The sequence below is a fragment of the Daldinia vernicosa genome (genome assembly GCF_022497035.1).
Source record: "Daldinia vernicosa strain CBS 139.73 unplaced genomic scaffold F5Y00scaffold_14, whole genome shotgun sequence".
NCBI lineage: Eukaryota > Fungi > Ascomycota > Sordariomycetes > Xylariales > Hypoxylaceae > Daldinia > Daldinia vernicosa.
In genome coordinates, this window is record NW_025953930.1 from 201,017 (window position 1) to 727,770 (window position 526,754).

Sequence of the window (526,754 nt, forward strand, 5' to 3'; positions counted from 1 at the left end):
CCGGACCTCAGAACAAACCAGGTTACATAATCACATCTCGCGGCTCGTTGCGGCTAGCGTCTGTGTTCTATCTCCTGAGCCGCGCTTATCCATCAAACCATTTCATCTACAAACCACGAGATGTCGTTAGGTACGCAACCCAAGGTCCCAAATATCTCAAGGACGTTAACGAAGCTCGCATCTCACCCCACGTAGCAGATCTGCGATTTGTTGTACGAGCTCCGTTGACTCAATTGATAATTAATATATCCTCCCAACCATAGGAGATGCTCTTTTTACACTATGTCTGTATGTATAGTGTCTCGTATTCCCCGCGCTCTTAGAAGCATATTTCGCTGGCAGATACCTGTCAACACTTATCAATCTCTAATTGTGACGGACAAGTTACACCATGCGAGTTAGACAGCAGCTATGTAAGGTAAATCGATAAGACCCTTGGGGTTACGTGTTCATGCAGGGGATCACTTTTAACTTCTACTCGGGTCTCATCACGTAACGTAGTAGCATGGGTTTTTGGTGTATCCGAGGGGTAAAGCCATGTTCATGTTCTTATTCATTAGTCAGGTGTCTACACATATATATGTAGATAAATAGTCACGGTAGCTCAACAGTCATTTGAGTTGACATTGATACTTTCAGTATAACTATTGTATTAATTGTTCTAGTTGTCGGTATTCTGATATGTACTTGATTTCCTGTAAATAGTTTTGGGAGAAGACCTCGTAATCATCAAATCTAAAATGATTTGAGAGATCAATTTGACATCGTTGAATTGGGCAGGAGCTGGTCTCAGAGCTTAAACCCCAACTTATGCACATATATAGGTACGTGGTCCCCTGACGCGCTAATATGATTCATATGATGTAGTCACTGCCTTGTTGCCAGGTATTTTAACTAGATCTAAACTCTATCTTGTTTCAAAAAGATAACAGGTACCTACCTGGTAACTACATAGCTATAACTTAGTCCAACTCTAGATTCTTCCAAACTCTACTTACATAGATATTCCATTTCTTCCATTCTATTCTCTGTAAACACAAAACCACGGCGCTCTACATACATACACATCGCTTAGAATGTAGACAAAGCGATCATGCTCGAAGATTCTAGAACCATATCCCCAATATTGCAATCGGATCACAACCGGATCCCGACCGGCTAACTTCACGAACAGTAACACCCGGTGATATCCCGCAGTAAAGGATGGCCAATACTTATCCTCACATTCAACTGCAGGTACTGGGAATAATGTATGGACGAAATCTAGTTATGCGTGTCTCACCGTATCAAGGGCCCGCCGTCTTGGAGGATTTGTGATCCTTCCCCGTAATACCTAATACCCCGGATTTTCAACCACAAGCTGAGGAGCCCGATATTTGGCACTACATGCGCCCTTATCTGAAACCCCCTTTACCTCCGGCCTGTTCTATGTTATGCTCAGGTTCAGCTGCGGCGGGTTTAAGCACCTTGCTATCGGTCATGCCTTGGCTGAGTCACTGTAAGTATTTTACCCCTGAGCTCAGCCTCCTTTTCCCCTACTGTATTCGGTCACATGTGCCGAAACGCGCATGCACCGAGAAATCTTCACACCAAGTCCAATATCCTTACAAATCACATATTTCCAAGATCATTATCCGGCGCCGGGACAGCAGTATGTGGCGGTGTTTCGGAAGTTTCCACACGCTTATATTGCGGCCAAGAACGCTTCCGGGTTTGAATATCGGTGGCTTTACGGTCTTAAACATATCTACGGAATCACTTATCGCACAGGCGCGGACGCGGAATAAGTCTCTACGCGATACGGATATCGACGGAAAAGAAAAGAGAGAAGCGGGTTGGCATTTGATGGAACGGCCCGTCTGGACCTTAGTCTAACGCTGACAAGTTTACTATGACGATGCGTTAGCACGATGCCCACATGGTATACTAGCTATACAGCACCGAAGCTGTAGAACAATTGGCACCAGTGTTTGTCTACCTTGGAAGCCACGGAGCTAATGAACACTTAATAGTATATGTGCCATGGTTAGCGTAACGATACCAGTCGGCACATAGGGAAAAATCCACTTCCACGCTGTCGGATGCCTCGGCTCAGGTGGGTTTACCACGTTTTGGCGAGGACGGGATGCGGATACCTCGACCTTAGTGATCGCCAAGTGGATTTCGCTCGGGACTCCTAACCGGCACAAGGTAAGATGTCAGGATGCAAAGGCCGCTAATAGGGGTCGCAACCCGAGCACGCGTAATCCCAATACTCTGGTTTTGGGAGCTGCGCCGTCAGCTGCATACGGGTGCGTTTCATTACTGTTAAGTGCGGGCTGGAAGGCCAGTAATATTGCGCAGCCGACGTCATATCATCGCCGCGGGCTTGAGGCTAGAATCGCTACTCGGCCCTACCCTACGTAGAGGCATAGCAGAGCAGTTGCACAGGTCGGCGAGGACAACGGAGATAGGGACAAAAAAGGAAAACCCAGAAAAAAAGCATCCGTCTATATGTAATATGCCCACGAAAACTAGGAGAGGCCTCACTGCTTAAGAAGGAAAGATATGTGACTTAGGGCACAGCTCTTCTGATCGGCAGCCCGTGCAGATAGGGCGCATTTGCATACACAAATACATACCTATTCTGCACCGGTATCAAGGATCGTTCGCCTATGATTCGCGGGTACCTGGACTACTTGGATTCAATGCCGGTGTTCTATATGCACGGGACAGTGTCGGGTCTCTTGCCGCTTCTACGGTTGGTCTATTAATTTAGCGATCAGTTCCTTTCTGCGAAAACTGATCGTCGGCTGCTACCGATGCGGTCCCGGTGGTTCGGATCCCGTTGATGAGCAGGTCTCAGTCCGAGCCTCCCCCCCTAACGCGCGTGGCGGCCCTGTCGATTATCGTTACCCCTGTACGAGGTGACAGAAATCTCTCCCCTTCGCTGGTCGATGGCGCTCTGGGAAGCTGACATACATATGTATGAGGTATGTCCGCAGCATGTAGTCGACGACTATGTATGGCGAATAGGCCACGAATTTCCTGCGAGTAGAAACTGCTCCTTCAGCGAATATTTGATTGGCCTATGAGATACCCGTTCTGGGTGATTTAAAGGGGGATGTATGTTGGATGCGCACCTATCATGTCCCATTCCGAGACCTCACGGATAGTATTGTATTACGTTGTCTTGGCGTGGGTAGTTGGTCAGAATTGCTGCTCAGCTGAAATAACGTTATCAAAAATAACCCCTGTAGCATAAATCTATGATCCTTTAGCTGGAATTAGCTGAACATAGACGAGCGCTGCATTAGTAAAAGATATAATATATGGGGAGTTATATAACAGGAGCTGACAGGTTTCTACAGTAGGTATAGACGGCCCCTTTTGAAGCACCATAGGAATCCACAGTGAGACCGAAACCCGACGGAAGAAGCCAGTAGCAAGGGAAACAATTTGATTCCTTCACTAAGCTCAGGCAGCGTGGGCGATCCCGGTTCCCCGGCCGCTACTGCAGGAACTATCACCACGGAAACGCAGGATCGGATGTGGGAGGTTTGCTATAGTATGTAAATGGCGACTATATATGCATAGCTAAGTTAAGGGAGAGGGAGAAATATGAGGCATTACATAGGTCTGTTGGAAGCAATATTATCTTATTTACGTCTTTTATCGATGGGGCTTGGGAAATAGACGATAGTGCCATGTACGTAGGAGGTAGCATGCCTGGTTGTTAGTGTATCTAATATCTGCTTGGCCGGACCACATCCCCTAGCTTCGATAGTACGTAGGCTGGTAGGGCAGGGCAGGGCAGGGCAGGGCAGGGCAGGGCAGGGTTAAGTGCCGAGGTGCCATTGCCATGTGGTTTGGTGGTCCAGATGCAACACTGGTACCTATCCCCATATGTACGCTTGGACACTTAACAGACATGCCTCACTACTTACCTGATGTATGTATGTATCGTGCGTGAATTAATAGGGATTAGGTATGTATAAGATATGTCGCGGAAATGCCATGCTAATCGTGGGGACGATGGATAATACATACATACCTACATACGGATTACAAAGGGGAGCACAGGACGTCGTATTCTCAAATTGGAACTGTACCGACGAGAATGCAAGGTCAGCTGAGCTGAGCGAATCCGTACGTATGCACCATGCAACCGTCCACTTCCTGTGCCGCGGCACCACAGACAATGTCCATCGTAGGTCGGGTTAGGAAACGTGTTCGACGGGTCTCACGGTGTATACATACACTACCTACAATGCCGGTCGGTGTAGTGCAAACCTCAACTCTCACGAATCCGGTCGGCGGCTACGAGATGTACATTACCTACACTACACTAGATAGTATGTATGTATGCATGGAGAAGTCTAATTCATCTCCCCTTGTCTTTAGTGTATCTTTCAAGTGCCACCTTCGAACAAGGTATGCGAGGCTCTTAGGCGCTGGCTTAGGTATTGATCACGAGCCCAATATATTCGTTCTGAGATTCGGCTCGCTGCATACTGTATTTGGTGAGAATCTTGCCGAACCCTGCCTTGCTATGTAAGCTAGGTAGGTAGCTAGGTAGCTAGCAATCAAGCACGGCTTATTGAAGTTCCCACAGGGCCAGGGTGACGCCTAATTTTGGATAATGATCAGCGTTGGGTATGTAGGTACCTATGGATGGATGTACCTAGTGTATTTCCGCCGTTCGTCACATTTCTGACCTTGAATTGAGTGTATATGTACCTATGTATGTATATACATACGGAATAGAATCCATAGTGAGGTAGTTAGTGTATGCAGTTATTAAGCCGCGATATCTAGCTTGCTGCAGAATGTGGCGGTATTGGCACAGAAAAATGATAGATATTCTTTAGTAACGCAGCTGCAGAAACGCCACAAAGAGACCGTGTTAGGTAGGTAGGTACTTACTAATGTAGTTACTCGAATGTCGAACAGCCTGATACAGTTGCTGCAGGTTCCCGGAGCGCAGATACGCATGTTGCGCATATCGCGGGTTGAAAAGATCAATAGTCCCTCGAGAAGACTCGCTTCGCATTGCCGGTTGGTGGTTGGTGGTCCATGGCCGCGTATCTAGATACCTACCTATGTACACTAGATGATGGCCGATACGATACAACCTTCACCTATGTATGTAGTGTATATTCAAGCTATGTACGAGATGTATTGGATCAATATCAATGATCGGTGTTGCTCCGAATTCTCCATTTGTCGGCATTTATCAAAGCCTATGTACATATGTAGTATGTAGTACTTAGGGGACGCTCTACATACACTACATACCGGGCTCTCCTCATCATCGTAGTCCTAAGGGAAAATACTACGTCGAGGATCTCTCTCCACTTGGAGACTACATACAGTAGTCCCTTGGTATTCGTATGCGGTGACGATGGGGTTCGTATGTACAGTAGCAAGCAGCCTGCAGGCCCCAAACAAATACACTAACTAGGCGGCTCACGAGCGAGATCACATCCTGGCACGTCGTTGATTCGCCGTGGGCTGCCAGGGGGCGGTGGTGAGTGGGTTTGCTGCTCCATGGGCGCGTTTCTTCTCACAGGTTCAAAACAACATTGGAAACGACCGAAGCACGCAACGTGACAAAGCTTTGCTGCGGAATATTCAAATAAAAAAAAGGGTTTGAATAATCATTGGCCGTGGTATACATAATAGTTTACATACATACCAACCTACATAAGCACTTACATAGTGTAGTGTACAATACGTAGGCGCCGCCCAATGCTTTGCAGAAGGGGGGACGTTTTTCTGAAAGCGAGGCGGGAGTTTTTCGTCTTTCTCTCCGAATATCTACCTATGCATATTCTATGTACCGTATTCCCCAACTGGGGCTTTCTAAACCGGGTCTGTCAGACGAATGTAAGATATTAGCGCTCTTATATAGTGTAGTGGCAGTGTTCCCGCGAAAGAGGCGTTTTCCCCATCGCCTGCATACCTAACGTACCTTAGGTACCTATGAAATATATACCTATAGCGTAATCTGTCGTGCTCCGCGCCTATCTGTCATTACATATTCGTGTGTAGTGTAAATCAGGACGATCGCATGGCTGAACTCGACAAGATCGAGAGGGGGGGCGGCAACGGGATCAAATTCCATGGCTGTCAAATATCGAAAACACAGGTTACATACACCACCTACCTTGCTTTAACATGATGGGGAAAAGAATGTCTGTACCTAGTGGGATGGGAAAAAGCCCATCACCTTGTAATCCGTAATAGTACACTACCCTTGCAACTCTAGCCGGAAGCCCGCCTTACGAGCTTCAACTACGGGTCTAGTACAACTAGCGCTTGACAATCCCACGAGTAAAATAGAAACGAATACAGGTATTTGCCAGGTACCGTGGGTAAGTATGTATGTAGGTTAGGTTAGGTACCTACATATAGCGTCCGCAAGTCCCGCACGGTCATGGGCCGGAGCGCTAGAAGAAGATCCCTAATACCGGGATGACACCCAAACCTGTTCCCCTTGCCGTCAACACATACAATACACTATGTATCATACGTATGTACCTAACGTATACACATACTCCAACCCACTTCGTCAGTTCGAGAGTTGCTTTGGAGCAGGGATTCCCGCGCGCGAATCCCAGCACCTAGCCAAGGTTCGATTTCTTCCAAATTTTTTTTTCTCTTTCCCTCCTCACCAGCGTGCGGGCATTGGGGGCTCCGGGGCTTGCACATATGTATGTACATATGTATGTGAGCTTGTGTAAGTCTCCCGTTTCCCGCCCCATCCATCCCATCCCATGCCATTCCCAGGTCAAAAGAAAAAACATGAGACCGAACCTCGACCTACAAACTTCTACCTCCTAGTAAACCTGTTAGGGCTTAGAGCAACAAAAAAAAAAAAAAAGAACCGTGGATTCCTATTTTTAACCTTCTAAAAGCTCTCGTCTCCCGCCTTACGGGCTCCCGGTCCAGTCTTCACTTTCTTCTACCCTAACTCCACCTCTGGCAGTTCGCTTGCTGCCATCTACCGCTTTAGCTTGAAGCTGTCCGCGAGCTAGTCAGCCCTGTTGCATAGTTCTACCGGCCTGGGCTTCCAAGGACGAACCGCGCTTCCGGCTTGCAAGGCAAGGTTGCCCTGACCTCGTCATCGCGGCCCCGTTACGTTTCACCTCATGATCTCGGTTGTTGATTGATATTTTGGGGATTCGCCGTCTTAGGGTTATAACTTGACCTATCTTGTTATCATCTGTGTGTCGACAGCTGTATACTCGCGCTCCATATGCTCGACTAGCTATCCCACGTCATCGACATCGACATCCAGGATCTGCTTATACATCTACAAATATATTATACCAAAAAGCTACTTACATCATATATATTAATACTTATCTTACTAACTATTCAGCAACTCCATAAACCATGGCTGAAGTAGACGTTGCTGGACCGAGGAGTCCGACTCTCGAGGCGCTCCAGAACCGCCAACGCGAAATGCGGCGAGCACGGCCGCCAGACATAACGATTATTAAAAATGAGAACAGAATCCCACTCCGGCCAGAAAGGTTAGAAAAGCGCGAATCTAGGATTGGCTTGAGGAGCTTATTCGGCAGGTCGAGATCGGGGAAGGATGATAGGACAGGAGAGGAACCATTGCCATCGCCAAAGGAGTCGCTACGACATGGCGGGAAACGTTCCTCGCTAGCTGACATCGGTGTCTTCCACCGGGGCCTTCATATGTCTCGCTCTGAGGTTTCTCTTTTACCTTCACCTTTGGCACTAGCAAAGCCGTCGCCGACTGAATCGCCTTCTCCAATAAGTTCTCGAGGACGGCGAGGTAGCAATGCCGCTAACAAAAGCAAACTTCATCAACCAGAATCGCCGAGAAGCCCGGCTACGGCTTTTGATCCGCCACCATTATTCAAGATGTACCCGCAAGCAATTAAGCATGCCACACTACCAGCTTGCGTCACCCCGATAGAAACCCTAGTTCGCTTCAGCGAGTCCAAAGATAGCTCACTACAAAATAACTTTTCGCAGGGTGACATCACTCTTGACCGACAAGAAGCAGGGCGGAAGGTAGAGGGAGATAAGAAAAAGAGATCCAAATTTGCGCCGGAATGGACCAGCAAGATTTACGCACTTGTCACCTCTGGATACTTACTCCAATATGCGGCCGAAGGCTCCTTCAATAGGCTACCTGAGAAGGTCTTACATCTCACTCGAGACTCGGCCGCTTATGCTAGCGACCTAATTCCCGGAAAGCATTGGGTTGTTCGAGTGACTTCATCCACGGATGCCGACGGAAACCCATCCACAGATGCGAAATCCCTTAGGTCTAGGCTTGCTCTAAGAGGAGTGGAGAAGCGACAAGTCTCTAACATGCTGCTTGTTTTCGAAAGCCCCGATACCATGGATGTCTGGCTCGCTATTCTGAGACGGGAGATCGAATCACAAGGCGGTAAGAAGAAGCTTTCGGAAACCGGAAACCCCGAAGCAGGCGACAGCGCTACTACGTTAAAGGCGCAGGCCAGCCAGAGGACCATTGTTGTTCGAGATCCGGCCCGTTTCTCGCGTATTATTTCCCAGGACTTCTCGTGGACTCAGGAGAACGCGCTTGTCGATCCCACAGAGGAGAGCGATTCCAACATGCCGCCATTAAAGCGACTGTCGGAGTCGACCGTGGACGATGACTCAAGTATGGTTTCGTCGGATGGTCAACGCCTAGACAGCCTCCGAGATAGTGGCACTGGCAGTGGTAATCGACTTTCCTTCATCTCATCCGGACAACGGACAATTGTGTCTTCGGCCGAGTCATCGCCGGCTCATTCCCCGATTCGAGCAAGTTTCTCGAGCCAGGAGGAATATCTATTCCAAAAGAATCAATCACCATTACCACCTACCCCGGAGGTTAGACTGCGTCCTAATGCCGCCGCAATCGCAAGTCGCAGACAGTCAATGCAGACTATGATCCCTGCTTTCGATCCTCGTCTGAATACGGGTAGTTGCCCGTCTTTGACCCTATCCCCTCCCCCTCCTAAATCAAGTCATGGCGACGGGCGTCAATTCGTACCTAACTTTAGCGTACCACATGCAGTGGGTAGACGATATTCGTCGTTGAGTCTGTCTGTAATCACCCCCCGATCCGAACAGGCGCAAGTAGTCAGCCGAGACGGGCCCGTTAAGCCTCCTCCCTTTCGAAGGAGTCCGCCGACAACTCTTTCCATCTCTCGTCCCCTCTCTATCGTTCTTGATCAGCCGCCACCAATATCACCTTGCTCGTCTAATTCACCCACCCTCCCAATCAACAAGGCACCTGCTTTACAGATGCCTGATTCACCGACCCTATTTAGCTCTTGGGCCAGCAATGCTCTAAAGCAGCGGTTGCAGGAAAGGGGAAACCCTCCGAAGAAGAGCCATCTATCGAAGCAGATCACCGACGAAGCTCAAAATCCCACCACGGAACGTCGTAGTACAGATGATACGCGTGTCAGTCGACAAGGTCCGGCACGTTCCCAAGCTAATACAAGTAAATCATCCGTCCCTCAACCAGCCCGCGCCCAGTCTCCAGAGGCTGCAGACGCTCCTGAGCTAATGCGCAGGCCCGCCTCGTCTTTCGAGATGCGGAGAGTACCAACGTCCCCGGTTCCCCAATATGTATCTTACAACCGCACTCCGCCGCTAGACGAGTACCCAACCCGGCAGAACCGCCGCTCGCTAACGTTCCCCAAGCGGCCCTCCAACTTACCCCCTATCGAGGAGCCAGTCTACACGCTATCGCCGCCCCCGGCCTTCTCGCCTAAGCGCTCGGTGCCTTCTCTCAAGGCTCTACAGCAGGAGGCGTCACCAAAGAAATTATCGGCGGTAGACATGAGCCCCAAAGCCCTTCTGACCAGGAGAAGCATGCCTCAACTCTCCGAAGGCCCGCCTCCTGCTCCTCCACCAACCTGCGCGCTTCCTCCACTTCCGGGGAAGCAAGCGGCTACCATGCCCAGGAGCACGAGAGCATGATGCTTGCCCGCGGGTAGTTTTTATGACATCCCTGCCCTTCGACACACTGAAGGACAGAACTTTTCCTTTTTTGTGTGCTTTTTTTTAAACTTACTACCCTTCTTGTACACCATTGTATACCCTAGGACCCATGATAATGACGGCGTTTTGTGATCGTGTTCGTGTTGCTTTACTATACGCATAGACCCATTTATTGTATGGGGGAAAAAGACAGACACCAACTACCCTTGCGGGAATCTTGTTTCATTAGCCAAAGAAGAAAAGAAAAGTACAGTATAGTATAGTGCATCTGAGGGGTTGGTAGGAATGAAAAGAAACGAAGACGACGAAAAGACTAGGTAGCTTTTTGATATCACGATGGATACGACTAGAGATGAGACGATATGAGCGGTGCTCTGACACGGGGAAGTATTTTGTGTCTGAGGACAGTACATGTTACGGCTTGGTAACAGCAGATAATCTTTTCCTATGTTATGCCTAGGCTGCCTAGGTGTTAATCCATACCAACCAAGAAGAGGCTGGGGAGTAGAATATTGGGCTTCTACTCACCTTATATATGGATGACCTTATATATGGATGTCAATATATTACTACTGTAGGTAGTATCAAAAAGTAAAATAAATAAAAAACTTGACGAAAAAACTCTAACTGAAATTAATTTTATGATTATTTTGGAACTGTATATTTATTAGAAGAGAAGCAAACAGACGTTGTTCTCTTTCAAAAAATATTTGTTGGAGCAAAGCCAATATAAGAAGGGGAATTGAGGCAACAGGCTGCTTAGTGTAGAATACATAGGTACTTGTTATGTGCACGGGCCAATAAAATTACCTAAAGCTGTATTAGAGAACCCTCGCCTTGTATTGATAGCGCGGGGCAAATCTTTTGGTACCGATAAGACAATTTGAGACCCCACACTTTGATCAGAAACTCTGACCTGAAATTATAATTCCCAAAAACACATTCAAAAACCGCCATCATCAACATTCGAGGTCCCTAGGTACCTAATTTATCAAGAAAATTACAAGTAATATACATAACAGACACAGCGAAAATGGCATCCAAGGCTAGGTAAGAGATTTTGATAATCTAATCTTCTTGCCGCTTCGCAAACGATTGATTACGGAGATGTAATGTGCTATATGCTAACGCACAAACAGGGACTGGGCCGACGACGACGAGGGCGACGACGTCTTAGTGGAGCTTCCCCCTCCCCAAACCATCCAGAACAAAGACGGTACCAAGACCACCATCACCTACCGATACAACGAGAACGGGCAAAAAGTCAAGACGACCCGACGGATCCGCCTAGTGACGCACCGCGAGGTCGTCAACCCGCGCGTCGCCGAGCGCAAGACATGGCAGAAATTCGGGCTCTCGGAAAAAGACGGGGCGGGCCCGCAGATGGACACGACGTCGGTGGGCGAGAACATCATCTTCCGGCTCAGCACGAACTGGCGCAAGGACACCAAGGAAGAGGCCAAGGACCCCAACGCCAACGCCATGAAGGAGAAGCTCAAGGACAAGACGGTCAAGTGCCGTATCTGCAACGGCGAACATTTCACCGCGAGGTGTCCGTACAAGGATACCATGGCTCCCGTCGGCGCCGAGGGCGCTGCCGATGTCGCTGCCGGCATGGGAGATGAGCCTTCGGCTGTTGCGGCGGGCGCTCCTGGCGCGGGCAAGAAGGGCAGTTATGTCCCGCCGGCGCTGCGGGGAGACCGTGGCGCGGCTGGTGGCGAGAGGATGGGCGGTGGAAAGTACGGCAGCGAGCGGGACGATCTTGCTACGCTGCGTGTGACAAACGTGAGTTTTACATGTCCCTATCATATCCCCTACTATATCCCCTACTATATCCCCTACTATATCCCCTATCTGCTTACCCCCTATCCCCCCCTTTTCCTTCCATTATCCTCTTCCCTTTCCTTCCTTCCATATCCCTACTCACACTCTCGGCATCAACGACATACGCTCTAACATAATCTACCGCAGGTCTCGGAAATGGCAGAAGAGAACGAGCTCCGCGACATGTTCGAGCGGTTCGGCCGCGTGACGCGCGTTTTCCTAGCCAAGGACCGCGAGACGGGGCTCGCCAAGGGCTTCGCGTTCATCAGCTTCGCGGACCGCAGCGACGCCGTCAAGGCGTGCAACAAGATGGACGGCTACGGTTTCAAGCATCTCATCCTGCGCGTCGAGTTCGCCAAGAAGGCTGCTTAGAGGACTATCTAGTAGTTAGACAGTTAAGGGGCGCTTGGTCTGTGACTATGCGAAGGGACGGGTGGTATGGAAGGGCTTGGTATTAAAGGCTTGCCATGCTAGACGGTGCGAACAGAATGAATGGATTTTAGGCACAGTAGGACACGGATACCTATTTAAATTTATTCAGCTCGTTACACATGTCATTCTCTGGGGAGATGTCTTCTCCGCCGTGTTTACTTAGCCCAGCGTGGCTTATTTCGAGGGTTGTTACGCATGATATGAATGCTAGGTTATGTAAGGCAAGTAGGTAGGTAGAATTAATATTAAATCTACCATCTAGTTCCCTTGTGTAATAGTCTGGTAGCCCTTGACAGGTACCTAGTTTCGTCTATATAGGTACCTATGTTTTCTTTAAGAGGTAAAAACCGCGTGCGCCGTAGGTCTTGATGGGGAATAAGGCGTATTTAATGACGAGATGATGAAAGTTGGTAAAGTAAAAGAGCTTGTTAAGGTTAGGGAATAGGTAGGCTTGTATTTACTTGCTTAAGTAGGTATTTAACTTATATACCTAGGTAACTTACCTCGTTTGTATATTAATTTGCCAACAAGCGATATTATAGTATTTTGGGTACTAGTATAATGTGGCATTGAGGACATATATATAACTTGGATATTTATCGTGATAAAGTCGGATCATATTTTTACCGCAGTTAACTTGAATCCATATATATAAATACGTTTTTGTGTGTAAAATCATCTCATGACATTGAACATAAGTTTTAAAGGCGATAACTAGAAGATTTATATAAGTGCGAGTCATGAGAGGTCGCCTGAGAATCTCTTGGTTGAATACAATATATATATCTAGGTACCTACTGATACTCTAAGGTGTCTCTCTATCATCATAATGTCTGGGGGTAATGACCGGACCTTTTACGTACCTTGGAGTAAACACACCTGTGTTTTAAGCACGATGGCTTAGGGACTCACTCATCTCGAAGACTAATGCCTTAAAACTTCAACTCTTAGGAGGAACCCCTCTTATATAATCAAGATCGAATAGTTATAAGAAGATGATGACAACAATTCGGTCGGTTTATGCTCTAGGTTATGGTTATGTATAAATGAAATCATCAAGACGGACGTAGTTTAACGTTTACAAAATCAAGGCCTTACCTAATATTCGTATGTCTCATTACATAAGCGTAGCCGACGGAACACCCCTCGTCGGATCGGGTAACTAAAGATTCCTAACCGACCCAACCCCTCCGCCCCTCCAACGTCTTCACTCCTATTGGTGGTGATTGATTAGCCGGTCTTGCAGACTCTTGCATTCTAGAACGTGCTGGTACCTAGCCGCCTAGCCGGATGTTGCATCTTGCATCTCGTCTTGCATGTGACGCGCATCCGAAAGCAATCCTTCAGCCTTAGGAATAGCGAATAATTAATACATATACTACATTACATTACAATGTACATACCATCCCACGCGACATTCGACTGGGTAGTATTTGTTGACATTTAAATATTTGTTGACGAGCCGGGATTGGGTAAAGATTGGATTGGTTTGCCTAAGGTTTGAGACCATATGTAGTGACGTCGTACAGAAAAACGGTGCATACCTCATGCTACATAACCAAGGTAGAAAACGGCCACGGCATGTGCTACATGTACCTACATATTTGCCGTACATGGTACACAGTAAAGTTTAGGTATTTACATGGTACCTACCTATATAAGGTTATGACTAAATGCACCTCACGTGGAACCGGTCCTTCATCACCCAATTGAACTCTTCCACACTCTTCTGCATTCTGCATTTAAAAGTATATTCTCTATTCGCCAAGAGGTTGTCTATTGAAAAAAACACACAAAAAATATCCTCCACCTCTTTTCCCACTTCTTCTCGTCTCTTTTTCTCAACGCTCCCAATTGCCAAACTCAACTTTTGGCCCCTCTTTGTCTCTACATGGCTGCTAGTAGACGAGGCTCATTACGCATCATTGCCTGATATCTAAGCTTAAGCTGCCGGAGAACATCTAGACGTACATAAGATATCTAGTCTAATGACCGCAACCGGTGATTCCGCTGCCGGGGTTGGCGAATTACGCCACAGGCAGGTAACGGCGAATGAACATGTAAACAGTGATAACGTTAGTGAAGATGGCAGTGAAGATGTTGTGACATCGTCTAAGCCCAGGAAGACCTACGGCCGTACCAAAGATGGAACAAGTAAGCATATGAAGTAGAATACGAATCCACACCGGATACTAATAATTACATAAATAGTCTTCACGGTTCCTACTACTCATGACATGGTGTCGCAATTGCTCGACCCTAGAGAACCCAAGAATCTATCGGATGCAATTGTCCTTGCTGTTCTTGCCGGTCACATTTTGACCTTGTATCTGCTCCCGGACTCTCTAAGGCGGCCCGTGTTCGCCGTTGTCTTCTTGTTCTGGCGTACATGTTATAACCTTGGCATCGGCATTCTTCTACGCTTACAGTCAAACGATAACAAACTTGTAGCATGGGCTCAGAAATGGAAGCTCTTCGAAAACCCGTCGACCGGCAAGAACCCGCGGCCATGGCTGTACCAGATTCTCAAGCGCGAGCTGGAGATCAAGATCCCTGAGGACTACCAGTTTGAGAAAGCCCCAATTGAGTACAACACTTGGCTAGTCTTCAGACGGCTTGTGGATCTCATTCTCATGTGTGATTTCGTCTCATACTGCTTATTTGCTATCGCTTGTGCTCACGTTCCTTCTGGAGAATCCATCTACGTTACCATTAGCCGATGGGTCTTTGGATGGCTCACTATAGGATTCAACGTCTGGGTCAAACTTGATGCCCACCGAGTTGTGAAAGATTACGCCTGGTACTGGGGCGATTTCTTTTACTTGATCGATCAAGAATTGACCTTCGATGGTGTATTCGAGATGGCTCCGCACCCAATGTACTCAATTGGGTATGCGGGATACTATGGCATTTCCGCGCTTGCTGCTAGCTACGCTGTCCTCTTCATCTCCATCGTTGCTCATGCTTCGCAGCTCGCCTTCTTGATCTTCATCGAGGATCCTCATATTCAAAAGACATACAACCCTCCTACTCGCAAGAGTGAGGTACCCGCCAGTCCCCGAATCCATAAATTGTTAGGTATCAAAAACTTCGACCTACTAAGGACCGTCGATTATTCTACTTTTATAAATATCGGGCTTATCGCTCTTTTTGCTATCACCACGCCCCAGACGCCGTTGTACCAATCTATATTCTTCACGCTCGCGCTCTTGGTTCGACTCTGGTACTCCATTGGATTAGGTGTGATCCTGACCCGGCAGTCCAATAGTAAAGCATGGACTCGCCACTTTTTGAAGGTTGGAGAGACTCCAGAGGAGGGCTGGCGGCAGTGGAAGGGGTACTATCACATTACCCTTAGCCTGTGTTATGCTACCTTCATCGCTGCCTGCTGCAAGATGTACTCAGCTCCGGTCGACTGGAACTACGGATTCGTCCTGCTCAGACACGTCATCGGTGCCAGCCTCATCGCTCTTCAAATCTGGACCGCTGTGAGCATTTATGACTCCCTCGGCGAATTTGGTTGGTTCTTTGGTGACTTTTTCTTCGACCAAGGTGCGAAACTTACGTATACTTCGATCTATCGTTACTTAAATAACCCGGAGAGAGTGCTTGGCACTGCTGGCTTATGGGGTGCGGCCATCATCACATGGAGTAGATCTATACTCGCTCTTGCGTTAATAAGCCACCTTCTAACTCTTGCATTTATTCACTTCGTCGAGAAACCACACATGCAAAAGATTTACGGACGCGAACTAAGGCGTGAAGCTGGCTTGACGAAATTCATCAAGCGTTCTCTGCCTCCGCCTGTTGTGGAGTGGCAGTCGAGCGTCAATAAGGTCATGGATGAGACGTCACACTTTGTGGAAGACTTTTTGGATACCGCACGCCCGAAGTTGGCTTCAGGTGTCTCGACTATCGTGAGGGATACTACGGCGCTCTTTAATAAATATCCTGCTCGTCTCACCTTGACGAAGCTTTCGCCTGATCTCGCAGGCCTCGACCCTAAGCAGTATTCTATCAGCGTGGAAGGTAAAGCATCAGGATTCTCCGCTCTGACAGAACGAGCTAGCGGCAAGGAGGGCACAGCGGGACGATTCCCCAATGAGCTAAAGACAATGATTTTCGAATACGGCGCCCCCATTAAAGTCAAGTGGAGAGCACCGGCGAACCACGGGAGAAAGGATTGGATTGGTCTCTATATGGTAGCCGACAATCGATCCCGTGAGATCACCGAGCTTTCATCCCTTGGACGATGGATTCCTACCGTGCCTGGCCAATTCGAATCTACCACGGCGGATAGGGGTATCCTGACATGGGATCAACCCGTCGAAGACGCCGATAACAACGACGGTAACCTAGTAAGCGGGGAGATGGTCTTCTCGGGAGATAAGCTATGGTGGACGCAGGGTGTCTTCGAATTCCGGTACCACCACGATGGAAACCACAACGTCATGTCCATCTCGCAACCCTTCGAGATTCACATCAACCACTTCGACTACAATGACGTGGACGCGGATATCGAGGGCTCGGTTCAGCAGGCCGTTGAATCGGCGCTCCTGCCCGTGGTCCAGAACTGCCTCGATCGCGACCCGGATATCGCGCCTAGCACGCCCGTGGAACCGTTCGGTAGCCACGTGGAGAGGGACGGCAAGTATGCTAAGAGATTGGTGTATGCCATTCATCAGATGTTCGGTATCGAATTCGCACCGGCGGTGGTGCCTGCTGATGGAAATGTGAGAAATCTTGCTTGGAGGATATGTAATGCGAAACAAGTCTTGGTAAGTGATGTTCCGACCCCCTCGCGAAATCGTGAAAAAGGCACGGTGTGACTAATATACGTCTATCATAGGCTCCTTACAGTATGTCCTGCTCGAAGGGAACGACGACGCCTGGGGCCGAGAAGTAGGAGGGGTACCTTGGGTAATTATAAACATTGGGGTATTGGGGAGCATATACAGGCATATATACCTAGGTACACACATACATACCTTGTGGCAGTATCCCGTGCATCATGTAATCCAGTAATCATAAATATCAACGGGGGCGGAGTTAGCAGGACTGAGCGTTTGGTGTTGGTGTTGGTGTTGGTGTGTTGGCGGTTTAGAAAACGTTCGAGGGTAGGGATTTTTGGTTGGTGAATGCATGAATGAATACCTAATCCAGCCTGAGGTACTTGTTTTGTGTCTGATGAAAGATACGATGTTTGAATTATGGTGAACCTTGGTAGACACGTAGGTGGTGTATATGTATTGTATGCTATATATTAGAATACATATAGCCTATCTTGATGTATATAATATGAGCCAGCAGACAGTAATATTCTCTGTTTCCAAAATATTTACATGCCGTACATAATGAGTTTATATACATATGCCGCGTTCGACTAATTATGTGCCTAGGTACCTACCTATTTATAGTAAAAGGCCGCCGGTATATATATTAGGTTAGGTACATAGGTAGGTAAATAACTATCGTCGTCTCCCCGTAATGTCAATCATACCGTTCCATTACAAGGGCTATTCGATACCCGGCCTTAAGACTTCACTAACCTACCCAAGCATACCTTGCAAAGTATAACATAGCCACACGATTAATTATCGAGTAACACAGCGCACTGATTCGTTCAACAACTCTAGGTACGTCCTCAAGTGCGAGGGAGACGAGACGGGGTGGGTTCGACCTCTCAAAATCCAAGTAAACTTGATTGATCCAAAACCATCTATCATTAATTCTGATTGAACATATTCCGTACCCTAACCTTAGGTAGTATAAGGTATTCCATCGTGTCTCCCTCGCACTTGACGACATGATACTCCCTCTTTCCCCTTATCTTATATCAGCTAGTTAAACCAAGCTCCCTATCTTACCTACTCGAAGCTGCCCAAGTTAGCCCAAACCCGGTGACCTAAACCCCTCGTCCAACCCCATCCCCAACCCGGTCCCCCCCTCCGAACTCCCCTGGCCCGCCGCACTCCCGCTGCCCCCAGCACGCCTAGCCTTCGCCCCGGCCTTCAGCTGCTCCCACTTCTCTCTATAGCGAACGAGGTTCGCCCGCACCTTATTATAGTTACGCTCCGTCTCCTCCATCTGCTTCGCCATGAGCTGCAACTGCTCTTCTAGCTCGCGATTGCGTTTCGCGAGCGCCTCGTCTGATACCCCTGTTCCTGTACCTGTACCTGAACTTAGGGTTGACATGGGTGGTGGTGCGGATGCTTTACCTGCTAGAGGAGAGCTAGGCCGCATGAGGCGCATGCTTTCTGCGAGCCGCATACCTGAGTTTTGGGACATGGACTCGAAAGCGTGGAGGCGCTTGCTCAGCTTGTCGAGCATGTCCTTAAGGCCCTTGTTCTCGAGGTATAGCTCCTCAACCATGTTAGCTAGTTCTCTGTCTCGATCTGACCGCTTGCTAGCTAGTCTATGGGCTGCTGGTAAGCGGGAACCAGCAGCCTGTGATTCCTTGGCGTCGACGAAGTCGTCCTCGTCCGGATCCTCGAGGAGGACGCCTGCGCTGCCCTGGGCTTCCAGGCGCCGCTTTTCTTTGTCGGCGAACGAGAGGATGCTTGCGTATGAGGCCGTGTGTCCGCTCGTGGGGACGACATAGAAAGAGTCATTGGCAGATTGCCCGTCGCGGGATACGGCCCGCAAAGCGGCTTTAGAATAAAATTTCCGCAGGTCGGGCTCGGCAGAGACCGAAGAAGGTCCTCTGGAAGAAGGTCCTCTGGTTCTGTTACGCTTATGGACTGGAGGCTCGGGGGTTGGAGCGGGAGCTGGGGCGGGGGCCTCGGCTTGCTCCTCGCTGATTAGGGGCAGTCCTGCAAACGCAAGTGGTGCAGAGATCCTGTTAATGATACTACCGAATGCGCTGTAGAACCTGGAGAAACCATCATCACTAGTTTGCTTATTATCTACTCGTTCCTGGCTTGATATTTCGTCTTCTAGACCGGAACTCGACTGCCTCGACTGCCTCCCTTTGTCTGGAGAGGTGGTAACACTTGGTCTGTCAGAATTGTCAAGCATGTTCTGCATTTTAGTTCTAGATCCACTTCTACGCGAGGTGGCCTCCATGTTTCCGGGGGCCTCCGTATTGGATACACTTGGGCTGAGAGGCTGAGACCTGTACTTGGACCGAATTCCGCGGGCGGAGGCGAGATTGCTAGCAATAGAGGCGCCAAGGTCCCGCGGGGGGTACCGCGGTTGCTTGGGGAGGGTTGGCGGAGGCTGCGCATTTTTCTCATTTGGGGTTCCGGTGGTATTGTTCTTTGTAGGCGGTGAAGTGGAGGCTACACTTGTAGCCGCTTCATCCTTTTCACTAGCCTGGGAGTCATTTTCGGAGGCGGCTTGAGAGGTAGGCGGTTTGCTCGGTAGTTGTAGAAGTTCGGAAAGCCTCCGATGGTGCTGCTCGAGCAGCTTCAAAGTGCGTAGAGCCTCGACGCTGCTAGTGTTCCGTGCGGCGTTGGCGAATTCGCCAGCGGCTCTTGTATGCTCGTTAACTGCAACGGTGGTATCGGAGGAGTGGGTTGCTATAGATGCGGCTCTCGCATGATCATGGGCCTATGATTCGATAAGGTGAGCTGCGGCAAATAACGGACTACCTACGAGAGAATAGGAGTAACAGCCCTACCTTGATTAGAGGCGCAGAGTCCATGGTGTGAAATACGCGAAATGCGTTCGCAAAGCCGAAGTCGTCAACTACCTACGGATTATGTTGGAGGGATCTCACCCCCTCGTATGAGTTAGGTTACTATGTAGGTATGTAATGTATTTGAACGTTTAGAACTCGTTTATGACGATAAGCGTAAGAAAGTGGATGTCACAAGCACGTTTGCAGTATGTAATAAAAGCTAGGGGCGTGTGTGAAGAAGAACGCATCTCTCCCATTTGCGAAGATCGGATTGCGGAAGTTGGAGCGAATAGGACGAATAGGGAAGAGAAGATAGGGCGGGGTGGAGGGGAGTTTAGGGGAGGTAGGGGGGAAAAGAAGGGGACCCCAGTTAATTACATAAAGGAAGTTTTAATGGTCAACCGGCACCTTCCAGCGGGTCATCCAATTTGTCCTTCCAATTGGTACATTACTTACCTGGTACTTGCTTTTAGTCGTATAATATTCGTATAATAAAGTACTGCGCACCATGTGGGGTACTTTTATTTTAGGAGGTAACATCTTCGTTCATCCCTAGTATAGCAGATGCCTAGGGAGCTTAAATAGGAGCCTAGACTTAACCTAGTACAATACAGTATTACGAAGTTGAAATAGTTACAGTGCTACGAAAGTTGAAAGTTGAAACTTGAATGGTGGGGTCATTCCGATTTCTGTCCTAATTGTGTCCCAATTGTGTGGCTGGTGAAATCTCACCTTTCCTTATTCAATTTACCTACGATACAAGGGGGGGCTCCATTCGGCTTGGGTCTGATTCATGACGCCTACGTATTTGCCCCGTCTGGCCGTCCGATGATTGAATGAGGTCGGGAACTTGGAGCAGGCTAGTCGTCAACGTTGCAATACGAGTGATGATTGACCATCAGCCCTTCTAATCTACTCCTTTCATTATTTATGTCCTATTTAGAAATCGTAATATCATCTAGAATCGAGCTCAAGGATATCCCACCAGAATTATATTAAGGGAATTGAAAAGAAGAAGAAAAAAAGGGGGGACATTTAATACTAGTTAGGTATCGACCTCTATACTAAAGAGATACCGAAGCCATGACGACAGAGTCGCGATAAAATAGTAGTTTCTCATTGCCTGGAGCATTCGAACACAACCCAAACAAAACACACGACAGACTTCCAACCTAGTCTTTATTTGATTGCATATTGCATATTCGCATCCTAAAGACTAACACCAATTACTAACACCAATTATTCTGAGAGAGTGGAGGAGTAACTTTTAGCTTTCCATCCTTTGTCTTCTAATAACTACCAGTTATACATAGGATATAGTAACCAGCCTTCTCTGTTACCTCTATCGCTACCGTCTACCGGCTACCGGCTCTCAACGCCGCGTGATCCTCGTCATCAGCAGCGACAGCTTCGTCATCATGGATGTCGCAGACTCTCCCAATTCTAGCAAGGTTGGAAAGCTCATCCCCAAGAAGTTAGCAACAAAACGATGGAAGAAGCAACCTTCGAAAGAGAGTTTCGGTTCGACAGCTAGTAGCGAAGACTATTCTCGAGGAAGAAGCACAAGCAGTCTTGGCTTGAAGGACGGCTCTTTCTCAGCTTCAACTACCCAAGTCAACGAGATGGCAGAAAACGACCAAGATGGAAGGGAGGAACCTGAAGAAAGTCCTGAAGCCTATTATTCTGACCCTGAAGATGCGTATGTATTTTTATTTTTATTTTATTTTATTTCATCTTATTCTTCTTCTTCATCTACTCGCTCCATTTACATTGTACAACCTCCCTTGGTTTCATTATATGTCCATCGTCATATCATATTATTACCTAGTTATTTATTTCTTGACGTTTACATTTCCCCCCTCTGCAACTCTGTTTCTCGTAGTTAAATAAGCTACGAATCCCTTTACCTACCCTACCCCTTTTGCTCGGCCAAGCTGGTCATCCAATCCAGGTTCGACTACGGTTGGGATAAAAGGTAATTTATTCAACTTTGGGCATATGAGAGAATATTAAGAATAGTCATCATCCTTGGCGGCTGTAAGCTGAGCACTGAGCAGTTCAGGTGGTGTTAGTCGACTCCGCCTTGAGGGATCTAATCAATTATTATTATTATTAGTTTCAACACCTCTTTCGCATCTCGCATCTCACATCTCGCATCTTGTACCCATCTCGTATTCTCTTCTCATTCGCTCTACCAACCCTTGTAACCCTGTTCGTTACTTTTCGTCATACCTACCTATCCTATCATTCATTCTTCCTCCTTTATTTTCAAAGTACATACACTACCTACTTTTTTTTCGGCTTCACCGTTTAATTCTACCGACGTTGTAGAGTTATTGGCTTATTGCCCACTTATTAGTGTTGGTGGAGCGGTCATCGAATCTAGCAACCAAGCAACCAACGGACTTTTATTGACCTAATCATTCTTCTTATAGGTCTGCGACTCGGCCCACGGTCCCTTCAACACATCCGTCCCAAATTGGGCACTTGACAACCTCGTCACCCTTAATCCAGGCCGATCATCTTCCCGAAATACAGAATCAGAGCACTGACGATCTAAACCACATTTCACGATCTGCCACCTTCGCCGTTACTCCTATCCCTAGCTTTTCCTTCGAGCCGGCTCGTCAATTATCTCATACCAAGACTGGCTTACAGCTACCCCAAGCTTCGAGCCGGTCGAAATCGCCTACTAGTAGATTTAGGGAGGCATTCAGGGGCAAGAGAAGCGCGAGTGGTGTGCAGGAATTTCATAGCGACAGTCGGACAGACCTTACTGATAACGAGGAGGTGAAGACGTCGTCCCGGAGGTCGACCGCCGGTTCTACTTCTCGTCCGGGATCGAGCACGGCTTCACAGTCCGATACCAATGACAAAAAGGTAGCTTCCGCACGTCCAGGTCCATCAAAGAACCCGCCATCCGTAGATACTTCAGGTCGCCCTCTCACGCCGCCGTCGATCGAACCTGCAGCTCCAGTTATTGTCAATACACCGCCGACCCCGACCGAAAGCCATCGCTCGAGGAAGAACTCAGCAGCTAGCGCGAGCTCGGTCCCAAATGTGGTTGTCCAGCCTCCGAGTAGTATGATAGCGCACCGACGAAAGAGATCAGGATCAAGCACAAGCATTGGCCCAAGCAAGCTATCTAACATAACGTTGGCTCCTCTAACACCCACACCCGAAAACCCACCACTGACTCCCGGAGGCGGTTTTTTCTCGAGCATGCTATCTGCCGCACAAAACGCTGCCAACACTTTAAGCACCGCTGTCACCAACACTAATATAGGATCCGGTGGAAACAAGGCCAAATCGAACGTCCCTAGAGAGACGCAGCCGGGTAACGACGATAGGGTAGAAGTCGAGACGCCTGTTGGACAGTTGGAGAATACTAATATGGGTGATAAGGAACCTGCCGTAAAAACCCTCGGAATGGGCGATCTAAGTCTAAGCCAGCTGGGAATCCAGGAACCTGGAAGCACCGCGCCTACTCCGACCACTAACAAATTCTCCGACTCTACCACCGAACCAAGGGCACGTTCCGAATCTGCACCCGTGGATAATGCGACCGCATCTGCCAATGGAGATGGCCACTCCGACGACCTGGCGCCAGGAGGACCGCGATCCGTTTACGAGCCATCCGCTACGTCCCCCCCAACCAGTTTATATGAAGGTAAGTCAGGTCTTCAACGTAGTGGTAGCATTAAGAGTGCTCTGGCCCGGACAAGACGGAAACGCGGTAGTACCGGAGGAACCGCTGGAACCGCTGGAACCGGAACCACGATTGGTGCGGCCATCGCAGCAGCTAATGCCTCTGTAGCGCAACCTTCGGCCGCCGGTAGTACCCCAAAGCTCACAGGGTTTGCTGTAGCGAGTAAGAAACGCAACCGGGATTTTCACGTCTTGTTCAAGAGTGTCCCCGATGACGACTATCTCATTGAAGATTACAGCTGTGCTCTTCAACGCGAGATCCTCGCACACGGCAGACTCTACGTTTCGGAAGGCCACCTATGTTTCAGCAGTAATATCTTCGGATGGGTAACGACCCTGGTTATAAGCTTTGACGAGATTGTATCCGTCGAAAAGAGGAGCACCGCTCTCGTCTTCAGGAACGGCCTGATGATCTCGACACTTCATGCTAAGCATGTATTCGCTAGCTTTACTAGTCGAGACTCAACTTACGATTTGATTGTTAACATCTGGAAGCTTGGACACCCTACCCTGCAGAGTTCGCTTAATGGGGTTTCGCTGGAGGGAACAGGTGGCGATAAAACAGAAAAGGTTGAAGAAGTCGATGCTGCAGTCGGAAGCCGAAGCGGCACGGGATCTGAAGAAGACGATAGTGAAGATGGGGAGGATGTCTACGACGAAGACCAGGACGACGACGCGCTCGAGGTAGCAAAGACCACCGACGCAAGCCCAGCCGACACGGATGGCGAAAAATCCGGCGCTAGGAAGGTATCCGGTGCAGTTGCCGGCAACGGCGCTGTTGATAAGACGGACTTTGCGCCTACACCTTCCGGACCCCCCGATTTCCCAGGACCGGCTACTCACGCACCGACGGATTGCGGCGATACAGATGCTCACTACGAAGTAGTTGTCGGCGACGATATTATCCCTGCCCCTCTAGGAAAGGTTTACACTTTAATATTTGGACCTGCGTCCCCAGCGTGGATGGGAAAGTGGCTCACGGGCGAACAAAAGTGCACTGACTTGCAGATGGAAGACAAGAAGGGACTGACCCAAGACAATAAGAGCCGAGGATTTACTTACATCAAACCGCTATACGCATCGATAGGACCCAAGCAGACCAAGTGCTTAGTAACCGAGACGCTGGAGAACCTCGATCTTGAAAAGAGCGTCAACGTATTGGTTGTTGTGCAGAACCCGGACGTACCTAGCGGCAACATATTTAGTGTAAAAACCAAATACTGTCTCTCCTGGGCCGAGAACAACTCAACTCACGTAAACATCAACTGTACTATCGAGTGGACCGGGAAGAGTTGGCTAAAAGGTAAGACTGCGGGACTTTTTCTCTAGTCTAATTGTCAAATACTAACATTCGCAGGACCTATCGAGAAAGGGGCTAAAGAGGGCCAAACCCAGTATTGCAAAGATCTCTTCGCCGCACTAAAAGGAGCAGTTTCTACCGCGCCTCGTTCCGCAGCTGTCAATGGCGGAGCGGTAAAGGGCAAGAAAAAGCGAGCTAAGGGCAAGTTGCACCAAGCTTCTAAGGAAAGCCTATCCGGTCCATCGGATTTGGTAGCGACGAAATCCCAAGACTGGGGCGTGTTTGAGCCGCTCCACGGTATCCTCGGCCCCGTATTGGACATTCTCGGACCGGTACTTACCGGCAACGTTGTGTACGGACTACTTGTCGGGCTGCTAGTAGCGACATGGTTTGGTTTCGGATTCAATGGTCAACCGAGGGTTGCGCCGTACGGCCGTGAGTTGGGCTTCATAGGATATCCGGACCGCGTCGTCGCGTACGATGAGATTTGGAGGCGAGAGGAAAGCGATCTATGGGACTGGTTGGAAGATAGGGTAGGCCTCCATCGCATGAACGAAGGAGCGATGCCCGTACGCAAACGGGTAATGGAACCACGAACAGTCGAAGAAAAGTTGCGCGAGGAGCGCATGAACGAGCGAGAAGTCGAAGAAGCTATCAAGGTGACGGAGGAGAAGTTACAGGTGCTAAAGTCGGTCATGGACCGAAAAAAGGCACCTTCGAAATCTAGCGTTTATGGTAGACCAACTACCAAAGTACCAGGGACTGAGAGGTAGCGATAAGAAAGAAAAGGGGAAGAGGAAGAGGAAGAACAACCAGCGAGTTTACTACAGACATTATCATCATCATACAACAACAGCAAAAGCTACGACAGCCGATTCCATATGTCAGCGACCATAGCATGCACGACGCCACGACGAAGCACATTGATTTTTATTATGTAACTCATAGCCTGTATTGTACATTTGAAAGTGTCAATTTTGCAGCTTCGTCTAGGTGTCCAGGGCGTAGGGGCTTTTCGGGATTTAGCTATTTTAGACCATCTATTTTGTAATATAAAAGAGACAGCATTGCAACTTCGGGAGGGGTCTGTTTATAGAAGAAGGGTGATAGGATTGTGATATATAGTCTATATTTTGGTTATATTGATGGACAGATGGATTGTTTGAATTGTGATGCTTCCAATGTATAAAATGAAGCTGTACGGAATACTTGACTACCTAGGTACGTACCTCTTACCGTAGATAACCGATAAATGTGGATACCACTTAACGCGTACCAGGGAAGCTGCAAAGCTGCAAGGCATCAAAAACGCGTCTTCAATCGCGGGGTCCAACTTTCAAAAGATTGCCAAGTACAAAAGTTACAAGGACTTACCACTTCCAACCATTATAACATTACACTACAGCCTAGTTGATTCTGCACGATGGACGACGAAGATATATCCCACCCTTACGATAATAGCCACCGCGCGTTCCTACAGGCCTTCATGGCCCGCGGTACCATGACGTTCAGCCAAGCACAACCCATCCTCGCCGCTATATTCACAGTCCACGATCAAGACGAGTACAAAAACGGGAATAGCGATGAGGAGCCTGAAGTGACACGACCGGAACAGGTCACACGCGAAGACTTCGAGTCGTACGTATCGGCTGTGTCGGCGGCTATCTCCCCCTTCGACATGGAAATCCGATCGACCACGCACCAAGTCTCCAAAGAGCGCGTGTATTCCCTCATCAACACAACCTCGGACCCCATGACGCAGCTCGCCACGCTGCGCTCAGCCGAAGAGATGGCGTTTGTAAGGAGGGTCATCGACGCCATGTTCGACCGGTATAACTCCCCTAGAATGGAAGTCCTATGTCTAGACGGCATGCAAGCTAATAAGCTGCGAACGGCGCCGCGCAACGAGGACGAGGAAAACGGCAACGGCAACGGCGGCAACGGAGCGGGAGAAAATGCAGGTGGTGGTGGTGGTCTGAAGGGCCTCAAGAGCAGCGAGGTGGAACAGGTGCTGCGCGGCCTCGTCGACGAGGGGTGGTTCGAGCGCAGCCGCGCGGGCTTCTACTCGCTCTCGGCGCGCGCGCTGACGGAGCTCCGGCAGTGGCTGGTGGACGCGTACAACGACGCCGAGGCGGGCGAGGGCGAGTGGCAGCGCGTCAAGTTCTGCGAGGCGTGCCGGGAGATCGTGACGGTGGGGCAGCGGTGCGCGGAGCGCGACTGCTGCGTCCGCCTGCACGATATCTGCCAGGAGGCGTTCTGGCGCACGCGCAAGGAGCGCGCGTGTCCGCGGTGCGGGACGGGGTGGACGGGGAGGAACTTTGTGGGGGAGAAGGCGGTTACGGAGACGGAGGCGTATCAGAGGGGTAGGAGACGGAGTGGTAGGGGGGGTGGGAGGAGTAGTCTTATGGAGGATATTGTGGATGGGGAGGAGGAGGAGGAGTGAGAGGGTCTGTTCTGGGCTGTCTTACAGTTGTACTCAACCTCTTCTTCTTTGGGAGTGGTGGTGAGTTACGGTATTACCTACTAAGTCATGCCCTTTTACTGTACTTTTATATCGGTCTAGAACCGCGGTTTAGAGAACAAAAGGGAAAGGGAAATCAAATGGACATAAAAAACGGAGGTGTTAGATTAGATACCCTTGGACTTGTTCCCCTGAAAATGGAATTACTATGTAGGTATGTTTATGGGATATCGTTTGCTTAATCATAATAGTCTTGTTTCTCAAATATGACCTTGTGATTATTTTATTATCAAGTTAATTGTAAGGAAATATCCAAAACTCTTGTGGGATTTCTCTTCAGCGAGGCCGCCTATGAGCAGTGTATACGTAGGTACCTTAGGTAAAGGTCTATAGAGCTCTCGCCACAGCTAATTGTGGCTGTGCAATGATATCATCCTAAGCCAAGACTTCGGTACTTACATAAAGCTTCCCTTGCCCCTGAGTACCCAAGGTACATACGCATCTTACATCGCAACGTATCAGCCAATCGTTTATGATCTGACCTACAAAGATAAAACAGGCTTGGAGGTATTAAGTTGCCCTTCTGCAGCAATTGGAGGCCAATTCATCTTTTATCTTTTTTTTCTCTCTTTATTTCCTATTCTTCTCACTTCGAGGAATATATTTTATCTCAAACATTTTCATACCTCATACACACTAAATAGTATAAGCCACCAAGATAAGATGCTCGAGTTCTTTACACCTAAGAAACTAAAGAAAACACAGGATGAGAAGGCCGAGAAGCAGAAATTAGAAAAGGGCAAGGGAAAGGAGGAAAAGCATAAGAGTGATGCTGCTGTCAAACCCGGCACCGATGATGCTGTTCACTCCGAGTCTCCAAGCTCGCCTGAGATAATCTTGGAGCGTACTGAGGGTATGCCTATTCTCGACCCAGAGGATGAGAAGTTCCTCGAGCGCCTGACCTCCCCGTCAGATAGCGGCATTAGTATCGGCGACGGCGACGAAACGCCACCACCTCTGCCACCGCGCGTCAAGACGCCTGTCATCGAGCTAGACAGCGACGTTTCTAGTGTCGCTAGCAAGGATGAGAGCAAGCAGGATGTCCCTACTAAGGATGGCGATGGAGGCAAGGGCAAAGGCAAAGGCAAAGATAAGGAGAAGCATAAGGGCAAGGACAAGGACAAGGACAAGGACAAGCACGACGGCGATAAGCCCGATCACAAGCCTAATCGCTTCTCCTTCGTCACCTCCCTCACGCGCAACATCTCCCTCAAGCGCAAACCCACCCAGCACCTCTCCGTACCCCCTTCTTCCTCTACCCCCACATCTACATCCCCCTCCCCCTCCGAGCGCGAAGTCAACAAAGAAGAAACCGACATCGCCCGCGTCCTCGAGGACCTCAACCTCGCCGCCTCCACCGACAACAAAGCCTTCAGCCTCTCGCGCGAATCCGCCGAGACCCTGCGCCGATTCACCCAAGTCCTCAAGGACCTCGTCAACGGCGTGCCCACCGCCTACGCCGACCTCGTCGGCCTCATCGAGGACCGCGACGGCGTCCTCGCCAAGTCCTACGACAAGCTCCCCTCCAGCCTCAAGAAGCTCGTCGCCCAGCTTCCCGAAAAACTCACCTCGTCGCTGGCCCCCGAGCTCCTGGCCGTCGCCGCCGAGGCGCAGGGGTTGAAGGGCGCCGAGGCCATGGGTGTTGCCGAGGTGGTGGGTAAGAAGGCTGCGGTGAAGAAGTTGCTCGGCACGAGTAATCTCCTGGAACTGGTGACGAAGCCGGGGGCGGTGGTGGGCTTGCTCAAGGGCATTGTGAACGTGTTGAAGACGCGGTGGCCGGCGTTTGTGGGCACGAATGTGCTGTGGAGCGTTGCTGTGTTTTTGTTGCTGTCCGCGCTGTGGTATTGCTATAAGAGGGGGCGGGAGACGAGGTTGGAGAGGGAGGCTAGTGAGACGGGGGTGGAGGGAGAGGGAGAGGTGGGACCGGAAGTGCTGGTGGAGGGAACGAAGGAGGGCGGGAATGGGGGGGATGTACCCCGTATTGAAGGAGTGCCGGATCAGCAACAGCAACAGCAGCAGCAGCCGACGGTATCGGTATCTGCCCCGGCATCTTAAGGGGGCAAGAAAAGCGGTGATGAGTAGGTGATACTGCTATCATCTTTCTATTCAAAAAGAGTCGCTAGAGGAAAAAGAAAAAAAAGGGGGGCGAAGGGGGGGAGAGGATTGCTATGAGGACACGAAAGCAAACTACACAACACGACAGGATGGACTACACGAGTTACGATAGACAGGTACATGATGGAGATAGATACCCGGTTTGGTCGATATGTATAGGTACCTATACATCTAGGAGTAGGAATATCGGTCTAGGACGTCGCGGTTTGGTTTAGTTTGCGCGGGGGGGGGGGATGGTTATTATGTATGTAGATACGAGTAATGGTAATACGAATAGAATATACATACATAGTCTCATCACAGGCAGTCTTGTATAATCTAATACCCAGTCGTAGTCGTAGTCGAATAGGGGAGGGGAACCCCAGGATAGATACAACCAACTTCCCCTACAAACACAATACTATACCAGTCAGTCAGTCAGTCAGCTACATCCTTCATAACCAGCGCCGTGCATAAGAAATGTATCGTATCGGGAAACTGTTTAAACCAGACGAATCCGAATCAAATTACAACTGGGGTATTTCCCTTAATCCATAGGCCTCGCCTAGCTTATCTGCATCTAAGCATCCACGTGAAAACAACAGGCGAAATCCTTCGCATATGCTCCTCTTCCTCTGCTAATCTCTCCGCGGGACGAAGCTCCTTTCTCAGCCCGATATCTAGGAGGGCTTCTTACCACGCAGCCGTGCCGACAGCTTAGCTACCCACCTAAGGTAGGTAGGTAGGTAGCCACACGAGCCTACGCTCCACAGGCCAAGGTCAAGACCCAGGATAGACTAGCCGCTTCTCTCTGAACGAATTCATACGTCAACGCCCTCATATCATCTAGGCATCTCACCCCTCCCTCGTACTCAACCCGTAAAATGGGCCTAATCAATTAAACCGCGACGACCTAAGAGAAGCCCGGCGACCAACAACAGGAACCGCGGAGCCGCGCCGCAACGCATGCTAGTCGTCCTGGACGAGCTCCTTGATCTCCTCTCTACCGGGGGCAATCCCCGCCGTAGTCTCGGCCTTGGCATCCCTACCTCCAGTGCGGTCAATAACGCGGGCGCCGTCCCGCATCCAGAAGTCGACTTCGTCCACTATATCCGCAACCACGTCCTCGACAATCTGCTCATCGTAGCGCTCCGCCACAGGCCGGATCTTATCCAAGAATCCTTTCGACGGCGTTGAGGGAACTGCTACCGTAACGGTGTCCGCGTCTATCATGTCCACGTCGCCGTCCCCGTCGGAATCGAGGAACCCGGGAGGCGGATACCAGAACTGCGGGCCGAAGTTGACTTCGGCGGCACCGCCCCGGAACACGCTGACTGCAGGATAGTACCCTGCCATGCCATCGTCCATGCCCTCGCGGGCACCAACCTGGACCTGGGGTTTGGAGGCCGGGGGCAGGAAGGCGAGCAAGTCAGTAAAGGGAGTACCTATGAGCACACCGTTCTTGTATATGCGAATGCAGGAATTAGGTAGCGTACGTAGAGCCGGGACCTGGTGGTTTGGATTAGGCCTATCGGGAGGTCTACTACCGATAGTGCCCGAGGGTCCCGCAGGCGACGGGTTCATGAGGTCCTCAAGCTCCTTGGTCGTGTGGTAGTCGATTTTCTCCAAGTAGATGTGTTGCTTAAAGCGGATCGGTATCCGGTCTCGGACGATGTTGGCCGCCTCCATAATCGGATCTTCCTCGTCGAGTAAGTCTACGGCTGGATTGTATTGGCCTCGGACGACTTTCCTGTGAAGATGCTCCGACGGCAGCTGGATCTCGAGTCCAATCACGTCGCCCTCCTTAATTTCTTCGCCGGGCGGGAAGAAGTCTTTGGGCCGTGACATATGAACCTTCTGGCCCTGCACGTCTCTAATACCATAGCTGTAGGCGTCGAATCCGACCGGCGCGTCTAGCGAAGCTTCCCGTCTCGCGAATCCCATACGCACGTGGCCGTGTGATTCGACGCTTCCATCCGCATTGCTCTTGATAGTACCTCTCGTAATCTTGCATTCCCAATACCAACGGCCCTGGCGCACGGCAACATTCGCTCTCGCCGTCCTAAATCCCTTGTCTGTCGTTATGTGCCGCCCCGATTGGTCCATGTACATGTGCGTAGCAGCATCTTCGAAGCTGATGTGGGCGCCGTAGGGTTCGGGTTCGGTCTGTCGGTAGTAGAATGAGGAAGGAAAAGCTGGGTCGGCTATGCAGTGTAGGTAATGGAAGCTTTTCTTGTTGAAAACACTACGCGTAGGTTAGCAGAGGGTAGGAACTGCGCAGTATGGAATGCGACTTACTGTTCGGAGGTCTCGTAGAATTGGATGATAGAACCATCCGGGGCGGGGACTTCGTGATGGGGAGTAAATACTGGGCCTCGGGCGGTTTCGAAATCAGAAAGCCGTGGAGGTGCTAGTTTGTAACGTAAAGGCGAAGACTCATTCGGAGGGAGTTCCTTGATCTTAGGATCGGGTGTAGCTCTAGAGCTGTCGGCACCTGGTCCAACTTTGGACTCTCGCTTCTTCAGGGTATCTTTTTTATTTCTAGCAGGTTTCTCACGCGCCATAGCGAGTACGTCGTCATGCGACTGGGACTTATTAGGTTTTAGGTCGGGATTGGGGTTAAGAGGGGAGGAAACGGGGGGCGCGTAGTCGTCTTCGAGAGGTCGTTTCTGGGGAACGGAGATTGGGAGAACAGGAATGGGTACGGGTGTAATTTGCCTTTTTGGCAGATCCACGTCGGTAGCCATGGCGATTATAAAAGGGGATTAATTGAATTAAATAGGTAGGTATCTAAGTAGTTACTCTAGGCCCTTTGAACAAAGTATGGTGTGGTGCGATACAAGTGCTAGGATCAAGACGAGAATAGCATTTGGAAGAATTTGGTGGAGTTTGTTTAAGTGATCGAAACCTTGCTGCGGCTCTAAACTTTAACGTCCCAGGTAGGTACCTACACAGATTACACCTACCTAATACATATAATATAGGCATATCAGATATCCGATCCTTCCTGATCTTTTAGCCTTGCATTTGCATATCTATCTACAATTAGATACAATACCTGTCGGCCACTAATTTAAGTTCCGACTTTCTATTGTCAAATAAAGAATTAAGAAAATACATAGAACCATTTAATACTGGACATTTAAACATCTTAACTAGCTGCGACTTTGTATAGTGGGCCACATTAGTAGCTGCACTGTTCTTGACAATGGAAAGGAATCAACATCAGCAGTCTTCGAACTTAAGGTTGGGATGCAATGCATTGAAGTATTTAAAATCAGGCATCAAAAGGATATAAGATGCTGACATCAAAACTAATATTGGAAATATTTTTCCATTTCGCATCTTCTAAATACCTATGCACCTATTGTCCCATTAATTCTGCATTACTTGGGCACCTACCTCCTATGTTCAAAATAGAGCACGAACAGAAACAATCATAGAGGGAGCATTGACCCTTCGCCGGGACATAGCATGAACCGTCTTACAAAAGTTTGTCGCATTGGTTCTCAATGCAAGCAAGCAAGCTATACAAACAAAAATGTAAACAGCAAGTTGGAAAAAAAAAACATAACTTGCAAAAATAAATGAAATAAAAAAGATATTGAAAAATTGCAAAAAATAATGCGACCACCACGGGACTCGAACCCGCAACCTCAGTCTTTCACTGCCTAAAGATGACGATAGACGTTACTTTTAGGAGGACCGCGCGCTACCATTGCGCCAAGCAGTCGTCTGTTCGTAGGCTCAACAGATGGAATTGTGCCACGACGCGACTTGTTCGCATGAAAACTCGGTCGGTTATTTAGTGTTATATCCGCTAGAGGAAAGGGCCGCTCAATCGTTGCGGGGCAGGTTGTTAGTGTAAGACATGATTTGAAGAACGAATGTATTGGGGTTGGTTGGTTGCGTCATTCACTTTAGGCTTTAGCGACTGGAAACCGCTGTCTGAATTTTAGAGGGGAAGGACAAATCCCTTCAGCCCATGTATTGTACAATACATGTAGTTACTGCAGTGCGGAGTAAGCTCATATCATATTTGGAGTATGCTGCAACTTGTATGATGCCATGAACATTAAAATTAAAGTATTCAATTTGATTGCTGAGATTTCAAAGGTTTTGCTTTTTGTAATTTAGCAAAAGGTACCTGATACAATATATTTTGAAGCTTAGGATTTAAATGTATATAATCATAGCAGCTTCATACGCTGTTGATTGCAGCAACACCAAGAGTACTATCTCTAAATCAAATAGCTACTCACCTTAAAAGTCGAGTATATTCTCACCAACAAACCCGAGAACCGACTATTTATGCGGTCTGCTGCCAACCGCCTACCCGCCTGGCTTAATGGAGACCTGTAATTAGACTTAAATAAGACGGGTTGCATCTCAGACTTTCATCTTACACGTAAGACACTTCAACTTAATCTACTTCGGATATATTACCGTTTATCTTATTCGCTTCAGGACTCGGTTCGTCCCAGAACGTCACGCATGTAGCAACCGCATAATCTCCATCATGGCTGATACTGATGCGCCCATACATATCCTCCGTACCGTGACCCTTGATAACGGCTATAGGGCGGCCAGTTTGTCTCAATGATCTTATTTCCTGGGAGCCTAAAGGCGAGATGTCTTGCGCTTTTGGCGACTCAACCAGCTGATGTTCGTAGGTAATTACGATATCGTGAAAGCTGACCCTGCGAGCACTGCAGGATTTTATAACTGCTTCCTTTGCGGCCCATCTGATATTTATATGTAAGTCAATTTCATCGAAGCAAGCTCTTGTACAGTACTATACCGACCTTCCAGCCATAAACCTAGCCGCAGTCGCTACTGCAGGAATCTCTTCCTCGATGTTTCCATTTGGGAACAGCTCAGACTCCGGGAGGTTCCGGCGCGAGTAGATGGGTTCGAGCACATGAGACGCTTCTCGAACGGAGTTTATCTCGTCTTTAGTGAGGACGCGACGAATGAAATTAGAGCCTTTTTTCTGGGCTATTATTTTATAAATCCTGGAGATCTGGCATATATCAGTGCCGACACCGAATGAAAATGGAAATTTCCTTAAGGACGCCATGGTGCATCGACCGCTGCTAATCCGTGAGATGACGGAAAGATGGGATTTTATTATATAAAAAAGGGACCAAGAAGATGACCTAATCTTATCGCCGATTTACAGTAAAAACCCCAAATGGTTCAATTATTCTTATCCCATGCCCCACATGTATTTCTAACCATCAATGTAATGATTGATGTGATATAAATCAAGACCTCATTTTTAGCTACGGGATACTATGACTGATGACTGACGTGATGAAAAAATTATTAATTTAGTGCCAATTATTTAAACATCTCGCTCTCCGTATCCAATCTAATACCAACGCCGTCGCACCAATCAGATTTTGAAAAGAAATGCTCAAAATGATAGGATACGACATCACATTTTCTTCGTATGAGCAGAGTTATTCATTGGCACAAACCCTTTCAACAACCAGCGCATTACTCATGAGGAGTAATTCTCACCAAGGAGCGGAGCTCGTTCGGTATCACCATTGCGCGCCGACGTGTATTTAGCAGGCACAGCAACTACAATAGTTGCCACGAAGAGAATTGCCATAATAATGAAGGCGAATATCCACTGGAACGCAATAACCTGTCGCAGGAACTGAGACACGCCAATCGCTGCTGCTAGGACGCTCAGGTTGAAGCCCATGGTGTAATCCTAGCGAATGTTAGAATCCAGTACACAGACTAGGTAGGAAATATACCGGTAAAACTCACCTTGTAGATAACAATATAAAACAGGCCGTACACCAGGATCGACCAGATAAAGATGTTACCAAAGATACGCGCAACAAACGAATCCGGGTGAGGAACCATGATCGCGCCGTTCCAGTAAATCGCGACGAACGTCCACGCCAGCGGCCCCGAGACCACGGGGTAGTGGATGAAGCGAGCGTACCCGTGATGGCGGAAGTACAGCGAAGTCAGATTAATGAAGTTGAGAATGATGAACAGCTCGGCCCAGCCGAACAGCGAGCGCACGAAGGTCATCACGAAGGCGAAGTGTAACAGGTTATTCAAGATGAAGTGGCTTCCCACCGAGCATGCTTCGTTCACACGCTCGACGGTGCCGGAGAAAAGGTGAGCGATGTAGACGCCCTGAAGAACGAATAGTACTATCCTGTGATATGTTAGATTTGACTGCCTTATGATGGAGAGTGTGTATATGGCCGTGCCTTACCAATAGATGCTAGCGATAATATGGTTCATCCGGAACGCCGTGTGATACGCATAGTTCTGGTGCCATATTTTCCGGCGAGGCCAGACGCCGTCCTGGGGTGAATTGAAGGTATAGTAGATTGAGACGATGAGTGATAACAACCAAGTGACGATTGTCAATATCTTGTCTGCTACGGGTTAGAATTATGCTTCCTACCTATCTCGCCCTCGCTTGCAAGGGAAAGTGAGTATCAAGACGGATATGAGTTATGACATACTGTAAGCAAGTTAGCATCATTCATGTATATCGCACGAGATCGTACGAGCCCAGGATAACTCTATATAAGACGTCGTTACACATACCAAGTAATGATAGTATTCTTCGTGTGAGTATCGCGCTTTGCGAACGGGTTTACTAATGGGCAAATTAGTATAAATTCCAACGCCTTCATTCATGTGCCCCCAATCCAAAAGTGAAGTGTTCACATAATAACATACTATGATGAATCCGCTCCATCGTGACTGTAGCTTTAGCTTACGACCGGCTCGTATAAGTACCTAAGGCAGGCAAGGCGAGTAAATAAGAGACGACGGTTTGCGAATTTTTGCTATCCGGAACACTACAGCCAAAATCCCGAAAATATTCTTACTATTAGGAATTATACAAGTAAGAACAGCAGCAGCAGGAGATTTAAAGAAAAAGGGAGGACTCAATGGAGTTTTAAACTACGGACAAGTCGACGTACAAAGTACCTGATAGGCTGATAGGTACGCCTTCGAGGTCTAGGCTAAGCTTGGATGACGATGGTAGGGTTCCCTTTTTCATGCAGGAAGGGATTATATGCGGGGAAGGCTGGCGGGTGCGAGAAAGTGGTGACGTTGATAGACGCGAGTACCTGAAGAACTAAGAACCTATCATAAACACGTCTATCTCATCTGTATGAAATCTGCCGTCCAATACTCGCCGAGTCCTCCATGTATCACTGAAGGCAGGATTTTCGCACCCTCCTTGCATCTGCGAGCATGAAACACGACGCGCGAACGACCTATAAGAAACGGATTACCTGATCTTCTCGCGTGGGCTGGACGAATAGTTGCTCTGGGAATAACTGCTAGGACGGGGGATGTGTGGTATATTATGGCATTTACAATTATGTATTTGGTTAGTACTTAAATATGTACATGCAAGTTATATAAGTACCTACATAAGTAGAGGGTTCAAACGGATTCTCTATGTACATACATGACCTAGGTATTTCGTGACTGAATGGTAAATTGATCAATGTATTAGGTAAGAATGGAGGATGGGATGCTACCCGAAGCTGTACATACATACTGTGCCTCTCAAAGAATCTATGACGCTGCATCGCCAGACGCACGGATTACGAACCGTAGACGTAATGCCTTGTAAGACGATCGAGATGGGTTCCTGTCACGGGGTAATTAAGGCTGGAAGTAGTTAGACGTGGCTGCAGGATTGGCATTGTGTAGATCGTCTACATAGGACGAGAGAGGCTTTGTTTGGATGTCCTATGCATGCATAGATCTATACACTAGGTTAGGTACCTAGTTATTCGGACTTTCCTACATAGATGATAGATTAAGCGAGTCGTTAAGTGAGTTCAGACGATTCACTTCCTAATCGCACCTCTAAATGATAATAGTACTTATTCCTATAACGGTAAGAAGAAATAATGCGAATACAAAGTTCTCTTAGCACAGGGAGCATTTAGTCCGGCTTAGACGATGAAAGACAGGCAAAGTTCCAATCCTGCGTTGTGCAACGCGGGCAGGCAACAATTACTTAACAAAAGACGGGCTTGGCTCTGGGATAGAAGCTTGATCGGGCAAGCTAAGTAGGTTCTATTGGTCGGAGCCAATAAGCTGCGGGGTGAGGCGAGACACTGTCGCATCACGATCCTTGCCCCGGGGCTTTTATCGTGGTAAGGATTTACTTATTTTCCTGCCGTGGCCTGCGTGGCGGTAGATATTATGGTCACGGGGACTTTTTATTGTTGTCTTAAAGACGTCAGTTTAACTAGGGATGAATGAATTGAGAATATGTTTTCTCCTTTTCAACGTAGAGTGTTGAATTAGGCGTTGTATCATGAGTACGGTAACTGCTTCGGAATATGATCAAAACGATACTCTGGTCTATCAGTATCGCATCATATACGAGGTGCCGTTGTTTTCACTCGTGTGATAAAGAATAAGAAAAGTAATGCGCTCAGTATTCCATCTACTTGCACCTATATCTCTTAAATGACCACATTGGCTACCAATTCACGCTTGGCGTAAATCACTTACTCCTATGAGAATGCTGGTGATGTGAATAAATAGCCTATATTCAGTCCTATTTTTTGCTAATATGAGATATTCAAGTTACGAATGGCGGGAACTTACTATTGGTGTTTCCTATAACGACTGGCATACCTACACTCCTAGGCTTAGGTAGTAGCACTGGCTACCGCACGAATACAGGGGTTTCTACGGATAGCTTCGAGCGTTTTAGTAAGACGCAATCAAACAAAGCTGCTGAGAATGGTAACAGTACCATGCATGGGGTCTACTTCTGTCAGGATTCCAGATGAGATATCTAGAATAAAGGATGCATTCAGTATATATGAGCCACAGACTCGTCGGATAGTATAGAGTTCCTCACGGAACAGCGAAGTTGTTGCCATATTGGCTGGTTCCACCTCATGAAAACTTCGTGAAGATTAAGTGTTCTCGAATGAAAAATAAAAGTAGTGTGACATGTAGTGCGGTTTGGGCCTACATTCATACGTAAATGAAACCTGTTCTACGAGTTTATGCTACGAGTCTTATAGTTAATATTTGACCTACGGCGCCTGTTCATAGCCCGTGGGTGCCTGCCCTACGTGAGTTTAAGGCTTTGAGGTGGAAAGGGGTCGTGAGGTCAAGCTTATAAATACTAGAATCCTAGCAAGACACATGCTTTCTTCGCGACTTTTACACCTGCGGGCACGCTTGCCAGTTCCAAAATCCTGGGGATAAATGTATAGCAAGAAATGAATCACATTAATAACTCGTAAAGACTAGGTAGGTATCTTGCGTGAGCCAACACGTAGTTGGGAAAAACTAAGAGCATCGTATACTTGGAAGCTCCCTTGAGAAAAGCCAACACCGAAGAGACTGAAACGCGCAACGGATACAGCCCGTGTTGTGATAGCGCCACCAACGATTCCGCTGATATATCAATAATACACAACTAAAGACATACTTAAGACGCCGAGCGCCAATACGAGCGTTGTTATGATATCAACAGGAATAGAGATCAAGGCGCAGCTAAAACTACGTTGTAAATACCAAAGCAGTAACTAAAGCGTCTGGTAATAGCACTATGACAAGAGACAATGCCTATATACACTTGACCTTATGTATGAAGTATGATTATATCAATTGAAGATATACGACTGAATCTTAAAATATCCGTGAAACTAAAGGGACAGACAGTATCGGGGTGTCGCAAGAACTTAGCCAATCCCGACAATTAGCAATGTCAAGGCGGCATAACCTAAGGTCTCTTATATGTTACGTTCGCAAGCGACTACCTAGGTCGACGATATTTTGAGCATATTATATTACTATTTCGATATACCTACCTGTAGACACCACATGAGATAGACAAGTTACCCAAATAGTTATGTGTAGTAGGATGTCCGGATAAACTTGTAACTAATAAATTGTATGTTGTCAACCAGGCGACCATGCGGCCTAATTTTACTTGCACCGGAACAGGAGCTTTACGATTTCCTGTGTCTAGCTATTATTCGTTAGGTTCAACCACGTCTGAGGAATCTCTTACCTGGACACCTGCGCTACACCGCATTAATAACTTATCGAGAGCTGAATTAGGATAAGTAGACCAATAATTTTAAGCAACGGCCGAATATCAGATGTCCCTAACGTTGGAGCGTAAATAGTGACTAGGAATATACTATGTTTTCCCTAGCTAACATCGTCGAGAAAAATTGGATAAGTTGATGAAGAGAGCTTGTATAGCAACCATAGTCTGTCGGTCGATTTCAAGATATCGAGAGTTTCAGGGTGCAAGATAGACCTTAGGTCTATTCCTATATTATTCTAGATCCACCACCGTAATTGGTGAAAAAGGATTCGTAACAGGGGGTTGGTAGAAGGGGCTTGTTGCACTGCCGAAGACTTATGCGAATAAAAAATACAATACTGCCTATTCATTTTATAACGATGTATTCGAGGACGTCAACAACCCTGATGGCAGTCATGCACTAAGGAACATGAGCGGACGTTGAAGATTCAGAGTATATTGATTGTATTCTGTCTACGTATTCCCAGCCCCATTTTCTTGCCAATACCGGCTCCCCGATAATAATACTACTACTTGCATACCATGATACGCAGAACATGGAGGGTATAAATGAACAGTTCTATCTCGGAGCCGCTAGAGTATGAGTTGGGCAGTTTGTACAGATCCGACACGACATGCTTAAATATCTACCCAAAGTCGTACATCTACAGAGGCCTGTTTTTACCGTTTGTGACGTGAGACACGGTCCCTCAAAATTAATCACCGGTGTGATGCAAAATGCATATGCACCCTCGAAAACTCCATCGGGCTTTACCCCTACCCCAAGATTGACTGCTGGTCGGCTGCGTTGAACGAGTGTGACGAGGGGTAGGTGGCTTTAAACCCGAGATCGATCAATGATTTTACATATGATGGTATCGGTACCAAAGATACAGGTAAATTCTCAAGGTTATTCGACAATTCTGTAAGTTGCAGGCGTGAACCGTCTCGGCACTTGAATCGTTTATCGTGTTGTAAAATCCATGGTGCTTAAATTCTCATAGCGTCCGACGTCTCATCGAACCACGTTTCTCTTTCCAGGGAACCGTAGTCGGCGGAAGAAGCAGCAGTACGTAAGTCAGGTAAGCCAGGTACCTAGGCTTTCAGTAGGGATTCACCCCTTTGGTGGGGCTTCGGTGGGCCGGTTCTTTTGGTTAGACCCGAACCTTTCAAGTCCCTTTCCTCAGTTATTCTAGTAAAAAAAAAGAAATGAAGAGTCGCCACTTCTTTTAAAGTCAGGAAATATGCCTTGGGATGCTCTGATGTTTAATACCCTTGTTTTGAAGAACTAGTCTTCGCGGTATTCTTCTAGAAGCCGAATTTCTAGGTTGAATTTGTGCTGAGAGCTTAACCTATATTAGGTAGAGAATGGATTTGGGGAAAGTGAAGGAAAGCAGGGAAAAGCAGTGCAAAGCAGGCCCCCCGATTACGTACCGGCATTCGTGTCGGAACTAACCTTAACCAATCACAAAGGGTTGTATTAGTTATCGCCTGACCTGTCCTTCCATTTCAGTCTTCGCAATGATAAGGGAAACTGCAAGTGATTCTGTCTCCGGCGATCGGCAGCGCAACCGACGGTATTCATCTGTGAAGGAAAAGCGGAGTTGGAAGGCCACAATACCCCAAGGTCCCGGAGAGCTTCTGACACCGCTGGTTTCCTCCCGTACCTTTATAAACCAAACAGCGATCATCTTCATTCACCTAGAACCCTAGAACCCTAGAACCCCTTCATCCGAAAGCATCCTAATTCCATACCTAGTATCATACCTAGATAAAATAATTCATCCTAGGAAATCCGAACTAAATCGTCGCAATGGATCGCTTCGAGCAACTTGTCCAATCCATCAAGGAGGAATTGGGACCGTCCTCCGGGTTGACTTCTGACGATGTAAACGTGGACCACCTAACACATATGATGGATCGATACATCTCCAACGAAAAGGAGTGGTCCAAGTATGCATTGGCAGACGCCAATATGGCATATACCCGAAATCTCGTTGACGAGGGGAACGGCAACGCAAACCTGGTAAGCCGTAGCGCCTTGCCTCTGGCCGGATTGCCAGATATCCATAAGAAGTTGTACTGACCAAGCCAGCTCGTGCTAGTTTGGACGCCAGGGAAGGGTAGTCCGATTCACGACCACGGCAAGGCTCATTGCCTGATGAAGATCCTCCGCGGCAACCTCACCGAAACTCGATACGACTTTCCCGACGGCGATGATAAGAAGCCGATGCAGGTCAAGTCAGAAACAGTGCGTAAGCAGAATGCTGTGGCCTATATGGCGGACGAACTTGGACTGCATCGCATGTCCAACGAGGGTAGCGACTACGCCGTCTCCCTACACCGTAGGTCCCCCTTTCGAGCAAGATACTTGGTGCCACTTGGCTGATGTTGATAGTATACACCCCGCCGAATGTGGCCAAGAACGGCTGCAACATCTTCGACGCTAAGACGGGAAAGATGACGCATATTTCCAAGTGCGGCCACTATTCAGAGCACGGGAAACGAGTGCAGGACTAGAACACTTGTAAGCTATCATGATATTATGAAGTAGGTGTATGGAGTTTTTGGGAAGGCTCTGGGGTCATGGTTTGGTTGTTTTCCCAGACGAAGCGAGATTGGTTTCTCGTCAACTTGACGGAGATTTTGGTTATCCGTAGATTGTTGTCACATAGAACTTGGTTCCGTCGATAAAGGGATCTAAAGTACCTAGGCACCTTAGGTTCTTTAAAGCGAGTAATAAAAAGCGTTGGATGACAATAAATCAAACTTGCGTTTCTATCAGTTCGAAATCCGAGAGACTAGTTAAGAGATTAAACGAGGTGAAGTTGAAAAAGAAGAGAAGTCGTGCTTTTGCGGCTCTTTTCGCAATATCAGTATTATTCTATCATGTTGATTTGGCCTAGCTCGGATTGCACCATCGCCATGTTCTTTCATTCGTCGGGTGTTGATGATGAGACCTTCACTTTGCCGTACCGTTTATTTACTGTGCTGGGAACTGTGCCGATATCCGTTGTACAACGCACACGACATCCGCAAAGAAATAGATGGCTTGCATGGTACATAAATACCTACAACTTACAACATTTTAATTCGATTTTTATTTTCGATGTACCAAAAACCGAGAACTCTATTTTTAAGAGTCTTATTTCGATCAAGTCTTGTGTAATAGGTACAATTAGAACACTACGATGCAGCGAAATGGTATACCGAACCGAAGTTCTCCTTTTCTACTGTAGGAATGGCTAATTTTTATGGAAAGCCTTATGTAGGTAAGTACAATGTACATGCATATCCGTCCTCTCGTTGGCCAATTGATCCGGAATAGGTAGGTGAAGCCAAAACGGAACATCCAGACCTAAATAGATTATCAAACAACCTGAAGGAACCTTAAGAAGGTTCAAGGGTTGTCATTGCTGTCTGTTCATGAGATCTTCATGAAACCTGCAACTACCTGATCACCATATATACGTCATAGCTGCAGGGGCCCTTCGATGAGAGTTGTCACGTGAGTACGAGATGCTTAGTTTCGCAAGACTTTAGGGCAGTCGCGTTTGTAGTTTACTGTTTTCCGTTTGCGCGACAAAAATAATAATATCATTCCGTAAATTCCAAATTCTTTTTCGTGTTCTTTGGAAAGAGCAATCAATTGTAAGACATATTGATGTGACCTAGCTGAGACAGGTTAAACCATATTCGGTCTTCAGACTTGGATTGAATTTATTTGACAAGAACGACTTACAAGGTCGTTAGTTTTAGCCACGATGGCCCCGGCAAAGCGTCGTCCTACTACGCATCCGACAGGAGAACCTCAATCCAAATCTGTCCGCCATAACTATGGAACTTCTGCACAATCCTCAAGCCAAGCTACTGGTTCACGGAGTTCCCAAGCTTCTTATCCTCCTCCCTCAGCTCCTCCATCCTCTCTTGGCCACGCTAATCGGCCCCCACCGAGAACATCGTGGATTGTGATTGATGATGACGATGAGGATGGTGTTCCCGATCCGAGTCAAAACAATGAAGATCCTGCTTCTTCATATGAGCTCTACGGAACTTTAGACAACAAAATCGTAGGCGTTCGATATTACAACGGAGTTGTAAATCCCGGCGAGAAGGTCCTCTGCAACCGTGACCCCGGCAACCCCTATGACAAAAATGCCATCCGCGTTGATAATGCCATGCGGGATCAGATTGGGCACGTGCCTGCTATAGTTGCTGCAAAGATTGCACCGTATATCGACAGAGGCGATATCATCCTAGAAGGTGTTATCACAGGCGAGAAGGAAACCTTTACTTGTCCTGTTCGTCTAATCTTTTACGGCACTAGCGACCCTACAAGGCGTCTTCAGTTAGAGGAGAAGTTGAAAGCAGATAGACTTTTGAAAGCTACACAGCTGAAGACTACTAGGCAGGAGGCGGAAGCCCAAAGGAATGCCGCCATGCGTCTAAGATGCAACGCATCCACTGTGGGCTTGGGGGGTGAAGGTGAAGATGGAGAGCAGCAACAGTCGCTCCAAGAGTTGGCGGCGGACAGCGAAGCTGTGCAATTCAGAGGTGACCTCAGTTCCGTTGACATGTTTGCAATGGACGAAGACTCTCTTTCTAAACTACCTATGGCTGCTCAGCCTACAACCGTCGAGTCAACACTACTACCGTACCAGCTCCAAGTAAGACGCCTCAACTTCGTATTTCATGTTTACTATACTAACAGTTATTACAGGGACTAGCTTGGATGATAGCCAAAGAGAATCCACAACTTCCCGCCATAGGATCAAAGGAAGTTGTTCAGTTGTGGAAGCGCCATAGTAATGGGATGTTCCTCAACCTGGTGTCTAACCATATTACAAACACACCACCAAAATTAGTCTCGGGTGGTGTGCTTGCCGACGACATGGGCCTGGGAAAGACTCTCCAGGTCATCAGCTTGATTATGACGAGCGGTTTCGGTGAGGGCCCAACCCTAATTGTTGCACCGGTGAGTGTCATGAGCAACTGGGAGCAGCAGTTCGAACGACACGTAAAGGAGGATCAACGCCCCCGTATCTTTAGATACCATAAAGCCGGTACATATTCCAAGAACGACCTGCTGAACCATGACGTCGTTATCACAACCTATGATAAACTGCGCAACGATCTGACTAGTAAGGGAATATTGTTTTCGGTAGAATGGCGTCGGATTGTCCTAGATGAAGCCCACGCCATCAGGAACTTTTCAACCTCCAGGGCCAAGGCTGCATTCCAGCTAAATGCCAAATCTCGTTGGATGTTGACTGGCACACCAATGTAAGTCCATTTCGATACATTGGCTTATTTTTAATTGTTTGGGCAGCGACGCTAACCTATCCCTCGTAGCGTCAACTCGCCCAAGGACTTCTTATCGGCTCTGAAGTTCCTAAGAATGACCGGAGGCATCGAAGAGACTACATTCTTCGTAAACTTAATCGACAAGCCTCTATCGAATGGCGAAGAAGGCGGGAAGAGCGATAAATTTAAGGTCGCCAAACAGCTATTCCAGTCGTTAACCAAAGATCTGTGTATTCGTCGGAGGAAGGATATGAAGTTCGTTGATTTGAAACTGCCTCCTAAAACCGAATATATCCATCGCATCAAATTTAGAGATGATGAGAGGGTTAGATATGATGCTTTATTGTAAGGATCAAAATCTATTCTCAAGCCACTTACATAATCGCTAACAGTAGGCTATTAGTTCGGAAACTACGGAAGTGTTAGAAGCGTATCGCCGTAGAAGGGAAGGTCAAAACAATCGGGAAGGTCCCCAGATACGATTCACGAGTGTCCTAGAGAAACTCCTACGCCTTCGGCAACTGTAAGTGCCAACTATACTGTCTTGAACATATTACTTGAGCATATTACTTGAGCATATTACTATAGTGAGATCACCCCAGTCCGTTCTAGCTAACCACTGGGTTATAGATGCTGCCATTGGACGTTGTGTGGAGGTCGGGTGAAGGATGTCTTGAGACCTCTCGAAAGCAAGAAAATTGTCGAATTCACTCCGGAAAACCTCCAGATTCTGCAGCAGGCTCTTCTAACTGCCAATAATGAAGGCGAAGAATGCCCGATCTGTACAGATGCAATCAGCATCCATGAGCCCGTCATCACGGCGTGCAAGCACCGTTTCGGAAAGCCTTGCATTGCGAGGGCCCTCGAAAGAGACACCAGGTGCCCAATGTGCCGCCAACCGTTGACTTTAGAAGCTATCGTCGGGCTCGAACCGGTGAACGTTGAAAATAGATTTGACGGTGACACACGGAGCTCGAAGACGGAAGCTCTGGAGAAGATCTTGAAAGCAAGGCTCGAGGATCCAAAATCCAAGGTTGTTGTATTCTCGCAATGGACTTCCTTCCTCGAAGTTATCTCAAAGTTGTTAGATGAGACCGGATACAAATACTGCCGCCTTGAGGGCTGGATGACGGCGACTCGGCGCGATCAATCGATAGAAGCTTTGAATAACGACCCGAGCACGCGTATCATGCTCGCCAGTCTAGCTGCAAGCGGCGTCGGCTTGAATCTGGTAGCTGCTGATACGGTTATACTTGTAGACTCTTGTAAGTTCACCTCGCAGACGCCTTATGAAGTTCGTTCTACTAACCGCAAAACAGGGTGGGCACCGGCTATCGAGGATCAAGCCATCGACCGCGTGCATCGCCTCGGCCAAACGCGCGAGACGACCGTCTGGAAGCTAGTCATGGAAGATAGCGTTGAGGAACGAGTTCTCAACATCCAAGCTAGAAAACGGGAGCTAGTCAACCTAGCTTTCCAAGACAAGGCCAGGGAACAAAAGGAAACAGGTCGCCTAGACGATGTTCGACAATTACTTTCGTAGGAGTGCTTTCAGTTTCACCTATGGTAGGATAAGCCAAATCATTACATGGAACCGTAAATACGTTTGGCAATGGTTGTGGAACGGAAAATGGATGGACGGGTCAAATCTAGAGAGTGCGCATTGCTGCAAAGCAGGATTGTTGTTTTGCTATTGTACTACAGGGGCTTTGGTCTAGCTCAGCTATACGATAGATTCAGATTGGAGCCTACCTAGATCTATAGCTGAATCTATTTCAATTCCTCATTTCAATTCCCTCATATCGTTAAACTTGGAGAGCTATTATCAACAATTTCTATAGGCGAGGTTAAGTTTGGCTGAGAAATCCGGAGTAAACCTCCGAATGTATACCTGTCTTGAAGGGTTAACGTTACATACCTCTAAAGTCCTAAAGTAAGTAAATACGATGACACATCGTAATAGCTTGCTTTTTCGCTGGCCAGCCTAAGTAGCAGGCAGAACGAGCGGTGACCGGCGAGCCAATGTTGGGGCGAGTGATGAATGCACGATACCAAGGGAAAATACGAGGTCGACTGCATATCACGAACCATAAGGTATCTTTGTATCAATTCCATACCAATCCACTAACAGCAGACGTCTTTACATACATACCTTAGGTAATGTACAGAACAAGAAAGAAGAAGAGCCTCGTAGTTAGCGAAACTCGTAGCATACCTCATGTTGCGAAGCAAGCTGACTCAGACGGATAAATTGGATTTGCTTTTCTTATTTTTTCATCGCCGTACATAGGTACATACAGATGAGGAGAGTATGTATGTTGTCATCGTACATGGGCCCAATAATACATACATTAGGTAGAGAGTCGGCGTGGGTACGGGTAGAGGACGATGTGTAGGTATATGTGTATGTGGCGGGCCGTGTTTGTCGTCGGATGCGAGGCGGCGTACATAAGTGCTAACTTACATAGAAGGGGATTATACTAGGTTACATACATCGTACCTAATTGCGGGGAGCTATGTAGGTATGTATGTCTGTCTCTATCCATTGCCTGAAGTCTTTGAGACCGGGAGAAGCCGGGGGAGCATGGGCCAGGGTTACATCGACCGGAGTACGGGGTCGAGAGAGCCCCTTCGAGAACATCGGGTCATCATCATAGACGCCATGCCATGCCATGCCATGCTATGCGTTCTTATGTAGTGTAGGTATATATGAGGTATGTATTTATTTCTGCCCCTCCATATATACACTACATACGATGTCGCATAGGGCTTTTAGGCAGGACTATTGTATGCGAGGTGGTAAGGCTGACCTGACCTGACCTGACCAGACCTGGCCTGGCCTGGCCTTACCCCTCGTCGAATATAACCCCTGGTGGTTAAAGCTGGGCTTTTAGTCTCGCAAATTGCAACATCATGTTGCCATCATGCCATGTTTTTATTTGTTTCTTTTTTCTCAGCTCGCGCGGGGAAGAATGCGATTCGGCTGAGCAGGTTTACATAGTGTAGAAGAGACGTTGATATAATAGGCTTGGTTATAGGCTATTACTATATTAATATTACATACACCTCAGGATTGGCCACTTAGTTAGTTAGTTAGTTGTAGTCCAAGATCTAAGATGCATTTTACGAAAAATAGTGTAGCTTTACGGGAGCTTCGGCATCGACTACCGAAGGAGCGCGATATACATACCTAGGTACATACATACATACTAACATATCTCATAAGTTGGGCGATTTGTAGATATCTGCGTGGCCTCGTGATACCCCATACCCGTAACTCGTAACTCGTAATGATCGTGTTGAGAAGAATACCTACGTACCATTACATATGTCAACATTACATACGATAGAGCCGTAGCAATGTCTTGCGACTATGTATATGCGGTCGATGGTCATATGAATACCTACCTATGTAATTCAACCTGAATAAGGCGGACAAACTGAATCCGGTCGGGTGCCAAGGTAAGCCCAATTCATCGCGGGCGTCTCGTTACCTACGTCTCGTGAGAAGGTCTCCCAAAGGCCGTGTATATAAATAAGAGTCGCCTCATCGACCTCATGGAAGAATCTTTCATCCTCACCACGATCAACTTATACATATACCTAGGTATCTACCTACGACAATATATAGATCGAATAATCTATAATCACTAATCAACCAACCAATCACCATGTACGCCATCACCACCATCGTCTCCGTCCTGGCCCTCGCCGCCAACCAAGTCCTCGCCTTTCCCGCCGAGCTGTTTCCCCGCCAGGGTTACGTTGCAAACTGTGCGTGATATCCTTTTATTTTATTACCTACCCTTCCTCCGTCTTTATACCTACCTACCTAAGTCAGTAAGTAACTAATACGTACATCCCCGCATCTCAGGCAAGACGACCTACTCCGTCGTATCCGGCGATACCTGCAACGCCATCATCAGCAAGTTCAACAACACCTTTACTCTGGACCAATTGTAAGCCCCTACCCCTCTCCCCCTTTCCCCCTTTCCCCTTTCTCTCATCCTCCCACCCACCCCACTAACCCCCTCCTCCCCCCCAGCTACGCCATGAACCCCCAAGTCGCCAAAGACTGCTCCAACCTGTACCCGGGCGAGCAAGTCTGCGTCGCCCTCTCCACCGAGCCCGTGTGCCCGGCTCCCACGCCCGCCGGCCTCGCCGCCAACTGCGACGCCTGCTACCACGTCGTCGAGGGCGACAACTGCTGGACCATCACCCAGGCCTATGGCATCTCCCTCGACGACTTCCGCAAGTGGAACCCCAGCATCGACGCCTCGTGCTCCAACCTCCAGCTCGGCTACAACTACTGCGTTGGCGTCAGCGCTTGAAAGCTACCTGAGTAATAGAGATAGGTAGATGGTGAAGCGTAGCCGAGGTTTCGAGAGGAAGTCGAGTTACCTATGAGTTATGAGAAAAGAGCTTAGGAATGAGTGAATGAATGGCTTTTACGACGATTTTATGAATGAATACTACTTTAGCTTAGTTTAACAGTCTTTTAATTTCAATAATTCTTACTTTGGGCCCAATATTATAAGAGCTTCTCCCATAACTTCACATGAACCTGTCACAGTAGAGATGGTGCAATAATAGCTTCGCTCATTTAGTAATAATATTTGTAGCTATCACCCTAGTTCAGTTGTGATATGAATACTACGCTAGCTATCTGTAAAGACCGTGATGTCGGAACATAGAGTAAAAAGTCCACGCTCGTCTCACAAGTTGAGTTAAATAGGGGGCGTAACCACGGCCATAGCCGTAAACCCCACATCAGAAGTAGAATCGTCTCGTAATACATGGGAGTATCACTAGAGGTTAAACGAGCCCAAAATGAAAAAAGTGAATGGGGGACCCAGAGTTAAAACTATCAAGTCCGTCCCAAAGTGTCATCCACCCCTTTACGCAGATCCTCTAAATTCTGGCCCAGCGCAGGCTGACCGCAACCACGATAACGGGCAGCACGCTAACCAACTCCCCAAGTCCGGCGAATTCGGGCGGGATACGCACATTCTCACCTGCATTTACGAACGCTCCGGCCGCGAGCATGATCGCGAACACGTTGTATACGAAGCTCCAGCCGAAGTTGAAGGCGACGCGGCGCACGGCGGCTCGTGACACGTCTATCATGGCGAGCACGCCGCCGAGCGAGGGCCGCATCAGTACGACGTCAGCTGCCGACTGCGCCACATCCGTGCCCGAGTTGACATGCACGCCGATCGTAGCCTGGGCTAGAGCCACGGCGTCGTTTGTCCCATCCCCCACAAATACGACCACTGGCTGCCTCTTATTGTCTGCCACTTCCTGGTTTCCAAGCAGCTTTTGGATGTACGCACGCTTGTCAGCTGGAGAGCATCGAGATAGAGCGTTCTCTACGGGAATTCCTAGCGAAGAAGCTACGGCTTGGACGGCGCCGTCGTCATCGCCACTTAGCATCGACACGGTTATTTTTCTTCTCTGTAGCTCTGCGATAGTTTGTGCTGCATCTTGTCGGATAGTATCGGCCAGCCCAAAAACAGCCTGGAGTTCCGACCCGATGGTTACGCAGAAGGCAGTGTGACCTTTTGCTAGTACGGCTTGCACGCGGAGGTCAGACCCCGTACCAAGCCAGCGGGAGTTGCCAGCCTGGATGGAAAGTCCATCGATGTAACCTTGCACCCCTTTTCCGGGGAGAGACTCAACCCCGTCGACCTTGACAGCAATAACTTCCTGGCCTTTCAGGTGAGTCGTGATGGCGGACGAGACCGGGTGGTTAACGTCTGCTAATAAACCCAAGATCTTCGAGGCGACGGCATGTTGCGCTCCTAGCAGATACTCCTCGCTCGCAACAGATAGCTTTCCTTCAGTCAACGTACCAGTTTTGTCGAAAACGACATGTGAAGCCTTGTGAGCGATTTCTATAGTTTCGCTTGCCTTGTAAACTAGGCCTTTCTCTGCAGCAACACCGCACGCGATTACAATGACCATAGGAACTGCTAGGCCAATAGCACATGGGCATGAGACAATAAGTACCGTGATGCCGTATGTTATTGCCTGTGTCACAGCCTCGCTTCCCGATTTTCCTTGGTTGCGAATTCCTACGCCAACCCAAGCAATGAATGTAATTAAAGTCAGGGAAATAACTACCGGGACAAAGTATGAAGCGACCCGATCAGCAAGGTCTTGGATCTTGGGCTTTGACAGCTTAGCATCATCGACCATCGCTGCAATGGTGCTGATGGTATTCTGCCCTGGTAATTTCGTAAGGCGTACTGTAACAGTTCCGTTACCATTTAGTGACCCAGCAAGAATTGTCGAACCCGGCTTCTTCTCAATGAGGCGTGATTCACCCGTTAGCATTGATTCATCTACTTCCGTCGTACCGGAGACAATGATGCCGTCCGTAGGCGCCTGAGTATGAGGAATGACCTTGAATACGTCGCCATACTGAAGCAGTCTAGTGTCGATTTCGGTTTCGGCACCATTGTCTGAAATTAGAATTGCAGTAGAAGCTTGTAAAGATCGAATAGAGATACTCTCGACGGCTTTCTGGCGAGCAAGGGCGCTGACCCACCGCCCTACCATAATCAGGGTAACCAACAAGGTACTCGTTTGAAAGAAGTTACCCGTCGATAATGGCTGCCCGCTAACCAGATAACCGAATGAAACGACTGAAAATATGTATGCCGCAGTGGTACTCAAGACTATTAGCAGATCCATTTCGACCACTCTCGAAAACACCAAACTCTTTAGAGCCTTCGGGTAGAATGGACCTGCGATGAAGATCTGAACAATGGTCGCTAGGGCTAGGGAAACACCGCCATATGTGACCGGACGCTCTTCTAACGGGGCCCATGCTAACACCAACACAGGTATAGTGAGAAGTGCCGAAGCCAAGGTCGTCCAGCCCATATATCGAACATGTTTGCTTCCCGCAACAATCGATGGGTCAGCCTGCGGAGAGGCGAGAGTAACCGGAGTCTGAAACGTTTTATTAATTAGGTCGCGGGCCCCAATGACCTCTGGCTCGAACGTAATACGAACGGTGCGCTCATCGATGAGATCCACGTTTTCTACACCTAGAGGCATGGACTGCTGGATAAATTGTTTGGCTCCTCCTCTGGGAATGATGTCCACTGTGGAACCGTGGGTTGCCATCCTCTCGCACTTGAACTCGGTCGTTCTCTCGATATGCTTGACGATATCCTCTGGCGTGGCTAAACTGAAGTCTAGTTGAAATTCAACCCTGGCCATAACGAGGCTCGTCTTGAGATTCTTCACAGCATCAACTCTGCTTAGTGTTTGCTGTAGTTTAGTTTCGCAGCCCGTACACGTCATTCCGGTGATATTGAGCACGACACGCTCGGAGCCAGAGAGGCCTTTCTCAAGGTCAGTAGTCACAACATCTTGGCTCCCATTCGTCCTTAGAGTATGTTCAATAACAATGTCTTTATCTCGCCGACAGCAAGTCCCTTTAGGACTCGGACTTTTAGAGCAACAGCTAGGCTCTTTAGCAGGTTCAGCCGTGGAAAAATCATTTGCTCCCTTACAACAACCCTTGCTACAAGACGTACCGCCTCGAGTTTTCGAGGTTGAGGGTTTACGCACCGGAGACGTCGAACAACATTTTCCCGCTGCTTTTGGCTCGCAAGTTGAGGCTTGTTTCTCCTGGGATTTAGGACGAGCGGTTCTCTTAGGTCCGCGCTTCCTTTCCTCCGAGGAAACATCACGAGCCATACAACATGACTCTTGACCTAGGGCGATGAGTGCTCTGCACAAACACCCGAGGGCCTCGAGTCTGATTTCGTATTTCTCGCGAATTGACTCTTCTTTAGCGGGGGATGGGCTGCGGCTAGAGCTTGAAGCTGCACCATCACCTAAACTTAGGTCAAAATGTATTTCTCAGGAGGAGGGTTGGCTATACTGACCTTGCCCCCTTTCAATGGCAGTCTCTCGGATTACGAGACGGTCGATACATGTTTCTTAGCGGCATTAGTTAATTCTTTTTGCTAGTATGGCTTGGTGAAATTCTAAAAGACTTACTGTCGCAGCATGGCCTCTGTTTGCCCTCACAGCAAGATGGCTCGACAGTGTCGGGATTCGTAGTCGAGCAACAGGCATCTTTGCAGGTATCCTGTGGAAGATCGTTCGGTGGTTCACTACGAATATTATCGACTTCTTCCTCGGCATCGCAGCAGGAGTCCTGACAACATTCATCGACGACGGTTTCTACAGGTTTGCAGCAACTGTCCTCCATGCCTTGTCCAGCTTTAGAAGCGCAGCAGCTAACTGAACCCGCGGGAGCCGTATTTGCTGCTTTGGATACACAGCAGTCATCAACCTTTTCCTTGGGTTTGCAACAGGCATCTCGGCAATCATCGAGGGAACTTGGCTTTTCAGGCTTGCAGCAATCGTCATCGGGCTCAGAAGCACTGCCGGGAGCTTCACAGGCGACGGCGCTGCAGTTTTCGCTCTCTGGAACCTGTGGTTTACAACAATCATCCGCTTCTTCGGCTTCCACGATCTTGTCGCCACCACAGCATCCCGAACTACAACCAACGTCCTTCACCTTCGGAGGCGGAGGGGGAGGAGGAGAAGCGCTACAACAACCAGCAGTGCAACCTTTCTTCTTTGGTTCGCTCATTCTGCTCGTCTTCGCATTGACCACTTAGGGAATGGAAATATTTGGAAGAAATGCTCAATTGATGTTGTATGTATGTGCTTTTATTGGCGGTGAAACAAGGATGAAAGATGAAAGATGAAACAGAAAGGAAATTTTATTCTTAAGAATAACTACAAACTTCCGATTGTCGGTTGCGTGCTTCGGCAGTAGCGAGGGGTAACGGAGCACGGGTGTACCGCCGGCAAGCTCTGACCTTCCACTCTCCCTTGCCGGAAAGCGGGCAACCTTATCGTTGATTGCTACGGCGGAAGGAGGTATGCATCAGTTTGCCTTAGGGGTAGTATAGCACTACCCATGGGCTATAGTAGGGAGTTGGTTCAGGGGTTACTGGAGACACTATCCTCCGAACTCGGCTGTTTTCAGCTGCCAGTTAACTTAGCAACTGCGAACACTTCGGTCACTTATACCATGTCCATCTGCTTGCAGCTGAGCAGTCAATTCACTTCCTCGACTCACAAATTTCACGATATGAGATTTGGTTCATATGGATGTGACATTTATATACGAGCATTGAAATGAAACTCATTTGAAATATTGACTCAAAATGAGAGCTCAGTATATAGGTATTCACATGAGCTTAAATCAACTCTCAAATAAATATAATTTCACTCATCGTGAGAAGCTAGATTTTACAATCCATCTATCTCATATGAAGACCCTCTCAGAAACTACCTACCTACGTATACCACGGCCTCAGTTGTAAGTACATTTCACATCAAGCTTTGCAATCACCGACTTGTAAGCGTCGTCAACTTTTGCCCCAACAAGCTTCAATAAATCCAAGTAAAACATGAGTTATCCGCAGACCAAAATAGAAACTCTTAAACTTACCAAAATTCAAGTTTATTTACCGTTTCGATTCCTATTCCAAACGGTTGAACGTGAAGCATCCCGATCGAAGTATCTCCAAGTACTCTTCAAACAACGAACGTAGTTACCTGTTACTAAAGAAAGGCGGCGTCGCCGTTTCAATAGTTCGATCCTCAATCCTCCAACATCAATAACTATGACTTACACCTCTGACAAGGTGATCACGAGGTAGCTTTCGTCCTTCTTTCTCTCGTGATCTTATGCGTACATTCGACCTCCTTCACGCTCCAAGTCTGACGAGCTCACCGTGACAATGACACCCAAGTATGGAATATTGAAGTCTGCGGTATGACGAAGCAATGGCGCTTCATTTTCGAAATTTGGCACTGTAGTAGGCCACGAATGGCTAACCCTCACATGCAAATGCAAGGCTGCCGGCAGTCCAACCCGCCGCATTAGACGCGACCACAGCGCGGGCTCGAAGGGAACCGCCCTACAAGTCCACCGTAGCACGGCTACCTTAGGTAGGTAGGTAGGTAGGTACCCATCGAGAAACGACCGCGGGGTCTGCAAGCCCGTAGCATCGATCGCCCCAAGCGGCGTCGTCTCTTCAACATGCGGTGTGATTCGAGGCGTGTGCTGCATGCGCAACCACAAGCGCTGTCCAGACGAACAAGCGGGGACCGTCGTATGTGATGCCATTACAAAATTCCCTTTCGACCGAACCCTACCTCACCTCACCTGTCCAGCCCGAGGTGAGCGAACCGCTGCTTTAGGTGTGGATGTGTGTGGGAGGGAAGAGGCAAAAAAACAAAAAAAAAAACAAAAATGAGGCTATCGTAATATCATCATCCCATATCCAAGTCATCATCGCCGTTCAGATCTCTCGTCATCTCGGGGTTCAAGTTACACTGCGCCCACCCAAGCGCGCGATGCCCCAAAAGGATCTATCAAACTTAAGTAACATGGGTGAGAGGTTAGGGTTAGCTGGAAATGGTCATCCGGCAGTTGGATGCGAGACAAGCTGGAGAAGGGTTACGCTCGAGGGGCTGAAAGGGGGCATGATCGGCAATATAGGATTGAGTCTGATGTAAGTTCGGTATTTCGCAATAGCTATTCGGGTTAGGCACCGGTAGGCTCATATAGGGCGCATATAGCCAGCGGGAGGCTTAATAGGTATAGTTACCACTGTGGCGGGACCAATGAGGATTGCTCGTCATTCGACTATTTCTAATTTGGTGGTTATAAAATGCAAGTCTAAGTCAGGGTTTCTTGTCAGCACTTTACTTCTCCTGATGAACCCGCCACATTTAGATATTGGTCCAGGGTTTATTATGTAGTGGAGGTAGAGCTTGCTAAGCCAGTTGGAAAAGGCATATCACGATTGAAAGCGACGGCGAGGTTTGTGATGAATGAAGCATTCAGGAGACTCTAAATCATCCTCCATGCTTATATTTTCTGCTCGATTGTATGTAAAATATATTGTAAATAGCCTGCTGTGCTCCTTACTTTCCTATCGCCCCTTTTTAACAAGTATTCGAAATAAGCAGTAGACCTCAACACTGATTTCCTCTCCGCCATATATATAGCAACAATAAGTAGTATCTAGACAACAGCCCCCATCGTACGCCAGCTCGCAACGGTATTCCACATCGCCTGCTCCAAAAAAATCATTGCTCCTCGAGACGCCCGCGAAATTAAAAATCCTAATAGGGTATTGTCTACCTGCGCGTTGATCGAAACCCATCTTGGGTGTGTCAGTCAAGCGAAAGACGAACAGTAATCCGGACCGTCTCTCCTCCTCCCCTCCGGTCTGTTCCCCTTTCCGCCCCGGGGTATCAGTTGTATTGCCAAATCCAAGCCCAACGCATTAGCCGTGGTCATTACATTAAAAAAAAGAAACTGTTTGGAGTACACCGTTTGGAGGTTCTACTGGTAGAACCTTATTGCCTGTAGGGATAAATGCAAATGCTGATAATTTGACAATTAGACGAGTGACGTAGAACATTGGTGGTACACAGGACCTCAGTCGTACGAGGTCGGTCACTGAAGTTTAGCTTGGTGAGTGAAGCTTCAAGACGCTTGGAACTTCATCGGGTATAAAGGTGTTAGATAATGTTGGTGAATTCCAGTATGGTTGGTTCGCTATGATGAAGAAATAATTCACTTCTCCTGATGGCTAGTATAATCTTGGGGAGTCATGTTCTGAGTAAATTGGATTAACCTTGACCTGGATTGGTTGGGAGAAGTCTTCGAGTTGACAGATTCATTAGCATCCCAGTCGAATTGGGTGTTCCCCGCCGCGTGCTGAGCGTATGTATTTTGTTCTTGAATGGAACCCATCATATTCGGATACATGGGGGTCGCGGGGAGACCGTCGCTCAGCTCGGCGTAGCAAGGAACATTTTGCATGCTGAGGTCGGGAAACTCGGTCTCGAAAGGTGTAAAAATTGGTTGATCGGAGGGAAAGTTCATTCTGTGGTTGAATAGATTCTCGTGGTAGTTCGGGTTGCCGAATTGAGCCAATACGCTTGGAGTATCTGGCGGAGTCTTGAGGTTAGACTCGTTGACAGGAAGGTTATTACCCAGTGCGTACTGGTACTCGGGGCGTCGGGCTTCCCGAATTTCCTGTTTGTCAACAACTGCAGGGGTCATCGGAGTTGGAGGAGCGGCCCCGGGAAACATCGAAGAGACCGATATTACTGGAGAACGATTCTGAAATTGCATCATTAAGGCTTCTGCATTACGGTTCACGAACATGGGTGAACGTGATCCCGAACTGGGCTTCTGGATTCTCCCATGATTGCCAGTGCCCGAAGCGATCCGCCGTATTGCTGAGCCGGGGCTCGAAGGGTCTAGTGGCATTTTAGGCGCATAGCCAAGATTGTACGAGCGGCTTCTAAGCGAAGACGTTTGAAGAGTTGCTGGCCGCGGGATGTTTCGGCGGGAAGCAATATTAGCGGGAGGCGGGGGTGACTTGAAAGAGTCGGTAGGAGTTGGTATTCCTTGAGGCATTAACGGTGAAGTTCGTCTCTCACTCATAGGCGTGCTTTCACCATAGTCCTGCAACGATTCCATGGCATTGCTGGCTAGTCCGGGAGTGGTGAAAGTTGGTTGCGATTGGGTAAACGGTGTTACAGTTGGGGTCAAGTCTGCTTCTAATATTGCAGGGTACTGTTGACCAGAGCGTTCAGCACCAGCACACTGCTCATTAGGCGACGGCAGGCTATTAGCCAAGCTTGTCAGCTGTTCGCTTCGATCAGAATATTCGACACTGCAAGGAGTAAAGTCCGTCATGGGTGAGGAATGATGGTAATTTTGATGGGGATGAGTATGAGTGAATTCTGCCACACCAGAATGCGAAAAATCGAATGGCAATGGAGACTGGAAGTTGCTAGGCGTGTTGCCTTGAAGGCTGCCAGATGGGTCCTGTCCAGAAGGCGAATCGATTGTGTCGGGTGAGCCATCTTCAGTGTCTTCGTCGTCGGAGTCGTCTTCAACCTTCAGAGGAATCGAGCTGATGTCAGGGAAAAGCGCGGAAGAAGGTTGTACGCGCTGTCGGGCACTCTCGCCTGCCTGGTCTGACGAGCTGCCTTGCGAGCTTGCATCGGGTGAGTCTGGCTCGGAGCTAGCCTTCTCTTTCGCTCTTTGCTCCTCATACTCTTGCTGCTTCTTTTCTTGCTTTGCCTTAGCACGCCTGTTTTGAAACCAATTCTACCAGTACCAGTTAGTAATATGAACCAGAAGGCGTGGCGGTATATCAAATACATTAATTCTTGGTCTCTCCAAGCCAAGTGAGTCGGCCAGTTGCGCCTTAACCGAGCTTGAAGGTTTCGAGTTTTCTCTGAATACCTTCTCGAGTTTCTCGACCTCTTCTTTAGATAACCGGGGCTTGGATTCCGCTTTAGGATCAGCCAATACACCTCGATCGGCGATAAGATGGTTCCGAGGCGGTTGGTAGCCATACATGTACTGAAACCCAGGGTAGCCAGTATTATGGTACGGGTTATCGTTGTATTGCATGGTGTTTCCCTGAGGGAAACTATAGACCGGATGAAAATCCGGATGAGTGTGATAGTGCATTTTATATCTGTCTTGGGTAGTCACCGGATAGGCCAGAGTGGGCTATTTATTAAACATGTGAAAATAATCGAAACTGTGAAGGAAAGTAGTTCGGATCTGTTGTCGATTCTCAAGCTGTTGATTATGAAAAATTGCAATCGAAATATTAGACGTAAGGTCGCTGCCCTGTGAAAGGGAGGTAATGATATATATATATATATATATATATACTATGAGGCTTTGCCGAGAGTTGAAATTTTGTCTATAAGGAATGACTGGGGGTTAGATATCTGGACTGAGCGGTCCAAAAGATTGTTGGTGAACGAACGTGGTGGTGGTAAACTGATCCCAAGCACAACAGATAACCAGTTAGAAGGACGGGGCTGAAGCGGTATAAGAGCAAACAAGAGGCCAGATGGTAGAGGACAGTAACCAAGTCAGAGTGAGACAGAGCTCACCTTGAACCCCCGAGTTCTCTCGAAACTAGAGACAAGCTGGGTCGGGATGGAACAAAAAACAACACAGGAGAGCTAGAGAGCGGGAAGGGAGAGAGGGGGGTGGGCGTGTAGTGAAGTAGTTGTAGCAGTAGTAGGCTGTGGGTCTTCTTGGACCTTGCACGACCAGCGAACCGGGAGGTGTGTAGGTACTTCCGCGGTACTACCACGAAATTGGGTGGAGGTGAGCGAGGATTCGACAAGAGGCGGGTGACACTGGTCGGCGACAGGGTACCTGAATGTACATCTGGGACTTCCCTGGTACCTACTTACATCCACTTTAACTTGAATTGTTGTTTATTCATCAGATCTGGTGGTTTAGTGCCTACCTGTACCGCAGACACGGAGCCTTTTCTCGTGAGCAGGGTTATAGTTCAAGCGCTGACTTGGCCGGCGGGCCTAGGCTGGCTGGTGTCATTGGGGCCAAACCGACCCAGGCCATGCCACCACCACTACCACTACTACCACCACCACCAGCTCATAAGTTAAGCGTCTCTCGCGACCGTCAGACCCCGAGCGTATGCTCTGGGACGCGCCAGAGGAAAGCCAGAGTGGACGAAGGGCTGGGTAGGAGGGGGGCCACAGCTGCGCATACATACGTACATACATACATAAGGTATGTTAGGTACTTACCTAGTTAGCTGGCTCATTACTGCGCGTCACTGGGGCCAATGAGGAAGTGAATCGGTAGGTACGAATTACATTCGACCGCACATACAGATTACATAGGAAGGACGCGGGTAAAGACGAAGGTTCCCTCACCGATCTTGTTCCCAGCTATGTGATCCCTACCTAGGAGAAAGTGAGGGTTAGGCAACGTGTGGTGGGAGGGAGAAACAGCAAAGACTTGTTATCAGATGTCCACAGTACAATGTGTCGTGCTCAGCTTGGGTATGTATGCAATGTACTAATACCCATTGGAGTATTTAAGATCCCACCACGCTACCTAAGACGAGCCCAAGCAGGCTAGCCCTTGTCTTGGCTTCCCTGCTTCTAGTGTACATATGTATATATGTACATACATACATAGATATGGACATCCAGGACATCTTAGTTAAAAGAAAAAAAAACCCAGGGGGTGGGGGGACCGTGGATAGGTATCATGATGGAAGCGTATGAGATGTCCTGAACAAGGAGATTCAAACATTCGGGCCTTGCTTGAAAATGCGGGGAGAAGGGAAGTGTTTAGGAAGCTAAAGCAGGTACCAAGTTTTAAAGAGAAACTTTATGCCCCCCCTTGAGACCAAGGGCGAAAGCATAGACTGAGCAAACTATAGTGACAAGACCATATAGTTAGGTAGGGAGTTGCTAAGATAGGAAATAGAAAGGGATGGCTGATTTTTGGAATTTGGGGATTTGGGGATTTTTCTTTCCTAGTTGCGTAAAATCCTAAAAGGGGCAGAAGGCTGTCGCTGCTCGTTGTTGGCCATGGCTAAGCTGAGCTAAAGCAATTCGACCTTTTTTTGTCTTTTTTCTTTTCGACATTTAGCAGGATATCACAGTGCGACTTTAATATTGTAACGTTGTCGGAGTCTTGGCATCCCGTCCAACCCAGCCCTGTATACGTAAAGTAAAGTGTAATTCCCTGTATACGTGTAATTGTTCTTGTAATTGTAATTGTAATTGTAATTGTCATGTGAGGTCCGTTTTGTCTTCCCTTGGCGCCGTTGTTAATCTTATGGAGATGACAACGGTAGAAAATAATATTGTGTACTTCATTTATGTATTCAATTGAATCATATTAAGACGGTCTCTACGTCATCTACGATATTTCTTTCTAAGATAAGATAACTATGGGTCTATTCCCGGATACATAAACCATACCTAATTGCGGACTTGCCGCCGCTTATTACTAACAGTGACGCTGTCAGATATAATTAGGTTAGGTACATAACAGGGGAATAACTTAGGTTAGATATCTTTTTAATCTCCTACGGCGCAAATGATTTTCTGTGGCTGAATCAACTTCGCCCATCCTCGACACTGCGATAATGACTGGTGAAGAAATGTCAGGTAAAAGCCCCGATACCGAGAGAAAGGAATCAACTGGCTTAGATGTCTAAGACCTTAGCGAATTGGTAATTTATAAAAGGGAAACATAATTCATAATTGTTATTATTTAAGATAATCTTAAGTCGTCCACCCTCGTTATTAGTATTAGGTAGTAATAAGCGTAATACTATTATATAGTACGTACCGTATCCATACATAATTCGATGATGACTGTATTACTCCAAGCCGACACGATGCTGTTAAAAACAGTAACCGAAAAGAAACGTAGATGTAAACGCTTAGTTACAAACTAATGTAGTAACTGTAGTAGTGTAATGAGGACATCTCATACATAATCGTGTTGTTGGTATTACTTTCCCCATCTTTTTTTTTCCTTTTCTTTTTTCCCAGCAGTTCCTGGATGTGCTCATCTTTACTGTGGAGACTTGTCCGGATTCGCTCACAAACCCCTGAGACTTTAACAGGAGCTCTAGCCAAAAAGGAAATCTCTTGAGTCAAGTCTCGAATAGGCCTTTCCAAAATGGGACATAGTACCCACCCGTCCCAAAGTTGTAGTTTTGGGGTACCCATAGAATGGGCATCCATGATCACTGATGGGCAGCATGGTATCCCCGGATCTAGGTACTGAGGTACTTCTCATTGACAGGCGGCGGCCACAACCTTGAAACTTATTTTTTTTCTTCTCCCTTTTCGCTTACTCTAATTGATCTGCGCTTTTGCACTCACTTGATGGAAGGTTACCATCAGCCCTGACAGACCTCGGGGCTTATTACTTCACCTACCGAGCTTAACGCCAACATATTCGGATCATAGATGAACTATTATCTTTTTTGAGTGTAAGGATGGCGCCAGCGCTTTGATCGATTAGAGACCACGAGACACGTCTAGTCTCGCGCCTCACGATGTCTTCAGTCACTCTTGGGAACTTGAAATAAAATAAATGAGGCGTTATTCGCGGACCCTAACCACTTCGGTGTTTTCAGTTTTGAGAAGCTAGTACCTAACACGACATTAGCGAAGCTTTCATCCCTCTTACTTAAAGTTAAATACCTACCTAGACATCAAGACTTATCACCGACTTCGTCCTCGAGTAACGAGACGTCCGCTGCTAAGAACTCCACCCTCTTTTCTGCTAATCAAGCCTTCCGGCCGCATTCGGCCTCGCAATTTCGAAAGGCCACTAGCCGGGTCTCTCTACTGCACCTTTATCATGCACGTTTAGCATCGGCATCGTGTCGATGTCCGTGTTCCCGCGCAACGAAAAAGAAAGGATGCCAGCGTTTGACAAGTACCTGACTAAATATCGTAGGCAACCCATGATAGGGCGCCCGATCCCACCATGATGCAGAGTGATTCAACCTGGCAGAGAGCAAGTTTCGCTCACATGGAGACTCACTTCGGTTTGGAGCTTACCGGAGATGCTTTTCAGGCGCATCGTAGCTTGGCTATTCCCGCTTCGTAACTAGACCTTAGCACCTCGCAGGCCAGAGTTACATTACCTAGAGCTAGGCTCTACTATTTCTGGAGAGTTCACGATTACTAGATGTGCCTACCCGCTTTCTGCGATGTGAGCAAAAGCCGAAGCCGGATAGTGTGAGATGATTGGCTCCTAACTAACAATTTGTCCCTCGGATCCTCACAAGGGCGTTCAGCATTATGGATCTAACGTAGTTCACACAGTATGGGCATATATTCACCCTCATATACAAATTGGAGGCCCAGCAGTTCGGTACCGATGGGAGATGGCAGTTTATGGCGTGATAAGCGGGATGAAAACATCCTACGGTTCAGCTTGGGGTTAATCTAGGTACTGAATCCTTCCCCCTCTCCGTCTTCTTCGCCTTAGTCTACTGCTCAACGTCTTTTCTCACGGCCCTGCTATGCTCGACTAAGAATCACCGCCGTACTAAATAGACCAGGGCTACCTACATTTGTGTACCTCTCCCGCGGGGGGGGTACCTAAAAGACCTATGAGATGGTGGTACATCCCTACATATTTAATTTTGTAAAAAGATGTCTGTGTATTCAGCTTTTCTTCTGTTGTGTTGAATGCCAAGATCCGCAATATCATTGGACTGTGCGTAGTAGCGGTTGTTAGAAATCAACAATGATGTCGTAATAACATTCTCCTTACTACGTACATACACTAAGGTCACACACTGTCGATTTTCTTAAGATGTGCAATATAGGTTCCGCCGGCTGGTTGGTACCACAGGGGATAAGAGGAGGAGTGGGGATGCATGTGTGCTGGAAATTTGGGGTTTAACTTTACCGGGGTCGCATTAGTTCCCATATAAGCGAAAATTGCCAAGCTGAGCCAGAAAGCTGGGACAGTAAGAGGTATGTACATACCGACATGGCTAGGGTTAATGTTCTCCAAAAAGGTGCAGAAGTGTCACTGCCAAAAGTTCCCAGCAACTACTACATGTATGTAGGTAGGTAGTTAGGTCCTTCCTATAATGCACCAACCGGGTAGGTAGGAAGGGCCAGTCTATGTGAATAGGGTTTAACCTATCATCCTAAAGGTAAGGTAAGCAAACACTCCCTTTAGGTATGCCTTCTTCTTCTTCTTCTTCTTTCTCTTTTACCTATCTCGATTAACTAAAGGGATATCAAAACGTCACTCGAAATCCACATGGTTTAATCATCACCAGTTGAGGTTTTCATTCGCCGCCTTGGGGAATTAAACTGCTAATTGCTCATCACGGCACTACATACGTGGTACGATATGAGGTACGCGAGACCCCCAGGGAAATGATCACCAGCTAGCCCAGATGTCCGGATAACCTTTTCTCTTGGAAGTGGGACAAGTCCCTGATTCCTTCGTTCCCTGTAAGTCACCTGCCGATCCATTATCTCTAGTTCGGGCTACGATGTAGTTAGCAATACAACGGCAAGCTAGACGAAGATGTCAGACGAAGATGTCGGGCAAATCGGCACTTCTCCTTCGGATCAAAGAGATAGGAGCATCTCGCCATCAAAGAGATCGTCGTATATACAGTACGTGGGAGGTAGCCTTACCTGTGCGAATGCTACCTACAAATGAAAGATACAGCACGCGGGATTAGACATCCTGGTCGATGCAGCTGTACCCTCGGCGCATAACTCCGCCCGACTCTTCACATCGCCGACTTGCCTAAGATTTCCGGCAGCGAGGCTCTAGTCTCATGCTCCAGTTAGATGCTCCCATCCGCAGTGCGTTTCGAAGAGGAGCGTCATTGCTGCTGACTCAGTCACCCTGGAGTATCCGTCATCCTGCTTGATATCACATAGGTCCGTCAGCACCATGTCCGTCCTCCAATCAAGGCTTGGACCCCATCCACCCTTATGTGGTATCAAACTTGGACGACTTGGCTGGCAGCATTATGGTGCAGACGCCTTACATTATGGGTTGTAACCTCAAATCGTTGCTTCTTATCTATTCTCCCCCCGATTATACGTAGAACTACTCTCAAAATTCGGCGCTTCTGCCATCCGGCAAGCTACCGGTATAGTGTTTACTTGTACTACGAAACCGTTACGCAATTCTGGCGAGTTCCGGCAAGGCTCTTCCCGTATTTTTTGTGCAATGTACAAAAATCTAACTACCAAAGTAAGTACATAGCTTGAGTTATGATTGGACAAGCTAGTCATCTTGGCATCTTAGTAAAAGTTGATTGGGTAGCGTACGGCTCCGTTATGGTGGAACCTCAGCCATTAGAGAAGGAATTCCATCAGCTTTACTTTCTTAGGGGCGGACGGCGCACTCGGCTAATTTCCTAGCTCTCGTCCCCCCCTGCGCCGCGCATCAGCCATACGAACAGGACTCCATTCCCTACTCCAGCTCGCATCTAATCCCTACTAAGGGTGTATCGTAGGTAACAAGCAAATGTGGCAACCGGAGCTTGGAACTCAAAACTATCCTACCTAGATATCCACGGAGGTTACAGAATGCTACGCTACATTTCGCGTGTCGAGCACGTTGATGCTAGGGGACCCTTTTCCCGGTTCTCCTGGCCCGTTATCTTAGTGGATTTATCATCATCACTTCAGCAAAAAAGGGTCTGGCCAGCTCCAGAGTTCAGCGGCGCCGAGGCGGCAGTCGTCCCCATCGCGAGGCAGGCTAGGCCAGCGTTTCGCTAATTCACCGCGCGCTCCCGTAGGCTTTGGACGGCCGAATCAATTTCGAGACCGCCGTCCTTCTGTTACTTTCAAAAATAGAGACCTTGTTCGAGACATAGAAAACCGGCAATGTGCGCGATGAGCAAGCGCAACACCTGGTTACCTTCTAATCCTGTTTCCCCCAGGTGTGACCACAGACGCCATCTTGGCTTCTCGAACAATGTGACGCGGGCTTTCTGTCTCCTTGCCGAGAAGACTTCTAAGAAAGCATTCATCTAGACTTCCATCTTTTCAATGTCCCCCAACTCGGCGGTACGAGCCATCTTCAGTTTCGGCGCCGACCATCCTTCTCTTGTCCTTACGTCCAACACTAATGCCACCGTCTGCGAAAAGAGAATATCGTAGATGGCAACGAATTTCGTATTCGTTTTGAGATTCGCATCCGTAACTTTAGTAAAGATGCGGACGAGCAACGGTGATCTAACGAACGTATGAACATTTATGGCTTGCTCATCGCCGCCTCTGCTGGATCCAGGCCTTCGCTTGAAAGCACATCTACCGGTTATGGCTGGCGATGTGTTCCGGTACAGCGGCACCGCCGCGACTAATTATTACCATCAGTTAGGTATGTCCAATCGCCCCTAGCGGCCCGGAAGACAATACCTAGTAGCGATCCAGTAAATGGCAGTGTGGAGGATCACTGGCGCTTCTGCACGCAACGTAAATACGTACTCTATGATTATCTACAGGGGTTGTTGGGGTCACAGCGGTATTACGATCCATATCCTGGCCCCGGCGGCCACGTGGAATCTCACTTTGATGACAAGAGATCCCCTGGGACTTGAGCGGAATGGCTTGCGTCAATGAGAAGTACCTCCAAGTACCCGACCAGGGCAAGAAGCTGGGAAATCTCTGGGCTCATTTTACTTATCCCACTATCACGGCCGTAAGCCAAGGCTCTTGCAGACGCTTCATTAGGGCCTTTCATCATCCCGAATTATCATGAAAGGCTGTGCGATGCGATGCGATGCGATACGATACGATACGATCAGCTGACATGTCGTCTTCCACAGGGACTGCAGCAGGACACAACGTTCTCCTAACTCTGTCGATACAGCAACGTGGGGGCTCTAGGGCAGCATATAACCTATCTTAACAGTGCAGCACCGTCCCGTTCCGAAGAATGTGATAACATCTGGAGCTGAGGTTGCGCGTGTCGAGAAATTACCAAACCGCCACCACCAGTCAATATCATAGCTCAGCTCCGCTTTAGCCGCCTACATGAAAAGCGTGGGGTTTCTTACCTGACGGGTCCGAGCACGAGGCCGCAGCAACCGTAGACTCTTGTTGTGATCAACTCCAAGCATCATTGAATTATGGTACGCGCCGATCTCTTATTGCGACTGCATCTACGCAGCGCAACCGTTGTTCTCTGGCGGTGTGCGTACACATACGTAAGTAAAGCTGGAATACATGCCTACCTACCTCTTACATAGGTAGGTAATGTGCTCGATTTACAAGTGCTCGCTCGGAATGACGAATCGGTCATCAATCAGTCCGACAACGGGAACTAGTGAGCTTGCTTTAGCTGTTTCAAGAAACGAAACGGGCCAGTTTCTGGCCGTTTAACATGACGACCGATTCTCCCCAAGTGTCGAGCGACGCTTTACCCATTTTCCAAGAAGCGCAACGCTTACGACTTCTTAGCGGATAGGCGTGAAATAAAGCGGCCTCAAAGCCTCACGATAACTTAGACGCCAACGACTGGCGCCAGTTTGATGAGATATCATTTATGTCAGTCCCCTCTTAACAGGTCCACTTGAAAAGACACTGTTACACCTAGTCAGCGTTTTCTTACCAGCCCCCTTCTCACTAATGCAAAATCTTGCATCTCCATTTACTACCTTTTAAAATTATTTTCATAACAGCTTTTATTAGCACCCCGTTCCTGCAGTAGGGTAATTGGCTTTGTGTCACGACTGACAGCTTAAGCTTTTACTGAGGAAAAAAAAACAATATCCTTGTCCATTTAAGAAGCAGTTACATTTTGAATTGCAACGTCGTGGAAAGGGTATCCTACCCTATCTCTAATCATGACGATTTATCATTTTGAGCAACTACATACCCTTTACTACCCCTGAAAGAAACCGTGCGCCAACCATTCCTCTTCCGCAAAAGCTTGGCTCTCGTTGTGTACAACTGAGAAGCGGAAGTTCCCTTTGTTGCCCTTTGGTGGTCGCTCAGTTCAGGATACGGTCGGAATTAGGCCGCTATCTACTTTTTCGTGCTGTAGAGATGACACTGAAGGCGACCAATTACCAGCGACGCTATCTATCTAATCCGTACCGTCTTTCTACCTCATCACCGCCCCCGCCCGCCTTGACTTGAGAGCCGATCTTTGCCCCGAGGTCTAGATCATGCATAGGTCGCGCATTCGCCAGCTACTACGTCGGGCTTCCGCCAACTGCCATGGTTACTCAGGTCGGCGACCAGGCAATTTGACAACTGCGAAGATCCTTTCTTGGCAACTTCATCTCTTGGCAGTCTGCAGCCGACGACGCTGTGCTCACACAGCCCCAAGGGAAAATGCTGCATGTCTTGGAGATCGTTCATCCGAACAACGCTGCGAGAACCCGATGTTCTTCGAAAATCTTCGTATGTAGCATACGGTATGTCATGGAAACGGGTCCTTGCAGTCACTCCTCCCATTAAGGCTATCGCGAACTATAGGTAGGTGGCAGATATGCCGCCGTCCACCTCGTAGACCTCGTTACTCATAGATTACCGGGCCGGCATACTGTTTAACGGCGCGCAAAGTTTAGCCCAAGTCCATGGCCATGGGATGGTGCCCCTTTACACCAAAGCTCGTGATCCCGCGGCGTACAAAATATATTTCTTTAGAACCGCATAATTCCCATCCCGATTCATAAGTAACCGAGACCCATGGTAAGCCACTATTACCATATTCAGCTCTCATGGCTTCTATAGCCATGCCTTTCTAAGGCGAGAAGCCATCAAGCAGGTACGCGTATGGTTTCGGGTCATAACAAGGTTTGGGAGGGTAACAAAGCTCGGGGGGGCGGACGTAAGGGAGGTTCCGCCTGTCGGGTTTTGTTATTCTTTGCGTAGCTAAGAGATATCCAGTCCGTTACGTGGCAGTCCAGTTCCACTGGACCCTCACTACTGGGCCTCCGTCTCGCCCAACGGCGGACGCCACGGGCGGTCCCCCATCACCCCCAGCATGACCGCGTTGAGCACTCTGTGACCTGGGTATGTCTTTTATCAGAGTGATCGACAGTACTTGGACGGCCCGAGTCGGCATTTGGAAGCCAATATACCGAGAAGGGTATCGTGCAATGGCGCCTTCGAGACTGCTTTTCTGCAAGTGCTTCCTTAGCGGCAGACCCAGGTGTGCGTATGTTCTGTATGTGTGAGGGCGAAGAAGAGTACATCTCGCAACGGTTCCGTCATCGCAATCTTCCTCCCCACAAACTCGTCCCGTGATCGTGACCCCTGTGCAAGATCGATGTCTAACAGCAGCACAACCGGCAGAGCAGTTTAATGAGGTGCGCTACATAGATGTAGACGGAGATCGGTCACACTGGTTCTACAGGGTATGTCTCGCATCGTTTCCGAGTCGTGACGGGTATATGCTCGTCATTGACTCTTTTTTTTCCGTGGAGAGACACGGTTCAGAATCGGAAATACGCCCAGCAACACCACAATCCCAACCTAGAAGTGCGTATTCTTTTCTCCGCTACGATCGTTTCGCATCGTTCGTATCGTAGACATAAGTGTTGTGCAGGGCAGCCTCATTTTTCCACCTCGACAGGCCCTAATAAGTACAAACCAGGTACAGTGGACATCTTGAGCGGGGAGTGGATAAAGAGACCTGCAAAGTTCCGATAGTTCTGGTGATCATCATTAATGCATTTACCGCGCCAAGACCGGGGGTAGATGTGTGTCTCGTGTATGTAGTAAGAGCGTTTTTCTTTTCATATCACTTTAAATGTTGTTTTGTATCTTTTTATCTGCTAGCCTTGCAGTTACTAGCTCTTACATTTTCTCTTTTCATTTCATTTCTTTTTTTCTCCTTCTCTTTCAAGTGACGTAACCCCTAGCAAATTAGCCACAGAGACACGAAAATTGGTCGCCAACCAGTCAAGAAGCCAGATCAAGATGGTTTATATAACCAGACCCGTTAAGTCTATTATAATTTCGGCCAAATAGGATCTCTATAATTTATCGCTGTCGACCCCTATTTTTTGTTCCCGTGGAGGCTCTCTCCGGAAGTTACCCGGCCCGCTTTATGAAGCCCGATATCCCAGTCTATATGCCGAACAAGAGAGGTATATGTGAATAGAAAATGCCAAGCTCGTAACTACATTGTATGGAAATGGTGTTCCATCAATGTAATTGAAATGTCTTGGCACGCTGTGACTTTGACTGCGACTTTGACGGTGTGTCCGGTTACCTAGGTTACTGCTACCAACTGCTAAGACTCTGGAAATTGCGGCGTTGTAATGTCTTTGAATTATCGGTTCTTCATCCCTCAGTTCCCATTTGAAACAGATGCGGGAGGAAGAGCCAAAGCATCTGAAATCTGTAGCGTCACGGAGCCGTCTTTCTCGCTTCGGACCATTTTGACGGACTGCAGATCTCGGACTATCCAATCGGGCTCGGCAGCAAGTACCTGTTCGGCCGTGTGGCTCGTAACCAAGCCCAGCACCTTACATCCTGCGGCCTTGCCGGATCTAATACCAGCAGGACTATCTTCCAAGACGAGGATATCAGGACTGTCATCAGAACTGAGCCCGAGCTTCTCTCGCCCCAGATTATAGCATGCCGGGTCGGGCTTTCCGTTAGCGACAGATTCAGCTGTGACTAAGTTCGTTGGATGTGGCAGCTTCAACACGTCGAGCCAGCCTGTTACCAACGGCATGGTGCCCGAGGTCACGATAGCCCAGCGCGCAGACACTGCGATCAAAGCGTCGAGGAGGGCTCTCGCGCCTGGAATCTCGACGGCGTCTGCGCCGTGCAGTTTCGGGAGTAAGCCCTCCATATGTCTCACATCTAACCATATAGATTAGTCGGTGAACTCAGGGGGGTAGGTGTAGGTACTGTCGCGGAGTAAAACATATTTAAGGGGGGGTGAGAAGTAAGGCCGCAAGGGGTAAGTTGCAAGGAGATCAGGGGAACAGAGCGAAAGGGAGAGGCGTTTCAACCACCACAACTCCATTGGGACTTGGATATGTATTATGTTAATGTATAGCGTGAACTCACATTCCCAGTTGGCCTTTTCCGGACTAAGCACCTTGAGCATGTCTATACTCCGACGGCCGTGAGAGGTCTGCAAGATAACCTCCGGGTCTACACCGATTTCATTTCCGACGCTACCCTTGACTTAGGGCCGATTCCCAAATCCCCATTTCCTGCGGGGGAGGGGGGAGGACTTACGTTTCCCAGTGCTTGACGACTGCGGCTGTCGAATCGATGATTGTGCCGTCCATGTCGAAGAGTAGTCCCTTGAAAGAGACCTCGAACGGAGGCGTTGTGTAGTCCATTATGGAGTGTATGATATTTGCGCTCTCTTGTGTGCTATATTAAGTGTCTATTCTAAAGCGAGAATGAAATAAATGAATCGGAGTTAAGGTGCTAGTAATATAATAGGCTGCTGTCGTCAGACACTGGAGTATGGGTTTCTGTGTAAAAGATATGAAATCGGATTTCCGTCGCGAAGCGATTTATATGTTAGAATCAGGTCGGAATGGCCGAGTTAGGAAACTCCGCTCTCATAGTGGCATTACATTAGATAGCATGTTAGTCACGCAAAATTGAAGCTATCGCGAAGCTTAAACACCGCTAAAAAGATGGGACCTTCAACGGAGGTGTTCTTATCGGTGAGCGGGGTCAGCCAATCGGCAGGCCTAGTGGGGGTTCTATCCTGGGCGGTGACTGGCGGCAGAAGCTTATCGCATTTTTTCTACACCAAATTTCTAAACTTTTTATGCCCGATAACCCTCCAAGTACAATTCAAGTACAATTCATATACAATTGCCAGGCACAGCAAGTTGAAAATGGCCAATCACATTACAAAACCGAAGAGTAGGTTTAATTAAATTTCGATTGAAATTTCTTTATGAATAGCGCATCAGCTAACTCATTATTCATTGTGCAGAGGCCAAGTCCAAGCGGACTCCCGTCCGTCTACGGCATAAGATTGAGAAGGCCTCAGCCGCAAAGCAACGCAAAGCCAGAAAAGAAGCAAAGAAGAACCCCCAATGGACGTCCAAGCTGAAGAAGGACCCGGGTATTCCCAACCTATTCCCCTACAAGGAAAAGATCCTACACGAGATTGAAGAAGGTCGACGGAGGAAACAAGAGGAACAGCAACGCCGGAAAGAGCTGGCGAAGGCTGCGAAGACCGGTTCTACGAACGAAGCCGAGAAGGACGAGGATGCTATGGACGGTGCTGAGGATGGAGACTTCGATGGATTTTCCGAAGATCATGATGATGCGATGGACGAGGATAATGTGGATGATTCCTCAAATCCCATGGCAGCACTTATTGCGAGCGCCAGAGCTGCCGCTGAGAAGTATGATCGCGAACTCCAAAGCGGAGACGATATGGACGAAGACGAGTCATCGGATGACGATTTAGAAGATGGAAGCGCTGAACTGCGCGCCCAATCCTCGTCGCGCAAAGCCCACGACAAAGTCTTCAAGCAAGTCGTAGACCAAGCAGATGTCGTTCTCTACGTTCTAGACGCCAGAGACCCCGAAGGAACGAGGTCAAGAGAAGTCGAGCGTATGGTGATGGCCGCGGCGAGCGGTGGAAAGAGGTTAATACTCATCCTCAACAAAATCGACTTAGTTCCGCCGCATGTCCTCAAGGACTGGCTCACGTACCTACGGAGATATTTCCCTACTCTTCCACTACGCGCTTCTGGCTCCGCACCCAATGCGCAGACCTTCAATCACCGCGATCTCACCGTCCAAAGCACCTCATCTACGCTCTTCAAGTCCCTAAAATCCTTCGCCGCTACTAAGCAGCTCAAGCGCGCCGTCTCAGTCGGTGTTATCGGCTACCCTAACGTCGGCAAGTCTTCCGTCATCAATGCGCTACTCTCGCGACTTGGTGGCGGTCGCAGCGCAGCTGCTTGCCCCGCGGGCGCCGAAGCGGGTGTAACAACAAGCATCCGCGCGGTTAAGATCGATAGCAAGCTCACGCTTCTCGATTCCCCTGGAATCGTATTCCCTTCTGCGTCTGCGCCGACAGGCGAGGCTCCGTCGAAGAAGAGCGCCGTAGAGGCGCACGCTCACCTGGTTCTGCTCAACGCCATCCCGCCAAAGCAGATTGACGACCCGATACCGGCTGTCGCGCTGCTGCTTAGGAGACTAGCGGCGTCGCCGGAACTTCTCCAGAAACTTATGGATGTGTATGACATCCCTCCACTTATGACATCTGCGGATGGGGATGCTACGACGGATTTCCTAGTCCAGGTCGCGCGGAAGCGTGGACGGCTTGGGCGCGGCGGAGTGCCGAATCTGACGGCGGCTGCTATGACGGTTGTGACGGACTGGCGTGATGGGCGTATACAGGGATGGGTCGATGCGCCGGTGTTGCCGGTCGCGACGGAGATCTCGGCTACAGCGGGGTCGGCGAGCGCGCCGACGGCTATGCCCGATCAGAAGGAGATTGTTACGGAGTGGGCGAAGGAGTTTAAGCTCGAGGGGTTATGGGGCGATGACGGGGAGAAGGATGGAGATAAGATGGAGCAGTGAGAGAGTTCTTCGTTCACGATGAAGTTAATGTCTTAGACGAAGGAAGAGGCTGGAGAGGAATATGTGATACCGAATCGAGAATAGGGTTGAGTTGAGGAGGGTGTGGGTGCGAATGCGCCGCACAACTTACTTAGCCTGATTTGACTTATGTTCAGGACCGGAGTTAGGGACTGGGAAAATAGGTTGCGTTTCGAGACGTTGCTTTGATGGTCTTGATCTGGTCTTTGTTGATTGGTAGATATGAGATGAGATGAGATAAGTATGATGAGGCGAAGTGGAGTGGAGTGGAGTGAATATACCAAGTCTCGCGTATAATAGTGGTGTTTGGAGGTTTGGGGCAGTGAAGTAGATGTTCTTTAAACTTTGGAGGTACCACGAGGTGAAGTAAGGAGCATAGAAATCACTTTGTTGTTTCACAAAGCGCTTTGAACTTAACTATGGGACATAGTATACATTAACTACCTATCTAGGTACCTAGGTATTAAAGGTCTCTTTTATTGTAAATACCTTGTTTAAAATCTTAGCAGTAAGTTCGAGATCGTAAAAATGTGTTTATATTATCATCTTAGGAATGTTTAGAAATACTAGCATGTTTTTATAAGAGGTAGATATATCAGTTGGGATTGGTAAGGTGTTTGTGATATCATGTAGAGCGTCAGTTTATTATTTATACCTAAGCATGATTTTTTGCTGATATATGTTTTAGATATGGTAGGTAATTACCTGTTAATAGTTATAATATAGACTAATTACCTAGGTAGACTCTACGCCTCTTTTATACTTTCGATACCTCGCCCCGGGTTAGGCGGGCAATGGTGGTATTAGCAGGTGTTAATGTGACGGCGAGAAAATGTCTCCTTTCCCTTTTATACATTACTTGGCCTTGGTGGCAGTTGTAAGTAGTACTTGATTAAACGCTTGGGATCTCCAAAAAATAACAATATTTTCCTTATAAATATCTACCTTTTATATAGATAAATACCACCTTTCGCGTGGGTATTCTCCCCTAATCCACCCTACCCCTAAAACTCAACATAAATGAATTTCAACTCGAGTTTTCGTATCATCCTTAAGGACCTCCCCATCCATTATCCCATGGACGTAGCTAGAACCGACGAGCTTGAGTCGATGCTCTGCGGGGGCATGGCAATCCTTCGGCTTTGGCTCGTGGCTACTACCTACTTGTCGTAAAATATACGGCAGCGCGCTACCTCGCAACACAAACACCGTATCGCCGGTAACCATCCCTGGCGGACCTATGCCCATGAGCCCTTGGTTGGTAATATAAAAGCGATTGTTCCCGACTGTTGGTATAATGACGGATGCGGCGTGGTTGTACCAGCTTGGGGGCGCCGTGTCTGATTCATCAGCGTGGACTACAATTTCCCACCAGTTCCTACATAGATCCTCGTCGCTCTCATCTAACTGCCTCCTTTCGGGCCCTTTATATCCGGATCGAAAGTAGTTTCGCATTGGAATGCCCGGCCCAAGCAGTATTCGTTCGGTTGTGCATACCACGTCTCCACCCAGAGTGCTTCTAAAAGCATCTGAGTAAGATTGGCCATTCGTGTACGGTTCGTCTGGGTGTAGTCCATGCTTGTAGATTAGTCGTTCCCATCCTATTAGATCCTCGAAAGTCGTGCCCTTGACAATGTCGCATATGTCTCCTACTGACGTGACCACACCAACCATTAGCCCGTCGACTATGAGCTCCGAATTGCAACAAAGGCGGACTTTGGATAACTGCCCGCCTGCATTGTATAGCCCCTGGTCTCTCTCTAGCTCTCGGAACCCATCCTCGCCGTCCATCGGGATAGTCCAATCGTGGACCCACGACGGGAGACGCAGTCTTTTCAAAGAGCTCTGCGCCCCTTGCAAGATGTTTAAGGAATTGCTGTCCTCTATCAACTTCATAGTCGTGTTCACGTAAAGCTGTTCGGGACTGATAGAGTAGTTAGGCTTCAACGGGGCAGCATGGTTCCATACCGATAGCCCTAGGAGTGAATAGACTTTGTCCAGTGAGTCGGTCGCCTGGCGTACACGGTACCTTCGGAGAAGGTAACCTAGATCCCGCGGGGAGTCTTGAGCAATGAGCTGTGGTATAATCTCTACCGTCTTTGCAAGGAATTTTTTGAGGACATTGCGTTGGTCCTTTAGGAGCCTATCCATCTCGTTTCCGCAGCAGTTTTCCATGTGCAAGCCTAGAAAATGCTGAGCCAAGAGTAATGTCTTGAACGGTATCATGACATGGTATATTACGATCCGGAGGTCTTGGGCAAGCCGGGCCTCCTGGACGGTCCATGCCCTGTCCCACCAGGCACTATTTATCCAGCGTACTAAGACTTTGAACCCTTCAATATAGGAAGATGCTACTGTGAACTCGGCTTCGTTCGGAGGACGCCGGGTATTAATTACTCTTTCGAAAAGTGGTGAGTCCTTCAGATGATTCTCTTCTCCTAAATTTGCAAGTGTACGCAGGAACCGAATAGCGACTTTGGTGTTCTGTACTTCGGGGCTATTAGGCCCACCAAAGCGGCTTTTAAGAGAAGTCATGTCATCCATCTCATCGGCACTGATGATGCTCCCCTGCGGATTCACGATTCCGTTATCATTCGGTGTTCCCAGCCAGCAGAGGACCTGCTTAGCGCCGGAATAGATCTGGCCCATCAGTGCGACTTGATATTCCCGCTCTGGAATATCCTCCTGGTTAATACAGATGGCATCAATCCAAACGATGCGCTCCGCGTCGGGTTTCCGAATAAATTGGAGCGCAGCGTAGAGATTGGGAGCTACTGCAAAGTCACTGCCTTCGAGGGGAAAGAGGTTATCTCTAGTGAGCACGATACGCTGAGGATTAATACTCGTCCCCCACACGTAGGACAGTGCCTCGTATGTTGGCTTGTCGTCTAAAGAGCATTGGGATAGATGACAAGAGATGAGACTCGAAAGCTTACCCGGGTGTAAGTGTAACAGCCGAATCTCACGGCGTGAGTGATCTAGGCTGGAATAATGACGGCTATTTCCTGACATGTTGAACGCCAGAGGAAAGGCCTAATAACACACATCTGTAAATAGGTATACTCGAGAATAGGGAAAGTTCATAGGCAATGTAGTGGCATTAGTAGAGTAGAGACACATGGAAAAGACGCAGAAGTATGAATAGATAGGTAAACTCAATAACAAATATCCTCAGCCACATAATAGTTAGCATTAATATTGAGCAATATTAGGTATTATGTTGACATGTCATATTCGGTACATGGTAAGGCATACTTTACCTACCTGGTATGGTTATTTTGCTGCGACTATCGATCCTACGGCTACAGCCATTGATAATTAACAATGTAAATATTTTAAAGAACCGCGGAAACATCCTACTAGAACGCATTACGAATTAAAGCTATCAGTTTTCAAAGGCAAGTCAAGTTCTATTGGATGTCTTTAATATTTAAATCGTCGTAAACTAGTTGGGAAAGGGGTAAAGTTCTAAAGCACCGCCTCATCCTACACGTAGTATATGAAAACTATTATGATCGTTATCATCGGTATGGTCCTAGGCCCTGCTCCTAGAGGGACAATAATGTAATTACGTAACGATACGAACGAGAAACGAGAACATAATTAGGTTAGGGTTAGAGAACCTTAAACTTATTCAATAACTATAACCAGGAGCTCTTTGTCTTAGGCATTTTAGTAACTTAAAGATTTAGTAGTAACAATTAGTACAGGAAAGAAGAGTTTAGGTACTTAGGTACCTAGGTATAAATGACTATATTCATTCCCAATGTTATACCTATGACTTTCTCTTATGGGGCTTTCGAGTCTATGTTTGTTAGGTTCATTTCTAAAGGAACGCTTTGAGATCTAAGGAAGGGAACGCATTTAAAACCTCAAGTAAGCAATACCCTGACGATACTTTATGATAACATTAGTTTGCGCTTTAGGTTGGGTGGTTAGTTGGTGTTAAGGCAACCTCTTTTCAGTAAGTGAGATATCGAGTATAGTGTTGAGAAGCCTTAATATACACTTTATACCCGACTAAGACCTCACCCAAACCCTGCGAGTTACTTAGACTGTTTCGTAGCATAGCGCAGTACTTCTGACTAACGGCTATTGAAAAGACTAAAGTTAAGTAGCTTTTGTCTTCCATTATCAATAAGTCTATTCAACTATTACTCGCATTGGTCTTAAGTTAGCACGTTGCTACGTAGGCACCTTAGGCGATAAATTTAACAACCAATTTATGCAAACGATTAATGACTAGGTACAGTGCTTCTAATGAAAACCGAGGGCTTAACTGGTATTATATTCGAGTCTATCAAATGTCTCTCAACGGACCATAGGAAGATAGAAAACTTCAAAGCATCATTGTCATCGGCAGAACTGTTAAATTACGGCATGTTGCGCCGGTGCCCTAGCTATGCACGGGCTTGGGCTTTGAGGGGCTGTGGGAGTAGTGTATGTATTGTTGAGATTCGATAGCTATATGAAGATGCTGATATACAGTGCCCAAACCCTGTTCACGATGTAGTTTGCCTCATTTCCGAAATAAGTCGCTTGGATACTACCTTCAATGCTTTTCATGTGATTCTTTTAACCGGGTTTGTACGTATGCTCTGGCATTACCTACACCCACGGCTCTTATCTTAACACCCAATCTGGCAGTCCTGGATGCGTTTGTGTCAGATATCATCTGCATCTGGGTTGGCTTATATGTGACGATTGTATTGCAGCGATACCAGCTGTATTGCCGCTTTTAAGGGTAGGTATCATTTACCGAAAGAAGGGGTGTTCGTATGGAGTACCGGCAGCAAGGAAAGGGAGGCTTACCAGGATTAACCGAGATATCAGGAGCCGGGGACACGGACAGCTAGGTATGTAGAGGATTTAACGATGGGGATATAATATCTCTTCTAGCTCTTCTAGTGTACATATTCGGCATCTTAAACCCGTAAATGGCCGTCCCTTTACGTACAAGCTAATAGATACGAGATATGTACATGGCTCGTACGGAAATAACCAATATACAAAAATATACAAAACCCGGAGGACTTCGCTCTCGAGTCCGCCTGAATGGTCATGGCTCCCACGTGTCGGTCTGATTTGCTCGACCAGCTCCATCGTAATAAGAAACCATACCCAGCAAGCTACATACGTAAGTGTACTCCCGTAATATCCGACGAACCAGCAGAACCAAAATCTCGGCCCAGAAGACCCTTACCCTGCGCCTCGACGGCCCCCAAATCTCCCATCTCCCTGCTATGTACATAGGCTAGAGAAGAAAGAAGGAAAGGGCTAGAAGAATAAAAGAAAGGGAAGAAAAAAAAAAAAGAGGCGGTGAAACCGTACGCTCGGGCTTCCGCGTCGTATCTTGGTATCCAACCACAACGCGATCGACCCACGTGTGCTTGAACCGAAGAAACAAACTCCACCACGCGCGTAGTGTACATACCGAGGGGAGATCGAGCTAGGTTGAACGATCGCGAGCAGGGCATGGGGGGTGGCGCGTAGTGTAGTGGTGTCGGGGGTCTAAACGATCGTCATAGTCGCTACCTGTCACCGCCGCAGTTGGCCCGTCTACCGAACGAACGAACAGACTCCGGAATTGCCCTTTGGTTAACTACCTACCTAACTAAATCTTTAGTTATACGAAAGATTCCATGAATCAAATCTGTATGTATAGACGTAAATTCTTACATACATACCTCTTACAGTTCCGGAAATAAAACAGAACTTTACCAAAAGACGGCAGGGATACCGATCCACCATCGCGGACCCGGGGACCGAGAGCGCGTTCGTTCGCTCTCTGGGGATGGTATGTACAATACAGATAACTATCGCATACATATGTAATGTCATGTAAGTCAGTACCTACAATACATAACCCGTCAGATAGATATGCATAACGAAGTGCACATAAAAGCCAGGATCAACCCCAAAGGGAGAATGAAAATCTCCCGCACATCCAAACCCTACCTACAACCTCTCGTCTTTCCCCGCGTCAGATTGGATGGGCGCGTTGTGGGAGTGAATCCTATGTATGTGTATATTATTGTTGTTATTATTATTATTTATACCTAATGCAAGTAAGATTAGACATGTCAGGTTGAATAAGAGGCAAAGTTAGGATAGGTTAAATATGGAAGATACCTACCTATGTTAATATGTACGCAGGCCGGCGCAACAAGCATGGGACTCCTCCGCACGGGGTACCCTCTCATTGGTAATGTAGGGCTGAGTCAGATCTCCGTACGGTTGGTTCGACGGCGCGGTAACGGGGTGTGGTGTAGTGTGGTATGGTGTAGTATATATGTAATGCGCATAATGTGTTATGTACCTACCTACCTACCCATCGCATGGCTGGCTGCCCACCCCCCTCCCCTCATCTTACATACCAGCCTACCTACCTACCTACATGCTCTTCTCGTGGGAATTGCGTGCTGCCATTCTGCTGTCCGACTCCTACCTACCTTTTACCACGCGCCGTATTATTGCTTTGCTCGCTCCCGTCCCGTTGGATCCGAACGTCTGGAACGTTGCGGTAGGGTACCTATGGCACGGCGTGGTATGGCATGGTATGGTATGTCATGGCATGGGTAATGTATGTAGGCACCATGTAAGTATTACATACATACCTACATAAATACATATATGCAGCAGCATGGCATGCGTCGACGTGGATTACGCTTTATTAGGGCGACGTACATACATATACATACATACATATATACCACGCACATATATGTATGCACAGGTAACGTATATGTGCGACTACGGCATGGATATAGGGGCCCGGTCTGGAACCATCTATTCCATCTATCCATCGGCCGATTAATAATTATGTGTGCCGCGGAAGGGATCGAGAAGCACCATGCGGCTCCCTTCCTACGTATGATTCTAGTTTTGGCTGGCCATCGTCATGAGATTCAACACGTAGTGTAATTGTATACCTAATCTATCGTGACCAAAGGGATTCTTTCCTCGTTATGGAGCTCGATACGGCACTTGGCCGGTGATCGTCGCACTTTTACGCAAGGGATATTATTGTGGTTATCATCCTCATGATAGATAGGACAAGGGCCTTCCGTTACTCGTCTATACGAAGTAATAAGTACGGATCTAATGTACTAGGAACTGTTGCTGCTACTCAAATACGATCGCCTGTAGCACATACTCGTATATTCAGAAAACAGTCACAAGTATCTCATGTCAAATGACGATTCCGGATTCCATCGAATATTGATTTGTATTACCCCTATTGCGCTCTGATGCTTTGCCTTCCGCGCGCAACTCCGCCTAGACTATAATCTGAACGCTATCGGCAGTAGGCTCTCTCCCTTTCGAATGGCCACCTAAGCTCGATACAAGAAATCCCGGTATCCCTTATGATGCAAATTCGACCCTCCGAAAGCCCACAAAAAACATCCATGAGGGAATAGACAGACTGCCACACCCGAACTCAATCAATGAGCAAGAGTCTAACCGCCCCTGATCGAATAATCCGTTCGATCCCGTTGTGTAGGTACCCTACAATGCTAACTGATTGATACGTTCGTTGCTTCCAATTTCCTCCATAAAACGTAAGATAGAATTGTACCGAAGGGCCAAGTAATAAAGAATAAAGGAGAACGTAGAAATAAAACCTCCTTAGCCCATGACCGTAAAAAGATGTACCTCTTCGCCATTTATGCAATGCGATGACCATAAGTGACTGGCACCAGGAACGGTACTGGCAGCCAAGCCGAGCCGCTCCCGGCACTGCCAATCCTGATTCATGGCCAAGCTGCTTCAAGGGAACTCGAGAGTATACTGGTAGTCAGCTTCCCGGGATTCGTAGCAGTCAACCAGCGGGGGGGCCGGTATAAGAATGGTATTCTGCCACAAAGCCGGCGAGAAATTAACATACATTTACGCTCGGTACCGTAAGGTATGCGAGCGTATGCCACCTCCGAATCTCACCTTGAGAGCAACGTGATATGGTATGTAATCCGCAATTTGATAGCCAAAGCAGTTTGCGAGCATCTGGTTTAAAGGGTATCATCGAAAACAAAAACAAGTAAGCATCTGACCGAAACGAATGAAGGACAGCGTAGAAACGACCAAATCCACGGTGGTATCAAGTGTACATGCAAAATGCTGAAAACGATTGGCTGGCTGTAGTCTCATCATGCAGCGTGAAGCGCAGGGGCAATACAGCCTACCAGTTCCACCCTTGCCCGAAGGAACGTAAATCCGGTGAAGCCCCAAAAAATGAGCTTAGTACGAGAGGAACCGCCGATTCAGACAATTGGTTTTTGCGGCTGTCCGACCGGGCAGTGCCGCGACGCTACCATCTGCTGGATAATGGCTGAACGCCTCTAAGTCAGAATCCATGCCGGAACGCGGTGATACCTCCCACACGTTGTAGACGGAGAAGCCCCAAAAAATGCGACCAAGTACTCTCCTACTCCTACTCCTCTATTGCCGAGTTAGGCCAAATAGTGCAAGCAGGTTTATAGCCCCATCAAATCAAAGAACCATCCCATCCCGAAGGTGTGAAAGTTAAAAATAAAAAAAAGAGGTGGTTATGTTTCAGGCCTCCTCGCATAAACGTACAGAGCGCGAAAGGTGGCCTAGATGTAAGTGACAGTGTTGCCAACAACTAGGGCTGAAGTGGCTCTGATTTATGAACTGAAAACCCTGAATGGCATCATTGAGGTTGGCTTGCCCACCACGTCTGGCCAGCTGAAGTTTGCGGGGTATTCCATGCTGACGTCACGGCTGGTCCAGGCCCAGGGTTTTGGGGCATAAACTGCCTAGGTGTCTGCTCGGGGGGATACATGCCTTGGCCCGGGTTGGGATAACTCTGCCCTATCCCTGGCATCCCGTGGTACTGCATAGTACTGGGCTGCATCTGAGGGTTGCCTCCTGAGTGACGCAGTTGCGGAGCTGGCGACTGTTGAGGGTGAGGTGACTGTTGCGACTGAGTTGTATACCCCTGATAATGCTGAGGCGTTTGGGGTGTTTGGGGAGGTCCCCACATCTGGTTCGAAGAGCCGTAGTTGTATGCCGGGGCCCCTTGAGACATGTTGCCGGAAGCACCAGGCTGGATATTAGAGGGTCTCGACTGCTTCTGGGAAGATGGCTGGGGGATCCCCCGCATCGGCGGTTGGCTGATCGGCTGCTGAGAGTGGATAGACTGCGAGTAAGGAGGCGCGGTCATCATCATCTGCGGGCTCTGGTTCGATACGATGCCAGACGTCTGCATACTCGCCGGTGCGGTATGAGGCGACTGACCGGGACGCGTCGTGGGTAGGGAAGACTCGGTCGTCACGGGTTGAGTAGTCGATGGCTGCTCATGAGGCCTCCGCCATAAGTTGTTCATGTAGTCGGTCCGCATCTCGCGCTGTTGGTTGACGCTTCGATTGTACTCAGCAGCATGGTGTGCCTGTTGGTTTATTTCGGATATGGGGCTGGACTGCGTCCTATCCTGGTAGGCCGGGCCGGTAATCTCCTGTCGAGGGCCACCTTTCATGAAATTGGTGTAATCTCGAGTCCTTGTATCGTTCAGATCTGGTCCTACTGTTATCATGGGCATTCTGGTCGAGCTTCCTGGCGGTCCCATCATACCTGGTTGAACAAGGGGTTGCGGAGCACCGCCGAATGGGGGAGTATTCGCATATACAATCTCACCGTGAGGGGCTCCTGGAAGGGACGCCATACTGCTATTCGCCTCAGCTGCTGCCTCTCTAGCTTTAGATGCGCCTGGTCTCTTCTCTCCTGCAAGATCAGCCTCCGTAAAGCCCTGCTTCCTCGCCTTCTGCTCCCAGTAATCATCTCGTACTCTCCGCCCGTTAACTATGACTCTACTCCCGAATTGACGAAACATAGATCGCGCTGTGACAATTGCTATCTGCCTTGACCTGTACGAGAATGGAAGTATCTCCTGCGTGACAAGATCATCCTTTTCGACTTGATTCGCAATGATCTTAAAGAGGGACCGGTTCTTATTGAAGAGCAAATACGAATCTCTGTACCCCAGAACTCTTGCGCATTCCGTAGCGAGCATGAATAACTTATCACCGCGGTTAGGGACAAGGAATGTTCGGCATCTATACTCTCGCCCTCCTAGTAGCTGGCCGTTGGGCATAACCTTCTTCTCGCCGGCATCATCAATTTCGCGCGGCAGGTATTCATCGCCACCGGGTCCGAGCTGGTCCGTTGTATGATCGCGCACGGTCGGTAGTGCCTTCAAGGTTGTCTTAGTGGGAGTAGTCTTCGGCGGAGGGGATGCTTGGGCCGGAGTATAAGCCCCGGGCTGTCCGGGTAACGGGGCATTTTGCGTTTGAGGAGTGTGCGGTGGTATAGACTGCGACATTTGAGCGGGAGGCGGAGGAGGGGGGATTTGGGTCTGATTCGGTTGTTCCGGAAGGTCACCAGAAATTCGCGATTTCATCGGTCGGCCGCGTTTTCTAGGCCTCGAATCACCTGCGATAAGGCGAACGGTGTTAGCAGGTAGCTCCTTGCGGCAGCCCGTTGCACGACAACATGATGTAACATAGCGCACGATGCGCACAGCGGCAACCATAATCAATCGGGTACACAAAAGCGAGACGGCAGCTTACCATCATCTCCGAGATTCTCAGACAACGGCGCGTCGTTATAAGAGTCCGGAGAACGACTTCTCTTGAGACTCCGTGAACCCGAATTCAATAATTCTGCGCAATTAGAAGCTTTGGATTAGCAATCGGCAATTAGATAACAACAAGACGACCGTCGAATTAAATAGAAAACGGTATCGAATCGGCAGGTAGGTATATGCCATCGCGACGGTGATTGTTTAAAGTAAATCACAGTCGCGTCGTGCTCGCTAGAGCGGAGTGTGAAGTGACAGATAAATGATGACGATGACGATCATTCGTGGCTGGGTGAGAAGGATATGTTAGGTACGAAGGCGGGCTACAGGGACGAGCTCGAAGCTCAAAAGCTCAGAAGCTCAAGCAAGCTCAAAAGCTCGATAGCTCAAAAGCTCAAGCAAGCTTCTAGTAAAAGAGCGGCGCGCAAAGACGGCGCGCGGCGGTGAAAAAAAAGGAAAAAATCAAATAAAAAGGCTGACAGGCAAAAAAGGAGAGGCTTGGATTAAATGCGCGGATACTCATACTCACCAGAATTGAGAGCAGCAGGGTTGATAGTTGCGGGATTGATGGTCGCACCCTCAGCACCGTTAGGCTGGGTGGAATACATTCGGGCGACGATGCGATGTTGCACGTCAGGCGGCAGAAGAGACGTGGAGAAAGCTGTGCCTGCAGAGCGACGTGTCTTGATATAGTTGGCCTAGAAAAAAAGGGCAGAGGAAGGGTGAATGACGCGCGCAACAAGGCGAGGGTAGTAGATCTTGGAATGATGGCGAAGTGTGCTTGCTTCGAGGGGGACGATGCAGATTACTCGCGCATGTGGTTGGTAGATTTGGCGCAAACCCGATTTCTCAAGTCTCCGTATCGGGTATCGGGGTCGATAGCATGGATGTAGTTTATGTATGTAGTGTACCCGTACGTATGTATGTAGTGAGGTATGTAGCGCATGTATGATGTACTTATAACCGGGGAGTACAGGTACCTAGCTTCGGTACTACTGCGTTAAAAATGTTGCAAGTGGAATGTGGCCGGCGAATAATATGTAAAAATGGCCTTGATCGGCTCTGGACCCTTCAGTATGTAGGTGTATAAACTTCGAGTAGGGATTAAGAAGTTAAGATAAGAAGTTAAGAAACGAACTTCAAACGAACTGCGGTTTGGCCGCACAACTTAAAAGACAATGTTGAATCGATAACGTTGAATCGATAACGTTAAATCGATGTCTTTAATTCTGTTTTCTCTTCTCTTCTCTTCTCTTTTCTCTTCTTGATAGCGTGACTAATCTTAGTTAATAACTAGATAGTTCTGATTTCTAGTGCCGATCTCTTTAGCTGTTGTGATTTGCCTCTCGCTCCGGGAAAGTTGCCCCCTTCATACGTCCGTAAGGCCTTTTTGTATGTAGTAGTAGGTAGTTTATCAAGGTGGGAGAGAAGGGGGAAAGGATTGACCTCTCGGGTAGAAGGATTACTTTAGTCTAAAGACTCAAAGGTCGGCCAAGTAGTTAAAGATATATAAGAGTCGCGTTAACTAGTATCTCAACGCGCGAAGCTCTCGTCCTTGATATCTGCAATAATGGCGATATTGATATTGCTATGTTTCTTTTTCCTTCCTGGTTTCAGATATTGTTGAACTGCTCTGAGACTATCGCAAACCACAATGATAGGCTCGGACAGGGCAGGCTGCGAGTTAGGAATCTGGGGTGTGTGGTGTGGCAGTGGGTGGCAGCAGTATGTACAGACAGAAGTTGATAACGACTGGATAGGCGGCACCTTGTGCAAAAGAGATGGATGGGTGGATCAACGGGAAGCCAAGCCCAGGTGGTGTCGTGCTTCTGCCGGGCTACCTCTTTTCGGTCCAAGGATCAAATAGAAGCAGGCTTAGAGCCGATGACTATTTCGCGTTTGAAGCTGGGCGTTCTTAGCTTGTCGGGATGCTGGCATGAGTTTCGGTTTCGTTTGCTTCTTGGGAAACGCTAATAATAACAAGTACGTGCAATACAACGCGACGAACTAGAGCAGGCCTGCTTAAGTTAAAGTGTATTGCGCCCGCAGGTTGCAATGGTAATGGGAGAGGGGAGAAACGTGAGGTAGTATAGCATAAGAGCATGTGTATAATGCGGATTAAAGCCAAACGCAAGAGCGGGTATGCAAGTGCTGGCTGGATAGTGTAGGGCCAGATACGGGTTTATCTCCAAAGGTGCCCTGCGATCCAGGATCAGTCGACGATAGAATATAGAGACGGGACAAGGCCCATAAAGTTAACAGATCAGTCGGAAAACGCGCAGCAAGCAACAAGCAGCGATAGAGTAACAGAATGCGACGATAAATCAATGGGGACTATGCGGATGGCGAATAGATGATGAACAGTAATCAGCAACGCCGAGAAGAGTGGCCGAACAGAGCCAAGGGTCTCTACGAAGGAACAGGGGGGGAGAGAAGAAAGAATGACCGGGGGTTGTGCAAGCCCAGACGCAAACAAGGGACAAGGATGTTTATGAACGGGGCAACGGGGGGATGCTTTGCAAGGGGGACCCATGTCGATGATATGTAGATACTTACATAGCTGGGCACCTTGGCAACTACATGTAGGTAAGTAGCTGGGGGGTGTAGGCGAATGAGAATGCATACATTAGGTAGTGCAGATGCTTGCTCAGTTGCGAAGCTACGATGTACCGTGGCCATGTAGTAGTTGCAGTAGTTGTAGTCGTGATAAGTTGTAGTTGCTAAAGAACAAGCGAGAATGCATAGTTTGTTACTAAAAGTTGGGTGTGGCAATAGGTAGGTAATTATTGCGAAAATAGACATGATATATAATATATAAAATGATAACTTACATTATACCATGTAAACTTCAATCCGACGAGGCTCGACTAGTTCTCGTCTTGCATTACGAGCTGAGAGATGACCAATTCGATCGCCAATCTGTCACCTTTTTCGTATTGGAAACCAAGCTCAGCCTTACATATGATACACACGAGCAGCCGAAGAGAACGGTTCGGATGAGTAAATGGTACGGTGGAAATCGAGCCGCAGCCGTTGAATTTCATCGTGCAGCTTCAAACTTCAGGTTTATGATGTGATTCGGACTTTGGGATAAAACATTGAACCAGGAATCCGACTGGGCGCTACGGATGATTCATACATGAAAAATACATAATAAGAAGTAACTAATGTATATATCATATCTGCGCACGCAGTACAAAAGGAGCAAGAACGGTACACATGGTAACACGAAGCGTGTGGGTAAAGTTACCCGAGTTGGATAAGCTCCGCATTAGCATACCATTAAATTGATCATCTTCTAGTAACACCTGATAATCTTCTATGTACCTCATTATTCCCTCACATATACATATGTATGTTAGATAGCTGTGTAGATATTTCAGAGAGGCTGAGAGGTTGGAGGTTAAATCGCCGATAAAGCTTGATGTTTAAAGCCTGATGTTCTTGCTAGCTCTTGCTTAGCTTGACCGGCATCCCGTTGGAACTATCTTGTCAGAATTCTAGCTAACATCCTGGCAGGCTCATTTATACGCATTAAAAGCTAATCGGACGGACCCCCAACGACCAACATTGAAGTAGGTAGATAGGAGGTAGCCTTACAGGCTGTGCCACTCGCTGTTTTTATTTTACAAGATACATTACTATGTATTTGGGATAAATGCAAATGCCATACGGTATCATATTCGGCATGATACAGATCGCGCCTTATTACTATGTATATATTACGTATGCTACGGATTCGTACGTGCTATGTATGTAAAACGTGCCTAACCTATCGGACATGGCAAGACAATTTTTCAAAGGGACCTGTTTTACATTTTACACATTTTGAGGTGCCCATTTAAAAGTACCCGAATACAAAGATACAAACGGCTTCATCGGCGCATCGGTGGAGTTGCGGGAAGATTTGACCCGGCCGAATGTTTCAAGGCCGGGAATCTCTCCCAATTAATTGATGGTTACGGAAGGTGCGCAGGTGAAAAGACCATGAACCATAATTTACCCAGGTACCTACCCTAATATACCCTTGAGAAAATAGACTTTAGATCTAGCATTAGTTGGACATATTTCGTGCACAAGGTTTTCTCCTATATTAGTAGAATGGAAAACGTGAGCCGCAGTTCCCGATCATATTTCTCGGCGCTTCCACTAAGTCTACTACCTACTACGGCAAGTTACCTAGGTACCCTTCTCAGCTTTGACTTCTCCATACATATGATACATTCAGAGCTGGGGTAATTTAAGTATATTTTTTTTCTTTCCTCCTTAAAAAAAAAACTCATTTACGTACACACTCCCAGCAACGTTGCCTCTTACGGAACTTTTTAGCTCGACAGTGGGGCAAGAGTCCGGACAATCGCGGGTACATCCTGATCGACCCTGGATAAGTTTCGAGTGTACACGAGGACAATGCAGAGTCTCACCAGTCTCAGACCTAATTACTAACAACTGCAGTTTGGTGGAGGTACATGGTAGAAAATTACCAATCTGCAATCAGAAAAAGAAAGGATGAATCGTAAAAAGCGGGTGGCGGCCGCGGAAGTTCAGAATCATGAAATACGGGATGAGAATAGATAAGTGGTTAAGTGGTTAGTTGGCACAAGGGCTATCTCGTTCACGAATGAAGTCTTGTATATCGGCTACTTGTTGCACGTCTGTTACCTGTATAGCTAATAAGTCGGCAGGTGGACTATCCGAAGGTAGCATGGCTAAAGAGGCATATGTCCGTCCCGCCATTTCTAGCATACTCGACATGATGCTAACAATATGATAATGATAATTAACATGATCGACACAATAAGAAATAAGAAATAAGAGATGAGCTTGCCGCCAAAACGCGAAATATACCATCACCATCGCCATGTAAGCGGCATACGCGTCGAGCTGCTACATTTCGCAGTTCGCTTGATGTCTTGTCGTCGTTATTCCTTCTTACCTGCATGACTTCATGCAGGATGGGGTTTGGGGCTAGGTACCAACATTAGAATCCGTCAACATGTAAACTGTTCCAACTGTTACTGTGTAAGCCTGGCTTACGGCATCTTCAAAATGCAAATGTCAGCATAGTATTCTACTTCGAGGCATCTACCTACCTACTCAAGTTTGAAAGTCATATTCTCTGTCGCTGGCTCAAGTACAGCTAAATGGAGCGCTGTTCTGATTGGATCGCTATACAAGCTTAAGCGACCAATGGCCTCATATATCAGCATTCGCCGTTTGATTGAACGGCACGCCGTACGGGCAAGGACTAATAATAGACAAAATCTCTCAGTTACTTTACTTAGCTGCAAGGCTGTCGCCGATAGATAGGGGGACGTGTGATTAGAGGGTGGAAACGAGGGGCTTGTCTAGAATCATTGCTACCTAAGGGAAACATCAATCTCATCCTCCCCGTTCCAAAGAGAGGGTAGTTTCTTTCAGGCGTCAAAGACACAGTAGCTCACTATTATTGCTATTAGCTTCTTCCATATCCGCCAAACCACGTAATATTTTCGTCAGCACTTGCTAATATCTTCCTTCTACGCGGCAGAACCCTGCCACCTTAGCACATGCCAAACCAGACGTGCGTATCTGTTCAACATCCCAGGGGGCGTTGACTCATATCCAAATCCCACCTCAACCGGGAATCGCGAATGCATCGTTGCCCCGCTCTACAAGCCCTTGCCTCTCCGCATGACCGTACCCAGAGAACGAATTCACTATGTAGGTTAGCTACCTAGACCTAACAAGAATACTAACGTAATTGACTTCCCTAAGGCTAAGGTTAGGTATGCTGGTATGTAGTCGATAGCTGAGCAGTGGAACAAGATTGGTCATCGATGAGCGAAAGGGATTCAGTTTCAACACCAAATACAGAACTAGTTAGCCCCATCTTGTTGTAGCTCTAGAAGCCAGAAGCCCAATGATAATCTCTAACTAATTCGGAGTCGCCTCAGTGGCATCTTAATTGGTCTAAAGAACGCCACATCTCGGGGGCCGCCACGGATTCGACCAGTCCTTAGCAATATTAGGCGCGCCAAGACGGCGAGCAGCCAAACGCCATAGCGGTAGGAACCGACCTTGTGGAACTGGCTTTTTCGGCAACGTCTACTTTAATTTGAATAACATCACCCGTAGTCCCGTAGCGAGGATTTGTCGAGATTACAAACATAGTCGTCGTATATGTTTTAGTTCCATGAGAGCGACGCCATGGAACATCTATTAGGCATCTATTAGGGAACCCCACATCGCCAACAATCAATATTGCTGCATCAACCTGTAATTACATGTAATTACAGCTGGTACCGATATGATGCGAATCCACACCACTCCCGTCCGTGTATACACGCGGCTTCTTCTATCTCTCGGACTTTCATTCAAGGATATGCTACCAGCATGCTAACTGCATGTCTAGACAGTCTAGACAGTCTAGACTTTGGACCTTCATGTCTCGTTTTTTTTTTCTATCAGCTAGGTAAGCTGACTTCCTGATAAACTTACTCGAATAGGTAGCTTATATTTTGGTCTAGTGATCTGTTAAGCGCCATTGTCGTCGCCATGACGCAAATTTCACTAACAAGTAAATTTATATAACTACTGTACATATAGAATATATACATCAGTTGCCCCTTAAGTTTATATCAGGTACTTAGAATAGTCTGTCGCACAAATACCAGTAGTACACGCTTGTAATTCGCGGCGGTGGAATTAGATACATAGGACATACTTGAACACAATTGTATACTTACTTAAGATTTACAGGATCTCGTGTAAAGGGGTTCAGCATACATCATCCGGGTATCTCTGTACAATACTTCTCTGTACGTAAACACAGAGTTTGTGAGATGTTACCTATCAGAGGTCCATGTGTCATACGGACTAAAACGGTTAGGTAGGACGAGGCCTTACGCCGTCTACTTCTCTTCCTGCACTTCCTGCACGATGCTGCAGCCAAGGTCTAGTTACATGTAGCTTCACCTATTCGTCGACCTGCATGAGCTCCACTTGGCACCGGATACCAGCCTGCCAGCCTCTTCTCATCTGTCACGAGTCGCTTCTATCAGATTCCCACTATCATCAGGAGGCCGATCATCTGTTTACGACGGGGACCAGAAAGAAGAGCAGCGATCGCGGATCTAGCCATGGGTAAAGACAGATGCGTATACGATTGCCGATGCACTAAGGTCATCCCGGCGTGTGGGGAGCTGCGACGACCCGGTTGATTATGAGCTCACAGATATCACACAAGCTCACATGGCAGCAAACGAGCGACCATCGAGAGTCTGGTTGAAGAAACAAGACAACATATGCCATATGGATGTTTCACGATATGTCGGAAGACCCATCAAAAGGTATAAGATGGGACCAAAGAGCGTCATTGAGCATTAGGACCAATGATCAGACGAGCCGAACCCAGACTCTGACCGGCTTCCATCACGGCCGACACATGTCGAAACAAGCCATGATTGGCCTGCCAAATATAATCCTTGCATATCGCATATAATTTATGCGAAAGTGCGCCACAGCTGAAGAACTAGGCCACAATAGAGGTAGCTGTGGACTATAGAAAGAGGCTTTGGACTCACTGACTCAAAGGTCTCAAGTAACCAAACAGGAATAAATCGGAACCGGCGGGAAGGAAACCAATACATGCATACCTCTGACCGAAGAAACATCGTAAGATACGATTCCACTTGTATAGTATAGCTTGCATAGTATAGGTAATTTCTTCAGACGAACATTAGGTACGGGGAAGAAGCCGGCGATAAGAAAGCAAGAAACTAACCTAGACATAACTACTACATACCTACCTATTCTCAACTCCCAGGCAGTCATCGGTCGCGCCAAGAGCTCTCTGCCTTGGATGAACGCCTGTGTCTATAATAATACAATGCCATGTACGCATGGCGTAACAGGGAGTTTGACTTATTACCTTGTTATCCCCGGCACTTAGGGACGACCGGGAATGGATGTTCCGTCGAGCGTCAAGTTGAGATGAGACCTAATTACCCCTCATCTCTCTTCGCGGTCTGGTTCCGCTTGCGATTCCACTAAACCCTCTTGCTATGTAGGTATTGTAGGTATACGATCAGAAATGATATCTGTTAACTATGTAGACCTTCCAGATCAGATCTATATCAGCCATTTGAGTATAGATAGACGACGGTTGGGGTTATCAGCGTCTATAGGACTACATGTGACCGGTGGGGGAGCCTCTAATATGGGGCGAGCAGTGAACGATTATGTATAGCGGCCCAGAACGCGCTGGGGAAGCGAGTTATAGTATATTACGCTAGTGTAGACAAAGACAAGATGGTGTGAAGCGATGGCTTCGAGGAGAGTATAGTACATATACCACACTATGTATAGTACATAGAGGAGGGGGGAACACGATGAGGAGCATTAGGGGGGTCGGTGTTGAGAATGAGCTCCTCGGTCGTACCTTGGGGGACTTGATGGAGGGGGACAGTATCGCTGCCGCCATTGGTCGAAGCTATGAGATGAGGTCTCGTCGGCCAACCAGCTGACACGATGAATGTTCAAGCTTGGAGCCGGAACCCACAGACCATCTGCAAATCATCATCTACCTTGGCGCCTGTTCATCCCCACTCTACCTTAAATGCTACCGCCCAAGCCGCCTGCGGTCCATGCCCTCGCCCCACGCTCACGATCCCATCCATGGATACCCCCCTACTATGTACCTATGCATGTAGTATATACATATCTGCCTAGGGGGGGTCCCCCTCCATGAAAATCCCAGCTTGCTAAAACAGGCTGACAGGATGACAGGGTTATGTACATACATAGTGTACCTACACTACACTCAGCATGCAGTCGCGTCTTCTCTCGCGTCGCATCCCATCCCAAATTTTTTTTTTCCCTTTCCCTCGATCTGAACTAAGGTGTCCTTATCTTTGCTCGTGTAAGTGTGGCTTGCTTAAAGTCTCACACTCACGTCTGCAGCCGTCCGGGCCAACCGAGTAGGAGGTTTCCTTAATGCTTCTCGCGGGAGCACAAAGCGTAAGCCTCTCTTTGACAGTTTGGCACAGCCATGAATCCATCCCGCCCAGCGAGAACGGTACTGGGTATTATAGCGTATAACTATAGTGTAGGCATACCTAGTGTTAGTTGTACATAGTAGGCGGCGGCATCGCCAACCAACAAACACCCCTCCCCCATGGCTGGCTTGCCTGCCCTCCTCCCTCGGCAGATTATTTCCAAGGAGTGCACTCCACGATCTGTCTATCGAGCTGCCGACCCACTGAGGAACGCTCAGACGTGCCTACCAGCCTACCATGACCTGCTCGTCCGTTGCTTCTGCATGGCACGACAGAGCGGGAGATTTTCCCAGATCCCTGTTTACCCGCTCTTGCAGGCGGCCGAGCATCCACAATTGATCGTTTTTAGCTTAGATTCCTGCTGCGTCGATAGCCTCTTTTTTGCTCTGGGTCGACAAACAAACGTATCACAAAACAATTTACCTAATTTTTTTTTTATCTTTCTCTTTTGTTTTTTTCTGGAGATACCTTAACCATATTGCTTTTTCTAACGGATACAATGCAAGGGAGGTAGGTGGCTTTTCTTTCGAAAGAACGCCGGCATCGCTCAATGACGCAATTTATATAGAAATATTTATAGCTGCGCCGCTGCCGAAGCATGAATTCGTAGACAGGAGGCTTGGCGCTAGGTCGTCTCCAAAGTCAAGGTCTCTGACGAGGCCTTTCCTATAGGTTTTCTTTTTCCCCCCTTCCCCCCCATCGACTATCTACTCTAATGCACGTAGACGCATGTACGTACGAGATCATGTTAATGTCACGTAGTAGAACTTCAGAAGCAGCAGCAAGCAGTAAGCAGGCAGCAGCAAGCAGGCAGCAGGCAGACGGCTGATCTGGAGATCTCAAACCCAATCTCATCAACTCTCCGCTGCCGAATCATGATAGAGTCCCAAAGTCTGTAGTCAATCGGTGAAACCAACACTATCCGATATGGCAACACCTCGAGTGTACCACAGCATTCGGACAAACTTCCTAGAGGCTAGCCACAGCAGCATGTTCCTTCATCATCTTTTTTCTTATTTTCCTTCCTTAATGTTTTAGAACGGTGGCTGATGGTAATGTTTCATGTTTAAATCAACACTCCTACCACGTTGGCTGAATGCTTCCCTAAGACTTGTTCTAGGTAACCATCGAGAGACATTCGGAAGTGACGTCTTCTCCACGTTGGCGTGCTTCACAGCGTCGACTTGGCTTGACGACGTACCGAACACCCGTAATAATCATTAAGTTTCTTTTCCCTTATCAACTTCCGGTATCGCAAGTCTTCTTCTTCCAACCTTTATCTCATTTTAGTATTTTTTGATTTTTTTGATCAAGAACAGCCGATTTTGCTTACTTGCGCAACGGGATACAGCCTGCGAGGGTTATGGGTTGAACAATGGCGCACTCCACACGATGCTGATATATCGTCCGATGCAGTTTACCATTCCTAAGTGCCGCGGGATCGACCAGGAACCATAGAAGCAGCACCACCACCCTCCATGCAGTACGCCTAGCCAGTCTGCCTGTATGTTCCCTGGGGTCTTAATAGAATAGTGAGGCTATAGTCGTTGCGCGCCATCGCGGCCACTTGCACATCCTCACGGCCGTGATAACAACCGTAGAACGCGGGAATAGCGTGTTTTCTCGCCACACCGGTTCAAACGTGACTATTCACATGGCCTGCCGACCTTGGAAGCTGGTAAGAAATACGCCTGTATAACAGGTATAACAGATAGACCATCGTACCACTTTGCTGCCGTTGAGAGACCTACTTCCCAAGCCGTCGTCGATCTCGCCCTATTTAGTGAGAATGACTCCATATCTCCATCGCGTAGACCTGTTTTTCCTCCCTTCCTCCTACCTTCATCTTAAAAAAAAATCAGCACATATTCACAGCTCCTAGACAAAACGCAATAATGGCAACACCAGATACAAGATGCTATTGCTATAATTGCTATTTTTAAATTGAAGGGTTGCGCATATCGTCGATCCACGGCGGGATACCAATGAGAAGAAGGCAGCGCGTCGCGGGAAAATCTGCCGGTTGAATTTGTGGATCATATGAGTCAGATTTAATATAGATCCGCAACCGCATCGCATCCCTCTTGCGACGGCTTGCGCCCGGCAAGTTGCCCGTGTTTGAGGTGATGGAAGAGCCGGGCGGGCTGGGAAGTGGGGGAGAACCTTGTAATAAGTGTTTACATATCTCTTATTGAGTGTCACGGCTCATGCAGATATCTTGTTTTTTATTCGGTAGTCTCTCAGTGAGTCCAGGTATAATCGATGTTTGGAAATTATAGGGAATATACCTAATGCTTGGATGTTGTTAGTGAAAGGATATAGGGATCACATAATGGCATGAGTTAATTTGGCAATCGATATGCTGAATCTTGATATAGTTATAGCAAATATTTACGTAAAAGTTTACTCACTCGTATAGTAAACAAAAATATTAGGTTTTCCATCCTATGTAGAGTTTGAGGTTTAACGATATCGAAATGGTGATGAGATAGTCTAAGTCTAACATAGAGTGATTCTATTTGGCGACTCGACTAATAGAAAACATACTGACGGACCGGTGGCGGCTATTGGACAGCCGGCATTACAAAGTACCTTAGTATCTAATCCGTACTAACGTGGAACTACCTTGGATTAGATAAGCAACAGCTTGATATCAAACCCTTTATCGATAAGCAGAGCTTAGTGACGCTGTACAATTTCACTGCGATTTGCACTGCAATTTGATCATCCAGCCGCGCCATCGCCTTCGTTACCAAACATTGAGAATTCAAAATTTCTTATCAAACTTCCAGCACTAAAGAATTCTAATACTGGACGAACCAGGTCAAAATAATAGGAAAGGAAACCTATATTCAAGATGACGAGTCTCAAAAGACCGCAGGGCGCTGACTCGTATTCCCCGAATCTCTCGAGCAAGACCTATGTGAGATCTACCAAGAGCGGCAAGGTCCAAAAGATTGTGCGCGAGGTCTATCTTCGCCAAGATATTCCTTGTTCCTCCAAGATATGTTCAAAATGTCTTACCACAGCACCAAGAAACGCGAGCGGACAACGTGAGTCTTCATATTCGGTTAGCTAGTAAGAAACACTCATAATTATCGAGACTAACTTCAACTCTAGCAAGCCCGTTCGTCCTCTCGGACAAGCCAGCAGGTACTAAGGCTTACCCGCAAGGACATTACCTTGTCCCAGATACAAATGCTCTGCTTAATGCTATGGATCTGTTCGAGCAGAGCTCCGCGTTTTATGACGTTGTTATTTTACAGACCGTCTTAGAGGAACTACGCAACAGATCTTTGCCGCTATATAATCGGCTGATTGGCCTAACCAAGAGCGAAGACAAGCGTTTCTACGTCTTCTTTAACGAATTCAGACTCGAGACTTACGTACCTCGAGAACAGGATGAGACCATCAACGACAGGAATGACAGGGCCGTCCGGCAAGCTGTCAAGTGGTATAATGACCACCTAAACCAGAAAAAGAGCAAACAGCTTCCGGTGACGGTCATGCTCACAGACGATAGATTAAATATCGAAAAGGCTAAAAAGGACAAGATTCCGGCCACTACGTTACGTGACTACGTATCAGGGCTCGAGGATGCAGACCGACTACTCGACATGATTCCTGAATCACAAGAGCGGGGCATATCCAGAGATAAGAATACATCTGAATTCCTATATCCCGAACATTATACTCTCTCCAAGATGATGACCGGAGTCAAGAGTGGTATTCTCCATCAGGGTATCTTTAACGTGTCGCCGTACAACTACCTCGAAGCCTCGATCAAGGTCCCCGCGTTTCCAAAAGCACTTATTGTTCTTGGACGTGAAAACATCAACCGTGCGGTAGACGGAGATGTTGTGGTCGTGGAAGTCCTCCCCCAAGACCAGTGGAAGGAGCCCTCTACCAAGATCATCGAGGAAGAGACCGTCACGAAGAACGAGAATGCCGACAATGAAGAAGGTGGTGATATGGTTACCGAACAGGAGAGGCGAGCTCTACAAGAGCAAGTCAAAAAGACACACGGTTTAAGCACAGAAGGTCGACCGCAGCCTACCGCAAAAGTGGTCGGTATAATCAAGCGAAACTGGCGTCAATACGTCGGTCATGTCGACCCGTCATCTGTTAGCCAATCTGGCACTCAGGGTAGGAAGCAAGAAAGCGTCTTCCTAATCCCGATGGATAAGAAGGTACCAAAGATCCGCTTACGTACAAGACAAGCTGGCGAGATCGTTGGAAAGCGAATACTCGTCGCAATCGATTCGTGGGATCGCGAATCTCGACACCCCGTCGGCCACTTCATCAGGTCTCTGGGTGAATTAGAGAGCAAGGCCGCGGAGACCGAAGCGCTACTGCTTGAGTACGATGTCCAATACCGGCCGTTCCCGAAGACGGTGCTAGATTGTCTCCCGAAGGAGGGACACGATTGGATAGTGCCACCCAGCACCGACGATCCTGGTTGGAAAGATCGGGAGGACCTTCGAGGCCTCCTTATCTGCAGTATCGATCCTCCTGGCTGTCAGGATATCGATGATGCGTTACACGCGAGACCGCTGCCAAATGGAAACTTCGAGGTCGGTGTTCATATTGCAGACGTTTCGCACTTCGTGAAGCCGAGTAATGCGATGGATACCGAAGCAAGCATCCGAGGAACGACTGTCTACTTAGTAGACAAGCGTATCGACATGTTACCGATGTTGCTAGGTACCGACCTTTGCTCCTTAAAACCGTACGTAGAGCGCTACGCGTTTTCGGTGCTCTGGGAAGTCAATCAAGACGCCGATATCATCAACGTGAGATTTACCAAGTCTGTCATCAAGTCTCGCGAAGCATTCAGCTACGAACAGGCACAGCTGCGCATCGACGACGCATCTCAACAGGATGACTTAACCCAGGGTATGAGAACGCTATTAATGCTATCGAAGAAGCTAAAACAGAAGCGAATGGACGCCGGAGCTCTAAGCCTCTCGTCGCCCGAAGTCAAGGTCGAGATGGAATCGGAAACCTCGGATCCGATTGATGTTAAGACTAAGGCACTGCTAGATACCAACTCCCTTGTAGAAGAGTTCATGTTACTCGCCAACATCAGCGTCGCGAGCAAAATCTATGAGGCCTTCCCGCAAACAGCCATCCTAAGACGCCACGCCGCGCCACCTAAGACCAACTTCGACGAGCTAGCCAACCAGCTCAAGGTGAAGCGCGGATTCGAGCTACGCTTCGATTCGTCAAAAGCGTTGGCCGATTCTCTAGACCAGTGCGTAGACGCGCGAGAGCCGTTTTTCAACACGCTGGTGCGTATCATGGCGACGCGGTGCATGATGAGCGCCGAGTACTTCTGCGCAGGTACCCAAGCGTTCCCCGAGTTCCGACATTACGGTCTCGCTTCCGAGATCTACACGCATTTCACGAGTCCAATCCGACGATACGCCGATCTCGTCGCCCATCGCCAGCTCGCGGCCGCTATCGAGTACGAGCCAATGCACCCGTCGGTGCGCTCGCGCGGGCGTCTCGAGGCCGTGTGCAAGAATATCAACGTGCGGCACCGCAACGCGCAGCTGGCGGGCCGCGCCAGCGTCGCGTACTACGTCGGACAATCGCTACGGGGCCGGGTCGCGGAGGAAGAAGGCTTCGTGATGAAGATATTCAGCAACGGGTTCGTGGTCCTGGTGCCGAGGTTCGGTATCGAGGGCTTGATTCGACTGCGCGATCTGGCGGAGCCCGAGCCGGAGAGCGTGTTCGATGCGGATACGTATACGCTGAAGACTAGTGGGAGCAGGGAGGTTACGGTCGAGTTGTTTATGAAGGTGGTGGTGCGTATCCAGGATGTCAAGGACGAGGCGACGGGCAAGAGGGGTGCGAAGATGGAGCTTGTTAGGGCTGGTTAGATATTTTTGGCGAGGTGGGGGATATGGAATTCGGGGGTTCTAGGTGTTGTTATTTGGTAAAGAGATAACACGATGTAGCTGTGAGAGCCGAGTGCCTGATCATAAGATTCTGTTGTTCGGGCGTAGTTAATAGATACCTAGGTAGGTATATATGCCTTGTCGACAATAGAGAACTGCCACTCGCGCATTCTAATCTCATAGTTGTTCTGCGCCCTGGTTTAACTAGGTCTTAAGGTCTTACGTCTCACCCCTTAACGACTTTACTAAATAAAATGCTTCCACCCGGGAAATATGTCGTCTTACGTAGACGTCGCTACTGTAGACGGTAGTAATACGAATGTATTGGGTGTTAGAATTTGTTAGGTTAGGTAGTCAAGCGCTACGATATATTAGTTCGTCGACAGAGTCGAGATTTCTCAGGCCATGCTTGCTATTTGCAAGAATTTTTCCCATGTTGTTTGTCTTACGGGACATACATAGATAGCATACTGGGTTGGATCTCACGACTACCTGAGCACCTACTTGGTATATCGCACATGACACAAATAGAATATGGAACTAGGTACACATTACATCTTGGCCGCGGATATTGCTAAGCAGGAGGAACGCCGATGCGAGTGGTATGTGTTAGGCTTGGCTAAATACCTCTAGGACTGTAGAGACGGAATCTAGCTAAGATAGACAGACGTAGGTGTACGTATGATTCCTATAATTGCCTAACCTACCTACCTAGGTATTTCCATGGGGGAATTTAGGTAAATGCCTTGGGGTATCTATCTATGCGTGTTTTATCTAGGAGGTAGGTGTAATGGCTTCAAGTTGTATACATATTCTAGCACGATGTGGCATCCGTTTATAAACCCTCCGAGAGAGCGGCTAGCGAGATGATACGAGCGCTTCGAAGGGTGAGGGATGATAGGTAGGTAGGTACCTAGGCAGGTGCCTCAAACTCTTCGTATGATACGATCTAACTACCCTCATTACAGATGGGTACCTAAGTAAGTAAGTAAATCCGGTATCATTACCGACGACGAAGCCCCTGAAGCTATGTAGAGCCTTCCTCGTATCTATCTATTCAGACACACACACCACCGTCTCCAAAGAAACCCCATTTATTTCGTATCGTACCTTACCGACATGACATAATATACCTACATGCATACCACAGGCCGCAGTTCGCAGCACCGGGTTCTTCCGGATAAGCGAGCGCTGCAAGCGAGTATGTAATGACAGCTTGGCCGCGGCGCCTCATAGGCCACCACCTACGTATTCACACCTACATACGTGCTAATCTACTTACCTCCTATATATGTATGTATGTACGCATCCAAGAACCGCCGCCCCTGGCCCTGGCATTCGACATCTCTGCTCAGCGTTCCTGGTACCCTGTATACCTACCTACCTACCTACCTACCTACCATGCGCACCTGCAAGAGACAAGGCCGTCCGCGAATAGGAACGGCCTGTCCGGAACTTACCGCGCAAGTGCCGGCGCAGCGTTCGATATTGAGATGGGCGCGCATAGCCATAGCTTCCGCCGTGTTCTTTTGTGAGTTGTGCCCGGTCCCCTACACTAGGGAGGCGTGAAAAGTTTGGGGGGCAGACATGGAGTGCGGATATACGGGTTAACTGGCCGTTCCTGAATGGGAGGTGTTACGTGCGAATCTACACTACGGGAGACGATGGGAATTCGATTGGGAATATGTACGTATGTATATTGTATAATACACTAGACATCGTGAATATTATACACTACATATGTGCGTACACTAGAATGAAGATGCTATAGTTATAGAATCGAAACTAGTATGCATTCACATAGTTACGTAAATATCTAACTACATAATCTTCATCTCAACATCCCCCCTGCCGCCACGGCATGCGGGCTATAACAGACGTCATTATAGGGTATATCTGATTGGCTAATATAAGTTGAAAGGTTTGGGAGCAAGAAAAGGGGTGGAAACGAGATACGTCAGGCCTAAAACAGCAATGATGTCACAAAGTAGGTAAACGCTTATAGCTGTACGAATAGCTTAATTAGGGAGCAGAGATGTGTGTGCTAGGGAATCCTGTTGTATAGGTAAATAGCTGCCTTATATATCTTAGGCCATAAGAAAATAGGCAATTTCAAATAAGCCTTTATAACCCTTACCTTATCCTTTATTACACCCCCCGAACGTTCGGCGACTCCGTTTTACACTTATGTATAATTAGTTAAGGGTTTAATTTTTATATATAAACTTTTAAAATACTTTTTTATTGTTAATTTTACCTTAATAATTTCTTTATTAAATTTTTATACTTTAAATATAATATTATATTACGTTTTTAATTTATTTATTAAATCTTTTAACGTTAAAATAATAATCTTTTTAATTTTATTAAAAAAATAATAGTTAAAAATTATATTTATTTATTTATTTATAATTAATATAAAGTTTATAACGTTATTAACGTTTAAAATAAAATAAAAATTAAATATTAATTAAACTTTAAAGAATTTATTAAATTTTTTAAAGCGTTAATTAATTTATTTTTTAACTTTAATTATATTATAAACTTTATATTTAATTATAATAAACCTTTTAATTTTTACCTTTTTACTTATATTTATAAGATTTTTAAAGGTTTAAAGGTTTAAATAATTTAATTTTAAATATTAAATATTTATTATATTTAAAAAAAATGGTTATAAAATAATTATGTTAAATATGTTACGTAAAATAAAAAATATAATTTTAAAAACTTTATAAAAAATATATTTAAAGATAAATTAATTAAAATAATTAATAAATTTTCTTATAATTATATTATTTAATCGTTTTAAAAAAATATAAGTAATTTTATTATCTTATTAATAACTTTATTTTTATAATATTTTTAATAATATTAAGTTATAAATAAAATTTTTATAAAAAATAACGTTAAATAACTTTAATATAATATATAACCTTTTATATAAAATCTTTATATTAATATTATTATACTTTAATATAATTATAAACTTTTTATTTATATATAAATAATCTTTAAAAAAAATTATTTTAAAATTTTTAAACTTAAAGATTTTATTAAATATATATATTATAATTCTTAAATTTAAAATAATTAAATTTTTAAAAGGATATTAATTAATATAAAAAATTATATAAAATTAAATAATTATAAAACTATTTAATCTGTTAATATTAATAATTTATTTATTTAATTAATTTTTATTAATTTTATTAACGGTTTTTTTTTTATCTTTTTTAATAATTTATATTTTAACAATTATTAATAGTTTTTTTATATTTGTTTTAATAAAGGTTTTTAAACTTTTATAAGGTTTAAAGTAATAAAAAATTTTTTTTAAAAAAGCGTAAAAGTATTATTTTAAAGTGTAAAATTTTTTATAAACTTCGTATTTCCTTTTAAATTAATTAAAATAAGATTTAATTAATAAATTAATAATAATATTAATTTTTTTATATTTATTTAAATTACTTTAATTGTATTTTTTATTAATAAAAGGTTATAAGAATTTTTTAAATTTAAAATTATTTTTTTTAAATAAATTAATTATATTTTCCTTTTTTTTTAATAAATAAATTTAAAAAAAGTTTTTAATAAAATTAAGTTTTTTTTATAAACGTTCGCTATTAATTAGGTAATATTATAATGTTAATGTAATATTTTTAAAAATTAAAGATTAATTAATTATTTTATTATTTTTTCGATTTATTATAACGTTAATTTATATTAATAATATATTTTTTATTACCGTTATAAAATCTTTAAATTAATATTCCGTATTTAAGGCCTCGAGTAAATAAATTTAATAAATTTTTACTATAATAATAAATTATTTTAAAATTTAAACTTTTTAATTTTTAAAAGTTTTTAAAAAAGGCATAACAGCCTTTTTATATTATAACCGTATTTTTTTTAAAAATATATTTATACTTAACGTTTTTTTTAAAAAAAGATATATATCTTTAATAATACTTATTAAAGTATAAGTTATATAATAATATTTTATAAATATTATAGTTTTAATATATTTATTTAATTTTTTTATAACCGTTTATTATATATCGAAAATTTATAAGATTTTTAAATAAATAGTTATATTATTTATAAATTTTTAATTAATTTTAATTATAAAATTAATTTTAATAATAATTATAGTTTTAATTATTATATAATTAAAAGATTTTTTATTTTTTTTTAATTTTAACGGCGTATTATATATTACTTGTATTATTAATTTTTTAATTTAATAATTAGTTAAATTAAATATTTTCGGGTAAAAAAATAAAGATAAAAAAGATTTGCCTTTAATATTAATGTTTTTAAAGTTAAGTTAATTTTAAAACTTTTTATTTTTAGTAAATTTTTTAAATTAATTATTTTATTTTTACTATTTAAAAAACTTAATAAAAATAGCTATTGTTTTTTTTATAATATTTTATATTATAAATTTAACGTAAATTTAATTTTATATAAACCTTTTTATTTAACATAATTAAAATTAAATATATTTTTTAATTTAAATAGTAAAACGTAAGTAATGAAATTTTTAATTATTATAAAATAAATAAACGTTTATAATTATATAAATAATTTAATTAAGAAATAAAGATGTATATATATTTAAAGTATAAAACTTTGATATGTAAGTAGAAATATAAGAAATTATAGGTGTTTAAGTTATCCCTAAGTCACGTGGGGCTGACTAATTCAACAAATAAGCTCCCGATTCGAGCTAAGTGGCGATCGAAGCCGTCCGATTTAGGAAAGCTTGCGAGTCGAAAATGGCATGTAGCGCCGGTGCCACAGCCCGGAATGGGGGGACGCCCGGTGGGATATCCTTGTTAGTGGTATAATATAACTTTACTATGTATGTAATAGAACGATGTATAGAACGGTGGCGGATTTATTCGATCTATGTATTTGTTCATGGCGGCGTCGATGGAGCGCATACAAGTATATTAGGTATATACAGAGGCAATTAGGTATGTACTTGCTTGGAACGGTTGGGGGGTGCAGAAAGCCAAGTGATAAAGGTAACGGTTGGCCGAACCAGCTTTTTGGGAATTTAGGATCGTATTCACCATCCTGGGCGATGATGAGCAGGGCGAACAACAACTCGAGAGGCTCGGACCGCCACAGCCTTGGTCTTTCGTCATCACGGGCCGTTCCAACTGAACGAAGACTAGTATGTCCGTTCGCCTTGGAACTTTGGTCAAACAAGTTAAATTTTGATACTATCGTCGACGGCCCACTACGCAAGTTTGTTAGTTTAGGTAGATCGTGCACTAGGGAGCGTGTAAACCAGGGTTTCTTCGCGCGGTCACGGCATCATCCGGCTGTCAGTCAGTAATATCGACACCAGTCTACACTACGAATACACTATGTATGTAATAGGTAGCTTGCTAGCCGAGATTCGCGCAACGAACGCACGACCGTTAATTCCAAAGTGGACCTCACATAGGAGATCTACATATTACTGTAAGTAGTCAATGAGACGTCATGCCTGTGAACCGATCAAGTGGGGGATTGGGGATGGGATGGAACGTAAAATTAAAATCCCCGAAAGAAGGTTGGTCTAGAAGAACGTTTGCTTAACCTGGGTCGAGCGTCCGCGCTCTATCTCCGTGAAATGACCTTGTTGCTTCGAACCAGTAGAACAGCGCTGCACATGAGCAAAACCCCTTGCTCGAGCTTCGCGATTTATTAAGTACTGTCGATTGTGTGGGTGGCTGGTTTATTAAAACATCGATGCTTGTACAACTTGTGACTATTATTGCTCGACAGCAATACGCAGTAGCAGGACCTAGTAGTAGTCCATTAGAACGTCATTGCGCCGAGGCGAAATAAATAACGAATTTCCCTAGCTTCGAAGCAAGGGCAGCATCTAACTACGCTGCTGCTACCCAAGGCTGTGCTTTCAACCTATACTTCTATCAAGTTGAGCTTGTATGTTGGCGCCTTTCAAATTGGCCACTTCGTGGGGGACAAGATTGTATGGTGGTGTTTTCAAGATCCGGATAATATATTTCTTCCCACTGATGTGGATACGGTAGACGTCCATGATAGGCACGAGTATATGGCAATAAGCCGCTGTCATAAGAGTGCCATTGAAGAATGCGACTTAATATATCCGCTAGCTATAGTGACCAGCCCGCAATATGCTGCTTCTTCACATTGATGTATCGGTTAGCATCGCTACGTGATGGGAGTTAGTCCTCTCCGCGATCCATATCTCAACGTATTTCGGTAGTCGTGATTATGGTCGCCGGTTGAGAGTAGCTCTATGCCACGCAGTCAATCAAGTTTTCGTCGATAAATAACCGGAACCAATGACTAGTAGCTCTCATTTAAGGCGTCCAGAGTCACCGGTACGCTGACGGAACAAATGCTACCATCAATCAGTATTGTGCTTACGGTAGTTCGTATATCGAATTGTGTGGTACCTAACGGCCCTTCACGATGAGCGGTGCGTCATGGCCTTGGGTGATAAGACGTAACACCGGCGCAACTGACTAATAAAGTTTCTTGCCACATATACCATGGCCTTTATACATGGTCTAGACTTGAAGGCATATACATAGTGATTACACTCATAAGGTAGGATTACGGTGATATTGGGTTCGACGACGCGTGATAGATCATCTGCGCCACTCGCGAGCATATTGTTGAGATACAGAAAGAGATGGGGATCTCAGTAATTTGTTCCTCATCGGTCCTCGTTTCGAATACCGGCGAACGATTTCTGGCACAAAAGCCAAGTGAGGATGACTGCTCAGAACCCATCTTGACGCGGGGAAACTCTGTTGGGCATCAAGACGAGCGCTTCGTATTACGCATCCGTGGCGGCGCAGTTACTCTCGGTCTTGTCGAACGATTACGTCCTAAATCGGAATGCTTGCCTAAGCCGTGAACCCGGTTTTGGAGTTTTCACCGCCGCCATGTTTTGTCAAAGGGTAGGGTTGCAATATAGGCATCGCCATAAAGAGTTGGGGATGAATAGGGAATGTCTTGGTGTAGGATCACCCACCCTTACGTCTTATCGGTACCTCTGTAATGGAGAGCTAGATGGCATCTTCCTTGAGAGAGCCTAAGTATAACGAAGCTTCTACGAATATAGGTAGGGCTTTTGTGACTGTTATCACATATGAGTTTTGACGTTGGCATGGCCAGTGTGATGCAGCTGAGAGATCGAGCTGAACTTGAAACTTATCTTTCGACCTGGGGCAAGCTGCGTGATTGCGGACCATGCTGCAGATCTGCGAGTCATTATGCACCTTTGCGATGAGGGCGGATACCTGATCCACTTAGAGGATACGAAGCAAGTAATATGGTAGTATGCCGTGACCGCAACGCAGGAAATACATGTTGCTTCTAGCCCTGATGTGATCATGTATGCCCGGAACAAGGCGTTATGATTTACAGCTCTTCAGCGATGGGATTTCCCTAGCCTTTCGACCTCTTCAGGAACATAATGTAGGGCTTACTAGTATATTTGCATGAGGGGCAGACATATTATTGCGCAGGAACGAATATTGGCCATGGGATCTTTCCTGTGGGGTGCTCCATCGAAAGCATACCAGAACGTCGGGACGTTTGTAGGATTTGGAAACGTAAGACTGGCGGTGAAATATTGGAGTAAGGCTTGTCAATATTGAAGTTGAGAAGTTGAAGGATGAAATGAGAACAGACGAATGAGGAGAGAGAGATGTACATACAGAGTGGGTCATATGTGGCTTACCGGTAAGTTTAGCGCGTAGGGCTGCCTAGCGCCTAGAATTACATATACATTTATAGGTGTAGGTATGTATATTCCCCTAAATACATGCTTTTTCGTATTATTAGCGAGCTTTATTATATATTATTATTATTATCCTTATCCGCAAAAGGATTAAATAATCGGGCCAAGCTTTAAGTGTTTACATATATACATACAACCTACATCAAATGCCCGTTAGGCGACCGGCAGACAACCTAAATTAGATTCGATATACTTCGTACCTATCGTCATCAATTCGACGTGCAGCCAAACATGCCGAGCGACCCCACGACCTGTCAGGTACGCTGCATCGCGCTGCTGCAAGGGCGTTTGCACGTAATCTCGACTGCATAATGTACCTAACCTAAGATATATACTCCAACGTATTTATATATTATTAGGTACCGGAGACTTGGTTGCTAGGCGCATTTACGAATTTAACTTACACATTCGTGTCTCGGACAGCTTTGTCTCATGCCCTTCCGAGACAAGGCTGAGCAGCGTGCTACACAACGCGATAATTCATCGGCTGGCTTACATTAGGCATGTCCATATGTAAGCAAGTCGTTTACATGCTTAATCCACGTATCTAGCCCGCCGCCCAGTCTATGGTAGCGTTCCCTTGCTTGCTACGCCTCGGGGATGCATTCGCTATTGAATCATGTGGTCGGCTTTATTCGATCAGCTAAAGTAGATTGCTTATCGAGAGGATTGTGATGGACATTGTCGATATCGTATAATATAGACGTGTAAGCCCTACATTAGCTGATTAGGTACCACTTGCAAGGTGAACCCTGAACCAACATTCCGATGGTTCGGAGAATTAATGACTTTGTCCGTCCCAACCTTGGAGAGACGGCATGAATTGGTAACAAGTAGCGAAAGGGAGAACGGATATTCCCATTTTCGAGCTTGCCATCTCCACAACTTTTGCTATCTTTAGTATATGTCCTCAAGTGCCAGCGAGACACGGTGGAGTATCTCTCAAAATTAAAGCAGTCTGATTTGTTCAAAACGTTCACCATTAATTTTGGTTGGAGATATCCTAGATAGATTTACTCCACCGTGTCTCGCTGGCACTTGAGGACATACACACAGTAACTACCTCCTAACTAACTACCTAACTAACTAACTAACAGGTACCTAACAGGAAATGCAAACTAACCCTTTAACTTGCTTTGCCTCATTCTCCGTATGCACATATCTACGAGATCAACAGGAGAGTTTTCGGTCTTCGGCTCAGCAGGCTGACGACAATTTAGGGTAGGTATGCTTTGACTTTCTAACAGACCTCTCGGCGGAAGCACACCCCTGACTAGCCAGTCGTAGCTGTAAGCCGTAAGTCGTAGGCATTAGAGAGAGCTAGAGCGTTAATCTGGAGATAATGAGCAATGACATCTACTCGTACGATAATTACATACTATGGGGGGGAGAGTGGCTGAGCTATTCGCGTACCTCAAGACGGACTCTTTTGGTTTGTCTGGAGAAAGACGATTATCATTTTATCTCTGGTGCAAGTATACGCGGCGATTTTTGCTTCATGTAGGTATTCCGTAGTTACTATGTATGAAATATCGGAGCTTGGACCACAGTCGAACTAGCCGATCCCCGTAAAGATGTAGGTAGGTACTTTAGCAAAAGTAACGGAGTTAACGGGATCGGTTGCGGTTAATTATGGGGGCTAACGTAACAAGTCTTTAACCTAGGTAGGTAGTTACATAAGATATTCTCGAGCTTCTAAGCTCCAAAAAGACTGGCGCGCGAAGTCTTCCGTTACATCGCCATCGACGCTTATTTCTATCGTGAAATTACATTGTGGCATTCGCCCAACTTATACTCTGAGCCTCAGGAGATCTTTTAAGCTTGACCGCTCTTCTGACCTGGTCATTTGATCGATTTTTATTTCTTTCTCTCTCAACACCATAACCGAAGCTCAGAATATTCTCGTGATGCTCGTAATAGGTAATAAACGGCCGATTCAATATTTCGGAGCCGACGACACTTCTGTCGATGCTCCGAGCATAAGTACATGTCGCATGTATCTACTAATGTATGTAGTTGGGCGAGGCTCATGTAGGTAGACTGGGGCACATTAGCAGCTCAACACACCAGGCCAATGGCAGCCGTACACGACGGCCGACTCTTGTTTCATCACCTGCGGGTTGAAAGCGTCAAAAACCATTCACCTGGGCTCAACCTACTGCTATTCGCCAGGCCGATTACACTAGATAGGTGAGGAGATCTCGGTAGCTTTCCTTGCCCGACAGGGTGTGTGTCGTAGTTACAATAGGAATCAGGAATCGAAGTAAACCTAGGATTAAATGTTCCGGACTATGGGGTCCGAAAAGAAGGGGATCGCCCAATGGTATAGCCCACACGAACCACCGAACCGCCAACGGAGGTTGCAACGCCTCCCAAGGTCGGGTAACAATTAAACCGAAACTTGGTTGTCGAGTCTTTAAACACAACATCGAAGCACGGCATTGTGGCTTGTTTCGACTTTTCCTACTATTGATGACGTACATATGTGTGTACGTATATGAATCTCTATTCGAGACAACGCCGGTTGTCAATCGAGATCTCTATTATCGTAGGAGTAGAAATCCGGCTAAGCCACCGGTTAGATATGACGAGACATTGACTTATACAGACCGATCCTAAAACAAAAAGCAACCATCTACATACAACCCCCGATATCGCTACTGACACCCGGAGAAGAAGATATTGACTACCTGTTAGTTAGAGACAATTATGAAAAGAGGCTGTTACATCTCGTCTGCTCAGGGCAGAACTCTTAACCTGGCCGAAGAGGTTGCACGATGCTAGACTCACATTTACGGACAGAAGCTCAGCCTGGTTAGCTCGCCCTTCCGATTCCTCATGCAGTGGCGAGCCAGCCAATGCACCGTAGAATCAGGACATGGAACGGCGGCGGGTTTCATTCACCCTACCCTTCCTACCCTTCCTAAACCTACATTAAGCCCAAGCAGGCAAAGTCGAGTAAGCAAACGCCTCCGAGACAAAGACGCACACGCGATCGACGAATCCCACGTTCACGATAGCACGCACGTTTCTAGCACGTTGACGCTCCGGAATGGAGGGGGGACGTCAGATTGGCCTGACGGACCCTGCCTGCCTGCCTAATATACTCAATGCGTGGGAGCGTGGGAGCGTGTAACCCGGTTCCCACAAGTTGTGACAGAGATGCCGATGCGAGGTCCCGTTTTCGGTAGTCGAGGGGAGACTTGTAAAAAGTCGCTCAACCCGGCCCCGAGAGTGCTAGGTACTATTCGCTAGATCCGGAGAACCCCTCCTCTCCTCCTCTCCTTCTTTTCTGGCCCTGCATACCTATCTATTAAACTCGACTGAGGCTAGTTTACTCACACCACCCCGCCTAATCCATGAGGCCCTACATACTCTTGGACGATGTGCGTCTTAGATCTCTCATTCGCCAGCCTTTATCATTTATGCCTCGCGTACCTGAATCTTAGGAGAAACCCTATGTACGAGGAAACAGTAGGTACTAACGCACCCCCAGAGTAGGTAGGTAGGTAGGTAGGTGAAGAAAGGCTGCAAGCCAAGGCCTTGTCTCAAAACCCGAAAAGAAGGGCCGCGAACACCTGGCGCCTCGTGGGCCGTGTTTCTCATTATCTCGACGTCGACTGGCCCCGCCGAGCTTAACCACACTTTTGAACAGTGTGTACCATGTATGTATGTAGTGTATGTAAGTAATCCGTAATCCCCAAATCGTAAATCGTGGGATGTGATGGGGCCAAGTTGGGGCCGGTTGGGGGAGAGAAGCGCCATACACTACGCTACAAGCAGCAAGCCTTCGAATCGAATTCCGTACTAGGAAATTCCTGACGGTTTGGGCAAAGTGTACCTTTGATACCGTACGGATTTCTTCGTAGGTAGAACCTATCTTTTCGCGGTCGTGGGTCTGACCAAGAAAATGCAACCCTTGCTAGGTTCTCTATTATCCGAGGGCGCCAACTCTAAGACTAAGCTAACCCCCTGTCTTATCTGGGATCGATGTTAATAATGTAGGTAATGTAGGTATGTATGCATGTAGAGAGGTATCATGGGGTGCAGCAATGTGCAGCAACAGTAGTTCTTCCGTGCGGCGGCGATCGTCTGCAAGCCAAAACCCAAGGTCCCAACCGCCTTTAATAAGGTCAAGGTGCTGCAGTAGATCAATTACGAAGGAATCTAGGTTCTAAATAAGTCCTTCGGGAACCCCCCCATATCGAGCAGCAATGGGCCTTCTTTTCTTCGCCCGTTTCCAGCCTCATCGACTTATTATCTTCTAGTTAGCTCTTGTCGATCGCTGTGATGGGTTTAGTATTAGTCTCTCATATATACCCACACACATGTTCTCGAAACAACCCGCGCGAAAACATACCTGGACTCACATACATTATACATAGGCAGTGTAGTGTATGTAAGTGCGAGCCTGCTTTTAACAAGGGGAAGCTATACCACACCTACGTCGTATGTACGCCGCACCAAGATCCACTCCCCTCTTAATTACAACCGCACACCCTCTTCGCCGTGCGCTGCCCACATTTCTCTACGGTATGGTGTGTTATTAACCCTTGTAAATTCGGTCTAGGTGAATGTCTCCTCTCCTCCACGCGAGTGGGAATATCAAGATCTCTTGCCCCCCCTCTCTCCGTCATTTCTCCCTAGCGTAGATTTCCTCTGCGCACGGCTCCGTTTCGACTAGCAGCAAAAAAATCACCCTGGGTATAGAGCTTTTCGCTCTTATACATATGGGTGGAATACCGTAATTTCGTATTTCTCCAGTCCTTCGTTTCAAGTCTTGGTCTCCAGCGGGGATTCCCTTCCCCTTCTTGCGTGAAGAGACCAACTTGCTGTAGACTGAATGTCAAGTTTATTCTTCCCTGTTTCGCCGCCCCTCGAACTCCAACAAGTTCTTGAGTGAGAGACGCTCATTAAGTGTTAGTTAATTTCTTCTTACCTGTTTCCCCTAACAATCCAGCTGCCGTTTTCTTTGTCTTCATTTCGCTCAATTCATGCCACGAATGCTTCATAACAGCCAGGCGGGTCAATGGCTGAATGTGACTTCTCATCGATTATTTACGTGATGAACGTGGTGATGAGCTTTGATGGCTATTCGCCCAGTTGAGCTGGGACTGATGACTGGAGACGCTCGCTATGATAATTTTTACGGTTTTTCTTTTACTGGGCTTACCTGGTGTAGCTCGAACTTCGCAATTAGATACTCGTCAGAATGGCCCAAGTGGGAACTCCTCGGTAGTCCTGCCATCGCCAAGTCTGAGCAGCCAGAAGGGTTCGTTCAAGGCAGACGGTGTTGATTTCCGTGATACTCAATCTTTGTGAGCCGGTTTGCTAACTTGTTTGTACAGAACCTTTGGCACCTTCACTGGTAGCCACTCCGTTACGGGTTACCACTCCGTCAAGCATCACGAAGCGGGAGCGTGGTCCACAAGGTTTTGACGGTATCGGTCTTCCGGGTCCGCCACCTCCGTCCGCTCCTGGAAGTCCGACTCCTCCAGTGGAATTATCGCCACCGGCAGAAAATCCTGCTAATCCAGTAGCGACATCGACTATTGTTGATGTTGAAACTGTGGTTAGCACGACTATACTCACTCTCGCTTCGCCAACTATTCCAACTGCTGTAGCTTTGCCCGAAACTCCATCGGCACAGCTCACGACTATCATTACGACAAATTCTCGGTCGGCGAGAATACCCTCACCAACCACTTTCCTTACTTCTAAAATCACGTCTAGTGTTACCAGCTTGACACTGAGTGAAAACTCTAAAACCGCAGCTATTGTGCCGAATTCTAACCCTGTTTCCTCACCTACCGGAGCAGTCACGATGACCAGTTCTACTCCGACTCCCAGCAGTGTCAGCTCGAATGATAACGGAAGTGGGAGTTCAACATTAACCATCGTCCTTAGTACGGTTCTGAGCATCGCAGGTGTAGTTTTGATTGCAGTGGCCGCTTATTTATGCACGGGAGACCGGCGGAGAAGATTACCAATGTTTAACAGAGGCATCACCCCGATCGGTGACGATGAGATAGCAACGTGGAAGTCGAATCGATCGGCAGAGAAGGTTAATAAGTTTACGACTCGGCCGACTCACTCACACAACGGATCCACGTCAACATCTACCAGAAGAGCCCCAAGCTTAATCCAATATCAAACCGGCACTCGACCGTCTCTCGAAGTAATATCGCCCAGATCGTTTATCGGCGACAAAAACAGCTTTGACTTACCGCAAATTCCCGGGGCTGTGTTAGCACGGGCACCGAACGCACGATCTGGCCTGACGGACGAGGCGGTTCCTGGAGACGATCCATTTTTACCAACCTCGAGACGACACACATCAAGATTGCATAAACTACCGCCGAATTCGCCGATCATGAGCAGTCGGAAAGAATCGCGTAGCAATAGTCTAAGAAGTTTTTCTGAACCTTCATGGCGGGACAGTGCAGTAGAAACATCGCCTCCTAGGGGTTCGAGTGAAGGCTTTGCGCGAAGCCATCGTATCTACTCGAATTCACCGCTTCCGCCGCCGCCAAGACTATCTTATGGCGAAAACGACCAATTTACGGGCCTATCACCGCCTCCGTCACGGCGGAATGAAAGCACAATCGGATTGGCTGTCGGCTGAGAATTGTGATCTGCCGTCTATCTTGATACCCAAGTTCGATCCCTGTAGTTTGTACATCCAAACCTTGGAGATTTACCGGGGGGTGTATCTAAACGTGCTTCGTCTGTTTCAGCCCTCGGACGTGCCTCAGGGAGTTAAGAATTACCGGCTCGACTATCCTTGCGCACCGCCGAAGAAACAACACACCATCACACACGTGGATCTTCGACGGAACGAAACTGAACAGAGAGAACCAAGTGCTCTTATCGTTCAGGTCGCTTTAGGGCCAGCATTGCTTAGGAACTGCATATTAGCTAGCCAATAGCAGGCCCTGGTACCTCACTTGTCAGCTTCACGCCCCTTTTCGATGCATTAACATGATGCCATTTTTTAATCATCCCGATTTCTAGCCTTCGTGGCACAACGCCGACAGCAACAATATATCATTTTAATTGCATTGTTTTTTTTTCTTAGGAGTTTTTGGGAACGTCAAGACGCGAGAAACGCGAGACACGGAGGATATACCCCGGATTTTTTATGTTTTACCCTGGAAGCTTGTTGATGAAGCATTATGGCACCCCCTAAGAGGGATTTGACAAGATGGCATTTCTGCATTGGGCATGGGAACAATATCTTGATGTTTTATCACTATGTCATTGAAGATATGACGACGTCGCATTACGAGAAGCCCAAGTAAAGCAGGGCGACAAGGCAGAAAGAGCCCCCCTATTGCTGCCCGAACTCGTTTAACCCACTAGGTTAAGGAGATGGGACTTTAGGGGCTTGAGCGGTATACTTACCGAATCCTCAATTCCCCAGCGACTTATTAGATTCGGATTGTAGATAGAACTACACTCGTAGTTGGCTTGAAGCCTCCTACTATTCCATTATAAAATTTAATTGAAACAAAGTGAAACATTATTCTTACCTTCATGTCCAGTACTAGTCTCAAGTTTTCGTGGTTGTGAAATTACATAGACTCGGTTCAAATTTCCGCCCGTCCGTCCGGAATCTGCGAAATGAAAGGCATGCCGAATCACAATATTGCAGAAAGGGAGGATGGGGCCGTTACGGAGCGGCCACAACTGGGGGTATCCCGGGGATCTCGTGGATCAGTGATAGCGATCGTAGAGTCTCGTGTCTGCCACGTTTTATTGCCATGTTCATCAAATTCGTGATTCATGCGTGTGATATTCGTCGTTGTGCGTAATCCTGTCTGTGACTACCGTTAACCTTGCAGCCGATCAAACATTCTTCCCCAGGGCGGCAGGGCGGGTTGCTTAAGTGGGTATGTTTTAGGCGGTATATTCCGCTGCCGTTCCGCGTTCCCTTATAAGAGCATGGCTTTGCCTTGCCTTCCCCGAGTACCGGTGATTGATAGTAACAAATATTAATATTTATATGTTTCATAACACGATATCATCTTGCTCATTTCCTTTATGGTATGTAGAGTTGCTGAATGTTGCTTTGAGTGTGTGATTAAAACTCCGAAATAGATATAACTAAGTCTCATCATAGGCTGGCTGGTATGATATGAAGACTGAACCTCATTGGGTTTATTGGAAGATTGGACTGTTTAAGGTGGCTAGATTGAGCTTATCAAAATGATATCCTATTGAGCCCGGAATCTTGGAGCGGTCTGATAGTCTGAGTTGTAGGTGGTGTAGGTAGGGTGGTTTAAATGCTACGGTTTAAGGCCTATGTAGCTTGCCTTAACTAAACCACCTAGTAGGGAGCATTGCTTTGATGCTACTCATAGAGTGGAATAATTATTGAACATTAATAAAAAAGGACAGTTTAGATATTTGCAATAGAATTGATGTTAAGAAGATTAAAAAAAATAAAGATCGCGATAATAGTAGAAAGAGGAAAGAATGAGAGAACTAACCTATGTAGCAGCCAGCTAAGGTTACTAAAGAATAAAGTTCCTTCCCAACCTTATTAACTTACGGAAGTCGCCTTCAAAGGCGACTTCCGTACATAGAAAGCTCTTTACGCGTCTGGAGCGCGTCAAAACGTGGGGCACGCGCTACTAGTGGAATAATCCGTAGTTACCTGTGCTACATACTAACCGTTAGTGCTACGTACATACCGTGCAATATAACCAATTGTACCTTTTCCATCCTTCACTTCGACATAATCAATTAAGCAAGTCAAGTCAACAAGACCTGCGTAATAGCCAGTGACGTCTTCCTCCGATACGGCTTTTGCACCCCAATTGCACGGTCTCCCCCAGGTCCCAGGTGTACTAACCTTGCACCATGCCGCCCCGTAAAACTGACAATGCTCGACAGAGCAACTTATCCATGGCTCAGTTCGTCTACGATGGCTCCGACGCCGATGTCGATACTTCTTCAACTTCCCTCCGCCCTATTCTTTCTGTTCCTGCGCGATCTAAGCCCGTGCAGCCCGCGCAGCCTCAACCCACACCCTCGATAGAGATGGATACCCAACGACCTGCAGAGGCTGCATCGCCTACAGAGAAAGATAAGGAGAGAAAAGATAGCACGTCCAAGGACAATGTTACCATTGAGGTATGCGAGGAAATAACTTGATCGCGCGAATCGTGACTGAGCATTTGATTTTATTATAGGATGTCACCCTTCCGAAGTCAATAATAATGCGCCTCGCCAAAGGTGTCCTGCCTCCGAATACTCAGATCCAAGCAAATGCTATCTTGGCCATGAGCAAGAGCGCTACTGTATTCATTAGCCACCTTGCTAACGCGTACGTTCCTACATAAAAACTGAAGCTTTTGGAAAGGGTTTATGTTAGATGTCTAACCCGGTAATAGAGCAAACGAGCACACGCAAAGCTCTAACAAGAAGACTATCATGCCTGCCGATGTATTTGCTGCACTCGAAGACATAGAATTCCCCTCCTTCTGCGAAACACTAGAGGCTGAATTCAAGAGTACGCATTAATCCCTGTCTCGCGTATTTTATACGACGCAAGCTACTAATAACTAACCTACGCAAACTCCAGAGTTTAACGAGACCCAGACGACAAAACGTAACACCTACCGCAGGAAAGTAGCTGCTGCGAAGAAGGCCGAGAAGGCTGGTGTGGATCCCAATTCCTCTATCATGTCCACTGCCTCTACCGCAGCCGCAAGCCAGCCGGATTCAGCAGGGCCACGCGCCTTGAAGAAACAGAAGCCTAACGCGCCTGATGACTCAGCTATGGACGTAGATGTTGGCGATGAACCGCGCGAACATAGTGACGCTGAGACGGAACCGGAGCCAGAGCAAGAAGAGGATGAAGAAGAGGAAGAGAACGAGGGCGGTGAAGAGGAGGAAGAGGAAGATGAAGAAGACGAGGAGGAGGAGGAGAAAAACGATCCCGACCGCCTAGAGGACCGCGAACCTCGTGATGATCACGACGACGCTCTAGATGACGGAGATAGTGACTGAAGTGACAGCGCAACTCAAGTCTGCCAGGAGTGCGTTTGATCACACCGAGCCACACGCGTGCTGGGGGATGTCTAATCTATGTACCATTAAATAAGGGAGACCGCTCAGGGGACTAGCCTTAGAGTGGATATCACCACGCAGAGAACTAGGGTATACCGACTCCCTATATCGCATGTATCTTAGGGTTCGAGCGGAAAACACCAAGAAAGATTTATGCTCTCCGGGATCAGCACACCGACCCCTTAACACGAGCGTCAGTCACATCACGCACGCCCCTATTCCCAGCTGCAGTATAGGTAGTCCGATATTCATTAGGTACCAATCGGACGAGATAATTGATACGGCGGTTTCTAATTCTTTTCATCTAATACCGTTGTAACTGATTGGCGTGTGAGAAAGAAAATTTGTTTATCCGTGATTGTTGTTGTGTTTATATTTAAGGAGTTGTTGATTGATGCCTCGTCCCCGTCACCGTTGCAGCGGCGTGACTGTTACATACTTGCCTGCTTATATACCTAATATTGTGCTTATGTTACCTTCCCAGCGTTCATGCCAAGCGCTTTGGCTTCTTAGACATAGTTACCAGGTAGGTTAGGTATATTTCATTACCTAACATATCTCGGTATTGACTATAAGCCAGGGTAGGGTGGCTCTAGTAATGCTTGAGATGAGATCATACGGTGATACTTCGTTTTCGCTAAGTAATTCTGTTCGAACCTTCGCAGCGGAAGGAGGAGACTTGCTCTTCATGTACATAAGACACCTAGGTATGTATTGTTTACCAACAACTCTACAGCCACGGGCAAGCCCTATAGTCAACATAGACCATCTAGCCCACTTACCTACTCGACAGCCTCACATACATGTAGTTAACTATAGCCACACATGTAACACACCAATACATCGAATCAAGACATCCCATCCCCCCTTTTATACGTACATACTACGTAAGTAGAATCATCATCACGCGCCATCAGAACGCCAAAGCGGCTTACGCGTCCCGCACCGCGCGGCGCCCTCCGTCTCACCGCGGAACGCCCCATCGCCGAGCGTATTTACTCCGTACTCCGCTCTACTTCGGGTAGTACCATCGCGGAGTGCTCTCCGGCCGGGGCTGTCGTATAGGGTACGAGGATACCGTCGTGAAGAGAGAAAAAAAAAGCAAAAAGCAAGACAGTTCGCATATAATACTAGTGAGACAAAGGTAAAACATAGCATGGATGCAATGTAACCTTCTCACGTGGATGCCGAGATAAGCATTACAGGGTATTAGTTAGTTGTAGTTATAACATATATACGTAAATACTTCCAACTTCGCCGGTACTGTCCTGACCGACCGACCGCATCGGTTTCCCTTCGGGTAAGTGGTCTACCTAGAATTATTATATAGTAACATCTTGACTAGTATAGCAGTTTGCCGAGTAAATAAGTATAGCCCCGAGGCGTCCTTAGTTAGTTCCCCATCATACAGCCCGTAACGCCCAAAAATGCCGAAAAACAAAAACCACTCTCGACTCCGTCGCTCATGCAGCCGGACGTATGAATCTCAAGTCGTTACAGTAGATCTCAAACATTGTTCTGCCGTCGTAGTCGTATTATATATAACCCCATACAATAGGTTTCCCTTATCCCCTTTCGTCCCCTTCATACCGCTGGACAATCCCGCATCATTATGGAGTCTCAAGGTCCGCTATTAGGATGAGCTGGGACCAAACTCTCTTTCCAGAGTGTTAAATAGAAATTTGCTAGACACGGCTGATTCAGATTCCGCTCGTGCCCGACTGACGGATTCTCTAATATGAGCCCTTCTTGCAGACTCTTGTGCCGCCTGCATGCTAGTAGGGGGAAGCAGCCGGCTACTCGCGTTGAATTCCCTGTCAACGTACGGCGGAAATGGAACCGTAGCATTATCACCTGGCGCAGTCAGCATCATCTCGCTGGGCGGCGAGATCCCATCCTCTTTCGTTTCTGTAACTTGAATTGAAGGCAAATCTTCAGGCCTATATTCCTAATAGAAGCCATCTCCACCCACACTTCCCCTACTTCCCGAAAAAGGATGTGGTGTGCTTTGAGCCGAGTTGCTGCTGGTGTCGCTTGGAGTCGGTGGCTCGACGACTTGGTTGCGGATACACATGATCCATTCGTGTTGAAGTAGTTCGACAGCGCTTGCTCTTCTTTTCGGGTCTCTGACAAAGCACTTGTTCAAGAAGTCGATTCCTTGCGCGCTTAACTGATCTGTATTTGGAAGTTGCGGGGGATTGCCTTGAGCAATGTTATACATAATCGCCCACTCATTATCGAGGTTTGACCACGGTCGACGGCCCGTGACCATTTCGAGAATGACACATCCAAGCGACCATACGTCTACGGCTCCAGCGCGCCCTGGATTCTCGCCCTTGATAACTTCGGGAGACATATACATAGGCGTGCCTGTCATTGACTTATTAGGTTTCGTGGCGGATAAGCCGTGTACGAGAGTGCGTCCTTGTCGGGCAATAACCTTGGCGGCGCCAAAGTCTACGTACTTAATGACGCCATTGTGGTCGAGTAGGATATCTGGATGCTGTTTAGCATGGGGTTGTTTAGGGGGCGATAATGAAGTTGGGGGAGGGACTTACTCTCTGGTTTGATGTCACGATGGGCGATACCACTTTCATGAAGGTAAGCAAGACCTTCAAGAAGTTGTAGTGCATAGACCATGACAACTTGTTCATCCTCGATACGACCATGCTCCAACAGAGCAGCCAACGAACCACCTGAGCAAAACTCCATAAAAATATAGACCCTATCGCGATGCACTTCGATACCGTGGTAGGAGACTACGTTGGGATGGTTAAGAACTTCCAAAACGCCCATCTCGTCTTTGATTTGTGTTGCGATTTGCGGTATCAATTTGGGGTCTTGCAGTCTGATCTCCTTAACAGCCATCAAATGACCAGTATCTAAATTCATAGCTGCATATACGTTACCAAACGTACCACCACCGACGAAATGTCCTTGTTGCCATCTCATCGTGACATTCGTAGCAGATGATGACAAGTACGCTAGCGATCGATCGACTTCGTTGGAAACCTCAAGCACCCGTCCGAGTCCTTGTCTTTCTTCGATATTGCGTCTCTGCACTTCGTCGATTTGAGCGAGTTGGATTAGACGCTGCTCTTGTTTATCTTTGATGGCTGCTTCATCATCAAGCATGCGGTTCTTGTCGAACCTCTTGAATTGTCCAATGAGAGTCTCGATACGGTCGCGCTCTAGTTGTGCGGCTTGATTAGACTTGGCACCCAGAATATCAAAATGCGAAATGAGAAGCGACATGCACCCCGACACTTTGGCGCGTAATTTTGCGTATTCGTCATCCCCAAGTCCTAAAATTTGTCGGCCTCTTGTCATGCCCATTGCAAATTCTAGCGCAGGTACAGCCCAGCGGAAAGATTTGCGATCAGTAACTTTGCAATCGTCGCAGATGAAGCTAACCCAGTCTAAACTAAGTTTGGTGAGCTTCATATTGTTCATTTGCCGCCGGTTGCTATCCATATATAGGAGCGATCTCTGGCCGAACTCCGTGGCGAAGACGAAGCACGTCTGGATTAGATCTTGGCAGTCAAACCCCTTCGTTTGCTTTCGGATGATCTCAACGCTGTCCATGAATGTGTTAGAAAGCTTGAAGCCAACCTTTCGAATTTCGAATAGTCGAGTATTCACTTTGTGGAGATTTGAGCGCGCTTCCACAATAAGATCGAGATGCATATCGATTGTTTCCAGGAAGAGTTTCCTCGCGTTCGCCAACCGGTCTTGAGATCCATCTGCGATTAGACGCATTTGGCCGAGCTTGAGGTCAGGCGACTCAATATTGAGAGTCTGAGGACGCCTATTACCAAACCAATGTAATGGAGCCTCTGGACGGAGTATCAATACGTAAGGGTCCGTGGGGTCTTCTGAGATCCGCTCGTGGAAGCAAGTTCGTAGTATTGACAGAACCTCATCGTCACGACCTATGAGAGCTGGTGATGCTATGATTTGAATGCCATCTACTTCGTCGACAAGGAAGTGCCCAGTGACCGAAAGTCGTTCGTACAGGGACCTCAAGCCCTCGGCGCCAAGGGCAATACTCATGTCTGACGCGTTCTCATAATGCTCGCTCAACATCCGCGAGAACCGTTGTAACATCCTCTGTCTAACTCGTACTGTATCCAGCATTTGCGTGTACCTCTTGCTCATGTCGTCTGGGCTCTCCTTAGGCTTTCTCTGAAGCTCACGCTCAAATGTCTGGCTTAGGCGGTTTAGAGCTTTGTATGTGAGATTGCTAAATTGCTCAGCGACTTCTATGTCACCTCCAACGAGATGTTGACCAATTTCGTTAGCGAAATCCCATTCTTGAAACAGAACTTCGGCCTCCTTAAAAGTGTTCTTATTTCTGCTAAGCTTCCAGTTCAACATCTTGAAGTAATATTTCAGGGCATCGAGTACAACCTGATCAAACGACTCATCAATACATGGTGGTAGGTTCCACCCGGGCTGGGGCTGAGACACCATGAGATTTTCCTGCTTGATGCGGATTGCAAGCTTTAGTAAGATCTCAAACTGCGAGATCATCTGGTCTTGAAGAATAGGGGTTTGCTGTGTGGTCTCTTTCATTTTTCTAGCATAAGCTACTCTAACCTTGATAATTTCCTCGATCAGCCGCGAGGGAAAGCTGATAAGGGTGAGTAACTCCTCAATATAAGGAGGGAGATGTCGTTTATGGAAGGCCGCGGAGTTCATAATGAGGGTTTCTTTAGCCTTGGCAATAGTGGTTGAGATCGGCGTTAGCATGCTTCTTCGGATGAGCGACTTGGTCTTTAGGGCGTGTTCCTGCGTTGCGGTCTCGTCATCTTCGTGCAATGACCTTAGGCCATCCTCTTTCAGAAGACGGTCTAGAAATGAAGTTTCGTCACTTAAACCATTGGTACTTGGCGACCTCTGCTTCGTCCTCTGGAAATCGAGGTCCTCATTACCTACCCATTTCTTAAGAATTGACAATTCGGTATTGATCATTTCATTGGTATTATACCAAGACATGACGACATCGTAGACTTCCTGGAACGACTGAGACGTGACTTGCTGGTGCGCGATTCCCATCGCCTGCCACGAGGGATATAGACCCTCACACTTTTCTATCTTCTTCACAATGTCTCGGACTTGTTCGATGGCAGGTTTACCAGCAGCAGTTTCACCTTGCACTTCGAACCGAGTGATCTCGTCAATAGTTCGGTCGAGGTTCCCTCGCGCCTCTTCGATTATTCTCCGCTGGACGGCAAGGGACCGGCCTGTTATTTTCGACCTGATTCCGAGCCACAATTCGCTCTTGTAAGTAGACTTTCCACCTGATAACTCAGATGTACCAATAAGCCGCTTTTTCTCCTGTTTTACAACATCACCGGTCAAAACTGCTGCTAGCATACCGTGCCACTCTAGCCGCTCGCGGTTCGCTGGATCCTTGATATCATCCTCGGTAGGTTGCGTGTCGTCGATTAAATTTTGGAACATTATAGTCTCGTCATTAGGGAAGCGGTCGTCGAAGACGCCTTCCGAAGAGGGGGTCTCGCCCTCAGACTCTTCATCAGAATAGTCGACGCTAGGGGTGTAAGGATCAAAATATCCATTAGGAGTACGGTCTTGGCGTATCATGCGCAGGTACGCGGGCTCTTGATCGCGGAACTTATCGGCAGGATCTCGTCGTCGTGATCCAGACCGCGTCGAAGTAGAGATGAAGGCGGGTTGCTGGGGAGGTCCTCTTTGGGGAGCATAAGTGCTAGAGGGAGTGCGCGTCACATGGGGTCTTTGTTGTTGTTGCTGCTGTTGCTGTTGTTGTCGGTTACCGACACCATTCGCGACATTATTAACGTTCACTTCGGCCGTGGAACCTCGTGGTCTCCCGACATTGTTGGCAACCGAATTCGGGGCCAGCGATGCCATAGAGCTCGTAATACTGCCATCTCCATATGGGGCGAGAGACCCCAATTCGTCCTGGCGCTCGAGCTCGTGCGGATCGGGTGTATAATCTTCGGATGAGCCCGAGCCATCGGAATCGGTGGAAATGGCAATAGGCTGTTGAGGGTTAGACTTATTCTGTGCCAGCTCGACTTCGCTCTGGGAGAATCGAACGGCGCGTGGCGATGTTTCGGCGGCGGACATGTCGAGAATTGACGAATGCCACTCGCTGGAACCAAATCCAGAAGCACAAAGGTTTAGTCAGTTTGTCATCCGGAGATACTGGCACTGGAGCCAAGGGAGATTAGAGGTTTAGAAGATGGGAAAAGTATGTATTAAAAGCGACAATAAGGTTGTAATTTGGTTAGTCGCAGTCAAAAACAAGACGCCAAGCAAGTCAGCTGGCAGCTATACACGATAGACCAGGCCGGGGTCATCCATGAGGGAAAAGCCCGAAAAAGCACTTGAAATTGCAAGTGGACGAAAGTGGACAAAACTTCTTGACTCGGGCGCTGCAGGTTCCCACTCAGTCCGATCCGACACCTTTTAGTCGACTCTACTGATTTATTCGAAGGGTAATAAATTGATCGATCTGATGAGATGACGGAAATTAACTTCATACGATGGGGTATTTGATATTTTAGGACTAATTGCTTGAAGATCAAAGTGAAGATCAAATATTAAATATCCCGAGCCTTGAAAGTAGATGGAGCTTTAGCTGCACGATGGCGACAATGGCATCAATCTACATGTACGTAGATAGAAGTAGTAGGTGGTCAATGGTCAGAACGGTCAATGTAAGATCAGAGGAATCAGGATAATCGGTAATAATAAGTTAGAATAACTCTGCCGATTCAGAAAACCTGCATAAGCGACTCGAGACTAAAAAAGATGTAGCATGGAAAGTTGGAGTTGATTGGTTGGGCGGCGAGGTGACAGCGGCGTATGAACTTATCAGGCAGCTAACCAGCTAACCAGAAGTAAACTAGCAGGCTAGGTACAGGTAACACAAGCTTTGTTAGAGCCTTGGAGCTAGAGCTCCGCTGCCGTGTTACAGTAAAAGTTCAGCGGACGCGCACATTATTACATATTATTCTTACTCATTTGTAAAGGAGAGCAATGTACGTGTCTAGTGGCAGTTTCAGAGTGTGGAAGTACAACGCCACGATTCCACTATTCCGGTAAATGATCTCCAAACTGATATTGTTCCAATATAAACATTCCATGTAGACAGTAAATCGTACAGTAGCGTGTACGGGTACTATGTACTTAATGTATGTAATATGGAAATGCCGAGATAAAAATCAAACGACAACCTATTAAAGGATTCAACTTGCTAAAGCGCATCATTATTATTTTCTTCGAATTCAGGTGTTAAGCCTGTAATAAATAATCAACTTATTCCAATATGGCAATTACCTACCTAGGTACCTAAGCTAATTCAGGTAGCTCTCGGCGGCATCAGAAAACATACGCCACCGATGAGGCCTCAATTTCTATGTACCTAGGTACCTCTGATATTCTGTGTTGTGGCTTACGTACAGGGGCAATTGGAGATAACGCCTGTCTGGTTTATAGGTATGTACCCCTCATCGCGCAGACCGTGTAGGCCAAAACGCGTGAAGTCATAAAAAGATTTAGTAAATTGATCCGTGCACCTTTTCTCCTTTGGCACATTGAATGTACTTACATACCTCTACTTATCATTTATGATCGACTGGGTACATATTGGTGGTGGTCTTCATTTTGTCACAATATAGACTTTATAGTGACCTCATTTTGCATCTTTTCCTTTTCCATTTACTTTTAAGATCATATATACCAGTAAATGGAATCTATATGCCTTCAGGAGCTCTAGGTTCAGACGCGTCGCGTCTACCGTTCAGCAGCATCCATATGCCTTCATCTGATGTCCGCCTTGACCCCAGTCATGGTAGTCCCGCGGATGGCTCCCCGAGCCTGAAGCACAAAAGGGATGTCGAAGCTATGGAAGAGCTCCTACGACCTTCAATTGTAGTTAAAGTAGGTCAATCCGTCTTACTACTTCTACTTGATGATATTTCATTTGATGATATTTCATATCATCGCTAATCAATTACAGCCACATCCCCCAAATATCTCGATTAAACCTCGTAGCCTTCAGCCTCTAATGATTCTTCCTCGTGAACATCTTCAGCTCTCATTCCTAGATCTCTCTTCGCCATATGGAAGTTTCGAATCCTCACGATATTTCGAGTCCAAGATTAAAGTTCTAGAACTGGAGAGTCGCATAGGATCCCGTCCTGTTGTTCTTGTTGCCCGGCTAGAATCCGATAAGACCCTTTACGTATTAGAACGTCAGACGGATGGATTGTATACTCTCTGCCAATTTGGCTCCTGGGTGGACCTTCGGGAGCTTCAGCGGCTTGCTACGGTCTCGTACACCCAACTTATCGAGAAACGGACCAATACTTTCATAAATTCCAATGCATCGTACCCATTGACTACTCCCCACCTGCACCACGAGACTAAGAAAAGGAGACTTGCTATAGAAGCCATACAATCTCTAGTAAAGAAGCCTGCGAGATCTCGTTCTGTTTCGACGACATCCCAACTTATTCCACCCGTACGGCCACATACGCCTAGCCAAGACAATGACGAGTCGCAGCCTGACATCGCCCAAATTTCCCTAGAAAGTCTATTCACCGAGAAGTCCGAATCTCAAACTCAGAGCCAGGTACCAAGCGCCCCTACAGTGGGCCAGTTGATGACGACGCCAACTGCAGAGGGTATATTCGATAATATTCGTAATCAGTATTTTGAATCTCTTTATCATTCAATGGTAGGCTCCTCGAGTATATTTTGCCTCGCTAGTTGTCTAACATTTTCCCTAGGGTTCCCTAGCATATTTTGCGAAAGGTCCTCTATCTCGAGCACGTGCTGCTTTTCATCTGGATTGCGATTCAAATCTGGATATGAATGATCTCGTGGACTTTTTGAAAAGTCTTGTTATGACGACCACACAGATCGACAAGAAGTATCGGGAAACAATTCCGGACCTAATTTCTAAGATGAAGCCTATCTTCCAAGACTCCGATGTTGAACAAGGTAACGCGAAGATGAAGAAGCGGAAGACTAGGAAGATGAAGCTTGGCAAAAATGGATTGTATCCGATGGAGCATGAACATATTCAAAAGTGGTGGAGTGCTCGCAAGCCTGAGTTCAAAGACGATGAAGCAATGACAACAACTGAACCGCAGGATACTAAGCTTCAAGTAACATGGTTGCGTTCGAGGGAGACGCAATTGCAAATGATCATCATACTCGAAATCTTAGCATTAGAACCATTAGTTCCGTCTCAGAATAACCAGGACTCACAACTACCGGGCCTACCTCTCGAAGAGGTTCCTGCTGAAGCACTCAAGGATAGCTCTACGAAGAAACGCAACCGACATAACTTACCGTCACTCGTTGATGTTCACGCGGACCGACTATGCATTTGGCAATCTACTGCATTAGATGAGGTTAAATTGCCGGATGACACCCAGGTGAGCACACAGTTAGAGACGCAGAAGTCGTTAAAGGCTACATCAGACCCGTTGAAAGATTTCTGTGTCGATATAATCGTACCATTGTAAGAAAGCCCCTTGATTTATGAGAAATCATTGATAGGTACTAACATTTACCCAAAAGCTTCTCTGCAAGATTACCGGAAAAGTGTGATTCGATCAACCGTAAGCTAGGTGGGCCAGTCATGATGCCGCCATCGAAGCCTAAGTCGAAAAACCTAGAACACCCAGAGCCAGTTGTAAAATCGAAGCCGAGATCTAGCTCCGCAACGAAGCGTCCAACATCCAAATCATCCAAGACACTTGAGAGTGTTCTTTCTAAGGAGACCGAGAAGCATCGTCGAAGCATGTCACGTGGCCCAAGCGGAGTGATAGCATTGATGAGATCCGCATCCACTTCCATGTTGAAGCGAGAAGCGAGTGAGCCATTATCCATCTCAAACATCCCCAAAGCAGACTCTATTACATCTAAAGACAATACATCACGTGCACCTTCATTGGTGCCCATCAAACGAAGATCAGAAGGGGAGAGGGCAAAGAAGGACGCTTTAGTTAAGGCGGAATTACATGACGCGATATCTGCCCTGAGACGTCCTAATAGGGACGTTATCAGTAAGGCCATGGCCGAAGCAGACGAGAGACGTGCTATTACTAGTCTCTCTCAACTAAAGAGTAAGTAAATGTTGATTTCATTTTACCTCCCACTTTCGTATGATGTTAACCTACCTATAGAATCGCGAAAGCCGACTCAACACAGACCCCCCGACGTGGTCAAGGCAACTCCTATCGGAAAGCGTTTCAAGGATGTACTAGGCATGAGCGCCGGCAATCAACCAAGTCGTTCTCGAGTTATGGGGCCTGCTGAACCAAGTAGTACACCCTCATCTTCCTTGGTTCCTTCTTCGGCGCCAAGGAAACGTACTTACGAAGCAGCATTTACTCTCGATAAATTCCAAACCTCTCCCCGTCCGAAGACCTCGGCAGATCAGGTTCAGGCAACCCCTGCCAGGCCCTCGACCCTTAGGCAGAGCTCTCTGCTTTTCCCCGAGGTCGATGAGACAGATATTCTTGCATCATCACCTATCGTGGCTCGGAAAGTGTCCATGATGTCCTTCCGCGATAGCGGAATTGAAATGCCTAGTTCTCCTCCTGGTGCACTCGCAGAGACTCCAGTTAAGCCTCGCACTGCACCTATTCCACTAAAAGGGCTTGTGGCAGCTACACCAATTAAACGGAGGATCCTTGATAAAGATGTTGCCAATATCGCCGATACTAGGAAATCTACTAGTGATGTGAAGGAGCCCGAGAGGAAGGTTTCGATTTTCGAACGGTTGGGTTGGGATGATGATTTTGATGAACTTGGTTAAGGGGTTCTTGTACCAGATGATTCAACGCCACTCGTTGATGGACTTGGAGGCAAGTCGGATTTCAAAGCTCATGTAAGCAGTGGAATGACTAATGATGAAAGACGAAACGATACGACCGCATTAAAGGCGTCTAGATAAAGCAGCATTTCGAAGCATTGCATACTAAAAGAGAGTGTAGAGAGCTAATGATATACTTAATAGAACCCCAAATTTTCATTTACACTCCTAAACCCCTAAATCCAAGAATAACATATAGGATATAGATGTCCCAAGCTACCTACCTAGGTAACTTGAAGCTCGGAACGATAATGGAATATGAAGTCTCGGAAGTAATTCATTGAGTCTTGTCCAGGATGGGGCCAATACTCCCACACCTAAGAATATGTTTCTTGTCATTTACCTATGTCATCGACGCCATCGATCTTACTCTCTAAAGAACAGGGGTTTACGAGGATTAAATAGCGCAAAAGGCTGTATCTCAAGTCAAAGCTCTTGTTAATCCGATGCATTTATCTATTCGTATACTGAAAATACTAACTGGTCCCGACCTAGCGCAAGAAAGTTTGGGTTCGTAATTGTCAGCTCTACATGAATATATTATGATATTAATTAAGTAGAATTATATGGATGCGACTTTATGTAGGTATGTAGTTATGTAGCCAATAAATCAATAGTAAAGCTTATTGATGATCTCCTCCGAGTTGATAAAAGCACATCTCTCCTTTAGCTTCTGTGCGGCTATTTCGGGCGTGGAGCCAGGACCGTCAGTGGCCGAGAAACCCTCGCTTGGCCCTCCGGCAACGAATACCGAGAACGTCCCATCGGAATTGCCTTGGCCACCCACAGGAAAAGAGGGTGCGAATCCTTCGAACGTATCGTGGCCCTCGAGGCCCGGCACTCCGCGGCTCGTGAATGTCGACCATGATCGTGAGCCACGGGTCACAAGACTATAATCTTCGGGAGTGGGATTGAACGGGTAGTTAGAGACGTTGTAGTGTGAGATGTTCCCGAAAATGTATGCAAACTCGGATGTGTGGATGGGGCCTAACCCTGATATACCGTCCGTATATGCTAAGATGGGATCTAGGATTGTCTGATTCCAGTCGTATAGGTAGACGCTGTTGCCCTTAGCCGCGAGCGCGGCTCCGTAGTATACCGGCTCGCATACCATTAGGATATCCCGAAAGATGCGCGCCGTACGGTAGAATTCACTTGATAGGTTAGCTGTAGGGTTGGCAGCGAATTCAGAAGATGGATATAATGAGATTAGCTTGTCGATATTGGCGTCGCTCACGGAAGAGATATATGTCTTGATAAAACTGCGAGTGTCCTGCGGGGTGGAGATACTGGTGTCCGTAAATAGGGTTAGGTCGTTGTCGCACCAGCCCATCATGACCGTTACGTTGGCGAATCTCCCTTCGGCTATAAGTTGGGACGGTGGAGCGGGAAGAAAATCGCCATCGACGACTGGTAACCAGATGTCGCCGATATTATGGGCGATGTCGGCTTGGTACGTCGCCGCTGATGCATTCAAGAGAGTATCCATGTCTAGATCCCGTAAACACGCTACTGTCTCTGGCGAATGCAGAGCACTCGTGTTACAGCTAACATGATCCACGACGAGCTGCAAGGCATCGATGGTGAAATTTGCTGTGATGCCCGGCTCTAGGGCTTGGCTTTCGCATATTCCCTGCTGGAACGGAGCTGGCTTGCTTCCACCATAAGCCATAATCTGCATGCCGACGGCGAGACCTGTATTATCTGATTAGAGAGAGGCTGGATAATAGACTCGAAGACGACTTACCTCCAGATGATTGCCCGTGGATAGTTATCTTCTCGGGATCGCCACCGAAGTACTCGATGTTGTCGCGAACCCACTCAATAGCGAGCCGCTGGTCTCTCAACCCGGCGTTCTCGGAACCCTCGGCCTCAAGAGCATTGGATTGTGCGAATCCAAAGACTGGATATGGTTGTGTTAATATTGGTTATGTCTCACCTGATTTACTAAGGGGCGCGTGTTACTTACACCCAAGACGATAGTTCATCGCTACGTGAATGATAGGAAGTCCGTTCGCGACGGACTCAAGGATCATGCCGTCGGGCGCAGTAGTAATCTCCCGGTTCTGACCCTCCCAAAAGCCGCCGCCATAAATCCAGACTAGAACCGGAAGCCGGTCCCCGGCACGCTGGCACTTGGGTCGGATCACATTCAAGTTCAGGCAGTCTTCCGATATTTCCGTCGTGTTAGTCAATCCTAGCGGGAGGAAGTCATTTCCTAAAGGCTGGGGACACGCGGGGCCATAAGACACGGCATCGATTATGCAACCCGACTCTGGCACGAAGGCTCGCGGCGGCTTGAATCGGTTCGGGCCGCTCGTGTCTTGCCCGTACGGGATATTCAGGAACGCCTCGACACCATTGCGATCGAGTCCACGATACGTAACATTGTTCTTGGTGTCGACTACTTGCGGATTGTTGCCCGCGGCTGCAACAGTGTCACGGCCTAGCAGCAACGCGCCGAAAAAGGAAAATGGTCGCATGATTCCTCCGCTGGTTATAGTCTATAGATCACTGCGTACCTAGGAGGTACCTAGATAAATTTCTAGAAAGGTAGAAGAGAGACGTTTTTATTCATTGTTTACATACGATATCGGTAAGACATCACCCAAGATAAGAAGGAGCCTAAGCGACGCGACGAGCCGCAATTCAATGATATCGCATGCATGCTGTCGTCAGCATGTTGTGAGATCATAATGTGGGAACGAACTATGCCTTATGTAGGACATCGTGGCTTTCTTCCCTTATAGGCTTATACCAAACGCGATTATCGTAGACATGCACCAATTAGCATATGGAATACGAATGCAAATCGGGGGTTTAGGTAATATGGAATTATTACTCCATTACGTGATGTACATAGTAGCATCGAAATGAGAAAAAGACATCTAAATAAGTATAACAATGCTGGACTCAGCGGGATTATGACAGGTTCAAGGTTCACTTTTGTTTAAAGTACTAGAAGATGTAAAGATGAGTATACGAATTGTCTAATGTATAACTTTGGAAGATTAAATATATAATTGAGAAGTAGATCCTAACCTTGACTTGTAATCGGAACCTCGATGCGTAACAACTAAAGCTTCTTTTCAATAACGACTTTAACAACCTTTACATACATCTCTGGTTACACATCCGGGATTAACACGTGAATCGATTCTTTAATTACGTAGTGGCGCTTATTCATCATCGCGATCTGCTAAGGATTACATAACTCACCGGATAATATTTCATATGCCGCATCCCCATCTTAATATTTTTGACTTACTTAAACAACTACTCGTTTACATACCTAAAGTAAGTAATACTCACCCCGGGTAATTGAGAAAAAGAAAAGGTTCCAGACTTGAACTGCAAAAGAACCCGGCACGATCATTGGATATTTCCTGTCCATGTTCTTAGATCCGTAATGCCATTGAACAGTCTCTATTCACGTGCCCAAGCTCGCATCGCGGTAAGGGGTCTAGGTTGACTTTGGATAGAGCCAACCAATGGGGCTTCATCTCATCAGACGCGGAAGGAGAGAGATGTATCAAAAGGACCTGCCGGCCAAGACTTCGCCAGGATCAAGAAGGTTCTGGTTGTGAAAGCCGAGACTTAACCTAGATGTTGTACATGGGGGATGGATCATGGGCTGCACAGGCCAATCCACCATGGCACGTTGCTCTATTCTCGTCTCTGATTGGTTCTTCATTAACTTCAGCCAATGTCAGAGCTCTAATTGATCGCGTGCCTCGAGTCGACACCATTCAATGCTTCGACGACCTCGATGAAACTTTTCACCATGTCCAACGTACATCCAGACTCTGTCCCCTCCCCAAGTTATCTTTTTATGATCGGAAGAAGCAGGACCTCATTACCGTCTTCATTATTCTCTCCTCCAACTTCTTGCTATGGTTCTATGAGCAAGGGAGGGAATCTCCTTATCGCGGCAAACATCCCTTGTTACCTTACGCCTACGTGACGGCCTGATCTAGTCACCACTCGCGGCGACGCCCAACTTTCGAATTTGAAACCGGGCCTTTAGCCGAGCTAGAAATTGAATTGCAAACCTACTCTGCTTAGGCTGGCCGGCTTTCGAACGTTGTGTCTCAGATAGCATCGTATCAAGCCGCCTTGTCGTGTGACCACTAAGACAAGTAGTTCATTAGGCCTTCATTCAAAAATGACGAGCCTAAAGATGCCGCCAACTCCGGCGTCCTCTACCGAGATCAAGGGACAGGACCATTCACATCAGCTCTCCACTTTGCAGATGTCTTTTGAGCTGCCTCCATCGGCCATAGGGCCAAATGCGAAATCCCAGCAACCCAACTCCCGAGCTAAGACGTCACCCGTATCGCCATCTACCAAGACGACCTACCCGGTCCAACCAAGCGAGACGGTCAAGTCGAGAAGACGCTCGTCTGCCGCGCAGAAGGAGACGTTTGCTTTGCCTCCTCCGCCGACGAGATCTCGCAGGATCATTCAGATGAAGCCCCGTCCTCAGGAAGAGCCCGTTGAGCAGCCCTCCCTAGATAAAACGGCACCCGCCACCACCGGCAAGAGTACCGCCGGTGCCGGGTCTAAGAAGAAGCAGCCATCAGCAACTAGCGCTGCGGGGAGGAAGATCGCTAGGAAGACGGCCCATAGTTTGATTGAACGCCGTCGGAGGTCCAAGATGAATGAAGAGTTCGCGGTGCTTAAAGGTTTGATACCTGCTTGCACCGGCGAGATGCACAAGTTGGCTATCCTTCAGGTACGTCCGTTTAAAGATATTAGATTATAGCAATAGTTATTTCATATTAATCTTTGCTCTTTCAGGCTTCTATCGAATACGTGCGATACCTCGAAGATTGTATTACCAAGTTGAAAGAGCAACACCATGATCAATCGGCCACACCAGCTCCATCTCAGTTTAAGCTCACCCCGTCAAATGACGTTGACGCGTATGATATGGACGAGGATAAAGATGACGAGGAAGGTCAAGAAGATGTTGAAATGACGAGTTCGGAAGCGCCATCTCCTATTTATGCGCAGACTCCTGCTCGCTCTAATCAATCGTCTATATCGCCGGCGCTAGTGGCACAAGACGCCCGAGGTAGACATCACTCTTACCCGTCCATCCCCACCGAGTATCGCCATTACAGTTATAGTGGACCTTCTAATAATACCTCCCCGGCCTTTGGTCCTCAGGGGTATCCACAACATGTGGGGATCGCATCGACGTCGCATTCAACTCTGGCCAGTCCGGCTCTAAGACCGCAGCAGGAGATAGATCAGGAAGCCTCTGCAGCACTTCTAATGCTCAATGTGGACCGTAGGGGAATGGCTAGCAGTGGTTCGGGACGAGGCATGAGCGTCAAGGATCTGCTTAGCTCATAAGCCATATTGATTATGCCTTGGTGTGACCGTATATTATACTTCAACAGTCTACTCCAGTGTGCGAGTTCAATTTCGGCGAAGGTAGGATTGGTTTTGATCGGTTGGGTTGGTGCGGCTATCTCTATTTGCATTTGCATGGGCGGAAACTGGGGGCTTACGTACACGTCGGGTGTTGGGGGTACGGCATAGATACCAAAAATCGCAAAGGGTATACTGTGTCAAGGTTGTTATGTTGTTTGATAGATTGGGTTTCTATATTCTACAGTAGTATGTAAAGGAAGCGGATGTACCTTGCAAGGCATATGTCGACGCGTATGCATTGCCTAACAGGATGAGGACAGAATATATATTGCCTGTTATACATATAGAGCAACCCTTTAGGCTCGGGTTTTTTCACAAGGTTGCTGCTCGACTAGTGTGGAGAAATAATGTCATCATAAAAGTAGAGCAAGGGCTTCGAATGTATTTGTATTTATAAATTTGAGAAACGTTACTGTACTATAACTAACTGGCTAATATTTGAACTGACAGGTACCTATATGTGTGTATTATCCCGTGATATGGAAATATACAATATCATTTACGAGTCCTATATGCTAGATACAAGATAGGTTGAATTACCTATTAGGCACGCATTAAAGTACCTTACTAGAACAACCCTCTTGCATTCCCTTTCTCGCCCCCGTCGACCGGTCGCCCCTATTGATGGCGTGTCGTCTCAGATATGACAAGCAGTTGTTGCCTGGCGGACCGGTACCTACCTACCTACCTAGTTACCTGGCAACGAAACTGAACGTATATATAACTGCCAATAACGCCCTTTCCTTCCATCTCTTATCAGCCGCCGCCTGGGTTCAACATGGTCGTGGCCTAGCGGTTGGTTGAGGTAGAGTCAGAAATAATCCCTCGAGGGGGGTTTTTCGTAAGACTTCCGGGTTCGAGCCTAAGGCAGGGCGGCAGGCAGACCAACTGCTCAGGTCAAATGCCGTGGTTCGGATTCTGGGTCCTAGCTTTTTTGTCGGTTTTATTTATATTTATTGTTCTTTTTTTTCACGAAACTTTTTCCCCCTTGTTGTGTGTGCATTTAACGGCAAAGTTGGAACCAGCGTTAGACGACATACAAGTTTGATGGGTGAACGTCGCCGCTCTGGATACTGGATATAAGTTTACCGTCTCTTGTGGTTGTATAAGCTCATCGTAACTCTTATAGTTCTACTTCAGGTGGCGGATCTGTAGAAATTGCTAATAGTTCTTTGTGATTTACCCCTTTCTAGGAAGGGGTAAAAATGCCTTCGTCTCGAAATAATAGAAACTCGTTACTTACTCCTTGTTAGGAGCCCAAGCTGTCAGAAAATGACGGGGTCAGAGTTTATTCTAGAGAGAGGAGGGACTGCCTCGGGCTTCTACATATTTTAATAGACTACCGGACCCTCATACTAAGGCTTCGGTAGATGGCATCTTTATATTTCCTCGAGTATTTGTTTGGTTAAAAAAGTCCTTCCATCTTTCCCAGCGTCTCCTTGGAAATATTGTTTCTCTGCGGCTGGGGCATAACATCTATCATCTTTAAACATACCTCCTATATAAATGTTATGTTACCCATTGTCGAAAATATTAATAGTTTAATAATGATATTAGGCAACATCGACTATCTCTTTAAGACCCAAACAAGGGTCTGTAAACTAGCGCCATTCGCTACCAGCTGATTTACTTGCCTTCTCCATCAAAATTGCATAACTTTAAAGTCAACCTTCGAGCTGGGCCATTCATCAAAACATATCACTTAGATCTGTATAAAAACGGCTGGTAGCGAACGGCGCTAGTTTACAGACCCTTGTTTGGGTCTTAAAGAGATACATAATGGTCACTTCAGCGGAACCGTATTAGCCCCATTTTATGAGCTGTTAGGAATCTTTCGTTGCTGTGAAGAAATACTCTTGTCACAGCTCAAATCATACAGTGCGGAAGTGCTGGTCTTGTATGCGCGCGTGAATTTTATTAATTCGAGGTTCCGGCTATACGGATAGCTATTTCTGACTAGTATAACCAGGACAAGACTTTCTAATACTTGGTGTTCTTGGCGGACCTCCTATATAATATCGTTTGACATCGGTGTATCCTAGCTCCATATTTATGATGATTCGTGGGTCTATGACACATTCTTCTCCGGCCGTAAAGTCCGAGGACCCTTTAAAATAGCTAGGTAGGCAACAACTTTGTAGCGATTTCCACGAAGAAAGCACTTGGTATTCTAAGCGAGACCTGCGGCTGGTGGTGACAGTAATATTCTCTAGCACTAAGGTCTCTGATAAATCTAATGTCTATCTTGTACCCGTGGTAGACGGGATCTATAGCCTTATATATGCTAGAGATTATACTTATCTTTAATTATATCTACCGATCGCCCGTGCCATTCTCTATTCTAAAGAGGGAATTACTACCCGTTCACCATCCCATTTTCTTATATATATCTCTACTAAGAGAGTTCTTGTAGTACGAAGATTAACATGAATAGAGAGATTTGAATTATAGAATGGGACTAATAACATCTCAACACGAAGATTAAAGTAGTTTAAGAAGTCAAATGAGTTAAACATTGCCTCTATGAGCCACGTTTAAGGCGAGAGTATATACTGCATAGAGTACCTATAGCTGGGGCTTGCTTTTGAAGAGGACTTGGTAATCTCGAAATTAGATAACCCCTTGAAATTGGAGATAATAACTCTTAGAAGAATGTGTTTTCGAAGGAAAGTGGTCTAAGGCAAAGAAATAGAGTACCTACGGAGTCAATGACGACGCTACACCAAAAGCTCTACCCGTCTGACTGCTCGTGCGAGGCACTGCAGGTGATATATGAGAGCGGTTCGGTCCGATATTGGGCTGCTGTACGGGCTGCTGTACGAGTCGGAAGACTGTTCGGGGAAGACCGGCGGGCTTTATTCCTGGGATAATTAATTCGGGGCGCCGACGTTGGGGTATCGAAAACCGGACGTACGCTCCGACGCACCGCCTTTTCCAATGAAAGTAAGGAATCGCCAAGTTAAATCCGGCAGTAGGTTTTGTGGAAATTACCTAACCAACCTAAGTCAACTATTCGTAGTTTTTGCCAACCGTTTCGCAAGGCCCACTAGGGTTGGGCACGATCACGATCACCTCCACCAGGAAACAACTGTTAAATTAAGGCTCTTGGAAAGTGCGCAAGTCCCTCTTGTGGATAAACCCTTGCTCTTGAGGCTATCTTAGCATAGCTATATTACTGGCTGATATGGCAACGAATGCCTTCCCACACTAACAGCGGGAACATCGTGTTTTACGAGGGGGATCGGCTCAGGGTTAAGATGGTCTATCTCCGCAAAGCATGTTGTTTGAAGATCTTCGAGGAATTATATGGGGTCTTGTCTTTTAGTGCCGTATACCAAGCCGCCGGGTCTTCGCCGTAGGTTGGGGGTGTAGTGTAATAACGATATGAAAAAAGGCTCGGCGTATTAACATAGATAGTGCAAATGCCTAGATTTCTGGTAGATCATTATTACCTACTGCTTTTCTAGCGAAGTAACACGATGGTGAATAATCAATCAGATCTGGGGCACACCACAGTTATAGGTAGCCGTTTCCGATCAAATGTGACGTTACGATCCGAGGCTTTGGGACTGTTCGTAGGTGACAAACGTCCGTCAACTGTATTTTGAGATACATTTACCTGAATTAAGAGTATGCTGTACGACTTCAGTTTACTCCTCCTTATCTACGAGGTATAGTCGGTATAGTCGGTGTGATGTCTTGTTTTATACAGGTGAGTTAGCGTGCTCGTTGCTAGTGGCTATAGTAGTTATAATCATTACTTATACCTATTCAAACTCGAATACAAGTCTTATGCCACTTGGCATGCGGCGACAAGACCAGCGCTATGTGAGACAAGACTTCTAGTTGGGATCTGCATTATGCTTCTTCCGTTTTCCCGACAACTCAACATTATAGCCATGTCTTATAGATTGTTGTTCAACGGATGACAAAAAAGCAAATGCGAAAATCTATTAATCCCGCAATATAGGTAAGATTCATGATCGTCCCTTGCCTAGGCCTGTCACTAGAAGATATATCGGGACTGCGTTAGACAGAAAGTGAACGATGTCACGTCTCATATTATTTGAGTATACACATCAACGCGTGAGGGTGGGTGGTATTTCTTACCAGCTCGGAGTATAACCCGTGGCCACCGACTCATGCAGGATCTGAATGGTCGGATCGGACCCGAGTGTTACCTCGAGACATCTGACGGCTAAGTTGTTGCGTTCGAAGGATTCCGAGCGGGCGGGAATCGGTATTGCAAAGTTGACCGAATCAGACCCTAATGTATGAGAAACGCCAAGAATAAGATATCGAACAGGGCTGGGATTCTATGCGCCTGGAACTGGTTCTCTGCGCGAGACTTTGCGAATACCCTATCTATTACATATCTATTATACCTAGACTTCGGCCTACCGATAAACTGGGTAGTAACGGACTGCTGCATGTATCTTAGCTTACATAGAGAAGTCGACTTTTATGACTCGTGTTTCTCGCCATTCTTTTCCTCCATCCTTTTTCGCCTCGTTTATCTGATAGACTAGCTTAGTCATTACCCAAATCTGCCCCTGAATAATCCCTGGAGAACCCCTGAATAGTTCCTGAAGTCCTTTAGAGCCTCTTTCGCCAAGTCCCACGGCTCGCTTACGTCCGTTCGCGCCACTACTGCGCTTAAGGTAAGGTCGTGCTGTAGATTGCTAAACGCCAAGTCGTCATTGGCCTGAATGATAGAGTATTTGTTAGCTCGAGCCAACTAATGCCGCCGGCTGCGATTAGTAGCAGTAATCGGCGTAGGGGCCATATGCAACTAAAACCACGTGTGCGAATGAACTTCATTTTTCACAATTCTTGGTTTCTGATTTGTGACAAGTCTGATGTCGATGAATCGGCCGTTCTGTGGATCATAATGGGTCTTCTGTGCGTAAGTGCGTTATCCATATGTACGAGGGATTTTTCATCTATGGACCATGGTTACGATATAGGACATGATCAGGGGTAGGCGACTCCGCAGATGACGGGTTTTTGTTCATTTCTTTTCAGCCTCCTACTGCAGCCCCAACACCCCCCCAAGCCCCAAGCCTCCCCAAACCCCCCGAAATGGGGCCCCACGGTTGCGACTTTATGCGCTATGACGTATGTTCTAGGCGTTTGGGTAGAAATGCAGAAGAAACGCAAAAGATGCGGAAAATGTATGTAGTATTTCCCAATGCGCTTACTACGTAATACATAGTTACAAAGGGGTTTGAATTATTCTGTCGAACTCGACATACATAGAAATGAGGTGATGCGATTTCCCCGAATGTTTCCGGCTGGATGCGGAGGAACCCCAAAGTCTTTACATGCACTCCGCTACCGACGAGTTGCGAGTTTGTGGAGAGATCTTGGGGTGTTGGAATGCAGACGACCACCTAACGTTTCCATGCCCATGGGGAGATTCAGGGGCCTATGAAGGTCCAGAAGTCCCCGTTAAAAATGTTGCCAAGTGGAGAGAATTAAGCGGGTATTAAGCGGGTACCGTTCTCGGCAAGCTGGAACCACTTTCTTTTTAGTGCGTTTACATAGAATAACAGTCGTCCTATGACATATATCTCGGCGTTACGAGGCGTAATTGCTTGGGGCAAACCTCAATCGGTTATGCTTATTGGTCAGAGAACGACTGTGGCAATAACACAGCTAAGATGTAAAGCCGTTAATGGCCTCAGTTGACTATACTAAATGCGGTAAGGTTAAGTCACCTGATACCGTACGTCGGGGCTTTTCAGGAATTTTTGCGCGGGATGACGCCGAAGTCTAATCCCTGCCTCTCCAGATTCCCCAGCTGTTACCGCTGCTAACCCCCACAGCTGGAACGCGAACCTTGTTTAATTGGACAATTCAACTTTCCAGTCAGACAGTGTAACAAAACTTGATCAACCACAAGATCACGTATCGTAGGAAAACCCCTGTTGGATTGTCCATTAACGGCCTGGCATATAATCATGGGTTTAACCAAATACGGAATACAATTCTTGACATACGTACTTCATGGTATTCATGGTACTTTATAAGTCCATTGTACATCGTTGTATATAAAGAACATCTGCCCACCGAGTCGTACTTCATTGTTCCGCTTTCCGCTTTGACACGTCCAACTACCTACTTTTCAAACCTCTCCTCGTCTGTCTCCAGAGTACGAATTAAGGAGCAGACACAGCTCTGTAGTTGCTCATAACAAGATGGCAGTATCACGAGTAAAAGAGCCCTACTTTGGGTTCAAGGGCAAATGGCTGACCTTCTGGATCACTGTAAGCCAACAATGCCTATTTCCGAATAAATCATATGGAGCTAACAATCATAGCTCGCTTGCGCTACAGACATGACCCTTTTTGGTTATGATCAAGGTGTTTTCAGTAAGTAGCCATCCTATGAATGTTATATATCTTACCGGTATTAACGCCTTGGCTTTAGGCGGTGTTGTTATTTCGAAAGACTATCTAGACGTCCACGACCTACATGGCCCGGAGAAAACAAGTGTTCTATCAATCATCACCTCAATTTATACCATCGGTTGTTTCCTGGGTGCCGTTACCGCATTTTACATCGGAGAGACGATCGGCCGAAAGAAAACCGTGCTTGTCGGCACCGTTATCATGAGTGTCGGCGCTATTCTTCAAACGAGCTCTTTCAGTGTTCCGCACATGATAGTCGGTCGTATCGTCACAGGGTATACACCACCGGGACTTCATACCGAGTAATCATCAAACTGACCTGTGGAATAGTATCGGTAACGGAATCAACACAGCTACTGCTCCTGTTTGGCAAACAGAGACTTCCAAGGTGGAAAACAGAGGACTGCTTGTTATGATCGAGATGGGCTTAAACATCTTTGGTTTTTCATTGAGTAACTGGGTTAACTATGGAATGTCATTCGTTGGAGGCTCCATCGAATGGCGACTCCCCCTGGCTCTCCAGATCGCTTTCTGCATCGTCCTATTCCTTACTGTCCCATGGCTACCGGAGTCGCCCAGGTAAGTGTTTTATCTACATCAAAGCTGCTTAAAATGTGTGATTTACTGATTCCCGCTATAGATGGATGTTTGCACATGGTCGGGAGGACGAAGCGATTAAGATCTTGGCGGATTTAGAAGACAAGCCGATTGATGACCCCTACATAATCGCCGAGCGCGAAGAAATCGTATTCGGTATCGAGTACGAGCGCCAAAACGCCATTAACTGGGGTGATCTTCTCCGAGGCCGCACCCAGTCCGGAACCAAAACCATTCGACGACTGATCCTCGGCTCTGGTACTCAAGCCATGCAACAATTTGGTGGCATTAATGGTAAGTACAAGAGCACATCTTATTCTCAATCTGTAACTTATTTTATACACATGCTAACTAGGAGGTAGTGAGTAACCTAACTCGATTTTTAATACTTATTCCCTCCGCACCAGCCTGAGGTTAAGGAAGAGTGCACACTCTTTACCCCTTACCCCAGCTGTTTCATAGGGAGCTGGACTGTATAATTAAATACAGGATGCTAACATAAACTAGATCATGTCCTACTACCTTCCTACCGTGTTGATCGAGTCCGTCAAGCTAGACGAGAGCATGGCCCGTCTCATTGCTGCTTGTGCATCAGTTGCCTACCTCTTCGCATCTTTAGTGGCAGCGCCCCTTGTGGAAAGGGTTGGCCGCCGCATCATGATGATGGTTTCCACTGCAATCCAACTAGTCTGCTTCTTGCTTGTCACCGTCCTACTCCACTTCGCGGAGCAACCTGACTACCTTCAGAAGATTGAAGTATCCAAGGCTTCCGTCGTATGGTTCTTCATCTACTACATGGGTTTTGGCTTAGGAATGTTGGGTATCCCATGGCTGTACCCTACTGAAATCAATTCGTAAGTTCAAGACTCTATCTCGGACCCTCAAAATTGAGAGGTAATTGCTGACCTGTTACAGTCTTCCTATGCGAACAAAGGGAGCTGCTGTTGCCACCATGACGAACTGGCTCACAAACTTCGTCGTCGTCGAAGTGACACCCATCGGTATCCAAAAGCTAGGCTGGAAGTTCTACATCATCTGGACAGTGACAAACGCGCTATTCTTGCCCATCATATGGCTCTTCTACCCCGAGACCGCCAACCGTACTCTAGAGGATCTAGATGCCTACTACCGCGACAACCCACCCCTAGTTCTCCATAAGGACCTCGACTCTACCTCCGTAAAACGACCCGCGAGGTTCGTCGAGGCACAAGGCCGGGATATCGAAGAAGCTGCGAAGCACCTGGAGAAGCGTACCTCTGTTGTTCACGACGAAGGGGGGTTGAGCAGTTAAGCAGCCTGCTTGCCTTACGCATCCTCGCTGGCGGGGTATCATTGAGTACATGAGGTTCCTCACGAGGTATATTGGCGGGTCTTGTTCGTATGGGTTTCACTATACAACGGTGTTTTACGACTTTATAGCGGGTATATCATAGGGATACATGCGCATGTCTTAGGTTTCTGGGTTAGACTTGATACCATTTCCGTCCATAACAATTAAAATGGACTCGATGAAATAAACGATATACTTCTTATATTTTTGTGTTAACATTAGGGGGGAGTTTCTAGCTTTCCTGTATCTTCTATCGGACGAAGTGTAGACTTACAACTAGATTACCGACCGGGTAAACCAAGTTGCAATTTCTCGCGCTTCAAAAAAAGTGACAGAATGAGACCTAGTCCCGCTCCAGCAATATTCATGTAAAATACCGTAGCTACGTTGTTGGCAATAGCCTCTAGAACACGGAGTTGAAGTTCTGGGCTAAGACCCTGGACTAGAGACGTCCCGGCGCCATCAATAGTTGCCTGAATGACTGAACGTGGCACGCCCGGAAGGATTATAGCGATATCTCTAGTGGTGCCGTTAAGAAATATTGTCGTAGCAATACCAAGAGATAGTGCGAGTCCGGCCATTTGAGAGCAACTCATGAAGCCTGTAACATCAGGGAGTGAATTCGGATCGGCACGGCGAGCCTTGATCTGAGCTACAGTATAACCGAGCTGCGTGACTGGTCCACAGCCTGCACCTTGAATAACAGTATATCCGCAAACGGCTCCTCGGGAGACAGCATAACCAATAGTTGTCAATAAGCCGTTGCCGATGAGCATAAGTGCAGCCCCGTCAGTAAACCAGGGCATGTATACCGGGTATCTATTAAAAAGAGGACCGGCGGCGCCGCCAAAAACGACGGTGGAGGCGACGAAGGGAATTGTGTAAGCTGCTGAGCCCAAGGCTGTATCGCCATAAACAAATTGGAATAAAAGGGGTAGTGAATAGACAGTCATCACAACATTTGCGATCGCGAGTGAGCCGCAACAGAAGAATATAGCCATCGCCCAATCGCTGAAAAATTGGACCGGAAAGATTCGGTCGACGGTTAACAGGTTCCAACACTGCTGGATGCCAAAGGTCGACCAGATAACTGCCGTTGCTACATATAAGCCGATCATTTGGCCGCTCGTCCAGCTATACAAGGCTCCGCCGAAACTAAGTACCATGATAATAGTGAGGGTGCCTCGAAGGAACAGGGTCGCTCCGATGTAATCTATGCGCTTAACTCGGGTCCATAGGGATGATCCCGCAGCGCGAGGAGGAGATGAGGGGACGAGAAAAATACACGCCGGTGCGGCAACGGCAACGGCAGCGATGCAGATGTTGATGTAAAAGGCCCATCGCCAAGTAGCCGACGAGTCGGCGAATGCACCGCCAATAACGGGGCCGAGAATAGTCCCAAGACACCAGCACATACCGACATGGTTCAAGTTCACTGCCCTTTCGGCCTCCGCGGTCATATCCGAGATGATGTTTATAGTGCCGACGTAAATTCCAGATCCGCCGCTGCTGGCAACGGCTCGACCGGCGATAACAGCCTCGATCGACCGTGCGGAGCCGATGACCGCGGAGCCGATCTCGAATATGAGAACCGCAATTAAGTACAGAAGCTTGTTGTTAAAAAGCTTATAGAGCGTACCCCTGTGCCAAGTTAGTTAGGTAGTTAGTGTCTCTTACGAAATACAGCATGGTGGCTATAGAGATAGGTAGATGTATTTAGAGACGGACCATAGAGGAGCCATGACTACTTCTCCCATAGGGTACGAGGCGGAAAGCCATGGAAGCATGGCATGTCAACCCGGTTTCCGAAGGTTTCAATCATGCTGGGCCGTACGCTTGCTGTGACGGTGTTGTCGAGCGCGTACAGGAAGGTTGAAGATAAGACTGCTAGAATAACAAGAAGCCATTTAAGGCCCCCGACGCCTCGCTCAACTCTAGGTTCGTCGTTGCCGGTGGTTTCGGGATTCGGATGTTGAAGAACCCCCTTCTCGCCACCTTAGTTCCTCTGGGCTCCTATGTTCGTGCGAAGGTCTAGTGATGTTCTAATTGTTGATGTGGAAGCCATGGCGCTATGGGCTTTTGTTACTACTTTGCAGCGGAATTATTATTACGGAATCTATGGAGTATATAGGTATACTACGTTGGGCAGGAGGTAACGGGGGCGACTTGGGGGTTTTCTGTACGGCGTGTTGGCTTGAATCAAGGGAGATAATGAAGGTATTCGGATTCGATTAAGTGAATTCTTACTCCGACGTCCACACCAGCCGTGCAAGGGTTGGTTCGATCGAGTAGACATGCCGAAGCTATGCACCGACGATGGACACTCACCTATAGTTACATATCCTTTACCTAGTACTTCCTCGCTGTCAGCTGCGTATCTAGATTCTAGAAGCTAAATCATCACCGCAATGTTTAGCCTTGATGGTAATGTAATGGTGCCTGTTTAGAGCCGGTAACTAGGGACAGCGACTTGGTAAGCAAGGGGTACTGAACACGACGACTGCACCAACAAAGACGCAACAATGATTACTGCGAAGTATCCATAGCTTAATTAATATTACCACCCTATTGAATCGTGCAGTTTATTTATATCCAACATACCCCGGTGCAGAGGCCCCTAGGAGCGTGTAGCCTACAATTTAGGTACACAGCCTTCGAGGAAACCCCTCCCTTCGAACCGGATAACAGCCTTTAAATCTTCAAAGCTGTGAGAGTCCTAATATATGCCTACCTAGGTAGCAATCAACTACGCCATAAGAGTACAATCTTCTCTGGCATCATGGGGCTGTACACGAAACTCCCAGAGGCGATTGAAGGGCGTCCACGGTAGCGACGGCCCAATCCCCGCCGACGTGCCTGATATCGAATATTCGGCCGAGGACGAGGTAGTGCTGGAAAAGTGGCTACGCGAGAACGTGAGCACCACTTGACACTCGCTCGGGACGTGCAAGATGCTTCCACAAGCTGAAAGGGGTGTAGTTGACTCTAGCCTAAGCGTCTATGGGGTCCAGGGCCTCAAGATTGCGGATCTTAGTATTGCGGCCCGTAATGTGGCAGCGAATACTAATGACACTGCATTGGCTGTTGGAGAAAGGGCGGCTGATATATTTATTAAGGAGCTCGCTCTGAACTCTGCCTCGATTTGAAGTTTCTTAGCTAAGGCCTTAGTTATAGATGCCAGTAGTTACGAAAAAAAGTACCATGCGCTCTCTTTAACAATATGTTAGCAAAGATCTCCTAGGCCGTGAGATATAAGGAGTAGGGTATCTATCATATATGCAAGTAATGAGCTAAGTCTATCTGGTAAAATACATTCTCTTTCGTACATTTACATTCTCTTCGTGGGTCATCTACTTCGTTTTACCCTATTGCAAGTTAGTCTCAATCCAACTATGCTGACCTAACTACCCCGGGCTTGAGTATTGCGGAAAATAACATACCTCGTGAGAATTCCAGGGAGCAAATCGCCTCCGGACGACGAGAAGCAGTGTACCTTCGATGATAATAGCAATGGCGAGAACAACCAGCAACGACTTTCCGTATGGGTGAATCCATCCAACATTCCCGTTTAAGGCACTGGTGCCAAATAGCGAGAAATCCCAAGCCCCGTGGATGAGGGCGGGAAGACCTATAATCTGCGCCAGACTCGAGGTCTCCCCGCGGAAGTCCCGGTCGGCGGTGCTCAGGCCGATGAGAAGGCCACCCATCAGGTGCATGGGTGAACCGATAAGTACGCGCTCAACAGTGGCTACCGCAAGATGCGCAGCCCCCTTATTCTCCTGCACGGCAGCATAGATGAACCCGATGTTCTCGAAAGTGCTGAAGCCTAGAGCAGCTGCGGCTGCCAACGTAATATAATTATGCTCGTGCGTAATACGCCCGCGGCGTCGAGCATATGCTAATCCAGAATACTTGAGAAGCTCTTCCGGAATACTAGCACCGAAATACGCAAGCAAGAACATGAAAACCCAATACTGCCAACTACCGGCCATCTGTCTCCTCGCAGCTAACGTCTCGGCATCTAGACTAGCGACTTCACCCTCACCCCTTGCGAACTCGGCAAGAAGGGTAGGCGCCGAGGACGGGAACAGCGCATAACTGAATAGGTAGAACAAGAGGGACTGGACAACAATGACGGCGAAAACGCCAATGGTACCAACAAGCACATACGTCCAAACAAAGGTCTCGATGTCCGTCCTCTGGTTTACGGGACGCGCGCGGTCATACCGTAGCAGAAAGAACGTCGGGGTTAGGACGAACAAAGACAGCAGCGCCGTCAGAGGCGATGCGATGCCGAGGGCGATAAATATGGCCGGTAGGATGCCCCAAAGCAGAATTCTCGTGGAACGGGAGAACTGAAGTTTACTTGGCACCTCGATAGCTTGAGGCTTTGCCTCCATCGTCAATGGCACACCGCAGGTGGAGATGTTTAAGAAATCCCGCGATGGCTAGGATGATATCTCAGCGTGGGGCTTTTCAGGGGCTTTCTAATTGCTGCTGCTACGTATCCGTGAATGTAGGCGGTTGGGTGAGGAATTGAACTGATGAGGATTCACGAATATCAAACTTGGTCGCCGGGATTGAGCTGGTATTTATTCCCAAAATGAGAAGACATGTTGTCGTTGCAAAGCATTGCCATCTAAAGACCGATGATGAAATTTCGATATGTCAAGCGAATCAAATCGTGACTGTGACTCGACGGAATGGTCATAGCGATGAGTCCGCTGGGAACCGAGCGTGCATATACGCCGTATTTAAACACGTGATTCGTTCATCTGTTAGAATACGGTATATGATGTTATTATTGAGGAGTAAAAAAAAAGAAACAAAAAAACAAAAAAGAATATTTTATTAAAGATGGAAAGATAAAAATGAAGTTGGTGACATTTATTAGAAGCGACGCCTGCAGGATTCGAACCTGCGCTCCCGAAGGAAATGCCTTCCAGTATATCGTGAAATATAGCAGGGCATCGCGTTAACCACTCCGCCAAAGCGCCTCGCTATTGTTCGGTGAACATTTAGACCAACAAACACCATTATTATTCTTAGTTTAGCGCCCGCGATTATAGAAGTGGGTCTATCCAAAATGAATCTTATATGGGTTATTTCAATAGTTACGGATACTTGAATATGGTTACAGTTGTTGGTCTCTAGGCACATGTGAATACTACGTAGGTAGGTAGGTATAGATACGAATCCAATGGTACCTTTTGGCTACGTGAACATTAATTTGAATAAGACTGATTTATAAATTAGGCGCCCCTCCATAAACCAAATACCTACGAGTTGCATCATTAGTAAAGATCGACTTATGAGGTTTAGCACGCAGTGCACTTTCACGTATGATCATGGGCAACATTCATATTATCAATGATCGCTTATCCAGCGTGGTGGATGTGCGACTCCTCGTCATTCCGCTCGCTATTATTCTGTGGATTGGTTATGCTGCCATATTTCGAACGGAGGCTGTCGACAAGGTGGAAGAACCAGCGCAACTCAAGGATCCTATCCCCTTTATATTCAATACTTTCCAAAACTTGACCAATATGGGAGCTTTTCTTGATAGGGCTATGTGAGATTCTTCGTCCCGAGCTAGGTACACAACTCTACCACTTTAAACTAACTATATTACAGTCCCTTGTTACGTGAGAGGAAAGTTATTAGGTTCAACCTGGCCTTGAGACCTGTCTATTGGATAACGGGGCCCAATCTTGTTCAGAAGTTGTTTGTCACAAATTCATCGTTGAATTCGAATATAGTACCTCTTATTCTTATAGATAAGCTATGGGGGGTCCCGAAGGAGGAGTCTAAGAGATTTGCAGACGACAAAACTGGTCGTTTGACGTCTCCCATACCAGGCACAATGACCAGCCCAGATCAAAAGCGTCTATGGCATACGGAACACCAGATCTACGACAAATATCTCACCCAACCTCCTTACAGTCATCAACTAGGTCGGCATTTCTTTGATGTGCTAGCGAAGCGGCTTGACGAGTTTCCTACAACTGAATGGACCACTATCAACCTTTTCGCTTTTATGAGGTACGCTATACCGGAGTGTGCTATCATTACCATGTTTGGGCCTCGAATGCTTGAGCTCAACCCGGGCCTCGTTGATGCTCTCTGGGATGTAGATGCCAACCTTGGGAAGCTGGTCTGGGGCTTACCTAGCTTTATTACCCCTCAACCATATAAGATACGAGATGGCCTACGTGCCATGATGGCGAAATATCTTAACGCCGCATGGGCTAATTTTGACTGGAATGGACCCGACGCAGATTCGGACTGGGACGTTCACTTTGGTGCACGAGTTTCTCGGGAGATAGCGTTATGGATGAAAGAAAATGACCTCTCAATCGAAACTGCCTCCGGCCACACTATGGCGAGATTGTTCGGGTTAGTCCACGCCCCAATACTGGGGTAATGATCTTTAGGTCGACCGTGCTAATAACGTACAGAATCAATGGAAATAGTGTCCCATCGGTGACGTGGGCCATGATGGAATCTCTGCAGAGGCCCGGGCTTCTACAAGATGTGCGAGACGAAGCTCAAAAAGCCATTACGGTTGACGCAAACACTAGAGAACGCCACATAAACACGCAAAAACTTCTAGCATCGCCCCTTTTACAGGCAATCTTCCAAGAGACATTACGCATGCACACGTCGTTTATGCTGACGCGAGAGGCTCGTGAAACTATATCTATCGGTGGCTACCGTATAGAGAAGGGGTCGCTAATACAGGCTCCTACGGATGTAGCTCATTACGAAGAGGCCGTTTGGGCTATTGACGGCCATCCAGCATCTGAGTTCTGGCCAGGGAGGCATATTCGGCTGGTGGAAGGAAAAGACGAATCTGGAAATCCTACCACTCAACCGGAATTCTTCGCAAAGGCTCGTCCTAGTTCCTTCTTCCCATTCGGTGAGTTCCCTTACAGGCAAATTTAGGAGTATAATCTGTTACTAGTACGGGAGTGTATTGGCTGACACGGTAGTTACATCGACAGGAGGGGGTAATGTGGTGTGTCCTGGACGGCACTTTGCGAGGCAGCAAATCATCATGAGCCTCGCTATCATAGTTTCTAAATTCGATATAGAATTCATCGAGTGGACAACGCTAGACGGCAAGAAGTCCGACCGGCCACCAAGAAACAGCAAAGACTTCGCCGGCACGATATCAACCCCTCCGGACCGGGATATGAAGATTCGGTGGAAGAGGCGTTGGTAGGATGGTTAAGCTTATCGAACGATCTTAGATTTGAACACTCGCAAAGTTCGCTATACCATTCGTCTTCGTTATAGCGCACTGTTCGGTAGATGAATTGCTAACGCTTCGTCATCCATACCTACATCTAATCGAGTCGGCTTACATCCAATCATGCGATCAGGAGTTGCACTCAGTGTGGCAAGATGATTAAGTTGTGTAACCAACTGAGTAGTATCATGCGAGTGAATACAAATACAAGATTCTATCCTACCCTCCCTCGTTTCTGATGCATTAAAGTTACATCACATAGTGGTATCGAAGCAGGTTGGTGGCCTGGAATGTCGAAGCACCCGGGTGAGTGTCAGAAAGAGGTGGATTTGCAGGAGCGGGTAGGATGTAGTAGTACTTATTAATTGGGTAGTATTCGGTATAACATTCAGGCGCTCAGAACTAAACTAGTCATCCTTTAAATAGATGAGTCCTAAAGTGGCGGAACGTTAAGATCAGAATTATAGCTCGTCATTCGAACCGTAATGGGACGGTTTTATTTAACGTATCTGCTCTTGTGTATTCTATTGGACAGGCCATCGTAACGGAGGACATGATAAATTAAGCGTCAGCGTGGCTCCAGATGCAGTGCCACCTTTCCCCCGACCTAGAGGGTCTTGGGTCTTGGAGGGGTCGTCTTTTCGTCTGATGTACATAGGATCTCACATGTCTGGGCCCGTCGCCCTCCCGTCTCTGGGGTAGCTTCGATAGTCTGAAGCAGGCCTAATATATTCCTCATACAGTAAGTTATTTCGTATCAAGAGATGGATGTTTTATTCGAAGGAGTTATGTATCGCCGTTGTGTTTAAGGCTTCTGATTGTCACGACACATTGTATGTTAGAGGCATCTTGCGATACTCCTCCGTAAAAAAGGTACGATCCTATAAGGCGGGTTTGATGCACCTATGAGATTACTGAGGTGCTTGCCTTTCTCCCCCAAATCATACCCCCCCAAGTTTCATCCAGAGTTGGACTCGATCGCCTCTACTTTAATTTGACTGCTGTGTTACCGCCCATCATCGCAAGATATGGCTGCACTTGTGCCTCTGGACGAACTGATACCATTTCCCGCGGAGGTTGATGATACCCATAAGGTTTATAGAATCGCAGCCGCATGTATAGCTCTCTGCATTGTTACTACGGGCTTCGTGGTAGCGCGCCTTACACTCCGAGCTCGATCCAAGAATTTGGGACCGGATGATTATGCCATCATACCAGCGACTGTAAGTTAAAGACACCGCGTTACGCACGATCGCTTCTTCTCATTATAAGATACCTACCTAGATATTATACATCGGCTGGTCGAGTTTAGCGGCCTATATCAACCTGAATGCTGGAGTCGATAAACCACTATGGGAAATCACCATAGAGGAGTATTCATTATGGTACAAAGGAATCGTAGCGACGGCATGGCTATACCCTATAATGTCAGGCACCATTCGAGTTTCCATCACCCTGTTCTACCTGCGCATCTTCGGCCACGGTAACAACGTCACGACCAGGCGGATCCTCTATGCATTTTTGGCCTTGCAGGGTGTCTATGTCGTGGTCTTTTCCATAACACCTGCTTTCGCTTGCAGACCACTCTACTACGCGTGGGACCCTCTACAGCATCCTACACACTGCAACGACTTATACTATACGTACTCGACGATCGGCCTCTACAGTGTTAGCTTAGCGTACGACGTTGTCCTGCTTGTATTCCCAATATTCCCAGTTGTGAAGCTTAATATGGGCTGGCGAAGACGTCTTGGTATCCTGGTAATCTTCATGTTGGGTGCAGCGTGAGCAATTCCCCCCAAGCTATTCAAGCAGCGACTTATATCAAATTCAGGGCTAGCATTGCTGCTGCATTGAAGCTGGCGTTATTTGTGGATGGCATTCGAAGATTTGTGGTTACGGACCCCGCCTGTCAGTATTAACAAGGCTTTTCCTTTTATTCATCTTTATCATATCTAACAGAAGTTCTTAGTTTTCAAATACCTAGCCTCACGCTTTATTGCCGGGTCGTTCGATGGTTATGGCGAGACATTCTGGATACCATCTCAAGTTGAACCTACTGTCGCCCTCATCGGAGCATCGCTGCCGGCACTCGGCCATTCCATGAGGTTAGTTGCGGGACGTGTCACAAAAGTATGGTCTAGTTTGACATCAACTTCCAAGACTACGACGTATGACTCGCAATCAAACCCACCGACATTTGGCAGCAAGCAGGCAGCTGGCAAAGGAGGGTTTCGGCCCCTGAATGAATCACAGATCGAGCTACGGGATACAGGAAGGTTTAAAGTCGATAGTCGCGCGCAATCTACCGACAATAGGAGTTATTATTGATTTTTACGAGTGTGGGCATCATGTCATACAGTCCTGGAAGTTGCTGTATCATGTAAATCTAGCGGCTCGTTAACCGATCCTCTGTATTATAATACGACGCGTCCCACCGGTAGGGGTGATGAGTCTTGGGCATGGAAACGATTTGAAGTTGTAAATATAAATAAAAAAGGTACGAAAAAGGCAATGACTATGGGTTAACGAAGTTATCTACAAGACAAATACCTGTTTTCCAAACGTGTCTACTCAATTAATAGGTAATAGCATAGAATATGAGTCTTTGCTAAATAACTTTGAGATCGTATTGGCCTCACACAGCGTTAATCGAAAACAGCTTACTATACCCAAACAGTCTCAAGTCCGCTGACAGCCGAGGACAAAAGGACAATCTACTGCCCAGGAATATATCGAATAACGCACCAATCAACGTAGATGACACAGTGCGAAGTTAATAGTAATACTATAATGTTACATTAAGATTGGGTATATCTACAAGAAGGGTAGATCCTCCAACTTACGTGCATATGGGCCGGGAAGTTAGGGCGGAGGCTAGTACTTATCCATAACGATTAGAAGTCCCTTGCCTACGGCACAGTGCTCTAATAATCAGCGTGATCATTACAAAGTATACCTAACATAATGAGGTATTTAGTCCGTGTTATCCGAAAGGGTGGAATAGGTACCTAGTAAAACGCGTGGCACAACTCCCCGCCCCGGAGAGTTGCAACAGGTAATAAGCACCTGCAGGCGAAAAGGGTGGTGGTATTTGTAGCCTTCGGACAGTCCCAACTAGGCGAGAAGCTGGCATCATTGAAAGATAGAGGGTGTGTAAGACCGGTCTAGAATTTCTCAAGAAGGATTCGAGCTGCAATGTTCTTTCGCAACTCAGAAAAAGGGGCGTTCTCCGGGGGTTGTTTGGGGTTATGGTACCAGCTATATTCGATAGCAGAATCAGAAGCTGAAGCTGAGGCTAGCTGCTTGCGGCCCTACAATTGCTGAAAATCGTATAGGTAAAATTAACTAGCTGGTAGGATCGAATGGCGAGCTTAAAACGAGTTTAACAGATGATCTTAACTCCGAAGTATTAAACTCTGGGCAAAGGCACTTCTTGAGTAGATCTTGACTTAATTAATCGTTGTTCTATCATTGTTCTAAAGAATATTCTATGCGTCGGTGTTCTAACACGATTACATAGCCCAGCCACCTCTTAGTCCTGCAGCTGTCGGTAGCATCCCAACGTCCAACGGGCTGGAGGTTGCAATCCTATTGGTTTAATCCAGGTAAGTGTAACGCAACAGCGATACCGATGCAGTATAATGGGGGAGCTCCTAACCACCAGTCGTTAGGGTAGGACGATTACATAACGTTGCATTTCAAGAGGGCCAAGAAAGGGCGTTGTCTTTCTAGCTCTTGGGAGCTATGGCGGTGCTCTCTAGTATTATGAGTGCATTATCACTGCTGAGCATTATCGGTTCTAACATAGTACTCGCCGATTCTACCTCACAAACAAGCGCTTACCTTGAACATCGTGACAATATGAGCGAAAAGTTCGAAGCTTTTTACAATAGCATAGGCTTGTCGGAAGCACAGGCCGAAACTCTAAAGGAGAAGTACGGTATAGAAACAACTGATGAAAACTCCGTTGAGGCAGCTTGCACAGCAGCACAGCTTAGCCTTGGGGCATCCATAGTCGATACAGCTCCCTTAAACCAAACAGTGGTGGGCGAAAACTGGTAAGTTCTACACAGCCTATTCGTTATTCTATTTATTCTCATATGTGTCAAGGTCAAAAGCCTGCATTGCCGAACCTTACTGCATAGTCCAACCGAAGACAGCAGAAGATGTATCCAAGGTCATCAAAACAATTAGCTATTACGGCGTTAAGTTTGCCGTTCGCAGCGGTGGTCATTCTCCCAACCCTGGATGGTCAAGCGTAGGCCAGGGAGGAATTCTTGTGGATTTGCAAAACCTAAATCAAATAAGCCTAAGCTGCGACAAGAAAGTGGCGAGTGTTGGTCCCGGGGCTCGATGGGGTGAAGTGATCTCGACTCTGGACGCACAAGGAGCTACCGTTATAGGCGGGCGAGTTCCTAGCGTCGGTGTCGCAGGAGTTATACTGGGCGGTACGTTGCAAGTCTCTGTTATTCTTAGGTATTCCTAACACTTTTAGGGGGTTACTTCCATTTTACTGGACAGTTCGGCACCGCTGCCGATAATGTGAAGAACTTTGAGGTATGTGGTACTCCCTGACAAATATGCCGGGCGGGTGGCGATCAAGTCCTAGGTCTCGGCTTAGGGCTCACGTACTAAACTGAACTCCAGATTGTCCTTTCGGATGGAACGATTACCAACGCTAGTTCTACTGTCAACCCAGATCTCTTTTGGGCTTTGAAGGGTGGTGGGCCTAACTTCGGAATCGTAACTCGGTTTGACCTATATACGGTACCCGTAAGAGGGATCTGGTATCAGGCGTCGATATACTCGGTCGACCAAGCTGACGCTCTTTTAGAGGCTTACGCCAAGTGGCAGCAGAATGAAGGTGCAACAGATCTCAAGGCCACCGTAGGTCTTGGTATTGGTCTCGACTCCATCAGCCTTGGCCTAGTATATTCGGAACCGACAGGGGATCAGCCAAGCGTCTTTGCACCCTTTAGAGACATAGAACCACTCATGGTCGCTGTGCCACCGACCAATGGTTCAATTTCCGCTTTGACGGCGATAATGGCCAGTACTGGAACGGGGTCTGACCGGTACGTATCAATACTATCGAAGACTCTTTGGAATAGGGGCTAATGAAATTGTAAATAGCCATGATTATAGAGCTGCTAGTACACGCATCGACGCCCAACTTTACAAGGACGTGCACGCCTTTTGGCGGGAGAAAGCCCTCGCAGTTCGCGACGCTACAGGAGCCAACCAGACTTTCACTGTCCAGCCTGTTCCCAAGAACGTTGCCGTACAGGGAGAACAGAAAGGAGGAAACCCAATGAATATCCTAAAGGACAATCACGGATGTATGTCTAGCCTCTTCTCGAGCATTGTTTTTTAAGTAACTCGCCTAACTAATAATCCCTAGGGTGGACGACAATTGTTGACTGGAATGACGAGAAGGACGACGATCTAGTGAGGTCGGTCTCGATTGAAACAAGCCAGAAATGGAAGCAACTAGGAGATGAGCGAGGCTTGTCACTACCATTCACCTTCATGAACGACGCTTCCCGAGATCAGAACCCGCTCGCGTCGTACGGCACCGAAAGCGTCAACAAGCTGAAGCAAATTTCTCAGAAGTACGATGCTTCGCAATTATTCCAGAAGCAACAGAACGATGGGTTCCTACTTTCTAAATTGTAAATTATAATTTCTGATCTATCAGTTAAGTCATGTTAAGAGGCGCCTAATTTATAGCCGTTATAGATAATCATAGACCAATACGATAATTATTTTCAACTACCCATCGTATTTTAGCTTTTAATGTCGCATATAGAGCAGAGAGTCAAGACGAGGACAATGATATTGTAACTATTCCGTCCTTCGACAACATGCTAAGCAATCATACAATTTCAAAGTAGCTGCAATTTCCACCAGCGCATTTCGTGTCGTCTCTACCTGGTGACACAGATCTAGATTACAAGCATCACATTTAAAAGGGGTTACATGATTTAAGGCTACCCAGTAAATGTGACAGTAACTCCAACATACTTTACGAGCGTTGCGTCTTCTGCAGTTGGGGTCGCACAATCTTACGCTTCGGTGAAAGAAAAGCTGGAAGCGAGAATCCAACAGCCATGATAGGGGAAAATTTAAACTCGCTTGATGAATCTAATACAACCACAACACGGAGAGCAATACCAGTCACGTACAGCTCCGCAATATCATATGTCATTTACGAGAATCTTGTTAGCGTCACCGCCTTTCACACCTCAGCATTTCAGGAGATGCTATGGGGTTACATGATTCCAACATGGTGGGTTACACAGCTTAATATATTTTAAATCCAAAGTCGTATCACAACGGCTGGAGCCTGGAGGATCAACGGCGGGCGATAAGGCGAAAACCGCAATTTTTGGCTCCCCGCGCATCGTAAGATCTAAGCTTAAACAGTCTTAGATCTGAATGCACTGCTACGCTACGTTACGAGGGCTTTGGGAGTCGGATCTGTAATTTGACAATAAACGGATACCCTGCGTCAGCAACATCTAGAACCTTGAAGTCCTACTAACTAATTGACGTAAGCCTTATTAAGACTTACCTTAAATCTCTCCGGCCACTAGTTACCGGAATTAGCGGACTTCCACGGATGTTCATGGATAATTAGAATTCACGATTGGCCGTTTAAGGTAGGACTGGGATCCTTTTAACTCCTTCGAGCCGTAAAGGCCCGCTCGTTACTAGTAATTCACTAATAGACCCGGCCCTTTTAACGATGGGATCTCAGTAAACAACGGCTAGATCTTGGGAATACCTGTACCTACACGATCTTGCTAGGTATTGTGGCTTTATTAGTATGTCCCTGTGGGTCGGAGTAAGCACTTGAGCAGCACCCCGAGCAAGGGGCTCTCAGACACTAATGTAGGTAAAAATTGGTATACAGATCAATTAACTAACACTACACGAATGTATGTTTTGTACACGGAGACCGTTCCTACCGTTCCTTTTTCCATTACATCATGGGATTTTATAACCCCCTGGGACCAACCTTTGGAAGACCAAGTCAGGGTCGTACTCACGTTGTATCCGCCGGAACTTCCGGACATTATTTGTGCCGTAATGGTCGATGACTTCCTGGTCCCAGCTTGCATCGTTCATGAAAATATACCGCAAATAGTTATCGCTTTCTTCTGCGGCAGCTTGAACCTCGCCGATCAACTGCGTTGAGCCGCTATGTACTACCTCATCATCATCCGGCCATAGCCAACCAGAATCAACTTTGAACCAAGTCTGGTTTACGGCTGTTAGGCCTAACGCGTTACCACCCTTTGAATTACCAGCCTCGACAACGCTGCTGGATATTGGCTGTATGGAGAAGGAGGTAGATCCCGCAGTAGCCGAGCGGATCTTGTCTAGCGCCTTTGATGTAGTTACGATAGAGCCGATCTTATCATACAACTCCTTACTCGGCGTTAAAGTGGTAGTGAACCAATCAATTCTGTACCTGCGTTAGAATACACCTCAGTTGACTAATGGGGCAGGAATGTAGTATGCTGATATATGAAAAGGGGTAAAACCCAACGTAGCAACTTTGACGAAGGGAACTCCGTTTTCTTCAACAAGTTACACACGAAACTGATTGGACTGATACATCACTAGGTAGGATTTGAAGAATTAGCAAACGCATACCTCGGTGGGAGCTGTGCTTGTGCTTGTCCACTAAGGAATTCCGTGAAGGAACTGATGGCTGTAGTGTCGAACGTAGTGTTGATGTGGTAGAACGGCTCAAACGCTATAGGATTCGGCTCCGGCTTCAAGTAGACCAAACTAAGCACAACCCCAAATGACTCGTTAATGGGAAAGCCTTGAAGCATAAAATTTGCGTAAGGATCCTTATTTGGCGCGGTTTGATATTCGAAGGCGGCAGTAAGTAACTCCGGAACGTCTGCTAGCGTGTACCCCCTTATTCCACCCCAGACTTGCTGGACGGGATATGTTAAAAGCTTGAATGTAGTCACAATACCTGTTATATGTCTTAGCTTAGGTAGGTAAATCTTGGGATGTAGGAAACAAACGCACCAAAATTGGTAGCTCCTCCTTTTAAAGCCCAAAACAGATCTTTATTAGTGTTTACATTAGCATAAACCAAAGACCCATTAGCCAGAACAACCTGTAAGGCAGTTAATAATGGTATACTACAAACTACCTAAGGTAAATGTGGAATTATACCTCAAATTCCACCACGTTATCACAAGCTAGACCGTGAAGGTCAGATAAATAGGAGAGGCCGCCTTGTAGTTTAGATGTTAATCGTTGTTCTAAGTTAGAAATTGGAAGACTTACCTCCAAGAATTAGCCCTCCCACACCGACGTCTAACACTCTTCCGCCAACAACAGTGACATTGAATTGATCGAGTTGCTTGTAAACATTCTCCCATTTTTGGCCAGCACCAATGTTGGCCACATTATTCTCAGCATCGTAATCTACGGCATTGAATTTAGAAAGGTCGATCAAGACCCCTTGGTCGATATTTGCGGCCCCGGGCGACGGGGAGTGGCCTCCTGAGCGCACGGCGAAGCTGACGTTGGCATCTACCAACTTAGGGATGACTTTTTGCAAGTCTTCTACGGAGTCCGGCTGGAAAATGCAGCTTGGCGTTTTCCACGCAGTTTGAGACCTTACACTAGTTATTAGCTGCTGTAACCAGATGGATATCATGTTAATAAGCTTACCAATTCTCTGTTCTTAAGGTAGAATATTCCGTATCATTGGGAAAGAGGAGAGCGCTTCCGAAAGCATTATCGAGTTGCTTACATAGTAACAGACTGGGCTCAGAAGTAAGAGCTGCCCCTAGGCAGTGTGAATAAAGCGAGCCGAAGGCGGCTAGGTATGATAGCCGCTTCAGCATAATGTCAAAGTATGACAGCTATCAGTAGTGGACAAATCGACGTTAACCTTGGCTAATGAGAAGCTGTCCTACTTATCAAAACGTCTTGCAAGAGCATTTAACTATGACCATTATCTAACCGCTTCGCATTCGATATCCTAAACAGGCGGCCTACTCTCGCGGTAGCTCGTGGCTGTTGCAGAGTGCTATGACTGCGCCTTGGTCGAACATTGGAATCTTGAGCGAGATACACATCCATCAGTGGGCCCATTTAGGAGTTATCCACGCCACTATGCACATGTGTAAACGGTCAAGGTCAAAATAAGAATAGATTGGGACTATATACGGGCCATGTAACCAAAACTGTTGTATCTCGGTACCTTGATTTTCGGGGCAGGCATAGATTTACAAGATTGGACTAGGCACGACTGCTAGCTTGCTCAAACCTCGGCATCGGGAGTGATAGTTGAATATTTAAGTAGGCAAGTATAGCTACCTTTCCCAGAAGCGACTGATATTGAAATATGAGCATGGTTTCGAGACTCCTCTTCAAAATCGACACTACTGAAAGCCTACCTACCTGTAGTTAACCAAGCCCGAAGCGCCAGTTTTCCGCCATGGCAACTAGTGAGCTTCACGAGAAAGTACCTTTGCAGGAAAGTACCGGCAACGACGGGCTGGGCCAGCAATATGGAGGTGGTCATACGGGTAAATGGGTTAGTCGCCTCCCGCCATCGATGATTCCATACATACAATTGGCTCGGCTCAGCCCCCCTGTTGGGCTCATCCTCATCTATATTCCGCATTTCCTTGGTATTCTCCACTCGGCCATCCTGCACCAGGGCTCAAGTCCCGCAGCCCTATGGACTGCCGCCGTCCTGCTGCTTGGGGGCAGTTTCTTCTGCTCCAATGGCGCGCATAGTTGGAATGATCTAATAGATACCTCTGTCGACAAGTTGGTTGCTCGGACTCGCAATCGTCCTATTGCGCGAGGTGCGATCTCACCCCGGGCCGCCTTCATTTTCACCATGACGCAAGCCGTTAGCGCTGCAGTATTCCTTCTCGGCTTTCCAAAGCAGAAGGTTGCAGTCTATTGGGCGGCACCGAACATCGTCGCTACGATATACTACCCCTACGCGAAACGTCATACCTATTTCGCTCAGTTCGTGCTGGGATTCTGTCTTTCGTGGGGTGTTTTCATGGGTGCTCTGGCGATGGAGGCGGATCCCCTGGAGAATTATTCAACTGCGTTCCTGTTCCTTGCATGCATCCTTTGGACGGTTATCTACGACACGATATACGCACATCAGGATGTCAAGGATGACACTAAAATAAACCTGAAGAGTATGGCGGTCCTATGTGGGAATAAGACAAAGTACTTACTCTGGGTCCTTTTGAGCGGTATGCTGGGTCTGCTTTCTGCAAGTGGTTACCTAGCCCGGATGGGACCCTGGTATTACATCCTGGCGGTTGGGGGCTGCTTCGCGTCCTTGGGAATAATGATCTTGAATGTGGATCTCGGGGATTCGCTAAGTTGCTGGTTGTGGTTCAGATATGGATTCTGGCTTGCCGGGGGGTCAATGACGATTGGGTTACTTTCGGAATACCTACTAAGATTTTAAAGAGGTACCTATAAGGGATTACAAGTTCGATTTACGATGGAACCCCTCAGAAGCAACTTAGGCGGCCGAAGACGCTCCGGCATTATTCTTTGGTTTAGGTAACTAGGATGGGGTTCCTCTATAAGCATCGTGGTAGAGTCGCATCGACGCATATGTTGTTTAGGAATAAAACTCCAAATTTCAGCAAATCCGGGTACCAACAGCTGCATCTAGGTGGTATTTCAGCAACACGTGTTGAGCTTAAAAACAGGTTCTTTCTCCAGTGGAGCCTGAAATAAGCACCAAAGCTTACAAGGTCGTAATATCATGCTACTTATATGCAACTCTCTCGGTAAACCACCTATAATGAGCCTATCTCTATGGGTAATAAATAGAGGTAGCTTAATAACTTGGAGGTATATGTAGATCCTGAAGATACTTAGGTACATGGTAATATTTTAGTTTCCCGAAAAGGTATGCGGGACCTCACTTGGCTCCATGTGAATGGTCAGATTCTTATGGGGCATATCTCTTAGGTGGTACTCATTTACGGTAGGCAAACCGTTTTTATTCGGTAACTCGAAATCTCAGTTTAGTATCACCGTTATTGTAGGACCGCCAAGATCAATAACCAATAAACCTTGGCCCCCTATTCATTGGTTTGTAATAACGTGCTGATATTTCCCAAGGTCAAAATCCCTTCGGGCCCTTCTAGCTTGAGATAGGCTTCCGAATATCCCCCTGTCTCGCCTCTCCAGCTAAGACAGCGCGTTCAACATGATAGGATCTGTTCTTATCACAGGGGCCAATGGGTCCCTTGCAATACATGCTGTTGATCATCTCCTCCGTCATCATCCAGAATATGCTGCTATCTTAACCGTACGAGATATTGATGACGCCAACAGCAAGAGACTGCGTGAGATAATATCGAAATACCCAAACGCGAAGACATTTATCCACCAGCTTGACCTTGCTGACCTCTCCGCCGTTCATGATTTCGCCAGCAAAATTCAGAAAGAGGTAGCTGACAACTCGTATCCCCCACTTAGCGCCATCATCGCCAACGCTTATTATTGGAATCTCGTCCGCGACCCTGAGCTCACAAAAGATGGATACGAGAAAACCTTCCAGATTGGCCATATCGCCCATGTAGCTCTAGTGCTACGTCTCCTAGGGAGCTTTGGACCAGAAGGTGGAAGAGTTGTGCTTTTTTCGAGCGATGCACACTGGCCCGGCAAAAACTCTTGTTAGTATCTTCCTTCGTATCATCATAATCCTAGCTTAGCTTCCGTTATATCGATCGATACCCCCACGTTTTCCGTAGGAACCGAGAATTAAGCTGCCGCTTAGTTTCTGCCGAGTCGCTAGACCGCGACTAACGTTGTCAATACAGTGGAGAAATACCCTCCAGCAATCCCGGAGGACCTCGAACAGCTCGTGAAGGCCGATGCTGGGGCCGACAAGACAGGTCTTGGATTCCAGAAGTATGCGAATACAAAGTTGGCAACTGTGGCATGGTCGTATGCATTGGATAGGCATTTGAAGAGAGTTAGTAGCTATCCTAGAATGCTTGCGGTTTAATATGCCAAAAGTTACATACGAATGGCCTTATTAATGTTTAACAGGACCCGAGTTTAAATAAGATCACGGTAGTAGCAATTAATCCGGGGAACCTAATCGACTCACGCGCGCTTCGGGTTAACACTCCAAAACCGTTCACGTACATGCAGAAGTTCGTTCTTCGACCTCTTCTACCCCTGATTCGACTAAAGGACCATACGGCGCGCCTCTCAGCCTCAGCCGGTGCAGACGTTATCGAGCTAGCTGTTAACTCGAAATACGTGGGCCAGGCGGGTTATTATACTCTTCTGGAGAAGGACGAAAGTTCGCCGGAGAGCAAAGAGGAACAGAAGCAGGAAGCGTTGTGGGTGAGGAGTTTAACTTGGGCCAGGATCAATAAGGAGAACACTTCTTTGGCTCTTGACTCCTAATATAGTAATAACATCTAGCTCTTGAAGTGGTTACTTTATAGAGGAGGACTTAATTTACCGCATAGAATGCTACGGAGCTTAGTAATACTTTGATATTGATCCATATCATTTATGATGGCTTCTAAACGTATACCTACCTGTATCTGAGTTGAAATCATGTAGAAAACGGTCGCATATAAGACTGATTGCTCAACTTGAGTGCCTACGATCTGCGAATCGTCTCTGAAAATATGAAGACTCCATCTTCTCACAGGCCAGTTGCCAATTTTCTTCGGTCAGCCATTCGCGATAGAACGGCTGGTATCTTAATAAACCCCCAAGCCACCTTCCAACCAAGATACTAACGGCTTGGGAAATCCTATGCCTGAAAGGAACCCACCACGGCAACGACAGATATGATCCTCCTGCGTCGAATGTCTGTTTATACCTATTAGCAATATAAATAGGATATACCAAGACTAGACACGGGGAAAAGGGAGGTTGAAGCCTATTAACTCACCGACACGACTTGAATGGGATCAACTTTCTTGCCACCAATCACAACCTCGTCCTGGTACGCATACCAACTCTGGAAAAATACGTTATCAAGTTTAAAGGCCTTTAATGTCTGTTGGCCTGAAAGTAGAAATTTCGTCGTGCTATCTAGCGTCGACGCGGCTTCTTTCTGTGCATCTTGAGAAGGAATTGGTGGTGGGTATAGCCGATGGTCGACCCATGGTCGTAGACAAAACTCGCCATCGCTTGGACTCAATATGACTTCACGTCCGTTTACCTCTACAGCCAAGCAGCCCGTCAATACCTGCACGTACTCTTCCTGATACGGGTGGAAATGAAGAGGAGGCTTCTGCGATCCTAAAGCGATGAGACGCGGGTGAGCTAGATCGAACGTCACTTCGAAAGCAAAAGAGCGATGCGGATGGTTCATAACACGGGTGCTTATGGCGCCTTCAAAGCTAATACGTTTATCCGGTCAGAAGGCAGAAATTGGTGATCCGAGTATCATATTAAAAATACTATAGCAAAGAGAAAACAAAGGAGGTACATACCCCGTAAAAGTCAAATCAGAATCTGAGTAAGGAATATTCTCCATCTTTATCGCTAGGGGGGCGCAAGACGACGAAAAAAGGTATTTTCTAGTTATAATGTCTTCGAAGAAATAGGTATTCGGATAAGGCACGCTATGAACGTGCGATTGAAATACCCAGGTATTTATCACTAAAATATCTAATTATAGTTCGAAGACAGGTAACAGGTACTGTGACATTCTATGTATACTACAAGTCAATTGTCTTTAAAGCTTATCGATAAAGCTCAAGTGTCTGTATCTGTGTATGTAGATGCCGAGGCTGCTAAATAGTAGCGGCGTATTATGTAATCTTATTGTTCGGATATGACGGTGTTGTGACCATGCTCGATGTTCGAAGAATTGCTTGTTTAGGTACCTCTTTTAATGTTTTGGTGAATAATTAAATACCTGTAAGTCCATCTAAATACATTAGATAGACCTGTACACGGTGTGCATTGTTCTATAAAAGCGGCATTATGTGCTAAATGTGAAGCTTCTTTTCTTGTTCTTTTACCATACACTAAACTCGAACCCCTATCCCTACATTTCTCTGATTCATTCTTTTTTAAAAAATGATTTTGATAGATCATTCTACTACATTCTTTTCTACGTAGCTATTTATAAGTCAATGAGATATTTAATTGCCGGGCAGGCAAAAATTTCGTGTACATAGTGGATTAATGCCTACCTGTCGGGATTCTAGAACAAAGAACATTCATGTAAATACGAGCCATAGGCTCGTCAGATAGGTTAGAGTTCCTCGCGGAACAACGAAGTTGTTTCCATGCTGTTTGGTTCCACCTCTTGACACTACCTAGGTAAATACCGTAGATCGAGTGGAAAGGCTTCGATCTCTGATAAAGGTAGACGTTCACAAGTTGGTTTATAGCGGCAGCGTTAGAATCCCATCACCATGACAAGACCCTGATCACAAATCTTGAGAAATTGAATTAAGCTAACTTTAGATTGTGGGCCTTTGCCTTCTGAAGTCCACAACCTCTTACCGCCCGTGGAAGAATTTCGAATCAGGTCAAACAGCTAGTTTTAATCTCTACACTAAATGCGGGCTATTCCGCGCTTACAGCTCAACGTCATTGATGAAGACGATTTGCAAGGTTAGGAGTTATGGGTATGTGAAAAACTTTCATCATGCTTGTATATATAAGATAGTTGAGCTACTTGTTTGTGAATTACACGACTTCTATCATCCATATAACACTTCCGAGCCCGTTTATACCCATCCTTAGTAAGTTGGTAGAAACATGTCGTCTGGCTTTACCTTTACAGTTTTCAAAGGCCATAAGTCTGGTACGCCTAAGCAGGCCACTACGACTAAACCAGACCCATTATCGGAAGATTACGTCCTAGTTGAAGTCACGGCTTCTGGACTATGTGGAACTGGTAAGTGTTGTGTTAGGTCCATGAAACTCGAACAAGTTGACAACTGACTTATGAAATATAGATCTCCATTACGTATGTAATGCTTTTTACGCGGTCTAGGCGTAGTGATGTAAGAGTTTCGCTGACATACCATCTAGAGAACTCATGACATGGTCCTAGGACACGAAGGAGTTGGTAAAGTCCAGGCAACAGGACCAGCATGCAAATTATTAAAGAAAGGCGACAGAGTTGGCTGGGGTTACGAGCATGACTCTTGCGGTCTCTGCCAGCTATGCCTGAGCGGCAACGAGACATACTGTCACAAACGTGCTGTGTACGGAACCGCAGACCGGGACCAAGGCAGCTTCGCAACGCATGCAGTTTGGAGAGAGGCTTTCCTGTTCAGGATTCCTGATGAGTTGTCAGATGAGGATGCTGCGCCTATGCAATGTGGCGGAGCCACCGTTTTCAACGTTCTACACTCCAACAGCCCCCTCCATACAGAAACTGTCGGTATAATGGGAGTTGGTGGTCTTGGACATCTAGGAATCCAATTCGCTTCCAAGATGGGATGCCGCGTTATTGTTCTATCCGGAACTGAATTGAAGAAGGACGAGGCTATGCGATTAGGAGCGCACGAATTTGTCACCATGAAGGGCAAGAAGGTGCTTGAAGTGTCACAGCCGCTGAACCGCTTGCTTGTGTGCACTTCTGCTCAGCCTAATTGGGAACAGGTTATCCCTATTCTGGCTCCCGGAGCATGGATTCACCCCCTTTCGGTCGACGAGGGCAATTTCGAAATCCCCTATTTACCCCTTATAACTGACGCCATTACCGTCCAAGGATCCACTGTTGCTCCGAGATATATTCACCAACGTATGCTGGAGTTTGCTGCCCTGCACAATATCAAGCCTATCGTTGAAACCTTCCCGATGACGGAAGTTGGTATTAGGGAGGCCATGGAGAAGTTGGAACAAGGCCATATGCACTTCCGCGGAGTTCTGAAGCCCGAGTTAGCCGCCTGATCGGAACGAGTTATTCGAGCTTGGGGAGGATTACATAGTACGAAATATTCGGCTATATGAGGCATGACTTTAATTATAGATGGTAATCACACAGACTGGGAATTGAGAGAGGTCAAAATGCTGGTTTCAGGGGTGAGTGGAATTGGAAGCTGCGCCACGAATTAATTCAATAGAACCAATTCCATACCAGGGACAATATATCTGCTATACTTACCAACATTATGAAGAAGTTCGTAGAATAATTGCCCCATTATAGATTTCATGAAAATATTTTCATTGCCACTCATCGTCTACGTTACCAGCTATAGCCCTTTATATATGCGTGACGTCTGGGAAGCCTTTGAGCAGTAGAGCAATCTTCGACGCATGTTTGTATGTGCAGCCGAATACTTGATTGTTTAACAAAAAGGGGAGGGTGAATACAGCCGATATCTCATTATTAGAGATTGAAGTTTCATATTTTGTATTACTCAGCCTAGGTAGATAGGTGCCAAACGAGTGAAGTATATTAAGGGCTGGAATTCCCCCTCTGCCCCCAAAAATTGCCTTTGGTGGATGGTATGCCGTGCTTAAACTAAGGTTTATAGAAAGGTTCTCCTTCAGCACAATCCTCCCCTTGCTCAATACATCTTTTCACTGCTGCATCCGGATCCTCATCGCCATCTAGTATATCCAACCATGAAGTCTTGAGATTCGGAGAATCGAGTAGCAAAGCCGTAACGTACGCAAGGGACGGACGACTCGTCGTTCCTGCTACTCGCGGATACTTCCCCAGGGCAACGCCGCCAACGGGCTCCATTGTCAATACGCCTGGGCGGAGAGAAACTGCTGCGAAATCCTTTCTTTTCTTCCCCTCCTCCCACAGCACCTTATCCGCTACGATCTTGGCCTCGTAGTATCTGTTCAATGGATTGCGAGTTGTCTTAAGATACTCCTGCCAATGTTCCTCCGTCACCCACGACATCTTTTCATAGCGGCAGCTATTAAATGATATCAATATGAATTTAGTGATCGACGGGGTTGCCACGGATGCGCGAATGAAATGACATGCAGCATCGCGATCGATCGCCTCAGTCTGACAAGATGATGTTAGTACATATCGGACTTAAGTGAAAATTCGGACTTAACGCCGATGCTCATACCCTCTCCGGTGCTCCTTTCCCTGCGGCCCCGGCACTCCAGACGACATAGTCAGGTTTCACTTCATCGATCAAAGTCTTGGCCTGTGCTTCGCTCTTGACGTCCTCGATGCTGCGGACGAGAACATCCAGCTTGCCCTTATGATTAGTCTGTGCTCCAATCTGCTGTAACTCCGCAACCTGGTCTGGACTTCTAATGATACTCGCAACCTCCCATGATCGCTGAAGAAGCATCGGTGTTAGCAACCGAGCTACCTTGCCGTTGCCTCCAAGTAAAAGAACACGATGAGCTGCCATTGTGGTAATAGTTTTCAAGCTAGATCAAGAAGTGAAGTAGTAGTGGTAGTTAGGAAAGACAAACTACGGCGGAAGACTCGGTATATAGGCCAAGGGACCCCCTCAATTAAAGAGCCGGAACCATTGGATATTTGTGCCACAGAGTCATTTAATACGTCAGATATGCTCTTACTAATCAGGCAGCCTGCGGAAAACTCCTTGGGGTTATTAGCCAAGGATGGGTCGTAGCAAATGACGAGTCGGTAAATGTAATCACCATCCGACGCGCATGATAGATCAAGTTGAGGATCTCACTCGTTTGGGGACATGTATGAATAAACGTACTTATTAATAGGTACCTATGGAGAAAAAAAATTGTATGATTCAACTTTTGGTAGGTTTGACAGACACTTACCTCAACGAGGTGTCTAATCATCTCGAAATAGTAAAATTCCAATACCCACTCAGCACATTTTAGCTATCGCATTCAGGATTGGGACAGAGCATGTTTCAAAATGGAACATCCTTAAAAAACTTTTTATGCAAACTCTCTTCATTCAAGTAGACTTTCCCCTAAATTAGGGGAATTCCAACATTTCAGATGAAGTGGATACATAGGTGCATTCACATGAATCCACCCAATCGACTGGCACCGGCGATTGAAGCAATCATCTTCCCCCCGCTCGCCGCTTCAAGGTCACACTATCCCGAAATCCCGGCCCCGGTTAACTTCCTGATTGGTGGATCATGCCGCATCCGGACCTCATCCGGATCGGAGCTCCGACATTACTCGGCCGGTTGATTGAGCAAACCTTCCCTTAACAGGGGCCGGCCCGGCCTTCTATATTATCATATCGCCATAAGCACGGCACTGTGTAGTCCTAGTGAGTGTCACAGCAAAATTTCAATGAGCAGAATTCTGACAAGAATGATATTTGGGGGAAAAAGGAACATGCCTAAATATTATGCCGTTCATTACTGATCTGTCTTATAAGTCCTTTCTCCCCAATCATGTTATCTAAGGAAGTGAACAAGAAATTGCAACGCACCTAAGCTAGAACATGAGAGACCATGAACCCAGCAAAGACTGGACAGCTGATAGGTACAGCATTTTTTTCCTGGGTGACTCAATAGTTCAAGTATTTAACTCGCTGTATTCAAACAAAGCTTAGGTCAGTAGACCAAAATTCTATCCAATGTTGCAATGGCATTAAAACGATTTGTTGCTTAGCACATGGCAAGTTAAGAAGCATGTACAGGATTGGCCCTGATCAAATCCTTGAATGACTATTGGCAAACGATGCTTAGTATTATTCGTACATTCTGTAACTCTCCACGAACCTCAGGCTGCTAGATGATTTGCCAGTAAGTGCTTCAGATGAACTAACTACCTAGGAACTCCATATTGAGTACCTTGCGGGGGGAAACATAACATAATAGCATACAATAGCATCTAGCCTGCGTCCCTGAACAGTTGGTGTGACAACCTCCTCGAAGCTAGTACAGATGACCTAGTACCTATGTTGAGTCCTTAGTAGGTACATACCTCGTGTATGCTAGCTGTTTATCCCTAGTATTTTGGGTCTAGCCTGAGTATTGTGTAGGGGCGCCCTGTACAAGGCTGCGCATAGTTTCCTCCAAAATCCCCTCTTAGTAGGATGTTACAGAGCAGTTACTTCCTTTACCCACTTATGTGCAAACCACCAGAACCTTTTGTAGGCCTACAATTCACAGTGACCTGCGTATTACAGCCCCCCCAAACAAATCGTTGCCTTGAGAGTGGTTGCCATCCTGCTCAGTGATTCTTATTTAAGAAGATAGTTTCTCCTCCACTTTGCATGTTCTTCCCTTCTATCCTTCACCTTCAACCTATTTTACCTTGAGCTCCTCCCACCTGTACTCAAGATATTTCCCATCCAGCCTATCCCCTACCCAAGCCATCTCCAACGCAGGCCTGCCTCTTTACAAGCTTTGGTCTTCGAACTTCATCTCCTATACAAGCCGTCTAACTAACCATCATGGCATCCCCTCCTGGCCCCGCAACCCTTTGGGGAATCTTGGAGTCCGAGCACTCCCCTATCTCTGCTCCGCCTGCAGAGAACATCACCCCTGCAGAGAACATCAGCGTAGGGGTTTTCGACGTTCCGGCTCCTCAGCCCCCGTTGCCTAACCCAGCCCGCGAGCTCTTCGGTGACGAACTAGAGTTGCTCGAAATGCCCCCCTGCGAAGGCAGTTTAATCGCCCGCATTTTCTACCACACTGCTAGTGCAGAGGATTTCATCCGCTTGAATCACGGTCTGTTCAACAATGCCTACCCGCATGTGAGGTATGTATAATATAGAGCTCCCTTTCATTTCCCATATCTATCACTGTGATAACAAAGCTGACGGTCTATTCTAGAGACGTTGCGTGCCCGGGCCTTCTCCTCGTGGAAGGTATCGCTCCTGTGGAGTATCAGCTATTCAACGCGTAAGTATTTTCCGTTATTATATCAGCTTAGTGTATGACGATTACGCTAACAAGCTATCTTACAGCGAGGTTGTAGTCCTAGTTGCGCGTGGAATTACTATCCTGGTGCATGTCGAGATGCTTCGGCCTCTACCCCATTTGTACTGGATGTTCGTCGACCCGCGTGATAACCAACGCCACAGCATTGTCTACGTTCTCGAGAGCGCCGACGTTTGGAAGATTGCCCTCATGGCGGTCTACGGCACTAAAGATTTCCACCTGAACGATCTTCGTTATACCGGAGAGGATTATATTGCAGCAATCCTTTTGGTACAGCAATGGGAGGGCCGACAGTATGTGCTCGACACAATAGTCGGATATTTGAAGACGTACTTTACCCGAGTCGCAATGACTTTACGCAGCGTCGCTGCTCCCGTCCCGGGCCACGAAATCATCGCAAACGCCCATGATCACATATTGGGAGAAATTCAAAGATGCTGGGTCCAATATCAGGGCGTTCACGGACGTTTCCGCACGCTTCCTATGGGGGCATTCGGAACATGGGCCGTGTGTGCAATTTATCCTCCGCACCTGGTCGGTAGAATGCACCATCTAGTTTACGGTTTCCGTCAAGAGATCGCTTTGGCCCTGGCCATCCAGGCAAGCGCCCATATCTTCGACTACTCCCCCGAAGGAGAGCCGATCTTCTTCGAGTGATCAAGGGCTTTTTTCTTTCACTAGACGCCCTCGCACTACACCAATCGCCGTTCGACTCCTGAGAAGTTTTACTCCGAGTCATGATATGTTGACATGACATGTTGACATGATATGTTGAACCATATCTATTGCGCTTTGCTTTTCTATTTGAATGATTCTTTGAAGAGACCACAGCATTCTTATTCGAATTTGAAGGAAAAAAAAAACTTATTATTACTATTATGAAAACTGGACGACATTTGTAATGTTGTAGCCAGATGATTGTACGGTTGATGAATTTCATGGCAAACGAGCAGACTCTTGCAGACATGTTACTCTCGCAGACACGTTACTCTCGCAGACACGTTGATAGCACTTGCTAGTTATAGATAGTTCTTGTTTGCGTTGATCAATCGATTCCTATTCTTAGCCACTAAAATTGGAACATTGCGCGAGCTTCTCCTATTGTGGCTTCCTCCGTTTAACTCGCTGTGGCCTTTTGACTTGGTATCGTAGATCCCTAATACCCGGCTTAAGCTAAGTAGCCAAACACCCCCTAGTACCCTTTTACTATACAAGAATATTAACTCTTACAGGAATCAGTTGATTTATTAGTACCAATATGGATAGATATAGCCCACAGGGTTAGACATCTTCAAGATAGCGCATTGTGATTTTCATAGCATGTTTTGGATGGGGCTTTTGGTCTAAGGTGATAAGCGAGTAGCTTTAGTAGAGGTCAAAGAATCTCACTGACATAGACAACTGTAATACACATTAAAGCAAACTTTTATTGTAGCTTCTTTAGCACTTTACCCCTTTTCGGAGCATTCCGGTGAATTTGCCGGAGGCAAAAGTTAAGCGGGGCTCCGATCCGGTTTGCATCGCGGCCCCACTTCGGAGGTAGCAAACATAATGCATATAAGAAAATGCAAACAACCTTCTCAAACAGAGTCTAGTCTAATACATAGGGTCAATTTGAAATTTCTATTGGAAGAATATTTCAAATTGATCGACTAGCTATCTGATCATTATAAACCCGACACAGGTATCCTTGCAGATTAGTATCAATCCAATATTCTATTCTGTGTGCACGTCTCACCGGAACCATATCCCATCGAAATGCAATTAATAAAAATACCTCTGATTCACTTTCATATTCTGATCTCTTCGCCTCTTCAGAACCTTCATAGAATTGTATGTAAATATAATTGGCCCTAGTAGTACGAATTCCTCGGATAGTAACGCTTCTCACAACTGAGAGAGCTTCATCGAGACCCCCGGACCAGTGCACGTGCCTCATGTAATGATACTCGCTTAACCAGCAAATCGACTACACTCCACCGCGACTCACTCTAGTCCGTAGTGAGCCTCCATAACCCATCGCCCAGATAGTGCGCATCCTCGATAACGGGACCTTTACCCTTCTCTTTGACCTCCTTGGTGCCCATGACCAAGAATCCCACGGCGCATGCCTCGAGCTTCCCCTCGGCTCGGACCACCACGGGCTCTCCCTTCTCCAACTCCCTGGTCCACCTCTCGTCTTCGTCTAGACCCTCCTTCCCCTCTTCGGTGCTGACGCCGCTGGGTAATCTGCCGCCAGCGCTTGTCAGACCGGGCGCCATGAGTGTGGCTCCGGACAATACGAAGCGAATCGCTCCGCGGTCTATGCGTATACTAGGAAAGGCGTCTGGGAAGCGGTGGACGAGGCGTAGGTGCGGTAGCAGCGTTGTCGTATCCTGCTGGAAGAAGAGCGGCTGGGAGTCTAACACGTACAGTGTGCAGCGATCGGGAAGCTTCATGGCCTCGAGCGACCCTTTCTTCGGTAGGATCTCATCGATGTAGGGGTTTAACAGCGGGTATGTCGACAGTAAGGACTGGCGCAAAGATCGTTGGACCGACGACTTTAGCTTGGATTTGGGCGCGGCGGTTATTCTATTTGTTGGTAAAGTGGGATGATTAGCTAGATCATAATCACCGAAAACTCTGGTTAAGAAAGTTAGGATATGCTGAGAGGAGAGGAATGCTTACTCTCTCTTGAACATCTTGGCGAGTCTAGGGTCAATTGGCTATTATGCGATTTTAGGGGTTGTCAAATAATAGTCTGAATCGATATTAAATGATGTTTAGAGTAGAAGCTCGTGAAAGTTTGGAGGGGCATTTGGATGAAATGCCCCGCAATCATAGTTCCATAGTTCCTAGTCCAAAGCAGCAAAGCGCGGGGCAAACTCGACCCCTCGAAAGCTCCCGGTCTAGCGGGGGCATACGGTATTGTATTGTACAAAGGTACTTGCTATCAACAACCTTAATGACCATCATTCATTTACGCTGCACGTCGCGGATCAGTCCATCTAAAATGGACAAATAAAACTACGTCAAAGATATTGTTGCTAATGATTAGGTAATTAATTGCTAGTCATTCTTATTGCCGATATTCAAGGGTACTAAGTAGGTAGGTTACGCATAATGTTCCTTTCCGGCGAACCCCTCCATTCCGAACTCAACGGCTTCATCTCCGTCATACAAAGGTGTAAATTGCCTAGGTAAAATGTTTAACCATGTTGTACATGGCTTACAGTGCCGTCGTCCTTGACATGAACATTCAGTCGATCCGGGACGAAGTCCTTAGTCACCATCATGCCAGGTTGAATGACACGGCATTTCTGGGGGAGATCTCTTTTGCAGAAGTTCTAGAATTTGCATGTGTTAGCTGGTATCTTCATGCGTATAAATGATTCTATTTGGGAGAGATATGATGAGAGAAAGTTGGTACATACCGTCTCGCTGTGATCATTCTCGGATACTGTCTTTCCTACTAGCTTGCCAGACCACTCCGTAGTCTTGTCCTGAGAGTTATCGGTGATTCCTGGGACGACGAGAGGCATTTTGGCAGGTTTAGTGTTGAGCGATTTCGTAAATAGATGTTGATATTTTGATAGTGGTTATGAGTGTATCTGCTTAGTCCAGGATTTGTAGACTCTAGGTGAAGGAAAAGATGTTGTGTCTTCTATGTAAGGGTAAGGCAACTGGGCAAGCAGCAATCTGGAATGTATGTTTTGCGGCTGCCTCGTATCCAATGACGTATACATCTATTTAAACAGGGCAGCAGGGCAGTCAGTGCCACTGGAAATCACGTGGGTATCCCCTGCTGCCCCTGTCAACTTAGGTAATCGCTTAGTTCAGTTACTTCCAAAATCTCATATCATAAGTGTATTTTTGAAGATTCATGAGTCAAATGTGTAAACAATATGCATAGGGCCGGGTATAATATCATGAGCTTAACTAAATAGGTGCTTAGATTTTGAGTGACTTTAAGGTAGCCTTAGTTACTCTTTCGTCTACCTTATTAACCTCGTCGTTTCGAATTAAGAAATATAGAAATAGGTAGGCGAACCTTTTACGGAGTCTAGACGTACGATTAGGTACCATAAGTTGAGCACGGAGAGTTCCGGTCCCATTCCTACCGTCAACCTCATCGCGGATAACCGCATTCATATTCTACCAACGACATCTTTATTCTGATATAAAGGTAGATGACGGGAAGTTGCATTAGATAATCTATGGGGGATCCTCCAAGTCATGATTATAACTACCTAACCTACGTACAACAACACTCTCTCATTGAAAACACTACCTCTCCGCTTCAATTCATCCGGTATAAAGCCAGCGAGCAAGGCTAGGGAATCGGGTTTAATTGAATAGGTGAGTGATTATTTCAAAATGTTGAAAACATAATGATTTTGACTTGATTCCCCATCAGGAGGTCTAATTCGCTTATAAAGCAACAAAGACTTGAAATGTCATGATTCCCCTACTTATTAATTAATAGCTGATGGTAAATTCAACATGCACTCTTCGACAACACTCGAAGCGTATCAAAAAAAATCTCCGAAAACACACCTAAAGCCAACCGGCATTAATGTAGTGTATACAACGTAACGTCGTTCGGCAAATATCTGGGTCGCCGCAAACGATAGCCTAATCAATACCGATTTAGAAGGTATCCTGCAATGCAAGACGCGAACCCAGCAGAATATGCACGTACGCGGGACCAACAGCTGCAGGGCCTGGCCTGGCCTGGCCTTCAGCTTTCTCCGAGCCCCTTGCGGAGCTTCGGCTCAGCCACCGTGCTAGCTCTCCTGCATGGACAAGGGAGGGGGGTAGTGTACAGCCCTAAATCGCCCGACGTGTCCTAGTCCAATTCGCTTGAGGAGGCACTTTACTTCATATAGTGGACTATCGGTGGTGAGGGATATCAAGCACGGGAGGTTTAAAGCCTATCGAGTTACCTCTCGGATACCAAATTGACAGCGGCGCAGGGTAAGTACAGATCGGCATTGCAATAAATGAATTATCCCGAGCTGGTGTGGCTTCCATCCCATAGGCTCGCCTCGACAGGTTCATGGTGTGGGCATTAACAAAAATCTGACATGCAGAGAAGATCAGCTTAGATAAGGCAAAAACCAAGCTTTGGCTGATCCCCCACAATCCGCTCTGGCAGATCGGGCCATTGTCTGTTCTCGTTCGGATTTTTCGGATTCTCCCCGTATTGCATCTGACCTGACCGACACGTTCTGCGTACCCGGGTAGAGAAACACTTGTCTAACAGATCCTCTTATTTCTTTGTACTCTCTCCATGGGGAAACACAGACTTCCTGATTCAATCCCCGACTAATTAAACAGAGTCATCTACCCAATCATGACAGTGCCATGAGGGCTGTGCCGTTTCCGAGCCAGCCGCAACACTCCTGTTTTCTAACGCGAGGGATCGATATGTGATTCGTCCCGCCATGCCGTATGTAGGTCAGCACCAAAATAGGTCACTTACAAAGCCCTCGAAATTCATTTCCGCCCTTTAAGGTACCTCCTAGGTAGGTAGGTAGTTACATCAGGTTACCTTATGTAGTTATCGGCTAGTGTTCTGCTGCGCGATGCAGATGGATATACATACCTATGTATTCCGTAGTACCTATGGCATGTACAATACCTCCGCAGTAGGAGCCCTAGGCACCCGGCAGCGTTGTGAGAGCTACCTAGCTGTTCCCCTTGCCGTTACCTAGCCCTGTAAAAATAGCAGAAGACCCTGAAAAGCATCATGATGGGGCTGGGCTGGACTGGACTGGACTGACTGACTACCTAGCCTAGCTGCATCTGGACAGCATTTAGAAGGATGCGTTTTTCTTACCTACATATTCAGCCAACCCGTACCTCCATCTAGTCAGATCCTCTTCGATTATTTTTCTTCTGGTTTTTTTGTGTTTCCCATCTCCTACCCTTCGTCATTGATGACTTCTGCGCGGCTCACGGGCTCTGATCAATAACTGTTATTCCAGCAGTGACTAGGGCAAGAATCAGGAGATTGAAAACCTGGAGACGGACTAGGAGATAAAATATTCTTGACTACGAGATAAATACTTATCGGGCAAATCGGAACGTGGATTTGTTCGGTTCTAGTTCTTGGGAAGAAACCGCAGTTCGAATTTTGCCTCTAGGCTCCCACCTATTTGGACAACTTATAAAGCTGTTGTCTCGACTGAGCGACATCTAGTTCCATCTTCGTTTGAACAGTCTCGGGACGGTACTTTAGCGTGCTGCTACTTCTCCTGAGCTCTACATCTTACCAACCATCATCATCATGCACGGACGAAGATCGGGTGCCGCGGCCCTCCCGGCCACCCTTTTGCCTCTGCTTCTACTTTTCCCGGCATCGTCTCTCGGCGCTAGTCCGGCGATAGCAGATCGAGCTATGTACATTCGCGATGCCGCTCTAGGACTCTCCGCGGCCGCAGCCTGCGGTGACAAGGGTTCTCTTACGCACTGTTTCCGCAATGTGCCGGAATACGTCGAGGCCGACGACCTAGAGCGATGCTTCCGCAACGCCGGCTGCACGAGCGCCGAGTCCACCATCGAAGCCGCCTTCATCATTAACAACTTCCACAACGGCAAGTCCGTCGCCGAGCTTCGACGGCGAGGGCCTGAACCCGTGCCAGGTGAGGCTTACCTTCAGTGATTAAATACCTAAGTAAGTTGCGGGATATAATACGTGTAGCTAACCAAATATCCGCCATAGCTCCTACACCAGCACCTACACCCGCGCCAGCAGAAACCGGCACATCATCCGCAACCGCCACAGGGGGCGTCTTCACACCCACCATCGAATGCAGCTCCGAAACCACCACCAAAGCGACCTCCTGCCCCATCCAATCCACGGGCAGCGAATCCGGGCAAACCCTCCCGTGCTTCGAGACCGAAGTCCCGACGTCGGTCTGCAAGGCCGAAAACTTCTGCTCGACGGACAAGGACGGCAACAACCTGTGCATGCTACGCCACGACACTCTGGACGTCGGCGAGATCATCGTCACCGTCTTCCTAGCTACGATTTTCGGTCTAGGCTTCGCCACCCTTCTGTTTTTCTGCTGCACCGACAAGATCGCCCAGCGCAAGAAGAAGGCGCGCGCCGAGGCCGCGGCCATCGCCAAGACGGCTTATATGAACGCGGTTGACGAGGAGACTGCTATCCCGCCGAAGCGTGAGCCTAGCGTAGGAACCGGCGGACAGAATCCCTTTGCGGATTCCCCGTACGTGGACGCTTCACAGGATCCCTCGGGACATGCTCCGAGCCACCATTAGTAATGGTGCGTTGGAGACACGTATTCTCAGGAGCTGAAGCGGAGCTAAGTTGAAGAAGAATGGAACGAAGAAAATTGAAGCTGAAGGATGTGTTCATATGGAGCGGAACTGACGAATGAATGATACCATATCATGGAATTAAGCGAAGTCGGGCGTGGCAAGGATATGGAAAACGGGACTTTCGGGCTCATGATATTGTAACTCGCTTAGATACCTCGGATAATTGGTGTTTTCAGTGCGGTTGTCTTTGTCTTTGTTATCATTATGGAGTAAATTTTCCCTCCGCATACCTCTGTGCCCATTGTCTTTTGTTACCCTTTAATAATGCCCTTCTATGATGCGATGACCATTAGCCTTGGCAGATATAATTGAATTCAGCTATAATGAGCTTTGTATGAATCTTAGTCGTTAAGCTATAAGCGGATGTGTTTGTTTTCTCGTAGCTAATACTTGCTCTAATACTTGCTCTTTTGCAATCTGCTATGAGTGAAGCTCTCCTTGGTTAAGACTTCGCATATCGACAGTACACTTACCTAATAAAAATTATAAGTTATAAGTAAAAGACTTAATTAAGGTCCCTATTCACGACTGTGCTCAGCATATAAATTAAACGGGTCTAAAACTTCTCAAGAATAAGCATCTGCGACTCATCCAGCTTCTGGCCGCATTGTTGTGAAATATTATTTTCGCTAATACTGAACAAAAAGCGCTCTAGTATGGATGCTCAACGAGGTTTCCCATTCATAACAATGACCTGCTTAACGGCCCTAAAAATCGGGGGCGAGAGAAAAGGTAAAAAAGACACTCCTTCTCGCGCATCTCTGAAGGCATAGACTACTCCCACGTGCTATGACGACTGTCCCAAAGGATAGTCGACCTATTGGTTACAAACGTGCCGCGACTGCTCACCCAGTAGCGGCCCAAAAGGTACACGATCAACTCCGACGAGCCGGATATAGCTCCGGTTTCATACGGAGAAGAGAATCTCAAAATGAATCCTGGCCTAGACGTCGGCCCATTATCCACCCCCCGCCAGTAACCGAATTACCCTTACCCTGGGTCCTCCTTATTATTCTCAAGATCCTTGGTTCCTACGCCGAGGGACCCGCACGACTTGGCGAACCAACTCCTACAATTGGACTGCTGATCTCGCCGGGAGCTCCCAGCACATTTCGCCCCGAAACCGATCCTCTATCGGCTTCAAAGCGGACGGATAATTTCCCGTCCTCACTGGTCCGCACATCGAAGCTTCCGCCGCCGTTATGTGAGCTTCCTACGGTTTCGCACATATCTAATAACTCCCCTTCAGATACGGGGTCGTGTCCTGGTGGGTTCATGCTATTCACACGACTTTTGATGGCAAGCAGGTCGACATATCCGTTCGTATTGGATCCGAGAGCCTGTAGTTCTTTGCATGCGCTCACAAGCATTTGACGGACAGCAACAGGTCGAGGTTGTGAGGTTCGCATACCAGCGGCAGGAGCACCAAACGAGGGGTTCATTGGCCATGTAGGATTAGGGTTGGCGAAGCCGGGCGGCGGGGAAAACACGTTTGGAGGGCCCCATGTAGTAGTGTTGAGTGGCGAGCCTAGGAACGGATCCATGAACGGCGCGCTTGGGAATGGAACCCGACCTGGAGCGGCGGTGCTTCGTCGAGGGGAGTTTACAGTTTCTAAAGGTACATCCGTGTCGTCAAGTAAGGCGCTGCTGCCGAGATGGTTGCTCACATCATCGATATCGGCTGACAGGTCATGGCTTTTCTGCCCGTGAACCACGCTTCCTGGTCTACCAATTGGTGCTGGTCTGCTAATTGGTTGGGATGGAGCACCGGAGAGAGAATTCGCGTCAAAAGAAGCAGATGTTTGTCGCGAGTGTGAGGGCGGCCGTCCCGATACACTCTCCGGGGAGAAACCTTGATGGGACATATTCGGCGGGGCCTGTTCTGCCGGGTGATGAAAACCGGGGGGCACATGCTGAGTTAGAAAAGATCGACTGCTCATCGGGCCAGGAGCGGGAAAGCCCGGCGGTGTCGGTATGCCACCCACGGGGCGGAAGTTTAAATTTCCAGGAGGGGGGAACATTGGTTCGTGCATTCGATTGAAGCTTGGAGCCATATGTGGAGGTGGTATTCCGGGAGGACCCTGTAGGCTCATGGGTAGTCCAGTGAACGGCCCTTGATGTACACTGGGCGGACTCCTGACTCCTATATGAAGAGGAGATGCCGGATGAGGGATGGGAGTTCCTATATTTACCGGACCGTTAGATGAAGCCTTTCTAGGCGGGCCGATAGGGCCAGGGCTAGTATGTAGCGGAGTTTGGGTGAGTGGCGACACATTCTGGCTTGGACCAGAAGCGGAATGAGAAGCCTGAGAAGCTGATCTCGTTACTTCATGAGATACGGAGCGAGGCTTCATTGGTGTGGGAGCCTTGGGCAGAACGGGAGTTGCAACTGCTATTTGAGGCGACGCGTGATTTGGCGGGGGTTGGTGAGGGAGCACAGGAATCGAGACGGGATGCTGTTTCTTTGCAGGCTGAGTTGGAATAGGGATTATAGGAGCTGCAGCTTTAGCAGCCGCTTTCTCCTTTTCTTCCTGCTTAGACCTTTCCTTGGCGTCCCGGTCAGCCTTTGCCTGGGCTGCTCGTAACTCCTTTTCTCTCTTATCCTTCTCATGCTTCTCTCTCCTTTCTCGAGTCTCGCGTTCCTTAAGCTCACGAGCCTCTTGTTCCTTGCGTCGCTGTTCTTCCTTTAGCTTCTTCTCGCGTTCTTTCGCTTCGCGAGCTTTGCGCTCCTGCTCCAGTTGCTTTTCCTTCTGCTCCTGAGCGCGTCGCTGCCGCTCAGCCTCCTTTTTTAACCGTTCTTCTTCCTCCGCCTTTTTCTGGGCATCTTTCTTCTTCCGCCTTTCTTCCGCCCTAGATCTAGCTTCCTCAACCTTTCTTGCCTCTTCCGCTAAGCGAGCCGCATCTTCTGCTGCTTTGGCGGCATCGCGTCTCGCCTTCTCCTCGATCTGGGCTTGCTTCTTCTGGGCCGCCTTGTCTTTCCGTTTTTGTGCTTCCTTTGCCTTCTTTGCTTTTCGTTGGGTTTCTTGGGTTTCTTCTTCTTGGAGCTCTTCAAGAAGCTTCTCCTGACGTTCCCTGGCGACCTTTTCTCGATATGCGGTCAATACTCTCTGCTCAAACATTCGTGCGGCGAAGATCTGAAACATTCGGCGGCCTTCTTCCATACGTTGCTCTTCAGTCATGGTGTCCTGTATAATTTATCAGCCAGACGGCGCGCCTAGGGTGGATGCTCGCTAACTACCTCTTCCTCTTCATAGTCTTCATCCTGACTATACTCCTCCTCTTCCTCTTCGTCCTCTTCCGACTCCTCATCCTCGAGAGGTGGATGGTTGTGGGGGTTAGGTAGAGAAGCACCATTAACAGTGTGACTGTATGCACCAGCGTAGTGATCTTTAGCATCTTCCTCGCGCGCCATTCTTCGCTCGGCTAGCTGCTCCATCATTTCTATGAACTTCTTGCCGTCGTTCTTGAGTAGATCGTCTGCTACAGTAAGAATGCCGCCTAAAACATGTTATTCAAACACGCTGGACACACGTATGAATCGGGCTCATATGAAGTGTAGCTTACCTTTCACAGTGAGACTTTGACCAAAATTAAAGAAATCGTTAGGATATTGGTCGCGAGGGATCTCTTCAGGCTCATCCTCATCCTCATCCTCGTCATCCAAACCATCTACATCACTATACTCCTCTACTTCATCTTCCTCGTCTTCGTCGTTGTCCACATGTTCCACTATGCGACCATGAGACGGGTGATGGTTCGAAAATCTAGATGGAAGGGCTCCGGGGGGATGTAGTCCGCTCATAGGTCCGAATCTCTTAGGTTCGAACATAGGGGGCGCATTAGGATGGTTGTGAGGTTGATTCGCAAATGATTCCAACTCTTGATAGTAAGCATCGTAGAGACCCTCTAATTCTTCCTCGATTGCCGTCCGTTTGCGCCCGCAGACAGAACAGCTGCATGTGTGCTTCTGCTGTTCCTTCATCTTCTTGAGCACCGCGTCTTTCTCGACCTTGACCAAGGATTTTCGCTCCTCCTCTCCTAAACCCAGCCAGAACTGTTTGATACGCTCTCGCTCTTGCTCGTTTGAAGTGTTCCATATCTTCTCTTTAGATATGCCCGAGGGACTATTACTAGCGGCCTCCTCCATCGTGCCCTTCTTCTTTTTTTTCTTGGACTTCTTAGAAGGCTTGTGCGCCGAACCATTGGCAGATTCGGGGTGTTCGTCGTCACTTTCGGTTTCATCACCCCAGTCCTCGCCATTGTGCGTGTGGTTGTGGGAGGGAGGGATTTTGCTCGGTATGGTATTCCGGGAATAGTGCGCGTCTTTTCTCTGCGACTCTGTTCCGATAGGTAAAGGCACGCTACTCGTAGATGCGGGGCTGGGGAGCCCATTTGCTACGGCCTCTGCTTGTTCAGCTGCAGCCTTCGCGGCGGCCTTCGCTCGGCGCTTTTGCTTCTTGCGATTTACCGGCTGCGCAGGAGGCATGTCTGCAGCTGCCGGGGTGTTGGTCGGAGCACCGCCTCTGGAGGATGAGGTTGTCGTAGGCGACGGCTGGGGTGGAGGAGTAGAAGCCGAAGACTTGGGGACGGATATATACTTGGTTCCATCCTTGTTCGTATATTTCGCTGTAGCCTTGGGAGTCGGAGGCTGAGGGCCCTGCGCGGCCGACTGTCGATTGTTGTTTTTGCCAGGCATTCTCAAGGGAGGTTATGACGCGAAAGCGAGGGGGGAGTCATGTGCGATCTACTCCTAGGAGACAATCCGAGTTAAACAACTCGCTGACAAGCGTTACGTATTAGTAGATGCAGATTTAACGGTATCACCTAAGTTAAAAGGATGATTAGCTGCAGGATAAGTCGGTATTATGATCGATTTGGCGAAGGTGAATCTTTAATGAATCGTGGTTGTGCCCCTCTCGAGCATGCAAATTGGCAACTGTCCGAACCGGAAATAGGTGCTGCAATCTACGAGATAGTGGGTTTTGTATCTAACCTTGGCGCCGTAAATATGCTAAAGAGTGCAACGCCGACAGGCCCGTCGGAGTGGTGGCTGATCACCAGGGAGAATTACGTTCGGTGGTCAGAGATGTTGTTGTTGTTGCAGTCGGCCGTGATTTTTAAGATGTTGGCGTTTCTTGCGTCTGGCTTTTCGATGCAAAAGACGTCGAAATCTCAGGTAGGCAGGTACTATGTACAATGTACAATCTCGAAAAGTAGCTTAGGTTAGGTACTTTGGCTTGTGGTACCTTCACGCCTGCACGCTTATTGGATCGGTTCTTCCAAAACTATGCTAAAACCTTACATGTAGGTACATAACCGCTTAGGTAAGGTCATCTTAAGTAAGGCCTCCCCTAAAAGTTACCACAGCCTCATCTCCATCAGCCCCAGTTTTGCCGGTCGGCAAGCCGGGGAATAAGGTACTACGCAGTCACATGATCTTAAGTAACCCCTCCAGGGTTTTAGAAGCTGAGGCAGCCCAAAATTCCCAGCAATAAGGTACGCCAATACAGTACCCTGATGGCTAAAGCTGTAAGTCGTCATTAGTTCCCTGAGCACAACCCCTTAAGACCCCTTGACCCGGCTAATCGAGGTGCCAGTTCTACATACATATCTCTCAACATTCAACATTTTATTTAGTTTTATCAACTTTAACTTTCCTAGATAATCTTATCTATCACTCACGGGACAACTAGTTAATATTATAGTTATTCCTAAAATAATCATGAAGTTCATCAAATAGACTTATATCAATGGCCTACTATTTCAAGAAACACAACTGCTAATTGCAATGTGGATTTTATGACGCGTAAAAAATATCGGAATGCGGGTTGCCCAAGGCATTCCTCACGTCTATGACCATGTGCTGCGTGAAAGGAGTTGCATCTTAGCGTCCCCCAAACAAATTTCATGGTTTCAGTTATTCCCCACGCCTTTGCAACGGGAAACATGTGTTAGGTATCTTGCTGGCACCTGGTTTGTATTGTACAATATGTATTGGCCAACACTGACAATGCCAATAACAATCAATACCAACATCAACATGACTTGTCCTACATCATGATGACTACCCAACCTAGGTAGTCAATTAATAAGAAAGGTCTTACTTACATGTAGCCAATGGCGTCAGGCCGATGTTATGTTCGACCTCTTCACCATCATGATCGCCTCAAGATAATCAAGTGTGGTCGGACACGGTCATGATAGCAACTTACCTATCCGTGGGTTCAAGTGGGATTAAGAGGGGAGTATGCAGCAGAGACATGCACCATTCCAATTTTTTACGCTGAGACCTGCAGCCGTTGGGCGATCTTAGTCGGGTCAGTGCGACGAAGTGGGAGCGGTCAGCTTGACAGGCTAGCTCGATTTGATTCCTCGACGTTGACGAATCGAGAGCTTGAGATTCTCCTGTCTATTTTACAATAGGCTATCAGATACTGAATAATTCCCAGCGAAGCCAAGTGAATGGACAAGGAAGAACCACTTTGCATATTATTGGGTTCCACTCCAGTCACCAATTCATCAAACATGCTTCGCAACAAGCAGCAAGTAACAACGTATATCGTTAACTGGTCGAATGGCAACGAAGTAGCATCGCAAGTTTAAGATATATTCTTAGAAGTCACTGGCTCCTTCACGATATGGCTGTCCAGCAGCCAAAGTCACTGACCAGTTGTTAAAGTCGGCATCCATCATCCCATGTCGAGTTATGCCGGACCAATTGCGCTGGGAAAATCGATTCTGTTCACAACAACCCCCTTGTTGACTAACTGATGCTGTGGCACGGCCTGGGCAATTTGTTTGATCTACTATGTTAGGTAGCCAGGTCCTTGTAACGTAGCGTTTTCTCGGGGTTTAAGCATGGCTACAGCTGAGTGGCGGCATCTCGCAGCTTTACATCAGCTTAGCATGTCGTGTAGAAGTCATGGTGAATAATAATGGTAGTGAATGATTCTTGAGGCCGGCTTTTCATCTATACATACGACGACGGAATTCTGTATATAAATTGAACTGGAGTCCCCCCTTGTCTTGCCCACGCTAACAGTAAGGCTCTTAGAGCTGCCATATTAGTCTAACACAGCTGGACATATTCGCGACAAGTTAAGGCCTGGTATCGAACCTGACCAATTGCATCACTCTATTTTTGAAGCTGAATTTCCAAGTTACAGGGGAGGGATTAGCACCGACAGGGACTAAGGAACTCCAGGGAATCCTTTAACGGAAGGCTTTAAATTCGACCGCGAAACCCGGCTCTGGTGTGCAGGCCTCTCGTATTCGATCAATTTTTTCTAACCCAAACATACTTAAATCTTTATGATAACACAGAAGGGCAGTAAAAGAGTAGAAATCGAAGAAACGAGATAATATCTCCATTGGGAAATCTGGAAACATCACATCCAGTATCATCAACGATTGATTCGTTATTAGTGCCCGACCCGGAGACCCGTTGGTTATCCCTATTCAAAAGTAATAACTAACTTGAACAAACTCACGTCAACACTTTGTCACCGTAGGCCTTATATCTGCGCTTACATATTCCAATTCCAACCCGCCACGAGGTGACGACCCCCCAAGCCGGGGATAAACAAGAAATAGACTTTCCAAGTCCACGCGTCCGTCCAAAAAAAGCACAAACGAATCTAGAAGTTTAAGTTTATTCCGACGACGAAGACAGACGAGACGAACCATTAGGCCCCCTTGGGATTGGTGCACTTCACTTCGCGTCAAGCAATGGCGAGTTCAACTCCGCAGAATGTTATTCGCAGGTATGCTTCACTTCATCTTGGCTGTCGATCCCTTTTCGGTTATCTTCGAAAGACAACCATCACGCGCATCCCCACGACGTCACCCCTTTTTCGAGCCTTTCATCGTTCTAGCCAGGCCTGCCGAACTACGACTTCTTTTTATCTATAGCCCTTCGCATTCGACTACGCTACTATCACGTTTTACTACAAGAATTAACACAATACTAATAAGATCGCTAGGAAACTAGTCATTATTGGCGATGGAGCTTGCGGCAAGACCTCTTTACTGAGCGTCTTCACGCTCGGATACTTCCCAACCGTAGGTTTTCCCTTCCCCTGATTTCCTCGTCTGATTTCCGCGCTTCCGAACGAACATTTGCTAACAGATCACATATAGCACTACGTAAGCAGACATCACCACGAACCCTACCATAAGCCTACCTGGCCGAACGGACTAACGATTCTTGCGCCCCCTTAGATTCCGACCGTATTTGAGAACTACGTAACAGATTGCAGAGTCGACGGCAAGTCGGTACAATTAGCATTATGGGATACGGCGGGTCAGGAAGACTACGAGCGACTGCGACCCCTCGCATACTCGAAGGCGCATGTGCTACTAATAGGGTTCTCGATCGAGTCGCCTGATTCTCTTGACAACGTGAAGCACAAGGTCGGACAACCCCCCGCTTCTACTCAACTCCCGTTCCACACTACGAGCAACAAGAGACAACAGAAACAATCCTGGCTAACAGCGAAATAGTGGGTAGAAGAAGCGACAGAACGATGCCCCGGCGTCCCTATCATCTTAGTAGGACTAAAGAAGGATCTACGAGACGACCCAGTAGCGATCGAGGAGATGCGCAAGAAGAGCCTAAAATTCGTGACGGAGCGACAGGGCGAGCAAGCCGCGCAGGAAATCGGCGCGCGCAAGTACCTCGAGTGCTCGAGTCTGAGCGGGGAGGGCGTCGACGACGTGTTTGAGGCCGCCACCCGCGCCGCTCTCCTCACCTTCGAAAAAGGCGAAGGCGGCGGATGCTGCGTTATATTATAAGATGGCGCAGCGCGGTACGGCACGGCACGGCACGGCATGGCACGGCATGGCACGGTACGAACTCGACGCGACTTGTAGAACGGGCCACGGGAATCGACGCACGAAACACGAGTAGGAAACGTCCCCGGGGAACAGATTTAAACCAAAAATGGGTGTTCACTTTAGTGGAGTTTGGCTTAGGCGGAATTGAATATTCCGACGTACTATTTTTCCTTTCGTTTTGCTTTTGTTGGAATATTACAAGAGGAGGCCGAGAAGGAGAAAGAAGAGCTGATGAGTCGGAGATAGAGGCGCTCGGATTATGCGTGCCGGAGGAAGCAATTGGGGATTGGGATTCACAACAGCCAGCAATCTACCTCGAACGAGACGAGCTCTCGTCAGGGCCTCCAGACTACGTACTCATCACCACGACCAATCTATCTAAACCCACCCCCATCTAGGTGTTTATCGAAATGTCTAAGGAGATCTACTACTTCCGCTGCGAAATCTTCACCACCCTCGCTCACCCGCAGACGAACCCACGATGACAGACTACGCCTGTATCTAGGTTGGAAACAGACTGAAAATGAATGAACTGATTAGTGAAGCCGATCCTGGAAATCCCCAACGTTCTCTATCGCGAGAAGAGAAAATAGCTATTGTTAATAAGGAGAAGCATTGAATCAGAGCATTAATTTCACATGGATAATAGTTCGCCTCTAACGTAAAGTGAAGCATAGGATTTCGGCGAAGCGTCCCCAACAGTTTCAAAGTAGATTTGATATTTACTTGCTTTTCCTCACTCCTTTTCCATGCCTTCTTACCGAGGGTCGGGCCAAGAGGATCAAGCAAACATTCATTTAAAAAAAAATATTACATATACACATCTACCTACCTCCCCAACTAGGCATGTCCATGACTGCGGTTACTGTAAGCGCTGCATCTGCATCTGCATCAAAGTACATGATCGAACGATCCAATTAATTGCATCTTCCCACGTCTCTACACGCCAAGGTAAAAGTGGCGATCGGATGAGAGGGACAAAAACAGCGCACGCAGACGTGCCCGAAGCTTACGCAGCAGATATGCAGCTAATAGTTCATTGGATATGACGGTTCCTAGTCCACGTACTGTCGGAGACGATTCTATGTTACACGTATTCTAGACCGGGAATTCGGATGCGGGCCGGATGAGGACTCCTCACCGGGTCCAGCCGTGGTTCCAAGGCTCGCGAGCCGGTGTTTCCGTCTGTGGTCTCGCATACTCGATCGGGATGCTGTTGTGTCCGTATACACCTTTCTTTTCCATAGCCACACGATACAAGTATCCCTCGTCCCGCGTGCCAGGTCCACTTGTCTTGCGCAATTCCTCGCAGGCATTATGCATCGATTGATACATCCTACGTATCCGATTAGTAAACGTATCGCCACAACACAGTATTAAGGAAAAGGTATGCGAGGTCAGACGTACCGCTCCAGCTCATGCGCCTCCCTGTCCCGCTCCTTGCGCTGGTACAATAACCAAGCGCGATGAATAGTCCAGTGACGCAGCGCACGATTTCGCGCAAATCTCAGAGGGGCGGGAACAGCACGGGGCATTGAAGCTTTCAGGTTCATGATTCTGGGGTCAGGACCCTCACCCTTCCCTCCTTTGCGCTTCTTCCTACCAGAGCCTTTACCACCAGAACCTTTCGCACTAGCACCTTTTGCACTGGCACCTTTTCCACCACCGACTCTCGCATTCTGAGGAGTTGTTGTATGTATCTGCCGAGAAACGGGTGTGGAGAAGAAAGGCGATGAACATGCTGCTACAGCCGTCGCGGCAGCAGTCCGACTGGAGGACGGGCCATGGAAGAGACTAGAGAGAGGGGTAGTCGATGGGAGCCTCGTGAAGAGGCCGCGGAAGGTAGGTGTAAACATCGTGCTTAAGCCTGCGTATCAGGTATACTTATAATCGTCGTTATGTCGTCCCCTCGTCCAAACCTGTGGTCTGTAATAACGGCTTGTCGTCGCTACTTCTCGCTTCGTCGGTTGCCCGTTTCTGCCGCAACCCAAAGCCGCGAATAACTAGCTGATAGCTCGAGCGCAACCTTCAGCCTAATCCTCGATATCTCGTTTGCCCTCGACCAGTTTTGATTCTACTCCTCACGGCTGTTTTCGTTCCTAGGACTTCGGTTCTCCTCCAACGCTATAGCCTTCTTATTCCTCGCCAAATACGTGCTCCTCGTATTTCTACGCCAAAGCTTCCCAATGTCTCCGGGGATAATCGGGTCAAGAATAGCTCTTGGTGGGTTGCTTCAATTGATCAATTGCAAGAAAAAAGAATAATGTGGATCAACGATTTTCCAAGCTACTGGATGGCGCTAAGTGGGGGCCCCTGTACAGATGGTTAGGTGAACTTTAACCTAGGTACCTGCAGAGCACGCAAATTTACGTATTTATATGTATACAGGAGATGTGGATATATCCAGCATGTCACGTGGATTCTTATTTGTAAAAAGGGGGCTTATGATACACTTGGATATATTCATGCCTAAGCAATGCTGTCTCACAAACATAGCCCTATCCTTGTGACAATTATGAATTTGTTTAAGTCCCTTTTCATATATATGTGCCAGTACTATTTAATTTATACCCAGATGTAAGTCTATTGTTATGATTAAATTGTTAATGTCTAGTGGGCGAATCGTTTATCTAAAGTAGCTCATACTTCATTATCAGTAATCCGTAACGCAATTATAGTGTGTGAGGTGACTCATAAGCAAGAAGTAGGTCTGTGTTTCGGTCTGCTAGAGACATCTTGTAGTGCTACTAGTCTAAATTTAATCTTACACTCTTACACATCTTACAAATTTAGTTTGCCAACACCCCTTCCCCAAAATTGTTTTTTTCAAGACGTCCTCGTCTTCTCTTCCTGCTTCGTTGCTCGGTCTCCTGTTCTTCGTTTTCGTCTTCTGATGAGTAGTTTACCAACATGTTTTGAGCGCTATTTAGGATGGATACTTGTTGGTTTAGAGTCAACTTCGGCGAGTGTTCGGGAGGTGACTTGGATGTAGATTAGAATCTTACTCGGTGGAGTGATGGTTTTTGTAGTTGTGATCCTTTTTGTGATAAAGCTGATGGCGTCTGTGGTGTTGATGTTTTCTGTGGTGCTGATGTTTTCTGTGGAAGTGATGATTTATGTTGGTCTGTTATTTCCGAGCCGGGGCGTTGGCGGAAGCAACTGCTGCCGCTGATACGGCGTAGGCGTAGGCGTCGCCATTAAGATTACCGTTACTATTAAGAGCGTTATTATCGTTGATGTTTTGTGTAGAGGTAATAATTTATGTTGGTTTGTTATTTCCGAGTCGGGGCGTGGGATAGCCTGTAGTTGGGCCAAAATACCCGCTGGCTGTGCGGGAGCAGCAGCGGCAGCGACGGTGGAAGCAACCGCTGCCGCTGATAGGGTGTAGGCGTGGCCATTAGGATCACCGTCACCATCAATTTTATGATAAAGCTGACGGCGTTTATGGTGTTAATATTTTTTATGGAAGTAATAATTTATATTAGTTTATTATTTCCGAGCCGAGGCGTTAGATAATCTGTAGTCGGGTTAAGATATCCGTTGGCTATGCGAGGGCGGCGGGTGCGGGAGCGGCAGCGGCAGCGGCAGCGGCCGGGGGCATGGCTATGCCAGCCGGTACCAGCAGCACCATTAGTGCTACCAGAGCAGGACCAACGACCGCCACATGGCCAGCAGCGGCAACAGCTGGGCCCATGGGGGCCATAGGTGCCGGGGCGGCGACGGAAGCAACCGCTGCCGCTGATACGGCGTAGGCGTGGCCATTAAGACCACCATCATCTTCCACATCTTCCCACGCGCTGTCGCTACCGGAATCACCGGAGTCAGGGGAGGCGATCCTTATACCCCTTTACTGGGCGTCGAATAGCCCCCCTTGACTCGGCGTGTACTGTCGGCTCTCTGTAAATCTAAGATTAGCAAAAAATACCGAAGAGGGCAATTTACCTAATGTTAGGATGTAGGGGGTTGAATGCCAATTGACGGTGTTGAAGAACGTACCTTATTAGATTAGGTTATATTGTTATGCTTAGAAGGGAGGGTTGCCTCTATAGCCCTTATGTCTCTTAGTATTGATAAATGTTAATTTCAAAGGTGTGGAAAGAATAAATACCTTGTTTAACTTCTGCTGCTGGGTTGTACATAGAGTTGGCAATCGGACAGGATTGTCAACACCTTTGTAGCATCAAACCAAAGTCCGGGTTCGGCGTAGGCATGGCCATTAAGACCACCGTCACCACCAAGATCGTCATCATCGTCGGGATCTTCTATACCTTCCCATGTGCTGTCGCTACTGGAATTATTGGTGTTAGGGGAAATAATTAGGGCTTGGTAATAGTCTTGGGGGGTTGGTGATGTATTGGTCGTCCTCCTTAAATGTTTCTTGCCATTTTGCTGTTATGTTTTAGGCATTCATTGGGTCGTATTATGTTAAAATAAGTATTCTAAGTTTAGGATAAGAGAGGGTTGAATATGAATTATGTTAACAGTTAAGGATGGTGGAAAGAGGAAAGAGGAAAGAAAAAGGATTCTCGGAAAAGAGGCCGTGTTTATATAGATATTTTTGGAAAACTTTTTGCCTGACGCTAAGTTGGCGGTGAGCCAGGAGCCGAAGTTATGTCTGGCAGTTGCTACATAAAGGAAGCTGCGTACCTGCCTACCTAAGTTAGATATTTCGGTGACAGTTGTGTGCCTTCCGGCACGGCAGGAGCGGTAAGTCTAGTGTAGGGAAGCTACGAAGCAACTAAAAGTATCGTACACTTGTCGCACTTGCCGTATTATTGTTACCTGCCGTCCTAAGGGACACTTCACTATTGGTGCCTTTCCTGATGTTGATGTCTGCCAAAATTTCTAGTATTTTGGCACCTTCCTTTTTTTTGTCTGTTTCCAGGCAAATAAAAGGGATACTGCGTCCATGTAAGGTACTATGTCTTAGCAGGTGCCAGTGGTTAACCAAACCGAAAACTCATTTCGAAGCCGCAGATATGTGCATCAAATCAACGCCTCTATGCCAATTACTTTATTTCGTTGTTATCTCAGTACTTTAGCTATCACTGCATAAGATCTCCGCCTGAAGGATTTTTACCGAGCAGCCATTGTTCATAAGGGACTTAGGTTACTATTGATAACAGGAATTACGTACACCTTAGCCTCCTCCTTTTAATACTCTCTCAGAATGGTATCCCAAGAAGAAGCCGAATGCTTCAACAGGACACTCTTACAAATAATATCCCATGAAAGGGACTAGAAGCTCCTTGAAGAACTGAAAGAAATTCCGAAGAGAATCACCAAGACCGGCGGCGCTAATGCAGGACACTACTTGATCATTATAATAGAAGTATTCAAGGTGCTAGCTAAGCACGTTCCTAAATTAAGGGGTTGTATTCTTCCGCAAAATATTCAAGCACACCTGTTACCAGAAGATGCGATTAAGCCCGAAACTGTAGAGCAACTGAAAGACTACTTGCTCAATGGAGCTCAATATACAAAAGCGTCGGGATACAAAGAAGCGCCTCCAATCCCACCCAAGAAGGATAGCCAGCCTAGGCTTGAGATGACAGATGTCGGTGGAGGCGCTATTTATCGCTGCAACGCCTCTGAGAACGAAGCTATAGAAATGTTAATCAGACATTTCCTGGCTCTGAAAAATCCACCTGCGACGCCTCCTCGACCAGATCTACGCACAAGGGCAGTTCGTCCTTCCAAAGGCTCCTCCTCCCAAAGCCCAAAGAAAACTCCCCCACCCGGTCCACGCCAGTCACCTAAGGGTCAGGAGAAGATGTCACAGGAGCAAAGTATAAAAGAACCTTAGATGTGTGCAATGGCATATGGCTTGGAAGACTTCCATATTGAAAGACCCTACAAGAGATAGCGATCAGCTTTAAGCGCTTGTGTTTGTATGTTCATAGTAGGTTATAATACACTGAATAAGGGCCGTTGAGGACAGTGTAAAGGCTTCGAATATGTCTTAAGTCAGTAATAGCGGATAGTTAAATCAATATGCTCTTTGTCACGCTACCCATGCTTGCTCTTGGTTAACAGATGATCATTGGGCTCCCGTCTTCGGATTGTATTTCAACTCATTAATAAAGTTTAACTATAACACCATAAGACCCTCACCAGATAACCTCATAAGTCGCATAGTGTTGAGATGCTTGTTGGAAATACTGGAGTTTACTTAGATCTAGTTATATGAAGCTTAATACCCCTTAGATATGGTAACATTATCTTTCTCGGGTTACAAGCTTGCCTACGCTGAGAGTAAATCATGGCAAGAGAGTTCAGGACCCTTTTGGTGTTATCCTGGTAGCAACTTTGTCTCGTAGTTAATTTTTGGTTATTTCTCGAGGACTCCAGGCAAGCCCCTATTCTGTTAATCTGGTATCATGTAATCATTCCTATCTGTTCCCAAAGACCTAACATGATAACATTTCGGAATCGTATCCTCGTATCTTCCTAGTATTAATCGGACAAAGCATTATGATGCTTTACACAAGTACTAACCTAGGCGCCATACAAGGTTGACGTTCCCCTGAGATGTCTTAACCCTCTAATTGAATATCTTATATTACTATAAGAGATATTACATACATTATAGTGATATTCAAGGATCCAGCTCTAAATCAGATCTACCGAGGTTCATCCGAATATGTATTCCGTAAGCAAGTACCTAAACATATGTCGTTTCATAGCGGCCTCTTATTGTGACGTAGGACTTGGGTTCCTTCGCCCCAAGATACCAAACATGGATCAATCAATGCAACGAAATTCCTCAACAGGGCATACGAGGAATAAATCAGGAGCGAGGCGTAAGTAAACCTTCGCCTATATATGTCTCTCTAATTCCGAATCAAAATTGTATAATTCCTAGAAATAATGCGCTTGGAGATCGCCAAGAATGATAGGCTATTATCGCACCTACGATTCCTCTCGTAAAGGGGGGAGGTAGCAACATTGAGTGACTGCAAGTGCCGTCCATCCTACCATCCTATAGGAATACCTTAACCCCACGCTACTACATTGATGCTCCCTTCTATCATCATCATGGTTGTCTATCTCTTCAATAGCAATAGCTATATAAAGCTAAGATGTCCTTTGCTAACATCTTTCAATCCATAGCTTCTCGCCCCAGATCGTCAACCAAGGGGCCCCTCGATACGGATGAGTAAGCATCGGTGATCATTAACAGTTACATGATATCTGCTTACACCGAGACCCTAGAGCTCCCGTAGCGTCTCCTATCCCGTCCCAGGCCAGCCGTTTCAGTAACAGCCAACAGGCTAGCCCGCGAAGTCTCTCCCGGGGGTTTTCTCCGGCCTCTAGATCTCCGGCCCCGTCTATCGCGCCCGTGACATCCAAGGACTTCTCGTTCCTTCTAAGACCCGAGATCTACCACCAGCTCTCACCCTTGTCCATCCCAGCCCCCTTCCGCCATCCGTCTAGACAGCCCGCGCCGGAAACACCCATCCCAGAACTCCTTAACAACGGGCACTTCCGCGCGGCCGCCATCGCTGCCGTTCAAGCCCTGACGAGCAGCCCCGTCTCCGCCGTCGCCGCAGCCGCGCATCCGCCCGTCAATCCCACCGACCACGCGCGCATCTTCGAGCTGCTGTACACGCGGCTAGCGTGTCTATGCCTCATCGACGCCACGTCGTTTGCCGCTCAGGAATCCAAGGCCCTCGAGGACCTTAACTCGGCCTTCTACCTGGATCCCCTGTCGGGCGCTCACCTGGTGCCCTGGGAGCTGCGCATCCTCGGCGTGCGCCTCCAGGCCATTGGTTTTGGCGATCCCCGGCGTGCTGTCATGAGTTACTATGAATTAGCGAGGGAGGCGCGTATGCAAATTGCTAAGGCGGGAAAGGCGCATGATCATTCCGCTTCCGAGCTTTGGAAGCATCGGCTCGCAGAACTTGGGGTCAAGGTCGCGGGCGCGTTGATCGAGATGGATGATTTGGCCGGCGCGGCGGAGCATCTTGCTACGCTGGGAGATGGAAACCAACACTTTAAGGCTGGTGCCGATGGGCGGCTGGCTATGAGCCAGGCTTTATTGTGGCTGCACTTGGGTGATGTTGAAGCAGCGCGGCGATGTGTAAGAGACGGCAAGGGTGGGGAGATGGGAGAGCGTGTTGTAGATGCGCTGGCTGATATGGCGGACGGTGAGTATAAGGCTGCGCTAGAGAAGTGGCGAGTATTGAAGGATACAATGGAGGAGAACGACGTGCACGACGAGATGGTCGGGGTTAATCTTGCTGTGTGCCAGCTTTACACGGGAAATATGACAGAGGTAAGTTCCTAATCGATGCAGAGGTGTTTCGGTGCTAATAATTACTTAGGCAAGGGATACCTTGGAAGGGCTGGTGGATGCGGGTTCGACATCTCACACATTGCTATTCAATCTGACTACGATGTACGAGCTCTGTACCGACAGACATAAGAACCTCAAGCTCAGACTCGCGGAGCGGGTTGCTTCCAAGCAGCCTACACCGCTAGGATGGGAGAAGACAAACCCGGATTTTAAGTTATAGGATAGGTACCTACGCATGCTCTAATTAAGTCGGGTAAGCTGCTATGTTTTCGGGGGGGGGTGGGTTGTCGGTTTACATACATTTAAACATGATAAGTAGGTAGACTACGGAATAATTAATCAATACTCTATGCTGTACCTACCTGGTTGGGCTGTTCCGTGCCGAGAATAATTTCTAAGGCTTTCCTGATATGTACGGTTAGAGATAGGTCTTGTAATGTAATAGGCTAAGACGTATACAATACGGCACGTCCCCGATCCTCTGAATATTTACGCACTCGTATAGATACCTACATCTTTCTGTACCTAGATACCTAAGCTAAGTTACCTCTCACACCCTTGTGAGATGTTTGTGTCGGCCTAGAGTAACTAGACGTACTTTGTCCGACCATAAGCTAGTTTCTAATATGTTACACTCTCCAACACCCTTCTTCTTCCTCGCCACGTTACTTTATCCAGGCTTTCCCAGACCTCTTAAGACGTACCCTTAGCTCCCTGTTCTGCAAGTCGCTCGGTGTTCTTTCTCTGGCTTTCCTCCCAAGCAGCTTCACCAACTCGTCTCCAGTTATCTACGACGAATTTCCTAACAAGATCCTCGTTGTAAAACCCATCATGGTCGCGGAGCGGCGATGGCGGGCGTATGCCTAGACTATAGTCATCTTGCATGATGATTTTCTTTAGAGAGCTAGCTGCCAGGCTACGCAAGTGTCTCTTGTTATTCTCCTCTTCACCTTCTTGCCACTCCGGTATGGAGGCCTTGATAACTCCCCGCCAAAGCGTCTGTCGCTGCTGCTCTTTGCGCCATTCCAGGAGTCGGTTTCTATAGACTTCTCGCGTACCAGGGAACTGCTCGAAAGCATCTTCACGTACCGTGTCCCGGGTTGCAATGGGCGTGGTAAATCGTCCTGCTTTGCGACATGCGGGAATGAACTCGTCATACCACCCCCGATAAGCCGCGCGCCCCGGCATACGGCGGCGCTCGTTAGACTTCAACTTGTTCTTGTCGTGGTCACCCCCGTCGGCCTTCGTCGCGCTATCATCTTGCTCGGGCCGCACCCAGAACAGTCGGCATGTAGCCACATACTCCATAAACTCCTCCTTCGATGCGAACGGCCGCTCCCATTGGGCACTATCATACTTAAGGCCCAAAAAACTGAGGATTTCAATAGGCTCGCTAGTGAGGAAAACTTTAGATTGTTTTTTATTCAGACTTTCGATTTCGGGAATGCGTATGTGTAAGCCGATCTCGTCACCTGTGAGGCCGTACGGGCGGATGGTGCTTCCGAGGATATTCCAAAAATCGCTGTGGGCCCACTTGAATAACATCCATTGCAGGTGCTCGACGGAGTTGCATAGATGGAGATCGATTTGGATGTAGCGAGGCCCATCGCAACTCGTTCCCTCCTGGGCTAAATCATTCGGCCACGGGATAGCCAAGGTAATAGCTTTTGGCTGCTCTCTGATAGAACGTTCGGCGCCGAGAAGGGATGCCGCAGCATCTAAGGGATCGTAAGTCGGCGGCGAGAGTGAGGTGCCGCAAGCTCTAGAAGACGGAAACGTAGCATGCTTTTCTAATGCTACTAATAGATCGATATCCCCGTGGTCCTCTTTTGCAGGGCCTTCAATAGGAGAGGCGACTACGAAGAAGAGCTCTCGGAGCTTGGCATGGCATGTACTGAGAACATGTCGATATACTCCAGGAGGCATCCGTGGAGTGGAAAGTGGATTGCTTCCAGATGAAAATGCAGAGCCGCCCATGATGATAGGTATCTTGATAGTCGTGAAGAACTTGGTATTGGGGAAGTAAATGTCCAGTCGTATTGATGCGAGTATAACTCGAGAATAGGAGTTTTATGAGGAGAAGGAGCAAATTGATATCAGGAGGGGGTGGCTAAGTTGGAATACCTCAACCTTAGATTCATGGTTGGAATGGTTGTGGTAGAAGTCGCTGTAGAAGGAACGGTTGTGAGTATGGTTTAAATAGTAATAGCAATGAGGTAAGTGAATAACGACTACCTGGTTTTTAGAGATTTGCGAAATAGACAAATGAGTTGTATGTGAGTCGCAAACAGCACACATTGTTTACTTCCTACATGTTGAGATGAACGATGTCATGAACGCACGGACCATCATTATACAGATGATTTATGATTTATCAGTTGCGACTGGACAATTATGATATGGCATTTAACCCAGGGCCTTCATCTTTATAAAATCATCTCATAGCTTCATTAGATATTCATTAGATATTACTTTCGTCCCAATAAAGTTACTTATTGGTGATTGACACATAGGAGCCAAAGTCTCTATAGTCACTTCGATGACTCAAAGGCGTGACTCAAAGTAGGCTATGTTGCAACAGTTTGACATAGCTTTTTGAAAATCTAGTCTAGTCTAGCACACTAGATGAATTGCCAATACCAATATTGAAGTTGGGGTAGCCTCCTCGTATATACCAAGACAGGATAGCTCATTCGTCTCTAGTATACTTAGAGCCCTGTCGCCATTTAGATCCATACCTCAGAACCAATACTGGGATCGGCGCGAGAAGGAAACTTCCTGCTCCTAGAATTGACAAGCCAATCCCATACCCAAACCTATCAACGAGAGGCGCAGCAGCTAATGGAAGAAATGTGCCTGCTAAGCACCTTGTGACAATCACCGCAGTCATAGCAGAGGCGGCGTACAACCCAAAAGCGTCTACAACATACGCATAGAGCGGAAGGAATCCCAGCATGAGAGTAACGCCCATGATTGCAACTGAGAAGAGTAGCAGTATAAGTGGAGCGTGCAATTGCGCACTCCATCCATACCACGCGGCAACTAAAGGTAGGGTAAACCCTCCGACAATGACTAAGGGCAAACGGTATTCCGGTTGACCAACCCCCTTATGAGAGTCACGGAGTTTGATGTAGATCCTGTCTAGAGTTTGATTGCATAGTACCACGCTTAAAGCTGACCCAATACCTACACGTATGTTAGCATAGCGTACTTTTGACAAGAGAGATACTTCTACATAGGGATAAAACTTACTGAAGCTGATGAGTGCGGATCCAGCACCCGCAGGCGACAAACCGTATATGGTCCCAAGGATATCCGGAAGAGTAGTGACCAAGATGTAAAAGTACGTGAATGTAATAGAGCCAAACAACGATAGCATCTGCAAGACGCCCGAGCCCGCCAGCACCGTAAAGGGGCGGATGATTGCACCCCACAATTTATCGGATCTTGAGCCATCGTCCGCGTCAAACACAGTTCGTAACGCTGCGTTACCAGTTTCAAGCCGGAGTCTCGCTGCCTTTCGTCTTAAAATGGCAACTTTATATGTTTCACGGAAACACGTAAGAAACACTACTTCGCACGTAGCAGCCAGTATCACGCACATCCACATTGTGCTCCGCCAACCCATGGTTTCAGCGATAGCCCCGCTGATAGCAGGCCCGACCGCTCCGCCGATTAGCGGTGCAAGCTGGATCAAGCTCATGGCCGAGCCTCTTTGCTCTGAAATAAAGATATCGCCAACGATAGCGGGATTTAGCACATTCGATGCTACGGCGAGACCCGTCAGAGTCCTCGCAGCAATGAACAGCGTCGTGCTCTGAGATAACGCTGCCAGAACCGTCGCTGTAATGAACAGGACGTTGGCAACGTTCATGACAGGGTACCGGCCGAAGACTTCTGATAACGGTGCGATAAGCAAGGGCCCAGCAGCTTCACCAAGCTCCCAAATCGTTACCAGCAACACGCTAGCAGATTTGCTAGAGTGGCCATGGTCAAGATCATCCACTATACGCGTCGCGACAGGCACGACGGATATACATGTAAATGTTCTGCCGCGACAGTCAGTTTTCTGAGAGGTTTAGTAGGCAAATTACCTAGTTATACGCACACTGTGAAGGCCATCAAAGCCAAAAGAGCCACAATCGCCCATTTGTATGCCTGTGGCCATTCAAGGGGATTTTCCTCATCTCCATCGGGATTAAAGTCCACGATATCCTTGATCGATGCTTGATCTGGCCTCTCGTTAAACACCAGATGCGCATCCTGCAGTAAAGGCTGAGTTTCGTCCATAGTGAATCCCGCTCTTAACAGCCAGTCGTGGTAGTCTGTGAGAGTTCAAGTTGCGAAAAAGGGGAGGTTGAGAAAAATGCAATATACCTAATGAGTCTTGGTGAGCGACGGGCCGTTCCGTAAAATAGTCGGCCTGTCGGCGGAATATTTGGCTGTATTATACATGTTATATCCACTACGCGCCCTTTTGGTTGACGACATTAGACAAGGTCGATTGCGAAAGTGGAGAAAATGCATGTATCCGTCTTGCCAATGGTGCGTAACGCATCTATCGTGAACCGGGAGCCGAAAGACAGTAGGTAATTTCATTTATTGATTTTAATTTCGATACTCTGTCCGCCGTTAATGTCTTAAAACATCACTGGGTCCCTAACGTAGGTCAGTGAGGTTAATAGAATTATTTGGGCTAAACGCCACGGCAACAGGGTCCCCCGAAGCTTTGAACATGATTTTGGCTTTCAACTTGCGGTCCCATCTTCTCTTTGAAACCCTTCTAAGAGTATGGTATGATAAAAATACGTTTATAATCCTATTTATATAGTTAGGTACTATTGGGGCCATTAATATAGAAAAAAACGTACAACTTACGCAAGACCACCCCATGAAATCATAGTCCACCAGTAATAGTTAGAGTCTAGCCCACGACGAGTGATACACAAACTTAACTGTAGCATCATGCCCGAGGAGAGAGAAGCTACAGATATATCAAGGCATGTGTGTGTGATCAAACTGATCTCAGGTGAAGTTCCGCAATCTATATCGATTACTTGCATCAGTGCCCAGAATAGCTCACCGCCGGCCTAACATTGGTTAATCTTTAGCCCTATACGTAGGTAAGTTTATATCAGACGTACAGATGCGAGGCTATAGTCGAGATCTGGATAATACAACTTGGAAGATAGAAAGAAGACCAATAGCAAAAGTAATAGGCGAGCGAGTCTTAAGGACCTATCACTAATGCTGTATTGACATTGGATATTAACCATTTCTGATATATTAGGATTCGGATCCGAAAGTATTTGGGGTCTGTGATCTCAAGTGCTAAAGGAATGGCTTCGGCATTACATATCCTACGGTTCCTTGATAGATATATGCCAGGACCTGGAGTCGCACATAGTAACACTTCGGGAATAGGCTTGCCACCAACGGGATAATTGGCTACCTACCGAATTACAAGCAAGTATCGGTACCGAAACGTAGATCGGTCGGTTGCCTATCTAAAACACCTCTGTCTTAAAACAGGGGACGATTCCTCCCGGTGAACTAGTGGACGCCACATATATAAAAGCCCTCGGGGTAAGACATTCTATTTTTATCTGAGTACTCGTACAACAGCACCGTCTAGCTATTCTAGTTTTCTGCGATGACATAGGAGGCGTACTATGTATTCCTATTTCTTATCTTCCGTTTCTATCTACACGAGGATGTTCGTATAAGGTATAGGTATATCAAAGAAGCTCCCTAGTCAACCCAACACCTAATCGCCTTACGCCTTGATCCTCCTATCTTTTTACCTAGGCTACCTAACTAATAAATGAGTAATATAATGAAATTTCCACCTATATCAATCCCAAAGGAAGGATGGAGACGCACTGGACTTATGAACCTTATCTGTACATGTTGTTGCGGGACCCTACTTCTTGTCTATCTGGTTGTAATGATGACACAGCGAGGGTCTACACTTAATTCAACCACCATTATCCTTCAAGGCAACTGTCAAAAAGCGCATAGAGCTAATTCAGTACTTCACTTCCTTATAAGCATAACATCCACCCTCATTCTCGCATCATCGCGGTTCTTTATGCAGGTGTTAAGCTCCCCATCACGTTTGGAGATTAACCGCGCCCATCTACAACTTCGATCATTAGAGATAGGGATCTCGTCTATGAAGAATATTCCTTTCATTTCTAGATATAAAGCTATTGGCTGGGCTATCCTTCTTATTAGTTCAACCCCTATCCATCTACTTTTCAGCAGCTCAGTTTTCGAGACTCGTTTCCAAAATTCAGACTGGCGCCTAACCGTGGCATCGGGCTCTTTTAGCACTCAGCAAGTTGCTTTCTTTCCACCCGGAGCTAGTTTGACAAACGCTGGCGCTGAAAGCATTACCTGGAATAGTTCCCTTCCAGACCATACGTGTCAATACGTGGAGGGTTACGGCGAACATGTAGCCTTAGAAGACTATTGGGATAAGCAGTCCCCCGCATATGATAATATTACAAAAACGGCGAGAGAGTCGATATTTTGGCACAACATCACATCACATCATTGTAAAAAGCATTACGCATCTTGCAGACCGAAAAACGAATACCGGGACGTCGTCATTGTTGTTGACACCAAGGCTGATAACCCAGAGGGATGGACGCGGTCGCAGGTTTTCAGCGATCCATCTAACATTCTAGGGCCAATCTGGAACCCGCATATACCGCGCAACGATCTCAATTCCTTGTGGTATTCTACACAGTGTACCACTAACTTACCCACAGCCATCGGCTTTCCCGACGACTGGAGAACTGCAAGGTGTATAAGCACTTGTGGGCGTGTTCTGGGATTTAAATCGATTTCAATACCGACAAATGAGACAGCTTTATCAGAATCAGATTGGATAATCGATTTACACAGACCATCGCCCTGTAGTACCCCTAACGAAAAGAGATACGGGTACAACGATAGCTTTAATAGTTTTCCCGTACGGTATTGCCTCGCCGAGCCATCCCCAATATCTTCATGCCAGGTGGGATTGTCAAATATACTGTTGCTTGTCACGACAGGCTGCGTTTTCTTGAAAGCATTCATATGTACGTTGGTGGTTGTTTATCTCCCACACACATCATTAGTTACTCTAGGGGACGCGCTGGAATCGTTCATCTCGGACCCGGATCCGGTTACTATGGGGCTAGGCACTTTTAATATCTATGATAGCCATCGAATTCAATTCGGGCAGTTCGCGGATGCTGAAACCGAGAGTGCGACCAATCTCAGCGATACAGCCCGGCCTCGTCTTTGGAACCGCGGTACGAATAGACTCATATCCATCGTCCCTAAATGGGCTTGGTCTGGTACCCTGATACCAATAGTCTGCTTTATATGTATTGGAGCATACTATGCAAAGCTTATAGTTGTATTTGATAGAGTGAGTCTGTAAGTAAAGTACCATCTTTTATTGTTTAGTTGTACTAGTCGCAAAGAAGAGAGTATTAATCATTCTGACCTAAAATCAGCCAGGGAACTATAGGGGTATCCGAGTCACCTTTTTTCATAAACGGACTTTTGAAAGAGCGTGGATACTTAAATATGCTACTCATCGCTAGCGCACCGCAATTTATACTATCCTACTCCTTTTATTCATATACTTTCTTATTTACTCGTTTAATAGCCGAGAAAGAGTTTAATTCATACAGTCTAGCGCCACCTAAACCGCTCCGGGTATCATATCCCACAGGCGACCAAGTCTCAACTTACTGGCTGCAGTTACCATATCTTTATAGCTTGCCTCTTCTCGTTGCAAGTTTTCTATTGCATTGGCTTGCCTCTAATTCGCTCTACATCTTTGCGAGTCAAGGAGGTAATATCTTTGGTAGATTATCATCGTGCTCAGTCTAACGTACTAATCTAAAATTAGGGTACCTAGTGGACAATTATAATAAGGACTCCTGGAGCCCTGGTAATAAATGGGGTATTACTGAAGGAACTATTATTCTGTTAGGCTTCTGGCCCCTTGGGATCCTGATAGCTTTACTCGCGGGCCTAGCTCTGGCGATTTTCCCAATTATATACGGCATCCGCAGGCTTCCCGGTGATATGGTATTTGGGGCATGTGACTCGCTCGTCCTTTCAGCAGCTTGCCACCCCCATATCCCATCCTCAGCATCCCTTCAAGATGGTCTTAATACGCGCGAAAGTCCAGACAGCGAGGGTAAGACTCCGTACTATTAGTGTGCTAGCTTTACTGACATTACTCAATAGGTGAAGAGACGAGCAAAGTTACCAAGTATGAACCGCTGCGTGAGCTTTCAAGGGGGAAGCTTAGATGGGGTGTAACAAGACTACCCTCGGGGCTTTCTACTTCTATTGACCTTGAGCAAAACATAATGCACCTGAGCTTTACCAGGGAGGATGAGTATATATCTAAGCCTGTAGATAATTCCTTATATGTATAAGGACGAAGATAATGGAGAAATATCCACAAGAGCAAAGTTGATTATAATAACCCGCACAAATGTCCTTTCTCTATACGTTAGGTAACTTTCTAGGAGATAGAAAAAGATAACAGCTTGCTACATTCGTTATTTACCCCTAGTTGTGCTGGAAGATACGATATATGAGCTGTACGTTGTATATTGACCTAGTTAGTCTATCAACCGTATGGGTGTCTAGGGAGGCTCTTATATCTACATTCCATGCTAATTAAGATACCATGTATTATATCTGGGAATAAATGGGCATTTCACTTGCGCTCACAGTGTTCGCTTTCTAATGAATATATATATTACATCGAAAGCGATTGCAGGTTCTGTCTCTTAAATACACCAGGTGAGCTGAGCTGGATCAGTCCGGGCTAATCATCTAGTACCTAGAGGACATTCGCAAGCCGACTTCCTCAAGCAACACTCTTATCTAGGGTCCTCATCTATAGCAGCTGGATTTCGTATACTATCCTCCCAGAACTACCTATCTTGAATTGGGTCTGTCAATTTCTACCCTGCATCATACGCCTTAGACGTAACATCATTTCTTCGTCTATGAGTTCCGGGGGTAGATCGAAGCGTTGGCGACGCGCGCCGTTTGCGTTGGCGTCCGGGTCAAACGGATTTCTTATGTGAAAACCCCCTCGGCGCGCCCTGGGCCGATTGGCTCCCCCTTCGTCGCCTGCAGGAGGCACGGGGCCGGGAATAGGGAGAGGTTCTGCGGGCCCGACGGGAAAGAAGATGTTTTGCCGCGGCTCTTGTCGTCTAGGGATAGGAACCTGTGGCCCTGGCGGCGCGTTCATAAAAGGCATGAATGCCCTGCCTCCTTCGTAATTAGGTGGGTTATCGTGATACCGACACTCTTGCGTGTGGTGACACTGAAGGTAATCTTGTTCGTCTCTGTAGTACGGCTCGAAGCATAGCCAGCACCACTCGTGGCCGCAAATACCTAGCAAATTTAAATTACTTTGGTGTTCTATAGCTAACAGGTTTAAGGAGATTAAATGCTTACAGGTGACATGATCACACCCTATGTATTTGTTGATATTCCTCTTGCAACCGGGGCATGGTTTGCTCATCTCCTTGATGTGTTTTTCAGACGCTTCCTCATTCTTCCTTTGCTTACGTGTTCGCTTGTCGTATTCATCACAAGTTTCCCCTTTATGCCAAGGAACGTTGTGATGGATGCAAACGTAACCTCTGCATCCATGACATTTCGCTTTTGAACAGCCTGCCGGATTAATCTGGCCTGACTCGCATCCAGGGTTCAAACACCACATAAATTCCGGGTTTCTCGCAAGCAGGGCCTTCGTGGCTAGCATATCATATTTATCGAATATTTCTCGGGAGGCAAAAGCTCGAATGTTCTCGAACTTGAGTAGTTGGGGACATTCAGGGCATTTTAAGCGGTCCCACGCAATTCTTTCCAAGCTCGAAGCTATCCAGAGGCCAACGCAGGCTTTACAAGTAGTAGCATCATGCTCACAAGCCGCCGTAATGCGTTTCCTGTTTGGCATCTCGGAGACTCTCTTCTCGTCGCCGCATACGATGCACGTCTCCGACGTAGGAACCAACCAACTCTCGGCGCGAACGAATTTGTCCTCTACGGAACGGGGAACTTCAAAGTCGATAGTCGCTCCGGGACGAATATGGTTTGCGCTCGTGACCAGCTTACCATTATGGGTCAGTCTGATATCTTCAAAGTTGAGCTGGCGCCGGCGAACTTTATTATCAGAGTGAACCGTCGTCAATACCTCGTTCTTGAGCCAATTCTTGAGTTTTAATGTGTCTGCATAACCACGGCGGTTAAGGCATGGCTTATGGCAGATGTACTGTTCGTTGAACCCTCGCAGGACGAAATAGTTGTCGGCCGGTTTCATACTAATAATTAGATAACGACAAAGCCATGTCATCACCTTGCGTACTTCCCAACTGTTTCCTTCCAGCAGCCTCTGTTCCAGGCCACCTTCTGTTTCGATCACGATTTGGTTGGCATTTTGTACTAGAGCCTCCTTGGACTTGTTGGTATCTCGTAGGAGGTTTGCTATAATCTCCCGAAGGCTACCTACGGACTTTCCCATAGCAGCTTCACGAGCGATCGCTTCCCTCTCCGGCCTGCGCAGCTTCAAATTGGTCCCTCGCCACGCGACTCTGAACGAACCGTCGTCACCTTTCCGCAACACCCTATAAAATAATAGTCGCGAATCCTTGGGGATATCATCTCCCTCCAAGCGTTTGTTGTCGGAAAAGAATTGCACCTCGGCATCCTCTGGAATTTCTTGGGCCCCCTCCGGGAATCGCTTCTTTAGTAAGGCACACAGATCGTGTAGCTGCCAAGTCTTAAAAGTAATTTTTACAGGATTCCGCTCGGTAAAGGTGTCGTCGAGGTCAATAAGCTCTACCCTCCTTTTCTCCTGAGAGGAATCGTGACGCCTTGAAGGATGCGCGCGCCTATCGCTGCGATGCCGTGATGATTCCGTAGAGCGATTTGCGGAGGTCAATGGCCGGCGATATGAAAACATGGTTGAGGTTGCGGGTAAATTAGGAGTGGTAGTTGATCGTTGGTGACATGTAATAGTAATAGATATAGTTGCTCGATACAATATCCATGTGGCAGAACTGGAGTGGCTAGAGCTGATACGACCAATGAAATGAATGAATGAATTATCAAATGGAATGCTGATTTATACGCCAGATAAACTTGTTGTTCTTAAATCATTAACTATGGAATAATAAAATGAAGCCTTGAGCGGGAGTCATAGCTTGCGCAAGTCGGTCACCTATGGCCTGCGGGGCAAAGCGCGAGCTACATTCGAAATAGAAGCGATGTACCTCATCTTTCATCCGTGAATACATGCATAAGGTCGCGACCTAATGTTTCAAGTACCTACCTTATACCTGATTTCTAATTGGGCGACGACTTCGAAGCTTCCACCGCTTCGTTGGGTGGTGCGGTGGCACCAAACATTATGTGAAGCCACGTGAGATAATGCAACATAGCTCTATGAGCTGTAGCCAACTGGCATGCCTTGTGAGCTGCCCTGAAAAGGTGGAATTAGAAAGGAAAGAGGCAAAAAAAGAAAAAAAAAAGAGACGATGTTTCAAAAAATCAAGCTGGCGGTTTGTAACCATAAGAAGTAGAGCTGGTAAATGGCTAACAGGTAGCTGACTTAGTAACTAGGCGAAAAGCATTAGGTAATACAGCATACCTGTTATAAGGTAAGCTATCCTTGATATCCAATATCCAATATCCCCGTTTTATACCTAACCTATAGAAATAAACATCTCACTTGCCCGCATACACCGATACCCGTATAGGAGGTATATTCCCCCCTTACTGCGACAGGTACCAATCCCGCTCCAACACCATCCAAACTAAGCCAGTACCCGCAATCACATAGGGGAAACTGGCTTCACGAAGTCTCGCGCTCTTATAAATGAACGCCTCGGTGATGTATAAAAAAAGCACCCCGACAAAAGTCCAAGCCGCAAGATCGTACACCTGGGGATTGGTAATGTAATATGCGGCGTAAATCCTGATCATGCTCGTGTATAAGTTCTTCACGCCGTACACGTGTGCTAGCAACGAGTGCGGAGGAGGCGCCCCAGGGCCGCTAAACGCCCGAAGCGCTGTTGTCGGATTATTCACATAGCACACAACGCTATGAATCGCCGCAGATAGACTATTCTAATAAAGGCCGTCTCGGATTAGCTGGTTTATTTCCGCAATAACTACGCCCAACTATCAAAACTTACGTAGAACAAAAAGTAAGGCAGGTAACCACCGTGCTGTTGCGGGAGGATCGAAGAAAGCTTGTCCATCGTGCTTGGACTAATTGATACTCCCTAGGACAATAGGTGAGGTGATAGGTACCTAAGGTAGGTATGTGATTAAGAAATTGTAAGAGTCCATGACGGACTTTTATAAAAGAGCTAATCGGTAAGGATCATTTGCTTACACGACATCGGATGCGTATTCCGATACTAGACGACGCTATGAAGCATTTATAATCCTTTTATCCCTTGCAGGGACCCGCATCTTCACAACGAATGGGATTTATTTCATTCTATTCACATATTCTCTCTACTATGAATCGTATTTTTGATTATCTATTCACTATTGCAGGTCTGACCCTTATCAATAGTTACATATCTCTCAGTTGGCCCCCATTTTCTTTTCAGGACGAATTCGATTAAGACACTTGCTTACCTCGGGTTCGCGGTGACAATTTGATCTTTAGATTATGATTCTACATAATATTTACCTGCGTATCCAAAATTCGTATTATTTATTAATCATAAGTTATGGGGGAAATAATACCCTTACACGATACGAGCGGATGCTATTCAATAATGAAGAAATAAGAAATCCGTTGATTCATCCGTCAACCGATCGACGAGAATAAGTTTACCACCAGGACGTACAGCGGGCGAAAAAATCTTGATCCAATTAGGCCCCCCGTCTATCTCGTCTGCTTCTTCAACAAGTTCCGCCGTGCATGCGTCGTAACTCGTGTCGAAGCTGTAGCTCTGCAGGCCAGCAATAACCAACAACTTCAATCGTAGCCAGCGGCCCATTTCTTGCGCCCGCCTTATGATCTCGCCTTTGCCGATGCACCCGCGATCAGTGTTAACGTCGTGGCTATAGATGCGTAGGTCCAGAAGGACGCTCTCCAGCATCGGCATCTTTGACCACGATAGCCATAGGGGTGAACCACGATCTAGGTCGATAAGCATATCGAGCGCCTCAAGGTTAGCATCGTTTGTCTGGGCCTCGAATCCGATCATACTACGAGCGTCAACATCCATGAGGGTTAGCGGTGAACGAATTACGATATGACGCAGGAGCTTAAAGATGTAAGGTGAGCCACTTGGCATAACTTTCTTATCAGCTTCGGGATCTTCGTCATCATAGGGAAGAATACCTCGTGAACGCTTTCCTCTGATGGGAAACGTATCTCTTCTATTTCCTAGAAAGGATTCCTCAGCGATGGTAGGAGGGAGACCGTCTGCGGCGAGTTCGAAAACTTGTGCGCCTTCGAGGCAGAGGACCCTGATCACCTCGTTATTACACCACTTATTAAGTGCTAAAAGATTCTTATCAGGGAATTTCACAGGGAGAAAGTTATGATCATCGTCACCATGTCCGAGGCTGGTTATGAGACTGCCAACTTTGCCATCAATGCCTCGTGTGTATGTGACGACTCTCGTTAAATTCAAGGGGTTGTCTGATAGTGGGTTATATTGCTTACGTGGATGCCAGTCAGGCACTAATAAATCCAGAGCGCATTGGTCTATGGAAAGCAGTGATTCGGATAAAACACTGGAAATAATTTCGGGGGGAAGGGAGACGCTGGCGTCCGTTTCCGCCTCAGTTCTTCGCCTCTTCTTCTCTCGGGGATTATCGTCTAGGATATCCATCTTACGTTTTCGACCCCCGAGCTTGCTGTTGAGGCTCCCGGAGCTTCTATCGTGGGGTAATGCGGCCCTAGTCTGGGGAAACTCGACAACCTGAGATGGTAAGCTTCGGGAGCATAAAGTACTCAAAGGGCTCGCCGATGTTGCCTCTACATCAACGAGAAAGGGGGTATAAATACCGCGTTCGCTGCCTGCATAAATACCGCGTTCGCTGCCTGCATAAATGCCGCGTCCACTCTCTGTATCAATAAGCGCATAGCTTTGTTTTCCCAGGCCTTTTTCTCTTCGCGGGCTTTTTCTACTTCTCGAATTTTTTCCTCGTAGGCTTTTTGCTCTTCGTCTAGTTGTTCGGCCGTCTTCATTTGCCCCGACCATTTCTGTCTGCATGCGGTGCAGGTGTACTGAAACCGGTTATCAAAGTTTCCTTTTCTCTTATCGGGAGACTTTCCATGAAACCGCGACATGCAGATTAAAGGTTTAGATGAGCTGATTATAGACTGTTCTCTTGGACGCTGACTTTCGGAGCTGGAAGATGAGTGATCGTCCCTCTGGAGTAGTCGTCTCGGGAAGGACGGGAGTGCTCGTCTCGTGGAGGAAGGATGGATTTTCAAAAACATATTTGGCAGCGGAATAGAAGACATGGCAGCGGAATAGAAGATATAAGCTTGCGCTGCCGTGGAGCGGTCGTGTAAGATTTAGAACTATAATAGCATGGGAGCTTTTGAGATATATATAATCCTTTGTTCTTTACAGAACGAAGGCGCTGTTTGGGTTTGAACTATGTCTCGCATAGTCATAGTCATAGTTTTAGATAATAAGTTCTTAGTAAAAGTTTAGATTTATCACTTCGTCATATCCTAGTGCGCGAACCATTGCCTTGTTTCACTTCCACATAGGTTAATACTGTTCTGGGAACTCTTTAAAAAGACTGATTTCCTTTCTCGGGGGTGGCTGCGGTTAGATAAATCAATTGCAAGTGAAGAAAGTAATTATTCAATTATATTTGTATGTTGGGGCTCTTACTACGGTGGTCTCCTGGGTAGACAAATCTGAGATTCAGAAGCCATCGTATCCAACAAGCTACCCAAGGAATATTGAATGAAGACGGATATTTCTGGGCTTTCTTATTCTAGACTGACCAGTTCTCGAAAAGCTTCATGGTTTTTGAAAAAGTATTACGGTCGGGTACGAGTGCTAATATAGAGTTGTTGGCTTTGTTTCTTGATCATTTTGCAACAGCAATAAGCTTTATACTATTCACAACAAAGTCAATGCGATTCAAAGATCAGACAACCGTCGCCATGTACAATTTCTTTACTGAGTATACCTGGAATATGCTTCATCCGACCTTAATATTTTAGCGATATCGCTTTTTCGCAATGTAAACCTACCTACATACTACCTAATAGTCTATCCCATATCTAGATTATATGTTATTTGTACTGTAAGAGGAATAAGCATTATATAGTATAATCCATAATTATGCACTAAAATTATCCGGTTATTCCTTGGGGCGTAGTGGCTGTAAGATGCTTAAGAATATATACGGGCTTCGTCTCTGGATGTACCGAAGTCCCCATCAAAAGTTTTGTCTATACGTGCCACCTGATAGCTTTTGATGCAGCTGTCTAGGACCTGACACCATGCGCCAGCCAAGATTATGAACGTATACAAAACTTTAGCTTTTATAACATCCAATTTTAGCTTCAATAGGTATGTTAATGAAAACATTAAAATTAGACCTATTTTAAGACTAAAAGCTGCTTTATATACCTATTTAACTTTTATTGTTTGAGGAGAAGATTTTAAGTTATTATGTATAAACGAAAGTAGTGTAATATGGATAGTACATGCGCTTAATGGCCTATAGCTGTTGCCAAGCCCTGTCAAAGCTGGTCAAAAGCTAATAGGGGCTGGCCTATGGACAAAACTCTTGATGGGGACTTCCGTAACTCCTTATATAATAAGAAATAAGAAATTTGAAGTCCACTAGATTTGAATAATAAACCAATGGGAGCGGTTCCGAAATTGAATGAAACGGAGAAGCTGCCACTATGCGTTTGAAAGAGTGAAGCATTATTTTTGTTAGAAAACCGAGTTAAATTAATATTCCACAAGTTTATTCAAAATCTGATCAGGCCAAGAGTTCAGAATGGACAAGGATCTGAATTATGTCAACCGCCAGACCACGTAACCTCTTTTTTAAGGCGTCAGTTAGACTTGCCTCTCATTGGCTTGCTCGGACTCGAGCCTTGTCGACCCGCTGGACTGTAGCTAGCGCGATCCATCTGGCAGGGATACTCCGCGTTTTGAGATATCAATCGCAAACTCACATTACACTAAGTCGTCATCCACGGCACTGGTGTCATACAAAGAAGGGCAACTCGCATTTGGTGGATCGCTTAGGCTAGAAGTCTAATGAAATACCAGACGCGTATCTTTCGACTTATTCATCGAAATGCCTCGGAAAGGGAGTCATAAAGTCAGGACGGGTTGTCTAACCTGCAAGTAGGTTCTGCTTGAGTAATCACCAACCAATTACCTAGCAGCCCTGATTAACATCTGATAGAGCACGCAAAGTGAAGTGTGACGAAGGCAAGCCACACTGTAACCGTTGTATTACCACCGGGCGCGCTTGTAGCGGCTATGTCACTAAACCGAGCTCGGGACTGCTCTGGAACCGCCCGCGTCAGCTATTCCAGAGTATAGACAGCGCCAGTGAAGGAAGAGCCCTGCATTTCTTCTGCGAAAAGACGGCCCAGTTTTTATCAGGGGCCACCGACCCGTACTTCTGGACCCATTTAGTTATGCAGTTCAGCAATTTTGAACCCGCCGTTAGACATTCTGTCATAGCCATAAGTTCGTTATATGAACAGTTCCAAGCCGAGGGCGAAAAGTCCCACTCAGGGGTTCAGCTAAGAGATAATAGCCTTGCGCTACAGCATTATAACGCTGCTATTCGCGAACTAAAGACAACAGATAACCAACCTCTAGTACTATTAGTCTGCATTCTTTTTATATGTATCGAATTTCTGCAGTCTAACAAAGAGACAGCCATCCAACATTGCAAACATGGCATTGCTCTGCTCGACAATGCTAATTACTCCTGGGCAAGAGAACACTTATTGCCGGTATTCAGGCGACTAAGTTCTTTCCCATTCTTCTTCGGGGCGGGGACTATCGACTTTCCCGACCTTGTCTTCGTAGATAGCCCTCTTCCAACATCCTTCGACAACTATGCCGATGCGGCGTCAGCAATGGATTATTTACAAAGTAGAACATTACGTGTTACACGATTGGCAGATGCGTACCGTTTTGGGAACTTACGGTACAGGACAGCGTCATCTGACTTGCTAGAAGAGCAGAAGGTAGTTGTAAATCTCCTAGACGAATGGCAAGTTTTATTCAAAGGCCTGGACACTAGGTCAATGTTACCGAGTACACCGACAACAGAATTGTACAATTTAGGGATAGATTTCATCCAAGCAATGTCCCGTGCGATTCTACTAGTACGCTACGAGCTCAGTCGAATCACACTAGCCATAGCTTTCGAGCCCAACGAGATGTGTTACGATCAATATCTAAGCGGTTTTCAGCGAGCACTCGATTCATGCATACTTGTCGACTCCGTACTTCCCGACGAATCTCGAATGCCAACTACGAAACGTGAACCACAGTTCATTTTCGAGACAGGCTTCGTGGTGTGGCTTCACCTTATTGCAACAAAATGTCGAGTCTTGAACGTACGGTTAGAGGCTTTACGCTTAATAAGAATACTCGGGGTTCCACGAGAAAACCTGTGGGAACTAGACCAGATATATGCGTTGGCGCGCCGGGTTATCGAGATTGAGCACGGTGTCGTACTAAACGACGACGGGCAACCAGCAACTGCGGTTCAATACCCAGGTTTACCACCAGACGAGAGAAGGGTACGATTTACCATAATGGAGCCGAGGTCGTCTACGTATATTGATTTAAATGGAAATGAGACTTGTGGATGGACAGTAGGTTTTGTTATGCGGGATGAACGGGATGCGATCGTCACCCGCAACGAATTCATCCCTGCTTAATAGGAGGTACCTACCCATTACGGATAACATATTCCTTCTCATAACCAAGGGTAAAACCTTGCACGAATAACGAAGAGACGGGTCTGATTTCCTAGAGATACCCTACCTTAGCGCGCGGGGGGGGTATTTGAAAATGCTTATAAAGATAATTTTCGTAGTAAAAATATTTAAGTAATGAAATTAAAAAAATAAAATAAATTTATTTTTTAAAAATAATAACTATTATTATATTATACGTAGTATAATTTTTAAATATAAAATTATATAATTATATAAATAATTTTTTTAATTTAATAATGTTATATATATAAATATTTTAAATAATAAAATGATTTTATACCAATTACGTAAAAGTAATTATTTTAAAATAAAAAATCATTTTAATAATACCTTTTAATAAAAAAACTTACATATATAATAAGGCCTTATATAAGTAAATTTTTAATCTTTTTTACATAATTAATTAATTAACTTAATTAAATGGATTAGCTATTTATGTAATACGAGGTAATTATACGTTAACTTATTAACTTTAATGTAAAACTTTAAGGTCATACGTTCGAATCCTTATAAAACAGCTACTCGTTTCGAAAATTTTTATTTTTTTTTTCATTTTTTTACCTTTTTCCTTGCTTACGTAAGCATTACCTCACCATGTTACACTTTTAAAAACATTACCTCGATATGTTACACTTTTAAAATCATTTTAATGTAAAAACATGTTATACATATAAAAGTATATATAAAATAAATACATTTTCAACTTAAAAGCATATTATATATATAAACCCATGTTTAATATTTAAAAGTATGTATAAAACAAATATATATTTACTTAAAAACTTTCTCCTTAACATGTTCGCGTAACATTATTTTAATAACTCGACATTATCACTGTAAACATTTTGAAAGACCCCCCCCGGGCGGTAAGGTAGTTTTAGCTTACCCAAAAGTTTCGGTAGCGTCGGTTGTACTATTAGAGAATATAGGTTAGGCAGTTAATGTAATCGGTAGGGCTGCACATGGTATAAGCCACCTTTCATAGTTTGCCCTCCGTCTTTCTATAAAACGACCTAAAAGAGACAAGCAACGGGATCTAAACTTAAAGAAATACAAGTTAGAATGTCAACAAGCTACAGGTTCGGTCTGCTACCTCCCTTGAATATACACAACACAGACGTTGTATTGGCACAGACAGAGTATAAACTTCAGATTATGACTTTGCCATCCTAGGTTTAACTTCCGCCTCTTCGCTTACACTACGAATCAAAAATTTCGCGGTTTAGTCATTGCCTCGATTGTATCTACAATATAAATACCTCCTATCCCAAACCCACCTGCACCGTACTCTCACGTATCCAGACCACATCTCACCTTCATTTTCAATAATACCTATCGACAACATTTGCATTTACATATTTGTCGGAATAACATCGCCTTAGGTATATTCCCATGTCATCTACCTAGGACCTAGGTACACGCCGGATTTACCATCTTGCCGGTACATGTTGATGACCAGAACGAAGAACCCACTCGTTCAAGATAAGTTCCCTAGATTTTATCCGCTCTCTACCAATTCCACCTTACTTTTCAACATTTTCAATACATGTCTGTTTCTAGCTATGTTGTGAGTTAGAAACACACGTATTAACAGTTTATCTTCCTTAAACGGATAACCTTGATAGATGCATTATGATCCTCTTTTACACAAGGATCATTAACATCTAATAAGCGCCACAAAAGGCGCCATACTGCTTCGCCACAGATCTCACCGTCTCTCCTTAGTCTAACGCGAATAAGTATAGCGTTATCCCCCTAGTGACGGGACAAAACAAACCATCTTCCTCCTATCTTCCTCCATTCTTATCCTCCTTCACACTTATCAAAAAGGGTTAGAAGGCGTGAACACTATGGCACTAATACGTCGATGGCCTCGCACGCTTTTATTTGCGGTGCTAGGCACTGCTACCGCATCTGTGTTTCAAATGCCTTTAGGATCGCAAAACCCTCTGGAAGCAGGAAACGCGCTTATCAAACCGTTGGTCAATACTGAAGATCTGCAGGCCAGCATCAAGATTGAGAACCTCGTTGATCGTGCCGAGATCCTATACGGTCTTGCAGAGCTCTCAGAGCCGGAGTATGGACGCCCAACCCGAGTCATCGGAAGTGAAGGTATGTCATGTACTGATCTTAATTCATACGCATACGAATACCACGTCTAACTCATATTATAGGTCATAACGCTACCTTGGAATATATATATTCGGCCTTAGGGAAGCTTAATGGTTACTACACTCTTTCGAAGCAACCGTTTCCGGCTGTTATGGGCAATGTCTACGAATCCCGTCTAGTTATTGGCCATGACGTTCCCAAGTCTGCTTTTCCGATGTCGCTGACTCCCCCAACGACTAACAAGCAGCCTGTTCATGGCGATCTCATTTTTGTGGCAAACGAAGGATGTGATGCATCTGACTATCCATCTAACGTAACTAGCAACATTGCTTTTATCCTTCGTGGCAACTGCTCCTTTGGTGCCAAATCAGAGCTCGCTGGCAAGGCGGGTGCAGTGGCAGCGATCGTGTATAACTACGCTTCTGGGCCACTTTCGGGTACACTGGAGAGTCCCACTCCCAACCATGTTGCTACATTTGGGTTGTCAGGCGAAGACGCCGAACCCATACTTGAGAAGTTAAAGGAGGGCGAAGCCGTCGATTCTATCGCATACATCGACTCGGAGGTTAAGCAGATTGAGACCACGAACATCATTGCTCAGACCGTCGAAGGCGACCCAGACAATTGCGTCATGCTTGGAGGCCACAGTGATAGCGTGGCCGAGGGCCCGGGAATTAATGACGACGGCTCGGGTAGTCTCACTCTCCTCGAAGTTGCTACACAGTTGACCAATTTCAGCGTCAACAACTGTGTGCGTTTCGCTTGGTGGGCTGGAGAAGAAGAGGGTCTTCTCGGCTCGGACTACTATGTTGAGGTCTTACCGAAGGAAGAAAACCTAAAGATCCGCCTTTTTATGGATTATGACATGATGGGTAGCCCGAACTTTGCCTATCAAGTCTATAATGCGACAAACGCTGCGAATCCTGAAGGTTCGGAGCAGCTAAGAGATTTATACGTGGATTGGTACGAGTCGCAGGGACTTAATCACACATTTATTCCCTTCGACGGACGTAGTGACTACGACGCTTTTATTCGCAATGGTATCCCGGGAGGAGGTATTGCCACGGGGGCCGAGGGTCACAAGACGAAGGAGGAGGAAGCCATGTTCGGGGGGAAAGCAGGCGAGTGGTATGATCATTGCTACCACCAGATATGTGACGGTGTTGGCAACGTTAATCCAACTGCTTGGCTTACCAACACGAAGGTCAGCCCCTTTCCCCTCTTTAGTCGCGCTATCTAAGTCTCATATTGCTAACCTTCCTTACAGCTCGTTGCTCACTCCGTTGCGACCTTTGCTGCCTCGTTTAAGGGCTTTCCGGAGCGATCGAATACCACCGTATTAGAAGCCAACGAACAGCGTTCTCAATATCACGGTCATCGACTTATTCTATAAGTCTAGTTTGACCGTTATGTACCTAGGTATAATTTCTGCCATCTAATCGCTGAGGTTAGGTTAGGTGGTACTTAGTCATGAAGAGTCTAATAATCGGAACCCCGAGTGTGTTTGAATAGAGTCGCATTTATGTTCTCTTAGCTGATATGGGATTTGCTACTAATACGAGTCAAAAGTGATAAACTTACACTAACATAGCGCGAAACTATCCTGATAATCGTAGACGTTGCCCGCCTAAAATGGGGACATGGAAGCATTGCACAGATCGGACTGGAGGTGCTACAATATTGTACACGTAAATAACTTCGTAATATATGTGCACTGATCTGTGCGTCTAAAAAGTTAAAAGTTTCTATATACGCCAAGAGGTAGGTAAGTAAGTTTGATATTTTGACGGTAGGTATATTAGGTATATTAGCTAGGTTAAATTCACGTCAATGCAGACTTCGAGACCATCCAATAGCATAAAACCCGCCATGCGAAATTACCATAACAATCAGCTAACTGGACTAACGGAGATTCGGAGGCTTCAAGGCGTGATATTACGAGTAACTCAAAATAACAACGTATCACAGGAGCCGAAATTCGTACGGCTTGTAAACGTGGTGCCAATTCTCTCTCTTATCCTTCGGCTTGGAATATAGTCCGCTGTAAGAACAACGCCGTTGTCTCACGGCGTAACTCTTACACAGGTCACCTCCCGTCTAAATCAGCAGTTCCAGCAATCACGCCCGGTTTCAAAGATGAATTCGATCGAGTCGCTATGAATCATTGAAACTCATGTCAACTAATTAATCTTACCAAGATGCTTCCAAGTTGCTTCTGAAAGTGGGTGGATTACCCAGGACACTCTTTTGAAGGCCAAAACACATATAAGTTTGTTAGTGCCCCATAGCTTTTGTTCTTACTTCCTCTTTGACCTCCATGCCCCCATGGCAAATCTCAAGAAATATTCGCCTTCCTCTAAATGAAATGAGGATGCGTTTTACTCTTTCTATCACGGCCGTCAAGGCACCAACCATCTTTGTGCTTCTCGGGATCTGCCGAGTAGCTCTAGCGACTACCACGACAGTCTTTTTGCCCACGGAGACGCAACCCTCGGAGGCTGTTGCTTCAGTTGGTCAGCCAGGCGACTTCGTATTTACCGTGATTAATTCTCACACTGCGGCTGTCTCTACACTACATCAAGCAGGCGCCGGCAGTCCGACGGCGACTAGAGTCGATAACCCGGCGAACACCATCGCGCCAGGAGATACTATTACGTTTGCAGTCCCAACAGGGGTAAGTTGAAACCAACACAGACACGAACCATTCCTTCCTTTGGTTAGTTTTGAGTGTACTTTGGGACTATCGCCTCCGAAAAGCTATACTAAATCATAGAGTACACTATCCTTTTAAACCAGAATTCTAATGTTAAACACCCAGTGGTTCGGGCGACTGGCTATGTATGAGAAAGGTTTTGATGTTGTAGACCGAGCCACATTGTTAGAAGGGTCCTTCTTCATGGATTCCGGCCATGCAATGATGGCGATGGATGTCAGCTATGTGTAAGAGTCATCACTTGGAACTTTGATATTAGTTCTGCTGACCGCAATTCAGTGACGCTTTCACTGTCCCAATGGTCTGCGAATGCGATAATAAAGTACAATTCGGCTGCAACCTTAACTTGCAAGAGATATGTCCGGTTCGTCACTATCGAGGCGACGCTATTGTTTTTCAGAGTAGCTAATTTACGACCATAGAAACATCTTCAGTTGAATGGGAAGACATGCGCGAATCCATACAGAGATGATCCCCAGCATCCACCTGGCCCCGAGAACATCTTTCAGGACTGTCGAGGTATGGCCTACACATATCCGACAGATGACCTTGCTACCAAGGTGGATCTCCCTGGCTGTAGCCGCAGCACCACATGCTGTATAGGGACCGCCTGTAGGCCTCACCCTGGGCAGTTAAAGTGCCCCGTGAAGGGTGGTTACGCACAAGAGTGCGCTAAAGCTCGGTGATGGTGTTGGAGCTTACGACGCGATTATATCGCGGTCACTGAGGCTTATTTATGTAATCACATATTGATAGTATACCGAGCCTGGTTTAATGCGAGGCTACCTATAGCAAGACACGAAATAGGAGGAATGGGAGGAGGAGCACATTAATAATAATATATTATCTACTCGGAGCAACGTCTCGTAACTCGCCTATTGAATGTACAGGTGTAAGCACGCTCTCGGGTCGTCTCGGACGCTTTAGTACGTAACAGCAATCCACACAGCTCCATATCAGGATTATACCTCTTAGGATGCTATTTTAATTAGCATGGTCATAATCCCATACGTCAGAGCTTGGTCGAAACTCACCATATGGCAATCGTAACTATAAGAGACAGCGAGTCGGTGCCTTCCCAGGGGTATGGCGCGTCGGCGGCCGTCTCATGGATATTGCCCAAGATAATCAAGAAGATTGAAGGAATCGCCAAGCAAAGAACAAATAAATCTTCGCAGACTAAGCAAGACGGGGAGACACGGGGTATAGTGCGGGTCGAGTCAAGTAACCCGGTCCTATATGAACAATTCAGTAATGACTTCTTCGAGCAAGGATATATGAATTTCGGATATATTTCAAGAATCCGACATATAATAGAAGTTAAGGTAAATGGATTTGAGAGGTTTCTTACAGCTCGGAGCCGTCGACCAAGAGTGCAATCACAGCCTGAGGTTTGGATTCAGCATCGATATTCACATTCCGCGTGGTATTTGATGTTTGATGCCTTACCACCGAGACCGAAAGCCCCAGCGTCTTTCCCCAGTTCACACTTTCGTAGATAAGGTTGGCCAGTAATACTACAGAAGCACCTAAGCCAAGAATTCGCGCGATCGCGCCCGCAACGGCCGCCGCTCTTGGCGCTCGGGGCCTTGTCATGTCTCTCGAGGGGCGGACGAGAAAGACAAACAACACGAAAATTGGCGAGCAAGAAAGACAGAATAAGATGTTTTTGTAGTGTTACATATCCCGTAAACTAAAAGAAGCCCCCTAGTAAGAGCTCATTCAGGATCCCGTACGGGAGCTGGGGTTCGGGATCGTTGCATATTACCCGTCCATTCGGATGCAGAGGTCGCCTTGGCGGCTAGTCATCAGCACAGCGGGACGGTTCAGGCTTAACTGTTATAGTAAGAGTATTCGTGGCCTCTGTCGGGAATGATTTTCATGCTGTTTGAATAATAAGCTATCTGGGGCAAAATAAATTTTATATTATTTTCTCGAGAGATATCTTTTTATAACTACCAATCTGAGAAACGCTACGAGTGTCTACGCCTACAACAACAGCATCACAAGGTACTGGCCAGTACATAATTGAATAATACCTAGGCGACTTCCGAAGATACTAGAAAAGGTGATTTAACTGAAACCGAAGAGGTATAGAAGAACGATTCCCGAGCAATGAGAAGTTGATTCCGTATTGCCCCGAGTAACATCATCATATTTACATGATGGCAACCTTAAGGATCAGCGATAACTTTACGGAAAAGATGTCTTGAAGGAAGATGAGCAGCTAGGTAATATTTAAAGTAAAGGTTTAACTTGACTGGCAGTCGATAGGTATAGAACCAAGTACTCAACTATCTTGCCTGTTTTTAAGAATATTTCGTATTTTACATGTGATGGTAAGATAAATTAATAGTTTGTAGTTAAACGTGTATGCTGTTAACCCACTTTGTTCAGCTACTTCAAGTTAGGTACGTACCTGCAGTTGGAAGCGGGGGAAGGTCCTAAGAAAGCTATCCACGTGTGGGGATCTATGGTCGAGGTACCTTATGTAAGCACATGCTAAAGGGTGCTACCTAAGGCGCTATCTTGGTACAGATGTGCACCTAACAATGATATCAGCGACAAATTATTAGAGACGAGAGTCAATCGATAAACTTTCGCGTACTTTCCATTCTATGCCGTAGCCTTACAAGATCAAACCTCAACAAAACCTCAAAGCTATTTAAATACCACACATCAAATATACCAAGCTTCAGCCAGTCTAAATTTTATCATATCCACTCTTTCAGTGTTCTTGATCAGAGCATGGCATAGCGTAGTATCTATTAAAGCCTTCCGCAGTCGTCGCAGGCAACTCGCTCAAGATGGCATCTTCGCCAGGCCAGACTCCCTCCGATGATGAAGCGACGAACAACGATACGACTGCGACAGCGCCTCAGATTATCGACAACCATGAAGAACCTACCAGCCGTCACTCGTTCTCTGACCCTCCGCCGAATACACGTCGATGTTTCATCTGCCTTGTCGATGAGCCCGAGGCTACACTCCCCACCGACTGGTCGACACCATGCACTTGTACACTAGAAGGGCATCATGAATGTCTAATGGCTTGGATCACAGATCTAGAATCCCAGTCAAAGGATATTAAGTGTCCCATATGCAAAGCGTCCATCATAGTTACCGAGCGATGGGACCTTGCCACATACCTGGATGACTTCCTGACTACAACGTACTCAAGATGGTCTCCGCAGATCTTGTTTGGATTTCTTGCTTCCGGCGCGCTGGTTAGCAGCTCAGTTTATGGAATCAAGGCTCTAGATTTGTTTGCAGGCCCTGAAGCTACGATGAACTTCCTGTTCGGCTCCGAAGACCCTCTTCTATTTGGCATCATACGTCTCCCCGTTCGCGTAACAGATAGGGGCCGCATGCCCCCTATTAACCTAGTAAACTTTGCTATATTGCCATTCATCGCCCCAGGGCTGGTACTCAACCGACTACGTTTACAGGGTGTTAGTTTATTTCCGACTTCAGTACTGGTAAGCACCTTACACGTGTCGCCCTACATCGGTCCAGTTGCTAACGAGATCTCGTTTACGAAACTAATAGTATGCAACGTTCGTGGCGGTTATGGACCACGCGGACGAATATTTCACGTGGCCTCCATCCCCCCAACGAGCCTTAGCCATCTACCCAGCCCTCAGGACCTCCTACTTCCAACTCCACAGCACAATCTCTAAAAACCTCGAGAAAAGATGGAAAGCACAAGCAAGAAAGCTGATGGCCAACAAGGTAGGCCAGCAGCCTGCTGCAATACCTACCGGCGAAGAACCTGCGATTGATGGCGACAACCTCCTCGACTTTGAAATCGATATGGTGTTGGACGATGCTGATGAAGAGGAGGGAATCCGCCATAGGCAAGACAATCGTCGAAACAGGGTAACACAGAGTAGGCCACTCGAAAACTTCCTGGCCGGTTCATTACTTTTCCCAGGCGTATGCTACGGAATGGGTGAGATATTGAGATTTGTGCTTCCCTCGCGATTTGTTAAACGCCCGTCGTCTGGCTTTTGCACAGGTCTGCTCCAAGAGCGGTGGGGACGAAGCCTTGTCGGCGGGTGCTTATTTGTCGTGCTGAAGGACGTATTCTTCCTATGGGTTAAGTACAGGAAGATAATGAATTGGCCATCGAGAAAAATCAAGAATGCGGAGAGTCGAAACCGACGTCGTTAGTGGATAGACATAATAGCGATACCCATTAGGGAAATCAGCAGGCGTTTTTTAGGGAGGCGTCAAGTTATGTTACAGGTTACGGTATTCGGTTATTAAGGCATATGCAAAGGTATGCATGCGTACCTAAGGTATGGAGATATAATCTCTACTCGTGGTGCAGACTGCGTGATACTTGTGTACGATACCAGGTAATTTCCCTTCATGCCGGGGAGACGTATGAGATACGGTCTACTCAAACTACCCATAATCTTTAATTTGATTCTAAGGGTCTTTGCTTACTTTTACCTCTATCAGGTAGCCAACATAGGTCCATCTGCGAAGGCCAGGGTAAGACTAGGTAGTTTAATATGACGTCGGCTAGATCAATGAGACTCAAACCCCCTGGTAGTAATTTGGCTAACCTAGGCATTTACAAGACCAAGTTTCTGTTTATCTCTCCACGAGATTATTAAGTCGTACTTTACTGTGATGAATAACTGCGACAGCTCTATCATCAAATACGTTTTTATTATGTGATATAAATACCGATCATCAAGCATCTTAAATAGCAACGTGTTATCAATATTTATGCTTGGTAATAGTTATGTTAGCATCATGCGGCACAGAAGGAAATAGCTCTATTATAGGACAGGTAATTGCATTTGCTAGCACCTAACATTTGGCTGAATACAGCCATGTTGGCGGATGACTTTGTATAAGTCTCCAACTCAGCCATCCATCTATTGTTTTCTCGAATAGTAGTAGCAAATTAACTCTTAATTCAAGCCTGGCGGCTTATTACCATAAAATACCTGCCTGTCTACTCTAATATCTAACCTCTTACAAATTATCCAGCAAGGTAAGAGAGGTCGAAAGTAAATATGTCTCCTCCAAGACGAACCCGCAGAACGGACCAAGACACCTTCACGCGCACGGGTCCGGAAGCCGTGACTTACGACCTCTCGGTGCGCGACCAGGCCACGATTCGGGTCCCGGTTGGCTCTGCGTGGACATCCGGGCCCCATTGGCATGATTCGCATACGGAGTTCCTGCAGGTATTAGCCGGTCGCGCGCGCGTCACGCTGTCCGGTCGGATATTTTGCGTCGGTCCTGCTGACGGCGCGGTCACGGTGCCGCGGGGCTTGGTGCATGAGTGGCGCCGCGCTGATCGGAAGGAGGAGGGATACTTGGGCGTGGCCGAGCAAGATCAAGATACAGGGGCTGATACGGAGGAGGAGGAGGAGGAGGAGGAGTTAGTCGTGAGAGAATGGACGGAGCCGAGGGACGGCGCGAAAGAGATGTTCTTTCGGAACTTGAACGGGATTATCCTGGATGCTACCGCGGGGGGTGGTGCTTGGAGCGACGACGCGCTCGTGACGCTGGAGCTGTGGAATTTGTTCTGGAGAGCGGATAATTATCCGGTTACGTTGGGCGCGGGGTGGGTTGGCGGTTTGGCTACTAGGGCGGCGATGGGGGTTGCGGTTGCGATGGGGTGGGTGTTGGGACGGAGGGGGGTGTATGGGGAGTATGGCGAGAGGTGATTACCTATGTATGGCCGCTATCTTCATCGACGCCCCGACTCTTCTCCTTTTCCGTCTTCCATTCTCCAGTCTGTGGGTTATATTCAAGGAGATACAGTACTTCCGTGCCAGCTTCCCCTGCATACTCGTATATGATCTCCAGGTTTGGCTCGCCATAGTTCCCTATGAACTCCAGCTCTAATTTCAGTTCCGTCCCCAAATCCAAGTCACTGCGAAAAATTATATTGAAGGGCTCCGTACGAGCTGCCCTTCTGCAATACTGGTCAAGCTTTATAGAGCGGAGGAAGGTCATAGGCGTTCCGTCGACATCGACACCACAGACCTTCAGCTGATGCCGGTTTCCACCCGTCGTCTCCATCTGAACAGTCAGGCGGCGGCGGAGAATGAATCGCGGAATGGGAATGTCAAGTTTGGCCATAACCCGAGTCATCAGCTCATCTGCCTTCGAGTAAATCCGCTGGTCCGCGAGCCCGTCCAGCGGCGTGTCTTGCAGATTGCATATGGCAAGTTTCGCTGCTTTCCTCGTACCAACCATTTCCGGAATTCCGCTCGCTGGGGGTACCGTGAGTGAAGAACCCAGGACAAGGCAGAGGTCCGCCTTCTTGGCGTGGTTGCGAGCAAGCCTTAAGGGCTCGGCAGGGAGATACTCGCCGAAGTTGACGATGCTGTCTCGTAGGGCCCCGCCGCAACGCGTACATTTCCGCCCTGTGCGATGATCGTGGACTGTCTTTTCATATGAAGCAACAGCCCGGAAGTCTATTTGTTGTTAGTGGGGTCTTGCGATGGTAGGTATTCTAGGAGGGAAAAAGTACCGCGAATATATTCCTTCCCGCAGTCCTCGCAGTACTCGCGATTATTATTGCCATGGAGCTCGGATATCTTATCCTAAACCAATATTAATATAAACCATGACCTTACTCATCTATCAAGGCAGGTATGGTATATGTTATAAGTAAACTTACTGGTAAAATTCCACTCTTCCGGTGCAGGGCATCGCAGTTCTGGCTAATCAGATACTTTAATATCCCTCTATTCTGCAGCTCAACAAGAGCCATGTGCGTAGCAGTTGGTACGGCTTGGAGGGTATTCACCGCACTCGGCCGCTGTCTTCCCTGAGCCATGAGCGTCCAGACGCCTTCGGTACCGCGGAAGTCGGGAATACCTAGTATGGACCTATGTAAGATTTAGACCGGACGGTAACCGTATAGGAAGGCGGTAGAACTAACCGGCTGAAGTAGAGATCCCGGCTCCGGTAAAAACGATGAAGTGCTTGCTCTTCTTTATCTGCTCCGCGAGAACCTCTGCTTTCCTATCGACTACATCGCTATCTTCTTGGCGCTCCTCGACAGGGACTTCGGGTGCGGTATCGGCCATGGCTATGTTTGACGGATGGCCAGGAATACGTGAGATTAAATAATAGCGCCGAAGTCGAAGCCAGTCGTTGATTTTACCTATGTAAATGTCTATGTGGGAGAATTGTGTCTTCGAGCGTCAGTGTTTCCAATCCAACAAAATATGATTTGGTATCAGATCAACTGTATTGCTTGTTGGCACTTAAAGACATAGGATCACCACGTGACAGTAATCCTGGGAAGATCTAGGCAGCAGCGCTCTCATATAGTTTAGTTTATTTATTATCACCCAGCGGCAATCCTTCTTAGGGTATAAGTGGGCCGGGGTAGATTCAGGGGTAGATCTACTAAGATGGGATATATAAAAGATGCACAACACCTTCGTAAGAAGGTAGAAAGGCAGGCGCTAATAGTTCAATCTAACTATCCTGACATCCACTCTATGTATGAGGTTTGCCGAGGATATAATACCTAACACTACCTTAGAAATATAAGCTTCGATAATCACCTTAGGCAGGTTGGTAGTATGAACAAAACATAGACTAGGACACTATAATGTTATTTGTTGACTATGTATGAAACTGCTAGCATCTTCTTGTTACGTTTGATTGCTTCCAATCTTACAAGTTACTCAGTTAGACTTCTTGAAACTGCTTGTTAAAGCTGTGTCAAGGTTGCTAATTGAAAATAGATAGCTATAATACATCTTCTGTTGAAGTTTTCTGGTTTATATAGGGTATCTTATATTGGTGTTAACAGTATATCTTCCCACAACTTGGTTGATCTTCCTCTTGTTTTATTACTAATTCCGCAATAGACTCCTTTGATACTAATGTCTCGTCATTTCGCACGGGATTATTATTTGTGTCCTGCCCTTTCTTATATTTTTACTCCTTTAATTTTCTCCTGCGAAATGACGCTTCTCCGTTCAGGAGCTGCCGCTTTGATGGATACGAGTAAGGAGAGAGAACGTAAGTATGACAGACTTACAAAGAGCTATAAACTCGACTGTGGTTGGTCCACTGATAAGGTTGCGAGCTCCCCTTTTAGATATCTTAGTTGTCTCGAGACCTCATAGTTAAGGTATAGTCTTATCTATCTAATTCCAAGCCATCCAGCGGGAGGATAATACGACTTACCGGCTACAATATCGATTATCTAGATCATCCGAGTTATCTAATATACATTATTCCTCTAACCTACCATCCTGTCACTTGCTCCCTTCATTCGCTCCCTATGGGTATAGAAGCCATAGTATCGAGGTTAGGATGATATGCAGGAGAATTAAACCATGATAATGCAAGTAATACGAACGGTAGGTGCGTGACCTTAATGCAGCAAGGGTTGCATGCGTGTAAGATGTTAATCTTATTCTGCAGATCTGGTGATGTCTGATGATGAGTTACCTTATAGGGGGTGGTAGTGGATATGAATACTACCTACGGACTCAACCGCAATGGGTAGCGGTGTGAAAGCTGCTATCCCGCTCATAGGCCTGTCGATTACTGACCGAAACCGGTACCGAAATTGAAGTCGTAGGCGCTCAGCCGCAGCTTGTTATTACATAAGATGACAAGTCTCGTGCCTACATCTGCATGCCGGCGTTTATGTAGGCAGTAAGACGAGTGGTCAGCACGTTACTGATAATAGAGCATTGCTCAGCAGAGCCGCGAATGTAAACCGCGGTGCATGAGTCATGAGTCAGCGGATTATGTGAGATAGTCTAATAATATAGTCTTTAAAAGGTTGATACCTAGTTGTAGTTGAAGATAGGTAACAATGATCTCCAGTTAGCGTCGAGGCTGAGATGTTACCTCAGGCAATGTGAATGTGACTATTAAACTAGTGGACCAAACTCGGCTAGACGGCGGTAAATGTCAAGCTTTTGAGATGAGTACCTAACCTAGTGATGGGAACCCGCAGTATGATATATCACATCTCCATCGCATCTTGAGACCGGACATTACTACACCTACATATGCAGATAAAACCACCGAGATGATTGGATCGGGTAACCAGTGGGCTTTCTCTTAGTGGCATCTCCGAGGAGCGGGTAGATGGCGGATCGATGATCGGTTGATGTTCGTGATGAGACAATCGTGCGCGGACGGAACCGATGTGGATTCGTGATGAGATGTATGCAGAGATGTATGTACCTATTCGTTAGACCGACGCATAATAGTAGAATTATAGGTCAACTACGCGTAATACATATGAGGTTAGGTAGACAACACCTTATGATAGGTATGTTCCTATCCCCGTCAGGAGTAAGCTGTAAATGAGAATGAGAATATTCCGTAAAAGTTTGATATAGGTAAAAGGTAAAATATGGGCAGTACGAGGTTTGATTGTCGGTTAACATTGTTACCTACCTAGGTACCTAATGTATACTCGTACTTTCCGTGCTGTTTGTAGGCCCTACGGTCACCGCTACTGTTGCTGTATTTGTACCACTTACCTTCTAGCTTTACACTACATTTTCGGGAGGTACCTACACACGGTACATATCGGTACCGACGTAACCTCCTAAAAATTCTACGGCAGCAAGCAGCTAACCCCCCACATATCTCTCCCGAACCCCTGGCTCTTTCACCACTGGCAATTGGATCCGTCCGGTCGGGTCGCAAATCATTTTACAGTTGACACCTACGTACCTTAGGTAAGTACCAGTCAAGACCAGTCAAGTTGATTCTTCGCCCATTTCTTTTTTTTCCACCAACAGTTTCCAGTACCAAATGCCGCATCTTAATCAATAATACATATATGACCCTTTTCCGGCGTCGTGGAAACACCAATCTATCTGTTTTCCGTTGTCTTACTCCCGACACGTGTTCTGGGCACATCGGCACAACCCTGCGAGAGGCTAGAGCACACAACCAACCCTGCCAGCCTGCGAGACGTTTGTGGTTTGTGGCCAACCTTTTACAAAATACACTAACCGCTGTGAACAAAAGCGCGGCAAAATCACAACGGTCCAGTCGTGTTACGGTGTTACGTTCGAGCTACATTCCCGAACAAGACCTACTGTGGTGCTAATGTGCTAATAAGACCATCCAGTTTCCGATACATAGTCCTTGACTCACTCATCCACTCACTTGCTCACCGAGAAGACAAGTCAAGGAGTTGGGGGCCCGTCTCGGTCAGTCCTTGCCCTGTACCTACCAGCATAGGCAATCGAATTTCCACCAAAATCAACAGTTGTCAGCATTGGATGTTGTCTTGATAGGAATACGAACACGGCCCGTGATCGTTCGCGCATTAATCCCTGTCCTCTGCTCTTCCCTGTCTCTTGCGCTTGTTAGCTGCAAATTTTTTTTTCCCCTTCTCTCTCTCTCTCTCTCTCTCTCTCTCTCTCTCTTCACAGTGACGAGAGTTCCGATTAAGTTGACGTGTCACTGCGCGACAAGTTCCTGCAACTGGCCATGTGGACTCATCAAACTGCTCGTTTTGTTTAACGGTAGTAGGAGGACCACAGAAGATATTTGTCCCACAAAGAGCGTTGGCATCTTTTCCAAGTGGACGATTCGGCTTTGGGATTCAAGTCACGCGTCCCCTGTTCCCCTACCCAGTGCCAATCCCATCTACTTGACTTGACAAGCCGGCAGACTAACCAGTGGCGTCAAATGGCTCGCCTTAGCGCGATCCACGTTGCCCGTGTATGCTGGATTGCTGGGTCGAATGAAATGAAATAAAAAGACATCAGAATCAGCCCCAAACAATCCTCTTGGCTCGCGAATAGGGCATTCCGCACCGTATTTGGGTCTAACTTAGGGATTACATAGTGGTAACTGAACTGCCCAGTTGCGTATCTCTGTTGAGTTGTTGAGTCTGCATCAAAGACTAGACTTTCCCTTCCTCTTCTTCCGTAACAGTTTGCTCTCAATTTATATGGTGTTTTTCTTATGGGATACATTTTCAGCTTGTATTGTACATGTGCGTCGCACACCGCTGCTGCGGCTACGGAAACGGACGTCGTGCTGTGATACTTAGGGCGGCTTGGCAATACAGATTTTTGAACCCTTGGGATAGCATGGACTCCTTGTTCCATGCGGCTCAATGCTGGTCGATGCTATGTTTTCCCCCTTCCACCCCTTCCACCCCATGTTCTTATCTAGTGCCGCGATGACCGGTTATTTTAGCCGGGGGTCCCGAGACGAGTTTAGTGCCGCTTCTGGACTCTATTTCGCCTTGTTTTGGAACCCGCGTGATATGTGTGTTGCAGACCTGGAAATTAGATGGTGCAGATCTTGGGGAACGAGGATCGGGGCGCTGGACCCCTTAGAAGCTTAATATGCTAGCATTTGTCTAGTCTTTATTTCGTTCCACATTAAGTCATGTGTCTCGCTTCGTCCAAACGTTCTTCCTTCGTTCTGCTGGTGCTTAAGTCGACGTCTACCGATACGCAAGGCAAGGCATAACTGGGCGAAGAGTCGTAGACCTAGGCCTTTGTTGGTCTTACCCTGTCAGCCAACCTCCGACACGGTTCTTGCAAAGACTTCTTTACTAACTTTGGTTCCGTTATTTCCGGTCTAGGTCTGACCTCATCTACCATTTATCCACGGTCCTTACAGTTTACAGCTTACAGTAAAAACTGCAGTTCAGGTGTGCGTCACCCCGTAGGGCTGATCCCGGCACTCGACTTATTCTTTCACGTGGCTGCTACGCTTTAACAAGGCCAGCTATAGCTCTTGTTGGTGGTATACAGGCCAGACGTTGGTCAAGGCTTAGATATCGCCGAAGATCGCCCTTCCTTGGTTAGATGGTTCATGCCGGACTCTTATGAACTACTGGACTAACAGGCTGCCACTCGAGCTTTAAGCCTCATCGACTTGCATTAGGTACATAGGAACACTGCTGGTGTTACCAGAAGCGGACTTGATTATTCGAGGGATTATGACCTGGCTAAGTAAGTTTCTACATTATGTCCAATCTTTGTGATTGTTATTCCTATGACACCCTCCCACATAAGAACCGTGATTAGACGAGATGTCTTAGCTGCACAGACGGCTCCCTCCTACATAATCCACGATCCACCTACCTCGCTACATGCATTAGGCATCGACCACTCCATCACAAAAGATTCGAGTAATGGCCTATAGTTATGATGCTATCCCTTTTTATTTATGACCCTCCATTCAAAATATCCCCTGCCCCCCCATTGTGGGTTTCTAACCTTAAAGCTTGTATAAGGTAATCGCTATTCACACACATAATTCGTACTGGGATGTATATAGCACTATGCGTTTGCCTTTAGTACATAATTTATTGTGGTGTAACGGCGGAAGACCTTTTTTATTTTGAAGAAAAAAAAAAGCTTGGGACCTGGCGATTAGTTACCTTAATCAGGCAGTCATGCACCTCCTACCTTCTGTCGACACATCACTTACATCATTCACTTACACGAGTATGCGATGAAGGAGACAGTAAGGAAAGAGCTAGCTACTCTCATGATCTCATGGAGGAAGAGCGATACTGGAGCCAGCACTAAACTGCTTAGAAATGGCTTGGTCTTTCTACTTGGGTACCTACCTTCTACCTACCTTCTCGGTAGATATGAGTTGGATGTCGTTTCGTAGTAGAATCATCATCTGATGCCCTGTCATGTACCTAACTTCATGTTCCAACTTATTTCCCTCTTTTGCCTTTTGCCTTTTTACTAACTACCCACACTCGTCTTCAAGTTCAAGTTCAAAAACTGCTTTACACACAGTCCCCATTGTTCGGACAGTAGCAATCAATGCAACCTTCGCAAATCCGTTGAACTTGCTACTGATGCTTCTACTTCTCATATCTTCTCCCATTACCTATTTAAATAACTCGAAAGACTTGGAACTGACCATCTAGTATCCAGGATCTGCCCATCTTTTCACCGCCTCTTCGCTGCTGATCTACACTGAACACTCCTCAGCCCATTCAGGTATTCTCGGAGCTTTACGCACTTTGGGCTTGAACCGTTCGATCAGGTAGCGGCCGAGAGAATGATGGGACTGGAGCTGCAGGGTGTGCAGGTTACGCTGCATTATGTCTACCCCCTTGTGGTGTTCCTATACTTTGCCGTCACCTCAGCCATTGCGATCTGCACATTGCAGACCTCGGACTCGAAGAAGTCGGCTCACGTTCGACGCAAGGCTATATATTGCCTTCTTTGTTGCTTTCTATGTACCTTCGTCGCTCAGTTTATCTTAAAGGTAATTGAGATTGCTTTGTGGGGTCGATGGCCATCCCAGGACACAGTTATCGGCTTGCTATCCTGCATCCTGATCTTTGGAATCGAGCAGAATAGTCTCGGCGACGGGTCCGATACCGTATGGTATCCCTTTTACGGATCGTGGCTTATCGCGTTTGTATTGGAGCCTTTCAACGCTGCGCTCCTATTCATCGCGGCCTCTGAGCCGATAGTGACGACCCCAACAACTGGTGACAACTCAGCAGCTTTCATCCGACTGGACGCCTCCATCGTCATCGCTCGCTGCATTCTTGCATTAGGCGCTCTTTTGGCTTATTTCGTTTGGCGAGAAGACGGAATCGACGATGACGATGACGAAGAGCGAGCCCCTCTACTCCCAAAGCCAGGCCAGCGAGGAAATGGTGTCGACACCTCGGCGGATAGCGGCTATGGAACAAACTCGGAGGGTACAAATACTGACGCAACTAACACGGAGACGGCTAACTCGCCCAGAGATGTCGAATCGCCATGGGAACGTCAGCAGCGTATTTCTCGAGAAAAGATTGAGAAGCGGTTGAAGAACGAGGGCAGCTGGATTGCGTACGCCAAGGGATTTCTCATCTTCTTTCCGTACATCTGGCCTGTCAAGAATCGTCGCCTGCAAATCTACGCTGCTCTCGTGGGCCTGTGCCTGTTGGCTGGAAATGTGCTCAATTTCCTAATTCCTCGGCAGTATGGCGCCGTTATGGATTCCTTAAGCGGTGTTTCTGAGAGTAATCCTTGGGTTCAAGTCGCGATCTTTGCCGGTCTTCGCCTTTTAGCCTCGGAGGCTGGAATTAACTTCTTGAGGCAGATGCTATGGTTACCTATTGAGCACTACTCTGGGGAAGCCCTCACAACCGCTGCGTATTCTCACATTATGAATCTTTCTTCTGAGTTCCATGATTCTAAGAGTTCATCGGATCTTATCTTAGCTATTTCGAATGGGACTTCTATTTCGAATATGCTGGACTCGATATGTTTCCAGGCATTGCCAATGCTAATCGACTTAGTCATTGCATTCACATACCTATCGACGAAATTTGGGCCGTACGAAGGATTTATCACTATTGCAACTGGCACGGCGTTCATCCAAGCTGCCACTCGTATCATTTCAAGCTTTAAGGAGAAAAGAAAGATGATGGTTAGGACGTAAGTGACCCCATTCCTGTGTTATAGTAGCTTGGACGGGACTTTCACTTCCGATTTTTGTTGGATGTCTTCCGCCTTTCTAGAAAATTAGATCTTGATGGACTGGATTCTGATTACTTTTCTTTTAGGTACTTTGAGGAGCATTATATCCGTCAGGCTGGTATTCAAGGTTGGCAGACCGTCAGTGCCTTCAACCAAATCCCATACGAAGAGAGACGATACGGCGTGGCAGTTAACTCTCGTGTCTCATCGACGAAGTCCCTGTACTATAGCTACTTTGTTGGGCACGCCTTTCAGTATTTAATCCTTCTCGCGGGATTGCTCGCTGGGGCGTTCTTAGCCGTATACCAAATTACTAATGGCCAGGCTACTGCTGGTGATTTTGTCATGCTTTTGACGTACTGGGGCCAGCTCACGTCACCTCTACGATTTTTCTCTCAGCTCGGAAAGAACATCAGCCAGGATCTGGTGCATGCCGAAAGGCTTCTTGACGTAATGACGACGAAGCCAACCGTTATCGAGAAGCCCGATGCCAAACCCCTGAAGCTCAAGGGTGGTAAAGTCGAGTTCCGGAATGTCAGTTTCAGCTACGACAAGAAGAAGGACATCTTGAAGAGCGTGAAAGTGTCTGTTCCATCTGGTACTACGGTGGCATTCGTTGGCGCAACGGGGGCTGGGAAATCAACGATCCTGAAGCTCCTTGATCGCTTTTATGACGTGACAGGTGGCTCGATCCAAATCGATGGCCAGGATATTCGCGACGTAACGATTTCAAGGTATGGCCCATGTCTACTTTTTTCAAATACCAAATGGGTGTCTTCCGGGGTGGATTACACTTCATGCCCTCCCATCTCTTGATTTGCCTCCACTAACGTTGCCTCGTACGTAGTCTACGACAATCTATTGGTATTGTCCCGCAATCACCAATTCTTTTCGACGACACCGTGGTCAATAATATCAGATATGCCCGGCTATCAGCTACGGATGAAGATGTCTATAGCGCTTGTAAAGCAGCGGCAATTCATGACCATATAATGGGTTTCACGGAGGGGTACAAGACTCGCGTCGGCGAGCGTGGCGTGTGAGTTGCAATCTAACCGAGATATATTGGTTCTGTTGGCTAACGAACTTAGGAAATTATCCGGTGGTGAACTGCAGCGAATTGCGATCGCACGGGCTATCCTTAAGGAGCCCGAGATTGTGCTCCTCGACGAAGCGACTAGTTCTGTCGATACAGATACAGAACAGAAAATCCAGGACGGTCTTCGTACCCTATGTCAAGGCCGCACCACATTCATTGTAGCGTACGTTAATAATTAACCGCTGGATACTGCGATGTTATACTGATTTTAATATAGACACCGTCTTTCAACTGTTATGAATGCCGATACTATCTTCGTCGTTGCGAATGGGGAGATAGCTGAACAGGGGAATCATGAAGAGTTGATTTCCAAGAATGGCAAATACGCCGAACTTTGGTCCAAACAAATTTTTCTCAAGCCCAAGGAATCAAAGGATGATAAGCAAAATGGAGAGCTCCTTGATGATAGTGCGGCAACATCAAGTGCCATACAGACGGATGGATCGGTCGACGAACCAGAAAATGGTGTCAGCACCTCAAACGGTACCCAGGCACCGCGACCTATATCGACGGCTGAGAACTCTCCTATCGCAGGAAAGGCGAACGGGAAGGTTGTGAATACTCCAAATGGGCATCAAAAAGAGGTAGATCCGTCGAAAAATCTTTCATGATTTTTTGATTGATACTAACCTCTAACAGGGTTCAAGGCTGAATCCTGGTGCGCCGGAGTTTACACCCCGTTCTACAGCCGAGCCAAATTTAAATAATACATCTCCTATGCGAAATAGCTGGGCCGAAGACGTCGAAGAGGAAGCTGGTTCCTCTGATAATCTGCCACCAGCTGATTCCGAGTCTGCTTCTGTATCTACTGCGATAAGAGCTCACGATGCGATTCCCCCGAGTAAAAATGATGATGCCGTTTCACCTGTCATACCTCCCGAGTCTGCCGCGCAGTCAACAGTGTTCGACGCTCCCGACTCCAAGCCTCGTCGGAACACCCTACAATCCGTGTCTTGTTCTGAGCCACCACCACTTTGTTTTTCAGACAGCCCGACTCGTTCTGTTAGCCAACCTGTGCCCACACCTACAAAACCTTCTCGAAAGGAGAGCAAGCTCCCACAGGAACAACACGAACACTCACCATCTCCCGAAGCCAAACAACCCTTACCAGGTCCTAGTAGGGGTAGGGGCGGTTACCGCGGCCGAACCCGCGGTCGCTACCGCGCTAGAAGGGGTCAAAGACGAGGTCCACCTAGCCCCAGGACTGGCCACAAGGATGGTGCAGGACCCTTGCAAAAGCGTGGAATCTCTACATCTCGCGCAAAGTAAATTGGCATTGCTAACGGTGCTTTTCAATGACGCATCACCTCTATTTTGGTCTCCCTTTGCCTACGAATATGCATTTCATTTTCTCGTTCGCATTTTTACCATTCCTATTGTATGTATTCTTACGGAAAACGCATTTCGCGTCGGAGACAAAAGAATGCAGAAAGTTAATTACGGACGCTTTATATTGCTTGTTATTCGGCTCTGATTTATAAAATACCTTAGGTACTTATTGGTTGATCGCAGGAATACGGATGGCGGAGGGCGAAAAAGGGGCGAAAAACAAAAAATGGGCATGATATTTGATATTTTCTTGATTTCTCGGACGGTGGCATTCGAGGACTAAAAAAACCAAAAACCCCCAGAAAAGCTATGTGTTTCGGGACTGGTCATGCTGTTGTTTAGAGGAACAAACGAAGGGACAGTATAGCATGGTACGGAGTCGAGGTGTACGGTGGAAAAACCTAGACTAGCACTGATTTATTTTCCCCCTTTTCTACTACCTCTCTCCGAGATTTATCTCATTATCAGCACACGGTTCCCAATGTACCATTAGGACCTCAGTTAGTAGACGCGATGGATTATAAATAGTTAAACCCTTATATTCTCCTTTTTTTCGCCTTCTATCATTACCGTGAGCGCTCATCCGTTGTAAGTAAAGTCTACTCGTGGTCTACGTAACGTAGGTTAAACCCGGCCGTCCATCATCGCCCTCATCCATTGATTCACCAAAAGACCAAAGGTCAACACAGACTAATATAGGAACCGAGACTGGTTATAATTTCATTAGGTACCCTCCGTCCCAACCAACTGTGGTATTTTTCTTTTCTCTCATAGCGCTACGCTGCGTTCTTCGTACCCTCTCGCCCGGAAAACCCTATACATGGAACTCCGCTAAAGATGAATTTGACAGGATCTACCTCGGATCAAAGTCGATCATCGACCGGCGCCACGCCCGGCTCCAGGGCTGTTCCCATCATCAGCGCCAGCGCCGCCGCCGCCGCCCATCATATTCCTCGCCATGTCGGCGATGTTAGGGTCGTTCATCAGAGAGCCTAGGTCGGGCATGCCACCGCCGCTAGAGAAACGGTCGGCCATCTCGCGTAGGCGCGGGTTGCTCATCAGGTTCTGCATCATGTCCGGGTTCGACATCAGGTTCTGCGCCATGCTCGCAAACATGGGGTTGCTCATGATGCTGCCGAGATCCGGGAGACCACCCCCGCCACCACCGCTAGCTCCGTCGCGGTTTCCACCGCCGCCTCCGCCGCCGAAGAGGCTCGCTAGGCTGCCTAGATCAGGAACACCACCGCCGCCACCGCCACGTGCCGTCGGTGCCGCGTCTGCGGTCTCGGCTTCCAGCTCGTCGACGCGTCGCTTCGCGGTCTCGAAGCCTTTCTTCATGGCGTCGCTGCCGCCGTTGCCTTCGTGCTCGATCCCTTGTCGGTAGGCTTCCATGGAACCCTTGGCGTCGCCGAGGGCGAAGCGGGCTAGGCCGAGTCGCGACCAGGCTTTGGTGTACTTGGGGTCGATGGCGACGGCTGCTTCGGCGTCGGCGCGGGCGCTGGCGTGGTCGCGCGCGGCGCTGTAGGCGGCGGCGCGGTTGGATAGGTAGATGGCGTTGCGGGGGTGGAGGGCTAGGGCCTGGGTGTACAGGTCGATGGCGGCGGGGTAGTCCTTGGAGGCCATGGCGCGGTTGCCGCGGGCCTTGAGGTCCTCGGCGCGAGCCTTCTCGTCATCGGTGGGTTCCTTCGTCTTCTCGGAGGAGGCGTCGGCGGTACTCGAGGAGGCGGGTTTGGCGGAGGCGGTGGTGGTGGTGGAGGACTTGAGCTTCTCGTAGACGCCGTAGATCTGTAGAAGGTTCTGGGTGCCGGTGGCGGCGGAGAGGGCGGCGGGGTCGGTGGGGTCGACCTTGAAGGATTCGGCGATGCAGTTGATTGCGACGTCGATGCTGTCTTTGTCCTCGGACGATAGGGTGCCGTCGGTTAGGGAGGTGGATAGGAAGTCGCAGATGGCGAGGGCCAGGCGTTGTTTTGTTGTCGTCGCCTGTTGGGGTGGGCGGGGCGGGTTAGTATTATGATTATTTGCATTGCATGTGTGTATACGGCTTGCTAAGGAGTATGTGATTTGTATGGGGAAAAGGGAGGGTAGGATAGGATGGAATGAAAATAGGGGAAGTATGATGTTGGATTATATCAGATCAATCAGTTCGTACCATGGTTGGTTTGGTTTGTTAAAGAATTCAACTGAGGGGTCAGCCAGTCAGTTGAGTCCCTCGAATTGCGTTAACTACTTGTTCTTGATCTCGAGTGAAGAAATTAATGAGGAGAGTGGTACGTTAGGTATGTATGGCCAAGCGGAAGGGAGGGAAGAAAGAAGTCTCCTTAGTGTTGCAGGTGAAGGTGAAGATCCAGGTAGTATATAGGCGAGTTAAGTTCTGTTCTCGAAATTTCGGCCTGAGAGCTGCGAATGTTTGGGAGAGGCGGGACAGAAGACGGACGCTGAAGACGGAAAGTGGGGGTTGGGTTGGGGCTGATTGGGGCTGGGGCGGTGTGCGCGTATGCTGGTATGGCAGTATGGTTGGGGTTAAGAGGCTGGAGAAACCTGGAGATCTTATCGATAGGAGGTAGGTACCTCTAACCATTGGGAATGTATTTCTCATCTTTGTTCTACATATAACTTAACAGTCTTCCAATGCTTGTAATTATAATTCATTTTCCTGAATTACATTTCCCTTTCTTAAGACTTAGATATTTGTATTTCATAATACATAAAGTGGCATATAATGTATATGATTCTTTGCACGCCACGGTAGTAACTATTCATTTTTAAGAACCGACTGTAGGTGTTAATGTGCAAGTTCCTAATAACTAACCTAGGTAAGTAGGTAACTAGCTACTTCTATCTTATGTTTTATTCCGCGAAATTCCTGAATAATTATTTCAATCATTTGAACAATTATATACTATAAGTCTCTAGCATGAGACAGGGTAGCGCGGTGCTAAGTGGGGGCGTTTAACCCAGTATAGCTAATAGGTAACTTTGCATACAAATTTATATATAAGAGTACAAAACGTTAATGGAAATGATAACTGAATGACTACTATGTAGGTAGTTATTCAGTTGTTAACTATCTCCATTGACATTTTGTACTATTATATATAAATTCGTATGCAAAGTTACCTATTAGCTATACTGGGTTAAACGCCCCCACTTAGCACCGCGCTACCCTGTCTCATGCTAGAGACTTGTACTGCTTCAACATATGCGAAGTTATCTACATCAGGTACTTTTCATCTGAAAGTTGTTGTTAAGCCTTAACTCATTGGATTTACTTGAGTACGAAAATAGAGCTTACAATATCTTACTAAGCATTGCCCAGGCCATTTCTTCAATTAAAATGCACATCTAAAATCTCAATTCTTAAATTACCATTCATACGCTTTTGTTGGTATCGCGAAAATCATCTTGGGCACATTAAGCAACGAAGAGACAAATCATGAATGAACAGCAAGCAAGCCAAGGGGTGAGCGGCTACAAAGTCGTGCTAGTGGAGCCAGCTAACCCCAGATTCTAACCTACATAGTAGGTTCATTCCAATTTGAGGCTGTGTTCAAGATGTTGTTGGTTGTCTTCATCGGGCTTGAAACCCAACTGCATAGGTCGAATGTGACCGTAATATGCTACGCAATCCAACCGGGTCAGCGCAATGCGACCATAGCCTCAGGAATATATCTGCTATTAGTGCTGGCTTTTGCCTCTTTGCACCAAGGATTGAGCTGAGATATCTCCAAATAGGAGGGCTTCTTCTTTCTACATATTTTAAAGATTTACAACTTCCCATGAAAGATATACCCTTTTAAGAATTTTATAAGGATCATAATAAGATTTTATAATCCCTTAAAACTTGGTATGTAGGTATTTTTAGTTTTACCAGATTCCTCAAGTAAAGCACACCACTCTCCAGATGCGTAGCGAAAGATAGCACTAATATCAATAGAATGCCTCATGCTAAAATTACTACAATGGTCGCATTCATGTTGCATGCGCGCCATAGTAAAGCCTAATTAGGTCTTGTCGTGGTAGGGTTCCGAGAGGTCTTCGTGTAAGCGCGCGCTTCAAGTACCGACGAAACCACGGGCACGATCCCGAGAATTGCGCGTAAGCTTCCCGGGCCGAAGACAAGTTATCCGGCAATGCATCCGACCATAGCCTGTATAAAGATTCATTGCATCCCTTGTTGTATTAGGCACTTGACTATATTGTGCTACACTCTTTCGATTCGACCTGCTACAACTTTTTTTATATTACTTTCTGTTTATCAGTCATACGGTAGAATATCTACTGCCAGAACTAGTACAGATTTATTAAGATAAATCATTCAATTATACGAAATACGTCCCCAGCCGTCTTGAAGATGGCAAGTTCTGGTACCTCCGGGAAAGAAGCAGCACGCCGGCTCGTGACAAGCATTTCCAAGCAGCATGGCTACCTCGGCGAGGAAGTCTATGCAACTATGACCCCAGACACTCGTCGCCAAGTTCAAGAAGCACTCCTCATGGCGCACACACTAGTAGGAACAAGCGTCATAACGTACGACTTCCTTGCCACCGGAAATACGAAGAGATAATTACTGACATGACGTTATATTAGACTGGCAAAGAACCTCTATACTAAGGACGTTAGATGGATCTTCGAGCTCTTGCAAAACGCCGAGGATAACTGCTTCTCCCGAGCGGAATCTTTGGGCGTCGTTCCATACGTGTCTTTCGATGTATATAAGGATCGAGTTGTTGTGGAATGCAACGAAGATGGCTTCACTGAAGCAAATCTTAGAGCGATATGTAAGATCGGAGCGAGTTCGAAGACAGGGGCTCAAGGATACATCGGCGAGAAAGGCATCGGTTTCAAATCAGTCTTCAAGGCAGCATGGAAAGTTCACATTCAATCTGGAGACTATTCATTCACATTTACCCACCGAAAAGGTGACTCTGGTATGGGAATGATATCTCCAGAATGGCGCGAACCGACAGAAGCGATACCAACGCCATTGACCAGAATCACATTATTTTTACATGCCAACGATGTCCCAGGCACCGAAGATGCGCGACGGCAAAATATCCTAACTCAGTTGAACGAGCTTCAACCTACGATGCTTCTTTTCCTAAAGAAGCTGAATCAAATCAAGGTGCACATATACGACGACGCTGGGACCGAGATATCATCCTCTTTACTTGAAATAAATCACGCCAATCAAGTCGGCAATCGCATACTCGACAAAGTTCATACCCAAGACAGAAATACGACTCGTACAAAACAGAGATACCACATCGTGGAGTATATTGCACGTAATCTTCCTCATAATGAGAACAGAACGTATTCTCCTCAGGAAGAAGCATCGAGAGCATACAGCACTGCTCCGGTCGTCCTTGCATTTCCTCTTTCACATGATGATGAACCATCCATCGAACAACAGGAAGTCTTCGCATTTCTTCCAATCCGCCGAGCGGGATTCCATGTAAGAAATATCCTAAGAACTTGATATGTGCCAAATAAATCCAATACTAATGAGTTGGCTAGTTCCTGATCCACAGCGATTTCGTAACCCAAGCGAACCGAGAAGATATTGTGACAACCTCATCCCGAAATATTATGCTATTAGATTCACTGGCAGAGACTTTCATAATTGCGATGAGATCGCTTTGCCTTCACGCGACCTTGAAGTACCAGTGGATGCGTTTCCTTCCAAAGTTGTCAGACTATCCATGGGATCCATTCTGGTTGAAGCTTGTTGATAAGATCAAAGCTCGTATTTACCGTGAAGAGATCATAATATTGCGAGATTCAACGATGCAGAGAGACTTATCGGTAGCGAGACAACCCGCATCGAATATCCTTGATCAACACGGAGACCCCTTATTTGACGACCTCCCCGGTGATAAAGCCCGTTATATTTCATCTAATTACAAATCGAGCGACCTCGATATCCTCCAAAAATATGGACTCAGCTTGATGTATCAGGATGAGGTACTCGAAAGAGTATCGAGAGATTTGTCTAGTAATACGTCCAAGATGAGGTCTACGGGGACTGATTCTGATTGGCACGCTCGTGCAGCCCGATCTATAAGTCTATCCTACGAAAGGAAATGGCAGGACATGATGGTCAGAACTAAAACGTTGCAGCTGATCCCGCTGGTCGATGGGACATGGGTTAGTCCAACCCCAGTTGATGTGTATTTTGCAACTACATCGAATGGACACGCAATCCCAGCGGATCTTGGGTTTCACCTCATAGACCCCGTCGCAACAGCAATACCTGAAAGGAGACAGTTGTTCCTTCATCTCGGTGCGAAGTATGCCTTAGTGGACAATGTTCGTGACAAAGTCTTTCAAAGATATCACAGTACGGGGGTTACAGGGATAAACTACGAATCTTCACTCGCTCATCTCAAGTTCCTCTATCTAACGCATAACCAAAATTCCACGCCCGATTCGTCCCAGAAGTACGAGAATTTGTGGCTATGGGATGATCGCGGATCTATATATCCATTGAAATCGCATGTGTCTTACTCGGACAAGGGATTCTGGGAACTAATCTCCAAGGCCGACAAGTCTCCAGAGTGGACTGATGTTCATTTCATAAATAGAAAATATTTCGAAGACGACCCAGGAAAATCAAGTCAACATGATGTGACGTGGAGAGAATGGCTCGAAACATGCCTTGGAGTTCGCAACTACTCAAGACTATTTGATCGTGACGGGGGCGCACTTTCAAGCGAATGCATGTTCGTCGAGGAGTACCTTCCTTCAGAGATTCTGAATCTCTTGAAACAAAGTTGGGATCTAGAAAAGTCCCGTGTGACGCCCGAACTGACAGAACTCCTGGGAGCTCTGGAAGTCCCATGCCAAGGCGGTCGGCTATATTCCCTGGCGTCAACATATTTACCTTTACCGGTATTATTGAAAAGGCGTGACGAGTTCATGCGAGAGGATGAGTTCTTTCCTTTCATTGATATTAACGATGATTCAGACCCGGTGTCTCAATGGCACTTCTTGTATGATTTGGGTGTGAGTTCTAGACCCGATCTGGAGTTTTATCTTAAAATTTACGTCTGGATGCACTTATTTCCGACCAAGGAGCTTGTCGATACTTCGCGCGTTTTACGTCTATATTTGCGCCTTCATGCAGAATGCTTAGACTCAGAAACCAAAGAAAAACAAAAAGAAAAACAGGCTCGGATCCGGTACGTACGCGTTATTTCCTAGGCTAAACTTGGCTCATATCAGGTACACTAACTAGTAAACCAGTGATTATTTCGAGTTGCATGAAGCTTTGCTTATACCTCCTTGGGAGCAACGTGAATCGATGAAGGCTGCGCCTAGTAAATGTCTACTCAATGGGCCGATGAATATGGAGACCGCCTTTCCGGTTTTCCCCATATATGATGCTATATACCATGCTCAATTCATGGATTCAGTCCCGGGATTCTCTAACTTTAAATCATTCCTCCAGGAAACCCTGGAAGTCAAAAAATGCTCATGGAGTCATATTGTGGGAGAGCTCAAGCATATCAAAGAGTCGAACCCCCCAAGGCTGCTTGACAGAGTTCGAGAATTATTCTCAGAATTAAGTGCTATGAAACTACCTCGTGGGCCATTGGAAGAGATGAGGTAAGTAATATTAGATGTTTAGAGTACCCGCCAAACAGATGTTAAGTGTTCTGATCATATTACGCATAGGAACGCATTGGAAAACGATGCTTTGATTTTTGCGGATGTCGGCCCGCAAAAGTGGTATATGCCATCGCAGTGTCTATGGTGTGCCTCATCACCAATTCGAGGTAGGGTAAACTTGAGAAATGTTTATGGCGGGGATATGGAGAGCTTTTTTGTCGAAAAGCTCGCTGTGCGTGTGTTAGACGCCGACATTGTCCACAACGAGCTGTTGGAACTGAAGCCGGAAGAGGCCACTACGGAGCGCGTTAAAGATCTCCTTTGGACTTTTAACTCACAAATCGAGCTTAAAGACTTCAATACTTCTCCCGAGAAGTTACTGGAACGTCGGATCCTGCCGGTTAGGGATGTTGGTGGCAACGTAGCCTTGCATTCAGCGGAGACGGGCTTTGGCATTATCGATCGCAAGAAACTCGGCGATGCTTTCTACGACAAAGTCAAAATTCTCGATTTCACGGTGAACGACGTTGTTAAACTCAAGCCTCTGATAAAGTGGGCGGGCCTCGAGGATAGGTATTTATCACGACTGGTCCAGGAGACGTCTGGTTTGGATTCAGGCTTAAAAACGCCGATATCAGACCCAATCCAAGATATTAGGAGAAAGGCATATGGGTTACTTCGGTAAGTCGACTCAACTCTACGAAACTATACCTAGGAATTTCCGCTAATAAATTGGTTTCGTAGCATCGCAACTCATTTCAAGAGCCCTCGGATTGACGGCGATGGTCAAGCGTTATACGATCTGCTCCGCAATTCACGCACATGGAAGACACCGGAAATATCAACAAAGCTGGTGCTCACTATAGACGGACAGACTGTGAGCCAAGATGTCGACCGTGGCATGATCCATATCGACGATAAAGATGGCTTAGAAATATACGTCCTGCGTGACGAAGACTTGCGAGATAAATCTTACCTCTCCATCGTTCCTAGTCGCTTAGCGAAGTGGATGATGACCGATCCAGGAACAAACTCCAAGAGGGATATTGACTCTAGTGAAGAGTTATTCATCCAGGCCGTCTTGAATATGAAGCCTCGACAAGTTGACGATTATCTTACTGAAAAGGGCATTATTGAAGTTACCATACCAAAGCAGGACGATCAAGAAGATGCCCTCGTTATTCAACGTACACCTACCCTTGCTTCTACACCCACGGTCGTCGGACCTTCTACCCCCCGAATACTACGCCTGCCTCCCTCAGAGCCGGTAACGCCCCTTTTCGACAGTGAATCCGCGTATGAGGATCCGGAGACACCAGCAACAGATTACACACATTACTCTACATCTAGAACAAGCTCAGGTAGAGACCGCTCTTCGTACGCACGGACCGGTCTTTCGCCAGATCCATTTATGACGACTGTCGCAGAAAGACAAAGAAAGGCAACTCAAGAGTATTGTGCTCTTCTATCGCAAGTGATACGTAAGGCTAGGAAAAGCCGACTCCTCTCGGAAGCATTGGATCTTTCCGTGCTCTTAGACGTCATGACCGGCAGTAATATCATCGATGGTACGACCTTCAACGAAGATGATCTATTTGATCCTCAATTGGGTATGTCCCGGTTCGAGCGTGACAAGAAAGTAGGAGCCGCGGGGGAACTCTTCGTAAGTATTCCCATTACCTTTGCCAAACTAAGAATAGTACTAACAATATCCTAGGTCTACGAGCTTCTCTCCTCGATGAACCCGGCTCTCAGAGGGTTTACACGGGCTAATTGGACAAGCACTATTCGGAAATACGTCACAGTGCACCCGGATTACGCGGATATGGGCAGCTGGTCCGGAATCGAAACGTCTGACATCGAGTACAAAGACGATAATAATAAACTAACAGAAGTTCTGATAAGCAAGGGTCTTCTGTCGAGTGAATGGCGAGGCTCACGGCCCAAATATTATATCGAAGTGAAGACTACTCCAGGGGGTCGAGACACCCCTTTCTTTATGTCGGATGCCCAATACCACAAGGTAAGTCTCCTCCTCCAGTCCAACAATTTCATGGGCTAAATCGCGTACCTAATTCTTCTAGATGGAGAGGCTTTCCACGGAAGATTCGATATATGTTATCTTCCGAGTTTCCGAGCTGTACAGCGGTCGTATCACAGTTGATCTCTACGTCGATCCGCTCAAGCTTGTTGGGGAGGGGCGGTTGGTGTTCACGGCTGATAGGTGGACGGTGAAGCCGGTGTTTACATTTAATTGGGACACGCCTGAGTATAACTGAAACCTTCTAGGTTAAGGCTATTGTATAAAGGATACCTTCTTTGCCTAAGAAGTGGGTAGGACTGGAACTATTACGTTACCCCACGGGGTAACTTGTAACCTGTATATATAGTTAAAGCTAGCATTCTGTGGGGATGGGTTTATCTAGATATAACTTTAAACTTGTACTATATATTTAGCAATGCGCTACGAGAGCGATTCGAGCACGGATGGTGCACACTCCCTCGCGAGATGCGGGATGCTGGCCTAAGCCCCGTCTTGACTGACGTAGCTGCTTCCGACAGACTTCCGGAGACAAGGAAGATATTAACGACGAACGTTACGGAGGTGTTCTTTTCATGGGCCCGTATGATGGCTGAGCGGGGAGCACCCGGTGCAATGGCAAACGATCAGTTAGAGGACATGGTGAAGAAGAGAAGCGAGGATGCTGAGTCGGGTGGGTATGTGAGGTATAAGATTTACGTGGCTCGTGGTCAAAAGCCTTCGGAATGAAGCGGTGCACTCAGGGGCTACGCTTATCGATTTATACGCATTACGAAACTCCACGCTTAGCTAGCCCGAATTGTAAATACATAGATTAGAAAATATTAAAATCTACTCGCACGGATACCTCTTAGGTGTTTAGGGTAGGCCATCCGAGACAATTGGACTAGGTTAGTAGGCAACGCGAAGGCACGAGCCCCTTTATTTAACAAACGACAGTAGAATATGCTCACGACCATAAAAGCAACATATCAATACCACTTAGTATAATCCAAGTAGGCATCGTGGATATTCAACTCTTTTTGAATACCAATATTAGTTCACCAGGGTTCGCTGTGCCATCTTTCTGGAATAAATTCGTATGGCCTTTCATACGCATCTTCGACTAATCACCCACCAGACGTGATAATTTGGGGAATTTGTCATACCTAATATTTTACAAGGCTAAAATCACTTGCAAAGAGGTACCATTGGATAGTAAATAGGGCGAAGAATACAAATATATGGGCTCTCAAGATAGCTAGGTAGCGCATGGGGGTGCCATTCATGAAAAATAAAGATGCAGCGGTGTACAAGAACGCCTAGAATACTTGTTGTAATTATATTTCCAAGCAACATTATTGGAATTTTATATATAATTTGCCCACGGCTGTATTCGTATTATGAAATACTAGAAGATGGTGATAGATTAATAGATGAAATTTGATCCATATAGCTAATGTGACTCACTCTTCGAATATACAACGTCACCGTCGCAATCACCCCTAAACTCCGCACTCATGCAACGAGACCATGAACATACATATGATGTGGAAGAAACTGCCTAGCTTTGATAATTTGTGTAAGAAATATCCCATTGCTGTGCTTCTGGAAAGCCATGTCGTATTATCTTTGAATATTGTATGAGTCCCTCTCCGGAACCTGACAGACCTACAGCTCTGAACCCTCGACTGACTTTAGGAATATTCCAATTATATAGGTTCGATAAGTTCCTAAGATCACGCACCGCAAACCAGCTCTACATCGCCAGGCTCCCAGACGGATTCTGTGCTCTGCGATTTCCAGGTTGCCCAATTAAACGCGGAGATGCCACTCGTCTTAGCTCCTAGGAACGAGCTTACAGGAGCCACGATCCTCTCATGTTCGCCGGTAAAATTCATAAAATATCGCCATGTGCTATTATGCGCCTCTATCGAACAGTTTTCTCTCGTCTGCATCTCGAGCGTGAGGGATGCGCCCGTGGGGGCCTTTATAGTAAATGCGAGTGCCTTGTACCCGGATGTCTCTGCGTCGACACAGGGCACGGTTTCATAGAAGTAGGACATTGGCCGGGGTGTAAATGAAATTGAATGGCCAATAGAGGATATTGATGCCATAGAACCATCATCTAATAAGTATTAATTAAAGCGCCTACAGGCTACATAGTTCGGCGGTCAAGAACTCTTACCGCTTGCCTTTAGTCCGAGGTTGTTTCTCCCATTAGAAAACCGCGAGAAGTCGTCAACTAGGAGATTTGAAGAGCATGTTGCAGCTGCAGCTTTAGAAAATCGTAGTCCTATAGCTAGGTAATGGAGAACACGCCGCGGGTGCATTTTGTTCGATGACACAAGAACTTAGTAGATATAGGGGCGTTAAAGGGGGAATGGAACTAGGTATCAAAGGATGGACACCGGTATCAAGGACACTCGAGAGATCGTTAGGAAAACAAGTTCAAAAACGTTTTCTGCAATCAGCAATGGTTATGTATTATGGTTGAAAAAGGTCCCAACAATTTTCCGGGACTAGGCTATCGTACACAGACCTCCAAGGGGCAAAGTGATCTAAAGGAAACTTCGGAAACAGACATTGCTAACTATGAGTCATCGAAAGGGAGCTAATATAGTTGCAACGAGAGGCTTTGGCCTCCTGAAAATATTAGAACCGTATTAAGTACCGAAAGGTTTGACACGCAACTATGCTCGAACTAAGAACAAGACTTTCCGAACCGATCATTAATGCAAATGAAATATGCAGCTATCAATAAGCAAAACCAACGCCAGAATGCTATGCTCGATCCTCAACTAATGCAGAGTAAGCCTCCATGATTCGCCGTTGCCATTCCGTCCAAATTGCTTCGTCATTCTTCTCATTCTTCAAGGGTTTTTGATGTTGGGGATGAATTCTTCATCGTCGGATTCGTTGAATCCGATCGCTCGCTCATTCTGCTCACGGAAACGTCGAACGCGCTCCTCGCGTGCCTTGCGCTCTCGGTACGCCTGGAGCTCCTTGAGTTCCTAGATACCAAACTCCCGTTAGCCACACGTAATTAAACAGTAAGCGTTATCTAGAGAGACTTCTTACCCTCTCATTAAACTCGACTCGGGGGGGAAGACGTCGAGCAGGGCCTTGATGCTGGCCTTGGACAGGAACTTGACCATGAGCGGGGCCTGGTTGGAAAGGAGGCTGTAGATACTGCATCTGAGGAACGCGTAGGTTGTGTTGGCTCGTAGCTGTCTGGTGCATGTAATTTTGGGCTTGGAGGTTGAGAGCTTCAAGGCCGGCTCTATCTAGAGTATACACACCCGTCCCGTGGGTCTGGGGTGCTGCACCGCCAGGGCCAGGGTGATGGGCACCACTAGGGTCAGGGTGATGAGCACCAGTATGACCAGCCGGGTCATGAGTGCCGCTGATGAAGTAATTGTTCGGATTGTAGTAGCTGCGACAATCTTGACAGCAGCATCCGTAAGGATGGTTAGGTCGAGGAGACGTGGCGGCCGCATCTCCATGACTTGCAGGCTGCTGGGACGATTCCTGGGCTGCTACATATCACAGTCGCGTTAGGTTATATTCACAGAATCACGAAGATAATTTGCTAGAGGACCTATAGATGATGTTGCAAGTAGCTAGGATGGATTATTAAAGAAAAGCGAACTTACGTGGGTAAAACGCAACATCGTAAACACCCGCGTTGCCTCTGGAATAGAAGATAGGATGATCTATTCCGGGTCTCGGGGCGGGGATTCCACGAAAAGTGGAAGGATCTCGAGGTCCAGAAAGTCCAGGAGGATCTCGAGGACCAGAAGAACCAGAAGCACCAGAAGCACCATAAGGACCATAAGGACCATAAAGACCAGGAGGACCAGGAGGACCAGAATGACCATGAGATCCAGGAGGTCCAGAGGATCCCAGAGGCTCAGAAGCACCGCCACGAGGAGTTCGAAGAGCTTCATCCTGGGAGTTGTGTGACATGGTGATGTAGGGTCAAAAACGTAGATGGGCAAGTTGTGAAGGTATGCGCAAACTTACGAAAGAAATACAGGGATGAATTGATAAGTTAGTAGTGGAATGTCCACTTCTCAGGGAGCACCTCGAGGAAGTATGGGTTTGGGAGAGTTGTGCGAGGGCCTGGTGGGTTGGAGAGGTGTTGGGTTGTTTTTCTCAAAAAAGATGCAGTCACACTGGTCAGGTAATTTTTATTTTCATCGTGGCCTAAAATTTTCTGGTCCCCCATGTGACCATCGCCGGCGGCAACACGACTGTTGCCAAGTATTGTGACGCCGAGGACAGTTGACGATGTACTGCTGACGATGCACTGTTGACGTGAGGGGTGAACCTCTTTGTATATTTGCATACATACCTAACTACGATAGCAGATGATGCGAGGAACTGGTCTTGTATTGCAGATGCATTATTGATTCCCGAAAGGACTACGAAGCCTACCTATTTATATACCCAGCCTTAGGGCCTCGTTTCTTCCCTTGATGCTATAACCTTGACTCATGATCGTTACGTGACGTGGACCACTTGCTAACAGATGATTATCAACTTCTTAATGAACAACACAAAGCTGTGAGAAGCTTCACACTGAGTCACTACCTTACTCATGAGTACTAGGTCTTCCGTTATACGTGGGCCTTTCATTGGTATTCTCTGCCAGATCCCTAGACCGTTAAGACACACAAGACAAAGGGCTCCTGAACATATCAGTAGCCCATTTTCAGATGGACTTGTAATTCGTACTTTAATAGAATTGTATTCTCACTTCTTGCTTGTATTCTCATATTCTCCATCGAAAATGTAGCTATAAGTCACGTAAGTTACGAAAAAGACGCACAGAAATAAGTACAAATAACTAATAAGTTAATAATAATAGCCTATGAGCACTTATAACGTGCTTTACTTGACCGTCCCATAACTAACAGGCGAATATGTCTACTAAGGAAATAGAAGAGGGCTACTAATACTTGGAAGAAAACGGAGGGGTGGTAAATCCAGTGAGCAGAGAGTATCAAAAAATAACAAGTAAACAAACTACACGGACGAAGTAAGCATTGACTACGACTCTGTTTAAGATATGTCAAGTATTTAACACCAAGGCTTAGAGATGGGGAAATCTATATAGTAAGACCTCGCCACTCCGTAGCAGAGTGCTAGTAATAGGGGTAACGACTTGATTTGCAATTTACATCGGGATGTATCAGTTCCCAGACCATTAATACTGTGATTTGAATGTTTGCAAGTAATAGTAAACAAAAAAACGTAAAGGAAACTTGTCCTACTCCTCAGAGTCTGGAACTAAAAGTGAGCAATTGTTAAGAAAATATATATGTTGTGGTTTATTTGTTTAGATAGTTACGGCATTAGGTCAAAGTTATCGATCATTGTTATAAGGGGCCAGGCGGGACTTTTGTGATTTACCAACTTTGAAACTATGCCGCTTTCAGGAATATTTTAGAGAAAATATCTTAACTTTTACCTAACAAGACTCCCGATGTGAACTATTTAATTATCCAGCTGGTATGTTTCATAGCGTTCTAGAAAGGCAGATCGGGCTGTGTTTTATCAAATAGCAGTGTTCATAACGGGAACAAATTCATTATAATTTCTTTTACAAATAGCCTCAGAATATATATGTGTAAGTCCGTTCTGGCTATATTTAGGATGGTCGGAAACGTGGGACTATGAAGTCTTCAGTAGGCCAAACAACTTATGCAATTCTAGTGGGTCCTTATGAGCATTGCCGGATCTGAAGGCACTGTATGGTGTCAGTAAGAGGTTGGTTAGTGGAAGTGGCAGTGTTCTGCAGCATCACTGTCTAACTTATAAGTTGTTATGTGATAGGGCTGGGTGGATATAACATCTGCACAGTTTAGATATATGCCTACTTTATAGCTAGGACCTTGGTTGAGAAGTGCTCTAATGGGATCATATTATTAGGCCTGGTGAGCTTCAAGAAAAGGACCTGTGATTGGAAATAATGAATGGGATGCTATTTATCATGTGGTTTAGCGTTACGGAATGGTAAATTCTACCTCGTAGTTTTAATGGCATAATAGCATGCTCAACTAAAAAGAACTGAGGTGATAATAATAGTTGAACTGTACTTCGTAGTTACGGATTAATAAGACACAATTTATTTATCGATAAGTAACCGAGCCGTCAAACATGCAGATTTGGGTACTTGGATACTTGGGTACGCTTAGATAATCTCACATATTCTCCCTTTGTCTTCCACTTTACAGATTACGATTGACTCTAAAATATCAACTTACTACATAGTATGAAAACATTGAAGGTCTTACATTAGAATTTCCCTTGTATGTATTTTCGGGGTATTTATTTTGAGCTTCATAACTTTATACCACCTATGTCAACGACTATCAGTGCTACACCGCATCGAGTCCTTATTTTTTGTCGGATTGGTTAGGCTACCTCAGCCACGGCCATATGCCCACCAGGACCCCAATTATTCGTTTACCAGACCCGTTTACCAGACCCTCACTAGAATATGGTTTGGGTATTCTGGGGAACGTTGGATAGACGGGCCGTGCTGATCCCAAGCGGGAAGGTCCTACAGCTCGGGGGGTTCGATTCGTCCTGGTTTACCAGCTGACTCGACTCACCATCACTCTTCAATCTACCTGAATCTACCTGCTGCGCTAGTCTGCTTCATCAGCCTTGGCCATACGTATTCGAAAGGACCCCGCGATCTACTTTTTCCATATGAGACGCATCAACCACGCGTCAACCCTGGCGTAAGGTCTGAGGCGAACCCTATCCGTTGGATATTTATTCCGTACACTGACAGTAGCCGCCCCAACTGCCTGGACCTTACCAATCCTTACCAACTATTTACACGTGCAGACACCATATTTAGAAGTTTAAATATGGGTCTTCTACCGAACTGCAAGTTTAACGGAGACTTGCGTGTTGCCCTAAGGCTTTTTCGCTTCGCTCAGCCTCTCAGCCGTTCTCGCCGAACCTACTATTCAAAACCTGAAGACCGCCCTAGCGTTATCGGGGAGTTGGATCGCAAAGAAGCGGTGTCCGTTGTTGGTTAGGCAAAACGACCACTAGGTTAGATTGTTACAGGTTCGAGCGGTTTTTTATCATTCAAGGTGAGCAGAACACGATTGTTCGTCGCTGAGACTTGCGGGTCCGAAGAACTTGACCAGCTCCAGCCATCTTGGCGAAACCGCTACAGTCTATTGGATATCCTGTCGCCGGCAGTGACGGCTGACATATTACGTACGTGTATATATGCTTCGCCGCCTGCCGATGACTTTGTCGCGGTTTATATGAAAAGTCGTCGAGGCCCGCACGACCGTGACCATGAACTTTCTACCGTTCGATACCATTTGAATAGATACCTACCTCTACTTATATACGAATATTATACGCGATCGCTAGTTCTAAACATACTCAGACCTGGACTGACTTTGACCCCTCATCTAACTCGGCCGACAATTTAACTTGCAGTTTATATGATTTCGAAACTGAAGAGGTTCGCTAACTGCAGTCTATTTGCGACTTCGCGTCATTTATGACATTTGGAGGTGTTTCATTTTTGCATTAGACTTCTAACTCTCGAAAACGTCCACGAAGGAAAAAGGATAACTAGCGAATATAGATGCGTTGACACTTATCTCGCAAACCTACCCAGCCCAGGTTTCCCGTGAAGGAGTACCCGAGGCGTAACCACGACGGGAAGTTCGGTGGCCAAATTACCCCTGCGCTTGAAGTGTAACGCATTAAGAATTTGAACCTGGCCAGGCACTCCTTCAGTAATGGATACTACCACGTCGTCAAACTCAGGGCGATCCTGGTATGCAGCATTTGCCCGTGTTTCCTTCTTTAAGCCGCGATCTATAGTTCGAAAGCTTCAGAAAAGGAATTCACTCCCGGTTAAAACAAGTGATCGGAGGCCATTCAGCTCGCCGACAATTCGCTTAGTCGACAACGGTGATGACCGCCAAAGCCTAGAGCGCCCTACCGAAGCCACCAACTCCAATTTTAGATCACTGTAAGTGCCTACCTACTTTTTAATTCGATTTGATGCATCATGCAAGTCCCTGAATGGCTTGGGATGTACCTAGCGAGGAGAATCAGCTCACATCTCAGCTACCAAGCCATATGCGAATTTTTCAAATTTTCGACTCCAGACAATATCCGTTCTTACTGAACTTCATATATTCCCAAAGTCGGGTTTCCTGGTCCATCTTGTGCCAAAGTCCAGGAGGATGTTCCATGCCATACCTATTCCCCCTTTTTTATGTAACTTAACAAATGGCGTCATGCGTTCCTTGGCTGCTTTGGTGTTCCTGGGGTGATATGCCGCCCTCCCAAGGTAACACATCCATGCTGTCAGGGGTTAATTAATTTCCACCGCGATTTGCTACATAACGGTAGCCTCGCGCTACCAACAGCCGAGTGTGGCCGCCTATTACGAATTTGAACTGGTTCCGTACTATTTCTAGAGTATCTAAGCCAAATATGGTCAGGAAGCCCAGACTATGTTGCAGTCGTTAACCAGTTGTTAACAAGTCAGGAAACGCTATGGATTTAGAGCTACAACTATGTCCAAGCTCCCAACCAAAAAGTTCGCCAGTTTAGTTGATGCAAGGAACACACCCGGTCTTTTAATCTCTGTAGACCCATCGAAACCTGTCGATCTTCACCTCTGGTCTTTCAATGTCTATTCTTCTTAGTCGGGTCCCTTTCTTTCCTACTAACAAACCTATTCTCTCTTCTAGAACTACGAGACACCGGAGATCGCAAACTGAATCTGCTGTGGCATATCAGTCAAGATCTGACGATATCGTGTCGGGACCCGTACCACCGCTAGACGGCTCCGCAATGGGTTCTTCGTATGCTTCTCGCGACCCCGGATTTACTTCTAATTCTTTTACGATACGAGACCCCACGGCAAAAGAATCGGTAACGAGGGCCGACCGCCCAAACTTCAACGCTATGGGGCCAACATACGCTCAGCAAGCCCAGCAAACCCAGCAACCAATAAAGCTACCGCCGGCAATGATGAGCAATTATGCGCAGATCGACATGCGGCCTGTTGTGCCTAATCGTTCTAGGAGGACCTCAAGTAGCGGGTCTAGTGTTGCGAGCTCAATTAGAACGAACGACACTTTCGATTCTATTCTTGCGAGTCCAGCAAGCAGCAGGACGAGCGTCGAGTCTTGGAATTCGAGTCCACGAAGGGTAGAGTACGGATGGCAGCGACCGGCGCCAATTAAACAATACAGGCGGATGAGAGAAACAGGGGAGCTCTTAGCTGCCCTCCCCGAAGAAGTTCTAGGACTTATTCTAGACGAACTAAAGAAGCTGCATCTGAAGCCTGGTAGTACAAGTTGTGCAACATGCATGATGAGAGATTTGTGCTCTGTCGCCATATCAGGGCGGGGCTTGTTGAAAGTCGCCCAGGTCGCACTGTGAGTTCTACAACAGCGGAGACTTAAACAGAACAGGGAGAACTAACAGATAGTCAAAGATACGAGGATATCCAACTAGTCGGGGCAGATTCACCAATGCAGAGGAAGCGATACAAGCTAAATTTTGGTTCTCGTCTCGTACTACTTCGGCGGACATTAAGATCAAATCCCAAACTGGCGGCAATGGTTCATAGCCTGAAAGCTCCAGCTGTGACCCAAGGCGTTCCTCTTGACCTATACCAGAACTTAGTGGCTTCTGTCATCATGGCGTGTCCCAACTTCGAACGATTAGTTGGATTTCACCAGAACCATGACTACTCGTTCAACCGCCTATTCCACGCATTATCTACTAGGCGCAAGTTAGTAGAGATGCATTGGACCATCGAACCCTCTCAATTTCAGAGGAAGCGCCGTCTTTCGAATGCTGCGGCGCTATTAAATTCGGAGAACCCAAATTACAAAGAAGCTCCGGGAGACTTACCGCATCAGCTAAGCGAGGACTTCTTAGAACTTCACGCGGACTGGGAGCATTTGAAAACTCTGTCGATACATTGCCTCCCGGGCGCGACGCTTACGCCGGTGTCTCTTATACCTGACATATTATCTCGCTTGCCGGCTCTTGAGAATCTTCATCTATCTCACTTACCTTTCACAGCTTTTAATGATGCGAATTTACTCTCATTGCCACCACTACGGACACTCACATTGTCGCATCTTCCAGGTGTATCTAGCGAAGGTCTTTCTTCTTTCATCAGGCGCCCCTCAACTCGATCACTTAAAAAGCTCACTCTTCAACATATGGACGTTGACTCGTTGCCGACGCTCAGCCAGATTCTCTCGAACCTTACGGTATTAGAGACGTTTTCGCTAGTACAGAGTTCTCCGCCGATTATGCCGCCAAATGAGATGATATGGCTATTTCCCTATCTAGCGTCGCCGTCGTTACGCAAACTGCACTGGGATATTACGAGCAACCAATCATCCGCAAATAGGGCGGACTCGATACTTGCCAGGAGCATAGAAGCGAACGGCTTTCCATTGTTACGGACTTTACGCGCGCCGAACGACCCTGAAGGAATTTTCCAGTCGCTCTGTAAGCCCATGGAGAAGATTGAGACATCTAACGATAAGTTCCGCGGTCTTATCACCAAGTGCACATCGCGACCTAGCCCTCCGGCAACTCCAACAACGCCAAACACACCAAAGACGCCAAGCAAGTCCCCGTTAGGCCTTAGTTTCCCAATGGAAGACCAGCTTTTCCCATCCAAGATGTCGAGCAACCTCTCGCAGTCTCGAATCGCGGCACAGAGCAGGTTAGAGGCAGCGTGGCAGACGCCTCGCTTTTTCGTAAACGTAATAAACGAGGATGGGTCCGTGACTGAAAAATATGGCCTTGCTGGCTTCATTGGCCAAGTAGAGTCAAAGATATGGTACTGCGTGATGCCAGACGAGGGGGCGACAGACGAGAACGGCGGGCTCGTTGACATTTCAGACGTGCTTGGTGACCAGGGTGAGAATCTGAAAGTCGAAGGCAGGGAGGGATGCAACGGGCGCTGGAACTCGTATAACGGAAACATTGCTGACAAGAAGGAACGGGAACGCTGGTTTCACACGGAGCGCGGACGTTGGCGTCTTGTAACACTATGATGAGGGGGCGAAAGCGGATGGGCCCAGCCCAAGATTTGGGTAATGATGACTTTTTTTGATTTACGTACATATATACCATATAAGGGGAACGGGAGGAAATTTATGTTCAAATATATCCGGAATGCGGAGGAAACAAGGGGAGACTGGGTACGATTCCCATATTAATGTCTTATACATGATACCCCATCTACGTAGTAATTGGAAAGTGGTTTTTACGGTTGGAAGAAAATAATGTATATTATGCCATTGGGAAGAGAGTGAATATAGCCTTGATTCCTATAAGTCTGACTGGATTATGTAACAAATACCCGGTTGTTAACACCGGATATACCGGTGGTTCGGCGCCGAGATTTCAACTTGCGGGATTATAGCCGAAGAAACCCGCAGCAAACGTCATTGTTCCGATTTTAAGCTTCTTTCTCCAAATCACACCCTAAAGCTAAATCTTAACTCTTTAGTTCTTGAAATACATAAACATTAAGAATTAAGCTTAATGCTATATAAACATTGTTACGCGCTACCTCGGTCGTGTCAGAATACTAGCAATAATTACTCCGTACTAATGCGATCTTCTTTACTGCCTCGAAGACCGCTGCGGCGTGTCTGCGACGCCTGCAGACAGCAGCAGAGCCGCCATGCGACTTCAACAACCATTAACAATCGGGCTCTCTCTTCTCGCCAACTCACCACGATAAGACCAACGCCATGCAAAACACACATCGGCAATAGCAACAGCCTAAGTCTTCAGACAAGACGGCCCTTATCAAGCAGCGCGACATCCTCGCCCCGCGAACAACAAGCATCAGCAGAACAGGAAACCACCCAGCCAGCCAACACGGAACAACAAGAAGAAGACGGAAAGAAGCCGATATCGCACTACGACCTCTTCCCGCAGACCCTGCCCCAAGGGCCCCCGCCAAAAGGCCGCTTCGCAATCGACGTGCGCGCCCTCCGCCGCGAATTCCTCGCTCTCCAGGCCACCGCACACCCGGACCTCGCACCACCGGGGGCGTCGTCGAAGCGGCGCGCGGAAGCAGCCTCGTCGCGGATCAACGACGCGTACCGGACGCTAGCGGACCCGCTCTCGCGCGCGCAGTACCTGCTGCGGCTGCGGTGGGGCATCGACGCGGCGGGCGAGGAGGCGGCGCGGGTGGAGGACCCGGAGCTGCTGATGCTGGTGCTGGAGACGCGGGAGGCGATCGAGGAGGCGGAGGCGGAGGAGGACTTGGAGGGGCTGAGGGCGGAGAACGAGGCGCGGATTAGGGAGAGCGAGGATAGGCTTGCTAGGGCGTTTGAGGAGGATGATGGGGAGAGGGCGAGGAGGGAGGTTACGAGGTTGAGGTATTGGGTTAATATTAGGGATGCGGTGAGGGATTGGGAGGAGGGGAAGCCGGTTGTGCTGCAGCATTGAGGGTCCTGGGTTGGGCATTCGACGAGACGGATAGATAGGTACCTAGTTAGATATCCTGTTGTGGATGTTGAAGGGGCTAGTTTGATGATATTTGTACTGTTGCAAGAGGAGGAGGCTTTTGGATGATGCTTTCTTTTCAGCAGAGGAAGTATTATAAGCGTATCGTATCCAGGCGGTTCTAGTGATGGCTGTTTACATAAGTTACTGATAGACACGGTCGAAATTACGTTTGCATAGAGGTATTAGATGGCTATAATAGCCCAAGTCAGGTAGACAGGTCACGAAAAGGAAAACTTCTCTCCGTATGCTCTGCCGTACATATTTACCGCTACGATCAAGACAATATGCAATATGCTAGGGATCGTGTTGCATAGAATGAGAGAAAGGAACCTAGCGATCGTCCCTCCAGCGTATGGTAACCTTAATAGATACCTAGCGATGTCTCCCCTACAACCACAAAGGTCGACGAGAAGAACAAGGCAGAGGGTGAGATTAAGCACCATTCTCATGAACTAAAACGTATTGGGATATTTATAAATGTGAGCAATTAATAGATTGCACGTTAGATCCTCCGTATGTACGATGGTTAAGACATGCATAGTCGTACCAATATTCTCTTGCAACCTCAAATCCATAGGTGACAAGTTTTAATAGCGCCTTAAAGTTAGGTGTTAGAATATAGGAAATCAACAGTTTCCCCCACGTAGAGCTTATCAATTGCTGAGATGACCTCTAGGTAGGTAATTGAGGTCAGTTTATTCATACCCTAGCGGTCTCCCCCCATACTGGCTCAAAATAACCCGCTTCCATTGTCAAAACGAAGTAGTCGCGGATCCCGGCATGAAAAGATAGGTCGATAGGCATACTTGTAAGTAAAGAGATAGGCCTGAGTGGCCGAAGTGTTTCGTGGGCGAACGAGGAGTCATGGAATATGTGATGCCACCAAGTTTTGTCAAGAAACTGAGCTTGACTTCCTAGATGATCTTCCCGTTTTTCAGGCTTCTCTTCCACCTTCTAGAAAATGCACGGAGCAGAGTTGCCATTATTATTAGTCTCGTGATACGATAGTTTGTTCGTACTGAAAGAAAAGTGCTCAACCTGGTGACAGGTAAGTCGTAGTTCAGTATAGCAGGGTCGGTGCCTCCATGTGATATGACTAGAGTACTTACATTTCTACGTCGTGAACCTTGGATTGCCGACACCGAAAAAGCAGTTACTGATTTTCCTATAGCAAAACCCTTCCACATCAATGTAGCTTCCGAAGTCCTTCTATTGGGTTAGGCCCATGCGAGAAGCTGGTTATCTGTTCCGCATAGTTGAGTACCTCAGGAACCATAGAGGTGTGGTCCTGGTCATGTAATATTCTGAAGACGATGAAGACTACTATACTAACATCTCTACATATTCCCTGAGTTCGTTCATGTCTGCATTCCCTTGAGTCTTGCGATTGACATGTATGGCTTTAATAAGTTCGGATCGTTTATTGAATGAAGTGAAAATAGTAATGAGTAAACTTGTGATTATTGTTGATTAAAGAGTGAAATTCTTAAAAGTCGTAGTGATAACGTTCCTCGTATCCTCTAGCTTCAAGCATTCCCGCTGATTATTCCAGTCTGAATATACTTGATATCGCACACCCAAAGCATAGGTAGCCCATGTCTTAATATTAGGATTATTCCTTAACCTAGCTTCGTCCCCCAGCTTCGAACATAGCAGATTCCTTCCACTTCAAAGACCATCTGATTCATCCAATTATGGCACATAAAGATATATAGAGAATAATTATATTATAGTGGTGATCTGCAACCCAGTTTTAATATGATCTGGCAAGCCTCGCGCCGCCTCGCCAAAGTAATTTCGCCTTTCGCAAAGCCGCCTGAGTAGGCAAGCCGGAGACCACCAAGACTAGCAATAAAAGAGGCACAGCAGTTGCCACATATATCCAGACTCCAGTACCAGCGATCGAGAAATTATCGCTCATGCTGAAGAGAGTTGCGACGAAGGAAAGCGGAAGGAATACGATGGCGATGTAGGTTAATCGTTTGACGTATATCGCTTCGACAACTGATCTACGCGAGTCCAGAAGTTGAATGATAGACGCCATGATAGGTATCATCGTCTCAAGCGCATTTCCATTCTGCTCGATTTGGGCTATGATGTAGTTAATATCCCGTGTTAGAGCTTCCCCTTCTTCGACAGGAAGGGAACTATCACGATGCCTCTTAGAGGGGTTCAGCAATGATTCGACGAACCACTTTAGAACCTGAAGCTTGTGTAAGCTGTGTTGGCTCCTTCGCCGCCACCGATATAGATCAACGACGTCCTCGCTTTCGAAATTGGTTAGACGATCTTGCACGCTCTGTGTCGAATATTCATAGACTTTAATATACCGGCCCATAATGAGCGAATATGTTAGCCACTCGTCGATAATTAGTCTAATCGGACCAGTCGATAAGAAGAATAGGTTGTAAGTTGACGGTGGCCTCGTTGACGCGCTTGCGCAATCCTCTAATAGTCTTGCGACTTCGTCCATCATAGAAATGGGCCGCACGTCTATAAAGCCCGGCGTATTGCGGAATTCTGAGAATTTTGGCATCCCACTGATGCTGCCTCTTCTATTCCGATACGGGACTTGTCGTGTTCTGAAGCTAGCCTCTTGCGCGCTATCCTTTGTCGAAAGACAACCTATAACATCAGTTGATATAGAGTCCATCAACATTAAACCTAACCAATATTAGCTATTGCCGAATAAAATGAGATTCTAGAGAAGCTCTGATATATCTAGAGGTTAAGAAAGAAGCTTAAGGGGTTTTGCATATAGATAAGGTAGGCTTAACCACATACATATCCATCGATCACCGTCAAGTCTCTTATACAATATAGAGAAGCATGAGCGAATAAGTCCAATATATCTTCCAAATAGCTCTGGGAGAGCCCGACGAGGTCGTGTAGAGCTGCCGCGAAGACGGAGATTGTGTGGGATACTAGGGTACGCATCTAGTTCTCCTAAATCGATTGGTCGTTGGTAGTGAAAGTTGGCGAAGTTCTGAGAGCTGATACGAGACGGAATAGACGTCATGAGAGATGATGGGGGGTCTTTCTCGATATCTACGAATCTCCTCTCAATATGCCCACAGAAGAAATAAGGGTCGACATCCAGAATTCCACCCAAGGTCTCCATGACACTAGGCCCAATATCCTCGACAAGAAGACAAAGTCCAACGGCATTCGAGGACGCATCTTTCGCTATGAATCCTAAAGCTGTATCGGAAAGCTCGTCGGTGCCAATCCTAGAGTAACGTGTGGTTCCATCGCCACGAAACTCTAGGCCTGCAATGTGACACTCGACTTCCTCAACATCCGGCCGTTGGCAAGGACTTGTAAGAAACTCGGATAGGGGCCTCAGATCGGGTTGGCCTCGAGATAAATATTTCACGTAGTCAAAATATGACAGATCCATTTACAACTCGTTTGCGTACTAAGATCGACCATGCCGCAAGCCAAGTTCTATATCCTTCGAATACAATTACAGGGCCGTGGCGAATGAAATCTCATACAATATCTAATCATTATCCCCTCATCAACTAACAGGTAGGACTAGTTGTGGCGTTCTTGAATCCAGTTTGTTGGTTAGATTGGCACACCCAGCTATATACATAGCTGTTTGTCGAACAACGACGGGAGAGCCTAAGACACTGAAATGCATATCAAGCAAGAAGGAGGTACGATATTCAAGATGATTGAATCCCTCAACTAGGACTCTGAGCCAATGGTAATTCAACTTTCTTCGTACGCGAGGTTGCTAATGCATCGGATGAATGGTTAGCATGCAGTAGCTCATGTGGTCAATACGCAGCCACAATAGTGGAACTATATACCTTGACTTGCTATAACAGGTATGCAGTAGAGTGCCTTGCCAACCTACTACGTATCTGAGGACTTGGTTCTATATGGCAAGCCGAAAATTACTTATATGGTAGGAGTGGTCTACGGTTTCGTCATTAATGCCGGCTACTGTAATACCCTGCTACGTAGATCAGAGAGCTCGATGTAAGCCGGGGTCTGATCACACCGAAATTAGCGTCTTTTTAGGATGGGATTCAACTGATATTGTTCTAATAGATCTCCTTAGGATTAGATTCTCGGGTTATTGTGTTTCATAGAGGCAAATACGACGAAATGCGAGATTAAGGTAAATTGGCATTCTAGATGCTTATGTCTGTACAAGTAAAAAGAGCCTCACTTTAGATGTCCTCATAATGAAGTTCTTAACCCTAGCGCATACCACACTGCGTCTACTGCCTCAAGTATAACTGCTTGCTTTATTTATGATCAACAGTATATGGCTTTCTTAAGTTCGTTTTAATCCCTTATCTTTTTAGTATATCAGCGGGCTGGTCTCATATTCGGCATTTAATGCTCTCACCATGTTATGGAGGTGGTAGGCATAGGCTTTCTACCCGCGACTTACATATAATTACATCTCGAAGGTTAAACAATTCACCACTTGTGTAATATGATCTATACTGAATACAGAGAAACAAATAACCCTATAACGACTGATAACCTCTTAGAAAGCTACATAGAAGTTACTGGTAGTGTATATTTCTAACATTCGTAGATAAGGTGTTAAAAGACGCAGAATAGAAAGGCTACGTCTCTACTATATAAATATAACGATGAAATAAACGTATCATAATATGCAATACGACATGAAATATAAAAAGGTGATAACTGACCTATTCCGTGTAGGACAAGAACATTCCTTAGGAAAAAGTGAACCATCGTATATGGTTATTATAATAATAAACGATTTATTCAACAAAGAGCTATACAAGATATCCCCTCAGGTATTGTACAATACCTACCTACCTACCTAAGGCTGCTATACCCCCCGACCCCACCAACAACAGCCCAAGCTTCCCCACTTTCAGCAGCTAACAACTACAAGCCCCACCTTCCAGCTTGCAATCACAACTTCACCTTCACCTTCGACTTCCAGCCTCGTCTTTCACATTTCCACAGATTAAAAAGATTAAACAAACCTACCCGTCTTACCAACTAAACATCAACACCCCCAACCGACCATGGCAAGCCCAAAAGTCACCGAGGCGCTAGCCCAGGTGCAGTCGTCTCCAGACCCAGCAACAGCCTTCGAAAGCCTCCTCGCCAACTTCCAATCCATATCGACGCCGCAGACCGTATCAGACGACTTCAAGGCCACCATAGAAGCCATCATCACCAACAGCAACAGCCAGACCTCCCCGCAGCTCGGCGTCGTCGCCCAGCGCTCCCTCCTCAGCTCCTTCGTCGCCGCCGCGCGGAAATTCAACAGCGCAGACCTATGGGTCGACATCGCCAACCACGCCCTCGAGACCCTCTCCGCCGCCAGCGGCCAGGCCTCCGCCTCCGTCTCCACTGCTACCTCGGCAACTACCTCGGGCACCTTCGCCGACCAGGTCGCCGCCCTCCTCGAGCTCGCCGCCGACGGCTACGAGGCCAACGAGGATAACGTAGCCGCCGCCCGCGCCCTCTCCGAGATCCCCCTCGACAGCTCCCAGCGCCGGGTGTCGCCCGAAGACCGCGTGCGCGTCTGGGTCCGCATCGTGCGCAACTACCTCGAAGTCGACGATACCACCGCCGCCGAGACCTACCTCAACAAGCTCAAGAACGTCATCTACCAGGTCACCGACCCGACTCTCAACCTGCACTTCCGCCTCTCCCAGGCCCGCATCCAGGATTCCAAGCGCGAATTTCTACCCGCCAGCCAGGCCTACCACGAAATCAGCCTATCGCCTGCTATTTCCGAAGACGAGCGTCTGCACACCCTCAGCATGGCCGTGAAATGCGCCATCCTAGCCCCCGCAGGTCCCCTGCGCAGCCGCGCTCTGGGCCGGCTATTCAAGGACGAGCGCTCGCCCAATCTGCCCGAGTTCAGCATGCTGGAGAAGATGTTCTTCGACCGACTGCTAGCAGCGAGCGAGGTGCAGAAGTTCGCCGAAGGCCTTGCGCCTCACCAGTTAGCGACCACGGCAGACGGATCGACGGTGCTGGCCCGTGCCGTTGTAGAACACAACCTACTAGGCGTCTCACGACTATACAGCAATATCGGCATCGACGCACTAGGCGAGCTATTAGGACTAGAAGCCGATCGTGCCGAGGACACGACCGCCAAGATGATAGAGCAGGGCCGCCTGGTGGGCCGAATCGACCAGATAGAACGAATAATCTGGTTCGAGCGTGGCGAAGCTTCAGGCGAGAAGGGTAGCGGCCGCGCCGAAGTAACCGTAGGAAAGGAGATGCGCCGATGGGATGCCAACGTTCAGAGCCTAGCCGAAGAGGTCGAAAACGTGACGAACGCACTGCAACGCGAGTTCCCGGAATTTGTCGCGGCGAATCTAGTAGTATGATAGAAGTATAAAGGGTATGCTAAATCGCAGACGGGAGAGGAGAAAAAAGAAAAGGAAAACGAAGCATTGGAGGGAATTTTTAGGTTACGAGTATGGCGTTGCCGGAGAATGACTGAATGCATAGATACGGCGTCAGGGACAGACACGTTGTAAATGGTACGGGGGAGGTTCTAACGAGAATATCCCTTCCCCACGAAATAGAGCGTTAGGATGAATGAATGAAATAAAGATAAAGCTTCTTAATGTATTAATCTAGTCTAGATCTGTCTTCCGCACGACGATGTAGCCTTGGCTAAGCAGTCTCGGGTTCCCTCTCTCTTCCTCGTATATCATGTCCTCGATGGCTTGTCTCTGCCGCGCGTCCGTTACGATGCTGCTAATATCCGTGTCTTGAGCTTCCGCAAGTCTTATGAGCTTGATAAGTTCTGCGGCGATTTTCTCTCCCATCAGGTTGTAGCCGGCTTCTGTCAGGTGCACGCCGTCCATCTGCCAGTACTTAGGTCTATCTGAGGGTTCCATATTGTGGTACGGCACGGCGTTGTTTAAGTCAAAATAGAAGCTGTCATATGTAATGTCAATATATGACACCTTACGTCGGTTTGGGAACCGGTGGAAGCTAGGAAGCCCCTTTCTCCCGGCGATAATAATGTGGAGGTGTCGCTTCTCGTATAAGATAGTATAGGAAAGCGGTATCACTTACAAGTTTGGCTTTCTGTATTCCTTAATGGCGTTATTTACTTCATCCCGTCGTTCCTTAACGTCCTTATATCGGGCTCGAGTGTCTGGTATCGTCAAAGCGAGCACCTTGCTACCCTTCAGAAGTGGTATATCCCAGGTCCGCTTCAAGCCGGCGACGATATCCTCGACCGGACATCCCCAACCAAGGTCGCTATGTACGAGTAAAAACCAAGGTTAGCTTGAGAGCTCCAGGCGGGCATTTGAATGGCTGAGATTATTTCCCTTCTAGGGATATCGATGAAGACGACTATACAATTTGAAAGTTGGTGAGCTAGAGGAAGGTAACATACTTCGTTCCACCTAATACAATAGTCCAATCATAAAATTCTGATCTGTTTTTCCCTAATAGAATAAGTCAGTTTTAGTTAGCTAGTCGGTTGACTTGATTTTATTCTTGGAAAGGGATAGAGTGTGAATGAATAGAGTGGTTGATATATGAGATAGCAAAATGAGAACTTCTTTCGTAGAAGACGGTCTTAAGTAGAAGAACTCACATGAATCCCGCATTCGATCGAGAAACGAGCCCCGCGTCACCAAGTCTCCCGGTACGCCTTCGACCTCATACTGAATCTCGCCATAACCGTGACCTAGAAGCGCTTCCTCGAGCTTCTCAGTAAGTTTCTCTGCGTACGGCTTGCCCACCGGGAACCCAGACGTCAGCGAGTTGCCGAAGCAGAGAATACGCAGCGTCCTCCTAGGCATTTGGCCGATGGGAGTCTCTAGGTTACCCGAGACGGATAACTAGATTAAAGGAGAAACTCGATCTTCGAAATGGGGTCAGATGGTCGAGAGAGAGGGTATATGGATAAATGTACGGTAAGGTAAGGGTCACGAGGTTGGACCGGAGCTGTGGATAAGGGGACCCGGTCTAAACGTCAACACATCCACGAATGCTAAGAAGTGTGTATGTACCTAGAATAAGGTATACGAGTAGTTTGGTGGATGTAAAATAAATTAATAGAACAAGAATAAGAGTAGTCCTTTTCGAATCCAAGTTGAAAAGTTTTAAGATTACAAAATAACCCGTGAATGGAGAGGAACGTGAGCAAGGCTGGAGAAGGGAAGTTTGGGTAGGTATGAAAACACGTGAAATGAGTCTATGTAAATGTTTCAATGTTGGTAATGCGACATGTTGCGTCAGGCAGCTGCCCCTCCCTGACTCCTCAGGTTTGGTCGGCAGCTGCGATAAGCTTCGGAGCCATGTGGGGCAAAGCTGGGGTCATGCCTGTACACCGTCAGCCCTGCGAAGTTAAATTTAGAGACCCCTTAGCAGGCAGTCAAAAGAGAAAATTAATTGCCGGGTCTTAGCATTTGACCTCCTTGAATGATTAAAGTAAAACACATGATAAAATGATCATGATAAACATATAAAAATTATCTTGAACAATATTAAAAGACAAAGAGTTAGATTATGATTTTTCTTATTTTTTATGACCGTGTTTCGTGTTTACTTTTGACTATATTGTGTGGTGTTGAATTTGAGGTGAAATGCCAAGACCCGGCCATTAATTTTCGCTCCAGGCTGGCAGGTGATGGAACCCCTATTACCTATTCCTATTCCACATGTCTCATCCATTGCTGTCTTTAACCTTTTTCAATATTGTTTTCCGCTCGTTCCTTGCCCGTAAGGTCTAAGGAAACAGGCATAGATGGTGTTATAGCAAGGCATGTTTGGAACGATCTTATCATGTTACTTTTTAAGCATTATACGCATCGTTAATAAGAGAGACCTCAGTAGATATAAAAGTAGCCTAAATACATATAACTACGTTAAAGGACGTATTTAGTATAAAGACTTTTATTTAAAATTATTATCCCACGAAAACCTACAGAATTACAAGTCATGCAATTATACTCGAATAAAATAACACTAGATTCGTTCCCAAGCTCCTTCATAACTTCCAAGAATTAGGTAGTCAACGAGAATTTGATCCATGACACTTTTGTCATGTGTTTGCGGGTAGGTGACGTTTACGAGCGTCGTAATATACCAACCTTCAAGTTATCAAGTATAATAATGCGAGAGTAAGAGACCAAAGTGAATTCACAATCAAGTCAAAACTCGACTAGTAACAGCGTATATTCTAAAGTACCATTCATATACACTAAGAATAACCACGCCCCGATACCTTCAGTAATCCATTTGATGCTGAAGATGCAATAACCTCCTCTTGGACATAAGACAAGAGTTCGAAAGGACCAAAATATTTACATCATAACATAATAACATATGAGCACCGGGGACTATGCTATGCCTTTCTACCATGTGACTCGTCAATTGCCAACCCGATTGAGTAAAAGGAAAAAATACTGATGAGTACTCGCTTGCGCTTTGAAGAACATCCATTCTTGTAAATATTTCGACGTAAAAAATCTTCAAGCCAAGGAATTAGTGAACGCGTCCGATAATGTTATCCGGCGCGTTTTAGTGTTCTAACATATATCAATTAAAATACGTGTCCGTGGTAAGGAGAATTTTGTCCTCGTCCGCCAGGCGGTGGGCTCTGTGGTGAGAATTGGGCGTATGGTTGCATGCCCTGTTGGTTTACGCGAGGATCAAAGTTCCCAGGGGGTGGAGACCTAAATCCCGGCCCAGGCGACGACCAGCCGCCTTCCTGCTCGGGAGATATTGGACTTGGGCCTCCATAGCCACCATAGCTAGGAGTCTGAGGTACATTGCCGCGACCCATATTAGAGTACATTCCGGCAGGCGGTGGCATACTGGGCGATGGTGTACGTTGTTGATAGTGTTGAAAAGCTTGCTGCTGACGCTGATTGATTGCGTATTGTGCGGCCTGACTACTCCAACCCTGTTTCATTTGCTGTTTTTCTCGCTCTCTTGCCTCGATTGCACCCACTAGACCTCCACTGGTTTGTGGTGCATTCTTATTACCTGCCACGCTAATTAAAGGAGAACCTGTCACACGCGCTATATGTTCTTGCTCCCGAGCTGACAGATGCGAGTCGTTGACACCTTGTCCGCCAAGAACGGCACCGGCACCCCTGGACCCGGGGCGTTGGAGTAGCTCATTTGGCCCCCGAGAGCTTGGGCGCTGCAAGAGATCTTGCGAATTATTTCGAGAGTGTGTACCAACATGATCTGAGCCTTGACTACGGTTTAATGGAGGCGTTGGCGTACCCGTTCTCAAACCCCCAAGACTTATTCCCGATGAGTGCCTCTGGTGTACATATTGCGGCGTAACTGCAGCAGCAACTGCTCGTTGCTGGACGAACTCTTCGGGTGACAAACCCTGTCCCGCGGGACCAGACCCAGGAGTTGCAGGTTGCCAGATCATGCTGCGTCGCAACGTATCCTCTGACTCTCGACGATTGTGTCCCGTCTCAGCTCCGGGTGATCTACGTTGAGGTACGTGAGCCGGCGAATTAGAGCGAGGTTCGGGCGAGAATGACCTCGGCTGCGGGTTGCTGGGTGTTGGTGTCTTTGAGACAGGTACTTTTCCATAATTTAAAGTCGGACCAAAATCTATGTCCGGAATATCAAAATTCGCGCCATGAGTTTGTTCTGGAGAATCATCTGTGTTCCCAACCGTTCGGAGGACACCTGCTCGCGGCCGCTCCCGGTCACTTGAGGTTGCCGTATCCGTCGAAGGGCGAGAACTAGCGTAGTCGGGGCTGTCGGTAGATGCCGAGTCATCATATCGGCTGCTCGATTGGCTTTTGCTGGTATCGACGCGATGTACGCCAAAATTTGGAGAGGCTCGAGGTGTCGTATTAAGAGGACGCACCTGGCCTAGTCCAGCCGCGTCGATGCGATTGCCCGTCAGGCTTCCACTGCTTGTAGATGGGGACTGTGGTGTTACATCGCCGCGAACATGTCGGTGTTGTAGACTGTCGCTACGAGCTGGGAGGGGTTTTCTGTGAATAGGGGGAGAAGTATTCAGCGGTGGTAAAGGCTGGCGGTTAGCTGGAGATCTTGGTCTATCAGGGCCGCCGGGACCTGGTGGTCCTTGCGGTGGATAGCCGCGGTACATGTTCTCCTGGGGTGGGTAGTTTGGCCGGCCTCGCCCTGGAGCCATATTCGGTGGGGGACGGCCGCGGCCTCTTCCGGGAGGGGCCATACCATAAGGTGGTCCTCGTTGACCTGGAGGCATGTTACCTGGCGGCGGGCCATATCCAGGTTGTGGAGGTCGATTACCGGACGCAGTACCGGGTCGAGAGGTGGGTGTTTTTGGTCGGTTACCGGGACCTGGGCTGGGACCTGGGCTGGGACCTCGTGGGCCAGAGGGTGGAGGACCCATAGTTTGGTTTAGCGGCGATCTCGATCTCATTCCGGAGGGGTCCATTTGAGGCGGTGGCAGACCAGAAGACTGTGGCTGAGTTTCTCTTAAAGCTTCACGAGATCCGGTATTAGCAGATATCCCAGCGTGGTTAGCGTGAGCATGTACCGGAAGTTGTTGACCACGTTGGTCGGGTCCTCGTGAAGGTGGCCCGCGGCGCTCCTCGTTGCTCCTATCATTGTCTCGTGGGTCCTCGCCTACAGGGACCCCGCCAGCTGTTGCAAGCTGCGCAAGGGTAGTCATGGATAATCGGCTATTAGCGCGACGCATCTCGGGTGAATGGTAAGGACGAGTCGTAGGAACATGGCCGGGTGCGTGAGAGAAACTGGGGGGTTGGGACACCGGCTCCGGGGTTGGCATCCTCCGCATTCCTTCGAAATCGCGGATCGGAAGGTCTGTTCGATCTTCGTCAGAACTTATACGCTCCGGAGTGGCTGCTAAATCGTTAATGAACGCGCGTCCTGCGTTGGGGCCTCTCGCGGACGAGGCTGGGCTCGACGCATAGGAGCTATCCTGGTGGGAGGGCGGCTGAGGAGGCATAGGGCCAGAAATATTAGAGTCCGACGCATTACGAGCATGGCCGGACTTTTCTCCAATCACTGCAGAAGGATCGGGCATAGGAGGGGCCGGGTCATTTTTGGGGGGAGGTCGACTACCGAGCGACATAGATCGAGATGTACGAACGGAAGCGGGTGCTTCGTCAGCAAAACCAACACGAGGCTTCGACGAGCCCCCAGCAGCGGGGCCAAAACTAAGGCGCTTGCTATGGCCGTTGGTCTGTCCCGAACTGGAACTCGAGCTTACTTCATCCTCCGCGGTATTCATGCGGGTACCGGTTAGCTCTTTGAGCTTCTTTCTCCATTCTCGTTCGTTCCATTTTGAACTACCTTCAGTCAAGATTAGTCCCGACACATCCAATAATTCTAAGTAGCCATAACGCTTGTGCTTCGGCATCGCAAACATAAGGGACCTCGAATCGAGGATGCTTGCAACCAATCTCCCTGGGCGGCCATAGAGGCCGAAGGTATCCCAGGTAGGAAATAAGAATCTGAGCATCATCTCGAAGCCGCTGACTGCCGGATGCACTTCGGGCATAATAAACACGAAGCCCTCGCTCTCAGTAGGCGGGTCCGAGTGAATAGTGATATTTCCCTCGATCTTGACCAGCGTCGAAGCATCAATCAGTGACTTAGCTTGGGGATACAGGGCATACGCTGAATAGGCGTCGCTGATTGTTGCTATGGGTAACATTTTCTTGTGCTTCTTCCCATCCTTCCTGCTGTCATAAAATTTTATATCCCCCTTGAGTACCGGAGTATGTCGATCGTATGGGGACTTTTTCTTATGCTCCTTCTGGGCTTTTATAAATTCCTTCTCGTCCGGTGGTGAAATAACACACCAACAGCGTCTCCATGGCACGCCAGCTCCAAATCGGACTCTGACCCATTGATCCATTGGTGTACGTGCTCTTTCCATAATGACACCAATATTGTTCAATGTCTTGCCCTTGCCCGCGATTAATGCCCCTGTGTAGGCTTCTTGGAGAGTCGAATGCTCGAACATGGCAAGTCTAATACCAGCAGTCCATTGTATGAGGGAATGCCGAGAGTTAAAGTGTAAAAGATAACGGTTCCGTCCTGCTGTCGATATACTGAGGATATTTTGCAATGGCTGCTCATCATTCGATCTTGTAGGCAGGGACTCGATCTAGGTATGGGTTAGCTCACAATCCCATCTTGAAAAAAGTATCGTCTGGTATATGTTTCTTCTCGATTAGCCAGTGTTCATACCATCTTAATAGAAGCATCCGTCAAGTTTAGGAACTTTGGCAGAACTTCCCCATCTTCCCCCGCAGCATCCAATTCAGCCGCATCCCACAAGGACAATACGGTCCCCACCAACTGTGCAAAGCATTCCGTCCAGGTGCGATCGGGGTTCGGTCTCCCCTCTAAAAGCTGTTAGAGTCCTGAAGGGTTCAATTGGCCACAATGCGAACTCACGGGTATTCTGATCGTCGAGTTTTAGAAAATAACCCTCTTGGTATAGCTTATTTGCATGACTATTGAGAAAGGTAAAGATAGGCTGGAGTTCGGGAATCGTATCTTCGTTAACATCCATGAGGGGCGGTTGGTAGGTTTGCACCATAGACAACGGCCTAGAGGAACTTCGACTTGTAGTTCTACGATGCGTCTCACTTGATATGGGCGTTATATCTATTGGGGAACTGTCATGGTTAACCCGGGCCTGAGATGCTGGAATAGGCGTCGAAACAGCGCGAGCTCGAGTTCGTGTGCGGAAACTACCAACGTTGATGATATGATGGCTTTTGTTGGTAGGGGCCGAATTCAACTTGCCCTTGGATGTGGGGGCCTGGTCGTTCGGAGGTGACGACGAAGGTGTGGGAGAGGAGCTATGTACGTTTTTCGGGTCACCGTTGTGCTGGAAATGGTGAGAGCCGGAGAACTGGGACATAAAAGAGAGCACTTAAAGTTTAGATGGGACCAGTTAGCATTAAAGGAACATGCATAAATAGGGTTTAATAGGTTTAATATGTTTAATGCATGGATTATGAAGGGGAAAAGGGAAATAGTGGGACAATAAAAAGATAATGATAGGTTAAGGAAAAGATGTATTGCATATGGTGGGGTTCCGAAGTTAAGCGCATTGAATATAATAGAATATATGTAATAATATAAGAAGAATAGCGTGTGCGCAACGGTCAACTTTAAATCGTAAAAGATTAAAGATTGATCGCATTTACAACAACCACGCCTCAGCTTGTACGTAGCTGTATGTAGGGATAATTTGTGGACAAGTGGATAGACCCAAGACCATGCCGAGTAAAAAAGTGAATTATTGTACCGGCAATACGGCACCAACTTTCGGTGTGCGATAGCCGGATCCAAGAAACATGGTGTTTCCTTTGTCATGGCATGGAATGGAATGTGACGATTGACACTCGGATCTATGCCCACTAACTAATATATCGACGACTTGTCGAATGTATGTATGAGGGTATGAGGGTGTGGGAATAGGCGTCATACATGGTGTACATGTACGAGTGTTTAACATAGATATGCTTGTGCAAGGTATGATGTATGATAGATGGGTGGATGGTGCCTCACAATGCAACTTGGAGGATATGAGAAGTAGTATCTGGATCTGATCAAAAGAAAAGAAAAGAAAAGGAACAAGAGAGATAGAAGAAGAAAAAAAGGAGAGAATATACTAACCGCGATTCCGAGCCATCTTAATCCTCAGCTAAACAAACCCAAAAGCTTCCAAAGCAAATGGAATAGCCCGACAAAATCCTATTCCATCAGATGAGCTGGCTTTAAACGTTTGTTCTCTCTTTCGACTACCTAGAGACGAAGGACAAGGGTGGTCCACAAGGGACGAGTCGGAGGATAAAGTCGATTTAGTGCCGAGTCGGTTTATCGGGATTAAGAAGTAGGATGCTATTCAAGGTACTTATGTGTTATGTATCACGGTCTGTCGCGCGTAGATCGAAAAGCTGTAAGGGAAAAAATAAATCCAGATTATAGTCGCAGATGCAAATGACCAAAAACCCAAAAAATAGTCGAATTCCAAACTGTCTCGTAATAGGTGGGCGGGAACGCTGGTTTTGTAGCTCGGGTTCTTAAGTGTCTCCACGCGATACGAATTTGTGGAATGCGAGGGAACGGTACAGTCTCGGATCCCCGTATATGATGTACGAGTCGTTATCCTGCAACAAAGATCAGGCGGCCCGGCCTTGTCTTTCAACTATAATGCTTCTCCAGATAAGCTCTATCTCTTTTCCAGTGCAGAGAAAAGCAAATTCAAGCTCAAATGTAATTATGAAGCTTTATTGAAGGAGCCTGTGAGTTAGTATAAGTTGCCAACTGCTGTCTACCGAGACGTTCCCGAAATACGGAAGCGCCGGACAATTTGATATAATTATCAATTATCCTAGCAAGAGTCGATAGTGTATGCGCGCTTGTCTAGATCCTATATTTGGAGCTAAGCGTTCGTCTTTCGATCTTTGGTCTTCAGAATTTGATGAACGGCAATAGAACTGTTTTTGATTAAAAATTGCTTTAGACAACAAGATGCAAACGAATATGTAGACGGATCGGGCGAGTTCACAACTAAAGGATAGAAACAGGCTACATCAGGTAGGTTCGTATCTATCTAGGTACATACACAATAATAAGGTGGTATGTTAACATGGAAGGGGAAAAAAAGTTGATGAACAAAAAAAAGGATGACAGAGCAGGGGGCATACCTACGTCAGTCCGAAAAGACTGTACTCATTAACGATGGCTGGCAACTGGTAATAGTAACTTCATTTTAATGGGTACTCTCGCTCTCGCTCTAGTTCGGAGATACCGTGTCGTGTTCTAGTAACTACAAATATAGCTTAGCCTGCCAGCTAGGTACTGTGAAGTTACCATAGATTATTATAACTTGCAAGGCGTCAGCGTATATGCATACATACGTAAATACGTCCCTTGGGGTTGTACTATAGTGTATTGTACATACCTGCATACACATACATACATGTATGTACGCTAGACATGGATGTGTAGATCAATCCGCCAGTTTGCAGCAAGCAGCTTGCTAACAATAATTGCTGACGATGGCCGACCTAACGCCCCTGTTTCTGAGATGAATGCCGGGTCCTACGTTTAAGAAGATTAACCTAATTTAGAGCTTGAGATCACTAAGATCATACAATATGTAAGAGACATCCTTGAATTCCATCATAGCATAGCTTGGTGTCGTTAGCCAGAACCTTTAACAAGTAGTAAGCGAGTTTTAAAGGAACCACGCTACCACGGTCCCTACCGACGAAAACGATTGGACGAAAAGGGGCGTCGGGTGAGACGGCATGACGGATACTTCCCTATGTGGATGCGTATGACCAGCCTCTATATTTTCCTTATTTTTCGGACCCAAAGCTTAGTTAACCCAAGGATGGGCTATGCGTGTCTCGGTGGACCTGACGTGGCATAAAAGCAGGAGAAAACCCATAGCCTTGGCCTATTTAGGATCCGCACGCGCCTAAGTTGTATCGCAGCGGTTCGACTTTGCAAGACAGAGCCAGTCACGAAACGTGCCTTGGGTACAGCAGCTGACAAGCAAGCGCTTCGTTACCTACCAGCCTTCTCCCCGCTCATCCAGTCAAGACACTCAGCCTTCGCTCCACAAGGTGAAATCCTGACATGCAAGTATATGACTCTCAATCCGCGGACGTACAATATAGGGAAGCTTTGAGCAGGCTCAAGCTATGCTGTCGAAATCGCACTGCGCCGCCGAAATACCGCGTACGGCTAACCGCTTTGCATCTTGCAATCCAGACACCCTAGCGACAGATCATAGGGGCCCCCAAGTTCCGTCGGCCTGTTTCGACCGCCGAGATCTGGCTTGTGTGGGCGTCCATTTCCCCGGCGTAGAGTGGTGGGCACAGCATCGTCGCCCAGGTATTCATTCGTATTTATTCGTTAATTACTATGTAGGCGAGCGGCCTCAAATACCTAAGCCACTGATGACGCGCGTTTTTAGAGCAACCCTTCTCGATCCTTTCCTTTCATGAACCAGGAAATTTTAAATATGATGAGCCAACGGCTTGACAGATGCATGAAAGGAATAGTGATAAGCAAGTGGTACAAGTAACAATACAACGTCAAGACTATCTGACAGGCGCACTAATTTCCATTAGAACAAATTTCTACGTCATAGTTACTGGCCGGTGCATTTGCTAGAAGCAGGACTAAACTCTAGTGCAAAAACTCCAAAGGTCTAGAAGCAAAGCAAACATCTAATACTGATAGACGATAAATACATGTAAATTGATTATTGGGTATTTCAGAGAAGTTGAATTGAAGTTGTGGTTAGAAACCATCAGAGTTAACGAGCTGTCAAATTAAATAATTATCTCTTGAAATTAAAATTAATCCATAAAGGAAATTGAATTCCTTCAAAACAATCTAACGTTTCTATTCTACCATGTAAATCACTGCCTCGAGCACTTTACACTACTATTCTTTACGGTCACAAATTAGAAACACTTGTCGGAACTGGGCCAAAGATCAAACCATGATCGCTACCTAGTTACCTAATCTATCGGGTTTATTGAACGAAGATCTGCAGTTTCTACCCCTCCATCTGCCAAGATTATGGATGCAAAGCCAGGCTTGTACATACATAGCGAATAAGCCATATTATATGTACGTACCTAGGTTAGGTAGGCATAACAGATGCGAAATATCAATTTGAACATATTCAATACTCCATTTATTTCATTAAATATTTTAAATATTTAATGCCTTCGCACCTCAAGCCATGTCAAGACGGCGCTTCGATCCAGTCCAAGGACTACATCCGTAAGTAATTCCAATATGAGATAGTTAATGAACGCAATAAGTTCATCTTTCGCGTAATCGAAAGTGATGTCATCATAATCCTAATAAGAGATAAGAAATGTGACGACTCGATATACCGGGTCACAAACTCCCGGATTTTATTACCTTGGGTACTAATGGAATCCTCGCGCAAAAAAGCAACTCTGCAGTCAATTAACCCAGAATGGCACTTTGCGATAAGCAAAGCTAAACTAAGGTTCCTTATCAAGACGTCGTCGACGTTTAATAGAATAGCGCGTGTTAATACGTTATATCTATCATATCTATCAATCAAGTCACACTTTTGGCTGCCAACCTAAGCGCCCTCAAGGTCTAAAGCTAGACCTCGTTCGTGGGCATGAGAAGGTTGGCTCCCTCTTTTTTGTTGGCCTCTTATCCTGGTCCGACGCGACGGACATTGTCTTCTGTCCGATTAGCACGATGGCCTCGGCGTCCCCAACATGCTGCGGGCGTTAAAAGCCATTATTCCACAACCACCGAAACATCCGGTAGCATCACGACGCCTCTTCCTAACTCCGAGTTCAACTTACCTTTTCGCTTCGAGACCGGGCTTGCGCTATTCGCAAAACGCGCTCCGAGGCCGTTTCCCCCACCGTTCCTATCACCTCCGTCGGGCTCATTTTCGGACCCCCTTAGTACTCATCACCAGAGTCGTGATAAGCGAGCCTTTGTAGATGGCGAGGTCATCCGCGGATGGACAAACGGTGATGATGCGGTTTATGCTGGTGAATACTTCATTTGCGCCAACGATGGGGTTGGCGCCTGGTCAGCTCGGCCGAGAGGCCATGCAGGGTACTTATCCCACGGTCATCTAAGCCTTATAAATGGCAGTCCGCAATTAACAATGGTTACAGCTTATGGTCGAGGTTGATATTACACTTCTGGGTGGCGGCGATAGAAGAAGATATCGCAAGGCCGCGATCCCCTAACCAACCATACCGCCCAGACCCTATGCATTACCTGCAGCAGGCATACGAGCGGACAATCGAAGCCACTTCAGGGCCCAATGATTGCTTAGGAACCACCACGGCGACCGGGGCTCAGCTCTTCTACAAGGCTGACAGCGGTAACTCAGCATCTTCCGTATCACCACTTTTATATGTAACAAATCTTGGCGATTCACAAGTCATGGTAGTACGGCCGAAAAGTCGGGAAATGGTATACAAATCGACAGAACAATGGCACTGGTTCGACTGCCCGAGACAGCTCGGAACTAATAGTCCAGACACTCCAAGCAAAAACGCCGTTGTAGATATGGTGGAGATTCTTGAAGGCGACGTCGTATTAGCTATGACAGACGGCGTTATTGATAATTTATGGTCACATGAAATTGTCGAAAATGTGTCTCAGAGCGTCAAGCGCTGGGAGGCGGGAGAAGGGGGCCAAGCTAGCGGCCCCCGTAAAGACGGCGCAGGCGGCGGCATGACATTCGTCGCCCAAGAACTCGTTAAGGCTGCAAAGGAAATTGCATTAGACCCATTTGCAGAAAGTCCCTTCATGGAACATGCTATCGAGGAAGGGTTGGCTAGTGAAGGAGGTGAGTGTAGCATGAGTATCAACCGCTTTTACTAGGCTATACATGTACTAATAGGCGCAGGAAAACCTGATGATATTAGCGTTGTAGCAGCATTGTGTCAGCGGAACACGGCATCATAACACACCTAATATATAATATAGCTAAGACACCCATCGACAAGACATACTACCCCTAGATATGGTCCTATTACCGTTGGGGTTAACTTTAACTATCTCCAGCCATACGAAGCGCCGGGGTGGTATCGACGTTGTTTGGTCTTTGTGTCACTTGGAAGATTAGATATGGGATTATAGATCATTTACATATACTAGATGAGGTTGGTTTTTCGGTATCAACACGGGCGTTGGTGGTTTATTAGCAGATCAGTTGATGGAAACTAGGACATATCTTTATAGCGGGGTGTCTTGGTACTTGTACCTCTTAGATGTTATCCACAATTTAAAGTTAGTGATAAGAATGCTAAAAGTCTTATCGTTATCTGTATCTGGGATGCAGAATTCGAGTCCAATAATTTTGAAATCGAAATGTTCGCGATCTCATACACCAAATCTACCGTCTCTTAATTAAGCAAAATGCCTCGAGCCAAACGATCGAAGCAATATCGGAAGCTCATGGAGCAATTCTCCATGAGCTTCGGGTTTCGAGTACCGTATCAAGTCATTATAGACGCCGACTTTATTGCAGAAGCAAACAAATGCAAGATGGATGTGATACGCCGATTAGAAGATACTCTACACGGTGAAGTCAAACCTCGTATGTTCTTATATTATATCCCTATCACTTGGTTTTGCTTCTCTACTAACTAGCATTGGGTAGTGATTACTCAATGTTCAATGCGACATCTCTACGGACGGAAATCAGAACCAGGTGTGGAAGCAGCCATAGAACAAGCAAAGAATCATTTCGAGCGACGACGATGCGGCCACCATCCCGACGAGTACCCAGAACCACTGAGCACACTTGAGTGCCTACAATCCGTTGTCGATCCAAAAAACAATGGAGTGAACAAGCACCGCTACGTCTGCGCTATCAACGACGAGAATGTCAGGGCAAAGCTACGACAGGTGGCAGGAACGCCTATGGTATTCATTAGGAGATCTGTTATGATTATGGAGCCAATGGCAACAGTCAGCGTGAAGATCAGATCTAAAGAGGAAAAGAGCAAGTTCAGGGCGGAGCTCAAGACGCCTACTAGCAAAAGGAAGAGGGAGGACGACGATAGTGATGAAGAGGAAGATGCGAAACGAGCTGCGCCAAGATCAGCAGAGGCGGACAAATCCGAAAAGAAGAAAAAGAAGGCTCAGGGTCGTAAGGAACCTAACCCTTTAGCCGTCAAGAAGAAGAAATCGAAGCCTACCGGAAACCCGGATAAGCAACATTCGAAAGAACCAAAGGCCGAGGAAGCAGTCGTAGCAGAGGCAGATCAGACAGAAGCACCAAAGCGAAAACGTATACGAAAGCACAAGAGCAAAAGTGTTTCTACGAACGATGAAGCAACCACTGCGTCCGGCAATGGTGAGGCGCATGTAGTAGAGGCAGAAGATTAAGAGCTGGAAGTCATCCATCCAAACAGACCTACATAGCATATAGCAGGTGGTTTCTCGGCGTGCAGTTATGAGGATGATGCTGCACTCTCTACATTGTGTATTTTACTAGCGTCTGATACCACAATTTTAAATTTACTTTTACATATGAAATATCGTCCGGACATCATAGATCCATTATCAAGTTGACGTGATATACTTACATAAAAAAAATAAAAAATAAAAACTTATGACATTTGAATATTCAAGGCGTACCCTACATGTAGCATGAGCAGCATGAGGTACCTTGAATTATATGTATGTAATTTGTAAGTTACAAATTGTAACTGCATCTCGACGGGTCTTATGCATGTTCCGTCCTGAGCCGATAGTGGGGGGCCCTTTTACGGGGTTTACACGTAAGTTAGGCCACGCTCAGCCTCATGTGACACCAAACCGGGCCCTTTCTGGGTACTATGGGAGCTAGCCTAAGCCGGGTATCCGTGTATTCATTGCATGTTGCATGGGCCTAAAATTGTTGACTATTGACTTTCAACCTACAGCAGCTAAGAACCATCCGCGCATTCCAATCCATAAATATTATTATTAAAATTATTTCAAATGTGCCATATCCTATAAAATTCCTGCATAATTTTACCATAACGGTCTCATATAACACCTCGTCCAAGTTAAGCACTTTACTTCAAGTTATTAGCGCGTGGTCGAGAACCATCGCTTCTCGCTTCCGAGCTTTGACTTACAAGGGTTTGAACCAAAGTTCGGAGATCCTAATCCGTATCGATTCGCAATTCTGACGACTTCCGTCGAACCACACTCCGCCTTATTACCGTGGGGAATGTGAATTCTACTGCAACGGATCAAGATAGGAGTGCCCAAAACAGATATACGGTATCTACACCGATAAAATACATGCGCAAAAGACGGTCCCATGGCGCCTATAGGAGGAGCCCAGGAATTTGATGATTTTGGCCTACCTATTAGGAAATATGTAAGCCCCAAAGAGACGGAGCAAGATGGGACCAAAAGCCGACCAATTGGTGAGACGGGGAACAGCTCTAACGTGGCCACGAAAGAGATTGTCACGAAAGAGGTAGAACCCTCACAGGAAACCGAAACCCCCCAAAATACAACCAGTGCAAAAACAGCAAAAGGGATTACAAAGGAAGCAACAGATAACACCTTGAAACCTCCTAAAAACGGCACTAAAGTAGACGGCGCCTCTACTGATAATAGTGATAACGACGACTTCCAAGATGCGCCCTCTAACCCAACGCCAGAGCCTGCACCTCAGGCCAAGTCAAAAGATGCCGACGAAGCCAAGACGCCCGTACCTACGCAAACCGAATTCAGGGAAACGAGTACATTAAAAGAGGAGCCAAAGGACGGTCCAGATTCCTACGAGAATCTAGACCTGCCGCAAAACTCCAAGCGCAAAAATACATCAAGCAAAGAGGTGCAAGCAATCTCAGGGCCGACGTTCAAGCAGATCGAGGCTGATAAGCACGCGGATGAGGTCAAAACAGTTCCACGCATCGACCATAGTCGAGACGTCAGTTTAGCGAGCACGAACCATGACGTTTCCGAATTCTCTCACCAGCAATTGACCGGACACCACGAAGAAAAGAAAGCCGATGACGACGAAGGCTGGCAGGCGATGCCAGCATATGCACCATATGATATTTACGACGACGATAATAAACTTGTAGCTAAAGAACACAACCCTGAAGAGGATGATAATTATGGCTACGGGAGTCTTGGTGGGGCCGGTAAAGGGTATACGAGAGTATTAGATGACGAGGACGCGGAGTCGGAAACGAGTATGGATGACAACACAAGATATCTCTTTAAAGACCCTAAGAGTACAAGCGTGACGGAGATGGACGAAGAGCAGCGAGATGCCGTCTCTCAGCTGCAGGCTACTAAGGATCTGTTGACAGAGGGACAAAGGATAGCCTACGTTGGAGTTACTCGTCTAGAACTCTCTGAGATGGTCAAGGAGGCCGAGAGCGTCGAACGATTGAAGAAGATCAAGAAGGAGGTCCAGGTGGCGGCCGAAGCAATGAGAATGTGGTCTCAAAAGATTATGGTCCGACTATATGCGCATATGGAAATAAGTCCTGCCGAACAAGTGATGATAGAGCAGTTAGCCGAGCATGGAGTAATGCCTAACGACCTCACATCGGCCCTCATGAAGAACTCGAGAGTCAAGAATCCAATGGCTGAGAAAACACCGTCGACCCCGAAGACGTCGTCGAAAAGCACGCGGTCATCCATTTCTACACCTCCCTCGGGAGAAGTAGTTGCGGAGCCACCTCCACCATACGAAAGTCACGATGGTGACGAAATGCCAGAAGTGAGGACACCTTCACAGTTGCCGAGCACTGATAAGATTGATATCGATTTGCGGTGGACCGTCCTCTGTGATCTCTTCCTCGTACTGATTGCCGATTCAATTTACGATGCTCGGTCCCGAGTGCTACTCGAAAGGGTCGGCAAAGACTTGGACGTCCCTTGGATAGACATCTGCAGATTCGAGAAGCGCGTCACTGATGCTTTGGAGATGCAACAGCAGGCCGAAAAGGAAAATTGGAATGAAGGAGAGCATCTTGAAAATAGGAGGAAACTGGCGCTCAAGAGGCGATACGTCATGATGGGCTTAGCCACCGTTGGAGGTGGTCTAGTCATCGGTCTCTCCGCTGGACTTCTAGCACCTCTTATCGGCGCCGGCCTTGCTGCTGGTTTTACGACTATCGGAGTTGGTGGTACTAGCTCCTTTTTGGCAGGGGCGGGAGGAGCCGCCATTATCACGTCTGGCGCCGCAGCCTCTGGAAGTTTTATGGGTGGCAAGGCCGCAAACCGACGAACAGGGGCCGTGAAGACATTTGAATATCGGCCACTGCACAACAACAAGCGCGTTAATCTCATTGTAACCATCTCTGGGTGGATGACTAGCAAGATCGATGACGTCCGTCTACCTTTTAGCACTGTCGACCCAGTAATGGGAGACATATACTCGATTCTGTGGGAGCCTGAAATGTTGACTAGTATGGGTGACACTATTAATATCCTAGCAACAGAGGTAAGCGATTTCCCCGTTAACACGAATAGAGAGAGCACAGGTTAACATGTACAGGCCCTGACTCAAGGGTTGCAACAAGTGCTCGGAAGCACTATCTTAATTGGTTTAATGGCTGCCCTACAGTTACCAGTGGTTCTATCAAAATTGACATATTTGATTGATAATCCGTGGGCTGTTTCTCTAGACCGTGCATGGGCTAGTGGACTTATCCTTGCGGACTCCCTAATTGACAGGAATCTGGGTACTCGGCCTATTACGTTGGTCGGTTACTCTCTCGGCTCCCGCGTCATCTTCGCCTGTCTCTTAGAACTTGCTCGAAAAGGCGCCTATGGTCTAGTCCAGAATGTGTATATTTTTGGCTCGCCCATCGTTGTGAAGAAGGAAGAATTCATCAAGGCTCGTACCGTTGTGGCTGGCAGGTTTGTAAACGGGTACAACAGAACCGACTGGATCCTGGGCTACCTCTTCCGCCTGACGAACGGTGGCATCCGCCGAATAGCAGGCCTAGCCTCCGTTGACGGGGTACCCGGTGTAGAAAACTTCGACTGTACGGAATTTGTCGTCGGTCATATGGAATATCGAACAGCGATGCCTAGGCTCCTAAGAGAATGTGGCTGGCTCGTTGAAAGCGACGAGTTTGGCGAGATTGAGGATCCGGATCCGGAGCGGCATAGAGAACGACAGCGGGAGCTGATCAACGAGATCGAGGAAGCTCGTAAGGAATTAGAAAAGGAAGGGTCCTCAAAAAAGGGCGGCTGGGGTATTTTCGGCCGCAAAAAGAGGACTTCTCGACAAGAGTGGGAAGTTTACGAGGATAGTAATAAGGGGTTAGATGCATCCAAAACGGACAATAAGGAAAGTAATAACCAGGGCGTCTTATTCGATGTCGATGCGATCAGGGCGGAACTCGCGAAAGATGAGGAAATACAGGTCAAAGAGTTGAAGTCTACTTTACCACCGATGAAGCTCGATTTCTCGCCGTCTTCATCAACGAACAGCCCAAGAGATACCCTGCGCGAGACAAAGAGCTACGAGGGCATTTACAACAGCCCCTCCTTCGACTACAGAGCATCTCAGGAACGCACACCAACATTACCCCCCTCCCGAGCTCTAGGCTTCGGCATGCCACCGCCAGAAGAGGAAATCGAAATGACTTTCGACACGGCGTTCACAGAACACCGCGATGTTGCGCTATCTCCGCCACGGCCAGAGATCAAGACGGCGCAGACGACGCCAAATATAGCGTTGGCGGATCCCTGGGCCGACGACGACGACGACTTTGGTAAGGAGAAGGAAATCTCGATGACTTTCGCGTAGTCTGTCTAGCATTACGTGCCTGTAGGGAAATTGCCATACGTACCTACCTAACGTACCCGACGCTTAAAATTGCCTGTCTTGTCTTGTCTTATCTTGTCTGTCTTGGGCTGCAGTGGCATACACACTTGGGGCACATCCATCGGCGTTCTTTAGCGTTTTAACAGGTCTCGTCGTTCTTTTACCTTCGGTAGAGAGATCCGGGCCGCCTTTGAGGGTTTGGGCTACATATTTAGGGTTGTAGGTACCTAGGTAGTTAGTTAGTTGGTTGGTTGGTATTTTAAACGGCGACGTCCAGACCATGGGATGGATGGATGGATGGGAGGGAGAGTGCTTCGCTCTGGGATGAAACTGAATTGAACTGGACTGTGCTACACTGAGTGAGACGAGGGTTGTCTGCTTGATGAGATAAGTCATATCATATCGAATGTAGTATGTTGATTAATGATATATCGTAAAGTTATGGACATTAGTGTACCTAGTACCTAAGGTAACTAGTATCAGAGCTGTGAGTGATGTATTATTGCTATGATTTCTTGGCTATGCAGATAACCGTCTACTCCGACGTTGATGTTTTCTTTACTTGTGAGAACCCTAAGATCATCAATTCGGATACTAAAGTGGTAGTTGCTATGCTCGTAGTAATAGGATTATTATATTGAGGGTTGTTTTGAGATTTGTGATAACTCGATTAGGTTTTCAGTTGACTTATATGTAACTACCTACCTAGACAGTCAATTGGTAACAAGCTTCGGTCAGTAACCACATACCAAGACTAAATGGTAAAAGCTTATACATATTTTATCAAGTTGATTTATTTTGAAATTTATCAGTTAGTTATATAGAAGACCGAATCTCTTGTCTGGCTTGTCAATTGTTGGTATCGGAGAGAACGTAGTATCAGTTACCTTGGGCAATAGTCACATGTATAGCGTAACGAAAGAGAAGAGCGTTTTCTTAGAACACACCTAGGTATGTAACTTTCACTCCCGTATCCTCCTCGAATTATTTCTGAATCTGGTAATCCATATGTCTCATGCTATTAATAAGACTTGTCTACGCACGACGGTAAAGCTGGTTATCGATCCTGCCGTGCCTGTTTTTATGTAGATCCTAAAGGAAGCCCGGGATTGTCTTCTACCGTGCCGTTTCTTTTACCTTTCCAGAACGCAAGTTACTCTTGGATAACATCATGATGTTTATTTATGATCGTCATTGCCTTATTAGATATTGTAAACTCGCGTACTCCGAGCTACAAATACTTCAACTACCTATTACGTATTTCTTGCTTATCGTAGTGTTGATCTTTGCTAGTTATTTGGTTTGCAATCATAATGTTCTCGTTTGAATTATTCAAGTAGGTAAGCAGTTAGTTACCGTCAATGATTAAGTCTTGCATTGTATTCGCACCGGACTCTACATATGTAGGTAGTTTACGAGCATGTATTTCTTAGTTTAGACTTGGCCACGAAAGTCGTTGGGTGGTTAAACCGTGCTGACCCAAGAGCTCATTTTAGCTTGAACGTACAGGCTAACTCACATTTGTACTTATGCTGGAGATGTAATCAAGTGTGGACGTAACACAGTGTAACAGGTAAATTTAAATGCAGCATCACGTACGTTAGGTAGGTAAGTATTACATATAGTTGCCGTATCTTGCCTGGTAAAATATTATTGGTATAGGTAGGTACCTAACATAGTTGTATAATGTCAAGTAGGATATTTATAGAGATATATATGTCGTTAGGTGATGCTATATTACTACTAGAGTTATCCGATATACTCCTGCTTGCACATGCGAACGGAGGATCGGAAAAAGAAGATGAGGTTCTTCGCGGCTTAAACTTGGCGTTTTTATTCTGTTGCACAAGGGTTGGTGGCGTTTGGCTACCACATGGTTTTAATATTGATGGCATATGTAGTGAGATATGTAGTGAGACGTGAAAAGCCTAAATGGTCAGGAAGTTATCGAAAGAATGTGGGATATCAGGCCTTTAGGGACAATATTGATTCCCTAATGGGTAACGGCGGGGCTGTAAGTACGTAGACGGCATTGCTATTTTTGCACTGATGGCTTAAGTAATAGGCTGCATTTGCTCCACAAAGGGGGACTAACGGTGTTGCTGCGATACGTTACACCCCGTGTCGAGGCGTCGAGGCGTCCAAGCGCTAAAAGACGCTAAACCTAGCCGAGGGTCTGATCAGCCGCAGTCTGATCTTTGTTATTTCTGGCTCAGCCCCGGTTTTCGTCTGACTGTGCAAAGTTCATCTTTATTAAATTGAGACCGAATTTTGTTTCTGAACGGAAGCGAAGAAGATACTTACGTCTTACGTCTTACCTTCGATGACGAGATATCCCGGGTCGGTAAAAGAAAGCCGTTCAACTAAGTCGAAATATCAATCTATGAAATACGATGTCATCGTTTGTTTTAATCTTTTTCAGCTACGTTGAAGGTCATTTTTCAATACGTTGGCTACTTACATACCTACACTAGACACTTGCCTCGAATTTTAACCCTAGTCTCAAAGGATCTAGACCCCTTCACCTTAATGGACCCTTGTCGTCAGACGGGTAACGCTGTCAGCAAGGGCTGAACCAATCATGAAAATCATGTTAGTTCGGGGTGCGGATCCCGCGATCTCCAAAAAGGTCCCATTTCCCTAGCCGCTCTATTCCTTCACCGCAGAGCATCAGGAATTGCCCATTGGATTTTGTTTAATGTACTGTAAACGTCCTTGTTTCGAGGTGGTATGACCCTTCTGCAATGCTCACCCTACTTGCCTACTACAGCATTAGGCGTATTCATACAAGTCTAGTATACGCGGCACCTTGATACGACGGCCTTTATGCATTACCCCCAAGGTCAACTATCTATCTGAGGGTATATTATCATCCGCCATCGCGGAATTTGGCCGAGAATAGGCACGCGTCATGGCATCGTGTAGCATCATCAGCTAAGACCTGCTTATCATGGCTCCCTAAGGCTCACCGAGTAGGGCACAAAGTCTTCAGCTTTATCCACGAATTCGGTCGTATTTAGCATGCTCAAGCTGTGGTTTTAGGGCATTGGCATGATTACTTGGGGCATTCCTAAGAAATAGCCTAGCGGGCTGGGCAAAACCGGGGTGCCGCCCCATAAGGCAGGCTGTAGTAGCCGGCCATATACCGTACTATGTACGTGTGTCTTGCAATATCTACACACGTAGAAGCGTCCTGCGTATGTAAAAAAGCACGGAGATCTCGTGGGATGGCGTTAATCTCTATAGGCTCGTAACTGATGGTGCCATCCATCCAGCCATCCTATGAACTAGTTGGTTTTAGAGGCGCAGTCTGGTGTCCATTGGCTTACTGCATGCTGAACATGGTTGGTGCACTTGTAACAGTAGACCCGGACCCGCACATCTTCATCCATTCCCTAGCGGGCAGAGCTGAGAGCTGACAGGCCCCCCTGCTCTTCTTACTTTCCTTTCCTTCCTCTCACGCCCGGACGATTTTCTCATCTTTCCTATCGTTTCTCTGATCTGGATCTTGCTCGGTGCTATCAACCAAGTTTCCGGCTGTGTCATTGGTGCAACGAACATTCACACATACGAAAGCGAGCGCACTTGGTTGAGATACCCTTGATGTTGGATATGCGCTGAGTTTTGGATATCTGGGCTTCTGGGAGTTTTATGACAACGATATCCCAATATTTGCTCACACGACGATGCGGCTCGATGCCTCGAGATTCGGGATCCTGGCCTCTTTAGTAGGGTTGGTGGGAGCGGAAGACAATGCCTCCCGTACTACCGGCGGAGCTACGCCGGGCTCGACCGGCGAGGCGGGAACAGCGATGATAGAATCTTCTCCGAACTCAGTAATTCAGGTGCAGAATTTTCCGACGCCCGCCATTTATAAGCCGCAAGAGACGGATCAGATCATATATTTCAGTAAGGGACAAGGTATCAGCGAGTTGAACGTTAGTGCTATCTACCTAAAGCGGTATAAGGATAAGATTACCGTTGCGATGGGAGAGATGAGCGACACAAGCCAGACAAGTACTACGGTGGACTCTCTCTTGGACGGTCAGTTAGTAGCAGAAAGACAAGACCAGCTTCCACCAAGCTCTTTCCCGGGTATGCTATAATATTTGTCTTGCTTAAACTGCGCAGTACTAATAAAATGAAACAGCAACTAATGAAAGCTTGACTCTTATACTTACGGGCGATCTTACGCTTACGTACGGCGATAACCTTATGCAGCCTTTATACTACGAGATTCAGTGGGAGAATACTACATCTAGTGGTAGCAGTTACAGCCCTGTCCTTGCCGTTACTTATAGCGAAGGATATAGCGAGGCCAGCCGTCTTATTAAGAATACCGGAAAGGAGTCAAGTCCGGCGTTTCAGGAGGATATCGAGGGGTCTTCGAGTGATCCAGAAAGTTCCGGGATATCGACGGTTACGGCAACGCCCGCCGCCGAAACGTCTGCTCAACAGGCTTCGGAGGGGTCTCCTGGTAACCGAGGGTTAAGTACCGGCGCTATTGTAGGTATCGCGGTGGGCTGTGCCGTCGCAGTTATCATTATTGTCGTGGTCTTGGTATGGTTCTTTTGTCTACGGCGCCGTAATAGCGGCGAGCGCGTCGGTGGCACGGATTACACGGCGGCCTCGGGCTCGCACGCCATGATCGCGGATAAGGAGGTGGCCAACATGTCGGAATCGTCACCGCACTCAACATTCCCGCCTGATCATAGCAGAGGCTTACACGACCAACGCGACAGCATGGTGCGTCCCGACGACGCGTCTTATGCGCCCTACTCGGACCGTGCGCCCTCCCCGCCATTGCCTCCAGGAGCGGCATTTGCTACGAATAGCCAGTCAGACCTAGCATCCGCCGGCCGTCCCAGTACGACAACACCTCCGTTCCAGTCCCGCTACGCGCATCTGATCGAGGAAGGTATGACGGAAGAAGAGATCCGAAGGCTGGAGGAAGAGGAGCGACACCTAGACGCGGCGATCGAGGACGCGGGACGGAGTAGCCGCGCGGCGCAGCAACCGTGACAGCGGCAAAACAGCAATAGCGTAGTGATGTTCTGAAGAACCCCTGATGTTTTTCAAGTGGTGTTGGAGTTCTGATGGGTTTTATATCATGCTAATTTTATGTGTATGTGGTGGATGTGAGAATACATAGGTGCAAGAGCAAGAGCAAGAGCAAGAGCAAGAGCAAGAAGAATTACCCCCTTACGCGTATATATGACTTCATACTTTCGTTACTCCCATATACCCCGTGTAGCAAGTAGAAGGGAAGGGGAGGGAAGGGAAGGGCTTTTCGTGGGGGACTGAACTGAGGAACGACGTAATTTGTCTGTTCTGTGAGGGTTACGATAGATGGTGAGCTAACAGATAGCCTGTATATATAGATATACGAGTCTATTGGATTATCTAACTGTTTATATGATAGTAATTGGGGACATGAATAGGTAGGTTAGCTTTGGATGTGAGGTCGTATATATTTCCACGTGATTAGCCTCCTTTTGAGCAGTGGTTACACTTGTGCGACATGATGAGTAGACGCAGCGGTGCAGATGTTAATATAATTAATACGATGGGATCCTCAATAAAACAGTGGTAACTTGGTTAACCTCCTGTATTTTCCTCTTGACTGCAACCGTGGGAGGCGGGAGTTAACGTCTGCATGGTCTATAGCAGTCCTACGTAATCTTAATAGACAATAAAGTACCTGTACAATTCTTTGCAGACATCGCTAAATTCGCAAATTTCATTAGGTCATAGATATCATAGTATTACAACAGGCTCTTGTCCCGAAGTTTGCTATAAAAAATAGACAGAAATACACCATGATAAGTAGATGCCTGTAGAATACCTGTCGCCCCTTCAAACCGGTATCAAAGATATTTGAGTACGCCTTTCCCTTTCTTTTCCCCTTCAAAATAACTTCGACTCTTCGGGTTATGTGTAGAATGGCGGATCACGAACGGCCAAAGGTGAAGAAGCGGCCGACCATATTGCTCGCGAGGTTGCCTGCGATGTTGCCCGAGTAGAAAGCGCTGCCGGCAATATTGGAGGCTTGGCTGAACTTGTCGCAGCGCGAAAAGGCGAGGGAGTTGGTGATCGTCAAGGAGAGCGCAATGGCTGTTTGTGGCTAGCTGTCAGCTTTCTTTTTCTTCTTCTTTCTTCTTTCTTCTTCACTATCATTCTGCCGCGAGAGACATACCAACAAGGGGTAACCACATAAACTTAAGGCGCACGAAAGCCAGGATAGCCAGAGCGACCCAGAGTACGGGTTGCGCGTAGATGGCGAGCCAGAAGAAGCGACTGTCGGTGGCGTTGATAGTGCGAACCGCCGGATCGCTGCTCTCGAAGACCCAGCGGCTGTCGCCCGTGGAGGGATCGACCTCGTTCCACCAGCGCAGCCCGACTAGCCGCCGACCGGCGATGTTCTTGAGGTAGTAGAAGTCGGCAGCTAGTAGCAGGATCGTGATGATAAAGATGAGGACCATGTTATCCGTGAAGATGACGCCGAAGAGGTATACGAGGAGCGACGCTGGGCGGGAAAAACCTTAGGTTAGCTTTGCTTTATTTTATCTCGCTGTGTTGTTACGCTATATATCCAAGGTAAAGAGTATAAAAGGTCGCCGGCTTACAGATGCGGAATGCGAGAAAGGTTAGCAGTGTGATGGGATGCGAGCTGAGGCGCCAGCTCAGCACGCCCTGCTGAGGCGGTGCTGACTCCATTCGGGGTGGGTTATAGTTATTTCTCTATTTAGGCGTATACGATAGGAGGGAAATATCAGGTCAATTGAACATGGCTATTGTCGAGTTCGAGCTCGATGTTATGCTCCTAATGGTTGTATGAGGTGGGTTTGTAGTGTATGTAGTTGAAGCTCGGTTGAAGCTACAGTAGCGGGATGGTGGATTCAGATTCGTTAGTTGAAGCCACCTGCGCAAAGGACAACCTGCAGCTTGCAGTTTGTGTAACAGCGGCAGGGGGGGCCGCGTTGTTCCGATATGCTGTCATTTCTATGAGAAATCGATTATTGCATATACTCGGTGAGTTATTCTTATAAACGAACTGTTCATATACACTAAGACTTAAGACAAGACTCTGAAGCACATTCAAACCTGACTTGGAAGTATGCCTAGGACCTAGGTACTAATTACGATAAATCCAAATTCTTTCTCATTGTTAGATACTTAGCTTAAACAAAATAAAGCCAAGGCATTCACGGTAACCAGACCTTAGTATGGATACGCTCGAACCTCATCTTCGCGACTGAGGTCCAACCCCCTCGCTATCTGCTCCTCATGCTTCTTGTCCAGGTACTCTAGTAGTACTTCTCCGTACCTTTCCTTCCCCTTATACCGGCTCACATCATCCCCCCAGCTCCTTACCGCGCTCGCCAACCGCCCCGGTACGTAATCCTCCTCGGCAATCTCTGTGATCGGGTGGAAATATGTTCGGATTGTGAATACCACGCCTCCTGTCCGCGGCAGCCGTCGCAGCGTCTGTCTTTCAGAGCGGAAATAATGGTGTTTGACGGCGCGATTCTTCTCCGCTGTGTTCCAACTCACCTCTGGCGCGTCTTCTGACCCGATACTCCAAGACCATCCCAGATCGTCGTCCACTTGCAGGAAGTAATTGTTACGCGCCACCATCTCATCTGGCCGCAGCCGTCGGAAGAAGTTTAACATGCCCTTCTCTAGCTTCTCCCGGAACTGCGGTACATCCCCGGACGTGTGGATCTCCGGCAGCGCCATACCGTACTTATCTTCCAGTCGCCAAAATCCTGGCAGCAAGACTGCCCCTGCTAGAAGATAATACTGCCCATCCGGCTTCTCAATCATGATCGCTAGGTCGTCTTGTACTAGCCGGGCTGATATTTGCATCGGGTCCTCTGCTAACGGCCGCGTTACGATATCAAAGCTTTCGCCGGACCAGAGGTTGTCAATCCCGACGTCCGTCCGCTTGTACAGCGACGGGTATCGCGCCGGCAGGTAGTCAACTAGATCTTCAAGAAGTTCTACCGCAGCGGGATACGCCTCGGGCGCTGTCCTACAGCACTTATGGCCACGCTCCTCGATGCGCCGTGCCTTGTCCGCGTGGTACCGTGGGAAGTGATTATCCAGCTCAATCCAATCGACATGTTTAACCGATCGGAGTCCCATGGTTACATTGTATTTGGGGCCATACCGAAACGGCCTGTATGGGAGCGGTTTCGTGTGCTCGACCGACCAGTCTGGATACGGGTCTGGCTTCGGCATGCGAAAGTCCGATGGAACCCATTTACCCCATTCGCGACCTTGAGTATTACTTCTCCTCGATGCCGCCTTCTCAAGTCCTGGCGTGGTTGGCGTAGACGGGCGCGTGTCGTGCTTGTTGAGTCTCTGTCTCCGAACTATATATACTAATATCGTGGATAATAACACGAGCGCGAGCGTGCCAGCATAGATTGATTCTTTCAGATGGTCTTGGGAAGAGAGTCTACCCCAGTAGGCCTTGGTCGTAGAAGCGCAATCGCTACTCAGCCCCCACAAGCTCTTATAGCCCTGGCTTGTTTGCCCGCATACCTGCTCGTCCTCCTGGCCAAACATCGTAGAGACTACCGTACCTTGAATGTTGCAATTATATACAAAGGATTTGAATCGAAGCCGACTTCCGATTCACTTCGTAATTCTAGATCGGAAACACTAGGTTCAGAGGAAAAAGCCGAACATCTAGATATATGTAGGACAGGGCGCTTAGCCACTTATACCGTTCTCGGCCGCATCTCATTCTAGGACGACGAGGCTAATTTTAAGCCAACTAAGCTAAGCCAAAACAACAGCAACCTAATCGAGAAAATTGGACGAGAAAGCCCAAGACAGGAGATATCTCGGGCTTGATGCCGACGACCAAGTATGCTCGTTGCTCATGACCGTTGTCGGCTGCGTCACTAGCGGCGGCAGAGAAGATAAGGTGGTGCGAGTTAGGAGATAATAACTAGGAAACAATCCGGGGACCTATCAGGTTGAATATGTAGGTCAGTTAGGTAAGGAGATGTTTTCAGTAATGCAAGGACAAGCTGGGCATATACATTAGGTATATGTGATGCAATCTCCCCCGCAGAGACGATAGGAGTAAGTCCAAGTCGTCCAGTAAAGTTAACCCCCCTTATCGCGCGTGCTGCCGATGACAAGGTATAAGATATACACTTTACCCACCGCAGATCTACTAAACGTTGTGACTATCTACAAACTAATTCGGTATAGTTATGCCATTTATTTTGCTATTATATAAACAGGGCGCTATTAAAACTGTTGTGGTTTTTGCTATATCAAACACTTTGGGATATCTTAGTTTTATCTTAGCTCTCTGATGTCTTATCTTTGCTCAATTAGACTAAATTAACCTTAAGAGATAGTTAGCCAACGTTGAGATGTAGATCTATTTTAGTACTATTATTCACGTGTATGAGTCGATATTTTCCCTAGGCACACACGTAAAAGCTACCAATTCAATAGACGGCGGAGGATTATCTTGACACTGGATTATTACATCGTCGATAATGTGTTAATATATCTAATTGAAAAGACATGACCAATAAGGGGAGCAAGTTACGAAGACAAACTACCTACAAATTTCTCTCAACTTACTTTGACGAGCACGCTTCCATCGAATTATCAGCCAAGCAACCATGCAATAGGATTCGCCGATGAGGACCAAGAGATAAGTAGCATCTTCTTAGCATGTGACTTGGCCTCTAGAGAAGCCCTCAGCAGATATGAAAATTATAACGAGATGTATATGAACCGCAATGAGTCCTGCCTATTTGTTCTCAAGGACATGACACGCCCTTCAGTTGAGTAACATAATTTCTATCTGTTAAGAGAAGCTGCAAGATCTGGTTGCCATCGATGCAATGTCGTAGAGTTTTCTTCTCGCAAGACATCCATCGACGCAAATCTATCTGCTTTTCTTGAATTGGCCTCAGAGACCAGGAGTATTCCTTCAGGCCCTGTAAGAAGTAGTCCATGAACTTCCACTTGACATGTAACATGTCGCTAAATAACGACATATTCCAATGAGGCACTGCCACAACGTACCTTCGCATGCTATCATCTTGAGAGCAGCATCCCTGGAGGGACTTTTAGTATTATGATCCAAGATTGGCTGCAGAAATATGAAGCTGGGCACCAAGGATACCTACTGACGTGGTTTGACTATAAAGATGCCTACAAGAGTGGTTGATTTTGGTACACATAATTTAAATTCGGTTAATCTTATAGAAACCAATGAGTTTGGTACATTGTATCTAACGTCAAGCCACTTTTAGGTCCGATATGTCGACGTAAAAGAAGGTAATTTTGGCGTCCCTTTTAGAAGGCCACCGTGGATATTCTAAGACGCTGTTACGGTCACGCGGAAACTGGGATTTGCCTGCTTTTGGATTGACTGGCTTTGTATCATCTAGGGTAGTGAACTTGACTGGGAGAAATAGAATACGCAGATGGCGAGCATCTATGCCAACGATGACTTGACACTCGTAGCGAGCTACTTTGCAAACATTCATGGAGAGACTTATGTTAAAGCATAAGTAATTCGTCACACATTATGCCATATTGTTAGATTTACTAGGCTCGTCTGGCATCCTTTAAAGCCCCCATACGTTATGGGTAGAACACGCGAAAGTCTGTTAGACGTACAACTCGCAATCTGAGTTTAGCTCTGTACCTAGGTCTAGGGGAGCATCTACTACTGCTGGCCTGAAACTTGATTTTTCAAGAAAATTGGCTCTCTTAGGGCAGCACACTTCCTTCCTGAGGATGCCATTTAGAAATATAGAGAACTTTGCACAAGGGAGTTCTGTCATTACCCACAGGTCTTCGACTGCGCTCTCTCAAGAGCTAGAAGCCAAAGGATCTTATCACAGGAGGCTCTTCCTATCATCGGGGAGAGCTAAAATCATTTATCTAAACCCAACATAGATGTCGTCTTCCTTATGATTCCTATTGTCGAAATTTACTTTATAGCGAATAGTATGATATTGTCACAAGATATTGCCAAAAAATTCTGACGAGGCCGGAAGATCGATTACCAGCCCATCTGGGGGGTGGCTGAACAATTTTGGCGGATAACTAGCGACGAGTACTGTTCCGCTCTCTAGCGGGATGATCTTGTGTGCGGCCTTCTATTCAAGAGGCTCGAACACAGGCCCCCCAGCCCCTTTGCAACCTTGTTCATAACCCGTCCTGGTCATGGGCCAGTCCATCCAAGTCAAACTAGGGATATATCTAGAATATCCACGGGGAATTATAACACGAGTATGAAAGTCCGTAATTCCATTATATTACTAAGTGAATGTCTACTTTGTTGGTAGAGTTTGATGGAATCTCGCAAAAGCGCTGTAGCATCGGCATCTATAGAGTAGGATATAGACCTTATGCCATAAGTAAAACCTATAGCTTGGATAATTTAGAGATGGAGAAGATTGCACTGATTTAAGGAGGGAAATAGGGGGGTTATTCTAATACGGTTCACTTTAACAGCTCTATCATAGACTATGTTCCAGTTTAACCGCCCCTGGTATTGACTACTTCCCGACAATGAGTTGTGTGGTGAAATATAATCTATACCGTCGATTATCCCTTGTATCTACTGATATTCGATCTATATAGGAACTACATGGCTTCGCGCAGCGTTTGGCAAGACAAACTTTCTGTAACTTAGAAATGTAGCATTGCCCTACGTGATATTTAGATTATTCATATATAGCAGCAATCCAAATACATTCTACTGTTATTTCCACTCTTTAATATTTAGACATGAAGGGATACTATCTAAGCACGCATGCAACATCCCATCTTAACATTGCTATGGAGTTTAACATTTAGCACTACTTATTACAGCTTACCTACCTTTATTCACGATGGAGGCGCTCTGCACATGGGCTCGCGAACATCGCCATCAGCTACCTGGAGCCTTGTGCCGTTGCAGCAATAGAATTAAACACACTTCTAACCCCTAGCAACTTTTGCCATCTGTAGGGCGACTTAGCGTCGCGAGACTCCCTCTTCGTTGCCTAGCACCTGAGAGACCAGGTGGCAGAAACCTACCTAGGCAACGAGATACACCTGCCCAAGTACCTACCTCGAAATGAAGGTTATATATCCTAATTGCAGACAAACTCTCAACCGACGCCCCCCGCCCGGGCGACTTGAGGCCAGAGAAAACCCCACTGTGGTGTCTTATGCTGAACCGTTCTTCCCAAAAAAAGAACGTGACTTGACAGCAGATACCTAACGAAGCCGGTTTTTCGTAGGTCCTGGGTTCGAATCCCCTGCCCCTATCCGAGGGGATTCGAACCTGGGACTGAGCTTTTTGCTTTTTTATCTTTTTCTTGCTATTCTGAGCCGCGTGCGCTTGCATTGGAGTTTTAAGAAGCTTTTGAAAAAAGGTATGCATGCATGCACCATGGCCCGCCAACGATCTTGCCTACGGCCATGATGTCGCACTCTTCTTACTCTTAGTTAGAGACTTATTGGTAGATTGGAGATAGAATCAACGAAAGCCCTAGGAAAACACGCTTACGCGAAATTTCGTACATGGATAACAGTCGCCACTATATGAAATTAGTCACATCGAAGACACAATCCAAACAGATATTTCGGCCGATTATCTGAATTACTTAGACATCACATTCGGCCGAGTGCCCAGCCCATCAATAAATCGTTTCCGTATGCATCTACCGATAATCTGTCCTGTAGGATATTTTTAAATCCCTCTCCTCTAGTAGAATCGAGATCTCCCGAATAACTTGGCCGTAGTGATATGTATGATGAGGGGGTGAAATCCGCCAGGAAGTCGCCGAAGCGACAACGATATCTCCTGAGTTCATATGTATGTTGGTCTACTGTAGGTCTGGAACGCCACACCTATCGTATTGCGTCCGGAAACCTGCCACAGTTTCCAACAGATTCTTCGGGCATGCCTATCACCACAGACGGCTACTATGTATGTATGTACATGTAGGCGGTTTGCAGAGGCACTAAGCTTTTAGTTTTAGTTTTATTAGGTAGGGTGACAGTGAAAGTAGCGAAATTCTTCATCTTTCCATCAAATTAATGAATTAATGGGCCGGTATTCGAAGGATTCATGTATGCACCCCCAAGATGTAACATATAAATCCTCCGCCGTCTCAATCCGAAGTGATTGAATCCTTGCTGGTGGGTCGTCCGCGTGGGCTAAGGAGGCTGATGTATTATACATAAAATGTATGCATAAAACTGCGCCGGCTCTGCCTGTCAGCCTGTTCGCGGTTCCTCCCGTTTGGATCTGGTACACAGCGTCACGATTAAGCTTCCGTATGCCGTAATAGTAGGCGATGATATGATTCTTGCGGGATGCATGGGGTTGGATTGCATACTTGGAGATACTTGAAGCGAAGCATCGTCATATATTTTGGGAAGCATTATTGTCTGCGATGTAACGGGACTGAATGGTATTTCCGGTTATCTTGTGGTCATTAACTTCTATGTACTATGTATGCAGACTGCTATGTATGATAGCAAGCCTGCAAGTCTAAGGCACACGAGTGGCATTGCTATGGTGGCAATGTGGTAGGTAATGTGGACTTCATACATAGCGAGCAGCAGGGAACCTTTGCACAGGACAGAGACGTTGGTACCGAGAACTGTCACAATACGGTTAGGCGTGATATGTCGAGCCAATGGAGCCTTGATCTTACATGCATGTGCACGGCACGATCATCTCCCTTTAAAGCCCTGTCAAGTCAAGCCACTCCCGCCTTTAGACTCGGGTATTCGACTCCTCCATGCAAGTAAGAGTTATGCGGTCGCAAATCCAGTTGGTTTACCAGTCCGACGTTGCAGTACATTTGATATAAGGTCTGTTGTTCGCCTGGGCGGGCTTTATTTTCGACAGTGCCATCATTGGTATTGCGTTTCTAGCCCTTAATCGCCTACGAATAAAACTATGAGTAAATTATGGAATGCTTTTTCCTTTTTTTTTTTCTCTATTCGGGCCGTTGCGGCTGATTGACTCAAGATGTTTATTTGTCAGATCTGTTTTGTAGTTGTCCAAGTAGGAAGGTCTCGAGAAAAGTACTACGTATTATTTATTAAATTTGGGGACTAAGAACTATGAAGATGATTCGTCAGGATACTCATTCTAGACTTAGCCCTTTATGTTGTGACCTCGTTCCGCTGCCGAGCGAGGTTGTTCAACTTTCTCACTGCATGGACTCGGCCGTTGCCGACAACCTATCATTTCTCAAATCTCTACATAGGTACCCTCCATGTTTCGAATTCTAGGTATCAAGGATTCCATGGTAGACTTTCCTGTCCTTCAGGTTGCTTCCATTTGAAACCATCCGGGATTTCAACTGCTCGGTCTCGCAACCACTCTTGCGCCACATCCCAATTCACACACTTGTGCATGGCATTGGAATTGGGAGTCGGATTTTGATGCTCCAAGACCCAATCATACGTCACCAAACCTGTATCGAAGTTACACATGATGCTCTGCCTGATGTAGTCCACACAATGCTCAAAATGCCGCTCATATAGCTCTGGAACATCTTGCACCTTGCGTAAGACATCCGGGAAGTAAGTACGATGATGGTCTTGCCAGAGGAAATGCAGACAATGAAGTTGATGCGTCCCGACTGTCGTTACCATGTATCCACCTCCAGCTTCTTCAGGAAACTGGACTGCGGTACGGGTTGAGTGGTTGACTTTCTCATAGTCTGATGCGGACACGGCGATCATCCCATATTGCATAATTGAGTGCCAAGCCTCTTCAACGGCTGGGGTTGGTGGACCTTTGAAGGGAGACTCATACCAAAGTGACCCGTTGAACCGGACCGTGATGTAGGGCTGAGTACTCAATGCCTCGTTGACAGGGGCTGATGGGAAGTTGTAAGTTTAACCGCTAACATGTGACAGAAGTAAGATAGGAGGAGAATCCGGGTGCTTACAGTAGTAGTTATGCATGTCCCAACATCTTGCAGCTATGATAGCACCGTCATAGGAGCGTATCAAAAGGATTGATAGACTGATAATAGCAACCAAGCTCACAGCATGAGCAATCCAATGATTCTTTCGAGTCCGGTTACGTGTCGTGCAATGTTTGCATTCAACGTATTCCTCTTCTTTATCATCAGCGGGTGTTGCTGAAGGAGAGTCTAAGGAAGAGCCCGAAAGGGGGCGATAAGCAAATTCCCGAGGCATGATCTCAGGTGATATTGAGATGTGAATTGGTGGTAATGGGATTTAGAAGAGCCACCTGGTGTAGTGAATAAGTAGTTGGATGGTAGTAAAAGTGTTGGTGACGTTTTCCATAAGCACTTATGGATAGAGCTTCTAAGCTTCAACCTCGCACGATGATACTCGTCTTAGAAGGAGCGGACTTTGTTATCATTCGCTGCGGTAAAGGTACTTTAGTGTTGCTGGTATTGAAGGTGGATCTAGGTACAATCTTGCGATGGATCGTCTATAAAGATTTTTTGGAGTTGGTTGAATTCCCCGCATTTGCTTACAGTACGTCTGCTTGCATCTGGATTCTGCAGTGATATGTTATCTTTTCAAATCTTGGGCTTGGGAACTCTCCCTTGAGGATCCCTGCCGGTAGTGATCGAGTGCCAGGGTTCGTATCGTGAGTATTTGCCGTCCATCGTCACGAAGATGGTTTGATAGCAGAATGTTTCTGTTGATGATGTGACGATATCTTCGGTGGCTATTTCATCGATTGTTTCCCCATTCATATCTCTCCGAAGCTTACAAGCCCACCTCTGCTTACGTGGGACAGGTTTAGCCAGAAGGAAAGCGTATGTGGGGGGTATAGCATATGCATTGTAGCACTTGAGATGATGTGATAACTTGGACCGACCTACCTCATAGGTTGGCTTGGCCATGGCACTGCAACTCCCTAAGTTTATATTTCGAACTATTAACTTAAAGTGAACCTCAACGGAGTCGGTTAGGTCTTGCTCTCCACATGTAAGCCGGCCTAATGTGTAGTTCTTCGCTAAGCAATGAGTGACCTGCAAGTTTATATGTCTCCATACATAGCGATTTCGCCCGTGGGGAGCGGGGATGGGACTTTCTGCTTGGATCAGCCTTAAGAAGTAGCGGGCATGGTAACTATATACCGAACGATATTGTACAAGACTGATGAGGTAGGTATCCCATTGACGGCCGGACATGGGTCCTAAAAAAAATCCACACTTCATCCATCACTTTATCCAATAACTTTCAAAAATCAAACTCGCTACCACAAAAAGGCTTACGATCTAATCCACAACAACCAAAATAAGATCTTCATTTCTTTATTTTATTCGTTAAAAATGTAGAATATTTAAGACCCATGTTTGGTTTTCGATGAAATACTTACTATGTAGGAAAGCTATGTCTTCAAGTGCGAGGGAGACACGGTGGGTACCTTATACTAAGGTATGTTCAATCAGAATTCATGATAGCTATTTTGGATCAATCAAGTTGCTCGGATTTTGGAGGGTTGACCCGCCGTGTCTCCCTCGCACTTGAGGACATACACTAGGTGAAGTATGTATATTTTTTAGGACTTATGTCCGGCTGTTAATGGGATATAAATGGTATAAATGGCATGTTATTCGAAATGCCATTCCGATTATTTTCCTACTTCAACCATCATCAGAATTCGCACTGCTTGTTTGTTACAGATTATTTCGAGTGAATCTGCCCTTTCTACTTCCAGCAGCTACTTAGACGCCTGACTCTCCACCATGAAGAGCTTCGTCCTACTCCCACTAATCGCCGCGATTGCGATCGCTGCTCCGGCGCCGAAGCCTAAGAGTATGTCTCCCAGATTATAAAGTGATCATTAGTAGTAGATGCTAACGTCGTTAGACTTCGAGGCCGATCCCGCACTCACCATCGGGACCCCAGACGACTCATCATATGCGACTAAGCGGGAGACGTTTGAGGCCGACCCATTACTACAAGTTGGGGATTCGGATGAGTCTTCATATGCCGAGAAGAGGACCAACTTTGAGGCCGACCCATTGCTGCACATTGGAAGCTCGGAGGAGTCCTCGTACGCTGAGAAGAGGGCTAACTTTGAGTCGGACCCCGCGCTTCAGGTTGGGGATAGCGTTGAATCTTCATACGCTGAGTAAAAGGATCACGATTTTAGGTCTAGCCTAGAGAGGGGGAAATAATTAATTGCTTGCCTAACGCTCTAGGGTAGCGGTAATCACTCGTTATATTCATATTTGGGATGGTTGTAAACTCAGGTGCCTAGGTTATTCATACATTAGGTACACTAGATATGAACATATGAACATAAATGTGGCAAAAGGTCTTAATTCCATTGCATTATTGAAAAGGCGCCACATCTCTAGCCTTACGTAACATCAATGTACCCCACAGCGGGAGCTAATGCAACATTATATAGTGGGTCTCGTGTAGTACATAGGTAGGTACAATGCCGTCTTATGTACAGAATATTGTCTGCTGAGTCGTACGTACGCAGTAGAAGCTTTTTGCTTGATGAATGATAAGTGGCAATTGCTACACACCTAGCACATCTCTACAGAGTTGTTAATTCCCCGACCTGAGGGAGTAAAAGATCAGCAGGTGGAATTGTGTTGGAGTGCAGGTTGGTTGATATCAGCTGAGTAGTATTACTTCAGAATAAGCTTAAAGGGGAGGGGGAGGGGGCATCTTAACGCTGAATCAATCCCCGATGTTACTTCTGTGCGACCATCCTCCGGCTGGGCGTGACATGCTGCTTGTGTGATTGGTGGATTCTAAAGTAAGGGAGAACTAGTCCTTTGAATTTCTATGGGGCTTCTTAGTTACTACGCAAATTTATACATAATCCCAGCCATTCAGGTTATGACAAAGCTATGTACCTCATACATAATACATACATATTTAGCATGTGCAACGTGTTGTCGGAATTAGCTCGGTCAAAGGGGAACCACCATGTTACCACCCTCACCCTCATCCTCGTCCTTCATACGTGCTAACTTCTGGCAGAAAGAACTGCGCCTTCTCATGGCCGGACCCCAGCGAATAAAGGCGAACGGGATCGGAGTCAAAGCAACGCATAAGCATCCTAGTAATGTACAAGCCCAATCGGTACCTAGATTCTCATACAGCGGATATGTGGTAAGAGGAATAATAACCGCTGCGAAAATATTTCGCGTAAAGACGCTCGACGCTAACGCCGATGCGCTGTAAATGCCGTATGCATCCGTGAGGTAGTTGTTTAGTGCTAGAAATGTGAGATCGATGCCGATGCCTAACGATATGCCTGATAACGCGGGAACGGCCCAATGGACGGTAGGTCGAGCAGTCCACCCTAGCCAGAATTCGGACAATGCGAACAGGGGACCACCAAGACAGGCCAGTGGAAGTCGTCGGTACTCCTCCTGGAGAGCCCATGGCCTTCCTCTTTCGACACTTTTTTTATGAAACTTATCCCAAGCTACAAATATAGCAATGGCAAAAATCCCTCCGACACCAGTAGGGATAAACATCAAAGCAGAAACTCCACTGGACATGGCATATGTACCGCGGAAAATGACTGGATACGCCCCAAAGTAGAGGAAGTAGATTACATATTGATAGAGGATGAAGAGATCCGTGAAGAAAACAAGCGGTTCCGAGAGAATGCGGATGGGACGTGCCAAAATTCTTACTCGATCCCGTATACCTAATCGCGTTTTAGTAATGACAGAGCCGACTAATTGATGCGATTTCGTCTTTGTAGCACTTTTTACAGCGCGGGCGTTGACTACAGGAGCGAACGTTTCGGGCACGAAAAGTAGCATAGGCCAGTTAGCACCAGCGAGAATCAAGGCGCTCCAGAACTGCCATTGCCAAACTTTTGTTGAGGTGAATCCAGACATGATAGGACCCACGAGGGGTCCAATGTTACTTGTAAGACCGAGCATCGTCATGGCCAGACCGCGGGGCCCCAGATCGGGATAGATATCACAGAAAAGGCCGCCTGAAACAGTCTGCGGTGCAGCCGCGCCGCAGCCCAGCAGGAATCGGAAGAAGAGAAACACTGGCCAGTTTGGTGCCAGGGCACATCCAAGTGTGAATGCAGTGTAGATGCCGAAGGATACCAGGAAGACCGGACGACGACCCCACGATTCAGAGAGCGGGGCGAATATTATGGGCCCGAAGACTTGGTAAAGAGGTCTGTTAGAATAGATCTTGCTACCCAAACATATCATTCATATGGGGGAGTTCACCTACTATAACCAATGAGGAAAACAGCTACTGGTAATGGCTTCTGGAGTTCAGACGTAACGCCAAAATGAGCATTCAACGTATCTCCTGCTCCGCTGGGGAGAGAGGACCCCAATGTAACATTGAAGTTCATGAGGATGACGGTCGTAGAGATGAACAGTTTCCGTGCCTGCATGCCGGCATACGTTAACACCGATGACTGACTATTCGACGATCGAGTGGTGGAAGCTTACCGTTGACAGACCTGCAGCCAGCTCGGCAGGAGCCGAACTAGCTGCTACAGGTTCTGTAGATACAACATGGACTAGTTATTACTTTCATCAATATGTATAAACGGGGATATGGATATTCGTAGCATAAGTATAAGCGCACCTTCAGAGCTCTTTAAACCGAGGCCGGATTCTGGTTCGGCAGCCATGTGAATATGTGGGAAAATTAAATCTATGATCTAACTGATATAATGCTCTAAGAAATATGATCTAAAAGATATGATCTAAAAGATAATGATATGGGGACAATATAAACCACCTGCTCGTTTGTTTACTACGGCAGGCGGATATTATAGGTTTTATATCCAGTAAATGTACCTGACATGGCGGAGCCACAAGCGGTGTTACACTCCCTTACGTTGGTTGTATCTGTGGTTGTATCTGCGGTTGTATCTGCGGGCCTTTCGGTACTATCGAGTCCAAGTTCTACCGGTTAGACCGATGTGTTATCACCCATCACCCGTCACTCGTCACCCGCAGATTCGGCGAAGTACATCTACAATGACAGATCATGCTTCTTCTCGGTTCCGCCATCATGTTGTACCCTGCGCCTCTCCCTCAGTATAAGTAGTGCATAGCAGAGATTTGCCGCAACCCCCACCGCCGCGACCGCCATACACGCCGAGTAGCCGGGATGATAATATGGAGCGTCTCTTGGTAGAAATGAGAAAGGGGCCAGTATTCCACCCGTATTACCAAAGCTGATCATCCACGCTGAACCAATGCTTCGTTGCTTATGTCCTTGGAGATTCATAAGATACCAGCAAATCACTACGGGACCCGCACTGAAGGCACCCATACAGACTAAGCAAAGTCCTGCATACTGCACTGAGAAGTTCGAATGCGTCGTCATCAAAATCGCAAGTCCTGCGATGAGAACAGCGATTGGGAACATAATAAATGGAAGACGACTATCTGTTCGGTCCGACAGATATGTTAATACGAGACACAATCCGAGCGCAGCTGCAAATGGGGGGATTGAATGCAGTTGTGTTTGGACTACTGAGTATCCGAGCGTCTTGACGATTGTGGGTGTGAAATAGGCGAATGCATAAACCGGAACGACAACACCTGATAGGACTTAGCACGGGATTATTGGGGAGATGCAAGTTGGAAGTTGGAGTAAAAACATACAGAAGTACATTATCGCACCGAGGTAATTCTTGGGATCCTTGAAGAACTCAATAATATCTTTCCCAGTGATCTTCTCTTCCGTAGTCTCCTCCGTACGAGTTTTTCTCAGAACGAATTGTTTCTCTCTTTCAGATAACCACTTTGTCTCGGCAGGGAAATCACTGACGAAGAAATACCCCGCGATAGCGACTAGAATAGTTAGGATGCCTTCTAATATAAAAATCCACCTCCAGTTACTTATGCCTCGTATCCCGTCCATTTCTGCGATCGCAGAGGCCAGGAGACCACCGAAGGCAGAAGCTAGGATGACGGAGCAAAAATAAACGGTGAACCGTTTCTGCGACTCTTGCCGCTTATACCAGAAACTGATTAAATAGAAACTCCCCGGGAAGATGCCAGCTTCAAAGAATCCAAGTAAGAAGCGCGTCGCGAGCAGGCCGCTGTAGTTCCGGATGAAGCCCTGACCCAGCATGACAACGCCGAAACAGAGGATGCAAAGAGACAGCCATACATGAGGGCTAAATCGCTTCATTAAAATGTTTGAAGGTATTTCGAAAACAATATAAGGAACGAAGAACACGGCCAGCGCAATGTTAGGTTGTTGGCCAGTCAATCCCAACTCCTCTGGTAATCTCATAGTGAGAGCATTTGATATGTTCGCCCTGAAAAGCCGCCAGGTCAATCGGGGAATTCTCATGCGCACGAGTACGAGCACGAGCATGAGCATGAGCACGAGAAACTCACCTATCAAGAAAGGCTGCAACATAGATCAGGAAGAGCATGGGGAGCACGTGGAGGTCGATCTTGCGCATCAACTTTGACGCTTCGGCCTCCGACAGGGTGTCGGGGTCGTCAGGTAACGTCGAGGTAGACTCGGTTGCATCGCGGTCTGAGCATGTTAGCTTAGCATCATCTGTCGACGGTAACAATTAATATATATTGAGGTGGCGTGCGTACCTGGAGTGCCCATTATTGCTCAGCTGGTAATGGTAATACAAGAGGGTTGAAAAAAAAGAAGAAAAAGAAACTTGGAAAAGGTAACCCAACGGCTTCGATGGTTAGATTGTCTACAAAAGTGCCCGATTGCCAATGGAGGGAGGGTATCATAAACAACGTGGCGAAGGATTGAAGGAGCCCGGGGTAAGTAACCCGAAAGAGACAGCGCTTCCTCAGATACCACGGACTCGTTTAAAAAGAATTGTCTCGATGCACCTGGGATTCCGTCTCGGCGCTTTGTATATTACATTACATCTCTACGAAGTGTTGCATTACGTGCAGTTCAGCATGCCATGAGCAAACATCTAGAACGATAATTGCGACTCGGGTGGCATGTAGGTAAACCGGACTACTGGATCAGCACGTTGTTCATCTTGTCTAACTATCTGGGTATGCATTGCCCGATCGCCTTGTATGACTTGTATGAGCGACTATTTGCGAATGGGTTATTATTAATTAGCTGCGTGGGAGGAGTTACAGCAGGCAGGATATCATATATCATCTCCGCGTTGGTGCACTGCATATCATTAACGGATGCAAAGACCCATGCTGCCATGGAACACCTGCATGGAAAGCTGGAAAGGAGGCGCTATGTATGGATGGTGCAGATGGTGTCAGCTTTTATGCAATACAACGTGGGGAGGGGGGCTGAATAAAAGAGGTATGGTACTCATTACCGAAAACAATACCTAGGACATAAGCAGTATGTATTCCCTACCATGTGGGAATTGGAGTTGATTAAGAATATGATCCTACTGCTTTATATATGCAGTAGTGAATCTCACTAGGCCCGTTCTCTCTCTCACTCCGCTTGACTTCGTGTCATGGCCCCCAGAATGTCAGAGACCTCGACGGTTCCTACACCCACTTTTACGCCGGCTCTGGAGCCGCCGCCTGGTGTGCAGTCCAATCCCGACCATCCGGCTTCCTTAGCTGGACTCGCCGACATCACGATAGGGATATGCATTCCATTTGTTACCGTATTCTTCATTCTACGATGCTATGCCCGTATCGCTATTAAGCGCGTATGGATCTTCGAAGATTTTATAGTGACGGCCGCGTGGGCTGGCACCATTGCCTACTGCGGCATTATGAGGGCTACCATGTCCCATCACGGTGGTCAGCACGGTTGGGATATCACGCCGGCTCAACTCCACGAAGCCTCGTACTGGTTTAACGTTGCGTCCATCGAGTACGGCGTCATGATCGGAGTTACCAAGCTTGCGGTTCTCTGGTTATATCGCCGCGTCTTCTCGCCTATCCGATGGAGCATATTCGACATCGCCATCGTCACGCTTATCGTTCTTATTACCGGCTTCTACGGGATAACCACTTTCGTCAAGATTTTCGAGTGTACACCTCGTGAGAAGATCTGGAATAAGACGCTCCCTGGGACATGCGTGCAGACGAATCTGATATTAAACGTCAGCGGTGGTTTCAACACAGTGACTGATTTCTTGATTCTATTGCTTCCCGTCCACGCTGTGCGCCAGCTCCAGATGGATAAACTAAAGCAGACTCTTGTCGTCTTGGCATTTACCTTTGGTCTATGGTATGTCTCTATTTCTTTCGCAAGAGAAGAACGCAGATCCTTGAGGCAGAGAAGATGTTCGAAACGACTATGATCGCATACTTATCGCGTACAGCGCTCCCATTTTTGCGACGATCGGCTTCGTCGTGCGTCTCAAGAACAGCGGCAACCCCGATACATCGTGGAGGCAACCCGAGATTCTCCTGTGGGGAGCAGCGGAACTCGCCTCCGGCAACCTGTGCGTCTGCTTCCCCGAGCTCGCGTTCCTCTTCCGGAAACGAAACCGCAAGGCCAACACTCCGAATCGCCCGACCGCCTCTCAAGTCAGGGGCTGGAACGAATCGAAAGGGTCATCCCATCCACCATCGGACCCATACTTTACCAAGAGTCTCATGGGTACGATGTTTAGCACGAATGGAGATGGACCGTACATCGAGCTGCAAGACCACGGCAATGATGTGAATGTGACGCCAATGGGGCATCTATCACACAGAGAAAAGCCGGAGGAAGGTGTTGTAATAATAAGAAATGAAGTTACTGTCGAGCGTCAATAGCGTTCTACTAGTTGTAAGAGCTTCCCTATACTACTACTTGTCTGTTACTTATACCTTTGCCAATAGGGGTTCTCGGGGTCGGAGTTAGCGTAATCTGCACAAAGGGTTCAGTGCCAAGTCAGCATATGGGTTTTGGGAAATGAAGAGAAGGTCTTCGATCGGACTGGATGGGAAACGGTGGGATTTTTTGATAGTTGACGAATATTCTGTGGCTTTACGATGTGCTGTTATATCACGCTTCGGGTCGGTGCTTATAGCTCTGTTCTCGCAATGTATATCCTGATACCATAACAACTCTCATTAAGAATCGATAACACTTGTCAGAAGTGAGGATTCTGGCTTCCTATCGAGCGATATCTTTGGTCCAAGTACATTGCTAGAATCAACTACGATAAAGCTTTCGAATTCTTCGGTTAGTATTAAAGCCTCTGGTGACATAATGACTTGACAGGATTTCCTTCAAACACAGGTGTTATCGAAATCCGCCCAGAGCTATTATATTACAACTTAACCACATTCATCACCTATTGCATTTGGCTGCTTTATAATGTTGGCATGTATACCCTCTTTATCTGCTAAGCAACGCCCTGTATCGTCATTATCTCATCGGCGCCGGGTGATCCTGTAGCAGACTCTGAAGTGAATGTCTACTCCATAAGCCATGGCTGCTCATAGCAGCACCCCATAGGACATGATCACGGATCATATTATGAGAATATCTGCCGCAATGTTGTCAAACAATACAAGCCGTGTCCTAAGCCAGTTGAAGCCTTATAATATCGGACTCTCTACGTACATCCTTTTTATTTCGGGAAACACGGCTCCGTAACCGGACACTTTCGAATGTATGTAGCCCGGTATTCTACGCTTAGAAATCTTCTTAATATATGTATCTTGATGGTCAATATAAGGGGTACCACTCACAAGACAAAATGCCTTAATGAGGATGTAGTTGTCGTATTAGGTACCTACCTAGCTTCGGCATACGTTATGAAAATATAGAAATAATTGCATTACGGAAAAATAAAATTTTCAAATACAGAATTGAGACTTAATATATTTTCTTTTAATTGGGTTGTAAAGGGAGAACAAGTCGCCGGTTAGTCATCGGACGAATAATACTCTTTAATTGACAGAAGGAGTCCTAAATCCTAGCGCCTGTGCAACTAATTGTAACTAATTCATATCCGATGTCACCCGCCTTACATGGTTATAAACCTCCCCTCCTCCTATTATTCAAAGGTCACCTACCATAGTACATATTTGCTAGAATGGCTTTTCGAAGTTTGCTCGCCCGCAGGTTGGCGATAAATACCGCCCGAAGGCCATATTGTTCTCGTGCATTGAGGCCTGTCTTGCCTTTCACATGTTGGTCTCGCGCAGGAATATCGCTTACATCTACCGCCACCTATTCAACACACCAACATAGATCTCAAACATCAAAGTCAGTAGACATGGCCAAACCACAGAGTACTTCTGGACCGTATGTCCCTGATCAATTGCTAGTTACATGCTGTTCATCTAAACTAATTTTCAATTAGATATACAACCGCATTCGCCCTGTTTGAGGGGCTTTGGGAAGTAGGTGTCTCCGTTTACTTATTAGTGGCATTGTCGCTTATTATGGTCGTAAGGCTGGCATAACAGCATGCTTCGTCAATGTCGGATCAGATCATCCATCCATCATTGAGGCCATTGTCAAAGGCAAGAGAGAACGGCCCGACACTTGGCCTAGGATGATTACGTGCCCTTCTGAGGTCACCGCGATTTCGATGGCTGACGGGTATGCTCGAGTCACAGGGCGTCCGCAGGCTGTTCTTGTCCACGTCGATGTCGGAACGCAAGCCCTCGGTCAAGGAATCCATAATGCTAGCGTCGGCCGAGCCCCGGTCTTCATCTTCGCTGGCCTGTGCCCGTACACCGAGTCCGGGGAACTCCCTGGCTCCCGAACGGAGTATATGCACTGGCTGCAAGAAGCTCCGGACCAAAAGGCTATTGTACGGCAGTATTGCAGGTATACAGGCGAAGTTCGCACCGGGCTAAACATTAAACAAACAATTGGACGCGCGCTTCAGTTCGCAAGTAGCACACCCAAGGGCCCAGTTTATATCGCCGCCGCAAGAGAGGTTTTAGCTCAAGAAATCCCACCATCTTCATTAGATCAGGCGCAGTGGGTACCTGTCGGTCCAAGCGCGCTTCCAACCGATGCTATCAATGACATCTCTACGGCGCTCGTCCAAGCCGAGCGCCCGCTCATTATCACGGGATACTCCGGCCGTGATCGCCGGACGCCGGAACTTCTCGTCGCCCTGGCAGACCTTATCCCCGGTATACGCGTCCATGATACGGGCGGCAGCGACGTGTGCTTTCCTTTCAGCCACGTCGCTTCCGAAGGTTTCCGTCTTAGTTCAGACGACTGTAGTAAAGATGCAGACGTGATTTTCCTACTCGACTGTGACGTCCCCTGGATCCCGTCCCGTAACCCACCTCCGAAGGACGCTAAGATATACCACGTAGACAGCGACCCCCTAAATCAACAGATCCCCGTTTCTTTCTTCCCTGCACATGGACGCTGGAAAGCAGACAGTTTCACTGTACTCAAACAGCTGGTCGACCATATCAAGAACGATTCTTCACTTACAGAAACACTACGAGACCCCAAGTATGCAGCCCGTGGCGAGGCTCGGGCAGAAGCTCATAAAGCTCGTCTAGCGAGTATCGCTTCTCAACCGCTCTTAGGCGACCAAGAAACGCTAAATGCACATAACATTGGTAGTCTCCTGAAATCATCCCTCTCAGACTCTACGACCTATGTCGTTGAAGCAGTTACGGCTGGACAGTTACTATATGATCAAATACAGCCCAGCCGACCGGGAAGCTGGATCAATTGCGGCGGAACAGGTATCGGCTGGAGTAACGGTGCGGCGCTAGGGGTTAAGATGGCGCTAGCAGACCTAGAGAAGGAGGGAGCAGAGAAACCGAGTCTCGTGTGCCAATTAGTTGGCGATGGGAGTTTTATGTGCGCGGCGCCGTCTACTGCGCTGTGGGTAGGGAGCAAGTACAAGATCCCGATTTTAACAATCGTCTTGAACAACGGAGGTAAGTTACGTCGCGTGATCAACCCCTATACTCACCCGGGACGAATATATAACATTTGTTTAGCATTGGGTTCTGGCTAGGCTAACACACACATTTCTCACTTAAGGTTGGAAAGCCCCCCGGAACTCTACGGAACTCGTCTATCCTAACGGCCTTAGCACATCGGCGACGGACGAGGAAGTCAACGTTTCTTTCCGCCCGACACCTAATTATGCTGCTCTAGCAGAAGCGGCAGCGGGGTCGGAGGTTGGCTGGGATAATGCGGCGGAAAATGCGGACACGTGGATGAAGGGTCTGAGAGTTAGAACGGTAGGCGAGTTTAAGGAGGCACTTCGAAATGCGAGCTTGCGGGTGGCTAAGGAGGGGAAGGGGATGCTCATTGAGGTATTGATGTAGTAATGTTGGAGGGTATTTTATTTAAAAGCTGCAGCTACCAAATGGAAGGATTCTGGATTCATTATGGCAGGGCTTTACTATTACTTAGATCTCCTTCAGCGAGAATTAACTCCTAGTTCATATGCTTTACTATGTACGAAGACTAAAAACCAATGCCAACTTTATCATTCTCGATAGGGGGCGCAGTAACGGCCCCTGACTATTTACGTGCGAGATTTCCAAAGGCCGATAGATATTGGGAGGACTAACAATTAGAGTGTTTATAGTATATATATCTAAGAAGGCATCTTCTGTAGTTTGGGGATGCAGTCCAATGGAATTAGATCAAGAGGATATGTACCGGTGTCCCACTGTTTACACGAATAGGGGTAGTACCTCACCACGGAGTTGTCCCGCTGTTATATGATTAGCGGGATCGAACTTTAAAAAGACTACAATTTATATTAGGGGCAAGGCGCGACTTATTAGTGCCTTTGCTTAGGACCTGTTCATTTAATAAGATGTACCTAGTCTCTTCGTAGACTTGAAAGTAAGCTTCAAGTCAATAGAATAGGGAACATATTCAACTTATAATTACGCATTCGACTTATAATGATGCGAGTAATAAGCGGGCAATCGACCCGGGTATTATATGAAAGATTATCGATATATTTGAGACTAGATTGCGTATGTACCTAAATAATTGTAAGTCTAGGTACCTACATAGCTGTTTCGGTGGATGTCAGGTGAGCTTTCTGACAACCTACCCTGCCATATTTCCCTAGCACATCGACTCTTCTCATTCTATAAGAGAAAATAGCAAGTATGACGGACCAATTTAGAAATAGAAAGTAAATACATCAATGTACCTAGGGTAAGCAAGTCTCTATAATATCCCAGACGGTAGGTACATAGGCATACCTAGCGCATCTAGAGTGAGCTGGTATCAAATCTGAGACCTGCAGAGTTTGTAAAGGGGGAATAAAATAAGAAGTATGAATTTATTTTCCCATTAATGTGTTTTATGCCTTATCCAGGTCTTCTTAAAAGTACAAATGTATGAAGCAGAAACGTACTTAGAGGTTGTTCTAGTGAAAAGTGAGACTTTGGCGTCTATAGGTTAGGTACTTAGGTACATACAAACAAAATAAGAAATATTACATAATTGAAATTCTAGTCATGTGATTGGTGGATTTGGCTTAGCAAGACAGCTGCAAGGGCATGTACCCCGGTACCTAGATCTAAGGGAGCTAAGTTGTGCCCCATAGAAACCGCGTTAGTGTGTAAGCGCCGCGTTTTCCAACATTTCGTCAATTGAGCCTCTCCAACTTAATAGCATTCAAGTGACCCTCTATCATCAACCCGTCGCATTCTGCTCAATCTGGTCCACCTCCTTTTTTTTTTGTTAGTCCCTTTATGCGCATTGCTATCTTACAACCTTAAATATGCCTCGGCGACCCGGTCGCGCGGCCGCCAAGCGTGCTGCAGCAAAACTTGGTGAGTCGCTACAATTTTGAATTTCCTTTTCTGTTCGCGCTCTATCGAAATTCGACTCCCGCTTTCGCATCTTTTAATCCCCGAATTCCATGGTTATTTCTCCAATACATCTAACATTGGTATTAATGGCGCAGAGAATACACCGAGAGCTCTCGAGGAGATCGAAGATGAGGTAATGCCAGATGCCGACGCATCAGATGGAGAACAACAAGTAGAACCCGAGGAACCAGAAAACGAAGACGAGTCTGGTGCAGAGCCTGAGGAAAACCAAGACTCCGATGGACCATCCGTGAAGTCGCCTTCCCCTCCACCTCAGCCAGTCATTAGAAGGAGACGTCTAGGTCGTCCTCCGAAGAACAGACCGCCAGACTGGGATACCCTACCGATCGAGACTCCCCAGCGCGATCCAAATGACCCCCCAAGGCGCCGCGGTCGTGGCGGATGGAGAGGTAGAGGTGGTCGGAAGGGAGCCTCTTATCAGCCGACGCAGCAAACGATCGATAAAGAGGGCAATATGATGGATATTGTCGATGATGAGGTCGCATTACCCGAAGATCCCGAAGGAGAGACCAAAGTAGACAAAATGGGAAACTTACAGGGAGGACGCGAGTACCGTTGCCGAACGTTCACTGTTGCGGGCCGGGGAGATCGCCTTTATATGTTGTCTACCGAACCCGCCCGTTGCGTGGGATTCAGAGACTCTTACTTGTTCTTCACCAAGCACAAGCGACTTTACAAGATCATTGTGGATGATGACGAGAAACGAGACATGATCGATCGTGATATTATCCCCCATTCCTACAAGGGCCGTGCGATAGGGATCGTCACGGCCCGTTCGGTATTTCGGGAGTTTGGCGCGTTGATTATTGTCGGTGGAAAACGAATTATTGACGACTACGAAGTTGCCAAGGCCCGAGCCAAGGGTGTTGTAGAAGGCGAACTTGCTGATCCTAACGACAAGTTTGTCGAGGGTGAGGAATACAACAAGAATCAGTATGTCGCTTGGCACGGTGCCAGCGCTGTTTACCACTCAGGGGCTCCCTCTGTTCCCACTCAAAACGGCAAAGTAGACATTAAAAAGAGGCGAGTGAACGTTACAGATATCAACTGGCAATTTGAGCATGCCCGTGAGGCGAGGTACGTTATCATCCTGTTCATTAGCACTCGAGGATCATTCAAGATTATTAACTGGTCTTCTAGCCGTTTCAATGCTGAAATAGGCGCCATTCGACGCATGAATCTATCCGGTGTCTACGACGTTCACACAAATATGTTACAATATCCCGCCATTATGCAGCCTACGCGTGCGAAAATTGAGCAAGTTGCAGATTCTTCCGCCCCGACTGGTAGCGTTCGCTTTCCGCCGCTGGACCCGAAGATTCCTCGTAACTTCAAGGTTATCGATGCGTACATGGAGACGCCCCCTGCTACCCTCCCGTCTGCCGTATATGAGCAGCATGAGATACCAGCCTTCCTAGCTGACTTCCAAGGGCTCGGAGCCGTACCGAAAGATGTCTTGGATGAATTGCCAGCTGAATGCCGAGAAGCGTTCGAGAAAGCACGGGATAGGGAGATTTCTTGGAAATCGAAGTGGGGCCCTGAGGCAATCATGGCCCACCGTAGACCTCCTATTATCGATGCTGCGATCGTCCCCTATAGCAGGATGTGAGATTGCTGCGGTTTATGGTCTCGATCTGCAGGTAGTGGCACGTGCTTCTTAAAGCAGTTTTGTTCCATAATCGCCTTTCTGGCAGACTATAGAAAGACTACATCCTGGCATTTCCGTATTGTTTATGGGTGCGCAGTCGCAGCTTCATGATGTAAGAGTAGTACAGCCAGGGCGTTTTAGGTCGCGAAGAGACACGGTAGGATGTTTGTTGTCTTAGGTAGACGCGGCGAAGTTGGCATCGACTGGTAACTGGGCGTTTAGCTTTATTATTAGATTCACTGCATCTGTGATATCAGGGTGTAGTCCTAATTGATTCATTTAGCTAATCTTTACCGTTTTTGGTGGTCTCTCCAGTGTCAGTTTAGAAATAATTTCGGCTTAGGAGCTCCTATGTTGAAGTCTATATTTTATATGTATATCACCATACCGTTAGTTCCTGCTGGCGCTCGTTACGAAAGTCATTAACCGAATCGTATCTCATTTGATGTATCTTGATTAATGTAAATGAAATCCCCAGTTCTCTAAGATATGTGAATCTCGAGAAGAATCTACCGATGCCCCTTAGTCTACACCACGCCAGCTCACTATCATTCAAATGAGTTTGTACCTCTTCACTCAATCCTAATAAACAGATAAAGCTCATCGTAGATTATACATAATTCGTGACTCTATTTCCTCCCGCCGAGGGGAGCATTAGATTGGGTAACCCATACGCTGGATTTGAAAAGAATAAGAAAGGAGCATTCAATATGCCCCGAAAGACGAATATCATACATTAGACCAACAAGACATTTAATTTTAGAGTTCTCATAGCTCTATCTTAACCTTGCCGCCGACGTCTTTTTCGTGCGGTAGCCGCTTGCCGCACCCTTGCTTGGGGAGGTCTATAATCACGACGGCTTCGAGATGGGGAGCTTTGACGAAGCGATGGCCCGGTATCATGTTCCCTGTCTAATAGGCGGGGGCTTGTGCCATAGTTCTGACGTTGGACGTATTTTGGCTTTGTATGGTCCCAAGCAGGGAAACCATAGTCTTCAAAAACCTGTGTACCAAGCCCGTTCTTTTCCAGATTATGGATGTATATATTCCACTCCGTACTTGTCGTTGTCCGTAATAAACCACCATATTTGATCAATAGCAATGATAACTCGTGGAGATACCCGGGGCTTGGCGGATGTACTGTCACATTATTTAGGATATAATCCAATGGTGACCGACCCAAAGCGTCCTGGGCGTTAGGGTTTGCTCCTCGCTCCAACAATTTGGCGGCAATATCAGGAGGGCTCATGTGCAAAATCGTGCCAGAACTAAACCCATATAAGTTCACATTTTCCGCACTAGAAACACGGTCCAAATCAATAAGTATCTCGGTGTCTTTTAGTTGGCTTACTAAGTCACTGGCTATGTCGCTGCGGTATTCGTCTAGCTCTCCGAGCGGCCTGCGGCGTGGGCCATCGCGAACATCTCCGATCCACATCGCACAGAAAAGCTGGCCAAGGCCAAGTCCCTTTTGACAGAAAAGACTGTACTAGTTTCCTATGATCGTAGGATGTTCGATCAATATTAATGCTTTCCACAATGCTGCTGATAAGTCTGGTCGAGTTTGCGAAAGCCCTGCTCTCCGCCTTGTACGCATCCTCAAAGTAGAGTTGGAGGCCGGCGAACGCAGCAAAATGCACAACGTCCGGGGTACAGGCAAAAAATGTATATTGACTTACACCCGTCGTTCTTTCGGCTTCACGAGCGTGGAAAGAAAACATCCGAGAAGTATTTATGCTTATGCTCGTGTTATAATCTAAAGTGCCGTAGTGTAGGAAGAAGTATTTTGCTAGGAATGAATGGCCATTCTCTACTGTTACACTTGTGCGATTGCTTCCAAGTACCAAATGTCGAAACTGTGGTGTCTCAATGAAATCCTTGACGGTTTGGTGCATAAGCTGAACAGTCGCGAAATCAGATATATGCTCTGGAAATTTATCCACCAACCCTCCAGAGACTTTTCTAACAAACTGTTCGGCCTGGGAACCATCTTGAAATATTTGGATTTGCTGCCATTGGTCATTACCAGGGCATATCTTGGCTGTGGAATATGCCGCAATCATGTAAAGCTCGTGGACTGTAAGAGCATTTCCAGTTCTTCTGGCTAGGCATTCTAGGACGACATAGGTGTCCCACCGAGCTGCCAGTGGAATGCGTTCAATAATAGCTGTGTAATATTCCTCGAGCTCATCCGGCATGGAATCGAGGGCTATACGTAAATCATTCTCGGCTGAATCTTTGGTATGGTTATGCTCTCTCATAATTCGGAAAAGATCGCATAGGACGAGTTTCACCCAAAGGAAAACACCACGAGAACGAGTTACAATATCCTCAACAAATAGAAGCAGACACCCAGGTGTCTGGAAATTATTGCATATAGACGAGGTGCAATAGTTGCGAATATCGCCCTTGGTGTGTTCGTGGATTCTGAATCCCAAGGAAGTTTCGAACTCCTTTTGAAACACGTCCCAGTGCCGGCTCGAGAATAAAATTCTAACCTTGGTCCTCGGAAAACTCGCGTCCTGAATAAGGTCTTTGAGGAATCCTGAAATAAATTCCGGACGCCCGTCATATTCATCCAAGGCGTCTAGAAGGAAAAAGAGATCCAAGTCGAACAGTGTCTGGGAACATATCCGAAGAAGGATATCTTCCAGTCTTGACTTGGTCCATTCTTCGTTCTGAATCTTGCTTTGGATATCTATACGTGATTCATGTCGCTTCACGAGATTTTTTATACCATTTCCAACCTCGTTTGACAATTGCTCTTGTATCTCTTCACCTATAATTTGGTGGTTTTCAACACCCGACTCTAGTCGACGATTATCGGATGTTCTTCTATGAGTATTAAGCTGCTCACTATATTTCATAAGTAATTTATTAATCTCAGCTTCTAGATTAATGTGAACGGGTCGAGGTAGAGATGGACGAAGGTCTAAGCTTCGTATAATCTTTTCGATATCCTGGGCTAGCAATGCACTCTCAGTGATATTGCATAGTTTCGTTAATTGAAGGATATCAAGTTGCAGGCTTCCAAGTCCATTCATCTTTACTCGCTTGAGATACTCCTCGTCGAATGCCGATCGGATTACCTCAAAAATCGCCTCTTCTGCTTCCAGAATCTGGCTGATGATGCTTCGTAAAAGTCCCTCAAAGGATCTTTGAATATGATTGCCACGGTGATGGAAAAAAAAGGTAGGCATAATTTGCCGAGCTCTGGAATTCCACTTGTGTAGAAGTTCGGTAGTTCTCTGATCGTTATGAATAAACTTCATCATCGTAGACTTCCCAGACCCTGGTTTGCCGCTAATCCAAAAAATTCCTTCTCCCCTTCGCAGCCATTCGGACATACCAATAGTAGTATCGTCATATACCCAGTCGAAAGTGTAAGTAGCAGCAGGATCGATTTGTTGCATACGCAAATCACGCTCCGGCGCGCGTAGAGATCTTAAAATTACTATAACATAAGTGTCAACAGCGTAGCTTGCAATGTATAAATGCATCCATACCTTGATTGTCCCACACAATAGGGTCGTGAATCCATGCCCGATTTTCAACACCATTTACGACCAATTGCTGGTTCTGCATACTCTGCGTGCGATCATCAGGAATACCTCTGCTGTCGGTCGAAACACTACTCAGGGCAATACCTAAGCCCGTCTGATCGAAGACTGGGCGTATTCCACATATTTTTGCCAGCCTATCCACAATTATGCGGACTCTATAGTCACCATGGGTGAATTTCACGATGTCAGAATGGTTTTCGTCAATCTGAATTGTCAGTGAAGGATCTTCATAACAACGTCCTCCCGTGGCAGAGCCTCGAGTTACTAGCACCGTTTCTGGCCCTGATCTGCTAGAGCTGTTCCTCGAAGACTAACATATAAAAGTTAGCATAACCTGACACTTGAATCAATTGGGTATCTACCCGACATACTGCAACTGTCGGCGTCATTTTCGTCTCATACGCCCAAAACATTTTCAACGTTCGCACAAAGGAAACTCCTGAAAACTGCTTTTCAAGCTGGGAGAGATAGTTTGACTCGGTTGAAATCTCGGTAACGAGTGCCTCTTTATTCGGTTGGTCTCCCAGCATTCTGAATATATCATGTATGGCCATACCTTGACTCGGTACGCCAAAAAAGATGGCCCCCTGAACTAAGTTAGCGATAGATGCTTGCTGCTGTCCAGCTCCAGCAAGCATCAACAATGACTCCTTCAGAATAACACCACCAAGGCTATGTGCAAGAAATAAAAGCGGTTTTGCTGTAGGCGAGGTCCATCCATCTGCTTGTAAGACAACAATGAATGAGTTCGCGAGGTCAGAGACCCTCTGGAAAGATGTACTTGGACGAAGAGTCGTATCATAACCGTACAGAATAAACCGCACTGTTGGGAGAAACTGAGGTAATTCATCTCGGATCCACATGAAGGACTTGTCTCTCCCATGGGGCTGCCATGAGCCAAAGGGGTGGCTTGCGAGGCCAGAAATAGCGATACAGCTACACGATCAGATTAGCTGCACATAAGGTACTATTTAGATGACAACATACTCGTATTGATGGTTCTCAGCGGCTACTTCATTAAGTGGGGTGAGACCACGGAAATGGCTATCAAGAATGAGAGGGTTTGCCAGCGCAGGATGCATAAATGTCCATTCGCCATTATTAGAGTTAAAGCGAGTTATATGGTCGCCTTTCTCGAATGTCAAGGTCGCTGTCTTAGTGGGCGGTCGTTCCCATGGATCGACTGCACAAGCTAGGGAGGAGATGCGGATATCTTGGGGTGAGGCTCCGATACATATCGAGACAAGCTCGGTAGCAGACTGCCTATCCACATGACTAGGTAAGTTACGAAGTCGATACACTTTAGTTTTCTCCGCTGGAGTTGCCATTATGATGGAACCCCTGACTTTGACTCTTCATGATGCTAATGCTAACTACCTCTCTCAATTCTTATAAATTGTCTACCATCAGGGCGGCAGTGTTGAGGTGGGAATGAGGCTGAGCGTCGGGCACTAATGACGTGGGCCAATGGGCTTGGGGATATAAGCGAAGCTGATAACTCTCGAAGAGGCCTACATACCGACCTATGCATATGCATGTATAGGACGTATAAAACAGCTTTGCGAGAATTCGTAAAACAAGTAACGTAGAAATATTTAGGAGGCAGGTTAGGTACCTAATATACTAGCATAGAAAGTGATTTCCCCTGAATATTAACTAAATCACATCAGCCGAGAGTTACTATTTCTAACCGTACCGTTCAAATAGTATACCTTATACAGTACCTCCCCCTTTAACACTGCACTAGGCTCGACGTTTCTTAAAGCTTTAAATTCGGGCACCTCGCCGGGTCCTGATAAAATCTCCCACCCAACTTCTTCACCACATCACACCTCTCCTCCATACTAAGCGCATTCCAGACGGGCACCAGGTACGTACCTATATGATACGTCGTTTTTGCGCGCCACGACCACCCATACGCCTACCCCGCTCTCAGGCCACGCCGCAACCACCGTTGTCTTCCCCCACAGGTTTTCCGGGTTGAATATCTTCGTAGTCTTGTACTCGTCGGTACTCGTAAACCGCCACGCGCCAAGCATTCTCATGCGGGCGCATTGCTGATCCTCAGCTGTGGGATCTTCGGAGCGCTCGGCGGGGTCAAATCGAGACAGCTGTAGGAATAGGAGGTCGACGCCGCTGGAGTGCGGCGAAACGAGAAAGCCGCCGGATGAGGGGTAGCTGCATACCCCAGTCGAATGAGTGCCGAAGACAACGCGGCGCGTTTCCGGTTCCGGGACGTCCCAGTCCGTGTCGTCCTCTCGGCTATTCTCGTCCGGTAAGGACCGGCTCGCACCGAAAAGGGGCCAGAAACCGAACATGATTGAATGTCATAAATTTTCGAGAGCTGGGCAAACGAGTTGATTTTGTAGATAATAATATCTCTTTCGAAATGCGATGCGATGTCGTACTATGGCCTTTTAATAGATTATATAGCCGACTCGTGATTTCTACTAGTGAAGTGTATAATACGCGGGCAACACGGTAGTATGTAAGGATGCCGGTGACAATAAAATAAAATAAAGTTTCTTTCTTCATATTATCCGTTAGATGCTCTTAGTAGAAGTAGAATGTATATATACCTCTTCTACTCGAACTGAATGTCGGTGCCTGATATTAAACAACCGGCCAGATCGATGGATCCGAGGGAACAATATCACGGCGGAAACGATGCGAGATAAGTCAACAAGGACTTCCGTGCCGTACCACTGCATAATGATTCATCCAAAAGAGTGCGTATACTTAGCATCTCATTTATGTTGAAATGAGTACCTAAGGTAGCCAAGGGATTACTTCCACGTATAGTACATGGCTTCCCGGAGTCGAATGCATAGCTAATATAAGAAGAACCTCCCTCTTCGCTCATACAGTTAATGGACTAAGTCAATATACTACGGCTAATCTGCCGTATCTTTTAGCAATTGAATTATCTTAAAGTTTCTGAATAAATGTTTAAACCAAATAGACACGCCACTTTGACATGTTATGAGTGACATAAGACTGTTTCTCAAAAAGCTAGGGTAGATCTATTAGTTGATAAAGTTTAACTGAGCATTGATATTTACTCTATAAGGAAAGGCATTTTCTATGCTTGCACCAATAAGACGTTATGTAGAGAAGTTTGCTTCACAGCCAGTTGTCAATTGAGACTATAAATTACAGTACGTATATAGGAGACATGTTTGTAACTGCGTTAAGCCAATGATTTATAAACAGCAAAGCACCTCTTACCGTAACCTTACCCGAGAGCCGTGCCGGTAATATATAAGTTTCAACCAACTTTAAAACAAGAAGAATTATTCGGCCCACGGTGTTCCTTTATATTTCTTCCCGCATTTGACCTTTACACTCGTCCTCAACATACATACAATTCTGGTAGTCTTTAAATTTATTTGTTTAATTTATCTAAACCTAACGATAACGATATTCGGCTAACTTGTAAACTTAAAAGGATATCGTATCTAATTCCCAGATGAAGTTGGCGGATCCGTACGATTGTGGTTCTATATTTGTGTAGACGGCAAACCTGATTGGTCGCACTAAAGCAAATAGGCAATAAATAAGACTGAGACCAGTATTGCGTGCTTTCACGTGACCACCATTTCTTCTTATTGACCAAACTAATAAATACAACTTGCTGATAATCAGCGTGCAGTCTCGGATGAGTGGTAGATATCTCAGTTTCCCCTTGCCCAATCAAAAGCTCTATCCTGACATAATAATCAAAAATGGCTGGAGTCAGTCTACTTCGCCCACTTGCTCGGGTCCCGGTCAGGAGGTTAGCGAGAACCTACGCAACCTCGATACCATCCAAGGCCCACCATCGTGTAGTTATCGTTGGCGGAGGTACAGCTGGAGTTACTGTCGCCGCCCAGTTGCAACGTAGTACGGATTTTGAGAATAAAGATATCGCCATCTTAGACCCTGCACAAACCCACCACTACCAAGTAAGCAGTCTTCTTCATTCCTATTCCTATTATACCTTGAGTTACTAACATCGAAATAGCCAGGATGGACGCTTGTTGGTTCCGGAGTGAGGACCCTTCCAGACATGCACCGGCCCATGTCTGAAATAATTCCAGAGGGCGTGAAACACTATCCTCTGCGTGTGTCCACGTTTGATCCCGCAAACAACGCAATCAAAACATCCGAAGGAGTTGACGTGTCATATGACTATCTAATAGTAGCCCCAGGCCTAGAGACAAACTTTGCTGGCGTGTCGGGTCTCGAGCAAGCTCTACAAGATCCCGCCAGCCAGGTATCATCCATCTACTCGGAGAAGACGGTGGAGCAGGTATGGAAGAACATACAAGCTTTCAAGAAAGGACCAGCTATCTTCACCCAGCCTGCTGGTGTTATTAAATGTGCTGGCGCTCCCCAGAAGATTATGTGGATGGCTCATTCACAGTGGAAACGGGATGGCGTACGAGACAATATTAACATCACCTTCGCAACTGGTGCCCCTGGTAAGAAAACCAGCGTTTCGTATCAAATCTACCGACCTATATTAACGCCGTTTAGTCATGTTTGCCGTCCCGAAGTATTCGCAAGCGCTTGAAGATCTGCGCAAGCAGCGTAATGTCGAAGGCCTTTTCCAACATAACCTAGTTAAAGTAGACCCAAAGAACAAGGTGGCAACATTTAAGAACTTAGCAGACGGTGCTAATGGAGCACTTGTTGAGAGAGAGTTCGGCTTTCTACGTAAGCTTTCACCAATCCCCCTGGTCCACCACCCCCCTTTTCTCACTGGACATGTTAAATATAACAATCGCTAACTCAAACGTTTATAGATGTGGTACCTCCCCAAAAGCCCTGGGACTGGGTTGCTAAATCTCAACTAGGTAAGTATCCTACAAGAAACTCTCATTACGATGGGTGTTATGTCAAAGATGGCTAATTTTGCTTCTCGCCATAGCGGATGCCGCGGGTTGGGTTGATGTGGATAAGTCCACTACGCAACATACCAAGTACAAGAACGTTTTCTCTCTTGGCGATGCGTCGAGTCTTCCAAACAGCAAAACCGCAGCTGCTATCACATCGCAGACGCCAGTTCTAATAGACAACCTTTTGGCGGTTATGAAAGGCAAGGAGCCCAAGGCGTCGTATGACGGCTACGCCAGCTGCCCCTTATTGACCGGTCACAATGAGCTTATGCTCTGCGAGTTCAAGTATGGCGGTGTACCCAAGGAGACATTTGCAAATATATTAGGTGGCCAGGAGCAGCCCAGTCGGTTATTCTACCATTTGAAGAAGGATTTCTTCGTAAGTCGCCCAGGAGTCCCCAATTCAGAAATACTCTCACTAACTAGCTCATAGCCATACGTATACTGGAACTACTATGTAAAAGGTCTCTGGTTTGGTCCAAGCGGGTTTTTCCGCCCTAATACGACAGCAAGTTGAATTTAGATTCGACTATTCAGGTGGTGGGCAATAAATACATTAACAGACAAATCCATAATGATTTCTAAAGTACTTCCTTCGCTTTGACCTGGCTTAGACGCTCTGCGCTTGTGTAGAGTATTAGGAGGCGTATAATAAATGCAACTAAACACATTTGCAGCGATTGGCCTATTATGAAGTACGGAATACGCGCATACATTTATCTCCCAGTTTTGATTGCATGACCAAGCGTTTTAGTGCTATTAGATCTGACGTAAGAATTATACAAGATTCGCGAAACAGCTGCATGATGGGTAGGGTGGTGGAAGTGTCCTACATACAACACGCGGTGGTACCCAGGATCAGCGCGATGAAAGGGGCTAGGGGGGACATAATCGCTGGGCGAGAACCTTACCGGATACCTTAATAGCTGACTACATAAGACGTCTCACTACTCTCGACCATAGACTGGCCCAAACTAGGCGTTGTATCTACCGCAATATCCGGGCTTTCCAGCCAATTCCCAAGTAGCCCGATACTATCGAGTTCCCTGCCCCATGTGCTGATATTTCGGGGAGACAGAGTCGTCGGCCGACTTGCTGTACAGTACAATAGCTGTCAATCTTTGCCGATAGGGGTAATAGACATCAAGCCACTAAGCAACCTATAGGCACATGGCCTTTGACAACTTTGAGTGCAGGTTGCATTATTCACTCAATAGTGTAATTTTTAATTCTATGAATTGGCCGATGGATTTCAGCTAGCCGTTTTGAGATTATACCTCCGAAGCATTCTTACGGATATCTAGTATCTATCACTGCAGCACTGGTCTGCTATATGTAGCATAAACCTCGAAATGAAGAGCACGTATGTAACTGGACTGGCTTGGCATAACCCCTCCGTAGGGCCAATATTAACAATTGGCATATCATAAGCTGTTCGGTATTTGTATTTGTCATAGTAGTAGTGGTGATTCGTGGTGCTGTTACTGTTACTGTTACTATCCCGAAGTTCAGAAATTATAATCCACTTTAATATAAATGTAAGCAAAAAAAGGCCTTAGCTCTAACAGGTAAACACCTATCGGGCCGCCCCCGAAGACGCTATCCCCGGAAGCTAGTTGAACTTGACGCTAAATGTTGGTGTGTTGGTTGTTAATTCATTGTTTATTGTTTATAACCTACCCGATATCTCTGTAAGGGTCCCAACGCCCACTCCAGCAGCAGCTCGAGCCCGAATGCGACAGATGGTCGGCCCGTGAGCAAACCGGGGAATAAATGTTTCGGATGGCCTCGGAACCAAGCCGTACAACCCGTTTCTCTCACCTGGAAACCATTACGTAGCGGAGCGGTGAGTAACCACATCCTGGTAACTCGCATGCATGTCAGATATTTGCGACGTCTTGGATAGGCCCGTAGGAGATTTTTTTTTTTTGTCACGCCGAGAGCGTACATAGTACGTATCGTCCCAACGAAAGGGTAGCGAGTAACTAACCCAGGCGGGAAGGAGAAAACGAAGGTGCGCGCTAATCGCGAATCGCTGCTGTTCGTAGGTGTGAATAGCTACCTAGGTAACATACCTAGGTCAGTATACCCTTACACTCCATATCACTTGACGTCTCAATGTAATGCTGCAACGTGAAATAACCTAACGGGAAAATAGTTTGCCTAGCACGATGCATTTGCAGGGGAGGCAAATATGGTCCATGTCCATTAGCTAGCTTCAACGGGCCGGCCTGCAAAGTCGGCTGGAAATGCTACCGTGTTCGTGGTCCCTACTCCTTTCAGCTGGTCGGGGCACCCCAATGAAACGTTGGGGATGAATAGGGTTAGCTATGTGCAAAGCATCGAGTTCAGACGCTCTCTAACCGCATACGCTTCTTACGAAAGCCCAGCATCAAAACAATAGACCAAGTTGAACTGCGTTAGACGTATGCAATAAGTCCTCGGCAGGATCTTGTAATTTCCCAAAGCCTTGTTTTCAATTTGCGCGAATCTTTCTTACATCTGGCCTAGGTTCTTTTGTATTTTGCCCGTGGGGTATTCGGAGGATCCGGTACACGTCCCTGTACGTCCCGGGATATTCTTCACGTGGATGGGACATGCATTGCGTGCCCAGCATGTGATGGAGATGTTCCCATTAGCCATTAATTCCGACGTCGTTAATAATTCTAGCTCTATACATAATACGATCCAACAACGGTCCTCGACTGATGATGTCCGATTCTTAACCCTTGAGCTCATAAAAATTGGACCCAAATTCGATCTTGAAACCTACGGGCCAACCCCTATTCTGACAGCCCCGGCCAGCAACAGGTTCAGCCCGCCAGGTAGAAGCATTTCCGAAGCGTTACCAAGAGATCGATAGGGGCCTAGTTACGAGAGGGGCTGATAATGAGGATAAAAAGCTAGGACCAGATATCCAGGTTGAACGGTCCTATATGTGGATCTGGGTATGCTCAAAATAACCAGTATCCACTCAGGTTACGAAAACAAACGGGGTTGGGACTGCTGGACTCGTAAACTAGTCCGAATTCTTCTTCTCCGTTGGCTCACATTCACGTATAGCCCTGTCGACAGAATCGTGACTTGAATCGGTAAGTCGAAGTTGGCGTAACCAACTGAATTCCTACCAGATTCAGTGACATTATCGTCTACCTACATACTAGATAAATTACATATAAGAAGCCAGGATGTCTCTCCATACCTCTCTACCGAATGCAAGATTGCCAAGACGGGAGTCAAGCCACGTGCCCCCCGCAGATTGACCTCCTATGTAAGCCATGTGGCGCCGGGGAGCAGGGCACGGTGTTATGTAAACTACGAGGAGTATATTGGCCGGGAACCCTTGTTACCTAGCTGGGTATCTGCTTCGCGTTCGTTGTTGACATCGCACATGCATAAGCTATGGCTAGATAGCTACCGGGGAGCTTCAGCAAGGCGCGGGATGGGGGGCGCGTCGAGATATCAAGAAGTTGACTTGATATCATTATAATAGTTCAAAAGAGATAACTATAAGCCATTGGAAACTTTCGAAACTCCAAAGTCCACGACGGAGAAACCTTTTACCTAGAGTCGACAACGCCAATATTCAACGGTGGCAACACAGACAAGTTTAGTATATGTAAGAGGCTGGCTCACACGATCCTCAACTTGGGGACCTCATGTCAAAGCGGAGATCGACAATCTGCGAATGACCCTCTGCGGCAATGTCGACACCGCATACATATAAACCAGGTTGTCAACTCTGCCAGGGAGTAGAAACGTGGCTGTGGAGACCGTCAGTGGAACCCCTGCCGGCGTAACAACGTTCGGTATCTGCTAGACATTGCCAAGTATAGACGAACCCGATAGGGATCAGTCGGCTATAGGATATAGCATGCCGTGTCGCATTCCGTATCACACGGAAACATGGTATAATACCATTGGCAGTGACATTATTGGGGAAGATTCGGGAAAAAGGCTAATGTGACGAAATCAAACCCGGCGGCAGATATTGCAATAGTAGCTATACTATCATAGCAAACCGCGAGTTATCTATGGTACGCCCCTCAATTTTAAGTCGATGGCTGCTCAATATGGTATATGCCCTCTAGTTCAACCGATTTATACGATGAATTGGCGCAGTTGGTTCGCATGAACCCAATGCGTGGCCATCCCACCTCGCGCTTGGTTGCCCAAGCTTTGTAAGTGGCGCCACTCCAAAGAACTGGTAGCTAGAATCATCGTTGTTTTACCCATCGCTTTGCGCGGGTGTCCCTGGTCGATGTATTCAGGGGTATAACTTTTCGATCTATAGTGTAAGCGTGCTAAAAGCCATAAGCAATACTCCAAGGGGGCAAATTAAGTACGGATGCCTATATCGGAACCATCCACGTGTATATATATCTCTACATCCACCCTCGTCTCACATAGCTCTCTCGCCCTTTTCATCTTCATTATAACATCAGAACCACTCTAAACACTATACCCAACAACAACAACAATCGACTAAACCCCAATACCTACCACACTCAGTTGACCTTAACACACAATCCAATATGGCCGGGCAAGATTTTACAGGAACCGCTTTCGTTACCGGCGGAGGTGAGAACCATCCCTCTGGAATAACCTCCTTCGTGAGTCTAACTTCAGATAGGTAGCGGAATATCAAAGGCGATCTGCGTGGCATTCGCAAGACGCGGGGTACGCGGACTAGTAGTAGCAGACATCAACCTCGAGCTCGCGATCAAGACCGCCGCGGAGAGCAAAGCAGTCGCCATAAATCCCGAGTTCCGCGTAGAAGCATACCAGCTCGACGTAGCGCACCCAGAATCCGTCCAAAACGCCATCGACCGCACGGCGGCCACATTCGGGCGCATCGACTACGTCGTAAACGGAGCTGCTGTACGTTTCTACGACTTAAATGCTACTTACTACCTGGTGTACTTGCGATTCTCGATACTAACAGTTATACGTCCTATATTTAGGTTCTTGGGGAGTACAACGAAGTATCAGAGACGGGCCTCGACACGCTACGGAGAACCTTCGAAGTCAACGTGCAAGGATCATTCCTAGTATTGAAAGCCGCCACGAAAGTCATGGCGTCCCAAAAACCCGTAGTGATCGACGAATCACTCCCGGTGCGGGGTGTCTCCCGTGGGGTTATTGTCAACATTAGCTCGGTAGTTGGCCACATCGGTCTACCGAAAATAGTGCAATGCGTTGCCTCGAAACACGCGGTGATCGGTTTAACCAAGACTGCGGGTAAGTGACCGCCATTGCATTTTCCAGTCCCCATACCGGGGGAATAAAAAACCTGTTTGCTGATTTTCTTCGCAGCTCTCGACAACATTAAACACAACATTCGCGTCAACTGCGTCTCACCGTCATGGGTGGATACCCCCGTGGTGCAGGGCGCCGTTAAGAGTCTTCCGTCGTTAGAAAAGACCATCTCGTCCCACTTACCAATGGGGCGGATGGGGCTCCCGGAGGAGATTGCAGACGTGGTCCTCTTCCTATGCAGCCCGGCTGCGAGTTGGGTCAATGGTACCAACTTCATTGTTGATGGGGCCATGACAGTTGGTCCCTGCAGTCCGGACATGTGATCATCATACTATTAGTGGGCACAGAAGCCAGCCTTAAGGAAAGCCTCGCGGAGTTTAGAGATTTGGTTTATGCGAGGAGAACTTCACCCCTTAATTCTGGTCTTGATTTAGAGAATCAGGGGCAATGTTGGGCACCTATCATGCGGTCAGCCCCTCATATATCAGGCATTCCTTTAGGTAGCTTCATGAATAAAAACAAGAAAAATAACAAGTTCACAAAGATGGTTCCGGGTCTAAATAGTCTAAGGTCCGTGCTTGTAAGACGCTATTGCTAGCGGGATTATCATTTTTAGTCTCGTTCCATTTTGCTTCTACCGAACATTCGGATAAAGATACCCGGCTCGTTGGGTACCTAGGTATGGATCGTCCGTCGTCTATCCCCTATCCCCTATCCCCAAGTTCCTACCTCTCACGACCATACTTCGAGGGCTGAGCAGGTGCATTGTCAAGAATCTTCTCGATCTCCTCCAATACATCCGGTGTTAGCTTATCCACCAACTTAAGAGCTTTGACGTTGTCTTCGATTTGCTCGACTTTTGTGGCGCCGAGAATTACCGTGCTGACATTCGGGTTCTTGAGAGTCCAGGCTAAAGCTAACGAGGCGGTAGTTCCACCAAGACGTTCCGCAATTGCGGTCAGCTTCTTAACCTTCTCAAGCTTCGCCTTACCCTCCTCCGTCTGTAATGACTTGATAGTACCGTCAAAGAAATCTCCGTGTTTGGCGAAACGCGATCCTTCGGGGATACCGTTGTTGTATTTCCCCGTTAATAGGCCAGAAGCGAGCGGAGACCAAATAGTGGTGCCGTACTTGAACTGCTCAAAGAGCGGTGCGTATTCAACTTCGAATCGCTGGCGGTGAAATGCGTTGTATTGGGGCTGCTCGACCACCGGCGCAATGAGATTATATCGCTCTGCGATCTGGATGGCTTCCATGATCTGGGTAGCACTCCACTCTGACGTACCCCAGTAATAAGCTAGGTTAAGGTTTCGGATGACTTGAGTGAAGCCCTCCACGATTTCTCTCATGGGTGTAGCATAATCGGGGCGGTGAGCGAAAACAACGTCAACGTATGGTTGTTGCAGACGTTCGAGGGAAGACTTGAGACCCTCAACAATATGTTTTCGGCTAAGTCCGCGAGTGTTGGGCTCCTTGCGACCGGTACCGAAGAAGATCTTAGTGGTAAGGACATACTCGTCACGAGGCCAGTCAAGTTCTTTCAAAGCGTTACCCATCTCCAGCTCAGACTCTCCCGAAGCATAGGTCTCTGCTGTGTCAAAGGTGTTGATACCGTGGTCCCAGGCGGTCTGAAGGCACTTTTTGACAATCTCGCCCTTCTCAGTACCTCCATAAGTTAACCATCCACCCAAAGACAGCACGCTCACCTTCAGACCCGTTGGGCCGAGATGGCGGAACTGCATGTCCTTGGGATCATATGCGGACCTTACGACTGGCATTGTGGCTATTCTTCTTGAGTACTGTAACTGGTTTCTGGGGATGATGGCTGAGAACCTGTGAAATCTACGAGACATGAGGGGAAGTGGAAATTTATTTGTAGGCATCTTTTTTAAATTATGCAATGGCAAGAACAATTGAATGGGTTAAGATAGCAGTATAATAATAGTCATTCGGCATGGCGTCAGTAAGATACTTATCCCCATTAACCCTCCCGAGGTATCTTACCATAGCTTTTTCTATGCAAGTGTACATTTGCTTAACAATCCATTTTGCTTTTCATAACTCCGATACTTGTATCTCGTTATCTTAGGTACCTATTAATTGACTTCTCCTACTTTATTAAAAACCCTGAAAGCCATGACGCAATTGAGTCTCCACTAAGACTAGCATCAAGTTATTGTCCATGCTACTACGAGAATAGGCAAAAGCCGGTAGCGTCATCACTAGTATGGAAGCTATCAGTCAGTTGCGCCGACCAAGTCTGCTTAGGGCACATGGAAGTGGTTGTAACTTAGGTCCCAATAGCGCCGTGCTTCCAGTTATAAGAGTAACTACCGCAAGTATTATATATTCGAGTTTTTACGTTAATAATGCTACGTTGAGATATTATTTGGATTCGTATGACAGTATCCTAAGTACATGTTCAATGAAATGATTTTTCCAGAGCTGGAAGGGAAGTCGATATGAAATATTCCGGGTTTATAAGCCTAAAATCTACCTAGGTACCTGCCTACCTACCTACGGTCTAAGTACGTTAATAAGCCTCCATCTGCTCCGCATGACAAAAAGAAACCAAAATCTCGTAAATACTCTTAAGTCCGTGTGTAGGTATTAATTAATAACGTCGCATGCAATATGGAGCGAGATTGCGCCGAAAGAGTCATATATTCACTCGACTGACTTCAAAGCAGCACGAGTGTGTATCTTGTAATATACTTTAGGTCTGATATAAAACCTCACCATTGCTTTTTTAATGCCATTGTAGAACTCGTATCCTTCATATCACGTAAGAAGAAACAAAATTGTGGTTAACTACTTAAATTAACTTATTCAATACAATAAAAGCCAAGAGAATATCTTATTCAACGACTTAAGTACTCCAAAGAAGAACCTGGCGGTTTCTAACCGTGAGTCCTTTATCCATTTTGGACTATATATCGCGAATATCTACTTGCTTAAGTGTTCTTCGTAATGTTCCTTCTTATGGTTGAAGGGCGAACTATCATTGGCTACCACGGGCATGGTAAGCACTTTTGCCGCATTATATGGGTCTATTATAGGAGGAGCTCTTTGGCCTTAGTAAAAGGTAAAGCGGCGGAAGTCCTTAAGGTCTGGTTAGAATTAAGGTGAGATCGTGTCCCGATTCGAGCCACGGATCTTCAAAACCACCTCTTATAAATACCTATCTTACAACGTCGACTGCCAACATTGCATTGATGATCCGCCAAGGATGCATGAAACAAGCTTCAACCTAAACAGAGTATGGAGATAGAATACATGTGGTGACACAAACGAAACGATATAGATTCATTCGCCGTACGTTCTGTTACAATGCTACCCCATACCTAGGTACCTTTTGTGCCCAAGGTTTTTCGTATCCTAAATTCTCTAGAAGATGATAGGTCCATATGCTTATCATTGAACAAATAGCTCTATGCAGTCAGTAACGTGAGGTATTTTGTCGAGCAATCAAGTTCCTAAACCCGCATATCTTCCTGTGAATCAATATTTTATTACTTTTGCTGCTTCTTCTTCCATGGCACGTAGTTGAGGTGAAATTGACTACGCTGTCCAGGTATACAAGATTGTGGGACAATAAGGGAGTCCGAAATGCTCCTATACCGAACCCGTAAAATGATCGAAGTAACCATCTTACTTCCTGCCCCATTCATATTTCTCTGAAAGTGCAAGCGAGCCGGCTACTTTTCCTTGAATTCCGCACTATTGCTCGCCGCCAGATTCGCCGCCAACCCCTATACTAGCTAATCGCCCCGACTATAAAGTAGGAGTATGTCTTTTGTCCTTACTACCTGTCAGAATTCTATATAAGGCATCTAGAACAAATAATACCGTTGGCATGTATGGTCGTAGGCTGCCGTAGCTATTTTATAGTTCCGCACGGAGCAACGAAATAGTTTCCGTGCTGTTTGGTTCTATGTCAAGGTATAGTGGGTCAGGGGTATATCTACTATATAAGAGGCGTGAAGCGCCCTCGTAAGAGAATAGAAGGCCAGGCGTTACTAGTTCAATACTATTTATTACTTGGTCTATGTAGACACTCCCTCTGCGTATGACTAACATCAACGGGTATTAATCCTGACATTCTACCTCGTGACACCCATAACCCCTAACATTTAATTGCCTTATAGCAAACAGAGCCTTGTATTTAATCCGTATAATTACTAGTTTAGTATTCCAAGATCCTCTCTTTGAAATGCCTACAGACCGAACGAATTCACCACTGTTATATTATTATCATATAAGCCCACCACGATCCAGTCGTCTCCAGTGACAGCACCGTGAAACCCGCTGCCAGGAGGGACGCAACCATGCGAGTCATGGGCAGTATCTTTTGCTTCAGAATCGAAGCCATCAGGCTTTAGACCCAATTCCCCACCATCATCGTCCGCGGCATTTCCAATTACGCAGATTCACATAAGAGTAACGATGGGCAACATTTTGTGGCGGCTGCTGCTGTTTTCTACGAAGGGCTAATTTCTTATATAGACCCGGAAAATAGTCATACTGTTCTGGAATCTAGATACGTCAACAATAAAGATATTAAATGTCCTATTTTCAAGTAGCTACGCAGATACAAAAATCAAGAGTTCATCATCGAGCAAAGCTACCTAAGTTGCATATTTGCTTTCTCAAATAGTCACCGTTGATCTTCTACACTATTTAAAAGTTGTAACCCTTAAGATAAGAGGTAGATAATAGCGTCGAATCAGATATTTCAAACAGGTACATATATGGTTGACATATCACTTAAGTACATTAGGTAGGTACCTAGGCAAGTTCTATGCAAGTGATCAGCCGATGGCCACCATAATCGGGCACCAAGTGGCTGCTTATCGGGGTCAGTCCTCACCCCTCTTCCGATGCATTCTTCGATTCATTCTAGCAGACCTCAATCACCACGTGTAGTTCTTCGGAACTTATAAACGACACGAGATCTTACCAAATACAATGACGGATCATACTTATCAATCTACTTTCCGCGGGCAAGGAATTCAAAATCAGGGTTCAGGAAATGTGACTGTTGGCAGAGACTTTAGGATTGGTTCGTAGCAAGTATCGACTTCCATGTTTTATCACTAACAAACAGAAAAGAAACTTCAAAAAACAACTGTCTCGCCGATTTATTCTTGACTGACCCCCGCCATGATAAGAAACGCATCGAACAGACAAAAGGCGGCCTGCTACGCGACTCATACTGCTGGGTCCTTAATCACGAGGATTTCTTGCGATGGCGTGACGACGAGGGCGGCCGTTTACTCTGGATTAAGGGTGACCCGGGGAAGGGCAAGACCATGCTCCTCTGCGGCATTATCGACGAGCTGGAGAAACAGACTGCCAACACCGACCAGATCATATCTTTCTTCTTTTTTCAGGCGACAGACACCCGTCTGAACAGTGCAATAGCTGCATTACGCGGTCTTATCTACCTCCTCGTCGACAAACAGCCATCCCTTATTTCACATATACAGGAAAGGTACGACCGCGCAGGAAAGGGGCTATTCGAAGGTGTAAATGCTTGGTTTTCATTGCACGGTATCTTCGAGAGCATACTGCAGGACCCAAAACTTCCAAATACCATATTGGTGGTCGATGCCCTTGATGAATGCGAGACGGGTCTCCCACTACTCCTCGAACTGATTGCTAACTGGCCTGTCCAATCCCGGGTTAAATGGATCATATCTAGTCGTAACAGGCGAGATATCGAAGAGGAGCTAAGCATTACTACATCATATGTCAGGCTATTATGCCTCGAACTTAACGAGTCATCCGTTTCGACAGCTGTCAGTAGCTACATCGAATACAAGGTGGACGAACTATCCAAGAAGAAAAGGTACTGGGGGGGATTACGTGATGAAGTCCTGAGCTACTTACATTCGAATGCGAATGATACCTTTCTTTGGGTGGCCTTGGTGTGTCAAGCGCTTGCAAGTCCCAAAGTCAGGCTTCGCCATACGCTTAGCCGACTGCGCGGGTTCCCACCTGGACTCGATTCTCTCTACAGTCGTATGATGGACCAAATCGCCATGTCTGAAATGTCTGAGGACGTAGAATTATGTCGGCGCGTTCTAGCTGTCATGTCGGTCGTATACCGGCCCCTTGCTTTACAAGAACTAGCATCTCTTATCGAGTCAATCACGGACTCAGCTAACAACCACGAGGCTCTGGAAGAACTCATCAAGCTTTGTGGCTCATTTCTTGTTCTTAAAGAGGGGATTATTTTCTTTGTACACCAGTCCGCAAAGGACTATCTTGTCAAGAATGCGGCCAGCAGGATATTCCCTTTAGGTACAGTTGCCGAACATCATGCTATCAGTCTAAGGTCACTCGAGTCCATATCAGGAGTCCTTCGACGTAATATTTATGACCTAGATGATTGGGGATTGCCCGTAAACCAAGTGAGACCACCACATCCTGACCCATTAGCGGCCGTGCGGTATTCTTGTATCTACTGGGCTATCCACATGGCAGAGTGCCAGTCCGATAATCAGGCACAGCATGGCAACCTTCAAGATAATGGGGCCGTTCACAAATTTATACAAGGACATTACCTTCACTGGCTCGAAGCTCTCAGTATTCTCAAAAGTGTACCGCAAGGGATTTCGGGAATATCAAGATTAAATAGACTACTTCTCGTAGGCATATAATCATGAAACTTGTAGAAAGATAAACTAATTCTCTAAATAGGGAAAAGCCACGAAGCTTGAGGAGCTTATGCATGACGCATACCGGTTTATTCGACATAGCAAACCCGCAATCGAGATTAGTCCGCTCCAGGTATATGCGTCAGCACTTCTTTTTAGCCCTTCGCAAAGTGTAATACGAAAGCTATTTCGGGACGAGAAATACCCATGGATAACTTTAGAACCAGATGTCGAGGTTCAATGGAGCGCGTGCTTAGCAACCTTTGTGGGCCATAGCACGGCAATCGTCTCAGTAGCCTTTTCGTCCGACGGCAACAGGCTGGTGTCGGGTTCCTGGGACAATACGGTAAAGGTATGGGATGTAGAGACAGGCGCGTGCATAATGACCCTTAGAGGTCATCAGCGTAATATCAATTCAGTGGCCTTCTCTCCTGATGGGAGCCGGATAGCATCAGGTTCGAGCGATAATACCGTAAGGATATGGGACTCCACAATGGGAACATGTTTGACAATCCTAAACCATGAACACTGGGTTGCCTCGGTAGCCTTTTCGCCCGACGGGATCAGGCTGGCATCAGGCTCGTGGGATGGACACGTGAAGATATGGGGTTTTGAAACAGGCTCGCCTTTAGCAGCCTTTGAAGGTCACAGCAATTTGATCAACCCGGTATCATTTTCGCCCGACGGATGCAGACTGGCATCAGGCTCGGAGGATGGAACAGTGAAGATTTGGGACGTGGCGACACGCGCATGTTTAAAAACTATCAACAGCGAGGTTTACGTTTACTCGGTAACATTTTCACCCGACGGAACCAGGTTAGCATTTAGTTCGGAAAGTTCTACAGAGATATGGGACACCAGTACGGACGCGTATTTAGAGATCACTATAGGCGACAGGGATAAAAGTTATTCGGTAGCCTTTTCGCCTGACGGGAGCCAGCTAGCAACGGTTTCGGATAACACTACCGTAAAGTTATGGGACGCCACAACGGCTACGTGCTTAGCAACCTTCTATGGCCACAGCGGTCGGATCGATTCATTGGCATTCTCTCCTAACGGTCAGCTAGCATCAGGCTCATCCGATAAGACAATTAAAATATGGGACGTAACAATGAGCGCAGAATCAACCTTTTGGGGAAAACATGACAGTTATATTCACCATTTGGTTATCTCGGACGACGGCGCCTATTTAGCATCGGCTTGTCCGCATACGGCGAAAGTATGGGATACAACAACAGGCAGGTGTCTAGCAAGCTTTACAGAGGAATACCAGACGATTAAGGACATAAAATTCACGCGTGAAGGGGACGGTCTTAATATATCTTTATATTATAACGACTACAAGCAGTTTGTCCCCCTCCCACCGCGCCTTCCTAAAATAGCACCGCGGCCTCCCAATGATTCCAGGCTAGAAGAACCAGATTATGAGGCAGAATGGATTAAATGCGATGGCAAGAATGTCATTTGGCTGCCTTCCGAGTATCGGCCTTACTGTTCAACCATGAGGGCACAGACAATTGTAGTCGGTTGCCGTTCCGGTCGGTTTTGGATGTTAAACTTTTGTTTCCCATAACGTCACAACGCGGTCCCGTATTACCCCTTGCCAACTATCCCACGGGCGTAAGAGGAAAGACTTTATGCCAGAAATACCACAAAAGACTGGTAGCGATGGTGATCGGAATCGCAAACACCCAGTAAATCCAGAACTTGCTCGATACGTTCCACGAGTCGGAGTCGGCTTGGAAGTCGAAGAACGACATGCTAAAAACGGCGGAGAGGAAAGTAGCTGGCAAAAACATCATGGTGACGAAAGCAACTTTCCTCATTGATGCGCCATCTAACTGCGCAGCGCGTCCAATCTGGACCGAAATCCCCGCGTCGTACTGGGCAACAGTATTAAATGCAAGTTGAATCTCGTTCTGTAACCTTTCACGATTAGAGATGGACCGGTGGCGGAGGTTGTTAAGCATATGTTTGCAGAAAAGCAGCTGGCGGTGGACGGCTTCCGAGGCGTCGGTCTGTATCATCGGGGTTGGGAAGTTCTGGCTTAAGAATTCATCGTGCTGTTCCAGAATACCTCCCATGCTTTCAGCAGCAACATTGAGAGACTCGGTTACGTGGATAGCGTGTCGAGCGACATCGTGAAGATGTCTGTAGTCCGGCTGTGGCTTGCCTATCGGCTTCCTCTCCGTCTCTATTGCCCTCACCTGGTTACGAATGGCCCAGACGGCAGAGTCTTGGAGGTCCACCACGTCGCTGGCTAACCGGGCGTAAACCCAAAACGGATCACCGAGACAGTTGGAGTCCGGATTCTGAAGCGAATCCGGTATGCGCTCTACGATCGGAGACCGCGTATCGAAAGCGAGTATGATTGTCTGCTTTGTAGGGGCCAGCCATCGTATAAATATGTTCATTTTATGCCATTGATACTGCATCTTAGCATCCAAATGCTTAACCTCGAAATAAGCCCACGTACCTACAACGAATTAGCATCCAGTGAAATTAAGTATAGTAAAGGCTATGAACATACTGAACCCCGTGATAACCCCATTATGTCTACTTATATCACTTCCAAGATACCCATTCGAGTTTCGGCAGTAATCTGACCACCATATCGGAGGAATAGAGAATGCCTTGGTGAAAGAATCTCGGCACGAGAGACATGCGCGAATCTCGTTGGCACTCGCAAGACTTAAAGCTTGTTAATTATCTCACTCGTCACTCGAGGATCACTTGCTAACATTATACAAATCTGTGATTCTGCGTATATCGCCTGGCAACCATCATTGCTATGGAATTCATTGCTATAAACCCGGCGCTGATGCCAATGGTTATTCGCTGCGAGATACATATGTAAGCGAGGCCTCACCTGTCAGATGTGATGGCGTACCTGAATTCCACTGAAGTACGGAGATAGCAGAGCACCCCCGACAGCTGACTTGAGACATTATAATAACGTCGAAACGCTAATAAGAGCAGCTAGGAATTCCAAAGTCAACTCAAACAGTCGTCCTAAAGTTTACGAGATATAAAGTAGATATAAAACGCGAAGCAAGGCTGAACAGGCCAAATGAAGTGGGCTTTTTACAGTTTCCAGCTTCCGCCACGATGCTCCAGTGACAAGCCATAAAAAACGCCTTCGGTCCGGGTTGGCATAAAGATGCATGATAGGCGAACCACGTATTAATCAAAACTCGTACGTAGTGAGGTTACCAATCGAGAAGCTCATAGAAAGGATAACTACCTAAGGTACCACATAAACGATGCTTTTATATTTCGCGGAAATGATTTGCTTAATCAATTTTAACCACAATGAAGTTATGGGCGCGCTTCGTTATAAGGGTAAATCGGCATTGAATGTAAGTGGTACATATAGCTGGATCTTATCAAGTTATGCGAATATTACAGGTCATAAATGCTGCTGCAACAATTCCTTGTGGTCACGGCGGCTATGTTATTCCTAGATATGCAGAAGCGGTATTGAATAATTCAGATTAAGCACGTCTTACATAACCCCATACCGCCGCTTCGATCGATTCTCATCAGTTGAACCCGGACTTCAGTCTTCAATAATTATACTCTCCTTACTATAACCCAGAAGCCACGCATCGAACCAAGCTTTCTCGTTGTTCAGTTTGCGCTAGCGACTCAAGATAGCCCTACGACCCCGTGTAAACCCGACACGAGCTTCATGCTAGGGGTACCTTCTCCCCGATAACCCCTGATTCGAAAACTTAGAATTGATTCAGGTTAAAGGAATTAATAACGTATATAACTTGGCTCATAACAATTCACATATTATTCCTTTGGGTTTATATTTGTCTGATAAACTTACAAGATTATAGTGCTAGTTAATTATTTGTTGATGGTTGATATTACCTGACTACTAGCGTAACGTACATTGTAACAACCACATCAGTAGTAGATACCAAATCAATTCAATACAGCCCTGGCAAGACTTGGGGTCAACATGTAGATATTACCTATATCACCTATACACTTAGTAAATCAAACCTTTCTTACTGCCCGGTCAAAAGCCTTGATATAATAGAAGAGTATCCAGGTACTCGTCTGCTAAACTACAAAGCCATCAATACTCTAGTAACTCCAAGTTGTTTCTAGTTTATCATCATCAACTCTTGTTAGCATGTTATGATCACGGAGGACAGAAGCTCGCTCTAATCTTCATAGCAGAGGTTGAGGGTGGTTTATGTAGTAAGGGGCGCAAGACACGACATTTGAAACTGGGCTGGGCTTGTAGTACTATAACCTTCTATATATCCCTTTAACACTATCACGATGTTATGAAGCTAAAAATGCCCTCTAAAGAAAATGATTCGAGCTGTTAGCGTGCCCCTTTGAGGTCTACGAGCGCCCAATGAACTATTGTTTCATCTAACCACCCAGGCTTATTGCTAGTTTCCATGTCCAGGACACCGTTGAAGGTAACAACTATCCAGTACCGGTACAAATTCAAGAGACGCATATCACGAGGTGTACCAAGAAGACATACAACCAGCTTTATCGTTCTGCAAGGAACTCTAATTTAAACTATGGAAGCCTGTGGCTAAAATCGTAACAACGCCAAAATCCCACCTTCAAGGATCCAGTCTGAGATTCATAGGTTTGGTTAATAATATCAGTATCACTTTCCTTAAGCGGCTCCTACTTTAAATAGAATAGACCTCAGGCTATCAATCCTCGTGAGCACATCGGTGTTGAATTTAAATATGAACTAGGACTACTAGGTATTACAAGTTGAGGGGGAAGAAAGACAGAAAAATACTATCAGTAGCATTTTCATAACCAGAATTAACGAAAGGTAATTCGAAGTAGCGAGAGTCACTAGTTATATCACCACGGGGAACATAGGTTTAACCACGTCGACACCATTGATATATGAATAGAGACTCCTCTTGATAGGTGTCTTAGGGGTTCTAGGTTAAACTTCCAAAGATTTGATCTGGTAAGACATCGCCTAAGTTTACCTAAAAGCGCACTTAGTTTATAATTATGAAATGAAAAAGTATATAGGATTGTTATTCTACCCAAATAACCGGGCATTAGGTTAAGAGCTACTTTACACATACGCTTACACATCGTCACGGATACTTATAACTTTCCTTCAATCTCCCAAAGTGGCTTTCCCCATGGGATAAGGTTTGTAAAGAAAATTTTCTAGACCGGGGTTTTATTATTTACTTTGAAGTTTTGTTTAACTATCATATACTACATATAAGCGTCCTGGACAATTTAGACTAAGAGTAGAAGTATCTACCAAGTTGGAGCGCGACGCTTAGGTACACATCGCAAGAATACTACGCTCATCGACTCATTGATAGACTCTCATAATAAGGTCGTTTAAATTCACCTTTTCAAAATGGAAAGTTAATATATCTACCACCTATAAGAGCAGCCCTGTCTCACCATGAAATCTAAACGAGAATTGAACAAAGAGCGCTTAAATAAGGCCGCCAAACCTTAACAAATGACACTTCTGAATCTTGAACTATCCGACTAGTCTTGAACTATTCGATTGATGGCTCGTGCACCACTTAAGAGACTAACAATTACGAGACATGAACTAATGTAGCGACACATGAAATATCATCTCTCTAAACCTTGAACATTGGCGAGGCTCATCATAAGACAGCTAAGTTTAGTGGTGAGATGCCGAACCATGTTGAAGAGCGCGTCAGCCCTAGCAACAATAAAAATCCTCCCATAGACGCGTCATACCTATCAGACAGACCGTCCCGTTTCAGCTTTGGTTGACCTGGGAGGCTTAAATCCGTAATGAGCAATCCATGAGCAGTGGCCATATTTAGATAGCTTCAAGGCAGACGCCGAGAATCTGAATCACACGATTTACTTTCCACGTCTTCATACACTAGCATTCGACCATCTACCTTGATACATACCTACATGTACATACATAATATCAAATACGTACCTAACCCCCTGAGGTCCGTGGCGGTGGTGGCTCGGTCTACCACCCCCGGATATTACAATACGGTCCTGCAATCAACGCGCACGAGCCCGAAAAAAGCCGTGCAAAACCGAACGCTCGCAAAAGGAACGAATTGCAACACGAGATCGAACTGAAAAACTTCGCCTTCGCCCGAAGACCACGCGTCGACAAAGAGCCGGAAATGCAAACCCTGATTAACCCCACAGGCAAGCGAAGCTGGTGAATACGTAGTAGTAATTTGCATATGATTTATTACTTTTTCCCGCCATGATAATGTGTAGGTAGGTACTATGTATTATTAGAACCCTTTCCGCCGCTCGTTCTTCACCCGGCTTTTCTCTCGCCCATGGCATGTGGTTGGTGGATTGGCTTGGGTATCATTGCATCATGGATTCGCTGGCCTTGGACTCCGGGGGAGGGAAACCCGTTCCAACAACGCGGACGTCCCCCTCTTTCTATCGGGATCTCTGTGGCGAGAGATCGATTGCTATTTAAAAAAAAAAAGGTGAAAGGCAAAAAGAAAAAAAAAATACAAGTCAAGAAAAGGATGAATCTAACGTCAGGAATCACAAAGGGAGCCTCCTCAACGTCATAGGACCTTAAGCCTTACGGCTAGTGGCTGATTTCTTACTAACTTGGGACTGAGCAGGCCGAAAGGAATAACGCGTGAGTGGTATGTATGAGCGCATAATACGCTTGGTAGGGCGCAAAACCCACAGGGGATCAACCCGCCGCGTCCGATATGTATGTGCGTCAGCAAAGCTCTAACGAACTTGGGATCGTTCGTACGTTAGTAATAAATTAGATGCTAATGTTAAGCCATTCCAAGGTATATACATGCACATGTCGCGGTAGCGAGCATATCCTTGAATTATTTGCGACGTCAAAGTGTACAGCCTACAATGGGATTCTGAACCAATTCCACATGGTTAAAGTTCCTAGCTCCTTATTTTTCCTTAGTTAAGGGTCCTGTTGTGTCGTATCTAAAGTTAGGATATCTCATACGAAGTAAGGGAGGGTCGATGCGAGATTTCCTGGCACGAAAATCGGATACATCGACCGCTAGAAAGCAACTGTAGCTGTGTAGCAACAATTGCTCAATGATGCGGTGTGGTAGGGGTCACTGCTTCTTCATGGCTTGGATGGAATATTGGGGATCGTGAATAATTCAGCCCGTTGTGCGGAGTTGCCTTGTCTTGGCCTCGGGGGGCGCGTCGCCGCAAGGGTGCTGATCGCGAGGCGAGGTTTTGCTACAACACTAATGCAAGCTCTTTACAGTTGTAACCAGTAGCTTTATTCCGGAACTGATTGTGAGTATGACAAGAAGAGATTTATGTGGTAAACAAGTTTATGTTGGCCTTTACCGTCGGTCCACTTTAGCTCACGATGTCGTACTGAATTGCTGGCCATATTAATAAATTCTTCGTGCCTACCGTCCCATGGTAATCTTCCGCAAAGGCGGTTAGTTTTTTCGGTGATACGACCAGTTGTAATCTAGTTTATGTTGGGTTAGAAAAATAGGGAAGAAAAGAAAGCCATATCGACTACCTCGATGCATTGTCTCGTGTAAATGATCCGCCAGAGCGGCCGACCCTGGAAGTGTACCTACCACCCATCTGGATTTAGGAATGGGGTACGAACAAGGACCTGTCTTGCCTATCCATTCCAATATCGACGATGCATGTACTAATCTAGGACTCCTGTGGGTGTCAGATTTGGGTAGGTGGCGATGGGACTGGTGACTCAGTGGGGGAGCGAGAATTTGGTGATGGACACATCAGCCAGATCAACAGTGACAGAGGCCATGTTAGGGCCGGAGAGACGGGCAAATAATGCGACGGCTTCCACATGAAAAGTGTTGGATAGGCGCCGTGCTAGGCGCCTCCCTTTCCCCAAGGGATGAATCATTGTGAGCTTGGTGGATCGTGGCGGGACAAACGATTTTGTATGGACGCTAGCATCTTGAATTGCAGGGAGGAATCTCTGGACATGGGAAGACCGTGGGTTATGCAGCGTGGGTTGTGGGCTCCGTTTGGGTAGGCTGGTGGCTGCGTTCCCTCCCCGACTGTGAGAGAATCTCTCAAATGGGTGGTTTGGATGCTGCAGGTCTGCAGAAGCCAGGGTTTCCGCAATACGACATATGTCTTAGATGCGGAGACTTGATCGTGAGGGGTTGCGAAGGCTTCCACTTATATTCCGAAGGCTGTTCACACCGCTAGAATGGGCACTCATCTAGCGCTGCATTCAACTACTCCTCGGTTACCCTATCAAACTATGTCATATCAACCTGTCCCGTTGACGTTGCCCGATGGCTCGAGCTAAGCAACCCAACCCCCCGAGGCTGAGTAACAGCGTTACTGGATGATGTAGGTATTTGAGAGTAATGTATGTACTTATGAGATTATCGACCGAGGCTTCCAACGCTCGGTCGGCATACGTAAGATGTTTCTTTGATGACTGTTCCGATATTAAATGTAAGCTTCTCATTCCGTTTGATGCCAGGGAGACGAGAGGCACGTGGATGAGATTTATTAAGTACGTACTAATAAGCACGACTTGACTGCCTGAAGTGAATCTCACATCCCGGGATAGCTACTAAGTTGGGATGAATGGAACATGTTACAGATACAATCCCTATGTACCTGTAGCGTTTCCGAAACTAACGTGTAGAATTGAGTTGAGTTGATAATAGAAATAACCGGGGCTATGGACCCTGCTGCCCTGCTGTTGTTGTCAAAGTAGAGCCATTTGCTCTTAGGTATTGGATACGGAGCTTAGCTTTGTGATTTCGTTTTCTTACACAGTAAACTGTAATGCTTCGCGTCTTACAAGTCATTAGATTGAGACCGACGGAGCAGTAACCACAGTTCATAATGCGTAAATACTCGCGTGGGCACGTTGGGGCACGGTCAGGACGGGCCTTTTCCACGCGACCAAAGCCACGGAACCCCTAGACATGCGGATAGCCCGTTGACCCGCATGCTTTTCGGACCTGTTAGCGGCTACTAATGCAGAGACAGACTCGTGCGAAGAAGAGAAAAAAATTTCTTCGGCAGGAGAAGCAAAAGAGGGGTTACGAAAAAAAAAAAATCGAATAAACTAGTAAATCTTGAGAACTTTCTGATATTCCATCGTTGTCTGTGGAGTACTGCAAAGCAACGTTTAGCCTTCGCTCCATACATACATACATACCTACACTAACAACCCATGCCCACATTGTAGGAGGGGATCTGTTGAGCCGATGGCCGGTTGCGCTCGTGGGGGGCTTGGAATACATAATACCGTTTCTATGTACATACTGGAAACGTATGATGCTGATTCGATAGGCCATCCTATGTAAGCTGGTAAGTAGGATAAAGGGATCTCGAGCTTAAGCAAGTCAACCTAACAGCCAGACAGTCCATACATAGGTATGATGCTTCACAACCATTTGAAGGGCTGCAGTAATTCTGCGGAGATTCGTGATACGTGCGTACAATACAAATGTGGCACAGGGCCGTTTTGTGTCCTAAGGCGTCTGATAATCTGATTCGATCGCCTAGCCAGCCCAAGTGGATGGAGTAAGGGTCCATAGGGGATATTCATAGTATCAAATCCACATCCGAAGTCTCGCCAGGTGCTGGGTAAGTGATCGGCTTTGAAGACGGGTTGTTGACGTCTTATTCTCTACGTAATTGGTTAGATCGATAACCGAGATAGTGAGTAACTCAAGTCCTTCCATTACCTCATTAGCGAGGCTGGGCCATGAACGTTGAAACGGTAGGTATTGCCCATTTCTGATAGCAAGCTGCATTAGGTCGTCTTGATCATCCAAGAATATCCATCATTTCTGCATGTGTCAAGTATGCTGGTATGTAGTAGGTAGGATGATTTATGCGGCGGTGACGTATACATTATACATGAAGAATTGTGCTGATCAGCAGTTCTGGATTTCTTGGATGCTTGAATAGTAATTGCGATTGAAATTTCATTACTAATTGCGATTCTCTTTGGTGAAGCAACCAAGCAACTCAGTGATATGTAGGCTTGCTACTGCAACGATCAGATGTTTAGTGGATATTACTGCTTGAGAACTGCGAGCCGAGGCCGATGCGATGCTTCAGTTTTGAAAAATCCCTCAGAACTTCCAAGTTTTCTTGATATTACCAATTTAACTTTTTTTTTCCAAGAAATTTTAGGGGGTTAGCGCAGAAGGACCGAGAGAGGGGGTGTGTTTATGTACCTAGGTAGTGTAGGTACATAGAGGTGTATCGCGGAAATCCATTGCTTCTTATGAATCCTATAACTCTGATAGGCTAGTTCATTATGGGTCGTCACGCCCTTTTGGAAATTATCGGGTTGGTACCTGCCCTACGGAGGGTACATACCTCTTCTACATAGCATACCCATCTATGTACATACCTCAGCACGATGCCCGATTCGATTCAAGATTACCCCAGATATTAAGGGTATCTGCATGTTCTTTGGCTTCTAATAATGCTAGGTATCTGATTTTTTCTGAAGAATTATTAGTTGAGAAATTTGTCATTTGTTTGTGTAATCTATATTCTCAAATTGTATTCGCCAACCATCGAGATATCGAATACCTGGGTGGGTATACAAGCTTTCTACAGTCTCGTGGCGGCTCATTTGTTATGGACCTTACGTGTGTAGGTGAGTATCTACCATTGAGGTATGCATGACTTCCGAAGATCCGCATCTGTGGGATTTATATTGTGCCGCCCCGAGCAAGGGGCCCATTGGACATGAGCACATACGGGAGAGGAACCGTTGTCTAATATGCTGTACATACACCCTGGGACCCTTGATCTTCCATGTTTCTTAAATGGGCCTCAACACGTGTGTGGCTTCGTTCATTAGTTGACGCGTTGACTTACATGGATTGGTGTTATGGGCGCATATTAGAAACTGTCAATCTTTTGGTCTTTGGTGAGTCTGGCTGACCGGATTGTCCTGACACTTCACTCAGATGCGACAGCATATAGCTAGTGGTGATGGAGGTTTCATCCACGCTTAAGAGCCCGACCAAGTAGTCTGCTAAGCAGCATGCCCCGTCCTTCCATTGGGACACACAACTCGAACTGCTGCATTGAGAAATGTCAATACCGCAGAGAACCGAAGACGCTATTTCTGTTCCACCGCTTGTACGGGAACAGCAGGACCGAGGACGGTACAGCTCAGCATCATACATGCGAGGGCAATAATCCCGTTTTGACTAGATAACAAACTGACCTTTTATCCAGATGGGGTGATGTAACGCATATCGAAACAAAGGAGGAGATGATAGTTCCGAAATGAGCAAAGGTCGAGCTAGTCGGGGTCCCGGATGGATATTGATTAAAAAGACGCCGCCCAGAAAAAAAAGAATAATAATACTTTCCGCATTCAGAGTCTGATATTCCCCAACATCCGTTTAGGTCACGCGTCTTACTTGACAAGTCTCGACTCTCTCCACGTGTAAAAGAAAAGCATGAAGCTAACGCTTACTTACCTCGGTTAGCTATTTTCATTTAATTCCTCTACAGTATCGAGAGAAGATACTTATCATAAGACACCGGTAGTTTTAACTTGAAGCAGCTTGCACAGTTAAGACACAAAGGAAAAAAAAAGTACGTCTTGTGGGAGTAAATGGTTTGCGTACCTATATCGATCCATACATCTGCCAAAAATATATATTAACAATGACTGAACCCAACGTGGTGTACAAACTAGCTAATACCGGCGAACTAAGACAGGAGTGGCTAGCTGTAATTGTTAATGTTTAACGGTTGGATTGGATAATGGAAACACATACTATTTTACTTAGTATCAGTTTGCTAAGGCGTAACTAAAATAGGTAGGACCCTGATCTTCAATGGTAAACTTCGGCGTTACACTAGTTGGAAATAAAGGCAAAGGCTTGAGCATAATCGGTGGGTTGTCAAAAAAGGGTTCGAAACCCAATATAGAAGGGTCCTGAAAAAGAACAAGCTGTTACATAGAAAATAAAGGATACATAGGTAGGTATCTAAGTGCCGTGAAATCTTCGATTAGATTTGAGAGGTTATCTTTCACGGTGATGTTATACTTCTCATTAGATGGATAGATGGATGATAGCTTTGAATTTTTTATTTATTTATTATTATTTTTTTTTTTTTAGAAGAGGAGTCTAAAAATGCTGGGATATAATCCGCAGAGGCATGTATCATAGGTAGCGTATTTATTGATGGAATCGGTACATTTTACCCAGCATATTTCTTTTACGGACACCCCATTTACCAGTTACCAGAGTTCCTGCCGGGACAACATCTCCAGGTACTAAAGTACTTGGGTACACTTTCTATGTACTAGTAGCAGTTGCCTGAACTGTGTTAGATTTTAGATGCTGGATCCACCTGAAGAACCTGGACCACCGCTTCTTGCTGCTAGCTCGATTCAGTCTGTACCCAATCGCTGTAACGTAGACGACCCCCTTGTTTCCACTATTCTTTCAGTGGCCAACTCGCCTCTTTTTTTTTTTTTTTCTACGCCTGCGCGCTGGCCGCTCCCAGTTTTTTCTACAGAGGTAGGTACACTAGGGTAATAAGTTTAAGTTTAGTGGGCTGGAAACAGTAGGGGGACGCTACAAGCAGACAAGGTACCGGGCGGCGCTAGCGGTCAAAGAACGTCTGGTCCCACTTAGTCTTTGCGGAGACTTGGTTGGTTGATTGTTTTTTTTTTTCTCTCTAAACTGGAGACATTGGAAGTTGCCATGGGGTTTCTTGAGTTTGTGTGAGAACTTGGTCTAGTGTGTGTGTGGGCTTTACCTTGACCAAATTTTTTTTTTCTTACACTAGGCCGTGCTCCGTCAACATCATCACCTTTCTCTAATTCCCCATCCTTCCCCAATCCTTTCAACCTCCCAAACACTTCCGCCTCAAACCCACCACTTTGCCGCTTCTACCTCCGTCTCCCTCTTTTTCTTCTTTCCTTTTCTCTTACACCTTGCAATTCCGCCGCTTGCCAATATACTCGACTTGAACCGAATTTTCGAATTTTCGATTCTCGGAGCTGTCGACGTCAGGATTCAGGTTGTTACGACACATAGGAACCCTAAGAAAAAGAGAGAGGCACAACGAAGTTGCACTTCGTCGTGCAGGAGAAGGTACTCGAGCTGGAAAGCAACATTTCGGTCTTATTTGGATTTTATTCGCCGGTCTAAAGAGCATTTCTCGCCCATCCTCTGCGCTCTGCGGACAAAAGTGAACCAAAGTTACAATCGCGACGACCAATTCTTGCATTTCAACACGAACACCACTACCGACTCGATATAGCTCGACTGGACTCGCATATCACTCTTTCGCGAACAGCCTAGTTACCGAATCTTGGAAGCGTTCTCACCACCATCAACATCCTTCGCATTAGGTAAGTTAAATCAATCTTCTAGAATACTGTACTATCACTGTTATTCAAATCATTTACGATCCCTTTAAATTGCTGTCACCTTTCATCACGACTACGCTTCGAACATTTTCTGGATGCCGATACATGTCCGAGCACCTGGATTGTCATGCACTTCACGATTTTAACTTTCTGGTCACGTCTCCAGTCTTGAAACGATACAAACTCATTCGCGATCGGACTTGAATCTTGAATGAAAGTTTGAAAAAGAATCTGTGCCATTGCTCCATTGCCCTCGATTTACTTTCAATAGCACGTCTCTTTTTCCCTGTTTCAATCCTTCTAGACAATTCAACAATTCACCTCTCGGCGCGCTCTCCAACCTAAAATTTTAACAAAACACGCCCAAAGAGCGATTGTGTTTATTTAAATCGATTCATTGTCCCAGAAAAATAATCGTTTTGTCAATCCACTAATACGAATAACCACAGATTTAAGAGGTCTTCACTGAACCTTTTATACCCTCGACGGCTTGCGCGTATTTCCTACTCAAATACAACTTGACACTAATTTCGTCTATCCTAATCGCTGCCATCGCCCTAGCTCGGCAGACAGCGTGATTACTCACTTTTCCAAACACATTATTTCCTATTGGGACGAGTCTCTTTAGCCGGTTCTCGATTCAACCTATAGTTCGATCTGTCGAGATAGAGACAACCGCTTCATGGCTTGCGAATCTCAATAGGGTTCTCAACCACCTTTTCCTGTATATTCTCTTATCTCTTCGGCCTTGGATATCGCAGCCAGTTGTCTCGTGGTCTTCCCACCCAACTGAACTATCCACGTGCTTGAAGCAGAAACCCTCCAGCAAAGGTCGATCCTAGATTTTTGACGGAGTCTTTCCACACAGCCGTCATCATGCCGGGCGGTGTCTGCGCGGTTCTCGATTACGAGACCGAACTCATGGCGGAATATGTGGCTGAAATGACAGTGCGAGTCATTCTCCCTAAATCATCAGTTTCTGGCGCGTTCCGGAAGTTCGTGAATCAGATACTGACTTCTACACGACTCCCGAGCACCACCATCCTCCTCGGAATGAATTACTTGGCTAAGAGGGTCAACATGCTTAACCAGTCTGGTTCATTCAATCCGAATGAGGGCCAGATGTGGAAAATGCTGACTATTTCTCTTCTCCTCGGTAGTAAGTTCCTCGACGACAATACCTTCCAGAATCGATCATGGTCCGACGTTAGTGGCATTGCGGTGTCGGAGCTCAACACTATGGAAAACGAGTGGTTGAAGCATATTGGCTGGTCATTGTATGTCAATCTTGATCGGAGCGAGGACTACAATGCGTGGCTCAAGAGTTGGAAGGAATGGGAAGAGAACAAGAAGTTCCACCAGCAACAGAAACAACAACAACAACAGCAGCAACAGTCACACATCGCTATGCGCGAGAGGTTGGCACCAATTGTTACTGCTATTCATTCAGAGCCAGTACGACAACATGCTCTTTCCCTACAGGGCTGGGGACACGAGGAGATTGTCGAGCACGAACGTTTCAACATAAATGTAAACGTAAATGTCAGGCTCGTCCATGCCGGGACCACCGATTACCGATGCCGAGAGGGGTCTTGGCAAGGCTCATATTGTAATCCTTGGTCACAACCTCAGGCTCCTTTGACTCCTCCAGATTCTGGTTACGGAACCCCCGAGTATCTCAACTCGGCTGCTTCTCTGAATTCCTCTTATAATGACTGGTTCTCTCAGGCCGTCAATGGAGGCTACAACCGACACTACAAGCCACACTACAAGGCGCCTGGCCCGCCTGACCACAACGAATACAGATCCCGTAGCGGTTCCCATTTCCCTCAACATTACTGTTCCCAATATGGCTCTGGTCCGTGGGACCCGAGCTTTCCTGAATGCTGTACCCAGTGTCGGGCTCAACGCCATGCCACAGCGGCTGTTTACGCGTAACAGCACAGTTATACCCAGTCGGTGATGGGTTAGGGCCGATTTTACGATGACACGTCGTATTGTATTATCGATGCCAGTTTGGATGAGGCTGACTTGTGCTCAGCCGAGGTTTTATGATATGGGGAATACTTGCACTAATGTCTACTCTGGCATCGTTCTACATAAATTTGTTACTCAGATACCCTCGGAGTTTCCTATACACTGGCGTAAGGTTTTCATCCCTGGTATGGGATGGTTTGGGTAAAGGAGGTCGCCGAATCGATTTTAACTTTCTCATTCGAGTCGATATCCATTCGCTCGTACCGTCGCGAAAACATTCGATTCCGTCGGTTCCTCGAATCCCGGCCCAGAATCCCTATATTCAGTGGGCGTCTCCTTCGCCTCAATACGTGTTACTCCTTTTTTTCCTTTTTTCGACATTGAATTTTTTTTACGACGTCTCCGCATCAATAATTATAGCGGCGTTAATTGGTTTTGGTTTGTTGGGATGGCCCGGTATTCCTGTTCTCACTTGCAATAGATTATCGCATGTTACCTTCGGGTTCGCATTTCTATACCGGCGGCGGCAAAAGTCAAGGTTCTATTTTTGGCGTTCTAAAATAAAGAGATGGACTATCTAGCCAGCCTCATCGTCCTATCGCTCACCTCTATACCTTGAGTCTTATTCGGGACGATAGATCTCGCTTCGTCGGTAACCCTTTTCTGCGCCCTGTGGACGAGGCTGACTATCCGTTCGCCTCGGCCAGTCTAAGTCGATACTTGACGCTCTCGCCAGGGTAGGGTTGGGTTTCCTGTTCCTTTGTCTATGGTTACTCACGATTCTTACGTTAAATTCACACGAATATCTGCTCGAGGCTGGCACAACTGATTAGCCCGGGTTCTTTTTGAGCAGTCCTGTGGATATCTCGGATACTCCAGGGGGTATTTCCCACAGTCTATGTTCCTACTGTACAGTTCATAGACTGGAATATGTCTTTCAATATGTTTGAGGGCTCATAGGATACGTTTTTTTTTTGGGTTCTTTTTTTTCTCGGGTTGAAATAAAGAAAATGGGCACTGGTCCAGCTGTAGGACGCAGCATTGGGAGTGGATAAAAAATTGGGCTGCACTATTTGTTTTCTACTCCGTGTGAATCATATCGGAGCGACTACCCAGCAGCCTTCGCGAGATGTGGATGTCTTCGCCTTTGTCCTAATCAGCTTAGTACTGAGTGGCAATCCTGGCACCTGACACGCCTCGATGTCTACGTCACTTGGCCAGGTGATTGGAGGGGATCGTGTATTAGACTTCCTACTGGGTTGGTTCTAATACTCGTTGGTTTTCCTTCACTACTACTGTTCTTGCCCCTTTTGAGTGGGGTATTTCGATTGAATTCTTTTCATGATTACCATGACTGGAGCCTAGGTGAAAGGCCAAGTAAAGGGGTACGGATCGAGGGTTTGGGGTCTGAAGGAGGTTGTTAGCGATGCTTCGCACATATAGCCGTATGGTATGGTTTGGCTGTCTTGAAGTTTGCATGGCTATAGGCGTCCTCGATACAGACAACGAGGTGCTATGGTTGACAGCCCATCGAGGCTTTTTTCGACTTATTGTTACGTACAATTGATAAACCTAGACTAAAAATATTAAACTGCAAACTTCACGAATATGTGTCTTTTGTGATGTCGGATATATTGACCCGTCAAATAGTTAATTGAGTTAGATACTGTTTAACTGGAAGATTGAATTTCGTATATACCTTAGGTACTTACCTCATAAGCAAGATTTAATGTAGATGATTTAAATAATTTAGGCGTGTTGGAACTTCTGACAGTGCATCACTTATCGATAAAGACTCGTAACAAGATCCTAACGTCAATATTCTGTGATCTTCGACTTGAGACTGGGAAATGAATCTTCAAAATGAATCTTTAAGGATTCGGGTATAACTTAGGCAATCAAATAAAATACTTGATGAGCTTTCTAAAAGATACATGATACTTCTTGATTCTCATTTGCGCATTTACACGCCAAAACACCTACTGAATAACAAGTGGAATGGCCTCCCGTTTCGTGTCAGGCGGCACTATCGCCGGCGACGACGGTGAACCGCAGCAGCCCGCATCCGTGACACCTTCAAGCAAGGTGCAGGAGGCCCCGGAAACACAAAAATGGGACAAGGAAACCATGAAGAGAAACGCCGAATGGGAAGCCGTGCAACGCGACCTCGAAGCTGACCGCCGGAGACGCGAAGAGGCGCGTAGGGCACAGGTCGAGGGGGGTCCCGGTGGGGAAAATAAGACCTTGTATGATATTTTGCAGGCGAATAAAGGTACGATTTTATTTTATCTGGTACTTTTATTCTTTTTTCTATTTCATATCTTTCTCGAGCTCCTATGACGGCATTGTATTGTATAAGTGAGAGAAGGAAAAAGCTAAAATAAGGGCGAGATGCCCCGGGATGTTAGCGGCTAAGCAGGCGGCATTCGAGGAGAAGACTCGTATCAGCAATCAGTTCCGTGCGCTGGACGACGACGAGATCGATTTTCTGGAAAGCATGCGTGACGAGCGGCGCGTTGAGGAGGAAAGGGTTAAGCGTGAGACGGAGGAGAGGTTGGCTAGCTTCCGACAGGCACAGAAGGCTACCTCCGGGACCGCTGCCCCTGCCGGGGATTCTGGAGATGGAGATGGAGATGTCGTGCATGAAGGTATCGGCGATGATGTCGGGACATGGACTGGCGGGGCAAAGAAGCGAAAGAGGCCGGATAAGGAGGTAAAGACCATTGTTAAAGGTGTGAAGAGGAGAGCTAGTGGGTCGGAAAAGGAAGTTGAACGAGCGGCCGCACCGGATACGAGGCTGGAAGGGTCGAAGGAGAAGAAGGAAGCAAAGCCTATACCGAATACCATGGCAACCTCCGACCTGAAGTCTTCGAAACCCATAGAGGAGAAAACAGTGCAGGAGGAGCCAAAACCAAAACCAAAACCGAAGCTTGGCCTGGTGGATTATGGCTCTGACGAAGATGACGATGATTAATACACCCCAGCTAAAGCTTCATAATGGCTATTCGCTTACCGCCGCTATAATTTCCTACGGCTCTTGCCTCAACATAGGTTAAGGCCTAATATGAACTGGGGGCTGGGGATGTCTACCGGGATATGTGTACGATAGGTGAACTGAGCGTCTGCCATGGGAACCAACGAACAAATCAGAGATACTGATAATTGAAGCTCACGACTACGTTGGTAATACATACCAACAGACAATGTCACATGTACAATGTACGAATAATTGGCTGACAAATAGTGCTCCGAAGATAGAGTTGTGAATTTTTTAATGTAAACATAATCACATGGTCGTCATATAATACCCTACATACACGGCGTAGCACATCCCAACGTTGCCCCCCCTTACCACCACCTTCTATGCAGATCCGATGCGTTGCGGCATGTTAGTACAGGCAGAGCCGTATGCCGACCGGCAATGCACGATGAGGTTATCCTTTTATGCATACTATTATATTTTACATTTGAATCCCTGGCGATTGCTAGACCCAGGCAAGTCTAGACAAGCGATTAGGACCGACGCTCACTCGTCAGGCCACGAGGGATTAGGCTCGGGCTTCGAGATGGCCCAGCGGTACAAGCTCCGGAGACTGCCCTTGATCCAACCCTCTACCTCCTCTTCTGGGACCACGATTTCCCTGGCGCGAGCCTCCTCCTCGGGCTGGATCTCGAAGCGCCGCATGCGCATCGCGATTCGCGGATCTAGCACTATGGGTCTCGTCCATATCTTCTCCTGAGGTGTGGCGGAAACCTTCTTTTCTTCGCCTTCCTTGGGTTTATCTTCTTTCCATATAGCCTTGGGCCAATCCCTCTCCTCGTGTTCGAGAACCGTCTGTTGCTCTGCCCGTGTTAGGTCTGCGTCCTCGCGGAACTCGCGTGCCGCTGCGAGGCATGCGGCTGCAACTTCGCGGCCTATGTCGTCGGCTAGGTGGCGGCGGTTAAGGAAACGTCTTAAACGTATGAAGGTGTTGGAGAAGCCTAGAATGTGGGGGAATGGTATGGGTGCTGAGGGGGAGAATTCGGCGGGGATAAGCATCGGGAGGGGGGATGTGGGATAGTCGTTTGGAGTGTTGTATGGTGGTGGTTGCGGTGGTCTCTCGGGCTTCTCCTCAGGCTTCGGCTCTTGCTTCTCTCCATCACTTCCTTCGCCGGCCGGCGTCTCCTCAGCTTTCTTCACTTCGGGTTCCGGTAATACGGGCGGCGTGAGGGGTCCTAACCAGCCCTCATGTATACCCCGGACGTACTCCTTCCACGTATGTCGTCCGATCACAATGTCACCTCGGATACCTTGCCACTCGGGTGTCGCATTCTTCTTTCTTATCTCCCGCACTATCTCCTCCTTGGTCTGCCCCTCTGTTTCCGGCTGTCTCGTCCGTCGTATCCTCTCAGCTACCGCAGCTCTAATATCGCCCTCTTTCCTGCCCTGTACAAACTCCCAGTCTAACCCTGATGCGGCCAATACCGGCTTTACGTATTCGGTGAAGTGATCCTGCGCAACACGGAGACCGTCACCGGGGGGACTCTCGAGAAATATGGTGAGTTTTCGTGGTAGCTGGGTCGGGTTCGTGATGGGTTCGCGCGCGAGGTGGGAGACTGCTTTAGACCACCGGGCGGTTGCGCGCTTCTTCTCGCGCTTGTCGTATATTATGGCAGCGGAGAATGATCCTGTAATGGCAAAGAATATCATCCAGTTGCGAGAGGGAAGCTTCTTAGGTAGCCCTGGTATTCCCATCATGCGGAAAGCTGGATTGGGTGTTGGAGCCTTGTAAGTAGCCCCAGAGCTTGTCGCTGTCGCCGCCGCCGCCTGTCACAGGTTAATAAGACAGCTTATTTTGGGTTATAGACTTTACTTACAGGCGGGGCAGACGCTGAAGAAGCGCCCTGGACGGGGGGCTTTTGGTCCGCCATGGCGAATTATCCTCGGATTTTTTGTATATGAGCCACAATCCCGAGAAGGAATCTTGAAATTTGCTCGAAGTTCATCAGATGCGGCCGATAACAAAATTTCGATGGGTCGGATCTATGTAGCTCCTATCGGTGAACCCCACGTTCACCTACCGGTTTAGGTAAGTTCCAGCCAATCAAACGAGTTTATTGGATAGTGGATACTTAGGTACTCTGGTACTTGATAGAATGGGATATCTGCATGGAAATTCTGGATAACTGGCTCGAGCATTCTCCGGTATTAAAATGCAAATATGTATTAGAGGCCATAGCGAGAAACTTGAGAGACTTGGAATAATATGAAGGGTCAAATTATTATCAAGGTCCCCTGCTGAGTAAATTAGGTGAAGGGGTTTAAGACCGTTGTTTGATAACTTCTTATTACTCTGTTGTATTAACTGTTCTTACTCGGATTGTGCATAGGCTTAGCTTATCGAGCTTCGAAGACAGGTACCAATGTATTTGCCGTACCTACCTGGGACAAGAGGTAAGTACAGACATTTTCGTTATGTAATAAACTAATTACTAAACATCAGGAAAATAAGCCAAATGTCATTGTCGTCTTTTTAAAGTAAACATGCATTGCATGTGATAATAGGACAAGATATGGGGTGATGTGTATGTATGTGCGTCAGGGACGTTAATCAAGCTTGAGTTTCGAGTTGCTTGCGGACGCACATGCAATCACGACCTTACAATTCTTAGCTTGGAGCGGCTACGTGCATAGTCTCCACATATATGCACATGGCAATGCTTTAACAGATAAACGAAGCACCCTGACCCTAACATGGGAGCGCCCGGGGTCTTGGCACGCTAAACCTAGAATGGCTAATCGCCTGTGGATAGCGCCCCTCCCCAGGCAGTTGGCATGCTAGCGAGTGTTTTCAGGGGCTTCGTCGCACCCACTTGCCGTCCTCTTTAGGGAATTACCTTGACCAGTAGCATTTTATTCCATTCGAGGGTTGGGATCCATCCAGACAACTTCATATAATTCTGAAAAATCCCCCCCTCGCACACTCTCTTTACCTCTATCCTTTACTGGGTCAGGAAATCAAGTCATCGTTCAGTTGCTTCAGTTGCGTACAGATCATTTCGTCAATGCGAAAAGGGGAATACCTGGAATTTTCAAGTTGAATTCCAGTGGTGCGGTACCCCTCTATCAACTGCGGCGCACTTTCGCGTTGCTAGCAATCGTTTAGCAGCAATCGTTTAACGAGCCGCAACAGACAGTCGCTTTTCTTGAGACATTGATCAATATTGCGGTGAACTCGATATTCAAGGGACCAATGAAGTTTTAGCTACCCACAACAATATTGTTGTCATCCATCTAACCCAACCAAGCTACCCTTCTCGGTTACCAAGACTTCACTTCTTCTACTCGTTACCTCGATTTACATACACTCACTCCAGGTTAAAGTCTTTCTTAGGAAATACTTTACAAGTCAACTTTGAAGCAATCGCAACTAGGATGGACCCTAATAACCGCCTCTATCTTAACTTCAACAGTAACGAGCAGCGGCTTGGTTCCTCAGACCGCCAATATCCTACCACGCCCTCTACCTTCCCTCAGCCCGTCTTCCCAATGTCTTCGCAACAGAATCTTGCTGCCCAGCAGTCTCAAGCTCCTCAGCAGTATGCTGGTGGTTATGCTCCCCAGGGCAGCTATTTTGCGCCTAACCCATATCAGGCTCCCGCCGACTACGGTAGTGCCCAAGCTACAGGAGCATATCAGCCTCGATCCAACACTCCGGGGACCAATGATCCCAATGTCGGCCTGGCTCACCAGTTCTCCCACCAGAATCTAGGAGGTGCCGGTAGAGGTGGTTCCTATGGAGCGCGAGGTCCTTCGCCAGGTCAGCGACCCCGAACTTCAGGCTCGTCTGGCCAGCAACCTGGTTATAACTATGCGAATGCTCCTCCCATGCCCGGTCAAGGTTCCCGCTACCCAGATTTTCAGCCTGCGCCCGAGCGAAACCCCGAGAAATATGGTCTCAATGCAAACAACAACCAGAAAAAGTGTTCACAGTTAGCTGCGGATTTCTTCAAGGATAGCGTCAAGCGCGCTCGCGAGCGCAACTTACGGTATGTCATTATAGTTAAGCCTAAGATCGATTGCTACCATTGATGTTGATAAGGATGCTAACTGCTCAATTACGAATAGACAGAGCGAGATGGAACAGAAACTCTCAGAACCTAACCAATCCTCGTCGAGGCGCGAACAGATTTGGCAAAACGGCGGCAAAAAGGAAGCACGCTATTTACGGTTCTTGCGAACTAAGGACAAGCCTGAGAATTATACTACAGTTAAGATCATCGGAAAGGGTGCTTTCGGAGAAGTCAAACTTGTCCAGAAGAAAGCCGACGGCCAGGTCTATGCGATGAAGTCTCTAATTAAGACCGAAATGTTCAAGAAGGATCAATTAGCCCACGTTCGAGCTGAGAGAGACATCTTAGCCGAGTCTGACAGCCCCTGGGTTGTTAAGCTCTTCACGACGTTCCAGGATGCCAACTTCCTCTATATGCTGATGGAATTCTTGCCTGGTGGAGATTTGATGACGATGCTTATCAAGTACGAAATCTTTTCCGAAGATATTACACGATTCTATATAGCAGAGATCGTGCTAGCTATCGAAGCCGTTCATAAGCTTGGTTTCATTCACCGGTATGATTACAATTCGGTTATTCATAAGTACTTCCATTACTGACTAGGTGGCATAGTGATATCAAACCTGACAATATCCTTCTTGATCGGGGCGGACACGTCAAGCTTACCGATTTCGGTCTATCTACAGGTTTCCACAAGCTTCACGATAACAACTACTACCAACAACTTCTACAGGGCAAATCGAGTCGGCCTAAGGATCGGAACTCGGTTGCACTTGACCAGATTAACTTGACGGTCAGCAACCGTTCCCAAATTAATGACTGGAGGAAGTCTCGAAGACTGATGGCGTACTCAACCGTGGGTACCCCTGACTATATCGCACCCGAAATCTTTACAGGGCAAGGTTACACCTTTGATTGCGACTGGTGGTCGTTGGGTACCATCATGTTCGAATGTCTTGTCGGCTGGCCGCCGTTCTGCGCGGAAGACAGCCACGACACATACCGGAAGATTGTCAACTGGCGACAATCACTTTATTTCCCAGACGATATCACGCTTGGAAGAGAGGCTGAGCACTTAATCCGAAGGTAAGTTTTGTACTGTGTCATTGAATTTACATCAGCTAATAAATATCCAGTCTCATCTGCAATACTGAGGTGCGACTTGGAAGAAGCGGGGCTCAGGAGATAAAGAGCCATGCGTTTTTCCGCGGTGTCGAATTCGATAGTCTTCGACGTATTCGAGCTCCATTTGAACCTCGTCTAACATCAGCCATCGACACAACCTATTTCCCAACAGACGAGATCGATCAAACGGACAATGCGACGGCTTTGAGAAACCAGGCGATCGCAGGTGGAAAACCAATTGAAGAGTCACCCGAGATGAGCTTACCGTTCATCGGGTACACGTTCAAGCGGTTCGATAACAACTTCCGTTAAGCGTGTGGTTGATTTACCTAGTCTCGACTATTCGGCCCGTTCCGAACCTAGTTGGTTTGTGATCTCTAAGAGCTGAGGTTAGGACAATTGAGGATTTGGACTTGGAGGGGGTCGTGGCTTAGGCCAATAGATTGTCTGGCATATCCCCGAATCCAGGAAATAATGTTGCGGTGAGACCTGGTAGTCCCGTGCCGAAGAAAAAAGAAGAAAAAAATATTGAGCCACATCTCTGAAATGAAGACTTGGTAGTCTGATTACGTTAATATCTTGGCCGCTAACTCATGAGACGATACTGCGTTTGTATTTGCGATGTTTTTGATGCGTGATGAACTAGATGACATAGCAGTAAACTACTTACGAGTAGTTGGTCAACGTGGCTACTGAACGGTTACTATTATCTTGTCTCTACTGTGAGCTGTGTGTAAATACCTTGCTATCCTAAATGAAAGTGTAGTTGCTGTAGCTGTAGATTAATCATTATTTTATTTTACGACTTCGTACCTTCAAACTGGCCTGCTGGCATGAAGATAACAATAAAAAGGGGGGATGATTACGTAAGTGCAAGTTTACTTGACAGCTGTTAGCAGCCGGCAGTCATTATCTTATCTCCCTAGCTTCCAAACGCCATCAATCAATCAATCAGAACTTAGCTTCTCGCTCCCAGTCCCATAATTACACGCTTCCATTCTTATACCAACTACTAAACACCAACGAAGTTCCCATTCAATCCGCGCGCAAAGTCTTAACGCGACGAAATAGCTCCAGAATCGGCATATAAATACTATACATATCAAATAAGCAACACGCGGGAAGATACGAAATGGATTACCAGAACCGCGCCGGTTCCAAGTTCGGCGGCGGTGGTGTCGCCTCTCACAGCGCCACCAACGCCGACCGACGAGAGCGTCTACGGAAGCTCGCTCTCGAAACAATCGACCTCGACAAGGACCCTTATTTCTTCAAGAACCACGTCGGCTCATTCGAATGTCGCCTATGTCTAACCGTGCACCAAAATGACGGGTCCTACCTCGCCCACACCCAGGGCAAGAAACATCAGACGAACCTCGCGCGCCGCGCCGCCCGCGAGCAGAAAGAAGGCAAGAGCCAGATCGACCCCAACACGGGACTGCCCGTCGGCGTGGTGGGCGCGGGCTTCGGGGCGGGCATGGTGCGGCGCAACGTGGTCAAGATCGGGCGGCCGGGGTACAAGATCACGAAGGTGCGGGACCAGGTGACGCTGCAGCAAGGGCTGCTGTTCCAGCTGCAGTATCCGGAGATCGCGCAGGACGTGACGCCCAAGGTGCGGTTCATGAGCGCGTTCGAGCAGCGCGTCGAGGAGCCGCCCGACAAGAACTTCCAGTACATGCTCGTGGCGGCGGAGCCGTACGAGACGTGCGGGTTCAAGCTCCAGGCGAGGGAGATCGATCGCTCGGGGGACCGGTATTGGACGTGGTGGGACGCGGATTTGAAGGAGTTCTGGATCCAGGTTATGTTTTTGACGGAGAGGGAGGAGAGGTATGTTGGTGTGCCGGGGTTGCCGGGTCGGAGGTGATTGGGTTGTGTTGGGGTTGGAGATCGATTCTATGAGTGGTGTGGATGAGGTGAATACCCAGTAGTATTAGGGAAGATTGGAGAGACGAGTCGTGCAAAAGGGGGGAAATACAGTCGAGGTGATAGTCTGGTCTCGACGATAGTTCTACGCTTTCTCGACCACTTTCCCAATCATGTTAAGCCTCACTCTACGATGGCTGACATCCGACAAATTCGTTCCCTACCTGTGTAAGTGGCTTGTTCGAGGGATACCCTTGAGAGGATATGGGTGATGCTATTATGTACTAATACGAAATAGACTTACGTCGATGATATTTAATACGTCGTTTTTAAGGCCTAGGGAACAGCAACTAGATAATAAGAATGATATCTAGCAGTACTTACGACGAAAATGCATTTAATGGAGTCAAAAATCCTGTTCCGTCTTGAAGTATACATAGGTACCTAGGCAACTTGTGTATTGAATAGGTGCAGTGTTATCTCTAAGCCTGTTGCAGGGGTAACACATTCTAGCCGCACGGGATCTTATAAAGGTCCTGTTAGACATTACTATCTATCGGACATTTATAAAATAATAGAATAAAATCTATTACCAAATAACCTTTTAATGGTATAGCGGTTTGTTCAATAGGTCCCATAGCAAGTGATGTCTCCTGATCAGAACTTAGACAGCATCTCATCTTCAATATACATACACATTCTTTCGTTGATTTTCCACAGCATCGTACAATATTCCTGTCTCACCAGTTAACTCTGAATCTTTTCAGAGTGTAGTGATATCATTAGCTGTGTCTAGGGCCTACGTCAGGCCCTTGGATAGTTGGAGTGATATGCCATACTCTGCAAGGGGCACCAGATTCTGTTCAGCATAGAACTCTATATAGGTATCTAACGTAGTAGCAGCACCGAGTCCCCTATTAGCCAAGCCGAGATAATGGCCCACCAAGCTAGATGCATGCTCTCGGCTTTTTTTTAGTTAATACCTCAGACCATCTTGACTCCTTCCCCTTGGATATCTGCCAGCTCAATACCTTTGGCTTTATTAATCAACATTGGGGAGAGAAAATGCCAAAGTGTACAAGCGTGATTTTGTATTGTGAACGGAGCGTACGTTAATTGTGGCACGACCATCCATTCGGGAGTAGCAATATTCAACATGATTGATATAGCTATCACGTAACAATAGCGAGGATATGGGGGATATAGCTGCGGTTCGAAGATCCCTAGCTGATGGAGCTGTATACTGAGTGCGCCCAGCATCATCGACGAACACGCGAATGAGCATCCAACCTGTTGCCGGCGCAAGCGTTTAAGAAGGTCATATACACAAGTAAAAACCTGACCTAGGAGCTTCTCCCTCTCCTTATCGATTCTATCTATCGAAGCAGTTAGTATGTTGTCTACGCAGACGCGATTGGATAGACTATAGATACTTACCGGCTACTGCTGTGATTGGCAGGCCTAGCGTTGGAAATCTACCTTTACAGTATTGTATAGCGGCTAGAGTTGCGTTCCTGAATGATTGCTCTTTGCGGAATACTTGAGCAACCAGAATCCATAGAATAGTATCCCTATTGAACGCGTTTTCGTCAGGATTAGGTATCGGATTAGGTATCTTGTCTATCCATACATCCGACCACACCATAACTGCCTCATGGCATTGGTAATAGTCGACTAGTACGGCAACTTTGGCGATTTCTTCAAGGGTCATTGATTTAGGGACTTTGAAATTGTGACCATGGATAATTCGCATTAGAAGGAGCAGAGAATTCTCATCCCAATCCTCAGCGTCCACGCACAGGCGACCATCTGGAGATGTAGGCGTTGCTTCTTTCCAAGGACCTCGCAGAAGATTCTTAAAGTATCCAGAAGATAAAGAGAGATGTTTTGACGAGAGCAAGAACTGAACTTTAGGTTTTGAACTTGTAGGTTGGTCTGGTATGGGTAACCCTTGCTTTTTCTCGGAAGTGGCTTCGGTTTGGGTTTGGGGAGTAGCCTTCGCCGGTTCGGATTTCTGAGGCTCAGTGACAAGTTGCCCCCAAAAAGAAAATATTTGCTTCCTATACCAGTATTCGTCCCATACAGCAAATGGTGCGTTCGGGTTGTGAAGTGTAAGCAGGACATCGCCTTCAGGATCAAGCTCCCAAGGCGCTACGACCGGATTCGCCATGGTGCGAAATATTATTATCTCCTCTCAGGTTTGTAAGGGAAAGGTGGGAAATAATTGTTATTGCTCGTGTACCTAGGTACAATACCTAAAGTAAACATCGAAATACGAAGCTCGAGCCAACCCAGCAACAGGTTAGTACTTCTTAGCAACCAACCATTAGGCACACAAGTGACAAGAGGTTTGGGATGCCCCGCACAAACGCCTTCATCATGCGTAAGGCGCTTAATCGTCTAACCTAGACCAATAACATCTCTTGAAAATTAATTGGTTGTCAAGTATCCGTACATGATATACACTTCGACTTATCCCTTCATGAACATATAATTAGACTATCATTTGATCAGGTGCTTGCCTTGTAGGTATTGAGTTAAGATGAGCACTTCTTGAAAACAGTTATGAGTTATATAAGAAACTTGGCCCTATGAGAAAGAGCTCTAAAGCCGGACCTCCGGGGGTGGGCGGATATCCGAGATGGAAGTTTTTTGCGGTGGCTTACCTAGAGCTTAATGAACGATTGACGATGAAATATTGTTATTTAATTACTTAAAGCATTCATCTCATCATGAGAATACTCTGCCTTCACCCTGATAGCCAGAATAAGGCAATTTTGAAATCAGAATTAGGTACCTATCTATTCATGCGTTATTACCACTATGGTACATATCTCCCTCGCTAACCCTTTGAGTAGCTTCGTTATTACTAAAGTTGCAATATTCAAACCCAGACCTCCTATTTGAATTTGTCAACGGTCCTTTACAATATTCAAGCTTACCAGCAGAAAAGTCGTCACCCCATGAGGTACATCGCTATAAGTTCTATGAGGCTGAAGAAGTCGAAGATATTCGTAAAGCTGGCGAGTGGCTAGCTAACAAGTTGGACAATGACGGACCCTACGATGGCATTTTAGCAGTTTCTCAAAGCGCCGCTGTTGTTTCTAGCTTCTTATTATACCGGCAGTGGTATGATCATGAGTTACCGCCAGCTTTCAAATTTGCTATTTTTATCAACGGTGGCATTCCGCTCAAGATTCTAAAGGACCTCGGAGTGCCCGTCTCAAACGAGGCAGAAGGCGTGGTAGCGGAAGCAAAATTCCAGCGAAACCGAGGGCTTGGTCCTTTACCAACTCATACGACCAAGGCGCGCCGGGCAGTGTTCAACTCGGACGATTGCTTTGGGCTAAACCTGAACAAAATTCCGTTGGAGTTGAAAATAAGAATACCGACCGTACACGTATGGGGTGAGAATGACCCTTTGTTTCCGACTTCAGTTCAACTCACGGGGCTCTGCGACCCATATATTAGGAAGATACAAATACATAAAGGGTCTCACGAAATGCCCCGCGATGAGGAAGGATTATCGGAGTTGGTATCACTGATTGAGTGGTGCATCCAGCGTGCGACATGGCCTGGTCAAATGCAACTGTAGAATTTACTGATCGGGATTGAGATGATGGCGAAATTGCATACAATACTTTTATAGCACTTCATAATTGATTTGACGGAATAACGGTGTTGCATACATAAAACATTGTTGAACGTTCTTGGTAGAATCCCCCCTTTTGACGCAATTTATTGTGCGGCATGTGATGGGAAACTGATAGGAGTAATGACTCCCCCTGTCTTAGCCTAGGTCGTCATCCGAGTCACCCCAACCCAGCCCGAATGATCTCTGACTTGGCGATCTTGAAAAGTATATGGGCACGACATTTCAATAGTACTGCTTTCGTTTATCCATCTCTCTTAATTTCTTTCTCTATAAAAAGAAATCCTAAGTGTGCTACGGAATTCAGGCCCTGAAGATATTGGGACTTGCGTTGCATGCAAAGCGGAGCCGCTGGCTTGTTACGGTTAGCATACCTGTTCGAAGTTGGTGTACAACTTGTGATCTTCGACGATCTTTAACGACTGATAAGAATTACACCGTCGGTATCGATTTTCTTACTTATGATATAATATCATGAAAGAAAAGGTAGAACGGTAAACGACATTGTACGTAAGAAGGATAGGACAAACGATCTAAAGATGGTAAGTTGCTGCGGAACGACCGAGGCAAGGGGAAGTCCTCTTGATATGGAGTCAGCCAAATATTCTACAAGGTAGGGTTACTATCACACTGGAAGCGCCGACTAACATCTCCTTGTCGTCCACTTCGACGTCACTGCTTGGTACTGCTTACATTCGACTCGTAGTCTGACCATGCTATTGTCGCTTTTGGATAGCGAGTGTTCTTTTCTATGAGATCTCGTACCTGGCTTCTCTCCTAAGGAGCGACCCTGACTGAGAGATCAACGTCAGCAATTCCTCTTCAAGTACTCATAAGGTTATATAATTATGTCAGCAACTGGCAACTAGTTCTATCAGTGTGATGAGAATAGACGTGAGACAGATTGAACCTATTCAAAGCGAGGCGATGACTAGATGCAGACCATGTAACGGTGCATGACCCATCGGTCAGGTGAGACGACTCATAGGGCCCTTGCCTGTTAGGTTTAATACAATATATACGCTACCATATATAAATAAGATTTCATTGTCCCCTGCCTTGAGGATCGGTATTCATAGCATTTCAAAGTCCCAGATACTGCTTCATTCAAGGTTTGAGACGAGGAAATAATATCTCTTGGCAAGTCTCGCAACGATGTCTGATATCAAAGACGTCCACTCTCCTCTCCTAAGTCCAGGGTCGAGGACTTCGGTTCCTCAGATAAGCTCGCCCTCTGTACCCAGAGCATCTAAATCTCCCTCCTCGCCCCAGAAACCAAGCATACCGAACCCAACCCCGACTGATCCTGCACCCGTAAAGACGATCACCAATCTATCTTGGGGAGCCCCGGCAGGCCTTGCTATCCGTGGACCTAACGATGAGAACCTCGTTATCTTTAGAAAAGCGTTGGGAATAAACTATGCCCGCGATAGTACCGAGAGCGGTACTCTCGAAGAAGGGCGCAACACCGCGGTTGGCATATACAAATCCGTAATTCAAATTCAACAGACCAAAGCTGTCCAGAACGCCCTTCTCACTGCATTCCTCTACCTTTGCTACTTCGCTCAGATCGTCATCGGCGCGGCGCTGACGGCCATGGGTCCAAACTCTGGACGATACGAAGTTCTTATTACTGTGCTCGGAGCCATCAATACGGTCCTGGCTGGTATCTTAGCTCTGATTAAGGGGTCTGGACAGCCGCAGAGGCTGGAGAAGGACCGTGTAGGGTTTAGGAGGCTACAGGACTGGATTGAAGAGACGGAAGCGTTACTTGCTGTGGGCGTCATTGGACGGAACAGAAAGGAGGTTGGCTTGCTGGTTGAAAGCGCCTTTAAACGGTACAACGCAGCAAAGATGAGCGTGGAAAATAACAGTCCCGACTTCTACGTCAACCAGCCGGAATCAGGCGACGACATGTCGGATTCTGCCGGGAAACCATTGCGGCATAATGGACTTTGATCTGAGAACCCTAAGAGCCTAGCTGGACGAATAGACAGGGATATTGGCCTTCACTAAATTTGGAGAGTCTTGTCAGGCCACAAAGGGGGTTGATAGGGGGCGTTCCGGATGACTGATGACTTAGATGGATTACATTATTTAGACGCAAGTGGCGATAGATATTTGGCTTTAAGTTGTACTTCTACACATTCTTAAAAAAATTCGATGCGTAACTATATTGTCTAATAGACGTCTCTGAAATCTGATATTGGTTGTTACACGCGTACCTGCGTAACTGTAGGTACGACATATGCAGTCAGTCCGGGGTGGCTAAGAGTCTAGTTTATTGGGTTTTGGATGTCGTCAGCGTGTACGTTTAAGGGGGAAAGATATTACTATTGGTAAGATCGCGGCACTCATATCGTCCTTTATAGTTTTGGCTGACCTCAGAGATTGTAAGACCAGACTTTAATCATCCAATATCCACGATACGGCGTAAGCTTTTTGTACGCCGTATTGGGGTTCGTTGCATATAATAGTGCTGACAAGTCGGTAGTGCGTTGATGTTCTCAGCACTACCTATTAGAGAGCCTCGTTTATCTAAGCCCACGTGAATAATAGCATACCTATCTTAACCCTTGAGCTATTTCTCGAAGTTTTACTCCTAAGGATGCCTATATCCTCTTTGTATGTTGACATTAGTTTCAACGTCCTCGCCCACTCTCTTAGATCTATGTAGAATGGGATTCAAGTTAAATCCTGTATGGTTAACACTTTAAAATGGAATTATCTCCCTATAGTTTCTAACAGAATTGACGAATCTGGAGATGTTGTTGGGTTCCCATCTACCCACTAGAAGATAATCGCCGTAGAGAGAAGAAGGAATCTAAGTTTCCTTATATCGAAAGCAGTATAAGGCATATGATATGATATATATATAATTCTATGTCGATAATTGTAGTAAAGATAAGGTTGGCTTTTTACGTACAATGTAAACCCCAAAGTCATTTAAGGGGGTAGCTATGACAGGACGTTCTGCCCCATTTTTGTTAAGGCTCTAACATTTTCTTGGAGCCCTGAGGGCTTAGACTTTCAGCTCTATCGGCCCATTGGAAAATGATTTGTCGGCTTAATACCAATAAAAGCAATGATCTATTCTATTACAATGCAGCCTTGTATTTGCGATAGCACATAGCAGAGGTGATGTGTTGTACAGTTCAACACGCATTGTGGCAATGCTCTCGGTGCCCAAGAAGCTACCCAATAGAGGCCGTCTTGGACTTGCCGGCAGTGCTGACTATCGACAATGCCACACTCACGGCCACACCTCAATAATTACTTGGCCTTTAGATTCTATACCCCCCTGATATCCTTCTTCAATTGTTGCTCGGGGTATCTTACTTTTCAAATCTAATCTAGCTATTTCAGTGATCAGGTACAAGTCTAAGATGGCCGAGATCGCTGGGCTTGTCTTGGGAGTAGCTGGCCTTGTGGGTGTGATAGGCGCATTTAGGGATGCCATAGACCTATTCAATGACTTTATGAGCTCACGAGAATTCGGCCGAGACTACGAAATACTGGAGACCAAGTTTGATATTGAGAGGACTATTTTATTACAGTGGTCCGAGCAAGTAGGGCTCTTACGACCGGACTACGATCGAAGACTAGACGATGTCAATATTCAGTGTGCTATCGCTCGCATCTTAGGGTGCATTAAACTACTAATAGGTGACGAAGCCCAGCTGAAAGATCGTTATGGCCTAGGCAAGGCGGATGAGCAGCGGCCTGATAATGAAACGGGGTTGGTGGGCGCTAGACACACCAACTACGTGGCCGTGATTAGCGGCCATCGAATGGCCAAGTTTGTTAAAGAATTCGAGGCGATGAAACTACGAAGTAATATACGCGATAAAAAATCGACAACGAGCAAGCGAATTCGTTGGGTTGTCCGGGATAAGGCGAGATTCGAGGAATTAGTCAAGGAACTAAACCACTTCACTACGAAGCTTACGCAGATTGTTCCGATATCTGACAATCAAACAACTAGTCGGAGCGCAACCGACAAAGATGTCGCTACCATTAGGGATCTTAGAGGGCTCAAACTCGTCCACGAAGCAGCAATCGGAAGTAGAGTGGTAATTGCTGAATTAACTCAGGAGCATATCACACGTACTTGTCAGGAGCAGATTCTTTGCCGGTTGTGGTTCAGAACTATCGATGAAAGGAGGGAGTCAATTTCCGAAGCGCATCATAAAACATTACGATGGGCACTTGCACCACCCGAGGGGACTTACCCGTGGGATGATCTCTCGGGATGGCTTCAATCTGGCTCGGGGATCTACTGGGTTTCTGGGAAGGCCGGGAGTGGCAAGTCGACGCTGATGAAGCACATAATCCAGCACAAACGAACAAGACAACTCTTATCTAGATGGGCCGGCAACACGAGATACTTCCTAAATCATTATTTCTTCTATAATATGGGAAATTATGATCAAAAGTCTCAGGAGGGATTATCAAGAACTCTTCTATACCAAATACTCTCTGAATACCCATCTCTTATCTCCGAAGTCCTTCCAAACATGTGGAAGCAACTCTACGACAGCAACGGCGCAGCGAACTTGCCATCTGTTACCGAAACAAAATATGCGTTCCGGGTCCTTGCGACGAAGGCATCACAGATCGGCAAGTTCTGCTTCTTCATTGATGGGCTAGATGAGTTCGTGGGGAACTATCTGGATAGTATAGATTTTCTTAGGGAGCTTGCTACGAACTCTCATATTAAAATCGTGGTTTCGAGCAGACCAATTCCAGATTGCGTTGCCTCTTTCGACGGACTTCCGTCGTTGGATCTGCATCATCTAACACGTGCCGATATCAGGGCTTATGTCGAAGAAACCATCGGCAGTCATAGATATATGCAAGGCCTCTTAGATCGACATCCTGATGAGGCAACGGCCATTATGGAAGACCTAGTCGATAAGTCTTCCGGCGTTTTCCTCTGGGTTATCCTCGCTTGCAGGTCCCTTATTCTAGGGTTTGCAGATTACGATAGAATTCACGAGTTGCGGCGTCGCGTCGATGAGCTGCCACCGGAGCTAGAGGAAATGTTCCAACACATGCTTAATGGAATAAATAAACGCCATAGGGAACAGGGGTCTCGGATGCTGCGAATATGCTTTGTGGCGCGACAGGCGCGGGATAGGCTTGAGTACAGCGACATGACCTTGCTCGGCTTGGCGCTAATAGATGATGATTATACGAGCATGGAGCGAATACCGAAATTAAGCAAAGGCCAGAAGCGCACGTTATGTGAAGAGTTAGAAGGTCGATTAAGGAGTCGAACGGGAGGACTACTGGAGACATATTGGGGGGCGAGTCGCGTCCGTCGGGAAAACCGTAAGCATTGCTTCTGCGGTTCATGGGGTGAAGAAGAGCACGATGTCAAGATCGATGCAAGAGTCATATTTATGCATCGGACAGTCTTTGAATTCTTAAGTAACGAGAAATCATGGGATCTTGAGTGTTTGCGACCTCCCGATGGGCTCCAGGCTGCCTCGGAACTGTCCCTAATCGGTCTCTATTCATCCATGATGAGCATCCCCTATGATTCTGCGCAGGCGACTCGATTCCTCCGCGACGGATTCGAGTGGGGGGCACAATCCGATATTCAGAATCCTGAAAACAAAACCAATATTTTCTGGGTCATCCAGCCCTTCATCGATACTCTGAAATCAGATCCGCAGAACGACGACGATATGCTAGGGCGGATTGCCGAGGCGAATGAATCGTCATCGGTAGTGATAGATCTTGCTGTTGAAGCCGGCGCGATTAATTTTCTTAAGAGCCATCTTCCCTCCCCACTCGATAATCCGTCAAAACTTAAGAAGGATAGATGGTCCGCCTTACTTTATCAGGCTGTTTCTCTCCCCTTGACCTATGGAGGTATCCGAGAGTGGATATATGGTGAAGATACGTATGGGCTGTCATCCGAAATGGCGTCTCTGCTCATTTCTCACGGCGGAGACCCAAATTACGAAGTCTTCGATCCGGTCGAGGCAGCTACAACGACCCCATGGCTTAGTTGGCTGGAATCAACATCGTGGATCATTCTGGACGAAAGCGACCGGTTACTTCTCGCAGAACTTGCCGAGATTTTCCTCCGCTCTGGCGCCGAAATATCGGAAGACTTTCGCCAGTGGGCCCAGAGAGAACTTCAGGAGAGTCGCTACCGTCAGGTTCGGAAAGCGGGTTCCAAGTTACTCGATCTAGCTGAGCAGCTAGAGCTTGAGAACCCTCCGAATTACTCTGACGAAGCTGAAGAATCGAGCGAGGATGAGAGAAGTAGAAAATTCACATCCGGGGGAGTATCGTCGTATTTCAATGCTCAATGTCTACCTAATTTACGGAAGAGGGAAGGCGATGTGCTCCCAGAAGAATACCACAAACGAGCCCGTTTGTTAGGTCTCTAAATCGATACGTGCGATATTGGAAGGGACCTATCTAAACGGCCTCTATTGCGGCGGGATTGGCGATTACGATTGCTGGAAACCTGATGCATCGACCGTAGTGAGCAACCTCTCACGATAAAAAGAAAAAAAGAAAAGAAAAAAAATTACAATGTGTTTTACGTAGCGTTATCTAATTCCATCTAGCAACCCCTATTTTCAAAAAAGTCGCTTCAATAACCAAATTTTATTATTACCAAGTCACTTAACATCACTTAAACAAGTGATAGTTAGGCTTAAACCGGTCAAGTAAGAGTTACATTATCGCAACACCCCGACAGCATAGAATTTAAGCCAACCCTAATCGTGGAAAAATAGGATCCGGCGGGATAACACCCTGTTATTATAGATCTGTTATACCCTGATGGCATTTCTACCAATGCTACCGTATTTTTCTTAATATGCCTGCCTTTTGAATAACCGGTCCGGTTTCTTCTATCTAGTGTAATGATGAATGTGACTACGGTCATTCGATAGATAGTACCCGTACAGATAACTCGCGAATTAGGAAAGTAACCCAGTGAAAGTAGGGATCTAGACCGTAGTCCATGTTCCTAATAAAACGTATAAATCTTGTCTTTTATCCGAACACTTTAAAGATTTTTCTCATGCTGTTGGACTTAAATCTTTATCAAGTAAATTTAGAGTACGCATAGAATAACTACCTACCTACCTATCCACGAAATGTTTTTGGCGGCCTTTTTGGTCGTCTCGTTCTTGGCCTTTGCTGGGCATGCGTCGGCGGCAACATGGTATTTCCTCCGGTACTATCCGGCGTCCGGGCAGAAGTTCACGTCGTTCTCCGGCGATATGACGATCCCGGCTCTGCCGAAAGCTGGGACGTACTACTTGTGGCCGGGACTCCAACCTACTGACAATAGTGGTGTATATCAGAACGTACTTGACGGGAGAAGCGGAACGTGGTGGATCGGATCAGGAGTATGTGATATTGATGAGACCTCATATTTCCCCTTAGCCTGTCCTACGAGTTACGGGTTACGGCTTGTGCAGTATATATCTCGTGTAATGTAAGGATTACTAACCCTCCCGGTCGTAGTGGTGTTGTTCGAACCCTAGCCTTCCATGGGGAAGCGGTTTTAACACTTACGCCAACGAAGAGGTCACGTTTGACAACAAGCTCGACAGTAGCGGCTCGACGTGGACGTCAACTCTAACCCGGCAGTCTACGGGTCAAAAGGTGACGGACAGTTTCCCGTTAGGTAAGTTACAGCTCGATTCAGAGGTCTTCGAATTTGGAAAGCTGACATATCTTCTAGCCGGTAAATCGTTTAACCAAGCATTATTTGCCATCGAGCTGTATATCTGTCCATCATTTATTTAATATTGATCATAAGTGATTAACTTTTTCACAGTACGGGTGTCGACTGGGACTTTGGTCCGCTTGCGTTTTCGAATATCGTAATTGTAAGTGACCAGCTTCAAGCTACCTACCCCTATATTTTTTTCTAGGTTTACCCCTTTTCTACCCCCTTAACATGTCGTTTTCATTCAATGTGGATATTGTCTTGATCTAATTGTAAGCAGACAAGCACCGGTACCGACTCGAGCTGGTGCAACACAAAGCCTGAAAATTACAATGGAGCAAGCGTATACTCTATCAGCGGTCTGAGTGCAAGTGTCAGCGGCAATACGGTGACCTGCAAAATCAATTCTGTGATTCTTCAGAAACCAGCTTAGCTGAAACTAAGTAACTAGTAATTATAAAGGTTGAAGTTTAGAGGAACCTTGAAAGTCTTTTCGGCTTCAGAGTGGGGATATAGTGCCTAATATAATGAACAGCCTGGCTGTCTTTAATGTCCATGTTGGCTGTTCGTACAGCAGTTATCCTCTAAACTGGCATAAAACAGCAAACCTTTTATAATCGGTAGAGTACATGAAGTTTAACGCGATTCATTAAGATAAAAGGAAAAACCCTTGCAATGTACCTCTATAATAAATAGGTATGATTGGCCAATCTAATAATATAGACTTCTTTAGCCAATCTCGATGTATCAATACTGAAAATAGTGGGTTTGCTGTTTTATGCCAGTTGAGGGGATAGAGAATAACAAAAAGATTTCTTAGTCAAATTAATATGAGCTCATTAATATTAGTTTTACTCTAATTTAAGAAACATTAAAGTTTTGAATTTTGACTTCAAAAGTATTAAGGCTGCAAGGAGGAAGAAGTGCCGATCGGTACTATTTGTATGGTCACGTCACTTGACTTAGAGGCGGTGCAATCACCCCCTCCAACGTCGGGCCTTCCTTTTCTCCAACGTCGAAACTGCCATGTGCACCTGTCAGCCTGTACATAGTCGAATTTAATTATTTCCCCTCTAGAATTCCATCAATCATCAAAACTTAGTCTAAACCAACTAAATTTATTTATCCAGTTTCCGTTCAATCAGGACCAGAATCCATTCGACGTCCACTGTTCCCCCAGCTCAATAAGACGGGACAGATCTTTCGCAGCAGACCCTCTTTCGAACTTGGCATTGGTGGTTAACGGGGCGAAAACGGGGCTCTTCTGTCTTATCGGAGCCACCAATCTGTCGTCATCGATCGTAAAATCCCCAGCACAAGCGGATTCGACGAGCACGATTTTCATTTTATTCTTTTTATCTAGTAGTTTCCTCCGATTCTTCCACAATGTCTTGGGAACTCACCCGGCGCCGCTTTTCTCGAGCAGTCAATAGCAAATTCATATTCGACCGCATCGTACGTTAACCTATTCTGCACGATCCTATCCACTCAGCTTTGATCCAACCAACAGCCAACCCGCATCAGCATCGACATATTTATCATCGTCATCACTATCTCTACTCTATTTCTCAGATATTGCCATGATTTAGTTAACATTTTCTGCTTATCACTAACTCTCCCCTCGCATTCAGCCTCTTCTTCATGCTGTCATATTCTTTATCGAGATGGCTATCATGGCGCGCTTGGTGTCGCGTTTCAACGCCTACTATGATGAACGGCCAGGTATTAACCACACAATTTCCACCTAATTCCCTACTGTGAGATGCTAATACGTTCCAAATCAGTACTTACAATGATGGTGACGAACGCCGTCCTTGGAGGTATTGCCGATACCGTAGCGCAAACGATCACATCCGTCCGAGAACGAGCCCTGCGAAAGCCCGGCGGCCTTTCAAAAGACGATACGGCAGCGATCGAGATTCACGAGCTAGATCGCAAGAATCCTTGGACCGAACGGGATCTGATTCCGGATTCTAAGGCTCTCCCACCGCCCTTCGACTTCGAGCGATTGACGAGATTCATGGCGTATGGTTTCTGCATGGCTCCTCTCCAATACAAGTGGTTTAGCTTCCTCTCACGGGCATTCCCTATTACGAAGAACAGCGCATTCGCCCCAGCGATGAAGCGGGTGGCTCTCGACCAGCTAGTTTTTGCCCCATTCGGCATCGCTTGTTTCTTTACAGTCATGACCGTAGCAGAGGGGGGTGGCCGTAGGGCGGTTGTTCACAAGCTTAGGGACATGTACATTCCAACTCTGAAGGCGAACTACATGATTTGGCCTGCCGTACAGGTCATCAACTTTAGGTTAATGCCGGTTCAGTTCCAGCTAGTAAGCTTCGTCCGCTACGATTGTACACTTTGCGAGTCACTTTTTACTAATAATTCTCTATAGCCTTTCGTCTCTACCGTTGGTATTGCTTGGACCGCATACCTTTCGCTGACGAATGCTTCTGAGGAGCCTGAGCAAAAGACGGCTCCTTACTCTCCTAATATTCGTCTTTAGTGAGTAAGTGAAAACGATCGGTCCGTGTGGAAAAGACTACTAGACTCTTCCTTCGCTGTATATCAAATTCGTTGAAACGATGTGTCGGCAGGCGTTACGGCATCGGAGAGCGTGGTCTTGGTGGGTTAATCGATCATCAATCGATATGATCGATATAGTATAGGTGGGTATTGGATGGGCGCATTCGTTCTTGGATTGAAAAGATAAAATTAGCGGCTTGGGTATAACCTTGTACTTACGCTGAGTAGACGCAAGAAATCAGAAGCATTATCTGCATGCATGTCTCGACTAGAGAATGTCATTGGATAATTCGGAGAGAATATTACCTATTATCACATGAAACCGTAATACGATAGTATGACCCAATGATTGATTCATAGGTATGTATGGAGAGCTGAGGGAGAAAAATAAGGCGACACGACAATCAATGGCACCACACAGCTTCTCAAAGAGCGGCAATCTCCTACAGACCGTCCGAAACGCGGCGCGCCAATGTATTAAACCACTAAATTATCTAGTGTGGTTACATGTGGTTACATGCTTGATCTTAGCGTGGTTAGATGCAGCCCACTGGCCCATAGGACGTCACCCGTAAAGCTCGTTGACCTCACCCCACCAAATTATAGTGCAAGGAAGTTGCTACCCCTCTGCCCCTCCATTGAGTGCAGGTGAGTATTATTATTATTACCTGAGGTACTCCCGGTCTTTCTACTGCGTGCTTTTTCCCAACGGACATCCAAAAACAAACGCATCGTCTGAAATACCGCAACCCTCTTCTTTCTAATTATTCTCTTATTTTCCCCTAAGAGTCTCATTTCAGATTAAGGATCAATTGAATATCCCCATCCCTCAAAATGTCTCTGTCAAACAAGCTATCTATTACGGACGTTGACCTAAAGGGCAAGAGGGTGCTCATCCGGGTATGTGATATTTTATCATTAATTATAATACACGATTTTACATGTTAGACTAATATAATATTTCTCAAAGGTTGACTTCAACGTCCCCCTCGACGCTGACAAGAAAGTCACAAATAACCAACGTATCGCCGGTGCTGTCCCCACCATCAAGTACGCGATCGAGCATGGCGCAAAGGCTGTTGTCCTTATGTCCCACCTTGGTCGTCCTGATGGCAAGGTCAACCCCAAGTACAGCTTGAGGCCTGTCGTCCCGGAGCTTGAGAAGCTGCTGGGCAAGAGCGTTCAGTTCGCCCCGGACTGCGTCGGCCCGGAAGTCGAGGCTATCGTGAACAAGGCAGACAACGGCCAGGTCGTTCTGCTAGAAAACTTGCGATTCCACGCCGAGGAAGAGGGCTCTTACAAGGATGCGGAAGGCAAGAAGGTGAAGGCGGACCCGGCCAAGGTTGAGGAGTTCCGCAAGGGTTTAACCGCTCTCGGTGATGTCTACATCAGTAAGAACCCCCACTCATGCCTGTAACGTAGATCAACGCAATAGTAATTACCCTGATGCTAACTAAATATCTTCTAGACGATGCTTTCGGAACCGCCCACCGAGCTCATTCTTCCATGGTCGGCATTAATCTTCCTCAGAAGGCCGCCGGTTTCCTTATGAAGAAGGAGTTGGACTACTTCGCGCAAGCTCTTGAATCGCCGAAGCGTCCCTTCCTCGCTATTCTTGGTGGTGCCAAGGTCTCCGACAAGCTCCAGCTTATCGACAACCTACTAGACAAGGTCAACAGCATCATCATCTGTGGTGGTATGGCCTTCACGTTCAAGAAGACCCTCGAGGGCGTCAGCATCGGCAACTCCCTCTTCGACGAGGCTGGAGCCAAGAATGTCGGCCAGCTCATCGAGAAGGCCAAGAAGAACAACGTCAAGATCGTCTTACCCGTCGACTACGTGATCGCGGATAAGTTCGACAAGGATGCCAACACTGGCATTGCCACAGACAAGGAAGGTATCCCTGACGGCTGGATGGGTCTGGACTGCGGCCCTGAATCTATCAAGCTATACAAGGAGGCTATCGACTCCGCTCAGACCATTCTATGGAACGGTCCCCCTGGCGTCTTCGAGTTTGAGAAGTTTGCCAACGGCACCAAGGCTACTCTAGACGCCTTCACAGCTGCCGTGGCCCAAGGCAAGATCGGCATCATCGGCGGCGGTGACACCGCTACCGTTGCTGCTAAGTACGGCGCTGAGAGCAAGTGCTCTCACGTGTCGACCGGTGGTGGTGCTTCTCTCGAGCTCCTAGAGGGCAAGGAGCTACCCGGCGTAGTTGCTCTTAGCACCAAATGAGAATTAGGGCGGTCGGTGCGTCTGTGAGCATCGCTTAGCACGGCTTAGAAAAGGGTAACCGGTTTGGGTTGGCTAGCTAAATGCGCGGGTTGCCGGTAACGGTGGATCAACCAGGCGGTGGTCCTTTTCGTTGTTACTATTATTGATAATGTTACGTATTGAGCTTATGATAAAGCCACCGAGCTAAAAATTAGATGAATACCTGAAAAAAAAAATTATTAGACGTACATATTTTATACATATTTCGCTATTTCGTCTGTGAGGTATCTTGTTCTGGATAATGATAATAATACCGATTCTCATATTAGCTACAAGGAGAAAGAAGTGTCGATACGTAAAGGCAAGGGAGTCTCTATTGTGTCATACTCGGCAGCTCTACATCTGCCAGTCTATTAATCAAAGCCTTGCTCATTTGCTCTACGCCTAGCGAAATAGTGCAGAGCGCTGGAGAATAGATACAATGCGGTTCGGTTTCTTAGTCATGGCCTGACCCTAATGCCACTAGTCCTGCCTGCTCGCATGCTCGACCGTCGTGCCCGGAAACGCCCAGCCCGTAGATACGGTCTCATCTTCGCTTCGAGGCTTCGACTTTCTTGAGTTCCTCTCTGTTTATACGTACGTACGTTAGTATTAGGAAGTATAAAGGTAGGAGAGATGTGGGAAATGAAACGGCATCGTTCGGTTATATGCCAGGCTGACTTGAGAATACCTAGGTTAGGTAGGTAGTCAAAGGCCTTGCCGATGCCGATTTGGGACGGCCGAAGACGCTGAAGTATATAGGCGAGAGATATTATAAACGTACCTTAGTTGCGCGGAAAAGTCGTCGGAGGTGTCGTCGTCGTCCCAGCTCTCCTCCCACAGGTGCTGCGTCGTAGTGCCGTTGCCTCCCGTCACTGCCGTCGCTGCTGCTTCGGTCTCCTCTGTAGGCCAGTCTGTTTCTGATGGCGTTAGCCGTTGATTGTCTTAGGAGATAGCTAGCTAAGTTGATTACGGATATTGTAGGATGGGAAAGAAGGCCGTATAAGGTAGGTAGGTAGGTAGGTAGAAGTAGTACGTGTATTATTGCAAGAGAACTAGGGGGTAGGGGGGTAAGAGAAATAACGCACCTTCTACGGGGAAGTCTTCGAACTCGTCGTCCTCTTCCAGCGCGGTAGCCGGCTTCTGCTGCGCCTGGGGCTGCTCCTTGGAGGGTTCGGCGGCGGGCTTGTCGCCGGACTTGTTTGAAGGTGCGGCCATGGCTTATGATATGAATAAGGTACCTAACCTATGTATTAGGTGCGTTCGATATAGATTGGATGATGTCGAGGGGCGTAGTATTGAAAAGGGGGTCGTAAATGGGTTTTCTTGTCGATATCGATGATCTGTCTTACTGGTGGCGAGGCTGAATGTGGAATAAGTAGAGAGACGAGGCTTCGGTTTGTTGAGGTGATGGATGATGGATGATGAATGTTTATCAATCTACCCTTGCCTTTCTTATCTTAGGTAATAAGATATAGTTAAGATATATCATTTATCTAGATAAGCGTGTTTGTTGCATAACATTGTTTACATACATACATACATACATACGTGCAATGACAACTCGGCAGGCGGATAAGGTTAAAGGCCGCTGCTCCCCCCGAAAACGGAAAATACTCACGGGTAAGCCAAACTTTATCTCCGGACAACCAATCATTACACTTTCCGGGTAGTTGGGCTGCGCGGGGCTGCGGTATAGATCCGTAGTACAGGTGTACAGTGTACATAGCCACGTAGTGCGCGGCTACTGTGGTACCTAAAGCTCCGCCTGTCAATTTTGACAGTGACGAAGTAGCAACGTTAAAGGCGTATTACATATTGTGTATTACTAGAGGATCCAAGCGCCTGGTTGTCACTCTTCGCTACATAGGTACGCTCAGATACAACTTGTTGAAATTTAGATTTTATATGAGAAACACTGTCCCGGATTTTTGCGCTTAGAGGGACCGCCAGGCGCTTGGACCCTCTATTATTGATTTTCTGCATTGCTAAGGTTCTTTCTTCGTTGTCGTCACCTAACTGGGATATTCAACTCGTGCGCTCAGCCTCCATCTGCTGCAGCATTCCTACCGTATTTAATTTCCGCTAGGGCCCGAGTACAATCCCGTAGTCAGCTTACTTTTCTGAATCCCATTCCCGGTTTATATTATACCTACGACAGTGTTACTACTATTGATCTATTGTTGTTTTCTTGTGTACTATCGACAAACATTTCCATATAGGCAATCATTATATCATTGAACTAACTAAAAAGTCTTAACCTACCCTAGTCTCCGCAGAATATTCACTTTCTCTAAATTACTTTTTATTTCTATTTTTTATTATAGTGTCATTAGAACCGTCATCAAAAATCACCCCCCTTATCTAACTACCCTAAGGTACGGAATACATTGACTCGTGCTGAAACCTTAAAGGTGGGCTTCGGTGAATAAGTCTTTCAGCTCCGAGACCTGAATTAATACACGCATTGGCAGATTGGATACTTGCATGCATTCGCGCTTATTCCAGCTCTGTTACATAAGCTTTTAAAGCTTTCTTTTAACAGGAGATACAATATTTAATCCTTTGTTTTACATATTCTCAGCATTAAACTTGCCATGTTTTGACTCCTACACTACGGTTTATTTTCTTTTTTTCTTTGGAATTAGAGACTAACCGACCGACGCTAACAAATTCCGCATAGCTACTGTTATCTTGAGATAAAACATAGTTTTGTCTAGTTTTGTCCACAATTCTCCAGGTAGCCAAGACGAGTATCGCTTTGGCGGAACTAATCAGGTTCGTCACTATGAGTCGGATAGGGGCCTGGCTTCGGGGTTCTGCTCCCGCCCCGAGCCAAACTTCAAGCCCTGCAGCCTCGCAAACAGATCTTCGGGCCCGGGAGACAGCCTCCCTCGTGGATGCGTTAAATGCCACCGCTTTGATTATGAACGATGACATCGACGGTGCCGAAGAGAGGTTGCGAAAGGGCGACTCGGCCTTTCACCTCCTTGGAATGGGAGTCTGCACTTTCATGAGAAGTATCCTTGGATTCGAAAAGTCAATTATGGCTGAAACTATTAACCGTCTCAATGATTGCGAGACACGTTCCCTGAGCGAGATGAAAAAAGCTCAGAAGGAGGCCGAGGCCGCCGGTAAAGCCGATGACAGGATATACCCCCCGGGAAGCGAGTACGCCTTGGTCATAGCTTATGCGCAACTGATGTCCGCCGTCGTTGCCGTTATGAATGAGAGTTTAACGGAGGGCCTCAAGGGTTTCTATAAGCTGCGGAAGGCTTTCATTACGCTTGACGGGCTTGTGCAAGCGGAGACAGCGTATCTGAAAAGAAAGGGGCTCCACTCGGATTCATCCAGCGACGATACCGACACGGATCTCGAATTTGTGGATGCGGATGAGGCGCAATCAGGAACACAAACTCCTTTAGATTATAGCGGTCATATTACTACGGGCCCTGGTGCAGCCGAAAAGGAACTGAGTAAACTGTCTCTGAATTCCAATGGTACTTCCAAGTTACCATCTACTAAAGGTAGCTCGGAGGTATTCACCAGCCCGGCCGACATTTTTATTCATAGCGGTGCCAACATGGCGTATGGTGTCCTGTTAACTCTCCTTACCATGGTTCCGCCGGCGTTTTCTCGTCTGTTATCTATTATCGGCTTTAGGGGTGATCGTGAGCGAGGCTTGCAGTTGCTGTGGCAGAGCTCTGGGTTCAGTAATGTCAACGGAGCTGTAGCAAGTCTCATGTTGCTCTCTTATTATCATGGTCTTCTAAGCGCCGCCGACATCCTCCCCTTCGATAACGACAGTGAAAAGAGTACTACTGTAGGTTACCCAAAAGCTAAGTGCATCGCATTGCTCGCCCAGATGCGCTCGAGATACCCGGATAGCGGCCTCTGGCGCTTTGAGGAAGGTCGGGTACAGGCAAATAGCAAGGACTTGCGGGGTGCTCTCGAGATTTTAAAAAGCAATACGGAGTCAAAAATGCGCCAGGTCACAGCTATCAACAATTTCGAGATGTCTCTGAACTCCATGTTTATTCACGATTATTCCGACATGCGCGACAATTTCCTCCGCTGCATCGAGCTCAACGACTGGAGTCCTACTTTATACTACTACATCGCCGGGTGCGCGGAACTAGAGAACTACCGAAATGCGTTCCACGGTAAAGCAGAGGAGTCGCAAATCCAGTTACATAAGAAGAAGGCGGACGAGCTCTTCAGAAAGGGGCCTACGCTAGCCGGTAAGAAGCGCTTCTTAGCTAGGCCGATGCCATTCGAGCAGTTCGTCGTTCGGAAAATGCAGAAGTGGGAAGAGAGATCCAAAGCGCTAGGAATAGACCTGGTGGATGCTATCGGCCCCAGCCCGTCGGAAGAGATGACGTACCTTTGGAACGGAATGAAAAAGATGCAGCCCTCGGAGTTGGAGTTTTCGAACAAGGTTCTGTCCTGGAATAGATTAACAGCACCGAAGGAGGCGCGGAAGAAGATAGAGGCAGAATTAGACGAAGAAGCCGTGCGAAACGTCTGTCGAGCCGCCGTAGCACGATCACTAGGCAATGTTGACGAAGCACGCGAGCTGCTCGACAGCGTTTTAGCTATGGATAGGTTAGTTTCAAGTCTCCTACGTCAAATTTCACCTAAGCTAACACGTCACGATAGACTAGCATTTAGAGGCCCTACAAAAGACGATTACGCGTTGCCAGCAGCAAACTACGAGATGGCCGTACTTGCATGGATCGAGATACAGAGACCTGAAGTACGAAGAGATGACGACCAAGGGGACGAGGAGGAGTGGCTACGGGAGAAAACGGAGGAATGCCAGGCCTGGCTCGACAAAGTAGCCAACTGGGGAGCGTTTACCCTAGACGCCCGGATCGGTATGCGTGTCCAGACTGGTTTGGATACTGTGAGCTGGTATAAGAAGCAGCATGGGTGGGCAAGCGCTTGACTTTTGTCATGATATACGGAACTGTGCATATGGCAGCTTGATCACATGCATTCGGCTGGGAGCTTATGGATAGACTTTTCGACCTTAGATGCAGGTCAGCTTCACGGAGAAGAGGTTAGTTAGACAGTATTGGGGGTATATGAGCAAGGTTTCTTTCTCCCCCTAAGGGAAACTAGGCAGAGGCGGTCAGGATACTGGCGTTTTGGTCATTGTCAACTATGGGAAGATGCATTTATGGAGGTAGCTTGCATGTCTCGTACATATACATGCTTTATGTTTGTGACGCATAAGCAAACGAAACGGAGATGCAGATGTTGCATTACATACCTAGTGACCGTGTTTGCTAAGGACTTCTAGATTCAGCGTACCTCCTAAGTTGGACACCCTTTTTTTATATATCTAGCTCCTCTTCCTCCCTACTAATTGTATTTCGCGCCCAACTTCATCCAGCTTCACTATCTTCTATTTCTCACTCACCTTATATATACCACCAAATACTCCAAAGCTATTATTTCCTTTTCTTCAAGATCTTCTAGGTTTATCCTTTCGGGTAACCTGCCGGATCTTTACTAATATCAAATTCGGTGTTGACCTTTCTTGCCGCGGGCCCACCACCCCATAGTTCCGTCATCATTGTCATAGTCCTATAACCTACGTACGAGCGTAAAGCCTTGCTCTACCCTCTTAAAAGGGATCATATACGACTATAATCTAATAACGGAACCTAACATCAGTGGTTCGGCAAGTCCGAGCCTCGAATGCGGCTAATGCCCGACGTGCACGGCTCTCCGGCCATCACCTGCGGTCGGAGGCTTCGACGTCGGGGGCTCAAGGGTCCTCGGAGGCTGATGCCTCCGGGGTAGCTGATCTGCCGGCTCAACCGGTCTCCACCGAGGGTACCGTCTCTCAGGTGCGTGACCCGCCGGATGAGGATTCGTCCGACTCAGACACCCCACTCATCACTGGGGTTGCCCGGCGCAATGCTAAGCGCCGGGCCAGTAGCGAGCTAAGAGAGGCTCGCGCCGGTAAGCGACGTGCTGTGTCAGAGGTCCAGGACTTCCCAGCTGGTCCGTCTGGTACGTAGCATCTCCTCTCTTAGCTGTGGTGCTTGCTAACCTCATCTTAGGCCACAATAGGCCTTCGACGCCCAGCGGCTCTAGCCCGGCACGGGGACTCCTAGATTAAGATAATCAGGTCGAATTTGAGTGTGGTGTTTGTTGAGAAAGGATTTAGGGAAGAGACTGGAGAAAAGGCTGGGGAGGACCCCTACTTATCTATATAACCATCCCCCGCTAAGCAGCAGTGAAGCTGTCGCTACAGAGATGTGAATGGTATTCACAGCAACGCGGGTGGTTTGGTGCATCGCCGGGATATTAACGTGAATCCGGAGCAACTTAACGACCGCCCACGTATATTCCCATTTTATATTCTATACACGACAACAACAAGTGGTTACTTGGCAACTCCATCACGCAAGACTCCGAATATAAGTGATTTCCTTGCTAAAGGCGCGGATTACATCAAACTTGATCGGCTTGGCCTCTTCTCATCGCTTAAATAGTCGGAGTAAAAACGACACTTCTTCCATATCAAGTTCCTTCATGGCCTTTTTAAATAATCTTATCGCCTTATTCTCAATCTCGAACAACTACTTCCCTATGTTTAAAAGGGCGGCTTAAGGAACAATGTCACCCTCTGTTAACTAGTCACCATGGGTCAGCGCAACTAAGATTTATCACAGCTTGTCTGGAGCAGTATTGCTTTGGAAGGCGAGGCATTCAGGCCTAATTTGCCTCCCTATATACTATTCGATATTCCATCTTTATGAACCCTAAGGCCATTGGACAGCATACCGGCCTCTTCGCTAATAATAACCTAACTACACTATATCCTTTAAACACATTCGCGGCGAATACGAACTGATAACGTGTCGCAAAAAGCGACGCCGCTAGTTAGGAGCACAGGGCTCATGTATGACACAAAGCAAACTATCTATGTACTGAAGAGGACCTGTTATGAGGCCGTCAGACTAGAGATAGCCAGCACTGCCAGCAGTAGACCGTCTGATCGCCTATGTCAACCTACGAGGTAGGAGACAAGCAATCATAGATCAGGGCTACACGATAAAGCGTAGGAAGGCAGGAAAGGCACGAAGCCAATCCAAGAACCCGCGCTCACGTGGCTCATCGCGCGGGTTAGCCTCAGCCTCGCTATAGGCGTCGTCTTCATTTCCCTCGGGATCCTGCACACTATCTAGAATATTATCTACAAGAGGAGCTGCGTCCTCAGACTCCCCGTCAAGGGGACCTGCCACATCCATATTAATATCCTCCACTACAAGACCACCTAAACCAGCATCCGTTTAAACCCCTCTATCCACCATAACTACTGATCAAAGGCCCTTTGCTAATTACATCTACTGGTTACGAGACTATTCTACTCATTGTTCACACCCTCCCTTAACCAGATAGATGTATCAAAAATCCTCCAATCCCAGCAGGTCGCATGCCTTTTCATAGTCTGTTTTGTTCAGTGGCTTTGTGAAGACGTCTGCTGGGTTCTCGCTGCCCTTTACGTATTCCAGCCGTATGCGTCCTTCTTCTATCTCTTGTCTTGAGTAGAAGTACTGAATTCGAATGTGTCTGTTCTTTTTATTGATTGCTGTGCTCGTCGCCCACTTCATGGCACCATTATTGTCTTCGAGTATTGTGATAGCACCCTCAGGCATCTCACTAAGCTCTGTGAGGAAGCTTTACAACAATAGCACGACCTCTTACTCCTATCCCACCACCGCCACGGCTAACATCCACCACACCACCGTCACCACGGCTACCATCCCCGAAAGCTCTATTCATCTCCTCCTCCATGCCCCTCACCTCCAGGTGCTCACCCTCTTCAAGAGCCCTTGCGCTAAACCCACATGGCCCCAGAGCTAGACTTGAACTAGCAGTAAGGCTTAAGGTTCGATCCTAACCTATGCACAAAAAAGAAGCTATTAGATCCAAAAGATCGCAGATGTCAGCGCCAGAATGAGCCTAAGCGTGCTCGCAACTGGCGGCGTCGCCTTTTGCGACATAACATTAATAAAACCTTAAGAATAACCTAACCGTAATTATCTCGGCGGATAGCACCACATAAAATTCGTGGCTGTTACCAGTATATTTAAGGAGATGGTGGTCCGTCCCAATCATAACTTGGTCGTTCAAGTTGATACTGGGCAGTACCACCACCCCCGGCGGAAGCAGTGTCTGCCAACCATCTGCCATCGCTACCTCATAAAATAAGAGGTTTACTGGCTAGCAAAACGCGCGGGCAAGCGGGTTGCACCAAGCGGACGGTTTTAATACATTTGTGCGTTCTGGTATCACAACACAAGGACCCGTGATATAGTATCACAATGATGATATGTATCTGATGAGTCTCGTAGTGTGTATGATTGATTAAGTAAAGGAGAGGAATCTATCTAGGAAGCTTTATTACAATAACGGATCGTTTGCGAACAACAAGGACCTGAGCTCGCAGATCGGATACGTTATCGTCTTGGGTAACGAGAAGCCTACGGACCAAGACAACGAGGTCCGAATCACAGGCAACATTATCCATTGGTCGTCCACCAAGTGCAAGCGCGTCACTCGCAGTGTACTTGCCAGCGAGATCTATGGAATGGTCCAGGGCTTCGACGTTGGTTATGTCATTTCACCCAAGTTATGCATAAACTTAAGATAAAGAAGTATAAAAATATCCGGGGTAAAAGGGATGGCGTGGTCTGCAATGATGCTTGTGTATTATACCGTCCATCCAATGTATCTACCTAAAGTATTTAATATAGTAGTTATTTACAACTTTCGGTACTTAGGCTTAGAGTTTACAACTCTACTATTAAAAAGGGGCAAGCCGAGGAAAGGGGCATCTAACATATTATAAGACTGCCATTACTTTAAACTGTTAGTTTAATACTAATACCATCGTAGTCTTTTAATCCCGGTTATTAAAAGTAACTATATCTCGCGTACTTTATACAAATTTCCCCTTTCAACTAAGCGTGACATAGCGCGTTCTTTATGTTTTCATCATCTTTACAAGCAAGTTAATATCTTTTAATATGGCCCCTATTTATTTAAACACCTAAAAGTCCAAGACCCAAAGGTTTAAAGTCTCCATCTATTCAACCAATGCTATATCGTCCTTTTCTCTTAAAACGGCATATAATAGCCTTAAGAATACCCCTAGAGTCACGAAGTAACTCGATAACTTTTAACCACGTGGATAAAAGTAAGTACAGTAAGACTTGTCTATAACTATTCACTATCATCCTCGACGAACGCTGCTATATGCATATCTCAAGTAGCCATCTTACCTTCAAAGCGACAATCCCAAGAACAAGGGAATTATAATACTCCCCCATCCCCCTCGCACAACCTCCGAGTCCAGGGGATCTCTCTTATCGAGTTCAACCCCTATTTCCCACGTCCACATCCACATCCACATCCACATCCACGTCCACCTCCCCCTCCCAACCCCCCTACAGATTCCTCCATAACAACTACACCAAATTCCTCAACTCCTGCCCCGCCAAAAACCTCCTCAGGTTATACGCAATAAGCTGCTCCGCGTCCTGCGGCCGCCCACCCGCCGCATGCGGACTAACCAACAAATTCGGCGCGCCCCATAACCTCGAGTCCTTCGGCAGCGGCTCCTTCTTGAACACGTCCAGCGCCGCGCCCCCGATCTTGCCTTGCTCCAGCGCGTCCGCCAGCGCCTCCTCGTCTATACTCGTGCCCCGCCCGACGTTGACCACCCACGCGTGCGCCGGCAGCAGCGCTAACCGCTGCTTGTTCAGGACGTCGCGCGTGCTGTCCGAGCCGGGCAGGATCATCACCAGCGCGTCGGTCTGGGGCAGAAGTTCCGGCAGCTTGTCCTCCGCGTACACCTCCACGCCCTGTCTTACGCCCGCCGATCTAGCCACACCGCGTACGGTTGCGCCCCATGCCGTCAGGTGCGGGGCTAGTGTTTTAGCGATGTTGCCGTAGCCCCAGATGAGGATATTCGCGTCGCGCAGGGTGGTGAAGCGGTCCTTTGGGCGGTCGGGCTGCGGACCGCCTAGGTGCTGCGGCCACTCGCGTTGTAGTTGGTACTCGCGCATCTGGTCGAAGCGGCGGGCGGCCGTGAGGAGTAGACCCAGGGTATGCTCGGCGACGGTGCGATCGTGAAGACCAGAGCCAGTCGTCACGAGGACGCTTGAGGGAAATCCAGCGGCTAGAACATCATTGGGCCCCGCAGCGAGGGATTGGATCCAGCGTAGGTTCTTCAGACGACGTGCCGCGTCGGATAGGTTCTCGGCGCTGTTGGTCCAGGTAACGAGGATCTCGGCGTCGGCGAGGTCGTCCGGGATTGGGGCTTTGACGTCGTAAGGATGCAGGGAAGTAGAGAAGCCCTCGAGACTCTTGATATCGAGTTTGAGAGATGTGGGGTAGAGGAGCTTCATGGTGCTGTTGGACGGGGTGACGTATCTTCTAAGCTGGGAAGAAAATAGACGAGTGGGAGTGGGAATAGCAAGTCTAGTAGTCAGTGTCTTTAGCATATAGAAAGAAATAAAATAAAATAAAATAAAATAAAGTAGGTAATTTAGGTACCTAACGTAAACAAAGTTATGGAAAGTCTTAACGGCCGCACATTTACATTTAATATGCCGTGTAACAGCGGGGACGGGACATGCGGGGTGCGTCCTGGGGAGGGCCTACCTAATTACTTATTTATCGATGTCGTGCTTTCTCCATATGCCGGGCCATTGTCAACCGAGTAGCTTCAACTAGTTCCACGCTACCCACACCCTCGGGTTCAAGTCAATAGGTACCACACATGTACTCACCCATATAAGTCAAGTACCTCACTTGGGTAGGCAGTTAGTTATACCTCGGGACTTTTGATATATAAGTATACCTACCTATATAGATTGCGTGGGGATAGGGGTAAGCACGTGTGTATAATGAATAGTTAATAATATTTTATTCAAGCATTATAGTTCTTTTTTGTTTCCTGCCGCTAAGATATCCAGTCCATGAGGTGATAATAACTTATTGGATCTTGAAATAGGAGAAAAGGAAATTGGGTATCTTATCGCCGGAAGACAGGCCTCACCTTACGTACCACACCCCGTGTATATCAAATTGAAAACTTGTTAAGCTTCTCTTTGGACGTAGTACCAGTTAGAATCCAGTAGTTAGTACTATGGAATGCTCTCGATTGTATCTACGATCCCTAAATCTAAGAATCGTAAAAGGCCAACCTAGCACTATCCATAATGTCAATTTACCTTCCGCTGCCATTCATGCGATCCACGCTATGCCTCGTCTCCATGAAATCGTCGCCAACCATAATCAATTTTGTATCGCTCGCAACCCTCGTCGATCAACCATCGAAAAGCCTACAAGCCGGCCTCACACCCGCTTGCAGAAATATAAACGCACGAGCTCTGTATCTCAAGAGCCAAACGGCGTATAAGGAAAGTCAAAGAAACTAGTACCGGCCTATGGAAATCACCCAAGCGGCGAGTACGTTTCCCTCTTCCGCGTACGGAATATGACCCGACTCAAGAATCGAGAAATCTGGTACGGACCGGCCAACACGTCGGTCAAGACAATGAAGACAGCGCGTGCTAAACGGATTTGTGGACCCCATAAACTAGACCCGCCAAGGGGCAAAGACTCTCGCGTCCTTCGAGCGAACTCAATCCCTCGAGGTATCCACAGCCATATAGTCGGCTGTAGCAAGTTTAACTTGCTAAGAATGACATACAGTAGCCTTTCCACGCCCCTAATTCGAAGGAAGGTTTTCTATACGTCCAGCACCTTTCGGGTGAAGCCACTCCGGCTCGATCAGTTCCCTGCGAGACGGATACATATGGCGATAGGCCGTCCTGATGGTACCATCACTGACACCAGCCACGGCGGCAATATCCCTAGATGTTTTTGCGTCGCCCATAAGATGAGATGCCATATAGATAGATGCGGCAGCGATCGACAGAGGAGATCGGCCAGCCAGATCTTTGAGGGAAGAACTCTTCTCGGCCAAAACCTTAGAGATCTTTTCCATGAGATGAGGATTCTTGAACTGGAGATTATTGCAGTATCGAGCACAGAGCTCAGCTGCGCCGGTCGTACCGGTAGCCTCGTAATTCTCGACCATAAGGAATGAGCCGGTGACATTTTCATCACGGCTGCTCTGCAACATCTTCTCAAGTACCTTGAAAGTCCTGCCAATCTCCTTTTTCGACACTCTGGTAAGAGAGTAGATCTCGCGGAATGTCCTCGGCGCCTTGGCCTGTCGACATGCTATGAAGATACAGCCAGCCACGACTGCCTCTTGGGGTTTCCCCTTGAACAATTTCTTGTCCTCGGTCATCTTAAATATATGTTTTGCGGAATCCTGGATGGTTTTCGGGATGTGAATAGCATCGCAAAACTGGGTGATGTCGCGGTAGGCAGTTAAGAGGGTCTTTGTGGCCTTGTCGTTGGTGATTCGACTCTGGGCGCGATGTAGCTCTCGTGCGCGCATTCCTTCACCGAAGCCGATGTTGGTCTCGAGCTGGGAGCCGTTTAGGAGAGGGTTCGCAGCGTCACCGACACGAGAAGGATCGTCGTTGCCTTGATCATCGTTGGCAAAAGTACGCCACTCGGATCGTGTGTCGATGATGCGATCGCCAAGGACTAAACCGCAGGAGCCGCAAACCATGTCTCCAGAGGAAAACTCTTCGACGAGATTAGGAGGATCCTCATTGCAATCGGGACAGAGAAGTCGCTGATTTAAGTTCTGCTTGTATCCTCCATCGCTTTCATTCTGTGTCTGACTCGGATTTACGGTCTGGCTCTGGTTGGGGAGGGTTTGTATGGGAGCGGCAAAGTTAGGCTCCAGGCGGGGCGCCACGGTCGCCATTATGACAAGATGGCGATAGATTGATTCGGGGGGTGGCGTCGTTATTGTTGTTGAGGTGTGAGGTGGAAAAAATAATTAAAACGACCTCCGACACAAAGGTGAAGAAGGTGAGAGAAAGAAGACGCGATGCAAATGCAGATGCCTGTAGAATATTCCCCAGTTATGTCAGTGTGGATTGCATAAAATGTGGGTCACCTGCAAATGGCAAATATCACCTTATGTAATCACATGGAAGCTGCAGATGTACGTATCTCGAGTTCTGCAAGCAGGCGTAAGCAGCACTCGCTTTTATAATCTCGAATAACAAAATCTGAAGGGCGATTGTTCCTTTTTATACGAAAACCACAAAGTACAATCTCTTTGATGGTTCACAGATCTTTGTTATGACCAAAAGCTATTAAGTGTCTGGTGCAATTGTTTAACTTGAACAACACAAGATTTCATTGTGCACCTACGCATTGGACGTATTCAACAATCTTTTTATTTTAGCATTCACCGTATTCCGAGTCTTATCTCTCCCTCGTAAGCGTATGAGTAAGTGCGGAAAAGCCATACGAGAATATTAAATACAGAAAATGTTAGATACTAATCACATGTAATCGCCGTAGTAAAATTGATATGGCTCTACTCCAATAAGAAAATGCTTCATAACATCGTGATGGGAACAAGTGCAACTACCCTAGCAGAAACCTAAGACCAGAAGCGCGGCTGTTTTCAAATCAACACCAATAATACCGTCGGTACAGACAGCAATGGTTCATTCAATACGAAATAAATTTACGAATTGAAACCCTAGATTTTGACAGTGCCATCAATGCTCGCCCCTAAAACGCCTATGCGATAGCCCCGAGGGTATTCTTTACTATGCGCCGTTAAACCTTCCCAGGTCCATCTACAAAAAATTAAAAAGAAAAAAAAAAAAGCACCAAAGCTGCGTAGGAAACATATAACCTAATAAAATTCGTTCTCTCGTTATGAAGGGATGATTAATCGAGGTGGTGGCGGTCCCCGGCTCGGCGACGGAGTTCGAGACGTTGGCGGAACAGCTAATTGGGGTTGCGGTAGAAGAGCCGGGTGGATTCCCATCTGCGTGTCCTGAACACCAGGAACCGGTCCTCGACCTGCCTCGAATTCCTTCCAATTTTCGCTTTGTTCTCTCGGTTCTCTCGGGGCCACGGGCTCTCGGTCTTCCTGGTCCAGCTCTTGGAATTGATATTCTGTAGACCCCCATACCTGAGAGTTCCGTGACGAAGTCCGGCTTGCCAGGGACTTCCGGATCATCGTAGCTCGCTCGATCTCCTCCACTGCTTGCCTATCCGTCGACCTCATCCTCATCTTCCTTTTTTTAAAGTCTTTGCCCAGAGGGTCTGGTTGGTCCTCTTGAGGAATTCGTTGTCGTTTTCTTGTTAGGTGCAAAGTCAGAAATACGATCAGCGATGTTACAACGAGCACTCCGATGACGATCACGGCTATCAACCAAGGCGCCATTGAATTGCCAGTGTCTTTAGTTTCTGATGTTGTTGCTACTGTGTGCGCATCGAATGCGTCATTCTCCTCGCGCGGATGTAACGGTGGCGCCATGTTAGTTTAGCCAGGAAAGCGATTCGAGAAGACTATCATGGGTTCGTGGCGAGGAAATAAAAATTAAGTTGCGAGAGGGCAGGAGGAGAGGTGTGGGAAAGATGGGAGGGCGTTCTTTTTTTTACTAACTGCGGCGTCCCTTTGAAATACGAGAAGAGCCGAATGGGAGGGACGGGAACCTAGACAGATTCTATTATTGGGCCAATCAAGTGATAATTGACGTCTGCATACGGTTACACGCTGCATGCTGTGCGCCGCCCACCCGTACGGATCGACGGGGTATCTCGGGATCCCTGTAGTGCGAACCGGGGGCGTGAGGCAATGCAAACGTTGCCTTCGGTGACAATTGCATGCCTTGAGACAAGCAAGAGGACCAACTTAGTGACAAAATGCGGTTGATAGTAAGTACCTAGCATAGGTAGGTAGGATGAGTAGCTGGCTCCTCGTAGGGAATGCGCCGATCGTAGACCTATTCTAGTGATACTTAGCGCCCGTCTAGCTACTGAGAGCTCTTGGGTAGTATCGGTCGCATTGTAGTCGCATTTCAGACGCAAGCAGTCGAGGCTGAGCAATTCTGCTGAATGAGCCAACGTATACGTCCCTTAAGGGATACATGTCTGTTCAGGGTCGCTTGGCTGGGCTTATCAATAAATGAAAATGTATAATAAGGCCAAACGATGAGGTAGATGGGCATATCCGAATGCTAACGGCGACGATGGTAAGACGAGGCAATTTCCATTGGGCTGATGCGTATCTAGCCTACATAAGGTGTCCTTCATAATAAATACTGCCACTCGCACGGCGCAGGTCACCATAACGAGGCATTGTAGTATCGTGATGACCTTTACTTGTCAGGCTGTCAGGTAACCTAGGCCGACAACCATTATCCCGGGATCTTGCTATTGGTTATTCGACCGGCTGCCTACATGAGGCACTCCAAATTATAGTCATTTGAGACTTGATTTGGCGAATAATACGCCAACAGTGCTAATGCTGTTATCTTGGTAGGTTAACTCGAGATAAAGTGCTTCGAGTTGCACGACAGCATACTTCCCATTATTGGAGGGGTTCTTGCCAAGAGGATCGAGAGTTCTGATAAAAAGTCCGGTCGTAGTAAGTGTTGAATCCTTCTCTAGTAAAGTCCGACGTCGTTCATGGTGAAGGAAGCTCTCAGCTTATTGTTCCTAAGAATTGTAGTCAGCAAATCGTCATGGTCAAATACTAAAGAGGAATATGTAAAGGGAATCGTTTCCATTGCACTACATAATAATCGTATTATTGGATTGTGGGGTAGATCTTTAATTGATCGGGAATCGGGAATAGGGAATAGCGGCCGTTTGTCGCTGTTTTCAAACTTCAAACTTGTCAACGCCGACTACGGGATCCGAACGGCTTGTTATACCAATTCTTCCGATGAAAATTGATTCCTTCAGTTTCCTTCAGTAGATGTCGGTCTCCCCTGTATTACCTCTCGTCTGTCCGCTCCGAAAGGTCTCGGCTAATACAGACTTTCTGTGTCTCAAGAATTAATAACTACCAAATCAGCCATCATGTTCAGTCGCACAGTAACTTGCGCCAGCCGCAGCACAACGTTTCTTAAAAATCGTTATCCCGTTAACTTAATACGACGATATTCTGCTATAAATGACGAGCGATCCTCTCTCCCTTTGGCGGGTTATCGTGTTCTGGATATGACTAGGGTCCTGGCCGGCGTACGTAGTGAAGGATCTGCCCCCAACCTCGGCAATGTACACGGCCACTCGCTCACTTAGCTTTCTACATAGCCGTATTGTACACAAATTCTCGGCGACCTTGGGTATAAATTACGTGTCACTTTTATGACGTAGGGCTGTTTTAAGCTAATATTGCATCGAACGCAAGCGCAGAAGTTATTAAGATTGAGCATCCTACGCGCGGGGATGACACCCGGGCTTGGGGGCCGCCTTATGCCAAATACCGAAACGGGTCCAACGAACAAGGCCCGGGAGAGTCTGCCTATTTCTTAGGTGTATGTTATACAATTATAAATATTACTATGCGTAACTTTTACTGACTTACGTCTACCTAGGTCAATCGCAACAAGAAATCTTTAGGCCTGTCATTCCAACATGCCGAGGGCGTGGAGATCCTACACAAGCTGGCAGAAAAATGTGACATTCTCGTAGAGAACTATCTCCCTGGAACGCTGAAGAAATATGGGATGGACTTTGACACGCTTCATAAAATTAATCCAGGACTCATATACGCCTCGATCACGGGATATGGCCAGACGGGGCCGTACTCTCAACGGGCCGGTTACGACGTCATGGTCGAAGCGGAATTCGGGCTGATGCATATCACCGGCAACCGAGACGGGCCACCAGTGAAGGTCGGTGTTGCGGTTACGGATTTGACGACGGGACTTTACACCAGTAATAGCATTATGGCTGCCCTACTCTCCCGGGCAAAGACCGGTCGAGGTCAGCACATTGACGTCGCCCTAAGCGACTGCCAGACCGCCACTCTTGCAAACATTGCCAGCAGTTGCCTCATCAGCGGGGAAAAGGACTCAGGCCGATGGGGCACGGCTCATCGTAAGGTTTAGGATATAGGAATCTCGTAACCCTTGCTAACAATCTCTTAGCATCGATAGTCCCGTATAAGTCATTCAAAACTAAGGATGGCGATGTCTTATTCGGTGGTGGGAATGACAGGTTATTCGGGATTCTGTGCGATGGTCTTGGCCGGCCGGAATGGAAGACAGATCCAAAGTACAGCATTAATTCGCAGCGGGTAGCAAACCGCGTAGAGCTCGAAGCCGAAATCGAGAAGATCAGCGTTCAGAAGACGACACAAGAATGGTTGGATATATTCGAGGGCAAAGGAATGCCGTACGCAGCAGTGAACGACGTTCAGGGGACGTTAAACCACGAGCACACTAAAGCACGAAACATGGTAGTCGAGGTAGAACATGAGCAATGTGGACCGATTAAGCTGGTAAATACGCCGGTAAAATATAGCGAGAGTAAGCCGAGGGTCCGGACCGCACCGCCGACTTTAGGTCAACATACGGACGAAGTTCTTAGGGATATTCTTGGTTTTGAAGCTGGCGAGGTGGTTGCATTGAGAGAAAAGGGGGCTATTAGATAAGATATTATACTAACATACCAGTACCTTACTATAAAACTCCAATAATATTTTACGAAGTAGCCTCTTGTAACAAGTACAAGTTGAATCGAGACAACCCCATCAAGTATCAGGCACCCGGGGTTAAACAGATCTCGAATAACATACGAAGGGGGTTAAAGACTAAGAACTCAAGTTCGTATTAAAGGAAGCATGTATAATGGATTAAAAGCATATAGGAATAGGTCATGTATTAAAGCATAATTATTAAGACTAAAGTTAATCGAGTAACCTTAAAGTGGTCTGACAACCCTGACAATTGTTGATGACTTAGGCAGGAGCTTCCGGGAAATCATTCGATCACGTGAATCTCACGTGCAAAAGCCTCCACCTACGAATTTCAATCTTTCATGACCAATTTACCATCTTTACACCTTTCGAATAAGACAATTGGAAATTGAATATAAATGCTACTACGCAAGGCTTTTGTAGGGCCTTGATTTCTTATGCCTCGATGCGGTTTTGTGGTAGATGATTCCCGCCAGCTTCACCTGTCTATATGATATATCAACCAACCGTCGACCACTAATGCGCCGACGCGACGGCAGTGTTCGTATTCTGTTGTATTCTTTAATGTACGTGACCGAGTAAAAGTAGGGGGTAAATGATGGATTCGGAAAAGGATAAGGTCGACGATGCTGTCGAAATACCGGAAGCGCCGACAGCCACCAAAGATATGGCATCGTCGCAGCTTCCAGAGCCAGAGCAGCAGCCAGCACCCCCGAAGGCACCAAGCCCGGCTCCAAGCACTGCTAGCTCGACTGGCCGTCCGCCTTACATGCCTCAGTTCTCAGCTGCGACTCAGATGATCCTTAAGCGGATAAATTCTAAACCTGGAAGTTTATCATCAGCACTCTCATCTGCCTCTTCAACATTCCCTAGGAATAGCATTAAGGATTCCACTTTCGAGGACACTAAGAGACGTCTTGTGAAAAGCATGAACACGTCTCTAACGATGCCTATGCCAACTATAACTCCCAAGCACGCTTCTTCTTCTTCTTCCACTACAAAGAAGCCATCTGCAGGCACTACTATGCGCATGCCTATGAACGACGCCTTTCAGCTTAGGACGCCGGCACCAGCCAAGTACGAGTCTACAACCAAGGAAGCATCTCGGGGCCAAAAAGCACCTGCCCAGAAATCGAAAGGCAAATCGCAGCGCGGAACTAAGCGCAAACGGGGTAAGGACGACGAAGACGACGAAGATACGTCCTCAAGCCTGAGTGATCTATCTGATGAGGAAAGCCCTACAAGTACCATCGCCGTCACTGCTACTGCCAAGGAGAATCAAGCCATGCCTACTATGACGAAGTCTGGCCGCCAGGTGCAGAAGCCGACGCAATACAACCCCTCCCAGCAGTCAGCCCGCGACGCCGCCACCCAGAAGCGCAAGAACTACGGCAAGCGTACGGCAGAGCAAGCATTATGCAAAGTGTGTACTCGGGGACTGAGCGTCCCCGCCAATCAGATCGTCTTCTGCGACGGCTGTAATCTTTGCTGGCACCAAATGTGCCACGAGCCATACATCGACGACGAATTCGTCAACAACGAGTCGCGCTCCTGGTTCTGCGGTCGCTGCATGGCCAAGCGCGAGAGACATCTTGCCCGGAAGAAGAATATTGATGGTTTTAAAGGGGCAAGCTGGTCCAACAAGACCAATGAACAGGTGAGTTCTCGTTCTAATTCTATTAATTAAACACATATATATCCACACACACACGTATATATTATTCCTTGGTGGGGGAATACTAACGCCATTCTAGAAACGAACGTACCTCTCCGGTGTGCCTCACGCGCAGCTCGTCAACCTCATCATGTACAGCACGGAGCTGCATCCAGACTTGCCTATCTTCCCTCAGGAGACTAAACGCGGCGCTGCTCAAGTGGGGCGACCATCTCAGGAGAGTCTACGGGTTAAAGCGGAGTCCAACATCAACGTCGGCCCAACGCATTACTCTAGCAAAATGTCGACACCTGACTCGCAATCCGTGAACGTGAAGACAAGTATTAATAAGGGTACTACTACCGCCGAGAATCAAGATCAAGCAGCCAGAGAGGACTCTGCAGATTCCGTACCTCCTGCCTGGCCAAAAGTCGGACGTGGTTGTCTGGCGGGTTTGGAAATTGACGAAGACGATCTACGTGATGACAACGATTACGAAGCCTTCAGCGTCACGACCTACGATACTAAGGGTAAGAAGATCACGGAGAACGGCATGCCAGTCTAAGTTTGGTAACAACTCGGATCCGAAGATGAAGCAAAAGAGACGATCGAAGTTTTATAGAGCTCATCCCTGAACTCCCACCTATGGACCAATTATAGGGAATGTGTCTCGCTCGAGCGTAGGAAGAAATTACTACGTTATAATTGTGTGCACATAGTTGGGGCGATGATTGTAGCAGCACCAGGTATACGGTTCCCTTTATCGAGAGGGGACCATAAGTTGAAGTCGAAAAAACAATACCTACCTACCTAGGTACCTGTATTATATACACAAGAGTTAGCATCCCTCATTGCAATGCCTATACTATAGCTACTCGAACATAGCTAGTACATACTATACTAGCTAATTCAATCTAGTTTAATACAAACTTGACAATCATGATTCCATGCCTACAGCATTTGAAATATTAGCTACGTACGTGCACACGTATTATGTATAGCGCAGGTGTAGGTAATCTCAGGAGGGTTGAGTTCACTGCTCACAACCCCTTTTCCTCAGCTCCATCGATGTAAAAAAGTAGAGTAAAGCATTGAACGTGGGACATAATGAGCGCATTCATTAATGTATATTGCTTAATGGGAAAGTTTAAAACTAAGAGCCATTAAAAATAAGAGCCAGGAAAGGAGAAAATCCAGAAAAAAATAACATTATCGATGTGAGATGATGTGAGATGCAAAAAACACGACCACCACGGGACTCGAACCCGCAATCTTCACCATGTTCCAGGGTAACACCGGAAAGTGACGCGATACCATTTCGCCAGGCAGCCCTTTATCAATAACGATTAGAGGGAAGGTGGATTATTGTTATCGCCGATGCTGAAGTAACTTAAGTACATACAATTTAGTGCTGGCCGCTAAGTTCTACCCCGATGTCTCATTTTTATTGGACGTAACTTATGCCGAGAGTCTAAACGCACTGGGATGGATGTCTTGATAACTTGAACTTAATAAATAAATAGCTGGGTTTTTTTGACTGTATCGTTTAACTATATGAAAAAGATTAATAGGACTCTCTTACTATTATTCTAGTCTTTCGGTGCAAGTAATCTTGATTCAAGTACATAATCTAGAAAGGTCGAGTCCATTATACTATAAGCAACTGATTGTAGTCTGTATATGCGGGTCATTAGACTAGATGATTCTAATATCTTAGGAGTGAATGGTGGTACTCTTTATAACTAATAGTTGATAGTAGCGGGTGCGTATAAGCCAAGCTACCTATATTAAAGCTAATTCAGGTTGGGATTTCCTTTATTACGTACCTATCATATACTTAAGGGTTCCGTGTGAACCCTTTCGTGTCTAGATATAGTCTCACTTTATGTCTATATCTTACATTCGATGATCTACTATTAAAGCCATATACCTAGATCCATGGTAATATTCCTTCAGGCTTATACTCTTTCGCTGTCTAACAGGATAGAGATATCGTTAAAGTTGCAAGAGGAATAATAATCAATATTTATCAGTTAAAATAGCTCTCCTCGGATATCTAGTATGGGTGGTCATATCTATTGGGATTCCATTTTGATTCCGTTAGGGTAACTTCGAGCATAAAGTCTTTTATTTGTGTACCTTGCACTATTCTATCGGTCGCTGTCCACATTTAGCCCCCTCCTTGATACCATTCCTTTCTCCCTTATATCCCTCCCGTACCCTGTACTTTATTTGTACATTTCTCCTCAGCTGTTCCCCTTTTATCCATCTCCCCTTATCAGCGACTTTTAGAAAAGGCAGGACAGCAGGTGGCCTCCCTATCCATTAGGGTAACTTCCCGACTCCCGTATAACTAGAAACAAAGAAACCAGCATAAGCGAAGCATATCAAACATGCATGTAAATACTAATTTAGGCGGTACCTAGCATTAGAGACTATGTTGCATCGTGCTTTGATGCAAGTATCAGATGATAGATACTGTTTTAAGTTGATCGTTGCCTGGCAATAAGTCATGAAGCATCCAGTATTATATTACTGAGGCATGAGTGGCCTCCTTAAGGAATGACATAAAGCAGACTTATAAACTGAAATCCCCCCACTGCTTTTCTCTTACCCTAACCGTACCAATACCATATCTACCAAGACCCTAAACATATTACCATACGACACATCATGGCTCCATTCCGCTTTAACGAACTGGGCTCGGATATACGACGTATTATCTGGAAACATGCATTGCTCCAGGCGTCCGCCGAGCGTATAGTGATAATGGACAACCCGCCCACCAACGAATGCTTCCCCCGTAATTCCCTTCGTGTCCTACCATTCAGGTCTCTTGTTTCGCCAATTTTGGCTGTAAATCAGGAGAGTCGGTCCTGTGCTTTCGACTATTATAATTTAATACTACCCGTAATTTCACTAGATCAGATGCCCAAAAGCCTCTGGAAATACACTGATGAAGAGCGTGCATTTCTATACAATAATGAAGAATACGAGAATATTGGTTACGAAGAGGGATATGTATTCTTGAATCTCCAGCAGGATATCTTTCTCTCAGGTTTCTTCCTCAATGCTATAGACGATATTAAACCATTCTTTACGGAATGGTGCCTGACACCGAGTTCTGCCTTTCATACGACTACTCCAGACGAGGTCAATCTTCAAGTTAGGCACTTCACGCGCTCTATATGGCCTGAGCGCGAGCGTATTCAAAAAGTACTGTCAGTCTGGTGTACTGACCCCTACGACGACCTCCTCAATCCCCGCCGCGTGCCCGGCGAGACGAGGTTATTTAACAAGGTACAGAAGGACCTTTACTGGGAAAAAGAAACATACGCATATGCCACAAGATACTTCTACTGGCCTAACGTACAACGGCTGAACGTAGGTGGCCTAATGCAGCACCTCTTCGAGCGAGGCCCTGGTAAACCATTGAGACCCCAATACCAGCTGAAGGAACTAATATCCATCAAGCTGAAAGAAGGCGTTACTTACAAGAACAATTTTATATGGTTAGGAATGGGTGAATACCTAGCAGACCCTTCTCAAGAAGAAGAGCAGCATCGTCCTCGTCCTCGCCACACCAACGCCATCAACAACGATTACGCCTGGAAAAAAATGGATTCGTTAGTTAAGGAGATGACGCACTGGATAGACCTAGCGAATCGGAAACTGTCATGATTCCATATCATAACTGGCGCGAGAATGATGCTGAGTGGCGAAAGGGAATACTTGCTCTTAGATAGGTGTCATACGGACAACATGGCCGCGACTGGAATCTGAAATACAGCCTAGACCCAGTAAGGGGTTAAGATAACTAAGATCAGAACAATTGGATGAGGCACATCACAAGACGATGCAGGCAGTATGCAAGATAGCTAACATACAACCGAAGGGGCAACTAGATACGGAGATGCACCTTTTAGAAACGTCTACAAATAGGTCGTGATCTCCTCAGAATTGAGATAGAGAGATCATCCAGGACCTTGAGACCTTAGAAAAATTATTAGTAATATGAATCCGTTCCACACCCTTACAAGACCTTGTTACAATAGGAGACCGTGCTAAGAAGCTTGAGACGTCGCACGCTCTTCGGTAGGAAGAAAGGGCCTATCACCTACATATCTCGTAAGGAAGTAATAATACGTGCCCTAGACATTGTACACATCAATAAATATGATGCTATTTCCTAAGGAGATTTGACTAAATCGTGATAATCTGAGACGATTGACAAGGATTTAATCTAACATCGTGCTAAAATGCATGAATCAACGATGGCTAGTGTCCGCCTAATATAGGAGTTGCCTTCTTATCTAAGACTGGGATATGTTTGGGTCTCGAAAGCAAGTAGAGTGAGTGGTCGGATATATAACCCACCTGTTCCCCTGTCACGTCTATTGCTCTAAACCACCCAAATAATTTACGTGACTAGCACAGCTAACGAGAAAATAAGGCAAGGCATCTCGTCACATACTTTTTTCTTTTCGTTTTGGAAGTTCTTGGAGAACCTCCCTACGTCCCTCGCATATAGCAAGATCACAAAACACTGTCTACTGCTTTTCTTTCCCTTCTCCGAGACCGTATGCCTTCATTGCCAACTAGTCTCTAAACAAAAGATCTAGCTCATGAACAATGCAGTTTTATGCAGCCTTACTCATGCCTCCTTGCCCTGCCGAGAATAAGATTGCCGAGAATAAGATGCAATGCATTACTGCTCCTAAGACTTTCCGCCCTAACGTTTCAGTACTAGATGGTAAGGGATATCGTGACTAGTGTATGTAGTTCGGTAGATCCTCTCGGAAGTACTATTACGCAAATACGGTCACTTCCGGCCACTTATCATGAGCGGCTGCCTTGAAAGAATCTGCTTCATCGCTGCGCCATTGCTTCAAAATGGCCAGAACTTCTTCCGCGTGCTCGTGGTGGACATCCTTTAAGTTGAGAACCCCCGCGAGGTCTTGTTCTGTCTTCTTTTTGTCTTCCCCTATGAGTCTCTCTGTTTTGATAGCTGAGATGACGTGAGGTGGACTGTTCTTATGCTTCTCTTGGAAGCTGGCGTTGTATTTCTTCAGATCTGCCGTAGCGTCTATAATAGTAAATTCGGACTTCAACACTTCAGCTACTTTAGGGGGTAGTGATTCGATCTTTGAGTTAAGAGCTTGGCGGAATCTCACGACTTGCTCGTGAACCGTAGGATGGTCCGCATCGAGGGCTACCGCAGCATTCAGGCATCGAAGGGCAAGGAGGTATTTTTCTAAGGGGACATTAGCATATAGAACGTGTAAAAAAGTTAGGGGAAAACGTGTTTATATAAGTACCTCTCCTAATGAAGACCTCGAAGCCGGCGATTTGCCCATCGATGTACTTCGGACTGAACTGAAGGATAGGCGCGAGGAACTTCGTAGCCTCGGCCAATGGTTCGGTAGTAGCTGCGAGCTTGGAACCAGTAGGGTCGTCGTCCTTTTTAACTGGCTCGGCTGTCGCTCCCTTTGACTTATTAGGGTCTTGCTTGGCGGCCCGCTCAGCTGCTTCTCGCTCGGCTTTTTGTGCCTCCTTCTTGGCTTTCTTAGCAGCCTTTTTCCTGTCGGCAGCTTCGTCCCCATTGGCACCGTCGGGCCCGTTCACGCCGTTCGTTGCCTGACTGCGGTCGTATATACTTACGTAGATCGCTATAGCCCCGAGGGCGGCACGGGTGTAGAATGGATGCTCGCGGAGATGGTCCTCCCACCTGATCATATCTACATATGCGCGAATCTGCCCCTTCCTCAGAGAAAAGCTATGGAAATCAAACTGGTCTTCCTGCCACACATCGAATATGTTATAGACAGCGTGGAATCTCTTCAGGGCCAATCCTATATTTCCATTACGCACCCACGCCTCTCCATCTTCTGTCAGGTACCATACGCTTTGCATATCCAACAGATCGTTTAGAGGACCGCCTGGCGAATCGTTCCTCGTGAAGAGACTCATCGTCTTGAGGGCAGTTTCGTTTTCATCATTCCGCAGTTGGTATTTCGCTGCCTTCGTGTTTATATATCGGTCTTTCAGGTCGAGCTTGCGAGCTTCATCCATGGTCTCAGAAGCCTTTCGAGTATTGCCGTAGTGCTTCCATATCCTGGCCTTTGTCATATGAAACTCGACGTTCTTGGGTAATAACTCGATTCCCTTATTGACGTACTCAATTGCCTTTTCGAGATCGCGGCTTAAATGGTAGTTGTAGTGTTGGGCAAGGTAATATAACGCGGCCGGTTCTCCATTAAGCGAGTCCCCATCCACCGGTGCACTTCCATTTGAAGATGCTCGTTTTGAGTCGAGATATTCATGCGCTAGCGACCCAAGCGTGTCTCTCTTGGACTGGTCGACGTAGAGGTGCTTGAGGTTTGCGAACGTTGAAGGGACTCCCTTATCTAGCATCAGAGATAAATATCCGCGGGCTGCTTCCCGGAAGTCGTCGCCTAAACTTGTTATGAGCTTTTGGTCTACCAAAGATTTATATAATTGACGTGACTAACCGACAAGGAAGTCTAGAGGTAACCGCTTGGCAGCGTCACAACGCGGGTTCTTTTCGGCGTATTCATCGTAAATCGCCTTTTGGGCCGCACCATCAGCACCAATACCTAAGACCTCCACAAGCTTGGAATAGTATTCGGGATGCTCTGGGTTGCGATCGAGTAGGGCGCGATAGGCATCGGCTGCCTCCTCTTTCTTGCCAAGCTTTGCTAGATATTCTGCACGAAGCTCTAATACGGCTAGGCGATCGAGGTTGCTCTTCGAAACGGACTCTAGGTGGTCTAAAGCTTTCTGATAGTCTTGCATCTCGGCTATGATAGAATTCTTATACATGACGGCCTCTGAATTTTCGTAATCCGTCTTAGACGGCTGTACTTTCAAAGACTCCTCGTAGGTCGTCAGCACCTTTTCGGCCTGAGAAAGGTTACCGGCTAGGTGATGGGCCACTGCAAGCGCCGTCCAGTTTTGTCTTAGCTGAGGTCTAGCCTGGAGCATGGCTGTTCTACTTTGAATGTATCCTTGATAGTCGCGCATTTGAATCTGAAGGAAGGCGAGATCTCTCTGGATTTGGTGGGAGTCGGGTTCTAACCTCAAAGCAAACTTATAGGCCTTGATAGCCTCCTCAAAATTCTTCTGGTGGCGGTACAACAGCCCGTAGACGTGCCAGCATATATGCGACTTCATATCGGCCGTGAGAGCTTCCTTTCCTAATGCAAATGCTTCTTCGGTCTTCCCCTGTTGATTAATGATCAAAGCCTTCATTGCCATTGTGTCTCCATGTTTAGGGTTCTTCTTGAGAATCTGCTCGGCGGCCTTCAACCCCCTTTTGTACTGCTTATCCTCATAATTGCGAATGACCTGTCGAAAGAGAGAGTTCTCTTTCGAGCTAAGAGGTTGAGGCATGGTCGGTATTAATACGCAGCTCCCCCGCCGTCAAACCCTCTGTTGAAAGAGATGGGGTTATCTCAGGAGTGTCGTTCAAGAGTTACGCTCGGGAGTGTAAGGTGTCCTCCTGCTTAGCTGTCCAATGTGACTCGTGCGCAACGAGCTGATTCACCGAATGCAGCTAGTGCAATAAACGATACCTCGTCGCTATTCTAGGCGAGGAACGAGTGATCGTAGATAAAGTCCTAATCTATAATTCAGGACGTTGTATACTAGCCGTAGGTACAAATTCGGGCGTGGGATTGTGCGTTGTCGCCGACTTGTAAATGGGGAATATTGAAGCTCGGAGCTTTGCGACTAGTAGCGGCAAGCACAGCACCACACAGAAGTGGGATGTCTTACCTAATCATCCAGGCACAGGTATCGAGAAAATTTAGAGCTACCTTTATTTTGCCGGCAATCATCCGAGTTAGATAAGGTACATATTCAGTTAAGCGATTATATCCTTGCACATTTCAGGTACATGGCGCAAGTACATTGATGCTTACAAAGTGATCAAAAGCCATTTTCTCAATAATACCTACCTGTTACTTGAACAGACTATACTATTAAACTGAGCTATTATCTAGCAATGCTATATAATTGAACCGGCTTTGAACCGGCTTTAAACCTACTAGTTATTTCACATAACAAACAGCAAAAGGTTGGTATACGGTACTAAGGTACCTAATATGGCAAATAGTATTACATTGGTGAGATTTATACAAAGACCTACCTACGTAGGCATAGGCAACGTTATATAGCTATTTAATGTAGTTTATCTAACGTTGATTTATATTGCTTGAATCGGTTTCAATTACGGGCTGCGGCGCTCTCTTGCCGTTCTCCAATTGTTCAGAGCCTCTTCCGCGTCCTGAAAGCTATCGCCGCAGCGCTCCCGCACCAAACCCCACGTTCGAGAACGTACAATATTCTCGACACTTCTCTCTTGCCTTAGTAGGTTGGCCAGCATTTCCGTGCGAGGCTCTCGGGGGAAGTACCGCCCGGAATATGGATCTAATCTCTCGTTGACTACCCGCTCACGATTCCTCTCGGTCTCGGCTTCGCGTAGAGATACTTCGGGATCATCTGGATCTGGACTGGTAGCAACGTAGGCGCAGTAAGTCAAAACATCGGACCTTGCTTGCCAGGAGGGGAATAAGACCTTGTCCTTGAATTCCTGGCATGCCCGTGGATCGATAGGTCGACTGGAAGCCCGAGGGATCCGGGCAGAGGTCGAGGAGGGGTCAAACCCCGACTGAGCAGGCGTTAAAAGAGCATTGAGGTTTTGGGTTATCGAGTCGTCTATCACACTACGAGATATTCGGAGGAAGTCTTGGGAGAAGTAAGCGCTTGCGCTTAGAAGATTTTTATCGACAGGAAGGGCGTACCTCTAAGGGCTACGGTCGAGAAGCAGAATTGGGGCGTTAAATTGGGATGGGCGGGAGGCGCGGTCATGATATCGCGGGAAATAGGATTTGAAGAATCGCTAGTCGCACCGGCGGCATCCGTCGTAGGAGCCGGGCTTCGGGACCAAAGTATTCCAGCCACGATGGAAAATAAATATGTAACGACGTCAAAAGGGATATTAGTCTTATATTAGTTTAACAGATGTAACTCAAAAGTCATCTCTAAACTCTCTTCTCGTTTGGCAGCGGGAAAGAGTAACATTAACTATGAGAAAACTCGGCTTAGTTGTAGGTCTAAAATGATGACGGAACTCATAGTTAATAGAGGGCCAATAGCGTGACATCCCGAGAAGCCCGGGATAGTAATATGCAATTATGGAAGCGGGCTAACAGATAAGAGATAAGACTTCGATCAATTCATCAGGCTGATTACGCGACACGCCTGCCTGGGGAAGCTATTGAAAGTTTCCACAAGTACCTTCCCGCAGTGCTAGCCTTGTCAGGTACTTCGGAGTTGTAACCAAAGCTTTAAGTGACTTTACCTCACTGAAGCTCCGTTCATCACTTCAACACACTTCAACACACATCAGCATTTCAAATCAAAACATCCCCCTCATATCCTCGTAACGTCCACACAGCACGAACGCTGGTAAAGTTACACATAGAAAACGGACTTATTTCTCTACTTTGGATTTATTTTCTCTCTCTTCAAATTTCATTAACCTAACTATCCTTATCCGCCATGTCTAGCGCCCCAGATATGGAGGGCGTCGAGCGCCGAGGATCTGACGATGGCAAAGACAAGAAGGACGAAGGACGAGGTGACGGATCAAAAGACGGAAGCAACAAAGTTAATCGCGATGGTGACTCCGAGATGAAAGATGCCGAACCCGTAGCAGATGAAATTCTAGACGAGGAAATCCTAAGTCTCGGTACGGAAGACCTCAAGACTCGGAAACGTCTATTAGAGAACGATGCCAGAATCATGAAGAGCGAATTCCAACGGTTATCGCACGAAAAGGCAACTATGGGCGAAAGGATCAAGGAGAATAATGAGAAGATCGCAAATAACCGGTTCGTCCAATCCGCGCATCTATATACCTCTCTTGCTGACTTGATAGGCAATTACCTTACCTCGTTGGTAATGTTGTTGAGCTTCTCGACCTCGACCCTACCGCCGAATCTTCCGAAGAAGGTGCCAATATCGATCTCGACGCCACAAGGGTGGGCAAGTCGGCTGTTATCAAAACATCTACTAGACAAACCATCTTCTTACCCTTGATCGGTCTTGTCGATCCAGAAACCCTCAAGCCCGCCGACCTTATCGGTGTCAATAAAGATTCCTACCTAATCCTCGATACGTTACCTGCAGAGTATGATAGCCGTGTCAAGGCTATGGAGGTTGACGAGAAGCCTACCGAAAAGTACAGCGACGTCGGCGGTTTGGATAAGCAAATAGAAGAACTCGTCGAGGCTATCGTCTGGCCGATGAAGGAGGCCGAGCGGTTCAAGAAAATTGGCATCAAGGCACCTAAAGGTTTGTTGTATAATATTCTAAAGCCTTGCGTACCTTGTTTCTCACAATATTATCATAGGTGCTCTCATGTATGGACCTCCGGGAACCGGCAAGACCCTTCTAGCTCGAGCCTGCGCCGCCCAAACGGATGCCACATTCCTCAAATTAGCTGGTCCACAACTAGTTCAGATGTTTATAGGAGATGGTGCCAAGTTGGTTCGAGACTGCTTCGCGTTGGCCAAGGAGAAGGCCCCCGCTATTATCTTCATCGACGAGCTTGATGCCGTCGGTACGAAGCGTTTCGATAGTGAGAAGAGCGGCGACCGAGAAGTTCAACGAACTATGCTTGAGTTGCTAAACCAGCTAGACGGTTTCGCGTCGGACGACCGTATCAAAGTCTTGGCCGCCACCAACCGTGTTGATGTCCTCGACCCCGCTCTACTACGATCTGGTCGGCTGGATCGCAAGATAGAATTCCCTCTACCCAACGAAGAAGCTAGGGCTCAGATCCTCAAGATCCACTCGCGCAAGATGAAGGTCGACACTAGCATCAACTGGAACGAACTGGCCCGAAGTACAGACGAATTTGGTGGCGCTATGCTGAAGGCGGTCTGTGTCGAGGCTGGTATGATCGCCCTACGGATGGGCAAAAACAAGATCAGCCACGAGCACTACGTGGATGCGATTGCTGAGGTGCAAGCTAAGAAGAAGGAGGTAAGTTCTAACGCCGTCTACCTTTGTTATTGTGATCATGCGCTAATATTTTCTATAGACGGTCAATTTCTACGCATAGTTTTCTTCGATTGGAGCGAATGGCAGTCATAACGTAGAAGAAGCTTGTAATATAATATCGGTATATCGCGAATTTAGAGCGGTTTACCGACATCATGTCCCTTTTGGCCATTATTTTTCAGTCTGGTCTTTTCGGTGTAATGATGAGCTCCCATGACTTGTACATTTCTCTATCCTAATTCCCTACGGCGTAGGCTAATTCCTAGGGAACGTTATTGTGCTTGTAGTTTGGTTAAGGTCAATCCTCTGATTGCTACATGAGATGCCTAGGTGCCTAACCTAAGGCAGGCTTCATTCCTACGGCTCAGTTGCCGGAATGTTACTCATTCGACAGCCTAATTTATATTTGTCGCGTTTTTACGCCTTCTCTTCCCGTTAATGTAGAATTTTGGATAGATCACCACCTGTATTTATGAGATCGGCGTTAACGACTAGCCGCACTGGCGACTGAAATTCTACCTCCTAAGCCCCTGAGGGAACTTGTAGCCCAAAATCCAACAGAAGCCCTTCATATTCATAGGGCAAATGTAGGATATACAGCATTCAGGTTTTAAGACGAGTAAATTCATTCATCCGTCAATTACAAGTTTTGTAGTTTTAAGACGTTCTCATTATAAAGGGTATGCGGAAATGATGCGATACTGTTGCAATGCATGCGATCAATGGCAACATTAGTATTGCATTGATATTGTGACAGTTACTAGATGCTCACGACTTCGTATAATATCTCAAATAAAGTCTTTGCGCCAAGGCTTGAGGTGTGATAGCTACAGTCAATTACATCATTTCTTTGGTATTTGAAACGCTGGAATCAGGAAGCCCAACGCAATATTATAAGGTGAGGCAGGCCAAGATGTTCCATCCTCTGTTCCTCGTTTCTCGAATTGGTTCGTTTAGCGGTCGAATTGGGTTATGTTAATCCCCCGTAGTATCTTATTCAATCGAATAGCTATTGATTCTTTGCTTGAGAGAAATATGGTTAAAAATCATGGAATGACAACTCAATTCGTCGGTGCGAGATGAAGTCACAAAACTACCATCTCCAATTCGGTACTCTGCCGAAGAGCCCTATATTATTGTTTGCTATAACAAGCTATGATGTCTTGTTTCGTCAACTCTCACATCAGTTATCCAAATAATCAAGCTAACATATGGAGACAGCTATATTAGTCTTGTTAAGGAGACAACGCAAATATGTACGCTTAGAAGTTAGAACCAACGTATCGGTCTTGTCTTGTCCTCAACACGGACTTTAGATGTCTGGAACAGTTCAGAAATTAGTTCAGGGGCTTGTCAACTAAAGTGATGAGAAGAATGACGACTTCTACGAAGAGATTCTTGAATTTGAATGCAACCCTGTCAACTCAGTTAGCCCTAAATATCGATCTAAGGAATCCCCGGATAGAATCGATGGATGACGGAGTTGCCAAGACGGCTACCGGCTGCGCTTCAACGGTCGCCTAAGGTAAACCCGTCGTTTGTATTATCCATTAACTAACCTATTCTCGTAAACAAACGGCCTTGGTCACAAATTCGTAAAGTAAGAAAATATAGTGTATCTAGGATCGAATTCTTATTCAAAATACTCACAATTGAGTCTTAATAAATGTTGCCACCGCTGGTCTAGTTGGGTAACGCATTGACGCACTCGTCCTAGGTCCAATTGCTCGATACGGAATTGCCGTTGTCGATCACCTTCACGTCTTCCTTGATTTTTCGAGCTTGTCGTTCCTGAACTACATACGCGGGCCACGCTTCGCCTTTCCATTCGATCAAGATCCCTCTACCCCTGAAACCTCTTAGCTGAGCTCCAGCTTCGAATTAGGAGGAGCCGGCTACGGAGTATTTTGTTCGTTGATCCAAGCTAATGACGGATGCTGCAGTAGTTGCGGCTCTAACACTACCTAATGTACATAGTAGACACGAACATGCCAAACTTGCAGACTTGATAATGATGGATGACTTAATTCGTCGACCTAAACGACCAAGCGAATTATACTATGGCGAATAGCAGTTCAACGGTAGCTGAAGGCGGTATTCGAGGCATCTTCGCCTTGTTACTATTTTTCAACACGAGGTTTCTAGCAGCGACGATCTCCCCCGGATCTCCTAAATGGCGGCAGCGGCTCTCGAAGCCATCATGCGCGTTGATGCAAGACCGTTAGATCTGTCTTCTAGAACTGTGGCGTTCCGTCATGATGTGTGCCACACGATACCACATCTCCTCAGGTTGGTAATTAGCGCTTGACATCTTGCCTTCGACCCCTTGCAGCCGAGTTGCTGAGGGCCGTCTTATAAGTCCCCCTGTTCTTAGCCGCTACCTTCAACGACGCACTATTCGTCACCGTAATTGGGTGTGGTTGTTGCCCGATACTCCGCAAATAACGGGATGCCTCCGCGAGAAGCTATGTCACATACACTACGTGGAGATGATCTTGGGCAGCACCCCGTTACTACTCTCTCCGAAGAGTCCCCTGCAAATTACATGACCGTAGGGCTGTCATGACCCAAATTTCTGCGTAAGGAGCAGAACGGCGTCAAAATAAGTGCCTAACAAAGGGAATACTTTTATAAAAAGTTCTTTCGGAATATATTAAGCAAAATAATTACAAAAAGTCAAGCTAATATGAACTAGGTTCTAAATTTATTTTAATATAAATCATAAAGATATTCTCGAGTATTTCGCTGAGTTATGTGGATAAGAGAGTGAGACTCCTGGTATGTTAGTACTTACAAAATCGGCACTTATTTTGACGCTGTTCTGAGGAGTAAGTTGTAGTAAAAAGACATTGCTATGATAATAACTTACCAAAGAGTTGATATCGGCCTTGACTTCCATATATGGAACTAAGATACGTTCTCATTCGTTGGCAGTTGGGTTTGAAGCCTTTATTTGATGTCACATCTACCAGTATACAGTCACAATCATCCCATGTCAGGATGATCAAGATATCAACTCGTTTCGTAATATGAGGCTATATCAGCCCGTCTTAAGATCCGCAAGCTTGCCAAATCTCTTTTGATGTCAATGCTTTCCGTAAATCCCAGAACGTGGTACGGCCTAAGCTCTTGCAGGGCTATCTCGAAACAAGCAAGCAAAACTCTGGAGACATGGGGGGCCGAGTATCTTCGTCATCGCATCTCTCGATGGCCACTGACGAAGGCCCAGGAGAATAGACAACTCAGAGTTCAGAGAGGATAGGGGTACGGCATGGATATCTATAAAGTCTCGCGTCTCCTCGATAGTTTATGACATTCTCCAGACCATCACACAAAGACACTCGCATACCAACAACAACAAAGCCTATTCCCAAAGACCAACCCTCGCTCTCCAGCCTCTATCACTCGCTATATTCTCTCGTTCAAAATCTACGACTCCAAAAACAATATACTTGAATCAGCCAACATGCAGTTCTTCACCGCAGCCATCGCCACCATCTTCGCCGGCGTCGCCATCGCCGCGCCTGCCGTCGAGCAGCGCGAGGTCTATGTCCCCTGCAGCGGTCTCTACAGCACCTCGCAGTGCTGCGCGACTGATGTCCTAGGCGTAGCTGACCTCGACTGCGCCAATCCCCCTACTGTCCCCACCGACGCCGTCACCTTCAGCAAGATCTGCGCGGCTGGTGGCCAGCGCGCCCGCTGCTGCGTCCTGCCTGTCCTCGGGCAGGATGTTCTCTGCCAGACCCCGTCTGGCGTGTAAGCGGAAAAACTCACATTCGAAGAGGTCGCTTGTACTATATGACGTTCGGAATTACACCGGTTGGGACGGATAGTTAGGTCTAAGGAAAAGTGTGATATATAAATGTGTATCGACGTATTACTATATGATGGAGACAGGAGTTTTAAGATAGGAATGACCGGAAGTGTCTATGTATGCAATGGTTATAATATCAAAAAATAACGTACCTCCTGGGTCGGGATATATCTGCCAGTTCTTATAAATTGGCGTGCAGGCGAATAAATGATAATAATGCTGGATAACCAAATCACGCCGAGAAGGACAAACCCAACCCGTATCCGTTTTTGGTACGCTCCAAGGCGCTCCTGAGAATATGGTTAGACTTCTCTTTAAATAGAGACAATACAACGGAAGTCGACGGGGTTTCTTACAGTAAGACGTAGTTAGGATGCCAGCATCACCACTTTCGTCAACCAGAGGGACGTTTATATACAGGATTCTATCGACAATCTCAAGCTTAGATCCAAGGACCATATTAGATATTAGAAACTAGTACGTACTCAACGATAAACTAGGTACCGCCATAAAACACGCAGAACTTAGATGCCTACCTATATAAATAGGTACCTACACATCGCTTTCGGGGTCGAGCGATATGCGGTCTTCGTCCGACAAGTAACTATTAGCGAGGCCATGACATTTAACTATTGAGAAGTACAGAGTAGCTGTCAGAGCCGAATAATTCTGGGAGAAATCAAACACAAACCCATTTAACAGCCCAACAATAGCTCCCGTTAACCAAGGGCATTGGGTAAACCCGGTGGTTAAAGGGGAAAGGGAGGGATACTACTGATTCGTGGACGAATAGGAGAATAGCGCAATATTCCCGTTGCTAGTATCTCGTAGCTATGAGAATTGGAACGTACGTATATCCCCATGTGAAAATCTATACTAAGAAGCGTCTCCCATGATGGCGCTGCTAAGGAGGCGAGTGTAGCCCTATGAGATATATAGTCTCTATGGTACAGTTGAATAAATTATCTATCTCCTAGCTGACTCTCCGACATCTGCTCGTTCCATGGGGAAAGAAAAGTTGTCAAAAGTAGAACGTCGATGTGGTGGTTAAGGGGGGAGAATTTCGGAATATCCACTCCTATTTAGTGACGTCCACCGCTTGGTGATATTCGGTTCTTAAAGGTTACTTACAGGCGGGATGATCTATCTCGATAGCTGGAACCTTTTATTTTTAGTAGATCACATCGGTTCTTCAGCACGACCGTCTGAAATTCTTTTTTATATCTCTAGCGCAAGACGTGCGGACGCGATCTCTTTTTAAATAAAAAGATATGTGAGGTAGGTAGGTTATGCTCCGGAAGGAATGTGCGACGAGGAACCATATTAGCCCCAGGACCCAAGAGTTGAAATCGATTACGATATAAATTTCGTCATAACGAAGTAGTTTATGGTTGTAAACTTTCATTTCACTCTTCATAGTTGATATTAATGGAAATTGAATCAATGTATAGGGTGACACAGTGTAGCTTGGGATCGTATCCCCTGACTGGCATTCAACAGCAACTCTATTATTTTCAGTATCAATACACCAAAATTAGCTAAGGAAGATGAACTGGTTCTACATTATTATATCGGCCAATTATATTTATTAAGGAGGCATATTGCAAGGTTTTTTCCTTTTATGTTAATGAATTGCATTGAACTTTACGGACTCTACCGATTATAAGGGGGGTTGCTGTTGAATGCAGTCAAAGGGATAAAGTACGGGTTGCTGGTATGAAACTAACGTAACTGATGACATTCGCTAACTATATTAATCATGTAGGGTTTTCTTAAACGGGCTTTGTTCATTTTACCCTGACAATATCATATTAGACAAAACAGTTCATGAAGAGACTTATCACACATGTCGAAAGAATCCCATACGGATACGAAATCGCTGACTTACCACCTCTATATCTCGAAATATAATTTAAGTCCGACGAATTCTCGTCGCGGTTAATGCGTTCAGGCGCTTGACTAGTGTAGTGGCTGGAGTTTTGAAGTAATATATGTCACGGGATGGACTAAGATGTAAGGAATCAACTTCATTGTTCCGCGAGGGACTTTAAGCCAATTACGTGAGCCTACGGTTATACATACTGACTGTTACGAGGTGGAACCAAACAATGTAAAAACAACTTTGTTGTTTCGCAAGGAACTTTAACTTATTTAATAAACCCGTAGTTTATATATATATATATATATTTTATTTTAAATATCTTATTTAAAATTTTAATAATATATCCTTTTTTTAAAAAAGGCTATTATAAACCTGTTATATATTTATTATTTAAGTATTAAAATTTTTGTTTTAAAAATTACTATTATTTTTTATATTTATATAAATATTAAAATTTTTATTATTTTTATTTTTTTTATATTTATTATATTATTTTTGTTATTTCTTTACCTTTTAACGGTTAAATTAAAAAAATAAACTTAATTTATTTAAATTAACGTTATAATATTTTAATAATTATATATTATATTTTTTAAAATTATTTATTTTTTATTAAAAAACGTTATAACTTTTTTATTTAATTAAATATTTTAAAAAATAATTATTTTTTTTATTATTTAATATATTTTTAAATTTTTATTATTTTTTAATATCGTTTTTTTTATTTTTTACTATTATTTACTTTATTTATTTAATAATTTATTTATTATTTAAAATTTATTATTTATTATAAATAAATTTAATAATTTTTCTTAATAATAAATTATAAAAAATAAAAAATAATTTTTTAAAAAAATTATTAAATTTTAATAAATAAATTTTAAAATATATTTTTTTAATTATAAAAAATTTTTTTTATTTATTATTTAACTTTTTTAATAGTTTTTCGGTTTTAATATTTTTAATATTAAATTAAATTTTATCTTTTTCTTTATAAATAAAGGTATTATTTTATTATATATTAATATATTTTATTTAATTCTTTTAAATTTTTTTTATCTTATATTTTATTTATTTAATTACCGTTTAAATAATATTTATAATTTTATTAATTTTTTTTTATTTATTTATATCCCTTTTTATTAAATTTAAAAAGGTTAATTTAAATAGTTTAATTTTTATTTTAAAATTTAAATTATAATTTATAAAAAATAATAAAATTTTAATTATATTTAAAATTATATTATTTAATAAAAATTTAATTAATAATAATTAATTTATTTAATTATTTTAATAATATAAAATATAAATACGTAAATATTATTTTAAAATTATATTAATTATTTTTATTTAACCATTTATTTTTAAATAATAAATTAATAATAATTTTAACTTTATTATTAATCTTTTTAAAAATCGTTTTTAAAAACTTAATATAAATTAACTTTTTTTATTTAATATTATAATTTTTAAGATTTTATATAAAAAAAATATTCTTTTTATAAAAACGTTTATAAAAATCTTTATATTTAAAGATTTATAAATTATAAAATATTACATTTTTATTAATTAATTTATTATTATTAAAATATATTTATAAATAATTTTATTTTAAATATAAAATAAAAATTTAATAATATAATTAATAAAAATATTTATTTAAATTTTAAATAAAATTTTATATTATTTTAATAAATTTTATAATATTTATTTTAAAATTTTTATTTATTTATATATATAATATATTTTAATAAATATTAAAATTTCTTTATATATTTTAAATTATTAATATATTTTATAAATAAATTTGATAATTTTAATTTTATTAAAATATTTTATTATTAATATATTATATAATTTTTATATAATTTAAACCTTTAAATAATTGTTTTTAAAAACGTATAATTTATTATAAAAATAAATATAGCTTTTATAAAATTTATATTTATTTAAAAATATTTTAAAATATTTTTATAAATTTTTAAATTAATTTATATTTTATAATATAATATTAATTATTTTTTAAATAATAATATTATATTTATAAAAAGCGTTAATTAAATCTTTAATATTTTTTTTATTATTTATATTATGTAACTTTAAAAAAACCATTTTTAATTTTAAATAATTATTAAATAATAATTATTATAATTTAAAAATAATTTAATTATTTATTATATTTTTTTTTAATTATATTTTAAGATTTTTTATTTAATATATTTAATTTTATTAATTTTTTATTAAATTTATAAATAATTTTAAAATTAAATTAATTAAAAAATTTAAATTATTTTATTTATTATTAATTTAATAATTTAATAATTATAAAATATTTTAAATTTTTATAATTTATAATGATTTTAATAAGTTTTTTAATATTTTAAAATTTTAACTTTTATTTTTTAAAAATTTTAATAATTATAAAAAATTTTTTATTATATATTTTATAATTATTTTTTATCGTAATATATTTTAAAAAAAAAAAAGTAATAAAATATAATTTTTTAAATTTATTATATTAAAATAAAATACCTTTTAAAACTTAATTTAAAATATTTATTTTAATTATTATTTTTTTTAATAATTTAAAATATGTTAATATAAGACCTTTTATAAATACTTTTTTTAATATTTTAAAAAATTTTTTATATTTATTTATTTAATTAAAAAATAAATTGTATTTAAATAATTTAATTATTAACTTTATAATATTAAAAAATCCTTTAATAAATTTTTTATAAAAATTTATAAAACTTAAAAAACGTTAAAATTCTTATAAATTCTTTAATATTATTTAATTATTAATTATAAATATTTTATTTTTATTTATTTTAATACCTTTTATTAATATTATAAATCTTAAATATTTTATTTTTTTAATATATTTTATATATTCTTTTTTATTATTTAAATAAATTAATATATTATTAATATAAATTAAAATAAATTTTCTTAAATAATTATATAATATATTATTAATAAAATTTTAAAATATATTTAATATATTATAAAAACTAAAAAATGTTACCACATTTTTATATAAATTAAAACATATAATAAAAATTATTTTTTATTTATTACTTTTAACTATTTTAATTTTATTTAAAATTATAATAATATTTAATTTAATAAAAATCTTTATATTTATTAATATATTTAATATTTTTTTAATAAATAATAAAAAATATTTATTTTTTACTGTTATATTATTTAATTCGTAATAATTTATATATATATATATACCTCTTTTAAATTTCTTTATAAATAATAAAAATATTATTATTTAAAACGTTAAAAATTTAATAAAACCTTTTTTTAAATTATTATTTAAATATTTTTTTATTATTTTTAATTTTTATTATAATATAAAATATATTTTATTTATTAAAAAATCTTTTTCTTTTATTATTTTTACTTTATAATTATATTTTTAATAAAATAAAAATTCTTTTATTTTTAATAATAAAAATACGTTTATTAAATTATAATAATATTTTAATACCTTTTTTTTTAAATTATTATTTATAAATAATAATTTATTATTTAAATAAATATTAATATTTTTTATTAAAATTTTATTAAAAAAATATTTCTTATATAAATAATTTATAAAATTATAATATTTAAGGTTTAATTATTTCTTATATTTATTTTTATTACCATTATTTTATAAAATATTTTTAAAATTTAATTTTAATAAATTTAATAATTTTAATTTAAAAAAATCTATTTATATTAATTTCTTTATTAAAATTCTTAAAATTATAATATCTTTTTATTTATAAAATTAAATAAAAGAAAAATTTAATAAAATTTAAATATTATTTATTAAATAATTATAAAGTTTTTTTTTTATAATATTTATTAATTATTTTTTTTTTTTAAAAAATAATATAAATTTTTTATTACCTTTAATTTTTAATAATTTAATTTATAAATAATTATATTAATATTTTTTTAAAATAAATATTAATTAATTTATTTTTTAATTAATATAAAAATTATAATATTTTAATTATAATAAATTAAAAATAAATAAATTATATTTATTTAAAATTATAAAAAAATATTTAATTATTTTAATATAATTATTAATTTTTATATTTAAAAATATTATATAAATAATATTTTTAATATATAATTTATTTATTAATTATAACTTTTTTAATTTAATAAATTTTTTTATAATAAAATTATATATATATATTACCTTTTTATTTAAAAAAGTTATAATTAAATAATTTAAATTTATAAAAATTAAAATAAATAAATTTCTTAAATTTTTTTAAAAAATTAATATATTAATTATTATAAAATTTATATTTTTATTAATATCTTTTATTAAATTTAAATAAATTATATTATTTATTTATAATTTATTATTATTTTAAAACCGATTACTTTTAAAATTTATATTTTTAAATTATTATTATATTTATTATTATTAAAAAATTTTATAATTTTACTATTATAATTATTATTAATATTATATTATATAACTTTTTTATTAAAAATAATTTATTTTTAAAATTTTTATAAATAAAAATTTATATTTTATTAAAAAAAATTATTAATATTTAAATAATTATTAAAGTAATTATTATTTAAATAATTATTAATATTTTATTATTTAAAAGTAAAATTTAATTTAAAACTTTAATTATAAAAGTAATTTATAACGTTATTATTATAACTATTAAAGAAATTTAATTTAAAGGTTAATTAATTTTTTAAATAAAATATTTTTTAAAATTAAATTTAATTATTTTTAATACCTTTAAAATATTTTTATTTTATATAATTTAATTATTTATAATAAAAATAAAAATTATTATTTAATTTTTATTATTATTTTTATATTAATAATTTTTTAATAATTAAATTATTTAAGTTATTAATAAAATTATTTATATTTATATTTATTAAAAATTTTATTATTAAATAAATAATAATATTATTATAATTATTTTAAAATAAAAAAAAATTAAAAAAATATTTTAATTTAAATTTATTTAAAGTTTTATTATATTTTAAATTTATAAAGTTTTTAAAAAATAAATAAAATATATCTATTTAATTATTAAAGTTATTATTAAAAAATTTTAAATATATATTAATTATTATATTTTAAAATTTTTTATTTATTTTAAATTTAATTTAATTAATTTTAATATATTTATTTATTTTTAAATTATTTAAAATATATATAAATTTTATAAAAAATATATTAAACGGGAAATTTTTTTAATATAAAAAATCTATTTTTTTAAATATTTATATAATTTTATTTATAATATTATATATTTTTTTTAAAAATTTAAATAATAATATTAATAAATCTTATATTTATATTTCCTTTATTTTAAAAAATTAAAAAATTATTTTAAAATATAATTAAATTTATATTTATATAAAATTTTTTAATTAAAAAATTATATAAAAGATTTTATTATATTTTATTTTATAAATATTTTTTTTTATAATTAATTTAAATTATATATTTAATTTTTAAATTTAAAATAAAATTTATTTTTTTTTTATATTTTTTTTATTATTTATAAATTTAATAAAATCTTTAATTTTATTAATTTTATTTTTAATTATTTAAATATATTATTTTTAAATTTTTAATTTATTTTAATATTTTATTATTTATTATAAAATAATTATATTTTTATATTTTATTAATTAAAATTTTTTTTTTAATATTTTTATAACGTTTAAAATATAAATATATATTTAATTAAAAAAATTAAATATATCTTTAAAAATTATATTAATTAATATAATAATATAAATATTTAATATAAATTTATCTTTTAATATATTAAATAAAAAATAAAATTCCTTTTTTTATTTTATTTTTATAATATTAAAAAAATCTTAAATTAATTATTTTTAAAAAATTATTTTATAATAATTTTTTTATTAATATTTTAACTATTATTAAAATTTAATATAAATATAATAAAAATAAATAAAATATATAAATTTAAAAAATATAAAATAATATATAAAATTAATTATTTTAAAAAATTATATATATTAAATAATATTAAATTATTATTAAATAATATAAATATATATTTTATAAAATAAATAAGTAAAATAATAAATATAAAAAAAAATTTATTATAAATAATAAAATTTTTATATTTTTATATTTTTAATTTATTTTTTTTTTTTATAATAAATAAATTAAAAATAATTTAAAATTTTTTTAATAATAAAAAATAATAATTATATAATTTATTATAATATATTATTTATTATTTTTTATTTAAAAAAATTAATTAATTATAATTAAACGTTAATTTTAATAATATATTATAATATTTTTTATTTTATATAATTTTAATAATATATTTATATAATAATAATAATTAAATAATTAAAAAATTTATATAAATAATAAAACCGAATAATAAATAATATAAATTTAAATAATTAATAAAAATTGTTAAAATAATAATCACGTGTTCGCGTGACACGTGCATTAAAGGTAAGGCTAATGGGGCCGTGCCCCATTTATAATTAAATAAAAAAAATTCTTTTTATAATTTATAAATCTTTTTTTATTTAATTAATTACACAATTAAAATTTAATTAATTAATCGTTTTATTATTATATTTCATTATTATTTAAATACGTATTTATATAAAAACCTTAATATTATTAATTTAATAAAAATAATTAAAAATTATATTCGTTTTTTAAAAATTAATAATTAAAAAAGATAATTAATAATTAATAATTTATAATAAGTAATATTTTTTTTTAAATAAAAATTAAATTTTTTATTTTTCGTTTTTTTTATTTATATTTTTAAAATTTTTTTAAATAACGGAATAAACTGTTATAAAGTAAAACTAAATAATATAAAAATAACTTTATTATTTTACGAGGAGTTTTAACCTATTTGGCGAACTTATGGTTTATATATATATATATATTCTTTGTCTTAAATGTCTCATCTAGAACCCTGACACTAATAGGTTATAACATAGTTGCCCCTATTCTGTTTTTCTGTTCTTATTCACATACACCCATTAGGTAGCACACCGTAAACAAAAGCTCGTCTCTTCACAGCGGATGCCTGATCTTATCACCCGTTCCACGCTCCCAATTAGACCATAACCACAACTGCTACCCCAGCGGCAACAATACCGCAGGTGCCCCTGTGATCCTTGGTCCTGCCCCGGTGGCTGTAGGCGAGCTTTCCGAGGAATCGCTAGACGTAATCATACCCATGCTAGTTGAGGAAGGGGAGCTCGAGTCGGAAGATGACGTAGATGACATCGAGTCAGATGATGATATTGAGGAAGAGGAAGACATCGAGTATGATAAAGTAGAGTCGGTTGATGATGAAGTAGAGTAATCGGTAGAAGAAGAAGATGATGACGCGTTGGTTGATGAGCCGCCAGTGGGGCTATCAGTAATGATAATCGTGGTATCCTATCGGACGATGATGTGATTCACGTCAACCACCGGCTCCGAAGCAGCAAGGCCAGTCGACGATACAGCCCCGAGGACCGCGAGGAAGAGTAAATTTCTGTGCATAGTGTATCTTGGTAAAATCCCTCCCAAACGGAAAGTCTAGCGGTGTCTGGCTCTTGACACCTGTCCTCGTGGAGTTTGAGGAAATTCTTTTTAGATTATCTTGGACCTCTAGATGATCATTAAACAGGAGCATCTATGGAGTCGACACGTGTTTTCGGCCACCTGGTTTTAAGAGATACCCTCTCTAGGACTCCATATGTGGCGTTTAGATGACGGGGTCATGTCGGTGTGTAGGTATGTGATGAGGATATGACGGGAGTCCGGAGAGCCGCTTCTAACTATTTAATGGCCCTCTAGTGTCACATTGTCGATGGTATCACGACTATCCTAAAGCTTGAAGCTTGCCATCAGGTCTTATGATATCGTAGTAGGAATCACCTTGTCACCCACGTGTAAGTCTAAATAAGTCTAAATAAAGACGTAGGGATTAGCTTGCACATCAAATTTATATGATCACTCTACTCCGTCCACTATATCCATTTCTCCCGGATAGTCTTCAATAACTGATTATCCCACAGGTACTGCAACACGCTCGGGGTTCTTACTAACGCCGTATTTCGAAGTAGACATGAACTAAGTGCTCATACCTAATACTCATATCTATTTAACGGATGTCAAGGTTTCCCTCCGTCGACTTGTCATATTAATAGATAGATTAAGTCTAGCATAGTTTGGCCCGGGTGGTAGGCCAGAATTAGGGTAGCAATACTGCGTAAATCTTTGAGAGAGAATTCTTAATTCCTCTCTTACAGTTAGTCCAGCCTACATAGAGCTTAATCCATATGACATCAATCGGAGTCACCGTCGCGTTAATATCCAGACGTGGACTTCAAACGGCATGTTGCTGTTGCTCTAGCATGTTCGTCTCCTATTGGACAGCAGGTTTTCAGCTCCGGGCAAGGAATATTGATTCCTGACCCCTGAATAATGGACAATTATTACCCGATCAGGTATGTTCGGGTCTAAAGTAGCATCGAGGCAACGCTGTCGTTTCGTCTATTTTATGTACTTTGCTGACTGACAGACTGACCGCCAAGCTATGACAACCCCTCAGGAAGATCTCGATGTCTGATTTAGGTCTAGTACTGTACTTGTACCGTGCTGTGTTTGTGTAGGGATCTCGGAACTCTAATGGAGTTAAAGTCGTTTTCTTCCGCATGTAGAACAAGCTGTCAATCTAGTAGGTAATGAATAAACCCGACAATTTGTCCGTAATAACATGTATTCCGTATATGGATACTAGATAGCTATCGTAGCAAGCAGCAGTATCACATATCTTGGCACATAGCGTACCTAGTAGTAAAAGGAGCCTTTCTTTTCTTTTAGCGTCTCGCGTAAGAATCGATTTAATTGCGCAGGACCTCCGCGTTCTAATGGGTTATTAAGAATCTTACGTGGTACACAGATGAACCCGAAGGCGGCATAAGAAAGGAGATTGTGGCTTACTCCGAGACAGGCACTCAGACAATCTGTGTAATCTCTACATGGACTGATGGACAAAAAGAGGCTTATCCTGCGAAAGGTACCGTGACACGGCAGCATAGCAGACCGGTAACGCATCGAAGTCCAACCCCATCCCGTATGGCTGACAGGCTATGGTGGCCGCGAACCCCACAAGTGGGTAGAGTCCGAGTTCATCAACCAGCCTATGTACAGTACAAATAGACGCCGGGCGCTTATTTACATGGTATTCTTGACCTTAGTTAATAAAACAAAAATAGTACATGGTAGAATTTACATAGGTAGTAGTATTCGTATATATACGCACGTGTGCTATTTCATCTTGAAATAATTGCCATTACTGTGATATTTCATCATATCAGAAACCCGTTCAACCAAATGGTATCAATGGCCGCTCATTGCCTATCCCAAAATCTGACACGCGTATTTATGCACAGATCGTATGCAACTCCAGGATAAAAAAGAAGAAAATTCCTAGAATATTAGAACCATGTAACGCAGATTTTCAGTGTCAAATAAAAATTTTATGCCCAAGTCTATTTCCCACTTTCCCAATCTCTAGCCCCCGCAAGATGAGATTAGTATCATATTTGTCCATGCTGTTCCTGCGTAGGTGGTTGGTTTGCGCCGTGGCCCGGCGAATGTGGCGATTGCGGCGGCGCGTGATTTTGAAGCGGCGATGTCTGACCGTAAACTTGAGTCCCATCAAGTAGCTGTGGAGCGTACGTCGCTGACCCAGGCAGCTCTGTTGGTGTATTGCCGACAGCAGGAAGTTCGGTGCTGTAAGGCTGCCCGTATGGTTGTAAATATTGTTGAGGGTACTGCTGGGGATATTGCTGGAGATATGGTTGGGGAGGATATTGTTGCGGGTATTGCTGGGAGTACTGCTGATTATACATTGCCATGTTTGGCGGTTGCACTAGAGTGCCTGAAGACATCTCTGACACGCCCGGCGAGCTGGGATTTTTGACAGGCGCGTAGTATCCTTGCTCAGGGTTATTATGAGCCGTATATGTTGCATTAGGGACCGGGCCTTCGGGAGCAGGTGCCTTGCGACGGCGTAGGAAAAAGAAGGCAAGGGCAGCGATCAGTGCTAAGCCTGCGACGCCAACACATACCCCGATGGCAGCCTTGGCTCCTGTCGAAAGACCAGCCGCTGGGGAAGCAGTTTCTTGGGAGGCTGCGTTAGTTGCGGTAGGAGGGCTCACGGTGGCCGAGCTTTCTACATCGCTAGGCTTAAGAGCTGTCCAGGATCCTGACCACGATTCTTTCCAGTCGTTTGAGCTAGCCTTGATCGAATCGCTGTCCGCAAGCTCAACAACAGAGGGAGCTGGTATGTTAGGACCAGGTGCTTGGGCGAGCCACCACGATTTGGTACCCCAATTCGCACCAACAAACGCATCTTGGAGAAAAGCACGGCCAAGAGTGTAGATCTTGGCAGGACCTGTATAGCACGGGAAATATTGCGTTGATTTGTCGATCAATGGGGCTGTCAGCGTGAGGTTTAAATGCCGAAAGGGAACAGAGATGGAAACGTTCTTTGTGTTCGAGTCGCCTATAAAAACGAACTCCAAGACAGAGGCCGAGTTAACAATTTGCGTATATTTCGGCTCGTCGGTATTCCAGAAATATAAACCGAGGTCCTCATTATACGTCACAGGCAAATTCTTCGCAATAGCATCGCATGTCGACTTGGGTAGCGATAGGTAAGGAGAACAACCATCGACAGAGACTTGGACACCTCCAGAAGTGATAGATGAGTTGTCGGCTGCGAGGAGGCCGTCCAAAGATTCAAATTTCCATGGCGAAGAACCATCTATCACTTTGATACTGATGTCTCTCAAGGTGATATCTTTCGTAATGTCGTCAGAATACGTAAGAATATCCCCCACGATACGGTTCTGATCGTAACCGCCAAAGTAAAACGATCCCGACATCCGGGGGTTTGCGGATCCTATATGCATGCCGAAAGAGTTGGATGCGATAGTGTTGTGAGACCATAAATATCCAGGGGCGAGACTCGCATTAATGAGCGGTCCATAGTCGTTGGAGAAGGACTGGTTAATTGTTGCCGGGGCTCCTATCCCCAAGCAGCCTACCGTCAACGGATACCACTGACCATTTGGGTAAGCCATATATGACTCGCTCAACAAAGACAACGAGACGTTCTCTATCGTCGTACCTCCAAATTCCATCGAGTCGACCCACGACTTCGTCAAATCGCCTAGCACTTCTACACCTTGCATATAGTCTGGATTTGACTGATATTGAATCGACCCCGTTGACCCCGTAGTATCCACCTGCGACTGAGCATCGTTGTAGAGTCCAGCTTGGTTAGCATAACACGGAATCGTCGTATTGTGATTGCAGTAATCGCTTGTTAGAAGAAAGGTTTGAAATTCCCGCCCTGGGTACAGCGATATCTTCTGTTCGCTACCCATTGTCACCTCAATCGCCGGCCAAGGACCATCAGGTCCAAACGTCGAGCTGGACCATGTCGCCGCGATAGGCTTTGTGTCTGCCTTGACGAGTCCAAAGACCGCTAAATAGAAAAGAAAGGATACGGGTAAAGACCGTGTAGGGGCCATGACTTAAAGCACACACAAAGTGCGGTATAGACGACGCACTATTCTGCGGCTTGGTCCAAGACGGCACTCGACGTTGCTATCAAAGAGGAGAATTAAAAAAAGAAAAAAACACTGACATTGAAGAAAGAATGTGAGTAGAGAGCGGATGGGATGGGATCATCGCTATACCAGCCCGAAGAACGCTCGACTGGGGACAGAGTCCGCCTTGTATGATCCATACGAGAAGTACAGTACATGTATTTCAGCAGGTATACTCTATAGGATCTATTGAGCGCTTACGGAAAGCTGCCGCTATGCTAGGTATCTAGGCCAAGACAAGTCCTACCCAGGAATATTCAAGCAGACAAGGAGATGAGGAGGTGGATCGTGAGACTTGCCAGGGTCGCGTCCCACTATTTTTACATAGTACATACCATTAGAAAGGCTTTGAAGGATCTGAATGCTAGAGACCTCGAGCCGAATTTAGTTAAGAGTTGCATCAGCTTCCCGTTTGATGGAATCAGCCAGCAGTCTGCGCCCCTTTGCTGCTGTGGATGGGTCGCCCCTGGGATTTTCTCATCTCAAGAATTAAGATTCCAAGGCTGAAGTGGGAGAGATAAGGTTGATGTCGTGGAGCCACTCTGTGATCTGTACTGTGGTAATTCGACTCTGCGCGGTTACAGCATGAGTTTGTGATCTTATTTAATCCATAGACCAGCTCAGTAGCGAAGAGGAATTAGCCCATATCGCTGTATCCTATGTCTTCTTTCCCCTATACCAGATAGGTTCAGTAGAGTCTTGAGTGTTGTAAAGTAGGCTCTGACCATTTGGGGGCTAAAAATATACCAAGCTGAATACCTATCATCTCCACCATGAATAATACCCCATGAAGCTTACTAAGAATATTCTTCGTGAAGCTCATGTATATGAGACCCCAGAGACGTGCTATCATATGCCATCGTAGCGTGATTGGTAGCTTCGTAGCTCGGTAGCCTGGTTACTACTTAGGTGCTAAACGAGCAGCGATCAACCGAAGGGTCCGTCAGGGACTCGGAGCCGATCGTCTAATAGCAGCCAGGTCGTCGATCATGGAGGTTGACACCAGGTCAGGCAGAAAAAGCTCTACGAGCCAGTCTCAATCGAAAATTGGTGGCCGGATCTTGGCATTTTTGAACCTCTTTGAAAATGCCAAGATCCGGCCACCAATTTTCGATTGAGACTGCGAGCATAGTGCGACGCTTCCAGGTTTCATATTATGAGTCTCGAGCTGTAGGTGAATTCTGCAGAACGCATCTTGGGTTAGCTGCCACCCTTATAGCTGAATCCTTGCAGCGGTCGAGACTCTAATCCGTATTGCAGAATATATTTATGGCAATCGACGCCCTTGAAGATGGGATCGTATCAGGTTGATGATCTCGAGTATTCTTTCAGCCAATTGAAAGTTGTGATAGAGAAACTACCTAATCTAGGCAGAGTATAGAATTGTGTTAAGTAGAAAATACCTGAAGCCGCTATCGCGCAATCCGCGTTTATGTTGTACCTCGAAGGTGGAATTGAAAGAGATACGTTAGGTACGTAGGTACAGTGGAAATTAGAGTGTGTCCTTAAAGTTAGCGCGATGATATTAACGGCATAGCTGCATACAAGGATGTAGGTACCTGATAATTGGCCCCCACTGAAGCAGCAGGGCAGTACAATATCTACGCAGTTTACGTACGCAGTAAAGTACTATGTAAGCCACGTGTAGGCGAGTTAAGGTGGTACAATACATCCCTACGTAGCAGTATTGTACTTTTGTAGTGAGGTAGGTAAGTGGCGCCTCCAATGCGATTGCCCATCACCTCAATAATCCTCAATAATCTTGATTCAGCCTGTTCGGAATCTTATTCGGAAAACTAAGTCGGAAACATCACCACCATCACCACCACCACCGATTTCTCCCCAGTCCATCTACGTTACGGTATACTGTGGGTAGATAGGTTAGGTAGATATTGTTTTGATGTCAAATTACATAGCAAATGCCTATTAACTTATCCCCTCCTATTTTCTACTTGCAAAGTACCTTGTTTCCCCGATGAGTGCTGTTTCATCGCTTACCTATTGGTATTGATTCCTTTCTCGGCGAATCCTTAGTGATTCAACTTCCTCCTTCGTCTACCGTCGAATCTTAACCTCTCTCTTTGAACAATACCTTTCGATATGGCTCCGCTTTGGGGCTCCTCGTGGTCCTCTACATGGGGCTCTCTATCTGGATATAGCGCCGTTCAGAATGGCGAACAGAACACAACCCCAGGCTCTGCTACCGACTCACATCTCAAACCTAGCATCGGTCAGATTTTGAGTTCGAAGCGAGTGCGCTACGCTACCTTTTCCCTCGCTGCCGTCGGCATATTCCTACTCGGCTTCCGAAACTACGATCGTCTTCCATCTATCGAGAGTTTGCGAAGCGGTGGTGCCGCCGTCGCCGGTTCTAATTCGAATTGTCTTCCCGCGGTCGTACCGGCATTCGAAGATGCGCAAGTCAACTGGTCGCAATTCGCATACACGCAATATGTCACCAACGCTGCATATCTGTGTAACTCGGTCATGATCTTCGAGACTCTATCCCGCCTCGGTAGCAAGGCTGATCGCGTGATGATGTATCCCGAGAACATGATGGACGCTGGCGAGACGAACCCAACGTCGGAAGAGGCCAAGTTGCTCGCTAAGGCCCGGGACGAGTACAAGGTTAAGTTAGTGCCCGTAGAGATCAAACGACGAGCCGGAGCTGATGGTAAGCATGCCCGTGTCTGTTCTCAATTCTATTTCCTCTTTTTCTAATATCGTTTCAAGCTACCTGGGCCGAATCTTTCACCAAACTTCTTGCATTCAATCAAACTCAATACACCCGTGTCTTAAACGTCGACTCGGATTCAACTATTCTCCAGACTATGGACGAGCTATTCCTCATGCCACCGTGCCCTGTTGCAATGCCTCGTGCCTACTGGCTATTTCCGGACAACAAGATTTTATCATCTCAGTTGATGCTAGTGCAGCCCAGCGCGGTTGAGTTCGACAGGATCATGCAGAAGATGGAATCTGCCGGGCGCAACGATTACGATATGGAAATCGTGAACCAGCTATACGCAGACAGCGCTATGATTCTCCCGCATCGTCCTTATGACTTGTTAACGGGTGAGTTCCGTGGGGACAACCACGAGAACTATTTGGGTACCGACCGGGAAGAATGGGATCCTGTTGCCATTTATAACGAAGCAAAGTTCCTTCACTTCTCTGACTGGCCCGTGCCAAAGCCGTGGATCCCGATGTCTGATTCGATGCGACAAGACAAACAGCCTGCATGCGTGACAAGGAACGGCCAAGAGGACTGTTCAGCCAGAGAATTGTGGAACGGGTTTTATAATGATTTCGCGGAGCGGCGTGCGGTAAGTGCTGATCCTATATATCATGAAATTAGTATATACTAACATCTATATCAGAGGGTTTGCAACGCCGGAAGGAAAGCTAGGCGATAAATCAGGAATGTAGAGTGTTCCGTTTAGGTCGTTGGTTTATGTTCTAATAATGAATAACTCGGATTGTATTTTACGTGGCATGACATGTTATAGATACCAGCATTGAATAACTGAAGCGTTTTTCTTTCATAAAAGTTGATATTGCAACAGGGCGATTTAGATGTTACCCGTTTAGCGAAACCCACTCAATGCCGGCAGATGTTGCCACTAAAGGCTCGTCAGGGGCAATGTTATAAATAGGTGTTGTATTATGATAGTCGAGGTTTAGATGGACAATAAAGTTTTACTTGACAATTTACTAAGAGTTGTCTCGAGGACAGCGATGACAATTATTAATCACTTTCAAGGTGATCATTGAAATATTATATTAGGTAGTTTACGCAGTTTAAAATAGAGGAGTCAGTAGTCTTCTGTTGCCCTCAGGAATACTGCTTTATTAATGATGAATGAAGCTTCCTTTCTTTTAAGTGCTTCGAGATCGAAACCTTAGTATCATAGGAGCAGATCATTCGGCCTTTCCTATAGTTCTACATTAGAGTCATCTTCAACAAAGGTGCCAAGAGACTTTGAACCACCACATACAAAACCTTCGTAGAGCAATAGGGTTGCTCTTATTCTCGAGATGCGGAAAATCTGATTTTCGATAGGCACCCAATCTGTTTAGGTTTGGTGTTATTTCCCGATTTCAAGTATGGCGAAAAATAGTTGAACTGCTTTGCATTCGTATTCATGGTCAAGGAAACACAGTCCCACTACTTACACTATATGTTTTCATTAAGGAAAAAAGGAAATACGAGAATAGAGGAAGGAGACACGATGCTGCAACCCGTCCCGTGAAATGGGTGTTACTCTACTTATATGTTGCACGGCTTGTCTTGCAAGCAAACCCCCTTCCCCCTTTTCAGGTTCCCCCTTTTCTGCTAGTACTTCGGAAAGAAGTTCGTCTGCGTATCTAGGTAAGTCCTAGGAAGTTTTCTTAGCATCACTTGTCTCTTTACGCATATGCAGCTTTACGAGCTTTCATTTCCTCCAACAGGGAGATGATAGCTCCAGTTTATCCGGCTAAACAAAGAATGACGTAGGTACGTTTCCGTCTAACTATTACTACACTAGAGGATATATAACTATACTAATTAGAACTAGTTACAAGAGCCCGATGAAATAATTTAGGCCTCAAATATGGCCTGTCTTCTTTTTAGCAAGACAGGAACATATTCATACTTAAGTACCCTCTAGTGTAGCGACTTGTTGATATTGCTTTAGTAGGTATCATTCATCATTGTAGGCAGTGACTATTGTTGTATATGAATTGTTAAAAATTTGACAGGAAATACTAAAGCAACGAATACCATACATACAAGTGACTATGGTGCTGGGTTATAGTTTGCGAAGACATCCCAAAACTCAACTTGACGGGAGAAAAGAGATACATTAATTCTGAACCCGATAACTATCGAACAATCCTTACACACTAATTACGGGATGATGTCACCTCTATTGGACTTACGAGTATTAATTTTTTAAACGTGCCCTACATATTAAATGATATTCGCTATTAGTCTCGCCATGATTTAATGCGTTTCGATCTTTAACTTGAACCTCTTTTATATGGCATCCCCTGACTCGCGATGTTAGGCTAGTCACCTTTATATTTCTAGGCAATTTCTTTAGACTTTGATTTGGACTTGGATCACGCATCATTGTTATTAATGCCGAGCTATACTAACTTATACCAAGATACTAGTATGATGCTTAGATCACTACATAAGCCATCCGTACTCGCACGTGGTATTGGATATTATGTAATTCGTGCAACCCAAGCAAATAAAAACTTTTTCAAAGCTAACATCTTTTTGATTCCATTCTTTTCACTTCCTAACCCAAATCCACTGTCAAACAATAGCTGAAAGACGCTTACCTGTGAGGGATATACCTATGTAAAGCATGTATCATTTCTTTACACTGCCCACGCCAAAAACGACTAGTGGGGGTTATTTGCTATTAGAGTGCCTATCAGAAGCCGAATTTGGCCGTTCGGCAAATCCGAATTCGCGGTATCGGTAGATCGGTAGGCCGCATACAGCTATGAGTTGCGCTTAACTATAACTGTAACAGTAGGTGGGTGCGCTATATTACTACCAACGACTACCAACGACCGGTATGGAGACGCCGTGATTCGCCCATGTCGATGATTTGCTACATCGATATCTAACAGCCGGCCAAGAACTTGACGAACCAGGATGTCGGATTCAGGGTCCCCCCTCGTCTAGTTTACAGCAGGCTGAGCATCAACTTGAATGGCTAGAAAATGGCTAGAAATATACTAGGTAGGATAGAGCCCCAAATAGTGTATGAGGGTGGGGGAGGATAAATACAAGGGTTGAAGAAAAGGAAGGTGAGCGCATGAAAAGTGCCGTCATGATGGAACCAAACTTCGATCTAATTAATTTCTTCCTTCGCGCAACATACCTACCTACATAGTGCATCTCATCAACGTCCCTTACCCCTTACCTATAACGATACCCTGGGTTGTGAGAACCTGTGTTTGTATGCATGTCATGTTACGATCTAGTCCGGTTTAGTCCATCTTACGCATTTTGATCTTCGGTATCGGTATTCCTACTGCAGTTCTCTAGTCCATGCTCAAGCGCTCTCGGTTGCGTCTCGACAGTCGGTGATGGCCATCGACGCCGAGGAGCTTCTTATCCAACCTTTCCGAGAAGTTGTAGAGCGGGGCAAGGAAGCCGTCGCTAATGCCGAGGCAGCGGCCGGCAGCCGTGACGATGAAGACGAAGACGGCGCCGATCCGTCAAACGGACGAAATGTGACGGATATGCTCAAAGCAGCACGCTCACTGGTTAAAGAAGGCGAACGAGCTTTGAAGAGACTCCTGCCACTATGGCAAGAACGCGTCGACAAACACGGCGATACGTTCACGGAGGCTATGCGACAGAATGGTGAATGCTTACCTATTACTGCTATTACTACTAAAGAGTTGCGACATGCCGTTGCTACATAAACTGAGGTCATGTTCAAGGAACTCTACTAACTCTAAACTTATAGATCGGATTCTCGATAACCAAAGACGGTTAGAAGATTTACTATACGACTTGGATGATTTCGTCGAGGTTGATTCATTCGACTCCGAAAAGTTCGCAGATGTGCAAGCGTCGTCCAAGGCATTTGCTCTAACTCTTATGGAAACTATGAAGAGACTACATATAGAAGAAAACGTGCGGGAAACACCGTCCCCTCCGCCGTGGATACAGCCGTTATCTTCACGAGATTCGAATAGCAAGGGCCGTAGCAACGGCGGATCTATTACCACTATGAGGCACAGCGATAATGCCGGCATGAGTGGCGCCAGCACACCGTCTAGGCGACCGTCTAGTCCCGATATACTAGGGGCAGAGCGCGATTTCATCAGTCTTATATCCGGCCCTCCGAGTGCACCACCTCCAAACCCGAGGACGTCGGCCTGGGTTAGCGAACAGACTACCGCTGCTAAATCGTGGTCTCGCAGTAATTCAATCCCAGAAGACGAATACTTCGTAGGGCAACCTGTCATCTTTAATAGCCTCGACAGCCTTACTATACACGGCCAAGAGTTATCCGTACCGCCTAATGCACCTAAAAGCCCGGATACTTCATATAGTAGGATATCGTGGTACACTACTACTGGTAGTTACGCCTCGGGCCCCAGATCATCCGTATACGTCCCCACGAGCGACCAGAGAACCACCTCGCTTGCGAAGTCCATAACAGACCCCCCTGGAACCCACGGACCGATCGAAGTTGAGCTACCGCGATTGCCGAGTCCACCGGCTTACGAAGATGGCCTCATACCTGCAGAGGAACTTTTTGCGGCAAGAAAGGACTCGTTCTCTGGCTATCAGATCGGATTAGACAGCAGCCTTTATATACATAAGGGCTTATGCGCGGGTTCGCAGACGTATCGATTTAAGGGGCGCAAGGCTGCAACCAAAGCCGTAATGGAATACGTAAGGGCATTTTGGTTTATTTATCCGTCGCCTATACCGTAGAAGACTGATATGTTCGTAACGAGGCGACTTATGCTAATTTTGTATAATCAGGGAACTAGACGAAGTACCGCCCGGTGCACAGAATGCGAGTTCGCGCAATCCCTATTGGAAGTAGAGCTCGACGACGCTCTTGACCGTAAGCCAAATCCCTTAATAATCCCAGCTCACTCGGTTAACCCTCGATACTCGTAGCGAGTGCCAATTTTAGCAAATCCGGCGTCTTGTATCGTCTTCGGTTTCTATATAAATCCCACATGGCCTCGGATTCAGCATTTGTGGTGCGATTCGCCTGCCTCTTCTGCGCAGAAAAGGGGCAAACCGTCTATGCCGACGATGCCACGATATTTACAACTCAAGACCAATTGTTTCAACACTTGTCGCGCCATCCACAGCCTTTGCCGGAGATCCCTGGGATCACGATCCTGTAAGAATACGGTCTTTGATTCTCCAAGTAGTTTAGCTAACCGCCTAAAAGGTATGGCGAAGTACCCAAAAACGACCCTACTGTTGAAGATTACGACCTTCACTTCCCCAACCCTCCGGTAGCTAGCCTGCTTCCAGACACAACGACTCTATCCAAGTTACCATCTGCAAGAGCTGTAAAAAGCCATATTAGACGGTATGGACGTGATCTAACGGATCCCGATGGAAATTTGGACCGAGTAATGAAGTTTATGGAAGGCGCCCGGATCGTGGGCGTCGAATTTCCAGAGAATTGGAAGGGAAAATGGTGTACCGGGTGGCACGATGGTCAATGGGGATCCTTCCCTACGAAGTATATCATCCTCGAACTGCCCGCAAATCTTCCAGGCTCGAATACGTGTACCGACGGCATGTTAGTTACGACACGGTGGAAATTCGAGGTGAAGGATCCGTCATCAGGATGGTTGCAATTTGATAAAGACGAAACTTTGTCCAATGTTTCCTGTATGTTGCATCTCAGCCCAACTTAATCCCCCCTATATTCCCTTTTAGTAGTCCCGTAGTGGACTCGGTTGCTAATTAGATACCGACACTTCGTGCAGGGCTTAACCAGGACGACTGGTGCTGGTACGGAACGAAGAAGAATGGTAAGGGAGGGCTTTTCCCACGATTCTTCGTAAAGCAAGAGTCGCTAAGAAGTGGTGGGATTCGGAACGGAGAAGAGGATGAAGACACTTTACCCAAGGCTAAGAAACCGGGAAGCTTTGCGTTACCTACCATAAAGATGCGTAGAATGACCATTGGTAGTAGTTCATCTTAATATGTGTGCAGACAATGGTGATCCGCGGAGGAACTGCCGAAGAGGCGATACGTTAACTTACAATACCCTCTACGTTAGGAAGTATTTACTTGTAGGCACTCGGAGTTGTAGGAGTTCGGGATGGTAGGGGAGGTATGTTGCCATTACGCTCGGGGCTATTAACTTGCTATATGGGAGGTTTATGGAAGGTTCATATACTAGGCATATAGAGGCATTTAGCTGCTATAACAATGCTTTTACATATGTATAAGGACTGTGTATAAGGACTGCGTAATATGAGTATAAGACGGTATAGATACTCAGTAATAAGCAATGTGGGGTTAAGGTAGGTAACGGTCCCGCACCCCAATAGCTTTACCTAGGTACCTAGGTACTCTACCCCACACCCGCCAAATAAGATTGTGGCTTTAGCAGTCGATACGTACCGACGCTAAAGCGGTACCTCGCCTAGGTACTTCAGGATGATGACATCACCAGAATTATCATCCCTTGCTCTTCGCCTCTAAAATCGTCCAGCCTTGTAGTCGATGATGGAGATACTAGCCGCATGCAAACTCGTCTGTCTCCTTGGTCATATTCTATTCGATAAAGGAGACAGGAAGGGCTTGAACGCCTCTTTCTTTTTTGAAACTAGTAAAGTCTATCACTTGAGTCTTCTGATAGGTAAACCACAAGCCAGATTTCTGTGGTGCCACAAGTTGCTGTAGCTGCTACGTCATATTTGTCTAACGCAATGGCCACATAAGAAAACGTGAAGCTCTGAAGGACATTGGAAGCTACCTCCTAGACCTATGTAGCTTTTCGAGCTTAGCTTGTCTGCTTGTGACGGCAGGGCGGTAAACAAAGGAAAACAGTGACGTGATACATTTTGACTTTTGACATGTTCATCATCCTTCATCATCATACATTTTTTAAAACTCCACTGACCTTTCTCTCCCGTACCAAACAAAACCATTGCAATTCCTTCCATCCTTCACGATATTTATCATAGTCACAGTCCAACATACTTAATTTTTCTGTAATACAACGGATACCTACCTGTAGCTTAGATACCTAAACCGTCATGAGGTGGCTTTCAACCGTCCTCTCCCTCGGCCTGGTGGCTGATGCCGTCGTGGGTAGTAGCTGGTTTAGTAAAGCCGGTAAGTTATCATAAAGTTATATTCCTTGAGTTGATCGCATGGTAGGTGACACCTGCTGATACCTTTGTTAAACACAGCATATAACAAGTGGCACGAGACTGAACTAGAACGATGGCTGTCCGACAATGATATCCCCTATCCTACACCGGCTGATCGAAAAGATCTCGAAAACTTGATTCAGAAGAATTGGGATTCTTACGCCGTTGCCCCTTACAAGAACTGGGACACAGACAAACTTACAGCATACCTGAAATCAAAGGGTATAGAGACTAAAGAGTCTGCCAAGTCGAACAAGGATTCGCTTGTTAGCCAAGTAGCGAACGCTTGGTACGAGACGGAAGACAAAGCCCAGACGGCCTGGACCAATGTTCAAGAATGGATCTTGGATACCTGGTCCGACAGTGCTCTAAAGGCGTTTGCTGACAAGCATGGCATCCCAGGTAACATTCCTAAATACCTTCAAGCCCATTTGGTATCTTGCTAATACCGTGTATAGTCCCCCAGCCACGAACTCGTGATACTCTCCTTCAGAAGGTTCGCTCTAACTACGAGACCGTAGCGAAGAAAGCTGGCGAGACCGCTTCGTACCCTGGAGATTGGCTTTACGACTCTTGGTCCGAGTCCGACTTGAAGGAGTGGCTTGACACCCATGGCTTCCCTGCTCCCCAAATCACTGACGTAAGGAATCCCTGTGTATAGATCTAGTTAAACGTACTGAACTAACGCCGTGAACATTAGCGTAACCGATTGATTGCCTTGGTTCGCCGCAATTCTCACCTTGCTTATGTGAAATTACAGGAGCAGAAGGCGTCTGCATCCGCTAGTGCCCGTGCCGCCTACGCTACTCTCACCGACAAGCTTATTGATGCTTGGAGCGAGTCTCAGCTGAAGGAATTCTGTGACAAGAACGGAATCAATGGTAAGCAACTTAAATATCAACCGGATTTCTCTCACAACTTTAACTAACAATATTTCCAGTTCCTCAGGGAAGCAAGGCCAATGAGCTACGTGCTCTTGTCCGGAAACACCGCGCTGCTATCCTTGGTGATAACGTGTCCGCATCGGCTTCAAGTGCTTTCGGCGCTGCTACTAGCAAGGCTGGAAACCAGTACGCCAAGGCTACTAACGATGCCAGTCTTGCCGCTCAGGATGCTTTTAACAAGGCAGTTGATTACTGGTCTGCGAGCCGACTGAAGGCTTACTTGGATGCTCGCGGGGTTCCCGTTCCCCAGGGATCGAAGATTGACGAGCTCCGCGCCTTAGTGCGACGCAACGCCCACAAGACTGCCCACCCTTACAGCGCCTGGTCTTGGGACGACCTGTCCTACGATAATCTGAAGAAGTACCTAGCTAGTAGCGGCAACAAAGCTGCGCAGAAGGTTGCCGAGAAAAGCTCTGCTACCCGAGACGAACTCGTAGACGCCGCTCAATCGGCTTACTCGTCTGCTTCAAGTGCCGGCGGCAATTCGTACGCCTCTGCGACAAGCTACCTGGCTCAGGCTACCGAGGCGGCGAAGAAGAGCACTTTCGACACTTGGAGCGAGAGTGAGTTAAAGGCGTACCTAGACAGTTACGGTGTAGTAAGTTCACTTCCATCTCGTATAGTTACGGTAAATCGTGTATAAAACAAAAATATGCTAACTCCGACGCAGCCCGTCCCCCAGGGCTCTACCCTCAACGAGCTCCGCGCCGAGGCGCGCAAGCAATTGACATACTTCAAGTACGGCACCTCCAACCCGGCTAGCACTGTGTTTGCCAAGATTGGCGAGAGCGTCAAGGATGCGTACCAGTGGGTCGTGGCACAGCTGGGTGCTGGTTCTGAGGTCGCGAAGAAGAAGGCCGGTGAGGTCAAGGAGGAGCTATGATCATATCATTATCATCACGCTCAAATACCTTGTATATTAAGTAAGATTGGGGAAGAGATGAAATTCGAAACGATGTTGAGATGGGAGAAGAATTCGATGAAGTGCGTAGCTGTTGAATGAGAAAGACGAGCACGCGAGGATGATAAAATATGGATCGATTTGGGAACGAAAGTTAAAACGAGGTGTATTGTTCTATGGCTCCTTTTATCACGGGTTGGGTAGGTAGGGTCACAACACTGGCTAGTACAATACGATTTCTAGGACTATCTCCTGCTTAAGGGGGTTCCTGTTAGCAACCGAGAAGGCAAGACTTCACACTGGCATTTGTCTATCCTAAATGATGAAGTACTGTAGTTGAGATTGTAAGATTACCTGTTTTATTACGATGAATTGATGTCTTGTATTGTCACAACTTTCACTTTTCCGACTTAACGAGGTTGTCTGCAATCTAGGTACCTGTTATTGAGGCTGGTAAGTTAATATCGAAAGTTAAAGTTAAATAGGGAATACTGACCTTTATATAGCATATTCTTATAAAATAACGATGGTCAAACTTCGCCTCATTTTATTCTAAGAGGGTTTGAAACTATTCCAGGGTGCGGAAATAGAGAGAGATGCGATATTAGCGATGATGATAATATCAGTCTAAAGATGATTGATTATAGAGACACTCATATCAACAGGATGCCAATTTCACAAACGAGAATAGACATTATGACGAAACTAATTTTAGATTGACTTCTCTATGAAATAACATCTCGTAAGAGGTTGCCAACGACATTGCCTCTTCAGGGGTAAGACTACGTGCGAGCTTCATACTTTTCAGCATGGAGTCAAACAACACGACTTGTCTTCGCAAATATATCCGCATCATTATCGTCCTTACACAGTACTATTAACGCCAGGTTCTGCTTTTGTCTATGGCCGTCTAAATAAGCACCAGAGCTTTTCAGGCTAGATTGTGAGGTCTTCAACCTCCAGAACGAACAAGAGATATAAGGAAATAATCGACAAGCATGCATGATAATTTCGCGGGACTGTCACCAAATCTCTTGATTGGAATGGCCATGGGTAAGAGTATTGTATCGCCAGCCATGGCTAGCATTCATTAGATGCTAAATCAGAACCGTCTGACAGGGGTTGTAGGTACAGGTGCTGGAGGTAAAGAAAATAAAAATCACCCCATGATCGATCTGTATTAGATTCGTCTTGCGGATAGGTGATCAATGGCCAGGGAATGACCTATGGGAATAGGCCACACCGTCCATCGGCGTATTGTGATAACAAAGAAAAAAAAGCGTCGGGCGAGAGTATGACGTGTCAAAGACTAGATCCTGAGATTTACGTCGGGAATGCTCCTCTGCCGTTTATGGCCTAGATGGTGCTCCGACGATGCTTTCCTCTTCTGTGTCACGGTCGAGAGAGGGCTGCTGGCGAGCTCAGACATCTTCTTCTGCTTACGCATGGGAGAGATGGGAACGTTGGTAGTAGCGATGCGCCCATCCTTGATGCCACGAAGAGTGCCTTCAAAATAGGGACCAGAGAAGGCGAGAGATTCTCGGGTAGCCTTACTACGGCTAATTAACTGATGATTCGCTTGGTCTCGGCGAAACGCACCAACAATGTTGCTATTATGTTGGAAGTGGTCAAGGAGAGATGTCACATCGCTGGACGCAGTACCGGGGCGGCCGGGTGTACGACCAGGCGTGCGGAATATTTGATCATCCGCCCCGTCATGCTCGTGGGTCTTCTCTTCTTCAGACGATTCATCGCCCTCGTCATCATCATCGTCATTATCCAATGTGATGAAGTCTTCCAACTTGAGATTCTTCTCTGCTTCATCGACGACTTGGTCGTCCGAATCAGACGTCTCAACTGCATTCCCATCAGACATCTGGGAGTACCAAGCTTCTTCAGGGCCGACGGCGTGTGTATTCATAAAGTCCCCATAAGTGCTAGAGGAGATCATACCGCTCATCATGATGCTACCCGGGTTGCTGAGCATAGGAGAAGACTGGGTTTGATCAAAATAGTGGAAGTTGAACTGCTCTGGAGAGAGATCAAAACCTCTCCCTCTCATGGTTTGATGAGTGAAGATCATCATCTTGCCGGTTCTCGGGTTTAATATCGCAATGGGCTTCTTGCTAGATTTGTCCAGGTTGAACCGACCAACGCGTGGTTGCCCGCGGCGTGGCCGAACGAGCGTAATAACATCCGAATCAGAGTCGTCGTCTACAGTCTCCCGCCGAGTCTTACGTCGGACGGGTTTCTCAGGCGGGTCTTCCTCATCGGTAGTATCCCCATCAGCTACGAGGGGAAGATTAGTATAAACTTGTCATCAGCCAAATTACTCTCACTCACTTTGATATCCGTCAAGGGAAATATCGTCGTTCTCGGACAGGTCCATGGGGGTGTTGGCGGCAGTTGATAGATCCTGGGTTGTCGCAGGTGTAGGAACTGGCGTACTATCTTGATCGTCTAGGGATTTGATTAAAGCCTCAAAATCAGAGGCTGGCTCGTCGTCAAAGCCCAACCAGTCGCCGGCAGCGGTAGAATAATTATCCCAGAATGCTTCCGAGTTGGACGAGTCGTAAGGATCAGCATCGTGCTCAATTTCTCGACGAAAAGATGGGTCGAGAATGCTCTTGTCAACGAAGAGATCAGGGAAAAAACCATGGTCTACATCGTCGTCAGTTTCTGTCGAGTCATCGTCCGACGAATCTTCAGGGATATCAAAGCGGACACGCCGTTCTGTGCTGGTATATCCCTGATCAATTGTGAGGTCATCGTCAGCGTCTGCTTCAGAGGAGATGCCACCCCAACTGGCATTGTCGTCCGCATCGTCATCGTCACCCTCGTACTCATCCCCACCCTCATCGTCGTCGTCGTCGTCTTGTTCATCCTGTTCGTCCTCGTCATCATGCGGCCGAGGGGAGCGCGAGCTGCGAATGGGTTTGTGCAGTTCATGCGAGAGAATATGCTCCTCCTCGACCGCGTTTATTCCATCCTCGTCGTCGTCGTCAGAATCACTGATGTCTTCTACTCCAGAATAACCACCCTCGTCAGAGAGGTCGAGTGACGACGAAGCGTCCGAGGCACGACGCCTGGAGACCTTGACGGGAGTAGTCGGTGGCCGTTGTTGCCGTACGTTGCGGGACATTGTATTGTACCGTATGCTAATTATAGAGGATATGCGAGAAATACAGGGGTAATGGTTCCACCCCCGGATTCGAGGTTGAGAAAATCGAGACAAACGGCGGTGAAGCCTTAAGTGATAGTTACTCGAATAGTGCAGATAGTGCAGATAGTGTCCACTCTCGTGGTAGTATAAAAACCCTGTGGTTTCTCGACAGCACCCTTTTTCAAGGTTATGCCTGAGTTTACAAGGGTATACGGAACGAAGTAATGGGCGATTGTTAGGAGGAGAAAGAGGTAAAGGGGTTGAGGGAAGAGTATATCGTCGTCACTAAGCCGAAGTCGTATATGCCGGCAATGGATGGGCGAAATGCGCACAATAATGCAGTAATTCTGTTTAATATTCAGACTTCCGGGAGGTAACCCTTTGGCTGAAAAAAGGGCACACAAGACAGTGAAAGCCTGTATAACTTCGTCGAGTTGTCGAATTGCGATTGAATATCTCGGTGAACTGCTGGACTACGGGACATGACCAGGAACGCCAGACATGTCCCGTAGTGGGTATTTACAGCTCAGCGACGGCCGAAGGCATGGTTCTCGACGAAGTTTTAGTGTGATCTAACTGGAATACTTTCTTGAAAGCTGTTTGTAGTGCGACTTCGTTGTCTGGTTGTAGTTTGGATTTCCTGAGAGGAAAAAGTAAGAAAGGGAAAAGATGCAATCGCAGGCCCGGGAAAAAAACACTGGTGGATATATCCCACTGTAACTGCAGCGTAACTTTTTTTTTTCTTTTTCTTTTTTAGTTCCATTGGTGGGGTGACCCTGGACTTCCCGCAGCTCTGCACGGTCCCTGATTTGTTCACCCCCGTCGACAGGCTGAACTAAACCTGTTAAGGAGATGTGTCACCGCCTTTTTGACTTGCATTTTTCTTAGCGCACTAAAGCCTAAAACACCCCTCTAGAACCACCAATTTGTCCCTTGCGGTCCACTGCAAGATCCACTATAGGTATAATCCACTATAATGTCATCTCTAACTGGCTACCTATAGGCTTACTTGCTGCTTCGGCGCTGGCAGTTGGCGCTTGGCCACCTAAAGGTAGTGCTACGACTGTGCTAGATACATATTTCTTCATAGTGTTAGTGGTTCGAAGCTGCATTCAAATTTTGGTTTCCCGAGGCGTTTGAACTCCCAGTTCCACTTCGAATTCCACTTCGAATATGACTTTCTCGCGGTCATGGTCCGATACTAATTAGCGAAGACCGGCAAAGACGACGTTCTAGTCCCTGGTATCCACCGAAAACTTGTTCAACTCTCGGAGGTTCCCTTGTGACGCATTCTAAGAGGAGTCAAAGAGGAGTCATTTTGAGAGGATGACACACGGATACCCCTCCCAAAATTTCTTCTATTTTCTTTCCGTCCCGCTCGTATATTCAAAGGGTATTATTATTACCCAACTGGTCCGTTTGGATATCTCTACGGCGACTAGTTAGTGTATTTGCGTGGCGTATAACTGCTTCTAGATTCTATATAGACTCATATTGTGGCAATTATCGTTCAGTGTACAGTACATGTGGTGTTTTATTCTACTTCAACGTACATTTTCCACGAGACATACAAATATATGTGCGTATACGGAAACAGATAATTTGGCGAGATGGGGTAGTTTTCCACGTTTGCACGACACCTATGTACAACAGGAGGCTACAGTATATGTAACAAGGTATGCAGACATCTCTAGGTATAAGCATGTATGTACCATGTAGTGTATGCCATGTAAGTAAGCGAAGTTATCGAGCAGATATCTCGTCAACTTCCGATTTTCTTTTCCATCGACCCATCCTACCCCTCGGTGACGACGACGATACATGGAAAAGCAAGGATACCTCCTATGTAGTTGGTTCATTTATCTCCACCTATTACCCTCACTCTATGGTCTCTGGGTCTAAACCCCTCCAACCAAAAATTTCAATGGTGATCTCTAAAGTTACATGCACGGTAGATCTTCTCTTTAAGACGTGTCGATTCTTTCTCCGTTTTTACCGAATTCGTTTCGTCCGAACCAGCATCAACATCCCATTCCATGATACATGCGGTAGTGTATATACTCAAGCTTTCCCCATCTCTCCACCAGGGTAGATTCTATTAACGGTGACGTGCATTTCGCATGAAATCGAGATCGATCGTTTTTCGAATATCTTTCATCGACATTAGTCTAGCTTATTACGATACACTGCATACTATGTAAAGCACTACGTATGTAAAGCAAGGTTAGGTGCTTAGGAATGCAAAATGTACTGTGTTGTACCATTGATCGAGAGCGGTTAAGGGAAATAGGAGAAATAGGAGTGTTAATACAAACAGATGATTGCGAGACATGCATGTCATAAACTTGTAAACCCCTAATTTGATATCGACATACTACGCAAAGTACCCTGAAATAGACTCGCGAGCCTCGTTGGCTTATACGTACCTAAGGTATGCAGGAGAAGAGCTAGTGTAATTATATTAACTCACATGACTCGGGCTCTTTTCTCATTGGTTTGATAAACAATTTGGTTTAATACATAGACCATCTTGTCGCCCTGTGAAATTTAGAATTATCGAAATATGGAGCAATCCAGATACGTGGCCGATGCTACTCAAAGGGTATGTTTTCAAGGGAGAAATCCGATGCGTACATGTCATAATCATCAACGCGCAGAATCCTTCGAACCACATGAAAAGGCGAGGACTTTTCACATAATGTTTTAATTGGGAGAATAAACCGGGTTTATGATTGAACTAGTACGGAAATAGGAATTGCCATTCTTCGCATCTCTAGGCAAGCTAGAAATTGCAATGAAAAGCGTATTCGCGTCGCCTGGAGGCAGTGTAATACCAGGGACACGGTGAGAGCGATCATAGGCAAGCCTAGAGGATGCGCTCCCTCGTAACAAAAATTAGAATAATCACGATTGAGTTCAAGTAGAACTCTTTCAGAGATTAAACTGAAAAGAACAGATACTACACTTGATCTAAGCCAAAAGGCAAAGAGAGCTGAAGAGGAAAAGAGAAGAAGAATTGAAAAAACGAGAGAGGAGACGGGAATTTATATTGGAGAAATTCTTGGTGGGGTAGTCCAGTAGCCGCAATACTAGCCTCAAATATGGGGTAGATCGTGCTGATCGTGGCTTGAAACAAGTACGTACCCAACCTATACGTACCCAACATATAACCATGGGAAGGTCCGACCTATGAGGTCCTCCTGCCTGCATGGTTGGTTGCCTAGCGAAACAAATATGATCCGAAGTAAATATTGACTTCATTTATTCATCCTGTAGGAAGTCGCGACTTCCATCATACCGACATTAGTATCTTAGGTATTCCGTACCTATCTGCATCATGTACGCTTTTCAACGCTAATGCTTAAAGTATCCAACCATTTCTATCCTAACGGTTGCATCTATGCCGGACGGAGCATTTCTTGCATTACCTTACAATAGTCTAAAAGTCTAGAGTCCAATTGTGCATTCGTGCTGCATGTAATTGCATTTGCTTTCTATCAGCCTTTTTTTCCCTCACCGCTTTCAATAACTCTTTGAATCGCGTAGCCGCAGTTCCATCGTCATGGAGCCACCTCAAAAAGGGCACGCGAACCTCTTTCAGGTGTACTTGAGACTACGGCCTCCTCAAGCTGGAAATTCGGGTGCTGAACGGTTCCTTTTAGTCGAAGACCCCGTAGAACACGATGCCCCCACTCATATCACCTTGAACCCACCGAACGACCGAAGACGCGCTATAGAGAAATTCGCGTTTACACGCGTTTTTGAAGAGGATGCCACACAACTTGACCTATTCCAGGGCATCGGAGTGCTTCCTTTGGTTGAAGGCGTATTAGCTCCTCATGGAGGTGACGGTACAGATGGTCTGCTAGCGACCCTAGGGGTTACTGGTTCAGGCAAGGTATGTCTAGCTGTAGTATAGTGTGACAGAAGATATAGTGACTAACAGCAAGCCCATCAGACGCATACTATGCTTGGATCGCGGAGCCAGCGAGGCTTAACCCAGCTTGCACTCGATGTCGTATTCCGATCCGTCGAATCAAACATCGTTGACTGCGAGAGTTCCCCTGCGTTGGAGACAAGTATACGATCCTCCGACGCGTCCGAGGCAGCAATTTGCTCTGCGCCAGCATTTATCGATACGATGTACACCGATTTCAGCAGTTCACGAGGTGGATCAAGAGCTACGACACCAATGATTGTAGGACCCCCAAGCGTTCCTATCCAACCACCTACACGTATCCCTACACCGCTACCGCCTGGTTGTTTTCCAAGCAGCCCTCAAAGTATACGGCTCGTTAGTCACGATGACGATCTGTCGAGAATAATACTTCTCTCAACACCGCCCAGTGAAAAGGGGGAGGTGGTTCCAACCCTGACGCAAGTTGCGTCTATTAAGCTTAAGCCAAAGTTGGCTTGCTCCCCGTCACCCCAAAAGCATTACATGTCTCTCACCTCCGCCGCAAGAAATAAGAAGAATGTTACTAAATGTCCAATGAAGGGTGACCACGCGCCACCGACGCCGAGAAAAAACCTACAACGACCATCTGCTTTCCCTCAAGCACCAGATATTAACTCCGTTAGAGCATCCTGCGATCCGTCTGCCGAGTATGCTATTGTTATCTCGATGTACGAAGTATACAACGACCGAATTTTCGATCTTTTAACTCCTCCGATTAGATCGAATAGTAATAAAGAGCCTAGGCGACGGCCGCTGCTTTTCAAGTTTACAGAGCTATCTCCTGATCGAAAGGTCGTAGCAGGGCTCCGAAAGGTTATCTGCGGTAATCTCAAAGAGGCACTAATGGTTCTCGAAGCCGGGCTCCACGAGCGGCGAGTTGCTGGCACAGGCAGCAATAGCGTGTCGTCGAGAAGCCATGGATTTTTCTGTATCGAGGTCAAGAAAAGACGCCGCGGCCGTCACAATGCACGCTGGGGTAATAGTACACTAAGTATCGTTGATCTAGCTGGTAGTGAGCGAGCAAGGGATGCGAAGACACAAGGCGCGACTTTGGCAGAGGCGGGTAAGATCAATGAAAGTCTAATGTATCTTGGTCAGTGTCTACAAATGCAGAGCGACGCTAGCAGTGCGACGAAGGTATGTCGCATTATTTGCTCACGGTATTTAGGAACTTCGCTGACGGTGAAAAGCCTAATGTAGTCCCCTTTCGTCAATGCAAGCTCACAGAGTTGCTATTCGCCAACTCGTTTCCTTCAGGCTCGCCCTCGAGCTCCACAAACGGGCGGCGTGCTCCACAGAAAGGTGTAATGATCGTTACAGCCGATCCTCTAGGAGACTTTAACGCGACATCACAAATTCTCAGATATAGCGCCCTGGCCCGTGAGGTTACCGTACCACGCGTTCCTTCTATTACATCTACAATGCTCGCCAATGCGAATAGCTCGGCACACTCTGTGCGGTCAGAATCAAGCGTCGGGTCTCGCAGTGATACAAGCTCGCCTGTCCTGACTCACCGTCGACCATATTTTCATCCTTCTGGAAACCATAGCCGGATGTTCTCACCTGCACCCGACACGGAGAGGGCAACGATGGAGAACGCGGCTTTAGAGATTGCGAGAATGGCCGATATGATAGATCAGCTGAATACCGAACTAGTACAAGAAACGGAGGCACGTATGGCAGCCGAGGCTCACTTGCTGTCTATGGAAGAACGTCTCGCAGACTTTGAACAGGAGATCCGAGAGGAATGCTACGCAGACTTTGAGCAGCGGCTCGCTTTAGAGATGGGACGATGGAAGGCGACGTTGTCGCTGGAGCAAGAGCGCGGTGAGGAGCATTGGGACCGCAAGGTAGAGGTTTTAGCTCGCGGCGTGGGTGTCACAGTTACCATGCCAAGCTCCGACGAAGATAATGTTGAAGACGAAGATAAGGAGAACATCTTGATCGAAAATCTGGAGCAAGAGAACGAGCGTTTGCGAAGAGAAGTCGCGATCTTGAAGCGCGAACTATCTGGCCGCACACCAAGCAAACGCGCCCCGCTTCAGGAGAGGGGTGATGTACCCAGCACCAGGGCCTCACCTTCTGGGGCAGATACGCTGGGCGACCTCGGTAACCGCATGGAGCAGTTAAGAGTAAACAGCGGCGAAAGCAAGAAAACCCTCAAGGTGTCGAGCAGTGGGAGTCCCACGAAGAAGGTGCGGAAGCTGCAGACGAGGAGGTGGGAGGGGACGGCGGTTGATGACGACTTAATGTGAGATGTGAGATGTGAGATGTGAGATATGAAGCCGGTCGTAAAGCGTTTCAAGACCATGTCGATGGATTCTATCATCGCGACTAGCTATTAGCGGTTGCGCAAACCTGTTGAGGATACCCCTTTTTTCGTATTTCTGGTTTGGACTAGACTTATCGTCTACTTGTATTCACCTGTTTTAATCCTGTTCTGTTTGCATAGAGATTAGTCTTCATTAGTGTAATGTCTGTACTTCTAGTCGCGAATAATGTATATGATCGTGGCCGAGTTCTTGGGTGGCAGTATAATTTTAATTGACGAAGATTATGGCTGAGATCGAGGGAGATGACCGAGTCGTTCTGTGACAATTGACGACTAAATTCTGTCACATTAGAATAGATCCCAACATCCGAGCCCGCTTTGCCAGTTTGTAAATGGAGATTCGTACGTATCGCATCTCAATCTGTCAGCGCCCCTTTCTACTACTTGCGTTGCTTGTCCTAGGTATCGTGAAGCCTCCTCTTACGAAATTAACCAGTTATTGCCACTCTCGGGCATCAAAACTCTGCCGTAAAATGCGTAATGGAACGTATATCCCCTTCTGCCAGCTGTTTAGATAGGGAGGCTGATGGTTGATCGATTCGGTCGAGACGCCACCGCTCAATGATTAAACTGAATCCCATTAATTGGCAACGATTGACTGCCTAGACCTGGGCGGCGGATCGAACTGAACGGGTCTATTTCGAAAATCTATTTGCCTTCTTGATCAACGGCTAGGTCTGTATTCGAACCGCGGGGTTATATTCGGTGACGACGGAATCCGGTGGGTGGCATTATGAATGACGCTACTATTGGTGATCAGTTTTCGTATAGTAAGTAGCCTTCCCACGTCTACAAAAATTCCCGAACATTGCTTCCGTGTCGGAGCCGCCTATTCGGGATCCTATTTCACGGGATGAGGTGATTATGAAACTTGGAAGATATCAAATCGGGAATACGCGAGGGGTGGCGGTGGCATAATGTATACTTATGCCTGAGTCGCCACGTAATAGCTTTGCAATATGACTCAATGGATGATAACATCCGTGAGCTAGGTTGCGTAAGTTGTTGGTTGGTTCGGATAAGCCTTCATAACTACTATGGATACATCTTGAACTACACTCTCCTTTACCTTATCTTCTGTATTATTTAGATATTTCTGTCTTAATAGTCTAGTTTGCTAAATTTCACTTTACGTGGATAACCTTAATATCGTATCCACGATCCCCCTTACAATAGGAGCCTCCTTATACTCGTCATTAGATAGAAGTGGACTTGAGAGCACTTAATCTACGGCGTAAAGTAATATAATAATTATACATGCGTCAACTTGAATAGTATTCAAGCTTCTACCAAGTGGGTCCGACCCCTTCGTCGAATTACAATTTTGATAGGGCAGACTAGAACTACGAGACCTCCTCTATTACGAAAAAATACAACCGAAATTTAACTCTTGATGATAAACGCCTGGTGATCTGCAGGGATCGTACGTCAAGTAGCAATACATAGCTAACAGGGGCATGCTGAATTGTATATGCGGGTTTTCACGTTTAAATCTCGGTAATCTGGATTTGTCTACCAAGAGAAACTTTTCAGAGACCGGGTTTCGATATCAAGTTTCTATACGGTTCTGGATCGAACATTACAAATGGCGATGTCAGTAACAGACTGATCGATCAGCTGCGTTGATCTCTTTTGATAACCGAATCTATGAGCCGCTTTAGAAGCCACTGCCGCCGATGGACATACGTCCAGCTGCTCGGCGGAACCAAAACTATCTACCCAACATGTCAAAGACAAATTAGCTCGTTCCGATATTGCAACTTTGTAATATGATCGCGGCTAGGTGGCGCTTATGAGTAGTAACATCGAGTGGCGACGGACACTTAATCTCTAATTGCCACTGGCCCATTAAGCCCTCTCGAGACAAACAGGAGGTGGTCGCACGAGAATTAAATTATCCCACCGCGTTAGAGAGGAGATATGGGTTAATCACGTAGATTAATGACAACATCTATAACGTAAGGATTTGAGAGTTGATAGGTTGATGTATTGTCCCATCAAACTCGGTGCTAGCTTTGGAAATCCTACGTTGGGCTCTTAGATACCTAAACTCATCTCTTCATGTAAATTACGGCTTTAAGCATCATGCAAATATGACAGACCCAAAAGTAACCGCAAAAGCTATTACGCATAACTAAGCCAAGAGACTTGAACTATGTATACGATTCTTTGGAGTATAGTGCTGCTCGACTTAGCGACTCTGACGGGCCGTGCCGTCCTATTGGGGTATGCGATATCCCCATCCCACCGCCGTATCGTACTGCGAGGAAGCTGGAAATAGAAAGATTCGGCTCAGAATTAGACCGATCTTGGCGACCTTAATAGTACGATCTGGTCAGTTGGTGGAATGAAAGCTTGGACGAACCACACCACGCGAGGACCTGCATGAGTTTATTCTAGGGGGACCCGGCATCAATTGGCTAAATATATTGGATAGCAGAGAATGTGATGACTGACTGGGGTCTTCTCCACGGAGCTTGCCAGACTTGGCGTCCGTCCTAGCGTTCCGCTGCGTCCGTTACACCCTTGGATAATATGCCGTCGATATTTTCCACAATCCTAGTCTCGGCATCATGGACGTGAACGGCATTTCCTGCTGTCGATCGCTTCCCACACCAAGCTCTTCGTCCAATACTATCATGCCATCGTGTTACACCAGATCTTGCAGAGATCCCCTGGTGCGGTAGGTAGTGTATGCTGGCAATGGCTAAAACCCAGGCGTGCCGAAAGAAGGAGGCTCGCAAATTCTGGATGCCCCTTTTTCCTGGTTTTCTTTTTCGCGTCAGCCTTCTACACGATTGCTTCAGACTTGCGGCATCCGGACTTGTACCGTAGAATTCGGAGGTTTGGCGGGACGAAACGCGGCTTTGGCTTTGCGTCATCGCCGTTTTCTTAGGGTTCGCTAAAGAACTCCGGAGGCGTCGTAGTTCCTCCGTTCTCGTCTGAATTTTCTTTTCCTAGAGGCCCCCCGCTTTGCTATCTCGTTTCCCTTCCACGGCGGCGGCTTGGTCTCCGTGATTGTGGACATAACGGGCCGCAATGCCATCGCTGAGCCATATACATGTTGCCACCCCTGATCGTCCCCGAATCAGCTTGTCTACCCCCATTCCCCGCAAATATCCCAGGTTACTTCGGGCCATGATCCTGAAACTTATACCATCCAATCTAAATTGCGACGGAAGTTGTATCCCCAGAGTCCTCGGGCCAATGAATCTCGCCTTGGTTCATTATGTTGATCGTCACGCCCATCAAGCCGAATCCTCCTATTGGTCAATCCTATACACGACAACCATTTTTGGACAACGACTGATCACTTTTATGGATATAGGGCTCTTCCGTTTAGTATTATCGCCCCCAATGATATGATCCAGAACGAAAGTAGTTGTAGACTGCAGCCTACTGCTGGGACCAACCACAACTTGCGTCGTCGGAACACCCGCCGGAGCCCTACTAGCATAATTGGCATTTTAATCTAATAGAGAATGGTCATAGGGCCGAGACGGTTAGTGATCGACTATGCTATACCACGATTTGGCTACGTCGAGACGGAGCCCGTTGCCGGCAATATGGGGTCGAGGAGAAGTTTAATTTCTGGGCAAGATATTCTCGATCGACTATATAATCAACTCTGGTCCCAGATGCCACCTCGACTCATCCTTAGCTTCACCATCCCTCTAGGTTTACCACTTCTTTACCTCGAAGATAAACCACCAGCATCATGTTGTCCATTGCCGTGTCGGCCGCCCTTCTCGGGTTCGCGTCTGCCCAGCAGGTTGGAACGCAGCAAACCGAGACTCACCCTAAGCTGTCTTGGAAGAAGTGCACCAGCGGCGGTTCCTGCACCCAGACCAACGCTGAGGTGACCATCGACTCCAACTGGCGATGGCTTCACAGCACCTCAGGCACCGAGAACTGCTACGACGGTAACAAGTGGACCTCGCAGTGCAGCACCGCTGACGACTGCGCCACCAAGTGCGCCGTCGAGGGTGCCGACTACAGCAAGACCTATGGTGCCTCTACCAGCGGCGATGCTCTTACCCTCAAGTTCTTGACCAAGCACGATTACGGAACCAACATCGGCTCCCGATTCTACCTCATGAACGGTGCCGACAAGTACCAGACCTTCGACCTCAAGGGTAACGAGTTCGCCTTCGACGTCGACCTGTCTACCGTCGACTGTGGTCTTAACGCCGCTCTTTACTTCGTCGCTATGGAGGAGGACGGTGGCATGGCCAGCTACCCCAACAACAAGGCCGGTGCCAAGTACGGTACTGGTTACTGCGACGCTCAGTGCGCCCGTGACTTGAAGTTTGTCGGTGGCAAGGGCAACGTCGAGGGATGGGAGCCATCCACCAACGACGACAACGCCGGTGTTGGCCCTTACGGTGCCTGCTGTGCCGAAATCGACGTCTGGTAAGAAGAACCGCACGGAGAACCTCGAAGGAGGGAACGCAGCTAACAACGTCTAAAAGGGAGTCTAACTCGCACTCTTTCGCTTTCACCCCTCACCCTTGCACCACCAACGAATACCACGTCTGCGAGAAGGACGAGTGCGGTGGTACCTACTCTGAGGACCGATTCGCCGGAAAGTGTGACGCCAACGGTTGCGACTACAACCCTTACCGCATGGGTAACACCGACTTCTACGGCCAGGGCAAGACCGTCGACACCAGCAAGAAGTTCACGTAAGTCCAATCTCTAGCCTATTACCTATGTTAACAAACGATGATAAACTAACGTTATCCCTAGCGTCGTCACTCAGTTCGCCGAGAACAAGTTGACTCAGTTCTTCGTCCAGGACGGCAAGAAGATTGAGATCCCCGGCCCCAAGCTCGACGGTTTCCCCGCCGACAGCGACATCACCCCCGAGTACTGCACTGCCGAGTTCAACGTTCTCGGAGACCGTGACCGCTTCAGCGAGGTCGGCGGCTTCGACCAGCTCAACAACGCTCTCGACATCCCCATGGTCCTTGTCATGTCCATCTGGGACGACGTAAGTTTCCCGCTATCCCCCTCTTTTTTTTTTTTTTTTTTTTTTTTTTTTCGCAACGAAGAACGTTATTTACTGACCATATCCGCTTTAGCACTACGCCAACATGCTTTGGCTCGACTCCAGCTACCCCCCTGAGAAGGCTGGCCAGCCCGGCGGTGACCGTGGTGACTGTGCCCAAGACTCCGGTGTCCCATCCGACGTCGAGGCCAGCATCCCCGATGCGTACGTAACATTCTTCTTAATAATGTATTTCTTCATGACTAATAATTCCGCAGCAAGGTCGTCTGGTCCAACATCCGCTTCGGACCCATCGGCTCTACCGTCCAGGTCTAAGCAACTGGTTAGGAGGCTAAGGCTTTCATAGCCGTATATATTCTACATATGTATATATCTACCCTTCGTGTCAGATTGTTCCCCTGAGTTAGCTAGAGAGAGAGAATAAAAGGACTGGGTTATTATTGAAATTACTATCGTTTCAAAATCGTAGAGTAAGTGACATGTGGTTTTAGAATGAGATTGGATTGAGAGTGAGCAACCTCCTGGACCGAGTTTACAATTGTCCTAGCTTAAGGGGTTGGCGGTGCCCCTTTTCTGAGATATCTAGTAATATTGCCCTTTAAACTTAGTTCCCTTATGGATGCAGGTGAGGACCTATCGTCGCGTGATAATATTTTGTAAATATTTATTATATCTAAGTACCTTAGGTATTTTTATAAGTTGGATGGAGTAAAGTTTGGTTACTAGCGGGTTAGACTTTATATCTCGTATTAGTTAATATAAATGATCAAGAATTGGCGTTTGCATATGAGTGTATATATGCGGGGTAGAATTTTAGTTGCTAAGATTATTGTAAAATGGCATAGAAAAAGATGGTATAATCATATGCTTTCTAACCAAAATATGATGCACTGGTAACTTTTCTAAGACGCTTGTGCCGTGACGAGTGGTGATAATTGCTAGAGTGGAGCTATTCGTATACCCGCCTTAACAAAACATCTCGGAAGCTTTCCCGATACAACTTCAGAATTCTGAATAGTTCGATTATGTATTATCATAAACTTAAAGTTCATCCTTCTCCAAATAGTTTATTTACATTTAGGATTCTCAGCAACATGCATTGCCGAGATGAGTCTTCTACTACGTCATGGCTAAGTAACGCTACGTCATCGTCTCCTCAGAACATTCCCGTGCTCCCCCGTGTTGCTACAAATTGGCCAATATCCCTCGTCCCAATTGAATTCCTAACATAATTCTTTACTAGTTATCATTGTATGATTTAGATCATCTCTCCTATACCACCCCGACGACAATGGCGGAACAGGACCGCTACGGCGGATGGTTTGGCGGAAATAAAGCCGACAAGGCTCAAGATAAACTACAGCAAAATATCCCTAAAGACTCGGGAGCCGAACAAGACCGCTTAGGTGGTTGGCTCGGTGATAAAGCAGACCGTGTAAAGGACCGTGTAAAGGACGCGATACCGAAGGATCTATCTAAGAGTTCCGGCGCGGAACAGGATCGCCACGAACGCACCTTCGGCAGAGTCAAGCTTCCATCTACTGATGAGGTTAAGGAAAGTTTCTTACGAACATCTGGTGCCGAGCAAGATAGATATGAGCTCCATTTTGGCCAACTCAAACTCCCCACTAGGGAAGATATCGAAAAGATACTTCCTCGCGGATCTGGGGCCGAACAAGATAGATACGAACGTTGGTTCGGTAGACACGAAACACCTTCGGCCGAAGATGTGAATAATAGCTTACCGTCGGTTTCGGGTGCCGAACAGGATCGCTACGGAGCCCATTTTAAACCTACCCCCGCCGCCAGAATCAGGTTTGGCGGCACGACATCAACACTTGGACTTTTACAACACGCGGTACTGCCATCTTTCGGCTTCCACAGCGGCCTCAGTCTCATCGCGTATGGTTTGGGACGCTACACCGACAGAGTCGAAGCTAAGGATTGGCTGTGGCCGACTGCACAAGTAGCAAATGCCTGGTGGAGCGCTATTGGAATTCCCGTGGTTCATGAAGGATTATCTGTATCTGCTGCCTGGTCTGCATTGTCGTATGATCAGAAGCTCCTCTTAGGGGGTGTTAGCGCCTGGGGTCTACGTCTCTTCTACCGCGTTGCTTCGCGCAGCTCACGACGTGGTAAAGATGACCCTCGATACAAGACGTCGGACAGGAAGCAGCCAGACTACTGGAACAAGGCCTTCTTTACCATGTTCCTACCTGAGGCCTTCATTCAGACTTTGATCTCCCTGCCGTTCACAGTGCCATTCCGTGCTCCGATTGCTACTGCTCTCGCTTCCCCTTTCCCTGAAGCTACGACCGTAGCCCGTGGTCTTGCTATCTTCCTGTTCACCACAGGATACGCTCTGGAAATCTTAGCCGACACCCAACTTGCGTGTCACCAGCGCAAGGAGAGCGATGAACTTAACCGCGAAGGCGTATTTAGCATCGTCCGACACCCCAAGTAAGTTCCTTCTGCACCCTATCAATGTCGCGATAAAATACTGACTATTAAATAGCTATCTTGGTGACGCTTTGACACACCTTTCCTTCCCTCTGCTCCTCTTCAGCGCTGGGCAACTACACCCCCTAACACTCCTTGGCCCCATTACTAACTACATCTTCCTTCGCTACATCGGGGGAGACAAAGAAAACGAGGAGAACGAGGAGAAGCGATACGCCAAGGAAAGCCCCAACAAATACAAGCAACTGCAGCAGTACAAGAAGATCAAGAATAGCTTCTGGCCAAGTCTATCTGAGTTTGGTAACAAGTGGCTGTGGACTGTCGCTGCGATCGGTGCCGGCGGCGTCGTTCTTGAGCGATCGCTAGGCCGTTTACTCAAGTCTTGAGTGTGTACATAAAATGACCGTGTATTATTACCAATGGTAAATAAAGTGAATTAAATTGTTACTGTATTCTTTTTATTGAAATAAATAAATACCGTCTATCCTAAACCGAATCCAACGCATCTAAACCAAATATCACCCTAAAATCATTGATACCCAAGGAGCGCACCCCTAGGTGGGGACTTCATCAATCTCTCAAATGTAAAACATACTATCCTTCATATTTGGATGGAGAAGAAGGCCTTCGCTGCCAGGAATCTGAGCTTGTGAAGCTGCGGCGTGGGTAGTACCAGCAGCAACGTAGCAACGAGCGCGATCGCAGGCGATATCCGCATAATAGGCCGGCGTGCATATGCTAACGGGACCGGTCGACCGCCCAAATATGTAGCAGAGGGAATGAGTAAAAGTTTCTAACATGTTGGCCGCCTCGGCTCCTTTGAACTTATCCCTGAATATCTCGTCGTGGACGACGAAGTAATGGGCCGGACGGACGGTGCCTATGATTGGTTTATGGGACTGGAGGAAGAAATCCCAGTTGAGAGCCTCTGTAATGCCGCGGTCGACCACTGTTCCCGGACTCGGGTTGCCCTTGTTGTCTCCGGCGTAAAAACGGGTGTGGTGTCGTTTGCCCACGACGACGATGGTAAGCTTCGGCATGGCTGTTGGATTGCATAGCCTTGTACATGCAGCTTTCAACTTTGGAAGCTCTTCCTTTATAACAAGCTTATACTGGCCTTCGGAGACTCCGTCGCGGTAAACGAGGATGTTCTTGGGATAGCACTTGTTCCTCGAGCTCCAGAGCTTAAGGCGAGTCTCGAGCATCTCTTGCAGGTGCGTCACCATCTCAACGCGCGGCTCCCCCTGGTGCCGCAGAACTCCAGGCCACTGCCCGAGGTTCCCGTCGACGCTGGCAACCATGCCTGCGATGCTAGGCTGGTCTGGAACCGGAGAATGAGTGACGTCAATCCCTACGATCATCGTATCTTTCGGGTTGAGGATGGAACTTAGATTTTTCGGATCGACGATCTGGTTATTGTTGCTGAACTTCAGATTGAGCTTCAGGGCGAGGTTTCCAGAAAAATTCCGTATATGCCTCCCAATATCATCGTCACCTGGCTTCGCGATAAGAGTGTTCTTTACGAGGCAGATGGTCGGGACGCCGCACTCTATGTCGCCGAGTCTCTTGACGTAGTTGTACGTAAGAGAATTTTTTGAGTGTAGGATGACGAGAAAGAAGTCGACATCTTTGGCACGGGATGTAAATACCTCTCTAAGTGTTGTCTTAGAGTTAGGGTCTCCGATGGGTATAGTTGCGAAGATTGGCGGTTCCGGATCTTCAATGTATACGCCGTCTTCTTTCAACTTGCTCTGGAGCATCACAAGGGCAGTCTCTATATCTTTCTTCAATGTGTTTGGAATGGGATTTATAGCCACACATAACCAGCGCTTTTTGGAACCTGAAGACCCGAGCTTTACCTTTGATAAGTTCCATCGAATCGCGCGTATTGTATCGCCTGAATTATACCTAATGGTTGGTTGACGTAGGACGCGACCGTGAACAGTGATCAACTCAGGCTTTTCGATCGAAAGTCCAAACTTGTCCTGGTGATTATGAGAAGTGTTCGATTAATTTTTTCGGCTCGTTCGAATTACTTACTCGTCTCTTCTTGTTACCATCGTCTTCCCCTGAGAAGCCAATAGCCTTCAAACCACCTTGTTCAATATCCCTCGCATTTTCCCAGGGCTTGTATTTAGGTATGTGGGAAATCATATCATTGTCGTATCGAGCTATCTTTGCCCTCTGATCGGATAGCACATAGCAGAGGTCTGGTGGGAGGTATGTTGGACGCTCACTCGATCCAATATTGATAAGTGGCAAGGTGTTATCAACCGTTATTTTGTGTACTATGTAGTGATGTTAGAATAGAGGGCATCCAGCACTACAATACTTCGGAAGAAACGGACTAACCTGTTTTAAAGAACTCAAAGACGGTGATGTATTTGTTATTGAACCAAAAGTCAACTTCGTCTGCCTTGGCTCCATACTTGGGTACTCGCGGCTGCTTTTTAGTCGTGTCTTTGTCTGCCGTGCCATCCTCCGGCGACGCAAGACCAAATATGGTTTTTACCCGGCGGATGTTTTTACCTGCCTTGTCTTTTAGATAACCATATTCAATTCTGACTCCTTTAAGGGAAGCCGCCAACTTTTGGAAAGTAGCCGTATTGTCATCCCATTTTTTAATGAATTCAGACATTATTGTATCTAGGCGTGCCTTATCATGAAATACGCTATGGGTGACGTTTATGTTGACGAGGATTCGCGAAGTAGCAACTCGGATACTGGAGTAATACCCTTTGATTGCGAAGCAGCTATATGGTAGACGTGTACGGGAAGATCGGCTTAAAGGAAAAGATCTGCTTGAGCCGATCGTGATATAATCTTTCGAGTCCTGAGGGCAATGGTTTATAAAGATATTAAGTGCTTGGACGATCTTCCCTAGGACTTCCGTTGAACAGGGCTTTGTAGGATCTTTCAAATATTGAACCAGATAATCAATAGACAACGTCTCCTTGTATTCAATCTTTACGATGTAAGTTACCGCATTATCGCCCGTTCGAACGTTGACTTCATCGTTGTAGCGCACATCGAATGATTTTTCTGGAAGCTTTTCGCGTGAGACGAGTGTGTTAGCAAAATCGGTAACCACCCAGAGTGATTTCAGATCTTCGTTTTGATCGAGAAGCAGCTTGACGACGCGGGCAAGTTTTCTCCCTTTAGGTTCTCTGGCCTTATCTAAAAAGGATATATGATGGATGTAGAGGTCGCTACGCTTGTCAGCCTTGATTTCAAAGTAGTTAGCCCAAAGTTTGACGTCTTCTTCTTTCTGATCCCCATACGCCGGCCTCCGGGGAACGACATTTTGATCTCCGTCTTTGGGCTGAGAAATGACACTATCCTCAAGTGTAGTGACATCCGGTGAGGGTTGGGGCAGGTTTTCTGCTGATACAGAACTTTGGCCTTGATTTGGATTTCTTCCTTGACTTCTACTCTGGCCTCGACCTCGATTTTGGTATTGATTTCGATTTTGGCCCGGATTCTGCTCTTGGCTCCGGTCCCGACTTTGACCACGACCACGACCACGACCCTGACTCTGGCCACGATGTGACTGTTGGCTCCGTCCTTGATTTCGATACGACATATGGACGAGATGATACAATTATACCTCTGATGTAGGTTCTAGTAGAGGTCCCAATACGCCGTAGTAGAAATGCTTCCTTTGCGATGTGGCGTGATTTAGAAATTCCTTAAGCTGTTGATGAAGGCAAGGCAATTCTAAGAAGAAAATCAGATGGGGTTACGAAAAGTTCCTCGCGGATAATTCATCTAGAGCCAAGAATGAATAATACATGGCGGCAGCTTTCCTTCTGACGGCCTTACTACCTAGGTACCTATTATATAAGACGCTCTTGAGCTAGCCATCATCTTTTGGCTCCTAGTTTTGCTACTACAAACTACAAGTACTCTTGATTACTCAGTACCTCTTACAAGCTAGGTAGTAAACGTGTTTGTCTATATGCTTGCCCGGACGCAACGGTTTTACTGACGGTGAAACCTGCTGAATATTTAGATTGTACGTAGTATGCTATCAATTAATATAAATGAAACAACCAGTGCCATGAAGCTAAGGTTGAAAATATTACCTGCTAATTTACCACATAAGTCTCATGTGAATTTGTCTTATTCGTTGTCATGAAAGGGTTTTGCACTTGGCAGCTTGACAAACCCCTCAAACTCACAATTCTAGAGTACAATCATCTATTGAAGGGCAGTAGAACCAGAATCATCGTCATGGATGTGTTCCCTAATGTTGCAAAGACCATATCATGGGTCAAATAGACGATTACGGTGGCAAACCCAATGGACTTAACCTACAGATAATAATATGGATCATCAGGTCTCTAGCTCACTAAGACGCCCAGACAAAGAACTCTTATGTACATCAGTAATTCAGCTTTGGGTACCTCCTAGGCGGCATATCTTACAAACACGAGTCTTAAAATATACAATGGCTAACTGTATGGTATCATGAAAACCATCAATGGTTGGATACGTATAGCAACATCCCTAACAGCTTTACCCCGGATATCGCTCGTTAGGATCAGCATCTTTAGTATATAATCTCCATACAGCTACACGACCATTGCTTCTAGCAGCGGCGAAGAGTTTACTACTCTCCGATATTCCACACGATACCACCTTGCCTTTCTTACTAGCTCCCTGATCGGTCGAGAATAGCGGCCAGAACATGCTATCACTCCCTCTCAAATAACCCTCATGGGTCAGAGAAACGGTGAACTCGGTGCTGGGCGCAACGCAAGTTAGTGGGTAGCTTGGACATTCTCTCGCGTATAGCGTATTATCAGGCCCTTCGTATTTATAACCCCACGATATGAACATCCAGGTGTCCTGGCCCGAGGTCGTTCGCTTTTTTAGGGTAGCCATTACGAAACTCCGTTCACCTAAGCCGATACTCGTCGGAATCCATCCTTGCTCTAGGTCTATGCCGACCTCTTTATTCCGCGAGACCTTGTGGAAATCATTGTCCAGACCCCACACGAAGAATCGTCCTTCAGAATTGACTGCTGCGACATATTTATTGTTCTGAGAGAGTGCGACCTTTTCAAACGGGTTTGGGTTTTCAACATTGGGTTCGAAAATTCTAACCCTCTGAAAGCTATGTGCATCCCATAGCTCTACGGTAGTCCCCGTCGTGAGCGCGAATATCTCGCCGTCTCTTGAAACTTTGACGTCGTTTGCCGCTGGAATAACATACTCTGACAATTTCAATGTTTTGCCATCCTTAGGAATATTATAATATTCAGCGAGATGGGCGAGACCAAAAGCTATTATGAGTCCTCCGTTTCCGTCTAGTGCAGCAGCCCTGATAGGATGTTTTGAGCCAGTATTATCCTGACCGAATTCGAGCTTTCGAGGCAAAGAAGTAGCAGCAAGATCCCACTACGGTATATAATTAGCATTCCTTAATAGGCGAATAACATAGAATTCTGAAGCTGTGGAATAAGCATTACTTATGGACTATACCACCCACTGTTCATGTACGGATTCAAACCTATTCTCTGGGAAGAACTTACTAATATACCGCCTTCATTTTCATGTAGAGTAAGAAGGAACCTATCGTCTGGGGAGAATGCAAAGATATTTACTGGTTTCTTTACGCCTAGCTCGCTTGTGAGAGGGAGGTTCCAAAGGAGTGTTGGTGCGAAATGCGGATACCCCATTCTCCAAGCAGTGTAATTCCGAAGATCGAGAGTTATGATGTTCGAGATGGGAAGATTCGCTGACTGTAACGTAAGATGTAAGTTAATAAGGCTATACCAAGGCTCCGGGGTTAAGATTCGCCGGTGAGCGTATTTGTTGGTCCGTATGCATCTTTTAAAGGGCTAAATAAACCGGGTTTAACTGGTATAAAGTAAATTATTTTAACAATATATCTAAAATTTTTGTTCGCTATACATCATGCTGCTTATTGAATTCCAGATCAATGGACCCAATAACAGCCCATAATTACGCCGTTAATATGTCACAACACTATCGACATCCACGTTGTTACCCCTGAGCACATATCCTTCCTTCATAGCCTGCTGCCACTGGTCCTGGACAAGCTTCGATCTATGTTCGGCACGCGGCACGAACCGAGCCTTAAAGGGTTTCGGCCCGCGGAAACTCGTGTCCTCCCAGGCGTCGTCGCTTAGGTCCATCTTGGCCTCGACGCCGTCGACTACGGGCGGGAGGATTTCAAACGCCCATAGAATATTTGACAGCGCGATGTTAAGAGAATTCTCGGCGAGGCGGGAGCCTGGGCAGATACGTCGTCCTACGCCAAAGGTGAAGTGGTCTCGTTTGTACGGGTCGCTTTGGTTAGCGTAGTCGGCACTGTACTTGGGGTGACCGAGGTAACGCTCGGGGCGGAATGTGAACGGGTCTTCGTAACGAGATGGATCGTAGTGGATGGTACTCGTGTTGGCCAGCAGTATAGTACCTTTGGGAATAACATAGTCCTTGTAAGTAACGTCGGCATCAGCGTAATGCTTAATTCCCCAGAAAGGTGTAGGGTGCATGCGCAGAACTTCCTTAACACAGGCGCGGATGTAGGGGAGGTTTTTTATGTCATCGAAGATAGGGGTACGATCAGGTCCCACGACGCGCATAAGCTCGTCGTGGGCGGTTTTCTGGACGTCGGGGCTTGCTGCGAGGTGTAATAGCAAGCTCAACAGCGTAACTGATGTTGTCGTTGATCCTGCCTCGACGTTACCGCCAGCAACCCAAGCCGCATCTTCGTCTGTAAGCCCCTGTTTCCGCCACGAGTCGTCGTTTTCCATCATCTCGCGTGCGTGACACACCGGTGCTTTTCCGGCGGCAACCTGGTCCTGTAATCTTCGCCAGAGTATCATCTTAGCATCAAGCAGCGGCTTTGCGTAACCCTCTGCCCTCTTTCTCCCCGGCTGCAACCACGTAGGAAGTTTTGCCAAGATGGGCAGTTCATCAACGATGAATACACCCGCATGCGTTATTTTACCAAGAATGCGGGCGCTCTCCAAGGCGTGATGTACGTCCTCATCATCCCACGTCTTTACACGTAAGCCGTAGGTACTTGTCAGCATGATGCTAAAGGCGAAGCGGCGTACATGCATGAGAAAGTCGTTCTGATCCGTGGCCAAGTCGAAGAGTAGCTGCTTTGCCTCGTACTCCTGAGATGGGATAAATGTGGCTGTCATTGTACTTGAGAGAAGCTGGTGCGAGATGGTACGAAAGGCGCGCCACTTGCTTCCGTACGGCAAGGTAAACATCCTCATCCCACCAGCGACTACATCGTGTCCAATAGGAGCAGGCATTTTAGATGAAGTACTTGAGGACTAAGTGGATAAACGTTAGTTTTTCAGTATATAACGTTCTATGTTCTTCTAATTTATTACCTGTTTAATTAGGATTTCGTGTATCGCTTCCGGGCTATTGATGATCACCCAATTATACCAGCCCACTTTCAACTTGAAAACATCGCCATACGTAGCGGCCCATTCTCGAAAGCGAATATGCGCCTTGGGAGGTAAGCTTGTGCCAATTCCAATTAACGGGTTTCCGCTAGGCCCCGGCATTTTTTCAAGACGTCTATCTCGGCGAAGCCATGCCACCAAACACGCCACGGCGGCAAGGCTTGCTAAGAAAAGAAGCTTATGTGTATGGTATAGGGTGAGGACGTTAGTCATAGTGACCGTTGAATCCCTCGGATATACAAGTGCCGAACTCATGTTCTTTCCTATAAATTATTTAGAGGCCCATGTAAGTCGACTTTTGGGGAGTTCGAATTTAATAGATATGAAGTATGAATGAAGAATATAAACTAATTACGGATTACTTGAAGGCTATTTACATTGAGTTGATATACTAAGAAGCGCCAGTAGATCGGAACTCACAGCCACCTTCATCATATATGCCAAGCTGTACTTTATGACGCCTGCCTCGCGAGAATTATCTCCTAAGGTGCGAATAGAGAGCGGTACATGCATCTTAGGTTCCGTTTAGCTAGGGTTTCCTGCATTATTTCCAAATAGTAAGTCTTTGTTAAGTTCTAATTGGATGTATTCTGTGGAATAATACATAATAGTAAAGGATATTACAACCTACTCGGAGCTTAGGAGATAAGCTTTGTTCAAGAACTTGAAAACAATTCAAAGGGCTGTAGGCTGGCTGACTAGATCACATCTCGTCCCGCTTTCTCATTGGTTCGATATAAGTCTTATGATAATTAAACTCCGTCTCGGCACCCGAGGCGGGAAGCGAAAACAGCTAAAGATTCTCCGTGCGTCCGGCTTCACCTCGGTGTGGCTTAAAGCCAAGGCGGAATGTATGGATGATAATAAATACAAAAGACGGTCGACGACTTCACCGAGCTGGGCTAAGAGCTGCAGCCTGCAGGACTTGAACGAATCTATATTCGCCCGACGCCCGACACGGTCCGGTCGGCTATCACGAGATCTGCTATCGGATATTTAAGAGCCTCAGCTACTTACAAAATTTCCTATTGGTGGAGGTACGGTGAAATACTAGGGAGGGGATAGAGAGGCAGGGAGATGCCTGCTTCAAAGGCCGATCACACCTTTCTCGTGTGCTACGCGTATAGGGCTGAGTTATTTCATGTCATATTTTGTCATCGTAGAGGTAGGTACTGCGCCAATTCTGCTTACCACAAGATCTTTTCTGTATCATTGATCTACGTGCATCTCATATCTTTGTTGTTTGACTGGTTTTACTTCTTTCCCCATACGCCACCAAATTGTCTGACTACTATCTTCGCCTAGGAACAAGTTGAGACCGGGTATCGTCAGGGTTTTCTTGGCCTAAAGAAACAAATTCTCGTGTTAATTACGTGCTTGGCATTGTGTATTGAGCAAAATCTTGCAGTCAAGAAATTTGAAGTTCTCTACCTATACCTAGATTCAATGGGGTATAAAGGGGTTGGTGCTAATTCAATAATCATCAGCCTTGAGAAGAGGATCACAGTGAAATTTGTCGTATCTACCTCGGTACCAAGGTACACATCATCCTTATCCTAACTATTTCATGTTAAATTTATTTTTGGCCGTCAGTTAATTCTGTGTCCTACTCCCGTGATCATCATCTGATGTGGGTATAGTTGCCCCTTATTACTAATTACAGATCTATAGTCATAAGAAGGATGGGGGTCAATAACTGGAAAATATGGATGATGCAGCTTATATCCATCTTGCTCTCTGATGAATTCTCTTGCTTCGTGTTGTGTAACCGCACTTAGGAAGATATCTGGCACCACCGTTAGGGGATATTCATACGCGAGTTTAACGTAGGTACATTATAATACGCGTCGAAGCAAGCATTCGGGAGCGAACTTCTTTAAGTCCGCCAAGGTAGCGAGTACTCGGGTATCAAAAGTAAAACACTATTGGCTTAAAAGAATGTTCGTAATGTCATCATGCGGCTTGCTGACCCGAGGTGGCTTATAACGGTATATGCAGAGAATTAAGCCACCATGGGTTACGCCAACGGACACTAAAATCAAGCATGACTTCGAAGGAATAAATGAAGGAACAGCCGCACACTACTGCAAGTGATAAGTGCTTCGAATTCCAGCCGCAGGAGAAAAGGAAATACGATAGGTACGAATCCCCTTTTATGAGGTTGTGTGGCGGAATTAACCGTTGCCGCTTGGACCACGTAACTATACGGATTTACGTATGGGGGCCAAGAACCGTATTCACCTAGGCCATCCCTTATCAAGCCCGGAAAGATCTGAGATGGGACTCAGATCTAACTACCTAGTTTAGCCCTGGGTTGCCTACTTCCACTTGCCCCTTGTCAGATTCTAAATGAGAGATGCTAAGACTCAAGATCATAGTTAGAATTAATAATGAGTTGGAAATTGGGGCTGTTACAAATTTAGTTGCTTCGTGAAGTTAAGACACACTAACGAAAAGTTGAAGAATTATTCCATGATGTCAAAATTGCTGAAAAAATACGTCGAGTCAACTATTACAGTAATATCCCTTAGGTAATTATGCATTAACAATTAAGACTATCGGGCAGTGAAAGGATCATGGATTCGGAGAATCAATCATCTTATAAAAACTTTCCTCAAAGGCTTTTTAGATAAACAGTAAGCTTTGTAAACGCTCATCATTGATACCTACGATCTATCGTACATTGGACTTATCTAGATGCTGATATCTCTTAATCTTACTCTCATCATCTCGACTATTCTCAAGTGCTCCTTTCCTAGCCATGAACCCAAGCTTTTATACAGATCATCTATATTCCCCGAAGTAGATTCGTCAGCACCGTTAGAACTTCGAGACGTAAATACGTCAATAAGAAATCCGACCCTTTTCATCTCGCCTAATAACAGCTGAATTCTTAAGGCGGCCTGCACTAACTTGTCGTCGATGCTAAAGCAGCCCATAGTCATCTGTGTAGGAGCGAGATCTGTTGTGGTATTTCGCTTGCCTGATGGTGTGCTCGAGCCGCTAACGCTTGTGTTCGCAGTGCCAGCTCCTGCGCTTAGCCAAGACGACGGTGACCTGCACATAGATCCAGCAGAAGAGCAAGAAGGTGACATACCATGCCGTATTGTCGGATTTGGTGTAAGACCTAGTGAGGATGTTTTAAGGCATCCTGCCTCTTGGCTATACAAATGCAGAATCCGTCCGATAATCGAGGCGTAAAGAAATGCGAGATGAGAGTAGTTGGCACAAGAACAGCTCAACAAGCGACCCAACCGCTCGATGGCTTCGCGGTTAAGTTGTAATATAAAATCGAGGGGAACGCAATTTATGGAGTTAGTTGTTGTGCCTGGTGGTGGTGTAATTCTAGAGTAGGCTTTGCTGATATTCAGGGAAGATAAACTATTCATAATTCCATACGCTTCCTGGGAGCAATCATGATGCTTGATGTCGTCATGCTGCATAAAGGGGCTGTCTAGATATATTCTGTCATCTGCCGGGGTTTGAGCCCCCGTCGTTTGCCCTGTTGAAGCCGGGGAACTTTCAAGGTCAGGCCATCCCAAGGCGGGGAATGGTTCGGTCTCTAGATTAGTTGATGAGAGTTCATCCCCTATGATGTTCGTCAAAACCCATTCGTTCGTATCCAAAGATGAGAAATTCGTTAATGATGGCCCTAATTGGTCGTTACGGAATTCATCCAGCATGTTAACCCTCGTCGTCATAGAATTGTTGGAGTATTCCTCAACCGCCCCCCAAGTCGAGCGTATATCATTGATACTCGAACTCGAACTGGTCCTCGGCAAGATAGTGTCACTAATGGAACTACCTGCACGACGGTTGTAACTACTGTCGTCGGATCCACCCTCCTTTCCATTGCTGTTGTGCTCTGCTGCTGTGCGAGGTCCGCCTAGCATGGCTGGAATATGCAGCCTTTCTCTTGGTGGTTTACCCATTTTCCGCGAGACCCCATAGACACAAGTAATGCCAAGAGATATACATCGTCCACACTCAGGCTGGCCTCGATCGCATTTGAGCTTTGCAGAGCCGCACCCATCGCAACTGGATCGTAGCTTGGGTTGCCGGGAAGTTCGTGGGGGGTTATTAATCATCATTAGTAAAATGAGTAGACGTAAACTTCCACGTTTGGATGTCAGAAAAGGATAGATAAAGGGGATATTATCAAAAGAGATTTGTCAAAGACTCAAAGTAGACTGGTTCACTAGATTTCAAGCCATCGCGAACCTGCATGTCTGCGAACCCCCGTTCATGCGAGAGGGACTTCTGTTAGATAAGATGCGAAATAGCTAACTCGGAGTAATTTTGTTTTTTCCCAAGGCAACGGACTCACGTCGTGGCGCTACTGACGGTTACACAGGATAGGTCTTCTTACGGTTCCTTCGACTATTTCTATGCATTGGTAAGCTTATCGCTTACTTCCGCCATTTTACCGCTGTCCTGAACGCCTCTTGGAGCACCATATTACTGCATGATGCGGATTGGTGAATGTTCGAGGAGCGCCTTATCGTGGCACCCTTGCACAACAGCATGCACCTACGACGTATGGTTCCTCTTGGTATGGAAAAGGGGGTATTCCGAGTAGTATACTAGCTAGATATTTTTTGAAATGGACAAATATTTCGAACTATAGTTGTATTTTTGATATTTACTATACCTAACCGAACATGATTTAGAATATTTCGACCGACTATGAATAACGGGGAATAGCATCTTCATAGAAGAATAAAATACTGAGATGATATTTATTTTGACGTTTAAAACGCACAATCCCGTGTCCTTTGCATATACCTAACTCCCACACAGGAGGTACGTTGTCTCGCAAGGTTGAGGCTCAGCAACGAACTAATTATTTCAGATAACACGTGCTTCTCGCCCTACCGGTAAAGATTACTCACTGTCTCACCGGTTCGTATGTTCCAAAAAAGGTCGGCATATTCTCGTTTCAGCTTATTGGACTGGAGAGTCTTGGTGCTACGATTGGCCGGCAGTGCAAATGGAATAGAACCATTGACATATCACGGCAAAGGCGAAACAACACCTTAACAACCCTATCTATCTAATAAAACCTCCCGAGATCTCTTGAATAAGCCCCGACGATTACTTTAGATCTCCCGGAGGATTCCCGGCACCGAGATGGGTCTAGATACTCAATCCTCAGTGGAAGCTTGTGGCTGCTTATGTCACAAATCACCAACTCGAGTATGCCCGAATACGGTCTCTGCTAGCTTGGCAAGGCAAAGGGAGCTGAGGAGATAAGGCTGAACGGGCCTCAACTAGGGAAGACATGGTTAGTGTCATGATGTGATAATATTCATAGTATCAAAGAGAGGCATAGTAGATATTTCTATATACCTTAGGTACACCTATATATGTAGACCTCGGACATCTTTTTTATATAGAGAAGTCTTTAGTCTACATTCTACAGCAACAGCCAAATCACCGACACATACCTACCTCCAAGTCGTATTATCAACATCAAAATGGTTGACCAAATCAAATTGTATCTCTTTGGAGATCAGACATACGACATACAACCGCACTTGAGGGAGTTGATGCTATACAGGCACAACCCAGTCTTGGAAGACTTTCTGGTCAAAGTATACGACGCTATCCGCACAGAGATATACAAGCTTCCAGCTGAAATCAGGGATGATCTCCCTCGGTTCACCTGCTTGGACGATCTCGTCCTGTGGAAGCAAGATGGAAAAAGATGCATAGCCTTAGACATGGCCGTAACATGCATGTACCAGCTCGGCGTTTTTATCAGGTAAGACATACGTCAACATACGTTACCTACGCTGTAGTACTACATACTAAATCATATATGCAGCCAGGCTGACACGTGGGATTTCCACGCCAACAATTCCCATGTTCTGGGTCTCTGCACGGGAGCTTTAGCAGCAGCAGCAGTTGGCTGTAGTCGTAACACACTCGAGCTCATCCCTGTAGCTGTTGACGCAGTGGTTGTGGCTTTTAGAACAGGCATGCACGTAACTGATATGGCACAGAGACTCCAGTCCTCAGATTCGTCAGATCCAAGCTGGTCAATTATTGTTCCCGGTTCTGCCTCTGCTGATGCCGTCCGAAGATTTTGCGATCAAACGGTAAGAATAATTGTTCCATATCGAAACCATAACAGTTTGATACTTACCTCTTTGTTACGTTAGACGTTACCCCTATCTGCCAGGCCGTACGTCAGCGCCTATGCTCCAAATGGCATCACTGTTAGCGGCCCGCCTCGCTCGCTCGATCTACTTACTCGCTCGGGAATTTTACATAATTCAGGGATGAAAGGTATTAAAATCTTCGGACCTTACCATGCTTCGCATCTATACTCTTCAGACGACGTCGATGAAATTGTCGAGAGCCTGAGTTCCGGCGTCACCGATTCACGCTCTAGCCACATTACCGTCTTCTCTAGCACTGGGAGAGCAGAGGAGAGCAGCAGCTTTGGGACGCTCCTGAAGTCTGCAGTCAGCCAAATACTGCTGCAGCCTATTCGTTGGAACGACATCCTCGAAGAACTGCAAGCTTGTCTCCGGAGAGAGCAACCCGAGTCATTCAATATTGTTCCAATTGGGACGAAAGCCGATCAGCTGATTTACACAGCTCTTAAGCAGACGTCTCTACGCTCCTTGCTATTAACACATACACCAACACAGAGCCAACCGTCCGTTACTCAGGGTAATTCGTATGCTAGTCCCGGAAAGCCCAAGTTAGCCATAATCGGGTTATCAGGCAGATTCCCTGGCGCCCAAGACAACGAAGCATTCTGGGACCTTCTTTACCAGGGTCTAGATGTTCACAAGCCCGTGCCAGACTTTCACTGGGATGCTAGAACTCACGTCGACCCTACAGGAAAGGGGAAGAACACGAGCGCAACGGCATTTGGCTGTTGGCTTGACGACCCTGCCGGGTTCGATGCGCGCTTCTTCAACATCTCGCCCCGAGAAGCGCCACAAATCGACCCTGCACAGAGGCTTGCCCTGATGACGGCTTACGAAGCAATCGAACAAGCCGGTATCGTTCCAGACGCCACACCATCAACACGACGCGATCGCGTTGGCGTCTTCTATGGCGTGACTAGTATGGACTGGATGGAAACGAACAGCGCTCAGAATGTGGACACGTATTTTATCCCAGGCGGAAACCAAGCGTTCATCCCGGGACGCGTAAACTACTTTTTCAAGTTTAGCGGCCCGAGTTATGCGGTTAATACGGCGTGCTCATCCAGTCTTGCCGGCATTCATCTCGCCTGCAATTCTCTCTGGAGAGGAGACATCGATACGGCTATCGCGGGCGGTACTAATGTCTTGACCAACCCGGACATGACGGCTGGTCTTGATAAGGGACACTTCCTCTCACGAACGGGCAATTGCAAGACCTTCGACGACTCAGCTGATGGATACTGTCGAGGAGAAGGCGTCGGTACGATCATCATCAAACGCCTTGATGATGCTATCGCCGACAAGGATCCCATCTTGGGATTGATCTTGGGGGCTTACACGAATCACTCGGCCGAATCAGAGTCTATTACACGGCCACACGTTGGAGCTCAGCGTGCCATATTCAACAAGATCCTAAACCAAGGCGCCGTCGACCCCTATTCTATCGGATATGTCGAGATGCATGGAACAGGTACGCAAGCGGGCGATGCCGGAGAAATGTCCAGTGTTTTAGATACCTTTGCCCCTCCTCTCGCTCAAGTGAAGACCGGCCGAAGCAGTAACGAGGCTCTCTTCTTGGGTTCTGCCAAGGCAAATGTCGGCCACGGCGAAGCTGCATCTGGTATGGCAAGTCTTACCAAGGTGTTGCTGATGATGCAGAAGAATATGATAGTACCGCACTGTGGCATCAAGACAAAGATAAACCACAAGTTTCCGACGGATCTAAACGAGCGGAATGTCCATATCGCTTTAAAGCCGACACCTTGGGAAAGGAGTTCTGATCCCTCAAAGCCCCGACGAGCATTTGTGAACAACTTCAGCGCTGCGGGCGGGAACACGGCCTTGTTGATCGAAGACGCGCCATATATCCCCGAGTCGACTAATGAAGTCTCTGATACGCGAAACCAACACCTTGTGGCTGTATCGGCTAAGAATGGCGTCTCCTTGCAAGGTAATCTAAAGTCTTTACTCAAGTTCTTAGAGCATAACCCAAGTGTCAACCCCGGCCAGCTCTCGTACACCACAACGGCGCGACGTATTCACCACCAGCATCGTGTAATGCTTACTGGCTCGACTGCGGAGGACTTATGCGTCCAAATCGAGACAGCTATCCGTGATCAAACAGGAATGACTAGGCCTAAGGGATCCCCTAAGGTTGTTTTCGCATTCACAGGACAGGGCGCGCAATACCCCGGCATGGGAAAGGAACTCTACGACAACTTCTCTCTGTTCCGTACCGAAATCAGAAGGTTAGATCGTATCGGTCACAACCTCGGCTTTCCCTCCATACTTCCCGTCATCCAATCGAAGGAACTAGATGTCAGCATCTTCAAACCTGCCGCTGTTCAGTTGGCTAGTGTCTGTTTGCAAATCGCACTCAGTAAACTGTGGGCATCGTGGAATATCACCCCCACCGCCGTTGTTGGGCATAGTCTAGGCGAATATGCAGCTCTCAACGTTTCTGGAGTTTTATCTGAGGCAGACACTATCTACCTTGTGGGATCGAGGGCCACATTACTCCAGGAGAAGTGCACACGAGACACCCATTCCATGTTGGTGGTCATGGCATCAGTAGAGACGGTCCAGAGCATCCTCAAGAATCGCACATACGAAGTTGCTTGCATTAACTCGCCAACCGAGACGGTCTTGGCTGGTATCAATGAGGATATCGCCGTATTCAAGAATCTGCTAGCAGACGCGGGACTCAAGACGACACTGCTGAAGGTTCCCTACGCTTTCCATTCGTCTCAGGTTGATCCAATTTTGGAGGACTTCAAGAAGTTAGCCGGTGGCGCAACTTACTCCGAGGCTAAGATCCCCGTGTTGTGTCCCTTGGACGGAAGTATTGCCATCGGCATTGAAAACTTCGGCCCTGACTATCTCGCTCGCCATACTCGAGAACCCGTCAATATGCGAAAGGCACTTCTAGCAGCAAACGCTCGCCACATTCTCGGCGACCAGTCTACCACGCTGGAAATTGGCCCTCATCCTGCAATCTCTGGTATGGTTCGATCGGTTCTCGGGTCCCAGACTAAAACCCTGGCATCTTTACAGAGAGGCAGACCAGTTTTCGTAACCCTGGTAGCGGCTCTAAAAGCTCTCTACACTGCAGGTGCCGATATTCGGTGGTCGGGATATCACTCTGATTTCAAGGCCTCTCATAAGGTTATCCCATTGCCAGCATATAGCTGGGATTTGAAGCCATACTGGATACAATACGTCAACGACTGGTCCTTGCGCAAGGGAGATCCCCCTCTAGTAATCAGCGGCTCCTCGCGACTCGAGAGCACTACCGTCCATAAGATTGTCGAAGAGACGGGCGATTCTAAGAAAGCCCACATTATCGTCGAGGCAGATGTCACGCGCAAGGATTTCCGCCCACTGGTAGAAGGCCATGAAGTTGATGGGGTTCCTCTCTGCACCCCAGCAGTTTATGCCGACATCGCGCTGACTGTCGGCACATACCTCCTCGAGAAGTATAACCCAAGCAAGGCTGGTAGTATTGTCGATATCTCCAATTTGGACATTGTCAAGGCTTTGATTCTCCGACCCGACGCTGCTCAACAGGCCCTTCAAGCCCATGCTGAGGCGGATTGGACATCAAACACGGCGACTGTCAAATTTATAACTTTTGACGTGCGTATTCCATTATCCTTGAAATATCCCCCCTTTTCGGTAAATACCTACCTAGGTATGCTAACCAGTTTAACAACAGACTCAGCAAAAACCACAGGAGCATTCTCGCTGCGTTATCCGCTTCACAGACAGCAACCTCCAGCAAAAGTTGCAAAAAGAAGCAGCAAACGTGAAGCAAAGATTACAGGCACTTCGGAATGGGATAACCACTGGCGAGACTGCTCGTTACAATCGCTCCATGGTATACCGCGCCATCCGGCCGCTAGCACGATTCCACGACGACTACAGAGCTGTGGACGAGATTCTTCTTGACAGCAAGACGCTAGAGGCTTCTAGCCGTCTTGGTTTTGGAAGCTTTAAGAAAGGTGGTGACTTTCATACTCATCCGGGTCTTTTAGATGCTTTGACTTGGTCTGCTGGATTTTCCATGAACTGCAAGGACGACAACGACCTGGACCGGGACGTCTATGTGAACCACGGATGGGGTTCGTTCCAAATGTTTGAGCCGCTCTCGTTCGAAAAGGAATACACTACCTACTCTCGTATGGTCGAAGGTAAAGATCGATTGTGGCATGGCGATGTGATGATATTGCACGGTGACAAAGTCGTCGCACACTTTGGAGAGTTTGCGGTAAGTTCTCCCCTATTTCTATATTTGGATATCTTTACTTATATGTGATCTTAGATGCAAGGTGTGCCGCGTCGAGTCTTGCGGGTGATCCTATCAGCAGAAAGCGGGAAATCGAAGAAGCAGTCGACTGTTCAGCCGTCTGTACACAAGAGCCAGGCTGCTCCCTCAGCACCCTCTCAACCTCTCGTTAGCGCAGAAAAGCCTGCTCAAGTAATTACAGGGCCTTCATCCTCGCCTAACGTCGCACGAGCCTTGGCCATCATCGCTGATGAAAGTGGTATTGCCGTATCGGATTTAACCGACAACACTGTTTTCGGCGACGTCGGAATCGATTCTCTCTTGGGCTTAACCATCTCGGCCAGATTCAAGGAGGAGCTCGAAATGGATCTCGACTTCAACGCGCTCTTTTACGAGTATCCCACCGTTGGAGATCTTAAGGGTTTCTTTGGAGATTCGAAATCGGCCAGCACTACTGGTGCTTCTACTCCGAGAACAAACGACGAAATAGATACGCCCACACCAAAGGCCAGCACGACAACTTCTTCCGTCGCAGACGAGCCCTTGGTTACAGTTAAGGTCGACTTCAAGCGCGCCCTTGAGATCATATCCGAGGAAAGCGGCGTTGCAATTGAGGACCTTACTGACGATACCAACTTTGCCGACTCGGGCGTGGACTCGCTACTATCGCTCGTTATCGTGAGTCGGTTCAGGGATGAACTCGAGCTCGATATCCAACACGAGTCCCTATTTCTTGAATGCCCCACGGTTGCCGATCTGAAAGAATTGTTGCTTGGAACCACCGGCTCAGGAACCGGCTCAGGAAACACAACTCAACCCTCCGTCGAGGAAACGCCAGGATCTGCCATCGCCACCAAAGCACCACGCTTCACGGAGAGCGAAAATGCCGAACTGGCCGCTCGAAAGGCGGCTGTTGACGTGTACGTCCAGAAGTACGCCGCCGGGTTTTCGGTACCAATCCCTTCGCCATCCGCCGTCGCCCCAGCAGACAACGCAAAAGTCGTTCTGGTAACAGGAGCGTCAGGCAGTTTAGGAGGCCACTTAGCCTTTCAGCTAGCGCATCGTGCCGACGTGAAGACGGTGATCTGCCTTAATCGCGAGAATAAGGCCGAAGCCTTTACGCGTCAGAAGAAGGCCATGAAGGACAAGGGTGTCCACTTCCCCGAACATCTCCTTTCCAAATTGCAAGTGTTGCAGACCGACAGCTCGGCCCCTATGCTTGGTTTAACGAAGGGAGAATATGAGATGCTAGCGGGCTCCGTCACGCATCTTATTCACAACGCGTGGCCTATGAGCGTAAAGAGGCCCTTAGATGGCTTCGAGCCGCAGTTCAGCACCATGCGCAACTTAATCGATCTTGCTTCTGCAGCTGTAGCCCGTCGCCCTGCCAGCTTCCGGTTTGGGTTCCAGATGATCTCATCTATCAGCGTCGTCGGGCACTACGGACGCGCAGAAGAGCGCGTAGTAGTTCCAGAGGACAGGGTCGACGTCGACGCGCTTCTTCCCGTGGGTTACGCGCAGGCCAAGTGGGGTTGCGAACGGATGCTTGACGAGACCCTGCACAAATATCCGGAGCACTTCCGCCCTATGACCGTGCGCCTGGGCCAGATCGCCGGGTCCAAGGTTAGCGGATATTGGAACCCCATGGAACACTTCGGGTTCATGATAAAATCCTCGCAGACGCTGAATGCCTTGCCCGACGTTGACGGCACAGTATACTGGACGCCAGTCAACGATATAGCCGGCGCGCTCGCCGATCTCGTCTTGAGGCCACACCCGCAACCCCACTATCCCTTCTATCACATCGAGAACCCTGTTGGCCAACCCTGGCGCGAAGTCAACAAGGTTCTAGCCGACGCTTTAGGTATCCGGGACTTGATTCCTCTAGAAGAGTGGACGAAGCGCGTGAGAGCAGCACCGCAGCGCAACAATCCGGCTGCTGCTCTAGCTGATTTCTTGGATAGCAATTACCGGCGCATGTCTTGCGGCGGGCTCGTTCTCGACGCCAAGAAGACGCTCGAGCACTCGCCTACCTTGGCTGCCGTGGGCCCGGTGAGCGAGGAGGTTATTAGGAAGTATATTTATGTTTGGAAGGAAATTGGTTTCCTGAACTAGAGAGGTGGTTTATTGATATACTTGGAGGCCTCGCTGTGAAAAATTTCAAGGAATTAGACTGAAGATATAGAGAATTGTAGAATAGGAATGTTATAGAATGGAATACGATACTTTCAAGTTTATTTAAATCAACTAGTTATAACTACTCGATGCGCATGTCTCTCTTACGAAGTTTGACATTGACGCTTCTCACCTGTAAACCTGTTTAATAGTTAAAGCAATTTCTCGTCAGTTAATCGCTTAGCTACCTAAGCTACAGTGACTGAACCTCAAACCAGACAATAAGGGGTAACTCAGGAACTTGAATAACTACAAATTTAAAGAAGCTCAATGTAACGACTCAGTTCAACATTAACAGGTGCGATACGAATATCTTGTGTGAATAGTTCGAGTATCGTCATGTAAATGCAAATCAAATTACCCCTGGTCGGAAACCCCTTTTACTTCACCTCCACTTCAAGATATCAAATAATCAAATACTCTGGTGCGGGGTCATTCGCGTCTTTACTAATCCTCAAGATGTCGACATAAGTCTAGAATTTTATCAATCAAATTCGAATGCTTTCTATGTCTGAAATAGGTTGACCAAGATATACTAGTGGGACATTCCGGACTCCTTCGGCATAGGCCGAATCCTCAACGCCTGAACGCCCATAACTTTTTTTTACCCGCGTTGGGGCGGCAAAATAATTGGGAATTTCTATTGACCATCCCACTTCATCCCACTTTCTTCGACATCAGTATTATAAGCAGATTAAATAGGAAAGTCTATAATGTAGAGAAAGGGACTGAAATAAATAGAATTCGGCTTCGGCTCATTTCCGCGTCACATGATCCGAACAAGAGGGTAGGCCGGAAAACATAACGGGTGTAAGGCGGAAAATGATACTCGTTCGGGTCAGCCTCATACGTCATCGACTATAGGATCTAACAGATCCAACAGATCTTTGTTTAGATCCGATGGTATAATCGCGGCTTACTCAACCCAACCAACAGCCGACTCTGGTGTGACGGTTCGGCTTTGAGGAATTAAGGATTATGTCCGATAGCGGACGCAAGACTCGCGAGTCGGGGCCAAGACGTACGCATTACCGTTTTGTTCTTTCTCGTTCTTTTCCCGGTGATACGAGGTGGTGACACCAACATCTTGCATTCTAAGCCAAGACTCGTTGGTAGAGTTGAAGCCTCAAAGGGTTCCCCTATTGCGGGGTATATATGAAGCCTTAACAACTTGTTGAAATTGCAATAATTACCATCTTGTTATTCATCATCATCTCGACTACATTAAACATACCAAAGATAAATATTTCAAACAAGCAAATATCTATCATTCATCATGTCCACCATTCAAGTTTACCAGGCGACCAAGCCCGGCGGATCTTTTGAGCTAATCACGGCACCCAAGCCTAAGCCCGGCGCTGGTGAAGTTACTATCCGACCAAAGGCCGTTGCAATCAACGGAATTGACTGGAAGAACATCACTTTCGGTGCCACAATCCAATCCTGGCCCGCCGTTCTCGGCATTGACGGCGCCGGCATTATCGAAGAAGTCGGCGAGGGTGTCACAAACTTTAAGCCCGGCGATGAAGTCCTAAGCTACGCTCACGGTATTCTGGGCAAGGGCTCATTCCAGGAGGTGTATGTTGCGCCAGCAGAAGAAGTTACTAAGAAACCGGCCTACTTGAGTTTTGAAGAGGCTGCTTCTCTGTCGTACGTATTTCTGTTCGGAAGCCCCTATTTCATATAAGCTAACTCCTTATTTTAGAACCTGCTTCCTCACCGCAGCGGGTGCTATTGCCGGTGGCCTCAAAGTAGGCATCCCCGGCCTTTCCAAGATAGAGAACACAAACCCGCCAAAGTCAATTCTTATCATTGGCGGCAGCTCCGCCGTGGGAGCCGCAGCTATTCAGATCCTACGTTTTGCGCTGCCGTCCGTTACTATTGTGGTGACAAGCTCAAAGCCTCACCACGAGCACTTGAAATCTCTAGGTGCGAACGCGGCTCTCGAGCGATCCGCTCAGCAGGACAGTGCAGCTCTCAAGGCCGCGTCGCCTGGGGGAGTTGGTTTCGACGCCATTCTAGACCCCGTCGGAGCTGGTCCTGAAACGCCCGCCATCTACGATGCGCTCAGAGCTGACGGACCGAAGCTGTACTCTCTGGTTCTTACTCGGCCTGACGCACAACCTCCTAAGGAAGTCAATTCTACGCTGGTCAGCGTGTTGGATGCGGAGCCGGGCGCCATGGCTTGGCTGGGCAAGCAATTGGAGGAGCGCAAGTACAAGGTCCCCGTCAAGGCCGAGGTTGTTGGTCACGGATTCCCTGATATCCAGAAGGGTCTAGCCAGGTTCCCAGCCCAGGTCAGTGGTGCGAAGCTGATCGTCACGTTGTAGACGTGGATATAAGATTACAGGGCTGGGGAGAATCTCACATGGTTCGGGTGAAATCCCACTGGCACGCATAGATTAGCAAGTTAGATGGAGATCATGACTCTATCATGATACTTCAATGTATGGGGAAATTAATATAAAAAATAGATTTATCATCTCAAGCAAATTGATGAAGGCTACATGTGACGTGATCCTGGCGGGAAGCACAACTACCTTGTAGTAACTCAGGCAAATATTATACCTGGCGTTATGTAGCCCCTCCCCTGAATTCGGTGCGTTTAAGTAGACGCTTGAGCAATGCCGTAGGCGCACGAATCGACATTATTCATTATTGCAATGAAAGCGAAGATAAGCCGCCTGTAAAATCATGGGCCTTTCTAAGAGGCGATAAAAGTAAGAGAGAAAAAGAAAAAAAAAAAACTTGCGACCGACTTATTTTCAAGATATATGTTACTATGAGAATCGGATGAAAAAGACAAAAAAAGAAAATCTCCTCGGGAAAGGCTCGAACTTTCAACCTCCTGATAACAGTTATTTAACAGTCAGACGCGCTAGCCAATTGCGCCACCGGGGATTCAGGAATTGTTGAGAATTTGGCTTGTTTTTGCTGTTGAAGTAGCCAGTTAACGGTGTCCCATCTTTTACCCGAATGATTGACTAAATTAGCGTTGGCGTTGTGACTTTGTGGGTACCTAGGTACTTATTCTATGAAAGACTTCTAAAAACCGGATGTAGAGTTTATTTAAGAGCGTGATGACTATATTAAATCAATTTCCGGAAAATGTCTCAATGGCACTGATATCCTTAGAATATTCATTTCTAGAAAATCTATAATAGAGTATACATTGGGCAGATCATTCTACACACTGTGACGCCCAACCCCACCACTTGATCTCCCCGCCACAAAGCGAATACCTAAGCTCTAAACATACAACCAATAAACTTCATAATCTACATAAAAAAAAAACCAAGCCTAAAAATCAAAACTGACTGCATTCCTATATGTACCTACCACATCATAGAACCGAGTTATAAAAGTTGAAAAATCCCTTAGGATCATAACGGCGCTTGAGGCTACGAAGACGCTCCAGACGCCACGGCTCATAACCATACATAGCCTCCAGCTTCTCGTTACCGTGCGCGTAATTCATATATACGGATTCGATATCGTAGCCCGAGTGCTCGGGCTTGATTACCTCGTCGCGAAGACCACGCGCCCACGCATCGGCTGCAGGAGCGACGCTTTCGTCCGTATATGAGGTCTGGTAGAGAGCGAGAATATTGGCGTAGTTGCGGTTTCCGACTGATGTCTGGTCGGCTGGCTGCTCGGCCACGGCCTTCTGACCGAAGATCTCGTAGAATATGATCGAGTTGGATGCGAGGGGGTTCTTCTTGATGAATTCTACGTAGGAGTTGTAGAACTGCCGCTGCTGGGGTATGTCGAAGTGCTTCAAGTTGGCTGTGTAAACGTTTTGGCTTGCACCGTCGAGACATGCCAAGTCGATCATGCCTCCAGCGGCGACGTGTGTGATCTGGCTCCAGGGGGCCATGGTCACGTTTAAGGAGGTACGCTCAATAGGATCGGTCGATTTCTTGTTCGTAGCAAAACGGGCTGTGAATCGATCTCCTTGCTCCTTAGTCCCAGCGTACACGATGTTAAGATAGGTAACAGTCTAATGATATTAGTTCAATTCCGATTTCCAACAGTGTCTTGGGGCAATCCTTACTTCGTGGGTAGATGAGTCCGTAAGGATGAAAAGATCTAGGGCAAGACCGGGGTCCTGGTTCGGGATAAGTTCGTTAATGACGCCAAAGACCCCCTCCAGAGAAGCGTTGGTAAAAGTCATGTCTGCGTTATAGTTCAAACCGTTGTTCTGTAGAGGCCAGGTCTTGTATGTGAAGCTGAGAACGATGCCAAAGTTGTGGCCAGCTCCGCGCATAGCCCAGAACAGGTCTGAGTTCTTAGTGGCCGATGCTTCAACGATAGATCCGTCCCATAGAGCTACGCGCATGCTAACGATGGCATCTACTATCAAGCCGTATTTTCCTTGAAGTCTGCCGTGGCCGCCACCAAGACTTGCACCACCAACTCCGACACAAGAGCAGGAACCGAGCGCTGCATCGGATTATTAGTTAATGAATAAGTTGAATAGATAGCAGTATAGTAGTGCTAAAGAGACCAGTACTGACGCAATTCTCGACCGGCTCCGTAAGCGGCCGCGTAGACATCCCCGAATTTGGCTCCACCGCCGACGGTGATGGTCTTATCGGAGTTCACGGTGATCTTGTTAAGTTTTTCCAGGTTAATAAACACAACATTTTTCGCTTTGGCCAGTGTAACCGTATTCCCGTGACCGCCGCCACCCGCAAGGAACTGTATGTTGTGCTTCGTCATGTATTGGAGCTACGTGATGGTGTCAGTGGTGTCAGCCTATATATATAATTCCTCCGAAGCGGGATGGCTTCAGCCCACTTACACCAACCGAAACATCTTTCTCTTCCGCCGGGAGGAATGCGACGCTGAAAGTCGGCGCGCTCCACGTGGACCAGCGGGTCGTGTCGTCAACCCACTCAGGGGAATCAGGGGTAACGATGGAAGCATTGGGAGAAATATGGAAGTTTAACGTGGGGGTAGTAGCCCTCTCCAAGAATTTCACAAGATCTTCACCTCTGCTCGCGTGCCAAGTAGGCCCAGCTACAGCTGTGGAGGCAAAGATCGCCAGTGCGTTAAAGATGGCGCGTGAGAGCATGATGATCGAGTGACACAAGAGAGATAGCTCTTTTCTTGAATGAGGTAAGAGAAGGAGTGTCGATGAGTGCTTGGGATCTTTCAACTAGAGTTTCTTCATGACTTCCTATATTTTATATTCGAAGAGAACCTCATCACCCATCTCTTTTATTACGCCCGAATTCATATTGATATTGTCGTCCTATACACCATGATGCCCCTGGACAATACGCCTCCTGTCTTATTGCGCCTCCCATCCTATCACGAGTCGCATCCCATCACGGGGCGTATCTTAATGCAAGATAAAGTAAATATAGACACAAAGGTCTGGATCTCAAGCCACAGCCGTATTCTATAGGCTACAATAGACACGGGTAAGCAAACACCCGTCACAACAGGACTCCTGATAAGTGAGGCTGAAGCTAAGGCTAGAGCTGAAATGATTTCCCGACACACACCCTTTCTTATGGGAACTCCCGAGGCCTTACTATGGGAGGCCTGTATCGTCCCGATATATGATACTATCGTCAGATAATTAGGCAAACTGTAAGGCTTTTCGTTGTTATCCGAAGCCTCTTAATTTATTTCCTTCTGAGATCAACGTAGGAGCTTTGTTGGGATCCTATTCTACTCATCGCCGAAACTGAGCACATTATGACCAGGCTACAAGCTTTGGCTGAGACTCGATAGTTGATAAATCCCCCCAAAGGAGAACAACCCCTCCAAAGTGGTAGGTAGCACGATAATATTCGACATTATAAAAGCCTCGAAATAGACAGGATCAACCTACTGCTACGTAAATTTAGAGACACTTGCCAATAATGTGAATGACGTAATTAAATACTCTTGAAAATAGTCATCTGGTGGTCCTCGCTAGGCTACATTCTCAACCGGTATAGTAGATGACTTTGAAAGTTGTCGAACATTACCACCATCTGGGTAGGACAAGCATGATAGTTGAAGAGAATGTCCTGTGCGTGGGGGCGCCTCAAAGTTGAAATAGGGTTCGGGACGTTGTACGAAGGTCCGGGTCAAAGGTCTTGCACATGTGGAGGTCCCTAGCACCGTATTCGAACGTCATCCCTTTCTATTAATACTGTATCAGCCACCTGCTAAGATAAAATTTGGATAATGGCCCGTACGCTAAGTTTAGGTGGCTTACCACTGTATTTATAGCGGCATTAGCCACTACAGCTTAAGTAATACCGTGCGGTCCTTTTTTTACTCGCACGTGGTTTGCTAAGACCAGATGTGAAAGACTTTTGGCCCGGACCTTCGTAGGGCTGTTAAATCAACCAATCAGTTATCACGGCGTGAGGCCTTAGCGTCGCTTTAAAATGTGTCTTATCTCCGCAACCCTGGAACTGCTGAGAAGTACCAAGATGGGACTTAAGATTCGACGCGTGCCCTATACTCTTTAAGGAATAGTATACGTAATTTCAGCCAATCAGATTTAAAGAGGCTTTCCATTTTAGTATATGTACATTAACAGTATATTGGGTACCCAGGTAGTTAATTATATCATCCGAGCCAAATTTTTAATTATATCATCCGAGCCAAATTTGAATAATATGACTTAATGGCCCTTATGTTTCTCTTTCTTTCTAACGTTTCTCATATGAGTCTCTGAATTTGGAAGGTTGGATTAACTTGGTATGATTCAAATCCTAAGAACTACATGTGTAAACGGCAAGGCAAACACTAACGCGCTGTGCCGTAAAATCAGATATATGACTGGGGAGATGGTTACACATAATACGTGTGTTGGCGAGAGCTGCGCCAGCTGGTCCCTGTCAAAGCCTCCAGTCCTAGCTGTAAATACGAGACTCCTTATAACTTACATCTAATAGGTTAGTATGCGGCACCGCAAAGACGGGAGTTATGCGTCGGAGTTTAGACGTCGCGAACCGCCTTAGCCAAGCTCCCTTCTTTCGCGCCCCTTTCTTTCGCGCTCCCTTTAATCCTAAAACCGGGAGTCTTTCTCAGCTCGGCCGGACTTGTCAGGCACCTAATCACTCGGTCTCTTTGAAACCCGATGATGTCGTACAGGCCGAAACACTTTTGTGCGCCGTCTTCCGCTTCATCACTTCTATGACGAGATCTTCTACGAAAGTACCTAGGCTATTTAAACAGTCGAGATGACCTCGTGATGGCTCTGAAGAAAACCCGTATTCGTTCATTCATCTCAGCTACCTTCTGCAACCCCTTTCACAACTTCGCTCGTCGCAAATCTTACCATCTCAACAAAATGTCTTCGACTTCCGCTACCGTCTTCAGGCCTAGGGCTGTTACAGGCTTCGGGCTTATGGGCATGACTTGGCGCCCTACGCACACGCCCGACGAGCAGGCGTTCGCAACCATGAAAGCAGCTATCGCTCAAGGCGCCACATTTTGGTCTAGCGGTGACTACTACGGCATGCCTGAGCCGACAGCTGGCTTAGCTCTGCTGCGCCGCTATTTCGAAGCTTACCCGGAGGATGCGAGCAAGGTCACCCTATTCATTAAGAGCTGCGTCGACTTTAAGACCATGGCGCCTAAGATCAAGCGCGAGGAAGTGTTTGCTAGCGCCGAGAACTGCTTCAGGGTTCTCGGTGGCGCGAAGAAGATAGACATCCTCGGTCCGGCCCGTATGGACCCCAACGTGCCACTCGAAGAGACGTTAGGGGCATTCAAGGAACTTGTAGATGCTGGCAAAATTAGCGGCGTGGGAATTAGCGAGGCCGGCGCCCAGACCATCGAGAAGGCCAACGCCATCTACCCGCTAAGCTTGGTGGAAATCGAGTTCTCCCTATGGACCCCTGATATCTTAACAAATGGCGTAGCGGCCACGGCAAAGCGGCTTGATATCCCCCTTGTCGCTTACTCTCCCTTAGGCCGTGGCTTCTTGACCGGTCAAATCAAATCTGTCGACGACATCCCCGAGGGAGACATCCGTCGGCGTTTTGACCGTTTTCAGCCCGAGGTAAGAATCCTTTGTTCTACCCTATCCGGGGATGTTCTTACGAAGCTAACTCCCATCTCTTAATTAGAACTTTAACAAGAACCTCGAGCTTGTGGACAAGCTGAAATCCTTCGCAGAGAAGGCGGGTGTTACGCCGGCTCAACTTGCGCTGGCCTGGATTCGTTCAGTTTCCAACTCGCCGCAAGCTGGCACTATCATTCCCATCCCCGGTGCTACGAGGGTTGAGCGTGCCGAGGAGAATTCCAAGAACGTTCTTCTTTCGCCGGAGGACAAGGCGGAACTTGATCAGATCCTTGCGTCGTTCACGATCCAGGGCGGCAGGTACAACAAGGTACTTGAGGGATTGCTTTGGCGTTAGAAGGGCTATGGGCCATGAGTTAAACGATATTATGCTCCGGTTCGGTATATAGCGACTAAATAGTAATTACACCCGGTATTCTACACGCCAGATGATATCATGCAATAGGGTGACTATGTGCGTGTAGCGCTCATCAAATAGGCTAAGCATATTAACCTCGCAGCGTAGCTCATCATTCGAATTCACATTGCCAATGGACTTTAACCCCTTACTATAGTTCAAAAAGATACGTAGGTAATATGTAGGCATTAGAAGCCTAAGAGAAGAACCGGCGTTTTTGAACGTAGTCTTCGACCCCTTTTCTTTGCCGCGGACTTTAATTGCGTAACTATAAAACGGGCAGTCATAGCCTGTTAGTATAAATATAAAGTGATGACTACGACATGATTAACTAATTTGCGGGCAATAGTCATGCGAATAGGGGTGAACCAATTATTATTGTGACATACAGTCTCACGCCATGACACTACTTCAGATACCTATCAACACAGATGGTTACATGCTGGGAAAATGCGAAGCGTTATAAGATTCATATCTCGTACCAAAATTAACTCTTCTATTCTAATAAAATCTCAGTTCAACTCGCTTCGGATAAGTCCTAAATCGACAACGCCAACGCTACCTTAAAAAACATTCACCCTCAAGGTAATTCGGCATGGCTTGGCCTCTGTAAGGCATCCATTTCCGCAACCATATTATTTTGCCATGCTTCCTTTTGGGGAATTGGTTGTGGACTTCCGACAGGCTCATCAACCACATGATGACTCTGCCTCTTCGATTTCCTAATATAGAGCCCGATGCACGTAATTATCGCCAGGCCTATTATGCTAACAGAAATTCCAATTCCGGCCTTTGCCCCAGCACTCAGTTCGTTGGAATCTTTCCGGACAGCCTCGTTTGGGTTACTGTCCGTAAGAGAAGATAGTGGTGGTTGACTGGCTGAGGTGCTCGGTGGCGTTGTCTGTGTTGTAGTGCTAACCGTGGTTTCGTTCGATATGTTGAAGAATGACGAAGATATTTGAGGACTCGACTGGTCCCCTTGAAATGAAGGGTCGCCGTCGAACATCCAGAAAAAGAATACGCTCGATACGGTCAAGTCAAAGTCGTACGTCTGGACAAGCCAGGTAAATTGAGTCGCTGCATTGTTTACAGTCTCTTGTAGGGTCTGATTAGTGGATGTCTAGATTGATAGTATGAGTTCGCGTAACCTACGAAAGACTATAGGTCCGAGAGTTGCTGAATTTCTGTCAGGACCCTCTTGCCAAAGAGCGATGGAGAATGTTTCGAAATCCGTTTTGAAACTGATATTTTGAATCTCACCGATATTCCACGTTACTTGACCAGGAGGGGGGTTCGAGAATCGTGCAAGCGCGAACGAGGCTATTGTGAAAATAAGGAAAAGGCTTATCATATCGAGTAGCTTTAGCGGGTATATAGAAATAATACATGAAAGCCTCAAGAAATATAGTATAAGAATGTAGATGAATGGGCTATGAACTATTGAGAAGAGAAAAGGAAATTACGACATTATTACCTGAACACATAGGAACTTGACATCTGTTGAAAGCAGCTAAGTATTTAGTCTTAAGGTATCAATCACAATTAAAAGGAATATGAGTTCAAGTACCTAGTGTCCAATAAGCTCATTTCGGCATCCCTAGTTCCCGTTCAGGACGGGGTTAATTATGCAGACGAGCAGGCGAACGTGAACCAACTGCATGATAAATGTTGCAGCTTTTTAAGCAAACAATACAGGGCCTTGCCGTGATTTGTTACTATGTAGTTGCGCCAACGGTGCCGTATTGTCGGGTTCAAATAACTCATCTCGTTGGCCAGCCACAATTTACGTAGCATCGAAGCTGAGATAACTTCAACGTCGGGCGCTAATTCATCCATTCATAAAATAGCCCATTGCAAGGTCTCTGCCCTCCATATGAGTAACCGCCGATCATGCACCTTACATATATCTATTGGTTTAGTATTAGGAACTTTGTATTTTTAGGACTCTGCTAATATGAGGCTTCCAACTCATAATGTCCTAGATATTTTAGCAAGGCTCTTTCATTCAGATCGCTTAACCTCTTTACTGTTTGATGTATAGGTAGATATTCTCTTGCAATGGCTGCGAGACTCCCATCAAATCGTGTAATACACATAGTTCTTACACTTCTCATTGTCTTATTAATATATCTTAACTTACCACTACTCAACTCCGACGGAGACATCGATAGGTTACTCGGCGACATAAATAACAGTACACTTGGAGTATGTATGAATAACCAGTCGTATGATATGTGTTACGAGATTATTGATAGTTGTGGCTGTATAGTTCCAAGAGATATTCGTTGTTGGCTTGCCATCACGGACAGACCGCCGCGATGGTATGTTCTTACAAGCTGCCCTTAGCAATATGAGGATAGAATTTGTGGATGGTGTAAACGGAAAGGATATACCCGATAAAGCAATCCCCATGACGTTTGAACGTGAGAGGATGAATGATGCTTCTCTCGGATCGTGGCGCGCACATATGAACGCAATTCAAGAGTAAGCAGTTTATTAAAGTGCCTATGAGTTCCTTGCTCATTCTCAAATATTATAGGGTCGTTCGAAGAAACTTGACTTCCGCTTTAATATTAGAGGACGATGTTGATTGGGACGTCCGAATCAAACATCAGCTAAAAGACTTCGCATTGTCTACGCGAGCTATTACACAACCCCTATCTAGCTCCAATTCATACACAGATCCTACCTTTCCAACTCCATCTAAGGGACCATTTCCCGTCGTTCCCGATACTTTGTTTCATTCTCTTCCCAATACTGAACTCCCAAAGTTGTCTCCGTATGGCGATAACTGGGATCTGCTATGGATTGGCCATTGTGGCATGCACTTCCCGTTCGAAGACAATCCCCTTATACCAAAAGGGCGAGTTATTCACCTCGAAGATGAGACTGTTGCCCCCAAACGGAATCTATGGACTTTCAACGTACCTTTCACATTAAAGGATAAATATCCAGAAAATACAAGGGCGGTACATCACGTACAAGAAGGCGTCTGTACACTTGGATACGCAGTAAGCCAGGCGGGTGCGCGAAAGCTTCTGCATGAGGTGGGCCTCAAGGATGTCACAGACGGATTCGATATCCTCCTTCGTTTCTTTTGCGAAGGGGTAAACGGACGCAGGTATCATAACTGCTTAACAACCCAGCCAGCACTATTTCACCACCATAGGGCGGCCGGCCCTCTTAGCGCCTCAAGCGATATAGGAGACCACGGTGGTGGTTTTAGAGAGAAGAGCTCAACTGATATGGTTAGGTGGAGTGTTAGATTAAATGCCGATGTATTATTAGAAGGACGTACGGACTTTGTTGATCAATATCCGGATGATGGCCCTAATTTACTGTAGAACTAGGTATATGTAGCAATAATATTAATATCAATAACACGGTCCATAGGGGGTATTGACAGCCGTGATAGAAAGGCTGCAGCTGTCGAGACTCACTAATACACTAATACACTCACCATAGAGCACCGGCTATATCAATATCACTGTATCTCAGCTCTAATATCGTATAAGTTCTGTATTGATGAAGTGCCTTAGCACTTAAGTAACTAAGAGAAAGAGTCTTAAATAGGCATCAAAAGAGAGTATCATTAAGGCCCGTACGTTAACCTTCCAGTAAGTTCCCAGTAACTCGGATCCTCATAGTGAAAATATCATAAACCCCAAGAAGTCTCTCTAAAGGAATCGTCAGACCCATGCCGAAACTATTTGGACGATGAAAATATGAAACCTTGCCCTTGATTATCGCCGTAGTGTACTATAGCTTCCCTCATGATAGATTCCCTTCGTTTCCTTTAACCGTAACGAAGTCCCTCGTGACTTAAACCTTTAGTAAGTTATAATTTCAATCACCGCTGGTTTATAGCGCGTGTTTCGTACGATAGATTATAAAGTACTACCTTTGCTCATTAGACAATGAAGAGGGTTTCTGTGTATCACTGATCATAATCAAGCGCCTTATTCACTAGCCCATATATATATATGAGCGGTTTATATTACCCATTCCTTCCACTGGTATCAAGTTGCCTATTATTCCAATAGTAGATAGACTTAACCGACAATTGGAGATGGAATGATAACCGAAGACTACAAGCTAGCATAATCAGGATTCAAACCACAATCAAATAAGCTATCAAATGCTATCATCGCCTAGGTCTAGATTCATCAGGTTCGTCCCGATGTAAACACTTACCAAAGCGTCTATTTGCTATCCAATCCCAATTGCCGAGGCTTCGTAGCTGGCTGACCTCTTGCTGAGGGGTATAAGATCGACGATACGCGGTCCATCCATGTAGCGCACGTGCCATCTTCTCGCTTTAGGAAGGTGACAAGAAACACGATCCCAGTTTAGATATTTACGGCCTTTAACTGGAGCGCTATACTACCTACGTACGTATATATCTTGATATGAGTGTAGGGGTTGTTGTGGGAAAGCAAGGTTAAGAACTCGAGATAAGGAGAAAAGAATACCAAATTGGAAAGTTGAATTCTATACTGGTCTTATCTGCAAGGCGTATCTCGCCTTATTAAATGCTGCATGGAGGCTGATTTCAGCTGGGATGGTCAGCTTTCCAGCGGTAACTTGCTTTCCCTTATCTCTAAGATTGACCAGTCAACCGTCGAATTACTATTGTTTCACAGCAGATGTATTTCGGTGTCTTACCGTAGTATACATACCGGATGGCCCTGTTACGAAGATTGCTTTTGAAGACTATGTATTCCAAAGTCTATCAGTTGTCTATATACGCCCCGGATACTAATGAGCGCCCCGACCCAATGGGATGGTTGGCATTAATAGAAGCTGGAGTTGGTGCGGAGAAGCGATGTAATACAAGACTTTTACGTCCATTTCGGGGAGATTACGGTCGGTGTTACCGTATCTTAGAAGTTACGTACTTGTGAAGTATCTCGATTTACTGAAAATGGTTCGTATCGTGCGCTACCAAGCTGCGTGTGCTTAGCTCCCGAGTTCCACATTTGTTATGTTATAGCCGTGGTCTCGTGATCATTTGCTGATTCTTCACGTAAACTTGTCAACGTAACCATTTACAAGTACATGTAAATAAAGAAAAAGTTGATATGGCTCCAGCGCGTTATATCTAAACAATATACATACTCATACCATGCTCTTCCCCGGAGCTTTATATCAGTACCTGCGCGATACGTAATCCTTACAGAAAATGTACTTCCCCAAGCGAGGTAACGTCGTGTTCGTCTATCTCGTTGGTCGATTATGTCGTTTGTGCGATGTGCGCAGGGTGCTGTGCCCCGTGTCGGATACGCCTATCAGTACGTATTTTGGCCGGATGAGGGACCCCCCCATTCCAGGTTATCCCCGGCTTATTTTACCGTTGCTAAAAGAAGGTTACATCACAACTCCCGTTATCATGATTTTTCAGCCAATCAAAGACTCGGACCTTGATATTTGGCGGAGACGGGATTGGAGAAAAAACTCTCGGCGCCCCGTTCCTTTGGGAATGCTGATAAAACATTAGGTTATGTAATAATCAAGCTGCTATTTTCTTATCATCAACCTGTGGTTATCTAAGTTTAATACCTACCTAGGTACAGTGTAAAATCTCTTGGCTAGGTACCTTTGTCTCGGGGCCCCTGGTAATGGGTTCTTATCTTGCCCTTGTCAGCTACGGCTGTGGCTTCGAGATCTTTTCATCTAATCGCTGTTTAACCACTTATAATTCGTCAAACCGTGAGACTACGCATCAGATGGGTTCACAATGATATGATAAGTAAACCGGTATGTACTAACTCGGCCGCTAGGCCCATCTCAGGGGGTGAAAAAAAAAAGATTACATCCAATGTGCCTTTTAGATAGGGTTGCCTTCCCCTTCTAGAAGGCCTCCATACTCTAGCGTTGGACCGGGTTCATCTAGACCACGCGATCGCCACCAAGGTACGATTCGTCCACCGAGGCTGACCTTGGAAAAAAGTATTAAAATTCTTGTCTTATTCCAATCTGGAGAAATGTAGATCGATCACTTGACGTCCTCGATGACCCCCGGCTCGCATCTCGCTAATAATATAACCTCTTCTTCCCGATCTTTTCCTTTTCCCTTTCCCTCCTCTCTCTGACTTCCTCCCGCGTTAGGTCCTCGGGAACGTAGCGTGGTCACCACCCCACACTCGGTTGGGTCGAGGATTGAATTTCTCCGAGTCGAGTTAAACTTACAAGGGAGGAGTGGAGGAAAAAAGAAGGAAAAAAAATTTTTGCTAAAAGGGTCTTCTCAGTTTTGAACTTCGATCCGATGAGTTCTCACGGGGACAAAGGCCTCGCCGGCCATAATTCATCGCTACAAGAAGCCGTGCTTTCAAAGTCGGCCAATCATTCAGACGAGGTCACTTACTCGGCCAACACGCCGGATAAGAGTTTAGAGAAGCCTCACGACTATGCCGCCGCCGAGAAGTCGCTTACCGATGAGGAGAGCGCAAATATAGGCCAGATAGCCGGCGACGAGAGCGAAGTACAAAAGAGCTTCCTCTCCATTTATTATCGAAGATTTCGGGCCTACGTCCACCTCTTTATCTGGCTCGTCTTTACGGCGTAAGTCTGGCGCGACCCCCGATGAGCCGTCGCAGTCGCGCATCGAGTCGCAGAGCTGACATAGCCTATCCAGATGGTGGATCTTTGGCCTCGTTCGTTTTCGGAACGAGAAGAACTGGCTGATCCCATTCTTAGTATACCTGGCGATCACGCTTCGTATCATCTTCCTATGGATCCCAGTTAAATATGCCATGATGCCCGTCAAATTCGTCTGGCGCCATACCGCCTTCAGGGTTTATGAGCTGACCCCGAAGAAGCTACATCGACCACTTGCTGCCGTCGTCACCGTTGCAGTTTTCTTAATCGGTTCTATGGTGCCCGAAGAGACTGGCGACAACACGCGCGCCCGCCGTGCGCAATCTCTGTTTGGTCTAGTAGTTATGATTGTTATCTTGACTGCCACTTCGAAGGACTGGAGGAAAATTCCTTGGCACACCGTCATCGGTAAGCAGCCATCGAGTTTCCCCATTTCTCATACCAATCGGCGATACGCTAACTCGTTTCTCAAGGCGGGATGCTCACTCAGTTCATTATCGCCGTCTTCGTCTTGCGATCCCAGGCTGGTTACGACATCTTCAACTTCATTTCTACGCTGGCCCGAACGTTGCTAAGCTTCGCCGCCGACGGTGTCGAATTCCTAACGGAGAAATCGGTGACGAAACTGACTTGGTTCTTCATCAGTGTTGTGCCGCCAATCATCTTCTTCGTAGCTCTCGTATCCCTCCTATATCACGTCGGCCTTGTCCAGTGGTTCGTCGGCAAATTCGCCGTCTTCTTCTTCTGGACTCTCCGAGTTTCGGGTGCCGAAGCCGTAGTGGCCGCCGCGACCCCTTTCATCGGACAGGGCGAATCTGCCATGTTGGTACGTCCGTTCGTCGCGCACATGACCATGGCCGAGATCCATCAGGTTATGACGTGCGGCTTTGCCACCATCGCCGGTTCCGTGCTTGTGGCCTACATCGGTCTCGGCCTAAACCCTCAGGCGCTCGTCTCTTCCTGCATTATGTCTATCCCGGCATCCCTCGCCGTCTCTAAAATGCGCTGGCCGGAGACGGAAGAGACCCTAACATCCGGGCGGGTCGTTATCCCAGAAAGCGACGAGCACGAGGCCGCCAATTCGTTGCACGCCTTCGCGAACGGTGCCTGGCTCGGGTTGAAGATCGCCGGCATGATCGTAGCCACGCTTCTTTGCATCATCGCCTTTGTCGGTCTAATCAACGGACTTCTTACATGGTGGGGTAGTTATTGGGGCATCGAAGAATTAACCATTCAGTTTATTCTTGGCTACTGCTTCTACGTCGTATCCTGGCTACTCGGCGTACCGAATGACGATCTCTTGCTTGTCGGAGAACTTATCGGTCAGAAAATCATCATCAACGAGTACGCCGCATTCAAGGCTCTTCAGTCAGACGACCGTTACAGGGACTTGAGCCCGCGAGCCCAGCTCATCGCCACCTATGCCTGCTGCGTAAGTCCTACCCTCTATCCTTCTCTCGCTTCTAGATAATAATTTTGTTATGAATTAGGGTTTCGGCAACGTCGGTTCTCTTGGTACTCAGATCGGCGTCTTGTCTCAGCTTGCCCCTGAACGTGCTGGAGATGTGTCTAGGGTTGCCATTTCAGCCCTTATTTCCGGTATCATTTCCACTCTAACATCCGCCAGCGTTGCCGGCATGTTGTATACAGACGATATAGGAGCGCCTCTAAGTATAGTACCGGCATCTTAGTTGTATACTTAATACCAAGTTTGAAGTTTGTCACGGTATTCACGTAGAAATACGATCATTTATGTAAGCTACGCGAGATCTAAGTGTATAACAGTGTTGATTAAGGAACTAAGAACGAGCTCTGCTGCCTATAGTTTAAATAGAGGCTTAGCTGATAGGTACCTAATGTAATACAATGAGCTAAGTTGCCTATTATAAGGTTGATGTATTAAAGGAAGAGATTAATATCACTCTATCTGAACTATGAATATACTAGCAATGACTAATCGTTGCGATAGCTCATCATCTCATGCTTACGCAACGTCCTCGTTGCTTCGATCAATACATAATGCATAGCTATGGTCTATTGCCTCGTCCTCGTGTGCCCATTCCAATTCCTAGTGGCCCTTCTTCGTTGATTATCGGCATTGTGGTAGATACTGAGGCTAGCTCCATGACAACAGTATATCGATCAGAGTTGAAGGCTCGTCCAGCATCATCCGAACCTTGATAACCCCCAGCATCCCCCTGGCTATTGTCCACGAAAGTAATAAAATAATAATATGATACTTCCCGTAATAAAAGCAAGAATTAAGCGCTCCCTCATTGTTAAACACCTTCTTACAGCCTCCGCCACCAACGCCCTGTCGTCGAAGCCTGTTGGCTTCTCCGCTGCCCATATTACTGGGGTAGGATGTGCTTGTCTGGTACCGCGTACCCTAATACTAATTAATACGTAGATATTAAGGAGGCATTTGGAATATTTAAAGATATTTTAAAGGCTTACTTTGCCACTTTGCCGGCGCGGCCCGGCGTCGTGTGATCTTCCCCCAGGGAGCGTATGGTAGACTCAGACGGTGATGGTGGTGAAGACGAAGGTGGTAACAATGGGCCGCCCCGAGGCTGGGGTGGCGACAGCCCCCGAAATAACGATGCTGGCCTATAGATTTCAATTAGCAACCCATTTTTACAATATTTAACGGAATAACGTACGTTGTTATGGATATGAGGAATCTAGATATATTTGTGGAAATGAGCGTTATCGTATCCACGTTTTCTAGGTACCTGTTAATGGTTAGGTAGAGAAAGGAACAGAAATCAGTGATAGTTTAGACGTTGAATAGTCTTTTGGCGCCCCTTGTTTAGTAGGTGTCTAGGGTTTGACGATTGAATATTCTCAAGTAATGCTATAGAGTAGGTTCAAGATATGGTGTGTTGCTCGAATAGTTGTGTAGAATTGATGTCTTCTGATGTCTGATCTGAGTAGAATATGGAAGAAAAGAATGATGAAGGGAGGTAAATAAGTTGATTAATGTTGTAGCAAAAGTAAAGTTAGGTAGAAGGAATTGAGAAGAACTCTTCATCCTTCCTAACGAGAGTAAAGTTTAGGTAATAGATCGTTGTTGCACTTGTATCTGCGGCAACAAAACGGAGTCATAACCTATTGTGATTCCCTGGATTAGTGGTGAAATCGTTGTTGTATTTTTTATTATTAGGATTACAGGATTAGGATCTAGCTATTGCTTACCTATATATGCGTACAGACGCAGGCAGCAACTGCCTCATTAAAATGAGTGCCTGAGTCACTGCTGCTAGGGATCCACAGGCACGGGATTATTTCCATGGAAGAATGTACCTTAGGTAGGTACTTAGGTAGTTAGTTGAAGTTTAATGTTCTAGTTTTGCTTCCTTCTTTCGTTCGGTGTAGCAGTGCCTTCTACATAGGTAGTTGTTATCGTTGCATCATGAGTCAATCGCATCTGAGCGCGAGTGCCGGTGTTTTACTAAGTTTCAATTTCATATGTGCTTTTCCTACCTTAGCGCAATCTAATAAACTCTTTCAACAGGTTCAACGTTCATATTTGAAACCTTGAGAAGGTCCGAGTGACGATTTAGACATATAAAGGTAGTCACGTCCACCACTCACTCGAGAAAGGCCACCACTTACTCGAGAAAGAACACCGCCTACTCGAGAAATAACACCCTACACATAGCGAAGTACCTACCTGCGCAATGACCCAAATGCCACCAAATGAAATGGAGAAAGCGAATTCCGACGAGCCGGAAGCTGTACCTCCAACACACGAGAGCCTTGATACGAGCACCCAGAAACCACATCCAGCAGTAGCACCACCACCAGCAACAAACGGAGAGAGCTACTTTGAGAACAAGGCGACATCCAATATAGTATTCTATTTCAGTCCTGATGCTACTAAGCCCTACGAAACACAGTTATGGTGTGGTCAGATCAATATTAAATGCGATAACGTACCGCAACTCATGCTCGAGGGCCTCCACTGGACGACGGATAATGTCCTGTGGGAAGAAGGATATGTTGCTGATCTTTTTGAGACTTCTGCCGTGTACATCCATCCCGATACTTTGGAAGATCTTTTTAAAGCAGGACGGACCATGGGGCGCCACTACTTTCTACAGGACATGCAGCAGGAACCTCCAAGGTGGATTGCCCACTTACAGATTCATGCTGAATTCTACGAGACCTTGGCCGGTTTTAAATTAGGGGAGCTTTCTATCGAGAATGTGCGCTCTGTATTCGCTTGGGGTGGACGCAGGGAATGCATCTATTCATGGACTAAAGAGGAACCATGGGATGCTTATAATGCCATCTATGACGACATGCCCATGGACGGCTGGTGGCCATGGCCAAAGAGAGAGAACGTATAACTGGAAGCAGTGGGGTTGTTTATGGTTTACTTACATGTATTGGATAGTAATTAGGAAACTGACTCCGTGCTATGGAAGGTCATGTATCTGGTTAGTGATAGATGTACGCACCTTTACCCATCGTTATTTCTGGCTCACGAACCGATAAAAATGGGAAGGAAAAGGAGCGAGCATGTAAGTAGGTAGGTAGGAGGTAGGTAGATGGATATATCTAGAGACTTACTAGACTGACTTCTTTTCCTTTCTTTACCTAATTGTTATTTACCTAATTGTTAGCCAACATGGACGAGACAACGCTCGTACCAACGATCTTATTAACAACGCTCGTTTTGTTGCTCGCTATCGTTATAGCAGTTCCCTATATGATTGACTTCTTCATAATCATTACCACGTACGTTATTCCGTTAAATATTGTACAAAAGGGTTGCTAATTGAAATATATAGCCCAGCATCATTATTTTGGGGGCTGCCGTCATACCGGCCCCAGGGGCCACCCTTACCACCACCACCTACGGAGTCCACTATACGCTCCACCCCCCTGAACCCCACCATGACGGACCTCTCTGCCAGAAGTCTCAAGTAAGCCTTTAAAATATCTTTAAATATTCCAAATACCTTCCTAATATTTACGTACTAATCAGTATTGGGTTAAGCCGGGATAGACAAGCCTACCGGCTAATGTGGGAAAGCGAAGGGGGGGTAGGGGTAGAGGACCGGGTGTTGGCCGCGGAGATAGTAAGAAGGCGCCTCCGGGAAAGAGAAATATATAGATTTGTCTATTGTTGGATAGGACGATTATTATTGTGTTTTGGCGTTATATCAGCGTTATTGTTGGTTTATTATTACCCTCGGTAATTTTATTACTTTAGCGGGATGATAATTAAAAAGATTCCAGCGGTTACCAGGCTGCCAGGGTTCGAATAATGCCGGATGAGGCTTCAACTCTGATCGATACTGTTGTCATAGTATCAACAGTGCAATTTCGTAATACAGACCAGCCCACGCTATGTTCATAATTGTCTAATACTATCAATCTGATACCACATATGTATATACGGGCTCGAGACTAAAAGAGGCAGGAGGGGTGTAGATAAACCAGCAACACCTGATTGGCTGGCTCTTGTACAGTACGATAAGTTGTCGGCCATGGGCTGATTGATCTTACCTAAGTATACCCTTTGTGATAACATCAAAATACCCCAGTTGGGGTATGGAGGTGCCCAGGTGGTAACAAGGGGTTAACGGAAAAGATAGATAAGATTACAGAGGTTTCCAACATTAAAGACTTAAATATGCAAGACGTGGGCGCATCAAATTAACCCTATGTATTTCTTGTCATCTATCGCCATCTCGGGATAGGTCTGTCTGCGCCATGTCGGTCCAGAGGGATATCATCATACCAGAGAAGGGCGTCAACGACATCGATAAGAAGGGCAGTGATGACCTACCTCCGGATCACGATATCGAGGTTGCAGGCGGGCATCTGGTTGATCTAGAAGTCGACGTAGGCAAAGTTCTTGCTAAGGCCGAAGAGGAGGGAGATTGGGATGCCGACACAAGCCCATTTCCCGCCGTGCGGGCCGTGGTTCCTGAGACGGACGATCCCGACATGCCCGTAAATACCTTCAGAGCATGGTTTCTCGGCATCGTAAGTTTTAACACAAGAACCGCTCTAATAGGTATCTCGTTGACAAGTGGCAGTTTTTCGTGTTCCTAGGAGCAGGCGTAAATCAGTTCTTCTCGCTGCGTTATCCGGGAGTTCATGTCGTATCTCTTGTTGCAGAACTCCTGGCTTTCCCTCTCGGAGTCACCATCGCCAAGTTACTACCTATCAGCCGATTCAATCCTGATCACCATTTCAACATCAAGGAGCATGCCATGGTGACTATCATGAGCAACGTCTCCTTTGGATTTGGTTCTGCCGATGCTACCAACCTCATTCAGGCTTCCAAGTTTTACGGCTTCGATATGCCACCTGGATTCTCGGTCATGGTCGTTATTTGTTGTCAACTGTGCGGATACGGTATTGCCGGTCTTTGTAGAAGGCTGATCGTCCAACCCGCCACCATGATCTGGCCAGGCGTCCTCGGCAATGTAGCACTGTTGAGCTCGATCCATTCTCGAGCTAACGCAGCGGCTGACGGGTGGAAGATGACTCGTATCAAGTTTTTTATGGTGGTGGGCACAGCTGCTTTTGTGTGGTATTGGTTTCCCGGTTTGATATTCACCGGCCTGAGTTACTTCACATGGATATGCTGGATTGCGCCCAACAACCTCGCGGTAAATCAGATCTTCGGCATGGTAACAGGCCTAGGGTTATTCCCGTTGACCTTTGATTGGTCCATGGTTGTATACAATACGAATCCGTTACTTAGTCCTCATTGGGCTGCTGCTAACGTCTTCGTCGGGTTTGTCGTTTTCTTCTGGATCATCACGCCCGCTATCTATTACACTAATACGTGGTTTACGTCCTACTTGCCACTCTGCACTGCGGACGTGTACGACCGTTTTGGGGAGCTCTACGATACTGCGAGGGTCATTACTGATAATCATTTCGACCAAGAGAAGTACGCGGCATACTCACCACCCTATTTGCCGGCGACTTTCGCGTTCGTTTATGGTCTCTCTTTTGCATCCATCACAAGGTGAGTCCCAAATCCGGCTTTCCGCGCACTTCATAACACAATTTCTGACGAGAAATAATAGTGTCTTGTCACACGTTTACTGTTTCCATTGGGAAGAAATCATGCATGCGCTACGCGGATCTCTCAAGCTTGACATTCACGCACGGCTTATGAAGAATTATAAGAATACTCCCTGGTACTGGTGGTCTACGATAGTGCTCATCGTATTCGGAATGAGTGTCGCCATGACCGAGGTATATCACACAGGGTTGCCCGTATACGGAATTGTGCTTGCTATTGCAATTGGCGGCATCTACATGGTCCCCTGCGGCATAATTCAGGGGCTGGCGAATGTGAATGCGAACCAACTTAACGTCCTATCCGAATTTATAGGAGGGTATATGTTTCAGGGGAAGCCCGTGGCAAACATCTTGTTTAAGATTCTATCGCAAGACGTGGTGGGCCAAGGGTTGTATTTTGCTGCCGACATGAAGATGGGCCATTACTTGAAGATTCCGCCGCGCACTCTGTTCTGGGCGCAAGGCTTGGCTACTATACTCGGTGCTATAACGCAGGTCGGCGTCACGCTGGTAAGTAATTTCAAAAAAAAAAAAAAAAAAAAAAAAACCTGCATTACTCTTTAAAAGGGGTTCGCGGTTCATCACAATACTATTTCGTATGGAAGTCTTGCTAATCCTAGATAATCTAGTGGATGTTAGGAAACGTACCTGGTATCTGCTCGGAGGACCAACCCAACGGCTTTAGCTGCCCACAAGGCCGTACCGTTTACAGCAGTTCCGTGATTTGGGGTTTGGTTGGACCCGCGCGCCTATACTCTGTTGGCAAGATATACAGCGGCCTCTTGCACTTCTTTTGGATTGGACTAATTCTACCACCGATTACTTATTACATCTGGAAGAAGACCGGAAACGAATTCGTCCGCAAGATCAACTGGCCGCTCATATTCGTCGGCACGTACAACGTCCCGCCGGCAACAGGCATCAACTACAGCAGTTGGTATATTGTCAACCTAATCTTCAACAAAATCATTTATAAAAGATTCTACGCTTGGTGGGCCAAGTACAACTATGTGCTTGCAGCGGCATTAGACACGTATGTAAATCGATGGTTTCTTTTACCCCTTTTGGCTTGTCTAGGGTCACTGTCTCCTTATCAAGGCAACTCCAGAGTTGCTGCTCCCGAAACATACTTGGGGCCCGAGTTTCTTCTTAAACAAATCACTGACTCGTTATTATAGTGGCCTCGCGATCAGTGGCATCGTCATTTTCTTCGCTGTTACGTATGGACCCAACGTACAATTTCCTGATTGGTGGGGAAACACGGTGTAAGTAAACATACTTCTAGATTATACAGTTATAGCTTTGCTAATATACAGTTTAGATGGCAGAATACCGCCGATGGCCAAGGTCTACCGTGGTTACAAATGCCTGATGTGGGATACTTTGGCCCACCGAACGGAACTTGGTCCTGAAATAGAAGACGTATTAACAACAATTTTGGAAATAGTGGAACAACTATTGAACAAAGTATAAATTATATCACGAACAAACTTCCCGTGCCTTAGATGCGTTATATGTACGGAAAATATACAAAGGACGATCAATACTATTATAAACGGATGGACGAGCCTCGACTTCCACAGGACTGGAGCAGATCCATTGCAAAAGTGATTCACCCCATACTCGACCTAAAAGCCAAATATTTCTAACCTAACAGACTAAGGGGTCCTTATAAACATTCTAAACATTTTCACTCATTTAGATGAACTCAAGTCTTATACGAACTAACAAAACATATCAATCATGAGTAGATACACTAATTCCCAAGTATTCACCACATACGGAAGTTTAGTGGATTATTCAGCTAGTCTAATCACTTCAATAAAAGTCATAACTGAAGACTGTATACTTGGTTATTATGGGTATAACCGCTTAACTTACCAACGGAACAGGACTGCGTATAGATACGGGCATCACGATAACAGCTCGTATCGTATAACTCGCTAGTCACGGAAGAAAAACTTGCCTATATTTTACATCCTATAGACCCTATTTCCATAATACTCTTCCAGGAATAGAGCAATAAGTCGAGGTGATTATAGATTAGCAAGGCGTTAAAAGGCTAGCCTTGAAAGCATAGGAACAGCTATAACTAAGAAATACGATGAGCACTAGTAGTTAGATGGATATAGATATTCTTTCATCTAATTACTATGCATGGTGAAGTTTGAATATCCGACCTTTCCAATGCCCTCTGTTTCATAATGAAATCTTATGACAATCGACAATCAGCAGTCTAATCGGGATACGCTGGTAGACATTACAGCAAAGCTGAGAACTGTGCCTTAGACCTACCTACGCGCCCGACTGCGCCAAGACATAGACGCAATAACAATCGTTGTCAGCCTAATTCGCCCCCCAAGCTACATAGCCTTCGTTGACGCCGCACGTCATTGGTTACCCCAATGCTGCCGGCCAAAATGAAGTCTCCCGGTTGTAACCCCAAAGTATAGGTGAGATTTATAAGAAAGGTGAGATTTATAAAAACCGTGGTAAGTTAGCATCTTTCAGCTACGATGTTCTGACTTCAACTTTATACCCGACACAACCAAGCTATAATGAAGGTCTATCCGCTCTCCATCTTAATAGCCGTATTCGTGGTCTCTGTTATCGGATGGGACCCCTCTCAACGAGACTGTCCTGACAACACATTATTATGTCTTACCTCGTTTAAATGGTGTGGTCCATATATGACAGGATATATGTCAGGCTGCTACTATCCAGACGGCGCATACCCGGGAAGTTCTAATCCGCAGGCACTTGACTATGCACTTGTAATCGAGAACAAGAACTATACAATCTCCTGGAAGCTGGATAAAAGAAGAGCCAATGTTCCCGTGCGCGTTCGATGGTATCTAAGCCAAAACGTATCGTGGGAGTTGAGTAAGTCCACGTCGTCCACACAGTTTGCTGTTACCTACCTACCTATTCACGCTTAGCTCGCTAATTATGAGGAAAGACACAACAGATTCCCACGTTGTCTTCAATCCCTTCGAGATCATCAACTCCTTACCCTTATCCTCGGCGTCCAGATGGGAAGCCGAAGAACTCGTGAGGAATAATATAAATAATGTTATTACCATCGACCAGCCAGATATTAACAATAACCCGCAAGAATCTGTCTCCTCATTCGACACGTCAGATCGGTTCATCGTTGTGATAAATGTAATCGAGCGTTTCCTCAAGGCGCAAAACGACATCGGCCGCCGAGACGTATACAACAAGTGGAAACTCGGCGTTGGCGTTGGCGTTGGGCTGGGAGTTCCTATACTCATGGTTATAAGTGCTTGGAGTACATGGGAAATGGTGAGGAAGAGCAGAAGCGGAAACAGAGGGATTTCAAAATGATATATCAAGAGTGACTTTAATAACTAATGATCACGACAATTATGGAACAATCGGTTGCCTATAATCTGTGCATATTAGGGATATAATGATAGTCGCACATAACACCTTAGCTACCTGACTATAACTGAATCTACTATTCCTAAGACAATCTTATACCAGTTGCTCTAACTAATAACCTACGGAAATCTTGCGGTTTCTACGTTAAGGAGTAGCACCGTGGTTTAGGTACGATCAGTAGACGTATTTCTCTTCGCTAGTTTGCTGAATATCGATCTAGAAAAATATTGAACAGAGGTTACGTTTCAGGCATAGAGATCACTCAAAAGAAAAAAGGATACAACACGGATAGGACTTAAACCTACGACCTTTCCAACCTCGACATCTCATCTAAGTTCGTTGCTCAGAAGCGTATGATAAGATATAAATACTACCACACTGCCAGGCTATTATTTCATGATACCAAGCAGTTTACTTTCAAATGTATACTGAATGTCTTCGATAGCTAATGTCTAAAGGGGGTAATGATTAGACATATGGCAAGTCAAATACCCAAATACCAATTTCCCCTTTTTATATGAGATTTAGTATAGGCCCTAAAGAGTACTCATATCTTTATAATCATCCTATTCTAATTTGAATAACTCTATCCCTTAAGCCATAACATAAACAGCTACTCGTATCTCACCGCACACTTCAGACATAAATCAAGAGTTCTCTTCGATAGACATGATATTACGCAGCGTAAACGTAATGCGCCAGACACCATACCTACGTCAACTATTATAACCCTGATAAAGCGTAGGGTTAATTTTCATCCGCAATCTCTTCCCTCTCATCTTCCCATTCATCTTCGTCCATTTGATCGCCGACTGCTTCTTCCGCGTCTCCCGCTAATCCTTCGCTGTCTATCTCGTCTTCCTCCATCATTTCGTCGAATAGATCACTATTATACCCATTCATTTCAACGTCCTCATCATCCTCATCTTCGCCGGCTGCTCCATCCTTTTTGCTCTTGCTACCGTTTGCTTCGCGTTCCTTCTTTTTCTTCTCGACATTCGCCTTCTGCTGCTTTCTCCTTGCTTCCTTCTCCTCTCTGCGCTTCTCCCATCGCTGCTCGAGATCCTGTATCTCCTGTCTTGACTTGTGGATATGCTCGTGCCACATCGTCTTGCCAGAGCACAGACCTTCCTCGACTTTAGTCATACGTAATTTCATACGAGGTCCAAGTTCGACTAGGGTAACACGCCGTCGCTCTACTTTCTCGTCGCTCTCTATAGGGTTATCTCCACTTTCCAGCTTGGCCGCGCGTGCCTTGCTCGAGAGAACTCTACGCGGCGCATCCTCTAGAACCTCAACCTCAGCATCCGTGTCCACTTCGCTTCCACTAGTGCCGTCCGTCACGTAGCCCTCGCCGTTTTCGCCTCCTATCATGTATTCGGAGATATCCTCCAGCTTCCCTAAATTTGGGACGCCGCCTTTCCGGTTCTTGGCGCTAAAGAGCTTCTCGGCAGCATCGAGCCTACGGAGCTGTTTAGACACTCCGGCAGGCTTGGTGGATATAGCATAGTGCCGGAAGTTGAGCACAAAAGAGCCATCATCCTTGTCCGTAGCAGGTTCTCTGTTTAAAAGTAAAACTCTCCTTATCGACTTGAGGGGCGTAGTCTGTGGGTTGATGCGGGGGAAAAGTGATTGGAATACGGTGGTAGTGAGCGTCTCGAGGTGTTTAGGGACTTTAGAGTTGGCGTCTGCGCCGGGGGTGGAGATGTTATTCATGATCAACTAAAGACGGACCGCAAGTTAGCAATATGTATAAAGGTAAAGTCAGAAAGAGGATCATACCAATGGGGATGTGATATACTCTTTCCCTCCACCTCTCGGATGTCTCTGCGCTTTGCGTATATCTTTGCAAAGAGAGTACTTCTCGACACGGAAATGTAGGGTAGGGCCGCGCGGCGTGGTAGCTATACGTAGATTCGTATTCCCAGATTCGGATCGAGAGAATAAGAGTAGGTGAGTGACGCCGAGAGGACCGGTCATAGTTACGTAGTCTCTTAGACGGTTTGCGCGACGTTCTTTTAGACGGCTAGCTGTGCCAGGTTCCATAACTTGACGCACATCTCTCGCCAATTGGCTGATACTTGACCCAACCTCGCCGGCGCCGATACGAATGACCATGCTCTTGGGATCTTGGACAGCAGAGCGGCCTACCAGAGGGGCCTTGTGCTTGGGATTGCTTGCGCCGACATGGGTACGTTTCTTCGTCCGACTTTTAGCCATTGCGAATACAATTTATATATATTGTCAATTGGGTATTTCTGTGCGACTAGGTTAGATATCTATGCCTTCGTTTCGAATATCAATCGTCTTGTAGGTAGGATGAATGTATAAGCTTAAGCGCAGAATGACCAGAGATTAATAGATCAACTAGAGAAGCTGCTGTATTTTTTTCTTCATTGAACGGCAGAAAAAAAGGTAGCCCCACAGATATCAAGTATCGTATACTAATGCTGACGCTAGAGTGTGCCGAAAGATTTTAGTACCTTATACTATGTGGAGCATTGCGCAGATAAGATAAGATACCGAAAAGAGAAAGCGGTCAATTTTTTGCAGATGCGGGATGCGCATGCATCGAATCTCGTACCCGGATTTATTAACTTTTTGCCCGATCGCGAACTTTATTCAAGACAGCAAGACGAACTTTTTCTGTTGGACTAATAACATCTTGTAGTATTCTACCAACTTATTTCGCTTAAATTCCCACCTTTACCTCACGAATATCAATAGTCTCCCCCTAACAATGTCTTCTACGAAAAGACGAAAGTTATCGCCCGCCGCTGAAGGCCAAGATGAATCTCCCGATTCCGAGACCGTCGAGGGCTCTGTTGTCGACTCTACCCCGAAAACCTTTAAAGATTTAGTACGCACATATCCAGTTCTTGAACCCCAAAATCACCGGACAATTCCCTAACAGCATGATATTGAATAGGGCATCGTCGATACTCTAGTCGAAGCATGCCACTCGCTTGGCTACAAAAACCCCACGCCGATCCAGGCGCAATCGATTCCCCTTGCTCTACAAAATAGGGACCTCATAGGACTGGCTGAGACTGGTAGCGGAAAGACGGCTGCATTTGTCCTGCCTATCCTCCAAGCCCTTCTCGAGAAACCTTCGCCCTTCTTCGGTCTTATATTAGCTCCTACTCGCGAACTTGCAGCCCAGATCGGCCAATCAGTAGATGCCCTCGGTGCTTCTATATCAGTAAGATGCGCCGTCATCGTTGGTGGTTTGGACATGGTCCCCCAGTCCATCGCCTTGTCCAAAAAGCCTCACATTGTTGTGGCCACTCCGGGACGACTGTTGGATCATCTTGAGAAGACGAAGGGCTTCAAACTGTCAAATACGAAATATTTGGTTATCGATGAGGCCGACCGACTCTTAGACATGGATTTCGGTCCCATACTCGACAAACTTCTCAAGTTCCTCCCGAGAGAGAGGCGCACGTTTCTCTTCAGCGCTACCATGTCGTCAAAGGTCGAAAGCCTACAGAGAGCCAGTCTACGAGACCCCCTGCGCGTCAGTATCAGCAGCAACAAGTACCAGACTGTCTCAACTCTACAGCAGTACTATCTTTTCATACCGCATATGCACAAGGACACATACTTGATATTCCTTGTAGCAAGCGAGTTTACCGGACGGTCTACCATAATATTCACAAGGACTGTCTACGAAACTCAGAGGGTCGCAATCTTCCTTCGATACTTGGGGTTCGGAGCAATTCCTCTCCACGGTCAGTTAGAAATCACTTTGGTTGCTATTTTACGGTTGCTGACTTTCTGTTTTGCAGGTCAACTGTCACAATCTGCGCGATTGGGTGCTTTGAACAAGTTTAAATCGGGATCGCGTGATATCCTAGTCGCGACTGACGTTGCCGCGCGAGGTTTAGATATACCCAAAGTTGATGTCGTAATTAACTACGATTTACCTCAAGATAGTAAGCTAACCCTTCCGTACCCCCTATTTGCCCCTTTTTAGAGGGTCTAGTTAGAGTACTCCCGGCTTAACTTGGGTCGTAGAATGCTTGCTAATAGAGACTTATAGGTAAAACATATATTCACCGAGTCGGAAGAACCGCGCGTGCGGGAAATGCCGGCCAAGCCTTAAGTCTAGTCACGCAGTACGATCTTGAAATCTACCAGCGAATTGAGGCAGCTCTAGGTAAGAAATTAGGAGAATACGAGACTAACAAGGAAGAGGTCATGGTTTTCAAGCGCCGAGTCGAGGAGGCTCAACGCCACTCGCGTAATGAGATGAAGCATCTAATGGACGACCGGGGTAACAAGGGTTCGGTCCTGAGAGGTCGCCATACCGGCAAAGGCTCCGGGAAAAGACGACATGATGCTATGGACGCCGAGGAAGGATAAGCGGCGATATACAATTAGACGAATGATAAAACTTGCAAGCACAAGGGGTTGGCGAAATCCCAACTAGATTACCGTAGATACCCAACAATTACAAGCTATTACAATGTAGTTTCGTTTGGCGACGATGATATTACTGTACTATTGAACACGTGCTGGCAACTATTCCCGTCGGCCTACTAATCATGATAAACGTTGCCCTTTACGTTCGGAATCTCTAAAAAGATACAAGTCACAGATAGACCACGATACGTAGAGTACAAGGTGATATTTACTCTTGTATAGATGTTTTACTTTCATACTCTATCCCTAGTGTCTCTAAAATCTAGGGAGAGGCAGTTGAGAAAAGAGCACTACTAACAAGGCGTTTGCTGTAGAAATATTCATACCCAAATATTATGTAGTATACATACAGGGCATCCATCCAAGTCATGTCTTACACCCGACTAAAGGGCAACGGAAGAGGAATGGGAACTAATAAGATGTCGAGCCGGGCCGACTGCGTAAATGCGTAAATGGGATAGATATCATTAGGATGGGATCGTCTGGTAATAAAACGGGTTTGGAGTTATATTCGGCGGTAGGACTTCCCTTGCCTTCAATGGCATGTCAACACGGCCGATCGTCGCATAGCGATAATCGCTTGAACTAGTTAGTGCTGACCTGTTCATTTGCGTCCTGCTTGTCGCGGCGCAGAACGTTTGCTTCCGCACAAGTACCATCTGAGATGTATCGTGGGACTAACCTGGGTTTTTCTTTACGTAGCTAAGAGTTGAGCGGCGCGATAGAAATAGGCCCAGGCTCATATCCGATGATTAGGTGTGTGATGGTTCTCAATCGTTGCCCTTCTACGTTGAAGAATCGCATATATCCAAGGTAATCTACGAAAGCTCGTTGGACTTGGTCAAAGCCAGTCACGTTGGATATTTTAAACATAATTATGTAGTCGTAGCCTACTTGAAGATAGAGATGAATTGGGGATATACTCACTAAGAATCACTCGTATACAGAAATCTAAATCATCTAGTGTAGTTGATTTTGAAATTACTGATCACTTTCCTATGCGCGCAAGTATAAGCGATACGACCAAGAGCAGCAATCAAATGCGCTCTAGAGTCTCGCGCCGTAGATCTATAATTTCCTATAGGTAAGGTAGATATAAGCCCACGATACCTACCAGCCCAACCGTCTCATCACCAATACTCATCTCTACCTCGCATCACGCGCGTCATAGCCTTCAATCTCGTAGGTGATACGCCAGCATCTCTTCGCAAACGAACATTACGAGTGGGTCCCTAGCCTTACACTCGCTCAATCGAGCTCGTTTCTTCTCGTTAGGCCGCATTCACTGGTCGCTTCCGACCAACCGGAGGTGGATGAACACTTGTCAACCTCCCCCTTGGTTCTAGTTTCAAGCCGAACGTGGGGTTGTGGGGTACGAGGTCGAGTCGAGAAAAGGCATGAAATGAGATATATATAGTGTATCGCAACCCCGTTCGCGAACAAATTTAATGTGTTAACTGTCTGTACATTATATGGCTGATATAGCATGGATCGATGAGATATAACGCCTATCGCCAAAGTTGCTCCGCGCAGAGTTACAAAGCTTGCTATGAATACGCAAGGTCATGGAAATCAATAGACATTGAAACTACATGTCACTCAAATCAAACGTCATCCAAATGAATTCTTATCGAGAATTAACGAGAGCAAAAAATCTTGACCCCTTTCCATTAAATGTGCTGTTGAATTCACACAAGAATCCTTCTATGCCATTGACGAAACAAACAGTGATGAAATAGGAAAGGGAACATCTGTATCATGGGGATGGGTTGGCAGAAGATCGCAGTGAAATGATTAACTGAGGACAAAACATCGGAAGCTCGTGGTAGCCACCAGGCTTGACGTCCTCGGAGTAGATGTCAAAATTGTCTTCTTCGACCTGGGGTAGGACGGTATGAAGAAACTCAGTCGTCAGCCTCATCGCCGTTGGCAGCAACTTCTTTCACTGCGTGGGTCTTGCCATTGGTAGGCAGATCGACGTGAACGCCCGATTTCTTAGGTTCGTCAACGCCGTTCTCCTCATCATCTTCGACACCCTCTTCGTCATCATATCGTTCTTCTTCTCCTTCTCCTTCTTCTACGTCCTCCAAGTCATCCTCGTCCTCAAGATCGTCATTATCGAACTCCTCTTCCTCGCCCTCCTCCTCCTCGCCATTCTTGACGATGGGAATAGGCTCGGTTGAGGCATTTACTGTCTTCAGCTTCTTCTTTGGAGGGGCTTCGGGTTGAGCTTGAGCTGGTGCTGCTTTTGAATTGGTTAGTCAAGATGGGTAGGTCCCATCAAGCAATAAGACCGTAAGGGGATCAACTCACGCTTTACACCATTCTTTTCTTCCTCTTCCTCTTCAGGCTCGACTATTTCGTCATATTCTTCTTCGTCATCCTCAACATCGTCGGCATCATCATCTTCATCGCCTTCCGATATACTATTGGATAGAGGGTTAACATGTACTCTCTAGCAGGCGATGCATCTTAAGATGAAGAATTGGACGCATTGAATAACGTGGCATCTAAGGTAAGATGTTCGCGACATTGCGCGGGTATGCGCGACGATACCAACAGCAAATGCGACGCCGGCGCATCTTTTGCGACAAGAAACCTTCTTTGACGAATTTCCCGACCTTGCGCGGCTATGAAGGCGTCGCCTGGTGAAATATAATGAACAACTTACTATTCCTCTTCCTCTTCGCTTTCATCGCTAGGTAGAGCAACGAGCTCTTCCTCCTCCTCTTCCTCCTGCTTTCTCTTCCGAGAAGTCATGTTTTGGGGCTTGAAATAAGTTTGGGGAGAGTTTCTCGATGGAAAATTGGAATCCGGGCTGGCGGATTGATGAACAGGAGAAAAACTACGGATGAGATTCGTACGAAAAAAATATGGGAAAGGAGGAGAGAAAAAGGAGGGAAGAAAGAATAGAGAAGGGGGAGAGATGGGGTGGTAGGGAGGGAAACGCTGGCCGCTGTGCTTGGGGAAAGGCTGCTTAGGAAGGGGGGGGAGCAGAGCGCCGAGTGTGAGAGGGGAGGGGACTGGTAGGTAAGCTTGGAGCTGGGGAGCTTTGGAGGAGGGAATGAGTGAGTGAGGGAAGAGGGGGTCGGACGGGGGAGCTTTGAGAGCTTCTGCTGCTTGCTACCGCAATGCCCATTCTTGCTCTTCTACCCCTACATAGTTGCAGGATGGGTGTCCGTCATTATGGAACTACCTAGCACGCGCATCCAAGAAGCCACCAAAGACCAAAGTCAGTTAAGGCTCAGCAGGTAGAAGGTAAGTAGCACGCAGGTAGGTGTGGGACTCGGACCATATCCTGGTCATGGCTCGATCTGATCCGGGAAGCTCAAAAAGAATCGACTTTGCTGCCAATTTGACCGATTGATGACGATTCCGCCAGAGAAGAGCTCCCGACCTAAGACAGCCCAGCCACATTCCTCCCTCCTTTCTATGGAACTTGCTCTTCCCCTCATTTTATAAGCCACTTGGTTTAATTAACCGTGAAGCTTAGGATGCGCAGCCTTACTGCGTGTGCTGCGTATGTACTGTAACTTCGAAACGCATGCGACAAGCTTTCGCGAGCGTCTGGATTTTCTTTCCTCGGATACCCACGAGAGGGAATATAATGAAAAGCCGATAATGTGCCCACCACGGCTAATTCTCTACCAAACGGCTAGAATATACCTGTGGAGAGTCAAATAGATAAATGTAGAATATACCTACCTTGGTTCTGGTACTCACCTTACTCAGATGCACTATAAGTAGAGGTATATACGTATATTTGCTAGCCAGCGAGACAATCGATGCGACATATAAGAGGAACCTATCGTCCTGGGTATATAGTATGCGTATAGTACCTATGTTCGTGAGTCGCATGGTAGAACCCGAGTAAAATTTCACGGTCGCAACGGATATGTTCCCCTAAGCGGAGATCGGACAGACTGTCCCGCCGCATTTCCAAGAGAGGATAAGTACTTGTATCGTACCTAAGCAGCAGAACTTTGGCAACTGATTGTGATATTGATACGTGTGCGCGTCACGATGGAACCTATGGCGAAAAAGGCCAAGGAGCCAAGGAAACGCGTAAAATACGCGTTGAATATCCAATTTCGAGTAAACTGCTATCACACGCCATCATCTATCAAAACAGATAAAACGGAGGCGTTGCGAGTAGTGCTTCAGCAGCCAAAGTAACACATACTATCGTGGGCGGGTTGTGCCCTTTGTTGAAGACAATGTAAAGCTACCGGGCGAAGGTGTTGAAAGTAGGCGGAAATGGTTGAGAATGTTGATAAGCAATCCTTTCTACATGATCCTGGAGCTGAATAATTTGGGAAAATTTGTTGTTACTGTTGATGATGGTCAGATGAAGATCTGTCATTTGTCATTGTGAGATGTTGAATCCGGATTCCGCTGGTTAAGCCTAGCCTAGGCTGCTTAGGTTAGGTTATGTACCTAGGTACTTCGTAGTTAAGGTCCATTCTTTCACCGGCTCGTCTAAAATATTCCACCGTACCTCACCCCTGCATAAATAGGTATGTACCTAATCCCCCTGCACAACCCATGCATAGTGGATGTACATTGCTAAATAAAGTGGACAATAGCTGCCGGCTGCTCAGCAAAAGTGCTACCAGCGCTAGGATGCTCAGCTGTGCCCCTGACCCGTAGCCTCGGAAATCCCTAAACCAGGTTGTTGCTCAGCACCTGAACCCAGTCCTTCGACTTGAGCGAGTACCTACTTGAACGTGCAAATTTTGTGCTTAACTTGATATAGCATCTTGCCTTGAAATTTCAAATTGGGAAGTCCGAAACTACCGGCCATGAATCCCGTAACATTTTAACTATATTTCGTTATAGGATTAATGTCTGAATTATGACAAATTTAATATTCCCATATGCATGTGTTCATAAGCATATATGTATGAGTATGCTTAGGTGCAAGGGACTTGTAATCTGTCTACCAGAGACATCCTGAAGTAATAACCGAACTCGCGGCAACAAAAGCAATTCGGCCGTGGGCTCGGATCGCTAACGAACTCGAAAAGATTGTTAGCTCGGGGTATACGGATTATTCGTCCTCGAGCTCAGGCATTTGCTACGTGTCAGGCATGTTTATAACAGTCATTGGGAAATTACAATGTTTCCCAGGTCAAGGTATATGATGTCAGCCTAATCAGCTCCTTCTAATGTTCTTTTTCGTTACCCTTTTTGTTGTTTCCAAGACTAAGCTAGCCAATGAGATAAGCTGGGTTTGTACCCGCTAAAAACAACCTTGTTCCTTGGACGGATCACAGCCCGTTCCGCGTCCGCTAAGACTAATTTCGATTACATACTATGACCATAGTAGTACAGTGTCTGCCACCTGGACGGTATCCACGGCATGAGCGGAGGATTTGATCAGAAGAAGATTTTGGACATTTTTGATGGATTCCACCGAATCGAAGAAACTTCATTCTTAAAAATTTTCAATGTGATTCAGAATCTTTGTTTATCGGGACCTATTTATCGGGACTTGTCACCGTCGGTAATTCTCGAGACGCCTGGCGGTTATGAGCTTAACCTTGTCTTATTGAAGGGTTTACCTAACCGAAACCTTATTTTTGGTATAATACCTTTAAAGGACGACAGCTGCACCGGGCGGTCGATAGCTACATCTCTAAACCTAACTGGACCTTCTGTCGGGAAAAGGTAATTGTACCTTGGGTCACCGACGGAAGCCACCGACCGCCTGTAGAAATACTTACAGCATCCACTACAGTCACTGCCGATCATTGTACCTTGTACCTGCTTGCTGCATGCCTTAGGCAAAGAAGTACCTAAATACCTAAACTTAGGAGGTAACTTTACCTTAAAGTACAATCTCAAATACAATCTCCAAATTATTGGTGTCTCTTTTCATTCAATTATTCGACAATAAGACACCGAACATACAGACTGCCGAACATATACCTTTCCATAGTCGATCATTTCGTCTCGATCGTAGGGACAAATTAAAGATTCTGGATGGAAAAGACAATATCTGGGCTACTCTTCTAGCTTAGCCAAACATTTACCGAACCGATCCCGCCGTCTCGTTGCATCGACTTTACTACCTTCAACTAATCCGAGTCTCTCCAATCTGCCTCCAATCTTTTACTCCAACGCAACGGGAGGACGCATAACTCGAGAGACCTAGCACGTCTCATTTATTTGTACCACGCCGATAAAGCAAGCCACCACCGTTATGGAACGGACCTGAATCCCATCAATTACTTCGCATCACGTTCTTTTCTCCCGTAAATGTCAAGGAGGCTTCTAAACAACATTCGTAACATTCGTTCAACATCCGCCGACTATTTCATTCGTTCGTTCCATCTTCCTCCCTATTGTCTCGAATATCGGTCACGAGGGTCACGAGGGTAACTAGGGGTTTGTGCCCGTGCGTGCATACCCAATAATTCCCCAATTCAATACTCGTTCAGCTGGACCTTGTTCGTCATTCTGTCGTTTCTGCAACCGGAAAGGTACCTACTGTAGGTTGGAGTTAAGATCATCTCTATGCCTAAGCAAATTCCACTTTAACGCTGCGTTGTATCAGCCTGCTTGGTTCCTAGCTGTGGGATCGCTAGGTAAAGTGGGAATTGCATACATAGGGGAGCTGCCGGTGTTCTAGATTGCTTGGCCCACAGGCCAATGGCGCGAACATTAGGAACTATGGCCGACGATTCGCAACAAGACGGTCCTGCTGCAATGACATATGATATTCAACAACGACATAGAAAACCCGGAGGTGCTAGTAGAGGTGTGACGCAACCTAGCCCTAGATCAGATTTGAGATCAGACGTATTATCGGCTAGGGTTGGTGTTAGACCTGAGCGCGGCATGAAGCTTCAAGAATTTGGCCTGCATGCTTCAAGAGCCCAGGATTCGAAACACACCCCGGTTCGTCCAATTTTCCCCAACGCCAGCAACTTCAGTCATCATTACAGCGACAAAGATGGCTACGATGCTGATGAAGACAATGAATTCGAAGATTCAACAATCACTACAAACGCCCCTTCCACTGCTCATTCTACCCCATCTACCGTCCTTACTTCGTACTCGCATTTTAGTCATACCATAGAGGATCATTCACCTCAAATACCACCGTTACCAAACTCCCCATTGTCCCCTCGGTGGGATTCTCTAGGCTACGACCGTTCTGCCACTCTTAGCCCTACGTCTCCGGCCGTCAGCAGCCTCCATAGCAGATCCTCGAACGCGACCGACGAGATACACTTTGCTTCCGAGATTAGAGATGAATTCCCATCGTCACCCGTCAAGATGAGCACCCCCGAAACGCCACGCGTAGATAACTTCTCGAGGCCTCGAAAACCGAGCATTAAACAGCCTTACAACGAATCACCTCGTGCCATGGCTACTAATCACCTTCCAACCGAGCCGAGCCATCTCGACATCTCACCCGGCCACCCTCTATCGTGGACGCGAGAACGCGGCCAATCCATCTCGTCCAACATATCCGCTGCGACTTTTTCCTCCGTTCCCGGGCGACCTCCTCCTGAAATGCACAGTCGAGAGCATCTTCGGAGCAGAGGCCGAACGCCGCACCCTCCGCCCACCCGATACCCTTTATCGTACAACCGTGCCGAAAGTACCGGACCGAGTTTCTCGAGGGACCCCATCCATCGGATGGCATCTCTGCCGAGCGAGGAGCTTAGATCAAGTTATCGATCCCAACTCTCGGCGTCTACGGCCCAGGGGACGGCAATAACTGAAAGGAGTAGCATCGCGACTAAGAGCAGTTCTAGAACCTCGGTCTACGGAGCGGCCGATGATTCGCTTAGTATTAACGATATAATGGGAATGTACGAGAAGGGTTTCTACGACGACTCAGCTCCCGAGGACAACAATGAGATGGTGGACTCGAGGCCGGGCACTGCAAAATCAGAATTGAGTAGGAGGAGAACTGCTATGCTGGACGCGATGACTGTCTTTCTACCAACTCCGGAATCACCAGACGCGACTTCTGACTCTGGCCAAGTCGAGCAGGACTCTGTTTCTATTTCTCATGATCCTGACGAACACGATTCCTCATCTGAACAGGTGTCCAGAGAAGTGTCTAGAGAACTATCTGAGGAAGGGCTTGAGGAAGGGCCTGAGGAAGGGCCTGAGGAGATATCCGAAGAGATGCCTGAGATGCCCGAAATATTGGAGAGCACCCATTTGGATTCTATTCGTACCTCTACACGGAATTCTACACGGAATTCTACGCGGAATTCTACGCGGAATTCCACTCGGAATTCTACTCGGAACTCCACTCGGCATTCTACTAAAACGGATGGCGAGACAGTTGATATATTAATCGACGCGGAGGCGGATGCGGATGCGGGCGCCGAGACTGAAGATGATACTGAGGATGGCTACAGCCCCTTGCCCCCCTCGCGCCACCCGACCGTATCGACTATCGCGGAGGACGACGACGAGCGAGATCGCTACGGGTTTCGGAAAAGCAATCAATACATTAACCGGGAGCAGTATGATAACTGGAACCAGGGATATACCGAGTACCTAGAGAGGAGGCGAAAAAAGTGGACCGCCTTTCTTAGGGAACACGGGCTGATGACTGACAAGCCTAACCGGTTCCCTCCTCGATCTAACAAGACGAAGCGATTTGTACGTAAGGGAATACCTCCCGATTGGAGGGGCGCTGCTTGGTTCTATTACGCTGGTGGGCCTGCCGTTGTTGCGAAACATGCCGGTCTGTATGATGGCCTTTTGAAACAAAAAGCCAAGGGTGTGGACGTCGAGGCGATCGAGCGTGATTTGCACCGTACGTTTCCGGATAATATCAAATTTCGCTCTGGTCCCGTTTCCCTCTCCGATGGCAGTGAACAAGCACTTGCGAAAGAGACCGAGGGCATCACCCCCGTCGTTGAGAAGCCGATGATCGTATCTCTGCGCCGTGTATTGCACGCCTTTGCCATCTACAATCCCAAGATCGGATATTGCCAGTCCCTCAACTTTTTAGCAGGCTTACTCCTGCTCTTCGTAGAAAGCGAGGAAAACGCCTTCTGGTTACTAAATATCATAGCCCGCGTATATCTTCCCGGGACGCACGAGACGAGCCTCGAAGGCGCGAATGTTGATCTCGGAGTGCTCATGTCCTCGTTAAGGGAATCTATGCCCAACGTCTGGGCCAAGATCGGTGGCGAGCTGGACGGTACGGATGTCGTATGGGCAAAGAGCTGGAGGCACAGACATCGAGCCGAAACGACTCGACTTCCGCCTATTACCCTTTGTATGACTGCTTGGTTTATGAGCTGTTACATCGGTACTTTACCCATCGAGAGCACTTTGCGTGTATGGGACGTTTTCTTTTACGAGGGATCCAAAACGCTGTTTCGAATTGCTTTAGCAATCTTTAAGATCGGCGAGAACGAGATCAAGAGCGTGGGAGATCCTATGGAGATCTTCCAGGTAGTGCAGACGATCCCTCGCAGGCTTATCGACGCCAACGCTTTAATAGAAGCCTGCTTCAAGCGTCGTAACGGTTTCGGCCATCTCAGCCAAGAAACGGTGGAGCAAAAGAGGCAAGAAAGACGGGTTCAAGTTAAAGCCGAGCGAGAAAAGCAAACAGGCAATATCGTTTCGATAGATTCAGATTTCAAGAAGAAGGGCAACCTTTTCGGCCGACGGAGATAACGCGGTCGAGCTTATGGCGGACTAGTCTCCCACCCGAATCGTCGTTTTTATTACCAGGGCAAATCTCTTTTGTCAATTCTGTTCGCCCACCACGGTCAGACGACAACCCCGAACGAAGCATCCGGGTTGTGACAGCAAACCCATTTTCAAACGCAGCAGGAATCTGCAATCTTATGTTTTGTCTATCATGGCGTCCCTTTATTTTCAGCATGGATAGGCATTGACGAAATCTCATGATACGACAGTTTTTTTTTCTTCCAGCGGAGGAATACCATAGAGATAGGAAGCAGATATGTGTTACCTTTGTGTTCGTGGTCTGGACAGAACAAGTTCATTTGTATAAGGGAAAGGATACAGGTTATATTTCATTAGAGGCGGACTGATTCCTACGCTCTCGTTACCCGACAGGGCAGAGCTGGAAGTCGCAAAGACCTCATATTTTTCGGGAGGACAAGAAACATGTAAACCAAACTGATTTGGCGTGGGTAATATGGATACCATCAATGGGCTTATCCATATGATTTGCATTGTTAAGGTTCGGAAAAAATACTAGACAGAGCATACTGCATTACAAAGGGGCAGGTTATATAGCATCGAATGGCGGCGCATCATATGCATTCACTGAATACGCAAAACCACAGCCAGGAAATCCGGCTTGCAGAAGCATTTGCTCCAAAGATCAATACAACAGATTACGTTGAACATTATAAATAACTTTGTTAGTGACTAGCTTTATCGTAATTATTTCGCCATATTCGTGAAGTGTTCTTAACGTGTCGAATGTCTTTTTTCATGAATCGTTAGAGGTTTCTCATAATGCCCCCGTGCCTAATTCCTGCCTCGTCCTCCATAATTACATTCCGAAAATGGTGTAGGAAAAATGATGGATTTTGACTGACCCTAGTCTTCGGGTTTTAGTCTCTACTCGTGTTGTTTTGACAAGCAGCTTCTCCCTCTCTGGATCCCGATGTGACCATTCCCAGAGAATTTTTCCTAGGGTACCACGCTCGTTTACTCTCGCTCATGGCAAGAGAAAGGGGGATATCTATCCGTCCACCTGTCCAACTAGTAATCCTCCCCACCAGCCTCTCTTGGCCAGGCTGCTAAATAATTGCCAGATACGTAAGTCACAGCTACCTATTTCTTAGCAGGCTGCTGGGCATAGCGGGTAACATAACTGCGAGCCGTCTTCTCAAACTCGCGGAGATTGTTCTTATACTCGTCGGCGATGCGGGGCTCGAGGGGGTCGTCCGGGTTAGGCTCGATGAGCAGCTGGCGCACGGCGTCGAGCACGGCGCGGACTCTGCTCGCCGGCTTCCAGTTCTCGGGCTTCAGCATGCCGAGGCAGATAGACCCCACGCTGTCGTTAGTCACGTTGGGGTGGTAGATGCGCGTCGAGAAGGTTACTTGGGGCGCTTTGAAGGGGTAGTCGGGGGGGAGGACGATGGATAGCACGTAGATGCCGCCGCTGTAGACGGTGCCGGGGGGGCCGGCTAGAGTCGCGGTCCAGTGGTGGATGTCGGATTCGGAGGGGAGGGTTATGACCATTCCGGTTGGGGGGGAGGACATGCATTCTTGGAGTTCCTGGGTTGGGAGTGAGGTTAGATAAGATATTTGGAGGGGGATTTGGTATGGATGGTGTTTGTTACTTACCTTGCCTATGCGCTTTTGGGAGGAAGTCATCGTGGTAGAGTATCTGGGTGACGACTTGGAATATGGAGGTGTAGACGTTGGGAATACCTATGGTTAGAACTGGTGGCGTTTGTTGGTGTTGGTGTTGGTGTTGGTGTTGGTGGTGGTGACTGATAGCCGGCAGGAGAAAGGATTCCAAGTTATGATTTCGACAGGATAATAAACAATTTCTTGTATCGTGCTACCAAGATAGGAATCTTTAGGCTGCAGGTATATGCAGATAGGAACTGTCTTAAGGTAATTGGGTTTGTTCTTTGAGGTCGTAAAGTCGTTTCGATAAAGGTAGTTTCGACTAAGAGCTAGAAAGCAGTGATATCATCGTCAACAAGGTACCTTCCCTAGGTCTTGTATTTACTAGGCACCTGCAACTACCTACCCAACTTGCCAGCAAGGGGGAACAATCTCTCATGTACATAGTAACACAAGCTGAAGCGGGGCAGCTGAGCAGTTAAGGAAATGCCCCTCGTTGATCTCCACATATCAATATATTTACAGGGATTACTCCGGTTGTGTACGTATTTCTCTCCGTATGGCATCAGACACATATAACTGTAGTGTATAGGTATTAGGTACGGCTCAACGGACGAAGAGGGGTGGCTGATGCTTCATAATATCAATCACAGATGTGCTTTGTTGCTTAACAGTTTAATCCTTCGCTGCTTAACAGTTAATCCTCAACGTCTGATTCTGTTTCATGACGGATATCATCCAAGTCATCCTACCAGCATTTTGTCCCATGATAGTCAGAATCTCATCCGTCAGTCAACACTCTGGTCCAGTCAAACTTCTTCCAGCGCTTTCTAAACCCCTCCACCCTGTTGTCAGATTTGTGCCACCGTCCCTGCTTTTTGATCACATCCGGCTCCGCGTCTAACATACCGCCTAGGATCTCCCTTGCGAATAGATCACCCCTGGGCCACCTGTTAGAATCTTCTACCACGTGACCTAAACCTCCGTCCAAAGTAAACCATGCGTGGAAATATGGCATTTCCTTAGCGATAGATCTCCTGAATGCCAGCTTGCCTAGCCCCTCTCGAGCTCGTTTTCCCGTATCGATAATCTTTTTGTGCTGCGTCCACTCCTCGTCCGTCGTGAGCATCGCCTCCTTGAAGAAAGCCGGCGCGGTGTCTCCCAAATCATATGGGATAGGGACAGCTTGCATAGCGGCGTGCATGTGTCTGTGAGGCGCTGCCGCATTTTCGTAGAATATAACCTCTCGACCCTGCTCGTGGTACATCCGCGTGAGACACTTCATAAAGTTACGGATCTCTTCCCATTCGTCATCATCGCATTCTAACAGGTTAGTCCTGTGCTGGATGGGAACGATAACGGCGCCCCCTTCGCTTAGCTCTGGCTCCGTAGACAATGTTAGATAGACCCGTGTTGCTAACGAGACTATAGGCGCAATGGGTGGTTGGTTGCGATCCTCGTGATGGCAGAGTTGGCAGTTGTCTAGAATTTTGTTGACCCGCTGGAACTCGCCGACGGCCTGGTTCTTGAGGTTGATCTCGGATTTCTGCACGCGCTTGGCTAGCTTCTCGGCATTCTCGTCCATGTATTCGAGATCATCGTCGAATTTGACGTCCTTGGCAATTCGTTCAGCTAATCGTAACCCTTCTCCTCCTGCCTGTCCCCGTGTTCGCCGTTCCTCCCGGATCATGTCCTCTATTGTCATGTCGTCGTTTTGCTCTACATTCCCTCTCTCGCGGCCTCGCTTGGTTTCGATAGCTTTAGCCTCGCCGCGTGTTCCCGCTAACATGCGATTTTCCATGACGCCAAGAACAACTGCTTCTGGACCCTTTGATATGAATGCTGCTGCTGCCTGGTTGTACTCAGCTTCCAGCTTAGCGGCATCTGGCGCCTTTTTCAGCTTCGCTTTCATCATCTGTGCTTTAAGCCGGTTGAGCGTAGTCTGGTCGATCTGGGTAGATACGTGAGCCGATGCATCATCAGGAATAACTGTGCCTTGGTCGAGACTCGTCGGTGCTGGCGAGGCTTTTCGCTTCTCGTGAATACCCTGACTTAACTTCCTCTCCTGGAACAATTCACCGCTGGGTTTCTCTTTGCCGACATAACCATCGCCGTAGACTTTACGTCGATCTACCTCGATTTTCTCCTCGCGCGCATCGTCAAAGTCCCGTAGGTTACCATACCGTTCTAATGCCACTTCATCCACAGGCCTCCCGGTCTGCTCGGCTGTATTGTAGACACCATTTAATTTGGTCATTCTCCATTGCGACCCGCCATCGCCGAATGTGTAGTCAACTTCGTGCTGTGCTGGTAGCTCAAGATCCTCTACGGATTTCCCGCTGTTTAATTCCTGTAGATGCGCCGCATTGATTTCTCGCTTGTGAATTTCCCTTTGTGGCGCTTGGCTGGGCGGTGGTGGAGGTTTAGAAAGTTTCGAGCCTTTCTGAGTATAATCAATGTCCAGTGCGGACGGCGCCGTCATCCAAGAATCTCGAACTAGATTTGAAGTAGTCCCTTCTGGCTTATTATAGTCTTCTGCAGCTAGCTCCTCGTCGGGTAGTGGTAGATCTTCTTTCGCGTCTGAGACCTTCACGTGGCGATCTCGTCTGTCCGAATTGCGATTGGCATCTTTATGATGTTCGCGTCTGTGGTGATGCTCGTCATCTTTAGAGTGACGCGATCGCTTGCGTAGATGGCCATCATCATCTTCCTCGTCGTGACGATCGCGCGACCTACGGTGGCTATGGCGGTGACTATCGCGGTCGCGTTCGGACGATCGATCTCGTCTGTGGTGATGTCTGTGCTTCTTATGTCTTTTTTCGTCTCCGCGTTCCCTCTCGGCTTTCTCTGCGGCGAGGGATTTTTCAAATTCGTCGAGACCGTCCATTATTATATTTGTTAGGGGTTGGCTCTAGGTGAAAGATGTCGCAGCTTAAGCTCTGGTGATTGATATGACGACACTGAAAGATTTCATAATATCTTAGATGGATGAATACAACAGGAATCATTCAAGTATTAAAAATATGCATATAAGGTGGATTTCATTTCGTTCAAATATTAAAATTATTAATCAGTACTTCGTAGATTCGCTATCGTTTATCGGTGCCAATTGTATTGTGGTAGATCTACAACAAATTAAAGTATTGATAAAAAAACTCTAATCTCGTCCCCAACCGAATTCGAACCGTCACTCGTTTGTAGTTGAAAGCTACTTGGATGAGTCAGCAAAACTTTAAGCCAAGTTAGACTGAATCTTTTCAGCGCCCTTTTTAATCAATTTTGGACATCACACCCCTTGACCACACGACCCCGACTTCTTTCAACCCACCAACTTTTTGACCCACTAAAATCCTCAAGTCGTCTTTTTTTTCTGACTACATCCCCCAGCCCTTTAACGATTTTGACCATCCACTCTCACAAGCGACTTATACAAGCCAATCCTATCAATATCAGATCCGCTTCCTCGGGATATTCTATTCAATTCACTTATATCCAACCCAGCATTCTAGGACGACGTCTCCAGTAATTCCCCTAATTGGCGATTGCATTGCTGGATCACTTCACGATAGCAATTCTTCACGATAGCAATTGGACTGCTTCCCCTTATCACTTTCTTAAATCACTTACACTTATGCCCGTTCACTTATACACTTTCTTATACCATATTTACTTCCACATTCCCTGATCATGTCATCATTTCTAAAATCTGCGAAGGTGTCTTCGCGGAAGACTGGCGTCCAGTTCAGGCCCAGGGGAGTTGGTCCTGGAGATCGCATAAAAGAGGTTTTACAACGAAACCAGATGAGGGCCATGGGAATGAGTCCTACGCCTATGACGCCTCCTGCTTCACAAAACAAACCTTCCTCGGATCGACAACCCTGTCCAAATCCGCACTGTTCTAACCCGTTAGCACCAATTACTGATGGCTTCTGTTCTGCTTGTGGTCGTGAAATCGATTCTTCCAACATCGTTGCTGAAGTCCAGTTCGGCGAAAATTCATCCGGTGCCGCAGTCGTCCACGGAAGTTTTGTCGGGGCCGATCAGGGGAGCGCTTCCAGAAACTTAGGATCCCAATATAGGCGACTCGGCGGTAGTCTCACGGACGCTCGGGAGAAGACTATTCGCGAAGGTATGTTTAATTTTAAACGAAACACATCGAAGGCTGTGCGGCTAACTTTGGTTTATAGCTAAGAATATGATGGTAGGCTTTGCACATCAGCTCAAGGAAGTTCCTCCAAGCGCTGTAGATGCCGGCATCCAGATCTTCAAGCTCGTCATGGAGGAGAATTGGCTCCAGGGACGAGGTATGGATAAAGTGGTTCCCGTATGCCTCTACACCGCGTGCCGCAGAGAGGACCGTTGTAAGGTCATGCTTATCGATTTTGCCGAGCTTGTCCACGTAAGTATTCTGTGACATATCTCACACTCCTTTCCATTTCCTCTCGCTTACGACGTCCAGGTAAATGTTTACGAACTTGGCCATATTTTCAAGGACCTCAGCAATATATATTCCTTCCAGAGCAACAACGTCAAGTCCATCATTCCGGAAGATCTGATATACCGCTTTTGCTCAAAGCTCGATTTTGGTGACTTCACCAACAAGGTTGCAGCTGATGCAACTAGGCTATGCCAGAGAATGGGTCGTGACTGGATGGTTATGGGCCGTCGACCTTCTGGCATTTGCGGAGCTTGCATTCTTATGGCGGCGCGCATGTGGAACTTTAGGCGTACCGTTCGAGAGATCGTATACGTTGTCAAAGTCACGACGCATACGATCGAGCAACGTCTTGACGAATTCACCGTTACGGAAAGTAGCGAACTGTCTATCGAGGACTTTCTGAATCAAGAGTTTCTCGAGTCCCGCCACGACCCGCCGGCATTCTACAAATCCACCACGGAATGGCAAGAGAAGATGGAAAAGGAGGGCAGAGTTAGAAAAAGGAAGCGTGCGATCGAAGATATCGATGATGAGGACGACCAATCAAGTTCTAATGCTGGAACACCAGCGCCCGACAGCTCTGCTGCCACGCCAAGACCCTCAACCGAAATGCCGCCACCGCCAGTGCCTCGCCCACACCCGGACACCTCTAAGATGCGTCAAGTCAAAGACTACCTACCAAGATCCTTCGATAACTCCGAGGGGAGAGAGTTGGTTGCCCCTTTCGACCCGGAGAAGATTCCGAAGCCTGCTCCCCGGAAGAGTGCGGACAGGGACGTTGTAGAGGGTCTCGCGGCTGAAAACCCAGAAGATGATAATGCAGTGGATGGGCTAGCAGCTACGTACGGCGCTTCGGACGGCCAGCTCGAAGGCGAGGCTCAAGATGAAGAGGAAGCGCCGGCGCAATCGGGAACTCGGCGACGTGGTCGCAAGAAGGGGGCTTCTGAACCGTCGCTCACTTTTGACGACGAATGGGAGCGCGACGAGGCCGTTTTAGAGCAGCAGATCAACGAGGTAATCAATGACCCTCACAGTGATGAACATGGCAAAGCCCTAGCTACCGCCGCACATCTCGCGCACATCAAAGCAGAGTGGGCGCGCTCTCTTCTCCCACAACGGGCGACAAATATGGACGAAATCATTGGCGAGGATGAGTTTGCCGATGATCCCGAGGTCCAGTTCTGCAAGCTCTCTCCCGAGGAAGTAAAAATCAAGGAAAGCATATGGATCAACGCGAATAAAGACTGGCTCCGAAAAAAGCAGGAGATAATCTATCGTAAGCAGATGGAAGAGTTGGGCCCTCCAAAGCGGAAACGCAATCGCGTAAAAAAGCCGCGAATCGGCGAAGGCCAGCTCACGCCTGCTTCTACCCCGGGCGAGGCAGCCATCGAAGCACTGAAGAAGCGGGATACCTATTCAAGACGTATTAACTATGACGCTATCGAGAATCTCTTTACTAGCGACAAAGACCGAGGACCTGGATCGGTAACGTCTCGCAACGGAAGCGGCCCCGCAAGTCGTGCAGAGAGCGTTGTGGCGAGCACCGGTAAAGAAGCAGCCGAAGCGGCCGTCAATGACGAGGGCGTAGAAGACGGGAATGAAGAGGTAGAAGAACAAGTCCTGGAAGAGACGTATAACGACTACTACGATGATCAGGAGCAGCCGAACTACGATGAAACGGGGTATGACGAAGGAGACTATGGCGGAGACGACTACGGAGATGAGGAATACTACTAATCGAGAAAGGTTCCCGTGAAAAGCTAGCTGAGATGATGTTAAGTCTGAGCTCGCGAGCTGTATTTTTAGATCCCATGATGTTGGCCCCAGTTGGCACATCGTTTGGCGCTGTGGTTCTATATTTTCATGTATCAGTTCTACGTAGCTCTTACGTTTACGTGAGAATAGGGTTTGAACGCAGGAGAGGGCCTGCAAGGTTACAAGATGCATGCTCAGTCGGTTAGAGAATACCCATAGGCAATCGTTTTAACAGAATTTATTCCCTGTAACCTGGCTGCCGAAGCTATGTGAATTGTAAAAAAGTGAGTCCATATTAGCGAATGACTGTAGAATACCTGTCTTTCCTGGTAGACTACAAGTCCTAGATGAATGCCCAACCAGCATTTTAAGAGAGCTTCATGATTGATGGCTCCCTAAAAATTAACTTCAAGTTTACATATATCTCAGTACAAGTCACGACCTTGTTTGAACGAAGAATTGCATTAGCTAGTCCATGGTAAATCCTTTATTTGAGAAGATAGTCTCTAAAATAAACCCAAATCACAAGCTGACATTGGGTGTTCTTTTCCAGACGCCCCCCCTTTTTCTTATAGACATGACTATTCCCGCTGCAGCACAACCAACAACCCCATAATACCCAGCATGACAGTCTTGAGCCAGGGGTGCTCGCTCAGCATGATCGTGACGTAACCTACAAAGGGGATATACGCAAATACGCTGCCGATGATATCCTTGCGCTCGAGATAGTCTTGGCCGCGGGCGTATAGCTCGGTATCGTCCGCGGCATTGTTGTCGCCCTTGGTGAGCAGACGCGCGTGGGGGCCGGTGCCGAACTTGCGAACTACACGATGGACAATGGGGATTTCCTTGTCTCGCACGTTGTAGACTACCACCTCGCCCACGTCCGTCTCGGCTAGTATGTTCCGGTTCCAGAGGAAGAGTAGGTCGCCGCGCTGGAAGGCGGGTTCCATGGATCCAGAAAGGACGACGACGATAGGCGAGGGGGAATCGGCGAAGACGGAGAGACCTTTCCACATCTGCGAGGGAGAGGGGGTTGGTTAGTTGGGGTGTGCGATTTGCGACAGTGGGCGGTGATAGATAAACGTACCATGAATGCGGTGGAAAGAATCAAGCCGAAATTCAGCAGCTGAGCGGCCGCTTGCCGGGGATTTTGAAGACCTGACAACATTTTCTGTTTTATTCCTTCTTATCGTGGATATATGTTGGGTCTGGTGGTGAGGCTTTCGGTGCTGGCCTCGAAGATTTTGAGGCCAGCTTAATGGATCAATGGGATGCAATTGGAGCTGCGAATGAGACAACGGAGCTAGGTACTTAAGTGAAAGTGGCCTTAACTTGGGTGCTTGTCGGCGCTATCGATAAGAGACTATTGTTTCACTGGTTTTTGGGCTGGATGGTGAACTGGCCAATGAGGGTTGGCGTATACGTTAGTTTGGCTTGTTTAGGCAGGAATGTTATAGAAGGTCCACTTGGTGCTTAGGTACGTCGATACTTAGAGGTTCAATATATGTTAATATTTAACTCAGGTATATCCTTATTCTTAACAATGCATTGTCAACATAAGTCTTTCCTAGATCTTATGGATAGGACAGCACCTTCACGTCATCTACTAACACGTCGATGAGAAAACGTCAGTCGATTACTTCCTTGTTAGTGAGAAGAACCTTCTTGCTCTTTCAACCTATACTGGACAATACTTTCTTCTCACAGTTATTAACCTAGACTTCATCTCCTACCTCTTTCGCCCATTCATCCTCAATCGTTTACCTCTTCGTATTCATTCTCCCTTTGAGCTTCGATGCTAAATATTCTATTTATATCGCCTCTCTATTCTGGATCGGGGATACAGGACCATTCTGTATTATTCGATCATCGTCTCGATCATCAATACCTACTAAAACCTCCGAGCCTACGTAAACATTCATATTTCCATATCCGCCATGCCAGGGTCGACGGACAGAACACCGCTGCTCCCACATCCGGTGCAAGTTCAATATCATTCAGGCCAATCTAGACAACCTAATTACCTTGACCAATCAGATAGTCACGTAAATTACTCCCCTTGATACTTCTTACTACTATAGATGAAGAGATAATCTGATCTTGAGTAGTCTATCTACCTCCGGGCGTGCCATTCCTCTTGTCGCTTCATTAACCAAAAGTTTCTCTTATTTCTCCGTTCCGTTTTCGCCGCTTACCTCTCAGCTGTCTTCGGATTAGCGCTCAAGTATAAGCTCGAGACTGAAGACAATCATGCCTATTGGCGTATCCCATTCCAGTTCTCGGCCGTCTCCTTCTGTATACAATAGGCATGGCATCTGCAGGTGACGGTCAGTTTTACCCTTGTCTTGCCATACCCGTCCTCTGATTTATGCCTATATTAATATATAGCAATTAGATCTGGACCGCTATGCACCTCATCCATCCGAGGGCAATGGAAATAGACCCTAACGAATGCCGGGGGCACAAGTTCAAGGCTTACTGTTCTCGTTTCCTATCACCGCCGAACAAAGCTATCTCTCCCATCCGTCGATACTTGTTCAGCTTGTACTATACGATTGCTCACGTATTCCCCATGATGAATACGCTGATCTATTGGGGCTTTCTCGTTCCCTCCGGACACGGCGGTTTCAAAGCGCCGACTATACCTCATCAGGCCCAAAACCTACCGTATAGCGGCAACGAGATAGTCGAGAACCATCCAGGTATGCCGAATATCGACTATCTTCTATTGACTGGTATAAGTGCTGATAACAGCAACAAGACAAGGGGCTCTTCGAACAGGGCCCGCTCGAAATATTTAGTATTGTCAACGTCTGGACTGTTACATCGGTTATCGCACTTGTTGAAATTTGGTTCCTCAATAGCATCCGCCGACAAACCGTGAGTGTTATCTTTAGCTTTTTCAAATCTATAACCTATTACTAACTAAAGATCAATAAATAGCCTGTTACGGGTCATGCAATCGGAGTCATGTTCTGCAGCGGTGCGTATCTCGGCTGGTCGGCGTTGGGCAAATACTACACAGGGCACTCGGGGCTTTTCTTCCTAGACCCTGATATCATAAAGGACATGCCGGAAGCCATCATCGCGGCGCATATCGCGTTTATCGCGATATCTCCTGGAAGTAAGAAGCCTAAAGTATTGATGTTTCAAAGGAAGGCATACTAACAACACTTCGATGGTAGTTTTCACATACATGTACGGATTAGTCGCCATGCGGGAGACAATGACGGCGGTGCGTTAGGATTCGTCTTACCAAGCAAGGCGTTCCTATTCATTGGATTAAAGATATGCTCCGATTGCATAGTTAACTGGAATTGTACGAGATTGGTATTGCTTTGCATAAGATGTGTCAAGTATGGATAGGTATTGTAGATGGCTATCAGGGCCAGAGATTAGGCGCCCTTTTGGCTTATTTGATGTCAACCTAGAGGAAACAGTATATTAACATGACCTACCTATGAACCGCGTTTAAAGAGGCCAGGGTTTAGTTGTGAGAGTGAAGTCGGAATATACCTGGTACCTAAGCATGTGAATGGGGAGTAGATTGACGATAGACTATAGTCTAACCTAAGTGCTGCCCAATAATATATCACAGTTAGGTACATATCATGTTTGTATGCATGACATGTTATTATGTATAATATTGATATAGCCAATAATCCCTATCATGTCTTATCCAACCTTTTAAAACACTACCATAGCGGTAATATATAATTATTTAAAATAATTTTTTATTTTAAATATTATATTACCTATAATAATAGTTAAATTAAATAATATTATATTAATATATATAATTATTTTTTATTAAAAAACTATTTTTTTAAAAATTATTATTTTTTATAAAAAAACTATTTTTTTAAAAATTATTATTTTTTTATAAATTATTATTTTTTTATATATAATTATTATTTTATAAATAATAATTTTTATATAAATAATTATTTTATTATTTATAATATTTTTATTTTTAAAAATTATTTTATTTTTAATAATTATTTTATTTTAAATAATTATTTTATAATTAATATTTATTTTTTTTTTAATAATTATTTTAAAATTAAATATATTTTTAATTTAAATATTTAATATTATATATTAACCTTTTATTTAAATATATAAATATTTTATTTTTAACTTAAATTAATTTATTTAAAATATAAATATTTAACGTTTTTTAATTTTATTTTAAGTTATTAAAAATTAAGTTTTACGTAATAATTTTAAATTAAATTTTTAATTTAACGCGTTAAATTACTTTAAAATATTTAATTTATTAATAAATTAATATATTATATAAAAATATTAATATATAAAAGTTATTTAATTTTTTAAATAATATATTTTAAAATTAAATTAAATTTACTTTTTATATATAATTTATTTTTTATTTTACGTAAATAATTTTAATATTATTAATAAATATTAAATATAATTTTATTAATTTAATAATTATAATTTTAATAATAATAAGTTTTACGTTAAACATTTAAAAAATTTTTAAATTTAAAAAATTATTATAAATAATAATATAATATAAAAATATTATTATTATAAATATATATTTATTATTATATATAATAAATAAAAATATATAATTTAAATAAATAAATTTATATATTTTTTTATATTAAATATAATTATTTTTAATAAAGATATATTAATTAAAAATAATATTATTAAATTATAATAATTAATTTTTATATTATATATTAAATTTATATTAATAAAATATTATTTAAAAATAATTATTAATAATTAAATATAAATTTAAAAATTTATTAAAAGTAACACTAATCGTGTAATATACCCATTGCTACCCGTGTAATAAAACGAGGTACGTACCTTGTTTTTTTTTCCCCCTTTTAAGACTTCCTTTAATAACTTTACCAATACTAGTCCAATTTTTTTCAAAAAAACATAATTAATTATATAAGAAAATTAGCAAAAATACGGTCCAGGTTGCACGTGATTTGGCCTCGGATCGGTTGAGCTATTTAAATAGTAAGCATTTGTGTATATAAAATAACTTTTTTACTAGTATCTATTAGTTTATTTTAGCTTATTATAAAAGAATAGCCGTATCTTTACGAAATAAATCGGTAAAATTTCCGGCTTTTTTTTATAATATTAGCCATTTAATTATTTATATATTAAAGCTTTTTCGAAATTTCTCCGGGCTATATTCGTAAAGTTATTAAGGGTAAAAAGTGTAGGGATTACAGGGGATAAAAGCCATTAAAAAAAGCTTTAAAATAACCATTATAGTTAAAATTCATACTTTTAACCGTATCCGGGCCAATATTAGTCCGAATTACGTGCATTTTAAACCGTAATTTTCCTCGTTTTCTTATTTAAGTTATAGTATAAATTATATTAAAATCGGATTAAAATTTGTAAAGTTATTAAAGGTTAAATGTAAAAAACGATTTTAACTTACCCGGTACGTATCCCGTTTTATTATACGAGTAGCAATGGGCATATTACACGACTAATGTTACTCTTTATTAAATATTAATATTATTTTTTTATATTTAAAAAAAATAATTATTAAATTTATAATTTTATTAATATATTTATTAAAGATTTTTTAAAAATAAAATTTAATTAAAATTACATAAATCTTTATTTTTTACCGGTAATATATTATTATTATATATAAAATATTTATTATATTAAATATCTTTTTTTAAAATATAATTAATAATAAAAATATTAATATATATATTATTTATATATATTATAATTTTTAATTTTTTATTTTTTATTTTTTTTACGTTAATTAATTTATTTTAATTAAATCGAAAAAAAATCTTTATTAATAAAATAAAATATTTTTAATATAATTATTAAATTTTAATTATAAATTTAAAATTTTATATTAAAAAATTATTATATAAAATTAAATAAATTATTATTTAAATATTATATTTTAAAAATAAAATTTTTTTAATATTAAAATAATTTATTTTTTTTATATAACATTTAAAATATTTATATATTTTAAATTATTTAAAAAATATATATTAAATATTTTTATAATAATTATAATATTAAATTTTATTTATTAATATAAATTTTTATTAATTAATATAATATAATTATTTATTAAATTATATTTTTTAATTAAATTAAAATAATATATAATAATATAAATATTTAATTATAATATATTATTTATATATTAAATAAATTATATTAAATTTTTTATAATGTTTTTAATAAAATAATTAAAAATAATTAATATATTAATATTAAAATAAATTAATATAATTAAAATAATACGTAATTTACTTAATAATTTAAATATAATTATATATAATTAATTAAATTATTTTTTAATATTTTTAATTAAAAATAATAAATTTTTTTAATATGGTTTTAAAGCCTTAAAACTTATAAGGATTATATTACTTTTAATAATTATAATATAAGTTTAAATAATAAATTTTATTAAATCATTATATAAATTTATTTTATTAAAAAAATTAATTTTAATATACTTAAATTTTAATTAATTTCGAAAAAATATTAATATAATAATAAACTATATAATATAAAAGGACATGTTATAATTTATTAAGTAATATTTTAATAATTATAAATGTTATATATTTAAAAGAAATAATTACGTTTATAAAAGTAAAAAATATTTTATTATAATTAATATTATTAAAATAATATTTTAAAAAAGAAAATATATTAAATTTAATATTTCATTATATTTTAAATAAATAAAGTTAAATAAATATAATAAAATAATATTTAATAATAAGAAAATGATTTAAAATAATAATTAAAGATTTATTATCTTTTATTATAAATTATAAACATCTTTAATTACATTATCTTTAATATTATTAACTATTATATATTATATTTATATAATTTAATAATGGAATTTACTATAATTAATAATATTAAAATTTAATATAATATTTTATTAATAAGTTTTAAATAATATTATATAATAATAAAAACAATAAAATTTTAAAATATAAAAACCTTTTATATTATAATTTTTTATTTATTATAATATATTTTTTATATAAAAAAATATAAAAATATAAACCATAATATTTTTACCATTAATAATCATATTTATACCATAATTAAATTATTTAAATATTTTAAAGGTTTTAATAACATTATTAAATTTAAATTTATAAAAATTAAATATTAAAAATATAATATTATTAAATTAAATTTAATTAATTATAAAAAAATTAATAAAAATAATATAACTATTTATTAATAAATGGTAAAAATTTAAAAAAACCTTAAAATTATTAATAAAATTAATAAATAATAACATTTTAAAATATTTTATATTAAATTACTTTTAATCTCATTTAAATTTAAATATATATTAATTATATATATTAATTTTAAATTTATTATAAATTAAATATATATAATAAAAAAAAATAATTATTTTAAATTTAATTTTATTTTAAAATATTAATATTATATAATAAATATAATAATTTTTTTTTTTATATTTTATTATTAAAATATAATTTAATTTTTATTATATTTTAATTAATAAATATTTTTTTTAATTTATTTTTTATTAATTTAAATTAAAAAAAAAGTTAAATTTTAAAAAATTTTATTAAAATTATAATTAATATATATATTAATTAAAAAATATATATTAATTTTAAAAATATATATAATATTTAATATTAAAATTATTTTATTTTTTTTATATTAAAAGTTTAAAATAATATTATTAAAGAGCAACACTAGTCGTGCAGTATGCCCATTGCTACCCGTGCAGTATGCGGGGTATGGTCCCGGGTAACTTAAAATCGCTTTTCGCACTTAACCTTTAATAACTTTGCGAATCCTGGTCCGATTTAAATATAATTTATACTATAATTTGAATAAGAAAATCAGCAAAATTACGGTCCAGGGTGCACGTGACTCGGACCAGTATTGACCCGGATGCGGCTGAAAGTATGAATTTTGACTATAGTGTCTATTACAAGCCCTGCTTTAGTGGCCTTTATCCCCTATAATCCCAATACCTTTCAACCTTAATAACTTTACGAATATAGCTCCGATGAATTTCGAAAAAGTCTTAATATTTAGATAACTCAATGGCCTATATTATAAAAAAGAGCCTGGAATTTTACCTATTTATTTCGTAAAGATACGGCTATATTTATGAAATACGCTACTGGAAACTAGTGAAAACCACTAAAAATACCACTTTGTATATATAAATAGGGGTATCTTAAATATCTCTACCAATTCTAGGCCGAATCACGTGCACCCTGGATTGTAATTTTGCTGATTTTCTTATATAAATTTTGGTATAGATTATATAAATTTTGGACCACGATTCGTAAAGTTATTAAAGTAAACGTTAAAAAGGGGGAGAAAAAACGAGGTACGTACCCCGTTTTACTGCACGGGTAGCAATGGGCATATTGCACGACTAGTGTTGCTCTTATTAAATTAAACGTTATTATTATTAAAAAATAAATTTTTTTATATTTATAATATTAAAATTATTTTATTTTTTTATATATAAAATTTAATACATATATTTTAATTAAAGTTATATATATGTTTTATATAAAGATTTATAGTTTTTAAATTATTATTTTTAATTTTATAATAAAAATAAAAAAATTTAATATAATAATAATAAATTTAATTATTTAAAAAAATAATAACGTTAAATTTAAAATAAAAATATTATTTATTAAATATATAAATTAATTTAAATTAATAATATATATAATATAATTTAATAAAATAATTAATAAAAATAGTTAAATTAATATAAATATTTTTATTAATATTAAATATTAAATAATTTTTAAAAAAAAAAAAAAAATTAAAAAATATTAATTTTATAATTATTAAAAAAATAATATTTTTATTTATTATTTTTATTTTATTTTTTATATAATTTTAATTAATATTTTAAATATTTTAATATAAAATTTTTAATATTTTAATTTTATAAACGTAAATTTTAATTAATATTTTTTTAATATTAAATAAAATATTAATTTAATATATATTTAATAAAAATAAACATTTATAAAATTAAATAATAAATATTATTAATTAATTTAAAAAATTTAAAATATTTTTTAATTAATAATTATTTTTATTTTTTAAAAAATAAAAGATTTTAATTAAAATTATATATTTTTAATAATTTATATTAAAAAGTTTTATAAATATAATAAATATTTTTTTAAATAAAAATATATTAAATTTAATATTTTAATATATTTTAAATAAATATAAAATATTAAATAAATTATTTTAATTTTAAATAAAAATATTAATATTTAAACTATTTTTTTTCCGTTATTTAGGTTATTTTTTCATTTTTTTAAGCCTTATATAATTATTAACTTCGTTTTTATAACTTTATTATTATAACTTTAAAAATCTTTAATTATTTATAATTAATTATAAATTAATTATATTTTATTATTTTTAATTATTTTATTTATAAATTTAATTATATATAACTTTTTAATTAATAATATAATTAATTAAAGTTATTTTTATTATTTCTTTTTTAATATTATTAATTATATAAAATAAATTTAATTTTTAATTTTTTTAAAAAAAACTTAAAAAACAACGCTTTTACTTTTAATATATAAATATTATATAATTTTTTATAAACATTCGTTAAAATTAACAGCTTTATAATTATACGACATAACGTTTTAAAATATAAAAATAAAATTTTTATATTATATTATATTTATTATAATAAAAGTGTTAAAAAACTTTTTAAAAATTATAACGTTTATTTTAATATATATATAAAAAAGATTAATTATAATTAACGCGGTAAAATGATTATTAAAGTTAATATTAATTAAAAATAAATATTTAAGATTTTTAATAATTATATTAATTATAATTATAACCTATTAAATTAAATTAAAAGGTATGTTATATATTAATAATTTATTTAATAATAAAAAATTTATATTTATAGTTTAATTTTATTAATTATATACATTTATAAAATTATTAATTTTTTAAATAATATATTTTTAAATATTATAATTAAATTTTAAAATATTTATAATTACATTTAAAAAATTTATAATAAATAATTTAATAAATATATAATAATGTAAATTTTTATTAAAAAATTTAAAAATGGTAATATATATTATTTAATTATTTATAAAAATAAAAATTTTAATAAAATAAAAATTATATTTTAAATTTATTTATAATGTAAAAAAATGTAAAAAAAATGCCTTAAGTTTATTTAAAGATTTATGTTAAAAGATTTTAATATATGTTATAAGTAAAATTTAAATAAAGTTTAACTTAATTTTATTAATTTTATATATTAACCTTACGTTAATTGGTTAAAGTTAAGCGTTAATTGGTTAAAGTTAAGCGTTAATGGGTTAAAGTTAAGCGTTAATTGGTTAAAGTTAAGCGCTAATGGGTTAAAGCTAAGCGTTAATTAGTTAAAGTTAAGCGTTAATGGGTTAAAGTTAAACGCTAATAAAAAGGTTATTTTATATACACAAATGTTTATTTCTTTAATATCTCAGCGAATTCGGGGCCGAATCACGTGCACCTTAAACCGTAATTTTTGGCATTTTCTTATTTAAATTTTAACGTAATTTATATAAAATTCGAAGTAATATTCGTAAAGTTATTAAAGTAAACGTTAAAAGTAAAAAAAAAAAACTAAGTACGTACTATAAATATTATATAAATAATAATAAATATATTATATAATTAATATTACTTTTATTTTATATATTATAATATTATATTAAAAATTTTATAAATATAATATTTAAATTTATTATTAAAAATTTTTTATAATATAAATTTAAATTTAAAATAATTTTAAATTATAATTTATTAAAA

General features: G+C 45.8%; 148 protein-coding genes and 4 non-coding genes across 152 annotated transcripts; 84 read left to right on the plus strand and 68 right to left on the minus strand.

Moving 5' to 3' along the window:
* The first annotated feature begins 7,072 nt into the window (after positions 1–7,072).
* F5Y00DRAFT_32197 (uncharacterized protein) lies at positions 7,073–10,076 on the plus strand. The gene has a single exon (XM_048013477.1). The coding sequence runs from the start codon at positions 7,381–7,383 to the stop codon at positions 9,964–9,966; it is 2,586 nt and encodes an 861-aa protein (XP_047866441.1). The 5' UTR covers positions 7,073–7,380; the 3' UTR covers positions 9,967–10,076.
* A 625-nt stretch (positions 10,077–10,701) lies between these two features.
* F5Y00DRAFT_32200 (eukaryotic translation initiation factor 3 subunit-like protein) lies at positions 10,702–12,490 on the plus strand. Its single transcript, XM_048013478.1, has 3 exons — positions 10,702–11,037; positions 11,127–11,772; positions 11,959–12,490. The coding sequence occupies exons 1-3, from the start codon at positions 11,021–11,023 to the stop codon at positions 12,181–12,183; spliced, it is 888 nt and encodes a 295-aa protein (XP_047866442.1). The 5' UTR covers positions 10,702–11,020; the 3' UTR covers positions 12,184–12,490.
* Positions 12,491–13,851: 1,361 nt separating this feature from the next.
* Positions 13,852–17,556, plus strand: F5Y00DRAFT_232510 (phosphatidylethanolamine N-methyltransferase). Its single transcript, XM_048007172.1, has 3 exons — positions 13,852–14,397; positions 14,455–17,021; positions 17,093–17,556. Exons 1-3 carry the CDS (start codon positions 14,232–14,234, stop codon positions 17,147–17,149), a joined length of 2,790 nt encoding a protein of 929 aa, XP_047866443.1. The 5' UTR covers positions 13,852–14,231; the 3' UTR covers positions 17,150–17,556.
* Positions 17,557–18,129: 573 nt separating this feature from the next.
* On the minus strand, positions 18,130–19,888 carry F5Y00DRAFT_252214 (uncharacterized protein; the record flags this gene model as incomplete). Its single annotated transcript, XM_048009915.1, has 2 exons — positions 18,130–19,794; positions 19,865–19,888. The coding sequence occupies 2 exons, from the start codon at positions 19,886–19,888 to the stop codon at positions 18,130–18,132; spliced, it is 1,689 nt and encodes a 562-aa protein (XP_047866444.1).
* Positions 19,889–20,632: 744 nt separating this feature from the next.
* Positions 20,633–26,062, plus strand: F5Y00DRAFT_232515 (uncharacterized protein). Its single transcript, XM_048007173.1, has 3 exons — positions 20,633–21,563; positions 22,300–24,875; positions 24,930–26,062. The coding sequence occupies exons 1-3, from the start codon at positions 21,283–21,285 to the stop codon at positions 25,643–25,645; spliced, it is 3,573 nt and encodes a 1,190-aa protein (XP_047866445.1). The 5' UTR covers positions 20,633–21,282; the 3' UTR covers positions 25,646–26,062.
* On the plus strand, positions 26,063–27,598 carry F5Y00DRAFT_232519 (Nse1 non-SMC component of SMC5-6 complex-domain-containing protein). Its single transcript, XM_048007174.1, has one exon. The coding sequence runs from the start codon at positions 26,296–26,298 to the stop codon at positions 27,313–27,315; it is 1,020 nt and encodes a 339-aa protein (XP_047866446.1). The 5' UTR covers positions 26,063–26,295; the 3' UTR covers positions 27,316–27,598.
* A 237-nt stretch (positions 27,599–27,835) lies between these two features.
* On the plus strand, positions 27,836–29,608 carry F5Y00DRAFT_32323 (uncharacterized protein). Its single transcript, XM_048013479.1, has one exon. The coding sequence runs from the start codon at positions 28,057–28,059 to the stop codon at positions 29,446–29,448; it is 1,392 nt and encodes a 463-aa protein (XP_047866447.1). The 5' UTR covers positions 27,836–28,056; the 3' UTR covers positions 29,449–29,608.
* A 129-nt stretch (positions 29,609–29,737) lies between these two features.
* F5Y00DRAFT_232525 (uncharacterized protein) lies at positions 29,738–32,396 on the minus strand. Its single transcript, XM_048007175.1, has 2 exons — positions 31,786–32,396; positions 29,738–31,732 (listed from the first exon to the last, which is right to left on the minus strand). Exons 1-2 carry the CDS (start codon positions 32,232–32,234, stop codon positions 30,457–30,459), a joined length of 1,725 nt encoding a protein of 574 aa, XP_047866448.1. The 5' UTR covers positions 32,235–32,396; the 3' UTR covers positions 29,738–30,456.
* A 718-nt stretch (positions 32,397–33,114) lies between these two features.
* F5Y00DRAFT_t53 lies at positions 33,115–33,220 on the minus strand. The gene has a single exon. It is a non-coding gene; the product is annotated as a tRNA-Arg (tRNA).
* A 580-nt stretch (positions 33,221–33,800) lies between these two features.
* Positions 33,801–34,606, minus strand: F5Y00DRAFT_32331 (uncharacterized protein). Its single transcript, XM_048013480.1, has 2 exons — positions 34,293–34,606; positions 33,801–34,232 (listed from the first exon to the last, which is right to left on the minus strand). The coding sequence occupies exons 1-2, from the start codon at positions 34,565–34,567 to the stop codon at positions 33,911–33,913; spliced, it is 597 nt and encodes a 198-aa protein (XP_047866449.1). The 5' UTR covers positions 34,568–34,606; the 3' UTR covers positions 33,801–33,910.
* A 387-nt stretch (positions 34,607–34,993) lies between these two features.
* Positions 34,994–36,229, minus strand: F5Y00DRAFT_260395 (DUF1774-domain-containing protein; the record flags this gene model as incomplete). The annotated part of the gene is made up of 4 exons (XM_048011010.1): positions 34,994–35,212; positions 35,272–35,674; positions 35,735–35,900; positions 36,211–36,229. 4 exons carry the CDS (start codon positions 36,227–36,229, stop codon positions 34,994–34,996), a joined length of 807 nt encoding a protein of 268 aa, XP_047866450.1.
* Positions 36,230–40,875: 4,646 nt separating this feature from the next.
* Positions 40,876–42,487, plus strand: F5Y00DRAFT_32353 (cysteine dioxygenase type I). The gene is made up of 3 exons (XM_048013482.1): positions 40,876–41,588; positions 41,658–41,907; positions 41,961–42,487. Exons 1-3 carry the CDS (start codon positions 41,376–41,378, stop codon positions 42,080–42,082), a joined length of 585 nt encoding a protein of 194 aa, XP_047866451.1. The 5' UTR covers positions 40,876–41,375; the 3' UTR covers positions 42,083–42,487.
* A 531-nt stretch (positions 42,488–43,018) lies between these two features.
* F5Y00DRAFT_32425 (SNF2 family N-terminal domain-containing protein) lies at positions 43,019–46,598 on the plus strand. Its single transcript, XM_048013484.1, has 6 exons — positions 43,019–43,213; positions 43,316–44,229; positions 44,283–44,845; positions 44,915–45,211; positions 45,270–45,389; positions 45,497–46,598. Exons 2-6 carry the CDS (start codon positions 43,327–43,329, stop codon positions 46,407–46,409), a joined length of 2,796 nt encoding a protein of 931 aa, XP_047866452.1. The 5' UTR covers positions 43,019–43,213; positions 43,316–43,326; the 3' UTR covers positions 46,410–46,598.
* Positions 46,599–48,079: 1,481 nt separating this feature from the next.
* On the plus strand, positions 48,080–49,392 carry F5Y00DRAFT_232555 (carbohydrate-binding module family 50 protein). The gene is made up of 3 exons (XM_048007176.1): positions 48,080–48,640; positions 48,741–48,825; positions 48,912–49,392. The coding sequence occupies exons 1-3, from the start codon at positions 48,538–48,540 to the stop codon at positions 49,195–49,197; spliced, it is 474 nt and encodes a 157-aa protein (XP_047866453.1). The 5' UTR covers positions 48,080–48,537; the 3' UTR covers positions 49,198–49,392.
* Positions 49,393–49,432: 40 nt separating this feature from the next.
* On the minus strand, positions 49,433–53,723 carry F5Y00DRAFT_232561 (heavy metal translocatin). The gene is made up of 3 exons (XM_048007177.1): positions 52,886–53,723; positions 52,771–52,824; positions 49,433–52,719 (listed from the first exon to the last, which is right to left on the minus strand). The coding sequence occupies exons 1-3, from the start codon at positions 53,484–53,486 to the stop codon at positions 49,778–49,780; spliced, it is 3,597 nt and encodes a 1,198-aa protein (XP_047866454.1). The 5' UTR covers positions 53,487–53,723; the 3' UTR covers positions 49,433–49,777.
* Positions 53,724–56,290: 2,567 nt separating this feature from the next.
* F5Y00DRAFT_32546 (uncharacterized protein) lies at positions 56,291–58,983 on the minus strand. The gene is made up of 3 exons (XM_048013485.1): positions 58,726–58,983; positions 58,104–58,659; positions 56,291–58,049 (listed from the first exon to the last, which is right to left on the minus strand). Exons 2-3 carry the CDS (start codon positions 58,416–58,418, stop codon positions 56,499–56,501), a joined length of 1,866 nt encoding a protein of 621 aa, XP_047866455.1. The 5' UTR covers positions 58,419–58,659; positions 58,726–58,983; the 3' UTR covers positions 56,291–56,498.
* A 10,574-nt stretch (positions 58,984–69,557) lies between these two features.
* F5Y00DRAFT_260402 (HAD-like protein) lies at positions 69,558–70,569 on the minus strand (the record flags this gene model as incomplete). Its single annotated transcript, XM_048011011.1, has 3 exons — positions 69,558–70,078; positions 70,289–70,398; positions 70,463–70,569. The coding sequence occupies 3 exons, from the start codon at positions 70,567–70,569 to the stop codon at positions 69,558–69,560; spliced, it is 738 nt and encodes a 245-aa protein (XP_047866456.1).
* Positions 70,570–70,878: 309 nt separating this feature from the next.
* Positions 70,879–73,268, plus strand: F5Y00DRAFT_232577 (P-loop containing nucleoside triphosphate hydrolase protein). The gene is made up of 2 exons (XM_048007178.1): positions 70,879–71,110; positions 71,184–73,268. Exons 1-2 carry the CDS (start codon positions 71,083–71,085, stop codon positions 72,788–72,790), a joined length of 1,635 nt encoding a protein of 544 aa, XP_047866457.1. The 5' UTR covers positions 70,879–71,082; the 3' UTR covers positions 72,791–73,268.
* Positions 73,269–73,819: 551 nt separating this feature from the next.
* Positions 73,820–75,820, minus strand: F5Y00DRAFT_268289 (heterokaryon incompatibility protein-domain-containing protein; the record flags this gene model as incomplete). The annotated part of the gene is made up of 1 exon (XM_048012227.1): positions 73,820–75,820. The coding sequence occupies one exon, from the start codon at positions 75,818–75,820 to the stop codon at positions 73,820–73,822; it is 2,001 nt and encodes a 666-aa protein (XP_047866458.1).
* A 2,722-nt stretch (positions 75,821–78,542) lies between these two features.
* Positions 78,543–79,461, plus strand: F5Y00DRAFT_232584 (uncharacterized protein). The gene is made up of 3 exons (XM_048007179.1): positions 78,543–78,649; positions 78,714–78,828; positions 78,887–79,461. Exon 3 carries the CDS (start codon positions 78,947–78,949, stop codon positions 79,388–79,390), a length of 444 nt encoding a protein of 147 aa, XP_047866459.1. The 5' UTR covers positions 78,543–78,649; positions 78,714–78,828; positions 78,887–78,946; the 3' UTR covers positions 79,391–79,461.
* A 1,849-nt stretch (positions 79,462–81,310) lies between these two features.
* Positions 81,311–83,514, minus strand: F5Y00DRAFT_32753 (uncharacterized protein). The gene is made up of 2 exons (XM_048013486.1): positions 83,395–83,514; positions 81,311–83,257 (listed from the first exon to the last, which is right to left on the minus strand). The coding sequence occupies exon 2, from the start codon at positions 83,223–83,225 to the stop codon at positions 81,480–81,482; it is 1,746 nt and encodes a 581-aa protein (XP_047866460.1). The 5' UTR covers positions 83,226–83,257; positions 83,395–83,514; the 3' UTR covers positions 81,311–81,479.
* A 7,421-nt stretch (positions 83,515–90,935) lies between these two features.
* F5Y00DRAFT_32825 (uncharacterized protein) lies at positions 90,936–91,349 on the minus strand. The gene has a single exon (XM_048013487.1). The coding sequence runs from the start codon at positions 91,218–91,220 to the stop codon at positions 90,984–90,986; it is 237 nt and encodes a 78-aa protein (XP_047866461.1). The 5' UTR covers positions 91,221–91,349; the 3' UTR covers positions 90,936–90,983.
* Positions 91,350–95,150: 3,801 nt separating this feature from the next.
* F5Y00DRAFT_232607 (RNB-domain-containing protein) lies at positions 95,151–98,526 on the plus strand. The gene is made up of 2 exons (XM_048007180.1): positions 95,151–95,496; positions 95,564–98,526. The coding sequence occupies exons 1-2, from the start codon at positions 95,301–95,303 to the stop codon at positions 98,326–98,328; spliced, it is 2,961 nt and encodes a 986-aa protein (XP_047866462.1). The 5' UTR covers positions 95,151–95,300; the 3' UTR covers positions 98,329–98,526.
* A 10,665-nt stretch (positions 98,527–109,191) lies between these two features.
* Positions 109,192–109,995, minus strand: F5Y00DRAFT_232611 (uncharacterized protein). Its single transcript, XM_048007181.1, has one exon. The coding sequence runs from the start codon at positions 109,907–109,909 to the stop codon at positions 109,568–109,570; it is 342 nt and encodes a 113-aa protein (XP_047866463.1). The 5' UTR covers positions 109,910–109,995; the 3' UTR covers positions 109,192–109,567.
* A 1,059-nt stretch (positions 109,996–111,054) lies between these two features.
* On the plus strand, positions 111,055–113,172 carry F5Y00DRAFT_32958 (uncharacterized protein). Its single transcript, XM_048013488.1, has 2 exons — positions 111,055–111,416; positions 111,493–113,172. Exons 1-2 carry the CDS (start codon positions 111,281–111,283, stop codon positions 112,767–112,769), a joined length of 1,413 nt encoding a protein of 470 aa, XP_047866464.1. The 5' UTR covers positions 111,055–111,280; the 3' UTR covers positions 112,770–113,172.
* Positions 113,173–114,757: 1,585 nt separating this feature from the next.
* On the plus strand, positions 114,758–116,544 carry F5Y00DRAFT_32960 (histone-fold-containing protein). The gene is made up of 4 exons (XM_048013489.1): positions 114,758–115,282; positions 115,342–115,475; positions 115,543–115,661; positions 115,734–116,544. The coding sequence occupies exons 1-4, from the start codon at positions 115,010–115,012 to the stop codon at positions 116,159–116,161; spliced, it is 954 nt and encodes a 317-aa protein (XP_047866465.1). The 5' UTR covers positions 114,758–115,009; the 3' UTR covers positions 116,162–116,544.
* Positions 116,545–118,013: 1,469 nt separating this feature from the next.
* On the minus strand, positions 118,014–122,420 carry F5Y00DRAFT_32971 (MAP kinase). Its single transcript, XM_048013490.1, has 2 exons — positions 118,780–122,420; positions 118,014–118,717 (listed from the first exon to the last, which is right to left on the minus strand). Exons 1-2 carry the CDS (start codon positions 122,333–122,335, stop codon positions 118,170–118,172), a joined length of 4,104 nt encoding a protein of 1,367 aa, XP_047866466.1. The 5' UTR covers positions 122,336–122,420; the 3' UTR covers positions 118,014–118,169.
* A 1,218-nt stretch (positions 122,421–123,638) lies between these two features.
* On the plus strand, positions 123,639–127,548 carry F5Y00DRAFT_232623 (DNA replication regulator SLD3-domain-containing protein). Its single transcript, XM_048007182.1, has 5 exons — positions 123,639–124,153; positions 124,233–124,952; positions 125,005–125,744; positions 125,804–126,351; positions 126,412–127,548. The coding sequence occupies exons 1-5, from the start codon at positions 123,971–123,973 to the stop codon at positions 127,044–127,046; spliced, it is 2,826 nt and encodes a 941-aa protein (XP_047866467.1). The 5' UTR covers positions 123,639–123,970; the 3' UTR covers positions 127,047–127,548.
* A 17-nt stretch (positions 127,549–127,565) lies between these two features.
* Positions 127,566–129,778, minus strand: F5Y00DRAFT_232624 (alpha/beta-hydrolase). Its single transcript, XM_048007183.1, has 3 exons — positions 129,073–129,778; positions 128,851–129,006; positions 127,566–128,798 (listed from the first exon to the last, which is right to left on the minus strand). Exons 1-3 carry the CDS (start codon positions 129,584–129,586, stop codon positions 127,714–127,716), a joined length of 1,755 nt encoding a protein of 584 aa, XP_047866468.1. The 5' UTR covers positions 129,587–129,778; the 3' UTR covers positions 127,566–127,713.
* A 1,505-nt stretch (positions 129,779–131,283) lies between these two features.
* On the plus strand, positions 131,284–132,464 carry F5Y00DRAFT_252230 (uncharacterized protein; the record flags this gene model as incomplete). Its single annotated transcript, XM_048009916.1, has 2 exons — positions 131,284–131,838; positions 131,904–132,464. 2 exons carry the CDS (start codon positions 131,284–131,286, stop codon positions 132,462–132,464), a joined length of 1,116 nt encoding a protein of 371 aa, XP_047866469.1.
* Positions 132,465–138,637: 6,173 nt separating this feature from the next.
* Positions 138,638–141,178, plus strand: F5Y00DRAFT_232627 (putative MFS sugar transporter). The gene is made up of 7 exons (XM_048007184.1): positions 138,638–138,814; positions 138,868–138,919; positions 138,978–139,233; positions 139,289–139,537; positions 139,599–139,848; positions 140,063–140,409; positions 140,471–141,178. Exons 1-7 carry the CDS (start codon positions 138,746–138,748, stop codon positions 140,844–140,846), a joined length of 1,599 nt encoding a protein of 532 aa, XP_047866470.1. The 5' UTR covers positions 138,638–138,745; the 3' UTR covers positions 140,847–141,178.
* F5Y00DRAFT_268297 (putative efflux pump antibiotic resistance protein) lies at positions 141,167–143,181 on the minus strand (the record flags this gene model as incomplete). The annotated part of the gene is made up of 3 exons (XM_048012228.1): positions 141,167–142,526; positions 142,634–142,869; positions 143,026–143,181. The coding sequence occupies 3 exons, from the start codon at positions 143,179–143,181 to the stop codon at positions 141,167–141,169; spliced, it is 1,752 nt and encodes a 583-aa protein (XP_047866471.1).
* A 699-nt stretch (positions 143,182–143,880) lies between these two features.
* F5Y00DRAFT_232628 (protease prsW family-domain-containing protein) lies at positions 143,881–145,783 on the minus strand. Its single transcript, XM_048007185.1, has 2 exons — positions 144,326–145,783; positions 143,881–144,250 (listed from the first exon to the last, which is right to left on the minus strand). Exons 1-2 carry the CDS (start codon positions 145,283–145,285, stop codon positions 144,236–144,238), a joined length of 975 nt encoding a protein of 324 aa, XP_047866472.1. The 5' UTR covers positions 145,286–145,783; the 3' UTR covers positions 143,881–144,235.
* On the minus strand, positions 145,783–145,882 carry F5Y00DRAFT_t52. Its single transcript has one exon. It is a non-coding gene; the product is annotated as a tRNA-Ser (tRNA).
* Positions 145,883–146,102: 220 nt separating this feature from the next.
* On the plus strand, positions 146,103–148,471 carry F5Y00DRAFT_33057 (putative cytochrome P450). Its single transcript, XM_048013492.1, has 4 exons — positions 146,103–146,457; positions 146,520–147,281; positions 147,344–147,804; positions 147,890–148,471. Exons 1-4 carry the CDS (start codon positions 146,228–146,230, stop codon positions 148,108–148,110), a joined length of 1,674 nt encoding a protein of 557 aa, XP_047866473.1. The 5' UTR covers positions 146,103–146,227; the 3' UTR covers positions 148,111–148,471.
* A 284-nt stretch (positions 148,472–148,755) lies between these two features.
* On the plus strand, positions 148,756–150,734 carry F5Y00DRAFT_232631 (uncharacterized protein). Its single transcript, XM_048007186.1, has 4 exons — positions 148,756–149,360; positions 149,422–149,921; positions 149,972–150,048; positions 150,110–150,734. Exons 1-4 carry the CDS (start codon positions 149,166–149,168, stop codon positions 150,466–150,468), a joined length of 1,131 nt encoding a protein of 376 aa, XP_047866474.1. The 5' UTR covers positions 148,756–149,165; the 3' UTR covers positions 150,469–150,734.
* A 1,150-nt stretch (positions 150,735–151,884) lies between these two features.
* F5Y00DRAFT_268300 (FAD-binding domain-containing protein) lies at positions 151,885–153,816 on the plus strand (the record flags this gene model as incomplete). The annotated part of the gene is made up of 6 exons (XM_048012229.1): positions 151,885–152,198; positions 152,251–152,588; positions 152,636–152,697; positions 152,788–153,215; positions 153,274–153,479; positions 153,542–153,816. The coding sequence occupies 6 exons, from the start codon at positions 151,885–151,887 to the stop codon at positions 153,814–153,816; spliced, it is 1,623 nt and encodes a 540-aa protein (XP_047866475.1).
* A 1,229-nt stretch (positions 153,817–155,045) lies between these two features.
* F5Y00DRAFT_232634 (FAD-binding domain-containing protein) lies at positions 155,046–157,278 on the minus strand. Its single transcript, XM_048007187.1, has 6 exons — positions 156,847–157,278; positions 156,457–156,791; positions 156,343–156,404; positions 156,193–156,283; positions 155,803–156,136; positions 155,046–155,611 (listed from the first exon to the last, which is right to left on the minus strand). The coding sequence occupies exons 1-6, from the start codon at positions 157,020–157,022 to the stop codon at positions 155,131–155,133; spliced, it is 1,479 nt and encodes a 492-aa protein (XP_047866476.1). The 5' UTR covers positions 157,023–157,278; the 3' UTR covers positions 155,046–155,130.
* A 251-nt stretch (positions 157,279–157,529) lies between these two features.
* F5Y00DRAFT_232635 (UbiA prenyltransferase) lies at positions 157,530–158,773 on the plus strand. Its single transcript, XM_048007188.1, has one exon. The coding sequence runs from the start codon at positions 157,619–157,621 to the stop codon at positions 158,621–158,623; it is 1,005 nt and encodes a 334-aa protein (XP_047866477.1). The 5' UTR covers positions 157,530–157,618; the 3' UTR covers positions 158,624–158,773.
* Positions 158,774–159,148: 375 nt separating this feature from the next.
* F5Y00DRAFT_232636 (NAD(P)-binding protein) lies at positions 159,149–160,689 on the plus strand. Its single transcript, XM_048007189.1, has 3 exons — positions 159,149–159,848; positions 159,996–160,150; positions 160,228–160,689. Exons 1-3 carry the CDS (start codon positions 159,380–159,382, stop codon positions 160,591–160,593), a joined length of 990 nt encoding a protein of 329 aa, XP_047866478.1. The 5' UTR covers positions 159,149–159,379; the 3' UTR covers positions 160,594–160,689.
* F5Y00DRAFT_232639 (uncharacterized protein) lies at positions 160,671–161,791 on the minus strand. The gene is made up of 3 exons (XM_048007190.1): positions 161,640–161,791; positions 161,093–161,546; positions 160,671–161,010 (listed from the first exon to the last, which is right to left on the minus strand). The coding sequence occupies exons 1-3, from the start codon at positions 161,681–161,683 to the stop codon at positions 160,783–160,785; spliced, it is 726 nt and encodes a 241-aa protein (XP_047866479.1). The 5' UTR covers positions 161,684–161,791; the 3' UTR covers positions 160,671–160,782.
* A 1,130-nt stretch (positions 161,792–162,921) lies between these two features.
* Positions 162,922–164,064, plus strand: F5Y00DRAFT_260424 (GroES-like protein; the record flags this gene model as incomplete). The annotated part of the gene is made up of 3 exons (XM_048011012.1): positions 162,922–163,060; positions 163,122–163,132; positions 163,198–164,064. The coding sequence occupies 3 exons, from the start codon at positions 162,922–162,924 to the stop codon at positions 164,062–164,064; spliced, it is 1,017 nt and encodes a 338-aa protein (XP_047866480.1).
* A 439-nt stretch (positions 164,065–164,503) lies between these two features.
* On the minus strand, positions 164,504–165,798 carry F5Y00DRAFT_232641 (NAD(P)-binding protein). Its single transcript, XM_048007191.1, has 2 exons — positions 165,207–165,798; positions 164,504–165,139 (listed from the first exon to the last, which is right to left on the minus strand). The coding sequence occupies exons 1-2, from the start codon at positions 165,498–165,500 to the stop codon at positions 164,639–164,641; spliced, it is 795 nt and encodes a 264-aa protein (XP_047866481.1). The 5' UTR covers positions 165,501–165,798; the 3' UTR covers positions 164,504–164,638.
* A 1,558-nt stretch (positions 165,799–167,356) lies between these two features.
* F5Y00DRAFT_268301 (uncharacterized protein) lies at positions 167,357–168,644 on the plus strand (the record flags this gene model as incomplete). Its single annotated transcript, XM_048012230.1, has 3 exons — positions 167,357–167,805; positions 167,880–167,948; positions 168,014–168,644. The coding sequence occupies exons 1-3, from the start codon at positions 167,498–167,500 to the stop codon at positions 168,642–168,644; spliced, it is 1,008 nt and encodes a 335-aa protein (XP_047866482.1). The 5' UTR covers positions 167,357–167,497.
* A 1,080-nt stretch (positions 168,645–169,724) lies between these two features.
* On the minus strand, positions 169,725–170,765 carry F5Y00DRAFT_232642 (translation machinery-associated protein). The gene is made up of 2 exons (XM_048007192.1): positions 170,655–170,765; positions 169,725–170,558 (listed from the first exon to the last, which is right to left on the minus strand). The coding sequence occupies exons 1-2, from the start codon at positions 170,666–170,668 to the stop codon at positions 169,979–169,981; spliced, it is 594 nt and encodes a 197-aa protein (XP_047866483.1). The 5' UTR covers positions 170,669–170,765; the 3' UTR covers positions 169,725–169,978.
* Positions 170,766–170,881: 116 nt separating this feature from the next.
* Positions 170,882–172,016, minus strand: F5Y00DRAFT_232643 (uncharacterized protein). Its single transcript, XM_048007193.1, has 2 exons — positions 171,401–172,016; positions 170,882–171,313 (listed from the first exon to the last, which is right to left on the minus strand). The coding sequence occupies exons 1-2, from the start codon at positions 171,506–171,508 to the stop codon at positions 171,176–171,178; spliced, it is 246 nt and encodes an 81-aa protein (XP_047866484.1). The 5' UTR covers positions 171,509–172,016; the 3' UTR covers positions 170,882–171,175.
* Positions 172,017–174,258: 2,242 nt separating this feature from the next.
* F5Y00DRAFT_252245 (uncharacterized protein) lies at positions 174,259–175,253 on the plus strand (the record flags this gene model as incomplete). Its single annotated transcript, XM_048009917.1, has 2 exons — positions 174,259–174,613; positions 174,694–175,253. The coding sequence occupies 2 exons, from the start codon at positions 174,259–174,261 to the stop codon at positions 175,251–175,253; spliced, it is 915 nt and encodes a 304-aa protein (XP_047866485.1).
* A 7,660-nt stretch (positions 175,254–182,913) lies between these two features.
* Positions 182,914–184,502, plus strand: F5Y00DRAFT_33179 (Rho2 GTPase). The gene is made up of 5 exons (XM_048013493.1): positions 182,914–183,076; positions 183,296–183,374; positions 183,453–183,458; positions 183,534–183,725; positions 183,816–184,502. Exons 1-5 carry the CDS (start codon positions 183,042–183,044, stop codon positions 184,104–184,106), a joined length of 603 nt encoding a protein of 200 aa, XP_047866486.1. The 5' UTR covers positions 182,914–183,041; the 3' UTR covers positions 184,107–184,502.
* Positions 184,503–185,241: 739 nt separating this feature from the next.
* F5Y00DRAFT_33214 (uncharacterized protein) lies at positions 185,242–186,429 on the minus strand. The gene is made up of 2 exons (XM_048013494.1): positions 185,556–186,429; positions 185,242–185,484 (listed from the first exon to the last, which is right to left on the minus strand). The coding sequence occupies exons 1-2, from the start codon at positions 186,002–186,004 to the stop codon at positions 185,286–185,288; spliced, it is 648 nt and encodes a 215-aa protein (XP_047866487.1). The 5' UTR covers positions 186,005–186,429; the 3' UTR covers positions 185,242–185,285.
* A 1,263-nt stretch (positions 186,430–187,692) lies between these two features.
* On the minus strand, positions 187,693–189,239 carry F5Y00DRAFT_260432 (uncharacterized protein; the record flags this gene model as incomplete). Its single annotated transcript, XM_048011013.1, has 3 exons — positions 187,693–187,951; positions 188,305–188,436; positions 189,229–189,239. 3 exons carry the CDS (start codon positions 189,237–189,239, stop codon positions 187,693–187,695), a joined length of 402 nt encoding a protein of 133 aa, XP_047866488.1.
* A 1,622-nt stretch (positions 189,240–190,861) lies between these two features.
* Positions 190,862–192,808, plus strand: F5Y00DRAFT_232662 (uncharacterized protein). The gene is made up of 4 exons (XM_048007194.1): positions 190,862–190,951; positions 191,262–191,307; positions 191,364–192,426; positions 192,476–192,808. Exons 1-4 carry the CDS (start codon positions 190,888–190,890, stop codon positions 192,665–192,667), a joined length of 1,365 nt encoding a protein of 454 aa, XP_047866489.1. The 5' UTR covers positions 190,862–190,887; the 3' UTR covers positions 192,668–192,808.
* A 175-nt stretch (positions 192,809–192,983) lies between these two features.
* On the minus strand, positions 192,984–194,768 carry F5Y00DRAFT_232665 (uncharacterized protein). Its single transcript, XM_048007195.1, has one exon. The coding sequence runs from the start codon at positions 194,422–194,424 to the stop codon at positions 193,141–193,143; it is 1,284 nt and encodes a 427-aa protein (XP_047866490.1). The 5' UTR covers positions 194,425–194,768; the 3' UTR covers positions 192,984–193,140.
* Positions 194,769–194,889: 121 nt separating this feature from the next.
* Positions 194,890–196,871, minus strand: F5Y00DRAFT_33285 (MFS general substrate transporter). Its single transcript, XM_048013495.1, has 3 exons — positions 196,556–196,871; positions 195,700–196,496; positions 194,890–195,633 (listed from the first exon to the last, which is right to left on the minus strand). Exons 1-3 carry the CDS (start codon positions 196,735–196,737, stop codon positions 195,137–195,139), a joined length of 1,476 nt encoding a protein of 491 aa, XP_047866491.1. The 5' UTR covers positions 196,738–196,871; the 3' UTR covers positions 194,890–195,136.
* Positions 196,872–198,283: 1,412 nt separating this feature from the next.
* Positions 198,284–200,897, plus strand: F5Y00DRAFT_252254 (uncharacterized protein; the record flags this gene model as incomplete). Its single annotated transcript, XM_048009918.1, has 6 exons — positions 198,284–198,350; positions 198,411–198,904; positions 199,016–199,878; positions 199,959–200,017; positions 200,360–200,653; positions 200,704–200,897. 6 exons carry the CDS (start codon positions 198,284–198,286, stop codon positions 200,895–200,897), a joined length of 1,971 nt encoding a protein of 656 aa, XP_047866492.1.
* A 310-nt stretch (positions 200,898–201,207) lies between these two features.
* On the minus strand, positions 201,208–204,179 carry F5Y00DRAFT_232667 (uncharacterized protein). Its single transcript, XM_048007196.1, has 3 exons — positions 204,107–204,179; positions 201,937–204,045; positions 201,208–201,873 (listed from the first exon to the last, which is right to left on the minus strand). The coding sequence occupies exons 2-3, from the start codon at positions 203,444–203,446 to the stop codon at positions 201,428–201,430; spliced, it is 1,956 nt and encodes a 651-aa protein (XP_047866493.1). The 5' UTR covers positions 203,447–204,045; positions 204,107–204,179; the 3' UTR covers positions 201,208–201,427.
* On the minus strand, positions 204,042–204,886 carry F5Y00DRAFT_232669 (ergosterol biosynthesis protein-like protein Erg28). The gene is made up of 2 exons (XM_048007197.1): positions 204,681–204,886; positions 204,042–204,612 (listed from the first exon to the last, which is right to left on the minus strand). The coding sequence occupies exons 1-2, from the start codon at positions 204,744–204,746 to the stop codon at positions 204,259–204,261; spliced, it is 420 nt and encodes a 139-aa protein (XP_047866494.1). The 5' UTR covers positions 204,747–204,886; the 3' UTR covers positions 204,042–204,258.
* Positions 204,887–205,271: 385 nt separating this feature from the next.
* F5Y00DRAFT_252257 (uncharacterized protein) lies at positions 205,272–206,345 on the minus strand (the record flags this gene model as incomplete). The annotated part of the gene is made up of 1 exon (XM_048009919.1): positions 205,272–206,345. The coding sequence occupies one exon, from the start codon at positions 206,343–206,345 to the stop codon at positions 205,272–205,274; it is 1,074 nt and encodes a 357-aa protein (XP_047866495.1).
* A 2,151-nt stretch (positions 206,346–208,496) lies between these two features.
* F5Y00DRAFT_33329 (uncharacterized protein) lies at positions 208,497–210,530 on the plus strand. Its single transcript, XM_048013496.1, has 2 exons — positions 208,497–208,850; positions 208,912–210,530. The coding sequence occupies exons 1-2, from the start codon at positions 208,801–208,803 to the stop codon at positions 210,410–210,412; spliced, it is 1,551 nt and encodes a 516-aa protein (XP_047866496.1). The 5' UTR covers positions 208,497–208,800; the 3' UTR covers positions 210,413–210,530.
* Positions 210,531–212,322: 1,792 nt separating this feature from the next.
* F5Y00DRAFT_252259 (Zn-dependent exopeptidase) lies at positions 212,323–213,977 on the plus strand (the record flags this gene model as incomplete). The annotated part of the gene is made up of 3 exons (XM_048009920.1): positions 212,323–212,584; positions 212,647–213,788; positions 213,852–213,977. 3 exons carry the CDS (start codon positions 212,323–212,325, stop codon positions 213,975–213,977), a joined length of 1,530 nt encoding a protein of 509 aa, XP_047866497.1.
* Positions 213,978–214,955: 978 nt separating this feature from the next.
* F5Y00DRAFT_260442 (Osmotin, thaumatin-like protein) lies at positions 214,956–215,983 on the plus strand (the record flags this gene model as incomplete). The annotated part of the gene is made up of 4 exons (XM_048011014.1): positions 214,956–215,258; positions 215,403–215,524; positions 215,577–215,661; positions 215,720–215,983. 4 exons carry the CDS (start codon positions 214,956–214,958, stop codon positions 215,981–215,983), a joined length of 774 nt encoding a protein of 257 aa, XP_047866498.1.
* Positions 215,984–216,140: 157 nt separating this feature from the next.
* On the minus strand, positions 216,141–217,159 carry F5Y00DRAFT_268321 (uncharacterized protein; the record flags this gene model as incomplete). Its single annotated transcript, XM_048012231.1, has 3 exons — positions 216,649–217,159; positions 216,332–216,532; positions 216,141–216,276 (listed from the first exon to the last, which is right to left on the minus strand). The coding sequence occupies exons 1-3, from the start codon at positions 216,891–216,893 to the stop codon at positions 216,141–216,143; spliced, it is 582 nt and encodes a 193-aa protein (XP_047866499.1). The 5' UTR covers positions 216,894–217,159.
* Positions 217,160–217,859: 700 nt separating this feature from the next.
* Positions 217,860–219,956, plus strand: F5Y00DRAFT_232680 (uncharacterized protein). The gene is made up of 3 exons (XM_048007198.1): positions 217,860–218,776; positions 218,847–219,658; positions 219,765–219,956. Exons 1-2 carry the CDS (start codon positions 218,105–218,107, stop codon positions 219,468–219,470), a joined length of 1,296 nt encoding a protein of 431 aa, XP_047866500.1. The 5' UTR covers positions 217,860–218,104; the 3' UTR covers positions 219,471–219,658; positions 219,765–219,956.
* Positions 219,957–220,089: 133 nt separating this feature from the next.
* Positions 220,090–221,155, plus strand: F5Y00DRAFT_33379 (uncharacterized protein). The gene has a single exon (XM_048013497.1). It carries the CDS (start codon positions 220,331–220,333, stop codon positions 220,988–220,990), a length of 660 nt encoding a protein of 219 aa, XP_047866501.1. The 5' UTR covers positions 220,090–220,330; the 3' UTR covers positions 220,991–221,155.
* On the minus strand, positions 220,617–222,677 carry F5Y00DRAFT_232683 (DHS-like NAD/FAD-binding domain-containing protein). Its single transcript, XM_048007199.1, has 4 exons — positions 222,217–222,677; positions 221,953–222,152; positions 221,803–221,875; positions 220,617–221,746 (listed from the first exon to the last, which is right to left on the minus strand). Exons 1-4 carry the CDS (start codon positions 222,362–222,364, stop codon positions 220,995–220,997), a joined length of 1,173 nt encoding a protein of 390 aa, XP_047866502.1. The 5' UTR covers positions 222,365–222,677; the 3' UTR covers positions 220,617–220,994.
* A 5,442-nt stretch (positions 222,678–228,119) lies between these two features.
* On the plus strand, positions 228,120–232,576 carry F5Y00DRAFT_33403 (uncharacterized protein). Its single transcript, XM_048013498.1, has 6 exons — positions 228,120–229,699; positions 229,828–230,475; positions 230,589–230,780; positions 230,833–231,003; positions 231,058–231,424; positions 231,480–232,576. Exons 1-6 carry the CDS (start codon positions 228,321–228,323, stop codon positions 232,107–232,109), a joined length of 3,387 nt encoding a protein of 1,128 aa, XP_047866503.1. The 5' UTR covers positions 228,120–228,320; the 3' UTR covers positions 232,110–232,576.
* A 466-nt stretch (positions 232,577–233,042) lies between these two features.
* Positions 233,043–234,765, minus strand: F5Y00DRAFT_260448 (uncharacterized protein; the record flags this gene model as incomplete). Its single annotated transcript, XM_048011015.1, has 2 exons — positions 233,043–234,149; positions 234,745–234,765. The coding sequence occupies 2 exons, from the start codon at positions 234,763–234,765 to the stop codon at positions 233,043–233,045; spliced, it is 1,128 nt and encodes a 375-aa protein (XP_047866504.1).
* Positions 234,766–236,197: 1,432 nt separating this feature from the next.
* F5Y00DRAFT_232702 (uncharacterized protein) lies at positions 236,198–242,203 on the plus strand. Its single transcript, XM_048007200.1, has 8 exons — positions 236,198–236,696; positions 236,757–237,621; positions 237,684–239,347; positions 239,412–239,774; positions 239,844–240,458; positions 240,522–241,440; positions 241,495–241,800; positions 241,862–242,203. The coding sequence occupies exons 1-8, from the start codon at positions 236,521–236,523 to the stop codon at positions 242,054–242,056; spliced, it is 5,103 nt and encodes a 1,700-aa protein (XP_047866505.1). The 5' UTR covers positions 236,198–236,520; the 3' UTR covers positions 242,057–242,203.
* A 914-nt stretch (positions 242,204–243,117) lies between these two features.
* Positions 243,118–244,271, minus strand: F5Y00DRAFT_232703 (uncharacterized protein). The gene is made up of 2 exons (XM_048007201.1): positions 243,986–244,271; positions 243,118–243,925 (listed from the first exon to the last, which is right to left on the minus strand). Exons 1-2 carry the CDS (start codon positions 244,128–244,130, stop codon positions 243,537–243,539), a joined length of 534 nt encoding a protein of 177 aa, XP_047866506.1. The 5' UTR covers positions 244,131–244,271; the 3' UTR covers positions 243,118–243,536.
* A 399-nt stretch (positions 244,272–244,670) lies between these two features.
* F5Y00DRAFT_268327 (uncharacterized protein) lies at positions 244,671–245,939 on the minus strand (the record flags this gene model as incomplete). The annotated part of the gene is made up of 3 exons (XM_048012232.1): positions 245,454–245,939; positions 244,879–245,336; positions 244,671–244,811 (listed from the first exon to the last, which is right to left on the minus strand). The coding sequence occupies exons 1-3, from the start codon at positions 245,764–245,766 to the stop codon at positions 244,671–244,673; spliced, it is 912 nt and encodes a 303-aa protein (XP_047866507.1). The 5' UTR covers positions 245,767–245,939.
* Positions 245,940–250,857: 4,918 nt separating this feature from the next.
* F5Y00DRAFT_252264 (uncharacterized protein) lies at positions 250,858–252,890 on the plus strand (the record flags this gene model as incomplete). Its single annotated transcript, XM_048009921.1, has 2 exons — positions 250,858–251,243; positions 251,303–252,890. The coding sequence occupies 2 exons, from the start codon at positions 250,858–250,860 to the stop codon at positions 252,888–252,890; spliced, it is 1,974 nt and encodes a 657-aa protein (XP_047866508.1).
* Positions 252,891–253,452: 562 nt separating this feature from the next.
* On the plus strand, positions 253,453–254,301 carry F5Y00DRAFT_260453 (Co-chaperone Hsc20; the record flags this gene model as incomplete). The annotated part of the gene is made up of 1 exon (XM_048011016.1): positions 253,453–254,301. One exon carries the CDS (start codon positions 253,453–253,455, stop codon positions 254,299–254,301), a length of 849 nt encoding a protein of 282 aa, XP_047866509.1.
* A 1,813-nt stretch (positions 254,302–256,114) lies between these two features.
* Positions 256,115–257,793, minus strand: F5Y00DRAFT_268334 (uncharacterized protein; the record flags this gene model as incomplete). Its single annotated transcript, XM_048012233.1, has 3 exons — positions 256,115–257,025; positions 257,146–257,718; positions 257,781–257,793. 3 exons carry the CDS (start codon positions 257,791–257,793, stop codon positions 256,115–256,117), a joined length of 1,497 nt encoding a protein of 498 aa, XP_047866510.1.
* Positions 257,794–259,215: 1,422 nt separating this feature from the next.
* F5Y00DRAFT_232712 (uncharacterized protein) lies at positions 259,216–260,954 on the plus strand. Its single transcript, XM_048007202.1, has one exon. It carries the CDS (start codon positions 259,389–259,391, stop codon positions 260,709–260,711), a length of 1,323 nt encoding a protein of 440 aa, XP_047866511.1. The 5' UTR covers positions 259,216–259,388; the 3' UTR covers positions 260,712–260,954.
* F5Y00DRAFT_33534 (SGNH hydrolase) lies at positions 260,838–262,234 on the minus strand. The gene is made up of 4 exons (XM_048013499.1): positions 261,944–262,234; positions 261,740–261,791; positions 261,412–261,600; positions 260,838–261,270 (listed from the first exon to the last, which is right to left on the minus strand). Exons 1-4 carry the CDS (start codon positions 262,149–262,151, stop codon positions 260,964–260,966), a joined length of 756 nt encoding a protein of 251 aa, XP_047866512.1. The 5' UTR covers positions 262,152–262,234; the 3' UTR covers positions 260,838–260,963.
* A 1,662-nt stretch (positions 262,235–263,896) lies between these two features.
* Positions 263,897–268,219, minus strand: F5Y00DRAFT_252267 (uncharacterized protein; the record flags this gene model as incomplete). The annotated part of the gene is made up of 3 exons (XM_048009922.1): positions 263,897–267,454; positions 267,538–267,695; positions 267,748–268,219. The coding sequence occupies 3 exons, from the start codon at positions 268,217–268,219 to the stop codon at positions 263,897–263,899; spliced, it is 4,188 nt and encodes a 1,395-aa protein (XP_047866513.1).
* A 3,761-nt stretch (positions 268,220–271,980) lies between these two features.
* Positions 271,981–274,148, plus strand: F5Y00DRAFT_232722 (phosphatase 2C-like domain-containing protein). The gene is made up of 3 exons (XM_048007203.1): positions 271,981–272,946; positions 273,009–273,691; positions 273,752–274,148. The coding sequence occupies exons 1-3, from the start codon at positions 272,492–272,494 to the stop codon at positions 273,808–273,810; spliced, it is 1,197 nt and encodes a 398-aa protein (XP_047866514.1). The 5' UTR covers positions 271,981–272,491; the 3' UTR covers positions 273,811–274,148.
* A 115-nt stretch (positions 274,149–274,263) lies between these two features.
* On the plus strand, positions 274,264–275,238 carry F5Y00DRAFT_260459 (uncharacterized protein; the record flags this gene model as incomplete). Its single annotated transcript, XM_048011017.1, has 2 exons — positions 274,264–274,444; positions 274,508–275,238. The coding sequence occupies 2 exons, from the start codon at positions 274,264–274,266 to the stop codon at positions 275,236–275,238; spliced, it is 912 nt and encodes a 303-aa protein (XP_047866515.1).
* A 925-nt stretch (positions 275,239–276,163) lies between these two features.
* F5Y00DRAFT_268339 (DUF726-domain-containing protein) lies at positions 276,164–280,092 on the plus strand (the record flags this gene model as incomplete). Its single annotated transcript, XM_048012234.1, has 2 exons — positions 276,164–278,314; positions 278,369–280,092. 2 exons carry the CDS (start codon positions 276,164–276,166, stop codon positions 279,629–279,631), a joined length of 3,414 nt encoding a protein of 1,137 aa, XP_047866516.1. The 3' UTR covers positions 279,632–280,092.
* A 3,243-nt stretch (positions 280,093–283,335) lies between these two features.
* On the plus strand, positions 283,336–284,671 carry F5Y00DRAFT_260461 (uncharacterized protein; the record flags this gene model as incomplete). The annotated part of the gene is made up of 2 exons (XM_048011018.1): positions 283,336–283,744; positions 283,800–284,671. The coding sequence occupies 2 exons, from the start codon at positions 283,336–283,338 to the stop codon at positions 284,669–284,671; spliced, it is 1,281 nt and encodes a 426-aa protein (XP_047866517.1).
* A 656-nt stretch (positions 284,672–285,327) lies between these two features.
* Positions 285,328–286,591, minus strand: F5Y00DRAFT_232729 (DUF846-domain-containing protein). The gene is made up of 3 exons (XM_048007204.1): positions 286,276–286,591; positions 285,846–286,175; positions 285,328–285,763 (listed from the first exon to the last, which is right to left on the minus strand). The coding sequence occupies exons 1-3, from the start codon at positions 286,364–286,366 to the stop codon at positions 285,600–285,602; spliced, it is 585 nt and encodes a 194-aa protein (XP_047866518.1). The 5' UTR covers positions 286,367–286,591; the 3' UTR covers positions 285,328–285,599.
* Positions 286,592–286,742: 151 nt separating this feature from the next.
* F5Y00DRAFT_232730 (uncharacterized protein) lies at positions 286,743–288,863 on the minus strand. Its single transcript, XM_048007205.1, has one exon. It carries the CDS (start codon positions 288,221–288,223, stop codon positions 286,871–286,873), a length of 1,353 nt encoding a protein of 450 aa, XP_047866519.1. The 5' UTR covers positions 288,224–288,863; the 3' UTR covers positions 286,743–286,870.
* Positions 288,864–293,533: 4,670 nt separating this feature from the next.
* F5Y00DRAFT_33664 (uncharacterized protein) lies at positions 293,534–295,035 on the minus strand. The gene is made up of 2 exons (XM_048013500.1): positions 294,607–295,035; positions 293,534–294,534 (listed from the first exon to the last, which is right to left on the minus strand). The coding sequence occupies exons 1-2, from the start codon at positions 294,857–294,859 to the stop codon at positions 293,945–293,947; spliced, it is 843 nt and encodes a 280-aa protein (XP_047866520.1). The 5' UTR covers positions 294,860–295,035; the 3' UTR covers positions 293,534–293,944.
* Positions 295,036–296,151: 1,116 nt separating this feature from the next.
* F5Y00DRAFT_232735 (uncharacterized protein) lies at positions 296,152–297,008 on the plus strand. The gene is made up of 2 exons (XM_048007206.1): positions 296,152–296,461; positions 296,516–297,008. The coding sequence occupies exons 1-2, from the start codon at positions 296,392–296,394 to the stop codon at positions 296,782–296,784; spliced, it is 339 nt and encodes a 112-aa protein (XP_047866521.1). The 5' UTR covers positions 296,152–296,391; the 3' UTR covers positions 296,785–297,008.
* A 571-nt stretch (positions 297,009–297,579) lies between these two features.
* F5Y00DRAFT_260466 (major facilitator superfamily protein) lies at positions 297,580–299,291 on the minus strand (the record flags this gene model as incomplete). The annotated part of the gene is made up of 4 exons (XM_048011019.1): positions 297,580–298,808; positions 298,880–299,042; positions 299,107–299,177; positions 299,246–299,291. The coding sequence occupies 4 exons, from the start codon at positions 299,289–299,291 to the stop codon at positions 297,580–297,582; spliced, it is 1,509 nt and encodes a 502-aa protein (XP_047866522.1).
* Positions 299,292–299,464: 173 nt separating this feature from the next.
* Positions 299,465–301,437, minus strand: F5Y00DRAFT_33692 (putative allantoate permease). The gene is made up of 4 exons (XM_048013502.1): positions 301,234–301,437; positions 301,021–301,165; positions 300,277–300,938; positions 299,465–300,213 (listed from the first exon to the last, which is right to left on the minus strand). The coding sequence occupies exons 1-4, from the start codon at positions 301,244–301,246 to the stop codon at positions 299,639–299,641; spliced, it is 1,395 nt and encodes a 464-aa protein (XP_047866523.1). The 5' UTR covers positions 301,247–301,437; the 3' UTR covers positions 299,465–299,638.
* Positions 301,438–301,487: 50 nt separating this feature from the next.
* On the plus strand, positions 301,488–302,012 carry F5Y00DRAFT_33708 (uncharacterized protein). The gene has a single exon (XM_048013503.1). The coding sequence runs from the start codon at positions 301,665–301,667 to the stop codon at positions 301,926–301,928; it is 264 nt and encodes an 87-aa protein (XP_047866524.1). The 5' UTR covers positions 301,488–301,664; the 3' UTR covers positions 301,929–302,012.
* On the plus strand, positions 301,488–303,683 carry F5Y00DRAFT_232740 (uncharacterized protein). The gene is made up of 3 exons (XM_048007207.1): positions 301,488–302,824; positions 302,919–303,370; positions 303,424–303,683. Exons 1-2 carry the CDS (start codon positions 302,097–302,099, stop codon positions 303,355–303,357), a joined length of 1,167 nt encoding a protein of 388 aa, XP_047866525.1. The 5' UTR covers positions 301,488–302,096; the 3' UTR covers positions 303,358–303,370; positions 303,424–303,683.
* Positions 303,684–304,811: 1,128 nt separating this feature from the next.
* On the plus strand, positions 304,812–306,852 carry F5Y00DRAFT_260469 (thiamine pyrophosphate enzyme; the record flags this gene model as incomplete). Its single annotated transcript, XM_048011020.1, has 4 exons — positions 304,812–304,840; positions 304,899–304,938; positions 304,992–306,456; positions 306,563–306,852. 4 exons carry the CDS (start codon positions 304,812–304,814, stop codon positions 306,850–306,852), a joined length of 1,824 nt encoding a protein of 607 aa, XP_047866526.1.
* Positions 306,853–308,137: 1,285 nt separating this feature from the next.
* Positions 308,138–310,353, plus strand: F5Y00DRAFT_232743 (chromatin remodelling complex Rsc7/Swp82 subunit-domain-containing protein). The gene is made up of 3 exons (XM_048007208.1): positions 308,138–308,328; positions 308,463–309,465; positions 309,529–310,353. Exons 1-3 carry the CDS (start codon positions 308,277–308,279, stop codon positions 309,995–309,997), a joined length of 1,524 nt encoding a protein of 507 aa, XP_047866527.1. The 5' UTR covers positions 308,138–308,276; the 3' UTR covers positions 309,998–310,353.
* Positions 310,354–310,817: 464 nt separating this feature from the next.
* F5Y00DRAFT_268344 (uncharacterized protein) lies at positions 310,818–315,917 on the minus strand (the record flags this gene model as incomplete). Its single annotated transcript, XM_048012235.1, has 6 exons — positions 310,818–311,504; positions 311,575–313,490; positions 313,543–313,909; positions 313,971–314,535; positions 314,587–314,862; positions 315,478–315,917. The coding sequence occupies 6 exons, from the start codon at positions 315,915–315,917 to the stop codon at positions 310,818–310,820; spliced, it is 4,251 nt and encodes a 1,416-aa protein (XP_047866528.1).
* Positions 315,918–317,187: 1,270 nt separating this feature from the next.
* On the plus strand, positions 317,188–319,189 carry F5Y00DRAFT_232744 (FAD/NAD(P)-binding domain-containing protein). The gene is made up of 6 exons (XM_048007209.1): positions 317,188–317,543; positions 317,603–318,062; positions 318,118–318,297; positions 318,387–318,437; positions 318,512–318,858; positions 318,913–319,189. The coding sequence occupies exons 1-6, from the start codon at positions 317,325–317,327 to the stop codon at positions 318,994–318,996; spliced, it is 1,341 nt and encodes a 446-aa protein (XP_047866529.1). The 5' UTR covers positions 317,188–317,324; the 3' UTR covers positions 318,997–319,189.
* A 3,825-nt stretch (positions 319,190–323,014) lies between these two features.
* On the plus strand, positions 323,015–324,061 carry F5Y00DRAFT_252282 (NAD(P)-binding protein; the record flags this gene model as incomplete). The annotated part of the gene is made up of 4 exons (XM_048009923.1): positions 323,015–323,060; positions 323,113–323,360; positions 323,444–323,720; positions 323,796–324,061. The coding sequence occupies 4 exons, from the start codon at positions 323,015–323,017 to the stop codon at positions 324,059–324,061; spliced, it is 837 nt and encodes a 278-aa protein (XP_047866530.1).
* A 402-nt stretch (positions 324,062–324,463) lies between these two features.
* Positions 324,464–325,516, minus strand: F5Y00DRAFT_260474 (Aldo/keto reductase; the record flags this gene model as incomplete). The annotated part of the gene is made up of 1 exon (XM_048011021.1): positions 324,464–325,516. The coding sequence occupies one exon, from the start codon at positions 325,514–325,516 to the stop codon at positions 324,464–324,466; it is 1,053 nt and encodes a 350-aa protein (XP_047866531.1).
* A 3,190-nt stretch (positions 325,517–328,706) lies between these two features.
* On the plus strand, positions 328,707–331,990 carry F5Y00DRAFT_268346 (quinon protein alcohol dehydrogenase-like superfamily; the record flags this gene model as incomplete). Its single annotated transcript, XM_048012236.1, has 3 exons — positions 328,707–328,800; positions 328,851–330,391; positions 330,444–331,990. The coding sequence occupies 3 exons, from the start codon at positions 328,707–328,709 to the stop codon at positions 331,971–331,973; spliced, it is 3,165 nt and encodes a 1,054-aa protein (XP_047866532.1). The 3' UTR covers positions 331,974–331,990.
* Positions 331,991–333,657, minus strand: F5Y00DRAFT_33824 (uncharacterized protein). The gene is made up of 3 exons (XM_048013504.1): positions 333,142–333,657; positions 332,931–333,091; positions 331,991–332,876 (listed from the first exon to the last, which is right to left on the minus strand). The coding sequence occupies exons 1-3, from the start codon at positions 333,249–333,251 to the stop codon at positions 332,008–332,010; spliced, it is 1,140 nt and encodes a 379-aa protein (XP_047866533.1). The 5' UTR covers positions 333,252–333,657; the 3' UTR covers positions 331,991–332,007.
* Positions 333,658–344,176: 10,519 nt separating this feature from the next.
* F5Y00DRAFT_34028 (uncharacterized protein) lies at positions 344,177–345,826 on the plus strand. The gene has a single exon (XM_048013507.1). The coding sequence runs from the start codon at positions 344,649–344,651 to the stop codon at positions 345,708–345,710; it is 1,062 nt and encodes a 353-aa protein (XP_047866534.1). The 5' UTR covers positions 344,177–344,648; the 3' UTR covers positions 345,711–345,826.
* A 1,731-nt stretch (positions 345,827–347,557) lies between these two features.
* On the plus strand, positions 347,558–348,986 carry F5Y00DRAFT_34032 (uncharacterized protein). Its single transcript, XM_048013508.1, has 2 exons — positions 347,558–348,021; positions 348,158–348,986. Exons 1-2 carry the CDS (start codon positions 347,748–347,750, stop codon positions 348,721–348,723), a joined length of 840 nt encoding a protein of 279 aa, XP_047866535.1. The 5' UTR covers positions 347,558–347,747; the 3' UTR covers positions 348,724–348,986.
* Position 348,987: 1 nt separating this feature from the next.
* On the minus strand, positions 348,988–350,944 carry F5Y00DRAFT_34037 (mitochondrial import inner membrane translocase subunit Tim54). Its single transcript, XM_048013509.1, has 2 exons — positions 350,607–350,944; positions 348,988–350,556 (listed from the first exon to the last, which is right to left on the minus strand). The coding sequence occupies exons 1-2, from the start codon at positions 350,658–350,660 to the stop codon at positions 349,276–349,278; spliced, it is 1,335 nt and encodes a 444-aa protein (XP_047866536.1). The 5' UTR covers positions 350,661–350,944; the 3' UTR covers positions 348,988–349,275.
* Positions 350,945–351,602: 658 nt separating this feature from the next.
* F5Y00DRAFT_232784 (serine/threonine-protein kinase cot-1) lies at positions 351,603–354,704 on the plus strand. The gene is made up of 4 exons (XM_048007210.1): positions 351,603–352,778; positions 352,858–353,358; positions 353,415–353,888; positions 353,939–354,704. The coding sequence occupies exons 1-4, from the start codon at positions 352,165–352,167 to the stop codon at positions 354,237–354,239; spliced, it is 1,890 nt and encodes a 629-aa protein (XP_047866537.1). The 5' UTR covers positions 351,603–352,164; the 3' UTR covers positions 354,240–354,704.
* A 221-nt stretch (positions 354,705–354,925) lies between these two features.
* Positions 354,926–356,354, plus strand: F5Y00DRAFT_232786 (uncharacterized protein). Its single transcript, XM_048007211.1, has one exon. It carries the CDS (start codon positions 355,060–355,062, stop codon positions 355,789–355,791), a length of 732 nt encoding a protein of 243 aa, XP_047866538.1. The 5' UTR covers positions 354,926–355,059; the 3' UTR covers positions 355,792–356,354.
* A 49-nt stretch (positions 356,355–356,403) lies between these two features.
* F5Y00DRAFT_34070 (uncharacterized protein) lies at positions 356,404–358,062 on the minus strand. Its single transcript, XM_048013510.1, has 2 exons — positions 357,228–358,062; positions 356,404–357,166 (listed from the first exon to the last, which is right to left on the minus strand). The coding sequence occupies exons 1-2, from the start codon at positions 357,958–357,960 to the stop codon at positions 356,775–356,777; spliced, it is 1,125 nt and encodes a 374-aa protein (XP_047866539.1). The 5' UTR covers positions 357,961–358,062; the 3' UTR covers positions 356,404–356,774.
* Positions 358,063–358,212: 150 nt separating this feature from the next.
* Positions 358,213–359,485, plus strand: F5Y00DRAFT_34074 (serine hydrolase FSH). Its single transcript, XM_048013511.1, has 2 exons — positions 358,213–358,583; positions 358,649–359,485. Exons 1-2 carry the CDS (start codon positions 358,523–358,525, stop codon positions 359,383–359,385), a joined length of 798 nt encoding a protein of 265 aa, XP_047866540.1. The 5' UTR covers positions 358,213–358,522; the 3' UTR covers positions 359,386–359,485.
* Positions 359,486–360,510: 1,025 nt separating this feature from the next.
* On the plus strand, positions 360,511–361,450 carry F5Y00DRAFT_34077 (uncharacterized protein). Its single transcript, XM_048013512.1, has one exon. The coding sequence runs from the start codon at positions 360,598–360,600 to the stop codon at positions 361,399–361,401; it is 804 nt and encodes a 267-aa protein (XP_047866541.1). The 5' UTR covers positions 360,511–360,597; the 3' UTR covers positions 361,402–361,450.
* A 1,378-nt stretch (positions 361,451–362,828) lies between these two features.
* F5Y00DRAFT_268350 (prion-inhibition and propagation-domain-containing protein) lies at positions 362,829–366,067 on the plus strand (the record flags this gene model as incomplete). Its single annotated transcript, XM_048012237.1, has 1 exon — positions 362,829–366,067. One exon carries the CDS (start codon positions 362,829–362,831, stop codon positions 365,847–365,849), a length of 3,021 nt encoding a protein of 1,006 aa, XP_047866542.1. The 3' UTR covers positions 365,850–366,067.
* A 405-nt stretch (positions 366,068–366,472) lies between these two features.
* Positions 366,473–367,583, plus strand: F5Y00DRAFT_268353 (uncharacterized protein; the record flags this gene model as incomplete). The annotated part of the gene is made up of 5 exons (XM_048012238.1): positions 366,473–366,824; positions 366,943–367,105; positions 367,163–367,202; positions 367,259–367,310; positions 367,431–367,583. The coding sequence occupies exons 1-5, from the start codon at positions 366,570–366,572 to the stop codon at positions 367,581–367,583; spliced, it is 663 nt and encodes a 220-aa protein (XP_047866543.1). The 5' UTR covers positions 366,473–366,569.
* A 402-nt stretch (positions 367,584–367,985) lies between these two features.
* F5Y00DRAFT_232794 (uncharacterized protein) lies at positions 367,986–370,079 on the plus strand. Its single transcript, XM_048007212.1, has 4 exons — positions 367,986–368,605; positions 368,782–368,872; positions 368,935–369,479; positions 369,543–370,079. The coding sequence occupies exons 1-4, from the start codon at positions 368,537–368,539 to the stop codon at positions 369,651–369,653; spliced, it is 816 nt and encodes a 271-aa protein (XP_047866544.1). The 5' UTR covers positions 367,986–368,536; the 3' UTR covers positions 369,654–370,079.
* A 195-nt stretch (positions 370,080–370,274) lies between these two features.
* Positions 370,275–372,140, plus strand: F5Y00DRAFT_232797 (putative phosphoglycerate kinase PgkA). Its single transcript, XM_048007213.1, has 3 exons — positions 370,275–370,573; positions 370,644–371,064; positions 371,142–372,140. The coding sequence occupies exons 1-3, from the start codon at positions 370,508–370,510 to the stop codon at positions 371,906–371,908; spliced, it is 1,254 nt and encodes a 417-aa protein (XP_047866545.1). The 5' UTR covers positions 370,275–370,507; the 3' UTR covers positions 371,909–372,140.
* A 14-nt stretch (positions 372,141–372,154) lies between these two features.
* Positions 372,155–373,354, minus strand: F5Y00DRAFT_232801 (DSS1/SEM1 family-domain-containing protein). Its single transcript, XM_048007214.1, has 3 exons — positions 373,015–373,354; positions 372,711–372,840; positions 372,155–372,513 (listed from the first exon to the last, which is right to left on the minus strand). Exons 1-3 carry the CDS (start codon positions 373,142–373,144, stop codon positions 372,474–372,476), a joined length of 300 nt encoding a protein of 99 aa, XP_047866546.1. The 5' UTR covers positions 373,145–373,354; the 3' UTR covers positions 372,155–372,473.
* A 706-nt stretch (positions 373,355–374,060) lies between these two features.
* Positions 374,061–377,290, plus strand: F5Y00DRAFT_232802 (uncharacterized protein). The gene is made up of 2 exons (XM_048007215.1): positions 374,061–376,531; positions 376,586–377,290. The coding sequence occupies exons 1-2, from the start codon at positions 374,715–374,717 to the stop codon at positions 376,872–376,874; spliced, it is 2,106 nt and encodes a 701-aa protein (XP_047866547.1). The 5' UTR covers positions 374,061–374,714; the 3' UTR covers positions 376,875–377,290.
* A 3,766-nt stretch (positions 377,291–381,056) lies between these two features.
* On the minus strand, positions 381,057–382,808 carry F5Y00DRAFT_34327 (uncharacterized protein). Its single transcript, XM_048013513.1, has one exon. The coding sequence runs from the start codon at positions 382,453–382,455 to the stop codon at positions 381,418–381,420; it is 1,038 nt and encodes a 345-aa protein (XP_047866548.1). The 5' UTR covers positions 382,456–382,808; the 3' UTR covers positions 381,057–381,417.
* Positions 382,809–383,531: 723 nt separating this feature from the next.
* F5Y00DRAFT_34339 (cyclin-like protein) lies at positions 383,532–385,092 on the minus strand. Its single transcript, XM_048013514.1, has 2 exons — positions 385,022–385,092; positions 383,532–384,948 (listed from the first exon to the last, which is right to left on the minus strand). The coding sequence occupies exon 2, from the start codon at positions 384,804–384,806 to the stop codon at positions 383,688–383,690; it is 1,119 nt and encodes a 372-aa protein (XP_047866549.1). The 5' UTR covers positions 384,807–384,948; positions 385,022–385,092; the 3' UTR covers positions 383,532–383,687.
* A 62-nt stretch (positions 385,093–385,154) lies between these two features.
* Positions 385,155–387,083, minus strand: F5Y00DRAFT_34365 (uncharacterized protein). Its single transcript, XM_048013515.1, has one exon. The coding sequence runs from the start codon at positions 386,385–386,387 to the stop codon at positions 385,779–385,781; it is 609 nt and encodes a 202-aa protein (XP_047866550.1). The 5' UTR covers positions 386,388–387,083; the 3' UTR covers positions 385,155–385,778.
* Positions 387,084–387,741: 658 nt separating this feature from the next.
* On the plus strand, positions 387,742–389,666 carry F5Y00DRAFT_232808 (CoA-transferase family III). The gene is made up of 6 exons (XM_048007216.1): positions 387,742–387,835; positions 387,912–388,099; positions 388,172–388,203; positions 388,269–388,395; positions 388,456–388,960; positions 389,011–389,666. The coding sequence occupies exons 2-6, from the start codon at positions 387,938–387,940 to the stop codon at positions 389,514–389,516; spliced, it is 1,332 nt and encodes a 443-aa protein (XP_047866551.1). The 5' UTR covers positions 387,742–387,835; positions 387,912–387,937; the 3' UTR covers positions 389,517–389,666.
* A 173-nt stretch (positions 389,667–389,839) lies between these two features.
* On the plus strand, positions 389,840–392,163 carry F5Y00DRAFT_232810 (uncharacterized protein). The gene is made up of 2 exons (XM_048007217.1): positions 389,840–391,218; positions 391,316–392,163. Exons 1-2 carry the CDS (start codon positions 390,157–390,159, stop codon positions 391,778–391,780), a joined length of 1,527 nt encoding a protein of 508 aa, XP_047866552.1. The 5' UTR covers positions 389,840–390,156; the 3' UTR covers positions 391,781–392,163.
* Positions 392,164–392,459: 296 nt separating this feature from the next.
* Positions 392,460–392,546, minus strand: F5Y00DRAFT_t51. Its single transcript has one exon. It is a non-coding gene; the product is annotated as a tRNA-Arg (tRNA).
* A 1,342-nt stretch (positions 392,547–393,888) lies between these two features.
* Positions 393,889–394,896, plus strand: F5Y00DRAFT_260497 (uncharacterized protein; the record flags this gene model as incomplete). Its single annotated transcript, XM_048011022.1, has 1 exon — positions 393,889–394,896. One exon carries the CDS (start codon positions 393,889–393,891, stop codon positions 394,894–394,896), a length of 1,008 nt encoding a protein of 335 aa, XP_047866553.1.
* Positions 394,897–395,547: 651 nt separating this feature from the next.
* Positions 395,548–398,985, minus strand: F5Y00DRAFT_232811 (N-terminal acetyltransferase A, auxiliary subunit). Its single transcript, XM_048007218.1, has 3 exons — positions 397,728–398,985; positions 396,534–397,670; positions 395,548–396,469 (listed from the first exon to the last, which is right to left on the minus strand). The coding sequence occupies exons 1-3, from the start codon at positions 398,626–398,628 to the stop codon at positions 396,024–396,026; spliced, it is 2,484 nt and encodes an 827-aa protein (XP_047866554.1). The 5' UTR covers positions 398,629–398,985; the 3' UTR covers positions 395,548–396,023.
* A 357-nt stretch (positions 398,986–399,342) lies between these two features.
* On the minus strand, positions 399,343–400,366 carry F5Y00DRAFT_232812 (putative caffeine-induced death protein Cid2). Its single transcript, XM_048007219.1, has 2 exons — positions 400,041–400,366; positions 399,343–399,984 (listed from the first exon to the last, which is right to left on the minus strand). The coding sequence occupies exons 1-2, from the start codon at positions 400,105–400,107 to the stop codon at positions 399,467–399,469; spliced, it is 585 nt and encodes a 194-aa protein (XP_047866555.1). The 5' UTR covers positions 400,108–400,366; the 3' UTR covers positions 399,343–399,466.
* Positions 400,367–400,547: 181 nt separating this feature from the next.
* F5Y00DRAFT_232814 (26S proteasome subunit P45) lies at positions 400,548–402,592 on the plus strand. The gene is made up of 4 exons (XM_048007220.1): positions 400,548–401,132; positions 401,180–401,595; positions 401,654–402,288; positions 402,347–402,592. The coding sequence occupies exons 1-4, from the start codon at positions 400,801–400,803 to the stop codon at positions 402,365–402,367; spliced, it is 1,404 nt and encodes a 467-aa protein (XP_047866556.1). The 5' UTR covers positions 400,548–400,800; the 3' UTR covers positions 402,368–402,592.
* A 14,826-nt stretch (positions 402,593–417,418) lies between these two features.
* On the minus strand, positions 417,419–419,787 carry F5Y00DRAFT_34428 (acid protease). Its single transcript, XM_048013516.1, has one exon. The coding sequence runs from the start codon at positions 419,610–419,612 to the stop codon at positions 417,609–417,611; it is 2,004 nt and encodes a 667-aa protein (XP_047866557.1). The 5' UTR covers positions 419,613–419,787; the 3' UTR covers positions 417,419–417,608.
* Positions 419,788–421,498: 1,711 nt separating this feature from the next.
* On the plus strand, positions 421,499–423,522 carry F5Y00DRAFT_232819 (glycosyltransferase family 8 protein). The gene is made up of 3 exons (XM_048007221.1): positions 421,499–422,364; positions 422,424–423,016; positions 423,071–423,522. Exons 1-3 carry the CDS (start codon positions 421,791–421,793, stop codon positions 423,104–423,106), a joined length of 1,203 nt encoding a protein of 400 aa, XP_047866558.1. The 5' UTR covers positions 421,499–421,790; the 3' UTR covers positions 423,107–423,522.
* Positions 423,523–425,165: 1,643 nt separating this feature from the next.
* F5Y00DRAFT_232821 (uncharacterized protein) lies at positions 425,166–428,639 on the plus strand. The gene is made up of 6 exons (XM_048007222.1): positions 425,166–426,063; positions 426,170–427,107; positions 427,201–427,285; positions 427,342–427,573; positions 427,625–428,076; positions 428,175–428,639. Exons 1-6 carry the CDS (start codon positions 425,784–425,786, stop codon positions 428,390–428,392), a joined length of 2,205 nt encoding a protein of 734 aa, XP_047866559.1. The 5' UTR covers positions 425,166–425,783; the 3' UTR covers positions 428,393–428,639.
* Positions 428,640–428,957: 318 nt separating this feature from the next.
* F5Y00DRAFT_232823 (uncharacterized protein) lies at positions 428,958–431,771 on the plus strand. The gene is made up of 6 exons (XM_048007223.1): positions 428,958–429,534; positions 429,612–429,974; positions 430,031–430,212; positions 430,273–430,453; positions 430,513–431,114; positions 431,187–431,771. Exons 1-6 carry the CDS (start codon positions 429,456–429,458, stop codon positions 431,397–431,399), a joined length of 1,620 nt encoding a protein of 539 aa, XP_047866560.1. The 5' UTR covers positions 428,958–429,455; the 3' UTR covers positions 431,400–431,771.
* A 347-nt stretch (positions 431,772–432,118) lies between these two features.
* F5Y00DRAFT_232824 (uncharacterized protein) lies at positions 432,119–435,281 on the minus strand. Its single transcript, XM_048007224.1, has 2 exons — positions 433,761–435,281; positions 432,119–433,706 (listed from the first exon to the last, which is right to left on the minus strand). Exons 1-2 carry the CDS (start codon positions 434,557–434,559, stop codon positions 432,727–432,729), a joined length of 1,779 nt encoding a protein of 592 aa, XP_047866561.1. The 5' UTR covers positions 434,560–435,281; the 3' UTR covers positions 432,119–432,726.
* Positions 435,282–438,142: 2,861 nt separating this feature from the next.
* Positions 438,143–440,793, plus strand: F5Y00DRAFT_260507 (kinesin; the record flags this gene model as incomplete). The annotated part of the gene is made up of 3 exons (XM_048011023.1): positions 438,143–438,478; positions 438,539–439,675; positions 439,729–440,793. The coding sequence occupies 3 exons, from the start codon at positions 438,143–438,145 to the stop codon at positions 440,791–440,793; spliced, it is 2,538 nt and encodes an 845-aa protein (XP_047866562.1).
* A 3,407-nt stretch (positions 440,794–444,200) lies between these two features.
* F5Y00DRAFT_34589 (glycoside hydrolase family 7 protein) lies at positions 444,201–446,313 on the plus strand. The gene is made up of 5 exons (XM_048013518.1): positions 444,201–445,283; positions 445,343–445,555; positions 445,620–445,863; positions 445,955–446,085; positions 446,139–446,313. Exons 1-5 carry the CDS (start codon positions 444,589–444,591, stop codon positions 446,194–446,196), a joined length of 1,341 nt encoding a protein of 446 aa, XP_047866563.1. The 5' UTR covers positions 444,201–444,588; the 3' UTR covers positions 446,197–446,313.
* A 557-nt stretch (positions 446,314–446,870) lies between these two features.
* On the plus strand, positions 446,871–448,782 carry F5Y00DRAFT_232835 (DUF1295-domain-containing protein). The gene is made up of 2 exons (XM_048007225.1): positions 446,871–448,341; positions 448,397–448,782. Exons 1-2 carry the CDS (start codon positions 447,173–447,175, stop codon positions 448,725–448,727), a joined length of 1,500 nt encoding a protein of 499 aa, XP_047866564.1. The 5' UTR covers positions 446,871–447,172; the 3' UTR covers positions 448,728–448,782.
* Positions 448,783–448,919: 137 nt separating this feature from the next.
* Positions 448,920–452,606, minus strand: F5Y00DRAFT_268374 (Piwi-domain-containing protein; the record flags this gene model as incomplete). The annotated part of the gene is made up of 4 exons (XM_048012239.1): positions 448,920–450,326; positions 450,382–450,629; positions 450,694–451,774; positions 452,604–452,606. 4 exons carry the CDS (start codon positions 452,604–452,606, stop codon positions 448,920–448,922), a joined length of 2,739 nt encoding a protein of 912 aa, XP_047866565.1.
* Positions 452,607–452,743: 137 nt separating this feature from the next.
* On the minus strand, positions 452,744–454,055 carry F5Y00DRAFT_34609 (uncharacterized protein). The gene is made up of 2 exons (XM_048013519.1): positions 453,879–454,055; positions 452,744–453,744 (listed from the first exon to the last, which is right to left on the minus strand). Exons 1-2 carry the CDS (start codon positions 454,023–454,025, stop codon positions 452,860–452,862), a joined length of 1,032 nt encoding a protein of 343 aa, XP_047866566.1. The 5' UTR covers positions 454,026–454,055; the 3' UTR covers positions 452,744–452,859.
* A 194-nt stretch (positions 454,056–454,249) lies between these two features.
* On the minus strand, positions 454,250–455,900 carry F5Y00DRAFT_268375 (putative O-methylsterigmatocystin oxidoreductase; the record flags this gene model as incomplete). The annotated part of the gene is made up of 2 exons (XM_048012240.1): positions 454,250–455,660; positions 455,721–455,900. The coding sequence occupies 2 exons, from the start codon at positions 455,898–455,900 to the stop codon at positions 454,320–454,322; spliced, it is 1,521 nt and encodes a 506-aa protein (XP_047866567.1). The 3' UTR covers positions 454,250–454,319.
* A 2,591-nt stretch (positions 455,901–458,491) lies between these two features.
* On the minus strand, positions 458,492–460,037 carry F5Y00DRAFT_268378 (uncharacterized protein; the record flags this gene model as incomplete). The annotated part of the gene is made up of 1 exon (XM_048012241.1): positions 458,492–460,037. Exon 1 carries the CDS (start codon positions 459,887–459,889, stop codon positions 458,492–458,494), a length of 1,398 nt encoding a protein of 465 aa, XP_047866568.1. The 5' UTR covers positions 459,890–460,037.
* Positions 460,038–461,275: 1,238 nt separating this feature from the next.
* Positions 461,276–468,362, plus strand: F5Y00DRAFT_260514 (ketoacyl-synt-domain-containing protein; the record flags this gene model as incomplete). The annotated part of the gene is made up of 5 exons (XM_048011024.1): positions 461,276–461,562; positions 461,626–461,899; positions 461,963–465,598; positions 465,678–466,229; positions 466,284–468,362. 5 exons carry the CDS (start codon positions 461,276–461,278, stop codon positions 468,360–468,362), a joined length of 6,828 nt encoding a protein of 2,275 aa, XP_047866569.1.
* Positions 468,363–469,698: 1,336 nt separating this feature from the next.
* Positions 469,699–470,752, plus strand: F5Y00DRAFT_260515 (GroES-like protein; the record flags this gene model as incomplete). The annotated part of the gene is made up of 2 exons (XM_048011025.1): positions 469,699–470,072; positions 470,128–470,752. The coding sequence occupies 2 exons, from the start codon at positions 469,699–469,701 to the stop codon at positions 470,750–470,752; spliced, it is 999 nt and encodes a 332-aa protein (XP_047866570.1).
* Positions 470,753–471,239: 487 nt separating this feature from the next.
* On the minus strand, positions 471,240–471,323 carry F5Y00DRAFT_t50. The gene has a single exon. It is a non-coding gene; the product is annotated as a tRNA-Asn (tRNA).
* Positions 471,324–471,765: 442 nt separating this feature from the next.
* F5Y00DRAFT_268380 (FAD binding domain-containing protein) lies at positions 471,766–473,504 on the minus strand (the record flags this gene model as incomplete). Its single annotated transcript, XM_048012242.1, has 4 exons — positions 473,227–473,504; positions 472,940–473,153; positions 472,477–472,865; positions 471,766–472,422 (listed from the first exon to the last, which is right to left on the minus strand). The coding sequence occupies exons 1-4, from the start codon at positions 473,497–473,499 to the stop codon at positions 471,766–471,768; spliced, it is 1,533 nt and encodes a 510-aa protein (XP_047866571.1). The 5' UTR covers positions 473,500–473,504.
* Positions 473,505–475,032: 1,528 nt separating this feature from the next.
* F5Y00DRAFT_232843 (putative pyridoxal reductase) lies at positions 475,033–476,882 on the plus strand. The gene is made up of 3 exons (XM_048007226.1): positions 475,033–475,130; positions 475,204–476,439; positions 476,507–476,882. Exons 2-3 carry the CDS (start codon positions 475,627–475,629, stop codon positions 476,795–476,797), a joined length of 1,104 nt encoding a protein of 367 aa, XP_047866572.1. The 5' UTR covers positions 475,033–475,130; positions 475,204–475,626; the 3' UTR covers positions 476,798–476,882.
* A 415-nt stretch (positions 476,883–477,297) lies between these two features.
* F5Y00DRAFT_232844 (uncharacterized protein) lies at positions 477,298–478,338 on the minus strand. The gene is made up of 2 exons (XM_048007227.1): positions 478,010–478,338; positions 477,298–477,952 (listed from the first exon to the last, which is right to left on the minus strand). Exons 1-2 carry the CDS (start codon positions 478,206–478,208, stop codon positions 477,438–477,440), a joined length of 714 nt encoding a protein of 237 aa, XP_047866573.1. The 5' UTR covers positions 478,209–478,338; the 3' UTR covers positions 477,298–477,437.
* Positions 478,339–479,207: 869 nt separating this feature from the next.
* Positions 479,208–480,201, plus strand: F5Y00DRAFT_260519 (glycosyltransferase family 25 protein; the record flags this gene model as incomplete). The annotated part of the gene is made up of 2 exons (XM_048011026.1): positions 479,208–479,341; positions 479,397–480,201. The coding sequence occupies 2 exons, from the start codon at positions 479,208–479,210 to the stop codon at positions 480,199–480,201; spliced, it is 939 nt and encodes a 312-aa protein (XP_047866574.1).
* A 2,659-nt stretch (positions 480,202–482,860) lies between these two features.
* Positions 482,861–485,376, plus strand: F5Y00DRAFT_34719 (H+/nucleoside cotransporter). Its single transcript, XM_048013520.1, has 4 exons — positions 482,861–483,418; positions 483,492–483,862; positions 483,928–484,886; positions 484,945–485,376. Exons 1-4 carry the CDS (start codon positions 483,123–483,125, stop codon positions 485,143–485,145), a joined length of 1,827 nt encoding a protein of 608 aa, XP_047866575.1. The 5' UTR covers positions 482,861–483,122; the 3' UTR covers positions 485,146–485,376.
* A 1,759-nt stretch (positions 485,377–487,135) lies between these two features.
* Positions 487,136–487,809, plus strand: F5Y00DRAFT_268384 (uncharacterized protein; the record flags this gene model as incomplete). Its single annotated transcript, XM_048012243.1, has 1 exon — positions 487,136–487,809. A coding segment is annotated over one exon (674 nt), but the record flags the coding sequence as incomplete, so codon positions are not given.
* A 281-nt stretch (positions 487,810–488,090) lies between these two features.
* Positions 488,091–488,524, plus strand: F5Y00DRAFT_268386 (uncharacterized protein; the record flags this gene model as incomplete). Its single annotated transcript, XM_048012244.1, has 2 exons — positions 488,091–488,200; positions 488,254–488,524. 2 exons carry the CDS (start codon positions 488,091–488,093, stop codon positions 488,390–488,392), a joined length of 249 nt encoding a protein of 82 aa, XP_047866577.1. The 3' UTR covers positions 488,393–488,524.
* Positions 488,525–488,993: 469 nt separating this feature from the next.
* On the plus strand, positions 488,994–492,242 carry F5Y00DRAFT_232853 (small oligopeptide transporter, OPT family). The gene is made up of 6 exons (XM_048007228.1): positions 488,994–489,457; positions 489,511–490,454; positions 490,516–491,023; positions 491,143–491,546; positions 491,692–491,778; positions 491,835–492,242. Exons 1-6 carry the CDS (start codon positions 489,182–489,184, stop codon positions 491,923–491,925), a joined length of 2,310 nt encoding a protein of 769 aa, XP_047866578.1. The 5' UTR covers positions 488,994–489,181; the 3' UTR covers positions 491,926–492,242.
* An 829-nt stretch (positions 492,243–493,071) lies between these two features.
* F5Y00DRAFT_260524 (uncharacterized protein) lies at positions 493,072–493,861 on the plus strand (the record flags this gene model as incomplete). The annotated part of the gene is made up of 2 exons (XM_048011027.1): positions 493,072–493,396; positions 493,473–493,861. 2 exons carry the CDS (start codon positions 493,072–493,074, stop codon positions 493,859–493,861), a joined length of 714 nt encoding a protein of 237 aa, XP_047866579.1.
* A 585-nt stretch (positions 493,862–494,446) lies between these two features.
* F5Y00DRAFT_232854 (Brix-domain-containing protein) lies at positions 494,447–496,298 on the minus strand. The gene is made up of 2 exons (XM_048007229.1): positions 495,701–496,298; positions 494,447–495,640 (listed from the first exon to the last, which is right to left on the minus strand). The coding sequence occupies exons 1-2, from the start codon at positions 496,136–496,138 to the stop codon at positions 494,666–494,668; spliced, it is 1,413 nt and encodes a 470-aa protein (XP_047866580.1). The 5' UTR covers positions 496,139–496,298; the 3' UTR covers positions 494,447–494,665.
* Positions 496,299–496,495: 197 nt separating this feature from the next.
* Positions 496,496–498,391, plus strand: F5Y00DRAFT_232855 (DEAD-domain-containing protein). Its single transcript, XM_048007230.1, has 4 exons — positions 496,496–496,778; positions 496,848–497,649; positions 497,707–497,853; positions 497,961–498,391. The coding sequence occupies exons 1-4, from the start codon at positions 496,659–496,661 to the stop codon at positions 498,281–498,283; spliced, it is 1,392 nt and encodes a 463-aa protein (XP_047866581.1). The 5' UTR covers positions 496,496–496,658; the 3' UTR covers positions 498,284–498,391.
* A 1,409-nt stretch (positions 498,392–499,800) lies between these two features.
* Positions 499,801–501,341, minus strand: F5Y00DRAFT_34790 (uncharacterized protein). Its single transcript, XM_048013521.1, has 3 exons — positions 501,015–501,341; positions 500,657–500,769; positions 499,801–500,588 (listed from the first exon to the last, which is right to left on the minus strand). Exons 1-3 carry the CDS (start codon positions 501,101–501,103, stop codon positions 500,248–500,250), a joined length of 543 nt encoding a protein of 180 aa, XP_047866582.1. The 5' UTR covers positions 501,104–501,341; the 3' UTR covers positions 499,801–500,247.
* Positions 501,342–505,018: 3,677 nt separating this feature from the next.
* Positions 505,019–508,006, plus strand: F5Y00DRAFT_252321 (TBC domain-containing protein; the record flags this gene model as incomplete). The annotated part of the gene is made up of 4 exons (XM_048009924.1): positions 505,019–505,390; positions 505,430–506,407; positions 506,453–506,540; positions 506,709–508,006. 4 exons carry the CDS (start codon positions 505,019–505,021, stop codon positions 508,004–508,006), a joined length of 2,736 nt encoding a protein of 911 aa, XP_047866583.1.
* Positions 508,007–508,703: 697 nt separating this feature from the next.
* On the minus strand, positions 508,704–510,000 carry F5Y00DRAFT_34840 (ubiquitin-conjugating enzyme). The gene is made up of 2 exons (XM_048013523.1): positions 509,660–510,000; positions 508,704–509,590 (listed from the first exon to the last, which is right to left on the minus strand). Exons 1-2 carry the CDS (start codon positions 509,687–509,689, stop codon positions 509,144–509,146), a joined length of 477 nt encoding a protein of 158 aa, XP_047866584.1. The 5' UTR covers positions 509,690–510,000; the 3' UTR covers positions 508,704–509,143.
* On the minus strand, positions 510,001–512,824 carry F5Y00DRAFT_34839 (cell cycle control protein cwf19). The gene is made up of 3 exons (XM_048013522.1): positions 510,421–512,824; positions 510,320–510,354; positions 510,001–510,247 (listed from the first exon to the last, which is right to left on the minus strand). Exon 1 carries the CDS (start codon positions 512,553–512,555, stop codon positions 510,450–510,452), a length of 2,106 nt encoding a protein of 701 aa, XP_047866585.1. The 5' UTR covers positions 512,556–512,824; the 3' UTR covers positions 510,001–510,247; positions 510,320–510,354; positions 510,421–510,449.
* A 30-nt stretch (positions 512,825–512,854) lies between these two features.
* Positions 512,855–516,117, plus strand: F5Y00DRAFT_232865 (uncharacterized protein). The gene is made up of 3 exons (XM_048007231.1): positions 512,855–513,797; positions 513,856–514,067; positions 514,128–516,117. The coding sequence occupies exons 1-3, from the start codon at positions 513,356–513,358 to the stop codon at positions 515,841–515,843; spliced, it is 2,370 nt and encodes a 789-aa protein (XP_047866586.1). The 5' UTR covers positions 512,855–513,355; the 3' UTR covers positions 515,844–516,117.
* A 208-nt stretch (positions 516,118–516,325) lies between these two features.
* On the minus strand, positions 516,326–517,147 carry F5Y00DRAFT_232867 (microsomal signal peptidase 18 kDa subunit). The gene is made up of 2 exons (XM_048007232.1): positions 516,952–517,147; positions 516,326–516,880 (listed from the first exon to the last, which is right to left on the minus strand). Exons 1-2 carry the CDS (start codon positions 517,030–517,032, stop codon positions 516,443–516,445), a joined length of 519 nt encoding a protein of 172 aa, XP_047866587.1. The 5' UTR covers positions 517,033–517,147; the 3' UTR covers positions 516,326–516,442.
* Positions 517,148–518,271: 1,124 nt separating this feature from the next.
* On the plus strand, positions 518,272–519,108 carry F5Y00DRAFT_260533 (uncharacterized protein; the record flags this gene model as incomplete). Its single annotated transcript, XM_048011028.1, has 4 exons — positions 518,272–518,566; positions 518,626–518,744; positions 518,808–518,988; positions 519,050–519,108. The coding sequence occupies 4 exons, from the start codon at positions 518,272–518,274 to the stop codon at positions 519,106–519,108; spliced, it is 654 nt and encodes a 217-aa protein (XP_047866588.1).
* Between the last annotated feature and the right edge of the window lie 7,646 nt (positions 519,109–526,754).

What these genes read in the sequence shown, in the direction of transcription:
- F5Y00DRAFT_232623 (XM_048007182.1), top strand. Translation starts at nt 123,971, where the DNA reads ATGCCTTCAGGAGCTCTAGGTTCAGACGCGTCGCGTCTACCGTTCAGC. An exon ending in GACCTTCAATTGTAGTTAAA is followed by an intron (nt 124,154 to 124,232) that starts GTAGGTCAATCC and finishes AATCAATTACAG; the next exon opens with CCACATCCCCCAAATATCTC. An exon ending in GTCGATATAATCGTACCATT is followed by an intron (nt 125,745 to 125,803) that starts GTAAGAAAGCCC and finishes TTTACCCAAAAG; the next exon opens with CTTCTCTGCAAGATTACCGG.
- F5Y00DRAFT_232519 (XM_048007174.1), top strand. Translation starts at nt 26,296, where the DNA reads ATGGACGACGAAGATATATCCCACCCTTACGATAATAGCCACCGCGCG.
- F5Y00DRAFT_232510 (XM_048007172.1), top strand. Translation starts at nt 14,232, where the DNA reads ATGACCGCAACCGGTGATTCCGCTGCCGGGGTTGGCGAATTACGCCAC. An exon ending in CCGTACCAAAGATGGAACAA is followed by an intron (nt 14,398 to 14,454) that starts GTAAGCATATGA and finishes TTACATAAATAG; the next exon opens with TCTTCACGGTTCCTACTACT. An exon ending in GTAATGCGAAACAAGTCTTG is followed by an intron (nt 17,022 to 17,092) that starts GTAAGTGATGTT and finishes CGTCTATCATAG; the next exon opens with GCTCCTTACAGTATGTCCTG.
- F5Y00DRAFT_33379 (XM_048013497.1), top strand. Translation starts at nt 220,331, where the DNA reads ATGTCTCCTCCAAGACGAACCCGCAGAACGGACCAAGACACCTTCACG.
- F5Y00DRAFT_33664 (XM_048013500.1), bottom strand. Translation starts at nt 294,859, where the DNA reads ATGCCTCGGGAATTTGCTTATCGCCCCCTTTCGGGCTCTTCCTTAGAC. An exon ending in GGACATGCATAACTACTACT is followed by an intron (nt 294,535 to 294,606) that starts GTAAGCACCCGG and finishes ACTTCCCATCAG; the next exon opens with CCCCTGTCAACGAGGCATTG.
- F5Y00DRAFT_232735 (XM_048007206.1), top strand. Translation starts at nt 296,392, where the DNA reads ATGAAGAGCTTCGTCCTACTCCCACTAATCGCCGCGATTGCGATCGCT. An exon ending in TCCGGCGCCGAAGCCTAAGA is followed by an intron (nt 296,462 to 296,515) that starts GTATGTCTCCCA and finishes TAACGTCGTTAG; the next exon opens with ACTTCGAGGCCGATCCCGCA.
- F5Y00DRAFT_232635 (XM_048007188.1), top strand. Translation starts at nt 157,619, where the DNA reads ATGGCAACTAGTGAGCTTCACGAGAAAGTACCTTTGCAGGAAAGTACC.
- F5Y00DRAFT_34365 (XM_048013515.1), bottom strand. Translation starts at nt 386,387, where the DNA reads ATGGCGCCACCGTTACATCCGCGCGAGGAGAATGACGCATTCGATGCG.
- F5Y00DRAFT_32825 (XM_048013487.1), bottom strand. Translation starts at nt 91,220, where the DNA reads ATGACTGCCTGGGAGTTGAGAATAGGTAGGTATGTAGTAGTTATGTCT.
- F5Y00DRAFT_232627 (XM_048007184.1), top strand. Translation starts at nt 138,746, where the DNA reads ATGGCAGTATCACGAGTAAAAGAGCCCTACTTTGGGTTCAAGGGCAAA. An exon ending in TTATGATCAAGGTGTTTTCA is followed by an intron (nt 138,920 to 138,977) that starts GTAAGTAGCCAT and finishes CCTTGGCTTTAG; the next exon opens with GCGGTGTTGTTATTTCGAAA. An exon ending in GTCGGTCGTATCGTCACAGG is followed by an intron (nt 139,234 to 139,288) that starts GTATACACCACC and finishes CCTGTGGAATAG; the next exon opens with TATCGGTAACGGAATCAACA.
- F5Y00DRAFT_33179 (XM_048013493.1), top strand. Translation starts at nt 183,042, where the DNA reads ATGGCGAGTTCAACTCCGCAGAATGTTATTCGCAG. An exon ending in CCGCAGAATGTTATTCGCAG is followed by an intron (nt 183,077 to 183,295) that starts GTATGCTTCACT and finishes TAAGATCGCTAG; the next exon opens with GAAACTAGTCATTATTGGCG. An exon ending in TTGACAACGTGAAGCACAAG is followed by an intron (nt 183,726 to 183,815) that starts GTCGGACAACCC and finishes ACAGCGAAATAG; the next exon opens with TGGGTAGAAGAAGCGACAGA.
- F5Y00DRAFT_33214 (XM_048013494.1), bottom strand. Translation starts at nt 186,004, where the DNA reads ATGTTTACACCTACCTTCCGCGGCCTCTTCACGAGGCTCCCATCGACT. An exon ending in GAGGCGCATGAGCTGGAGCG is followed by an intron (nt 185,485 to 185,555) that starts GTACGTCTGACC and finishes TCGGATACGTAG; the next exon opens with GATGTATCAATCGATGCATA.
- F5Y00DRAFT_232643 (XM_048007193.1), bottom strand. Translation starts at nt 171,508, where the DNA reads ATGCCTCTCGTCGTCCCAGGAATCACCGATAACTCTCAGGACAAGACT. An exon ending in AGAATGATCACAGCGAGACG is followed by an intron (nt 171,314 to 171,400) that starts GTATGTACCAAC and finishes TGCAAATTCTAG; the next exon opens with AACTTCTGCAAAAGAGATCT.
- F5Y00DRAFT_232634 (XM_048007187.1), bottom strand. Translation starts at nt 157,022, where the DNA reads ATGCTGAAGCGGCTATCATACCTAGCCGCCTTCGGCTCGCTTTATTCA. An exon ending in GGGAGGGCTAATTCTTGGAG is followed by an intron (nt 156,405 to 156,456) that starts GTAAGTCTTCCA and finishes CTAAACTACAAG; the next exon opens with GCGGCCTCTCCTATTTATCT. An exon ending in CAAGCACAGCTCCCACCGAG is followed by an intron (nt 155,612 to 155,802) that starts GTATGCGTTTGC and finishes ACGCAGGTACAG; the next exon opens with AATTGATTGGTTCACTACCA.
- F5Y00DRAFT_232786 (XM_048007211.1), top strand. Translation starts at nt 355,060, where the DNA reads ATGGATTACCAGAACCGCGCCGGTTCCAAGTTCGGCGGCGGTGGTGTC.
- F5Y00DRAFT_232794 (XM_048007212.1), top strand. Translation starts at nt 368,537, where the DNA reads ATGTCTTGGGAACTCACCCGGCGCCGCTTTTCTCGAGCAGTCAATAGC. An exon ending in CTACTATGATGAACGGCCAG is followed by an intron (nt 368,873 to 368,934) that starts GTATTAACCACA and finishes GTTCCAAATCAG; the next exon opens with TACTTACAATGATGGTGACG. An exon ending in TGCCGGTTCAGTTCCAGCTA is followed by an intron (nt 369,480 to 369,542) that starts GTAAGCTTCGTC and finishes AATTCTCTATAG; the next exon opens with CCTTTCGTCTCTACCGTTGG.
- F5Y00DRAFT_33708 (XM_048013503.1), top strand. Translation starts at nt 301,665, where the DNA reads ATGCATTGCCCGATCGCCTTGTATGACTTGTATGAGCGACTATTTGCG.
- F5Y00DRAFT_232801 (XM_048007214.1), bottom strand. Translation starts at nt 373,144, where the DNA reads ATGGCCGCACCTTCAAACAAGTCCGGCGACAAGCCCGCCGCCGAACCC. An exon ending in CGAAGACTTCCCCGTAGAAG is followed by an intron (nt 372,841 to 373,014) that starts GTGCGTTATTTC and finishes CATCAGAAACAG; the next exon opens with ACTGGCCTACAGAGGAGACC. An exon ending in GACTTTTCCGCGCAACTAAG is followed by an intron (nt 372,514 to 372,710) that starts GTACGTTTATAA and finishes ACGTATAAACAG; the next exon opens with AGAGGAACTCAAGAAAGTCG.
- F5Y00DRAFT_33534 (XM_048013499.1), bottom strand. Translation starts at nt 262,151, where the DNA reads ATGCCTAGGAGGACGCTGCGTATTCTCTGCTTCGGCAACTCGCTGACG. An exon ending in CGATCGAATGCGGGATTCAT is followed by an intron (nt 261,792 to 261,943) that starts GTGAGTTCTTCT and finishes TTATTCTATTAG; the next exon opens with GGAAAAACAGATCAGAATTT. An exon ending in ATTGTATTAGGTGGAACGAA is followed by an intron (nt 261,601 to 261,739) that starts GTATGTTACCTT and finishes ACTCGTACATAG; the next exon opens with CGACCTTGGTTGGGGATGTC.
- F5Y00DRAFT_34074 (XM_048013511.1), top strand. Translation starts at nt 358,523, where the DNA reads ATGAGAATACTCTGCCTTCACCCTGATAGCCAGAATAAGGCAATTTTG. An exon ending in AATTTTGAAATCAGAATTAG is followed by an intron (nt 358,584 to 358,648) that starts GTACCTATCTAT and finishes CCCTTTGAGTAG; the next exon opens with CTTCGTTATTACTAAAGTTG.
- F5Y00DRAFT_232740 (XM_048007207.1), top strand. Translation starts at nt 302,097, where the DNA reads ATGGCCCCCAGAATGTCAGAGACCTCGACGGTTCCTACACCCACTTTT. An exon ending in GCATTTACCTTTGGTCTATG is followed by an intron (nt 302,825 to 302,918) that starts GTATGTCTCTAT and finishes TATCGCGTACAG; the next exon opens with CGCTCCCATTTTTGCGACGA.
- F5Y00DRAFT_232611 (XM_048007181.1), bottom strand. Translation starts at nt 109,909, where the DNA reads ATGGCGCTTCTCTCCCCCAACCGGCCCCAACTTGGCCCCATCACATCC.
- F5Y00DRAFT_33403 (XM_048013498.1), top strand. Translation starts at nt 228,321, where the DNA reads ATGATGGGACTGGAGCTGCAGGGTGTGCAGGTTACGCTGCATTATGTC. An exon ending in AGAAAGATGATGGTTAGGAC is followed by an intron (nt 229,700 to 229,827) that starts GTAAGTGACCCC and finishes CTTTTCTTTTAG; the next exon opens with GTACTTTGAGGAGCATTATA. An exon ending in CAAATGGGCATCAAAAAGAG is followed by an intron (nt 231,425 to 231,479) that starts GTAGATCCGTCG and finishes AACCTCTAACAG; the next exon opens with GGTTCAAGGCTGAATCCTGG.
- F5Y00DRAFT_34790 (XM_048013521.1), bottom strand. Translation starts at nt 501,103, where the DNA reads ATGACTTCTCGGAAGAGAAAGCAGGAGGAAGAGGAGGAGGAAGAGCTC. An exon ending in AGCGAAGAGGAAGAGGAATA is followed by an intron (nt 500,770 to 501,014) that starts GTAAGTTGTTCA and finishes TCTATCCAATAG; the next exon opens with TATATCGGAAGGCGATGAAG. An exon ending in AGAAAAGAATGGTGTAAAGC is followed by an intron (nt 500,589 to 500,656) that starts GTGAGTTGATCC and finishes CCAATTCAAAAG; the next exon opens with CAGCACCAGCTCAAGCTCAA.
- F5Y00DRAFT_32323 (XM_048013479.1), top strand. Translation starts at nt 28,057, where the DNA reads ATGCTCGAGTTCTTTACACCTAAGAAACTAAAGAAAACACAGGATGAG.
- F5Y00DRAFT_232577 (XM_048007178.1), top strand. Translation starts at nt 71,083, where the DNA reads ATGGCCAATCACATTACAAAACCGAAGA. An exon ending in TCACATTACAAAACCGAAGA is followed by an intron (nt 71,111 to 71,183) that starts GTAGGTTTAATT and finishes TTCATTGTGCAG; the next exon opens with AGGCCAAGTCCAAGCGGACT.
- F5Y00DRAFT_33285 (XM_048013495.1), bottom strand. Translation starts at nt 196,737, where the DNA reads ATGGACGAAACTCAGCCTTTACTGCAGGATGCGCATCTGGTGTTTAAC. An exon ending in GCTTTGATGGCCTTCACAGT is followed by an intron (nt 196,497 to 196,555) that starts GTGCGTATAACT and finishes CTGTCGCGGCAG; the next exon opens with AACATTTACATGTATATCCG. An exon ending in ATCCGCACTCATCAGCTTCA is followed by an intron (nt 195,634 to 195,699) that starts GTAAGTTTTATC and finishes ACATACGTGTAG; the next exon opens with GTATTGGGTCAGCTTTAAGC.
- F5Y00DRAFT_32200 (XM_048013478.1), top strand. An exon ending in CTACGCTGCGTGTGACAAAC is followed by an intron (nt 11,773 to 11,958) that starts GTGAGTTTTACA and finishes AATCTACCGCAG; the next exon opens with GTCTCGGAAATGGCAGAAGA.
- F5Y00DRAFT_232744 (XM_048007209.1), top strand. Translation starts at nt 317,325, where the DNA reads ATGGCTGGAGTCAGTCTACTTCGCCCACTTGCTCGGGTCCCGGTCAGG. An exon ending in CACAAACCCACCACTACCAA is followed by an intron (nt 317,544 to 317,602) that starts GTAAGCAGTCTT and finishes ACATCGAAATAG; the next exon opens with CCAGGATGGACGCTTGTTGG. An exon ending in GGTTGCTAAATCTCAACTAG is followed by an intron (nt 318,438 to 318,511) that starts GTAAGTATCCTA and finishes TTCTCGCCATAG; the next exon opens with CGGATGCCGCGGGTTGGGTT.
- F5Y00DRAFT_232631 (XM_048007186.1), top strand. Translation starts at nt 149,166, where the DNA reads ATGGCTGCACTTGTGCCTCTGGACGAACTGATACCATTTCCCGCGGAG. An exon ending in ATGCCATCATACCAGCGACT is followed by an intron (nt 149,361 to 149,421) that starts GTAAGTTAAAGA and finishes ATACCTACCTAG; the next exon opens with ATATTATACATCGGCTGGTC. An exon ending in ATCTTCATGTTGGGTGCAGC is followed by an intron (nt 149,922 to 149,971) that starts GTGAGCAATTCC and finishes TATCAAATTCAG; the next exon opens with GGCTAGCATTGCTGCTGCAT.
- F5Y00DRAFT_232667 (XM_048007196.1), bottom strand. Translation starts at nt 203,446, where the DNA reads ATGTTTTCATATCGCCGGCCATTGACCTCCGCAAATCGCTCTACGGAA. An exon ending in AGGGTGTGATCATGTCACCT is followed by an intron (nt 201,874 to 201,936) that starts GTAAGCATTTAA and finishes TAAATTTGCTAG; the next exon opens with GTATTTGCGGCCACGAGTGG.
- F5Y00DRAFT_232835 (XM_048007225.1), top strand. Translation starts at nt 447,173, where the DNA reads ATGGCGGAACAGGACCGCTACGGCGGATGGTTTGGCGGAAATAAAGCC. An exon ending in AGCATCGTCCGACACCCCAA is followed by an intron (nt 448,342 to 448,396) that starts GTAAGTTCCTTC and finishes ACTATTAAATAG; the next exon opens with CTATCTTGGTGACGCTTTGA.
- F5Y00DRAFT_232729 (XM_048007204.1), bottom strand. Translation starts at nt 286,366, where the DNA reads ATGGAGTCAGCACCGCCTCAGCAGGGCGTGCTGAGCTGGCGCCTCAGC. An exon ending in CTTTCTCGCATTCCGCATCT is followed by an intron (nt 286,176 to 286,275) that starts GTAAGCCGGCGA and finishes TTTCCCGCCCAG; the next exon opens with CGTCGCTCCTCGTATACCTC. An exon ending in TATGTGGTTACCCCTTGTTG is followed by an intron (nt 285,764 to 285,845) that starts GTATGTCTCTCG and finishes AGCCACAAACAG; the next exon opens with CCATTGCGCTCTCCTTGACG.
- F5Y00DRAFT_32353 (XM_048013482.1), top strand. Translation starts at nt 41,376, where the DNA reads ATGGATCGCTTCGAGCAACTTGTCCAATCCATCAAGGAGGAATTGGGA. An exon ending in GGAACGGCAACGCAAACCTG is followed by an intron (nt 41,589 to 41,657) that starts GTAAGCCGTAGC and finishes TGACCAAGCCAG; the next exon opens with CTCGTGCTAGTTTGGACGCC. An exon ending in CTACGCCGTCTCCCTACACC is followed by an intron (nt 41,908 to 41,960) that starts GTAGGTCCCCCT and finishes TGATGTTGATAG; the next exon opens with TATACACCCCGCCGAATGTG.
- F5Y00DRAFT_232865 (XM_048007231.1), top strand. Translation starts at nt 513,356, where the DNA reads ATGTCATCATTTCTAAAATCTGCGAAGGTGTCTTCGCGGAAGACTGGC. An exon ending in GGAGAAGACTATTCGCGAAG is followed by an intron (nt 513,798 to 513,855) that starts GTATGTTTAATT and finishes TTTGGTTTATAG; the next exon opens with CTAAGAATATGATGGTAGGC. An exon ending in ATTTTGCCGAGCTTGTCCAC is followed by an intron (nt 514,068 to 514,127) that starts GTAAGTATTCTG and finishes TACGACGTCCAG; the next exon opens with GTAAATGTTTACGAACTTGG.
- F5Y00DRAFT_232823 (XM_048007223.1), top strand. Translation starts at nt 429,456, where the DNA reads ATGAGGTGGCTTTCAACCGTCCTCTCCCTCGGCCTGGTGGCTGATGCC. An exon ending in TAGCTGGTTTAGTAAAGCCG is followed by an intron (nt 429,535 to 429,611) that starts GTAAGTTATCAT and finishes TGTTAAACACAG; the next exon opens with CATATAACAAGTGGCACGAG. An exon ending in CTGCTCCCCAAATCACTGAC is followed by an intron (nt 430,213 to 430,272) that starts GTAAGGAATCCC and finishes CGTGAACATTAG; the next exon opens with CGTAACCGATTGATTGCCTT.
- F5Y00DRAFT_34428 (XM_048013516.1), bottom strand. Translation starts at nt 419,612, where the DNA reads ATGGCCCCTACACGGTCTTTACCCGTATCCTTTCTTTTCTATTTAGCG.
- F5Y00DRAFT_232811 (XM_048007218.1), bottom strand. Translation starts at nt 398,628, where the DNA reads ATGCCTCAACCTCTTAGCTCGAAAGAGAACTCTCTCTTTCGACAGGTC. An exon ending in ACCTCTAGACTTCCTTGTCG is followed by an intron (nt 397,671 to 397,727) that starts GTTAGTCACGTC and finishes TAACAAGTTTAG; the next exon opens with GCGACGACTTCCGGGAAGCA. An exon ending in CGAGGTCTTCATTAGGAGAG is followed by an intron (nt 396,470 to 396,533) that starts GTACTTATATAA and finishes ATGTCCCCTTAG; the next exon opens with AAAAATACCTCCTTGCCCTT.
- F5Y00DRAFT_34070 (XM_048013510.1), bottom strand. Translation starts at nt 357,960, where the DNA reads ATGGCGAATCCGGTCGTAGCGCCTTGGGAGCTTGATCCTGAAGGCGAT. An exon ending in GCCAATCACAGCAGTAGCCG is followed by an intron (nt 357,167 to 357,227) that starts GTAAGTATCTAT and finishes CTGCTTCGATAG; the next exon opens with ATAGAATCGATAAGGAGAGG.
- F5Y00DRAFT_232824 (XM_048007224.1), bottom strand. Translation starts at nt 434,559, where the DNA reads ATGTCCCGCAACGTACGGCAACAACGGCCACCGACTACTCCCGTCAAG. An exon ending in TTCCCTTGACGGATATCAAA is followed by an intron (nt 433,707 to 433,760) that starts GTGAGTGAGAGT and finishes TTCCCCTCGTAG; the next exon opens with CTGATGGGGATACTACCGAT.
- F5Y00DRAFT_232854 (XM_048007229.1), bottom strand. Translation starts at nt 496,138, where the DNA reads ATGGCTAAAAGTCGGACGAAGAAACGTACCCATGTCGGCGCAAGCAAT. An exon ending in AGTATATCACATCCCCATTG is followed by an intron (nt 495,641 to 495,700) that starts GTATGATCCTCT and finishes GTCCGTCTTTAG; the next exon opens with TTGATCATGAATAACATCTC.
- F5Y00DRAFT_34589 (XM_048013518.1), top strand. Translation starts at nt 444,589, where the DNA reads ATGTTGTCCATTGCCGTGTCGGCCGCCCTTCTCGGGTTCGCGTCTGCC. An exon ending in TGTGCCGAAATCGACGTCTG is followed by an intron (nt 445,284 to 445,342) that starts GTAAGAAGAACC and finishes AACGTCTAAAAG; the next exon opens with GGAGTCTAACTCGCACTCTT. An exon ending in GACACCAGCAAGAAGTTCAC is followed by an intron (nt 445,556 to 445,619) that starts GTAAGTCCAATC and finishes CGTTATCCCTAG; the next exon opens with CGTCGTCACTCAGTTCGCCG.
- F5Y00DRAFT_232702 (XM_048007200.1), top strand. Translation starts at nt 236,521, where the DNA reads ATGGCAAGTTCTGGTACCTCCGGGAAAGAAGCAGCACGCCGGCTCGTG. An exon ending in TCCGCCGAGCGGGATTCCAT is followed by an intron (nt 237,622 to 237,683) that starts GTAAGAAATATC and finishes TGAGTTGGCTAG; the next exon opens with TTCCTGATCCACAGCGATTT. An exon ending in GAGCCGCGGGGGAACTCTTC is followed by an intron (nt 241,441 to 241,494) that starts GTAAGTATTCCC and finishes ACAATATCCTAG; the next exon opens with GTCTACGAGCTTCTCTCCTC.
- F5Y00DRAFT_34028 (XM_048013507.1), top strand. Translation starts at nt 344,649, where the DNA reads ATGCCGGGCGGTGTCTGCGCGGTTCTCGATTACGAGACCGAACTCATG.
- F5Y00DRAFT_232555 (XM_048007176.1), top strand. Translation starts at nt 48,538, where the DNA reads ATGTACGCCATCACCACCATCGTCTCCGTCCTGGCCCTCGCCGCCAAC. An exon ending in CCAGGGTTACGTTGCAAACT is followed by an intron (nt 48,641 to 48,740) that starts GTGCGTGATATC and finishes CCCGCATCTCAG; the next exon opens with GCAAGACGACCTACTCCGTC. An exon ending in ACCTTTACTCTGGACCAATT is followed by an intron (nt 48,826 to 48,911) that starts GTAAGCCCCTAC and finishes CCTCCCCCCCAG; the next exon opens with CTACGCCATGAACCCCCAAG.
- F5Y00DRAFT_34609 (XM_048013519.1), bottom strand. Translation starts at nt 454,025, where the DNA reads ATGGGGTATCCGCATTTCGCACCAACACTCCTTTGGAACCTCCCTCTC. An exon ending in AAAATGAAGGCGGTATATTA is followed by an intron (nt 453,745 to 453,878) that starts GTAAGTTCTTCC and finishes TATATACCGTAG; the next exon opens with TGGGATCTTGCTGCTACTTC.
- F5Y00DRAFT_232819 (XM_048007221.1), top strand. Translation starts at nt 421,791, where the DNA reads ATGGCTCCGCTTTGGGGCTCCTCGTGGTCCTCTACATGGGGCTCTCTA. An exon ending in ACGACGAGCCGGAGCTGATG is followed by an intron (nt 422,365 to 422,423) that starts GTAAGCATGCCC and finishes TATCGTTTCAAG; the next exon opens with CTACCTGGGCCGAATCTTTC. An exon ending in ATTTCGCGGAGCGGCGTGCG is followed by an intron (nt 423,017 to 423,070) that starts GTAAGTGCTGAT and finishes CATCTATATCAG; the next exon opens with AGGGTTTGCAACGCCGGAAG.
- F5Y00DRAFT_232662 (XM_048007194.1), top strand. Translation starts at nt 190,888, where the DNA reads ATGGATCAATCAATGCAACGAAATTCCTCAACAGGGCATACGAGGAAT. An exon ending in GAATAAATCAGGAGCGAGGC is followed by an intron (nt 190,952 to 191,261) that starts GTAAGTAAACCT and finishes TTCAATCCATAG; the next exon opens with CTTCTCGCCCCAGATCGTCA. An exon ending in GGGCCCCTCGATACGGATGA is followed by an intron (nt 191,308 to 191,363) that starts GTAAGCATCGGT and finishes CCGAGACCCTAG; the next exon opens with AGCTCCCGTAGCGTCTCCTA.
- F5Y00DRAFT_232867 (XM_048007232.1), bottom strand. Translation starts at nt 517,032, where the DNA reads ATGTTGTCAGGTCTTCAAAATCCCCGGCAAGCGGCCGCTCAGCTGCTG. An exon ending in TTCTTTCCACCGCATTCATG is followed by an intron (nt 516,881 to 516,951) that starts GTACGTTTATCT and finishes TCTCCCTCGCAG; the next exon opens with ATGTGGAAAGGTCTCTCCGT.
- F5Y00DRAFT_32971 (XM_048013490.1), bottom strand. Translation starts at nt 122,335, where the DNA reads ATGTCCGCCGCCGAAACATCGCCACGCGCCGTTCGATTCTCCCAGAGC. An exon ending in TCGTGACATCAAACCAGAGA is followed by an intron (nt 118,718 to 118,779) that starts GTAAGTCCCTCC and finishes AACAGCATCCAG; the next exon opens with ATATCCTACTCGACCACAAT.
- F5Y00DRAFT_232525 (XM_048007175.1), bottom strand. Translation starts at nt 32,234, where the DNA reads ATGGCTACCGACGTGGATCTGCCAAAAAGGCAAATTACACCCGTACCC. An exon ending in TTCTACGAGACCTCCGAACA is followed by an intron (nt 31,733 to 31,785) that starts GTAAGTCGCATT and finishes ACCTACGCGTAG; the next exon opens with TGTTTTCAACAAGAAAAGCT.
- F5Y00DRAFT_34840 (XM_048013523.1), bottom strand. Translation starts at nt 509,689, where the DNA reads ATGACTTCCTCCCAAAAGCGCATAGGCAAG. An exon ending in CCCAAAAGCGCATAGGCAAG is followed by an intron (nt 509,591 to 509,659) that starts GTAAGTAACAAA and finishes CTCCCAACCCAG; the next exon opens with GAACTCCAAGAATGCATGTC.
- F5Y00DRAFT_232712 (XM_048007202.1), top strand. Translation starts at nt 259,389, where the DNA reads ATGGCAAGCCCAAAAGTCACCGAGGCGCTAGCCCAGGTGCAGTCGTCT.
- F5Y00DRAFT_33057 (XM_048013492.1), top strand. Translation starts at nt 146,228, where the DNA reads ATGATCATGGGCAACATTCATATTATCAATGATCGCTTATCCAGCGTG. An exon ending in GCTTTTCTTGATAGGGCTAT is followed by an intron (nt 146,458 to 146,519) that starts GTGAGATTCTTC and finishes ACTATATTACAG; the next exon opens with TCCCTTGTTACGTGAGAGGA. An exon ending in ACTATGGCGAGATTGTTCGG is followed by an intron (nt 147,282 to 147,343) that starts GTTAGTCCACGC and finishes AATAACGTACAG; the next exon opens with AATCAATGGAAATAGTGTCC.
- F5Y00DRAFT_33692 (XM_048013502.1), bottom strand. An exon ending in GTTGCAGCCTTTCTTGATAG is followed by an intron (nt 300,939 to 301,020) that starts GTGAGTTTCTCG and finishes GCGGCTTTTCAG; the next exon opens with GGCGAACATATCAAATGCTC. An exon ending in CGGTGCGATAATGTACTTCT is followed by an intron (nt 300,214 to 300,276) that starts GTATGTTTTTAC and finishes AAGTCCTATCAG; the next exon opens with GTGTTGTCGTTCCGGTTTAT.
- F5Y00DRAFT_232808 (XM_048007216.1), top strand. Translation starts at nt 387,938, where the DNA reads ATGTTCAGTCGCACAGTAACTTGCGCCAGCCGCAGCACAACGTTTCTT. An exon ending in TGACTAGGGTCCTGGCCGGC is followed by an intron (nt 388,100 to 388,171) that starts GTACGTAGTGAA and finishes CTTTCTACATAG; the next exon opens with CCGTATTGTACACAAATTCT. An exon ending in AGTCTGCCTATTTCTTAGGT is followed by an intron (nt 388,396 to 388,455) that starts GTATGTTATACA and finishes ACGTCTACCTAG; the next exon opens with GTCAATCGCAACAAGAAATC.
- F5Y00DRAFT_232810 (XM_048007217.1), top strand. Translation starts at nt 390,157, where the DNA reads ATGATGGATTCGGAAAAGGATAAGGTCGACGATGCTGTCGAAATACCG. An exon ending in CCAACAAGACCAATGAACAG is followed by an intron (nt 391,219 to 391,315) that starts GTGAGTTCTCGT and finishes ACGCCATTCTAG; the next exon opens with AAACGAACGTACCTCTCCGG.
- F5Y00DRAFT_32958 (XM_048013488.1), top strand. Translation starts at nt 111,281, where the DNA reads ATGATAATTTTTACGGTTTTTCTTTTACTGGGCTTACCTGGTGTAGCT. An exon ending in AAGTCTGAGCAGCCAGAAGG is followed by an intron (nt 111,417 to 111,492) that starts GTTCGTTCAAGG and finishes TTGTTTGTACAG; the next exon opens with AACCTTTGGCACCTTCACTG.
- F5Y00DRAFT_232636 (XM_048007189.1), top strand. Translation starts at nt 159,380, where the DNA reads ATGATAGGATCTGTTCTTATCACAGGGGCCAATGGGTCCCTTGCAATA. An exon ending in CTGGCCCGGCAAAAACTCTT is followed by an intron (nt 159,849 to 159,995) that starts GTTAGTATCTTC and finishes TTGTCAATACAG; the next exon opens with TGGAGAAATACCCTCCAGCA. An exon ending in TGGATAGGCATTTGAAGAGA is followed by an intron (nt 160,151 to 160,227) that starts GTTAGTAGCTAT and finishes AATGTTTAACAG; the next exon opens with GACCCGAGTTTAAATAAGAT.
- F5Y00DRAFT_32425 (XM_048013484.1), top strand. Translation starts at nt 43,327, where the DNA reads ATGGCCCCGGCAAAGCGTCGTCCTACTACGCATCCGACAGGAGAACCT. An exon ending in TACTACCGTACCAGCTCCAA is followed by an intron (nt 44,230 to 44,282) that starts GTAAGACGCCTC and finishes CAGTTATTACAG; the next exon opens with GGACTAGCTTGGATGATAGC. An exon ending in ATGTTGACTGGCACACCAAT is followed by an intron (nt 44,846 to 44,914) that starts GTAAGTCCATTT and finishes TATCCCTCGTAG; the next exon opens with CGTCAACTCGCCCAAGGACT.
- F5Y00DRAFT_32753 (XM_048013486.1), bottom strand. Translation starts at nt 83,225, where the DNA reads ATGAAATCGCGAATTTCTGGTGACCTTCCGGAACAACCGAATCAGACC.
- F5Y00DRAFT_232628 (XM_048007185.1), bottom strand. Translation starts at nt 145,285, where the DNA reads ATGGAGGCAAAGCCTCAAGCTATCGAGGTGCCAAGTAAACTTCAGTTC.
- F5Y00DRAFT_34339 (XM_048013514.1), bottom strand. Translation starts at nt 384,806, where the DNA reads ATGGCGACCGTGGCGCCCCGCCTGGAGCCTAACTTTGCCGCTCCCATA.
- F5Y00DRAFT_32197 (XM_048013477.1), top strand. Translation starts at nt 7,381, where the DNA reads ATGGCTGAAGTAGACGTTGCTGGACCGAGGAGTCCGACTCTCGAGGCG.
- F5Y00DRAFT_232812 (XM_048007219.1), bottom strand. Translation starts at nt 400,107, where the DNA reads ATGACCGCGCCTCCCGCCCATCCCAATTTAACGCCCCAATTCTGCTTC. An exon ending in CTCGACCGTAGCCCTTAGAG is followed by an intron (nt 399,985 to 400,040) that starts GTACGCCCTTCC and finishes ACTTCTCCCAAG; the next exon opens with ACTTCCTCCGAATATCTCGT.
- F5Y00DRAFT_34077 (XM_048013512.1), top strand. Translation starts at nt 360,598, where the DNA reads ATGTCTGATATCAAAGACGTCCACTCTCCTCTCCTAAGTCCAGGGTCG.
- F5Y00DRAFT_34037 (XM_048013509.1), bottom strand. Translation starts at nt 350,660, where the DNA reads ATGGCGGACCAAAAGCCCCCCGTCCAGGGCGCTTCTTCAGCGTCTGCC. An exon ending in CTTCAGCGTCTGCCCCGCCT is followed by an intron (nt 350,557 to 350,606) that starts GTAAGTAAAGTC and finishes AACCTGTGACAG; the next exon opens with GCGGCGGCGGCGACAGCGAC.
- F5Y00DRAFT_32960 (XM_048013489.1), top strand. Translation starts at nt 115,010, where the DNA reads ATGCCGCCCCGTAAAACTGACAATGCTCGACAGAGCAACTTATCCATG. An exon ending in AGGACAATGTTACCATTGAG is followed by an intron (nt 115,283 to 115,341) that starts GTATGCGAGGAA and finishes ATTTTATTATAG; the next exon opens with GATGTCACCCTTCCGAAGTC. An exon ending in ATTAGCCACCTTGCTAACGC is followed by an intron (nt 115,476 to 115,542) that starts GTACGTTCCTAC and finishes ACCCGGTAATAG; the next exon opens with AGCAAACGAGCACACGCAAA.
- F5Y00DRAFT_34839 (XM_048013522.1), bottom strand. Translation starts at nt 512,555, where the DNA reads ATGGACGGTCTCGACGAATTTGAAAAATCCCTCGCCGCAGAGAAAGCC.
- F5Y00DRAFT_232683 (XM_048007199.1), bottom strand. Translation starts at nt 222,364, where the DNA reads ATGGCCGATACCGCACCCGAAGTCCCTGTCGAGGAGCGCCAAGAAGAT. An exon ending in CGGGATCTCTACTTCAGCCG is followed by an intron (nt 222,153 to 222,216) that starts GTTAGTTCTACC and finishes GGTCCATACTAG; the next exon opens with GTATTCCCGACTTCCGCGGT. An exon ending in CGGGAAGGAATATATTCGCG is followed by an intron (nt 221,747 to 221,802) that starts GTACTTTTTCCC and finishes AACAACAAATAG; the next exon opens with ACTTCCGGGCTGTTGCTTCA.
- F5Y00DRAFT_232843 (XM_048007226.1), top strand. Translation starts at nt 475,627, where the DNA reads ATGGCTCTGAAGAAAACCCGTATTCGTTCATTCATCTCAGCTACCTTC. An exon ending in TTGACCGTTTTCAGCCCGAG is followed by an intron (nt 476,440 to 476,506) that starts GTAAGAATCCTT and finishes TCTCTTAATTAG; the next exon opens with AACTTTAACAAGAACCTCGA.
- F5Y00DRAFT_232624 (XM_048007183.1), bottom strand. Translation starts at nt 129,586, where the DNA reads ATGCGACCATTTTCCTTTTTCGGCGCGTTGCTGCTAGGCCGTGACACT. An exon ending in GATGAACTATCGTCTTGGGT is followed by an intron (nt 129,007 to 129,072) that starts GTAAGTAACACG and finishes AACCATATCCAG; the next exon opens with TCTTTGGATTCGCACAATCC. An exon ending in CCACGGGCAATCATCTGGAG is followed by an intron (nt 128,799 to 128,850) that starts GTAAGTCGTCTT and finishes CAGATAATACAG; the next exon opens with GTCTCGCCGTCGGCATGCAG.
- F5Y00DRAFT_232855 (XM_048007230.1), top strand. Translation starts at nt 496,659, where the DNA reads ATGTCTTCTACGAAAAGACGAAAGTTATCGCCCGCCGCTGAAGGCCAA. An exon ending in CGGAGCAATTCCTCTCCACG is followed by an intron (nt 497,650 to 497,706) that starts GTCAGTTAGAAA and finishes TCTGTTTTGCAG; the next exon opens with GTCAACTGTCACAATCTGCG. An exon ending in CTACGATTTACCTCAAGATA is followed by an intron (nt 497,854 to 497,960) that starts GTAAGCTAACCC and finishes AGAGACTTATAG; the next exon opens with GTAAAACATATATTCACCGA.
- F5Y00DRAFT_232639 (XM_048007190.1), bottom strand. Translation starts at nt 161,683, where the DNA reads ATGGAGAATATTCCTTACTCAGATTCTGATTTGACTTTTACGGG. An exon ending in TCTGATTTGACTTTTACGGG is followed by an intron (nt 161,547 to 161,639) that starts GTATGTACCTCC and finishes TAAACGTATTAG; the next exon opens with CTTTGAAGGCGCCATAAGCA. An exon ending in ATCCCATTCAAGTCGTGTCG is followed by an intron (nt 161,011 to 161,092) that starts GTGAGTTAATAG and finishes AGGTATAAACAG; the next exon opens with ACATTCGACGCAGGAGGATC.
- F5Y00DRAFT_232797 (XM_048007213.1), top strand. Translation starts at nt 370,508, where the DNA reads ATGTCTCTGTCAAACAAGCTATCTATTACGGACGTTGACCTAAAGGGC. An exon ending in GCAAGAGGGTGCTCATCCGG is followed by an intron (nt 370,574 to 370,643) that starts GTATGTGATATT and finishes TATTTCTCAAAG; the next exon opens with GTTGACTTCAACGTCCCCCT. An exon ending in TCTCGGTGATGTCTACATCA is followed by an intron (nt 371,065 to 371,141) that starts GTAAGAACCCCC and finishes AATATCTTCTAG; the next exon opens with ACGATGCTTTCGGAACCGCC.
- F5Y00DRAFT_32331 (XM_048013480.1), bottom strand. Translation starts at nt 34,567, where the DNA reads ATGGCGTCCTTAAGGAAATTTCCATTTTCATTCGGTGTCGGCACTGAT. An exon ending in GCTAGGTTTATGGCTGGAAG is followed by an intron (nt 34,233 to 34,292) that starts GTCGGTATAGTA and finishes TATAAATATCAG; the next exon opens with ATGGGCCGCAAAGGAAGCAG.
- F5Y00DRAFT_34327 (XM_048013513.1), bottom strand. Translation starts at nt 382,455, where the DNA reads ATGCTAAAGACACTGACTACTAGACTTGCTATTCCCACTCCCACTCGT.
- F5Y00DRAFT_232641 (XM_048007191.1), bottom strand. Translation starts at nt 165,500, where the DNA reads ATGGCAGCTCATCGTGTTCTTTTACTTGGAGGCAACGGCAAGGTAGCT. An exon ending in GGAAAGGAGCACCGGAGAGG is followed by an intron (nt 165,140 to 165,206) that starts GTATGAGCATCG and finishes TCATCTTGTCAG; the next exon opens with ACTGAGGCGATCGATCGCGA.
- F5Y00DRAFT_232669 (XM_048007197.1), bottom strand. Translation starts at nt 204,746, where the DNA reads ATGGACAAGCTTTCTTCGATCCTCCCGCAACAGCACGGTGGTTACCTG. An exon ending in TGCCTTACTTTTTGTTCTAC is followed by an intron (nt 204,613 to 204,680) that starts GTAAGTTTTGAT and finishes GGCCTTTATTAG; the next exon opens with AATAGTCTATCTGCGGCGAT.
- F5Y00DRAFT_232680 (XM_048007198.1), top strand. Translation starts at nt 218,105, where the DNA reads ATGGCATCTTCGCCAGGCCAGACTCCCTCCGATGATGAAGCGACGAAC. An exon ending in TATTTCCGACTTCAGTACTG is followed by an intron (nt 218,777 to 218,846) that starts GTAAGCACCTTA and finishes CGAAACTAATAG; the next exon opens with TATGCAACGTTCGTGGCGGT.
- F5Y00DRAFT_232730 (XM_048007205.1), bottom strand. Translation starts at nt 288,223, where the DNA reads ATGTTTGGCCAGGAGGACGAGCAGGTATGCGGGCAAACAAGCCAGGGC.
- F5Y00DRAFT_232665 (XM_048007195.1), bottom strand. Translation starts at nt 194,424, where the DNA reads ATGGGCGGCTCTGCATTTTCATCTGGAAGCAATCCACTTTCCACTCCA.
- F5Y00DRAFT_232743 (XM_048007208.1), top strand. Translation starts at nt 308,277, where the DNA reads ATGCCTCGGCGACCCGGTCGCGCGGCCGCCAAGCGTGCTGCAGCAAAA. An exon ending in GCGTGCTGCAGCAAAACTTG is followed by an intron (nt 308,329 to 308,462) that starts GTGAGTCGCTAC and finishes TTAATGGCGCAG; the next exon opens with AGAATACACCGAGAGCTCTC. An exon ending in GAGCATGCCCGTGAGGCGAG is followed by an intron (nt 309,466 to 309,528) that starts GTACGTTATCAT and finishes CTGGTCTTCTAG; the next exon opens with CCGTTTCAATGCTGAAATAG.
- F5Y00DRAFT_232561 (XM_048007177.1), bottom strand. Translation starts at nt 53,486, where the DNA reads ATGAGCGAACCAAAGAAGAAAGGTTGCACTGCTGGTTGTTGTAGCGCT. An exon ending in ACAGAGGCCATGCTGCGACA is followed by an intron (nt 52,825 to 52,885) that starts GTAAGTCTTTTA and finishes AATGCCGCTAAG; the next exon opens with AAACATGTATCGACCGTCTC. An exon ending in TGCCATTGAAAGGGGGCAAG is followed by an intron (nt 52,720 to 52,770) that starts GTCAGTATAGCC and finishes ACCTAAGTTTAG; the next exon opens with GTGATGGTGCAGCTTCAAGC.
- F5Y00DRAFT_232607 (XM_048007180.1), top strand. Translation starts at nt 95,301, where the DNA reads ATGACGAGTCTCAAAAGACCGCAGGGCGCTGACTCGTATTCCCCGAAT. An exon ending in AAGAAACGCGAGCGGACAAC is followed by an intron (nt 95,497 to 95,563) that starts GTGAGTCTTCAT and finishes CTTCAACTCTAG; the next exon opens with CAAGCCCGTTCGTCCTCTCG.
- F5Y00DRAFT_232784 (XM_048007210.1), top strand. Translation starts at nt 352,165, where the DNA reads ATGGACCCTAATAACCGCCTCTATCTTAACTTCAACAGTAACGAGCAG. An exon ending in GCTCGCGAGCGCAACTTACG is followed by an intron (nt 352,779 to 352,857) that starts GTATGTCATTAT and finishes AATTACGAATAG; the next exon opens with ACAGAGCGAGATGGAACAGA. An exon ending in AAGCTTGGTTTCATTCACCG is followed by an intron (nt 353,359 to 353,414) that starts GTATGATTACAA and finishes TAGGTGGCATAG; the next exon opens with TGATATCAAACCTGACAATA.
- F5Y00DRAFT_33824 (XM_048013504.1), bottom strand. Translation starts at nt 333,251, where the DNA reads ATGTATCTCGCAGCGAATAACCATTGGCATCAGCGCCGGGTTTATAGC. An exon ending in GAATCACAGATTTGTATAAT is followed by an intron (nt 333,092 to 333,141) that starts GTTAGCAAGTGA and finishes ACAAGCTTTAAG; the next exon opens with TCTTGCGAGTGCCAACGAGA. An exon ending in TGGGGTTATCACGGGGTTCA is followed by an intron (nt 332,877 to 332,930) that starts GTATGTTCATAG and finishes AATTCGTTGTAG; the next exon opens with GTACGTGGGCTTATTTCGAG.
- F5Y00DRAFT_232722 (XM_048007203.1), top strand. Translation starts at nt 272,492, where the DNA reads ATGAGAAGGTTGGCTCCCTCTTTTTTGTTGGCCTCTTATCCTGGTCCG. An exon ending in CGGCCGAGAGGCCATGCAGG is followed by an intron (nt 272,947 to 273,008) that starts GTACTTATCCCA and finishes CAATGGTTACAG; the next exon opens with CTTATGGTCGAGGTTGATAT. An exon ending in AGGGTTGGCTAGTGAAGGAG is followed by an intron (nt 273,692 to 273,751) that starts GTGAGTGTAGCA and finishes TAATAGGCGCAG; the next exon opens with GAAAACCTGATGATATTAGC.
- F5Y00DRAFT_32546 (XM_048013485.1), bottom strand. Translation starts at nt 58,418, where the DNA reads ATGCACTATCACACTCATCCGGATTTTCATCCGGTCTATAGTTTCCCT. An exon ending in TGGAGAGACCAAGAATTAAT is followed by an intron (nt 58,050 to 58,103) that starts GTATTTGATATA and finishes TGGTACTGGTAG; the next exon opens with AATTGGTTTCAAAACAGGCG.
- F5Y00DRAFT_34032 (XM_048013508.1), top strand. Translation starts at nt 347,748, where the DNA reads ATGGCCTCCCGTTTCGTGTCAGGCGGCACTATCGCCGGCGACGACGGT. An exon ending in TATTTTGCAGGCGAATAAAG is followed by an intron (nt 348,022 to 348,157) that starts GTACGATTTTAT and finishes CCGGGATGTTAG; the next exon opens with CGGCTAAGCAGGCGGCATTC.
- F5Y00DRAFT_232703 (XM_048007201.1), bottom strand. Translation starts at nt 244,130, where the DNA reads ATGCACCCGCGGCGTGTTCTCCATTACCTAGCTATAGGACTACGATTT. An exon ending in CCTCGGACTAAAGGCAAGCG is followed by an intron (nt 243,926 to 243,985) that starts GTAAGAGTTCTT and finishes AATACTTATTAG; the next exon opens with ATGATGGTTCTATGGCATCA.
- F5Y00DRAFT_34719 (XM_048013520.1), top strand. Translation starts at nt 483,123, where the DNA reads ATGAGTTCTCACGGGGACAAAGGCCTCGCCGGCCATAATTCATCGCTA. An exon ending in ATCTGGCTCGTCTTTACGGC is followed by an intron (nt 483,419 to 483,491) that starts GTAAGTCTGGCG and finishes TAGCCTATCCAG; the next exon opens with ATGGTGGATCTTTGGCCTCG. An exon ending in TCCTTGGCACACCGTCATCG is followed by an intron (nt 483,863 to 483,927) that starts GTAAGCAGCCAT and finishes TCGTTTCTCAAG; the next exon opens with GCGGGATGCTCACTCAGTTC.
- F5Y00DRAFT_33329 (XM_048013496.1), top strand. Translation starts at nt 208,801, where the DNA reads ATGCCTCGGAAAGGGAGTCATAAAGTCAGGACGGGTTGTCTAACCTGC. An exon ending in ACGGGTTGTCTAACCTGCAA is followed by an intron (nt 208,851 to 208,911) that starts GTAGGTTCTGCT and finishes AACATCTGATAG; the next exon opens with AGCACGCAAAGTGAAGTGTG.
- F5Y00DRAFT_232584 (XM_048007179.1), top strand. Translation starts at nt 78,947, where the DNA reads ATGTTAATATGTACGCAGGCCGGCGCAACAAGCATGGGACTCCTCCGC.
- F5Y00DRAFT_232844 (XM_048007227.1), bottom strand. Translation starts at nt 478,208, where the DNA reads ATGATAAGCCTTTTCCTTATTTTCACAATAGCCTCGTTCGCGCTTGCA. An exon ending in TCTCGGACCTATAGTCTTTC is followed by an intron (nt 477,953 to 478,009) that starts GTAGGTTACGCG and finishes AGACCCTACAAG; the next exon opens with AGACTGTAAACAATGCAGCG.
- F5Y00DRAFT_232821 (XM_048007222.1), top strand. Translation starts at nt 425,784, where the DNA reads ATGGCCATCGACGCCGAGGAGCTTCTTATCCAACCTTTCCGAGAAGTT. An exon ending in GCTCGACGACGCTCTTGACC is followed by an intron (nt 427,286 to 427,341) that starts GTAAGCCAAATC and finishes CGATACTCGTAG; the next exon opens with CGAGTGCCAATTTTAGCAAA. An exon ending in ATCCCTGGGATCACGATCCT is followed by an intron (nt 427,574 to 427,624) that starts GTAAGAATACGG and finishes ACCGCCTAAAAG; the next exon opens with GTATGGCGAAGTACCCAAAA.
- F5Y00DRAFT_232853 (XM_048007228.1), top strand. Translation starts at nt 489,182, where the DNA reads ATGTCGGTCCAGAGGGATATCATCATACCAGAGAAGGGCGTCAACGAC. An exon ending in GAGCATGGTTTCTCGGCATC is followed by an intron (nt 489,458 to 489,510) that starts GTAAGTTTTAAC and finishes GACAAGTGGCAG; the next exon opens with TTTTTCGTGTTCCTAGGAGC. An exon ending in TCTTTTGCATCCATCACAAG is followed by an intron (nt 490,455 to 490,515) that starts GTGAGTCCCAAA and finishes GAGAAATAATAG; the next exon opens with TGTCTTGTCACACGTTTACT.
- F5Y00DRAFT_232515 (XM_048007173.1), top strand. Translation starts at nt 21,283, where the DNA reads ATGGATGTCGCAGACTCTCCCAATTCTAGCAAGGTTGGAAAGCTCATC. An exon ending in TATTCTGACCCTGAAGATGC is followed by an intron (nt 21,564 to 22,299) that starts GTATGTATTTTT and finishes TTCTTCTTATAG; the next exon opens with GTCTGCGACTCGGCCCACGG. An exon ending in CGGGAAGAGTTGGCTAAAAG is followed by an intron (nt 24,876 to 24,929) that starts GTAAGACTGCGG and finishes TAACATTCGCAG; the next exon opens with GACCTATCGAGAAAGGGGCT.
- F5Y00DRAFT_232802 (XM_048007215.1), top strand. Translation starts at nt 374,715, where the DNA reads ATGAGTCGGATAGGGGCCTGGCTTCGGGGTTCTGCTCCCGCCCCGAGC. An exon ending in AGCGTTTTAGCTATGGATAG is followed by an intron (nt 376,532 to 376,585) that starts GTTAGTTTCAAG and finishes ACGTCACGATAG; the next exon opens with ACTAGCATTTAGAGGCCCTA.
- F5Y00DRAFT_232814 (XM_048007220.1), top strand. Translation starts at nt 400,801, where the DNA reads ATGTCTAGCGCCCCAGATATGGAGGGCGTCGAGCGCCGAGGATCTGAC. An exon ending in TGGCATCAAGGCACCTAAAG is followed by an intron (nt 401,596 to 401,653) that starts GTTTGTTGTATA and finishes ATATTATCATAG; the next exon opens with GTGCTCTCATGTATGGACCT. An exon ending in TGCAAGCTAAGAAGAAGGAG is followed by an intron (nt 402,289 to 402,346) that starts GTAAGTTCTAAC and finishes TATTTTCTATAG; the next exon opens with ACGGTCAATTTCTACGCATA.